Source organism: Pteronotus mesoamericanus, unplaced genomic scaffold (assembly GCF_021234165.1).
Source record: "Pteronotus mesoamericanus isolate MK-2021 breed Mesoamerican mustached bat unplaced genomic scaffold, CSHL_Meso_final contig_68, whole genome shotgun sequence".
Classification (NCBI taxonomy): Eukaryota; Metazoa; Chordata; class Mammalia; order Chiroptera; family Mormoopidae; genus Pteronotus; species Pteronotus mesoamericanus.
The window spans coordinates 25360461-25902500 of NW_026555234.1; the positions used below are offsets into that span (position 1 = coordinate 25360461).

General features: G+C 41.4%; 4 protein-coding genes across 21 annotated transcripts; 3 read left to right on the plus strand and 1 right to left on the minus strand.

Annotated features, from left to right (window-relative positions):
- The first annotated feature begins 25243 nt into the window (after positions 1-25243).
- Positions 25244-37464, plus strand: UCHL1 (ubiquitin C-terminal hydrolase L1). The gene is given in 9 exon segments (XM_054582196.1): positions 25244-25464; positions 25688-25974; positions 25977-26155; positions 29042-29192; positions 31728-31813; positions 31891-31938; positions 32682-32748; positions 33623-33681; positions 37044-37464. Coding segments are annotated over 9 exon segments (1185 nt in total). The 3' UTR covers positions 37131-37464.
- Positions 37465-81007: 43543 nt separating this feature from the next.
- On the plus strand, positions 81008-392070 carry LIMCH1 (LIM and calponin homology domains 1). Of its 18 annotated transcripts, XM_054582121.1 has the most exons (34): positions 81008-81192; positions 203684-203754; positions 228161-228230; positions 295338-295444; positions 300219-300249; positions 302274-302384; positions 310890-311085; positions 316367-316619; positions 317690-317959; positions 325986-326285; positions 328702-328944; positions 329447-329773; positions 331075-331193; positions 331303-331414; positions 331859-332119; positions 336394-336429; positions 341412-341538; positions 343090-343247; positions 343465-343873; positions 347177-347395; positions 359633-359723; positions 360760-360923; positions 364522-364627; positions 368766-368806; positions 372638-372718; positions 375956-376048; positions 376979-377083; positions 377979-378106; positions 379866-379987; positions 380256-380379; positions 382638-382715; positions 384287-384395; positions 386756-386858; positions 391859-392070. In XM_054582121.1, exons 1-34 carry the CDS (start codon positions 81097-81099, stop codon positions 391882-391884), a joined length of 4887 nt encoding a protein of 1628 aa, XP_054438096.1. In that variant the 5' UTR covers positions 81008-81096; the 3' UTR covers positions 391885-392070. The 18 variants fall into 18 exon arrangements, with proteins under 18 accessions (XP_054438096.1, XP_054438079.1, XP_054438081.1 ...); XM_054582104.1 differs by lacking the exon at positions 331859-332119 and having other exon boundaries at positions 372635-372718; positions 382638-382724; XM_054582106.1 differs by lacking the exon at positions 331859-332119 and having other exon boundaries at positions 372635-372718.
- A 42111-nt stretch (positions 392071-434181) lies between these two features.
- On the minus strand, positions 434182-436938 carry PHOX2B (paired like homeobox 2B). Its single transcript, XM_054582254.1, has 3 exons — positions 436698-436938; positions 435664-435851; positions 434182-434706 (listed from the first exon to the last, which is right to left on the minus strand). The coding sequence occupies exons 1-3, from the start codon at positions 436936-436938 to the stop codon at positions 434182-434184; spliced, it is 954 nt and encodes a 317-aa protein (XP_054438229.1).
- Positions 436939-470254: 33316 nt separating this feature from the next.
- Positions 470255-471581, plus strand: LOC129077711 (centromere protein N-like). The gene is given in 2 exon segments (XM_054582255.1): positions 470255-470806; positions 471093-471581. Coding segments are annotated over 2 exon segments (1038 nt in total). The 5' UTR covers positions 470255-470257.
- Positions 471582-542040: the final 70459 nt, after the last annotated feature.

Here is a 542040-nt window from a genome sequence, read left to right on the forward strand (position 1 = left end):
GACAAAATACACCTGCAGGAGGGAAAAAGCGTCATTTACTTTTCACCCCGAGGAAAGTTACCTTTAACTCAACTATAAGCAGGCAAGCAAGGTCCTGATAAGGACGGGGCACTCCGAAAGTGTTAATTGGGGCTCTGCCCGGAGACTGAATGACATCCCCAGAGCATCCTGAGGGTTGCTCTTCCCCAGTGCAGTGGTTATCAAACTTGAGCCTGAGTCAGATTCCCCTGCAGGGGTTAGGGAAACAGCTTGCTGGGTCCCACTCCCAGAGTCTCTGGGGGCAGGTCTTTGGAGGGGTCCAAGCATCTGTATGTCTAACAAGCTCCCAGGTGATGCTGGTGCTGCTGTCTGAGGACCACACTTAGAGAACCACTCTACTCAACACATACACACAGCCCTACCTATGATCTCCTCCAGGAAAATTATACTAAAATTCATGGCAACAACGAACCGATGGCTCATCCTTATCCCCAAATCTCAGAATGCACTCCTTCCTCACATAGCAAACTCACACCAGATGGTCCTTATTCTCTAAGTGAGGACTCCGGGAGGCTGGAGTGGGAATTACTTTATTCCTTCAAACATGGTGAATTTATTGACCATCCACAAGGTCTTACAGTAAGCCTGGGAGAGCAATGAGTGAAAAAACTCAGACCCTCCCCTTATAGAGCTTGCAATCCAGCTAGGTAGACAGATACCCATCGAAGAATCACTCAAAAATGTCATTTCAAACATGGAGAATGCTAGAAGGCAATCTACTAGGTCTGCATAAAAGCGTATCATGGGACCCTGAGGCAGACTCAGAATGGAGTTGGAGGCCATGAATAGCGGGGGAAAGAGGTTTTTCTGACGTTGGCACAATTTCCCTCAGACCCATGTGGAGGTCAACAGTCCTGTCACTCCTTCCCGCAACAGAAAAACAATATTGCCATTGAGAAATCCATGGAAGTGCTCACCCTTGGGGCTGAGTCTCTGCACCCCAAGATCTGCCCATGGAAAGTCGGCAGCCCACTTGGGAAATTTAACACACTTTAGGAAAATGCTGGCTCCAAACTGGAAAGACTTCTAGCTCTAACCCAAGTCCTTCAGGCCCAGAGAGGTGAGGAAATTAACCCAAGACCACCCTATCCACCACTAGCTGGGAGGAGACCAGGCTCCCGCCTTCCAGGCAGGCCCACTACGCAGCACTCTACTCCCTCGAACCCCAGATCTCGCCCCGGTTCCCCAGGAGTCCCGCCCTGCTACCCCCTCTCTGTAGGGTCCTGGGGCGGTAAACGGTACCCGCCCCTCCCGGTTCGGTCTCTTCCAGACCGGGAGGAAAACCCGCGCTGGAGTGCTTGGCCACTGGGCGGGGCGACGCGCGCAGGCGCAGTAGCGCCAGGTTGGGCCGAGGAGGCGCCCAGCTCCACACCTGATGCAATCAGCCTTCCGGAAACGCGCCCGGCCACCGTGCTCACCCTGGAAACGCTTCTGCACCCACCCCGAGACCGTGCACGCCCACCCCACACCCGCCTCCGCCGGGGTAGCGAGCCTCCTAGTCGGTCGTCCGATTCCGCCTAGGGCGGAGGGCGACTTTAGGCGCCCCACGGGGGATCCACAGGAAGAGTTGGGAAGTCACCGCTTAAGCAAAATCCCTGGCTGCCCTAATAGTGACGTGGGAACGGCCACTGAACGTTCGGAACTGCGGGAGGAAATTCCCTTAATTATCTGTTTCCAGAGAAGACGGGCGGGGGCTGGAGGTGGGGTGGGGACGAGGCTTCAAACCGTCCTACGCTTCCTTCCTTCTTGCTTCCGTCCTTCTTTCCTTCTTTCCTTCCATCAACCACCTCCCAACACACATTTCCTTTCTCCCTCACTGAAAAGAACGATTATAGTAAATAGTTTTAAGGCAGTATGGCGAGGACTCCGTCTTGCTAAATAAGTAACAGCTCGTTAGCTCGGCTACATAAAGCCTTCCACCATGCACTCATTTTATAAATAAGTAATTGGTTTCTCTATACCTCATCATTTCAGATTAAAAAGAAAATCATTTCTTGTTTCTCCACCTCATGCAATTTTGATATCTTTTGTGATGGTTTTTTTTTTCTTCGTGCTGACTCACCAATGAATTGTTTTCCAAAGAAATGATGTATTACAAGAATATTCCAAGAACATGTTTATAAAATCATGAAAGTAAAAATTAGCTTTGGAAGATCTCTAAGGCCAAAGGGAAAAGGAAAATGCAGATTGAGGAAATTTTAGTTAGAAGGATATTTAGATCATTCTAGAATTAAGTCTAGATCAACACATTTTACAGAGGACGTTTATCTCTCTGTGTCCCAAAAAGGTAAACCTGGCACTTGAACATAGATTTCTTGACACCTTAGTCTAATTTTTTAAATGTATTTTTTATACAAACATTGCAGAGAGTGCAAGACTACATTACAGTGCTGTTTATTCAATCCAGAGGTTACAAAGTACAAAATCGATGGCAACAAAAGGGATCCTATTACTTGTTCCTACACTGAAGTCATTAGTCTTTAAATAGTCCTTGATCTATCCAATCACTTCTAAGATAACCAGAGACTAGGCATTAAACATTTCAACTAAAGTAGTCTGAATTTTTTCAGAACCTCAAGACATCAAGGAATCTTTTGAGTCAACACTTAGAATCTCTACTATTTTTGCTTGATCATCTGGTGTGTGAACTGTTTGAGGTGAAACCGAAGGAATTTTAATGATGATCACAACAAAACAATAAGGGTTATAAGTTGCCATTGCTAGCAACTGATTTAAAATACTTTAACAAAATGGGAATCAAAGTGAAATACAAAAATAACTGTAAAACACATGCCACAATAAGATAACTTCTTAGAATCCTATCCACCTTTTTATCTTGATGAATGTGTACTTCTTTTTAGAATGTTCTAACATTTACAGATCTGGGAGAATGTCTTTACTTATGTAAAAATAGAGTCGGGTAAATGTCAAAATACAGAGGTGCAAAGTACAAACTCATCACAAGTTACTAGTTACAGAATAGCTAATTTTTACTGAGTGGTTAGCATGTGCCAGATATTAGCTAAGTGTTTTACAGAAGTTATTTAACTTAATCTTTACAACTACCCTATGAGTGAGAGACTACCGTTATCCCTATTTTACAGGTAGTGGTAGTGAAGTTTGAGAATGTGAGCTAAGAAACTCAAGACACAACACATTCAGTGACAAACCCAGATTTGAACCCTGGCGTTTGCCTGGATCTCAAGCTCTTCACACTCTGTACAAAAAATATAAATACAGAGAAAATGATTGTGATTTTTATCTCATATTAGAAAGGAAGTGGGGTATGAGACTGGCTCTTGTTCCAAAGATAAGACCTGGTAATACTATTTTGTTGTCCTTCCTAACTGTGGTCCCCAAACCTGGGACCAATCTTACCCCACAGATGTGAGGCAGATGATCAAATACCTAGTGATGTTTCAGGAGATACCAGCAATGCCTCCCCTCTGATGGACTGTCTCCATGTCTGGCTGGTCGCTCTAGTCCTAAACTATTTAATATGATAGACACTGGCCACATACACTGAATTTTAATTAATTAATTAATTAAAATTTCAGTTCCTCAGTCAAATTAGCCACCTTTTAAGTACCTCATAGCCACACGGGCTAATGGCTACTGATTGGACAGTGCAAGTATAAAGCATTTCTTTCACTGCAGAAAATGTTATGGGACTTTGCTGCTGTATTTCTTCATCCCTGGTATAAGGGAATCTTTCTTCACTTTTTGCCATTCTTCCTCTGAGAGGACCATGTTTCTAGCTCTACCTTTCCCCTAATCCCCAGTCCTACTTTTCCAAACTAAAATGATTATCAAAGTGTAGAATCCTATCATGGAAATACATGGGTTTTGGCATAAGACCCCAGCTCTTTTATTTACCATCTGTGTGACCTTGAGCAAGTAACTTAAGTTCACTGAACCTCAGTTGTTTAATGTGTAAAATAGACATCTTAATCTTTTCATCGTTCCTGTGTTTAGGATGAAATGACACATGTAAAGCTTCTGCTGGGCCTACCATAGATTTCCTCCCTTCCATTCCTCTTTCAGTCACTGACATCACCGATTACTCAGCTTTCCAAAGTAGAAACTCAGTCATCTTCAAGTCTTCCTTCCTTCTCAACCATGCACTTCAAATTAGTCATCAAGCCCTGTTGCTCCCACCTCAGGGATGTCTCTCAAACGTGGGCCCTCCTCCCTGTCCCCATTCCCACCGTCTTCATAGGCTTTTCATGCACAATTTCGGTATCCTGCTAACTGGCCTTGGTCACACCCATCACTTTTAACCCAAGCCTTCCTTCACGTAACTGCCAGTGAGCCTTCTGAAAAACAGATGCTGATGATGTCTGTTCCCTCCTTTCAAGCCACTGATGACTTCCAGTTGTTTAGGAATAAAAATTTAACTACTAAACCTAAAAACTCACATGACCAACCCCCCATTCCATTACAAATCTCCAGTTGGACCCCTTTATTACCAACCTCCCTTTCAGCCACCTCTCCCCCAGCTCATAACTGTCCCTATACTCCTTCCCCCCGACCCGCTACGCCCCTACACCAGCAACCAGTGCTCCGTGAGACATCCCTGGAAGAAGTAATGGCCTTTCATGTTGCTGCCCTGGCACACACGTGTCTCAGGCTGAACTGGCCTTTCTAAATCTTCTTTACCTGGCAAATTCCCACATACTCATTAAGCACCCGTTCAGATAGCCTCTCTTCTACAGGTGACCAGCTCATCTGCGGTGCTATAGATTTAAGAGTACAGGGGACGTATCTGGGCTGCCGGGTGTAAATCCTGGCTGCATCACAACCCCATTGGTGATTTTGTGAAAATGACTTACCATATTTCGCCATGTGTAATGTGCATTTTTTACCCACATTTTTGAGGGAAAAATAAGGGTACATGTTATACATGGCTAGATCTGAAATACCTTGTAACTGTTATCTTGTTTTGTAATGATTTGTTACATAAATTTTTTTACCATAATATGTTAAAAAATAGATGCTAATATTTCTTTATAATACAAAAAACAAGTATGTAAATATAAACAAATACATAATTGAATAAGAAAATTAAAACAAAAGATTTTTTTCCTGAAAGTGTGGGCCAAACTTTCATGGAAAATGGATAGGGTCCTGGGGCGGTAAATGGCAAAATACGGTATCCTCTCCAACCTCAGTTTCCTCATCTGAAAATGTTGATGATCATAGCACGTACAACTTAATGTTGTTGAAAGTATGTCATGAAGTAATGCATGTAAAGCTTATAATAGTGTGCCCAGCTCAATATGTATTACCTTAAAATTATTACCATTATGATTAATTATTTATCTATTTTATCCTTCTGCCTCTATGTAGGTCTTTTTTTAACATTTTAAATAAATTTTTTACTTACAAAAATGTTTTTATATTTTACATTAAACAAAAAGTATTGAAGTATTTTACTATGGAAGTATTTGATATTCATTGAACAAAATTTAGGGAAGACTACTAATGAACCAAAAGGATTAAATTCTCTATTGTTTGAGAACTTCATGGTTGCAAACAAAAGGAAGCTCCTGTAGTTAATTCATTCAGAAAAAAAATTACAGGAGCATTGTCCGGTGGCTCACTGAATCAACCCAACGATGGAGAATTGGTTCAGAAAAGGGTCAGGACCTATGGAAGGCTGGCAGCAACAAACACAGACCAGACTGTGGCACTACATGTCACCTATAACCTGCTCCACTGGCCACTCACTGTAGCCACTGTTCCTAAATTTTTGTAACTTGGCATCACATTCTTCTAATTCAAGATCACAGGTGGAAATATACAAGGTCGCACACCCATACCTTAGCAGTCAAGGCAGAGAGCAGGAATATTCGTCTTTCTTCAGATTCCTTATTGAGAGACAGAGCCCTCCCACCACCCAAACTCACCAATAGAGGATTCACTGAAAATAGAAAGAGAACCTTATCCCCTCTTCCGTTTATTCTTCCCATGATTCTTTATCCATAGTGATCACTTATTGACAAACATCACCTACCTCTACGCTTTCATGCCTTTGCTTCTGCTACTGCCTTTGCCTAGAATACACTTCCTGCTTTACACATTGACCCACTCCTACCTCCTTCACCTAGTCCACTTTTCAAAATCATACTCATCCTTCAAGGGCCAAATTCTCCCTTCAATCTACTGTACAAGTTAATTGCTTACTTCTTGGTTTCAAAGCACATCATATATTTTTATAGCACCTCATACATATAGTTAGATGTTGTATCATTCTTTGTTGCTGTGCTGTGAACTCCTATTTCCAGCTTTATCACATAGAAGATACTTGAAAATATCTGTTTAATAAATTAAGGAAAGAAAAAGGAAAATTAGCTTTTATTAGGTACTTTACTAAGAACTGTATAATATTAACTCAATTTATTCTCAACTTATAATTCCATTTTTCCTCAGGCTGTATCACCATTTTATAAGAGGCAACTGAGGCACAGAGGAGTTAAGTTACTTTCCCAAGGTCACACAGCAATTGAAAGACAGAGGTAAAATTTGAACAAGGCAGTCTTGCTCCAGAGCTTAGGCTCTTACCTAATGAGATGTTGTAACTCTGTGAAATGTACCACATGGTATTTTTCTAGGGAATTCCACCAAAACTGTTTTTTTTTTTTTCTTTTTTAAGCTCTGACAGCATCTGGTAAGAGGAGAAAGCTAACTCAATTTCTCTGTAAATTCTCACTGGTAAAAATATATTTAGTAAATTGTATAAACACTTATTCCATTAAACAATGATAATGTGCTCTATATAGGAATTCATAAAAACTCAATTTATGAGTACAAAAGCACACAATAAAATTCATCACACTCTTCGTGTCTGCCTTTCCCCCAGGTTCCCAAGAGTTGTTACTGCAGACATTGGCATTTTATTGAGCTGACTCTGACTCTGGCTACAAAGAATTTATGTTCTTGTGCTCAGGGCAAGTCTCTTCCCTGGTCTATGTTATATCCTCTCACCCCTCCCCAAACCTTATTTTGCCTATCTTTAGACAATAGAAATTTGAGCCTCGAGTACCAAAGTGCATGGTGTCTCACAATTATCTGCAAAGGTAAGGGCAAGAATTTAAATCTTGCAAATGGAGAAAAACCATCATCTTCATATTCAAAGGGTATAACATAAATAATACCATGCAACCTGGAAAAATACCCATTTTAAAATTCATATAAACATAATTAAATTGAAAGGGGAAAGTCTGAAATGAAGAATGCCGAAAGACAGAAGAGGTTATAAAAGAAACGGAAATCATTTGCAAGAGAAAAATGCTTCGCTCATACCAGAGGTAGGCAAGAAATATATTCCTAATTTGCAAAGGAATCGATAGTCTCCTTGATCAAACAAAGAGTTTATAATCTCCTTTCTCTACTTGTTCCTGTCAAGTGTCTTATACTTTTAAGCTCCTTATTATAAGGTCTACAAAAAGGGAGGGAGGGAGGGAGAAAGGAAGGAAGGAAGGAAAGAAGGAAGGAAGGAAGGAAGGAAGGAAGGAAGGAAGGAAGGAAGGAAGGGTAAATGGAGAAAAAGACCTAGAGATATCTTTGATTTAAGAGATTATTATTATAAATAAACATCTGTCATTAGGGTAAATGATGCCTAGCTCCTTACAAATTTCTGAGAGTGTAAAAACTGAATTCGGGAGGTGGAGGAGAACTAGTATAAGAAAAAGAAGTATAAGTAAAAGTAATAGCACAGAATTAATACCTAATGTGAAGGTTAGCTATTAGGAGAACAAAGATTTGTGATAAGGTCAGTTAATAAAAGGAAAGACTTCAAAGAGATATAACAACTGCTTCATCCCTTGAGACATTTAAAATTAACCTGGACAAAGAACTAAAATATATTTTGTAGAAAGCAGTCCTTTCTGACAAGCTGGTAGATTAGCTCTAATTGATTTTTCCACCTCTCATTTTCTTTGAATCTCCGTAATGCTTTTCTTAGAAGACAAATGATTTTTTTTGAAAATGAATTCTCTGTCTTCATTTTAATGAAATAAGATATAATTTCTCATGAAAATAATTTCTAAGCCAAGTAATAAAGAAAGCCAAAGAAAATAATTTCATTGTAAGTAATAATTTCTACTGTTATTTGCATTCTAAAAGTTAAAAGTCAAAGTTACAGCATTAGTAAACATAATAAATTACAATATATTTTTTCCCATCATGCACTAGCAATAGTCTTGGAATAAAATACCCAAGATACAGCCCCAAAACAAGAAAGGTGGAGAAAGGAATATTCTCCCAGTGTTTACTTTTTTGTTCTAGGTTCATATCCTGTCTGGAAAGTTGTCACTGAGAGAGAAACATTTAGTTTCATTGAAGTTATGTCAAATTTTGTATTATTGTTTTGAGGTAAAAAGGGATAACATCATACAAGTGTTATTTATTATAAGAAAAAGACTAAATTAGAAGTATTCTAGAAGAACTTTGCCTGATGTCTTTGAATTTTCTTAAAGAACAGTTGGCTTAGGAAAAGAGGAATCATTAAGTGAAACAGGAAGTACATCTGTTTCTTTATCTATATATTGTGATTCTCAAAGCAGTTCTACATGCTTTGATAAATGGTACTGTTTTCCCATGAATAAAAATTTGATTAGAAAAAAATTCTTGATTAAGAAAGACTTTTTATTCTTAGGTCACAAACATACTTTTCTTTATTATATTCTGTAGGTTTCAAGTTTTGTTCATGCTATATTTTTACATTAAATCTTTAATTTGTTTTTTAATACGGTGTGAGATACAATTTTACAAGTAGCAAGCCTACTGTTCTAAAGCAATGTATTGAATAATCCTTATCTGTACCCACTTCCATCATATATCAAGTTCTCATTGGTCGGTTTCTAAGCTCTCTATTCTAGTCCACTGATTAATATTCTATTACTGTGCTACTACTGCACTATTTTAATTTCTATGCCTTTGTATTATATCTTGATAAATGATAAGTTAGTAAAGTAGGTCTGTCATCTTTCTCCTGCTTCATCAAGACTGGCCGTACTCTCTTTTTACAATATCTCTTCCTTATAAAATTTACAATAAATACACCATTTTGACGACATGTGTTTAGAATTTTGACTTGTATTACATGTAATGTAGATTACTTTGAGGAAAACTGACATCTTGACATGCACTCAATTAACAATGGGATCCTTTTGCCATGGTACTAAGTTGAAGTTTTTCCAATAACCAGAATTGCTTTTGCTTTCGAAGCCATCTGCCACTCGGGGTATGACAGAGATGAGGCCTGTTCACAAGTGTTCCAGTTCTCCTCTTCCCGGGAACAGCGTAGAACTGCATTTCCCACCCCCTCTTAACTCAAGCATGGCTGAATAGTCTGCTTAGTCCAATGAAATATGAGTGGAAATGATGTGTGCTGCGCCAAGAGGAAACTTTAAGAGGCAGTAAGCCTTTTGCTCATGTCAAAGTAATATTTCCTTCAGCCTAGATCCATGAAGGACGACAATGAGCAGCGTCTCCCCCGGCCTCCTTTGGACGTGTGGTGTAAGAGCTAGTGAACCATTGCTGTTTGAAGCCACTGAGATTTGGGGATTGCTTGTTACCCCAGGATAACCCATCTACTCTTGTATGATCATGCATGGTTTCAAAACCTTTTTTAAAAAGAGGATTATGACATCTAACAAAACATAGTTCAGAAAACATGTTGTGGAATTCTATTATTAGTTCACAATCTACTCTCCAAAGGCACCGAAAGCCAGCATTCAGCAGTTTATAAGCTGGCTGCAGGCTTCCCTGGAACTGAGGACATTCCCATTCCTGAAGGAGAGCTTGTTAGCTTTCGAGACTCTTCCTCATTGCCTCAGTTAACCTGCAACATAAGTCACCAAAAGCTGGCACAGCTTGCAGTAAAGAAATCAACACTAAACATTAAATATGTTAGAATGGTTGCCCTGGCTGGGGGGCTCAGTTGGTTGGAGCATTGTCCCATCCACCAAAAAGGTTTTGAGTTTGATTCCCAGTCAGGGCACACATCTAGGTTGTGGGTTTGAGCCCTGGTGAGGTGTGTATGAGAGGCAATGGATCAATCAAGCTTTCTTTCTCACATAGATCTTTCTTTCCTTCTTTCTTCCTCTCCCCCCCGCCCCCCACGCTTCATCTCTTTGTAAAAAACAATGAAAACATAATCTTAGGTGAGGATTTAAAAAAAAAGGAGATGAGATCAGAGAAGTAAGAGGGGAGAGAGGCAAGGGCATTGTAGGGCCTTGTACATAACTGCAGGAGCTTTGGCTTTTTCTCTGCTTGAGATGGAAACCATGGCAGTGTAATAGGCAAAGTGACATGACCTAACTTATTTTTGATGAGCTTATTCTTGCTGATATCTTGAAAATAGACTTTAGGAGGTGGATAAGGGCAGAAGCCGGAAGACGTTAAAAGGCTCGCTCAATAAGCCAGATGAGAGATGTAATGACTCGAACCCAGCTGTCAGCAGTGAGTAAGGTGGTGAAAATATGTTAGAATCTGGATCTATTTTGAGTACAGAGATATTAGGATTTGCTGCCAAATGGAATGTTGGGTGTGAGAGAAAAAGAGGAATCAAAGATGGTTCCAAGTTTTTCTGCTCAAGCAATGAAGAGTGAGATTTCCACTTAATGAATCAGACAAGGCTAGGGAAGAACACATTTTGAGAGTCATACCAGAAGTTTGGATTTAGTCATTTTAACTTTGTGGTGTCTACTGGATATGTAGGGGATTATATCAAACAGGTAATTGTGTAGAGGAGCCTGGCATTCAGGGAAGAGACCTGAGAGAGACAAGTTTCAGAATCATTCATTTGCAGATGGGTAAGGTCGTTAAGGGAATGGGTGTAGTTAGAAAAACTAAGTGTTCAGGACTGAGCACTGGGGCAGTTGGAAAGGCTGGAGAGATGAGGAGTGGCCAGAAGACGGAGGAAAGCCTACAGTCTGAGCTGACCTACGTGTCCCAACTCTGTGTAACTCCACCTTCCTTGCAGGCAAGGGGCATGTCTTACTGATCTGCAAATCCTGACATCTCGTGTGGTATTAGTCATTTCCTGGGTGCACAGTAAACAGATGTGAGGGCCCTACTAGATGATCTAGCAGAAAGAAAACTCCCAGAAAAAAAAAAATATTTGCAAATTGTATATCTGATAAGAGGTTTGTATTTGGAATATATAAAGAACTGTTACACCTCAATAATAAAAAGACAACTCAATTGAAAAAATGGGCAAAGGCTCCAAACAGACATACTTTCACAGAAGATTTATGAATGGTCACATTACATAGGAAACAATGAGTAAATCATTAGCTGTCAGAGAAACGCAAATCGAAACCACAGTTAGATACCACTGCATACCCAGTGGGATGGCTACGATCAAAAGAAAAATGACAAGTGCTGGCAAGGATGTGGCGAAATCGGAACCCTCATACACTACTAATAGGAATATAAAATGGTGCAGCCACTTTGGGAAACAGTCTGGCAGTACATCGAAAAGTTAAACATAGAGTTACTATTTAACCCAGCAATTCTACTCCTAGGTATATAGCCAGGGGTTGCAATTATAATAACCAGCAAGGTCAGATTGGCAGTAAAGAGGCAGCCTGACTTGGAGAGATTTATGAAGATAGAACATGGTGTTCTTGGACCAAACCCACAGGCAATTGACACAGCAGGAAGAGGAGAGAACCTCGATTCCACAAGACCAACTTAAAATGTTTTTAGTTTCTCCCCTTTTAACAACTACCATGTTTGACAGCTTTCTATTTGCTAAGCGTGCGCTCTCTCTCTTTTTTCTGATCATAAGTTTGTTTACCTACTTTTGGCATCTATGCAGCAAAGAGAGTCTACATATATTTCAGTCTGTTAATAAACAGAAGAAGTTGTATTATGAAAAAGGCTTGCCTCTAGACACTGTAGCATGATGTATTGACACAGCTGCTACAGAATGATGGGATGCGGCAGGGGGCTGCAAAGTACAGCATACAGTATATCGTAAATGCGCTTATAGTAACTATGTATGGCGCCAAGTGGGTACTAGACTTATGGTGGGGGGATCACCTATTTGGTTACATAAGTGTCTAACCACTATGCTGTACACCTGAAGCTAATGTAATGTGGAATGTGAGCTGTATTTGCTAAGCACTTTCAGTGCATGAACCGACTTCATCCCAGCAGCAGTCTGTGAGGGGGGGACTCTGAGCAGCCTCGTTTCACGTAAGGGGAAAGTGAAGTTCAGAGAGATGAAATAACTTTGCCAAGGGGATGGGAAAATACACGGATGCCCTCATCTTTCTGCCCGTTCTGTGTCTTCTCCACTCTTTGTGCTCATAGAATCTAGGACATATAAAAATAGAGATCCAGGAACTTGGTATCACTAGAATACAGTGTCACTGAGGTCAAAAGAGTTTTAATCTGGCCTATTTAGAACATTTCATTTCCCAAATTTTACCCTAATGTTCATTTTATACTTTTGGTCTCTTGACTTCGTGTTTTGCAACTGGATATTTTAGTCAACTTGGACTTCTTCTCTTTTACCATGATACATTTATTTCTCTCTTTTAATCTATACAAATTATGTGCCGTGGATAACCTCTTAGGCCTAGTATCTACATAAAAAATAAATAGAAGATAAGTTTGAAAATCCCAGAGAAAAGAAAAAGCAGGTTTCACAAGTACAGTTCATAAAGAATCTATTTGTCAAGGTTGCATTTTGTTTATTTCTTTATTAAAAATCTGCCAGTTTCCATGTATACAATCATCTGCCTCTAAAACAAAACTTAAATGCGTTCTCAGGATCTGATAAGTAGACGCCCAAATCTATAGCCTGGTATTTTTCAGGAGAAGGGGTAGAGGTTGACTTGTCCTTCTCTCATCAATATCATTTTAAAAATTGTTTAGTACTTTCTTCTTACTCTACTGAGTTGCTGGTCATATGTCAAGAATATGAGGCATATGTAGCCTGATGATTTCTATTCCTTTTTGCCTTGCAGTTTTATAAGTCAGCCTCAGTTTCATGTACCAACTAATGTTTATACTGACAGACTTCCCCCAGTGTACTCTGGCTTGCGTTTGCGATATGGGAGCTGCTGTCATAGGTTCTTGTATTTCCTTATGGCACTTTGCCCCAGTGGATATAGAATATTATTTTTTCATAGGTTAGTTAGGCAAAAGCCTAAGAAATTTTGTCAACACATGTGGTTCCTGATATTTAGCTTTACATGCATAGAACACAATAGTTGCACACAATAAAATCATTATTTATGCAGAAGATTTAAAACACTCTGAAGGTCTTTTCTCTGCCTTCTGACAAGCATTTAATACTTTCAGTACTTTTTCTGGTATCATCTTATTACTTATTATGTACAGTAACCATCCCCCTGTATCTGAGGGGGGTACATTCTAAGACTCCTAGTGGATACCTGAAATCACAGATAGTACTGAACCTTATTTATGATATGTTATGATATGATAAGAAAATAGAACAATTATAACAATATACTGTAATAAAAGTTATATGAATGTGGTCTCTCTCTGACAATGGATCTGATAGCCGAGACTAAGTAGCTAAGGGGCTGGGAACACAGACAGCGCGGAGAAGCTGGGCGCAGGGACGGTCCACGTCCTGGGCTGGAGAGAGCAGGATGTGCAAAGTTTCATCACAGCACCCAGACAGTGCACAATTTAAAATTTATGAATTGTCTATTTCTGGAATTTTCCATTTAATCTAAAACTGTGGGTAAGGGGGGGACTACTGCAAACTGCTTTCTATCTTTTTAAATTTGTTTTTCAATATGTTTTTCAACAACTCAACCCACTAATTAAACTTTGCAGATACTAACAGGGTATTTCAAGGTAAAACATTTATGATCTCTTAGATATCAAGGCATTGAATAAGCCTACTAAATATATTAACCAGAAATCAAGCTGTAATAATGTGACAGTTTTAGAAGTCACTAACCAAGCATTTTTGCTCCAGTTTCATGCATTGCCCTGGCAATCTAGGCAATGGTAACAAAAGTGACAATGAAGATTCAGTGCAAATAAATACGGCAAAAGAGAAAAGTGTTGGGAAAAAGAGACAAGTGTTGGGAAAAAGAGAAAGAAGACAGGGAGGGTGGGAGTGGCTTTGAAGGAGCAGGAAAAAAAGGGAGGGAAGGAGTCCAAAGTAAGCCGTTCTCCTAAACCCCACCTCAGGCGTCTTCGTAGAGAGAACAGTAGCCCGCGGGACGTCAAAGGCAGTTTCTGAAGCAGCTGGTTTCGCTGTTCTGAGGAGCCAAAGGACACTGTGTTGAAGGAAGCTCTGTCAGAACACACCACCGTGGGTCTTCTGCCTGAGGCCATCACCAAGGTCGAGTTAGCGGCCAGGACTCCCACAAATGTGGTCTCAGTGAAGCCTGAAGGGAGCCATCGTGCTCTTTCCAGCAGCCACATCGCTAACCAGGAAGCATGGGGCACCTTGGGTTTCTGTCCTACTTTGGCCACTCACTCACTGCTGTTTTAACTTTTGACAACCAATGGAACGATTTAGAGCTTTACTTTCAACACATTGAGGTGACAGGCAGAACTGGGTTGGAATTCCAGGGCCACCCCTTCACTTATTACTGCATGATTTTAGGAAAGTTACATAACTTCTAAGAATCTATTTCTTTTACCGTAAGATGAGAATAAGACATAAAAGGGCTGTTTGAAAAAAGCTAGACCCAAAAAGTACCTAATGTGTGATTTCATCTACAGAAACCTCTAGAAAAGGCAAACTAACCTCTAGTGACAGAAAGCAGAGCATGGTGAACCAAGAAGCAGGGAGGGGCTGTGGGAGAGAATTTCAAGAGGGAGCAAGAAAACATTTGAGGTGGTGAATAAGGCCACGATCTCAATGTGGTGATGATGTCACAGGCATACACACGTGTCAAAACTTATCAAATTCTAACTTAAATATTTATTGCATGTTAGGTATATCTCAATAGAGCTGTTTTTAAAAAAGGGGGGCCAGAGGATTAAATATACTCTGAAAGAATTAGTGTGGTATATGGTACAAGTTGGCCTCAAGAAATGAGTTCCTTTCCCAAATTATGTCCCAGGGCTATTTAAAATGGTACTGTGCTCTGTAAACATCCATCGATATTATAAACACTGAAATCTTCCCCACAGCTTTGCAGCTTGATGAATAATTTCAAAGAAAAATAGGGAACAACATGGAAATATGGCTGTGGTTTTTATATGATATTATTTCTGTGGCTTCCTTTCAAGTCTTTATTAGAAGCATATTTTACATGGCTGGGATCACACTGTGCACAGGACTCGCATGCCACTTTTTCGTTCCATGTTGTACCTAAAATGTCTGCATGCTATTTTTAATGACTGCCTTGTAATTGTCTCACTGGTAAGAATTCTGGATATATTTTGAGGACAGAGCCGCCAGGATTTCCAGACAGATCGAATCTGGGGCATGGCAGAAAGAGGACTCAGGGATGACGCTGTGGTTTTTGGCCTGAGCAGGTAGGAGTTCAATGAAGTGGCCATTTTCTGAGATGGGGAAGAATGTGAAAAAAGGCAGATTTGGCAGGGAGGATGAGGAATTTGGTTTTGGACAAGTTAGGTATTGTACATCAAATGGAGCTGCGTAATAGGCAGTTGGAGACGAGATCAGAGGGGAGGCCTGGCTGGAGATATAAATTGGGGAGTTTGCAGCATAAAGACGGGATTGAGAGTTGTTAGCTGGGTGAGGTCTTCCAGGGCAAGGGTATACATAGAGAACAAAAGAGGTTCCGCCACTGAGTCATGAACCCCTCTAATGTCTAGACATTTTGGAGTTGTGGAGGAATCAGCAATTGTGACACAAAAGGAGTGTCAGGGAAGATGGAGGCGATCCCAGAGGAGCTGGCTGTCCTGGAAGCCAAAATAGGAAAATGTTTGCAGAAGAGAATGCTGACAGTCATTCAAGTAAGAGGACGATAGAAAACACCCTTGAAGTAAGGAGTGGCTTTATCAAGGAAAATTTTAGTGGAGCGCTGTGAGCAAATTATTATGGGAGTGGATTCAAAAGGTTATAGTAAATAGAAATTTCTCCAAAGACATATAGGTGGCCAATAAGTACATGAAAAGATGCCCAACATTATTAGCCATTAGGGAAAGACAAATCAAAAGGACGGTGAGATACCACTTCACACTCATGAGGATGGCTACAATCAAAAGAAAAATAACAAGTGTTGGTGAGGATATTGAGAAATATTTTTATAAAGAGGCAAATTTTGGAGGTCCTTAAGCTGCCATTTTTCCCTGACGTCAGCCAGCATTCTCTCCTTTATTGTATCTTCTCAGGAATAGTTTATGCGAAAGTGAATGATCTGCTCCTTAAACGTCTGATAAGACTCACCATAAATCTGGATATTCTTCATGGAAAGATTTTTAATTACTGCCTGCTTCCCCCCTCCCCAACACACACAAAGGGGGCTTTCTATTTTTTCCTACATATTTGAAATTTATCTCTAAGTCTTCAGATTCATTGGCATAAAATTGTTCATATTATCTCCTATTATCTTTTAAATATAAAATGTAGATGTAATTATGTTCCCAAATTAATATGGCCTATTTCTATATAATCTCCCCCCGCCAAAAAAAATCCTGACAGATGATTGTCTATTTTATAGTCTTAAAAAAAAACTTTTGTTTGTTGACCATCTCTATTGTATTTTACTATATCATTTATTTCTGGTCATTGGTACCTGCTTTTTTCTACTTCAGGTTATTGTGTTGTTCTTTTTCTAATTCTTAAGTTGGATACGTAGTTCACTAAGTTTCCACATTTTTCTTCTTTTCTTTTTAAAAAAGATAGTATTTATTTATTTTTAGAGAGAGGGGAATGGAGGGAGAAAGAGAGGGAGAGAAATATCAATGTGTGGTTGCCTCTCGCGCACTCCCTGCTAGGGACTTGGTCTGCAACCCAGGCATGTTCCCTGACTGGGAATTGAACCCGTGACCTTCTGGTTTCCAGGCTGGCACTCAATCCACTGAGCCACACCATCCAGGGCTCTTTTTTCTAATATAAGCATTTAAAATTGTAAATTTCCCTCAAATTTCCTTTATTGCATTTCATAAATTATATTTAAACTTTTCTTATTGTTTAGTTCTAAGTATTTTCCAATTTCAATTATGACTTCTACTTTGAACCATGATCTACTAGAGAGTGGGCATTTTAATTTCCGAAGTTTATTTTATGTCTCATTTTATTGTAGTTTGAATAAATTGCATTAAAATTTGAAAACATGGTCTTCTAATTTTACAGAATCTCTGATTCTGTAAAATTCCTTGAGTCATGCTTTAGGACTAGGCACTTAATCTATGTTTGTAAATGCACTGTGAATGCTTGAGAAGAATGCATATTTTAAACTTATTGGGTACAGAGTTTTATATATGTCCATTATGATGTTTAAAATAAAAAAAAAAAAATCTATGTCAGGAGCTCAGCCAGCTCCTCTGGGAAGAAGAAAGACAGAGAGAGAGAAGAGAAGAGGAGAAGGAAGCGAAGGGGAGGGGCTGGACCTAGGCTGCCAGGTGTCAGAGTGCTCGATTCGAGCAACCGAGCCAACAATGAAAGAGCTAAGCCTTTAATCACTTAATGCTATGGTACAAGCAAGAGGCTAAACAGGAGAAAGTGCAGACTGCTCCTGTTTCATTTTTCCCTTTGAATGATGCGCTGGTCAAGGTCAGGTGGATCAATGTAGATGTGTAGGGGTGGGGGTGGGGGGGTCATCTCACCATTAAGAGCGTCCAGGAACAAGAATTCAATACTGGGGTCAGGGTGAGAGTGAGGAGGAGGGAAAAGGTCTAGAAGTGGAAAAGTACTGGGATAACCTGAGTCAAAGTGTCTCCGAGGTTTCCCCCTCTGCTCCCCGTTAGTGTTACCGAACAAATGGATACAGATGGACCCGTGGCGGGGGCGGGTGGGGGGGTGCCCAGGTACTACTACGGAAACAGCGACCCCCTCCTTCCCCGGGGTCCCTCGGTTGTAAGTCCTTTGCCCACCGCCCTTGGAATTGACTCCGAATGGCAGAGTTTGGTGAAAAGGAAAGGAACTATTTATTCAGCAGTCATACAGGTTTGATTAATGGCTAAATGTCGCTCTTAAATCTCAAAATCCCTTTAAAACAACCACCAGCACACACACAGTCCTGCCTTCCCCCCTTTGCCCAGTCAGGCCAGTCAGGGGTACCGTTCTTCAGAAGAGAAAGAACAGAAGTCCGGGGCTCGGCTAGGCAGGCCTCTCGCGGTTCTCAGCACCGTCCGCTGTGTTGGGACGAGCTCCAGTTCTTAATCCATAACCATGTGGCACCATCTCATGGCCCACTAGGAAGAGTCCTTTCTCCCCTCTTTCTTCCCGCGTGGTCTTCACACTGTTCCCCAGAGTCTGTGTCCCTTTGTCTCTCCCGCAGGCCCCAGTCCCTTCTCTTCCCTATCCCAGTTACATTCTGTATTAAGTCTTTCAAACCTTCCTGATTAGCCTTGGTGATATGCAAAATAACCCTCTTTGCATATGAGGAACGAAGCTACCCTGTTATTGACATGCAAAATGACTCTCAATGGTCCTGCTCAAGGCTCCCATCCCCCGTGGTGGCCTGCCCGGTAGTGGGGAGAATATATTTTTTCTTGGACACCCCATTTTCTGGACCTTGTTACAAATACCTTTTTGTGGGGGGCCTGGATGTGCCCCATTACATTAGGAGACCTCAGCAGAGGCAGCTGAGGCAAGGCTCCCATAAAGAAACCTAGAAATAATGGCTCTGGGACTAGGAAGGCAAATATGTGAAGAGTATTGCTGGCCAGAGGGGCCTCAATCTTTTGACTGCAATGGCCCTAGGGGGCTGCCATGCATGGACGTGCCCAAGTGTGCTGTGGGGAGGGCACCCTTCCCCCAGGACGTCTGCCAGGTAAAGCCTTAGTAATTGCCCATGGTCAGGGCTGAAAGATCACACATGGGTTTTAACCAGAAACCATATACTCCTCTCTACATTGATAGTTTGACTTACAAATAATTGAGAAAGGTTGGTTCACAGTGATGATGGATTTATCTATTTTCCCCTGTGGGCCTATTACTTTTTGTTTTACATATTTGAGGCTACTTTATTAGGACACAATTTAGAATTGTTGCATCTTCTTGGTAAAGTAAATAAGCATATTGATGCCCTCTAGCTGTAATAATATTTTTCCTTAATAATCTGTTATGCTGATCTCAATACATTGTTATACTAGGTTTCTTTGTTTTTTGTTTTTGTTTTTTTTCCTGGAATGCTTTTCACCTTCCCTCTCAGTTCTTGCCATATCTGTATGCTTTGGCATGTCTCTTAAAAATAGCACTTATCTAGATTTTAAAAATCAAATTTGAAAAAATATTTGTTTAGTCCATTTATATTTAGTATGATTTTTAAAATTTTGACTTTTTTCTACATTTTTTTCTCTCTTACCTTATTATTCCTATTTGCCCTGTATTTTCTATGCTTTTGTTTTCTTGCCATTTGGGGAGTTCGATTATGTTTTATTTCCTTTTCCATTTATTTCTAATTATGTGAACTTACATACTTTTTCTTATTAATTTTCCTTGAGATGTTGCCATGGAAACTTAATCTAACAAAGTCTAAAGGTAAATAATTTCTTAGCCTCTGCCAGAAAGTAAACGGACCTTTGAATACTTTCACTGCCACGGCGCTTCCTTCCATCCCTTGCATCGTTACGCAGAACAGTGTTTAGCACTTTCCTTTTTTATTAATACCATAAACTAGATATTAATATTACGCACAAATGTTACATATTGGGATTTACATACATGCTTCCACTGAGTATTTTTTTAATCCTTTTTCTCAGACCATCTACTGAATCATTTTTTCTTCTTTCATCCTTTAGAAGTTTCTTTGCCCAGGTAAGTCGGTAGATAGTAAACTCAGCTTCTGTTCCTATGTAATTTTTTCCTCTTTGTTTTCAAAAGATAGCTTTGCTGAATACAAAATTTAAAGATGACAGTTTTTGTCTCTCAACACATGCAGTTGTTATGCGACTGGTGTCTGGCTTCCTTGGTTGCTGCTGAGGAGACGGGTGTCCCTTTCACTTATACTTTCTTCATGGCTGATTCTAAACTCTTTCTGAGGTCTTGGTGTTCTGCAGTTTCACGGCTCATTCCTCAGCGTGGATATTTAAAGCATTTTTTTTCCTTTTAGAGGTACAATGTTTTTTTAATTTGTGCTTTTTGAGACAATGTGGATTTCTTTTTATTTTTCCTTATTGAGACGCAGAGTGCTTCCCGCTCTCATTAAGCGATCCGAGTCCCCTTCCTGAGTCAGGCATGAGGCTCAGTGCCGGTCAGTTCTCACAAGGCAAGTTTTCAAGAAGTAGGGGCTCTTGAGGAGAGTTTGGTGGCTGATAAAAAGAAACAAGTGGAACAGCTGTTTCCGACAACATGGCTGACCTAAGTGCTCTCAGGGCTCTTCTGCTGAAGGTGCACTATTTCACGGTACAGGGCACATTATTTGCAATGGTGCTGGTCTCATGAGAGGCAAAGGGGATCTCCAAGGACAACCCCTCTTCCTCTTCCTCACCCCCTTCACTCCCAAAGGAAAGGAGATTTGAGCTGGGACCTAACAAAGTGGTATTGAGTTGGGGCTCCAACAGTGGGCCACCAGGTGAGCAAGGAAGAAAAGAACACATTTTGGTTGGGAACCCAACTGAATTTGCTGCACAAATGGAAGGCATATGTGAAGAAATGGAAGGGTAAATTTCTTAGGCTAGTGAATTTATGGGAAATTTCCCCAATTTAACTTGTTCAGATTTTATTTTTAAAGCAATTGTTTCATGTTCTTAGGCTACTGAAGCTAAATGTCCGGGTAAGGCCAGGACACTAGACATCTATATATTGATTTATTTACGCTAAAGGTTCTGGAAAAAAAAAATGCTTGGTTAGGTCTTAAAACTCTGCAGTGTTCTCAAGAAGACATTTCTTCCTGGTATATTTATAGACTTAAAATTTTTTTCTGCTGAACATATTCCTCATATACCAATGTCCTGGTAAAAGAATATATGTAACAAATATCTCTAAAGCACCTTCAGAAACAAATTTTAACTGATAAATTTTGTTTATCATATCCTAGTGACATTAAAAAAACCTAATGGCTAGAATTAAGCAATTAGAGATAAAAGTAGAATTAAACTTTTATATGGTTTGGTCTATATATCTTTTATTTTCTACTGCTCAAGATCCTTGCTATGCTGGAACTGGGAGAAATCACAGAGTTCATGAAATCTTTCTTTCTTGTTGCAGAAGCTGAGGTAGAGTAGGGTTTACAAATCTGCCTATGTTCACACCATTGGGGGCTGATCTAGGTTCACCAGAGCCCTCTGATTTCCAATGTTATTATAACTGCACAAGAATAGTAACTGAGGGATGCTATGGCAGGATCTCATGAATCACTACTGGTGTGCATGCAGTATCACTATTGGTATGTATGCAGTACTAATAGAGGAGTGCAAAACTGCTCTAGGTGTTTCAAGTAGAATGGGATTTAATACAGGGAATTAGGTGCTTACAAAACCACTGGAAGGGCCAAAGAATTAACCTTGGGGATGAGCTTTTAGGGTTGAATGCCCTAACACTGTGGGACTGACCTGCCAAGGATATTTGAGTCTCTGTTTTATTAGCCATCAGAATTATAAGAAGGTAGTTTCTAAAATGCCCATCCTAAATCTTCACTTTTACTAGAAAAATAATACTTATGATAAAAATTCTACTGCTGGTGAATCAGAAATGGTATACTTATTTATGAAGGACAATGTATTCATTGGTCTTGTTTCACCACCTCTAACAGGTCTGCTCCATGTTTACCTTAAATGTTTAGTTGATTTTTTAAAATGTTTTTCCTACTGTTCTTTATGTAGTCATTTACAAAATAATTCACTGTATTTTTTTCCATTAGTGTCTACCCCCCTTATACTCTCTTCCCCACCACAATCCCCACACTGTTGTCCATGTCCATGAGTCCTTTTTCCTTTTTGCTCAATCCCTCCATCCCTACCCCTGCCCCAGAACTGTCATCTGCTCTCTATCTATGAGTCTCTCTTTATAGTGCTTGTTAGTTCAGTTTGTTCATTAAATTCCACATATGAGTGAGATCATATGGTATTTGTCTTTCTCTGACTGGCTTATTTCACTTAGAACAATGATCTCCAGGTCCATCCATGTTGTTGCAAGGGGTAAAATTTTTTTTTTTTGATAGTCGAGTAATATTCTGTTGTGTAAATGTCCCATAGTTGTTTTACTGATGCTACCCTATGACTATCCTAACTCTCAAAAAGCTAAAAATGGAAGTGCCTTATTCCACTTTCGGAAATTTATCAGAAGAAACCAGAAAACCTAATTCGAAAGAACACAAGCACCACTATTGTAGCATTATTTACAGTTGCCAAGATATGGAAGCAGCCCACGTGCCCACGCATTCATTTTTAAATGGGTATAATCATAATGTTGTGACTTGTTTTTCATTTGATATTTTTCATATTCATATTATATAATTCATTTTATTACATCATTATAATATATAAATAATATAAATATTACTTTTATAACCACAGAATGAAGTAAAAGTGAATATGAAGAGTAACTGTACTATGATATGATAGTACACTGTTGACATATGGTAGAGCTTCACGCATACCTCTTGACTTTTTATCTACTTTATTGAGATACATTCTCCCATTTAATTTTTTTTTTTTTTTGGTAGATTCATAGGAGAGTACAACCATCACCAAAATCTCTATTTTACTTTATAATTTTATTTTAAACTAATTTTTCTAAGTCATAATTCAGATTGCTTGTTCCCGCGTGCATGCGCATATTCTGTCTCTGCTCTAATAAAACTGCATCAGATGGTGAAAACCATGGCTAAGTGGCTGCCGGTTGAGATTACTCTGTTCAGCAGCACTTTTTTAAAGACTGAATAATTAAATAATTTAAAGCGAAAAAACCAGTTAACCGTACTATCAGCTGACACCAACCCAGGCATCAAGAAGAATATAATGAGAAGCGTTCTGCCTGTCTATCTAGCTACTGACCCTTAAAGAAAAGGAGGTAAAGGCTGGCTGACATAACTTGTTCTAAATGCAACCATTCGATTTTTTTGAGTTCACAAATTATGAGTCCTGGAATTTGGCTAATGACTGATATCAAATCTCCTGGCCTGTATTTTCAGCAATATGTCCCCCCGCCCCCCACCTTTTTAAAGAGCAGTATAAGTTTTGTTCATCTTCTGTTTCTACCATTGCCTTGTAAACAGGAAGCTGTTTGTTTTATTCATTGTTCTGATGCTTCCTGGTACATGGTAGGCACTCAATTTAGGTATTTGTTGCGTGAATGAATGAATGCCTTTTAAAAGATTTCTCATGGTGTTTTCACGACCACTTTTGCTATTTATTTTCGTAACCACCATCTACCTGTCCATCAGCCTTAAATGTCACTCACTTTTGGAAGCCTTCCTGATCCCCTGCACTACCTTAGGTGTTCCTGAGCTCTACTCTCTTTGACACCACTCTTTATACTGATAAAATCTTCAAGAGGGAGGTTTCTATGTTTATTTACTGGGTACACCTTTGTACCCCCAATTCCACGCTCGGTGTCCATCATGTAGGATGTGCTTAATCGGTATTTTGTTGAATAAATGAAGTAAATTGGGATGTAATTTGTCTGTTTGAAGGCAGGAACTGATTCAACATAGCCAGGTGTTCTTGTACTACCTATTCATCTGTCTTAACTTTCAAGTCATAGCCTTTTTTCTTTAAAAAAAAAAAATCAACTTTAAGGGGGGAGGGGGCAGGGGAAAGTGGTAGGGAGAAGGCAGAGACAAATGCATTTGGAAAAATAAATAAAAAAACTTTATTGAGGCATAATTTATATATCATAAAATCCATTCATTAAATTCTTTGCATTCTTGTTTCTTCCTCTTTTCTGCATGAAGGTCATTTTTCTGATGGATAAAAGAGGATGAAGGTAGAAGTGGAGTGTGGTGAAACCTGGGGTAGAGGATGCACTCCGAGGGCCTAGTTTCCTAGGCTTTACTTCTGTTTCACTTTTCTGTTGTGATCGTAAGCAAATAACCTCTTTAAGCCTTGGATTCTGATCTGTAAAACTGCACTATTAAGAGTTTCTTCATTGCATACTCTAAGGATTAAATGAGATGACGTGTAAAAGATCTGACCCACTGTAGAGGTAATAACACCAATAATGTAGACTCTCTCCTTCCCTCCATCGTCTATTAATTAACCTCACACCCCCTAAACAGGAGGTCTGCTCTCACCATCATCACTGTTTTGTTATAAACATTAAAAAAAAAACAAAACACCACAAAAACCCAACCTTCTTCCTTCTTTAGTATTTCTGCAAACCCCACTTCACTCTGAGGATTTGCTTTCCTGGCACGATTCTCACAGATTTTTGTCCCTCTTTTTATTCATCCGTCGGCATATGCTTTTCTCTCCATCTTTTCAGTATGCTGGTAGGAAAAACAAACCCCACCTGGGATCGTTAGAGACAGTGGTTTCTTTAGTTGCCGTTCCCTTTGCTGTCCACTGTATTTTATTTTGAACTCAGAATGGTGTTTTTCAAAATCTCCATTCTTTTACAAATTTTTTTTTTACATCCTTGCATCTCGAAATACCTGCTTTTTCCCTGCATCTGTTTCCTGAAGTCTCCTACCTCCTGCCTCTCTGTGTGCTGTATTACGTTCACATCCCCCAGGCTCCTACAGCTTCCACATGACCAACCAATTCTTCCCAGGGAGTCACATTACATCAGCATTACTAATGCAATATCTGTTATATTTGACTATATTTTATTCTAGTCAGTCATTTAAAAAAATGAACCTCGGTACTGGTCTGCTTTAACATGGAGGATGAATTGCAAACTGCTGCGAGATTTGGGGGACATATTTATATTAAATATGTACCTGTTGAATTTAGGCTTTTTCTCAACGCTTCAGAAACCCTGAGATTTCGGGTAACTGGGATGGCAGAAAGAAAGAGTATCCAGAAACTTCGCAAAAAATTAGACTCCATCAAAAGGACTGCTTAATACACTCGAAAGGACACCCACCAACAAACCCATCTCCCAACAACCAGCAGATTATCTCACCAGCAAGTGAGACTGCAAGGTTTGGGGGCCCGGCTGTACCACTTCGCGATGCGCATAGGGGGAGTTCGTGCCCATTTTGTTCAGACTGACCGTTTCCCCCTTGTTGGTTTTGCCCCGATCCCCCTGCGCAGGCACCCACAGTGCGTCAGGCCGGCGCTTTATAGCGACAGCCTGGGCGGCTCCATTCGCTGTTTTTCCTCTTCTCTGGTTATTGACTTCAGGTGTAGTTCGCGAAGATGCAGCTCAAACCCATGGAGATTAACCCCGAGGTGAGCGTCAGGTGCACGGTGGCCGGGGAGCAGTTGACAAAGGGTCAGCCCACGCCAGGTATTTTATTTTTGTATTTTTCTTTGCATTTGTCTTTCAGATGCTGAACAAAGTGAGTGGCGTTTCGTGTTGTCTCAATCCCCATCCCCCCGGGAGCGCCGAGGCGGAGGCGCCCACCTGCTCCGGCGGTTTCGCAGGGACCTAACGGCGTCCTGCGTGCTTCAGGGGAGCCGGGCTGGGGCTGGGTCGGGACGCTCTCCCTCTGCCCCTGCACCGGGGGCGAGGGTGGGATTCCGGTGGAGGAGGAGGCTACGCCAGAAGTCGAGCGCCTGGCCGAGCTCCCGAGGGCGTGGCGCGGGCCGCGCGACTCCGGTGTCCGGGCTTCGCGGGAGCCACGTGTGGACCGCGCTTTGTGCTGTGTCATCGCGCTGGAGGGGTGGGGCGCGGGGCGGAGACTCCTCCCGGGCTCCGTGGAGTCGCTGAGGGTGTTGAGTCTGCCCAGAGCTCCGGCACGTACCACTTGCCTGTGTCCCCGAGTCTGGCCGTCTTGTCTTCTCTTTGCAGGTGTTGGCCCGGCTGGGGGTCGCCGGTCAGTGGCGCTTCGTGGATGTGCTGGGGCTGGAGGAAGAGGCTCTGAGCTCGGTGCCTGCGCCGGCCTGCGCGCTGCTGCTGCTGTTTCCACTCACCGCCCAGGTAGGGCGTGGGGCCCGGTGTGCGCTCCGCTCCCAAACCAAAATGAGGCATTGTGTACGGTATAGACTCCCGGCTCTTCTTCCCACCTGGCTTAGACGCTCAGACCTCGCAACACTGCCCCCTCCCTGTGGAGGATGGAAGGAGGAGCCCACGTTCTCTTGGTACATTTGGAACCACTGTTGTAATAGAGCTTGTTACCTTCTTGCTCATCCATCCAGCATTGTCGCAAATTTGGAAGAGAAGCAGGATCTCATTTCCGTCATCCCAATTATCCAGGGAAATAATTCATCCTACTCACAAGTTCCTTTGAACCTAGGCTTTCCTGAACCTTCTATGCCAAGGCACGGCTTGTTGTTTCCCTTTCAGGGCAGTTACCTGCCAGTGTTTTCGGTGCTCAGACTCCCACCTTGCTATTAACAAGAGGGGGATGGGCTTGCCTAAACCTCAAGAAAACAATAGGTTCTTTAATTCTGTACCTGCACTGCCTGGGTCTCCAGTGGACTCAGGGAATTCTTCCCATTCCTCCACTCCGTACAACATGAACACTTGGATTTTAGTCTCACTTATGTGCTTTTCTTTAAAAAAAAAAAAAAAAAAAGCTTAATTATTTCTGTATGTTTTCTGTGTGGGAACCTCCTTCCACCCCTCTTATCCTCTTTCCTCTCTGACCTTGTAGGTAAATGAAATAGGTGGGCATTAGAGCAATCTTGGATACAGCTTTTCATTTCCATTTAGATGGTCTTCCTCCGACAAGCGTGCGTTGATACATGTACATTAAAGACTGAGCATCAGATATAAAAAAGGTAGCTGGGATAATAGTCTTGAGATGTGTGCAGTTCCCACGGATAGTGTGGTATTGTCTAGCTCCTGTTGCTGTCACTGGACCCCTGATTAGGGAGTGGTTGAAAGTTTCCTTTAGCAAAACTTGTGGTATTAGCATTTGGGGCATCATTTCAAACAGAGTGAGCTTAACAGAAGCACCATCCTAAGGCTGGGTGTTCTAGAAGCATCCTCAGTGTAAATTAGGCCCTATAGGAAGTTTCAGGGTTTCCTCCTATAAATAAGGTAACAACCCGTATTAAAGTTATTAGGATAATCCCAGTGACTTTTTTTTTAAATTTCATTTTTTATTACCAAAGCTTTTACTTAGGTAAAAACCAAGCTGCCAAAAATTGCAAGTCAAATTAACTTCCCTGTTGACCCAAGTGAAATGCAATCTCCTCTCTCCTACTTGAGACCCTCAAAGAGCTTCCTTATTAGAGGAACCATGATGACTCGGAGGTTTTGAGAAGCGCACAGATGCAAGGCCTCTGGGAGGCAGTGGTGCAGCGAGCTTGCCTTTCAAAAGCCCACTGATCTCCTTTTGCGGGATCAAGTGGTTTTTGTTAGAGAACGTTCTGCTTTGAACATTTTATGTTTGAAAGAGCTCGATACTTAGTGCTTTCGCTCCAGTTCAGTCTGTCTGATTTCTTAGAGCGCCTCTTCTGTGACACACAACACCCACTGGGCTAAATGCTGAAGCAAATTTGGAGAAAAGTTGAGGTTTGTACGTTGACTTCCAAACAAACTAATGTTAATTTAGAAAGCATTTAATTGTGTCTTAAGAGATTATTATGAAATCCTAAATGGAACACTTTTAAAACATTAACTTGAAGTGATAATGAAATATATATATATAAATGTCTCCATGCAAGAGCTCAAACAATCCTAAAGGATGGTGCTATTGCATTTAAAAAATTTCAACCTAGAAAAGTAAAAAGCCTTAATAGTCCATGAGCAACTCACTTTAAGGATCTGGTAGAAAGATACTTGATGCTAGAACTTCCTACTAGGTGGAGTTTTAAGTTGAACTTGTGGGACAGAGGTCATAATTCCTCAGAGGGTGCCACAGACAAGGCCTAAACTTCAATTTCATGTACAGTAATGGAAGGCTACTAGGCTTGGAAATATGCTTCTCATGTTCTGACTCACACTGCTTATGGGTAATAGTGTTTCTGTAGCATTAGCACCCTGCTTTTAACTGAGAAGTCATACCTGCAAGGTCTTTAAAACTTGTTAGTGGAAAGTTTGGACAAGCCCACTAAATGACTCTGCAGAGAGCTAACGGATGCTTTGAAGAAAATGACCTCTAGTCTCATTTATTTACTGGTCTGTACCCTCCTCCCCACCTCCCATTGCTAATCTATCCTTAAACTGTGTAGCTGGCAAGGACAAACAAGTGTCAACACCTTCCCCTTACAGGATGAGGAGGAGTTCTTGTGAAATCACAGCCAAGCCAGTGCCCTAGACTAGTTGTCTTTCCTTCATAAAAAAGGAGGGCATCATTACACTCTTTAAATTGTGCCTTTCAGCAGTAAAGGCTTGCTTTGTTACTGAAGAGAAGTATGCTTGGACAGTATAGAAGTAGAATGTTAAAGATTAGTGAGCTATAAACTGGCTGGTATTCTTGTTGGCTGTTAAATTAACCAAAGCCTGATTGGGATACCCATGTGAAATGCAGCCACTGTTGGTGTTATAGGAAGGAAACTCTTTGGCTCATTACAATTTCTATTTAAGATCCTTAGGTTATGTAATTAACTTGTCCTTTTTTTTTTTTTTTTGACTCCATGACACCATCCATTTCCAGCTAAAAGGCTGCAGCGATGTCTAGACAAAGCCTTGGGCAATATCCAAGGCCGTTACTGCACTGCAGCATCCGGGTGGAGTCTCAGAACCTCACGGGCTGGCGTGGGTGTGGGAGGCAGACAGGCCAATTCCCTGGGCATTGGCCAACACCTAGAACCAGGGCTCCTGGTCACACATCCTACTTGTGTTTCCATTTAGGTGGTAGAAGTTACTGTGCTGCCATCTGTTCTTTGCATTTTCACATGTTTTTTACACTCACAGCATGAGAACTTTAGGAAAAAACAGATTGAAGAGCTGAAGGGACAAGAAGTCAGTCCTAAAGTGTACTTCATGAAGCAGACCATTGGGAACTCCTGTGGTACCATCGGACTTATACACGCAGTGGCCAATAATCAAGACAAACTGGAATTTGGTAAGTGAGTTTTGAGGCCATTCATCCTCTGACTGACCTCTAATTAACCATCACTCTTCATTACAAAACCCGTGCTGGTCTATTCAGCAAAGTCATTGCCTTCAAAAATTTTGAAACCGACTTATCCAGATGTAATCAGGGGTGAATTCTTGTTTCTTTTGAGGGAAGGAAACTGACTTTCTAAGAAGCATGGTTTGGCTTCTTCCAGCTGGAGAGGAGAAGGGAGTGATAGTTTTTTTCTCCAAAGATTTTATTTTTTAGAGAGGGGAAAGGGAGGGAGAAGAAAAGAACAGAAACATCCATGTGCAAGAGAAACATCGATTGGTTGCCCCTTGCACACCCCCAGCAGGGGACGTGGCCTGCAGCTCAGCATGTGCCCTGACTGGGAATCGAACCAGCTACCTTTTGGTTTGCAGGCCGGTGCCACACCAGCGAGGGCGGGAGTGGTACTGTTTTGTACTGCAGCTCTGTATATGCTTTTCATTTGTAGACAGCTTAGATGGGTCTCAGGTGGAGGATAAAGAACACTTGAGTGCTGATTATGGTCATGATTCTCATGTGTTCAATTCTCAGTGATTCTGAAGAATGAGAGATGATACTAAGCTGTAAAACATCAACAGTTAGAACCTGTGTTTAGTGGTTCTGTGTCTCATAATCATCAGGGGACAGCTTAGAGCAGTTGGGCACAGAGTGTGGCAGTTCCTGCAGAAGGCGAGAGGCATAGCAGCAGGTTGGAATCTTGAAAGGATTCAGCTTTGAACAAAGTCAGGTCAGAGCCCATAACCCATCTTCAGTGGATGCTGTGGAGGATGTAGAAGAAATGAGCAAGTCAGCCCTAAAGCTTGTCAGAGGCTTAATTAACAGCACTAAAATATGCTAAAATATATCACCATTATATGATTTAGGCCAAGGGTCATCAGACTCTTAAAGACCAGGGAGTAAATATTTCAGGCTTGTGGGCCATATGGTCTCTACCCTTTAGTTGCAAAAGCATCCATAAACACGATGTAAACCAATGGATGTGGCTGTGTTCCAGGAGAACTTGTTTTACAAAAATAGGCGGCAGTAATCTGATTCAGACAGTAGATGGGGTGGCTAAGAACTGAACCATTTCAGCTAACCGTCCACACTGTTACTTGTAGCAGACCAAGCACTGTGTTTTGCCATGTATAATGCGCACCCATGTTTTTGGCCCAAACTTTTGGGGGAAAAATCTTTTAATTTTTTTATTTCAATTTTTTATTTATATACATTTAGATACTTGCTTTTTTTGTATTATAGTTTTATCATTTGTAACAAATAGTTACAAAACACAAGAACAGACACAAGGTATTTCAGATATTACCCATGTATAATGTGCATCCTTCTTTTTCCCTCAAAAATTTGGGCAAAAAGTGCATGTTATACACAGAAAAATAAGAACTTCTTTTTACAAGGGAAGTGTGGCCAAGACTCTACTACTGGTATACTTTCAAAATTAAACAATAAACCAGCTGCCTGGCCATAAACATCCAGATATTCCAGGATTTTTTTTTTTCTTCCAAAATGGACTTGATTGAGCCGTATTAGAAAGTTGTAGCTTAATCCTTTCTGTTTCCTCTGCAGTCAGTCTCACTTTATCTAGACTACTGTACTCTTGAGGTCGGCAGATACACTGATTTTTTGGTAACCGCGGTCACGGAGGTGCCCGGGGCTTACTCGGCATCACAGCCCTCCTCAACGGGCTAAGAGGATTCCTGTCAGTTTCAAATTTTGAATACTCCCAATTTAACAAATTTACTTTTTTTAAGTTTAGAGCTGAAGGTTCAAGATGAAGTCTTTTGAAATATGGTCTTGCTCTACCTGGGTAGATAGTGTCTCCTAAACTTACCCACACTGAGCAACGACTGAACACTTACACCACCCATCGGCCAGTCATCTGTCTCCAGGCCAGACTGTTTGGCTCTTGACGTTTCTATTTAAGATTCTTAGGTTAATACCTATCCAGATGACTGTTTTACTAAGCATGCATCTTTCAATCCTAAAATAAAAATCTTGGCTGAGAACTGTCATTAGACTAGAACGCTATTGTTAACGTTACGAGTGCAACGCACATTAATGGTGCATGGCCAGGTTCTGTAGAAAAAGCAACAGACAAGATAGTTTCTGTCTTTATGGCACTAAAAATCTCACCAGCACACATCACAAATGGATAAGGGCGGTAACCAAGTGATGCTGAGAGATTGGAGAGATGAATTGAGGTGGGAGGTGCAGGCAGTTGGGGAGTGGCTGGCGGCGGAGGCAGGAAGGCGTGGCACATGGGAGGAGCCACGGGAGGTCCCTGGCCCGCGTGCAGTACCGAGGGACTGAGAGCGGGGAAGAGGCTGGAGCAGAAGGTACAGCCCATCCGCATCCCTGGAGGCCATCATAAAAACTCAGGTTGCTAGATGTGACCGGCTGTGCAGCGGCTTAAATCAGCAATAAATGTGCATTCATTTCCATGATTTTATCGATACTAACGTGCTTTTTTTTTTTTTTTTTTTTTTTTTTTTAAAGAGGATGGGTCAGTCCTGAAACAGTTTCTTTCTGAAACAGAGAAGTTGTCCCCTGAAGACAGAGCAAAATGCTTTGAAAAGAATGAGGTGGGAAGAGAACTTAGAGAGCATTACTTTCTCAATGACTCTGGAAGTGTTTGTGCTAATGACTCTCTCTTTCTCAGGCCATTCAGGCAGCCCACGATGCCGTGGCTCAGGAAGGCCAGTGCCGGGTAAGGGCGAACACAAGTCAGGCCCAGGATGCCAAGTGCCGCCTGCCTTTTCCCTAACACACGGGAAGTGGCCTCTTACTGGAACATGGCAAATGTTGTTTTCTATCCAAGGCCTATTAACTCCAAAAAATTCTACTGGAATAGTGCTTTGCCCAGGCCTATTTATAAAATGGCTCTCAGAAATCTAATTGGCAGTTGACGTAGTCTTGAGTAAGTTCAAACTGATAGTATTTTGTTTAGATCTAAATGAGTCTAATAGAGTAACACCCCACCTAGTAATTGAGCATTTCAGATATTCTCACAGACTGTTGGGTACAGTGAGATGTATAAACAAGGACTGGCAATTTCTAGAAGGCGTATATGTACCATTAATCTGAACAAAGCCTTCTCGTCAACTGTTAAATTAGATTTAAGTCTGTTACACTGCCTTTATAATAATAATTTGCTCTGCCACTTTCTAGTCTTGATCTTGGATGAGATCCCTAGCCTCCCTACACTTTAATTCCCTGCTCAGTAAAAAGCAAGTCATGGAGTTCTGACAGCTATAGTCTATCTGCCTCAATGGGCTTAGATGAGAGCCTAGTATATAGGAAATACGTACATATTATCTATCATAATTTTTAAAATGTACAAGCAAGTTGGTTCAAGCATATTATACTTGTTATATATTACATTTATTTTTAGCAAATTAAGTTCTGCTTTATAAAATACTCATTTCAAAAAAATGTCTTGGCTCTCTCCAGGTAGATGACAAAGTGAACTTCCATTTTATTCTGTTTAACAACGTGGATGGCCACCTCTATGAACTTGGTATGTTGCATTCCATTTTTGGAATCGAATACAGTTTTCATCTTTTTCATACCTAATTCCTTTTTATAGTAATGGCATGTAACTTGATAGTACTTTCGCCTATCATTGTTTATGAATCTAGAACAGCGGGGTGTTCTCACGGCTGAGGGGGGGCTTCACCCTTCATACAGCCCAGAACATCCCCCTTGGGCACCCTGGCCGGCCAAATGAATGGCTTTAGTCACGGACCAGGGAGCAGACCAGCACTGCCCTGTGTGCGTGCTCGGTTTTTCTCCTCACTTGCCATTACAGCACTGTTGGTATAGGATCTCTGGCATCAGCCTCTTCAGACAGGGAATACTTTGGGAAGAAGTTAAATGCCTAAATAGGACCTTGTTTGGTTAGAAAGGATGTGCACACATCGGGATGGTTTCTGTTAACTGGTATAGGGCAACAAGAAAGATTATCTACCTTGTGAGCCGCCATCTTTGCATTAATGGAGAAAGCTGTGTTGCCTCAAGTCAAGGTACTTCCCGCAGGCAGATGAGCTAATGGGCAGCTGTTGAGGGGCAAAAGCAACCTTGGGGGCCCCACCTTCCTGCACCTCAGGGACGGAATCTGCCTTTTGTCCTGTGGCTCTTCCCGGAGATGGGACACAAGTCCTTCCGTTAGGGTCGCTGGTCTGGGCTGTGGGATCTCGTTACTGGTAGATGAGGATTGCCTGGGATGGGGCGGGAGTACTTGACCCTTCTTTCCAGCCTGTTGCTTTGTGACTAGGCTTCCTCTGTGGGAGAGGCAGTGTGTGGAAGAATCCTACATGTCCCTTCAGGCTGGATAAACACAGTAGCCAGAAAACGTGCAGAGAAAATTGACACACCTGGCTTCTTTGTTGCAGATGGACGAATGCCTTTTCCCGTGAACCATGGCACCAGCGCAGAGGACTTGCTGCTGCAGGTAACCTTGAGAACCTCGCCCCAGGAGTGCCCGTGTGTTTTTAGCCTAGCCCTCTGTTGCAAAGTCCTAGCACTTCTTTCAGTACAGCCAGTTCCAATCATCTGGATTAGTAGCAATCATCTGGGTTAGTAGCAATCATCCAGGTTACTAGCATTCTTTGGGGTTTAAAGATCATTTTAGTGATTCTGTCTACCTTAGACCTTGTAGCAAGTGGTTTTAAACAGGATCCTTCAGAGCAGCCCTGACTAACCTGTATTGTGTGCTGTCTTCAGCCCACAGTGAGAAATAGCCTGAAAGCCATTGCTTTGCTTCTTTGTGGGATTAAGGTGACCATTGTCCTCTTGTCAGATTACATTGTAGCTCGTGGAACCGAAACCTGAGCCTTTCCTCATCCCTCCCAGACTGTTGGCTTTGGGTCAGTTTTGTAGGCAGTGTATTACGGGTTCTGGTTAGGCATTTAACCTCAGGAGCGTTTTTCCCCACATGGTCCCCTACTGTAGGACAAGAGAAGCATATTCAAAACATGCCTGACAAGAACTTTAAGATCTGGGATCACAGTGTCACTATCCCAGTACAAGTGACTACAAAAATCTCTTAATCCTGGACCAGAGCTGGCAGATTGTTCTAGGCCTCTTCACCCTGAAAATGAGTCTCTACAGTTAAATCAGTTTTCAATTATTAAGGAAAACTGCTTAATTATGATGAAATAAAAAATGCTGTTAACATAGAGCTACTGCATTTGTAGTACTAACAGCTAATCTTTTTTTAGCGCTTGCTGTGTGGAGACTGGGGGGTTGACTACCTTTTTCAGACAGAAGATGCTTTAGCTTGGGTGGCATAAGGCCCCATTGCAAGTATTCAGTTCTGCTGTTTCAGCTCCAGAGTAGCCTGTAGACAGTGGGTACACGACTGTGTGGCTGTTCACTGAAACTTTAGTTACAGAAACACGCAGCGGGCTGGGTTCGGCCCACAGGCTGCAATTTGTTGACCCCTCTACTAGGTGCTCTTCTAAGTGGCTTAGGCCTTTAAAAAAAAAATCATATATATAATTTTATATCTATAAAAAATTGTATATATATAATTGGTTGTTAATTACACTTGTCCCATTTTTTCCTCCCCTTTATTCCCCTCTGCCCTGCACCCCCCCGCCCCCCGGCATTCCCCCCACCTTAGTTTCTGTCCATGGGTCGTACATATAAGTTCTGCGGCTTCTCCATTTCCTATGCTATTCTTAACCTCCCCCTGCTTCTTTTGTACCTCCTGTTTATGCTGCTTACTGCCTGTACCTTCCCCTCCATTCTCCCCCACCCCCTCCCCTCTGATCTCCATTTCTGTGGTTCTGTTCCTGTTCTAGTTGTGACATACACCTTTTATAGAACCCTTCTAAGGACACTGTGAGGCAGGTATTCTCGTTCACATTTTACAGAGGAGGAGCAGTGATGCCCAAGGTCAGTGACTTAAGTGGCGCAGCCATGGCTCCAATCTAGACAGTCTGTCTCTAGAGTCTGTGCTAGGTCGCAGCACAAGACTGCCTGTTTCAGTGATAGACCTGTCTGTGGAACGTCATAGACCTCGCGACCTTGAGGTGCCAGTGGGCCAAAGCATGCCACTCTGGGAGGGAGGGTCGCTTTGTCCAGTTTGCTGGAGTGCACAGCTGGGGTCAGTTGGAGCTAATTCTTGGATAAACAGGGGCAATGAGAATAGTAATAAAGAATGAGAACTAGACCTAGAGAAGCAGGATGAGGGGTGTTTGATGACAGAGCCAGCGTTTAGTTATGGGAAAATAAGAGCAGAGGCAGGATTTCTGGTCATGACTTACTTGGGGGGAAGACTCCAAATAAAGCACTAACGGCCATTCTAACATCTCTAAGACTATACTAGTACCGTAAAATGCACCCCACATAGGACATCTACAGCTGTTAGGTGAGTAGAATTTACGAGGTGTGGGGAAGGTAAAACTTTTTGTTCCAGAAAATAACACTGACTCTGATTTAGAATCTCATGTAAAATCAAGTGAATGTAAACCAAACCAGTATCTTAACTAGTGAAAGTTCTTGAGTGAGGCTGGTTCTATATGGTTAAAGATGTTTTAGATTTCCGAAACTAAACACAGAATTTACTTAAGCCAGAGAGAAAATACATACATTTAACCCAGGTATCCAAAACTGGAGTGACATAGGTCCACAGCTCATTGTCGGTATAGGAGGTGGCGCTCCTGTCTGGAGAGGCCCACGCTCCGTATTACTCAGCGCTGTCGGAAGGGCCTCAAGGTCTGGGTACCAGTATTTTAAACCTTGTGACAGAATGTAGATGTCAATCTGGACTCCCTGTGGTTTTCATGAGTGGTTTCAAAGCAGGAATAAAACACTGCCATGATCGATTGCTCTTTTGTCATCAAGTCGAAGACTCCTGGACTTTGGGAGCGGATGTCCTGTGTCATAGAATGTTACCTGTCCTCTTAAAGGTCTTATATTAATGTGGTTTGTGGAGCTGTCTTTCAGCTGGACTCCTTACAGACTGAACAGAATGATTGATATTTATGATCCCCAGTCATTTTTAAAACCTGGAATTTGGTAAATAACGAACACAGACATCTGAGATGTTGTGGGTTTGGTTCCAGACCTCTGGGTTTGATTTCGGGGACCTCTGGGTTTGATTTCGGGGACCTCTGGGACAAAACAAGTATCACAATGAAGCAAGTTGTAATCTTTTTGCTGGTGGACGGTCTTGTTTTCAGTCTGTTTTTTGTTTTGTTTTGTTTTGTTTTGTTTTTAAAGAAAAGCCACATTTGTGGAGCCCAGTAAAACAAAATGCAACAAAGCTGGGTGTGCCTATATTGGGATCAATTTTCTGTTACCAATCTTTGTAGTCTAGGTCTTAGAATTGGTAATGCACCTTTTGTCTGTACCTGGAGTACTAGGTATTTAAACTTTTAAGGCTCTTTTGTAAAGTGTATACTTTGAAGAGATTTGCCTCTACCCTGGGAATTTTTGAGTTAGAATAACTTTTTCCCTTTGGGATAAAGATCAATTTTCTGTCTTGTTTTGACCTGAGGAAAAGAGGACAGATAATGTAGTCTTATAGTCAAAACCAGGCACAAGGTGGGAGAAACACAGGGCATTTGATGGCAGTTAAAAAGGAGTCAAAGCTTCTGAAGTCAGATCTGTGATGCAAGTTTGTTTCTCCCATCACTTGACTTTTGTTTCTTCCTGCCTTGAACCCTGGTTTTCAAGTTTAAGGGGAAGTTTAAAATTGACGAGGGTGAACTTTGAGCATTCATAGGCTTCACAGGTACTTTCCCTTTGGAACTTTCCTTTTGAGCTGTTGCTGCTTGGATATTAACTGACATTCCTCCTTTTCAGGACGCGGCGAAGGTCTGCAGGGAGTTCACTGAGCGGGAGCAGGGGGAAGTCCGCTTCTCGGCGGTGGCCCTCTGCAAGGCTGCCTAATGCCCTGCGGGAAGGGACTAAGCTCTTCCCCTTCTTCCCTTCACCACCGAAATACATCCCTACCACTGCAGTCTTAACATGCTTCAGTGCTTGTAGAAAACAGCTGTTCTCCTTTGGTTCTGTAGCTCTACCCCCCCTCAGCCACACCCAAGCGCTAGCAGAGCTCAGCTGTCGACGGGGCAGTTTGGTGCAGGCTTCAGACGGTGAAGCATTTTCCCCACTGTGTGTCTCGTACCTCAATATCTAATGCTTTAAATGGCTACTTTGGTTTGTGTCTGTAAGGTAAGGCCTTGGATGTGGTATAAACTGTTTGTCCTTATGAGGAATAAAACTTTTCTGCTGATAAGAGAGAAGCCTAAACTTGTTTTTATTTTCTCTTTTACCTTCTTTTACTTTAATACATCTGAAGTTATTTTGACAGTAATAGAAGTATTGCTAGACATTTTTTCTATACTTTTATATTACTGTTTACTTGTTAACTCTGAAATACTTTAAAAATATTTTTAGAACAATTTTACAGAAATATTGAGAAGATACAGTTCTTATATACCCTTTATCCATTTCTCCCTTTGTTATGTTAATGTGGTGCATTTGTTCTAATTGATAAACATATTGATAATATTCCTAATTACTAAAGCCCATAGCTTATTCAGATTTCCTTAGTTTTTACAAAATAGCCTTCTCCCCCCCCACCCCCATGATACCACATTTTATTAATATCTCACTGGGCTCCCCTTGGCTGTGATAATTTCTCAGACTTGGCCTCTTTTTGATGACCTTGACAGTTTTGGGGAGAGCGGGTCAGGTATTTTGTAGGCTGCCCCTCTATTAGGATTTGCCTGATGTTTTTCTCATAATGAGGGTAGGGTTAGGAGTTTTGAGGGAGAAAGACCACAGAGCTAAAGTGCCACATATAAAGGGTACATACTTGGGGGGCGGTGGGGGTGGTAAATGGAGACAAATGTATATGAAACATTTTTTTAAAGGGCACATACCATCAACATGATTTATTGCTGTGGATATTGACCTTGATCAGCTGCCTGAGGTGACAGTTGTCACCTTTTCCTACTGTAGTTACTTCTCCCATTCCCACCCCCTTCCCAGTCATGCTGCTGGGAGGAGGGTGTCTGCGCAGCCCGCACTGGAGGGGGTTGGATTACGCTCTAGCTCCTTGTGGGGGGAGTGCCTCCAAATTACTTGCAGTTGTTTCACAAGCCAGATTTGTCTCTTCTCTGCTATTTATTCAGTCATTTATATTCGTATGAATTCATGGATATTTCTTTTATACTGGGTTATAATCCAATACTACATTTTGTTGCTGAAATTGCTCCAGCTTTGACCACTGAGAATTATTTTAGTTGCTTCCTGTGTCCATGTGACATACCCCAATCAACGTAGGTTTTTTGTTTTGTTTTTCAGCAATTCCTTGCTTTCTAGAAATTAGTTTTTTTTTAAAACAAATGTCTTTGCCATTTCTTGTTAAGCCTTAATATTTTAAAGATAAGGACACACTGATATGTAATTTGTCGGCTTGCGTTAAAGATTAAATGACATCTGTCCTCAACAATCACTTGAATATACAGAAACTGCCTTTCTAGGTAACGAATGAAGGACTGTGGGAAGAAACGCCATGCATCTCCCTCTTCCTGTGATCCTCACAGAAGAGCATCATCCCGTTTGTTACCAGGGATCCGGGTAACTGGGGTCTCAGCTGCCTCCAAGTTTCTAGCACCAATTACTCTATGGTGATACCTGCGATTCCAGCTTCTCAGGGAAGAGTATATTGGTTCCTAGGAGTAAAGTTATCACTAGTATTAACATTGTTTTTTAACTCTTGGAAGTTGGGTTTTCTCCCACCTTTTTCCTATTGTTTGTGCTATTTCAGATGTCCCTATTTGTCCCACTTTGCCCCTTGGCCTCCATCCTCCCCTACTATTAACATTCTCGTAACTTGGAAAACTAAAGGTATGGTGATTCAGGTGATTCTAATTACTCACTTAAAACCAGAGGCGTGCATTTTTAAATCTCACTGGGTGTGTAACGTCTATGGTCATTTTGGAGACTGCAGAAAGGAAACAAAAGGCTTGTTTCTGCTAACAGGAGCTGGTAAAGATTGCTTTTGGCCTCAGAAACACGTATGTTTAGTGGTGGTGTTCGTAAGGCTATACTTCATGTGTGAGAAGCATATTTAATTAAAATGCTTTCAAATGTTAGCATGCCACACACCATGGGAGAGTATATGGTGGCTGATGTGTGTGGGTAATAGCGCCCCTGGAGGTAGAGAGGAATTTTGGTTCTACTGAAGAAATAGGCACAGAGGCCACGTGACACACCCAGGTCTCAATGTTGTTCCCTAGGATAGGGCTTGGACCGTGGGCTGACTTCCTAATGGTCGCTAGCCTAGGCTGGCAGCCACTATGATAGGCTTTCTGGCTTATCAAACCTGTCTCTGAACTCCCCTTGGGACAAAGGAAGTACCTTTCCTTCTTCCTTGTTTTGTGTTAAAATAGACACAATACAGAATGAGGATGTCTGGGAAGGGCCCATACTTTAGAAGATTCCATCTAGTACCTCTGTCTTGCCGCTGTTCTCCCTGAGGCCTGGGCCATGAACCACCCCGGGGGTACCAGTGACTCGGAACCCCACATGAAGGTGGTGTCCCTGGAGCTGTGCACCTCAGAGGCCCTTCTGTACCCACAAGCCCTCGTAACTGACATCTTAGATTTAGATCTTATAAAAAATCTACCTCCAGTTAACTTACTCTTCAAAGTGTTGTTAGTCTTTGGTGATGAAGGTGACTTTGTAGTGCTTTCAATGGGCAAAGCCACCTGACACTAAGGATCTTTTTAACTAATACCCCGAATATCCAGTTGAGTCTAGGGCTTACATCTATTCAGTATAATATGTGGTCTGTCTTAAAGACCCCTTTGGAAAAATATTCATACATGAAACTAGTGAGATAGTTTTGTAAAATATGTACATACTTTGTGTATACATACATTTAGAAAAGACAGGACTATAATAGCTAACTAAGTGTTTACCATATCGTAAGTTAAACTTAATCATATAAGCAACTTGCCCAAGGTCACCTGGCTATAAAGGACGTTGCTGACGTTCACACCCAAGCAGACTGGCCCTAAGGGCCCCTGATGATGATTGTTGCTGCGAGGAGGTGGACTTAGGGTGAAGCTGAAGCTTTAGGGCCCCACACTTTAATAGGCCCTTCCAAAATCCTGGCTTATGTGTCCTTGTGACATTTGCAATTTCTCAAAATCATGGGTCCACTCCTGTCTCTGGATATTAAAGATTATGGGTGATTTTAACTGGATATTCTCATTTTCTAAGCTTTCTAAAAATACTATATTTTATTACTTTTATAATTAAAAAAGTATTTTCTCTAGGACTGAGCATTCTGTAGTAAACGTCTGCTGGTGAACTCTAGCTTACTTTCAAGTTTCTTTATAACTGAAGCCAGTGCAAATTATTAGTTTCCTGTCTTTGCCTTCGTTCTGCTTTCGACAGCCTCCATTACGAAGCTACTTTAGAACTCTAAACAATCGTCTTTCTGTTCTAAACCTCAACTTGTTTGGAACATGTTCCTCCTCCTGCACACCCTGCCATGTTAAATAATGTCTTGATGTGCTAATTTGGCAGTTAGTTACTTGGTCCCTTGAATGATACGATCTTATTAATTCACTTTATAACAGCATTAAGTCATTCGCCTGTTTGATTTCTTGGCTTGACGTGCACTGAAGAGCAAGGTGTGATCTGACATAATTAAGAATGGGTCACCATGAATTTCCTTTGTAGTCAGGCTGCCTTGTGCAGTTCTGTAGAATGGGAATAATAAGACCTCTCCTACGGGATTATGAAGATCGGGCTAAGATAAGGCACAGAGAGCTTAGTATATAGTGAGCATGCCTTGAATAATTATATTAATATAAACTGTTAATAAAGAGTTGTGTGTGCGTTTGAATATTTATGAACAAAGGAGAAAGAAGTCTAGAAGTCTCAGCAGAAGAAATAGTGTGGATAATGTTCCCTCCTAGTACAACACAACAGTTGAAGTCAGTTGATGGTTTTCTTTCCCTGGTCACATTAAAACACACTGACTAATAGAAGACAAAAGCTTTATTCGAAACTATACTCATTATATGCAGTAGGTGGCAGCACAGGAAAGCTTATGGCAATTTTGTAGCTAAGTAGCTTCGAACCGAGTTGAGCCAGGAAGGAAGAACAGGCCTTTCAGGGCAAGGCGGGCATTCGTGGGGGTGGGACTCGGCCTGCCTTCTGGCCTGCTGTTTTGGGCTGGACTACCCAGTCCAGTCCTGTTACAGACTGGCCAAAGTCAGCCTTGTAAGTTGCTTTTTGGGCTATTCATAATTTTGCCTAGGTCCTAGTTTATCGTAAAAATAGAAATAAGCAGTAATAATTTTAAATCACAAGTTTGTTAAGTGAATGTTTCCTCTGCTGATGTTGAGTGAGATAATGATATCCTTAAAATAAAATGGCTTTGATGTAATCAACATCTAGTAAAACCTTGTTTTCAGAGCCATCATAACCTTAGAAAAACAGTGGAGTTAATTGCATAACATTAAATTGCTATATCAACTCTTTAGGAAAACATTTTCCTTGACACTCAAGTTATCTTTATTTTCCAGTAGTTTCACATGGACAGATTTGACATTTCCATGAAGAAAACTGGGTCTAGTCCCAACATTGACATTAGTAAGATGAGTGACATTTAGTTTTTTCCTTTTTTGGTCTCAGCTTCCTCATTTTTTTTTTTTTTTAAAGAAATAGGCTCAAAGCTCACTAAAGTCCCTTCTATCTCTATGAGTTTAAAACTGCAAAAATACAGAGAAGCTCAGAAAACAACACAGATTTTTTTCATCGACATGCATTGCCTACAGGACATTCCAAAGCTGTGTGAAATGCAGCACAATTCCTCATTGTGTGAGGCTGTCCTTTCGCAACCCAGCCCTGAACCCCAAATACCACTCAAACTGCCCCCCCTTCCCCATCATTACAACACAGTATTTGCCCTCGAGTTTACAGCACATCCACTAGGGGTTGGTACTACCACCCTGGAGAATCACTTAGCTTGCCTGGAGAATGTTTCTTAGGAAATTTGTCACAGGCCAAATTCCTAAATGGCCTCCAAGCCTCGCAGCCCCTCGTGTAGACACCTTCGCCCAGGCATTCAGTCAAACGCGAATCTAGATGCTGCTTTGAAGGGACTTCGCAGATGTAATTAAGGCCCCAAATAAATTGGCATTGAGTTAGAGAGATTATCCTCAGCCGGCCTGACCTAGTCCTCAATCAGGCCTAGGCTCTCCTGTCACAGGAATGCGGGCGGCTCCAGGAGCCAAGATCCCCAGCTGGCAGGCAGCAAGACGTGAGGGTCTAAATTCTAGAGCCCCGGGGAGCAAATGTAGACAGCAACCTGAATGAACTTGGAAGCGGATTCTTCCCCAAAGCCCCCAGAAAGAAGCACAGCTGACACTGATTTCAGCCCTGTAAGCCCCCTTGTAACATACCCCAGTTAGGCCACACTGGACTTCTGACCAACAGAACTACGTGGGAAGAAATGGGTGCTGATCTAAGCCTCTAGGTTTGTGGTAATTTGTTACGCAGCAAGAGGAAATTAGCACATAATTAAATAAGGCAATGCAGCATGTTCACCGGGTCCCTGGGTTTCCCTTATCACCTTCTATAAACCACCCAGTGGCTATTCCCCCCACTGACCCCTGTGGCTGCACCAAGAAGAAATCACACGGATTTTTCTCACTTCCTTGTGCTCCCCACCTCCCTGAGTAAGATGGTGTGGAGACTGCATTGAAATTCCAAGTATGGACGACCCTCATTTTATTTTTAAATTTTTTTAATCTTCACCCAAGGACATTTTTTCATTGCTTTTAGAGAAGAAGGGAGAGAGAGAGAAACATTGACGTGAGAGAAAAGCATTCATTGGTTGCCTCCCTTATGGGGGGAGAGAGTGTGCATCAGACCAGGACCAAACTCACAACCTAGGTATGTGCCTGGGCCAGGAGTTGAACCTGCAACCTTTTGGTTAGAGGACGACGCTCCAACCAGCTGAGCCACACCAGCCAGGGCTGACAACCCTCCCTTATTCCACGTCCTTCCTGGGGTGTTCAAGGTCACTCTGGGTCCCTGGTCCCACCCTCAGCCCATGTTTGTCTCAGGAACACATTCATTACTTTTCTTAGGCTTTTCATCATGACATAAAAAATAATGTCCTTAAAATGCATGCCACTGAAAATTCACTGTCACTGCAAATTTTGTGTGCAGTGTAGAATTCCAGGCCTTCAGGTAGGCCCTGCTGCCTCTTTTTTTCTTCTTTCTGGGATAATTTTTTTCTGTAGCTCCCTCCTCCCGCCATCCTGCTCAGAAACATCACCAGCGGAGCCACTTTATTCTAGAAGGCTCCCTTTTTAATGTTTATTTTTTAAAATATGGAAGCCACATTTGAGAGCTTTATAATCATTTTAACATTTAAAATCCATAAAATCCTCTTTGAAATAAAGAATAACAGTTGGCTCAGAGACCAGGCCTGGCTTTCCACCTCAAGTGCCTTTGTTTGCTTCTGTGGGATGCTGTGGGTCCACGTTCCTCCTTTAAAGACACATGGTGGCAGCATGGAGGCCATCCCATTTGTGCAAAGTCGCGTCATTTTATAAATTTACCACGTGTTCTCTTTTGGTTGTCTTGAGCCATCATGAAAGGGACCCTCGCCCTGGCCAGGGTGGCTCAGCTGGTTGGAGTGTCATATGGTAAACCAAAAGGTCGCAGGTTTGATTTCCGGTCCTGGCACATGCCTGGGTTGGGGATTGGGTTCCGGTCAGGACACATTCAAGAGGCAATTGATTGATGTTTCTCTCTCACATTGCTGTTTCTCTTCCTCTCTCTCCCTCAATTCCCCTCTCTCTCTAAAATCAGCATGTTGTCTGCTGAGGATTAAAAAAATAAATACATAAAAGGGGCCCTCAAATATTTATATATAAATATAAATATATATTTCCTCCCTTCCTTCCTCCCCTCTTCTTTCCTCCCTCCCCTCTTCTTTCCTCCCTCCCTCTTTCTCTCTCTCTTTTGCCTTATGATATACTCTTTATCCTCAACCCTTAAAAATTATAGCATGTATTTTATATGAATTTTCTTCTGAATCTTTCCCTCTAATTACACATCTTCCCTATTTTCTTTATAGCTTTCCCTGTGTTGGCCCCAGGAATGCTGGCAGCCTTGGACAGGTAGGATTCAACAATCTAATGCCTATTCCAGATGTGAAGGAGACAATGAAGTTATAAGTATTAGTGATCTCCCTCTAAATTCCTTATTTACATGTCAGTCCCCTAGCTAAATAGAGAACTTCTAGAAACCAGGAGCTTGACTTTATTTATTGTCATATCTCTGGCAATTATCTTAGGGTCTGGCACAGAGTGAAGGGTTGTAATGGTTGGTGACATTAATGAATAAGATAAAGACAGTGTTGCTTTGGAAATAACAAAATAATGGTAAGTCTAAATTTAAAAGGGAATATAAACTGTAAACTGCTGCATAGATAATCCACACACATTGATGCACTCTGCAAATAATGTGCCAATGACTAGCAATACCTCTACTTCTGTTATTAGTTATTAACATGTGCTTCGTAGGGCTTCATTACCTTTTTTTTTTTGTTCTACTCTCAATTGCACAGTTTGAAGGAAATATTTATGATTTCATTGTGTGCTTTTCAATTGCCAATTTTTTACGTGTCAAATTTGTTTATCCATAGTTTGAGTTCTTATCAAACACAACACATTTTGAACTCTTCTACCCACTAGACTTTCCACCTTCAACAGTAATAGAAGGTGTAGCATATAGAAAAGAAAACATTAAATGTCAGCCTAAAAACACAGTAGAAAACCCCAGACATTTTTGCCTGAATGGTTACCACACACGTAGGAAAATCACCATGACAGGCACCAGCTGAAAATGTTAGTGTCCATTAGAATCAGCAATGGCGATATAGTCGGGCGGAGGCAAACTGTGGTGTTAACCACATCCCCCAGCGTAGCACCCGAATCAGCATTAAAACAAAAACAAAATCAAAACCCCCCACTTCTTTTCAAAGTTAACTTGTGTTTCCTGAGCGTGTGTAACAGCAGCACAATAGTGCTTGCTACAGTTTAATTTTTTTCTGGGCCTTCAACTGAACTATAACTGACATCATAGCACTTAAAATGCAAAACATTGAGAACCAACAGAGAATAAAAGGGTGGGCTGATTTCCATATTTGTCTAAAAGACAATGGACAGCACTGACTGTCCCCACATTATTTGGGATTTTGTCTCACATTCTGGGATTTTTCAATATGAAATCTCAGGTTTAAATTAGCCGTAGGGGAAAAATTTTGTTCACAACTTTGGGTCAATGAAGGGAAGGAAAACCGTGATGACATCACTGAAAAATCATTTGATAGATTCAGAGAACTTCTGCCTTACATTTCTACCCCCCCCCCCAACCCCCTGCCCCGCTATTTGAAGGTATGATTTAAAGAAGCACGAGGCTATACTACGCCTTTGGTAGTTTAGAATATTTCTCAAGTACATCCTAAATTCCAGGCGGGTCTTTCTTCTTGATTGGAGGCTTCAGCTGCTCTCCAGTGACCTCTTGGTATTTGTGTTTCACTGGTGTTGCATCTGTTTAGAACAGAAGATGTAGAAGAATGTTTACTAAAAGAGATCTCACGTTTGACACTTATATAGGTTTTTCCTAGACAAAAGCGCCAGTGGCTGACTTTTGTAACGCCCACTGCTGTTGGACCTGCGTCCGTCCTTGGCCACAGGCCACTATGGGAGATGCCATTTGTGAGGCAGATGGAGCCATGGCCCCTCCAACTCAGAGAATAGACGGCTGCCTGGACAGCAGCCATAAGAAACGTGGACAACAGGCTGTATCTGGAGTCCCAGCCTTCTCAAGGCCCCTGTGTTTATCACAACCCTGTAGCATTTTCCCAGGCTACCACGGTTCCCTCCTTGCTGCCCCTCTCCCTCCCTAACCTATAAGTAGCACCAAGCTGGAGGCGGATGTGTGGTTGCTCTCACACCCGATCTGCAGCCGTTGTGCACTCCCCTGTAATGTGAGTAATAAACTGCATGTCCACATCTGCTGGTCCTCCGGGTGGCTTTTTGTGGAATATCACAAATGTAGTGCAGCTCCCGGTGTGATGCGTTACACCATTTTCTTATGAGACCCCGCCCTCTAATCTAAGCTGAGTGGGGTCTCTTTTATTTTATTCATTGTAATATGGAGAAAGCCAGTCGGTGGCAGATCACAGAGACAAAATGGAAAGGGAGGCTGACAAGAGTGACTGAAAGGGGAGCCGTGGCTGGCGGTAGGACCCTGGCTCCAGTTATTCTTTGGGCTCAACAACATTCCTGTTCCATTTTGTTGTTCTATCTCTTTGTGGATTCTGCAAACCAGTACATTCTGTTTTCTAAGTTGCTCAGAGAAGGGGTTCTATCACTTGAAACCAAAAAATACAACTGTCAGGTACAATTTATGGTCTCCTTCAGGCAAAGGTTTATTTTTTCTTCCAAATCTTTTTTAAAAAGATTTTATTTAATTACTTTTAGAGGGAGAAGGGGAGGGAGGGAGAAAGAGAGGGAGAGAAACAACCATGTGTGAGAGATACATTGATCAGTTGCCTCTCACATGCCCCTAATCGGGACCTGGCCTGTAACTCAGGCATGTGCCCTACACTGGGGATCGAACCAGCAGCCTCTTGGTTTGCAGAGCCAGCACTCAATCCACTGAGCCACACCAGTCAGGTCTAGATCTTTCTTGAATGATTGATATCGCTAGACTCTATTTAGTTGCTAGAAATAGTGTTATCTGAGTTGCTCTCTTCATCAGAATTTGTGGGAGAAGATGAAATGGGAGCACTAAACTCCATAAAGATTTGTTCTTTTCCTTAACAAAATGACACTATCACTGACACATGACGGAATGCTTTTGAAATAGTTTTTCTAACAATGATGATTGACTTTAATGTAATTCATTTTTTAAAAAAGCATACATTGAACACCTACTGTATGTTAGGCACCGAGTTTACAGAGATAAAAGGCCAGCTCCTTCTCCAGAAGTTGGTGGTGTAGGGCAGAGGCGCACAAAGGGCGGTCATATTGCTGGCCGCTTTAGCGTCACCTGGAAACTTGTTTGAAAAGCAAGTGAAACAGGAGCTTTGGAGGTGAGCCCAACAATCTAGTTTAACATGCCCTCCAGGTGATTCTGATGTAGCTAAAGTTTGAGGACTCCTGGTCTAGGGACTTATATACATATATACCTCCTTACCCAACCTTCCTTCTCTCCAGTGGCACAATTTATGACTCACTTGAATTATAATGAAAACCTGCACCTCACCCTCAATGGAAATGATTGAAAATGGAAATCATTTTGAGTTTTCTGAACAATAAATCCAAGTGTGAAAATCCTAGGAAAGCCTCTCACCTCCTTGCCCTAAGGCCAACAAGAAAGGAAGGTGTGTGTTCTAGGCCTCTCTGAAGTGGCTCCAGTTTATCGCAGCAGATAAAACAACATATGGAAATAACTGGGAAAGGTTCGTCCCTGCAGGCCTGGACTTCGTTTTGGCACTGCCTCACTCAAACCCAATCTCTGAGCGGGGCGTGTGTGCCAGGAGGTGTGCCTCCTCTACTGGGAGGTGCCTGAGAACAGTCAGCGCTATCAGCCCTCAAACCACATCAGAGGGCCCTTCTTCTTTCTCTATTAAAACTTGCCACTTTGTGTGAAAAGAGACAGAGGGATAAATTGAGAACTAGAACCAAAGTGTTTTAAGAGAAAATCAGACTTCTTTCACCCTGAGTAGTTCTAACTGGCATTGTCCTTTTGAAGAGTGCTAGCTGCCTTCTCTCACAGAACTTTTTGTCCTTTTCTATCCTTTTGCTTTCCCATTTCTTAACTTTTCTATTTCTCATCACTCAGTTGAATTGAGAATTCAGAGCACATTCCAGGCTCTGAACCAAGCACAACAACATGAGTAAGATTTAGTGCCTGCCTTTGAGAAGCACATAACTGGGGATAGTCCACAATCAGTCGGTCACAATTTGATGTCTGAACTACATGCTAGGCATTGACCAAGTTCTGGGATTCACAAATGGATACAACCTGGCCTGCTCTGAAGGGGTTTGTTGTCTGTGGGAGGAGACAGACACAAGCCAATCATGACGGGACTGTAATCGAGGTAAGAAGGTGCACAGAGACAAGAGTGAATGACTCTACCTGAAGGAGCTGAGGAAGGCTGGAGGAACCTACCCTTAGAGTTGGGTTGGTCGTGTGAGGGGTGGTGGACAGGAGATGGCATTTGACAATACGGTGTGTCCAGAAGAAGGGGAGAAGCTCATGGTGGCTGAAGTGTTGTTTTCATGGTTGAAGACAAGATTCACAAAGGAAGCTAGAGCCAGGATGTTGCAACAGGCCAGGCCAGGCCAGGCCAGGCCAGAGAACTATAGTCAAAGTTCACCAGGGGTCCTGAAGCAGGGAATAGAAATGGTCAGATCCAGGATTTAGAAAGAATTGAGAAGCAGTGTGCAGGATGCATGCAGGTGCATAAAAGCAAGAAGTGGGTGTTTTAGTTATCAATCACCATGTAACAAATGACCCCCAAACATAGTGACTCACACCAATGATGATTTATTTTTTTCCTCACAATTATGTGAATTACTTGAATGGCTCTTTAGTCGGTCTCATGTGGCTCACTCACATGGCAACATTCAGCTGGTGGGTCATCTGAGGGACGGGCCCAGCTGGGGCACCGGGGTGCCCGGGCTTCTTTATCCATGTGGTCTCAGCCTTCTTCTCTCGGTGGCTGCTCATCACTCAATGTCTACGCCATGTTTTCATGCATAGTAGAGGCAGCACTACAAGAGGGTGAGAGCTGAATCTTCAAGTCTTAAGACCCACCATGGAGGTGACACAGTGTCACTTCCACTGCAGTTTCTTGGTCAAAGTCATGTGGGAGAAGGGGGCTACCCAACAACATAAACAGAGGGAGGCATGGTTTGTTGGAACCTGACAAAATTAGCAGATTATTTTCAAAGAATAAGCAAAAGACAATGAAGGGCTGAACTAAGCTAACACTAGTGTAAGTATAAGAAGCAGCTATTTAGGAAATGTAAGAAATAGCCATACAATAGAACACTGTATTAAAGCTGAGATGAGAGTCATAGGCGAAGTGCTTGTGAAGAACAGGTTGCAGGTGTACTGCATGCTGTTGGCACTCCCTCCTCCATCCCTTTCATCTGTCAATTAATCCCCCATCCCCTAGCTGCTGTGAGTATTCGCTGATAACAACTAGCAGCTGTCCCGTTCTTTTCGAAATTGCCTTTGGCTGAACAGGAGCTGTCTGCCACGGAGGTTCTGTGCCCCACCTCCATGACTGATTAATTGGCATAGGGTACAAAAGCCTGGCCCATTGCCTCCAGGTGGGATTGACTCAATGGTACAAATTTATGCCATGGAGCTTTCCTGTGGGATCAGCCTCCAGGTGAGATAGCAACCTTGCTTAGTGTTCCCCCTGCCCCATGCTGCTTCCCTTGTTCCCTCCTCCTGAGAGCATTCCCCAGCTCTGCTTCCAGGGAACCCAGACTAAGCAGCAAGGAGAAAAAAATACTCAACTAGGCACTGGAATTTCTGGTGGGCTTTGCACCTCTCTGCTTTCTTAGTTATGCTCTTTCTCCGCCTATTTTCACTTGATGTATCTCTCTCTACTTTCTGTCTTGTTCTCTCTACCTTAGTTCCCCTTCTTACAGATGTTTCTGCACAACTGGGCAGAGTTATTTAAAGAGGCTTAAATGAGTTTTTCTGGGAGTGGAATAGATCTAGCTCAAAAAAAAAATGTGTCTTTAATAGAAGTGAAGTCAACAAGATAGGTTTAACCCTTCCAAATAATGATATCAATCTTATCAATCTAATAGTTTGCCTGTGGACAGAGAACATGGACTCTAAGTTAAAAGACCTAGCACAGTACATACTTGTTATTTTTGTCCTTCAGAAGCATTCACTCTGGAAAACAGCCTGATTCCTCTCCTGGCTACCAACCCTCTCCCCGACCCTTAGCCCACGTTCTTCAGGTGGGGCTGGATTTCTGATTCAGAGGAGAGCATGTAACCTAGATGTAAACTAACCCACACATGACATTACCCTGGAGTCAATGTTCGCAGATATCTACCTCAGATCAGGCCAATCAGAGACCATCAGACTCAATGCGTGGCTTTTGCTTGGATTCTCACAGGGGTTTCCTGCCTTTGCCTGTGATTGAGAAGCAGGAAGTAGCTAAATCCAGGAGCCACTGGCAACCATTCTTCGTTGCTGAGGGAGACTCTAAGGTGAAGGGAGCCAACACCAAGGAAACAGAGCTAAGAAATAGAAAAGTTGGTCCTGATTTAATCATATGAGTTCCTATATCTAGCTGTGCCTATTATTCATGGACTCTTTAGTTACACGAACCATCAAGTGCTTTAAAAAAAAACACAAAAAACTTAAGCTAATTTAAGTTGAGCCCTGTTCCTTAAAACAGAATGACACCGACCTAAAACACATGGAATTTTTCCCCCCTTAATTAAGCACTTGGTTTATTATACTCAGACATTCGGTGTCTGTTTGTCAAATATACACAGTTGATATGAAGAGTTTATGTGGACATTTGAGCAGGGCTGTAGCTTCCTTATTAGAAAGACTTTTTTTAAATAAGGAAACTAGCGTTGGCTGCAATGAAGGTATATTGGCTGGTAGAGGAGTAAAGCACATATACTCTTATCCTGATCTTGCCACAAGGTCATCCTATAGGACTGCTCACCAAGGAAGAGAAGAAGATGCTGACCAAGGTAGGAATTTGCTCTCTTAAAACTACTAACCACCTTAAGGCTATGTGGTGACCTGAATTGGAGCCTGGATTAGAGAAAGGACATTAGTGGGATAATGGGTAGAATCTGAATGAAGTCTGTAGTTTAACTTAATAGTATTTACCGATGTTAATTTTCTTAGTTTTGATAAATTCACCATGGTTATAAAAGATATTTACATTAGGCAAAGCTGAGCGGTAGGCACGTGGTAGCTCCATACCATCTTTGTAATTCTTTTGAAAACCTAAAATGATTTCAAAGTGAAGAAAAAAAATTAACAAAATATGCTACCCACTGTATACCGGAAACTACAAAATATTACTGAAATAAATTAAACAAAGCTGAAATAAATGGAGAAATATGCTACATTCATAAGTTCATGTACTTTGTATTTTTAAAATGGCACTTTTCACCAAAATGACCTATATATGTAATGTGCCCCCGTTCCCCAAATCTCAGCAGGCTTTGTGTATGTGCAGAAATGGATGATCCTAATTTATAGGGAGTGCAAAGGACCAAGTCGGCTAGGGCAGTCTTGCAGGTGAGCATATTAGATGCCAAGACGTACCATAACTAAGACACTAAAGATGCAAGGGTAGAGAAGGAGGCTGGAAAAGAATAGACAATCCAGAAAGAGACTAGATATAGTCATTAGATTTATGACAAAGGGACAATAAAGTAAAGCAAAAGAATGGTCTTTAATAAATAGCTCTGAATCAACTGGATATACATCTACTTAGGAAAAAATATGACCTCTAGCCTACATAATATACAAAAATCAATTCCATATGTATTGTAAAAAAAAAACCTTCTAAAAGACAATAAGGAGAATATTTTCATGACCTTAGTATAGGCAATTATTTCTCAAACAAGACACAAAAGGCACAAACCGTAGAGAAGACAAGTGATAAATTGAACTACTTAAAACAAAGAACTTCCTTCATTAAAAATCCAATTAAGAGGATGAAAAAAAAACCCATTAACATGAGAAAAGTTATTTGTATTTTATATAGCTAACAAAAGATTGGTATCCAGAACATATAACTAACTCCTACAAATCAATCACAATTCAACATATACTTTGGATACAGAAAGCAATATGAATCTCATCAACATGATGAGTTCAAGAAGCCAGAAGCACACTGTATGAGTTCCTTTATTAAAATACTGTATGAGTCCATTAATAGAAAATTCAAAAGCAGACAAAACTATTCTATGTGTCACACTGGTTACCTCTAGGGAGAAGGTGGTTATGTAACTGGAAAGGGGCATGAAGATGCCTCTGGAATCCTGGTAATATTTTATTTTCTGATCTGGGTGCTGAATAAGGGGATATATTCTTTTAGGATTTGTTCATTTACGTGTGTGTGTGTGTGTGTGTGTGCTATGCCACAATAATAGTTTATTAAAATGCTTAGTTAAAGAGAAAAGTCTAGGGTCTAGGTTGGGATTACATGAATAATTTTCTGAGGAGCTACTGAACTCACTATTGGATTATCTACAGTGGTAGAACAATTATTCCAAACAGTAGCTTAAAATAGCAAACATTATCTCATGGTGTCAGAGGGTCTAGAATCAGAGAGGCCTAGCTGGGTAGTTTGGGCTCGGAGTCTCTCATGAGGTTCCCGTTCCTCTGCTGGGTTGGGATAGAGCCACCTGAAAGCTTGATGGGAGCGGGAAGATCTGCTTCCCAGCCCATTCCGCCTGCTGGCAGGCCTCAGTTCTTCGCTAGCTATTGGCCAAGCCCTCATTCCTCATTACAGGGCCCTCTCCATAGGCTCCTGAGTGTCCTAACAACAGGGCAGCTAGCTTCCTCCAAATGGAGAGAGCCAACGTTGTTGCTATTTTTTTTAAATAACCAATTGTGGAACGGATATACCATCACTGCTGCTGTATGCTATTGGACATGTGGATCAACCCTAGTCCAGGAGAAGGAGACAACCCAAGGACACAAACACCAAAAGATAGGGACCACTGGGAGCCATCTTGTGGCTTTCTCCCACACCCATATTCCTCACCACCCCATACTAGAATATTTGTAGAAATTCGAAGATGCCCAAACTTGCTATTTTTCCTGTTACAGCTTTTTATCAGTATACACAAAAATCTGCTGCTGCTTTCAAACTTGTGACCCCACTGGAAGAGCAGGCTGGTAGGGGTGAGGAGCCATCTGGGAAGTGGGACAAACTGTCAATCTCTGTCCCACGGGATATTTGTGCCATGAAGATGGCCTTTCAGGCCTGTGATTACAGAAATTCTAGCAGGCTTCCTGTTCTTATTACCTCACTGTAACTTTTGTTGTTGTTGTTGTCATTTTGTTTTTTCAATAGTTCCCTTTTTATTGTAATTTTTCCATCACCATTTATCTCCCTTATGCTCTCTTCTACCTTAGCCCCCACCCTGCGATCACCACACCGTTGTTTGTGTCCAGGAGTTCCTTTTCTTTTTGGCTTGATCCCTCCACCCCTCAACACCACCGCCCCCTCCCCAGAGCTGTCATTCTGCTCTCTATCTATGAGTCTGTCTCTCTTTTGCTTGTTAGCTCTTCCTTTGATTACTGATGCCTGAAATACCCCCAGTAGAAACCCATGCCATTAGCAAAATAAGTGTTCTGGTCAAATACAGACACGTTATCAGAATACAACAGCAATGGTTCCCAAACTAGGCTGTTCATTATAATCTTTTGAGAAGCTGTTATAAGTACTAATTCCTGAGTCCACCTAGAGCCCCTGATTTAGACCCTCCAAAGTGCTCCCAGAATCAGTATTTTGAGAAAATTTCTCAGGAGATTCTGGCAGCGTTAGCCAAGCATTCCACAACTGACCCTGCCGTGGTGCTTAGAAACGACTGATCTATACCATTAATATATGTGGATTTCAGAACCTTTCCAGAGAGTGAGTTTCAATGAGGGGAAGCCATTTATTCACAAAGAGTCCATTTTCCTTTTCACCTCCATCTGCTCAATGTGCTGAGTGAGATGCTGCTTCTTGGCCCCTTTGAATGCTTTCTTGTTCCTCTGTCGCACTTTGGTTCCCATCACGACGGCCTTGGTGGTGGAGTGGCCTGTCAGCACCACCGGGCTTCTGACCCTGGAGCTGCTGAGCCAACTTTATCAGCTTCACACGGCAGCGGTGTGAGTCCAGGCTGGGGGGCTCCTGGGACTTCCGGTGAAGAGGACTCATGACCATCTCTTGACACACTTGGGAGATGTTTCCTCTTTGGCAATAAAATGACACAATACCTTCTAGAGTTGCCACTTAGCATACATGAGATTACGGTGTGTGGACTGGATGACTCTAGAGACTTTTGTCACCGATGGGAGAATATGCAAGGCATGAGAAATCCTTTAAAGAGAATTTTAAAAACAAGTACTTATTTGTTTTTTTCATTCATTCCCTTGACAAATATTTATTGAGTACCCCTGACCTTATCTTCTGCTCTCTTGCTTACTCCACTCCAGCCACACTGACTCCATTGCTGTTCCAAACCAGACACCTGCGTGCCTTAGAGAATCGGCTCCAGTTGATCTCTGGGCCCAGAACACTTGTACCCACGTAGCTGCTTGGCTAACTTCCTTACCTCCTCCAAGTCTTTGCTCAGATCCCGCCCTCTCAATGAGGGTTAACCTGACCATGCTACCACACTCTAGGCAGCTCCCCTCCCTCACCTTGCTCTCTACCTTTTCTTTTCTCCATGGTTCTTTGCAACTTTTAACATACCACATACGTACTTTATTGTGAAGATCATTTATTGTTTGAGTTCTTGCTCTTGGGGTAGGACTTTTTGTTTTGTTCACCATGTATCCAAAGCACTTAAGTGCCTTCTGGCACATAAGAGACCAAAAATATAGGCTGAATCGATAAACTGGGAGCTGGGACAGTGGCAAATAATACACATACAATCACTGCTATCATAGAGTTTATAATTTATTGGAGTAGACCATAAATAAATAAATAATTGCAGAAATGCTTTTTGGTGATAACAGTGATAGACACAATGGAAAAATACTCTGTGAGAGGTGCATAAGCAGCCGCCCGCTAGGGGGCAGGGACGGTTGGCTGAGGGAGCAACGCTTTGCTGGAGACCAGGAGGCTGAGGGGGAATAACCTGGCTAAAGGAAGGAGAAAAGGCAGAAGAAAGAACCCTGGATCTACCTGAATTCCAGATTTTAAGCAGCTTACAGTAGCCTAGCATTTTATACCAACAGAGTGTCCCTCTGGAGGGCCTCTCTTTCCCTCAGAGTAGCTATTGAAATGAAGTTTCTAAAAATCTGTAAACCATTTACTCCACCTCTCGTGTCAGCATCTGAACATCAACCTCAGAAAATTTCTCCTGCTATGGATGGATATCCTTTGGTGAATAAAACCCTTTGTCTTTTAAGTTTCTCTTTAATCAGATGAAAACATATATAAATAGGTGTTTTCAAACCTTGTGGGTCAGTCCATTGAATAGGTAAAGTTTAAATGTGCTTGGCAATGAGTCAACAGTTTCAGAGATGTTGTCTCAGAAGCAAAACCAAATAAAGGCCGAGGTAAAAATGCCTCATACTGAGATGAAAGCCTTAGCTGATGAAATGAGTAATTTTCCAGGTATTCTTCCAAGCACTTGAAATGAAGTACTTTGCACAAGGCAACTGAAGAAGATGACTGTGGGGATTTGAAGGTCAATGTTATAATAGTTAATCACCTGACTGCATTAGGCACTTTCTTCCTTTTTTTTTCAGAAGAACAAACACATTTATAAGGAAACACAGAGGTACGGCATATGTGTAAGTGGTAAATACTGTGGAAACGATTGGAAGAGCTCATGCGCACTAGACCTTTAAAACTCGCTTGGTGAGGATATAGAGAGAAGGGGATCCACGTGCGCTATTGGCAGAAGGTCAGTTGGTGAAGCCACTATGGAAAATGGTAAGGCAGTTCCTCAAAAAAATTAAAAATAGAACTACTATAGGATCCAGCCATACCACTCCTAGGTATTTATTTAAAGGAAATTAAAACACTACTGCAAAAAAAGAAATCTGCACCTCCATTACATTGAGCACAATGAAGAAATTCATCGCAGCATTATTTACAATAGTCAAGACATGAAAACGACGTAAGTGTTCCTCAATGGATGAGTGGATAAAGAAGGTGTGGTACACAGATAAAATGGCATATTATTCAGCTTCAGGACAGAGGGATATCCTGCTGTTTGTGACAGCATAGATGGATCATGAGGGCATTATGCTAAAGGACAAGTCAGACGGAGAAAGACAAATACTGCATGTTCTCACTTATATGTGGAATCTAAAACAAAGCAAAACAAATACAAAACTGAAAAAACAAAAAATGAAGCATACAGATGTAGAGGACAGACTGGTGTTTGCCAGAGATGAGGGGTGGGCAAAATAGGTGAGATGGTCAAAGGTACGCACTTCCAGTTATAAAAGAAATTAAGCCATAGGGATATAATGTACAGCCTGGTGAATTTAGTTAACAATACTGTATATTTGAAAGTTACTAAGAGAGTAAATCCTACAAATCCTCATCATAAAAAGAAAACGTAACTATGTGTGGTGATAGATATTAACTAGACTTAATGTGGTGATCATTTCACAATATACACATATATTGAATCATTATGTTGCACATCTGGAGTTGATATAATGTTAAATGTCATTTATATCTTAATTTAAAAACATTTAAAAAGTCACTTGTTAACTCACCTCCAGGAACTCAACCTTGAACTGAAAACAGTAGGAAAAACAATGTCCTTTCCTGAACTCTGTCTTCCCAGCCTAAGAGATGTCCCTGAGATTAAGCCACAGATGGTACCTGAGAACCAGATTTAATGCTGCAGGAGGAACAGGTGGTCTCCCTCATCAGATGACAAGAGAGCCACTAAAAAACCTTTGGGGACTCAGTGTTCTTTTTGTCTTGTTTTTGTTTTCATTTGCTTTTGCCTGGTTAAGGGTTATGGAGTGAGATGGTATAACTTCACTGAAAGGTTGTGGTGGTTGTGACCAGTTCAAAGGAAGTGGTAAATTTATCTCAGGACTTCCTTCTGTATCAGTCAGAAAAGGCTATGTTATGCTGGTGTAACAAACAAGCCCACAATTTCAGTGGCTTCAAACAACAGAGGTTTACTTTCCTATAACACTACGTGTGCATTTTGGGCTGGGCAGGACGAATTGGCTTGTCATGTCTAGGAATGCCTACAAGGGAGCAGCCACCCTCTCTAACACTGTGAATCATCAGACCGGAGGAGAACAAGATCTTGAGGGTTTTTCACTGGCAATTAATTGGTCATAACTCATTACCCAGAACTAGTTATACCCAACCCCAAGAGGAATAGGAACTATAACCCTACCACAATTCTGGAAAGGAGGAAAACATGAAATATTTGGCAAATACCTTTCATAGATATCATGGCAATCCTTGACTTGGCCATTTATCTATTGGGTGTAAAACCCTCTCTGAGAGAGATGAGAATGCCTATTTGCAAGGGTCAAAAAGGCCTGAAAATTGTCCTGGTCTTAAATGAGAAAGACACAGTAAGTCTGAGTCATTGAGGAAGTAACTGAAGGGTGATCGTGAATCCATATCCTGTTACCCCTGTTACTCTTATTTCTGATAACGATTGTGTTGTTATCCATCGTTTCCTCTAATACATATGCTACATTGATTTTAGCCACTTGTGTCTGTCAGGCTACATGTAGTTTTGCTATGGTTATAAATACTCTCCACATCTAAGGTAATTACTAGAACAAAAGTATATTTTTCCCTTGTGCTACTTGTCCATTATTGTAGGTAGGCTCTGCTTACCTCAGTGACTCAGAGACCAGGGTCTCTGAGGCTACATCACCATGTGTGTTTTCACATCACCCTGCAGTTGGAAAGAGCTGTGGCAATTCCCCAAACTGCTCCTAAGGTTACTTCTTGGAAGTGATACACATCACTTATGCTCAAAATTCATGGGAGAGACCATGTCCCATGGTCATATCTAATTTCAAGATAGCAGGAAAGTGTAAGTCTACCGTGTGCCCAGAAAGGGGGGAAAACCACAAAAAGTTGGGGAGCAACCTCAAAGACTACCCTACCAAAGAGATATGGAACAAAGGAGAAAAGCACTCTTGGATGGAAATGTTACATTAATCTCTAAGTGGAATTGAGTGGTAGAGGAAGAACTTGACTTTCCCAAAGCATTTAAAGTTCAAAACCATTTTCATAGTCTATCTCTCTTTTTATCTTTACAAAGATGCTGTGAGATAAGTAAGGCATGAGTTATTCTTCCTATTTAAAAGAAAAGAGAAGCCCTGAGAAATGACATGATTCCCAGATTTCATTCTGTCCTAAGTGATGAAGTCTGGACCGCCACCAGAGCTCTGATGCAGAATTGTCTCCCATCTCGATGCACCAGCCTCCCTCTGGGCACTTACTTACAGTCATTGCCAGTGACTCTTGAGGCCCAATCTGGGTGGTAAGTGCTGAGCGATGCGGGAAATTAGAGTGAATAGTGAGAAAGCAGTAAGACTGGCCATTAGTGTGGTGTTTTAAGTGAGAAGAGGCCCAGTTCATCAAAAATAAACTTATATAGAATTCAGCATTACTTTTAATATAGATTTCTAGACCATATAAGAAATACATGGTCATTATGAAAAGTTTGGAAAATATGCAAAGAAAATAAAAATCACCCACTCAGATATAAATACTGTTTTTTTAAGAGAAAAACTTGTTCAAATGGAAATTTTTAGCATGTTAAAATATATGAAAGAAACCCAAGCATCCTCATCATGCAGCTTAAGAACAACTCATCATTACAACTGCAGCTGAGTCCCTCCGTAGCTTCCTTATTCTCTCCCTCTTCTTCCAGAGGTAGCCAGTATTCAGAATTTTGCATTTATAAAATTCCCTGCATAACCTAAAGTCCAGTACATATAAATATACTCATAAAAATATGTAGCATTATTGTTCATCTTTTCAAATTTTATTTAAATGGCACCATGCTATATTAATCTTTGGCAACTGACACATTTTTCTCTGAATATTATGTTTTTAAGAGTTATCCAGGGTGACACAAGTAGCTCTGGTTCCTTCACTTAACTGTATAGAACAATGCTTCTCAAAATTTTATTGGCATACAAATCGCCAGGCAATCACATTAAAATACAGATTCTGGGTGAGTAGGTCTGGAGCTCCAAGGTGGAGCCAACCTCAGACAGGCTGAACAGGAGTCACATCTTGGAGACCGAGGCTGTATAGTATTCTTTAGAATGCACATGGAACGATTAATTCATATATTCCCCTGTTGATGGTGTAGAGGTTCAGAATGAGTCACCCCATAATCTGCCTCTGTGGTAGGTAGATTATTTTAAATTACAGGCAGTGGAGACTTTGCAGGCTCAAGAGGAACTTTCACCTGTATCTTAAAGAACTTAAATTAGGGGCCTTCCCTATTATAAAAGTGGTCACCAGAAATAACTTTTATGACCTATCTATAAGACAGGGCAAACTCCTAATTACTAAATATCTGCCCTTCCTATCATCTCCTGTGAACATCCAATGTGATCTTTACCTTAGAATGTCATATATCCATCCCCTTGTTGTCTTTGAACCTCTCATGCATGTGGGGTTCCCGTGCGTACGTATGTATTAAATTTGGTTATTTTCTCTTGTTACTCTGTCTCATGTGGATTTAATTATTAGATCAGCCAAAAGGACCGTGAGAGTAGGGGAAAGTTTCATCCTCAATGAACTTTTAGGCTATTTGTAAATTTTTTTCTTTTTGCCATTACAAACAGCATGAGAGTGAGCATTCTTTTGCATATCTCTTGATACAGCTGTGCAAGAGTTCTCTAAGTTATAGATCTAGGAATGCAATTGTTGGGTCATCTGCAACTGTTCAATTTTACTAAGTTCTTCTAAGTTGCTCTCCAAAATGGTAGTTTTCATTGATCGCTTCACCTGCTGTTCAGAATTCCTGTTTCCACATCCTTGCTGCACCTGGTATTGCCAGCAGTGGGTTGTCTTCTTATATATTTATTGGATATTTGACTTCTTTAGTCTTTTTTGTAATCTTATGTGGTGGGTACTAATCTCAGTACATAACCCCAAAAATATAAGTTTTCTTCACTTTGCCAAAACGCAAATTAATTTTAATTTTGAACTTATATTTTGCTGGACTGAGAGAAATTAATCTTGACCAGTTTGGGTTTCTCTCGCCACTTCTTCCAGGAAGGAACTCCAGGAGGCTTATGTAGGCCCTTGGTGTTCGGAGGCAGGCCTGGGGGGCTTCTTCTCAGTGCTGACACTGAGGGGTCCCTCACCCCTGCCCTCCTGGCCTTTCAGTATCAGCTCGGAGTGCGGCAGAACTGCGTGCTCTTCCTGCCACACTGGCTGAGGAAATGTCTACAAGACTCTCTAAATAAAGTCCTTTTCAGGAAAAGCACTCTGTCCATCCAACAGCCACCTTCTGGACCCAGTAACTGCAGCCTTCTGTCTTCTCTCTGGCCTCCGGTTTTCTTTCCAGCCCTGAAGGAAACTTTTCTTAGTGCAAGGGAGGATGGGGTGGAGTGAGGGAAGTCCTCTCTCAATCCCTTTTGTCTGTCATTGGAGTCTTTATGGGTCCTCTTTGGGTGTAGGCTTTAGGAAATAAGTCAGGAACATTCCTTTGTTTCTTCTTCAGTCTCATCCTTTCCCCGAGGCAACAGGCAAAGAGAGGCGAAACTGCTTGAATGGAGGGGAGGGGGCAGGAAGGGGTGAATGTGGCAATGTGAAGTGGCACAGCCCATTTGGGAAACAGTTTGGCAGTTTCACAAATGGTTAAACATAGAGTTTCCATAGCAATTCTACTCCTGCGTATATACCCAGGAGAAATGAAAATATATGTTCACACAGAAACAAATGTTCATAGCAGCATTATTCATAATAGCCAAAAGTGAAAATAACCTAAATGCCCATCAATTGATATGTGGATAAATTACTTTATATCTATACAATGAAATATTATTTGGCAATAAAAATGCATGACGTCCTGGGACATGCTACAACATGGATGAACCTTGAAAGAATTATATAAAGTGAAGGAAGCTTGACACTAAGACCGCATATTGTATGATTCCATTTATATGAATGTCCAGAATAGGCAAATCTATAGAGACAGAAAGTAGATTAGTGGTTGCCTAGGTCTGGGGAAAAAGGGATTAGGGAGGAATGGGGAGTGACTGCTAAAGGGTATGGGGTTTCCTTTTAGGGGGGAATGTCCTAAAACTGATGGCGAAGTTGGTTGCACAGCTCTGTGAATATACTAAGAAACATTGAACTGTATACTTTCACAGGGTAGTTTTTTTTTGGTATATGATTTATATCCCAATATATCTGCTAAAAAGGAGTCGGCCAATTGAAAAAAAATACTGGTTACTCCCCATCAAACTATTTTCCAACTACATGCACATCATCTATATTACAGATATTTGAAAAATTGGAAGCAGATCCCATATACAAGTTATTCTACTTTCCATCCTAAATATGCATTAGGCACCTACTTTGATCAAAGTACCATGGTGGATAGTGTGGAAATACAAAGATGGATCAGGCATGTCCCTTCCTTTGAGAAGCTTACAGTATGATTGTTTCCATCCGCTTGACTGCCAGCTGCTGTGGTCTGCAGGTGGTATCAATTATTCTTTTCACCTGTCCAAATTAACATCACAAACTTTAGTGAGTTGAGAGCAGCAGTTAAAATAATCAAAAGGATAGAAGGATTCTGTAAGAAGTCATCCTAAAAAGATTTAAACTTTTCAGTCAGTAAGGACAGCTGTGGAGAAGGGCTGAGTTGGCTCGAACTGAAATGTGTGCTGGAAGTCTAGAGATTCTCCACGTTGAGACCTTTGAGGAGTCCCTGTTGCACCTACATTTGTTAAGCCAGACTCTGAGGATGAGACGCGTGCATAGGGAGGTCTTTTAACCGCCCTGCTTGATTCCAATGTGCAGATTGGAAACTACTGGCTTAGACATTTGAACCAAATAATTTGTTTTGAATAAGAAAATATGTTACATTGTAAAAGGGAGAAGCAGTTAACCTAAGGGAATGTGTTACCCATCAAAGAGCATGTCTGGAAGGTTAGGCTAAACTCCGTGTGATTTGCCTGGGTGAGGTGGCGATCCAAGCATAGAAGGAGGCTCCCAACATCCTGTGTAGGAGAAAGAACTCTGAGGGACATAGGAGTTTACAAACCAAAATAAGGAACCTTGAGTTAGAATCCAGAAGAAGCAGTCAGAAAGGTGTTAAAATGAAGAGGCTAAGCCAAAAGTTGTGTTACAGATGTCTAAAGGGAATTGAAAATGAGGAAGTAAGAGAAGCAGAATGTTCAGGAGTTAACTCCTCGACCACTGTGGGCAAAGAAGGGGTTCCATGGAAAGTAACTTCAGGGGTGATCTGATCATACATTCCTGACTGGGCAGGTCATGCTGGGTGGTCTCACCCCAGTCTGTCCATGGGTTTTCTGCATCTAGGTTAGCACACTTTTGAGATGCCTCCTTTCAGATCCCTCATAAGAAACCACCCTCAAGAGAGCACAGGATCTTAAGTATCCTGTAATTCACCCCCAGCCCCCCCTGCGCCCCGCCCCCCTTCCTCCCACCTCCGTGTAGTCTCCCTGTTCTTCCCTCCTTTATTCGAAATACACAAAAGAAGCTGCAAACTGTCATTCTAGGGAGTATCGGAGACCTTGTTTCCCAGCAATGATTGTCAGTTTTGGCTCAAATGAACTCATAAAAATTCTCTACACGTTTAGGTGTTTCTGACATTGACAATACTCAGTGAGGCCTTTTTATGTATGACCCAGTCTATTCGGCTGGGTTCAAGGGGACATTTTATATCATTGAGTTAGACTTATGAGGACTTACAGGCTATAATTAAGGGGAACTAGAGATATTTGGGGTCCATCGATAGATTTTGGGCTTTCTATCATGAAGGGTAGCTACGCTATTCCTTAACACTCATCAGTTTCCACTCTCAAAAGCAAACTATTGGGCTGAATGAATTGCTTTCAGGTCTGACTCAGTGGCTCCAACATTCTAATGTCTTATATTTATTTTTTCTTTTATTTTAGGATTAATTTGTCCAGAATGAGAAGAGAGTTATGACTGGAAGTCTTTGTCCACCATATGACACAGGCAGCGACAAGGGTTTCTGTGTTTGCTCACGGCTCTGTGCCGAGCCGGATGCACTTGAGACATCATGTTTTTTTTTGCAAAGCGTTATTCCTTTGGTAGGAGTGGAATTAAACACAGAATGTCAAACTCCATATGATCGTGGTCTTGGCATTAGAGTTACAGTCTTGGCACTAAGAGCTATTTCCTGGTACAGGAACCTAGAGAACTGCTTTCCTGTTATGTTTCAACTGTCCAGTTCGACTATCTTCTGTTCCAGAGACTCCATAGACACAGGCTAACTCCATTGTGGGGAAACCCCACCCAGGTTTTCTGACTGATAGACAGAATTTCCCATGGCAGAGAGGCTGCCCGCAAAGCCGGAGCAGAGCAGGAGGAGATACACTGGAAGTGTCCAAGAGAGGATCGAAGCACAGTGGTATGGAGACCCTCGCATTCAGGTGGGGAGCATTTGGTTTAGAATCAAGTCAGAATCTTCTCAGCATCTCTGAAACAGCCCTAAACCGCGTATCTAAGGATGACTTACAGGGGAGCCTTTTAATGGTTCATGTCCTTTTCTTTTCCTTTTTAATTTTATTTTTTCTAAGGATTTAATTAATTAATTTATTTCTAGAGAGAGGGGAAGGGAGGGAGAAAGAGAGGAAGAGAAACATCAATGTGGAAGAGAAACATCGATCATTTGCCTCTCATGTATGTCCCCAGCTGGGGATCTGGCCTGCAACCCAGGTGCAGGCCCTGACTGGGAATCAACCGGTGACCCTTTTGGTTCGTGGGACGATGCCCAAACCACTGAGCCACACCAGGAAGGGCCATTTCCTTCTTTAATTACATTTCTTAAAGCACATTTTTATCCACGTTCCGATGGGCGTCAAACCTTTTGGCATCTCTGGGCCACACTGGAAGAAGAAGAGCTGTCTAGGACCACACATTAAACACACAAACACTAACAAAAACTGATGAGCAAAAAAAAAAAAAAAAGGTTTTAAATAAAAAGAGTGGGCCACATTCAGAGCCATCCCGGGCCGCATGCAGCCCGTGGGCTGCGGATTGGATTCCCCTGGTAGGAGTTAGCCTTGGTACTTTGAAAAAGTCAGGGCATTTGAGATTTTTAAAATCTGTGTGCTGAGAAGGATGGCTTGTAGAATTTTACTTCTGCTAAGTGTCACGTGAGAGGTTTGGTTGTCGTTTTTGTAAAAGAAAATTGGTTTTTGTTGGTTTGATTTTGATTTTGATAGAATGGATTGATTATTGATATAAAAATTGGAGAAATGGGTGAGATTTTGACATAAAATACCCTTAACTTATGTTATTTGTTTTAGTATTTCTTTATTTGGCTACTGGTCAAATCTTGGAGTTGGAAAAACAAAGTTGTTAAGGGTTGGATTGTCTCAATTTTGTTTTTACTTTTATATGTTGACACTGTTTGATTAAAGCAGTTGCACATTCAGATTATTTTCTTAAAGTTTGTTATAGAAGACACCAAAGTTCTGTAGGTTTGTAAATAAATTATATCTAACTGTACATAACCTGGGTTACATTCTTGGGTGAATCATATCAACATTGGCAGAACTTTTAAATAAACATTCTAGAGAAGGTTAAACAGAGGTTAAACAGTTTATTCTCCCCTTCATACCAAGTTTCTTAGGCATTTGAATTCACCCTTAAAATTTCTATTTTATTCAACAAAAATTTCAAGAACAAAAAATTTCATGGTCAATTTAATAAAAACTATTAATATAATCATTCATTTATTCTGAACAGATTCTTTAAACAAAGTCACTGCTCCCCAATGACAAAATACAAAAAAAAAGTTTGCTGAAGAGATTTTTCTTGCTATAACACCAACAGGAGTTTTAACTTTTAACACAGTTTATGGATGGAGTGGGCACTGGAGTAAGAATGATATAAATAAATGAGTTAGAGTATTGGAATTCCTTTCTGTGTCTAGCGGAGCCCCGCACCTCTGACTTCTTTCTATGATAGACTTTATTTCTTTGAATACAAGGGTTGACATTTGACCCAAGTTGGACCTTGTCTTCTTGGCCCCAGTGATTGGTCCAGGAGAGACATGTGATCCAAACTTGATCAATTTTAGTCTTTCTTTGGAATTTTTCAGCCTGGAATTGGAAGTATATAATTTTTTCCCCTTTCTGATCAGAGAGCCGTTGGAGTGTGAGTACATCATCATAGGCCACCAGATTCCAATTCGCATGGAGAATGAACTTTGGGAGTGTGAGAGAGTGAGAGCAACAGGCAAATAAAAAGGCCAAGAGAAACAGATATGGATGCGGTCATAGGAGAATTATGAAAAATAGAATACACTAGAGTTACTGAAGTCCAGATCCTTTCTTGGTAGTAGTGTTAGGAATGGTAGGACACTCTTGTGTTTATTTTTTGGATGATATTGAAGAAGCTCATGCGTTAAATTACTCAGTGGACTCTTTGTCAGGGAGTAGATTCCCTACCCTTCCTGTTTCCTTGAGGAGAGAGATCCCTACCTTCACACTCTTGGCCTCTGCTAACGCTTCTCATTCCTCCCCATGGCAACAGAAGTGCCTGGTTTAATTGGTAGTGCGGAAGAAGAGACTGGGCACGCCTGCCTCCTCTTTCTTTCCTCTCTTTAGGGATCTGCCTGCCACCAAAGAGTCTGCGTTCTGGCTGGTTTAATGATATGCATGCTCAAGTACGTAGAGGAAGAAAAAAACGTAAGAGGGCTTCCTGGACATATAGGCTAGAGTGATGTGTAGTTATAGACTATGACAAGAAGAGTAAAATGTTAATATAGAATTTAGGCAGTGAGTATATGGGTGTCAATTGTAAAATTCTTTCAATTCTAATGTATGTTTGAAATATTTTATAATAAAGTATTGGGAAGAAAACACTGTGCATTATGATGGTCTAATCTGACACAGGCGTTTGACCTAAGTTGGGAAGCAGACAGAGGTATATTCCTTAAAAAGGGCCTGGTATCAGATATTGAGTTTAGCAGATCACACTGGAGGTACAACCAAGTGTAAGTCTAGCTGTACGGACTCAAAAAGTAACCAAACAGGTTATACTAGTGATTGTCTAGGGGCAAATTCTTCCTCACTTGAGAAAGCTCTTGCTCTATTCACTGGCAGGAATTTTGAAATGCTACTCTCCTTACCAGAAGGCAAACCAATGGAAACTGGATACTTCAGTAGTTGATGGTAGGTGGAGGGGTAGGTTAGGGGAAAGACATTTTGTAACTTAATTGAGATAATGCTTGTGAAATGCTTAACTTGATGCCTCAATAAATGTTGGCTATGATTATAATTAGCTCCTTATCTAAAAAGTAAATCAGATATAAATTGAATTGTTTCTCCCCAAAAGATAGGTCCAGATCCTAATCCCTACTACCTGTGAATGTGACCTTATTTGGAAATAGATTCTTTGCAGATGTAATTAAATCAAAGATCTCTTGGTGAGAGTGTGCTGGCCTCGGGATGGGTTCCAAACCCAGTGACAGGTGTCCATGAAAGAGAAAGCAGAGGGAGGCCCGAAGCAGGGAGATGCAGGGGCGAGAAGGCCCTGTGAAAGTGGAGGCAGAGATGGGCCTTCTGCTGCCAGACGCCAAGCAATGCCAGGGGCCCCCCGGAAAGGAAGAGGCAAGAAAGGCTTCTCCTCCAGACTATCAGCGGGAACATGGCTCTCCTGACACCTTGATTCTGGACTTTTGGCTTCCAGAATTGTGAAAGAATAAATTTCTGCTGTTTTAAGGCCCCGCTTTTGCAGTGATTCATTACAGCCCCCCTGGGAAACCAATATAGATAAAAACCAAGAAAAAAGATATGACAAGCTACTATGTGGTTTGTTACAACTGAATAGTATAGGTCAGACTGGGAGTGTCTGGGGAGATGTGTTAGAATCACCTGCAGGAGGTGTCAAGTTTAAAGTGCCTCTTTTCCAGGTGGGAGGCTGCATGGTGGAGAGCACGTTCTGCTTTACAAATCACTACCTTGTCGTTGGGAGTGCATGGAGCTGTCAGTGGGCTGGGTCTGGGAAAAGCAGGAGACACAGGAGTACAGATAATAGTGGTGGTATATTAGATGGAGAGCAGGTAATTGTCACTTAAAGACATGCTACTCCCTATTTTGTTGTCTAGGCAACATAGGAAAAGGAAAATAAATTATTGGTATTTAAGCTATGTACATGAGATAAAAAATAAATGTTAAGATATTGGCTCTTATGTTAATTCTCAAGGGTCTCTCAGTGCCTGCTAAGAGAAATAACTCAGTCACTTTTGCAGCTGTGCTGTTTACTGAAATGTTGAAAAAAATGCCTTTGTGACATACGAGGCATAACGAATGTCAGTCTTAGAGCTTATGATCCGAACCCTAAGTGCCTCTCCATTTCTCACTCTCATGATTCATCCACATCATGGTATATTTTGGCTATCCTCAACTAATTTCTTTCATTTTGCAAAAAAAATAAAATTAAGAAAATAGTAACACAAATAATCCAGGTCCATTGCAATACTTAGAAAATACAGAGAATCAGGGAAACAAAATTTAAATTATTTATAATTGCTCAAAGATTGTCACTGCAATCACACCGGTGAATATCCTCACAGAATTTTTCTTTGCAAGTAAAAGTATATGGTTCCAAGAATTCAATCATAATATGCACACAATTTAAAAACTTGGTTTTCTCCCCTTTAGCTATGTATTACAAGTATTAAATATGTTAGTAAGCATCGAGTTACCACAATGATTTCTAATGGCTATATAGTATTCCATTTTAATAATTTATTTAATAAACCCCTTACTGTTAGATATATTGCTGTAATTATTCAGCATTGTAAGTAACTCCAGAATGAATGTGGCTGATATATTGAGCGCATGCCCAATGAGTTCCTTAGAGTTGATGTGTGGAGTATTTATACTGGTCTACTCCCCCCCCACACAGAATTTGTGCATACCTATTTTCCCACAACCTCAGACACTGGTGATTGTCAACCTGCCTAATGCTTATCAACCTGTTAGGCAAAAAAAAAAAAAAAAAAAAAAAAGGAATTTTGTTATAATTAGGGATTTCTAAAAGATTATATGACACTTGTTCTACAATTCAAATGGGCCAAAGGCAGTATTTCCTTATTTTTCTGCACTCAATCTATTTTCTTAGTCTTTGAGACTTCATTCCACTGAGGAGACAGAAACTTCACCTCGGCACCACACGCTTTTCCCTGGGATCACAGACAATTTCCAGGGGGCTAAGGCATTGGGGTATGAGTATTGCTGTGTGTTTTGGAGAGGATCCATCAAACTGGTGATGTCAATTTTTCCACACTTAATATCTACTGAAATGAGATGGCCATCTACCCATGTGGCCCTGGTCATGTGTCCCTGCAGGATAAGGGACAAAAAGATGTCAAGATTTCCCTTATTCCTGTCCAGGAGGAACACTCAGTTCCGGCAGCAGACCTCGCCATTCCTGAGGCCCCCTTTGGGACCCAGGCATCACTCCGCCGTCCTGTGATAGGCCGGCACTCGAGAGGGGTTGGGAGGCTGTCAAGGGCACTCCATCTGCCTCGTCACCCCACCCAGGCCCGAAGGCAGTCAGTATGGACCACTGAGCTGTGGAAACACAGCCAAGGAGGGAAGGGTAAAGGGAGAAAGCAAATGTCCATTTAAAAACATCTGCCAGCATTTCAGAGTGTTATCCTACCACGCTATCAGCCAATTGTACTAATCGTTTTGTGAAATGCCTGTTGTCGTCCTTTGCTCATGCCAACTGCTGTCAGTTTTCCCAAAGTGCCATACTCTCTTGTACTTCCAGCTGTCTGCAAGCATACTTTTTCTCCTGGTTCACTCCTGCTTCAGCTGTATTATTGTAGTTCTATATCCTTCTCAAATAATACATACTGTGTTATATGTCATTGTGTATTTATTTGTTTGTGGGCATCGTAGGTAATAAAGCATGCTAAAACAATTATCCTTCTCATTGACATTCTATATTCCTTAAAGGTCAGGGCTGTGACATAGAATTCACCCCTCTTCATTCCTAAACATGCTGTAATGCCAATTTGGAAACATAGAAATAGTTTAAACCCTTGGTGAATATACTAACTAAAATGAGGATAAATAACCAACAGTGGTTTAATGTACTACTCTAGGGTCTAGAATGAGAAATAAATTGAGTGAAGCTAAATTTTGTTATTTACTAGCTCTCTGATTTTTGGGTGAGTTACTGAACCTCCTAAGCCTCAGTTTTCTCATTTTTCTGTAAAAATGGGAACACGATAGTGACTGGACATGGAGTTGCTGGTGGTTATATTAACAAACATTCTTTGGTGGAGAACAGCAACGCCGACATGTTTAGTCTTCTCCTTTGCTGATACTTGATGGACAGCATTGCAAATTATTTACATCAAGTAATTTATGCTAGAGAATGAATGCTAAAGAAGCAAACAAAAGTGATTATTTATTTTGCTGCTCTATGTGTTAGGCTGATAAAAATTCTGTATTCTGTGAGCTAGTATATGACTGCGTTTTCAAGTTTATGTTTTACTCTTTAGGAAGTTGGCAAACCATGAGCTGAAGGCAGGGACTGTGGATGTGAACGTCCTAGGGCCCAAGCAGCTACGGGTAATGAATGGAGCAGACGAATGGGACCAGGTCAGGAGTGACAGAGATTGTGGCAAATGGGAGAGCCACGCCCCCTCCCAGGGGGCCCTCTGCTACTGAGCTCTGACAATGCAGTATTGGAGAGCAAGCCAGATCTTCCAAGTTTTCAAGAGAAGTTGGAAATCTAGGAGGATTTTATTTTTCATGGAGTTTTCTAATTTGTAGAAGTTGGCAACTAATTCAAGCATTGTTTTAAAACATGCTACAGGCCAAAAAACCATGTCTACAGGTCAGAGCTGATTCACAGGTCACCAGCTTGTGACTTTGATTCAAGATATCATTGACATTTTCAAGAAACATAGAAACGGGTCCATTTCAGAGTTTAAAGGGATGATAAAAACATTATTCAAACTTTGTCCAGTGTAATGTGAACTGCCTTTAATATTCCATCTAGTCAATTTGCATTAAACATTGGTTAATTTTTTTTTTTTTAAAGCTCACACAGTATGTTTTAACTCCTTTCATCCTTCAGCAAATTCAGCAGTGAGGTTCAAGTGGATCTGTTCTTAATCCTGACCGCCTGCGAAACAGCCTGGAGAGTTCCTAAGTAAACTTCATTCTCCTAGCAGGCCTCTCTCTGCACGATGTTAGCTGGAGAAAGCCCCAGAGCTCAACAGGCAGATGGCAGTAAGAAGTTAACTTGAACTTCGGCAAGGCTGAGGTTTCCATGGGAACAGAGGAAGCGCCATACTGCCTGGCATTTGAACTGAATAGGAAAAGGCTCCCCATCAGCACAGTTTTAGAAAATGACTGCACTATTCCACCACTCTCCCCACATACATTCCGTTTTCCCTCCTGAAGTGCTTTCGCTTTAGTTCATAACTGGATAATAAATGACACTCAGGTGCATGCTTAAATAGGTTAATGTGTACATATCAGAAACTACAAAGGGTTAGCGTCTAATTGCTGAAATTTGAAAATCATTAATAAGCTTTAGTTGACTCCATCACAAAAGCTATATTCTTTACTAACTGAGCCCTTGAAATGCAGACTTTGTTGCTTTGATCTTCTTCTGGTATAAAGAATAGTCTTTCAAATAAATTGGATTTTTTTTTTCTGTCAATGTGTTCCTTTTTAAGGAATAAAATATATCATTATTACAGATTTTGCCTGAACTTCTAGGCACTCAGCATGGGAGGGACAAGCAACTCTGCAGAGTGTTACACTTTTCTGAATCAGTGGATGAAGAGAATTCGTCTCTCTTGTGTCTGCCTCTCATCCAGAGGCATATTAACTGGGAAGCTAAGCTTCATGCCCCTTCACTCTCATTGACCTCTTCCAGAGTCCTGGGGCCAGCTTTCAGAATGTTTACATGGTCATATATTTTTGTAAAAATTTTGTGATGTTTGTATATAAAAGATGTCTTAACTGCAGCGGTTAAGACTGCTGTCCCTTTCCACTCAGACTTTACCCCATCCCAATTCCCTCCTGCTGAGTAGTGACGAAATGGCCGCAGCTATCTTTGCGGTCTGGGTAAGGGGAAGTTGAATTGGGGATATGTCAAGTATGGATTTAATGGGGTATATTTATATATTTGTGTAGGTCACAGTTTTGTGAATGGTTATGTTACTGTCAGTTGTCTTGCCATAGGAATAACTCCCAGTAATATTCCTACTGCCCGCCAGGGTCATTCACTCAGCACCATGGCACGAAGGTGCTGGATCAGGACTGAGCTGAGATATCACCATGGCCTGGAATGTGGGTGTGGGGGAAAAACAAGATGAGGGTGGAGCCAGGAACTAGTCCGTGGAAAATTCTTTTCGTCGTCAGAAATGTAAAGTTATAAATGGGGGATTTGGTTCTCAATGAGTTCTAGTCAAATTGGAAGTTCTAGCTGATCAGAAATAGTCTTGATAATGCAGTGTATATACTTATAAACATACTGTGCAATTTATATAGGAATTGTGTGAAACAGAATTTATCAAAATTCCTATGATTAATTTTCCAGCTGAGTTAACATGAAATACTGACAAGAAACATGACATAAAACACAATCTGTAACTACCGCAGGAATGTTGATGACAAAATGGTTAATGAGAACCGTCAATTCAAAGAGTATTTAAAATGGGTTATTATTACAGGAAACTTGAAAAGCCTGAGACCTTATAACTCATAAAAAAAACTTGATAGAGGTTTTTTCAGATTTGATCATAATCTTAAAAATTTATACTACCTTATCAACAATGAACTGTGCAGCCTGAAAGGAATTTTTGAACAATCAATAACAAAAATCAAGATTTTAATATTGTTGTGTGCTAGCAACCCTTATCATTACTAGTGATAATATATTTCCCTCCCACAAAAACTTCTCTTGGTCTAAGCAAATAATTACTAATGTTACTTTGAGTTTTTATTAACACAATATAAGGTTTAAATTAGTCCATTCTTATTACTCATAATTTCAATAAGTATTGAGTTCCACATGGGAGTTAAGTTTGATAAGATCGTTTTTTTGAGAGTAAGTTCATAATGGTTCAGAATCACTTAAGTCTGTTTCGAGCTCAGGTGCATCCCTAGTCCCTGTGCTAATGTACACCCTGCATCTTAACAGTGGCTTCTAAATAAATGATAGTGCAGTGACTGTGAAAATGAAGAAATAGAACTTGAATTACTTCAATTCTGTTACTATTAGTGCAAATCAACCTCTGAACTTTGCAGAGTTGACTTTTTGGAAACAATTTTTCATGTCTCCCCCCCCCCCATTTTAAAGAAAAAAGTAATGTAACTAAAAATATTAATTTATTATTTTTGTCCTTTTGTATTGTTATTGATAGTGTGATTTTTATTATTTTATTTTTCCTGAGTATATATGGTCTAATAAAGGAACATTTAAGTGGAAAATAAACCAAATATCAATTTACCATGCTGGAAACAATACTGAATAATCTGTCACTTCTCTAAGAAGAAAATGATACAAAATGTTCTCATATGAAGAGGTTATCAAAGTAAATGCAACTTCAAAAATCATTGGAAAAATAATTATTGAGATGTGTTAGGCAGTTAATTAACAAAAATATAATTTTGTTATTTTTCTGAATTTTGTAAAGATTATGGTATTTGGCAATTTGTTAAAATTTGTTATTTGTTTTATTTCTTTTATCATTCTAAATAAATATTCATTTTCAAACCCAATTTTGTATTTGTAATTCATAAAAGCTTCAGGCCCAGAAAAACCCAGATCCACCCTTGTTCTCATTTTTCTATATTGGCAAAATCGTTTTTTTTTTTTTAAGTAGAATTTACAGATAGCAAAATGCAGGAATCTTCAGTGTATAGCTCATTAAATATTTATGTAATCGTATAACCACCCACCACAAAGACTCAAAACATTTCCATTACCCATAAGAAAAAAATTTTTAAACTTCTAAGATATTCAGTTTTAAGACGTTAATATATCCACAAAACAAGAATACTTTGCTAAGAAAGAGCAAAATTCAAAGAATACAAACTCCTAGTGATAAAATTATAGTTACTAAAATTAAAAATTCAATAGAGAGACTAGAAAATAAGGTTAAGGAAGTGGCTCAGAACATTGAGCAGAAAGACAAAGAGACGAAAAATATGAGAGAAAAGACGAGACATTGAAAACTGCCAATGGGAACAACTCCAACAAACAGGAGTCCTAGAAGAAAGAAAATGGAAGGGAGGAAACTTTGAAAGAAATACAAATTTTTAAACTTGAAGAATGACATGACTCTTCATATTTTAGGAAGCTACTTATTGCGGCACCCAGAAAATCAATGGTTTAGAAGTTTTATCTCATTATAATTTTTACATGCATTTCTCTTAGGAAATCTCCTTACACATTTGTAAAACAAATACAATTTAAAATTTGAAAATATCGAAAATAAACACATATCGAAGTGAATTTGACCTGCACTATAGATTGGATCGAATGATTTGCTCTAGATTACATTTGGCCACTGCCACTCATTCATTCACCCATTCCACATTTACTTGGTGACAAGCCATGGCAGTGCCAGCCTCTAAGAAAAGGGCTGATTTATACTATACATCTAACCATAGTACATTGTTATAGAGATATGAATACACAGTGATCTAAGAGGTATTCATTGTCACTAAGTAATATCTTTTAAAAATAAATATATTATTTTGTCCTGGACTCATTATGCTTTCTGAATGTAATCATTTATATATTTCATTAATTCTAAACAATTCTAGCCAGTACCTTTTGAAATATTACCTCTCCTCATTTTCTCCATCCTCTCCTCCTATAATTCCTAGGAATTGTTTTGTGGGACATTCATATTCTCTTAACGGCCCTTTAATAATTTTTCCTATTTTCCTATTTCTTCATTTCTTATCATTTCCAAAGATCTATCTTCTAGTTCACAAACTCTCTCTTCACATGTGTCTAACCTGTACATTAAACCATTCTTTAGTTTTAAATTTATGACTACACTTTTCTAGTTGTTCTTTATACTCTTTCACATTTGTCTTTTATTGTATGCTGTTAATATCTTCTGTTTTGATTCATTACCTGATGTCTTTAATCTTTTAAAAATTACTTTGTAACCCTTATAAAACTCTTAAAAGTCTGTTAAATGAATTTCTGGGGAACCTAATATGATTCTCTGTTGTGTCTCTTGAATTTTGTTTAGGTTGTATGTTTTTTGCATGCATTTTGTATCTTTGGATTATAAGTTCCTCTTCAGCAGGGTTTATCGGTGAGAGTCCTGAGAGGCTTTGATGGAGGGATTTTATATTTGTTTCTTCTAAGTGCCCAAGTGGTCCTAGACAAAATTTTAAGTTACTTTCTTAGCTTGAGGGGCCCTGAATTATGGGTATGTTGTTTATAGAGAAGATCAGGCTTTTGTTTACACATTCTCAAGGGAAGTTTACTTACCTCCTCCCCCCAACCTAGAGCTGAGGTCAAGACTATGACGCTTCGTTGTTGTACTTATTTCCTCCTTCCCTCCTTCTGTAACGGTGGTGGACTAGTTTTTGGTTCTCTCTTTCTCTGTGAGAGTAGTGTGTGTGTGTGTGTGTGTGTGTGTGCGCGCCTGCACGTTGCTGCTCAGTTTCAGTTCTCCACATGGCACAGGCCCAGGGCCTCAGCTTCTAGCGCTAAAGCCCTAGCTCTAAGTTTCTGAGCCTAGCAGCCACTGTCCATTATGTCTCTCCATAGGACTGTCAAGGGCCAATTCGTGAGTTTACTGCTCTAGTTCTATGTTTCCTCTCCATTTTGCCTCCTGGGGAATTTCTGTTAATTTGTTTTGAACTCACCTACACATGAGAAAACTATTTTTTTATGTTTTGTGTGGCATTTACATGAGTTTTTATAGCGGGAAAGTTATTTAGTGTGTCATAGTCTGGGAAATTAAAATTGTTATTTGCATTATTTTTAAATAGCTTTAAAAATCAACATAATGCTGAATTCAAAACCCTTCCTAAAGATTCTTGTACCCACTTTGTTATGTTGTCTTGGTTGCTAAGGAAGTCACTAGAAATGTGACATTTCAGTCAGACTTTGGAGGATGAGTAATTTAGTACACTTATCTACCATCAACCGTAAGTCTTCAAAGTACTACATACAATGAAATTTAAAGTTAGCCTTTGTCCAGTTGGTTTATCTCATTTTATACACTAAAGATATAAATATTTTAATATACGATGTCATCAAGGTTATTTATAACCACCGATTTCTAAGTGGCAGACACTTTGGAAAAACAGGTGCTTTATCAATTAAACTGAGATGCAGAGAAGTTAAATAACATTTGCCCTCATGGACCGTAATGAGTGACAGGGCCGGATTCAAACTTAAGTGTGGCAACCATGAAATGGGCCCATCAGGGAGCTTCCCTGACCAAGAGCCCCAAAGTCCATTGCCATGTTTGCACTGAGCTGCACTTTCCTTGAGGCTCCCAGCCAGTTACTAAATACAGCGGGATGCTAAGTCAGGATCCTTCTTTTAAGACCTGGGACACCTCTGGTGGCCTATGGCTTATTAATCTCCCAATGGCCTTCCTGAATCTTCCTTGGACTGAAGGGCAGCCCACATGCACCTACCTGACCTTCCTTCCCTCTCTTCATGACAGGTCAGACTTGCATTGTGTTCTGACTGCTTTCCTAGCACATTCTGTCTCCACCTGTATTTCCTCTCATAGCCACTTCCCTAATGAAATCCTTGCATCTTTAAAATTCCATCTTTCTCAGGAGACCCAGACTATGACACTAAGTTTATCTGACTGCAAAACTCATGCTTTTACAAAAACTAACTAAAAATGGATTCAAGATCTAAATGTAAGAGTGACCAACTTTAGAACTGTTAGAAGAAAACACAGGCATAAATCTTATGACCTTGGATTAGGCAGTGCTTTCTTAGATATGACACCAAAAGCGTAGGCAACAAAAGGAAAATATATATACAAGGGTCTGGCACAAAAAACATCTTTTTTTTTAATTAAAAAATCTTTTACTACAAAATCATAAGCATGTAATTCTGTAACATAACTATATCACACTCAAGCACACCATATGACTTTTTAGGTGAAGTGTTCAAATTAAAACTATAAATTATTATACCCATATTATCACTTTACCAACCACACTCATGCAGACCTTACTTCTGCTGGACCCTGTACATTAGACTTCATCAAAATTAAAAACCTCTGTGCTTCAAAGGACAGCAATATGGAAGTGAAAAATCAACACACAGAGTAGGAGAAAACACTTGCAAATCACATATCTGATAAGGGACTTCTCTCTAGAATATAAAAAAACCTTTTATAATTCAATAAAAAATGACGCAATTAAAAATGGACAAAGGATATGAATAGACATTTCTCCCAAGAAGATGTACAAATTACCAATGTGTTCATAAAAATTCTCAACAAATAACACCATTAGCCATCAGGAAAATGCAAATTAAAACCACAATAATGTCTTGGCTGGTGTGGCTCAGTGGATTGAGCACCAGCCTGTGAACTGAAAGGCTGCCAGTTCAATTCCCAGTCAGGGCACATGTATGGGTTGCGGGCCAGGTCCCTACTTGGGGACATGCGAGAGGCAACCAATAGAAGTTTCTCTCGCACACTGATGTTTCCCTCCCTCTCTTTCTTCCTCCTTTTCCCTGTTTTTAAAAATAAATAAAAATAAAATAAAAAAACACAGTAAGATGACACTAGAATAGCTATGATAAAAAAGTCAGACAATAACAAGTGTTAGCAAGGATGTGGGGAAATTGAAACCGTTATATACTGCTAGTGGGAGTGTAAAATAGTGCAGCCACTTTGAAAAACATTCTGGCAGTTTATCAAAGGTTTAAACATAGAGTTATCATAGGACCCAGGAATTCATCTTCTTGGCATACTCCCAAGAGAAATGAAAACATATGTACACACAAAAACATGTATGTGAGTATTTATGGCAGCATTATTTACAATAACCAAAAAGTTGAAACCACCCAAATATCTCTCAACTGATGAATGAATATATAAAGTATGGTATATCCATACAATGGCATATTGTTTGTCCATAAAAAGGAACGAAGTCCTGATACATGCTGCAACATGGATGAAAACATGCTATGTGAAAGAAGCCACACACAAAGTACTACATATTGTATGATTCCATCTATATGAAATACCCAGAAGAGACAAATTTTTGGAAATAGAAGGTAGGTTAGTGTCTGCCAGGGCTTGGGGGCAAGGGGGATTTGGGGATGACTACTAAAATGTATGGGATTTCTTTTTGGAGAGATGAAAATATACCAAATTAATTGTGGTGATGGTTACACAACTCTGGGAATATACTAAGAAAACACTGAATTGTATACTCTAAATGAGTGGATTGTCTGGTAAGTAAATAACATCTCAATAAATTTATTACCAAAAAAACCCATGCTCTTTGAATACACTGTATCTCCCATTTGGAATTTATCACAGAGTGCCTTGTCTCATAGTATTTTTTTCTAGTCAGAATGTTTCTTCATATTCCCCAAATAGTGATGATTTGTAAGTTGTGGGGTTTCCACTGGATTTGTTTTCTTTATTGTATCTTTCAAATTTTCTCCAATGGATATATATTACATTTATATCTGACAACTACATTATACAGAAATGAAAATATCATTTCATGAACAAAATTATTAGCTCCTAAAGCGTAAAGTCTGTGTACCTTTGTGGATTCTTCTGATGCTAGTACAATCTCTTACACATAGTATGTGCTTAACAATGACATGTAAAATATATTGATGATAGCATTAGGGTTGAATTCTCTTATGGTTGCAAGTCTTCTGGTCTTTGGTAGCCTATGTGAATTCGTTATCGGTAACAGAGCTCAGAAAAAAACAGGCGTGACTTTGTGTTTATAAACCTTAAAAGACATAAGTATTTTCACGGAAAGAAAAAAAGTTTTAGTTTGAATGCCAATTTTGATAGCAGATATTTTAGAGATATTGTAGATTTAATCTTAAAACTCACTTTCAAATGGATTCAGGTACGTCGTTTCAATCCCCCGGCTTCCCTCTCCTAATTGCTGCACGCGGTGGGACCTACGTCAGAGTAGCATCTTGTGCTAGTATGCTAGCATCGTTTTGTGGATTATTTACCCTGCCCTGTTCCTTCTTGAAGAAAAGGCCATCTTCTGATGCTATTTATTAGCCCTTTTCCTTCACTTGCCTTCTGTGTACCCTGAAGGGGTAACTTCGTCCCCCTTTTGTGGAAGGCAGGACAGATGGGGTGGTTATCCGGGCTGCACTGGGCACCAACTATTTGCCCGGCCCAGCTTTCGTCCTTTCACATTCAGAAATACTGTTTCTTCCTCAGAATGATGATGCTGAAATGTTGCCATTTCAACCTCATCTGAGATGAGGAAACTGAGGCATGAATTGTAAGTGACAGAGTCTGGACCAGATCTGGCAAGGTAGCTTGGTGTGAGGTTAAGAGCAGACCTGGTGCCAGACTGTCTGGGCTTGAATCCGGGCTTCGCAGCTCACCAGCTGTGTGACACCCCTCTCTGTTTCCTGGTTTCCTCGCAGGGATGATAATAGTCTATTTTACAGGGTTGGAATAAGGAATGAGTTAGTCAATTATTTGTAATGCACTCAGAACAGTGCCTGGCACTATGCAAGTGCCATATAAGTGTTTTAAAAGTAAATAAACTGAAGGCTGTCTGACTCCAAAGCCGGTAATGGTGGAATTTCAGGTCTGTTTTTTTGTTCCATCTATCCCCCTATTCAAGCCGCAGAATTGGACAAAGGTTAAACTTGGATTCTGAACAGGAACAGAGACTTCGCTGCCGAGGCACCCATGGGGCTTCCTGCCCTGTCTTACCCATCTTGCCAGCAGCCATTCTGAAATGTGAATCCATTTGCTTTCAGTTAGTAGTGTTGAGCTCTTACACATCCAGCGCTGGGCTCACCAGTGGATGCCCAGGCAATAAATTCTCACTGTGGTCTCACATAACACCCTCCCTACCACCACCTTTCTGGGGACCTGCCCTGGCTCTCCCGGGCTCTCATTCCCATCTGATTCTTTCCTCTCCAAGCTCCAGCTTGTGGGGTCTGCCATCCCCACCAAACTCATTCCTACCTGAAGGCTTTTGCACCCATCTGGAAATGTTTCCCCAGATTGTTGCATGGTTAACTTCTCTCCAATTTATGCCACCTCATCGCATCATCTTGTCAGAAAAGCCTTCCTTGATCATCAGTTGGGCTGCCATGCAAAAACAGAAGGCAGGCTCAAATCGGGGCAGCGGAGAAGTTTATTGAGGGGCCATCACGAGGAAGTGGGCAGCGAGGAGACACCAGAAGGGGATGGGGAAGCCTTTACCACCACCGGGCCTGGGGAAGTGGAGGGTGACAAGAGGAGACAGGGCACCAGCAGGGAACCCAAAGAGGCCCCAAACAGAGCTGTGTGCACCTTGAGCTGAATGGTGCAGCCAATGCCCTGACGTCTGCAGTGGGGGGGCGGGGGGGGGCAGCATAAATACCCACTTCCTCTCCGCCACTCCTTAACCGCCTTCCTGCCTCCTTCCCATTAATGGAACCTGGACACACAGGTCAGTCCGTCTCCCACGTGGAGGGGGGAGGGGTAATGGACGTTAGCCAACACTCTCTTCCCAGGTCCTAGTTTATCTTCTCCTCTTCTATCTTCTTAATATAGAGTCCAGCAGAAGTAATGCCATTGAGTGTGGTTGGTAGGGTACGTCAACGTCCCTCATGAGGTGGACAGCAATTTGAACATTTCACCTAAAATGTCATATGGTGTGCTTGAGTGGGATATTGTTATGTTAAAGGATTATATGCTTACGATTTTGTAATAAAAGAGTTGGTAATAGATTACCAGCTCATAAAACTTGGCCGTTATGACCCTTTGTGCCGGACCCTGTATCTCACTCTACACAATTACCGTACCTTCTTTTCTTTTACATGCTGATTGTCTGTCCCCAACCCCCCTACGTCCCACTAGAATGTAGTTATTTTAAAGGCTAGGACTTCGAGTTGTTTTCTTTTTTCATCACTGGGTTCTCAGCAACTACCTCAGTGCACAGTACATATGGGTCGAACGCATTAGTAGATGGACACAGGTACCTTGCCTAGAGAGAAAAAAGGTTATAAGGGTCGTCTTTCCTTCAAAAAGATCAGGTGACGGAACACTCCATGGTGCCGGGTCAGAGGGCTGCCCTCTTGCCCCTATTTCTGCAGTAGGAGGGACAGCAGGTGCGGCGGAGCCACTGCCCGCGCGACCTCCTGCCTCGCCGCGGCAGCGCCGGCTCCCCGCCGACGCGTGAGCCCGGCTCCGCGCTCAGCTCCCAGGTGCTGCCCGTTCGGCCCGCCCCTCCGCAGGCAGTCCTGTGCAGGGACGCGCGGGGCGGCTGGCCGAGTCCCTCTCCTGGTCTCGTTGTGGGCAGGGAGGGAGACACCCAGCGCTCCCTCGGTTATTTTTAGTCGGTAGCTGACACCCCACCCCTCCCGCCCCTGGCGGAGGCGGAGCGGCCAGAGAAGGTGGGGAGCAGAGGGAGCTCCCGGCGCCTCCACGCTCGCTCCCGCGGGGGACTCGCGGCGCGGCCGAGCCGGGGCGGCGCTGGGAACAGCTGCCGCGGCGTCCTCCAGCAGCGAGCGCCGCTCTCCGCGGGGACCTGCGCGGGCGGGGGAGGGGCTCGCAGGGGAGGGGGAAGCGGGCGGGCGGGAAGGGGCGGGGAGCGCGCTCCTGCGGCGGCGACGGCCGTTCTCATCCAGGCGGCCCAGCGCTCGAGTGGACGCGGGGCTTCGCAAATGGCTTGTCCCGCTCTCGGTCTGGAAGCTCTTCAGCCCCTGCAGCCTGAGCCGCCCCCCGAGCCCGCCTTCTCCGAGGCGCAGAAGTGGATCGAGGTAGGTGCCCGCGGCTGGTGGGCGGCCTGGCGAGGGCTCCCGGAGCCACCGACCCTCCACCCCCTACCCCACGGACAAGTCCAGCCTCGGCTCCCCCCGTGCTTGCTTTTGCTAGCTGCTTTGGGTCGCCCTCCAGGGCCTCGGGCGAGCTGCATCCCCTGGCTCTGGAGTCTCGGGCGAGAGCGGGCGTGAATGCGGGACACTGCAGTCTAGCTGTGCGTGTCGGGGGCAGGAAGCGGTCCCCTGCACCTCCATCCCTCCTGTCCTCCAGCCGCGCAAATCTCGGCTCCCGCCGCTTCCCGGGGCTGCCACGGGAAGCGCAATTCGAGCAGAAGCGCCGCAAAGGCGCAGGAAGCGCGATCCCCCAGAGTCCTTGCGGACGCCGCATTTCGGGGGTCCTGCCGCAGGTCCTACCTTCCGCCTTTTGGCCCCCCACCCAGCCTTTCCGGAGCGGAGTTGGCAGTGTCTCCACGGAAGCGCATACCCCGCGGAGCCTCTGGCTGTATTCCTGGTACCGGGTCAGGTGTGGCTGGCACAGCGCACTGGGCCAGAGAACCTGCAGGACCCACCTTCGAGCGTGCCAGCCGCATAGACGTTGCCCAGCCATTGACAGACCCCGCTCCAGCCCAGAGGGGGCGGGCTCCCAGGTGCCGGGTACCCGGCCCCGTTGGCATATTTCACTTCTTAAGTGACTCGGTGGCAGGCCAGGGAAATCACTGAAGCTCTCGGCTCAGTCCAGGAAGCAAGCGCTAGCTGGGTAATCCTGATTCTCGATGTCTATCTGTAGATGCAGCTTGGTGGCCTTGGGCTCCCGAAATGACGAGTGTGTGTGTGTGTGTGTGTGTGTGTGTGTGTGTGTGTGTGTGTTAGGGGTGGGGGGGTGTCGGGACGCTTGGAGGGCGCAAAAGGGTAAAGGTGACCCCCCAGTGATCTGTGCAATGAGCCTGTTTCTCTGGGCAGCCTTTCTTGAGGCTTAGCACAAGGGAAATGTGTCCCTCGTCTCCTCAGTGACAGACAGCCCTCCTTGGCTGGTACTTCAAAGGAAGAAATGTCCCGCTAAGTCCGAGACCCAGCAATGGGGAAGCCTGTTAGTGCTCAGACTGTCACTTAGTGACACCCCGCTGTGGCACTGCAGATCTCAAGATGCTGCTGGGGTAACAGAGCTACCATGGTACAGATTTAAACCTGCTGATCTGCCTGCGGAAACCGCGGCTCACTTCATGCTGCTCTATTGCTCCACCAAAGGCCTGCACCTTACAAGGGGTAACCGGCTTCCTGCAAGCAGGAGTGTTAGGCAGAGTTTAAAAACATCTACTTAAAAAATAGGGTTAAATAAACAGAAGAATACATCCAAGACTCTATTGCTAAAAGCCCCAACCATGTCCCTCTAATGTGATTAAGCTCATGACCATTTGAGAAAAAGACCCCGGCTTCTTATTTTTGATAGGTGGCTGGACTGGCTTGGGGTGTGACAGGTGCTCTCTCTGTGATGCACACTTGGGCTCACAGGACACACAGGAGACATCTGTAGTCACTGGCTTAGTTAAGAGTTGGAGAACTGTCTTCTTCACATTCTTGAACTTGACAGTTCTCAGGAGGGATTTGGGGTGTGGATGGCGGTGAGGGGACGCAATGAGCGCAGAGCAGCCGTGCGGTTCCAGCAGGCAAGTGGTTCGCTCCCAGTGCCCCTGCCTGTCAGGGACGTGGGCACACTCTGCTTTAAAAATGGATCTTAGTATAAGTTACACACAGGAAGGTGCGCAAATCTTAAGGGCGCCCATCCCAGTGAATTCTGACAAGTCTGTACTACGCTAGTCCCCACCTAGATCAAGACCTCAAACAGCTCCTTCAGCCCAGAAGATCACAGTCTGTTTTAAAGTGGTGGTATAGTTCAAGCTAATTAGTCTAAACAAAATAAATTAAAAGTACAGAATATCAGCTTTTGTCCTTGTTTTATGGGTTAAAAAAAAAAAAAAGAGGTCTTCGTTCTGAAAGGAGAGTCCCCCCTCAGGCCCTAGAGACAGCTTGGCGTTATTCTGGATACTTTACAATTGGAGAATGTGAAAACCTGAAAACCGGAATGGGGCGCGAGTGGCTCTCGGAGAGGGGCCATGGTGCTCTGCTCTGCGTGTGCATTATTGAAGTGGCCGATCTCCTTTCAATTGAGGAGTTCGGTTTCACGGAAAGGAGAGCTTCCCCTCCCAGGCGGTATAAAAAGGTATTTGCTCCAGGGAGAGATAGAGACCTTCCCCCTTGCTTCCCCAAGGCTCCTCTTGAAATGCAAATGCTGTGTCTGCAAATGGGGGGGAACCCAGGACCAGTAACAGATGGTTCGGCCAGCAGTTGCCGGGTGAACGGAGGTTCCTGGGCTAATATAGCGATAATGTAGTGCTTAGTGTGAGCTGCTTTCCCGCAGGGGTTGTTATCTGGAGACAATTGCATCTCCTTTAGGAGCCCCATTGTCTTCGGCAACATCCTCATTGGCAGGGCTTTGTTTTTCACTTCTGTTCAGTTGGTGATTAAATTTCCCACAGGCTCTTTCTTTTTTCTTTTGAGTAGTCAAGAATTTCACCATTTCAGAAAAATGTTCCATTGGGTGCAGCAGGTTAATAAACAAACTTTGCTGCTTGTCTCTCCTCCCTGGACCCACGTCTCCCTTGAGTCCTTGGCTGGCAGATTGGTGAGGAAGCTAAAGGAACAAGCTCTGGGAGAAAACTCCTTAGTGAGGAATTTCTCGGCCTGCAGCCTTGGCTATTTGAGGGCTGTGTTACTGGGCAGGAAATGGTGGCCTGGGAACCTGGCTTGCACCTCACTCCTCCCCCATTCCTAGCTTCTGCCTTAGCTGGCAAAGGTGAAAGCCCTAATGGAGGTCACAGACCATGTGGGAAGCGTTCGGTAACACTTGCAGTGACTTTTTTATAGCTGTAGGAGTGGGCTGCTTGTCTTAATGTGGGTTTGGGGAGCCTCCTAAAGGAAACAGCAAACTCCAAGTGTTAACCCTGACTACCGGCAGGCAGGGGCCTAACTTCCGTCCGCATTCCTTTGTAGAAGGCCTTCCTAAGCAAAGGGGCAGTAAGTACAGCGCAGTTGGGGGTCAGGCTTTGGGGCTGGACAGCCTGGGTTTGAACGCTGGATCTATTGCCTTCTCGCTGTGTGACCTTGGACGCAGGCTGCGTTTCCTCTCCTTTTGGTTCTAAATATTTTCTTTGAAAGCTAGGTCTAGTTGGTAACAACAACAGAAATAACAAAGAGATCTTGTTGAAAGCATCTGTTAAAACAGGATTTCTAATAATACCTTACCCATCTCACAGGAGTGACATGAGGATTAAATAAATTAATACTATATTTAAAATATTTGAATAGTACCTAGAACTTAGGAAGTATTGTATAAATAATGGTTAGTATCACTTTTACCGTTAATATTGCCATTGCTATTATTTTGCCTACTGCCATTATTATTACAAGTACTGCTACTGTGCTACTACCATCACCATGACTCTCATTGCTACTGCTACTGTTACTGCTGTTGTTGTTAATAATAACCAGAGCTGGCTTTGAAAGAAAAATTTCAGAACCCTAAGTTTCTAGAACCCTAAGAATATAGTTTAATTGCCTACTGATCCCATTCTGTTATCTTGCCCTTATTAACTCCGGATACCTGGACTAGAAGTTAAGTAGATGCTATGTGTGACTCAAGTTGCACTAAAACAGAAGTAGGGATCAAGGGAAAGTCTGTAATATCTACTCATAAAATGATCCCGATAGTCCATTGAGGCTTAGAAAATGGTGCCTTGATATTGTGTTGAATGTTTAAGTTTAATGCCTAGCCCTTGTCACCAAACTTCAAGCAAAATGCTCGCTGCTTCTCTTGCAGACAATCCAATATTTGGGATGATTATTCATCTCAAATGTAGCAGTGTTTTGTTCACTGAAGTCTCAACTCCTGCAGGTAAAAGGATAACCCCTTCCCATTTATTTTCCTTTCTCCTCCCTCCCTCCCTTTCTTTCTTCCCTTCTTTCTTTTTCCCTGGTGGTATTTATTGAGTTACAGGAGTTTGTGAACAGGTAGATGATTCTAATTTTCTTGGTCCCTTCTCCCACTCACAACAATTTTTATCTCTAATCTGTCATTCTTCTCTGCAATGCCAAACACATAGAAAACAGATGTCCCTTCAACTTGGTTTCACTTGTGATTTGGAACAGGTTGCCAAGTCTTTAGGGAGGGGTTGGAAATTTCAACCCAACTCAGTCTTAGTTTTCAACTTGAGTTTCTGGACTCTTTTAACTTAATCATGACATCCTTGTGGGGCTTGGTGATGAAGATAATCTTATTTGTGACCTAATCCATATTTCACAGGAGTGGGAACTGGTTGCACTTTATCATTTTGGGTCATTTCCCTGCCCACATAGAATTGTTTTCTTATTCAGCTGGGACCCGATTTTGAAGATTAAAAGCACCAAGGGTACCTTAGCTTTCCAAGAAGAAAAAATATTGTATTGTTTGGCAGTAGGGAGAATTTATGAGTAGGCTTTGAGAGAATCTAGCATTTAGTGGCCAGCAGCATATGACATTTGTGATGTGTTGATGAGTGAGCACATGCCATAAGTTACATAGTCATTCTAATTTTTCGTCTCTGTAGGAACTTGATGACTCACATCTTTATACTACAACAGAAATATGACTTTGCATATGGTTCTCCAGCTCTGCGTGGAGAGCCGAGGAAGAGGAAGAAAACTTTATCTGGCAAGATCGAGAAAGGAGTAGCCGGCTGAATAGATATGTAAATTAGAGCAGGCAGCATCTCTCTCACACTGACATTTAAATAGTCTGGCTTGTTTGTATACAGGGGCTGCTATGACACAATGCTGTCACGTGGGAGGAGAACCGTGAGGTCCCACAGATTTGGGGGAAGGGGAAGTGGAATGGAAGGCGGAGCTGGCACTTCTTGCTCCACCATCGCCCTGGAAACCGGGTTCGCATCAAGTGAGCTCCGAAGGCCAGGCTGAGCTCTGGCCACCAGGAAGGGGTAGGGTGGGGCATGTGTTCCCAGCAACTGCATCTCTTGGTCCCCTGTTCTTTGCCGACAGATGACAATGGAGCCATGATGTAGACATCTGGCGGTGTTCCGAGGGTGGCAGTCAGTGCGGGGTGGGACCAGGCAGCTCCTGGAAAGTGGCCTGGCAGCTTCTCTTTTTGCTTTGGACCATTCTGAAACTTAAATATGCTATAGTTAGGGGTAACAAGATAATGGTAATGTTGACAATGAAGTTAATGATCATGGGTAAAAGCTGATATGTATTTTTAAAATTAAATTAATTTGAGATGACAGTTAATAAGGCTATGTAGTTTCAAGTGGAAAGCTGGTATGTTTTGAGTTCTTACTGTGTGACAGTTACTGGGCTAAAAAGTCTATGTATGCCTTAATCCCTTATAAATAAGTATAATTATTTATCCCTGTCTACAGATGAGAAGATTGAGGCTCTAGCAATTGAGTGTCTTGCCCAATGTCACACTTAAGTGGCAGAACTAGGACTTTAAAGCACCCTTTCTTCTACAAATATATGCATCGAGATATCCAAGATATTCCAAATGTATAGTTGAGGAAACTGGGCTTTTCAGGAGTTAGGAGGGTATCCAGGGTCACCTTGTCAGCAAGTACTGGTTAGAGTCAGGATTTGAACCCAGGCAGACTTTGCAGTCTTTGCTATCTGATCCCTTTTATTGTGCCCTGTATTTAGGACCATGTGTAAAAATTCCTGTAAGGACTGAAGCTCAGATCCTGTCGCTGTGCAGATGTGCCTCCCTGCCCCTATTTGTGGATTTCAGAAGCTGCAGCTCCCTAAACTGTTCCCCATAGTCCATCTCTTTCAGCCGCAGGACTGAGGGGCTCTCTCTCCTCACTTGGACAGACCACCTTAGTGTTGTGTTGAGTGGGGAGCAGGACCAGGGTCTCGGGCAAGAAGAATCAGGCTCCCCAGCTTTGCGTGCTGCCTTCAGATTTCGCGTTGCTCAGGGGGAACTGACATTGTCTATAGTTCAGGGTTGCTAGAATCTGGTTTCTGTCTCCTGTTGTTATTGCCACAGCCCTCAATCACTCCATCGAAGTTTTGTTAGGTCAGAGTAATTAGTTTTTAATTTGTTTGCTGATTCATTAGCATATGATTTCTTTAGAGGACAGATATTCTAACATATTTTATGTTTATGGTTTTGGAGACCATGGCTCTCTTGTTATATATAGTTTTATCTCCAGAGTCTGTTTCGTATGAGGATGAATAAATGCATAATCCATGTGTGCTTTTAACATTTTCTAACGGAGCAGGTGTATTATTCTATATCTTACATTCCCCAGAGAGTTTGAGTAAAGACCTAACCCTTGTGTGGTCTGTTTTGTTCTGCAAATGTGGGTGGGAAGGGATATCTCTTCTCAGTGCTGATGTGTTTAAGCATTGTTGGCACATCTGTCTGAGGCCTTTACCACAGCTCTGTCACCTTTACCTGAGAGTTCTCCCATCTGGACAAGATCTCACCTGGGAACAGTTCTGTTGTTGAGTTCAGCCAAGAGGCAGGTTCTTTGCACAGAGGAGATTGGCAGCCTCCTCTGCAGGCCTCCAGGTCCCATCCTTAGTGCTGAAGGGCCCAAACAAAGAGCTCTGTGACTTCTGGGAATCTTGGCTTGTAGTCGGCATCCCTATCGCCTACATTCCAGTCTAACCCTAATCATTTGGGCCTTCATTTTCACGATTGGGGACTGACTCACTTAACACGGGTTGATTTTTGGCTAAACTGCTCTAATTGGAACTAGACTTTCTTTGTAAACCCAGTTCACTATTCTGTGATTTAGAAAAATGTACAGTTTTATAATATTTCCCCTCATTTGTTCCTCAGGGTATGTGTGTTTACATCTAAATGAAAAGAAAGGTATCAGGTACAATCTTTGTTGGGCGGGAGATTAGGGTGGGAAAAAGGTTGACTTCAGTGCGATCACATGAGAGGAAAAGAAAATCGAATGTTGTCTTCAAGTGCTTGAGAAATATAAAAATAGCTTAAACTAGGGGGATACTCCATGATACAGGGGGCGAGGAGGGGGAAGTAGTCCTTTAAAAATAAAAAGAATGAACAATGAGAGGCCTTCTTCCTGGATGTGAGGAGATGTTATGTCTCTCTCCGCAAGGAAGAAGGATGTCATGGAGTTCAGTCCAGCTGTGGAGAGCTTCCATGTTCCCAGTATTGAAAACAACACTCCCACAGGGGTGTTCTCACGCAGCGAACTCTGGTAGGAGACCATCAGATCTCAGGGAACTATCTTTGGCATAAGGGTGATGAGGTGATGCAGTTCAATAACATGTACCTAAGGACTATCTTGGCTGACACTTTTTTTCCATGAAACTTATGCTATTGACAAAAATATATCCTTATATCTTTACTGGGACCTTAAGAGGTAAGTATTGGTTAGGTTGAGAAAGCCCCTTGTTGCTACAGCTCTGCGTTCTGCCCCGATAGTTACTCTGGTGCAGCTATTGTAGGATGCAGCTTGGCCTCCTGGTCAACCTTAGAAGTTAGGGCCGTACCCCACCCTTCCATCTCTAAATAGCCCATTAGGAGGCCATGTAAGAATAGGCCTGCACTTTTTTTTTAAAGGTCAAGGGCAGAAGGGCTTGCGGCTTTTTTATTTCCATGACCCAATACTATTATAAAAAAAAATCATCAGCCTTCTATTTTACCAAGTGGGTGCACCAAGTGAGGAATTAAAGTTACATTTATTGTCATGAGAACACAGCTCTCTGTCTCCAAGAGACATTTAAAAAAATGATATTTAAACAATTATTTATTCTAATGGGTAACGGAATGAAGCCTAGGATAGGCTTAGTCAAGTGGTTTAAATTATGAAAACTACTATGTAGGATGCTTGGCTATCACTCATTTGTTAGCTCACCTCAGTGTAAACACTAACAAGTATTAATGGTACAAATAAGCATTAATAAGTGAAAGTGTTTTAAGCAAATTTAAAAATTCATTTCCTGAAAAGCGTTTATGAAGCCCCAGCGAAGTGCCAGGCATGGCACCAAGAACCAGGGTTAGATGGTGAACAAAATAAATGTAATTCTTGCCCACACGAAATGCACAATGTAGTTGGCGGGGGCGGGGTGGGGGAGGGAAGGCAGAGAGCTTAAGTGATAAATGCGTAATTACAGATTGGGATAAGTACTATGAAGACAAAAATGAGGGGTTTAAGAGAAAAGTACTTTAGGCAGACAGGACTGAGAGTGAAAATAATATCCGATCTGGGACCATTGAAGGGTGCTGAACAGGGGCATAAGATTGACGTTAATTTATTGAGATAAGGGCTTTCATGTGCATGCAACACATGCTTTTATTGTGATTGTGCTTTCAAAAAAAGTCAAAACGCTCTTGAAGTTTCCAGGTGTGTTGACAGGGTATATGAGAGAGAGAGAGAGAGTGTGTATAGGGGGTGGGAAAGGGAGCTGAGGCAGAAGTTCTCAAATTTTCAGGCCACTCTGAAAAGAGTTTGCATGGTGACCCACTGCACCTCTCAGGACCAAGGCCCAGATAAATCAAAAAGGCTTCTAGGAAAAATGGTAGAGAGAACTCTGGGATTAAAATTCTTATACAAAATAGGGCTGTAGAGGCTGTGCTCCATTCTGAGGTAAGAAGGGGCTGTAAGAAACCTGCCTGCTTTTCAGTGACTGAGCAGAGCAATTTCGCATGAGATTTGGTTGGGGGGCCGCAGATGTCCTCTGATTGGGGAACTTGTCCCCAAATTCCTCTAAAAGAAGAATTTATAAATTAATAAAGTCATGCACCATTTGGGAGCCCAATAAGTTGTAACTTCTGGAGGTTTGTGATTTAGGTTTCTTTCAACGTTCAGACCCACTTCCTCATGGTCCAACATGGCTGCTGGAGATTCATCATCACGTCACCCTTCTAGGAAGCAGGATGGAAGAAGGGAAAACGAAGGGTGCATCCTTCCCTTATAAGAGGCCTTCTAGAATACTCTGACACTTCTGCTTCCGTTTTATTGCCCAGAATTTCAGTAACATGGCTACTCGTGAATGCAGGGGAGGCTGCAATGTCCTTAGGTAATAGTCTATGTTCTGTTCCTCAGGAGTCAGGATGTCAAGGTAGGGACACCCCGACATGCCCCTTCTCTACTTGTCCAAAGAGGGATCCTTTCAGAGACAGAGCTTAAATATGACTGCCTCTGAGGTGGACTCCCTGCTCCCTAGCCAGGCCCATTGATCCTTCCTTCTCTGTGCACACTTGCCATTTGGCCTTGACCTTGGTTAGAAAAGTTGTCACATTTCATTGGGATGAATGTTTGTGTAGGATCTACCTTCTTTGATAAACCTCGGAGCTCTGTGGCCACGGGCGGGGCCTTAGTCATGGTCCCACTCCTCCTTGCTTTATCCCTCTGTGCCCTGTTAGGGCCCCAAAGCCACACGCCCCACTGCCAGAGAGATTTCTCCATGAGCCTGTGCCCAGCTATAATTGCCTGATTGGCACTTGGACTCTGCCGTGGTAGAGAAAATAGACTGTTGCTGCCCTGACAGGAAGCAAAGTGTTTTTTAAAAAGACTGATTAAAAAAAGCAGTTTACCCAATAGTTGCCTGGAGACAGTCAGTGATTGGACACTTGGAAAGTGATTCCACTGTTGGCTCTTAGATAGGTGATATCAGTTGAAGGAATTATTTAGGAGGCCAACCCTCCTCTCAGGTTGGATCGGTGTAGGGCTCACTGCACTTGGAGGTCCTGTTTGTAGGGCTGGAGAGCAAGCTCTGTTTTTAAAATAAACATGCCCCTGGCATTCCATGCTGGCTCCTGCACCTTCCCCCTCTCTCCTCACCTCAAAGCAGCCAGCCAGCCCCCTCTTCCTCACCTGTTGTCAGAGTTCAGGTAGTTCCCATATATTAATGTGAGTCAAATAGCAGAGTACTGCCAATTATGTGATATCTAAGAAGAAAAAACAATGAAAGATTTTCATTGTGGTGGTTTCCTCGATGGGTTCTTATTGGGTATTTTTAAAAAGAAAATACGCTACCCAAACTAATGACTGGTAGCTGGTATTCATAAGTGATCATGGCTATGACCATTCATTGTCATGACCCAATGGAAACACTGAGATATAGCATCCTCTCTGCCTTTCTCACAGAAAATTAAAAAAGGAGCTTGTGGAGCTGAATGTTGTCATCAGCCAACAGATGTGGTTGCCGCCTGTTTTCCTCAGGAACTTTCCACGATGTCATAAAGGGGGGGTGGTGACAAGTGGAAGCCTGATTCATCATGTTTCAAGGGTTGACATAATGTGATAATATAAAGCAATAACGTGGCTAGTTCGGTGCCAAATAAAATAATAATAGTTATCATAACACACTTTTTGTGGGTCAGTGCTAGTCTAGATGCTGGAGTGAATGGCATGATATATTATGAGTATAAATTGATATGTAAACATTTAAATATATAAATGTAGATATGTAAACATTTATAATGAGATTTTAACTATTTATCTTCTATCTAGGAATGATATATATCTGTATATCTATCACCTGGCATAGTGCTTGGCATATAGTATGCTTCTCAGATAAGCACCACTTTATGCCCATTTTACAGATAGGAAAACTGGAGTATAGAAATGTTAGCTGATTTGCCTGAAGTTCCATAGCCAATCGGTGGCAGAGCTGGGATCTGAACCCAAGCAGTCTTGTTTCAGAATTTGAACTTGTGCTGGTGACTGCAGTGCTCTAGAAGTAAAAGCAAAAGTCCTAAAAATATCGTGATCCCAGTGTAACTATTAACCAAGCAGAAGACCCGTTTCCCTTTTTCTTCCTCTTCTTTCTCTTAACAGGTGTTTATTGAGCATCCTTTTTTGTGCATGGTACTGTTGCTAGGAAACAGTTCACCTGTATGGCTCCTGAATACATTCTCTGAAACTGGAGCCCTTCCAATGTTTTTAAAAAGATAAATTTTGGCAGGAAAGTGGTGAGGACTATGATGAAACATCATAGGAGAATGACTATAGCGAATGTGTGGAACTCCCTCGTACAGTATTTGTACTCCCTTCCTCTTCACCAGCCTCTTTCTCCTTGATTGAGACCTAGTTCTCCCTCTGTGTTAAAATACTTCTGGACACTGAGATCAAGAAATGAAATTATTATTAAGAGGGGGAAGACAGCAGGTGTTGTTTAGTGTGTCTCCCTGCCAGGCATTGTGATAGGTGCTCTGTATTTGTCATCCATTTAGTCCTTGTGTAATAGACATCTGTTGCCTGCTGTTCCAGTTCAGGGTTTTCTACTTTGCCTGTTCCAGTAAGTTTCACTTATGTTAAGACTGGGAGGCAGGCTGGTCAGGATTCTCATCTGATGTGGCTCCTGGGATCCGAAGCGGTGGCCCTGATGATGGTCCTTTCCATGTGGGACTCCCTCCCCACAGCTCCAGCCTCACGTGGCATGGGGCCCTGGGGCTCTGGGCAAATATAGCGGACTCTGCTGAAACGCACTTTTCCGTGGTGTGGTTATTGCGTGTGCAATTGAAAAACTAGGGAATGATGCTTCGTAAGGCACAAATTACAATGGTTCACTTGAGATTTTTCTTAGCACCTTAATATTTTGCATCACCTCACTTTGTCAGGTATATAATGTCTAATCACTATGTTATTCACCTCAAACTAATATACTATTGTGTGTCAACTGTAATTTGCATCACAAAAAAGCAGTAGCTGAAAGCAAAGTAGGTTGGTACCGATGAACCAGGGAGGTGGTCATCCCTTGTTCTTGCTCTGGGCTCCGTTGGGCTTTGTGCTTATTACAAGGTCTAATCATCCCAGATCTTTCTGCGTTTTTCTCTCTTCTCCATAATGCAGCAGCCTGTCTTTCCATATATGCTTTTCATCCTGCCCCCTTTCCACCATCCCACCTTTTTGGTAAAATCCCATATTTGCTCTGTAATAGGAAAGAGAGAAGACCTTTTTATCTGTGCTAGGAATTTTCAGTATGCTTATTGTTTTTGTTGGTGTTCTGGTTACAAACTTGCGTGGGATTTGAGTTTTCTGCCCCAACTCTTATGTATTTTCCATGAGCCCTGCTATTTTTTAGTGTGTGATTTTGCAAAATATGAGGTGTCTGGTTATTTGTCTTACTTTGAGACATTCATCCCTTTTCAGGGTTGAATGTTGTTGTTTTATAGCAAATATACTGGGATATCTATGTTTTGTGCAGACTTACTACACAAACCATGAATATCTCTTACACGCTCGTACACACAGATGCATAAAACAACAGCATGAAGATTCCTGACACTAGAGTCTGGGATCTTGGGTCATAAGGAAACTTTTTTTAGGGACTTCACATTCTCTAACTGCTATGACAAGCCCTTGGACAGCCTTTCCAGAAGAAGCTCCTACTGCCTTTGGAGAGAGAGTGCGGTGCTGTTCTCTACTTTGCCTGTTCCAATAAGTTAGCAGCAGTCTTCTCCCAAAGGAAACTACAGGAGTTCTTTGTTGTGGGTGAGAACCTTTTGGGAGGTGAGTTGGACAAGAGGAAACTGAGACTTAAGGGTAAGTGGTTTGTCCAAAGGTCATTGATTTCTAGGCCTGTTGATAGTTGTTGTGGCCTCCGTGCACCAGTGTATATGCGCAGGCAGCTTGTCTCAGTTTGGGACATTCTTCATTCATTCATCATCTATTTGTGGAGCACATGCTAGGGACTCAACAGTATATGAGACAAACATGACTTCCACCCTGGTGGGGTTACATTCCACCGAAAACACAGACCCTGGACACCAAATTCTGTGTATGATGCCTGTTCAGAAAGGGAGGAACAGGTTGTGTGGAATATGGAGGGACCAGGACCCGCTTTGGTTTAGGGGGCTTTGGGCGGGTCTCTGAACAAAGTGCTGTGTAAGCTGAGACACAAAGGATGAACAGGAGTTGGCAAGGCCAAAAAAACAAAAAAAAGGCAGGAAATTGTGCTCTAGGTAAAGGCTACTGGCTGTGTAAAGACTCTAAAGAAAGAGCCAGTGGAGCCCAGGAAAGGGGGAGCTTTGGGAGTCAGGGTGAGGGAGGTATGGAATGACGCTGGAGTAGGTAGCGAGAGGGCGGCTCTGTCCTGATGCAGGAAGTCAGGGTCCCAGTGCCTGGGACCTGAGCCTGGCGTCATGGCTGGATGTCCCTTGGAGGACAGCGATCAGATTTTCTCTAAACTCCCTTATATTACCATAGGTCATGACAAAAATTTATGAGGGCTGATAGCTTAGCTGGCCCTGTTCTAAACATTTAACTTCTCAACCATCTTGTGAGCTAGGTACAAGCTCTTATTATTCCCATTTTCCAGAGAGGTAAGTAAATGGCCAAAGTCACATAGTCAGTAGATGGTGGAGCCAGTCTTCAAATGCAGGCAGTCTTACCTGCGCTTACCTGCGCTTGTAACCGCCGTGCTAAGGGAAGAGATATAGGCTCTTCACCAAAGGCATCCTTGAAAGGTACTGGTGAGAGGAGCAAGGGTTGGGGGATAGGGTTAGTGACAGCCTAAGGATGCTGGAGATCAGTGTTGTTTTTCCACATGTTTTCAGTGTTTAGGAAAGAAAACCCCAGACTTGCGGTGGTGAGCGCACAATGCATTGTACAGATGAAGTGTTGTAGAATTATGCAACTGAAACCTGTAGTATTTTGTTAACCAGTGTCACCCCAATAAATTCAATAAAAAAGAAATCCCCCAAATGAATCTCTTCACCCAACATATTGCTTGATAGTTGTTGCCACCTGGAAAGGAGAATCTTTTCCAAAGGAGGCTCCAGGCATCTCTCCAACCCGGCATTCTAAGGCACGCGGGGCCTGGGGCGCCAGGGGCGGGGGACCTTGGGGCGCTCTGGCGGGATGAACCACTGACTTCTAACTTCCATTAAGAGTTGTGAATTGTATGCTGTACTAACACATTTTTTTATTCATTTGGTTTTAGGTGAGTGTGCATGCAATGATTTTTTTCATTCAAAAAAATTTTTTGTGTGTTTTACGATTTGATGATTAACAAATAGAAATCCAATTCAGACTGGTTTTAGGGAAAAAAAAATGGCTCATCGACAGTTGTGAGGTAGATTCCCACTTCAGACAAGGCTGACTCAGCAGCTCAAGGATATCAGTAAGGACCTGGATTTCTCTCAGCCTTTCAACTATGCTGTGCATTGTGTGGCTTTATCCCAGGCTTTGCGTAGCATAGCCACACCTGTCCTACCCCGTTCCAGAAAGTCCAGGCGCTTTCCCTTGATGGCCGCCTAGGCAAGAGCAATTCTGGTCTTCATATTCTTTTTACATTCTCTGGCCAGGGAAAGAGGACCCACCCCTCACTCATGTTGCATGGGAGAATAGACAAGTTGCTAAGCTTCAGCCAGCCAGGGTCCACACTGGTCCACCCCTACCAAAGGCTCTGGCTGCTACCCAAGAGAGAAGCAGTGAGTTCCCTAAAGGGAAATCTGGGAGAAGTGGATACTGAGGAGGCCACCAACATATGTTACCAATTTCTAATTGAAATGTGATAATATATAGAAACACATGCATGGGTGGTAAGACTGTAGAGAAAAAAAGCAAAGAAATAATTAAAAACTCAAAGCAATGGTTACTTCTTAGAGTCGAGCATGTAATTATAATCTGGGATTGGTTAAAAAGGCATTAATAGATTGTTTTATTCCTGTCATTATAAGACTAGAAAAGGGTCAGTTTTAGAGGTAGGATTGAATGTCAAGTGCCCAATCCCATGCTCTGCTTTTGGTAGTTCTATTGATTTCTAGGTCTAAAAAATATGATTGAATGAATCAGATTGACTTTAAAGTGCTAATTTTAAAAATAATGTAACTTACACAACTCAATAGCAAAGCATCAAACAATCTGATTAAAGAATAGGCAGAGGAACTGAACAGACATTTTTCCAAAGAAGACATTGACATGACCAACAGGTTCATGAAAATGTGCTCAATGTCACTAATCATTAGGGAAAAACAAATCAAAACCACAATGAGGTATCACTTCACCCTGTTAGAATGGCCATCACCCAATAGGCAAGTGACAAGAGGCAAGGATGTGGAGAAAAGGGAACCCTTGTGCACGGTTGGTGGGAATGTAAATTAGTGCAGCCACTTTGGAAAACAGTGTGGAGGTGCCTCAGAAATTAAAAATAGATCTACCTTATGCTCCAGCAGTCTCTCTTTTGGGTATTTACCCAAAGGAAGGAAAATAGGATCTCAGAGAGGTATTCGCACTCCCATGTTCGCTGCACTATTCACAATAGCCAAGACATAGAAACAGCCTAAGTGTCTGTCAACGGATGGATAAAGAAGATGTCTCACACACACACACACACACACACACACACACACACACACACACGCGCGCGCGCGCGAATATCATTCAGCCATGAGAAGGAAGGAAATTCTTCCACTTGCAACAACATGGGTGGATCTTGGGGGCATTATGCTAAGTAAAATACTGTGTGGTTTCACTGATAGGAAGAGTCTAAAAAAAAAAGTCAAACTTAGGGAAACAGAGAGTAGAAAAGTGGTTGCCTGGGGCTGGGGTGGTGAAAAATAGGGAGAAGTTGGTAAGAGGGTATAAACTTTCAGTTATAAGGTGCACAAAGCCCGAAGATCTAATGCAAAGCTTGGTGACTATAGCTGATGACACTGTACTGTATAATTGAAATTTGGTGAGAGAGTAGAACTTAAATGTCCTTTGCTCCACTAAAAAAAAAGAAAAGAAAAGAAAAAGAAGTGAGGTGATGGATGGATAGATATGTTAATTAACTAGATGGGAGGAATCCTTTCACAGCATATATGTATATCAAATCACCACAATGTGCACTTTAAATATCTTACAATTTTGTCAATAAAGCTGGAAAAATATAAAGAGTTCCATCTGGATGTTTCAACTCTCCTTTCTTCCTAATATATGAACTTTTATACTGAATTATAAAAAAAATAGCAGCTCTTAAAAAATGTTAGACATGAAAATACCCAGTACCAGAATCTGATTTGTGTTCCCTGGTCAATTTCATATTCCTCAGGTGAGGGTGTAGTTTTTGGAGCCTCATGCCTAGAAATAACAAAACCACGCAGTTGTTGTGCGCCAGCCACTCTGGGGCTGGAGAATGCTTGATGCTGTGCCTGAGCACTCCCCAGGCATGTGGGCCCTTCTAAAAGTGGACACGCGGCTGTCGCCCACTGATCCTCTGGTTGAGTGACCCAGATTGGCACAGCGCAGCTGGGTCCTGCACAGAGCCTGTGCGGGAAAGAGGAAGGTAAAAATAAACGTGGTTGAATAGCTCAGGTGGTGTCAGGATACTTGGAGGCTCCCTGGTTACTTCACTAATTTTTGGTCAGATTTTCACTTTTTTTTTCCCCAAATGGGATAGTGGCAGGTAGAATGACACTTTTCTAGGTTTCTTAGTTTTGGTAAAATAGTTTCATGCAGCACAGCAAAACAAAAGTTCTAGGGGGCTCTTTCTATATGTAGAAATTACATTTTGTGAGTTTTTAGAATATTTTCCCTTGATCTGAGTTCTTATTTATCCCATTATTCATTGTTTAAGTCCTGACTTACTCTCTGAAGACAATTTCTCTTTGTCTGCAACCATTAATAGAATGAAATGAGCTTGTTATTATAGTTCCTTTCTAAAATATACTTTTCTTTGTTACCTAAAAAAATATATATATATAAGTAAGAGTGTTTAAGTATGATGCCAATTATCCAACAAGAATAGTTTTTCAATCCTGCCATTTTTGGGGATTTTAACTTTTGTGTTTTAAAAGTGTGAGTTTTCTAATTTTTGGAGCTCTGGTCCATATTTTAATGGAAACTGAGATTTTATTTTTGACACTTGACCAAGAGTTTTTTTTTTTTTTTTTTTAGCACAGATCCTATATCACATTTTCCTCAGTTACTGATAGCTTTGAACTATGTGAGATTTTTTTTTCTCCCTGAATTCTTTGTGGCTTCTAATGTAGGCATCTCTGTGCAATCTGTAGATGGAAAATTAAATCCCCAAACGGTCTTTGTCTTGCAAGAGCAGTGAAAAATAATAGTAAATATTTGTATTTCAAATATATGGGAATGTGAGTATAACTTATTTTTAAAATAAAATGATCTTAAAATACCTAGTGGAGACACAGTGCTGAAAAAAATTTTTCTGCAATGTTTACATTATCACACTAGTTCTGATAAGAGTTCAAAGGATTTTCTTACATTTTCATTCATTAAGTTACTCATGTAGAAAACATCTACATGATGTAAGAGACTGTTACTGGCGATGGGTTTCTTTTGAGGGTGGTGGAAATATTTTAGAATTAGGTAGTGGTGATGGTACTTAGTGAAACTACTGAAAAATCTGAATTACATACTTTAAAAGGATGTATTATGGTATGTGAATTATATCTTAGCAACGACAACAAAAAGATCTGTTAACAGCTCTTAGTGCTCCAAGCACTGTTCTCAGCCCTGAAGATATCTAAATGAACACACGAAATTAAAACTTCTGGGTATACATTAGTCAGCTCTTGGTACAATAGTGCGGTGTAACAAGCCACTCCAAAAATGCAGTGGCAGATAGCAGTAGTGTTTTTTACCCCTTGCTCATGATTCAAGTTTGGCTGGGGCGGTCCTGCTTCAAGCTCTGGGTTGGCTGTAATTGCCTCAAGGCTGGGGACTGGGTTTAGGTTTGTTTCGTGGGTCTTTGATGTCCTGGACCAGAGGCTACTCGGGCATGTTGTCTTCCCGGTAAAGGAATGACAGGTGCACCAGAACCCAGCCAAATCATGCCACAGATTTCAAGTCTCCACTTGCATCACATCTATCACATTCCACTGCCAAAGCAAGTAATGTGGCCAAGTCTAGAGTCAGTGGGACAGGAAAAGACATTCTGCTTATAGAGAGAGGTGGGGGGGTGACCAGGTTTTTAACAATACCCCAGTCTATCACAAAGTGTTAGGGAACTGGTCTGTGCAGAGTTCCTGGGAGCTACAAAGGAAGAAGTGCACATTTTTCCTTGGGTAGGGGTCAGCGTCTTTGAAGAGGTGGACATTGAGTTGAGTCTTGAAAAGTGAGCAAATACTGTAAGTTGAATGGGGAAGATAAGGGTGAGGAGAGGCGAGAGCGAGGGCTGGGGAAGGGCCTTGTAGGTCGTGGGAACAGCTTGAGCAGAGGCAGGGAGGTCTGCAGGAGCAGGGTGCAGTTAGGAAGCAGCCGGGCTGGAGCAGAGCATTTGGAGGGGGCCGTGGGGGAAGACTGGGGGTCCTGTCGGTGCAGGCCTGGTGCTTTGGGTCGGGGCGGGGGTGCGGTGCTGGAGCTAACAAGGCAGGACTCCAGGGTCAGGCAGCTTGATTCCAATCTTGACTGCCATTTACTCACTCGGTGACTGGGGGAATGTTACTTCACCTCTCTGTGCCTCGGTTAAGTATCCGTGAAATGGTAAGGGTATATTCAGTATCTATCTCAATGAATTGGGTTTAGGATTAAAAAGTTAATACCCATCACTAAGTATAGCCCACACTCGTTTTTCAAAGGGAGGATCATCAACGGATTTGTGGATATAATGTAAAACCACCTTAAGTGGCTACAGAATCAACATGTACTTTTAACTAACTGCTCATGTATTATGTTTTATATATAAAGGATTCAATAGTAGATATTCTGATATATGATAATCATTTGCCCTAATCTAGTCTATTTATGTAAATGGCGAGTTTAAGATGTTCTCCCTAGATATAGTTTCCAAAAAGGATCTGCTCTTTTAAATGACAAGATTGTAGACAACAGCAATAACAGCAAAGAATATAGGATTAAAGAGTCACCAGACCTCACTTGATACAGGTGATCACTGTTAATATGCACCTTTTGTAGGTAAACCCATCTTGCTCAAAATTTTGCTCAATTCTGGGGCCTTTGTTCAAACCAAATTTTACAGAGATTTGGGATTTTCTTAACTGTTATTATTTATTTATTTTAAACATTTATCCTCACCCAAGGTTGTGTTTATTGATTTTTAGAGAGAGAGAAGAAGGGTCGGGGAGGGGGTGGAGGAGAGAGAGGGGGAAAGAGAAACATCAGTGTAAGAGAAAAACATTGATCAGCTGCTTCCTGCACACGCCCCGACTGAAGATCAAACCCGTAGTCTTTTGGTGTATGGGACGATGCTCCAACCCACTGAACCACCTGGCCAGGGCCGAAATTGTATTTTTTAACAAATAAGCATTCAGTAATAATTACTGCCTCCCGCTAGTAGAGAGCTGCAGCTCAGCAGGTCTCAACCCTGGCTGCATGCTAGAATCGCTTGGGCGTTTTTGATTTAAAACAATCTGGATCAGGGCCTGGGGATTATTATTATTTCATAAAAGTTTCCCCCAAGTGATTGCAGCATGCGGCCAGGGTGGAGAACCCGGCAGATGACAAAACAAGTGAGTAAGTTGCACAGGGCAATATTGGCAGATGTAAAATTTAAAACTTATTTTAATGATTACTTCCTGTGGGCGTGTGTGAAGGGATGTGCATCCAGGGAATATAGTTATGCGTTCTGCCAACAACCTCATTCCTAGTTTGTACAATGGAATAAATTATCCGTATTTCATGGTGGGATCTGAGGAACAGTATGAAATTCCAGATATCTGAGCAAATTTGACAAGTTTCTTTAGGAGAATCTTTCTATTTTCTACACCGAAACACAGATGTCCCAGGGTATAAGCTCACATCATAGCCACTGTCCTTTTCATGAATGCCTTCATTTGTTCAATACGCAGTTCTTGAATACCTACGATGGCCAGCTACTGTGCCAGGCACTGAATGTCCGAGGAAGACGCAAGTGATTACTCTCCATCTAGAGCAGGAGAGCGGCAGGCACACAAATAAGAAGAGCCATAGGTAACAAAACGTTGAGAACTGTTATTAAAACAGCACAGGAGCAACCAGTTTGACCAGCTCACTTACAGTGGTGCCCGGTACCGACAGTCCGTCTGGTACATACTGGCTGTCTATCAGCCCTGCATGTAGGGAGCACAGAATATCATATTTTAAATGCCAAAAGAGAAATGTCAAGAAGAGGGAGCAGAGAGGTGGGAACAATTCTGTCGTTTCAAGTTTGTGTTTCCCTCGCGTGGGGAACAGCATTAAGAGGCTTGATTGCACCAGTTCGCCATCCTGTCTTGTATACTCACTCTTTGCCAAGTGCCTGCAGTCCTTACTAATGAGGCGAAGTCTGTTTCCCTGCCACTCGGATATGCGGAGGCCTTGTGACTGGTTTTGGCCAATAGAATGTGGCAGTAGTGATGGCATGTCAGCCTCAAGCCCAGACTGTGAAATGGCTTGTGCAGTTCTGCTTGTTCTTGCTCCTCTGCCATCAGTATAACAAGATGACCCAGACAGCCTGTTGAAGCGTAAGAGACCATGGACCAAGCCAGGTTGTCCCAATTGTCCCAGATGAGGCCACCCTAGATCAGCTAACAGCCAGCCAACAGCTATGACAGCTATAGCCGTTGACATTTGGAGCTGCATAGTTCTTTGTTGTGGAGAGAGATGCATTTTAGGATGTTTAACATCATCCTTGGCCTCTACTGGATGCCAGTAGCACCCACCACTCCCCTGCCAGCTGTGACAACCTAAAGGTCACCAAACATTGCCAAATATCCCCTGGGAACAAAACTACCCATGAATGAGAAACACTGCCCTAGGCTTATGAAGCACCCAGCTGCTGACCCCAGAGGCAAACCGCAATAAGCATTTATTGCGGTTTGCCTCTGAAGTTTGTGGTTGTTAGGAAGCCTTTTGTGGAGTAGGCAGCTAATACAATGAGTACAAAGGTGAACACATGAAACTGGTTAAGGTTAATGTAAAATTTTTAGCCTGGCTGTTTTGGCACATAGTAATGGCTTTTGAGGCAAAGCAGGAAGCAAAGCTGAGTTTGGTGTTGTGTTTTAGATGTAGAAGGGAGAAGATTCAGGTGGGCTTTGGATATGTTGAGTTTGAGGCTTTTTTTCTGATCATTCTGCAAGTTGAGTGTTATCTCCAAAACCATTTGAAATACAACCAGGGATTACTGGATTTGCAGTTAACTAAAACTGGGGTTTCCCCTCAAATTTATAAGCTTGGGAATCTGATAGAACTTAAGTAAAAAAAGAATCAGAATCTAGGAATTTAAGGAAACAAGGAATAACAAATTCTGGGTGTAAATGAACTAGAACCATTGGAAGACTGAACACATCCTCTTTGGATGAATAAGTTGAACTGCCTTTGTTATGGTCTCTTCAAACTACACAGTTGATTTTTCGATGTATTTAACTTCTCCTTCCTTTTGAAATCGGGAAAAGTCAGTTGTGCTCTGAACCAAGGGGTAATTGTGATCTGGCTCTGTTCCACTTGGGCAAGCTTTGCTTCCTTAATGAATGCACTTCCTTCATCTGCTAGTGATAAGCAGGCAAGTGAAGAATTCTTATCAGCATATATGGGTTGAACATCTGTTTCTGTTCCACTGTGTTTCAGTTTAGACTTCTTTGCTAAGAAATTATTGCAAATAAGAAAGCCCCCTTCACATAAAGCCATTTTGTATTGAGAGTAATTGGTGTCTGAATACCTTCTGTGGATGAAATTGATAATTTAGAATTCTTTTTCTGATATTTTGAGTGATGCTGTAATTATTGTCATGTGACAAACTTTTAAAAAATGTAATTTTGTGATGATGACTACCAAGTTTATCCTATGGATGTTAGGATAAATATGTTAGAGTGCTATAACACACTTTTGTTCTGCATATAAGAAATATTCCAGAAAGGAGAGCAGAAAATGACCATGGAAACAAAGTAGAACATCTTTACTTGTTTTTTTGAAAGGAAAGTGATAAAAGTGGGTAATGAGGTATAAAAGCACAATGCAGACTGTGTAGCTGGCTTTTGGGAAGTGAGCTCAGAAAAGCATGGATTGGTACTCTGTGTGGGTCAGTGTTAGTTAGCATCTCATTTCCCTTTTCTCTCAAGGAAGAGCTATAAAGAGGTCTATCAAACAGTCTGATGAATTTGTCTGTGTAACACAACCTTTTTGGAGCCACCTACAAGCATCAGGGTCAAGAATGAATGGAGAGCCGCAAAGGTGGGAGGGAAAAGGTCCTCCGTAAGGCTTAAGAAGCCATTAAACTATTTTTGGCATCTTGTACACTGAAGTAGTGCTACCAGGATGAGTTTGATTAGAGTGATTTTGAGAAGTGGAGATAAACGTCAAAAAAAAAAAAAAAAAAAAGAAATGATGGTAGGTAATGAACTGATATATTGATCAAGGAGAACTAAAATATAAATGATGCCTGGCACCATTTCTGTAGAAAGACTGGTAGGCAAGACAGTCATCAATATGACATCGGGTTGCAACACCAAGTTGGTCTTCTAGAGCTCAGTGTCTGACCTCCAAAAAGGGCGGCTGCACCGGAATTGCCGTGACCCCTCTTGAAGAAGCACCGTCAGCCCTGCCGGGGCATCAGTACACGCACTCGGCAGAGCGGGATGAAGTGGCTCAGGCAGAGAGCCCGACTCATCAGGTTGGAGTTCCAGGTTCACTATTAGTAGCTGAGAGAGCTTGAGAAAGCTACTTAATTTCTCCAAACTTCAGTGTCTTATTTATTAAATAGTTATGATAATAGCACTTACCTCAGAGGGCTGTTGTGAGAAATAAATCACTGTATAAGAAGCATTAAGAGACATGTCTGAAACACAGTAAGCACCCATTATTAGCTCTGATTATTCAAGAATCTACGAGTAATGCTCTTTTTGGCTGTGACTTTGTTTTGAATTGGATATATTTACAAAATAAATGGCCAGCCAAGCAATTACTTTTTGTTGTTGTTGTTGTTCTTTGGCAATTGCTTTTTGATGAGTTAAAATGGGATGAATGAATATAAATTGGGAGGGGAGGTATTGAAATCCTATTTTTATCATGTAGAACATGTGGCATCACATGCAACACTGGGATATAATTGGCACAGAACATCCTGGTCCTAAGCATTTAGGAAAAGTGTGGCCGTTTAGCCAAGATGTGTTGAAGGGACAACCTGGATAACCAGTTCAAGGATGGGGTTCCTGAGGTGCATCATGTTTAGGGGTGGGTTTTCTGGTGTGCACTGCAGGAAAGGGAATGGCATACCTTTAAAAAGAAAAAATGAAAATGGCTATTATAGCTCTGTGCCATTGTCAACATGGCAGCTTTTGGTCCAAAGGAGGCTTTTGGCTGGCTCTCCTTTCCCCAGATTCTTGGTCAGCTCTCAGAAGGTGCAAAAAGAATAAGAGTGTTTTACTCCTGGGACATAAATTGTTATTCATGATAACAATTAAATACTCATACATGTTGTAGTCTTTTTAAAAAGTTAAACAAATTTATTTTTTCTTATTACAAATAGATGGAAGTACGGAAAACCAGAAACTATAGATAAGTACAAAGAAGAAAAAGTGTTCCTAATTCCTTTCACATGGAAATCTATTTACCTAACCATTTTTAGGTACATATACATACTTTTATTTAAAACGGGCTCATATAATTTCTATTTAAAGTATATTGTAAACACAGTTTTACAATGAATATACATCTACAGTATCAAGGAGCAGTTGATAAAGAATAAAAAGATAGACCAATAAAAATTATTTAATTGTTACTTTATTATCAACATGTGGGTTGTTTCCAATTTTTATGAACATATTGTTAAATAACCAGGACTGGCAGCTGGCCAGCCATGCATAACAACGAAGCTCCTTCAACTTAAAGCGTTATTTACTTTAACAAGGCAAAAGAAGCAGCAGTCCTCTTGCATATGGCCCTCAGCTGGGACCATTTCTTGATGAAGTCGTAGTTAGTGTTCAGTATATTAGTGTTCAGTGATGATCTAAATGATGAACAAGTAAGAGAAGATAATCACTGTGGAGATCTGCAGTAGGCAACTCTTTCACAACTTTTGCCAATTATAATTTGATGTTCAGTTTCTATAGACCCAGCAACTGTACTCCTAAGTATCTGTAGAATAGAATTGAAAACAAATATTCACACAAAAACTTGTGCATGAATATTCATAGCGACATTATTCATAATAGCCCCAAAGCGGAAACAGCCCAAGTGTCTATGAGTTAGAAGGTAGATAGGCAAAGGTTGTTTATCCATGAAATGGAATACAATACCATTTGGAAATAACAAGAAGTGAGCTACTGATATATGCTACAACATGGATGAACCTCAAAAACATGCTAAGGGAAAAAAATGATGCAAAAAACTACACTGCGTTATGCCTGTTATATGATATGTCCAGCAAAAGCAGATCTATAGACAGAAAATAGGTCAGTGGTTTTCTGGGGCTAGAGTTGGAATTAACTGTAAGCAGGGGAGTGGAAGCTTTTGGGAGCGATGGAAATGCTCTAAAACTGGTTTGTAGTGATGGTTGCACAGCTCTATAAATCTCCTGAAAATGACTGGATTAGATATTTAAAATGGGTGAATTTTGAAGGATGTAAATCACCCATCCATAAAGCTGTTAAAAAAAAGCTTGATGCTTAATGCTTGATTATCAATACTTTAAAAAGGAAACTGATAAAACATCTACTGCGGAAGTTCCCAATCTGTCTGCTCATCAGGATCTTTGGGGAAATTAAAAGGAAAAAAAAAAAAAAAAAAGAGCCCTGGGCTTACTTCCAGCCCCTGCTTTCAAAGGTCTCCCTAGGTCATTGCCGTGACCAGCTGGATTGGAAACCACTGCTCGGTGGCTTTAGATCCTGAACTGTTATAAAAAATACTAAGACATGCATAGCCAGTCTGTTTTAAATAGATATCCCACTCCATGCTCAGACTCCCAAGGCTTGCCTTGCAGCCTTTCTTGTACCTAAAGTTGATTCGATGCATCTTTGCATTCACCCCAGGGAACCCACTCACCTTGCAGGCATCAACATCATGGGTTTATTTATTTATTTCTGGAAAGAAAGACAGAAAAGAAATACCAGCCACAGAGCAAACAACATTTCCGTTCCTCCTAAATCCTGGGTGTCCTTTTTCTGTGACCCTCCCATCGACTTGTCACCATATGCCTCTCTCTCCATTATTTTTCTGCTCCAGTTTCTCTCGGAGAGGGGAGGCCCCTCAGCGGTGGCAGTCTCTCTGCCTCCCTGGAATTCGGAGGAATAGAGCGTTTGTCATTTCATCGACTTGTTGTTGCTTGTTCCTTTTGTCTGCTTGTGTCCTGCTTAGTTCAACTCAGGCCATCACATAGCCGCAGAGGGCACGTGCTGGGCAGGGGGGTCTGCGTGTCACGGACTCGATGCTGCCGTGCTGTGGGCTATTGGATGCTATCAAGGTCCCCACACTTTGGAGTCTGACTAGGGTTGCCAGATTTAGCAAACAAAAGTACAAGTGCCCAGTTAGTTTGATTTGAGTTTTGAATGAATAACAAAATGTTTTGAAAAAGATTTTATTTATTTATTTTTAGAGAGAGGGGAAGGGAAGGAGAGAAACATCGATTGGTTGCTTCTTGCACATGACCCAACTGGGACCAAACCTGCAACCCGGGCATATGCCCTGACTGGGAATTGAACTGGCAACCTTTCACTTTGCCATACAACACCCAACCAACTGAGCCACACTGGTCAGGACAATAACAATTTTTTTTTTTGTATTTATTGTGTCCCTTTATCTGAAATTCAAATCTAGCTTTGTATCCTATAGTTAACTGGGCAACTCTAAAATTTCCATCAGACCTGGGTTCACTCAACTAGTTAGGGATTCAGCAACTTATCTGACATTTTTAAACTTTGATTTCTGTATCTGAAAACGAGGGTAAATATTACCTATAAGTATGGGCACCCCTCCATCTCAATGAACTCTAATCTTATGGGGCACAGGGTGGTTAGCCTTATACGCGGAGTTTAGAACTTCTGTATATATTTTATTGTCTGAAACTTACTCAAATGACCACAGTCAGCTCCAAGGGTGGCTTGGATATGGTCTTCCTTCTGGGCAACCCATGTGTGTAAGCTACAAATAGAGGTTTCTATTAATGTTATAGGAAGAACTTGGGGGTGATCAACAGTCTTGGCCACACGCTTCGTTTTCTCTCTGCAATACTATTAAATAAATGCTGTCGATTACACACAATTAGTAGAACAAAGAATATTTACCCAGTTGCAACAATCAAATTGTTTGGATCATTGCCATGGATACAGAATGGGGAATTATTCTGGGATTCCATTCACTTGTTGTTTTATCCTGCCTTGTTGGGAAACTATTTTAATCCTTAAATGCTCTACCTTTTCCATTTGTGTGGTCATATTGTGTCAGAAAGAAAAAAAAGTCTATGTTGATTTAGCCCACAGAAATAATCATATGTATAGCTGAAAGTTGATTTGTTATTGGCATGTCCCCCACATTTTACAGAGACTTTGTCTTCCCTGGTGACTGAGCGCATGCAAGTGGAGGTGTTTTTTGCAGGCATTAGATTTTAAACTCAGCACATTAAAGTGAACATCATGTGCAGTTAAAAGTATGTCTGAGTGTGGGCTGACATAGTGACTCACTTCCAACAAATAAGATATTGAAAGGGAAAACAGTAGCTTTACTGTGGAGGAGCCTGGCAGCACCAACTTTACCAAATATCCAAGGTTAATGTCACCGATGACAACAATAATAATAAATAATAACAATCATTAGTAATAATAATAATAGTTGACCTCATATGCTCTCTGACACGATGCAGTGAGAAGGACACTTCATCTCCTTGTTATTTTTCTCCCAAACCCGTACCCCAGATTAGTCATGATCAAGCCTCAGACAAACCCAAACTGAGGAACATTCTCCAAAATATCTGACCACGCACTTTTCAAAAGCATCAAGATCATGAAAAACAAGAGACACTATCACTGATTGGAGGAGAATAAGAGGTCACCATGAGTAAGTACAGTAAGAACATTAGTGGAAAAACTGGCAGCTATTAATAAACTCTGTAGTTTTGTTAACAGTATTGTACCAATGTGAATTTCTGAGTTTTAATAAATGCACCATGGTCAGATATTAAAGATTAACATTAGGGAAAACATGTGGGACTCTTTTTATGGCTCTTTGAAAACCTAACTTTTAAACAATTTTATTTTTTTCCATCACCCCTTATCCCTCCTATATTCTCTTCCACCTCCAGCCCCACAACAATCACCTCACTGTTGTCTGTACCCATGCATTCTTTCTTTTTTTCTTTCCCAATCCTTCCACCCTAAAGTTATTTCTTAATGCTTTAAAAAAGACTTCTGAAATTCTTTTGAGAATGTCCTATGTTGTGAATGAGAACCATGTGCTACCTTGAAAGAAGATTTGCATGTCTGTTTTTCTTCCAGTATTAGAGCAGATTACTGCTTGATGAATAGATAACATGTTTTTTTCTTCCTGAAGACAAAGCAGTGAACAAAACAGTAAAAAAAAACAAGCAAGCAAACAAACAAACAAACAAACCCCACCTCCGCCCTTATAGAACTTACATTCTAGTACGGGTAGACAACAACTAAGAGAAATAAGCAAAATGTATAGTATTCTATATTAAATAGTTTTAAGTGCAGTGGGAGGAAAATAAAGCAGAGAAGGAAGAAATCAAGTGTTGGAGGACTGATAAAAGTTTAGGTTGAAGGCTAACCTCATTGAGAAGATGACTTTAATGTCAAGACATAAAATGAGGAAATCAGCCACGTAGCCCATAGAGGTATTTCGGGGAAAAGCCTCCCACCAGAGCAAACAGCATGTGCAGATGTCCGGAGGTATCATATGCTTGGTATATCTGAAGAACAGCAAGGAATGCTGTTTGCTTGTTTCAGCCTCAGAGTAACTAGTTTTCCTCTGGGGGCATGTTGCAGAAAAAAATGCGTCTCTTTAACTCCTGGAATCACACTCAGCTTGGTGAGATGCTGTATTATGAAAGGCATATGGGAACTCAGCCTGATTGAAAGGGCCGTCTCCTTCGGCTCTTACCCAGTGCCATATGCTTAGCCAGTAAAATGTCCATGCTATTCAAAATGTTATTTTTCTCTCTTTCATTTTTGGTCAAGCACATATGGTTTATATTGAATTTGTTCAAGGCAAGTTGGATGTGACGACACAGTACATTCATAATCGAGACGTTGACTGTTGCCAGAAAAGCATGACTTTCTCTTTGATGGCTACCAGTCTTCTCTGGCTTTCCTCATGGAGTGCCCGCTCCCGTACCTGCTCGTGAGAGAAGTGGCCAGGAAGAGGGTGCTCTGCCTGCACTCCCTTTGGGAGAGGCTGAGAATGCGGCAGCGGCTGCGGGTAGTAAATTATGATGATTCTGCTCTGCTCTCCATGAATGTCATTGCTCATTGGCAGTAGAGTGTATATTAGTAGAGTCTGTGGGATAGTTGCAGCTAGTTTTCGTGTGCACTTTGATAAAGGATTTCTTCATGATAGCGTCTTAAAAGGCAGCCTCTTTAAACCTGAGAAGGACTGGGCCAGTCATATGAATGTGTTCTAGTTACTCACTCATATCTAGCTAGTTAGTCCTAGGAGCGAGGCTGAATGGCTGAAAAATCTGTTGGAAATAAAAGAAAATGAGAGTTTCTCCTATAGAAGAGAGAATCATTGTTTCATTTGGAGCTTTAGTACCTTATAACAAATACCAGGGCTCTAACACAATATAAGAAAAAGAAAAGACACTTTTATATTAACTCTTTCAACCTATAAAAATGGGTCCCTTTTTCAGTCATCTAGACTTGTGTGTGTGAATATGAGCTGTAAACTTGGAAAGACCTGAAGATGCTTGTACAAAAAGAAATAACTTTTCTTTATTCAAAATGTGTTTTTATCATCTGGCTCCGATTTTTTTAGGAGCTATATAAAGTGGAACCCTTTCAGTTTGATTATCTCAGCGACTATTTTTACTACGTCATTAGGAAAAATAACAATGGTTTTGGAATAACATAAAATGGCCTGGACTCTGAAAATTTATGGGCTTAAATAGAAACTTTATATCTGAGGGCAGCTTTTTATTCTTGCTTTTGGGACTGAATTCTTTGTCTATGTGAACTCAGTTCATGTCATTTTAACATAACTACATAAAGAATTTTCCTCCTGTTTCCAAAGTGTACTGTGCCAAAGCGGGTTCTGTTTTATGCATTATTGACAGTTTGCAATTGAGTCCCAGGAGCATGGGCTGGACAGGATTGGTGAGTCCCTTGTTGTGGTCCGCTAAGGAATGAACTCTTTCAATAGGACCCTGATCGGGGCATGCTGATAGAATCAGAAGAGGGATTCTTGGGTTACACGTAAACCTTCCCAGTGAAAAGGACTTTTTTTTTTATACTATGAAATGAGAATGAAATATTCATTGGCTTGGAACCTGTTAAATTCTTAAATTTCATATAGGAGGTACAGAATAAAGACCTATTGTGGATTAACTTAATCTGAGAATCTCTATCACACTCCCTGCAAGCGGGAAAAGCCGTGCAGCTGTGCTCTGAAGTCTTGGCATGGAAAATCTTTGGATTTCCTGTGATTGGTAGTAGAAGTGAAAATGCCAAGGAAATTACTGCGTTTCTCAGCCTGCCATTGAAGAGCCTTCTGTGATCTTTAATTCAAGATTTTCTATTTTGAGTCACGTTCATGTGGCCCTGGAAATTGCATGCGTCGGAGAGCACTTGAAGAGCTCTCTCTGGGTTCTGTGATTGGGAGGTATTCAGGGCAGGGCAGGTGATCCAGAAAGCAGCTTTTGTGGCTGCAGGAGTCTCAGTGCTTAAAGACCAGGCAGCAGGACGTGGCATTCGTAGGTGGTGCTCAGAGCAAGGGCACTGCCTGGGTCTGTGCCAGAAAAGGAACTAAGGACCTAGCGTGAGTTCTTCTCAAAATCTGTGTAGAATGAGCCATTAAGCCTTGGTTAACAGCCTTGCTTTCTTCTCTGGACAAAAGGACAAGCCATACTGCTGGACATCTGAGAAACTGAGTTGCAAATGCATTTACGGATAGTATTAGAGAGCTGTCAGCATAAGGCAAGCAATACCAGGAACAAATTCTTTCATACTTTTGCCATCCTAAACTGGGGGGTGGGGGCGGGGAGAGAGAGATTGCCTATATTATATGATTGTTGGACATCAAAATATTTAGCAAAATAATTTGATTTGACTCCTTGTAGCTTACCTGAGAGAATAACTTGATATACTAATTTTATACTTTTAAAATGGACTTTTTTTTCTTTATCAACTGGATTAGTAGAAATGAATATACACAGTGGTGGTATAATTGTTTTTCCTTTTGACTTCAAGAAAGAGAAAAATTTGCTATTCTATTAAAGTACTTCTTGGTGGCTAGATCTCAGTTTCCCTGCTCTTAAGCCTGGGTTTCGTTTTATAAAAGTCTTGAGTATATATTTTTTCTTGTATGGTTCCATCTTATTCCCATTAATTTATTCAACAAATATTTATTGAACGCCTATTATGTGTCAGGAACTTTTTCAGCTCCTGGGGATCCCTGTCTTTAGGGAACTTATATTCTAAAAGGTGAAGACCAAAAGAGAGAGAGAGAGGGAGAAAAATAGGAATATATATGTCAGTTAGAGATAAGTGCTATGGAGAAAAAGAAAGCAAGGCAGTCAAGATAATGAATATTTAGAATGGGAATATGCTGTGCATGTAAAGTGGCCTCGCTAAACTAAGAAGGTGTCACCCGAGCACAGACCTGAAAGGAACCAGGGAGAAAGCCGTAGCAACGCCTGGGAAAAGAGCCCCCCTGGTAAAGGGAACAAGAAGTAAGCCAGAGTGGAGGGAGTGGAGGAAGCAGGAAATAGGAGACCCGTCCCCCACGAAAGGTCAGGGCCCAGATCTGCAGGATCTCACAGGCCAAGGCCGTGATGTATCTTAACGTGATCGCTGCCCAGCCTCTTAATGCCTTAATGTGATGTCCTCTGCCCAACCTCTTTCATCTTTCTGTATGATCCCCAGTTGTTTCACCATCCAGACTTCTCAAGATTAAAAAAAATAGAACAAACCTAAACAAAATTAACCCGAAGAACAATGTGTTCAATGGAAATAATTCAAATCTAGGTATCTATTTCAGTTAAAACACTCTTCTTTATATGTGTCATTGGCTGCGGAAAGTAATGTTTGCTACTAACCTATTTAAATATGTTGAGCTCGTGCCCTTGCCAGTCCAACCAAATGTATTCTGGAGGGCTAGAAGGTTGATATATTGTTTGTTTCACGATGGAAGTGTGTGTGTGTGTGTGTGTGTGTGTGTGTGTGTGTGTGTGTGTATCGTGTGCCTGGCTTTAATATTTGCCTGCATCAGGACATTTTTGAAAAGTAAGGTTTGGGAAGACAGGTATGTTTTTGGTAAAATGGTTACTGCGGTTGGCTCTCTGACATCCACTTCACTTCATCGTGGTCCTTGGTTGGGTCATGTATGTCCCATGCCTCCTGTGCCCCTCGACAGGTATTGGTTGAGGAATGAGCTGGAGAGTCAGTCATGGTCATGGACAAAGTTGGAGAGGCTTCTATGTAGGGTTTCCTAACCTCTGAGAAAGACATGAAGGTTGCCCTTCTTGCTCTGGTCATTGCTGTGTCTGTATGTGATGCTTGGAACCATGGTAGCCATCTTGCTACCAGCCAGAGAAAGAAGTCTGTACTTTATGAGCTATGGACTCATCCAACTCTGGAGCCCGCCTATGTTGGGCTTTTTATGGTGTGAAATAAAATATATTCTTATTGCTTAAGGCAGGTTTATTTCATTTATAGCTGAAAGCATCCGAAGGGCTAAACGTTTGTAATTTCCTCCCTCAGCCCTTTTCAGAATATGTTATATGGATGTACACTTAGTGTTTTCCAGTAACACTCAGCTTCCTAGCCCTTCGAGTTACTGAAGTAATTTAGAAGATTAAAATGGAAACATGGTTATTCTAAATTGCCTTTGTTTAATATCTGGAGTTTTGTATACTTGAAAGGACTATGATAATTTTCTGTGTTTTAAGGGCTGAAAGCAGTCTATATTAATTAGGCAATATTAATTTATTTTAACGATCACTCTGCTCTTTAACAACATTAGAAATGTCAATAGTTAAAAAAGAGAGATAAATTTTAAGGTACAAATTCATGCCCATAGGCTAGGTCACTTGGGGTTATTTTTGCATAAACCCAGATACCTTAAGAACTTAAAAAAAAATCATCCAAGAGCTTTGGATTCATCCCTTTGTCCCACTCACTTACTAGGAGAAACCATGAGCACAGGAGGCACTGGCATGCTGAGACATTCAAGGATTTTCAGGTAGCAGGAACTGAAGTCTCAGCAATGTCTGTATTTTTCCATCATCCAACTGAGTTTAGTGGGTTAACGACATTACCACTTCCTTTCTTTTGAACCAATATTTTTGGTGTTTTGTCCTAACTCACATATTTCTTTTAGTAGTTATACAGACTTGGAGTGGAACCTGGCTTCTCAAAGGAGGAGAGAGCAGGTAAAATAAAAAGGTTTGGCTGAGACCCTGGGAAAATGCTAACAGGGAGTGTCTCTTCTGCATCAGAACTGAAATCTGAGAGGTTCAGAGGTTCTGCACAAGGTAGCTTTGTGCATATTTCTCGGATTGCTGAGTCTGGAGTGAGCTACCTGGCAGGCCTCTGATAATCAATCCCAAAGGACACACTGTTCTTCTTCAGAATGTTCTAGGGAAGGGTAGACAAAAGAGTGTGAAATGAGTATTCTCTTCCCAAGTGCCCATCCCAAGCATGGCGTTGCTGTGGGATACTGACAGATTTAAGATTACTAACCTCTTTCCCCTCCTTCCCACCTGAGGATAACCACAAGCAAACAACACCAAATGCCTTGCAGAAAGATGATTCCTTTTTTATTTTGGCAAAATCTAGGAACTGCTTGTGTTATGGTGTCCAGAACGTAAAAGGGGAGTTCTTTAGAAAGATTTCAGCTCATGAACATTTACAGGATGCTCATTGCTACACTACTGTGTTATATTACTTAAGCTTTGCAGAGATAAATTAAAATTTGCCTTTTGTTTCCCTGCTTGCTTAAAGGGGAAAGCAGAAAGTAAGGGGGCTGATTTTGATGGGAGGCTTAGTACAAATCAGTCTCATTACTTCGTCTCATTGTTTATTCTGCAAATCATGCTGTTTTACGCATTGCAGACTTCTTTCTTTAGTTGGTTATATTAAGACTGCTCAGTGGGACAAAGAAGAGAAAAAACCCATAAAAATAGAGATGATGAAAGGGGAAGGGGAGAAGGGAGGAAATTTAGAAGGAGAAGAAATAACAAGATTTGCCTGAAGGATGCTGGGAAGTAAGGAAATGGAAAAAGTGGAGATGCGTTCAATGAAAATAAATGAATGGTTGATAGAAACAAGAGTACCTAACACAAGATCTTCATGTAGTTGGTCAAATATGGTAGATTCTAGACATACCTTTCAAGAAAAGAGGTAATTATAATAAGAGTATTAGCTAATGGTTAATGAATGATTATCATGTATGTGCCTATACTGATGGGAAACAAGACTTCACATATGTTTTTCAGCTAATTTTAATTATCCAGTGAGGTAGGTACAGTTTTCATTTCCATTTTTTTGAGGAGAGAACTGAAGATTAGAGAGATTGACTTTCCCAAAGTCTCAGTTGATAGGCAATAAAACCAAGGCTGTGCCATGAACGATTGCCCGGTGCTGCCTTTCCATGCTTGAGCAAGTAAAACGAAATGTACAACAAAATCGTTTTGTATGTTTTTAAAACAAAACCCAGTAGCAATAGAAACTATAATAGCATTTTTATTTTTAAAAAGTCTTCAGAGGTCAGTTTATAGGAGAGAAAACTGAAGTCCAGAGAGAGTGTCTGAAAGTTCTTAAACTGGTGATGTGATACTTTGGAAGAATTTCCACCCTTGTATTTCAGCTTTCCAGAAAGGATAAAATGCATATTCTACCCTGTCAATTTTTTCCCCAGCTTGTTCATGATGAATGTCAGAGCAGATATCTATTTTAAATTGGACCCTGTCATGAGTAATGCTTGAAGAATTACATGTACTTGGCAATTCATACTGAATGCAAAGCTGGGATGTAGGAAATTTTCTATCTTGTACTACCTTTCTTATGTGTAGGGTGAGAAGAACAGAGTGCTAATGTCGTTTATTTAGCAAGTGTAGTATACCAAGAGCAATTAAAATTACTATTATGCCGTAATGCCAAAGGCTCTAGAATATAGTTTAAACATTACTTGGTGTTTTGTAGCTAGACAGTAAAATAGATACCAATATAAAGCAAATTGGGGTACAGAAAATTGATCCTAGAATGTCAATTCTGGGACATATTTTGGTGAGAGTGTGATAAATTAGACACGAATCTCACTTTATACCTTGAAATTTGCAATAGACATTTCAAAGCAAAATATATTTAAGGTGTTCTTTGAGTCCACGTTTTGTTTTATTAAAAAAGACCTATCCAAATGTTGAAATGAAATGAGTAGGAATTAGATAAGAATGAAATATTTTACATCGATGATTTTACATAATTATCATGACCTAAATATTTCTCAATTCCAAAAAATAAATAAGCCTAGTGAATCAGATCTAGGAAAATAGACTGGATGCTATGAAAATGCCTCAACTGCTCATTAGACATTTTATTACCGAATTTTCTCCTGGGGTGAGGGTGGGAGATGGAATTTCCTATGTGATTTATAACATGAAATTTAAGATGTAAAGAACTCGGTTGCTTTTTCTATTTTAAAAGACCCACCAGAGTTTTTTGTTTGGTTCCTCTCCAGTAGTAACCCTGTAATTTCCACCTAGCTCCTGCATTTGATCATATATATTTTTCAATCCAGTACATTTCTGTTGACCTATCTGTATGTTGAATTCCCATGGCATGCTTCTTTAATGTCATAAATTCCAGGCCCTTGTCAACTGCTGAGAAGAAAAGTTAGACTTGGGATGAATTCTGTTGGATGAAAAGATAGGATGGTGGGAAGCTCCTCTTCTTCTTTTTCTTTTCTTTCCCCCTCCCCCCCTGCTTCCCTCCCCCATCCCCATTCTCCTCTCTCTTCCTAAATACTTTCCTATGAAGGAATAGTATAAAAATAAACTGACTTCAAATATTTGAGATTTAATGCATTGGGGGAACGAGGGAGTGTTTTGATGTGGGGTATAGGTACAAGGAAATGGGAATGGTTTTTAGGTGTTTAATAGTGTGTGCCTGAGCCAGGGTAGGCTAGATTATGCTTCAGTAGCAAATAATCCCAAGATGTCCTTGGCTGCACAATGGAAGTGTCTTCTCACTGATGTTATATATCCAACATGGCGTGGTATTCACACTGACAGAGGCTTCCTCTATGATAGCCCCTCCTACCATGATCACCCTTACAATGGGAAGGGAAAGTAACTTTCTGCCAGTAAGTAATTCACTGGCCAAAGCAAGTCCTATAGGATGCCTGGTTACAGAGGGGCCAGATAAGAGCCATCCCACCACAGGTCTGAATGGAAAGCCAGGAACCAATGACAGTACTGCTCCGTGCCTTTCCCCAAGAAAGAGCAATGTCAACAAAGTTTAAGGTGGATGCAGTGCCAACCACTTGATTAAGTCAGGTTCTTCCCCTCTCAGAGAATCTTCTTTTTTTTAATTAAACATTTTTTTTATTATTTTATTATTTTGTTGTTCAAATACATTTGTCTCTACCTTCCTGCCACCACTTTCCCCTGCCACCCCCTGCCCCCAATCCTTCCCCACTTTGGCTTTGTCCATGGGTCCTTTATACATGTTCCTTGACTTGATCCTTCCCTTCCCTTTCCTCACCTCCCTCTCCCTCTGAATCTTCTTTTTAAAAAGCTATGAACAGAATTTGATAAACCAATATTGCATATGGAGGCAATGGTCAAATAAGTGATCCCAGGGTGTGTTTGTCTATTCATTCTTTTCTTCATTCCTTTGTTCCTTTGATCCCTTCAATAAATATTTATTGAACTATCATATATCAAGTGCATAATGTAAGACTTGATTTATTTATTTTCTTGATTTTCATTTTACTTGTATAATCTTTGGTGTTTGTTTCTTTAACACATTTTTTACTGTCTTGTCAATCTCTTGTATGTGTGTTTATTCTGAGTCTATTATTTTTTAACTTTCTTGGGGTATGAATCTGATCTGTTTTCTTTGCCAGACTATCCAGATGTGTTCTTACTAAATATTTGAAAATCAGGGAGTAAGCATAATGTATTGGTTGTATTTTTTCTCAATATTTCTATGGAGCCATTTCAATGAAAAAAAAACTGTCCTAGTTTATTAACATTATAATTAACATCTTAAAATTTTACCTGAATACATTAGGATAATATTTCCCTTGCTGTTTTAGTTGGAAAGTCAAATGACTCTACGATGTCATTCAGGTGACTCCAAAAACCTGTGAATAATGAGTAAAGTTATTCTAAGGGACAGATATCATTTAGACAGTGAAACATGGCATGGTCCTGGAATACAATTTAAAAAAATGTTTTTCTGTCTCTGGGTTCATCATTGCTTTGTTGCCTACATTTCTACTATGTGTCCTGACCTGTAATGTGGTCCTCCAATTTTGTCTTCGTCAGAACCAGGCAAGCACAGGAAGTGCCTTATCTTCAAAGCCTGCCTACCACTCCTCAAGCCTCCCATGATACTTTGCACATAGCAGCTGTTCAATAAAAGCTTGCTAAATGGATTTGACTTTTATTGTCTATAGTGATTGAACTTTGGAAGTGATACAATGCTAAAAATGAAGCCATAATCATTTAATACAGAAAATGTTTGTGGAACTAAGTCTGAGAAGAGATGAAACAAGAGAGGCTACACTGAAGGTTCGCTGTATGGAATGTTCTAGCCTGTTTAGATCATCTTGACATGTATCAAGGGAACAATTTGTTTCACTTTACCTGTATAAAATTAATGTTTCTTACTTTTTTTTTTTTTTTAAAGAAAGAGCTTTCTGATGTAACGAAGCCTCCATCAATCACTTGTATTTTACTTTCTTCTTAGTAACTTTGGTTATCTTCCTTTCGGGAAGGTGGTTGAAGCAAATTCTTCTGGGACCAAATCCAGTGTTTCTGCCTTGAAGAAACATAATTAACTGACATTTTAAAGACTACTTTATAGTCCTCTTCTGAGTCTGGGCAAAGAATATTACTTGATTTATAGTTTATGTAAAGTCTCCGTTCAGAATTTGGCTGTGTATTAGGTAGCTTTTTTAGCTGATTATGTTCATTTTTATTCAGTAAATTATCTAGAACTGCTGTGTGATCTTATCAGAAGCCTGACTTCTACTTCACTGTACTTGGAAGGCTGAACAGAGAAAAATATTTCACAATGAATGGGAAGGTTAAGCTTATGTGCACAAGGAGAAGGTAGCTGGGGATGATAGCTATCAGTAATTGATTTCCCTCTTACTCAAGGGTTTGGATATTACTGAGAAAAATTATTGAAATCTCAAGCATTTTGTTTTGTGACTTAGATTCTCTGAAGCCCTTGCCCTAAAAGACTTCAATAATGGAGTCCTGTGTAACATGCTAAAGATGCTGACAAGATTTTTGTCATAAAAAATGTTGCAACAAAATACTGGATAATCATGGTTTTCTTTAATGTGTATAGTAATAATTATTCAGGCAACCGGAGGCAGCGTATATATTCATTACAAAAGATCCCAACAAGGATATTATGTTTCAATGAAGAGATTGTCCCAAAGTTACCATGCTTCAGCAAATATGATGAAGAGTTGGTAACATTTGTTCACAAGTCACGGGCATCCTTGGCAGTTTGAGAGTATGGGCATGTGTGATCTCCGTGCTTCCAAGCACATGTGGCTATCACTGTTGGCTGTTTACAGTGTTCAGGTGAATGTGCCTGTGGCTCTAGGATCCTTCAGTGGAGCCCAGCCTCACTTTTGTGAACGTGGTTCCCTCCAGCTTTCTGATGAAGAGGCTTTGGGTTGGTCCTTGTGTTGGTTCTTGGGATTTAGGTAAAAGGAAGAAACACCTTTGTAAGTTTGGATTTTATACTGGGTGCTTCCCGAGGTCCTTATCCTCCACCCTTGGAGTCCTGGAGGGACCAGTCAGTGTCCACAGGTGAGTGTGGTATCACTGTTGTCATTTGGCCTGTGGTGCCCTCTAAGGAAGGTGCTCGGCTAAGAAAAACAAAACAATGCAGAGTCAAACAGCCCTGGCCTAGACTAGAATATGGGAGTATTTAAAGCCATTAGCCAATGGCAGCTATTGAATACTTTCCCAGGTTCTTATGATTCACACTCCAGGCCACTAGTGTTTTGAATATTTCTTATTTATTTATTTATTTATTTATATTTTTATTTTTTTCTCTTTTATTTTATTTTTTTATTTTTATTTTTTAAATACATTTGTCACTCAACAGATCTGCTAAGTACCTATTGCTGGGCTTAGTTTCTGTAGGTGTTATTTAAAAAGTTCCTGGAAACAATGCAGACAGGAAGTCTTCATAAAGCTATTAGCTTGGCTTTGTTTCATACTTTCTCTCACTCAGTGTCTTGTCTGTAATTGGTGCTCAAAATACCAGGTTGATTGGATGAGGAATGAGTCCCAAGCAGATTTATTAATAGAAGGCAATGAAGTGAACAAGTGCCTGAAGGAGTTAAGGAAAATAAAAGGCTCTCTGGGCTGGTGAGGTCAGAGAAGGCTGAACAGAGATGGCCAGGCTGGAGAATGAAGCATATCTGATTTTCTTGAAGTTATCAGTCTGTGAAACCTTCAAACACAGAAATGCTGTGGAAAGGATAGGATTTTGCTGTGCGACAGAATTGGACTTTTGTCCACACCCTGTCACTTATTGGCTGTGACCTTGAGTGGGCCACATGGTGTCTTTGGGCTTTACAAATAAGTTTAATAATTAAGATAAGATTATATTTTGCTCAGCATTATTTTGAGAGTTAATAACACATGCGAAAGTGACTAACAATGTGTGTATGTATACGTGTGTGTGTATATATACGTACGTACACACACACGTGTGTATATATATGTACGTATATATACACACACACGTATATATATAATTTCATTTTATAATTTACCAAGTGCTTCTTGGGGCTAGGCAGTGTTCTCAGCACTTTCCAGCTACTGATTTCATCCTCACAGCAACATATTAGGTTGTTATTTTTCTTGCTTTTTCCAATGAGGAAGCTCAGGCATTTGCCAGACACAAAACATGCCCATAGCCATCCAGCTGGCGAGCGGCGGAGCTGGGCTGTGAACCCGGGTGGTGCCAGAGGAGCTGGTCCTCTAGACGCTCACAGCACAACAGGGCTCTTCACTGGAGTTTCTACCGTGGATATCAGGGTTGGTTAGACATTAGGGCGAAACTACCGTAGTCACTGAGTCACTTTAAGTTTACTCAAAGGTGCCATTTATCCCCCTACCCCTTCTTTTAAAAAAAGTACTTAGAGCAATTTTGGAGGTTAAATGGTAAGTATTTACTGGTTATATTGCTATATAAGTCACTTAGCCTGTTAGCTTCAATTTCTTTAAAATAAAATGGAAGCACGCCTCTCAGCAGATGGCTGGAACAGGTAAACGAGAGAATACACAAGAAAACAGTAAGTTGTAAGACACCATGAAACTGAAGGGCACCACCACAGTGTTTGATGTACTGGCTGTGATCAAATACACCTTTATGTCCCTAGTGACAGCATGCAAAGAGTGATTACATTGGCTAATGCTTGTTAAACATCTATGATGTCCTCAGACACATGTGATGTTTTCAACTTACTTTTGAGTCTCATCTTACACAAAGATTAGGGTTTAAAGTCAGAATATAAAATGAAAAGCATATATAGTAAAAATTATCCTTAAAATACCTTAATATCCACCCTTCCTCAGTTGAGCTTTAGAATGTTAACTCCAAAGTCTTTTTCACTTTTGTCTCCTGCTGCATCCCAGGGCTTGAAAGAGTGATCAGTACATATTTATTGAATGATTAATAGTTGATTTGCACTGAAGGATTAATTGTATAAAAAAGATGACTCCTTTTTATGCTGGTATCCCATTCAATGCAGTAAAAGGCTCATCCTAAGAAATTCTCACAGGAACTCCCTTTGTGGAATCTGTATAGTTGGAGTTCTCAAATTTAATGCAAATATAACACGATCCCACTGGGTATGTTTTTGTGCTTACAGCAAGCTTCACAACAGCTATTACTATCCCATTTCAGAAATGAAGGAACCAAGACTCAGAAGAGTCAAGAAATTCATCCAAATTCTCACAGCCAGAGCCTCCTTGCTGGCCCTCGTAATACGCAGATTCTCATTTTCAAAATGTTGGGTTTTCTAGTCTTCCTCCTGCAGCCAACTGGATAGTGTTTATTTGCCCTGAGCAAAAGTAGGGATTGAGTGAGCAATAAGAACTGAGTAGGGTTGTTTCTTGTGTGATTCTGTGGAATCAGAAAGAATAGTCAAATCAATAGGTATTGTTTCTGTCTGAAATACCGTCTTCATTTTGTTTAGCACCGTCTTAAACATCTGTGACGGTTTGAACTTTTGGGAGTTCAGTTGGATTGTTACTGGGGGTAAGCTTCCAAGATGGGACAATTATTGGCCCTGACAACTATTGCCGTGTAACTTCTAGTACTTAAATTGGTCCTGATTTCTGATAAATTCCAAGGATGATCAACAATTCGGTCTTGGAATTAAGGTACGTTGTTGCAGAAACCAATGACCCAGAATAATTTGTTGGCATTTGTATTCTGATTAAAAGTATTTTATGAGATTTGCTAGACCTGGCTTGGTCAGCACATGGGTTGTATGCAGGTCAGTGTGGGAAAGTGCGCTTGCTTCATTTTGAGGACTTTTTATTACATAAGCTTGGAAACTTGCCTTGAAATTCTATGATATGACTTCTTATCCCTGAAGTGAGGCCAGGACTTGGCTTGTGTTTTCGTGCCAAATTAAAAAATTTTTGTTTGTAAGCAATTGTATTTGACTCATTATTACTCATAAGCACCTGATGTCAGTGGTTTGAATATTGAGTCAACTCGTTAGGAAATATTCAGCAAACAACATTCCTTGGGGCTCCTCTGGGCATAGAGAATCAAGAAGATTGATACAGCCAATAGGCTATTTCCATTATGACATTTCGGATTTGAGTGATATGCCATTTAGACGAGTCAGAAAATGTATCCAGTGATACCGAGTGATATCTTGATATTGGGTAAATGACTGATTTGATTAATCTTCTAAAAATCTGGACAACTTTGCTCTCATTAAAAAGCTATCATTTATACCTAAATGGGGAAGAGTGATGATTTGATAGCTGTAAGCTGGTCTGATCTTTATTCAGAAATTGTGTTGAAATTTACTTATGGGCGGTTCTTATAAATGATGTCATGATACAGTAACACTGTATTAATCTTTTAGAAGTCCATTCTTGGCTCTTTTACTCCAATAATGTTGCCAAGTTTTACAGCTGCAGTATGATTTGAAACAATGTAAAAACTTCCCTGTTTACCAAGCAAAAGGGCTAATGATAAATGAGTTTTCAGGTTACAAGTTGATTGAGTTAAGTAATAGCCGACTTTATTCACTCTTTTTCCATCCTTTTAATTGAAGCCTTTCCCCAATGCAATCAATCTGATTTGAATTCTTTAAAAACAAAAGAAAAAAAATCCTAAAAGTTACTTCTTTATCTTTTATTTGCCTCAGAATAGCTAAGGAAGAGTATTGTGTTAGGAATTGCTGAAATGGAGTCAAAAAAGGGCTTTCTATCTTATGCTACCTAAATCCTTTTATGTAAACTGGAAATAACCATCAGATTCGGAATGAAATCCCAGGGTAAAAAAGGTGGGCCTGATTTTAGCAGATTAGCTCTGAAGATGAAAGCATTTTCATTGTATTGCCTTCTAGAAACAAGGGAGGTGGCGATTCAAGGCCTAGTTGACACCTGCATAGCTTCCCAGGAGGCTGGGGTCTGTGATTCCTAGGTCTGTAGATCCCGTCCTACACAGTACTCGACGCTGCTCTCCTGTCTTGGTTAATTCAGTCTTCACGCTCTTCGATATAGCTTCCTCTGGCCCAGTGAAGATTTGCACTCATCTCGGTTTACTTCTGCTCTTTCTTCCGTCGGCGCCTGTGTTACTGGTGCTGTAGGAAAGAACGAGTCCTTCCTGTCCCCGTTCCTGCTGTTTTTCTCAATGGCCCTTCTCTGCCTTTCCCTGAAGAATCTGTTCTCAAACCACTTACATCTCGACCCAGGTGTGATAGTTCGGCTTGGGTGCACTTAAGTAAACGTGGTAGAAATGAGCACTCTTTGTAGTTCCTGCAAAACAGCCCCCCTCCCCTGCATTGTCACTCAGCAGTCCCCGCCCTCGTCCTTGGGAGTCTGTGAGAAGGATCTGGGCCCCGCGCATTTTTGGGGTTAAGTCTTGTGCTTCTATTTCTGTTACATAATGGGTTCATTAGCCTGCCTTCTGGCATTTGTCACCTCAGCCTGGCGTTAGTTATTAGGTCTCCTGACTTTTTCCCTACTTGCTGCAAAAATCAAGAGTTACTGTCACCTTGTTGTTGGATCACAGACACTTAAAAAAAAACCCCACTACTGATTTTTCTCTGCTCTGTAGGAACTGTCCCATAGCCAAGGTGCCTTAACCTGTTTGGTGCCCCAGATCCTTTTGACTGTCTGGTGAAGTCTGTAGACCCTCTCTCAGAATAATGTTTTAAATGTATCAAATAAGATATACAGTGGTACATAAAAAGCCAATTATGTTAGAATGTTATGAAAATATTGAATTGATGATATAGTGATATATGTATTTCTTTTTTAAAAAGCTGAATGACAAGATTCAGCAGTGGGTCTAAGAACCATGATAATTTTAAAGTATTGATGACATTAAAAGATGTTTTTGATATCTACAGTTGTAATGGGACAAAAATAAATCTCTGATTTGGTGACAAAGTCACAGATTCCGCTCATACTACTATGGTTTATTAATTGGAAGAAATGTTGAATTTCAGTTAATTTAGGGAAATAAAATGTATTTTTTTTCTGTTCTTTCAAGTTCATGAACACCCTCAGTGTAATCCACAGACTCTTACCTGCTTTGTATGGTGCACTTGACCTTTTGCTTTAATTGACTTCCCTGTACCGCAACCCCTATCTTCTTGGGACAATGGTAGCACTTTGTCTTTCCATCTGTTTTCCTGGTCCTTGCTCCTCCCTGGCCTGACCATGTCCTGACCCTGGGGTCAGACAAATTAATACCATTCTTTAGTCTTGGCTATTGTATTTGTAGATGTTTATACAGCCCAAGAAATTATTTGACACCTTTAGGTTATTTCTTTTCCCTTCTGTCAGACTCCATCTAAGACTCTCAGTCTTCTCACATGCAACCAATTGCCTACATTGGGAAAGCATTTTTACAATGTGTATTTTCTCCTAGATGTCTCAATCTTAAAAGGGAAGAAAGATATACATTATTATCCTGTCCGTCTGTTCATCCATCCATCCACCCACCCATCCATCCATCCATCCATCTAGTATTTATTGAGAGTCAGCTTTGTGCCTTGTATAGACACAGGCACTTGGACATGGTGGAGAAATGCTGTGTGGCTGTACAGCATGGAAACGCAATCTAACCTTAGGAATCAAGGAGGGCCAGAGGCTGAGAGATTTAAAATAATAGCTGTATGATTTGGGGAAAGAGGATTGGGGGAGGAAATGGAGGGAATATTCTAGGTAGAATCAACAGCAGGTACTTTTCTACAGATGAGAAAGGAAACTGTTCCCCAAAGTTAAATGACTTGTCAAAGCAATGTCACGTGGAACCTGGGGATCCTTATTTCTCTACCCTATGCCATCCAGAATTACAAATGACTTTGTCCTCTCTATTGTTCTGCTTCCATTGACTATTTCAGTTCATAGCTATATGGAATCAGCTAGTCTGATGTGTCTGTTTCTTATCTTTTCCTTTCAAGTTGAATATTCATTGAGGAAACTCTTATGTATGTGTATATTTTTGAAAAAAAACTCAAAGTTAAAATTTTCTGAACTTGATTGGCACCCAAGGAAGATTTAACAATACATAATGATGATAATACAAAGTGGTAATAGTTAACATTTACTGAGCCTTCCCTATGTATTGGGCACTCCAGTATACTTTATACATTTTATTCATTTAATCCTCAGGACACTCCTCTGAGAACTGAAGTACACAGAGGTTGAGTGGCTTGAGTTTACAAATGTATTGAGGACATAGGCTGGGATCTGAACCCAGGCAACCTGGTTCCAGAGCCTATCTTTTTAAGTTACTACGTTTTATACTAAGTTTGAGTGCTTGCATGGCACTCAAACTCATTAGGGTAAAAATTATCATCGAAACTTTCCAGCCAAAAATGACTATGTTGCTGTTTTGCATTTGCTCAGTTGAGTTGCCTCCAAAGCTGAAGAGAGCTTCAAACCTAGCTTTTCCTCTCTCCCTGCTTTGGCCACAGTGTGATTCATTGCCTGGTTGACAGGTTCACCGCCCACTCGGGAGGTCCATCCACCACCTGCCAGTGAGCTCAGCTCCCAGAGAAAGAAAGGGTAGCCCTGATACAGGGTGCGATCCTTGAAAAAGAAGACAAACACACACTTTAATTAATTACAAAGTAGATTGCAGGGAATGTGCCTTTAACACCCCCCCCCGCCAGCTCCATTAGCAGAGGTTATTAGCTATATGCAATTTAAATTCTTTAAATTTTTTTTTCTTCTCCTTTGAGGCTTTGATCCATAGCTCTCCTCACAGTTGCACGCTGGGGTTGGTGCAGCTGAGCAGCGATTTATTAGGTAAAAGCTGAAGATTTCATATGGAGCTTAGTTTTCCTCCTGCGCCATGCAGCCAAATATTTTTAATTGTGTCCAAGAAAGGGTCCCATAGAAAATTAGAGGATATTAATAGATGAAATATAATCATGCACTGAAGATAGCCAACAGCTGTTGCTCTAGGTACTGAATTGCCTATCTGAAATCATATTTTTCCTTCTCTTTTTAAATTTGAAGACTTTTCGATAATCCCAGGATCTATAGAGGTTATTTAAGGATACTAAGGGATTTGAGGTTTTATAGTCATAGGGGGAAAATAGAGGTAAAATGAGAAACTAAAATATTAATATGTAGGGCAGTATTTAAAAAAAGAATATGGTAATTGGGTCAGTTCTATATGTATGCATGTGTATGAGAGAGACACATGCATTGGGAAAGGGGAAACTTCTTTGAAAAAAATTCTAATACTGTCACATATTTGAATAGTGCTCTGCGGATGGAGAAGTGAGCCTTGGGGAGGTTAAATGAGTCGACCAAGAGGCTAGAGAGGAGTGAGGCAGGGCCAGGGCTGAAACACATCCTTCTGGCTTCAAGTACCCTTAGCTTTTGCCTTCTGGCCAAACAGATGGCAAGAAGGTTCTACTGTGTCAGGGGAAAAAAATGGAAAGAGAAGGTCTTCCTCTTGGGGGCCAAGGCAGTATAGTTGACCCTGGGTTTAAAGGTTTAGTGTAACACTGGGATTACCAGCTGCGTAACGTGTGTAAGTTACTGGGCCTGGGCCTCGAGTTTGGAGCTCCTCATAGCTAACCCGAAAGGTTTTTTGAGGATGAGCTTACCTACCACCTCTGAGATGAATTAAAATCATGTACAAGATAATAACTGGTGCTTGATATGTGAAATTCCCTTTTCCTTCCTTTACCTACTGATTGATAAATTGTCTCATTTTTTCCTAATGACGTTTGTTTTCTGATGAGTCCTCTTTGTCTTATACACCTTATAAAGAATCATTTTATTTTAGGTAGCATGCAGAGGTAATAAGTCAAACCCAACCAAACAAAAAACAAAACAGAGCTTTGGCATGTTGTACGGTGACTTCCAAGAGGTTATTATCTGGCAAAATGGTCTGAAGCCTTGTGGAGTCATGAACATGCTCTTTGCAATTTAACTTTTAAGAAAACAGCAACGATGTCATGTAAACACCAAGGAAAACACTGAGATGTTACCATCTTATACCAGTTGTACTTGTGGCTGTGAATATTTATGTAGCATGGTTGAGATTTGTGTGTGGTGTAGTTAATGAAACGCTGACCTCACATAGGATGAGGATAAATGGGTTAAAGAAAAAAAAGACTCGCAGAGGTCGCTGTGGTTTATAAAAAGGAAGTGGTCGAGAGGAGATTGATGGCCGAGGATTAATAGACCAGCGAGAGCTGGTGCAGGGTTTTGATGCAGACCTTGAGGGCGAGGCATGGTGGGGCTGTACCTCCCTCCTTCTGAGTAGAATGGGAAATATCATTAGAGGGTAATAAATACATTTAGTTTAAACTTCAGGTCTTTATGTTTATGTGAGGAAAGATTAGATTACAGATTTATTATAATTCCTTCCCTAAAATATCTGGGAATAAATAAAAAAAAACTGAATAATCCTCAATAACTCATATTAACAGGATGGGGGAGGCAGGACGGGGGTGTGTGTGGATGACATAGAACAATGAATAATGTAAGAACCACTGATGGCTGACAGACTCCCACAGCATCTTCTGCTCCATCTTCTGCCTGACCTTGGCTGACAACCCTGGACACAGCTGAATCCTCAGCGTGAGGAAAGGGGATGGGAGGAAGAGGCAACTCACACACTACTGACAGTGGATGATCTTAAATTTTAAGAAAACATTACTCCAACTTCCCCCTCTTCAAAACTCTTTTCCTCTCAACTTCCCACACTCAGTGAAATATACTTCTAAGCCTCTAATGCCTGACTTGATCCTCACTGTAATGATTAGAGTCAGATGTTTAGACACACTAGGCTAATGTGCTTTGACTTGGCCACAGCCGAGCCTATAAATCCATGTGACAGATACTGGTCGATTGCCATTTTTGTTATGAACATAAATTATGTGGGACCTGGAGCCCAACGTAAAATTATTCATTATGTTGCTGTGTCAACTAATCATCACAGAAGCCTTTGTTTCATGTTGGTCCTGATTTTCTAATTTCAGGAGTATGAAATGCAATAAAGGGTGCCAATTTCAAATTCAGATGTCAGCCAGCCATGATGATAAGGCTTTATAAATGTGCGCTTGAAGGGAACTTTAATATTACAAGTGGTCCTCAATATATAAAGAATAATCTTGTGCAATGCTTTTAAAGAGTGTTGTTTACTTGCTGCACTCACAGTATTAAAAAAAGAAAATGTCATGGATACAATGGAGAGTGAATATAATAGGGTGATCGGGAACATGGGATTTGAACTAAAACCTTAGTTTGAATCATGATCCTGCCACTTGTTTAATCTCTCTCAACCTCATAACCCCCATAGATATGTAATGGGGATAGCATAATACCTGTCTTATAGGGACAATTAATTGAGATGATGCTTACACAGTCTTTAGCCTAGTGTGTAGTGAGTGCCCAAGAAATGCTAGCTGCAATTAATAATGATAAACATAAATAATAAAACTGCCACTGTTAACATCAATATCTTGAATTTATAGTACCTTCCTGAAAATACAGAGGGATTAATGTCTGGTATTGTTACTGATGTTGTAGAACATATTTATTTTTGTCTTTTATTGCTGTTTAAAGCAATGTGGAGAATGTCAGTTGTGTGGCTGGAAGGTTTATTAGTGGGACGTGACCTGATATTGATTTTTTTCTTTTAAACATCCAGGCAATGTGAAATGTTTTTTAAACTTTCCATCCCCTCCTTTGTCCCCTTCCCTCCTTGAAGAGAAATTTGGCGGCAATAACGTGTAGGTGATTTTTCTTTTTTGCTGGTATAAGTGATGTAAATTCTCTGAGGTTATGAAACAGCATTCTGCAAGAGAAGAAGAACAGGACGAGAGTTGGGAGCCTCACACCCACCCTTGCCCATGCGTCTGTCTTCAGCTTTGGCCCCAGTTAGTCCTTTGCCCGCTTTGTCTCCGTGTGTTGTTGAATTTGCATACATGCCAGCTTGCATGCTTGGAACACCGTATGGTTATTTTGCAAAAATTAGTAACTGCCTACTCACTAGACTGTGATTCCTTAGAGGGTATTTCATGAATCTTTACATTCTCAGTACCCAGCATAGAGCCTGGAGCCGAGTACTGATTTAGTAAAGATTTGATGAATAAGCGCATAGCCAGGTCAAGGCATGACTTCAGGCTTACTTCCTGGGTGGTCTTGAGCAATTTACTCACTTTTTTAAACACACAATTTCTTTGTCTGGCAAATGAGCCTTGCACCTGATTTGTCTCCTGCAAATCATTGATGTGAGATGAAATGAACAGATGTTTCCAGTGAATTTCAAAATGTTGGATAAGAGAAGATAATGAAAAAAAAATCTAGTCATAATATTGAAACCTAAACTATAATCTTCATTTTGGTATGGTTTATAATAGTGAGAATTGGACACAACAGAAACTTCTATCACTGGGGCATTTGCTAAATATGATGCTACATATGCACACAACATACCAGTGGGCAGCTGATAATGCTATTCATTGAATTCTTTAGTGTATGTCAGGTCTTGTAAGGATATAACAAATACTGTCTCATTTAAACCTTACAGTGTTCCTATCAAATATGGAAGCCATGATTCTCAATTTACAGGTGGAGTAGAACTATATGCCTAGCATAGAAAGAGGAACAGAACAGTTTGGACATGGACGAAAAGCAAGTCAAAGGGCAGCATGTCGAATGTTGCGAACATTTATTAAGCAGAGAAGACTCAGCCTTGAGAGACCATCCACCAAAGAATTAACGGCGTTGGTCACTGGGAACTTTTACTTTCTCTGGGAACTTCTCCATTTAATTTGAAAAAACAATTTTCTTACACACATGTATGTTATATAGTTAATAAAACAAAACAATAAATGATAGCTCTCAATGAAAAGAGCTTTAAAAAAGTGCAAAACAAAAGATACCCAAGATTCCTTTTCTTGTTTTCCCCCCTCCCCGCCATTTTCCTTGTGGTGGGGTCTCAGCAGTTCACTGCTTTGGGCTTTCATCTGCCATCTTTGGGAAGGAGGGTGACGTTTAAGCTGGTAAGCAATATAGATTGAAATCTCAGTCATTGCGAGAAGGATTACGGCTTTCCAGCCAGCAAATGCCTCTTTCCATTAGGGAACAGACTCTCAAACTTTCAAAAATTTAATATACCAAACGATGCTCTCCTAGCTTACAGGGAAGTTGTAAAACTTAATTAAATCTGACTTCTCCGTTCGCGAGGTCTGAGAAGGTCCCCAGCCTGGGCGAGCCTCCGAGCAGCTGGTCACCCAGGTATGCACGTAGGCTGTAGTAAAGTCCAGGTTTGCTGCAGGGGTGCGTCGCTGCATGAGCCTGCGCCAGTGACGTCCCCGGGCTTCCAGGAGCCACACCAGGGCAGGGCGGCCGCGGCTTCTGCCATCCGGTTGGCTGGCCTCCTAGGCCCGGCACCTTGCTGCCCGTGGGATCGCACCTCTTATTGTTGCCTCTGTTAGCTCAGGACTTTCTCACACTCACTGACCCAGATGTTTGCCGAATTCCAGGGCCAGCGCGTGTGGTCAGGCAGCCAAATTCCAATTTTAGAATGCTGCTTACGACCAAGAAACTCCATGAACTTAGGCTTTCAAAGGGCCGACAGGGTGCGTGCCTGCGTGCGTGCGCGCGTTCAGGGAAGGGACCGTAATGAAGATCCAGCAACACGCACTTTCCAACTGGAAAACCAATGTCTATTTTAATTTCCAGAGGTCTTGAGTGTTAGCAGTGACAAAACAAAGGTGTTTGAAAGGTTGAATGGCCCTAGAGTTGTAAGTTATCGTTTTACAAAGAATTGCGCTAACAGTTTTTTTCATAGTGCTCACTTCACCCCTGAATTTCCAGTTACTTTACAACTTTCTTCAGTGATGGCTCAGAATTTGACATCATTTCTAAGTCACCAAATGTTTTCTAATGCCTAAAATAAAATTTATGGAGGCGCCTGCATTCCTTCCCTCAAGCGCCTCTTCTTCCATAGGTACTGTAATTGGCATTGAGGCTACAACCTTGAATCCGATGGACGAGTTTCTCTTGCTCTTAGAAGCTGACATTGTATGGGGGAAGACAGCAAATAAGTTAAATAAGAATTTCTGATAGTATTAAGTGCTATGAGTAAAACAAAACGAGATCGTGTAATAGGGAGGGAGTCTGGAGAGTGGGGTGGGGAGAGGACTTGCTGTTTTACACTGGGTGGCCTAGGAAGGCTTCTCTAGGGGGCTGCCCTTTCGGGTGACACCTGAAGGAAGAGAAATTATGGGAGAGACTGTGGTCCCATCCGGGGGCTTCCAGGTCCCTGTGTGTAAAGGGTGGCAGGTTGGGCAGGATGACGATACCTACCTCCCAGGGATTAACTGAGGTAACAAGCAAGAATAGCCAGCAGTGTGCTTTGGCACAGGAGAGCCTTGACTTATAATAATAATTGGGGTTTTAAAAATGCCTCCCCACACCACATTGCATGTCTGTTAATTGAAATAGTTAATCGTCATATCTTCTGCATAAAAACCCGTTGGCCCTAGAGCCAGAATAAAAGGTCTACTGAAGCCATGTTTTAAATTTAGGGTGTTGGACCAAACAAGATGGTGCCAGAATCTAGCCTGACCTCTTGAGATTACCAGAGGAGTTAATTGTGTCCCATAATTTGCCAACTTTATTTCAAGAGTTGGCTAGAACTTATTTATTTGATAGATGAGTTGGACATAGGACTTCACAATAGGAACCACGCCTTAGGTTTACTTAACTAGATTTCTCCTCCCCAGGGAGGCGAGTTGCAGGAAGCCCTGAAGGCGGGCCCACGCGCTAGCCTCAGGAGGCTCCTGAGAGATGCTCAAATCTTGGCAGATCCTCCTCTGAACTCTCCCAGTTCTGCAGCGCAGAGCATGGAAGACATGGCTTTGGCCTGGGAAGATTTGACAGCAGGTGTTACCTTGTCGCTGCCAAGTGCTAGATGATAGAGATTCCTCATTGCAAGAATGCTGGAGAAGGCACATTTCACTGTATGTGGGCCAATTTGAATTTATTCCTACTAGTTCATAGTTTTTGTAGACTTTATTTCAAAAGCTGCATTCAAGTTTCCTGAAATAACACAATAACTAGTGCTCACATTTTTATAGCATATACACGTTGACCCTGCGTCTTTGCGCCTTAGAACGACTCTGGTGGTGGTTAGAGTTAGCCCAGCAATGGCATACCCTGGCAGCATGGTGCATATCGATGAGGGCTATTGAGGCCACAAGGCTAGACTCCTGAGGACTGCCTTTGGGTTCTACCACTCGCTGTGAGACTCCGTTGACCTGTTTATTCTGTGACTTAATTCTTTTTTATAAAAATATATTTTATTGATTATGCTATTACAGGTGTCCCAGTTTTTCCCCCTTTGCTCTCCTCTGCCCGGTACCCCTTTTCCCTCCAGCAATCCCTCCCTTAGTTCATGTCCATGGGTTGTGCACATAAGCCCTTTTTGGCTTCTCCATTTCCTATACTGTTTTAACATCCCTCTGTCCATTTTGTACCTACCGATTTGTACTTCTTAATCCCTGCACCTTTTCCCTTCCCCCTTCCCAGCTGATAGCCCTCCATTCTTCCCCTTCCCCCTCCCAGCTGATAACCCTCCAAATACTCTCCATATCTATGATTCTTTCTTGTTCTGCTTGTTTACTTAGTTTGTTTTTAAGATCCAGTTGTTGATAATTGTGCATTTGTTGCCATTTTAATGTTCATAATTTTGATCTTCTTTTTCTCATATAGTTCCCTTTAACGTTTCATATAATGATGGCTTGGTGATGATGAATTCCTCTAGCTTTACCTTGTCTGGGAGGCACTTTATCTGCCTTCAATTCTAAAGGATAGTTTTACTGGATAGAATAATCTAAGTTGTGGGTTCTTGCTTTTCATCACTTTGAGTACTTTGTCCAGACCTTCCTAGCCTGCAAAGTATCTTTTGAGAAATCAGCTGACAGTCTTATGGGAGTTCCTTTGTAGGCAACCCTTGGCTTTTCTCTTGCTGCTTTTAAGATTTTCTCTTTATCTTTAACCTTTGGCATTTTAAAAAAGATTTCAGTTATTTATTTTTTTATTTTTAGACGGAGGGGAAGGGAGGGAGAAAGAGAGGGAGAGAAGCATTAATGTGTGGTTGCCTCTCACATGCCCCCTACTGGGGACCTGGCCTGCAACCCAGGCATGTGCCCTGACTGGGAACTGAACTGGTGACCCTTTGGTTCACAGGCCAGTGCTCAATCCACTGAGCCACACCAGCTAGGAATAATTTTTGGCATTTTAATTATGATGTGTCTTAGTGTGGTCCTCTTTGGGTCCAACTTGTTCTGTACTCTCTGTGCTTCCTGGACTTGTATGACTATTTCCTTCACCAAATTAGGGAAGTTTTCTTTCATTATTTTTTCAAATAAGTTTTAATTTCTTGCTCTTCCCATTCTCCTTCTGGGATACCTATGATTTGGATGTTGTTATTTTTGGAGATGCCCCAGAGGCTCCTTATTTTATACTCTTTTTAATTGGATTACTTTTTCTTCTTGTTGTTTTGACTGAATGCTTTTTTCTTCCTTATGTTCCAAATTGTTGACTTGATTCTCAGCTTCATCCCCTCCACTGTTGGTTCCCTGTAGATTTTTATTTCACTTAATGCAAACTTCATTTCTACCTGGGTCTTTTTTATGCTGTTGCGGTACCCAGTTATTTCTTTCAGCATCCTGACAACCAGTGTTTTGACCTCTGCATCCAAGTTGCTTATATCCATTTCATTTAATTATTTTTCTGAAGTTTTGTTCTGGTCTTTCATTTGGGCCATATTTCTCTGTCTCCTCAATTTTGCAGCCACGCTGTGTTTGTTTCTGTGTATGAGGTGGAGCTGCTTTGACTCCCTGTCTTAGTAGCAGGGCCTATTGCAGAAAAGGCACCTGTGAATTGTGTGGGGTGGAGCCTCAGGCAATCGCCAGGGCAGGGCAACCCATTTCAGTGCTTTGCGGCTGTGTTTGGGGGAGGGCTCGGAGGGGGCGCAGTGCCACTGCCTGGCCTCTGAAGATTGCCTGGGAGGAAGCTGCCTTCTAGCACTTGCCTCCTTGCCAGGCACCACTTTCTTCCCATCTCCTCGCATGCCACTTGTGTCCTTCCAGCTGTTGCCCTGGTGCTAAATCCCAGAGGGGGTGTGTCTGAGTGAGTCCTAAGTCTGTTGTGGGCTCTTTAAGGGAAGTCTCTTGAGAGTCTCGCAGTTTCTTCTGCCACCCTAACCCCCGCTGGTTTTTACAGCCAGAAGTTATGGGGACTTACCTTCCTGGTGCTGGAACCCTGGGCTGGGTGGTCTGGTCCGGGGCTGGGATCACTTGCTCCCAAGGTATCCCTCCTGATTTTTATCACGTGTGAATGTGGGACTGCCCATTCAGGGCCTTCCCATGCCATTCCGCGTCTCCATGCCTATCCGTGTCTCTCTGTGCCTGTCCGTGTCTTTCTGTGCCTCTCCACACGTTTCCGCATCTCCCCCCGCTCCTACCCATTTGGATGAATGTGGCTTCTTTAAATCCTTGGTTGTTGGACTTCCATACAGCTCAATTTTCTGATGAATCTGGGCGATAATTTGTTTTGTAGTCTAGTTGTAATTTTTGCTGTAGCTGTGCGTGGAAGTGAAGCATGTTTACCTATGCCTCCATCTTGACCAGAAGCACATTAATTCTTCACTGTAAAGTGAGGAACATAGTACTCACCTTGGTGGAATGCTGTGATGTTTATGTCAATGTATCTAAACCCCGTGGAGTAGCCCCTGGTTGTGAACCAAGGCTCTGTATGGAGGGAGATGGAGACTCCAGAGGTCACTCTGCTGGCTTGAATGAGCAGGTTTGCAGAGCTGGGATCCACCATGACTCTCTTGACTCTAAATCTAGTATTCTTCCTGCTTTTCCTTGTGTTGAATAGTTATTGGTGATGATTTTAAAACATAAACTCAGAAAGTAGTATATTAGGGTATTTAAGGTTATAGTAATAACATAGCACACTATTAGGAGTAGTAGTGCTGTTAACTCTGCTTTATATACGGAGGTGCGTAGTAGTTATTTTAAAATTACTGTTAATGTTACTTTTGTTGATCTTTCTCCTATGCTACCAGTCTTTACATATCTTGTTCCCAATTTTATAATGAGTGTGAAAAACAAGACTGAAAATGTTATTTCTAATATTACAATCAAACGAACTTTCCCATGCGGCAAAACTATAAAAGAGTATGATTAAAAAGATGAAGTAGAAACATATCCATCATGATAAGCATTTTCCTTCTAAAATGAGGTTATAGACTTTTCTCAGGGATTCTATCGTACCTCAAATATGTCTCAAACCTCTCTTTGGAAAGTACCTGAACAATCAGCATTACCTAATTTTAAATACATTTTTAAGGTTAATACTAATTTTTTAAAATAAAAATTTATTTAAGGACACATTTAGTAAAAAAAAAAAGGAGAAAATAACTCAATAGTTTGTTTTTTTTTCAGAAGCAGAGTGGCTTCAAAAGTAAAACAAGAAAGTAATAGGTGAATAATCAATTTGGGGTTAAAAAGCTGAAGATGTGGCAGGGTTCCTATGTGGTCATAGTGGATAGAAGGAGCATTTCAGTTGGTGTTCTCTGTCACACGGAAGCCTCTGCAAGAAGTGAGTCCCCTCCTGAGAGGACCACTCTGAAGGCTAGCATTCATGGCGTGATAAACACTGGCAGAAACACTCGGTGCGATATGAAGAGGTAATGAAAAATCAGCAAATGTATCATTGGGCCTGAAATCATTACTTTTCTTTCCAAGGGTCATCGCTTAAGGGAAAGCCTTTTGGTTTCAACTACAGCCATCAACAAATGGAAAGATTTGAATTTCATGACGTCTAGGAGAGAGAGTTTTGGGTGGGATGTATACAGATGTGATCGAGAGGCTGTTAAAATGAATTTTGCAAAGGAGCAAAAATTGATTTGAATTACACACAAGTCTTTTGTTGTCTGGGGGCGAGAACGAATCCCGCAGAGCTCTGAGGATGGCACTGGCGTATTGATTTGGGAGTGGGGTGGGAGGCGAGGTCGCCTGCTGGGAGACACAGAGGAATGGGTAAGTGGGGGGCTTTTAGAGAGTTCCTTGAAAGAGGGAGGAGGTAGAGTTAGCCAAGGGGCGGATGTCCTGAGAGTGCCCCCAGACCAACTTAATGTAATTACCCAACTAGCTTCAGTTGGACACACAGAGGCAGGAAGACAGGAGGTGTCTGCTTGGAGTTACAAATTGGGAACATAGATAGGTCAGGCACTTCCCTGCTTCAGTAAAAACCTATATGAAGCCACGCATTTTCATTGGCTATTCAGGACTGAAAGCTGTCACTTAATTCACCTGAGCCAGGACACTGTCTCAGAATGTAATAATTGTACCTTCTCCTAAAACTTTTATAGTATATGAAAGTCAGATGTTTGTTTTATAGCTGACTTAATCTAGGATTTCCAGTCATAGTTGGGACATTGGTTAACTTTGACGACAATTTATTTTGCTTATATTTTAAAAATTGAGTCCAAGGCAGTAATTTTTGCAAACATCAACTATATGAATGCACGGTCGTGTTCAGGAAATTTTAGCATCAGGAGATGATTTTAACTTGGTTTGAGATGAGAATAAGTTGCTGTTTCAAGGTTGACATCATGAAGAATACAAGCCAGGAAAATGTTACACAAACATCTAAATGGAAAAGACCCTTCCAGGTACCTGTTCTACTTGGGGAAGAGAGTTCTCCCATCCAGGAAAAAAATTAGGAGCGTCATTCTTTCTCATTTAGACTGCAGCTGCAGCTGGGAAGCAAAGGAAAAAGATCTCTGTGGCCCAGAGTTAGCACTCCATCGCTCTATGCTTTAATCTCCTTATATCTAAAATGAGGCTAATAACAGTATCTATTTTATTGTTGTTTTTTTTTTTGAGAATTAAACATGTATAGCACCTGGCATATGTGCTCAGTGAGTATATTTTTAAAACAGTAATGCAAAGTGCTCTTCTCACAGTCCAGTGAGGTAAGGGGTGGTCACCCTCATTTCCTCGGGGAAATGACAAATCTGAGTTCAAGTCCTGTTCTCATGGTCACATGCTGATGTAATGGTGGGGCCGGGATTCAAACCAAATGCCTTATGACTGCAGAAGTGCATATTCTTCCCACTGCTTTTATTTCTTACTGATTATTAACCTATGTGCAGTATCACTCAGTGAATAGTAATTTCAATTTCATTAGCTTGTATTGAATATCATGCTGTGGGTCCACTGTTACCTTGTGTGAGCTGAGTAAGCTTACACAATTTATTTCACCTTTGTCTGTGTCAGTTTCCTCACCTGTAAATGGGAGTAAGACTGGTTTCTATATATGGGATTGTGTAGGCCTTAAGTAGTAAGAATAGTTCAAGTATTTACTACCGTGCCCTTGCATATAGTGTATGCTCAAGAAATGTTGATTATTATCAATTTTATTCTTAGCAGTGTTGTCATTATTGGTTCAGTGTTGGCTGATGGATTCTGTTTTTAGTTGCAGCGTCCAATACTAAATGTGATTTCTGCGTTGGTGGAAGAATCAAACCCCCTTTTTCTGCTATCAGCCACCAGAATTGCAAGGCGAGTGTTTATTAAGAGCAGGCCAACATATTCACTTATGTCGTATAGAATATGTACACTATATTAACTTTTAAAGTCTAGAAAATCCTGAAAGATGAAACATATCTGGCTCCAAGGGTTTCAAACAAGGCTTTGTCGTCCAGTACCTGGTAGGATTACTTCAAGCAGACAAGAATCTTGGAAGCAGGACTCAGGATATTTTTTTGGACACAATTGTTAAATTAAGTTCAACATAAAAACAACATTTGGTTTTAAGCGATGAGTAATGAAGTTCACTAAGACGCTGTATCTCCCTTTTACTCAAGTTCTTTAATTCGTGCAGCCAACGTTTTTAAAAGGCTTCCACTATGTGCCTGACACAGGGTTAGACACACAGGTCCAAAGCCCCTGCTCTTCCCAAAGCCTGTGGCCTGGGAGTGAGGGAGTGCGCGTGCGTGCACATACGCCAGTCTTATAAATAGATATATTTCAACGTATCCTGGTGGTGGCTGTAATCATCCTTGACTGGAAGTTATGGTTGGCAGCTAAGAATTGAGAAGCTAAGTTTTAAGCTGAAGTTAAGGTCTGGGGTTTGCTGGAGAGAAGGTGGGGAGGGAGGTTGGGGGAAAACTGTGAGGAGCACGGTGATGTTTCAGGCTGTCAGGACCAGTCAGTGGATTACTCTGACCTATGAGTGATGTTCTGAGCCTCAGAATGATGCGGGTAGACTCTGCCAATAGCGCTGTTCTCTCTCTCCCTTTCTTCCCCTCTTCCTCCCCCTTCCTCCCTTCTCCATTTCCTTCATGCCTTTCTCTTCCTATGAACATGGAACTCTGTTAATAATTTACGCAGCTATAGTGATGTTTGCCTAATCTTGTTTTACATATAAGGCAAAAATAAAACTGAGGTCTTTTGGAAACAAACCCAGTTTCAGGCACACAGCGAGTGCTTTAAAAATGTTGGTTGAATGAGAGAACCTAGGTGAAAGTTAAAAACTTTCCTGCATTCTCACTGGTAGCTTGAAGTAAGCTCGCCACGCACAGACCCACGGATACGCACCTGGAACTCTTGCGGCCAAATATGTTGCATATTTCATTTTAAGAAGTTACTATGGTGCATATAACATATATTATGTAACATCTCCAGTAGCTGTACCCTATATTCAAACACATTAATATTTTGTTTTTAATGAAACATATAAATGTTTACATTGAATAAATAAGGACAGTTAGATGATTTAAAAAAAGTTTAGGTCTCGCATTGTCACTAATTGAGTTTTCACCACACTCACATACTTTTGGTTTTCAGCGCTTTTGGTGATTCTGGAATCGAGGACAAGGAACTGTGGACCACAGTAGCTCTCTGTAGCTACTTCCTGCTTATGCTGCTGCCCAGTCTGCCTTTGAAAACTAGATTTCCCTGGGTCACACGTAGTGGCTATCAATATCATTTGTCTTCTGTTTCCTGCAGGAAGTCTGTATTTCTTTTATGCTCCACTGTCAAAGAGAAAATCGGAGGGAAATTCATCCTTGGTCATCTCCCTGGGTGTCTGTGTTAGATCCTGATTAGCTCTGTGTCTCAATTATGAAAATATTCTTCTTGGCCACCAAGTTTCTCAGTCACTCTCCTGGTCTCTCTCTTATCAGTGCATGAAGACTGTGACGTTGTTCACTGCTTTTAACGACCTGGATTTGGCCTGGTATAAATGGTTTCTTAAATTGAGAGGAGCATATCTGCTTTTCTTCTAAACACTTAAAAAGATGTTGAACCTGAAACAGATTGAAAAGAGTCATTTACTTGTTTTCTTGATTTCTAATGGCTTCATGTCTGTAAAGGGTTGTGATCTCATGAACGGGTCCAGCCTCATCCATTCCTGCCTTTTTCCTCTTTCCTTGGGAGGAGTTCCCACCTTCACTTTTTAGTACTTTCAGGAGATCTCTTTCCTTCCACCCCATCTCTGTTTCTGTTACCCGCTACTTTTTAGCCAATCATATCGACTTTTAGTTATTTTCCCCTCCGGACCTGGTGCCTGTGAGCATTGGCTGGGAGAGACATTTGCCAATCTCTAAAGACAGTTGCCTGACAATCCTGTTGCCTTTAACTCGCTCTTGATGTCAGAGGCTTCCCTGGGATTCTGCTCACGTAGGCAGACGCTTAAACTTCTAGCTTCCTGACTGCTTCAGAGAACTGCCCAGAAAGAGGCACCCAGTTCACATTGGGTGAATTAATGAGCGAATGATCATCGGTACCTCTGGGTTCCATCAGGTAATCAGACGAGATCGGGCGCATTCAGGGTGACATGGCCGTAGACTCCATGGAATAATCAGAGAAAGAGGCCAGACCTAAGTTATTTACATCTGAGCATAACCTGGAAAGTTTGGAGAGGCACATGTTTTGAAACTGATGGCTTGAGATAATTTGAATTTGTGGAGGATGTCCATTGCCGCTCCTGCTCCTTTCCTCTTTCCACCATAAACTGACCAAGGTCTTCCAGGACACCCTCTTCATTTCTTCCAACTCAGAGGATGGCCAGATCGTGTGTTCTAAGTGCTGCATGAAGGTTGGCTTCCAAGTAAAGCTTCCTTTGCCAAGCTCACAAATGATAGATTTTGTTTTCCTTCTGCCTGAGGGTCAAGAGAGTGGGCAGTTCGGTATTTATCATGCTCCTTGGTCATTTCCTCCTTCCTACCCCAGTGCCCCCTCCCTGTCTCATACAAGAACTTAGCTGGTCCGGTGCAGTGACCTCCGCTTGGTCAGATGCAATTCTGGAAGCCTTTGTACGCTCATTTCCTTAAATAAGTGGAAGGTAAAATGTTTGAAAGTAGGGCAGCTGTGGGGCTGTTCCAAAACATTAGTGTTGGTTGTTTGTTTTTCTGGATTTTAACAAAGAAGCTTTTGCCAGAAGACCTTTGCTCTCCCGCTCGTACACTGCCCCCACCCCCGATTACAAAAATACATAACAAAAATAAAACAGAAGCCAGACTTAAGGTTATCTTACCAAAACAGGACTCCTTCCTTTGGATTATACAAACAAATGAGTCCCCCAGTTAAGTTTCAATCAATCATTCCTGATGAACTCGGTGCACGTTTTGCTTTACCTTTAACTCATACCACATTGTCTAGTCCTTGGGGTTTCAGTCTGTTTCCTCACCTTGTTTGCCCACTCAGTGGTGAGTCCATCTGGAAAAAAAGAATAGTTTACTGTTTTTTTTTTCTCTCCATGTATTTTGCAATTAGAAAATTCTTCAAAATTTGCACTGGGGAATAACCTAAGCAGTTTTCCTTGGGTGGTCTTACATGTGTTCTCTCTTTCCCCTCTCAAGCATTTGGACCCCTTTCCTTTTTTGACCCTTTCCCAAGAAGCTAGGTTCACAGCCCCATGCTTCTTGTCTGCTTTCTAAGCTGCATGTGAAAGGGACTTCTTGTCTGAAATCTCTCTGCTTGGGAGAGAAGAAAGTGGTGTCCCTAAGACACTTGCAGTCACATAAGTAGCAGGTGCAGGTATTCCAGATGAGTTCCAGCAAGGGGAGAGTGCTTAGGTGGCTGGGCTGAATTCTTCCTATGATAGTGTACTTTTGATATCATAGACTGTCTGTGCTCTAAGTATTTCCATTCTACAAAGCAGCATTTTTTTCTTTCTTCTAGTGCTCTCACCCCTGGATTACTTGGATATAAATTTACTGTGTTTAGCCATTGGGCACTCATGTCTGAGAAACAAACCTGTTATTCTTGTCTAAATACATGAACAGAATGTTCTCTATGGATTTTAGTATCTTTGAGAGGTGTTGCTAATATCTCTCAAAGGTACTTGGCAGCATGATGCCCTATTCAAAAGTTCAACTTGGTTGTATTTGTGTTTGTATCAGGCTATGGCAAGCTCAGTGTTCTCAGATTTGAATCTGTAAAGAATTATGAAAAAAGGACAATGAATTCAATGGGAGTGGTCATTCCACCTATAATCTTCAAGTTTTCCTTTCTTGATTTCTCCTTATTTAAGTTTCATTTAAAGTTTGTTGTTGTTTTTTGTTTATTTTTTGGTTTTGTTTTTTATCAGTCAGGCTGGGCTAGGCTATGCTGCAGTTACAACTCTCAAATCTCAGTTGCATAAGAGGACAAGTTTTCATTATTGTTTATGTTACATATCCATGTACGCCTCATTCAGGGATGCAGGCTGATGGAGTCTTCCCCATCTGGAATGTTGCCAGTTACCATCGTGAAGGGAAGGATACACGATAAATTATTATCATATTTTGTGGGATTTGGCTTAGAAGTCATATTACTTCCACTCAGACTTCGTTAGCCAGCAAGCAAAGACAAGTCAAATGGCTATGCCTAACTTCAAGTGGGCAGGAAAGTGTAACCTTATCATGTCTTTGGAAGGAAGAGATTCACAAATTTTAGCCAGATACTGTAGTGAATGCTAGGGACACAAAAATGAATGGAGTGTCTCCTAGTCCTAGAGAAATTACATTTTGGGGAAACAGCTTTATATAAGAATTTAAAAAATATGGTGAAGCTAACATACTTTAAAGTTGATCTCCATATTAAAAGAGATTCGAAATGTCTTTATCATCCCATTTCTCCAGCTTTTTATTTTCCAAAAGTTACAAATAGCTATGAAATAATTTTCAAAACCTTAAATCTGGTTAAGAAAAATTGGTTTTACTTAATTTTATATCGTTTAGGGTCCTCCTTTGAATCGTTATGAAACACACAGTTTTTTGTGGTCTCACCATGCTCGAGCAGTCTAAAAATTAAATGTGCCTAAGGAGAATAACTTCTTTATTATATGCTGGCTGAAAACTCAGACAAAATTCCATTGAAAGCCTATTGCTTTTTAATTTTTCTTCTGTGTCCTTCAGTGCTGAAATTGGAAATAAACCAGCATTATGGCTTTATAACTTAAAGTGTAGCAATTCTGCACAATTCACAAGCAAATTTGTCATTTCAAATATCAGACATCTGTCTGAAGTTGGTGCTGACCTTCTAAACTGCAACTGAATGTCCAGATTGTTATTGTTGCTCGTCAGAGGCATTTGCAGAGCTGAGTTCACAGCCCTGTGCTTCTTGTCTGCTTCCTACTGGGTTATGGGTTGTTTCCTAGAGTCTAGACATGAAATGAAAAAAACAATTGTGTAATCCATTTCCCATTTGTCTCTGCGAAATTCAGAGGAAGGTCTCAAAGCTTGGAGACATACCACCTCCTCTTGTTTGGTAGAAAGAACAGACGTTCAGGCTCTATAGACACGGGCTGAAATCTTGGCCAGCCTCTTGCTACCTGTAGAAGCTTGGGCGAGTTCCTTAATCTCTCTAAGTCTCAGTTTCCTTCTTAGTAAAATGAGGAAATAGGAACTTTTTCAAAGGGTTGTGAGAGTTAGGAATATGGTTTATATAAAATGCCAACAATGTCTAACATGTAATAAGCACCCGATAAATAGTCTATATTGGCACAGGGCTGACTGGTTTTCAAAGGGTTTCTTTACATTTTATCTCATGGGAATGAATCACGTAGGTGAAAGGCATATATGTGAATTGGTTTTCCATTAACTTGCCAAAAAACAAACAAACAAACAAACAAAAAGACTGAATTCCCTTGGAGTCACAGCCACAAATGACTTGGCAAAGTTCTTATTTAATTATGATGTGTGTCTGTTTTCTCCTCTGTTCCCATTTCTCTTTATTCATCTTGTTAGATTCCATATAGACTGAGTCCCTTTAACTATCTTTCTTAACTTACAAGTCTTTTCCTCATGCTCTTTTGACTTCTGAGTGATTCCTTTAGTGAGCAATGATTAAAGGCTGAGGGATTGATGCCAATATTATAGGCAAAGAAAACAAAAACTTTGATAGTTGTAATAATAATAGCTACCATTAATTGAATCTATGCCCAGCTCATAATTGAAGTTTTCTTTTTTCATATGAAATCATAATTAATGCTCCCTGTAAGGTAGCTTTGAGTACTCTTTGTATATTAAAGATGAAGAAATTCGGTCTAGAAAGATAAGTAATTTCTTTCACCCTAGGCAACATAGCAAATGCTAAGAAGCACTGTTTCTGGAATTTGAATGCAGAATGGTTTAACCTCTAAATAGCTTGTTTTTCTTCACTGAGCTCTACTGTACAGAGAAGTTTGAGTTCAAAACAGGGAGGCTATATTCCTGGCTGAGGAATGCTGGGTGAACACTGCTTGAGTAGAGGACTTGTGGAAACTAAAAATAACAGGGTGTACTGTTGCCTTTTTGTACAGTTGAAACTTGCTTGTCTGGGGGACTTTAAAATACAAGCATGACTGCAGCTCTCGATTCCTGACAGGGAGTTTTCAGACCTGGACACCTGTCCTGGGTGTAACTGTCCGCGTGTGACCTCAGAGGTTGTGTTAGCAAGGGTCTCTCCTCTGCATCCACAGTGGAATGGTTGGTAATGAGAAGGAGAAAGAGTAAAAATGGAAACTAGAAAGACAAATAGGCTGCACCTTCCTGTCTGAATGACACCTGTCATTTTTCTCATGCCTGACAACTTTCTAAACAAGTTGTCCTGGTAAGTAAACCCAGGGGTCCTCTGTATTGTTTGGAAGAGTATCCTTTGTGCATGGGTGGCTTTGCTGTTAGTTTTCCCTTTAAAAACATTCCCTAAGGTAAATGTCAAGAATTAGGTGACAGCTAGCAGTCAAAATTTTTACTTCGAATGATGAGGCTGACTTGGTCGGACCTCATTCTTAAATGATAGTGGTCTTTCATGACTTAAAACCTGGTTGCTAAAACACAGGACATTTGGCAGATCTTAAAAGGATCAAGGTTTTTATTATACTGTTTATTTATTAAGTAGGCAGTGGAGGCTGGTACATAATTTTCTAATCTAGTTTTACGGTCCTTTTGATCAACCCCAAATAAAACTGAATCAGACAGCATCTCTCAAAGGGTTAATACCCTGGAAGTTCACACTTAACAATTGGCATTATATCCTCTGCATTCTTGAGGCATTTCTCACTGATGTCAAAAGACTTTGGTTTGTTAGGCAAGACAGTGGCCCAGTGACTTCGCACATCGCATTCTCTTAATCAGGAGGGAAATCCCTGCATGCTAATTGGGGAAGAAGAAAAGTAGCAGAAGTGGTTCTTTAGCTACACATGAATTAAATGAGTGCATTTAGTTAAAAAAGAAAGCACAATAAAACTCTTGCAAATGAGTGGGCATTCTGTTGAAATGGCTGCTTACCATATTTTTGTCATTTTGTGTATGTCTGATTACTGTGTTCCTGATGATCACACTTTTAAAGAAACACTATAATATATCTATGTAGTTTATTTTCCTATTTTTTTGATTGCTTTCATTATCTATTACTGGCTGAGAAACCACTCCAGACTTCATGACTTAAAATAACAATTTATTATGTATTGATTCTCTGCACTGATTTGTAGCTGGGTATTTCTACTCCACAGGGGCGTTGGCAGGTCATTGTGTTCAGCAGGTGTCAAGGCTGGGCTGGGTGGTCCAAGAAGTCTTTTCCCACCTGTCTGGTATCTCAGCGCTTCTTGTCATGGCCTCTTTACCTGAGTAGTTTAGGGCTCCCTGTTAGCATAGTGACATCTGGGTACTTGAATTTCCTCTGGCAGCTGGCTTCCAGGACAGAGAAAGCAGCTGCTGCCAGGTTAAAGCATGCAAGTCCCAGAACATTCGTCCTACCATTTCCTGTTGGTCAAAGGAAGTTACAGACTCAAGTCCAGAATCAGAGGGAACGGAAATAGACCCCCATCTCTTGATGGATGGAGAGGTATGTGCTTAAAGGGAAGGAAGGGGTCGATGGCCAAATGTAGACAGATAGGAGTGGTGAGAGTAGAGTGTCTTCTCCTGACAGGAATGCCAAAGACAGAGGCAAGTTTTTTTACCACTTTCTGTTTAGGGTTCTGGGTGGAGAATGTCACGTAGAGTAACTTTATGACAATTTGGAAGGGGTGCACAGCAACATCAGAAGACAGGATGGTAAGGTCAGGTGGAGAGAGGCCTCTGGCACACTCATAGTCCTCTGTCAGCTCCCATGGGGTGGCAGAAGGAGCCGGAATTTCTTGAATTCCTTCAAGGGAGGACTTAGAAGGTAGCTGAAGTAAGAGGTGGTGAATTTAATCCAGGAACTGGGTGCAGCATGAGACCCAGCGCTGGCAGCCACCCTACTGGAGATCAGCTAGTGGCAAACCAAGGCCCTGACCACCAGCTGTGGATGTCAGCAGCACATGCCCACGGAAGTATCTGTGGCTAGAGATCGAGCCGGTCTCATTTGCAGAGTCCCCAGGCCCAGCAGTGGCCCACACTGGCTGCTTTGCTGCAGCAGGCGGCCAGGACCCCGGGACACCATTGATTGTTGTGCTCCATCTTCCCTGTCACATAATAGTGGAGACATAGCCCTTCTCTCCATGTACCTAGTTATTATCTTGGAGAAAAGCGGCAAGAGGATGAGAAGTCTGAGCCACTGATCATGACGCCTACAAAGATGGTAGCTAAAGAAGTATTTAATTTATTGTATTGGACTAAATATTTTCCAGATTTATTTACAATTAGGTCTCCCTCCTTCTGGTAGTCTGAATAATGGGCCCCCAAATATGTCCATGTCCTAATCCACAGAGCCTTTGAATATGTTATATGGCTAAGGGACTTTGCTGATGTGGTTAAGTTAAACATCATAGTTGGGGAGATTATCCTAGGTTATCAGAGTGGGCCCAGTGTAACCCCAGGGTCTGTATAAGAGGGAGCTAGGATACTAGAATTAGAAAAAGGAGATATGATGATGGAACCAGGTGTTGGCGTGATAGGGCTTCGAAGATGGGGGCAGGGGCAGGAGTGGAGGAACGCAGGTGGCTTCTAAAAGCTGGACCAGGCAAAGACAGTGCCTATGAAGCCTAGGGACAGTGCGCAGCCCTGCCAAGCCCTTGACATTAGACTTAGGACCTTCAGAACTATAAGAAAATAAATCTGTGTTGTTTTAAACCACTAAACTTAAGGTGGCCATTTGTTCTAACATTCACCCCTCCCATGCCCAGACAAAGTCACTGAGAAACATTGAAACTGCAATTTCTTTGTTTTTGTGAGTGCAAAATAAAGCTAGAATGAACTTTATTCTTTCCCCCCATTTATTCTCCGAGTAAGATATTATTTCTGTCTATTTGATAAATAAGAACATTGAGGGGTGGGAAGTGAAGTTCAGTAAATTTGTCCAGATTGAGTGGTTAATGATTAACCCAGGATTAGAACTCATTCCTTTGAGAGCCATAGAAAAACTCTGGTCATGCAAGAGCATGGCCTTGTATCAAAATATATCAAGTAACATGTATCAAATAGAAACGTTTATACAGAGTGAGTTTTCAGGGTCTCCAAATTCTATCTTAAAAGTCCTATATTGTAGCAACTTACTGACCTGATGCCTCCTAGAAATAACCTGAAAACAATCGCGTCTTTGTGACCAAATGATCCATCCTGACTTCTTTACTTTTGAGGACTTTCACGGACTCCTTAAGAAATGACCAGTTTACCATGTTTACTCTACTCGTAATGATATAGGCCATCTTCAATTCATTTACAGATTTTTATGGGTTCAGTTGTTCTAATTTCCTTTGGTGGGAAAGGCCAGAGAGCCACAAGAAAACCTTTTCAAGTTTTGCTTTTCTACTACAAAAAAATACGTTCTGATTTCTAAAGTAGGCTGCCAGGAATCGTTGCCTCATCCCTGGAGGCAGCGTTGGTGGCCGAGTTTGAGCCTCTTGATTCCTCACCTAGGTCCGGATACCTGGACGCCAGGCTTGCCGCTGTTTTGCATCTCTCTGCCTGTGTGGTACCACTGAACAGTCGCCTGCGCGTGGGCGGCCTCCAGTTCACTTGGCTTTAAGTTTTTCTGATTTAGGGAAGGTGGGCAGTTGCCCCCAGCGGTGGATTGAGACTGTGGGTTTCCTCAGGGCCTGCTCATGCATCTGGGCCATTCAGAAATACTATCCATATGTTGGGGATAGCTTGTGTTAAGAATAATCTTTGCGAGCCAGTTAATACGGCGAGAGATTTTTTCCTAACATTGTCATTGTGCTATTTGCGGCACAAGTTCCAACAAAACAGCTTTTCCATTTTATCATCGGGATTATGGAGGCAGCATGTAAAGTAATTAAAATAATGGCGCCAGGGCAATCTGTGTGAGAGATGCTGTCAGAACTGGAAACGGAATTCAGACGTTTCTAAATTTCTGGGCATAAGCTGTGGTCATGCTCAGGGAACTTTAATATGTGTTTCAGGGCTTTGTTTGGGGAGGACGGGAAATTCAGATTTGGTCAGCATCCAGGTCGATATTGGAAGTGTGCAGCTGGTAGGAAAAAATCCATCAAGGAGATATAAAGTGGAAAATTAGGGTAAAAATACATGGTTTCTGTCTGGTATTCTACACTTCCTATCTGAAAAGTGAATTCTTTAATCTAAAAATGAAATCCATGTCCAGAGTCCCCTAGGTAACATGTCAAATACTGTCATGGGGCCTGGAGCTCTTTCTTTATGCTCTTTGTTATGACTGAACATGAGCCTGACTCAAAAATCTTCTCTTAAGAAGGATTTCCAGAAGGGCTACGGTAGCTGAGTGCAGGCTTTAGAATCACACTAAATCCATTTCTCACTGAAAAACAACAACAACCCCCCCCCCGCAAAAACCCCCCTACTTTGTGTCTATGAAAAATATCTTTGTATGTCTAGACAGTAGGGCTGATTAGTTGCTTTTCATAAGGAAGCAATACAGAAAAAGTATTCTTCTCCCCAGAAACCTTGTAAGGTCCTGTGTGACCCAAGTGACCTCTCCCTCAAGTAGTGTAACAGGAGCCAGGAGTGTGCAAAGAGCTGAGCCCGATGACTGATGGTAGAAATCAATCCTGGCCTGATGGGACCTTCCTGTTTTTAACCAGCAGCCTCTCGAGGACCCTTGCCGATTGCCCTCCAGATCGGGGGTGAAAAACTGTCAGAACCCGTGTGAGGAGTGTCACGGATGTATTGTTAGGGTTGCATCTACATGGCATTTCTACCAAATACAAAAGAAACTCTGTATGGTCATTACATTAAGTAAAGGAACAAAGAACTAAAGCATAATTTTACAGGCACAAATTGCATAGGAGGGTCAAAAGGGAACATGTATTGGCTATCTGCTTTAGCTAGGTATTGTACTTGGGGAATTGGGCTCCACAGCAATGAGAAAAGGTTTTCGTTTTTCATTTATAGGGTGGCTAGAGTGGCCTTATGCATGCTAATTAGAAGTTATCTATGTGTTTCTCTTTATTTTCCACATAAGTTATATTTTTCTCTCTTGTTCTCCTGGACATTGTCTTCAATGTTTATGACTGTAAGTCATTAAAGCCATCCCGGAAAGCCGTTCGTAGGTCTTCAGATGTTGTTGGACGGAGTTGAGAAATTTTTGCTTTCACAATGGCCCAGGGTGAATTGTCACACGTGGTTAAGTCTGAACCCCGCAGTGACCACAGGATTATCATACCCACACCCAGTTCACTGTGCACGGAGTTTGTTGCCAAAATATTTTCTACCTGGGGTATGAGAAAATGCTGGGCCACTGACCATATTATTGTAGGAGAACCGATGCCCAAAACAGCTCTGGGTTTGTTCACACAGCTGTGGAACAAACCACATCTGAGGCCTATTCAAGTGTGTGATTGACCCTTGGAAGGGACATATTGAAATTCTGGCCCAGTTCACGACATGGGAAGTAAGTGGCTCATTTAAGAGAGACTGAGCTTCCTATATCCAGATCGGTTCCAATAAAAGGACCCAGGTTCAGAATGGTTAAGCAACCTGCTCAGGTCACACAGTCAGGGGAGAGGTAGAGTGGGAGGACTCATTCTGAAGTCTGTCTGACTCCAATGCCTGGGCTCTTTTTTTTTTTTTTCCCTTAAATTTACTTTATTTTTTTAAAATTTTATTTATTTATTTATTTTTTTAAATACATTTGTCTCTGCCTCCCCCCCACCACTTTCCCTTGCCCCCTCCTTCCTTCCCTCCCTCAGCTCTTCCCCTTTGGTTTTGTCCATGAGTCCTTGCTATATGTTCCTTGACTTTCCCCTTCCCTTCCCTTTCCCTGCCCCCCCTTCCCTCTTGTCTCTGTTGATTTCTTTTCCTTTCAGTATTGCTGGTCATATTTTCCTTGCATCTTTGTGTTGTTGGTTAGGTTCCGCTTATAGGTGAGGTCATATGGTATTTGTCTTTCGCCCCCTGGCTTATTTCGCTTAGCATAAAGCTCATTGCAGGGCTTCTCAGACTTCTGTGGAGAAGGATGAATTTTTTGTTTCAGAATTTCCAATCCATTGTAATACTGTGCACATTGTATTACACATGGTAATACTGGCCGCACACAATTAGTGTATAACTCGCATTACCCACCACTGTCCCAGGCCAGTTGGCCAATGTGTTTCTAAATGTCGATTCTCAATCCCTGTAATTTATGATGCCGTGGACTGGGAATGATCGATTCACAGATCCCACGCTGAGCAGTGCTGCTTTGGTGTAAGGGTGAGGGGAACACGGCAGGGAAAGGCCAGGCCGACTAAAGGGAAACACTGAGGTGAAGCTGAAGGTATGGGAGAGCAACCCTTCCGCTGGCAGGTGGTGTCGTTTCCCTTATTCTCCCGCAGGTCACACTCTCAAGTCGGATAGGAAAACACTGCAGCCTCCTCTGCAGGAGAAGCACCAAGTGATTCTAATATGCAGGACAACATTTCAGTGTGGGGGCAAGGGAGGGCGGTCCAGAAGGAGAAAACATGAGAACACTATTTCTTTCAGTAATTGCTCCTAACATTACGTGCAACTTGCTCAACTCATGTATTGAGCATCTCCTGTATACTAGGCACCTTGGTAGGTGCTTCATGATTATGGCAGTATTTCTGTATCTTGTTGTCTGCTGCTGGGGGAAGGGAGGAAGCAAGAACACTCTTTAAAAAATATAATTAATAACCTTTAGTATTAATTTTATTATTTTTTGGTCCAATATAAATAACACTTTTAAACACAACAGGGTGGTGATTGTGGGGTAGGTGGAGGTGGAAGAGGGTACAGGGGGATAAAGGGTAATGGAAAAAATACAATAAAAAACAAAATGTTTAGTGCTTAATTATATCCATTATAGGTGATTAAAATGGTATTGGTAGTAGGAATTGTTTTTTTAAAGGGTATTAAGGAAACTAATGTCAGATTAAAACAGCATTTCTATGGGGAAAATCACATCTTACTGAAATATTTTTGAGTTCAACACTTTCCTCAAAAATAAAACTTGTCAGACAGAAGTGTGAAAACTGCCTGTACTTAGTGCAATAATTTATGTGAGCCGGTACCGATTAAATGATGTGGTATGGTGCCATTTGGGTTGCTTTAGCCCACAACGTTATAAACAATCTCCTAAAATTTTAGTGTCTACAAAATAAAAGATAGTACTGTCTATCTTTGGCAATGTGGGCAAATCTAATTCAATTCTACAGTGACTAAGCCTAAAAAAATTTAATGAAGTTTTTAAAAGCCTTTGTTATGATACTGAATATTGAAGTGGTGAAGTTCAATTTTGAGCCTGACTCTCATTGTTCACAGATTATTTTCCTGCGTGTGAGATTTCACTTCTACCTCACAGTTCGGAGGTGCATTTCACTTGGCGCTGCATGTGTAGGTGTTAATGACTTTAGTCCCTCTTCCCACAGTTCTTTGTCGTGGAAAGTCAAGGACAACTCAGATTGCTAGGTATTCTTGATTCAGCTGAACTCTTGAATTGAAATTAATTTACCAGAAGAAAACATGGAAATGCATATCTGAATTATTATAGAAATCAATGAAAATGAAATTTGCTTCTGTTTTAATGAAAAATGAAAAGCTTCTTTTTTTCCTTTTTTTAAAATTTTATTTTAATTTATTTTTTCAAATACATTTGTCTCTGCCTCCCCCCCCCCCCCACTTTCCCACTTTCCAATTAAGCTTTCCCAATGAAGCTTCTTCATGAATAAAATCTGTTAGTAATATCTTAAGGAAAGATCTAATTAACATATATTTTTAAAAATACTGGTATTTGTTTTGATCCCTTGGCTCAATTCTCTCTCTTGCTCTTTCTGTTTTTGAGTTTCTAAAGAGAAAGACTTAAAAAGTTAGGGTGTGCTGTCTCTCAAATCTGTTACTTTTTTTACTTTGATAAAGACATCATTGTGCCTTGGTTTTAATATGACAGAAAATGAAGGTGGGGGTGGAATTTGTATTAAATATTTGGATATTTTCTTCCTCCCCACCCCCAACATCTAAAATGTGGATGGGATTTGGAAAACAAATTAGAAATAGGATCTTTCACAGATATTTAAAAAATGCATTTCTAAATGTTCAAGAGTTCTTATTTTTGAATAGCGCTATTTTTTTTAGGGGCTTTGGTTGCTAAGTTGTATGTAATAATCTCTACTTTTCTTTTCCTTGGGTTTTATTTGGACTTCCTAAAGAATGAACGACCTTTGATTAAAAAATTAATATTAAATATCCATTTTGCTAATGTAAACTTATTTGCTACTATAAAGTAATAATACTGTAAGCTAAAAATATATTAATTTTAGATTTTTTTGATGGACCTCTGCTAAGGAAATAGAAAGAAATCAGAATCAGAGGTAGTTTTACTTCGTTGTCTCTCTCTGCCCCTAAACTCTAGGATTAGCGGGAACATGGAGACCAAACATGAAACGAGAGGTGCAATTCCTTCTCAAAGACATTAGTTTCAAAATAAAAGAGGATAGATGGGTCAGAATCTGAACACCAGAACAGCATTTTACAAAAAACACGTTTGGCCACCTAAGGTCAGTGTCTATATTTGCTCACTATTGTGGGCACACATAGCCTATTCCCCAGCGCAATACATGACTCAATATATATATTTGTAGAATGTATGAGTGAAGGAAGAAACTGGGTAGATAACCAACTAATTAACTAACCAGCTTGAACGATGGTTGGGAACTTCATTTGTGTGGGTTACCATTGTGTGTCGAAATCACCTGTATTTTCCAAACAGACTTTCTCTGTACTCATTTTGGTTGACTGTGTTGATGAGGGAAGAGACTCTCTGACACCCAGAAATCCAAATATAGCTTCTCACAAAAGCACTCATGTTATAGTGATGCAATATGGAAATAATAACAGACTGAGTTTTAACCATGTAAGCGGCACATGTCTCCTTTCCCTCCTTCCTCTTATTATAGCACGTGTAATTATGTCATTAGACATCAATAGTTTAAACAATAATTGCTGGAAAACTACAGCTTTGAATTTGAAGAAAGGAATTGTTAAATAAATGAAAGAGGAAAACACGAATGTGTTGTGCTTGGTGATTCTTTTTGTGTAACTGTTTGTTTAGCAATTCAGGAAGTGACTTAAATTTTGCCTGCCAATGTTTGATGCTAGATTTTTATCAAAGGAAGGGTCATATCGTTTTTCATGTGTGTTTAGTTAGAGATTTGTTTAAATGGAAACATAAGCTAGCAAGCAACGGGCTCAGTTTTGAGGGACGAATTCTCTAATAAAAGCTTTGTGTCTTGTGCTCCATTATAAAGAGAAAAAAAATCATATTGGATGTCTTTTTCTTTATGCTCTGGAGAGTACATCAAACGTGACCAACATAGTGAGTTCAGACCACCTGTGAGACTCCAATTTGCTTTTCCTGAATCTATGTTGAATTAAATAACAACATTTGATTATAGTATTTAAAGCAAATCAAGGAGTGTGTAGATGAATCAGTGGATAAACACATTTAATAGTAGTATGGACCTTGCTCATATTGCAAGTGGATTATTATCCAATGAAACCATGCTTCTTTCATGTAGTAAAGCTTTCCAGATTTCAGGAAGCCAAGGGCAGCTGTATTTTTCAAAACCTCATACGTGATCCAAAAGGACCATTTCCTAGGAGAAATGAAGATCTGTTAATGTACAGAAAGTAATGTGCTTAAAGTATTTGTAAGCAATGGCTAAACTCTCTTCTGGAAACATCGGAAATACACCTGGTGGAGGAAAGCTCTCCTGCCAGATACAACTGAATGTTTTTTATTAACCAAGGGAGCAGTTTGGATGAGAAAGACTCATGGAGCAGGTGCTGCTCGGCCTCTAATTCCAGCATGCAAAGGATGTGAAGAGATTTGTCTGGCCTCAAGGGTTGAGAACTATTAATATAAGCAATTCAGCAATTTCCTTCTACATTGCTTGCTTTGTCTTGAAGGATGTGCCTACAGAAAACTCATCGACTTAAGGAAATGCTAGCTGACTAGACCTACTAAAGCTGTGATTAATAGAAAAGGCTGCATCTGCCAGAGACAACCCTGTAATCAGAGACAGTGCAGATACTTCTATCTGGATAGCGATTGTCAGTGGGGCTGAAGGGAGTCGAAATGTGTGCAGGAGGCGGCTTGGACACCGAAGAGCTCTCTCCGTTCATGTGAGTCTGAATTGTTTCCAAAACTTAGACATGGCACTCATTTAGTTTGCGTTTAAGTTCTGGCAGATTTTCTTTGTACAAAATTCTCTTTGAGGCTCCTAAAGAGCCACTGGGTGATACTGGATGACTTTTTAGAAATACATATATGTGCATGCATACATATACATAGTTCTATCGTTCAGGGCAGAGCATTAGTTTATTTTTTGAGTTTTGTTGAGAAGTGGCAATGATGACATACAATTATAGTTGGCTGGGGGGGGAGTGGAATCTATATTAATGCATTTGGTTGATGTCAGTCCAGCTCATAGCTTGTGCTTGTGCTGCTTGCTTCATTGCCCGACACAATGGTGTCTTTGCCTGGCAATCTCTGCCTCCTGTTAGAGCAGTCAACATACCACAGCCTCCATTTCCTCCTCAAATAACCCTGGGAACAGTAGGGCTAACAACCATAAACCCTTTCCAAGTACAACATCATGAGGTTCCATCTGCCCGAAGGGGAGGCGTCCCTAGAAACCTCAGTGCCCTCAAGCCGGCCATTAGAACAATGGGATTTTCGGTCTTGCTCAACAATGGGGATTTGAGTGTCTCTTAGGATAATCTTCCCTTCCCTGGTGGTTAGGGATACTATCCCCATGAAAGAAATCTTCTTGTGGACTATATTTTGCCTAAATCTGCCCATCCACAGTCTCCGATGTGATGACCAGACCACCAGACTGAGGTTAAAGTGCTGGGCGGTTTATGGGAGATGTTGCCAACTTCTTTTGGCTCAGAACCCTTGGTCAGTGACCACTGTGTGCTTCCGTAGGTACAGATTACGAGACCCTTCACCATCTTCTCATTTTACTAACTTGTTAGAAGCATATGTGGACCTCAGGCCTCTGACTGACCATCAGCTGGTTGCCTGTGAAGGTGGACTCGTCCCATCGTGTGTTCCCCATGCAGTGTAGACAGAAAATGACAGCAGTCTCCTGACCTCCTGGCCTGAGAGCCCCTGGAAGGCACCCACAAAGCAGGAAGGTTGGAGGCACGTGTGGAATTTTTATCGTTAATGTTTTGGCAATAAAAATTGTGATTGAAGTACTCTCATTATTTTTAAGAAGAACGGAAGTGGATTGTTACAATCAGTTCCTTCAATTAGATATTCAAGGACAGCACAAAAATATGTGAAGGTTTCCTTATCAGTGTGTCTGTTGACCTGTATCTTTCCATGATACTTTTTGAAATGGAATTCATGTAGCTTAAAAATGGAAATTAATTTTGCACCGATGGCCTGGGAGCAGAGTTCCTGTGCTTCTGCAGATGGGCAGTCGCTGCCGTTCATAGCTTGCTTTCTACTCGTTGGTCCTGGCAGTGCCTTTCGCTTCCAGGACACATTCCGGGAATGGTTCGGTGAAATGAATGCGATCGTTGGAGGACTTTGGCTCTTTGTGGCTGAGATAAACATATATCAACTAAGAGTGGGTTTTATTCTCCTCAGTGAATGAATTCTTAGAGAATTGCAATTATGGAAAGAATTAGAAGTTCAAAAATAATAGAAGTTTCCCTGAAGTATTATGGTTTGAAGCCTCAGTCCATTGAGTAATTGTTCTAAAATAGGTATTTCTCTTCCAAGGGTTTGAGGGTTGCTGCCAGGCCATTTTCCAAATGGAAGATGAGGGGAACAATTCTAAACTGCAGGTTCAATTGGAACATAGTAGGCAAAAGAGTCGCCATTCTGTCTGTCATTACTTGTTTTTTTTAAATCTTCACCCAAGGACATTTTTTTTCCTTTGCTTTTAGAGAGAGAGGAAGGGAGGGAGAGAGACACATTGATTGGTCGCCTCCTGTACATGCCCCATCTGGGGATTGCATGCGCCAGTACCGGGGATAGGATCTGCAACCCAGGCATGTGCTCGGACCAGGCATCGAACCCGCAATCCTTTGGTTACAGGACAATGCTCCTACCAATTGAGCCACATCTGCCAGGGCTACCATTACTTATTTGAAGCACAGATGGGACCTGTGAGATCTAGGCAGCACGGGGTGGGTGGTGCAGCTGGGGTCCAGAGCATTTAGCCTTGCATTCCTATTCCTGTTACACTTCTGAAACTTTTAAGTCTGTTAATGCCCCTCATAGTCTATGTTAAAGTAGATGAAAGACCAGATCCTTAGTCAATAGGGAAGGGAGCTTTCTCCTGAGAGATTCCCAAATATACGTAATTAATGGAACTCTAAGTTTTAGAAGTCAGCATTTAGAGAACAGCACGGGAATAGCTGGGATGAAGTGCGTTTTGAATGCTGATTGCTTTATTCTCATACGAGCTGGTGAGTTAATGTGCCACACGTCCTCTAACCTCCCTGGAATGGCGAACAAATGGAGGGATGTGCTGAGTAAGTACTGGACGACAACACGAGCCCTGAAGCAATTAGCTGGAATTTAAAGGACTAAACCATGCGTTTATGATTAAACTAGTAAAAGACTGTATATAAATCTGATTGGTAACACTTTATATAAAGACAAGTGATAAAATCCCTAATGCTTTCCTTGATCTTTCAAAGTTTCTTTAAAAATGGAAAGTGACTTCAGAAATTGAATTAGCTTGAGGGGAAAAGGAAGGATGACCTAAGGGTGCGCGCGTGCGCCTGTTTCTCAGTTAAAGATTCTAATGTGGATCAGTGTAATGAGAACATCAGAGACAAATGTGAAGTTTAAGTTAATTCACTGCGTTTCAAGGGAGGCAAGTATTGTGAGAGAGGGTTACTGGGGCCTTTGTAACTTGGGGTTCGGCCCTGATTTCTGCTTCTTTAACAGGATCGCCGTTTGCGCCTACGTCTGGAAATAAGTAAGATGATTCTTAGGCAGCAAATGCTGTTTTTATTATTATTGCAGTGATGTCAATCCAAATTGGATGAGTATGATTCATGGAATCTTCAAGGAAAACCGAATATTCTTTTTTAATAAAGTAATGGAGTAGGGATTTGCACATCTGTTCTTAAAAATCTGTTTTTTATAATACGGAACATATGTTAATAGATACATCTTTTATTGAACTGAGGGAAAGTTGTTGTCAAGTGGGTTAATTCTAGATCCTGGGAATGTGGAAAAATGGAGAAGAGCCTATTGAGAAACATACCTGTTTGTTTCACCTCTTACCCACAGAGCAGTGATTTTCAAACTGCTGGTTATGACCCTTTTGTGGATAATAAAAGGAAGTAGGTTGTGACTAGCATTTAAATAAGTGAAGTGGAATAGAAAATATCAGAGACCATGGAATATAGTAAAAGGTAAGCGCTGTCCTGTGAACTTTGTGTCAGTGCTGTGTGCGTGTGTAACACAGGTGTGGGCCGTCATGACATAGGATGCATTTTGTCCCTGTATTCTAGAGCTTCGGTGTGGGGGCTGCTTTGGGTTTGGCTAGGCCAGAAAACACCGCCCCTGATTGGGGAGGTCAGGCTGGCTGGCCCAGGCTTGGGTGATGCCTGATTCCAAGGGCTTGAAGACTGGGCCGCAGTTTTCGTGTCTCTGACTCTGAAGCTGCATTATACCTGCAAGCTCAGCTTGTGCTTGTCTGTCCCCGCCCCGCCCCGCCCCCGAGGAAGAAATTCTCCCATTTGTCATAGTGGTCCTTGCTGTCCCTGCTCTCTCCTTGGCCTGCACTGACCCCGGAACTAGATGCAATATTTGAGACGTATAAAGCAGAAAAATTCATTACTTTTTAAAAGACCTTTTTGGTAACAGCTCTATTGATAAATAATTCATATGCCATACCATACAATTCATCCATTTAAAGTATGCAAATTATGTTTTTTAAAGTATATTCACAGAGTTGTGCAAGCATCACCGTCAGTTTTCAAACACTTTCATCACCCCAAAAGGAAATCCCATCCCCTTTAGCTGTGGTCCCCCACCCTTCATTTCTGGGTTGATGATGCTGCCTCTGCAGAAACCTTGAGGGAAAAGATTACTTCCACATCTAGGCTAACGCGGGGGTCTCCAAACTTTTTCAATCACTTACCTGTTCAGTAAAAGAAATTTTTGAGTATGTACTCCCAATTTATGTACATAAAAATACATTTATAAATTATATATGCCACTATTATGTTATATTATCAAGCACACACGAATGAGTTAGGCATGAAGTAGAGAAACTGGTATTTTCCCACCCTCCGCCCCACTCCCCATGGATCACGTGATACACCACCACCCCATTTTAATGCCCTCAGTTAAGCATACCCGGCCCCATCTGGCAGGCTCAGATGACCTCTTAGCCTCCGTTTCTGCCTTCCAGCATCCTCCAACCTACTTCTCACAAACTCCAGGCAGCTTTCCTAGATGCTGAGTTTCTTTTCACGATGCCGGAGTAGTGTCTTAGCTGTTCTTTGTGCCTTGAGCATTCTTCCCCCTTCACCTCTCTGGAGGACTCTCTCTAATCTATGGAGAATCTGCCTGGTTTCTCTCCTCTGCTGGCCTTCCTTAATCTCCTAAGCAGTTACGCATCCCTGCTTCTACCTCCCCTTAACAGCCTGTGCCTATTTATTGTTAAATAAATTTATTTGTCTGTGTTCCATGTTAGGATTAGAATTGTAGATTGCTTAACTTTTTTTTTGTTTACTATTATAAACAGTGTTGTGAAGAACATCTTTTGTCCATGAATATATGCACTTTTCCACTTAGGATAGATTCCTAGACTGTTGATGTCATTTGTTTTTTGGTCACAGTTAAAAAAAAAAAAAGCCCAGAAAAATAGTTTGGGATTATATATCGTGGAGTGACTTGAATATCAGATTGGGACAATTCCAAGCATCAGAGCTTGCTTATTGGGATATTGATGGTATCAGCTGTCTAGGGCCGCCGTAACAAAGTGCTCCAAACTGAGTGGCTTTAACAACAGGAATTTATTGTCTTACAGTCCTGGAGACAAGAAGTCCAAAATCAGGGTGTTGCCTTGTTTGGTTCTATTCGCGGGATCTGAGGCCCTCAAATCTTTGATCTGTTCTAGGTCTTTCTCTTTGGCTGAGTTCATGACCTTCTTTTGTGTGTGTCTGTACAAATTTCCCCCTTTCATGGGAACACCATCCACACTGGATTAGGATCCACCCTATTCCAGTTTGACCTCATCTTAACTAATTATATCTGTAATGAACTTATTTCTGAAAAAGGTCACATTCTGAGGTACTAGGGGTTAGGACTTCAACATATGAATTTGGGGGGTAACAATTTAACTCATAACATTGATTGATATAAAATTGAATTTGTATTTTATTTAAGGAAATTTGATATATTTATAATGTTGAATTTTTCTAATGAGAAGTAAGATATTTTTATTTAAGACCTATTTATACCAATTTCATCAATTTTATAGATTTATTAGATTTGGGGCACTTGGAGAATTACAATATTTGGAAAATAACATCACAGTAGGAATATTGGGTAAACTGTGTTAGGGAAATTAGGAAGTTAGGAGAATGGAATGAGGTATCTGGCATATAGTCAGCATTTTTTAAATGTCTGTAGAGTAAATCTGTTTAATAACTAGAGGCAGAAAATTTAATTTTGCAAAATAAAAGTTATAGCAGATATGGCTGTATAATTTGGGAGTACTTATATATATGAATTTGTCTAAAATTGTTTTTTTCAGCATAGACTGGGTTTTAAACATGGCAGTTCACTTTGTGTGTATAACTTAACACAGGAGAAGTATAGAAACTGAAATACTATTATGAGAAAGGAGTGTGCATAAAATCAACTCATTACTATGAAGGCCTCCTTTTCTGCTTATGATAGTCCTCAGAAATATAGATGATTGAAAATTATTTACATTACATGAAAAACTAGGAAATGCCCTCAAAGGGGTAAGTAATTACTTTAAAACAATTTATTTTTACCGTTAAAGGAAACTCAGAGAGTCCACCTCCTGCTGTTCCCTATTGCATTTTGAACTCTTGGGCGATTTTCCTTCTCCTGGGTCCTCCCCTCCCCAGGTGAACGCTGCTGGCTCAGGAGTATTTGAGGATGTGCCTAGTGTGTCAACACTCGACATGCCATCTCAAATCTTGAGGAAAGCAGAAATATTTTAAGTTTTGAAAGCATGGGAAAGCCTTTGCAATTCACAGACCTGCAGTTCCTGGTTTCAAAGAGTTGCTTGATGTTCCTGTCTTATTACAGGGCCCAGTTAAAACTTCCACCTTCCGGGCTGCGCTCCACGTTGGGTTATTGCATCCACCTTTGGGAAGTCTGCTGGCTTAAGGCCTGTTTCTGAAGGGAGGCTGAACTTGTCCCTTTGCTTCCTCATTAGCCTGAAGACAGGCTTTCTGGATGAAGTCCTTTCTTCTCAGGATCAAACAACCCAGCCCCTGTTTGGTGCTTCCTCGAGGCCCAAGCTCTAGTCCTCAGAAGCTCTTCCTGCCACCTCCCCGCCATCGCCCCCCCAGAACTGAAGAAAAGGCAAAAGCTGCACTTCTGCTACTATGGCAACCACTGCCTGCCCCATCTTAGCTTCCTTTTGAAGTTGTTTTCCTACTTGTGAGGGTAAAGTTGTATAGTTATCCAATAGCTGAGCTAAATGCATGTAACTATTCTAATCCTCATTTGGGAGCTAGGCCTTGCTTCCTTTCAGAACGCTTTAGTATAGCTGTTTGATGCATGGATTTCTCCACTGAAGATACTTAAGACTATTTCCCCTGCCAATGGCTACTGGAGCATTTCACTGTCTCTAGACCTGCAAGACCCTGTGTGCGAGGTGGTACATTGGCCTGTTATGCACTCTCAGTTTGAAAGAGATCTTCCGGCAGACTTGTGGATGATGGATTGGCCGTAAATTTAAAGCAGGGTGGTCTCTTCAGAAGTACGGACTCAATAACAAGTGATAGCTCACTTTGGGCCATTGTGAAAGTGAAGTTCTTTACTTGTCCTGACAATGGTTGACCTACAAACAGCTCTCAGAGACTGCTTTCATATCTACCATCTGAATGTGGGAAGATGTCCAGAAGATCGTGGGAAAACACAGAATTGAGTGCAGGCAATGAAGGGGAGCACACAAATGGCTTCAAATGACATGATTAGGATGGGAGGTCACTTCTTTTGGGTGATTATTGAAGCAAGAATCCTGAAGTCTTTGAGGTCATGTGATTCCTGAATCCCTTTTGTACCTTTTATATCAAGTAGACTTCTCACTCCACTGTAAATACCTTCAGGGCCTGGAAAGTCCCTCTCTTTTAGGGGATCCCATTCCATCTTTGGCAGTCCTCTTGCTCAGACCTCTTTTACTGAGACTGCCTTTCGAAGGTCTGTCATTGGGTCGACTTAAATTCCCTGGGTAGTATGCAAACGTTTGCATTCCTGTGTGCAGCTGGAAGAGCCAATAGGAAGAAATGACGTTCGCATGCAATGCATAGAGGCGAGCAGCTAAGTAATGCTCAGACGAAATGTTGACTTGTCAACTCACTCAACAGACTTGTAAGGTCTGGATAACTTGTGGGGCATGCTGCTGGACACTGAGCACTTAGCAGTTGGTATTGCCCTGGCTTCAAGAGCTTCCTGTCTATTCAGGGAAGGAAGTATATATAATACAGAGTGAGGCAAAAGTAGGTTTACAGTTGTTCATATGAAAAATAATACAATAAATAATAATGCAAGAATAAACTCTATGTTTTGTGTACTCACAACTGTAAACTTACTTTTGCCCCACCCTGTATGTGTTTGAAGGCTACTCTAAACCCCTCACTAAGTGCATCCCCTTTCTGTATTTAGAAGCAATCGCTAGCCTGATTTTGGTTTGTATCATTCCCATGTATGCTTTTATATTTTTTATGACATATGTATGTATCCATAAACTATGTCTAATATTGTTCTGCATGTTTTTGAACTTTATGGAAGTAGTAACACACTAATCAGTAACTTACTTTCTTTGCCTTTGAGTTTTATCCATGTAATTCTAATTCATAATTTTGCCACTGTGTTTTATTTTATGAAAATTCCATTATTTATGCATGCCATATGTTAATAAATCCTTAGCGTGCTTCCATTTTTTGCTGTAGCAAACCTTGATGGATTGAACAGTTTGCACGTGTCCCTGCGCAAGAGCTTCTCCAGGTCCCCTTATGTACTTGTTGAGTCATATGATCTGTGTTATCCTCAGTCTTAATACATTTTGATCAGTTAGTCACTCTTCAAAGTGATATGCCCACTTACTCTCCCGCCAGTGTTGAATTTGAATTTGAATTCCTTACATGCTCACTAACACTGAGATATATTGTCTTTTTCGGTAATTGCATTTGTGATATTCTCACAAATCCCTGAAATGTTTTCTTCTTATCACACTTGTTTAATGTCTCGGCTAAGTTACAAACTCAAAGGGGCTGTGCCTGCTTATTCACCATTTCCCTCTCAGGAGTTACTTAAATCCAATGATTTCATCCTCCTGTACCCCAAGGCCAATCTAAGGTGTCCTGTCTTCCCCAAAGCCTTCCTTGATCCCTCAGAATCAGATGGCTCTTCCTTCTTCAGGGATGAGCCTAAAGCACATTATTTGTACCTATAACACTTTTGTTTGTACCCCTTTCATGTTTACCATTGCCTGCCATGTCTCATACCTAAATGTGAACTTCTCGGTTGTCCCTGATAGACTAGTTGTGTGTTTTTGTTTTTGTTTTTCCTGAAATTTATTTATTGATATTAGAGCAAGAGAGAGGAAGGGAGAGAGAGAAACATTTATTTGTTGTTCCACGTATTTATGCATTCATTGGTTGATTCTTGTATGTGCTCTTACCAGAGATCGAACCTGAAACCTTGGTGTGTCAAGATGATGCTCCAACCAACTGAGCTACCCAGCCAGGACAGCAATAGACTAACTAGTTCTTGAGGATAGAGAAGGTCTTACTCATCTTTGCAGTATGCACAGTACCTGTGCCTTATATGTTTTTGGTTTGGTAAATATTTGTGCAAATACTTTAGTGCATGGTATGTTCTGGGAAATCATCACACCCTGTTCATTTAGTGATATTTAATGGGGTTGCTGATAAAAGATATGCACTTATTGTAAGCTGTTGATCTGTGGCCAGAAGGTGCTCTAGAAGGACTGTAGAAACAAGGGGATTTTTCACCCCCTACCTGACCCAGGGCTGGGATTACCAGTCTCTTCATATCTGTCAGTAGGACAGGGAGAAACGGTATCTCTTTCATTTATTTAGAACAGTAGTTAAGCTGAAAGTGTCACAAATAGTAGCACATGTATGTCTCTTTTTGTAAGATTTCTATTCACATCCTTTGTCCTTTTCTCTTTTAAGGTATTTTATTGCTTATATGACCCCTTCCTACAGTAATGATTTTAATATCCTTTCATGCTGCCAATTTATTTGTCATATAAAGCATGTTTCTTAGAATGAATTTCCTGCCTGAGCACCTCCAGTCATATTGTTTTCCTGGAAGGATCTTTCTTCCGTCTTTCCACCTTCATCTTCTTCTTCCACTCTTCTCTCCTTGCCACATCCGCTCTAACACTCTTAACCAGGCCAACTCCTACTTGTCTTTCATAACTAAGTTCAAATGCCGCTGCCTTGGAGGCGCCTACCCTATCCTGTCCCCTGCCCTCATGCAAGTCAACCGCCGCCTTCATTATCCTCTTCCATAATTGTCTTCATGCTCCCTTTATGGCCTCCATCACCATCTGCAATTACATGCATGTTCCATGTCTTTATACACCACTGCCCTGTAGACCTTGCCTTCAAGGGCTGGGTTAGACTCTGTGTGGTAAATAAGGCAGTGAGCAAATTAAACAGCCAAGTGCTTCTCTTTGATCACTATTTTATTAAATCACACTAAAATGTAATTTGTCGTTCATCAGTTGGTTTAAAGACTTTCATTCTGAAAAAATTTTTATTTGCTAATGGAAATTAATAAAAATGGAGCTATTTCAAATGGGTGGATGATCGAGAGAGAGAGAGAGAGAGAGAGAGAGAGAGAGAGAGAATGTGTATCTGTGAGCAAAACAGCCACATATTTGGGAGTAGGTGTGGCCAGCCGCTCACCCTGTGCCAAGGATACCACGCCCCTCCTGGTTTGTTTGCCCATGTAGGCTCTGGAGGAATCTGTAGCATCCAAACAGCTCTCTGAGTGTGTGTCATGTGTCACAAGGTGGTGTCTCTAGTGGCAGTGCACATTTTACAGCTCTTTCTAAAAGATAAGGTAGAGATGTCGGCTATGCAGGGCACGTCAACATTCCCAGCAGGCTATTATCTGGAGAGCACTTGTGAGTGTGATCTGATTATTCGGCTCTTTTCTCACATGGTAGGTGTGTTCAAAGGGCAGTTTCATGCACATGGTGTGAAAATGAGAGATGGGAATGCTGACCATCCTGATTCTGCATCAGATGTTTTCATAGCACAGAAATGGATTTCCTAGGGTTTTACTGCTGTGTGTATATGCAGGCATGGGCATGCACATATGTGTGCACATACATGCGTACATGTGTGGTCAAATTTAATGCAAACCTGTTACTTTGGTTAGTTGGGGTTATTGACATGAATACGATACATAAAGTCCTGAAATGTACTGTATTTCTCTGGGGGTTTGACTGTTATAAATATTTATGTGTAGTTTCCTTTCTAGAATACAATTTTCCCAGATTAACAGGAAAACAATAGCTGACTATTCTGAAAGATGAAGAAAGGGGAGGCTGCTATCAATTATAGTGTTTAAAAATGTGGCTTTAGATAAAAGGATGACTTGTTATGTAATGTATCAGACAATATTGTGAGAAAATTCTGGTTGACCACATCTGGGTGTGTTCCCCTTGACCCTAGAAAAAGAGGAGTGAGCCAGGAGTGATGAGGTTGGAACCAGTCCTCGGGGCAGAGCGGGTGGGGCTGGATCACAGAGCGGAGAGCGGTGCTGCTTGGATTGGTCCTTAGGACCAGGCCTGGTATTTGTGAGGACACTGCTTTCATCCAGCTGTGTGCGAGGTCGCAGCACGTGATCTTTAGTTGTTTCTGCAAGTCAGCTTCTAAGAATGTGGCTTAAACTCTCAGCTATTCCCAGGCGGTTGGCATCATCTGTTTAGTTTTTGTTGTTTTTTTTTTAAAGATTTATTTCATACAATGCTCAAAATGATTTTTAAAAAACAGCCATGCGGTAAACATACTAATGAGGACTTTCGCATTTGGTTGCTCTAAGCACACAGATAACATTTAATGCCCTGAGTTTGCTAATTGCTGCTGTGGTTAGTTTATAATGTCAAGAGTTTCATTAATCATTTTGGCTACATTTACCTGTTGCTTGGAAGGAACTCTTCAGCCTCAGACAAGATATCCAATGGTAGTACCATCTGACTTGACTCTAAAACATAGAAATTCCTTGTTCCTTTAGATTTACTAGCATCATACTTATCCAGTTAGTGAGTTCATATTTTAATATTCCTTTATTTCTAATTTTATTTAGCTACTAGATCAAAGATACCAGCTTTTTTTCTTTTGCCTTCATGAGTTCTTATAATATCAGTGAGATAGCTAGATCAATATCTTTTATTGTGATAATAGTGGTTTTGTCCATGAGAATATCTGGTCTATGGGAGTTTATAAAACCTAGGACTCAATAGGAGTGTGACTGTTATCCGTGATATTTTGAAACATGGCTTTCTTATCCATGCATCTACTGATGAGTACTTGGGCTGCTTCCAGATCTTGGTTATTGTAAATGCTACAATGGCCATAAGAATGTATATGTTTTTTCAAATTAGTATTTTGGGTTTCTTCACGTGTATACCCGGAAGTGGAGTAATTGAATCATAAGACATTTCCTTTTTTCACTTTTTTGAGGAAATTCCATCCTGCTTTCCACAGTGGCTATGAGAAAATGGAAGGTCCAATTAGATTCTCTACTCTTGTAGTTTTCAGAAATCTGTACTGTTTCTAAATGCACTTTCTTATTTCTCTTGTTATGTTTATTTGATCTTTTTTTGGTGATGTTTTCTTGGCCAAAAGAGCAATCACAAATTCTCAGGTACAGCAAGTGATATGCCTTGTCTTAGGTAATTAGACAAATAGTTTTAGCTAATTTTAATTACTTTTAGCTAAAATTAGCTTTATTATCAGATTGTTACAGCTTTAAAACTGTGCTGTGTGTCTTGGACATCTTCTCGGGCCAGTGCTGCAGTTCTGAGGGAGATACACCCAGGCAGAGGCAGGTAGACAGCACTGCCTTCATCAGCTACCTATTGCTGCATAATGAGCCCCCTGCTCCAGTGACTATGCCTGCTTAACAAATTACCCCAAAGCTTAGTGGCCGAAAACAACAACTGAATTTATTTCACTCACACACCTGCAATTTGGTCAGAATTTGCAGAGAGAGCTTGTGAGATAGCTTGTCCCTGCCCCGTTCCACGTCAGCTCTCTCAGCTCAGAGGCTGGGTCCTAGAACTGTCTGAAGCTCACTTGCTTGCATGTCTCATGATTGATGCCGGAGGTCAGCTGAGACCTTAGCTGGGACTGCCACCATAGTACTACATGTGGCCTCTTCATGTGGCTTGGGCTTCCTCACAATATGGGGCTGAGTTTCAGGGGCAAGGACAATATTCTGTTCTATGTTAAGAAGAGGAGGCCAACCAGCACTCTGTCGCTGATGCTAAGACCATCAGAGCTAGAACACACAAAGGGAAGGTACCACTTGGAAGCTGGGCATAGCAAACCTAAAAATCCAGAACCCATGCATTGGTTAGATATAAAGAAATTGCACATATGTCTTCTATTATAGGCACCATGCAACAAACCTGTTGGGTTTATTGGACACATAGCTCTCAACTTAGACAAGTTTTTAAAATAGTTTTACTTGTCAATTAAGTTTATCTTGCTTTCACAATCTTATTGATATTGTTCTGCTTATAATCCACTTGATTATTTTTTTTTTTTATGAGTATAGACTGTTTGCTGGAGGCCAGAATGAGACCCAGTGGGGGATTACAAATCTGAGATTTTCAGTTCCATGACATAGGGAATTATGTGCATTTTAACCAGGTCCCTCATACCACTGGGTTGAGAGGTGATGTTATATTAATGAGAGCTAACATTATTGTGCACTTAGTATGTTCCAGGCACTGGATATCAATGAATTCAATATATACTTGCAAATCATCTAAGAGTGATTTCTGAAAGTCATTCAGATGCTAGGGGGAGATTTTTAAAAATCTTTAAAACACCACCTTTTCCCTCAAGGACTTTACGATTTAGTAAAAATATTAAAACAAGAACAAAACTAGAATATAAGCCAAACAATGAATAAATTAATGAGAAATTATGCAATAGTGAACTTCAGAGAAAGGCAAGAAGACGATGGTTTGGAAACTGTGGGCAATTAAGTATTTATTATGCTGAAATTAAATCAAATTTTGAGTAGGTCTTGAGAAGCATCTGAGCAATTGAATAGAGGTGGGAAGACACTAACCACATACATGAGGGAAAGAGCATATGGTCATTCTGGATGTGTGTGGGGAAAAAGTGGGGCCAAGACTGGAAAAGTGAGTTAAAGCCAGATCTCTGAGAGTTTTTTTTTGATGATCAGGCTGAGGAAGTTGAACTTACCCCAAGACAATGGGCAGTGATTAACAGTTTCTGAATAGTGTACTAGAGTGGAAGGAGTTTGCATGAACTTGCATGAACTCTGAGGCATGCTGAGTCACTTAGCTGCTGTTTAACCAGCGTAAGTTGCTCTCTAAGCCTCATTATTCTCACTTATAAAGTGGGGATAAAAATCCTGGCCTCATAAGGTTTTATAAGGAACCAAGAGCTATGATATGTAAAACTTCCAATGTAATGCTTAGCACGTGCAAGCGCTGTATAAAGGATGCTTTTGTACTTTTATATCATATACTGTTTTGATGGTGAAGATGATGGTAACGGCTGGCCTCATGCTAGCAATTTTGAGGATGAGTTAGAGTTACAGAGGAAATGCCAGTTAGGATGGGGGATCAGTTTTCAGTAAGTAAAACAAAAGCTGTGTTAGGTATTTCAATGGAGGGAAGTTGGTTACAGGGATGCTTTAAGGGCTAAGAAGCCAAATGGGACACCCCAGAGATTAACAATGGCAGGCAGCTCCCCCTCCTTTTTGAGGGGAAGGGACACGGGGAGATTAGTGCTGCCTGAACCCAGAGACAAGGGCTGCTCAGGGGGACCGTCAGTGTGGAGGGAGGGGCAGATCTGTGCACGCTGGAGCTGTGGAGGGGAGGCGAGCACTCTTGGAGATGCCACCTGAGGCAGAGCTTCCTGGCTGCTCCGCTCCTCCTGCCCTGGTCTTCCCCGCAGCCTCTCACTGACGGAACCTACTGGGAAGGTGGTTGTCAAGTGGGCCTGGGAACCGAAGTCCCTGCGATGTACAGCTGATAGGTGGTGTGGGCAATCGGGGATGGATCTGAGAGCAAACAAATGACTGGTAAAAAATGGCATTATCCATGGCTTTCTCTGCACTGTCCAATAAGCTGGCCACTGGCCATATTAAAGTACAATTGCTCTTGAAGTTAAAATTTAAAATCAGTCTCTCAGTTATGCTGGCTGTATTTCAACTGCTCAGTGGTCACATGAACATTTCCATCATTGCAGAAAGTTCTGTGGGACAAGGCTGGTCTATATGCTGTCCTGAAGGGTGTATTAGGGTTGTGCAAATGGAAAGGCAGATTCAGATTCGAGAGGCAGCGAAGAAGATGAACAGACCTTATAAAATTATAGGAGGGTGGTGTGTAGTAAAGGGAAGACAGGTACTGAAGTTTGTTTCTGTGGCAAATGCATTGGTAGTAGTTTCAGGAACAATAGGGAAACCAGGAGAAGAAACTGCTTTGGGAGGGGAGATAATAAGTTTGTTTTGGCCCATGGTGGGTTTGAGGATCCAGTAAAGCTCTATGTGTGGAGCGATGTAGGCAGTTGCATCTTTGGATGTGGTTACAGATTGGGCTAGCAATATAAATTTGAAAGTCACTCCTATAGAAAGTTTTGGGAAGAAGCCATCACTAAGGATTTGTGACTTTGTTTAAGGGTAGACCACGTGGTTCATGCCTTGGCAGACCAGAAGGTGGTGATTACTCCTAAAATTGTCAATCATGCAGGCCACGTGCGCGGGATGGCTATGAAAGCTGAAACAGTAGGGATGTTAGGAAAATGGAGCAATTGGAGATCTTGATGGAAAGGAAAAGTTGATACAGTAGGTAAGTGTGAGGTAGCATCAAGAGTGAAAGGATAGTGGGGAAGCAGATGCTGCCCTTAGGAAACCTTCTGAGTTCAAGACCATTCAGGAGATGCTGAAGGGCAGGTTGCAGATGAGGCTTGAGGTGAGGGCGTCATGGAATGGAGGAGCCTCTCACTTGCAAAAAAGAGATGTGAAGAACTAGGTCCCTATACAAGTTGAAAGTGCTGTGGATTCACCCATTAAATAAATGGATCATTTTTTGAGCATTTTTTGAGCATTTACTGTGTGTCTAGCACTGTGGTAGGCACTGGGTATAACATGTTAAAGATACAGCCCCACCACTTCCAGGTATACATAGTTTAAACTAGACCAAGAATCTTCTGGGGAAGGAGAGATCTCATTTAAAATGTGGGTGCTGGTCCCATCCCCAGAGAGTCTGAGAGATGTGGTGGTTGGGGGACAGAGAGGGTGGGAGGTGGGCTGAGACGGTAGACCAGAGAGTAGAAGTGACGCTGGTCCTGAGGGGGGACTGTTACCAACCCATGCCTAGGCCGCAAAGGTGGTTAAGAAGGAGGTAGGAAAGAGACAGGAGGCAGGTTCTTGCCCCATGTGAAGGCAGGAGGAATGCCCAAGAGGCAGGTGTTTGTTTCTGGAAGAGCTGACAGAACTAGCCAGCCCTAAGCTCCTGTGCATCCTTTTTCTGTGCACACCTTTGAGATAATATTTAATAAAGTTAAATATTTCAGTCTACAGGGTGGACGTAAGGCGACTCGATCATGGCATTCAGGAAATGAGATGGTTATCGATACTGTAGATTGATCATGACCTTGTAGCCGTGACTAGCGAGCTTGGTTCTCCTCCCAAAGTGGCTGCCAGTTTTGACACCCTGTGTGCCCAGCTTGGTCAGACCCCTCCCACCATATGCTCTGCTCAGCTCAGGTCTGGGAACGAGCGACCTACTTTGGTCACAAGCGCCTCTCTCCACCCACTAGCCCTCTCTTGGTTCATTTGTGTGCTGTTATAAGTGGCCAAAAAGGTGTGTCCTTTTGGCTTTTCCTTTTGCAGATAAGACTTTTATTTCAGTTGGTGACTGATGTTTAGAACCAAAGTGACATGCACGGTGGCAAGGAAATGCCTGCTCCCATGAACTTCCTGCTGTCCTCCGTTCCCCTAGGGCCTGCGTGTGGCGGGCCTTGCATATTGACCATTTGGAAACTGCTTGGTTTTTTGTTGTTGTTGTAGTTTTTCAAACAAAACAAAAAATTTCTGAGTGGCCCTCTTGTTCCTAATTCATTTCTGTTTGTTAATGACCAAGATGTAGTAATTTGTTTTGATTTTAGTTTTGTGGAAATAGTAATAGCAAACATTTATATAGTGGTTACCGTATGCCAGGCTCTCTTCTAAACACTGGTACTTCCAAAGCACTGTAAATTCATTGAATCTTCACAAAAAACATGAAATAGACACTATTGTTATCTCCAATTTACAAATGAGGAAACCAAGGCAGAGAAGGTTTACATGTAACAGCTAGAAAGTGGGTGAACAGGTTTCAAGCCCTGGCAGTCTGGCTCCAGGATCCATGCTCTTGGGCACATCTCTTGCCCTCGAGGCCTCGATGCATGTAGTTTGTTTGGACTTATCCCTTGTCTTAAAATGACCAGAGAGATTTTGCCTCATTTGACGTATAGTTCTGTTGTGAGTTGCCCAATTTTTTATTGTCTCTTACTTAAAAAAGACAAAGATTAAAAGCATAAAAGAAAATTACAGATGGACCCTGGCTGGTATGGCTCAGTGGATGGAGCACCAGCCTGCAAACCAAAAGGTTGCCAGTTCGATTCCCAGTCAGGGCACATGCCTGCACTGTGGGCCAGGTCCCCAGTAGGGGGCGTGCGAGAGACAACTGATAGATGTATGTCTCACACATCAGAGTTTCTCTCTTTCTTCCTCTCACTCTAAAAGTAAATACATAAAATTAAAAAAAATTAAGTAAGATTTAAACAAATAAGAAAGAAAATTATAGATGGTTTTTGAGAAGCTGAGGGTCTGTGGTCCCATTTCATTGTATTGGTAGCTAATCTCTGCTTCAAATCACAAGAGCGGGAAAATACAGTCGAAGCTTACAGACACCCTCCCTTCAGCTGTGACAAACTTAGCATAAAAATAAGGGGGAGCAGGCTCTACTGGGGTTGCTTTTGGGGCCTATGCCTAATTTTTGTTTGGCTCTTGAGAGCCTGGCAATATCTTAATGGCTGGGAGGCTCTGACCATAATCTAGATTTTTTTTTTTTTTTTGAGGACTTAGAATCTTGAAAGCCATTAGCAAAACCTTAGCCCAAGTGGCATTTCCCTTCACATGCTGTCCCTTTGCTTTGCGTGGAAATGATTACTTTAGTTTAAAAACATGAAGGAGAAAAGTCCTCAGACGTAAGGAAGATCCTAATAAAATGAACATGTGCAGACCATGGCTCCTCAGCAGGGCCTGGCCTGTGATTGATTGTTCTGCAGGACTGTCTAAATCAGTAGCATGTTTTTGGACAGCGTGCAGAAGACCAGCCTATTTAGCATTTTGGCCAGCATGCCAAGGGGGCTGCTGCTACGGGCCCGTGCAATTCTCTTTGTATGATAAATAATTATGAAGGGAACTGTCAACTGGAGCATCTGGATGGAAAGACTGACTTAAAAGCATGCTGAACTTTGGGTGTATGCAGCCCCAACATCTGGCGTGGGGACTCGATGGATATGGGACGGGGGCAGTATGTTTGGCATCTGTGTAGTAGGTCCTAGAATGTTCTTTTCAAGTTGTTTGTGCTGGTCCCAGTTGACTTGTATCCTGTAGGAACTAAAAAGGCAACTGCAAGAAGGATTAATTAGGTTCCATCTCTCTGGGGAAAAAAATATTTGTTGGTAACTTAGAGTTTGAGATGGGACTTTTCATTGGCAATGTAACTTCTCATGGGTTGGACCTCCTCTGTGAGTGGCTTATAATTATAATCCAGGAGAGGGTTCAAGCAGAAAAAAAATTTGAACATCACAAAGGTAAAAAGATAGAAGAAGAGAGAAAAAGAATCCCACAGGGATCATGAGAGCATTTGGCATAGTAAAAACAAGTAATTCAAACATAAACTTAAAAAAAAAAAAAGCTTTGAATCACATGGAAAAACATAAGTAAGTCATCAGTTTGTGCTGGATGCATCTTGAAATTTTGAACTTTTGTACATAACATAAACTAAAAAGAATACAAGTTTTATACCAGTGACCCAAAACCACAAAGTAATTTACTTTTATTAACATTAGAGTAAATACCAGTGTTTGCTGGCTTGTGGCTTGGATATGAAAAAAGAGGAAAAGTGTGTTTGGCTTTTTTTCCCCCCAAAACTAATACAGCTGGCAAAAGCAACATTTTACCTCACTTGTAATTGCCCGGAAATTTAAAATAGACCTTTTATACTTTTTCAGAGTTTATATTGAAATTCCATCTTCACATGAAGTCAGTGAACATAGATTTAATAGCACACACTGGTCTCTCCTGTGTAGTTTGTATTATGTGAACGGCCAGAGCAATTCTGAGCACCAACATGGCGTAACTCAGTTCTCTTGGGATGAGTCTGCTTGGAGAGCATCCAGAATGTTGAACCACCCGAATGTTGAACCAAATACTGAACCAACTGAATGCTGTCTTCTGTGCTGCTACAATCATTTACCCCCTGAAAGGTCTCAAAGGAACTTACACATACAGAGTATGAGTTGAGGAAAATTCATACTAATTTTTTTTTTTTCTCCACTCAGGCTCTTGCCCAAAATCCCAAAGGCTCTCTGAAGAGGTTGGGCAGGTTGACCCAAGTGTCAACTGTTTAAGATCGAGACACAACTGATTTCCCAGAGGTCACTTTTTCTTTTTATAATAAACCCATATTTATGTTATCAACCATACCCTAGAGCAAAGGTTATATTACAGGTATCCCTACTTTTCAAAAATTTGTGTTAGCCTGTTTTTATGAAAGACCTACATTAGTGCCTATTTTCACTAACTGAAAAAAAATCCAAAGAGGATGTTTGCCTTTACCAAAAAAAAAAAAAAAAAAAAAAAAAAAAAAAAAAAGGCAAAATAGCATTCAGCATGCTTTGCAGTGAGCTGCTACAGAGGCAGCCGCACCCTGGGCAGCGAGAGTGGCCCGCCAAGCTCCTTCCCTGGGAACTGCACTCAGCATCTCCGCATCAGGCTGCCAGAGCTGCAGACTGTGTCTGTGAGCGTCTGTGCTTTATCTCGGTTCATTTTGCACATCCCTCAGCAAGACATGTCCTAAGGCAACTGCTTCTTCACTTTATGCCATTTCAGTTACGAAAGGTTTCATAGGAACTCCCTACTTTTGGATAGTGAAAAGGGCGAGTGGAACCTGTACCTGTTTTTAGGACTCAGACAGAGCAAGAGAAAACGAGAGAGGCATCATTTTCCCGTTGCCAGTAAATCTTTGATAAATGTCCAGAATCTAGGTCCTGGCCATTTTGAATTGGTTGAAATCTACCTTTATTGGTTCACTGTGGCATGGTTTCTGGTTAGGGGTCCACAACCAAAGCATCCCAGTGCTGTTCTGTGTCCATCGCCCCCTGTGTCTCCCAATCCTTTCTCTTCAGAATGGGATCTTCCTGAAACACTAATCGGACCTGTTAACCTTTTCCCAACTCTGCTTAATATGGGTCCATGCTTTCTGTCATGCCTGGGCTCAGCTGCCATGTCTTCAAGTGCCTGCAAGACTTTGTGCTAGTCCTTCCTCAACCCACATCTCAGCCCAGGGGTTGGCTCTGCTCGCTCGCTCCCTGAGCTCCTGCTGGAGCGTTCCTCCAGAGCCTCACTCTTGCCAGAGTCCCACCCTGCAGGCTGTGCCCGTGACATTTCCTTTTCCTGGACCGCTTATCCCTCTCTCTTTCCTTCCTCACCTCTTCCTCATTCTTCCCGTCTCAGCTCAGAAGTCATTTTCTTGAGTAGATCAAGTGTCCTCATCCAAAGCTATTTTAATGCCATGTGTTGAAAAATACCATGTGTTAAAATAGCTTTCTAGAATTTGCAGCAGTTGTGATTTCCTTTCTAGACCTTGCAGCGGTTGTAATTTTACATGTGTGTAACTGAACAGACTGTCTTCTCCCCTCTTCTTGCCCCATCCCTGTATTTCTCATATCCAGCACAGTGTTTCTCTCTCTCACAGTAGGTACACACAGGTATTGTTGACTCAGAATATTCGGCAGGGTATCTCCACTCCCAGGTCACAGTGATCAGAAGCATATTCATCTACGTGCAGACTTTAGAAATTCAGTATCTATCTATTGATGAGGCTCCTAATCTTTTAGTATTAACTAGTACAGCTGACTTCCAATCAGTTAGCTCTGGCATAAACCCAGAAAAGAATAATTAATATAGCACTTACCCTATTAATCAACACACTTCTGCCGTGTGTTGACACCTCTCAATTCTGTGTTTTCTGGGGTCCCAGTCTCCTATTTGCTACACATTCTGCATGTTCACAACCTCAAACTTCCAAACTTTTGTCTTGGACTGCTACATTCACGGCACCTAGAACTAAGTGAGCAGGCTTCTCCCAATGCAGAGGGGCCTCTCTGGGAGGCGTTTCCCACTGTCTTCGGCTCGTTTCCTTGCTTTCACTCTCAGCAGACTCCCAGGCTTCCCTACCCCGGTGCTGCCATCTGCTTCTTCCTCTGGAACTCTGAAACTGCTGAGCCGGTCTCCTGGGGGTGCTTCCCATCCGAGAAATCAGATCGATGGGTTTCTGAACTGGTGGTGCCTTTGGCAAAGATTCCTAAGTCGCTGCAGCCAGCACACTGGTGAGGTCCAAACTGTCCTTGGCCGAATGGCCCTTCCCCAAAGCTTCCCTTTCCTCCGCCTTTGGACCCAAGGCCTTGAGTTAGAATCAGCTCCCCATTGATGTGCCTTTCCACAACCTCTTCTGCAGCCTGGGCCGTAATTGTGGTTCTTCCCTGCTCCATGCCTGCTTTCCTCTGTCAGCTCTCTCTTCTTTCTAAAGGGCACAAAATTCCCACCCAATTCTTAGGTTGTTTTGTTCCCATCTACATGTCACACGTGAAACTGGATCAGCATGTTTGCCTCCATTTTTATTATCTTCCCCAGTTCTTGTTATTAACTCCAAAACTAGTGTTTTATATTGACCCTACTCTTCTCTGCATTTGAGACTCTCTCTCCCAAGCCCGCGTGATAGTTTTCTCTACTTTGAATATCTGAAGTGGAGAAAAACTAAAGAGCAGAGATCAGCGAATTATGGCTCCCTTCCTGGTTTTTATAAATAAAGTTTTATTGGAACAAAACCATGCCTGTTCTTTTATGTTTGTCTGAGGCAGAGTTGAGTAGTTGTGACAGGAGAACGTATGGCTCACAAAGTCTAAAAGATTTACTTTCCTGCCCCTCACAGAAAACCTTTGCAGACTCGCTTGACATCAGTGGTTATCCACCTTGTCGGCACATCAGAAGTACCGGGGAAGCTTAAAAAAAAAAGGTACTGACCAGGCCCCGCTCTGGAACAGTTAAACTAGAGTCTTTGGCTGGGGCAGTGTTTCCAGTGATTGTAGAGTGCAATCAGATTGAAAAGCGCTGCTAATAGGTTCCCCTTTCTTCTTTCTTGATTACTTGATGAACTCTGCTTCTGGAGCCTCCCAAATTTATGATCCTTATCAAGGCTTCGAAACAGTTCAGTTGCTTAGCCTCAGCTAAGAGAGAGAATGGGTCTGGCGAACCCCATGCTGCACATCAGATTGAAAGCCACCAACCTGCACACTAAAGGTCATGGCAAATTCCCAAGGAGATAATTTATTCAGAGGCAAACAATTCGGTCTTCTTTTCTTTTTAGTCTTTTACATAGCTTTCTGGTTTGTCACTGTACTCTTTTCCTTGTAATTTTGGACTCTTGGCTGCTGCTTGGATAGTTCTTGTGTCATTGTTTTCAGAATATGCCTTCTTTCACTGTTAAATAATATGTTATCATCATCATGATTTTTAAAAAGATTTTAGTTATTTATTTTTAGAGAGGGGAGAAGGGAGGGAGAAGGAGAAGGAGAGAAACATCGATGCATGGTTGCCTCTTGCTCACCCCCTACTGGGGACCTGGCCTGCAACCCAGGCATGTGCTCAGACTGGGAATTGAGCTGGTGACCCTTTGGTTTGCAGGCCGGTGCTCAATCCACTGAACCACACTAGCCAGGGCATCATTATTATTTTTAGTTATAGTAAAATACACACAACACAAAATTCACCACTTTGACCATTTAAGTGTATAGGTCTGTGACAGTAATATTTTCTTATTGTTGTGCAACCGCCTCAGCCATCCATCTCTGGAGCTCTTTTCATCTTTCAAGACTGAAACTCTACCAGTGAAACAGTAACTCCCTATTGTCCTTTCCCTCAGTCCCCAGTAACCATCATTCTACTTTCTGTCTCTATGAATTTGACTCCTAGGGATCTCACATAAGTGAAATCATACAATATTTGCCCTTTTGTGACTGGCCTATTTCACATAGCATTGTGTCCTCAATGTTCATCCACGTTGTAACATATGACAGGATTTCCTTCCTTTTTAAGGCCGAGTAATATTCCACTGTATGTATATACCACATTTTGTTTATTCATTTATCTTTTGATGGACACTTTTGGCTACTGTGAATAATGCTGTTATGAACATGAGTATGTAAGTGTCTCTTTGAGTCTATTAAGTTCTTTTTTAACTTGATATATCTGATCCTGACTATGGGGAGTTTGGATCTGGCACGTGGTCATCATTATTCTCACATAAGAGATGATGTTCTTGAAAGGCCAATGGTCAATAAACATTTTACCTCTTACAGCTCTACGAAAAAGTAGAATATCAACATCATGTTTTTTATTTATTTATTTTATTTATAAATCATGTTTATTCTATTATAGTTGTCTCAATTTTTCCCCCTTTACCCCGCTCCACCCACCCCTCCTCCTGCTCCTACAGTCAATTCCCACTCTGTTGTCCATGTCCATGGGTCATTCATACATGTTCTTTGTCTAGTCCCTTCCCTCTCTTTCCACCATTGTCCTCTTTCCCCCTCCCCTCTGGTCACTTTCAGTTTGCTCCATGTTTCCATGCCTGTGGTTTATTTTGTTCATTAGTTTATTTTGTTGAATAGAGTCCACTTATAGGTGAGATCATAGGGTATTTGTCTTTCATCAACTGGCTTGTTTCACTTAGCTTAATATTCTCCAGTTTCATCCATGTTGTCACAAAAGGTAGCAGTTCCATCTCTCTCTCTCTTTCTGTCTTTCTTAAATGCAGATTGATTTTATTTATTTTTTAAATGTCAAAGTTAATTATATTAAAAAAATTTAAAACCCTTATAAAGTCTTAGCAATTAAACCAACATGACACCAGCACAGAAATAATCAAGTAGATCAGTGAAATACAATGAACATTCTAGAGACAAACATGTATATCTAACAATATATGATTAAGTTGATATTTCAAGTCAATGGGTAAATAAGGCTTATTCAACAAATAAGATGCATGGACCACTATTACTTGAAATAAAACAAATATAGGTGATGTTCTTGAAAGGCCAATGGTCAATAAACATTTTACATCTTACAGCTCTACAAAAAAGTAGAATATCAACATCATGTTTATAGGTGCCATTGAACCCAGAGGCCAGATAATGTTGAGCCGTGTCCATCACAGGACAATCGGAAGCAGTGACACATGCTGGGCACCATTCATACAATGTCATAAATTGTGCTCCGAAGCTGGTGCTTGCCTGGTGGTATCCAACATTTTGATAATGTCTATTTTTTAAAATGTAGTTTTCATGTGGTAAAAGTGACAGCCCTTTAGGAGCCTGGTAGTCAATATAGCAAACTTGCAGTCAAAGCTTGCATGTTTGCTTTTATTCTTACAGGTCTACAATCATTTTGGGCATGATTACAAAATCTAAAGCGCTTTAAGAAGTGGAAGTCCTCCTTTCAATTTTAGGTTTTTTAAATACTGAGAATTTTTCTTCTTTCCTTCTTTCCTCCCTCCCTCCCTCCCCCTCCCTCCCTCCCTCTTTCCCTTCCCTTCCCTTTCCTTCCTTCCTTCCTTCCTTCCTTCCTTCCTTCCTTCCTTCCTTCCTTCCTTCCTTCCTTCTTTCCTTCCTTCCTTCCTTCCTTAATTCATTTAGTAACAAAACTCTGACCTGATCTGAAATGACCTAAGGTTATTCATTATTTTATTTGTTCCTTTTGAGGTGAACTTCCAAACATTTTACTTCAGAAATATTGTGTTTGATTACAGGGTACTTCCCTAGACCCCTTGGAAGTGTTACGTAATAAACAGTACATACATTTTATTACTGTTCTGAGGTCTACGGTATGATAAATTCAAGAGTTTTTGGGTAAAGCTTGTAGCCCTGCACTATAAGGTATCTGTTTTCCTCTCGTTCAGATAAGATCAAAGTTGGCAGCCACACTCCAGCTAACTTCTGGAGTCCGTTTACTTTTATACACTGTCTGTTATCTGGCCAGTGTAGCACATAGGTAGCCAGCTCAGATTTCTAACTCTGGGCTTTTGTCTGTTGGGAATGTGCATGAAGCTCCCTTATGGAGAGACTCTTATTTTTAAGAAGCTACAAAGTTGTCATATTGCCCTAGGAAACCCAGGCCAAGATAGTTATCTTATTGATTTTCAGACCTTTCTTCCCAGAGACTCAGCAGAGGATTTGACATCATGGCTCCACTTAAAAGTAGTCAAATAGGCAGCTTTCACCGTAACATCTGTAAGAACGTCACAGGGTCATCTTATGAATGCATTGGGCTGAAGACCATGAAACTTCTTGGGAGGTGGAAATTGGAAGGTGTACATCTTGGTAGCTGGGCATTGATCATTTTAAATCCCCTCCCCACCCCACAACAATTGACATGAAGCCACGTTTGTCATGCACCTCTGTTAATCTTGCTTCTTCATCAGAAGAAATAGGATCCTTTATATTACTCCAGAATGTACATGAGTGGTCACAACTCAGAAATCATACCATGCTGGTTTATTTTCTGCCTCCTCTAAGTCAATATAGATTTCCCGAGTCTTCAAAGTGTTGTTTCTCTGGAATGTTCCACTCATCAAGGACTCCCACGTACTTGTCAAAATGAGAGATGAGGGTGACTCTGAATGTGGGCTGCAGGCCATGCTTGCCGTCCTAGGCATTTTTCATGAGGTCTAAGGTATAGCTGGCTATACATATTTCAGAAAAACTTTTCTTTTAGTTTTAATATCCTTTTTCAGCATAATATCCTTGCTGGTTTTGAAAAACTTGCAAAAACCCCTTCTGGCTTTGAGTTTCTCTTGGCTTGCAGCTCTTGAGTTTCTCAAAGAAGTTAGGCTCATCTTTAAGCAAAAGTCCCAGGATTTTGTGCTTCTGGATTAGGACTAAAGGCTGTAGGCGTTCTTGAAGGAGAGCCAAAGAGGAGGATGAGGGAGGAATGGACCGTCTAAGGGCAACCCACACGTATTCACCACCCATTTATCAGCTCATTTCCCCCGCTTCACGTTTTTCTTTCCTAAGCCTCCAACGCCATTCTCCTTTTCTCATCCTCTACTTATGATGAGAACCTGCCAATCTCCCCGCCATCAAATCCAGCATCTACCCTACGTTTGTACCCATTTACTCTGCCTTCCTTCTTGCCCAGTAAATGATCTCCCTAGGGCCAGACCTTACCCTTGTGACCTATCATTCTCAAAGATGTATTCTTCTCGCCCTCAGTGGTCATCGTTCTCTTTCCCAAATCACTGACTTCACTTTTTCTAGAGGGTCAATCCTTTAGCATGTGCCCTTTTTAAAGTACACGTCCTTCTCCATCTACGCCTCCCTACCTACTCGTTCCAAGAGTTGACTATTGTTTTCCTTCCTTTATCCACATGGTGTACTTGTATCCTCAGCATTCTGTGGAAGTTTTTCATGTCAAAGTTACCTGTGTTTGTCATTGCCCAAATCCAACAGACAGTTCACAGTTCTTATATAACCTTTCAACATTATTGGGCCATGAACCATTCCTTCCCTCTTCAAATCCTTTTTTTTCTTTGGCTCCCATAACATCATCATTGGCTTCCTAACTCATTAGTCTTGCCTTCTTGTTTTTCTTTGCTGGAGTCTCCTTTTTTTTCTTTCAATTGTTGGCTGGCCCAGTGTTCAGTCCTTAGACCTGTTATTTTGCACACTCTGTGGGTGATTTTATCTCATGGTCTACATCCAAATACATATCCTTAGCCTCTGTCCTTTCCTTTGAGCTCTAGTATATCTAACTCTTTCTCCAGGATATCACATAATCATCTCAACCATAGTAGGAACAAAATACAGCTCTTTATTTGTTTCCCCCAGAATTGCTTCTCTTCATGTCTTCCCTATCTTAATAGCTGTACTATTGTGTACCCTGTTGCTCAAGGTCAAAATGTACCAACATCCCCAACTCTTCTCTTTTACTGATATCCCATATTTGGTTAGTCAATCAGCAAACTATTTACCTTCTACCTTCAAAATAAACTAGTATTGACCACTTCTCATCATCCCTTCAGCTACCACCCTAGTCCAAATTACGACCTTTCTTTTTTTTTTTTTTTTTGCAACTTTCCACGACCTTTCTCACTTAGACTATGCCATTGTGTCCTCAGTGGCCTTCCTGTCCCCAGCCTTTCCAACCTGCTTCCCCTCAGGTCAGTTCTTCATACAATGGCCAGAATAATATTTTAAAGTGTTAGTCAAATCAAATCATTTCCCAGCTCAAAACTCTCTTTTCAGTGGCGTTGAACAGCACCGAGAATAAGTTCCAAGGTCCCGATTACTGCTTATAAAGCTATTAGCTGCCTCTCTGCCCTCATCCTGTTGCCCTGTCACTCTTATTGGCTCCCTCTGAGGTCTCCTTGCCTTTTTCTTTACCAGACATTCCATGTTCACACCCACCTGTGGACCTTAAACTTGCATTTCTCTTCCCAGAATGCTTTCCCCATGGAAACAAGCATCGCTCACTACTTTCTTCATTCAGATCTGATTATGAGTTACCTCCTTGGACAAGCCTTTTCAGTCCAAAATATCTCAAGTGGCAATCTATTCTTTGCCACTTTTTATCCCCTTGTTTTGCTTTATTTTTCGTTATTGCTCTCATCATTACATTATGTTCTATTATGTGTTATATTGTTTATTATCTGTCTTGTCTACTAAATGGTGCCACAATCCTTGGTGTCTAGAACATTATTAGGCACAGAATATGTGCCCTGTATATAATTGTTGAATGAATGAATCTACTCAGGGGCACAGGGACAAAACATACAGATATTAATAATAATTCAAGGTAAATTACATGAACAATTTTCATGTACTCTCAAGATACATAATCTCATTTAATCCCTACCTAAAATCAATGCTGTCATTTCCCCTCCATTACAGGTAAGGAAAGAGCTACATAGCTAGTTAGTGGTGGAGGGAGGATTTAAGTCCAGATCTTCTGTCTATTTCATGTATAAAAGTCAATAAGTGCTTTGGGAGTTAGACAGAAATTTGGTTTATTAATGGATATGGAGGCTAGAGGCTACTTTGGGGGAAATCTTACTATATTTGTATCTTGGGATTTGAATGTGGGATTGGACATCAATAAATAGTGAAGGCATTCCAGACACGGTAAGTGGCATGAGCAAATGCCAAGAGGCCTGGACATATGTGGTCACTTTACTCAAGAGTCGACTCATATAGCAGATTCCTTGATGAGCAGTCTAAGGAGTTCGGCCTTGAGCTCAAGGCAGTAGGAAACATTTAAAAAATATTTGAATCAAGACTGTCATATGCAAAGGAGTATTCTGAAGATCGCCCCGCTTGGTCAGCAGTGCAACAAGGAGAAAGGGGTAAGGATCAGAGGAAGAGGAAGCAGGAGCAAGGGCCTGGGTTGCAAGGATTTGCTCAGAAAGAAAGAGAGGCAGTTCTTGCTTAGAGGTAGCAAAAAAGAGTGCTGAGGTTGGGAAAGATTCTGATAGCTCCCAAGATTTTAGAGAGTAATCTTTTTTTTTGTCTCTGAGCATGCCAAACTTTTCAAAGTGAGGCATTATTTTGAGAGTATAGATAGGAGGCTGATTAAGTCTGAGGGTTTAGATTTTGAGCTGTTAGTACAAATCTTGGACAAGTTGTTATGTGAAAAATAACCAATTACAGGACAGCAACAGTTCGATCTTAACTCAGATGAAGAAACATCTTAACTCAGTTTTTGAGCTCCTACCATAGTTGAATTCAGCCTCTTACTAAGAAAATATTACTTATTCATTTTTTATTTTTTAGAATGTACTAATCACATTGTGGTGAAGTTAAACAGCTATGCAGCGTGACTTCAGGCAAGGTGAAGCTTTATTTTAGAAGCTGACTCACTTTGAACTGGTTTTTAATAAATGTTCCAGGATGGTGGAAATTTATGGGTGGAACAATGCTTAATATTTCAAAGTGAGCACTTGAAAATCTATTTCTGCTTCTTAGTAATAGGATCTCTGAGGTTTCAGAATTATTTCTAACTGGTTTACTGGTTCTTGGAAGCCCTGCTGTTACAGGTCTGTGGAACTGGCGAGGGTTTTGATGTAATTGCTTTTGCACCTGGTGTTTGATGGAAATTGTTTTGGGAATTACTTCGTCATATAGCTAAGAAATATCTAGTGTTTATCCTCTTAGAGATTGTATGCAATGGCCAAATGGCTTGATTTGACCCTATCTATGGGTCAGAGCTACTTAATTGTTAAAATTCCTAAGTGCTATGTTCCTCAATTAAATTGCAAATCTAAATGAAACACATGTTGGTGTCTATGTTTCAAAGCAGCCTGTGATTTATTTTAATGACGTTGATTCCAGCGTGTGCTTGTGTTCTTGGTGCTCCCTTTAGCTCTGCACACATCCCTCCTTTCTCCCTACCAATCAGAGCTCCTCCCGCCTGTCCAGAAGGCCTCTTACTATCCCACTCCCACTTGCCTTGTTTCACGTCTCTGAATATTTATGCACAAGGAAGTGCACTTGTAATTTTTCTTTCCTTAACTTTATCACTAGATGCCTTATATGGTTTGTTTTTAAAATTTCTTTATGGTTTAAAATAATCTGCACAGAGAAGGCAAGTCTGTGGGCACAATGTACCTCATTACTCCACTTTTTTTTTCAAGGGGAACTATAAAAAAGTGTTGTTTTTGTTTAAATATTCTGATCTGTACATTGTGGCATCTTATTAAAGTTATTGAATGTACCAGGTGATCCAGTGTGGTAAAGGCCAAAAGGCATGTGTGGGAGCCTGTTAGTCCCCCCAGGCAAGGAGTTCACCAGCTCCGCAGAAAGCCAGTTCTCTCATGCATGTTTCCCTGAATGCTAGTCCCACCCACCAGAGCCTTTCCCCTAAAACAGGTCTTGGTTAGACACACTGGGAAACACTATTTTACCCCCCCACTGGAGGACTTCAGTGCACATTGGCATATTATTGGCTTGGAGTAGCTCAAAGTTGAAAGGAAAAAAAACACCCTATTTTTTTTTTTTTTTAAACACAGCATTCTCCAAACTTACTTGACCATGGAGCCTGTTTTCCACATCATATCTTTTAGCATCCTGTGGAACTAGGATTCTATGGGACACTTTGGGAAATGCTTCTGAATTTCCTCTCTTGGGTGGGCCAAAGAGTAAATATGAAGGGTAATTCCCATGAAACAATGATTTAATCCCTGAAGGACATAATCGGAAGAACAAGTATTGTCTTTGTATTTTCACTCCTCCCGATGCCATAAAATGGCGACTCAATAAATTCTGGTGTGAGTGAGTCTTTGAAGGACCTGCCACTACCCAGAGAGGAAATATGTTGGTCATTTACTGCCTGTTCCTTGAAACGTTGGGTCTGCTCCTTTGTCTTCTCTCAGGTTTGTCATTGTGTGCAATGGCATATCCTGATCCCATCATGACCAACATGTGGCATAATGGATGAGGCTGAAGAGACGGAGGCAGCAGGTGTCCTAGCAATTAAAAAAAAAAAGAAAAAGAATAAAGGAACAGAGCTGTTGATTGTCACAAATGGCATTAGTCTTCCCGCCCTTCCTTTTACAAACAACAGCTTTTTGTGTCAATTGGTGGTAGAACAGCAACTGGTTTGCTTTGCTAGTTCTGGGTACTTAAAACCTCCTGAGCAGTGTAGTCGTCACTCTCCTTTGGACAGTTTGTGTCGTTATGTTGGACGTGGGCTGTGTTTTCCTCTGGTCCTCTTAAAGGCTAGTATAGCCTGGTTAATTGTCTACAAATTTATTTAGTTAAAAATCATATCACTGCACACTAGAATGGATTAGGGACAATCATAAGCTTTGCTGTACATAATTCTTTGCTCTCCACTATGGGGAGGAAGAAGAAGTAGGTTTCAAATTGAGGACTAGAGAGGGTACAAACCTTTGAGAACCTGAGCATATGCCATAGCTAGCAAATAGTTACTTCAGGAGCACGAAAGTAAAGTTTTTAGATTTGATTTTAAGTGTTTGAGAAAAGCCTGTTCTTTAGATTATTGTTACTGCTCCAATTTTCAGGAGTTTAGTAGAGACCTTTCGCTTCCTTAGCAAGGAAATTGGAAGAAGCTATCTGAAAGTATCACAGGTTTATATCATCATAGTAGCTGTGTCTTTCTGTAAGATGTTGACTGTTTATGAACAAGAATACGAAAGTTTAGAGGCATTTAAATGTTTACATAGTTACATGCTTTGTTTCCAATGATTATTTGTTATATTCTCCATGTCAAGGATATTTACAATTTGTAATACACTTGAAACACTACATTTAAGCTGTCAACCTCATAATGTACAGCAAGTCCTTAATTCATATCATGGATAGATTCTGCCACTCTAAGCAAAACAACATATAGTGAAACTAATTTTGCCATAGGCTAATTGATATAAACGAGAGCTAAGTAACTACAGCATATCATCAATCTTGTAATGAAATGACATCGAATGACACAAGACACAACATTATTCAAGGACCTGATATATGCGTAATACAGATTGCAAGTCAGAGTGGTATTTTGGAGCCAGTTTATGGCTGAGGGGAAAAGTCTGTGCACGTTTCACTTTCATCCTGTGTGTAGTGACATCTGAGTGAGCCTGAAATTGCCGCTGGTGGGAGTTTTTACACCACAGAGATTGGCAAATGATACACGTCAGGGCTCCCCTCTCCACTTCTGTGAGAACCAGTTGTTTAGCATTAGCAGAACCTTTGTTTCTAACCATCTCGCAAGATGACTTGATTATAAAGGCTTTCAAAAAGATAACCAGGGACCTATTAGGACATAGCACTCGTTCTAACAATAACACAGTTACCTTTTCAATGTTTTGCCTTTCTTTTTCCCCTATCTTTTCATTAATAAAGAGTTTCAAGATGGTCCCGTTGTTGGTTTTGTTTTGTTTTTGGTGTAAGGTGGCTCTCACCTATTAGGTTTTATAAAGAGTAGCCTTCCTGCTTTTTCTTTCTCTGTAGTCCAGGGTTACATTGCTCTTTGTAACACTCTGTACACTGGGCCCCTTCCTTGCCGATGTGCATATTGTTTGTGCAGGGAGAGAGACGTAAGGAGGGCTAAGTATTCAACACAAGGATGAGCAATGTTCCCTCCAGGGAAGGCCAATATGGGGCCACTTCCTCAGTGCGGGGAGCTGGGAGGGGAAGGAAGGTGAAGGGGCGGAGCAGCCAGGGGGCGGAGCAGCCTGGGGGCAGGGGGCGGGGCAGCCACCACATTGCAGGGTCAATGAGGCCCATTGTGTGGCTTTTCAGTGTGCCGGGATCACCATCTGCTGTCTTCATCACAGACCAGCCAGAAAAACAGATTTTCTGCCATAACACATGATTTGTGAGTTTAAAGAATCAGAGGAAAATAGGTAGGAAAATACTTTGTTGTACAAATGCCTATTGACCTTAATGAGACATCGTGTTCTTTTTTCTTTTTCTCCCCTTCACTCCCCATTAATGGACATTTAGTTTTTATTCCATAGGGGGCCAAGTGGTATGTAGGATTATTTTAATTTGGATTCTCAGGATATTTGTAATGATTTTTAAAATATAGAGATAAAAATCCAGTGACATCACAAAGACTGTTAATAGTTCACCTCCATGGTATTGAGTGAATTGCTAATAAATGTACAGACATTTTGACATATTTCTGGATTTGGGGGTTTATTTTCTATTCTGCAGTTTAAGGAAAGGAAACATTGAAGAGAGAGGTGGCACAGGCAGTAGGAAGTCAGATCTTTATATATGATAATAGGGGAAACTTAGCAGGGTCACAGATATATTTAGGCAACATAGCATACTGGTTAAGAAGGTAGGTCAGGAGCCAAACTGCCCAGCTGAGAGTCCTGGCTCTGCTACCTACTAGCTATGTGAAATTGGGCAAATTACCCAATGGTCTCTATTTCAGTTTGTCTGGTTACCAGGTATAATAATTGTACTTACATCAGGGCCTCTGATGGCCCACCAAGCACCTTTGCATAAACTCAGAAAGACATCTCAGAATGGGCTTTACGGGCATGGGTACAGAGAGTGGAGAGAGTGGCTCTGCGTGAATTAGGGAAATGGAACTCTTTCTTTAGGAGAGTTTGCACGGTTTGACAAAGGGAGCTCAGGCTGGCTTCTAGCCACAACTTGTCTCCTCAGCTGGGGGCTCTTGCCAGAGCACAATCTATGTGACCAGCTATGGTAGCTTGACTACCACATAGGGAAGCTGAGGAGTAAATGAGTCAATTAAGGTTCTGTAAAGATGCTCTCCTGTTGGTACCAAAATGTCAAGGTGAGAGGCTAGGGGGGAAGGGGTTCAGAAAGAGCCTGTAGATATGTGCATTAGAGACTTAGAGAAGTGAAGTGATTTGCTGGAAGCCCTTGGTTATTAGCAGAACTGTGACTAGAACCCAGTTATCTTGGTGTTTGGTCTCTTAACAGTCCTGACAAAATGTTGCTAGACAGCTGTGTGATTCAAACAGAAGAACCGTTGATAAAAGATGGGGGTGAGGGGACACCTTGGCCATTCCCAATCCCTGCCTGGAGCCATTTAAATGACAAACCCTCCGAAGACGATAGGTCTTTCAACATCCAATATCCTTCCTGCTTTTTATTCACCAGATGTGGGTGAGGGATGAGCCCATCTGCATCTGTGGCTCCTGTGTCCAATATTCACGTATTTATTTTAAAATACACTCGGCAGTGGGTATGTGTGCATCCCAGCTACTATTTTAATAGTGGACCTTAGGAATATTACCAGATAGAAGTATATTTCTGTCACATTTGAATGAAAAACCTCTTCACAGTCATGTTTTCTCACTACAAAGTGTTTTCAGAGTAAAACAAATGAAAGTGGCTTTAGTTACTAATGAGAGAAAAGAAGTGAGCTTGACCCACTATGGAGGTTAACTGATATATTTGCTGCCCTCCCTTTAAAATCTTTTAAACTGTAAAATAGAACTCAGTTACAGAAAGCCACATAAAACTAAGACATAGCTGGGTTTATTATTTAAGATGAACAGTGTTGGAATCGCCGTATCAAGAAGTAGATTGAGAGGTAAAATTTGGCCGCCCTTGTCCCCCTGCCGTGGGCCCAATCATAGTGCCTTCCCTCCTCCTGAAAGTCACTCTTCTCATTTATGTTGATCACTTCCTGGCTTTCCTTCCTAGTTATGCTGCCCAAGTCATACCAACTTTTGAAAGGCTCGGCTGTCTAAAATGGCATTGTCCTATCTGCATCGTGAGCATTTCACCATGGTTTATTTTTGTTTGGTAATCTAATAACTTGTTTGGGTGAATTCTGGTAGTCTTCTAATTTGACTTTGATGCCTTTTTAAATGCCAAGTACTGGTGAAGTACACCGGTGTTGTGGTTACTTTGGATTCAGCTAAAAATTGTTCAGTTTTTAGAATATCAAATGGTGAAATTGATCAGTTCTTAAGACAGCTCTACAGCGGTCACTGGACTGTGTGTCCTTGGCAGAGCCCCTAGTTCCAGTTCTTTGCCCAAAATCAGGAAGCCAAGGGGCTTGACCCTTCCTTCCTTCCCACCCTCAGTGCTAACGTCATGCTGATCTGATGGCTGGCAAGTGTCATTTCTGTGCAGTAAGCAGTTGAGGGAATGGGCTGAATATAGATGAAATGACCGATAGTGAACTGGTAAGTGATTGTCATCAGTGAAAACAAATGAGCAAATGCTCCTAGAAATAAATGAGAAACGGGACAGGTTGACCTAAGTACTTCATCTGGACTGCTGAATGACTTTCAGCCCTGGCCCCAGACAACATTTTATTATGAATATTTGAAAGATTTAAAAGGAGAGAGGGAGGGAAAGTAGGGAGGGAAGGAGGGAGGGACGGAAGGTAGGGAGGAAAGGAGGGAGGGAGAAAGGAACCGAATCAAGGAAATCCACATACCTACCACTTAGTTTCAATCATTGTTAACATTTTCTATATTTGCATCTTACACACACATACACATACACACATACACGTATTCACACATACCCCTAGTATTTTTGCAATGATTTAAAAACAAATTACATACATCAGACCCCTTTCCCTCTAAATACTTTGGTGCATATTTCTGAAGAACATTCTCCTACAGAACCACTATGTCATTGTCACTGTTAGTAAAATGAAGTCATAATATTATCAAATGACCAGTGTGTATTCAGATTCTACAATTGTACCCAAAAGGTATCTGTAAATGTTCTTTTACACTAAGATTTTATTAAGGAGCGTCCAGTGCAGTTGGTTGGTATATTTCTTTTTTAAAAATTATATTTTATTCATTATGCTATTACAGTTGTCCCGACTTTTCCCCCTTTGCCCCTCCATCGAGCACCCCTCAGGCAATCTCCACACCTTTGTTCATGTCCGTGGGTCGTGGATATAAGTTGTTTGGCTTCTCCATTTCCTACACTGTACTTTACATCTCCATGACTATTCTGGAACTACCAATGCATGCTTTTTAATCCCTTCACCTTTTCACCTATTCCCCCAATCCCTCCTCCCATCTGGCTGCCCTCAACTTGTTCTCTATATCTATGATTCTGTTTCTATTCTGCTTGATTTGCTTAGTTTGTTTTTTAGATTCATTCGGTGATATGTATTTATTGCCATTTTATTGTTCATAGTTTTGATCTTCTTTTTCTTAAATAAATCCCTTTAACATTTCATATAATAATAGTTGGGTGATGATGCACTCCTTTAGCTTTTTCTTGTCTGGGAAGCTCTGTATCTGCCCTTAGATTCTAAATGATAGCTTTGCTGGATAGAGTAACCTTGGTTATAGATCCCTGCTATTTATCATTTTGAATCTCTTCTAGCCTGCAAAGTTTCTTTTGAGAAATCAGCTGACAGTTTTATGGGAACTCGCTTGTAGGTAACTACCTGCTTTTCTCTTGATGCTTTTAAGATTCTCTCTTTATCTTTAACCTTTGGAATTTTAATTATGATGTGTCTTGGTGTAGGTCTCTTTGAGCCCAACTTGTTTGGGACTCTCTGTGCTTCCTGGACTTGTATGTCTATTTCCTTCACCAAATTAGAGAAGTTTTCTTTCATTATTTGTTCAAACAGATTGCCAATTTCTTGCTCTTTCTCTTCTCCTTCTGCACCCCTGTGATGCAGATGTTGGTGGATTGAAGTTGTCTCAGGGGCTGCTTACATTGTCCCCAATTTTTTGGATTCTTTTTTCTTCTTGTTGTCCTGGTTGGTTCTTTTTGTTTCCATATGTTCCAAATCATTGATTTGATTCGTGGCTTCATCCACTCTACTGTTATTTCCCTGTAAATTGTTCTCTACTTCAATTAGTGTATCTTTTGTTTCTGAGTGAATATTTTTTTATGCTATTGAGGTCCTCACTCAGTTCCTTGAGCATCCTTATACTGAGTGTTTTGAACTCTACATCTGAAATATTGCTCTACTCCATTTTGTTGAATTTTTTTTCTGGAGTTTTGATCTATTCCTTCATTTGGGCCATTTCTTTGTCTCCTCATTTGGCAGCCTCTCTGTGTTTTTGTTGTTGTTGTTGTTTTTTAGGTAGAGTTGCTATGACTCCCTTTCTTGGTAGCAGGACCTAATGTAGTTGGTGTCCTGTGGGGTCCAGTGGCACAACTTCCCCTATCACCCAAGCTGGGTACTTGAGGTGCACCCTCCTTGTGGGCTGAGTACACCCTCCTCTTGTAGTTGGACCTGCTGTTGGCAGGTCAATGGGAGGGATTTACCCAGGCCAGTCAGCTGCAAGGACAGGCTGTGACTACTGAACACCAACCTCTGCCCTCCGTGGAGGATCCGCTGTGCAGGGGCCCACTCCACAGAGCAGGGCTCACTTTAGCAGGGTTCTCATGCCCACTTGTCTTCTGCCTGGGGCCACTTGGCATAAGCTACAAAGTGATCTGCAGCTGGATACTTCTTGTGCTGTGCTTGGAGGTGCCCTAGTGAGGCCAGGCTGTGAACCAAGGCCAGCTGCTGCTAGTGCCAGGCTTGGGGCCACTTAGCAAGGTATGGGGTCTCACTGAAGCAAGATGCTGCTTGTTGAGAGGATTCAGAAAGACCAGAAACATGGGCCAAGACAAGTCATTCGTATCGATAAGCCACTGCTAATCATTTGCATGGGACCTTAAGTTGGGTGGGTCAGAGTCTCAGGGAATCACCGGGGCGGGGCAAACAGTATGTGCCAGGTTGATAGAGTTTCAGATATGGTGCCCACCATGCTCTGTGGCTCTGCAGGGACAGGGTTCAGAAGAGGAGTAATGGTCTCTGTCAGCAGTTCTGTCTTGGAGAAAGCTGTCCTCCAGCTCACACCCTGATGCCAGACACTTCCATTCCTTCCTGTATACCACTGGTGCCTGTCAAGCTGTTGCCCCGGTGCTGGAGCTCAGCAAAAGTAAGTCTGAGTAAGTCTGTGTGTGGGCCCTTTAAGAGGAACTGCCTGCAAATTGAGAAGTTTCTTCACTGACTCAATCTCCACTGGCTTTTGCAGACAAAAGCAATGGGGACTTGTCTTCCAGGCACTGGAACCCTGGGCTGGGGAGCCTGGGGTGGGGCTGGGACTCCTCACTCCTGAGATCTCCCTCCTGCTTCTCACCCACCAGCTGTGGATGAGGGTCAAGCCTGTCTGCATCTCTGCGTCTCCGCCCCAACTACCAGTCTGGGTGGATGTGGTTTCTTCTTTAGTTCTGTGTTTGCAGGACCTCCATTCAACTCCGTTTCTGCTGGTTCTGCGTGATGGTTGTTCCATAGTTTAGTTGTAATTTTGATATGGTTGTGCGAGGAGGCGAGCTGTGTTTACCTAGGCCGCCATCTTAGAGGTATCTTCTTGGGCAAAGTCACAGCCCCCAGGTCTGGGAAGACAGTGGCACCACCAGCTTCTACACCATTCATCTGAAGGGAGAATATTCCAGGTAGAGGAGCCAGCAAGCAAAGAGGTCCTGAGGGGGCAAGTGTGGTGGAGCAGAGGGTGTTCTCCTCAACCCCCCAGCCTCCCATGCTCCATGGGGGGAGCACGCGGGGTCTCCCTGGTTGTTATACCTCTTAAGTCTCTTATTTTAGAACGGCAACCCTCCCCTTTGTGTTACGACCGTGGCATTTTGAAGGCCAATTTTCTTATACAAGGTGCCATATTCTGAATATGCACAATTGTTTCCTCATGGGCTCATTTAGCGTGGACAATGTGTAGGATTTTGCACCCACAACTCCCAGACCCAGCTCCATGAGTGCGGTGGCAGACCTGCCTCAACTCTGCTCCCTTTCCCTTGAGCAACATTTCTGAAGAAAAATTGCAGCCATGAAGCGTGGGGAAAAAAGTAGTAGATGTTCCGATCAGTAGTAAATGTCCTACTAGATGTTTCCACTCATGATTCCTAACCCCTAACAACCTCATAAAACAGACTCCTACAACCATCTTTTAAAGACGAGGGAGCAGGCTCAGGGAAGTGGAGGCCTTCGGCCAGGGTCACGGAGCCCCTCAGACCTGCAATTCGGGCCCAGATTGGCCTAATTCAAAGGTTTTACATCTCACCGTGCTGAGGACTACAGTTGCCTACACTGACTTGCCAAGATTAGCCCAGAACTGAAGTGTTTATGGCGCTCCCTGATACCCAGGTAAAAATCACACCATGGCTGATGCATGTCTTTGCTCCTTGAACTGGAGAAAACACACATAGCCCAGAACTACTCCACTAGAGCATTTTCTGTCTGGATTCTTTCTCTTTGCTCTCAAATCAGCCGCTAGCACTTCACGTTGTGCTGAAGCTCACTTGGAGCCTTGTCCCACTCTCTCTGCAGCTGCTGTGCTGTCTCCTTGTAAAGCAAGAACAGCTTGAGGATGTGCAACCACAGTTCCTGCTAAACCCACTCACATGCTGCTGCACTGACCCATTTTCTGTGTCTAGAGCATACAATGGCTGGATCGGAGCATTTACTGCTCCCAGGGTGCTTTTGAGCATTGCCTGTATTCTTAATTAGATTTTTTTCCCCTCTTTTAGTGGAGTCTGTCAATGTGTGGCTATAAACAGCGCCTTCTGGTTTTCTGATGACATGATGAAAATATAAATGGATTCTGCAGATTGCATTCTATTATCCTCACTATTAACCACTCAGAGCTGGTGCTGGAGAGGATCATGGTCTGATAACAGGCCTGGACTTCTGTGCTGTTTCTTTGCCAAACCAAACTGAATAGCTACGAGGAGCTATTGTTGTTAAAGAGAGTGGAGCAGTATAAGTGCCACCAGAAGAAGTGTCTTCAGAAGGCAGCGCTGGGGGCGATGAAGCCCTGGTGTCCATGAAGGGAGACCCGATTCTAGTCTTCCTTGCCTGCCTGCCTGCCTTCCTTCCTTCCTGCCTTCCTTCCTTCCTTCCTTCCTTCCTTCCTTCCTTCCTTCCTTGCCTGCCTTCCTTCCTTCCTTCCTTCCTTGCCTTCCTTCCTTCCTGCCTTTCTTCCTTCCTGCCTTCCTTCCTTCCTTCCTTCCTTCCTTCCTTCCTTCCTTCCTGCCTTCCTTCCTTCCTTCCTTCCTTCCTTCCTTCCTTCCTGCCTTCCTTCCTTCCTTCCTTCCTTGCCTGCCTTCCTTCCTTCCTGCCTTCCTTCCTTCCTGCCTTCCTTCCTTCCTTCCTTCCTTGCCTGCCTTCCTTCCTTCCTGCCTTCCTTCCTTCCTTCCTTCCTTCCTTCCTTCCTTCCTTCCTTCCTTCCTGCCTTCCTTCCTTCCTTCCTTCCTTGCCTGCCTTCCTTCCTTCCTGCCTTCCTTCCTTCCTGCCTGCCTTCCTTCCTTCCTTCCTTCCTTCCTTCCTTCCTTCCTTCCTTGCCTGCCTTCCTTCCTTCCTGCCTTCCTTCCTTCCTGCCTTCCTTCCTTCCTTCCTTCCTTCCTTCCTTCCTTCCTTCCTTCCTTCCTGGCTGCATGGCCTTGAACAAGTCTCTTAAGCAAGTCAAATTAAGTCTCTTAATTTGCAGGACAGTATTTATCTCATCTGTAAAATGAAGAGCTTGTGAATAGACTCGGACTTATTCCGGTGTCATGAGAAGGGACACAAGGTGGGTCTGTAGAAAGATTCCTGGAGGCTGTGTGAGAGGTGACTTGTGCAGGGGCCAGCATGGAAGCAGGGCGACCGCGAAGGTGGCTGCTGCAGTTGTCCCGCTGAGAAGTGATGGAGGCTTGGACTAGTGCAGCCGCGTAGAGACGGTGGAAAAAGGACAGAGAGATCTCACATACATTTTGGAGGAAGGAGCACTGCTCTTCTTGATAGTTTGAGTGCATCTCTGTGTTATTGGGGATGGAGATGGCGATGCCTTCCACTGATATGAAGAAGGCCAGGGAAGTGGAACAGCAGGTTGGGTCAGGAGACAGGCACCATGAATTTTATTTTGCTCTTAAATGTGAAATATTTATTAGGTACCCAAGGGGAGATGTTGAGTAAGAGATTGGATATTTGATTCTGGACTTCATAGAATGTGGATCAGAGCCATGTTTAAAAAAAATGTGTGAGTTATTATATGCAAGATATTTAAAGGTGAGAGATTTAAATTCACAAAAATGTATGAGTTGTCATATACGAGATATTTAAGGGTATGGGACTACCCAGGGAAGGGGAAAGTGTGGTTGGAGAGAGAACAAAGGAAAAATGAAGAAAGGAAAAAAAGGGCCCTGTTTGACATTAGGAAATGAATGAGGTATAGCTACCTAAGGCAACAGGGAAAGGGGTATTTACTGAATGAGGTCAGAGGAAAGCCAGGAGGGTCTGGGGGCAGGGGGCGGGGAGGAGCCTGGGAGAGGCTCGCGACTGAAAAGGAGGGAGTGGCTGACTGTCCTGCTGCTGAGACCTTGATTCAGGTCAGAGGAGAAAATGTCCTTTAAGCCAGGCCGGATGGCGATACTGGGGTTTAAGAGGAGACCCAGTAAAGCGTGGCGTCAGGGAGGAAAGACCTGCAGAGAATATTGGAAAGAGAAATCAAGGATGGAATCCATGAGACTTCGAGCATTGCTGCCCATATTGACAGTGCAATTCATTGAGCTCTTACTATGGGTCAGGTCCTGCGGGAAGGGCTTGACCCGCACCAGGGCATTTACTCGTCATGCAAACCTGGAGTGGATCCAGGTACCATTTGGTAAGCAGGGAAGCTGAGGGGTGGTAGAAGTTCCTTAATCTGCTTATGATTTAGCATGTGCTTGTGGGGCTCAGAGTCAAAATCACAGGTCTTGACTCTTAACCTTTTAAGAATTTTCAGTGGCTTAAAAGAGGAGAGCTTGTAGGTGGCTGGGCTGCGAAGATAAGGGTGATGGGTACAGGGTACTCACAGAGGGAGCCTGGACTGGACTGTGCAAGGAAGAATCATGTGCTGGTAAAGGGACTGGATTGAATTAGGATTTTTAGAAACAGAGGGGACTTGTTATGCTCCCAGCAGAGAGCTGAAGGACGCTCTGAACCGAGAGGTAAGGTTGAGATAAAGGCAGCGCCTTGACAGAGGAAAGAGAAAGTATATTTTTTTCCTTTTGAGCTGGCAGGACAGAATGAAAAGATAGGTGTAGGTGTGGTATATTGAGCAATGTGTGCAGGGCCGGGTGTGGTGGGCCTCACAGAAAGTCGGGCCAGGTGGTCTCAGCTGCATGGTGATGTCATCGCTATGATATGGGGGTGGGAGAGTCCAGTGGGAAATAATTGTGAGCACCAAGCAAAAGTTATTCTGGGAGTATCCCTTTAAGAATGGGGAAATCATGGAAAATGGGGAGAATTATTGGAAGAATCCCACCTTCTGGGATACCTGTTATGTTTCAGGATCAAGTACAAGCCATAGTTCTAACACACAGGTTCCTTATCGTCTGGGCCATGGCTATTTCGGGGCACTTCATATCCTACCACCCTCCTGCCCGCTCCCTGTGCTCAGCCCTTAGAACGTTTCCTCTTTGGTCAAAGAAACCTTTGTAGAGGTCTAAGTGTCTACCTGGAGTGCCCTACTTTATCTCCTTCCTTTGGGGAATCCCTTCTTATCCTTCAGAACCAACTCAAATGTCAGCCCCTCTGAGGTTTTCCTTGACTGTCTTGGGCAAAGAAAGTTCCTTCCTTCACTCAGCTGCTGCACAGTCATGTTTAGGGACGTGAACTCTGCAGTCACACTACCTGGGGTGAAGTCCAGGCTCTGCTATTGACTTGCTTTGTGTCCTTGTACAAGTCACTTAACCTCTTTCTGTCTAGGTTTCCTTGACTTTAAAATGGAACTAATAATAATTGGACCCGTCTCAGTTGTTATGAGGATTAAATCAATTAAAATGCGGCAAGCATTTAGAACAGAGAGGGCATATGATAGTTGGTGTATGAATGTGAACTGTTATCATTCAACTAGTTCTTCAGTTGTGGAATTTGTGTTAATGGCTTCCTCCATGTTCCTGTAGATTTCTGTCTGTATTTCTCTATCAACACCTACCATATTGCAATGTTTTATCTTTCCCCTGGATTGTGGGTTCTTACTGGGTAGGCTCCAGATCCTGTTATTTTGGCCTTACACTTATTACACTGCCTGGCATGACATAGGTATTCAGTAGATGACTGATTGGTTGGTTGCTAATTCTGGCTCAGATGAGTATGATTTATAATTGTTTACAAAAAGTTTCAATAGAATCTTAATTTGCTTTTTCTAGCAACCCCTTGAAGGAGACAGAAATAGCAGTGGATTTATTCTCAATAAATGTGAAAATTAAGAGCAATTCCATTCTGCTTTATTTTACAATTTAGGCATGAAATATGCAGAACTGTTCCTGTTTAATAAGTCAAATATGATCAGGAAATAAATGAGCATAATGAGCCACAAGTAATCATCTCCAGTGAATTAAAGAGGTGTTGTGTTCATTTACTGCTTATAGAAGGAAATCACAACCTTCTGAAAAACGTACCTGTTTTTGTGCAATTGAGAGAAAATATCCATGTCTTTCAAAAGTTAAGTAAAGGATCTAACTTTTGTATTTTTTTCCAGTTGCTTGAATCCAGGTACCAGTATTTTGTCAGCCAATAGAATCTCCTCTTAAGATCATTATAGTAAGTTTTCCAAAATTTACATAGTTAAAATCTTCTTCAGCCCTTCAGTTTGAGTAGACTATAGTTTATCCACCAGATTACTTTTTTAAAAACCCTGAAGCTTAATGAAAACATATCTGAAATACAATTTGTTTAAATGGTAATTATCAGGCTGAGACTGATTCTTGGCAGTCTTTGCCTGGTCATGGCAATTATATAATAAACAATGGTAACAAAATAATTAGTGAAGTATAGCATTGTGATATACAATGTGTTACCTTATAAACACATCATAAAGATGTTACCATAAGTTGTGTGATTTCTTTGTTAGACTTTTTTTTTTTTGGTTAGTCCTTCATAGTTCAGTTATTTGAATGGTTTAGAGCAGTGCTATTGACATAGACAAATTCAGAAACATAATAACCTTTCAGTTCTATGGGGAGAAAATTGAAACACAGCTGAGCTTACTCAGTAATTACTTGCATAAAGTAGTGTGATAACACATCATAATGTCCTCTTTTTTTCTGCTTTTGGTTTAATTGCTAAGCTACATGAAATCTTTTCCTTTAAAACCATCAGGGTTTAGAGAAATCATCCATTCGCTGAGTGTTTTAATCTGACACGTGTCCCTTCAACAAACATTGGTTAGTCACGAAAGGGAATTAACCCTATACCATAAAGCAGGCGAAAAACAATCTGATATTGGGCTTTCCTGAAAAGCATACAGGGCGTGGCTGGTGACATAATTGCCCCCACAAGTGTTTCTGAGGATCCTCTTGAATGACAAGATGTATGCAAGTTCATTAGGCCCACCCTTCAAACCACGGCATTATCTCGATTTGTCCATGCATTCCAATTCGTTTTTGGTGTTCTATTGTTATTGTTTGGGCTTTGCTTGTTTGTTTTTATGTCGAATACTTTCAGGGAACTGCAGGAACTGGCTTTTGCTGTGAGTGAAATGGAAAGGCACGGGGTGGGGGGTAGGGTGTTGAGTGGAGCAGTGGCAAGATCTAACTTGACAGGATTACCCGGGCTGCAGTGTTGAGAAGAGGTAGAAGGGAGGCAAGGGCAGAAGCAGCGAGGCCAGTTGAGAGACTCTCTTCTAAGTACCAGATGACGGAGTAAGGTGCTGGAGTGGAGGCAGTGAGAAGTGGCGGGGTTCTGGCTGAATTCCGAAGGGAGAATCAACAGGATTTGTTGGTGTGGATGCTTGGGTATGGCAGATCAGGGTCAAGCATGGCTGAGCTAGACAATTGCAAGGATAGAGTTGCAAGGATTAATTGATCCAGTGCGTGAGGGTCAGCACGGTTGTGGAGAGCAGAATTTGGGGGAATGACATAAAGTGCTCCTGACGTTTCATGCTGCTCTTCCCTGCTAGCCCCTGAATGTTCCTGAACCTGGGCTCTCTGCCCACCCACTCCATGTCCCAAGTGCCATCTCAGGCTCTTTTTAAGAGCTCTGCTAATTTTTCCATCCTGCTCTGTGTCCTTGGAGAGTGATCCCAAAGGGATGGCTTGGCCAGTGTCTTGTCTGAAAGGTTCCCAAGAGTCCTCAGTCAGTCAGAATCCAGGTGGGAAGGTTAGTGAAGAGTTAGGGTGATCACTTTTCACTTCCCCTGCTCATGAACTTGGGTAATGGTGGTTGATTCTTGGCAGCTATTCTGTTTTTTTAGAGTAATGGGTTATACTGTCACAAGGGAACAGTAATTAGCAGTCTTTATAGTTACATATATAATGTATGATACTGTAAACACATCATAAAGATGTTGCTGAGAGGGGTTGTTGAGTCGGGTCATCCAAAATCCCAATTCCAAAGGAAGGTCCTCCCTTTCTGATTCGCAAATGCTGGCTTAGTTTAGTGTGCTAGGTCAGGGCTTTGTAAAATTTACTGTGCCTGTGAGTCACATGGGAATCTTTTTAAAGTGCTGTTTCTGATTAAGTAAGTCTTGGAAGAGGGTGAGAGGAATTAGAGTTTGTTTTTTAACATTAATTTTAGTGAAGATGCTGCTGTTGCTGATCTAAAGACAGTAATTTTAGTGGCATTGTCCTTGTTGAATTTCTCGGGTGTATTTACCTGTTGACTTTCCTAACGAAGGTGCCCCTATTATACTCAGTAACTTGGGCTTGGAAGAATGGATGGCGTTTGATCAGTGGGAGCAATGTGAAGGCTATGCTGGGACCAAGTGGACACAGGAGAGGGAGAAGGAAGGAAAGGATGGGGAACAGAGGCAGAAGTGAGCACCTTCCTGCAGATGCATGGTGCCTATTTCTGTCTCCAGAATTGGGAGTCTAGGAAATGGAATTTAATCAAACTACGTCTTGGAGGATTTTGATGAGCACACTGACATTGGATTATTAATCAACTCGACATGTTTTACTGCCTATGCATCATAGGCAAGAACATTTTAAATAGTGCGTAGAGCTTTTAGGTGGTCTGTGGGCCACCAATATTTTATTATACTCTTAGTAGTCATGTTACTTTCTATTTATCATAAGGGTTTAGGCATCTGCTTTCTTCACCAGTCTATGAGCTTTCTGCCTCCAGTAACTATGTCTCATGTGAGTCTCTATCTCTAGGCCTTTTCGTCATCATTGCTTAGTAAATGGAGATGGGCCTGTGTTAGCTTAGAGATTCTGTAAAAAATGTAACTGAACTGTTTTGGGTTCTCAGTGTTAGCACCATTTACTCTAGAACATAATATTTTTAACAAAAATGTAAAGACCTGGGAGGGGGAAATGTTTTCAAAACTTTCTAATCATTTCTTGGTGAATGAGGTTAGTTTTATAGAAAATAGTGATGTTTTGAGACTATCAACAGGACTAATAGATCCAGGAAAGAAAATGTTAAGGTGTTTAAAGTCTACATTTAAAATCTTAGCTTTTTAAAGGGTATCTTTCTTAATGTGTTTACTTTGGGAAAAAGCTAGATGTTTGTAAACAGTAAAGAACTATTTTTTATTCATTTTTTTCTCACCTTCTCTCAAGTAAGAAAAAGAGGAAATTAATAAAGTGATTCCCTCCGTCCCTCCCTCTCTTCCTTCCTTTTTCAGGTAATACGTTATATTGGCTTGTGATTTGCCTTTCTAGTGGGAGGAAGGAGAGGTAATGAGGATGTTTTATAATAGACCTAGAACTCTGGTTTGCAAGGAAGAGTTGGGACCACTTAGTTTCCTTAGACTGCTCTTTAGAACACAGGCAGACTAACAAACAAAAAACTGTTTCATTAAAGTAACATGTATTAATTGTAGAAAGTTTTAGAAAAATAAGAACATTTTTATTATTTTTTTAAAAAAGATTTTATTTATTTATTTTTCAGAGAGAAGGGAAGGGAAGGAGAAAGAGAGGGAGAGAAACACTGATGTGTACTGGTTGCTTTTTGCATGCCCCTAGGTGGGGGACCTGGCCCACCACCCAGGCCTGTGCCCTGACAGGGAATCCAACAGGCAACCTTTTGGTTTGCAGGCCAGCGCTCAATTCACTGAACCACACCAGCCAGGGTGAAAATAGGGAAAATTTTAAAGAAGAAAATTAAAATCACATCTGATTTCCATCATGAAGAGATACCATATTGACATATTTCGTGTGTGTGTGTGTGTGTGTGTGTGTGTGTGTGTGTGTCTGGTAATGTCTTTGGTTTTGGAAGCAGGGCAATGTTGCCCTAAATTATTAGGCAATAGAATGAGTTGGTGAGTATTCTTTCCTCATCAGTTATCTGGAAGAGTTTGTGTAGAGTTGCATTATTTCTTCATTAAATATTTGCTATAATTTACCAGGCAAACCTTCTGGACCTGGCATTTATGGAGGGGTTGGGGTGGAGATTATCTGTTTCTTGGTTGCGTGAACTTTGATTGTTCGTATCAAAGAATCTATCCCATTCATCTAAGTTGGTGAATTTGTTACAGATGGGGAGGGAGAGACCTCAGTCAAGAGGCTCCTTCCCCTGCCTCGGTTCTTGTCTCACTCGCATAAGAATGATGCAAGCAAGAGACAAACATGTATAGTGGAAATGAAGTAGCAAGTTTATTCATGAAACACATATGAGCACGGAGCTGCAAGCAGGCACCCAGCAAGTCTAAAAGCCTCACATATAGAGGGAAAAAAGTTGTTAGTAAGTTTGTTCTCTACACTTGAACCGAGGCTACAAGTGGGTACATAACTAACCTAAGGACCCTAGCTATTGAGATTCAGGGATTATATACTTTAGCTAGCTTCTAATTTCCCTCCCTCCCCCTTTTACATCTTGGGAATAATGTACAGCTAGAAAGGCTCTCTTTCTCAGTTAGTAAAGGCTCTTCATCCCAGTTAGTGAAATTATTACAGAAGCTCCCTTTCCCAGCATAGAATCTCCAGGACTGACCCCTTCCTCCTGTGCTACTTTGCTTCTAATGTGTGGGACACCCAGCGATCTTATCAAACCGAGCTCAGGGCTGCTGAGTTCATGGGAGAGGCGTGTCCCCCTTTTGTTCCCAGCCTCCTGTATTAAGTTCTTTGTTACATTGTAATGGTGACGGCCCTGCCTTTATTCCCCCTCTGGCCACTCGTTCCTAGCTGCCACCTAACAAATTTATTGCCACAAATTTACTTATACTATTTCTTTGTTAACCTTTTAATGCCTAAGGAATATGAAATGATGTCACCTCTGTCATTCCTGATATTGATAATTTTTCTCTTTCTTTTTTTTGGCTAAAAACCAAAGGTTATCAATTTGATTAGTTAATGGTTTATCAACCTGTCTGAAGAGTTATTATTTTCTTATTCTCAAAGAAACTGCTTTTGATACCATTGATTTTTCTGTGTGATTGTTCAGCTCTGATATAAAGTAATTTTTTGCTTTTTCTGTTTAATTTAGGCTTAATTTGCTTAAGATGGGAGCAAAATTCACTGATTTGAGATCTTGTTTTCTGATATAAATGTTTGGTGTTATACAGTTTCCCCAGATACTATTTTAGTGTCTTTCTATACATTTTTATATTGCCATATTCTTTCACTACAGAATACATTCTAATTTCTTTTGATTCCTTTTCTAATCAATGGGTTGTGTAGAATTGTGCTACTTAGTTTAAAAGTATTTGTGGATTATTCCAGAGATATTTCTGTTGTTAGCTTCTGATTTAATTTCATTGTTGTCGGTCAGGTAACAATTTTTTTTTATAAACTGAGATCTTTTAAGTTTGTGGAGACTTGTCTTCTAACCCAGAAATTAATATATTTCAATAAATGTTCACTGTGAACTGAGGAAGAAAAATGTGTATTCTGCTGTTATAAGTTGGAGTGTTCTAGAAATGTCAATTAAGTCAACTTGGTTGATAGTCTGAGTCAACTCTTCTTTATCCTTATTGATTTTCTGTCTGCTTATTTTATCTGATTTCAAAGAGAGATATTAAATCTTTGACTCTAGTTGTGAGTTTGTCTATTTCTCCTTGCAAGTCCATCTATTTTGGCTTATGTATTTTGAAGATTTTGATTTTCTGTTTGCTTATTCTGTGTTTTCAAAGAGTTGGATTAAATCTTTGACTGTAGTTGTGAATTTGTCTATTTCCCCTTACAAGTCCATCTATTTTGGCTTATGTATTTTGAAGTTTTTTTTTTAAATTAGGTGCAAAAATGTTAAGATTGCTCTGTTTTCCTGGTGAGCTAAACTATTTGTCATTATGAAATGACTTTCTCTGTCTCTGAATTATTCTTTGTTCTAAAATTTCCTTCGTCTGACATTACTGTGACTACTCAACATTTTTTGACTAGTGTTGGCATGGTATGTCTTATTTTATTCTTCTATTTTAACCTTCTATCTTTATATCTAAAGTGCATTTCTCAATAGCATCACATTGTTGGATCTTGCTTTTTTTAAAAATCCAATCTGACAATCTCTGTCTTTTAGTTGGGGATGTTTGGCCCATTTATATTTAATACACTTACTGATATTGTTAGGTTTAAGTCTACAGTATTACTATTTCCTTTCTATTTATTCCATCTGTTCTGTATTCCTTTCTCTATTTTTTCTTTTTGTCTTTTTTAATTGTTAGACTGTTTTCTGATTTAATCTCATTTCTTGGTTTATTAACTGTAACATTTTTTATTTTGCTACTTAAGAGGGGGCTTTAGAGTTAATAGTATGCATATTTACATGGCATGTTGTAGATGATCAAAAAATATTTATTGAATGAACACATGAATGCCCTAGAGCCTAGGCCAAAGGGCTGCTGAGAGGTATCCAGACTGGCCCTTCGTCCTGTGCTGTCCAAGTGCATTCTTTCCCAGGATTTATTTCCCTCTTTCACATCTTGTTACTGGGGATAATAGCTTTAATCTTTCTGTCTTAATCTTAGTCTCTTGAGGTTAGGGGCCTGTCTTCCTTCCTCTGCTGCCCCCTTAACATTTTAACAAATAGAGACTTTGTCCTTAGGTGGTACTTCCTGCAGGCTTTTTTGAAAGTATATGGATGAAAGAGTGGGTGGCCTGGACTGATCTGTATCAGGAACATCTTTATCAGGAAGATAAAGGAACATCTTTATCAGGAAGAACAGATATTTTTAAAGCTAATAGGCAGGGAAAAAACCTTCAAAGAAATGGTCTAAATTTAACATTAGCTGATCTAAGCAAAACTATACATGGAATTCAGAGCTGATTTTTACCATTCTTAAAATGTTACCAGTTATTTCAAGGCTCTTAAATATATATAAATATATAATCACTGTGCTTCCTGATTAAAAAACGAAAAATTTATGCTCTCTTTTTTTTCTTTTCCAGCAAGTAACCGGCAGGAGCTTTGGTGATAAAGATTTTCGGACAGGCTTAGAAAACGGAATCCTTCTCTGCGAGTAAGTACAGCCTGTATCCAGTTGGTTTGTATTCAGAGAATTATTAATGCTATTCAGTTTGCAGCTAAAACTTCCAGTGTTTTGTTTTGAATTTAATCAGTTTGAACCTCAAACTTAAAAACAAAACAAAACAAAACACTGGGCTAAGCAGGAAACATTAGTAGGTGAGGGAGTCAGTGGTCAGTGGGCGGTGATGGGCCCTGCGGCAGCCTCAGACCAGAAAAAGAAGGAGCGTTTGGTAGCCGCTACTCAGCTCCAACCCACTTTCACTAGGTAAGAATTCAGGCCCAGGTAATGGGAAGGATGTGGATGGAATTGTGGCAAAAGCTGCAGCTTTTCTCCCCTCATCTCCCCTACCCCCACCCCAACAAAAGCAGCTTGTACCAAGTGCAAACAGTGCTTCTATTTACTCCCAAGCATGCCAGGTAATGTTCCTCACTGGGTCTGCTTCCCTGAACTAGTTTTAATATACTTGATTTGTGCTGTTGGCAGAATTCAAGTATGAATCATAACTGCAGTGTTAAATTTTTATGTTTTGAACCTGGGCTTTGTCATGGGGTGCTGCTGGGATGCTGGGCTCAAGAGCCTTCTGTGAAGTAGTACTGGACACGAACTGGAACCTTAATACTTACAGGTGGATGGACATAAACTTCAAATCGAGATTTCAAATTTGTAACTTATTTTATAGGTTCTGTAATTGCGGTACTGATTGTTGTTTTGTTGAAGTGAAGTGTAGCTACATGAAATGCACAGCTCCAAAATTTACAATTGGATGAGTTTTGAAAATGGTACACATGCCTGTAACTTGTACCCTGATCAAGACATAGAACAGGAAGTTCCCCCATGTCCCTTCCCAGTCACCTCAATCACCTGTAGAAGGCGCTGTTCTGATGTCTATCATCACAACACCCATTTTATGTTTTCTTGAACTTTATGTAAACAGAATCACATGGAATGCACTCTAATTTTAGCGACTTTCAGAATGTTGTTTGGGACCCACCAATGATGTAGCTGAAAGAGCATGGGTTTTGGAGCCAGAGGACTAGATAGTCAGGTCCCTACTTAACCCCTTAAGTAAGTTAACCTCCTCTAGTCCCTCTTTCCCCTCTCTAAAACGATAATAAAAACTGTATACCTGTTGCCTATTCCACAAATTTTTTCATGTGTGAATTTCAACAGGATCCTGTGGATAAAGTCTCCTAAAAATTACATTTGTATACGGATGTTGGTTATTATGCAGCACCGGTCACCACATTTCCTGCCAGCACCCTTCCCCCGCCCTCCCGTCGCCCCCGCCCCCTCCTCACTGCCTTTCTTTCTTCAAAGAGAAATTGACATCTCTGCTAGCTGATTCCATACCTTCCTTTCTACGAAGACTTCTCATACTTACGTGTCTCACCAGATCTTTTCTCTTTATTAAATCTAAGCCAGAGCTCATCTCACAGGTGAACCATAATCGGTTTAGCACCCCACCAGAGATGACCCCAGACAGGCTCCTACCGCTTCCCTTGTATTCTAGCACCTGCTTCTCCAGTGATTCTGGGCTTATCCCTCTCCTGGTGTTAACAGACTAGCCAGAATATGATCTAATTTATGTCCCTAATGCGTTCTTAATCTGAGGAAGTGCATCTTTGATACCAATTTTTGTTTACCTAACATTAGCCCCAAAGTTTCTTGTGGGCCTCCGCTTCTCCACTACATCTCCATGAATAAAATCTATAGGGGGTAATGCCTGACTTTGGATTGAGTAGACTCATCTGAAGGCAAGGCTCTTGTTCTAAAGACATTTGCATGTAGAGGATTTGATTTTTACCTAAATGAAGATGTTGAGTTGCGGGATGGATTCTCTCAGGTGTGCAATGCCGCTATCCATTGGGCTTTTGTAAACACATTAACGAATGTTAGGGCTGTAACAGAGTGGAGAGACAGGGTTTAAGTCCAGGCCATGATTAGGAAATAGTATCGTTAGACAACGTGGAGGCGCAGATTATAGCAGAGGTCTCTTTAAATACGTAAAGGGCTTGGACAGCAAACAGCATGGTGGTGAAATGGAGAGAACTGGCCGATTCAGGACATGGACATGTGTACCTGTCCGGGTAGGCAGGACACCACCCAGGATGAGTTAGTTTGTCTAAGTCCCACAGAGCAATGAGACACAAAAACATGACCCAGCAGCCGCATGCACTGAAGGGTGGTAACAACGGAGGGAGGTTTCCTCTCTCCCTTTTGGTCAGGGCCTGGCTAGGTTTGGTCTGAGTGTATTGGGCTGCTGCAGACTGAGATCAGCAGGTGCGTTTTCTGGGGCTTGTCTCCAGAGGCCAGTCTGGCCAGGAGGGGGCTTGCACTGTTCCAGGTGTGCAGCTGGCTGATGGCAGGGCCTAAATGGCAGGCAACAGCCTGGAGGGTCTCAGGAAGGGGGGCGGGTTCCCAGCAGTGGATCCGTGCAGGTTTTAAACACCTGTCTTTGGCAAGTGAAGTACACTTGAAATCTATATAATTTTGTTAACCAATGTCACCCCAATAAATTCAATAAAATATTTTTTAAAAAGCTTAAATCTGTGCCACTCTCTAGGACCAGAGAGAATTTCTGGGATGCAGCTGGCGAAGGCATTCTGCCTCCTTAATCACTGCTAATGCAGCCACATTTACAAATACAGAACCCCAGCTGACAACTGTTCTTCCTTTTGTTCCACAAACTCTCATCTCTTTGTCTGAGTTGGATCGGCTCTCGATGTTGGTTGCAACTGCGGAGGGACATCATGCTTTTGTTCACTAAAAATTTCCTGACTTTTTTATGAGCCTGGAGTAAATTCATAGTCCTTGTCAAACTAAAGGTCATCTTCTGGGGCTGGAGCCTGGTTTTCTTCTTACCAGCTTGGTTCCAAACTTACCTGCAGCCTATGAGGACTATTATACCCATTGTACGGTGGAAGTAGCTGAGGCACAGAGGGTTACCTAACTTGGCGACAGTTATACAGATAAGAACGTTTTGAACGCAGAAGTCTCATTTCTTAGCTCTTGTTGTTCCCCACTGCCCTGTGTCTAGAGATGGGATTTTAATGGGAGAGAAAAACAAGAGGTTGGGGGTAGTGTTGGAATGGAATTGGTGCCAGAAAACCTGGAGTGTGGGGGAAGGGCAGTACAGAGGACAACCGCTCGGTCTCACTGGGTGGGTGGTCTTGGAAAGTGTGAGCATCAAGGGCCTCCCTGTCCTTCCTAAAATAAGAAGCCGTGCCCAGTCAGAGTGAGGACACGAGAGGATAGGAAGCCATGGTCAGTGGAGGGTGTAGGTTTCAGTGTTCTTAGGCGGAGCCATCAAAACCAGGTGGAGACACTGAATGGTGGACCTGTACTAAAAATAAAAACTATGACTACAGGAGAAAGAAAAGAATGGCACCTGCAGACAGCATTGTAGATGGAAATTGACTGGCCTCCAAATCACCTTGGGAGCTCTTTTACTTTGCCTGCGAAGTGCAATGCACATGGCTTCTCGCATGCACATGGCTTCGCATATGCACCCCCGTGTAAACAGTAATACTTATGCATAAATGCATAGCTTACAGTAATAGCAAGTATAAAAGAGAGTGCATATGCCAACTAGAATTCTAGTGGATGCGTTTTTGCTGTAATCATCTCTCTTCCTCTGTTGCTTTTGCCAAGTGTGTATAGTTGAAGTTTGAGAGCTTAATGCTCAAATGACATGAACTCTCCACTGAGCATTAGAGACCTGGGGTCAAAGTGTGACAAAACTGCAAATGTGTGACAGTTGTCATACTGTTAGAAATGTTCACTGAATACTGCATTGTGTCCCTGAGGACTTCAGGGGTTCAAAAGGAAGGCTGCAAAGAGACCGTCCCCTAAGGAAGCCCTTCCCTGTACAGAGCCCCTGATGAGGGCCATCCGCTTCCCTGCTCCCGGGTCAGACTTCTGAAATCGCTCCAGAAGGGAAAATTTCTGACTTCTTTCCTGACTATGACTCTATTATTTAGATAGAACTCTATGAAATTCCATCTCTATCAGGGGCTGGCAAATCATGACCCTTGGTCTGTTTTTGTACTGGCCTTCCTTCTAGCAAAAAATGACTTTTACATTTTTAAAGAATTGTAAATAAAACAAGACAAGAGTTTGAATGTGGGTCCTAGAGCCTCTTTACTATCTAGTCTTTTACAGAAAAAGTTGGCCAGCCCGTATGGACTATGGATTTTAGACGTAAATTGGTTATCCTCATGAAGTTAAGTAATTGAGTTTGGGGAGTGCAAAAATGCTATCTGGGTAAAACAAATAATTTTTTACAAAAGCTTTTCTCAGGAGTTTCTTTATAATTCCACCCCCACCCCACCTGCAGTTCTGACCTTTTAGTTTGAAATTTTCAAACTTATAAAAAAAGTTACAAGGATGATGTAAGAATTACCCATATATCCTGCAACTAAATACAGTTACTATCATTTTGCCATACTTGTGTTATATACATTATATATATAATAAAAGCCAGTACAAATCCTTTGATGAGAGAACATAGTGGAAAGTGAGTGCATTTTTGGGAACCTTAGGTTGAATTCTATGAAAATGTTGTATTAGTAGCCCAAATCATGCGGTTCAACCTAGTGGACAGACCAGAACTTAGATTTGCCTGCTGTATGTCCTTAGGCAAGTTACCTAACCTCCCTGAACACCAGTTTCCTCATCTATAAATGCAGATGTAATTGCACCTAATTCCTAGGGGTGTTCTGGGGATTAAAGGAATTAAAAATGTTATAAAACTCTTCGTTTAGTGCTTGGAACCTAGCAGACACTCAAATGTTAACTTTTCCCCTCTGTCTGTGAAATGGGGAAGTGACTGCCTCTTATGGCCCCTGAGAGACCCCAGTGAGAGAGTGCTGTAAAGTGCTCAGCAGTGTCTGGCTCTTGTTGGCACTCTGGGTCACTGGCTATTCTCATTAATATTGTTGGAAACAGGCCTGAAGTCAGTTATGAATATGACATAGTCAATGGAACTCAGTGTCCTGGGCCCATCAGCTCTCTGTCTGGGGCTGCCGACAAGCCACAGGAGGGACGAATTGAGATTTTACTTTCTGGCTTCCCCTGCCCAGCCTGCGATCAAAAACTGGGCAAGAAGGTTTGGGTCCCTTACAGGCTTGATCATCTGTATGTAATGAGTGTTGGCTGGCAGGGCTGGAGGCCGAGAGGGATTGTTTTGAAAACAGTAAACTTGACCTCTATGGTGATGTCATTTCCTCCTGCTCCCTCCAGCCCGTTGCAGTTTCTTTCTTTGAGAAGCTGTTCCAGGGTGGTCCAGGCAGACTTAGTGGGTTCCTCTCTGGCTTCTGATGACCTCTACTGCTGGCACTTAGCTTCAGCTCATTGTCCCACATCTGCTTACTGCCCTAGGTGGGAAGCTTCCTGAAGACCTCTTCTGTTTCCCTTTGAATGTCCCTCACTGGACACTGGTGTAGCATATAATACACCTAGTTACTGACACATATTGACTAAGCTGAGACCAGTGGTAAGATTTCTGCCTAGGCTGCCTCACCATCAGTGACCTTAACTTTCTCCCAATCTTAACATCTTCACTGTCATCCTTAATATTATCTGCTATCTCTGTCCCCTCTCCTTCTCTCTCTTCCCCTTCCTTTCCTCTTAGTCTCTCTCTGCCTCTCTCTCTCTCTCTCTCTCTCTCTCTCGCTCTCTCCCTCCCTCTGTTTTTCCCTCTCTCTCTCACACACACACCATACACACACTTTTACACAAAGAATGGAACCATCCCTGAAAACTCAGAGGTCAAGGTCTGGAAGTACTGGCTTTCTTTATGTGTGTGATGCTCCGAGACAGCGCCATTTTCTTTGGAGTCATAGAGGTGAACTTAGGGTTTGTTCTGCAGACATGTTTTCATTGAGTGCAGAGTCTGAGTAGGTTACTCTGCAAATAAATGACCAATAAAGAATGCCTCAGTGGATTTTTGTCTCAGTTCCTATGTTCCTGGAATGATTTTCTGAAGATAAGAAATCTATTGGCAAACACTTGTTTATATCGTTGTTGATTAATGAGCTGCTTAGTCTAAGAATGAGGGTTTGTCTTGGATTCTTGTCCTGATTTCAGCATAAGATGTGGCGTGCACAGATATGCATGAGTCTCTAGGACAGGTTGGGAGTTGATGGTGTAGCTTTCCAAGGAGACGTTTTGTCATTCAGAGGAGGATTTGTTGGATATCGACCATGTGCTGCACAGCCCCAGATTAGGCACCAAGGGCTGTAAAAAGGAAATACAAGCCTTGATCCCTGATCTTCAAGAGTGTTATAATGTGCTCAGAGATTGAACAAACACACACAAAGCTGTTGTTAAGTGTCAACCAATGTATGAGTAAATGAAAAGGGGACCAAGATTTAATAAGTTAAACAAAGGGAGATTTTTATAGTTTGGGAGATGGTTATTGGGGAAATGTTACATCAAGTGAATTTTATATTAGATGAAAATAGAGTAAGGGAAAGAGTGTGGTATCCTGCCCAGGAAAACGAGCAGGAGGAGAGGTTTGGACTGAGTTTGCTGTGTTTAGCATATTGTACATACATAAGATCTGCTTGTCAATGTGGGAAGAACTTTTCTTCCTTTGATCAACTAACCTTTTAAAAAACCTGCTTATAAGTGTGCTAAGTTACTAGAATGACTAGTACACTGCAATAAAATCATGCACCAGTGATGCCCTGGTCAGATCTGCCATCTAAAGCCTTATTCCACATGGGTCATGAACTTCAGGTTCCCTTGTGGAAGTGATATTTAGGTGGAGAAGTGACTATAGAGTAAATATTAGTCAGAGAAAAGGGGGAGAAATATGGGAGTAGGGAGGAAGCATGTTTCAGACTGAAAGAATAACATGTTTAAGATTCCCAAGACAGAAAAAAGTTTTGTGTATTGGAGGAATTGCAAGATGTGTTTGGTCAAAATGTAGAAAACAGAGGGGACGTGGTATGAGATGAGGGTGGATGGAAAGAAGTAAGCAAGGACAGTATTGCTTGGCGCCTTGTAAGCCATCGAAAGATTTTGGGATTTGATCTCCAGAGCAATGAAAATGAAAAGAATTTTGAAGAATTCAACAGGACTTGGTAGGCTATATGGTATAGATAAATGAAAGAAAAGACTAAAAACTAACATCATAGTTTCAATAGTTAATGACAAGTGGGTGCGGTCCTTGATGCAGGCTGTGAAGGGTCCTCTGTTTGTTGGGAGAGGTCCTGATTTCAGCTTGGGCAGGGTGAGTGTGGGATATAGACAGCCCACCAAGCGGGAGAGCGCTGTAGCTGTTGGGGATGAGGGGCCCAGAACTTATGGGTGAGAGGATGGGTTGTACGTATTCAAGTTAGATTTGCCAGCCATTGCCGGACATCAAGGTCAAGGTGTGAGATGTGAAAAGTTACAGCAAGAAAGAGAAACAAGTATGTTCCCCCATTCCGTGGGCTTTTTATTTTGTTGATGGTTTCCTTTGCTGTGCAAACACTTTTTAGTTTCGTGTAGTTCCATTTGTGTGTTTTTTCTTTTGTTTCCCTTGCCCGAGGAGATATATCAGAAAAAATAATGCTATGAGAAATGTCTATGACTTTATTGCCTATATTTTCTTTTAGAGTTCTTATGATTTCAAATCTAACATTGAAGTCTTTAATCTGTTTTGAGTTTATTCATGTGTGTGGTATAAGAAACTGGTCTAGTTTCATTTTTGGCACTTACCAATTCAATGTTCCCAACCCTTTTTATTGAATAGGCTACCTTATGCTGTTGTATGTTCTTGCCTCCCTTGTGAAATGTTAATTTGCCAATAATATATTGGGTAAAGTGTTAATGTGTAAAATTTATAAAGAACTTATACAACTCAACACCAAAAAAATAAACAATCTAATTAAAAAATGGGCAAAAGACCTGAAGAGACACTTCTCCAAAGAGGATATACAGATGGCCAATAAACATATGAAAAGATGCTCAATGTCACTAATCATCAGAAAAATGTAAATTAAACCCAAAGGGTTTAGAACCAAAGGGTCGCTGGTTTGATTTGCAGTCGGGGCACAGGCCTGGGTTGTGGGCCAGGTCCCCAGCAGGGGATGTGTGAGAGGCAACCACACACTGATGTTTCTTCCCGCTACTCTCCCTCTCTTCCCCTCTGTCTAAAAGTAAATAAATACAATCTTAAAAAAAATGTGGAGAAAAGGAAACCCTTATACACTGTTGGTGGGAGTGAAGATTGGTATGGCCACTGCGGAAAGCAGTATGGAGGTTCCTCAAAAAATTAAAAATGGAGCTGCTTTAGACCCAGCAATTCCACTTCTGGGAATATATTTAAAGAAGCCTAAAACACTAATTTGAAAGAATACATGCACCCTTATATTCACTGCAGCATTATTTACAATAGGCAAGATTTGGAAGCAGCCCAAGTGCCCCTCAGTAGATGAGTGGATAAAAAAATTCTCTGGTACATTTACACAATGGAATACTCCTAAGCCAATTAAAAAAGAAGGAAATCTTACCTTTTGCAATAGCATGGATGGACCTGGAGGGTATGATGCTAAGTGAAATAAACCAGTCAGAGAAAGACATCATATGATTTCACTTATATGTGGAATCTGATGAACAAAATAAATTAGCAAACAAAACAGAAACAAACTCATTGCTACAGAAAGCAGACTGACAGCTGTCAGAGGGGAGAAGGTTGGAGGCTGAGTGGAAAAGGTGAAAGGATTAAGCAAAAAAAAAAACACAACAGAAAACGTATAGACGGACAATAGTATGGTGATTCCCAGAGGGAAAGAGGGATTGGAGGAGTTAGGAAAGAGTAAAGGGGGCATAAGCGGTAACAGAAGACTTGACTTTGGGTGTTGAATATGCAGTATAATATACAGATGATGTGTTATAGAACTGTATACCTGAAACCTATATAATTTTATTAACCAACGTCATCCCAATAAGTTCAATTAAAAAATAAAAAATTAAATGAAAAAAAAAAAGAACAGTTGAACAAGGTCATAGTTCAGAGAAGTCTCAACCCTGGGTGAGAGGTGAAAGAGAAGCTCATGAAGGGTCATCAGAGAGAGGAGAAGAAACCAGGAAGTGTGATGTCATGGAAACCAAGGGACCTAAGCAGGGCTTTGAGATGCTTGAGGTCACCTCTATTTCATAGCCCTGGTAGAGGGAGGCACTAGAGACCTTCATATCCATCTCTGGGAGTTGCCAGTCAACTGATCCTGATTTAACCTAATTGTTTTAGGTCTGGCTCCTGTTTTGCATCATTTCAACAGGCTATTGTTAAGAGGCCTTATCTAATATAAACTATACATGCAATGTTTTCCTTAGCTGCTGAAAAAGAAATGAGATTAGTCTGACCCAATGACTTATAATTTGTCATTCAAATGAAACTTTTGAGTGTGAATGGAGGAATTAACCAGTTGAGATGCTGGGACAACAAATGAAATCTGGGACTGCCCTTGGCTAACTGGGCTGTATGGTCACCATAGTTGTTGGTGACTCGTGCCTTTGAATCTGCATTACTTTGTTCAGTATTCACAAACCTATCCCTTATTTATTCCTCTCAGCCACGCTGGGGGGGTGAACAATCTGGATCAGACCTTCCCACCTACCTTTGCAGATGATTAGATGGAGACCCAAGGTGGTAGACCTCAGTGTGTCTGTTGAGAGCTCCTTCTCTAGCCCAGATGCTCACTCAAATCTCAGCTAACTTGGACCCTTGTGCTTACTGATTTTGGCCTTAGCAGGCTGCTAAGAATTTGATAGGCCTTCTATGTAGGATTCTCCCTTGTCTTTCTGCCAAATCACAATTGGCCTCTTTGACTTGGCCTGTCTCCAGCTCTTTGGCACCAAGGCTCATTGAGCTTTTAAGTTCAAGTGAGGACATTTCAACCCACTCTTTTCTCTAGAGATCTCCACTGAAAAGCTGCTTTTTGTTTGAAGACTGGCCTGGCTTAGGTGGGAACTTAGGCAAGAACTGACTATCCTATCCTCGACAGCCTTCTGTTAGGAAAGATGGAAACAGATGAAGAACATGGAAAGCGAATTGGTGGGACTCAGAATGAGCAGAATGGACTCCCAGTGTTGCCATTTAAAAAAAATCCTCACCAAATAAACAGCCCTTGATTTCTATCAAAAGAAGGACTCTTAGCACAGTATGTGGGGGGTTACTGTTCCCATTCAAATGGCACTTTAGTATCAATTACATTACACAAGACTCTTGTGTACATTTGAGCATTGCACATTTGAAACATTCTCAAGTTCACCCATCTTTTCAAATATTTTATCTATTTAAAAGTGTATGATTTTTGTTACAACTTCTTTTCTCTTAACACATAGTTTTACATGGCCTAGACCAAATAGGACAATTATAGAGCATGTTTTGATGCTTCAAAAAAAGTGTTTGAAATTTATTTTAGCACAATTATCATTCAGAACCACTTCTCTCAAAATGTGCAATCAAACCACTTCCTTCAAAATAGGTGATTTCCTTCCCCCTATCAATCTGTGCCTTAATAAATATTAAACTTCTGCTTATTAAAATCACAGGCCTATTCTCTTTCTTACTGAAGAAATTTATTGCACATTTATTAGAATGACCAATTGACTTTTAAGAATATAACAACAGGTTTAAATATGGGCTGCTTGGGTGGTGGAGGAGAAACTGGCCTATCCCGTTGCCTGCCTGGGGAGTTCCGTGAGGGATTAGGATTTGCTTGTATTTGAGAGGATTTGGTAGCTCCTTAATTGTATTTCCTTAATAATCCATTTTTCGATTGTGTCTCCTGGGCTGTCAGGCTGGGTGGGCTGGCTTCCCACAGAGAAGTGGGCAAAATGCCTGCCTCAAGTGCTCCATTCTAAATGCTTCCTTTGGTTACCCACAGGAGAGGACCTTTTCTTAAATATCCCATCAAGGACCTGTTTATAAATGATTTCTTTTTCCAGTGAACTATGCAGAAATAGACTTCCCTCTTTATATTAAGGGAAGGAAGAATGAGTGAATGAAAAAGACACATAGAAAGCTGAGACTTTATGGCTAAGTGATTAGCTCTGTGCCCGCCTGTCTGTAGGCCGCTGTAGACTCTGCCGCGGGGCTAGCATTCCCGCATAGGCTTCATCGTTCCTGGTGCCCCTGCTCACAAGACAGGACGTGGCTGAGGTTCCTTTGGCCAGAACCTGGCATCCCTCACCACCTGGGAACAGTGTTTCTATGTGGCTTATCCAAACTACCCCTTTGCACTGGCCCCAGAGAATGATTATTGTCCCTCTGATCCTCTTTGCGTTGCCCCACTTCCGTGCCTTTGACTGAATTTCATTCCAGTCATTGCAGTGCTCACTTTCCTGTCCATTCCTATCTTTCTAAATCCTAAACCCACACATTGGGCACCTTTTCTTCCACGAAGGTGCCCCCTACCTGCAGCCTGAATTCAGTGCTCCCCTCCTCCTCTTAGTGCCATTGGCGGGGGTAAGTGCTTATCCTGTAGCAGAGGCGACAACCTTAATTTCCAGGGCTCCCCCTTGTTTCTGATTTGAAAGTATTTTGGCTTTGTTTAGAGCAAGTAATTTGTCTTACACATGGCACTACTCATGAGGTTGTCTGTTTTAACTTTCTATTAGGTTATAAATTCCTTGACATAGTGACAGTGACTCATACATTTTTCCATGCCTAATGGCGCTTGCACATGGCAGAAATGTAGTAAATTGGAGGAAAATGGAAGAAGGAAGATTATTCCAAATTTAAAATTTTTGAAATTATTAACATGTTTGTAATCAATCAATGTGTATTCAGACAATGTTATATTTACTCAAAATGGACAGAGACCTAAAAATAAGAACTAAAACAGTATAATTCTTAGACTAAAATACAGGAGTATATTTTTGTGACCTTGGATTAGACAATGATATCCGGCATATAACATAAAAATACAAACAACAAAAGAGAAAAATAGAGACATAGGACTATATAAAAATTAAATACGTTTGTCCTGCAAATTATACCATCTCTAAGCCCACAGAATGGGAGAAAATATGCTATTGGCAAGTCATATATCTGAGAAGGAACTTATCTAGAATACATTAAGAACCCTTATAACTCAATAATAAAAACAGAAACAATCCAATTAAATGGAAAATGATATCTGAATAAATATTTCTACAAACAAGACATAAAAATGGCCAATAAACACATGAAAAGATGCTCAATCTCATTAGTCTTTAGAAAAATTGAAATCAAAACCACTAAGAGATACTATCATATCCACTGGAATGGCTATAATTAAAAAGGAAGACAGTAAATATAAATAAATGGATGTGGAGAAGTTGGAATTTTCATACACTGCTGGTGGAATGTAAAGTGGCGTAACCACTTTGGTAAACAATTTGGCAGTTCCTCAAAGCTTTAAACGTTAAGTTACTATATGACCCAACAATTATACATCTAGGTACATATCCAAGAGACATGAAAACATATGACTAACAAAAACTTGCACATAAATGTTCATGACAGCATTATTCATAAGAGTCAAATGATGGAAACAACACAAATGCCCTTCAACTGCTGAACGGATAGGTAAAATGTGATGTATTCATACAATGCAATACTATTTGGCCACAAAAAGGAATTAACTACCAGTAAGTGCTATACCATGCATGAACCAAAACCATTATACTAAGAGAAATAAACCAGTCACAAAAAACCACATATTGTATGATCCCATTTATATGAAAAGTCCAGAATGGTCAAATCTGTAGAGACAGAAACTAGATTTTGGTTGTTTATGGCTAGGGGCTGTGGATGGTGAGGGACTGGGGTGTTAAGTCTAATGGGTATGGGGTTTCCTTCAGGGGGAAAGAAAATTAAAATTAGTTTGCAGTGATGGTTGTATCATCTTATGAATGTACAAAGAAAAATCAGATTCTAGTTTTAGTGGGTGAACTCTATGTTATATCTCAAGCTGTTAAAATGCACACATGGACACACACATTATGATATTTAAAAATTTCCCTCAAGATGTTTACTATGCCCTTTAGAAGACTTATTCCGAATGTCATTTAGTGCATTTCTAGATGTGCTAGTATCACATTGTAACGTGCCACCAGATGTAAAGGAAATAACAGAGCTAAACCTAAAAATCAAAGGCACACTCATTAAAATCAGGAAGCGTAACAGACCAAGAAAGGCCACGGAGTGGAAAAATGAGACCTGGAGCTTAAATACTGCAGTTGTCCTTTACTTAAAGCCCCTTTTCTACAACAGATGAAAAGGCTCTGCTTTTAGTCTTATTCCTTCCCTGTCAGAGCTTCTAGCCTCAAGAACACATTCTCCATTCCTCTGAATAAGGCTGCAATTTGTATTTCTGCTGCCACCTGTAAAGCGGAATGATGTGCGCTGCTGCCGTGGAATGGAGCCCCCCGCCCCCGCAACTGCCGGCCCCCTTCTCATTCATGTGTCCTGTGGTACATCAAAGGGAAGAACCCAAAGACTTCATCGCCTTCTTTGGGCCAGCCAGCGCATAACTGTCCTTTCGAAAGGAACACAGTGACTCCCATAATTCCCATCCTCCACCCCCCAAACCAGCAGGAACTTAATGAAATGACAGTAAATGGTGGGAAGGAACTGGAAGCCTGTTGGATGATCCTTATATACTGTGGTTGCCTGAACCCACCTTTAGTTTTGGTGCCGAGAAAGTGGTTCAGATGCGATTCACGTGACAACAGTTGCAATTTCAAAACTGATGTTTTTGGCTTCCCAATACTTTGCAATTGTTGTTTGTTTTATTATCAATTTACTCACCAAACACACTCTTATCATAGAACTGGGCTTACAAAGAGGACTTACCCCTTGCCTGGCAGGGAATTCGGACAGTGTCGGTGTTGGATGATAAACAGGGGAGCCAAAGAATGTTGGGACCTAAAGGCGGGAGATACACCCCCTTCCTAGGAAATGATTCAGAGAGAAGGGTAATATTTAAGCTGAGTTTTGAAAGATGAGTAGGGGTTTGCTAGGGATGGGGAGAGGCTTGTGGGAGAGGCAAGTCAGAGGGAGCAGCAAGCTTGTGAAAGTGCTCAGCAGCATGAAGGGGCCGTGCATGCTCACGGAAGGGAGTGTGGCTAGAACCTAGGAAGAAATGGGACAGACTAGAGATAAAGAGGGGTATCAGTCTGAGAAAAGTCGGTTTGAGAAAGACCTTGAGTAGCACGCTAAAAAGTTTCAGCAGCGTCCAGTGAACAATAGGCAGCTAGCACAGGCTCCACACAGATCAGCAGTGGGATTAGCTTTACTTCTGAGGGAACGACATTTGTTCGTAGTGGAGACTTTTGATTACTTTTTGCTGTGCAGCAAACACAAATATTTGAATAAAATGCCATGCCAAGGAGAAGCAGAAATGCTTCTTACACTTGTCTTGCTATGGCCCTCCTTAATTTACAACCTAACTATGTATAGTCTGTGTTTGCAAAGTTCTTTTCCAAGTCACTCGTTTAGAACTTGGAGATTATTTCCCCATAGAACTAGTGCTCTTCATAAAGTCTTAGGTAATCCATCCCACATCTGAGATCATGTCAGTGCGCATTCCTCTGAGGGGGTCTGGGCTTAGCTGGCACCTGGGGTGGGGTGTTTGATAACAATATGTGAAGTGAATAGGAAATCAATCCAGAATGCTAACTAGCCACATTAGAAGCTGATCTACCCTTCCTAGGACAGCAAGGGCCTCTCAGCTCTTAGCCTTTCCCTATCAACCGCAGGACGGCAAGTTAGGGAGGGAGACAGGAGCCCTGGCAAGAGATAAGGCTAGACTTTGGCAGGGTAGCAGGACCAAAGGCAGTGCCGGCACAGCTGCACTGTAACTGAGGGTGTCCTTGGGGCTTCTTGCTGTCTTCGCCTGGTCGGAGTCCTCCCTTCCTTCCTCCCCAGCCCCTGTTTTAGAGACTACGCCCATGTGGGCTGTCTCTAAACAGGACTAACGTTATCTCACTCTCTCACTTCTGTCCTTTCATCTCTCCCAACTTCCAGCCTAGGGTGAGCCACAGACAGGATGCTTACAGGGAGACATGAGCCAAGAGTTGACGCATAGAATTTCCACCTGCGGGCAGGGCCTGGGGTTGAAACCTTCTTGGAGGGGAAGAGACAATGATAATGGCTGACATTTATGGAGTGTGTACCCAGCACCAGGCCTGTGCCAGGTGTGTTACCTGCCTGTGTCACACTCTCATGCCATGGCTCGTAGGTATTATTGTCCCTACTTTACAAGGAGGGAACTGAGGCTCACAGATGGTGAATACTTAAGTAATCTGCCTCGTGAGTAGCAGAGCTGGAGTCAAACCCTGGTCTTTCTGTGTCAGAAGGCTCTCATTGCTCTCGGAATTTTGTGTGTCCCAATTCTAGAACTCATGGTGAGGAACTCTTCTTGCTCAAGGAGTACAGAGAGCAAGCAGCTGGCTGCCTACCCACTCGTCTGGATACAGAAGCATTCCCAGCCATATCACAGCAATTTCACTTTCCAAGACATGTGTCCGCCCTCCTGACAGTAAACTCAGCAGCACCGTGTTTTAGCTGTGCAAGAGAAATACTAATTTTCATCGTGTATCCATAATTACCACCCAGCACAATGATGATTACATGTATCGCTGCCTGTGTCACAGTCACTTGAGTCTCTATTATTTTATTTTATTTTATTTTTTTGGTTATACTAAATTCTGTTCACGTATCACCAGTTTTCACAGTCCATGGATCCCATGTCTTTGTAAACTTGTAGCTTATCAAGGTGGGTAGGACCTTGAGCGGGAGGCACAGTGGGAAAGGCAGTTTGGGAAGGAAGGGGCTTGTTACCAGGTGAAGGCGTCAGGGGGGCTCCCCTGGATGTCACTGGGCGGAGGCAGCGCGGCCAAAGCCCAGGGTTAGGTGGGCTCCGTGTGCATGCGGCGGGCAGGGGGATGAGGATGGCTGAGACTGGTGGCTGGGGATTAGTTACTGGAATGCAGAAAGTTAAGCATCATGGGAAAGTCATCTTCTCAAATGTAGAAACCTCAGATGTGTGCCTGGTGGCAGTTTCCTTATGTAGATTATTTTATAAATTTCTAAGCTGCTTCTAATCCAAAAATCCGATAATTTCCAAACGGCAAGAATGGGCATGCAAAGATTGGCCTCTGAGACAGATTGAAAATGAATCAAAAAAGGACTCCAAGGTATCAGATAATTGCTATAGGTTCCCTTCCATGTTTATAAATTATTTAGTTTATGTTTGTGTAGTATAAAAAACAGAAGTGATATGTAAGAAGGGTTGTTTTTTAGTGTAACTAACAGAAGTGATATGTAAGAAGAACAATAAAAATGGGTCCATTTGTTTGTAATGTCCCAAATTTTTGCTCTTCTCCCTCCTGCTGCCTTCCTAGCATGACCCAGGGGAGAAGGCTGTGCCCAGGTGTTTACTTTTGCGCTTGGGAACAGGGGTTTTATGGGAAAAGAGCTTCTGGAGAGCTATAATAATTGAGGTAATGCTGGGTGCTTATATCTCAGTGGATTAAAAGAGTAGAAATGCACTTTTTACTCTCCTGTGGCCCAACTTTGGCAACAGCAAAGGGTGGAGATGACTCCACTCCAGGCACTTGTTCAGGGACCCCAGCTAAGAGAGAGGCCACCCTCAACACGTGGCTCTGAGGTCTTCTTGGTGCCAGCAGGGAGGAGAGGGAGAGGAAGGGGTTTTAGGGGCAGGCCTTGGTGATGTATATTACCCTGCCCACACTCCACTGGCCAGAAAATTCACTTATTTTGCTATAGAAAGGTGCAAAGGAGGCTGGCAAATGCAGCCCAGCTGAGCACCCAGGAGGGAAAGGAGGCAGGTTTGTGAGTGGTCTCTGCCACAGGTGCTATATTGAGTGGTAACAGCACTGCTGAGCCCTAGAATTCACAGAGATAGACCCAATTGCTAGGAATTTCAAGTCTACAGAGGCCTTTTAAAGCTCTTATAATCTCTTCTTTAGGTATGTTCAAGGCAAGTGACTTAAACAGACCTGTACTTCACACATTCTGGACAATGCATGCACCCCTCAAACATTTAGCAGATGTTAATGATGGCAATTTGCATTCCATCACTATTTTGTTCATGTGAAACTCCCTTTTTGGTCCGGGTTTCACTTTCCCCTTATTTTAGTCGATTTTTCTTGACCTCAGAAGGTTTATTAAGTTTCCTGCTTTTGCCAAGGCAACTCTAAAAAGAAAGCTTTAAAAATGACATCTGTAACAGGTTTATGGTCAAGGTTAAATTGATCTCATGCGTAGGTTAAAAAAGAGTTGCCATGTTAGATTAAATGAAAGAGTATATACCTTCGTCTAAGATACCTAGTCAAACCCAGAAAGTGATCAAGGAAACCATGTAGAAAAAACACCATTGAGCCAAATTAAAAGGGACACAAAGTAGGTAATTTTGTGATCACAGTTGCCTATTGCAGCTGTATAAACCAAGCTAAATGAGATGATGATGTAATCTTTTGTTGCAAAGAATAAAGTGATTTCCCATGAGATTAAGCAGAATTCTCAACCCTGTGTTCAAGGTCCAGACCAGCATCTTTGCTCCCCTCCCAACTCCAGAGTAATTTTTAGACTTGAATTTCTGAATTGAATGACTTGCAAAATAAGCTACATTTTTCAATCCTTTAAAAATTTTACCTTTAATGAATATATTTCTGTCCAATAACAAATAAACTGCTCGTTGGGATGTATAATGCTTTCTGTGTGAATGGTCTCCTAACATATCCTTTGTAGCGATATTCTCAGTGTTGTGCCCCTTGAAAAGCTATTATATTGGCTGCTGGAAGAGTCCATTTGAAACAGAACCACTCTGTTCCAGAGTAGACATTTGAGATTATTTTTTAAATTGCAAATAGAAACAAATTTCTTCAGTTTGCATTTTATAACCACTAAAGAATGATTGAGAGGCTACCAGGATGTGTTACAAAGACCCACCGAATGCAGCCTGGGGTCTAGTTAGAACATAGCTTCATTCCTGGATGTCTCAACAATAGTTGTTTTTTTTTTTAAGGAATCTAGTCTTTCGTCTTTCAAGAACTGTATTCCATAGCATGTGTTCAGAGCGTGTCTTTAATTCACCTTCTCAAATACTCAAGATGGCTGTGCAGTAGGCGGTAGGAGAATGAGCCACGTGTGAGCACAGTTCTGGTCTTCCTGTGGGTTTTAAATCTCTTAGTGAGCAGGCCCCGTGAGGGAGAGAGCTGGGGTCCGCCCTGTTGTCCTGTGTGTCCCCCGTACCCAACTTTGGGCCAGAACATTATGCCAGCTTGATAAATATTTGTTGAGCACATGAAGGAACATATGGGGTAGTCTTTTTTTTTTTGGAAAAAGGTCACAGTATGTTTTAGATTTAGAAGATTTAGAATATAAGAGTTTAGTAGACACCATTGGATTTGGATCATATAAGAAACACATGTATTTTTACTTACCTTGAATGCCATTAACTTTTTTCATAATCAAAGATTATCCAAGATCATAACGTTTTTTCCTGTGTCTAGATGTTTCTTACCAGACATATTAGGCAAACTCTATGGTTTGTTGACTTGATTCATTAATGTGAGATTTTTATCCAAAGGTGGCCAGAAAAAGAAAATAAGGGAAACTTATTTTAGCCTGGCTGTTGGCCAATGAAAAAGCTGAAACTAAAATAACTTGCACTTACCTAGCAAAAGGGACATGCTCAGTATATAAAGTGAATGTGAATATGCAAGTTTCTGTTTACCAAATACCAGCTACACATTGTCCCATTCTCTTCTCATCACAATTCTGGATGGAAGATGTATTTTTTTTAAATCCTCATTTTATTCAAGTGAAAACTGTGGCTCTGATCAAGCCACATCTCAGTACAGTAGCTTATAGTTACTGCATGTTAGATTTACCTGTTAAAACCTTGACCACTTAATCCAATTTCACTGCACCTTCCTCTTGCATTAAACTGAGTGTTATAAATTATTTTATTTATCTGTGCTTTCTGATACCCATATTTTAATAAGCAAAAACTTTCTATATGAATGCAGTTGTAAATTTATGTTTTCTCTGTTTGCACATAGTGGTGATTTAAAATGATAAATTAGAGTACCTCAATCTCGTCTTTGAAGTATTTAGAGGTGCTCCTGAGTACACCGTACTTGGGAAATAATTAGACACCTCCCCTGGGCCTGGATATCGTTTATACCTTGGCTCTCCTGTCATGTCTCCCCCATTCACTCACCTTGCTTGGCTACATGGGCTCTTGAATGTACCAACCCCACCCCATCCTTCAGGACTTTTTACTAACAATTCAGGCCACCAGAAACTTGTCTGTAATCTCTCCTTGGCGAATACCTTTGCGTCATTCCATTTTTTTTTCCTCAAATGTCACCTCTCAGAGCAGCCCTCTTGACTGCCCAAGTGCAGTACCACCTGCCTGATCTTTACTATGATTGTCTTCCCTGTGCTTATGCTATCTGAAAATTTCTTCTCTTTTATCTGTTTGTTTATTTTCTGTCCATCCCACCGCTCCACCTGTTTACCAAGATGACGAGTTTCAAAGAGCAGGACTTTTGCTTGTCTCGTTCACTGCTGCCTTTCCTTGGCCTAAAATTGTGTGCAGCACACAGAAGGCACTTGATAAATAACTGCTGGATAAATCAAATGTCAGAAAATATTTCATCCTAATAAGGCCTCACATCGATATATTTAATTATCTTTATTTTTGTTTGTAGTCATGGGTATATTTAATGTAAATGACATGTGAATGCTACTTGAATTACTACAAATGTTTAATTTTGTTTTGTTTTGTTGTATAGCATTATGCCAACCTCCCAGAAATGTCTTTGGATGAATACAAAGATAATCTTTTAACAGACAGAGAGAGCAAATTATTCATGCAGGCCTTCTAGCTATAGGTTTTGGGGAGCACAGACCAGGTGGGAAATTGGTATGGGGTTCTACTCCAGAGGGAGTGAATGGCCACATTGTATTCTCTGAAATCCCTTACGATGAGGTTGTAGAGCAACCAGAGATCAAATCTGGATCTCATGTGCCTTATACTTAACCATCCCCCAGCAGACACCTTCTTCCATTTTCTTTTCATTCCCATCTAGTGTTGATATTATCCCACTGTATTTAGACAGTTTTTGTTTGGGGATTTGTTTTTTGTTTGGAGTGTGTGTGTGTGTGTGTGTGTGTGTGTGTGCGTGTGCGTGCGTGTGTGTGTGTGTGTGTGTTGATTTATGTTCTGATTACATACTAAGGCTGGATTTTCTAAAGAACCAAGTTACAGATTAAATGACTGGCCTAAGACCTGCGGACTGGCTCTGCGTGCTGCAGACTAGTTGTGTGTGTCTCTGGGGAAGTCTTCACATCTGATTAGGGCTTAATCTTTTCTTCTGCAAAAATGATGGAGTGAATGCATGACCTGTCTGTACAGGACAGGGTATTAGAGGACAGTGCATCTCAGAAGGTTCTTGTATGTAAAGTATCCTTGCTTTAAAGCATGTCATCATTAAATTTATTGAAAATATATTTTAATTTGCACAGGAAGGCAGGAGTGGTTTTTAATAAAATTGCAAGTGAGTACTTGGCTCTTACTCACAGCTGCTTTGTTAAACTTTTCTCACTTGACTCCTATTATATACCAAAAAAAAAATGCCTTCAGTTTAATGCAGAATACAAGATAAGCAGGTGTTGGATATTTCTGCAATGTGAATTGAATGTTCTCTTTTATTGTTGTGTTTTGTAAACTGTGTAGGGAGCTGGGGCAATGTTTATATGAAAAATACACCTGTCTTGATCTTGAAAGTATTCCTAGCATTATACTTGTGTTTCTTTGTTGTCATTTTTTTACAGCTTCATGTGACAGGAAAGATTTCTGCCATATAACTATAATTCTACAAAGGATGAATATAATGAAGTATTTAAGACTACTTAAAATAAAAACATGTATGAAAGAGGGCTTGGTGGAGCCATCATACTGAAACTTCTAACACAAGTTTTAGATATTAGATAACAGGAAGAGTGCCTCTTTAAAAGGTGACTTTTAACTTACGATTTTTTTTGGGGGGGGTAGGGCATTTGTTATTTTTTCTGCTTTGGTTAATTAGCAAAAAGCTCAGAAATATCTGGTGGCAATGGTACTTTATTTCATTAGAAAAACCTAAAATATTAGAGAAAATGGCTGATCTAAAATGCTGTGAATTGAATCAGTATAAATACACAAAAGTGTAGAGAAACATCATAGTGAATTTACTATGCACTAGGCTCTATGCTAGCTCCTTACGTATTTTGTCACATTTAAGGCTCAGTGACACTCATGCAATTGGCACCATTATATTTCCATATTACAGATGAGGAAACTGGAGCTAAAGGACTTGCCTGACGTAACGACCTTAATGAGGACCAGCAGGGTTTTGGCTTCAGTTGGCTGGACTCCAGAGCCAGTGCCCTCGCCCTCCTGCCAGCTCCAGCAGCCTGTAGTCCACAGCTGTTAGAAAGCACATAGGTCCACATGGATTGACAAGGCACACTCTTCAAGGCAAATTGTTCAACCTCCAAGATATATCGTTAAGGAGAAAGACAAGGTGTCAACTTCCAAGATACATCGTTAAGGAGAAAGACAAGGTGTATGACGATGCATAATACATGCTACATCCGTCTGTTAAAAAGAAATATGTATCTTTAGACATTTTCCTTGGAAAGTCTTTAAGGTTACCTTCTGGGGCCTTGTGGGACCAGAGTGACAGCAAGACTTAATGATTTACCGAATGTCCTTTTGATTCCTTTTAAATTACCAGGCTGTGCACAAATACTATTTTAAAATCCAGTTTAAAATGACATTGTTAAGAACTAGTGAGAAAAGTCATGTATCTTTACAACTCTGTACGTTTAAGAACTGCTTTGGAGACACCATCTCTGTGTGTTTATTTGAAACCACAAGATGTGGAAGGCGAACCCTGGGTGAGAGCGCATGCCGACCCGGGAAGGCTGGGCGCCAGCCTGACTGTGCGGCTCACCCGCTCTGGGCAAGTTACTCATCCATCATCATCAGACCTCAGCTTTCTAAACTGTAAAATGAAAAGCATGAACAAGTTGCCTTGCAACTGAAGTTAGAAATAAGTTATAATAACTCCAAATTGAGTTATAAAGAAGCACTTTTCAAAAAAGATTAAATTCATAATTAAAACTAAGTAAGTTCATGAAAAGAGCTCCATCTTGGTTGGCTCTCAGCGAGCAAGCAGGCACATGTCCTCTCCAGTGTCACCTGTTGGTGGTAGCATGTTGGAAAAGCAGTGAAAGTTACCAAGAACAGGCAAAATCCTTGGTGCAAAAATAGAACACCCTGTCTGTCGCAACAATGTAGGGACATTTCTTAATATATAGATGCATAGTGGTGTCAAAGTCAAAAATAGGCTGCATTCAAGACAAACCATTAACCCTGGCTGGTGTGGCTCAGTGGACTGAGTGCCGGCCTGTAAACCAAAGGGTTGCCAGTTTGGTTCCCAGTCAGGGCACATGCCTGGGTTGCAAGCCAGGTCCCCAGTAGCGGGTGTGCAAGAGGCAACCACACAGTGAAGTTTCTTTCCCTCTCCTTCTCCCTCCTTTCCCCTCTCTAAAAAATAAATAAATAAAATTTTTAAAAAAAGACTAACCATTAAACTATTTCAAAGGATCTTTTGTTATTGACTTGTAGAAATCTATTAAGTATAGGTTCTTCACAGTTGGCTATAATCTTGGATTGCATGAATTATAGGCACACCTCATTTTATTGTGCTTCATTTTATTGTGCCTCACAGATGTTGAGTTTTTTTTACAAATTGAAGGCAAGACCTGCCACCAGCAAAAAGATTTCTATTCACTTAATTACAGTAGTCACTTCATTGCAGTGGTCTGGAACTGAACCCGCAATATCTCCGAAGTTTGCCTGTGTAACAGAGGTTGGCAAACTTTTTCTATAAAGGGCCAACTAGTAAAGATTGTATGCTTTGTGGGCCATCTGCTCTCTGTTGTAACTACTCAGCCCTGCACAAAAGCATCAACAGACAACACGTAAATGAATGGGCATAGCTGTTTTCCATAAAGCTTTTTAATAAAAACAAGCATTGGGCCAAATTTGGCCCATGGATTAGAGCTTGCTGACCCCTGGATTATAATAATTCCTGCCCCAAGTTTCTCTTTACACTGTATCCTGAGATGTTACCCGATTGCCTCTCCTCAGATTCCTGAACTTGGAAATAAATGCTTTTGTTCTGCAGCCCCTTCCTTACCTTCAGCTGTCCCTTTATGAATAACCTAGTTTGCAAATGCTGCATTCCACCACGTCACCCAGATGCCAACCCTGTTTTAGCTTTACAAGTTGCCCTTTCTTCTTTCTTTTCACTTTGAATCAATACTTTCTGAAGACAAGTACCACATTTTGCCCTGTATAATGTGCACTTTTTGCACAAATGTCGGAGGGAAAAAATAAGGATGCACATTATACATGGGTAGTAGCAGAAATACCTTGTATCTGTTCTTGTATTTTGTAATTATTTATTACATAAAATTTCTTGTGCCATAATATGTTCAAAAATAAATGCTAAAATTCCCTTATAATACAAAAAAAGTATCTAATTAAATAAAAAATGAATTAAAAAACTTAAACAGAAGATTTTTTCCCTGAAAACTTGGGTCAAAGACGTGGGTGCAGAATATACACTGCAAAATATGCATAGTTATAATTTTTTCCTCTTGCATTCCCCTTGTTGTATTAGCATTTTTACATGATTTCAACCTTTACCCCCAAAATATTTTTCTCACATTTCTTTTGTATCTAGGGATTTGTGGTGAGCCTTGTTTAAAATCTTCAGGACATGACTGGGTAACCTTTTGCTAAATATATTCTCCCCTTTCTTAAGGGAGGCTCAACCACATTTAACAAGGTACTCTCCTCAAAGAGCAAGAGGGTCCGGAGATAGAATAAGTCTTGGCAAATTATTTGGGAAGATAGATGTTGGTCTCTGAGCTTAGTGCATCCCTGAAAAGATCCTGCCTTGGCTGGGAGAGCTGGGACCGTGCCTTGCCTGTGTAGTAATACCTGGCTCCAATCCTAGACTGTTCCCTCCTGGCCTCCACCCAGCTCCTCTGTTTGTCCTTCCCCCCGAAGCATCTCCCAGCCCCCATCCTTTCTTCTCTCCCAACATTTCCAAATTCCAGAACTTCACCTGCCATGGACAGACTTGATGTTGGCAAAGCTCTTCACCTGTATGCACTAAGGCTCATTGGTTATTGAGATTTACCACATGCTTTAAATTCGCTGCTTTTCCTATTCAGCAATTTAACTGTAGCCCTGGATAAAGGTGATTTGCGTGATCCATCTTGCTTTATGTCTCCTTTGACATTCTGCCTTTTCCATGACAGGTTGCTGAATGCTATAAAGCCAGGACTTGTTAAAAAGATCAATAGATTGCCTACCCCCATTGCAGGATTGGTGAGTATCCAGAATTGAGATTTATTTTCCAATATTCTTTTGCTCTAACCTAAGGGTCATGACAGTGTCATTTATTACAGTTCTCTCCTGCAATATATATTGCACTTGAATAAGAATGCATTGAAGCCATTAAACTAAGAGGTCACTTAAAAATGAAAGGTTGCAGTTATGCCTAAACGTCATCTTAATCTTTGTTTGTATTTTTCCCATGAGTGATAATGGCCTGTATTTTTAAAGAAGTAAATTTGTTTGGGGTTGAGAGGTGGATAATTAGGTTGACCCCAGGGCAGGAATGTGATTGTAATTATGGTTTCTCACTTCAGTGTTTCACTGCATTCCCCTGGAATCGAGGGGAGAAGAGGTAGAGAGGAAATTTCGTGATTAACAAGCAGCAGTTTCATGATAAATTGCTGTTTTTAATCTTAAGAATCGCCTTGTGCTTAGATACCACATTTGTGGACTGAGTCTTCTAAAAACATAGTGGACACCAGGATGACCCTGGTGTCATCTGGGGAGCTGTCGAAGCAAAGCCCTTGCCCCCTGAACCTGCCCACCTAACACAGAGAAGCTCATGTGTTCGCATATGGGCAGAAGCAGGATTTTTTTCATGCATTGACATGTTTCATAATTCTTGGCAACTAATTTTGATTATTTAATTGATGTTGCCTTTTGTGTGAAAGAAAGGGAACAGGTGGAAGATCAAGAAGACAAACACATCTTAGTTCTGGTAGGAACTTGGCCCATGCACACATACATGCACACATGCACACACCCACACGTCGTGTGCACAGAAAGCTGAGGCCGTACGCATCCTGGTAATGATTCACTGACTGTTTCTATTGCGACCGCCTCCTCTGCATGTGGTTTTGCAGAAAACAATTAGAAAAATGTCAAGAATTTAGGCAGGCCCCTACATAGACCTTACTGATTGTTAAACAGTCTTAGAGCCATATCACGATGACTAATTGAAAATAGATGTTTAAAAAAAAACAATTGTGTTCGAGAACTATGAGAGTCATAGTAATAAGCACATGGTTTTAGCAAGTTGAAGGAAATGGATTGTTTTTTATTGTAAGAATTGCTATGTCAGTGAATGCATTTTATTTCCCGTACTTGTTAGTAGTAAGTTAATGATTAGTCATTAAAAATCCTTCCAACTTTGTCAGAATCATGTAACCAAATAAGTTAATAGATAGGTAGATAGATTTGGAAGGAATGAATTTGAAAATTTTATGAATAACCAATCTATATATGTATATCATATGTCACATATATTAATATATAACATATAATTTTTAACCCTTTTATTAAATCCATCTCTTCCAAACGGCAAGGCCGCAGCCTTCATGATGCTGACCGACTTCCGTTTGGCCGCAGCCCCGTGGCAGCCCCAGACCTGGGAATTCTGGGAGTTAGGGTTCGAGGGGCAAAACTTGCAGGGTGAAGTCAGGAGCGGGGCCCAGCGAAACCCTTGTGAACAGAAAGGAGCAAGCCGCTCTGAGACCAGAAGCTACGCAGACAAGGATTTTGATCCCTTAATTTAAAATGTGAATCATAAATAATTTTAGTAGAACTAAAGGTTTGGGACATGTGCATTGACCTTTATATCATTTTTTATTGGAGCAAATGTTGTTTTTTATATATTGCCCCTACTGGGAGCAGGCGGGCAATTTGATTCAAGATTATAAGGGATCCTTGGTTGCTTTCCTCCATTTATATCCTTCACTTTTATTTCTCCTCTTTCCATCTTCATTTGAATTTCCTTTCTGCTTTGTCCTTTCCATCATTTTTCCTTTTGCTTGACCTTTTCCGGCTAACACTTCCCCACTTATCTTCATCTTTATGTTCTCCTTACCAATTTTTTAATGTGATGCTGTGCTTTATAATAAGAAAGGTACATTTGTTCTTTGTCCACTTCTGGCTCAGAGCTCTTAAAACCCTTGGATTTCCTAAGCATTAGGAGCAATGGGAGCATCTCGTAATAATATTTGTTTTTTTGTCATTGGTTCCTGAAATAGCTCCAGTTACATGAAGGTTGAAGGTGTTGTCTTTCTATTCATAGTAAATCCCATTCAACCACACCTGAGTTAATGTTAATGAGGTGACTTTTGGAGAGTTCCCCTTCCCCCAAGGCTGCTGTCTGGTTGCCAGGGGCACCAACCAGGTGATTAGAGGGTTGGAATTTTCATGTCTACCCCATCCCCCACCTCCTGGAAAGGGAGAGAGGATAGAGATTGAATTCAATCATGGCCAGCCAATGATTTCATCAATCATGCTTATGTATTATAATAAAGCCTCCATAAAAACCCAAAAGGATGGGGTTGGAGAGCTTCCAGGTTGTGAGGCTGTGGAAATTTGGGTAGAGTCATGTGCCCAGAGAGCATGGAAGCTCCCTGTTCTTTCCCACAGATGTTGCTCTGTATACTTTTTTAATCAGGCTATTCATCTGTAGCCTTTATAATAAACTGGTAAACATAAGTAAATGTTTCACTGTGAGCCACTCTAGCAAATTAATCAAACCCAAGGAGAGGGTCACGGGAACCTCTGATTAACAGTCAGCTGGTCAGGAGTGCAGGTGACAATGTGGACTTGTAATTGCCATTTGAAGCGGGGGCAGTCTTGTGGGACTGACCCCAGACCCATACAATCTGGTACTATCTCCAGGTAAATAGTGTAAGAACTGGGTTAATTGCTTGGTGGTGTTTGAAAAAACACATAATGGAGTTATCGTTGGTCTAAAAAAATCCTTATCTAGGTATAGGTTAATTACTGCCCATTTACTAATGTCCTGAATCTGCAAATCTAGTCAAATCTTTTCCTGTCTTTCAATTACTTTCCAATCAACATTTCCAAATACCTGTGCACTAGTTGGAGTCTTGGCAAGAAACAGATTTACCACATTTCTCCTCATACCCCATTCTGTTAGTATTCTTCCTCTTCAAACCTATTGACTGTTCCCTTTCTACACTCATGTTCTTGTATATGTTCAAGACTTCAACTCATCGTAGTATTGACCCAAATTGTTATTTCTCACCTGAACTCCAGACCGCTTGTTCTCTGTATTGGACAACTCCATCTGCATACCCTATCAGCATATCAAACTTAACCTACTGAAATTAAACTGAAATGATCATCCCTGTCCCTCCTGTTTCCATTATCAATAAAGGCACCCTAGACATGCAGTTGCTGTAGTTCAGCTATCAGAGATTTTGGCAACTCTCTCCAGTTTGTCTACGTATTCACATTTCTATGGCCACTAGACAAGACCTTGAGCAGGCCTTTCTCATCTCTCGCCTGATTGATTATAGTCAGCTCACACTTCCTCAAACATTTGCTCTCATGTATGATGCCTTTCTCATGATACTTCTTATGAATATAATACTGTCCTCCTGCTCTTCCTGACAAAATCTTATTTATTTATCAAGACCCAAAGCAAAACCACCTTCTTGGTGAAGGTTTTAGTGTATAAGATTCATATGATCTTTTACTATAAAATGGGAGGTAGCATTTCTGGATTTAGGTGCAAATGAGTTAATATGTTAGACAGATAAAAGATAGCTGTGTTGAGTATGCTGTAAAGGAGTAAGAGTTTGAATAACTGTTGTTAATAGTTTAAAATAAAGGTGTGCAAATGACTTAGGATTCATGTTAAGACACTGTAGCTTTAAGCAGTCAATTTGCCATGATCAAACTTGTCAACACTCTTCATGGGTTCAAATGATGCACTAAGAGGTCATAGCACCACCTTGATAGAATGTCTGCCAAAATATTTAGCCTAACTTCACTTCTGAGGAAAGAGACAAATCTAAATCAAAGGACATTTCTAAAACAGCTGGCCTTCATTCTTTAACACCGTTAGTATCATTAAAGATACCTCACCATCCCCCAAAGTCTAGAAAACGGTTTCAGATAAAAGGTGACTGAGGAGATACGGTGATATGACAGTCAAAGGCCATGTGTGATCCCTGATTGAGAAAGAACAACTATAATAGACATTATTGGGACAATGAGGACATTTGAGTGTTGATCAAATATCAGAAAATAGTCTTCTCTTAGTTGAATTTCCTTCATATGGTAAATGGTCTTATCAAACATAGTTGTGTATATAGGGGGATACTTTTGATGTTGGGAGGTGCACAAACTGAAGAATTTAGAGATAAAGTGTCACAATATGTCCAACTAATTTTCAAATTGTTTGGCATAAAAGAAGTCTCTGCATATAGTATATTCTTTTATATACACATACACATGGACAAAGGGAGAGGGAGAAAAATGGAGGGAGGGAGGGAGAGAGGAGGAAAATGTAATACAATGTTGGATCTGAATAAAGAGTATACAGTTGTCATGGTACTAATCTTGGAACTTTTTGGTAGGCTTGAAAATTTGTAATATAAAAAGTTAGGGATTCATTCTCTTTTTTTAAGGGGGTGGGGGAACCTCAAATTTGCAGTACATTGGAGGATATCAGAGACCATCCTGAGTGTTAGTAGAGATGCAGCCTTTTATGTGAATGTGTTCTTCACACCATATTGTCTTCCTCCTCCATTTGTGACTGTCAGGACCTAGGTTGGTTTCTGCCTTGTCAGTGGGTTGGCAGGCCACTGACCATCCACTGGTCAAGAGTCCTCAGCAGCAGGAGATCTAAGAAGCAACACCAGGCAGTTTTCCATGCCTGGAACCCACACCTGTGTGTCCTAATGGCCTGGTGTTGAGAAGAGTCCATTAGGATGGCCCAGCTGTTTGACTTGAAGATAAGTAGAAAAGTGTGTTTTCACATAGACATCCCAAATTATAAACACGTGTAGATTTTACAAAGGCATGAATAGGTGCATTTTAGCCCCTGAGTTGAGCTGTGGTTACAAAGAATTCAGGGGTGAAGGTGTTAAAACAAAGTAGTTGAAAATCATTTCCTGGCAAGAATGCAAAGACCCTGGGTCCGGGCCTGCATTTCTTCTGTAACGATTGCTGACACATGAAGCCGCGTGGTGACCGCCCGCAGATGCTTGCATTCTTTTTTAGGTGTTAGTGATACTGTGAGCTATTGCCAGAGAGAAAGACCTCAAATTTAGGTTTTGGCATACCAAAGGCCTTAAAAAACGCCGCCTGCCCTTTAGTCTGCCAGTTCGTTAGTGTTGCACAATCAATCCACATCCTGAAACTCAATTTAATGGTCATCAGAGATCATGCTAAACTGTTTCATTCCAGAAACATTAGACTTTTGTGCAAGAAACACAAATGTCTGAAATTCTTGCTTACAATATGAATTTTGAAATTAAGCTCTCTTTTGCCCAGATTTTAATTGTAATAGCCATTGTGTATGTGTGTGTGTGTGTGTGTGTTTTGTGCACACACACGCGAAGTATAATCGGAAATAGATGACATTTGGGGATTCTGCCCTCGGGGGCTGAGCCTCCCCAGAGCTCATTAAATGTTTGCTTGATCTTGCACGTGAATCCAGGAACATAAAGCGATCTGAGAAAAAGAGAGTTCTGCAGCTGAAAGGGCATCTTAGATACATTCATAAGCAGGAGTCATTTGCCCAAGACCACAGAAATCGTAAAAGCTAAGGTGGCTCCAAAGCCCTGGGCACGCTTCTCCTTGGTTGCGTTACTCACAAGTGGTCCCAGATGACAATGGAACATGTGTAAACAACAGATTATTTTACCTCTTGTGAGAAAGAGGGGGAAACAGCCTCACTTTTTTCGTTCATCACCTTTTTTTTTCCTTTTGGCCAATACCTTCAAAATATCTTTCCAAGCTCTGTGAAAGGCCTCTCTTCATGGAACGTTTCTTTGCCTGATGAATGCTGGAAATCTGATTCTAGCTGAAGTTCAGCAGGATATAGCCAGAATGTATCTAGTAGAATTATCCTACTACTTAGTTACTCTAACCCACTCAAAAACTTCTACTTTAGAAAAAGGATGTATTTTTCTTTCATCAAAAGATAAGATTTCAAATATTTTTAGAGATGAGCTTCCTGAAATGGATTAAAAAAAAGTACGGTATTATAAACTCTGCAAACTTTAGGAAGCTTTTGAAAGGTATCTGCTTTATTTTATGAATCTTATCCCAGAACAGTTGATGGTTCCTTGTTTGAGGGTGGTCCAAGGAGGGGAAATGACGAAAACGCAGTAGAGATTTCCACATTATGAAAAGATAAAATTTATTGTCTGGATAAAAGGTAAATCTATGAAGCTGTTGAAAACTGAGTAGCAGAAGCAAATAGCCTTTACACAAACTTTATAATTTTGGGAAGGTGACGGTGCAGTGCATTTGAGTCCCACGTGTTTGGGGTGTCTGCCTGCTAAAAAGTGGTTTCATGCAAATACTGACTGAGGAATTGCTCTTGCGTGTCTGAGCTCACACCTATCAGTGTCTCATATTTTAGGTTTATAGTCTACAGATTCCTTTAAAGTTTCTAGGGCTTTTACTTTTCCTTCAACAGTTTATCCTAAAGGTTCTCTTACAAAAAGCTGGTCTAAAGTTCAGTTCCCTGCCTCTGTATCTCTTCTAGTTAAAGTTACTGTTTTAGGCCAGGAGAGAGTTCAGAGGTTTCATCATCATTAAGTTACCATAATGACGGCCATGATATATTAAATACCTACCATGTATCAGACGCAGTAGATTATCCTTCATAATCTTTACAAGCTGCCCTGTGATGTAGTTATTGCTATGTCTTTAGTATATATCTCAGAAACAAAGGTGCAAAGAAGTAAGTTACAAGCTTTCCAAAACTAAGAGGCCAAATTGAGATTTGGACCTGGGTTTGCCCAGTTCCGCAGTCTGTGCCTTTTCTGCTGTGTGACGCTGTCTCCATTAGGCCTCTTCATGTGTCATTCAACCTCAACCTCTTGAACACCTGTGTGGAGGCATCAGCCTCTAAGGAGATCTCACACCCCTCTCATTTAATATCTATTAATTCCACCAAACCAAGGCAGTTGTCTATTTTAGAAGGCCCTAGGATGGTAATATTTTTTACTGTCACCCCTATAAAATTAGTCTCCACGTCGTCCCATCTCAGCTTCCTAGGCAATGATGCACCAGGTCAGCAGAGATAGTAATAGAAGAACATTAGAAATCTTTATTGAGGTCTTTCAATTTTCATTGAGTGGTTCCATTCATAACATGGAGCAAAACTTCCCCAAATGCATTTTCTCTCCCTTTTCTCTCTTTCTCTCTTTAATCTCAATCTCTCTCTCTCTCTCTCTCACACACACACACACACACACACACACACACAGCAGCCTCACACTTGCCAGCTTGCCTCAAATATCTCCCTACCTCCAACTACCTAAAATCTTCCAGACTCACACTATCTTAGCTGTTCTCTTTCTTGGTTTTTTATTCCTCTCTCTGCCACTACTAACCCTCAGCCTTTTCTGGTGCAAATCAGTCCAGCTAGACTCACTCCTTTCTATCCCCTCTTTACCTGTAATGCTGATTCAGGACAGCAAAGACTCAGGAAGAGGCAGGCACGGAATTCTCCTTCATCAGCAGAGTATCCCACCGAGCATATTTTCCTGCCACACTCTGCTCCTTGTAATAGCTGCATGTATGATCAGGGACCTCTGGAGGTGGTCTTGCTCTTCTTTGGGGAACAAATAAAAACCAGGAGCTGTGTGTTGTTCTGTGCGAAGGAAGTACCTTTCACTGAGGGAAATGCATAGACCTTGGGGAGAAGCTCAGCCAAAATTGAATTTAATGACACACTTTCCTTTATCCTCATCCTTGGCTCAGTGAGAAAAGCCTCAGTTGTGTTCCCACACCACACACAGGAGAAATGCTCAATTTGCTGCTCTTGAGTTCGGTGCCAAAGCCAAGCCAGAGTAGGGCTGGTGGTTAGCATTTTAGTAGCTGAGACATAAAAGAGCACAGACTATCGGGAAAAGCAACAACAAAACCCATGAGGTCTTGGGGACACTCAGTCCTGCATTCAGTGGAATGGAGGAAGGCGAACCTGGGGGCTGCTGAGTATGTGCGACGCTCCTCAGGTGAGTGTGGTTTGCATGCTGCTACTTGTAACAGTTTTTACAGGTAGTCCCTAAGAGTACAGATTGTCTCATGCCCATCATCTTCTCAGCCAGCCTTGCGTGGCTGCCAAGCACCTGTGGAAAATGATCCAAATACCTCAGAAATGCATTTCAGCCTTTCCCTGAGCTAAGGTTACATTCTAGGTTTATCTCTCACTACATATTTCACTCTTTGGAACCAGGACTGTAGTGTTTTTATGACCTAAACCAAAAGACTTGGCCATGTCATGAATACAAGGATAACAGCGTGTCAGCTGGTGAGAGCCACTCTCTGCAGCGGGCTGGACCGGGTTTAAAGGGAAGTCTGGTGCCTGCTGGAGCCAGCGGGCTTCAGGTTATTCACTGAGCTGCTTCTGTCAGGCCAGCAAGTTATTCACCTTGCGCATCATTTTGAGTGCGTTGGAAGACTCATTAAGAGGTTTTTGGTCGTTCTCATACATCCTGTGTTTATTATCTGTCTTTGGACTTTCTAATTTAGTGAACATATTAATTATTGAGTACTGTGTAATAAATTAACCCAAAACTTAGGGCTTAAAACATTTATTTTCTCTTAGTTCCGGGAGGTTGAGAATCTGGGCATGACTTAGCTGGGTTCTCTTACAAGGCTGCCATCAAGGCATTGGCCAGTGTTATCTCAAGACTCAATTAGGAAAGAATCTGATTTTAAGTTCAGTCTTATAGATGTTGACAGGATTCAGTTCCTTGCAGGATGATGGCCGAAGCCACCGTAAGGTCCTTGCCACGTGGACCCGTTCACAGAGAACAGCTCACAGTTTGGCAGCTTGCTTCATCAGAGTGAGGAAGCAAGAACTCCAGCGAGAGAACAAATAAGTTGGAAGTCACAGTACTTTGCAAGCTAATCTCAGAAGTGACATTCTATCACTTCTGCTATATTCTATTAATTAAAAGCAAGTCAGTAAGTCCAGTCCCCACTTAAGGGGTAGAGATTTCACAAGGACCTGAACAGGAGGAAGAGATCACAGAGCTATTCAGAAGCTGCCTCCCACAGTGAATGAAATGGTTATGTTAATCTGGAAATGTGTCCCTTATATTTATAGGACTTTAAAGATAACACAGTTTTCTTTGGACTGCCTCTCTTGCATGACACTAAGGTCTGTTTCCCAGCTTTCTTCTGCACATAAGCACTAAAAAGATGTTATGTTCCCTCCTGCTTTCCAAGCAAAAATCTACTTATGGCTCAGGACATGATTCCTGCCTTTCATAGGAATACTTTCTAGGAGCCAAATATAAAAATAAGGTCTAATAATGATAGCCTGTGAAATGTTAATGAAATATGCAAGGAAGAAATTTCCATTTGAGATGAAAACTTTGGAAGATGTGAGATTTGAAGTGGGCATCCACAAATAGTGAAGGCCCCTGGAGTTGGAGGAAGGGCACGCGAGCCTCAAGGGATGGAATGAGAAAGGCTCTGAGCCACAAGAACCTAGGTCTTGTCTGGGAGTGGCCATTACTTGCATGTGGCTGCAGCTGGAGCCCCAGGGCCCCTGCGAGAAATCAGTGCTGTGGAATGTAGACCAGGGATAGTAAGTTGAGACCAGAAATGCCATCTGGGGGTGTTTGGACTCATTTTGTATGCAGTCAGAGCCACTGAAAACAAAGGCATCTTGTGTTCCAGATAACTCTGGTGCCCATATGGAAGGCAGATTGTGGGAAAAGACTAGCAAAAGTCAATTAGCAGACAAGTAGTCCAAATAAGAGATGAACATCTAAACCTTGGTATAAGCAGTGGAAATAGAGATGAGGAAACAAGATTCATGTTTCTATGTTTTTCACTGACTATACTATTCCAGTGATTAGAAGACATCATTTTTAGAAGTATAACTAATGAGAAAAAGCTGCCAATTAAGTTATGACACCAGCAATGGAAAGGTGAATTTTCACTTCAGAGGTTTAAAAAAAAATGTGCATTGTAGAACTAATGAACTACAATAAATAATCTTAGGAAGGTGACACCTGCATGTTGGACTTCAGCAACTTGGAGGGTAGGGATGCTGTTAATAGGCATCATGGGAACAGAGGATGAGAAATGGGTTCCAAGAGAAAAGATGAATTCTCTTTTGGACATATTTAAGAGATATTCACGTACAGATGTCTGGCAGACAATTGGAAATGTTGCTTTGGAACTCAGGGAACATGTTATAAAAATTGGAGTAGGTTAATGAATGAATTATTTTGCAGTTAAATCCTTGTGCTTAAGGATATACAATGACAAATTATTTCTTTTTCTATAACCACAGCTTTGACACTCCCCCCCCCCAAATTGCAGTCTTCTCTTTGGTGTGTTTGCTCCGCACTGGCAGGGGCGCGGTGGTCGATGGGAACAGACAGGTGACGAAAGGTGCTTGAACCCACAGGGGGAGTCATTGGCGACTGCACTTTGATACGAAAACCATGGCAGATGATGGCTTAGAAAGATCTTCATATAATTGACAATTCATTGAGATATACTATCCAAATAATCTCACAGCCTCTCTTATATTCCTTGATACTTCACTGTTAGTACAAGGTAAGTATATTAGTTTGCTAGGGCTGCCATAACAAACTATCGTAGATTGGGTGGTTTAAGCAACAGAAATTTAATTGCTTGCCGTTCTGGAGGCTAGAAGTTGAGATCAAGGTGGGGGCAAGTTTGGTTTCTTCTGATGCCTCTGTCCTCGGCTTGCAGATGTCCGCCTTCTCCCTGCGTCTTCACAAGGCCTCCCTCAGTGTGTGTATCTGTGTTGTCATCTCCCCTTCTTATAAGGACTCCAGTCATATCCGATAAGGGCCCACTCCAGTGACCCACTTAATGTAATTACCTCTTTAAAGACCCTCTCTCCAATTTCTGAGTTCCTGGGGGTTCTGACTTCCACGTATTAGTTGTGGGGAGCAGGGGGCCACCATTCAGTGGGTAAGCCATCCAAGCACTAAATTCTTATTCACATGTGTTACGAATGCCTTGACTTGCTAGCTGAAGCCTAATATCCTCTTCATGCACCACAGATTATTTTTCCAAGCTTGTTTCCATAATTATTTTGTGTCTCTGCAGAGGTGGAAGGTTATATATAGCAGTGCTGTAAAACATTTTTTTCTAGCTTTTTTTTCCCCTTCCTGTCCCAGAAAAAAAAAAAAAAGAAAACATTCTTTGAAGAAAGAAATGACTTGTTCTCCCTTATCTTTCATTGAACAGCATTCAAGAGTTTGTGACATTACATCAGTTCCTCACTTTTTCCCTTAGGAACAGACCTTCAATTAGGAGCTGTGAGGAAAAAATGCATAATAGCAGGAAATACATATTTCAGTCTAAGTTTCACTTCTTTCTTTTTCATAGTCATCGCTTACCTACAGAAGAAATTTCTGTGGAACTAATTTTTAACCTGTACTCTGAACGCAGGGTTGTAAGGATTCTGTTGTGTGGCAATGAGAAAAAATTCCATACCATATCTGAAAGCATTTTATGAAGGAGTAAGACCATGCTAGGATGAGCCAGTACTTCAGTTAAAATGTACCATAATCTGAGATTGTTTTTATAGGAAATCTGTCTTGGCAAGCATTTCAAAAGCACTTGCTAGTCACCTTTCTTGTAACTAGCTGGCTTCCTGCTAGAATCTTAGGTCTCCCCTCATCTCAGTGGGCGTAAAAATTAGTCTCCCCCTCTGTCATTCTCTCCACAATATAAAACACTGTATTTGTGAGTAAATTGTTTGGTATTTACACTCTCTTCTATAAAATTTAACTTAATTCAGTTTTAAGTCCTGATTTGATAAATACTTTCTTTGTTTTTGTTTAAAAGCATGATTGATATGATATTATGAGAGTAGTACTTCACCACAGTGCTTCCTCCCCAAAACCCGTAATGCTAGCCTAACCACGAGGAAAACATCAGACAAAGCCAAACAGGTACAAAATACCTGACCAGCACTCCTCAAAACTGTCAAGGTTCATCAAAAACAAGGAAAGTCTGAGAAACAAGGGAAGTCCATACGATGCCATATCCTGGAACGGATCTTGGAACAGAAAAAGTGCACTAGGGAAAAACTAGTGAAATCCAATTAAAAGCCAGAGTTTAGTTCATAATAGTATACCAGTATTTGTACATAATCGTATACCAGTTGTAATAAATATGCCATAATAATGTAAAATGGCAGGGTATGAGTTATACCAGAACTCCTTGTACTATCTTTGCAATTTTCTGTAAATCTAAAATGTATTCTGAAATAAAAATTTACTTTTAAAATAGAATGATTATAGATAAAGATAAAATAGAGACACAATGCAAGGAAACTAACATAGGTGAGGAAACAGAAGTTATTAATAAATATTAAAGGTCGGCCTACCAGTTGATGTATTGGTATCAATAAATGGCACGATACTAGCGAGTTAGTTGGCATATCAATCTAATAAACTCTTATAAATGATGAATTGGTTGTAAACACTGTTTTATAGCATTTGGAAATTCCAAACAGTAAATCCAGCCACGAGGTTTCTGTGCGCATATTTCAGGATCCCCATTTTTAGAATTTGCACAAAGAAATATTTCATGTCCTTTAGGGAGGTTTAATAAAAAACAACAGGTGGGAAATGGGTTTTGCAGTAGCATGAACGGCCATAACCATAAATACTAGTACCTCAGAATTATACCAGCAGAGGATTGTAAACACATTAATCACCCCACTGTGCAGAAATTCTGTTCTCAGATGTCATCTCAATTTCAGGCACAGAGACCAAATGCCTCCACTTAAAATTCAAAACACTGAGTGGATATGATTATTTTTATTTTTATTTTTATGAGGATTCATAGAGGGAGTCCACCAGTTTCCTCATCTCTAAAATAGGAGAGAGAAACCTCATCTCAGTATTGTGGATTAAATGAGCTAATATATTGAAAATGCCTAATATGGTGGATAGTACATAGTATGTTTCCAGCCATTTGTAGCTGTGCTTATTATTTATTTGTTCATGATTATTATAGTGACTTTAACCTTTTGGAACTAGAAGCTCTTCAGAGACTGATTTCTGAGACACCGTTATTTTACAAACGAGGGGACAGCCTCCGAAGCCTGTAACTCAGCCTGGGGCCGTGCAGCCACTTTGTCCCAGAGTTGGGACTTGAACTTTTGTCCCTTAGGTCCTACTGGGTTCCTATTCCAGATCCAGATTTAGCAATAGTGTTGGGGGCCTGTCTCACGCCAGCAGCTGTCACATAGCTCTCCCGCAGAATTGTGTTTGGGCTTCTCTTCCTCTCGGGGACTCCGTTCCCCTTTCTCAGAGGGAGCAGAATTCTCCGCCTCCCTCCCCAATAGGTGTGGCAATCACGCTCTCTTCCAGTGAGTTTTCTTTCACTGCATCAGCATTTTGGGCTGTGCAGCCGGCCCCTGGGCAGAGCAGGGTTTGCTGCGGGGAGGACCGCTTGGGCCAGGGAATGCAAGGCGCCGCGCTGGGGCGGCCTATGGGAGGCCCGGGAGCGACGCCCCACCACCTGCCGGCGAGGTGAGCTGGCCCGCAGAGCCGGCTGCGAGGCCGCGTGGGGGTAAGTCACACCCGTCCCGAAAACACACGTTTGTAGGTGTCCATGCGGGAAGGAAGGAAGCTCTTTAAAATAGATTTTAACACTTGCCTTTTTTTTAAAGTTACTTTTTATACGCTCATTACATAGCTAAAATCATCTCGAAATTACTTTCCGATGGAGTTCACCTTGTCCCCTGATACTTCTACCACCTGTTGCTTTGATTCCCTTTTTTTATTCTCGAAGGAAAGGATTGATTTTCTTTTCCCTTTTGGGGCGTGCCGTGGAAGAAATGTTAATTTAGTCAAAAGAAAGAGGGTTTTCAGTAATTTTGTGAATTATTCCAACACATCTCTGTCCCTCAGCAGTCACAGGGAAATGGGACAGCACACCTCTGAGGTGCAGTTCACCTGAGCCCCCTCAGCCTCCTTTTGTTTCTACCTCCCCCTTTGCTTTCTTTTAAAAAAAATTATTAAAATAAGGAGGGAAAGAATTGAGCAGAGAATTAGGGCAGGACCGAGGAGGCTGTGAGTCCAGGTTCAAGGGCTGCATCCCCCAGCATAGCCTGCTTAACCTTGTCCTTCACAGTCACTGTTTACTGCAGGCTGGGGAAGGAATGGAGGTTATTGCTGGGCTACCCTCTAATAAAGTCCTGTCAGGCATGTCCAAATCTAAAGGCTTCACGGCACTGATTATCTAGGGGAAGGAAATTTTCCTTAGTCAAATTTATGAGGCTGGGGTGAAAACCAAGCTGAAACAGAGCCGAGCGGATCCCCATGGCAAAATGATTCATCTCCGTAGAGTCAGAAAATCTATTTTTATCGCCTTTATTCAGCCAACTCCTCATTTTTATTCTCTCCCTGAACGACGGCTATTTCCTTCACGATGCAGAGCAAACCAAGTGTCTCGGGATTCTGACACTTCCCTTCGGGTGGCTCCCAGCGTGGCTGACTCCGCAGCCCCGGAGAAGGGGGTTGCTCTGCACTGCATGGGTGGGCGCTGCGCAAAGTGTAGGTCACAGCAAGCAGACGCTGTACCCTTCAGCCGGCAGCCTGCCTTTTATTCAGGAATTCTGCCTGGGGCCACGGGCCCCTCTGCTCTCCTGACTTTTATATAAGGTGGGTAGAGGGTCACTGGGTGACCAAAGGTAACTCTTGGAGCCTAGGAGACCTTTCCAAGGGTGGGAAGCAGAGGCAAGAACACAGCACGCTCTGTATGGCTGGCCTTTTGCGTTGTTAAGCGGGGTACCTCCTCAATCTAATCGTAGAGCAGAGAGGGACTCCCAGACACCATTGTATGCATTTTCCTGGTTCCACTGGAGTCTGTATGTATATGATTCTGGGCTGCTTCCTCGTCCCACTGCCTCCTGGTAGGGTCCTGTGGAATGCTGTGAGGAGTGGTGATTGTTTTCTACCAGGAAATTTAAAAAAATAAAATAAAAAAAGATAAGGAAGAGAACCCATTTTCACTGAATTTCCTTGTCTGACAGATTCAGCATGCTTACCGTTTGGTAGATGTGGCAATGCAACTGGGAAAGCAGCAGGAATGTTAAATAGATAGGAACAGTCAGTGTTCATGGCATCTGATAGAGAACAAGCACTCAATAAATATTTTATTAAATGAAAGGCCAGGACAGCATTCCTCAGAGCTCCAAGGTAATCTTGACAAGTGTGCTGTGGCGGCAGGGGGCTGGCATTGCAGAGTCAGGTGGCCTCAGGTCAAATCCTGGATTTGCAACTTCTTAGCTGTGTGTTTTTTGGAAAGTTACTCCATCATCTGAGGCCTTTTTCCTCATCTGTAAAATGGGAATAATATAGTAAATATCTTATATGGTTTTTGTGGAGAATAAATTAGGAATATAGGTAAAAACCCTAGAATTTTTCCTGTAGTGTGGTTCAAAATATAGAGGAGGAGGAGGAGCAGCATTGGTTATTGGGATGAATTTGGGAACTTTTCAGATTTTGACCCTGTCTTTCAGGTTTAAAGTTTCCTTTAAACCATGATTCTAGTTAGTTATAAATCTTCCTTTTTTCAGTGGAGAGAATAATTTGAGAATAAGATGGAACTTAGGGGGGAAAAGGCTACTTCCAGTCTCTCAACAAATAGTTATTGAGCTCCTACATCATGCCAGGTAGTAAACTAAATCTGAGGTATTTAGTGTAGAAAAAGACAGGCATAGCCATAGCCTTAATGGACACTACAGCCTAGACTCTGTTGAGTGCTATGAATTCCCTGGGTCAGTGAACACACCTGCTATGTTCCTTTTTCTCCATTTAAAAGGTATTTGAGTAGATATAAAAGGATGATGCTTTCAAACTGAGCTTCCGTCAGTGAATGAGGGGTGAGGAAGTAGGGGGACAGTTGTGTGTGTGTGTGTGTGTGTGGAGTGGTATGCAAAGCCCAACTCTACAGCAATATAAAGGCAGTGAAAGGAATGTAGACATGGGCATTGGATTGACCCATGAAACTGGAGGGGAATCCAAAGCAAGAATGTCTATAATCAACCTCTGCAACATACAGGAGAATGGGTAAATAGTAATAGAATAAGAGAACCAAAGCAGTTGTTACAATGCTATGCTATAACAGCCATTTGACCTTGGGAGTCCCCAAGCCCAGCTTTGAGACTACAGATTGAAAAAGGCTAGATATTTTTGAGGTCCTCCTCTCTTTTCAGCTACAGGTACTACATTGGCAGGGGTGCTTCTGTTTGGTCCTTTTCAAAGCCCAGAGCCTCACATCTTTTGGAAATACAACGATGTATATGAGCTACTTAATTCATCAGTGTTGCTGGTTTGTAGAACATTCTGATGTTTTAATTGGGTGAATCCTTTTTGCCTTCGGAGAACTGCAACAGTGGTCTGTGCCTGCCCTTTCCAACATTCACTCGCCTTTGCCAGCTCTGTTTGTGAGTGGCAGTTTTGTCCTTGAATGTCTTCTAGCTCAGATCCTATAAGTCACCAGCATGAATTGCAGAATGGAATAATTAATGATTTTTTATTTTACTTTCACCCCAGTGGTTGGATTAATTCCTGGGGGCTGTGTTTTCCATAAGCAGTCATTTCTTCCACAGCAGCCATCTGTGAAGAAATGGAGCTTACGAAATGACTGGGGCATGTTTTACATGGCTATATTCTGTTCCTTCTGTTTAATTCCCGTGTAAGCTTTGGCAGTGATTTCTATAATTGTTTCTCTGGGTGGTGCTGGGGAATGACTTTAGTAAACAGCCCCCTGGCCGTTGTTGGCCAGATCCCTGCAAATACCATAAAGCACACAACTTGAAAAGTTATTGTGTGTGTGTGACCCCGGGAATGACATCTGAAAACTTGACCTCAGCCATATTGCGGTCTGAGCAGTGGCTGGGAACTGGCCTGTGTTTGCTGGCTTCTGCTTGGCTGCCCTGTGCCGGAGTGGACTTCTGACTTCATTGGGTTTCCTGTCCTCTTATTTCACATCCTGGGATTTGCACCTGAGCACTGAATTTGCTGGAGTCTTTTCTGATGGACTCTCATTTCATCTTCCTTTCTGATGGACTCTCATTTCTGTTTCAGTTTTTGTTTTTTGTTTTTTTTTTTACTCCCAGAATAATTCACCAGCCTTAGAAATTCCCAGTGTATTGATTTTTGTCTAGGCTGCTGCTGCTGCTGCTTCATTTTGCTTTTAGGACTATGGGCAAGCTGAGGAAATTCTTGGATATATGCAAGTATAAAGTTGAACTATTTTCCCCATTTCTCTCTTCTTTGATTTCTGTTAAGCAAATGTTTGCATTGCGTGTTGATTGCCACAGGTGTATCTAGAAACCCTTGCCATCACTGCAGCTCACATGCCAGCGTCCTGTGAGCAAACCTGACCTCGGTGTTGTCTTAAGTCAAAAGACAGTCAGAATCAGTGCAGGTGTTAACTGTAAGAGAGAAAAACTTACTATAGTGTGTGTATGTGAATTAACTACAACTTATTGAAAATAGCACTAAAAGATTATAAAGTATTCCTCACACTATTGCTAAAAAATCAATCTTTTCAAAAATGCCTTTTTCAATTAATGTTTTTTGATACTTTCAAAACTGACTACCAAATATCATGGTTAAGGGATCTGTTGATTTTCTTTGGTACCATCATGTTTTTTTATAAATAATATATTGGCTTGATGAATGATAACATTTGTGACTGGTGAGGGAGACAGTAACACAAGGAACTGTATCTAAGAAACACAGCTGTTAATTTTATTAGTGGATCCGGCATTTTCCCTAAGGCAACTCTTGTCCTTCAAGGCACAGAACATCTAACTTGGCTCAGGTTTTTACTATAAATCATATTACATATTTTTATGTATTGTAGTAGAACTATGTTAACCTATGTTTATAGATTTAAATATAAAAACAAAATATATGGAATAAGTTTGAGTGTGATATTAGGGACATCTTTGAGCTACTGAATAGACAGTGTTTTGTCCCTAACAGAACTTGGATTTAAGAAAGTTGGATTTTTTTTTCATGAAGTTCACTCAAGCCAGACAGCACACCAGGTTTACTGTATGTGAAAATTACCCTTTTGGTCCACTCTGTCCCAAGTTGAAGCTCTCCTTTGCTTTGCGCAGAGGCATCAAGGCTAGCACGCTCTCCAGTAGACTAGAAAGGACCTGTGTGTCGTTCTGTCTGCATCGTGAGCATGATTAGGTGGACAACATGGGAAGGAACATTGTCTTCATCTTACCTTTTCTGTCCAGGAATCAGTCCCTGGCTGGCCTCTGAGCCCCAGAGCACTGCTCTACTCTGAGGTCCAGACACCTTGGCCAGGTTTCCAATGAAAAAACGAGGGCATTCCTGTGTCATATGTTTGCAGAAAGCATGTGGTATGTATTGTTTTGCAATAGGTTTTTATCACTTGGTAGAAAGATGTTGCTGTGACTTAAGTGACTGATCGCTCAGCCCACAGTTTCGCAGATCCTAGCTGTGTCTTTTTTCCACATGGGTGACAGATTTAGGGGACAGGTTGACAGGGCTGCTGTGGAAATACTCCTTCTCCAGATGTTTACTTCTATATTGTTATTCGAAATCCCACTTTTTAACCTATGGGCATGCTTTCCTGCAGCAAATAACATGGTGAACTCTTGGTCTTGTATCTTGGACTCCTGAGCCATGAGCCTCCAGCCCCCTCAGCTCGAACCCATGATTAAACTGGATGCTTCTGTGTTCTGCTTTGGCTTGAAATGGGCCAGCTGAAAGATATAAAGCTGTTAAATAAATCTGTGACCCTTTTGAGAGCAAATAGAGCTGTTGAATGAGTTTAAGAACATAGCGGCTCCTTAAAAGAGTATCAACATTCTTTTTTTTCTTATTGTTGTTCAAGAACAGTTGTTTCCATCCCCCCCCCCCCCCCCTCCCCCCCCCCACTCATGCCCATGTTCTACCCTCGAACCGACCCCCATTGGCTTTGTCCATGTGTCCTTAATACATGTTCCTTGACTGTTGACTGTCAACATTCTTGAACCCTTTGACTAAAAATGAGTTTTCTTCTGTGCATATGTGTGTGCATGTGTGTGTACTGAAACTTATAAAAAGGAAGCTTAGTAGCAAAGATATCTGAAACCTAATGTGTTTTTAACCTTGCAAGGTTTTTCTTGGCAGGACTTGACTAAAACTTTGCTGCTCCTGTCGAGGGGAGCCTTTGGAACTGGGAGGCTGGGTGGCAGCAAGAAGCCCACAGAGGGGAGAGAAGCCCAGGGCGCTACTGTCACGTGCCGGCCGAGTTGTTCCATTGCATTCACCCTGTTCCCCAAAGCCAAGCCTTTCTTTTCTTTTTCTCTTTTCTCATGTGTCTCCACTGCTCTGGGCCTGGAGCATTTGGCCAACCCTGGACCACACACATCACCTGTTGCTACCAGGTTCATGTCTGGGCGCTAGATCAGCCCTGCTGCCATTAGAATGGTTGCGCTTCCCAGAGGACCTCGTTTATATGCACTGGGGCAGCTGATCAGGACTTTGCAGGCTTCGCTGTCATGGGTTTACATATCCTTCTGGGACTCTCCAACTTACCTAAGTTACCTCTTGGGTCCTTGATCTAAACTCTGCTTGCCAGGTAACCCATATGTAGTGATTTGAATTGGTTTCTTTTTCCTCTTCTGTCTTTCTTGTTTGTATCATGAAAACAACTGCTCTGAACTGGCAAATGCTTATGTGGACTTTTATTATCATCATAGGACAGATTATGTTACCCCTTCATATAACCTCTGAGTTTCTGCCAGTATAAGGTAAAACAGATTTTGTTCATTATCCTGACTTGCAGTGTGATGCAAGTTGGAATGCAAAGACCAACTTAGAGATATTTTTAGCAAAATGAAATATTTTGATGCATATCTCTCACCTGAAACTTTTCCCAGATTTGCTATTTCTAGCTTCTTAGCAACTTCACAAAGGGTTATTGTATTTGAGTCGGAAGAGAAAAATATTTTTATTTCCTGCCCTTGACGTTTAGTGGAATTGATAAAAAGCATCAAGGCTCTTTGAGTCCTGAATCTCCCACACACACAAGAGAATAATACAAACACATTATGTAAGAAAGAATCTGAGTGGTTTTTTTCCTGTTTGTCACTATGAGGGGAGATTTACTGTGGAAAGTGAGGGGCAGTCATGAGCAGGAATGGAAAACACAGAGCTTTGCTGAGAAAATCATACCAAGAGGGATTGCGCAGCTACTGTGTCATCTGGCTCTAAACTTAACATTGACCTTGACAAATGGCTCTGATGTTCCATCCCCAGACTAATTCAAATACTCCTTTAGTCATGTATTCTCCTGAAAAGAAACCGTTGCACCTTGAGTTGCAGGGTGTTGGGGCTACACTGTGTTCTATTAAACAGTGATAGTCTCTTACAGTTGATCAATAAGTGAGTGATAGTCCTTTATGGTTGATCAGAAAATATTCCTTTAAAAATTCATGGATTTGACTTCACAGAAAGTTAAGTAAACACAGAGCTTATGTACTTAAGCAGTTGGAAGATAAAAAATGCATTCAATCAAGAATATCCATTTCATATCATACTTATTTGGCATTTTAAAATTTTTGGCCTTAGTTTAGATGTCCCAACTGTTGTGTTGGTTAAATTTGCCAACATCAAGTATTAACCATTAACTGAGTGCTTTTCAAAAAATAAGAAATGATTCTTGCTTGGTGACCTCCTTTTTCATTCATCAAGATTTCCCCGACTTTGTCAGTAGATTTCTAAGCAGACACTTGGTGATATATTGTTGCCTCTACTCAGAAGACTGCCTTCTCCTTAGTGTAGAAGGAAGCCCTCACCCATCTCTATTTTCTTTTAATTGAAAAAAAATCCCAGGAGACATTGTTTATATTGTTTTATTATACTTGTTTGTCCATGAAAGGAAACAATGTGTTGTTTTTATTTCCCAACTTTCTTCATTCTTATTCCTCTTTCTTTAACCCTCCTAATTCAGTGTTGTTGTTTTTCTTTTTTTTTTTAAAATTCCTAACTCTTTTAGGCATACTCTTTTCTTGCCCGATATACTGTTCACTTAACATGGCATTCCAGGCAATGAAGGTATTGCTCTCCCTCTGACACATTATGGCACTAAAATAGTGAGCTTTAGTACAATTGGAGCAAAAATTGCTCTCCTGGGTCAGCCCCATTCTTCCTCTAGCTCAACTCCTTTCTCTGTCAGCCACGGAAAATGCCAAGGGTTTCCCCTCCACCCTTCTTTAGGAATTCCTTAAGATCTTCACTGTATTTATATCTCCCTGTCAGCTTGGGTCTTTACCACTGGAAAAGTCAAACGATTTGCAAATGGAACTTTTCTTTGCAATTTCTTCTTCCTATTATTCTTGAAGATGTTAAGGACAGAGGCCCAGGTTCATCTCCTGGCTTGGCCCCTTTCCAGCCAGGTGACCTTGGGCCAGTTTTTTAACCTTATGCTTTAGCTTAGTCATTTGCAAAATGAGGGTTAACTATAGTACCCACCTCACAAGACTTGTTGTAAGGATTAGATAAGCTAATGAAGGAAAAGCAACTAGAATGTATACCTGGTGCATGGTGCATGCTCAGAGAAAGGCAGGAAGGGTAATGGGGCTGATGCAAGTGGTAATGCCACTCACACCCAGCCTGAAGCCTCTATTTCCTCATCTGTAAAATGGCATAATAATAGTACCTACCTCATTGATTTGTGAGGAACAGAGATAATGTAGGTCAACTTGGTATGTTGTCTGGCATCTGATAAACTCTCAAGAGACAGTGGGGACTTCTGCAGTGTTGTTGAATCATTATACTTCTGTTTATCTCCACTCTTTGTTTAAGGCTTCAGCATTAAGCCATAAACCTATCCATGAGGCTCTAAACTAATCAAGTCACTCTGAGCAAGCCATTTGCTCTTACTGTTTCTCTTCCTGTTGGAAGATGATCCTGTTGAGCTAAATGCTCTGAATAGTCTCTTCCTTTAGAGGATTTATAGCAATGATCACCCCATCACTCAACTGAATTTTGAAAATGCCTGTTAATGAGAAGCTCATCCAAAAGAATTTCTTTGCCCTCTACCACTAATGGCCTTACTAAATTAGTCTCTTAGTACATTTTTCTCTTATTTAAACAATCAGGTTGTTTGTTTATATGATTAATGATTCCATCAACTAGCCCTATCCAAAAGTGTAACTGATTAGTCTATCATTCCCTAAAGCCATTCTGATTTCTCATAGTTATATTTTTTTAATCTATAAATCCTTGGCCAGTTTCACCAAAAATTAAATCCTGATGCCTTCCAGATATGTATATCCCATATCGAGGAAGAGTATTCTATTTTTGTCTGTTTGCCAATGGCTGCTCTCACTTTGTTCCACCCCCCAGGTCCCCAACCAGTTTTTTCCCTTTGGAGGAAAGAGATGAAAAACATTTCCATTACAATCTCATCACCCTCAGGCAGGAAGACTCAGTGTGCAATGTGGTTTTAGGCCAAAAACTGTGAACTAGAACTCTGAAGACTTAGGGATCAGGCTCTGTCCCCAGAGCTGAAGGACTTTGGGCAGGACACTTACTCTTGTTTTAGTCTTTAGTTTTCCTATCTGTCAAATGAAAGATAGAACAGAACGACTCCTAAGATCTTTCTGCCTTTGAAGGCTTGTCGTCCCTATTTCTTCCCATATGCCCAATACTGTTAGCATTAACTACCACTTATTTAGTACCTACAGTAGGTCAGACATCATTCTAATTATTTAACATTAGTGCTCATTGTATGCTAAGCACATCACATTTATTACTTACTCCCCACAGTAACCCAACAAGGTAGAAGCGGCTAGTTACCCTCCTTTTATAAAAGAGAAAACTGAAACTCAGGAATGTTAGGTGTATGTCCAAGGTAGATGACAGATCAAGCTGGAAGTAGAATCCAGGAGTCTAATGCCATATCCTTGCCCTTAGTCATTTTATTATTCACTGTTCCTAAGCACTTTATTTTTATCTCTGTTTCTTCATGTAACAACACTAGGAAGGATAGAATTGTACCTTCACTTTATTAATGAAGGAACTAAGCACAGAGAGATTAAACGTTTGTCCAAAGTAGTGTGTAATGGGGCTGGGGTTCAAACCCAAGCCTGGCTCTTAGTCACCTCATTCCATGGCCGGAGCAGATTTCTCACAACTGTAACAGGCACCTTTGTGGTTAGTGAAAAACTAAGTTATGCTCCATTTTTTTAAAAAAAGGATACTTTTGGTTTTGGTTTTTATTTTTTTAAACATTTAAGATGGAGGCTTTTAAGCATGTAAATTTTTTTAAGCATGTCATCTAGAAGCCAGATTTACTTGAAGAGTCAGGTCTAAAACACTTTGTAATCAACACATTATTTGTTTACAAACAGAGTCTTTAGATTTAGTAAGGTAATATGCTGTAACCTAGCCCCTGTCTGATTTGTCTTAGACTCCAAATAATGCTATCCAAATTAATAAAACTTCACCACGTGCCCAAATTGTAAGAGATGGTGGTGGGCTTCACCCCTAACATCCGCAGTGAAGCTCTAGTTACTTATGTCCTCTATTCTTTACTCTGCTGCTTAAAATCCATTTCCTGTTTACGGGAAGGTGAAAACAAAAATTTGACATAGAGTATAACTGGTTAATGTTTATGTTTTTCCTATTGTTTTATTATTTATTTTTTTTAAAAAAGTTTTTGCTTTGCAAACATGTGTTACATTAATAATTACGGTTTCAAATGCTTTTCTTTCTTTTTTAATTGTTGTTCAGTTACATTTTACCACCTTTTCCCCCATTGCTCTGACATGTAGTAGGTGTTCAGTTAATGCCTGTTGACTGAACCAATAAGGAAAAATTATTTGATACCTTTATTTCATTTTACCCTCCCAGGCAGTAAAAAGAATGAGTCTTCTCCTTTCTAAGAGACCTGGAGTAAACGGCTCAAGGCCACCCCACGTCACCACCTCTGGGTGCATCAAGTTGGAATCAATCATCTACCACTCGGCTTGAAATTCTAAGAGCTGACAGGAAATGGGCAGAAATTGTTACTTTGTTTTTTATTGTTTATATAAATATTAAGTGCCATGGCAACCAAAAACTAATAGCCAGATGAAGAACAGAAACATATGGGGAAGTGGAAGACTGTCTTTAAAAAGAGGATATTTGAAAGAAATGCTTCATTTGGCTAATCTTGATATGAGTGTATTGCCAACATGGTTTATTCTGTTCCTGAGGAAAAATGAACATATCATGGGGGTTAAGGAGCAAAAGTGTGGGCCATGGAAAATATCAATATAAATAAAGAATAAACATCTTATTTATTTTTTATAATTGGAGCACAAACTTGACCCTGAATTTCCTGGCACCCACAGTAAAAAGAAAAACATTAATTATAAAGGTTTTTACTTCTATGGCAAGTAGTTATATTAATTTCTTTTGAGGAACAGGGCTATTTTTAACACCTATATTTAAAAGAAATTTCTTTACAAGTCTACATATAGGAGGCTAATACTCTAGTTCCCAAAACCCAGAGTGTTCTATCATTCTACCTCTGTGATAGGAAGGTGAGAAGTATAATTCTAAAGGCATTGTCAGGTCAGTTGTGTAATTACACAAGAGTATAGATGGCCTGGGGGCGGTGTGTGGAGGAATATAGGAATATGCGTCTTTCATCCCTACTGCACTGTCTACAGAGTTCATGAATTCAGCTGAATTTTTTTAAACATTAATATTTGTAACAACTTTATCTAAATGACCAAGTTCATTAGAAACCATGCAAAATGGCACTTGATCCTTGAAATTCCCTGAAGGAGTTGCTGGGGACAAAGTAAGCCTCCTAAGATCTGCTTTTCTTTATGCAGCTGTATCATGAAATTCAAAGTTGCTCTTATCAAATCAAAATGGTCACCACTGGGGATCTCCGGGAGCAGTCGGCGCTGCTCGCACTGGGCAGTAGGAGCGCTCATTCTCAAACAGCAGGGATCAGCAAACTGTGGCCTCCAGGCCAAAGCCAACACATGGCCTTTTTTCCACGGCCTAAAAGCTAAGAATGGCTTTAACGTCTTTAAATGGTTAAAAAAATTAAAAGAAGAAGAATATTTTATAACACGTGAAATTTTAATTTCTGTATCTATAAAGTTATAGTGGAATACAACCAAGCGCATTCATTTATGTAGTATCTGTGGCTACATATGGCCCACAAAGCCTAAACTAGGAACCTTTAAGAAAAAGTTGGTTGACTCCTGCAGTAGCGAAGAGGGTCCTTCCTATGTGCTCATGAGCTGTGTGAAGAGTCTGTTAAAAGAAGAGCTGTTTTCTCTAAAAGAACTGATCTTTAAAGCCTGGCATCGGCTAAGCGTGCATCAGGATCCACCGGAGAGGAGGAATGTTTCAGAAGGCTGGAATCATGAGCCCACAACCCAGTAAGTTAAAAATACCATCATGTTGGCCCGGGCCAGGTGGTTCAGTTGGTTGGAGCATCATCCTATAACCAAAAGGTTGTGGGTTGGACCCCTGGTCAAGGCACATACCTGGGTTGTGGGTTCAGTCTCAGTCAGGGTGTGTGCAGGAGACAACCGATCAATGTCTCTCTCTCACATTGATGTTTTTTTCCTCTCTCTGCCTTCCTCTCTCTAAAAACAAACAAGCAAACAAAAAAACACCCATATCCTTGGGTGTAGAATTACACAACATATACCATCACCTTGTTCTTGAAGCCTTTCTTTGCCAGCTTCGTGCCTTTTCCTTGTCCCTTGTTTGTTCTTCTCCTAGGCTGCTTCTTACTACTTTAAAAACTATAAACATGAATATTTTAGAGTTTTGTGTCACAAAATATTCAATTTACTCTATTCTGCCTCCCCTAGACACTCAGCCTGTTCTGTATTACTTCCATTCCTTTTCTCAAGGGCTTGAAAAATAGCTTTTGTAAATATTTTCTAAATATTTGGTTAGATTTATGTGGCTGTTAGACCCAGTTTCAGCAATTTACCCTCTTGGATTCAGGGACTGGGGTCCAGCCTCGCCATCTCCCATTCGTTTTCGGTTTAACAGATATTTATTGAATGCCTTTTATGTGTTAGATCCTGTGTTATTACCTGAATGTAAACACGAGGAAACAAAACAGATCAGACCCCTGACCCCGCTGAGTCCCCAGGCTCTCTCACACTCAGCCAGGGCAGGCTAGATTCAGCAGCCTGGGCCTGGAAAAGCTGTGATGGACTGATCAGCTTTCCTGATTGCCAAGCTCAAATTCAGTAAAGCCTATTCATTAAATGGATGGCTCCAATCCTCTTAAAGATCCAGTTTCCTAAGAGCCAAAGTTTTCTTCTTAAGGGCCACTAAGTATTGAAATCAACTCTTCTCGTCCTATCTTCGAAGGAGACAGAACTGTTTTGCTTCCCCTTATATATGATAGACCTTCCACTCTTTCTCTGTGTATTAGTTATCTGTTGTTGCTATGAAGCCATGTAATAAACTATCACAAAACATCAGGGGGGTAAAGTAAGTGTTTATTGCTCATGCATCTATGATGGTCAGCTTTGGTGGGTCTGCTGACGTTGGCGGGGCCCTCTTTCATGTCAGGAGGGTGGCCTGCGGTTGGCCAGGTGACTGGGAGGTGATCCAGGGCAGCCCACTTGCCTTTCTTGCTCTAGTTGAGTACCTAGGCAGTTCTCACACCACCCAGTTCCTTCCGCTATTACCTCTGAGACTGGGTCCCTGGAATACTGACTATTAGAATTTTTCTTAAAATGTGTGCCCAGACCTGGGCAGCTCTTTTCCAGTTGTGGTTTGACCAGTTAAAAATGCAGGAGAACCATTATTTCTTACCCTCTGGACACATTGCTTCTGTTAATTGTTTATTTGGGCTCAGATGACAGCAGCTTATTTAGCAAGGTAGGTGCACAGTGGTCCTCAGCTCATGTCAGGCTTGAGGAAAACAAACCCTTCAGACCTTTTTTCATATATATTGCTGCCAAATCTCATCCATCCTGTTGAACAAAATTTTTGTCTTTAATCTCTAGTCCTTGAACTGTGTCAGTTTGGTTTCATAAAGGTGCTTTAAAATATGTATTAAATTAACTATGTTCATTCATTCATTCAAGACATATTTATTGTTTGCCTATTAGGTGCCAGGTACTGTACAGGGAACAAGATATTGACATAGTCCTTGCTCTTGTGGAATTTATGATGTAATTGCAACAGGATAGGGTAGGTGCTAAAGATGTAGCAGTCAGGATTAAAAGCCATCATCAACCTTGTAGCATCTTTTTTGCTATGGAAGCCTCTCCATTCTACTTGAGAACTGCTGTAGTTGATTAAAATTCCAGTCATTGCTCTTTGATTGATATTTTGGTGAGATGTTGACACATCTGCTTGAACAAGGCATGAATAGTTAGCGGATGTGGAAACTGTTCACAAATTACAAAAAAGCAGGTTTCTGCTGAACATTGTGAACTTGATCGACATCACACTGATGGTGATGTTGATTTAGCAAGAGTTTCCTACTGTTTCCATGGAAAGCTCAGACATCATTCCCCGGTGCAGCTTGATGGGCATAATGTGTGAAGGATTCCAGGCGAGGGAGCATGTTGTGAATACTTAAGCGGATCTCAGGAAAGCTTTCTATTGCTCACACGGCCCAGCATGCTGTGCTAGAGCCAGTTAAATACCACCCTTTGGTTCTGGGAGCCCAGTTAGCAGTGTCCTCAGACTTGCCCTGACTCTAACCTGATGAGTCAGTAGTACTGTGAGCAACCATGACTCCTCTTTGATGGGCCCAACATTCAAAGACAAAATAAACCTAAGCAGAGTTCTCCTTTTGTTCCTTACCAAGAATCCATTAAGTACTACCAAGAATCCATTAAGTACTAGAAATGCATCAGTAGGCCAAACAGACAAAACTCCTGCCTTTGAGGGGTCTATATTCTAATGGAAAAACAGATAATAATAGCAGCAACTAATAAATAAGGAAATTATAGAGTACATTAGGTGACCCTAAAATTTTGGGAGGAACACTACAGGTTGTCCTGTTAAATATATAGTGAGTGAATGGCCAGTTTTTTAGGCCTCTTTGAGAAGGTAATATTTGAGCAAAGATATTAAAAAAATAAGAAGTTAGTCATATAGCCATTGGGAAAATATCATAAGATGCAGAGATAATAACCAGTATCAAAATCCCTGGTTCCATTTTTTTTTTATAGTTAACTATGCTCTCAATAGCCGATAATATTAGCAACCACTTTTTCAGTACCCATGATCTGCCCAGGCATTGGGCAATTCAAATATATTATTTGGAGTCTGCCTAGGATGTAGGTTATATTATCAATCCCCATTTATAGTTAAGGAAACTGAGACTCAGATAAATTAAGTAAAGTCTCATATCTTAAGAATCAGCTGAGATGGAATTAGAGTCCATATGACTTTGAACTTTAACTTCCTAAGCCTGAGCATTTCCCCTTTGCCATGTGGTTTTCCTCATGTATCGAACCATGGTGGGAACAGACTGAGGAATTACCCTTTGAGTCAAGCAATTTTGGGAGTTTCCTTGAAACTAAGAGATCAGGTTTCTAAGAGATAAAATTACATCACTCACGCATTCTGCAAAATTCGTCTTAGCAGCCACTTTTTCCAGGAAATCCCCCTTGAATAAGGCAAAGTGTTTGTTTTGATCATCCAGCTAGGTTAATAGAGCTCTTTGTATAACTATCTACCATAAAGGCAGCCATCCTGTACAAGGGGTGTCTAACCTTTGGTGTTTCTGGGCACCGCTGGAGGAAGAGTTGTTTTAGGCCACAGATTAAATACACGAACACTAAACGAAAACTGATGAGCCAAAAAAAAAAAAAAGATATTAAATAAATGTACGATTTTGTGTTGGGCTGCATTCATAGCCGTCCTGGGCCGCATGTGGCCCGCAGGCTGCGGGTTGGACACCCCCGCTAGGGAATTCTGTTTAACTGTCATTAAAGATTATTGTTGGCATAGATCTCGGATTAGGGATTGTTTGGCAGTCTTGACACATAATAAACACAGAACTTTCTTGTGCTCTAACGTCACAAACTGTCTCATCACATGGGCTGTTGTCAAGTGGTTCTCATTTTTTCTGTCGCAGCCATACGAGGACAGAGGACTCGAGGGTGGAGGAGTCGCCTACATTTACAAGGACTAGGCATTGAGTTGTCATCATGACCACCGACATCCTGAAAGCAAATATAAATGTAGTTATGTTCCAAGCCCTATAAAAAGGGTTGTACATATGTGTCCCATGTACTGTTTAGTTTACTTTTAACACATTATAAAATACAGCTCCACTCTCTCATACGTTTAGAATTTGTAAGAGTCTGGGAGAGTGATTTGGAAAACCCAGTCCTCTTTTTAAAAGATATCCAAGGAAGTTTAAACTGATGCTTTTTCTTTCAATAAGTAGCCCTAAATCAAGCAAAGCCATCAAAATGTTTATATACTATTTTATATTTATACAATATTTATAATAAAAATTTATAGGTGCTCTGTAGTGGGTGTGCATACAAAATGGTGGTCAGATCATTAATAAGGCATGATCTGCCGGGCAGAACCAATACAATCTTAGTCACCAAGGCGCTAAAGAACCGCTGGAAATTTCAAACGATAAAGGAAGCTGGGTTCCGTGGAATTCTCTCCAGGCGCCGTGTGCTCGGAGATGACCCTTCGATAAGCCCTGCTGGGGTGAGATGGGGGAGCAAACTGAAACCCCCACGAGAGGTTCCAAACTACACCCTAGTGAATATGAGTCAGTCTGTGTGGGGCTTTTGTGGGGGCTCCCACTGTGAGCCGGAGAGCCGAACATAAACGCTGGAGAGCTGAGCTTGGTGTCGACCCCTTTCTGACTCTGCCCATGGGAACTGAACCTTTGCTACAAATTGATGTTCACCAGATAGGTTTCAAGGGTTGCGGACACCTGGCCTGATCGTTGTGCCCGCATGTGCCAGCTTGATGGTTTGAGTTCCTCGAGGACTCCTCACAAGTTTATTGAACGCTTTAGAATAGCTGCTACATACACATTGACCAAACCAAAGCCACCCTTGCCTTGGCCAGTGTGGCTCAGTTAGCTGGAGCATTGCCCTGAAACTGAAAGGTTGAGGGTTCGATTCCTCGTGAGGGCATGTATGGAGGTTGCAGGTTTCATCCCCCATCTGGCTGCTGATCTGCCCATGGGAGGCAACCAATCAATGCTTCTTTTTAGCATTGATGTTTTTTTCTCTCCCTTCTTCTCTCCCCTCCTCTCTTTCTAAAAGCAATGAAAAAATGTCCTCAGGTGAGGATTTAAAAAAAAAAAGCCACCCTTAATGCCTATGTGTTTTTAGGGCACTCTTGACACTTTGGTGACAATTCCTAGACCATTCCACTCTTCTCTAAAGAGTCATAAAGAAAGAATAGCAGCGTTTAAAAAAATAAAATAACTTCAGAGTTGTAAAGGCAAGAATGAGACAGAATTGTCTTGCCTTCAATCTTGTGAGAAGCTCCTAAAGAAAGGCGGGGGAGGGTTAGTTTAGGAGGGTGTCAGTTAAAACAAATTGGGCTATTATCTCTCGTGATACTCCTTTTCAGTTCAACTTCTTTTATTGGTTCCATTCCCAGGCAGGATACAATTCATATCCTTTTCCACAGTCTTTTGCCGGCTCCATCTCCCCTGCCCCGCCCCCCCCTCCCGGCCCCGCTGTGCTTCTTCCCATTTCCTGCACCGTCCAGTGCTATTCCCCATCGTGCACCATCCTCCTCCAGAGAAAAGGCAAGTCTAAGTCGGCCCTGGAGACCCCGCTCACGTCACTTCCGGGTGGGCCCCTGTACTTCTTTCGCAGTTCTCTATGATGGCATCAACTACAGTTTATTTAGGAAAGCAGTTTTTGTGTTCCTCCTCCTTGAGACAGTAAATTCTATGGAATTAGGGACCGTGTTCTATCCGTCCTTTCAGTGCGTAGCTCATGAATGATTGAATTAATGTTACACATGCTGTAAAGAGGAGGCTTCCCGTATATAATCTCGCAAGCATCACTTCTTTCTTTTTTAAAATTGCTGGATTTTTTTTTTTGAATTTTAACACTCATTTCAACAAATATGTCTTTACTATCTAAAATTATGATAAATATTTGCTTCACCAAATTAGAAATTCAAATTCATCAAACACACATAGATTTTTGTGGGTTGGTTTTTTTTTTAAATTACCCAGTAAAAGACATCATCTTTCTACGTAAAGAAAAGTAAACCTTTTGTCTAATTTGGCAGGCTGATTTTGCAGGGCATGGGAGTGGTTATGACACTAGAAGACACAGGGTTTTTTTTGTTTTTTGTTTTTGTCTTTTGAGTATAGCCTTCTAAGAATAGTAGATTTTTTAAAATAAAATACTTGCTATTATTGCACTAAAACATAACAAAAATAAATCATAAGTCCAGCTTGAAGTCATCTTACAGAAACACCTGCAATTTCCTTCCTCCCTCAGATGTTCCTTGGAGACTGTATCTGTTCCCCTTCCCCCAACCCTCTCTTGATCCTACTTTCTTCCAGAATCTTCCTGAGCCAAGCCGCACTATTGTGGCCCATCCCTCTCACATTTCCCATCCCTCTCACATTTCCCATTCCTCATGTCACCGCCAGTTCCTTCCTTCCCGTCTACAACTACCCGTTTAGGTCATCCAGTTCCCTGGCATACCCTAATGCCTTAATCCTTTACTGTCTTCCACCTCCACCTCTGCCTTCTCTGGGTCACCAGAGGTCACCAGCTAGCTTCCTTCCACATGACTGATACCACTGATCCACTCCTACTTGAAATTACCTTTCCTCTTGCCCTGGCTGGTGTGGCTCAGTGGATTGAGTACCGGCCTGCAAACCAAAGGGTCACCTGATTGATTCCCGGTCAGGGCACATGCCTGTGTTGCGGGCCAGGTCCCCAGTAGAGGGCCCTCAAGAGGCGACCGCACACATGTTTCTCTCCCTCTCTTTCTCCCTCCCTTCCCCCTCTCTAAAAATAAATACATGAAGTCTTTGTAAAATTAAAAATAAAAACAATAAAAAAAAAGACATTACCTTTCCTCTTGATGCTGCAACACTATAGCTTTGAGTTCTCCCTCATTTCCTTTTCTTTTCTCCTGTCCCCACCCAATGCAAGCATTTCCTCAGGTCTGTTCTTGTTCCTTTTTGCACCTTTCTCTACTCCTTTCCCCCAACAACCCTGGCTTCTCCCTTCACATCAGCCATACATGCTGAGGACCCCAGGTCCGCATGCCAAGGACGCCCATGCATATATCGGCAGTCCCAACCTCTTCCCAAAGCTTTGGCTCCTCATTCCTTGTGTTCCTGACAACGCCTCGATTTCATTCTGTATATGCATGTACAGTATAACTGATCTCACAGCCTGTCCCTGCATCAGCATTCCTCATTTCCCTTGATGACTTATTTCCCTGAGTGACAACACTGTCTCTCAAGCCATTGTGCTTAAAGGCATTCCTAGCACTCACCCCTTCATCCGGTCGTTCCAAAGCCATATACATTCTACCTAACCCCTCTCTCTTACATCCACCTCCTCCTTTCTGTTCCTTCTGGCCTTTGTCAAAGCCTCTGTCCCACAGTCAGGGTCAGGTTACTCTCCTGACCCTTCAGTACAACATCGAAAGACTTCAGATTCCCCTACAAGGCTTTCAAGATCACACAGGTCTGACTAGAATTTATCTTATACACTTTAAAGGGCACACTGGAAGGCAACAGCTTGTTAAAGATAAAAGTCCAGGCTTCCGAGACATAGAGACAAGGATAAAAACCTTGGTTCTCCCCTCCCTCAAACCAAGTTGCTTTTCTCTGAGTTTCATCCTAATGTACTCCACTCTCTACTGTCTCTCCAGGGTTTGAGTAAAAAACTATCCTAACTCTTTTCTACCCCCGGATATTTCAGAGTCCTGAGAAGACCCAAGTGGTGAGTTGGGTCCGTAGCAGTTGTCAGGCCCTTCCTGACCCTGTATTGCTTAATCCGGCCAATGTAAATGGGAAGGGAAGAGAAACAATACTGTCCTGACACACACTTAAATCCTTTTAAATGGTTCTCCCTTCCTGTCTCTTTTGTTGGTTTGGAAATGCCACACTTAAATTTAGTCCTTGCTTCCTTGGCTGTATTTTTCTTTCTCAGAACTGCATGGGTTTTTCTGTAGGTGTTAGAAAATCTAGATTCCAATTAACTTTGCCACTGATTGCTTTGTAAATCTTGGTGAGTCAGGGCTTGTTTGTGAATGATGATGAAAATTTTAAAGTGCCTTGAGCATAGCGAGGCATGAGTAGAATACAGATAAACTAATTAGAATTTTGAGTCACTGCACTTGTATGTGTGGTTTTGAGAAGAGGGCTGTAAATTAATGTGGGCTTTCAAGTCTTCTTTATGGATTTCAAGGGGAAGTTTGTGTGCTTTACCCTGGATGACAAACTAGTCTATAAACTTCTCTAAATCTCTCCTAATCTTAAATTCATACTCTTGGGCACTAAAATATGGAACAAGCAAAAAAAAAAAAGGGAGGGGGGAACAAAATGGATATTCTTTAAAAACTTCACTGACATTGGCTAACTAAACTGCTACCAGGAATTTGATCAAGAGGCCAAAGGCATAGCAAGATGGGGAAAGTACTCAACAATTCAATTCTTCATGCCTCCTAATTATACAGTGAAGAAATAGAAGGATGTCACAAGAGCATGCACATCAATACACATTTGCTTGAAATGGTATTTAAGAATCCTCAGAAATTTCCCCCAAAGGCCTCTAAAAAGCCTTCTGTCTGGAGAGAATTTTGATTATAAAACATTTTCTGCATGTCTCATCCTCTTTTATTGGCACTGTCATTATTGTGGGTTTGGGGCTTGACTTAGCTTTTGCTTCCTTTGGGAGCCTGGGGCAGCGCTGAACAGTAGCCAGAGTGGCCTTTCCCAGGTGCTGCCAGCACCAGGGCTGGGCCTGGGCCCAGGAGAATGAGAGCCCAGCCTCACTTCTTTTGAATAAGGGCCCCTAAGACCTCCCCTTCACTTTGCATGGTGGTTAATAAAACACTTCCTTACTTTTTGGTCAGAACTCTCCAAAAACTCTTTACTTCCCTTTAAAATTTTTATCTTAACCACAGGGTGAATGATTGGGATGTGTGGGAAGTTTTGTCTTTTTCAGTGTGGTGAGAATGAGTCAGGCTTTCTGAGTTGCTATTTCAGCAGCTTTCTTTTGTCCCCAGTCACATACAGAGAAGTCAGCAGAATGTCCATTAGCCAAGATTCTATCTAAAAGTAAAAGTGAGGTAGTAGAATAATAGTTTGGGTGAAGTGCTTAAATAAAAAGTGAAGTCTTTTTTTGATCTATCATTACAATTAGCATGGGTTCAGTCATCCTATCCTGAAAGAAGTTAATTTACACTTTCAATAATTTTTGCAACCTGAAATCAAAATCTCTAGCAAAATTTAAGATGATTATCCCGAGTGTCTAGACTACGCCATATTCCACTATAACCATGATGAATGGTGTGGAAACATTGAAATGGGAAAGTTCAGACTAGAACCTTTTTCATTCAAGGGGAACATTGATCAAGGCAATGAGTGTTGATCCCCTCTGTAGGGTTGGGTTTGACAAGAATTACCTTCTTGTGAGATAGCTATCTGAGTACCTGCACCAGGGAGAAAATCTCACTCTCTCTGGGCCATTGGGGGGTTTTGTTGCTTTCCCTTTTACCAGAACTGATAGACATTTGATAGAAAAGATCTTCAAAGTGACATGGGCAGTGATATTCCTCTACTAGAGTATTATGAAAGAATTTAATTGCTTAATTACTGCATTCTTAACCAGATTAAATTGAACAACACCAATTCTCACAAGAATGGATCATTTTTTTCTCTCCAAATGGAACACCACAAAGGATTGTCTTGTAAAACCTGTGGTTAAGTTGGGAAGGTTCATCTTCCACCTTTAATGTCTAAAGGTTTATAGCATGAACTATGGACCCTAGACGCCTTGGATCAAATCTCAGGGCCGTGACCTGGGACAGTGTGCAAGTCATGTAGCTCACCAACACTCAGTGTTCTTGATCTGTGAAATGTAGTGGTAATACATTCAAGGGATTATTGTATGGATAAAAGATGATATACATGTAGTAGCCAGCACAGTGGGCACACAGGTCAGGATCCCAATGCCCACATTCCATGTATGTGATTCCCTTCCAGATTTTTGTCAGGGGCATAGATAATCATGGCCCACAAGTTGCTTGTAGAGTGAAGGGAGTAAATCTCAAATTCAAGTAACTGGCCCAGGTATTTGTGGATGGATTTTACTACTTTTCCTAGGCAAAGCAGCAGAATAAAATTACTCATAGTGATTTTACCCAAAAAGAGAGTGAATTTCTTTTTTTCCATTGTCCTGAATCAATATAGTTCTGAGAAATTCTGGGAAACCCAGTAAGCCAGTAGCTTGAAAAGCAGCTATGCTTTGGAGAATAGCACCTCCCTTTATCCCCTCCTGCAAAAATGCATGAACATTGCATGGGAATGCCTTGTACAGCAGTGCTCCAATTTACTTCCTTATAAACCACCCACCCCCAAGTCAGGGTTAATACGTAACAGCTCTCCTCATACCAGCCAGGTATCATCAGACTTTACAACTTAAGTCCTAGGATATCTGTAGTGGAGAAGAAAACATTGTTGTACCAACAGTTGGAAAGTTTTCAATCAGGGACCTCCTGCCAATTCCCTCCAGATCAGGAGTGAACCGTCTTCATACTCTTTGCTTTACATGTGGGGACTCCACAAGGCAATGTGGCTAAGTGTTTGCCCCAGGCCCTTTGACTTTCATAGGAAAAAAAACAATAGCTAGCCTACTGAGTGCTCATTACGGGCCCAAAGCTCTCCTTAATTTTCTGTATTATTTCAGTTACTTCTCATGACAGACCTAAGAAGTATAGACCATATTATTATCCCCATTTTACAGACAAGGGAAGGAGCTCAGGTAACTTCCCTGAGATGGTAGAGCTGGAATCGGAACACGGGTGGCTGACTCCAAACACTTTTCTCACCCATGTGCTCTGCTGGAAGGACTGGGAATAGAACTCAGACCGAGGCTATGTCCAGCTTTCTGTAGAGAGGACTCCTGGTTTCTACATGTAAGCCTTAGTGCTCAAGGTTGTTTTAATGGGCAGGGGCAGTGGAGGGGGAAGGCCCGTGTTTCTGCAATTCAGGAACACTTATTCAGGAAATATTGAGTACAGAATATGGTTAAGGGCCTGCACCAGGTTCTATGGGCGAGGATCCAAAGAGAGAGAGATTATCCCTGCTTTGTCCTCAGAGAAATCAAACTATTCTCTTCCTGAAACGTCACAATGACTGCACTAGAGTTAGCACAGCTAACGTCAATCTACACGCTCAGCCTTTGAGTCTTTAGGGATTCCAAATTACATACAGGGTAAACTGTTCCTATTAAAGACAGATGAGAGAGTAATACGTGAATAAAGAATGTCCCCAAAATCGATCCTGAGTCAGTGGGAAAGTGACTTGACCGCAAGTGCTGTGTGGCTGGTGCCTAGAACGCGTTTTCAATGACCTTGTTTTTGAGCTGTTGCTGTTCTGTTTGTGTGAGAACCAGCCACCTGAGCCAAGGTTTCCTTGGTTCCTGCGTCAGGGTTTGCTTGCTCCTCCTCATAGGTCGACATCTTAGGAAAGAAGGTTAGAAGTGACTGAACTCCCAGAGAAATTTAGTTTTTCTGCAGTGTTTTTTTTCCAAGCTAGTATTTGTCTGGTGTCTGTTTGAATTGCTCCAAACAAAATCGCAGTTTTCAGAATTTCACTTGTCTCACAGTAAAAAAAAAATACCACTTAGCTTTTGTGTCTTTCACTAAAAAGAATTCCATGATGTTCTACGGAGTCCATATGTCTGTTACTACTAGCATGCTTGGAACGGTAAGCTGTTCGACCCCCAGACTGGAGAAGTAATGTTGAGAAAGGGAGAAGCGGCCCTCTGGCTCCCGCTCCTGGGGTTGGAGTTATGATATGTGTGGCGGGAGCTTAAGAATCAGAGTGTCTTTCCAGCTCTGCCTGCGCTGTGCTGACTCAGGACTGGAATAGATGTCACATTGCCATTATTTCCCCCACACTCTCACAACATCCGAGATGAGGATGGCCAGAACCACAAGCAGCCAATATTTGGGGACATGTATCGTATAGTAGGCGCACTATGTTCTTGGGAATTTCTTATTTAATTTTCATAGCTTGTCCTATAGATAGACTTCCCCCTGTTTCACAGATAAGGAGACTTGTCTAATGTCACAAAATTAGTAAGACAGAGCCACGGTTCTAACCAACATCTGTCTCACGCCATCCCTGAACTCCTGAGGACGAAAGTAGGAATGGATCTGGGGTGGAGAGGATACTGAGGGCCTGCTATATAGATGGAAGTGATAGTGAGGCTTTTAAAAAAAAGATTTTATTTATTTTTAGAGAGAGGGGAAGGGAGGGAGAAAGAGAGGGAGAGAAACATCAATGTGAGAGAGAAACATTGAATGGTTGCCTCTCACATGCACTCTCATCGGGGACTGAACCTGCAACCCAGACGTGTGCCCTGACGTGTGGGGATGAGGAGACCGAGGGACGCATGAGGAATTAGCAAAATATTGAAGGACAGGTGTGGGGATGACAGCCTAAGCATGACGGAGGCAGTTTTGTGAAGGTGGAATTAGGACCAATAAGGAGAAAGCATTGGGATCACTATGTTGATACAATATAAGAAAAGAGATTTCTGTCACATTCGAAGTTATCCCAAAATGGCCTGAAGTGCATCAGAAATCCTTCTTTTCGTCATAACCGAGATCTTTCAAGCTCTGGCTGGACAGCTCCCTGGTGAGGACTCAGCCATTGTCAATCCTACCATTCTCTGGTTCCAACCAGTAATGCTCTTACAATGCTCTCATAAGTGCCCCCAAAGTGCCCATCAGAATAGTTGCACATCTTTCTACCTACTCAGGCTTCTCTGTTCTTAAATTTGTTCTTGCACCAAGTTCAGGCAGCTGCCAAAGTCTTTGCCAAGTGGTCTGTCATGGCACAGTACAAGACGCTGGTTATGCAGGGAGGCAGATGGGACAAGCCGAGGGTAAGGGTGAGGCCAGCCTGGGTTTGGACCCTGGCTCAGCCACATGCTGTGTGTACACGGTGAAGTTACTAAACTTCTCTGTGCTTTGGCTTTCTCCTATATTGTGCTGTAAATAGGATAATATTAAAATGGAGGCTTTTTCAGAATTGATGAGTTAATACTTTTAAAGCCCTCAGAACAGTGCCTGGCATGTTTGGGGTGCTCAGGGTCAGTGTTAGCTTTATAAACAAGATGTGCCATTGACTTGCTTTCTGCCAAGTAAGCAAAACATTTATTCGATAATAATCATGACATGCTCAACCGTAATGGCAACAGTAGTTATAAGTGACAGTTATAAGCCAGAATTAAATTCCAGAGCCCACACTTTTAACTTCCTCCTCAGTGTTGGGTTCTAAGTTAAGTGCTATGTGCCTGAACTCTCTCATTTATTCCTTGGGAAAACCTGGTAGGTATGTTTTACTGTGTTTTATAGGAACCTGGAACTTAAAGAAATTATGTAGCTTGCCTGGTATTACCAGTAGGTGGGAAAGGCATGGTTAGAATCCAGATCTTTTTAAGTCTATCTTTGGACAAATTTCTACCTTCTGGGTAGTAGAAACACATAGCCCTTTTTAAAAACTTCATAATTGAGTGGCTTCAGAAATGATTACAAGTTTGTTTCACTTCATAGGTAATGTCCTGAAGATTTTTCAGGTCTGACACCTACTTAACAGAGGCAGTGAGATGGCATTTGAGAATAATGGTCGATAGGATCCAGTATTTCCAACTAAAAATGACAGTGAAATTACAGACTCGGCACAAAGCAAGCTTTCTTATCACTGTACAGTAAATCATGAGATCTGAAAATAATTTTTAAAAAAGATTATTAAGACCCAGCCTTGGGCTTGCTAAGGTTACACACAATTTGAAGCACAAGAATGACAAGAGAAGAAGAATTTCACAGTCCCTTGGAATGGGGTGTCATGGAATTTGACCCATACGAATACCGAGTGTGTGGATTCAAATCTGTGGTAACATAATGTTCTACTTTATTTTTGGATCTAAATTTCTTCAAACACCAATCCTAGAAAAATACTCTAAAATGGATTATTTCTTCTGGCTTTCCTTCAGAAAGACTGAGTAAGGAAAATATGCTGCTAAAATGGGCCAAAACGTTGATGAAATGTCTATGGATGTTGTAAGACATAACCAAATGTAAATTATCTTCTTTGTCAGAAAATAGAGCCAGGCAACAAGTCTAGGTGCTGGCATTTCCTATGAATAGTAACGAATTGTTGAAAGAAGATGCTTGACTTTGAAATTGATTGCAAGGATAAACATTTTAAAAGCATTTCCCCACATTTTAGGTCTTTGAGACATGTTATTTACTTCCCTACTCAGGTTACCCTGCCTGTCTTTGCTCATTGGCAATCTCACTAAATTTTTCTTCTCTTTTTGTCTATTTGTATTTTGAAGTTCCAGCTTTCCATCCTGCTGCCCTTCCAGATATGGGTGTAATGAAAATACACACTGAATGTGATAGAGAAGTGATCTGTGCAATTAAAAAAACAATTCTGTGCTTCTTAACATTGGGCAAAAAAAAAAAAAAAAAAAATTACCCAACAGAGAAAATAGAGAAGAATTGACTATATTAACATCTGAGCCCAAAGCAGCATAGGTATTTTTAAATAACTGGTGCCGTTTCTCATGATTCACAATGTTCTGTTGCTTAGTAGCTCACTTGAGGGATGGAGGAGTTAGACACATAAAGATCAAAAGGCTCACTTTCTCACTGATAAGAGCTAGGTCAAAGACCATGACTTTGGTCTGGCAAGTGTGTGTGCTACTGTTTTAGCCCTGATTGGGCAAGACTTACCCAGCCAGCCCTAGGGAGAGTTCTCAATGCCGGCGTCTGCTGTCGGAGCTGCGCCTGGAAAACTTACGGTATGGAGTGGGAGAGAAAGCGCGCCTCTGGCCAGCAGCTGCAGGAAGAGGCTTGGCTGAAAAGACTAAGTCTCCTCTGTACTCAGCCCTCAGATAACTTATGAGCAGGGCAGAAAAAAAAATGCCCAGGAGCGTTGCACTAATGGGACTACTTCTACCTGGAAATGTGAAGCAAAGGAATAAGGTTGTGCTTTCAAAGATAAATTATGAAATAAGGTGCAGCTGAAATCTCAGACATTTTTTAAACCCTGGCTGAACACATTAACTACAGTACATTTGTGCATACTGAGTACTATAATTAATATATCATGTGTACCCAGGTTACTAGAGATGGGTTGTCAGGGTAACAAAGTCCAGAGCTGTATTCAATACCGGCACAGATTCAGACATAATGGCCCATAATAAGAACTCCAGTAATGCCACTGAAAGCAGATTCCCGATTCTGGCTGTGCATCTAATTCACCATTGAAAAAGAACCTGCTGACTAGAGCAGAGTTTGTTCCTCCTCACCATCAGGAAAGGGTTTATGCATAAAAGTCCCTACACTATTGAATCTGTTTGGCATTTCTCTCACTCTGGTGACAGAATTTCTCTTTGATGAGGAAAGAAGACTAAAAGCAGCCATCATGGCATTGTGGTTGAGAGCACAGTTGAGGGTCACACAGCATTAGTGACACATCTGCAGAATGATGGAGGGGTATCAGATCCCAGTGTGGGATGTTAGGCACCGGTGTCACCGTATGTCTCAGGAACACGCGGCAGTACCCTTGACAACAGCATATTCTGTGACCCTGGGGAACACTAGATGCACTGTATCAGCTGGAACACTGGAAAATAGTAAGCCTGCCCGGCACTCACCATTCTGTAGCCATTCCATGCTTTAACCAGTAGTCCTAAGGCGAAACTCTTAACCAAGGCTTTCTCATTATAACTCTAACAGAACTTTGTCTCCCAAGAGGTTTAGTAAATGATCTCAACACATATGACCTCACCTCGCTTAATTGCTGTAGAGATTCTATGGTTTCAATAGGAGCTGTTGAATGTGAAGTTTGAGGCTGCTTTTTGTCCATTCAGACCTCCTTTTCTTAGGTGATATGGTTTGCATTAGTGTTGTGATGGAGTAGATATAAACCCATGTTTATTTCAGCTTGCATGTTTACACTTAGAAGTGTTAATTTTGGAGACAGACTGAATCATGATTTTGGACCCAGGCACCAAGGCAAGGAGGAAATTGTCATTCAGGAACATCTGTCACAGTGGCCACTCTCTGGTCATTTTGTGACATAAAAGTGTCCTGTAGGTAGTTCTAGACAGTCTAGAAGGATTCAAGAATCACAAATGTTTAGGCAGAGGTTCAAACCACAGTATGAATGGCATTGCCCGTTAGAAGAATAGAGTGAGAAGAGTAATCGGCCATGGTGTATGACTTGGGGAAGCTGTCATTTAAGAAATGGGATCAAGAAAGAGGAACTCAGGAAGAAGACTGAGCAAAGAAGACAAAGAAATGTTGGAAAGGGTAACATTATAGCATCGATAGGAAGAAGAACGTCTCAAGGAAGAAAAAGTAATGAACTGTGTCAAATGAAAGTAGAGAGTTAGCCCATTGTATGAACTGGAAATTCCACCTTGGATTGGCAGGTAGGATTATTGATAAGAACATTTGTATCAGATGGTGAGAATTGAAGTCAGGTTGTGAAAAGGATCAAGCAGGACAGAAATAAAGACTGTGATTGGGAACAACTCAGGGAGCAAATGGATGTCAACCTGAAGGAGACACATGGTCCTTGGAGAACTTTTCTATATATTGGGAACATTTTTTAAAAAAATCTTGATTATAGGACAGAAAAGCAACCAGTGAGAAAAAGAAGATGAAGTGATAGGAGAGAAGATGAAATAGGTAGAATGAAGTCTTGGGGGATAGGAGTGGATGACCTTGAGTGTCTTGACCTCAGACCATGGGAAAGGAGGGGAGCATAAGGCGTGTAAGTGAGGAACGGAGTGTGGACAGTGCCATTCCTGAAGGCCTCAGCTTTCTTAGTGTGGCAGCAGGGGAAAGTATCTGAAAACATGTAGGAGGAGTGTTGTGGAGAAAGCATGAGGACAGGAGTGGGGCTGGGTTAGTTGCTGAGGGGAATGGAAAAGGACCTGTGGTCTCAACAGGGACTCAGCTGTTCAGAAACCATGAATTGGTATGGAGTCCACACGTTCCAGTGACCAAGGGGTTAGAAGTTTGTTATGAGGTCCAAGAACTAGTGTATTTTGAGGGCAAGAGAGCTGGAAGGGCAATGTGTTTGACCACGGGATATGGGACTCGGTTTTCCAAGATCCCAGTGCAGGTAATGACAAGGTTCAGGGTGGGTCTCCAAAGTGGAGCAGGCCTTACAGGAAGGAGAATTAAGTGGCTCTGGTGTGACTTGATGTCAAGGATGTTGAAAAGCTATATCACCTAAAAAATTCATCCCTACAACAAGCAGGTATTTATAGGAGCCTGAATTTCTAGGGGGATGCTTTATACCTGTCTTCACAGTGCATTAGAAATAGAGCTGAGACTGAGAATATTTTAACCTGTAATGATTTCTACCTAAGCATGAATGAAAGATGAAAGGGACAGTTCCTTGGAAATGTTGATTGGTTGATGGGCAGCGAGCAAGTGGACAGCTGATTGGGGCTCTGACTGGAAAGAAACTTCAGCTGCTGAACTGAATTCAACTCTGTTGAACTTTTCCAGTCACAGCTCCATCTGCAAATACAACATAATTACCAAAATCTTCACAGGTGCAAGAAAACGATCTTGCAAATGCCCCACTCAAATTATTGTAAATCATATAGAGATACATAACAATTTTGGGGGTTAGAATCATAAAGAAACAAATATTTGACAATTAACAATACATTGGATTTAAGTATCAGGTTGGCCAAAGTTTGTGCAGTTTCTTCCATACAATGGCTGTAGTAGTCTTAGTTGTCTTTAACTTCATTTGAAACAACTTTGTTAGCCTGCATTGTGACAGCTGTCATATCAGCATGCATTTGAAAAAAACTTATCATGTTTGGTGAATTTTTGTGCAACCATTTTGATATTGAAGATGAAAGAAAGTATGCAACATTTTTGGCATATTATGTTTTATTATTTCAAGAAAGATAAAAACTCAACTGAAATGCCAAAAAAAATTGTGCAGTGCATAGAGAAGGTGCTGTGACTGATTGAACATGTTGAAAGTGGTTTGCAAAGTTCTTGGTACTATTGACATTTTGGCTGAATAATTCTTTGCTGTGTGGCTGTCTTATGCATTGGAAGATCTTTAACAGCACCTCTGGTCTCTACCCACTAGAAATTAATAGCGAGAGATAGCCAACATACCCAAAATATCTAATTCAATAAAGTTATTGGTAAAAATGAAAAATGTGTCATTTATTTTATGGAAAAAAACATACAGATGTTTTGGCCAAACTGGTAGATTACCATTGGAGGTGGTTTTACAGTACATCTCAGCGGCCCAGATTGAATGTTCCATAACTTTTTACAATCCTTGTTTTTTACTTAAGGAAAGAAAATATGAGACATCTTAGTTCCCGGATGAAAGTTAAGAATGGAGGTGAATGATACGGAATTCTGGCAAAAGAAAAGAAGGCTTTAATGGCAAATTTTAAATGATCTTGGTTAGGGAAATTAAGTGAAACAGATTCTTTCATAAGGAAGGAAGAGAAAACAGAAAGGAATAATGCAGGATCAAACTAGAATGAGAGTTTGTGAAGGTATATCCAGAATATAGCCCCAAGGATTTTGTGTTTTTTTCTCAGTAGCTTGACTGCTAAACCAGACTTTGGCTTAGAAGCAGAGAAGGATCTATTTAGTGAGTCTCTGGTTGGTAAAGGACTTTCCAGTCAAGAGGCATCAGGGGTGAGAAAGTTGAAAGAAGAGGCAGCATGAGAAGGTTCACACAGCAGGAGGCAGGCATTTCACAGGGTCTGTTGCCTTTCAGTGACATCATGGAAATTCTTAGTTTAAAGGTTCTTATTTCCTCAGACCAAGATATGGTTGTGGCCGTAATGGAACACATTCCACATCAGAGGTTATATAGATAAGGGAAATCTCTTAAGTAACTTTAGCCAGTATGAGACTTTCAAATCTTCTCTAAACAAATGTATGACAATTGGTCTCTCCTATCAAAAGGATGGCTTTGACTTTCACTCTCACATTCCCCCTTTCTACACCAGAGGTCACACCAATAAGCAGTGAATTGGTCAGACTGTAGAACGCAAGAGAGGAATAGTCCATGTCTAATTGGCTTGGCTGGAGCTGGAGAAGGCCCATGGCTGAGAAGTCAACAGCATCAACATTCAATTTAAAGAATTCTTTTTTAAAAAATATACTACTTGTTCTCTTTTTCTGGGTTCAACTACACTATACCATCATTGCATGAACATAGATATCAAAAAGTATAGGAAGGGGAAAATAAAATGAAATCATGCATAACAGCCCACTCAGGGACTCTGAGTATTCTGGGGTACAGTGCTCTGGTTTTATTCTTCGTGTGTGTATATGTACACCAATGACATGGTTGAGACTATACTCCACGTCAGTTTTCTACCGTTCATTTTCCCTTGTCCTTGATCATGAGAATGTCCCTATGTTGTTAAATATTCTTAGAAAACACCATTTTGATGGCTGTATAATGTTTTCTCCACATGGACATACAGTAAATTATTTAAATGCACTCCTTTTGTGCGCATATGGGTATTGCCTTTTATAAACTTTAAAAATAAACATGATGAACAGTAGTGTCCATAAATCTTTTTTTCTGGCCATTTTTAAAGAACCAACTCCACAGTAAAATTGCTAGATCAAAGAAAACCCATATTTTTAAAGTTTTTGGGACATGTTATCAAATAATAAACCCTTTTCATGTATAAAGTATTATGAGCGCCTGAGGCAGGATACTTGATTATAAAAGCTAATAGCTATTAGGTCATTAGCTATTTTTAAAGAACTATTTTAAAATTTTTGAGTCCTGGACCTTTGCCATTAGCTACTATCTATAATATAATGAAGAAGATATATCTCTCATATACCATCTATGAGAGAATTTGTGCCAATTTATCCAAACAGACCTCTTTTTATAAAGCAAACCCAGGAGGCAGGAATGTCCAAGAATTTCACTGAACTATCTTTATTCCTTTAGTCCAGATCTTAAGTACAGTATCAGGTGGGATCTGACAGTGGTCGTTGAGTTACTTTTTTTTTTTTATTCTCACTTGAGAACATGTTTACTGATTTTAGAGAGAAAGGAAGGGAGGAGAGAGAGGGAGAGAAACGTCGACATGAGAGAGAAACATCAATCAGTTGACCTCGTACACGCCCCAACCAAGCATTGCACTCTCAACCCAGGCACATGCCCTGACTAGGAATCAAACCTGTGACTTCTCAGTTTACGGGACAATACTTCAAGCAATAAGCCACACAAGCCAGGGTGAGTTATAATTTTTAACCAGCGAAATATGTTTAGGGTGTTGTGGGAGGATCCTTCTGGATTTCACTAGTGTCTGTGAAGGTCTATCTTTATATTACAGGATCCAGATCCATCCCTGGGAGACTAGTATAGGCCACAAAGTTGTCTGCCTAACTATCCTACTCTGGTTTTAATTTGTTGAATTTAAGCTATCAAGGCTTCAACTTCAACTTCAACTGAGTTTGTTTTGGGCTTTATAGGAAGACATCTATGAAACTGTGTAAAGAGAGTGGAATAGGCCAGGCATTTGGCATTAAATTTGAATCCGAGCTCTACCACTTGCTGGCTGAACGGCTGTGGGGAAATCATTTCATCACTCTGAGCCTTAGATTTGATTTCCTTGTCTGAACCCACCTTGTAGGGGCTGTTGTGAGAATGAGAAGAATGTCTTTGAAATACTTAGCACAATTTTACTTCTAAGTGTTTTTATCCTACAGATATATTCCCACTTGTGTGAAGTCACACACTATTTATTGTTGCATATTTTGAAGTAGCAAGATTGGAAACAGCCTACATGTCCATCATTAGAAGACTAATATAATTATATCAGGGCTAGTAGCTGTTACTATTTTAGGGGTGAAGACACTGATTTTTAAAGGCATCGCCAACTGAGAAAATGCAGTTTTGCCTGTTAGCTCTGTATTACATCATCAGGTGTGGTTTTAATAGGTGTCTGTCTGTCTCACCCCAAATTCAATCATTCAGGAAGTATTTATTATGTGTGAGCATTATGCTATTGTTTCACATACTCATTACAAGCTCACAACGTAAAAGTCATATTCATTTTGGCGTGTAGTCTCTTGGTTATAATTTTCATATACTGTTTCATCATGTGAATATGAAATTCTTACAAAAGACCTCATAGAAATCCTCCCTCATACATTTGAGAATACTCTGTACTTGGTCTTGGAAGTTCTTGGCATCCGAATTTATATGATAAATATAAAGCTCATATTAGGAATGTCTTGTGACCAGTAGGAAGATGTTTAAGGTTAAGGCCTGAATATATGAGATTATTAAAACATATTTTGGCAAATATGGGTTTCATTTTATAGGTGAAAGAATCCGTGGCTTTTCTCCCAGAGCTTATATCCATGAAGCGAGAATAAGTCTGACTTGGAGGTAGAGGATATTAGCGTCTTGCCGTGTGGAGAGGACACTCCCAGCCTGTTGGCCCTCACGAGAGATTTCCCTTCCACTTGGGGCTTCAGGTCTGGCAGCTGTAACGGATACCGTTGGTACTACAATAGCTGCCCTTACACAGTAAAACCGCCTTTTTGGAACTGTGCCTTCTCTGAGAAGAAAAGAGTCAGGCTTCTTCTGTCAACCATTTGTTGTCACTTACTGACTTCAAATGAAAACGAGCTTGCTTCGTTGGCCAAAATGAAGAATGTGTAAGATCCGACATCAAAGGAGGGCGAGGGATGCACAGTGACATTAATAAGCGTTATATTTACACAGAGCTTTTGAGTTCATCCTCTGACTGCATAATCTGTTCGTTTGCAACAATTCTTGTGGGGTTTATGTTTGTTTTTGAAACTTTTCTATAGTCTAAATACCCTCGACTTTAATTATTTCCAGTCTTCTGTTTCTATACGTGTTTATGATTAAGATTGCTTTAAACTTTCTAAATCTACATGTTTCACATTTTTAAAATTTTAAAAGTAACACTGTTTTATCTTCTTATGAAAACAATACTTGCTTATTTCAGAAAAAAATGAAAATGCAACCTTTTTGAGTGACAGTCTGGAAATATCTATCAAATAAAAGCAATGCAGACATCCTTTGACCAAGCAGTTTCACTTCTAAGGATTATATCCTACAAATGCACTCCCACTTTTGTGAAATGACACACATGTAAAGATTTTTATTGCAGCTTTTTTTTTTTCTCTAGAAAGTGATTAAAAATAATCGAAGTTCCACCCAAGGGGGATTGGTTAATAAGGTTTGGTCATTTATGGTTAGGACAACTGTAAGTCCAGGTTTGTCTGAGATGGTTCTGGTTTATGCCTGACGTTCCACTATAATTAGTAATAGCATCCCTTTCCCTTTCAAAGTGTCTTGATTTGGACAATAAGTTGTATGTTTACCCTAATTTTGGCCTACTCATCTCATGGAATAATATGTAACCATAATAAAAGGAATGTTGACACTATCTATTGATTGATAGTAATTTTTGAAAAGCAAGGTGTGCCTACTTTGCGTTAAAAATACAAAGGCAGGAGAGGATGTAGAATATGTGTGCATAGATTTGTATTCACACATAATACTTTTGGGAAAATACACAAGACCCTGAAACTTAGTTGTCTTGGGAATCTGGGTAACTGGAGGACAGAAGTAGGAAGGAACCTTTATGGAATAACCTTCTGTGTATTTACGTGAGTAAACCACCGACCTGAAATACTCAAAAGAATTTTAGAAAGGGAGGAAAAATTATATCTCTATGTAGAAAAATCACTTGAAAACTATACATCCTCATGCTAACGGTGTTTATTCTAAGTAGTTCAATTGCAAGTAATTTTTTATAGTCATCTTTTAAAATACCAGCATCATTCAGACTTCAGGATTAAACCTCATAGATTCTTGAAATCATTTCAATGCCTAACATAAGTATATGCAAATAGGAGTAAATGCAACAGTTTATAATACAAGTATATACCACAGTTCTATTTAAGCAGTCCCCTCTTGTTGAACATTTATGTTGTTTCTAATTTTTCATGTTAAAGAAAATTGCAATGGACTTTTTTTTACAAAAATCTTTGTAATGATCCGTGTTTATGCGTTTAGAACATATTCATGAAAGGTGAATTGCTGAATCTGAGAAATGCAAAATCCTAAGGCCTTTGTCTCTGATTGCTACAACATCCTCTGAAAGGCAACACAGAACCGATTCACATTCCTGTTAGCTCAACAGGAAACTGCCAACTTCGTCATGCCTTCCCAACACTGGATCTTATTATTTGTATTCATTTTGGCCCATCTGATGGCAGGACTGTTTGTATGCTATTGTTTTGTCTGAATTTTTTAAAAAATTTGTAGGTTAAAATTTCCCCCACATATTTATCAGCCACCTATACTTCTTGTGAATAAAAGTTAACAAAAGAAAAAGAAACCATTCTTTTTAGTGGGGAAAAAAGCCTTGAAAGAATGTTCTGGGAGGATGGGCTTGGGCTTATTATTATTATTTTTATTTTCTGCTTGTCAAGATAGATTAAAAGCTGCTTTTAGAAATATCGAATCTAAAATGACTATGGAAGCCTCCAGGCCAGCTGCTGTGTTACATCCCTCGGTGTCAGGGGCGGTCACATCCTGTTGCCGGTCCTAAAAGAGCCTTACCCAGTCCCAGAAATTGACCAGACATAATTCTATCACCACTTCTGATTCTTACACAGTGGTATGGGCACAGGCAGGAAAGGTTTAAAAGCCAATTGTTATTTGCTGAATTATTTTCATTAACAATAGAAAACTGTACCCTTAAACGTGGGGTGGCAGGATCGTTTGTGCTAGATGGTTTTACCTTAATCTGCTTTTCTAGTGGCTCTGAGTCAGATGTCTCTACAGAGTCGCATAGTCCATCTGGTGTACAGACGGTCACCCTTAATCCAGCAGTTACCCGCATCGTGTATATAGGTCCAAACATCAAACAAATCAAACTCTTTTGATGTCCTTCTCAATCCGTCTTTAGTTTCAAAAATATTCTCCCCAGTGCTGGGTATAACAGCAAAATTGCTTTAAGGCCTCCTCCTCCTCCCCCACCACACCCTCACACCAGTGGTTTAAGGCAATTGAAGCACTTGACAGCTTCAGGGGACACTTGGCCCGAGAGGCCGCCTTTCTCTAGGATCCTCTCGGGCGTGTGGGACATACATGCAGCGGAGTGTCCATTTCTCCGCACCATGTGGCCCAAGGTGCCCTACAAGACCGCAGTCTCCATTTGAAAGCATTTCCGTTGCCTGCCAGCCCTGCAGAGAGCTGCTTCTTCAGGGAACTTTCAGGAAGGCACTGTGTAGAAAGGGAAAGCACTTCAGGCTCAAATAATTTTCTCACTAGTAACACGGTGAGGCAGGTAGGCACAATTTGCTTTTTATTGATCAGGTAACTGAGACCCAGGCCCATGAAGGGAGGAGACAAGATTTTTCAATTCCAAATCTCATGCTTATCTTCACCATATCATACTTGGTGTCCCGTAAAATAAATAAGTGAACGCATTTCATGTCTCTTTTCAAAGACATAGTCTGTGGATAAAAACAGACAGGTGAATGTTCACAGAACATTTAATGCCATCCCCTCCCCCCAAATCATGTACATGACCACAAACAAAGCCTTCAAAAGCTCAGAGAGAGGGAGGAGAGTGAACGGGCACACTCTAATTATGACGCAATGAGAACAGAAACAAAAAGCAAGAAGGCAATTTAAAAAAACTTATCCACTTGCAAATTATGTAACACATTCACTGATAGCCCTGGGATAAATGAAACCAAAGACAAAAGTAAAGTTATTGGGAAAGAAATAGAAAAAAAGAACATTTTGTTATCAAAACTTCTAAGCCCAGTAAAAGTTGTACTCGGAAGAAATGTTTTATTTTTTATTAGGGAATAAAGGAGAAATAGTGCAATTTATTACTCAACTTATTTCTCATTAGAAATAAAGAGGAACAAAATTAACCTGAAAAAGTAGCGAGAGGGGATTAATAAAGATAAGAGGTAAAATTAAGGGGATAGAAGAATGGATAAATAAATCCAAAAGCTCATTCTTTGGAATGTCCAATAAAATAAACAATCCCCCCACAAGCCCAATTAATTAAAAAATCAAGACTGCAAAAGAATACAAAACAAAGAAACAGAACTGGCAAAACAAAAACTACAGAGTAAACTAAAATCATTTTAAGACTTGTGTAAATAAACCTATAGTAAGAGGCTTAAAAATCTATAGAAAAAAATGACTTCCTAGCAAAGTATAAATTATCAAAATCAATCCCAGAAGCAGTGGAAACCCTGAAGGAACCATTTACTGTAGAATAGACTAAAAAGGTAATTAAAGAGTCACTGCTGAAAAGGTCTCCGGGACCAGTTCAAGAGTAAACCTTAAAAGAACAGGTAATAACAACATGATCTGAACTATTCCAGTGAGTTAAGAAAAACTTACAGAAGACGTGTGATACATTAGCTAATCCTAAAAAAGGAGGCGCACGCAGGAGTATGAATTCCCGCATGAGCACTCCGGGTATAATGGGGAAGTTAAGTGGCAGACTCTAACCATAGTGCAGAGCGGAGTGTGGATGTAGCTGCCCCTGTGGTTCAGGCAGTGCGAGGACCTGTGGCCCAGTGGTGCAGGGAAGGCCTAATGGAAGGTGCTCTTAAGCTGTCTTTAGAATACCCTCAGAGTCCAGGTGTGAACTAACATTTATTAACTCACCTGAACATTATTTATAACCTGTGGAGGTTTTTGGTCTGTGCATCATGTTGCAACTAATGAGGTTTATGTCTTTATATGCTCTGTGCATGAATTTATTACACGAGGAGGCAAAGCCATGAGGTAGTACAGAACAAGGGCTCTGGGATCCAACTGCCCAGATTTGATTTCAGGTTTGGTCATTTATTAGCCGTGTGCCCGTGAGGAACCTGCATTGCCCCTCTGTATTTGACTTCCCTATCTGGAAAATAGGGATCTTAAAAGTACCTCCCTAAAAGGGTCATTGTGAGGATTAAGTATATAAGTACACATAAACTGAATAGAGTCTGGCATAAAGTAAATACTGATGATGATGGTGATATTTATAATTTTCACCATCATCTTTGTCATTATTTTTGAGAGAGTCAAGAAAGACTGTGGGCTTTGAATCAGATTGACATGCCTCTTAACTTCGTCATGGGCACACTGTGTAACCTTGGAGAGCTACTGAACTTATCTTTTATTGTGCTAAGATACATGTGACAATATTTACCACTTTAACCATATTTAAGTTTACACTTCAGTAGCATTAAGTTAAATTTTCTCCAGATATTGTGCAACCATCACGACCATCCATCTCCAGAATGTGTCATTGTCCCAAACTAAAACTCTGTACCCATTAAACAATAATTTGGTTGAACTTAGTTTAAACATCATTTTCCTTCACATCTCTTGGGGTAAGCATACTTGGAGCTAGGTTGCCAGAATTAATGTGGTAGAAATTGTGAAGCCCTAAACATCTTATAGGGTCTCAGTATTTTTTGTCCATTGCTTCCAGCCCCATGGATACACCTTCAAAACCCTGAGTGCACATGAGAGAGACCTTTGCAGCCACACTTGGTGGTCCCATGCCTTCTTATGCTCACTCCCTTCTCTGGTGATTTTTCCCTCGGATATCTTGTTTTGTGAACGTGAACAGCATATGCAATGTGTTAACTCTTTTCAGATGCCAAGAATGTGCTAGGTGTTATTTGTGAGAGATAACTTACCCATTAGATTTATTGTATAAATGAGGCCAAACACTAACTTGGAAAGAGGAAGCCCATATCCACGGAAAATTTATTGTTTTGAATATACTTAAAAAATGTTACTTGAAGATGAAATGTGGTTTCCACTTATGCATGATTACAAAGTAGAGATTTCTAGAGCTATCTGAAGACAATCTTTTCTCCACACCTTTTTTGAGTTACATAAAAAAATTTGGACTAGTAAAGGCAGCCCCAACTTGGGTTAAGAACCTGATAAACTTGAAAGAATGGGAGGAGTGGCTGCAATATCTTTTTTGTTTCAAATTCCTCTGTTGCATACCACTTCCTCCTTTTCACATACGTTTTAATATCAGCAGAACATTTTCAGTGAACTTCAGCGTAAAATTTTAAATACTATAATTATTTCAGGCCATGGTATATGTCGATGAGGGCAAGGTTGCTTTTGGTTTTCTACTTTGTGGTATTTCCTTTCTGGCTTTCCCCCCTTCTCCGTAGAGAGGCTGTGACCTCTCAATGTGATAGGGGTGATGGTATTTAGACCTATCAATATGGCTCCTGCTTTGCACACTCATTTGCCCCCTAAAAGCCTGTTTCTTTTTCTAATGTCATCCACATGTCTGACCTAGACTATGAAGCGCTTTGTTCCTGGGGTTACCTCTAATGAGGAAATCGTCATCTTAACTGGCAGCCCTGTAAAGCCAAGTGTGAAATGTATCCTTATTATGAAGCTAGAGGGATACAGAGGTGAACCAGACCCTGGCTGTTTGACTCCAATTAGCCTCGCCTGCCTTGGGGTTGGCATTGCCAGCACAGGAACCGATCAGTGGGGCTCACCAGAGGTTGGCAGTGTTAGGTTATGAGCCACAACCTACACGTGACAACTCTTATTGGTGCATGATGTGAAATTATAAACCATGTTTTAGTAGTTCACCTGGCTCAGCCTTTCTTAAAGTATGTTTTGTGAGATATTAGAAGGCATAAGATGAGAAAAGGTTCTGAAGTCCAATAAGTTTAGGAAGTGCTAAATTAAAAGAGTTTCTTACTAAGGAATTTCTCAGAACTGTTAGGCTAAGCATTATAAACTTCAAGTGTCAGGTATTTTATGTAGCATTTTCCAAATTTCACTTGACCCAGAACTCCCTAGGATGTATACTCTAAACTGTTGTAATAAAGGGTAAGGTTTATTGTTGTGGTAAAATATACTTAACATAAATTTTTCTGTTTTAACCATTTTTAGATGTACAATTCAGTGGCATTAAGTACATTAACAATGTTGTCGCAATTGCAACTACCTTCCATTTCAGAACATTTTTATTATCCTAATTTAAATTGCCATTCTACTAGGTATAAAAATAGTATCTCATCGTGGTTTGGGTGTGCATTTTGCTGCTGCTGTTGTTGTTGTTTATTTAATTTCTAATATAGTTGGGACTGGTATGTGATCCTATTGCCATTAACCACAGTTCAAACAATATGCAGGGACAGCATCCACAATGGTGTATACCCTTTTCAATGAGATGGGTCCATTGATCACACATTTGGATGTGGTTAGAATACCAAATCGGAGAACTTCTGGTCAAGATAGCAGCATAGGTAAGCATGGCTTGCCTCCTTGCACAACCACATCAAAATTACAACTAAAATGTAGAATAATTATCACTCCGAACTGTTGGAAATCAAGTTGAATGGAAGTCTGACAACTATGGAATTAAAGAAACCACATCCATACAGGCTGTAGGAGGGGCAGAGATGCAGAACAGGCTGGTCCCACATCCACATGTGGTGGATAAAAATTCAGGAGGGATATCTCAGGTGCAAGGAGTCCCAGCCTCACACCAGGCTGCCCAGCTCAGGGTTCCAGTGCCAGGAAGGTAAGTCCCCATAACTTCTGGCTGCAGAAACCAGCAGGGATTGAGTCAATGGAGGAGGCTTCTGGAGTCCCAAGCAGTTCCTCTTGGAGAACCCATATAAGGACTTGCTCACACTCACTCCCTCTGAGCTCCAGCACCAGGGCAGCAGCTAGAACGGCACTGGTGGCACACAGGGAGACACTAGGGTGTCTGGTGTTGGGCCAGGAGCAGGGGGGTTGGCTTTTTCCTGGACAGAAAGGTGGTCAGAGGCCATTGTCCCTTTTATGAACTCTCTCCCCACAGGGCCACAGAGCCTGTGGGCTGGTGCCATGTGTGAGACTCCATCAGCCTGGCTAACACTGTTTTCCCTGCCCTAGAGATCCCCAGAAACTCTGTCCCACCCAGCTCACAGGCCCACCCAAGGTGCTTTTCCATACGAATGGCTGGTCTTTGCTCATGCCTCACAACTTCCTAAATCCTCTCAAAGAAGCAACAGCTGTCCTCAGTGAGACCCCATCTCCTGTACCTCTTGCTAAGTGGCCCCAGGCCCAGCACTAGCAGCAGCCAGCCTAGATTCACAGCTTGGCTTCGCCTGGGAATCTCCAAGACTAGCATAAGCAGCAGCCATCTCAGATTGCTTTATAGCTCAAGCAGAGTGGCCCCAGGAAAAACACAGGTGGGGGCTGACCTTGGCCTGTACCACCTTGGAAACCCCAAAACCAGTGTACCATTGGACAGCTACAGACCACGTTGGAGCACCACCATCCTGCCCCTACACAGCTCCATGGAGGGCAGAGGTTGGTGGTCAGTGGTCACAGCCAGCTCTTGAAGTTGACTGGCCTGGGTAAATGCCTCCCATTAACCTGCCAACAGCAACAAGGCTTAACTACAAGAGGAGAGTATATTCAGCCCACATGAAGAGTGCACCTCTAGTCCCCAGCTTGGGTGATAAAAGAGGCTGTGCCTCCGAACCCTACATGACACCTGCTACATTAGGCCATGCTATCAAGACAGGAAGTCATTGCAGTTCTACCTAATACATAGAAACAAACACAGGGAGGCTGCTAAAATGAGGAGACAAAGAAACATGGCCCAAATGAAAGAACAGAATAAAACTCTGGAAAAAGAACTCAACAAAATGGAGATAAGTGATCTATCAGATGCAAAAATGCAAAACACTGGTTATAAGGATGCTCAAGGAACTTAGTGAGGACCTCAACAACATAAAAAAGCCCAGTCAGAAACAAAGGATACATTAATTGAAATAAAGGACAATTTAATGGAAACAATAGTAGAGTGGATGAAGCTGAGAATCAAATCAATGTTTTGGAACATAAGGAAGCAAAAAACAACCAATCAGAACAACAAGAAGAAAAGAGAACCCCCCAAAATGAGGATCATGTAAGCAGCCTCTGGGACAACTTCAAGCATTCCAACATTTGCCTCATAAGAGTGCCAGAAGGAAAAGAGAAAGAGCAAGAAATCAGAAATCTATTTTAAAAAATGATGAAAGAAAACTTTCCTAATTTGGTGAAGGAAATAAACAAGCCAGTCCAGGAAGCACAGGGAGTCCCAAACAAGATGGATGCAAAGAGGCCCACTCCAAGACACATCATAATTAAAATGCCAAATGTTAAAGATAAAGAATGAATCTTAAAAGCAGCAAGAGGAAAGCAGTTAGTTTTCCTCTTGTGGGGAAATTCCTATAAGACTGTCGCTGATTTCTCAAAAGAAGACCTGCAGGCTAGAAGGTATTGGCAAGAAATATTCAAAGTCATGAAAAAGAGGGACCTACAGCTAAGATTGCTCTACCCAGCAAAGCTATCATTTAGAATCTAAGGGCAGATAAAAAGCTTCCCAGACAAGAGAAAAACTAAAGGAATTCATCATTACCAAACTATTATTATATGAAATGTTAAAGGGATTTTTTTAAGAAAAGGAAGATCAACACTATGATCAATAAATGGCAATAAATACATATCTATCAGCAATTGAATCTAAAAAACAAACTAAGCAAACAAGAACAGAGACAGAATCATGGATAAAGAGAGTGTTTTGATGGTTGCCAGATGGGAGGGGTGTGGGGGGGAATTGGTGAAGAGGTGAGGGAATTAAGAAGCACAAATAGGTAGTTACTGAATAGCTATGGGGATGTAAAGTACAATGATAGGAAATGGAGCAGCCAAAGGACATACAGCATGACCCATGGACATGAACAGTGGTTGGGGGGATTGCCTGAGGGAGTGAGGAGAACTGAGTGGAGAGGGGTAAAGGGGGACAAATCGGGAAAACTGTAATAGCATAATCAATAACATATAATTTTTAAAAAGAATGCCCAATTGTTATAAAAGTTTGTAAATACTCATTTTCAATTCTGCATATCTTATCATGGACCAATACCAGACCCATAGCAGTCCACAGACCGCAGTTTGACTATAGCGCTATGAGAAATGCTGAAATCATAGTCTATGTGTCAAATACGTGAGTGGTGTGTAATGAGGTATGATAGATGATTTAAGCAGTTTTATTCTAACATAACTAAAAGCTATGTGTCATTCAATTCCCAAAATGCAATTAGCAAATTATGCTGGAAAACAATCTGGCAGTTTAACATAATAATTCTTAGGTTGAGTTTTAGGATTAGTCTGGGTAATTGGGGGAAAAATTCTGTAATTTTTTGGAGGGATAGAGGCTTTGGAATCTATACAGTTTTTCTGATAAGCTCAAATCCCAGTTCTTCTGAGTCAATAACACATTGTGATGTTGATGTTGACTCAAGTGGGCTAGAACATCAAGTCTATGAGAGGAGAAGCAGCTGCTGCGTGGATGTTCATGAGTCTGGAATCCGGAAAGAGATAAAGTCAAGGTGCTGGAACCTTTATGTTGGACACTCTATTTCATTAAGTGTCCCGAGGGAGGAAGAGCTCCAACTGCTGTACTGGCGCAGGATCGTGCTTGAAAAATTTCTCCCGGCACAGTCAGTTAAGTAACTTTTGCTGCTTTTTTCTGTGGTTGGTCCTTTTGGCATCTGGCCTGTTCAAGAAATTGAGGCAGCATTGCAGTGGAGTGCACAGGGTCTTTCAGAAGAACATCTTTAGAGGAAAACTAAATTTGTCCCCCTGTGTTTAGAATGCTAACAATGGTGGTAATAATTCTGGAGAGAAAAACCCACACCTGCTCCACTTTTGTAAAGGAAGCCAGTGTTGCTGGTTCTGTCTGTCCTGGGACCCCCTTCCTAGGGAATCGCATTCGTATTCTTTTGGAAACTCTTCCACGCCCCTCTTCTTCCCCCACCACTGATTAAAATGATTCATGGTCTTTTTTTACCCCGTTCCATTAGTCACTGTGGGAGGGAACCTGACCCTAGGCAGGCTGCTAAGGGCCTTTCCCTCTCCTGGGGTTTTTTTGTTTCTTTTGTTTTTGTTTTTGTTTTTGTTTTTGTTTTGCACTGCAAATGAAGAAGAGAATTAGCCCTCTCGGAGGTGACAACCGTGGGTATGAACTGTGGGAAGTGGGAGATCCATGTGGAGGACACCTGTGTGCAGTGAAAGCAATAAGCCAAATGCAGAGTGAGCAGACAAGAGCTGGAGCAATTGCAGGTTCCAAAGGCAAAGGCCCTGGTTCCCAGTTGTTTCACAGGGTCAGCTGCATCCCCACCCTCCCTGTGGCTGGGCTCTGTAATCCAATATAGGCCTATTTCCATCTGGGCTTCTCTTGCTTGCAAATAAGAGTCCCAACCCTTACTCTGACCCCTTCCTGTCCAAAGCACTTAGCACATTGCCTTTCATACAATAAGTATGCAATAAATATCTTGGGGGGAAAAATTGAAAAAGTTAAACCAAAGTTAATAGAGCGTAGCTGCTGGCTGTTTGATCTCCACTCTAACAGAGCCACATTTTGCTCCCATTGCTGAAAAAATGTTAACAGATTGTTTTCAAAGGCCTTCAAATATCCAACTTCAAATCTTTTTAAAAAAATTATTAGATACAGAACTTGGGATGGATAAAGTGAACGGATTTAACTCTTGGAGGCTAGTGACATCTACCTGTTGGAGAAGAAGGCGGAGGCATGGCAGAGAGACTGAAGCCGGCAGAGGAGGCTTGTGAAACCCCGGGTGAGGACAGGACAGAGCTGACCGGGGTGCCCAGAAAGATACCAAGCGGACCCACGGGGCCCGCTGAGGTGGCAGCTCATGCCTTTGTAGCCCCCATAGCAGCACGGTGATTTCCAGTAGTACCAGGAGCAGAGCATCAGGGATTTAGGGTGTTTAGGATAGAATACTCCTCTCTTTCCCTCCCACCTGAGGCATAAACACAGGAGTCAGATAGAGATAAAAATATCAGCTTTACTTCTCCTGAAACAAATAGGGCAGCTTGGGTTTAGAGCTGCAGCCAAGTGGGTTTGCTAATCCTCACTCCTGAATTAAACAAATTTACCCACCCATTCCTCACACAGCTGGTCAACCACAGGCCTCCCCACAGAGAGAGGCCTCTGACCACATGGCAGAGACAGGACACATGTGTCCTACACGCAGGGTGTCTCCCACGGAGAGGAAACCCATAATGGCTGAGCTGAGCACGCCCCGTTCCTTCTCCCAAACCAGCCTCGGGGAGGAACTGTAGGGGGCTGGGCGTGTTCCCCTCCATGTAGAAATATGAGGAGTGGGCATACTCCGATTGGCCGGTGAGCCACCAGGCTCATTTCCAAGGCGGCTTCCACCTGTGCTATTTCCTTTTCCTAGTCTTTGCTCCCTAATAGACAGAGAAGTGGGGTTGCCAAAGATGCAGGCAGTGAGTAGTTGAATAGTCCCACTGGCTTGGACTGGATCATGGAGGAACTTAAGCAACAGGGGGAGAGGGGAAGCGTCTGAGGGAAACGGGCAAAGTCTGGAATGAACGAGCAGGTGTTCTGGAGGAGAAGTAGCAGTGACCCTGGAAGCAGTGGGGCTGAGCCCAAAGAGTTGGATGTCGGAGTTCAAGGTTCCCCAAGGCAGGCCCGGGCGGTAATGAGGGTCCTGGAAAGGAGTGGCTAAGTAAAAACCATTGGAATGGAGGAAGTCAAAGAACTGCAAAGCCAGGCTATTGAACAGGTGGCCCAGGGAGATTTTAAAGTCATCTAGAATATTGACTCCATTCACCAAGCGGTTGGTGACCCTGACGCCAGAGTCCTCTGTGACTGCGGCAGAAATAATGAGTAAGATTGAAGGCAATCACGGTGAGGAGCCGGTGGCTCAAACCCCCAGTGGAATCGGGATTGTGTATGAGGGTGAGGAAGGGGCAAGCGAGCCCGAGGGCGAGCACCGTGCCATGTGGCTCCTCAGCTGCAGCTCCCTGAGCGGAGCTGGCTGACGGCTGACCTGCCATTCCTCATCCCGAAATCTCTTCTCTGCTAAACATCCCCAACATGTCTCTGTGTGTTTTCTCCATCATTTTTATTCTACCTACACTGACTTCTTAGTTTCCTGCAGTCTGTTCTTGACCCTGTCATTCCACTGAAATTCTCCCAAAAGTCAGTAATATCTTTTAAATCAGAAAGTCTATTCATTGATGACTTAAATATCACAACGGGGTGCATTTATTGTACCACTGTTGTAATCCAAGGACTTTACATATATTTTCATCCTTAACACTGCAGAACAGCCCTATGACTTAGGAGTATCCCCATTTTTAAAATCATTCATTCATTTATTCTATGCATATTTATGAATGTTTACATATTATACCAGAAATGGTTCTAGATAGTATCTCGGTAAGAGAGAGAGAGAGAAAGAGCGAGAGAGAGAGCAAGAGCTGTGCAGAGGCCCTGGCACGTACCCATCCGGCTTTGTTGAGGACCCACAAGGAGCTATGCGTGGCTGCAGGGAGAGAGGGCAGGGTAGAGATGGGGTCAGAGAGGTAGCGGGCAGCACATCCTGTGGGGCCTTTGAGAAGAGAGAACTGAGGCACAGGACGAGTAGGCAACTTGCCCAAGATTATTCAGCCAGTCAGTGCAAAGAGCTGGGGTCCCAGATGTGATGCTGCATTATTTGGCACTGGACACACGGTGCTCCTTACATGGTGCTCCTTACACGGTGCTCCTTACATGGTGCTCCCTGCACAGTGCTCCCACTTGGCTTCCCTGGCAGTCTTGCCTGGTTCTCATCCTGTACACATTCGCTTCTCCTCAGGTGCAAGGGGCTCCCCATGCTCTAACCATCCTTGGCTGTCTGTATTCTGGACGGCCCTGTTTTAGTCTCTGTTGTTTTGTCTGAGCTCTCCTGGCAATACCACGTTCTCCCCTGCACTTGCTGAGTGCACGTCCCGGTGAATTCCAAATGCGCATATTCTGTCGGGACCTCATTTCTGAGCTCCAGACCAGAGCTCCCAATAAGCTATGGCTCGTTGAAATATGCAATGTCCCAAACTTATTATTTCCATTTCTCAAAAATCTCCCTTTCCTGTAGATGGGTCTCAATGGCCAAAAACCTCAGCATCACCCCAAAGCCCCTCTTCCTCATCCTCTGCCCCCAAACCCAGCCAGCTGCCAAGCCGGCAAGGGATGCACACATCCTCTCCCTTCCCTCTGCTCTCCCTGCCTCTGGGCACATGCAGGCTTTCCACATCTCCCCTGAGCTCTTGTAATAATCTCTTGGACAGACCCTCTCCGCCTTTGGGACCTTGCTTGCTAACACCCGACATTATTCTCCTGAAATAACAGTCAGGTCCCAGGGCGCCGTTTACCCTCGTCCGCTGGTCTGGATTCCCCACTGCCTAGAGAAGAGCCTGCGTCCCTGGCAGGGCTCTCCTAGCCTCCCTCTAGTTAACCTCTCATGATTTTCTTCACCTCCCCAAGCTTCCCTTCCCTCTGCAGCTGCTATGCTTCTGCTCATTTCCCCCCTATAAAAGTTCTCCCTCTGCTTCAAACCGCCACCAAGCTGCCCCCCTTGGGGTTCAGCCTCCCCAGAATTCCTCCATGCGGAACCAGCCACTCTTGCCTCTCGCCTCTCGGTGGAAGGCCTGGTATCCTCATTAACGGCTCCCGGCAAATACAAATGCATTGCAAGTCTGGCGAGCGCTAACTGTTGCTGGGTGTCGGCCAAGCGTGGCTGGAACCCGTAAGGGCTGGGAGAGCAACTGTGAACACACAGGCAGGTACAGGAAATCCCCAAATTCTATTAATTGTGGGGGAAGTTCCTGGAGATATTTTGGTAATATATTCCTTCATTTCTGAATTTCATAATTGTGTTTCTGTTAAAGGGAGTTTGTTTGCTTCAAATGTAAGAAACCTAACAAAAACCACATTTAAAAAAAAGCCTTATAGTTCACATAGGAAAGGAACATTGGAGTCAGTTACCTGTTTTCTAAAAAGATTTGGGTCTTCTATGATATACTTGCAAATCTTTCTGAGAGATCCTAATTATTATTAAGATTTTAAAGCAAATATTTATGATAGAAAATGTATTAAACAAATAAATCCACCAGATGTAATTAATCCAAATTTGTATTTTGATATTTCCACCTAGTCTTTTCATTTATAGAAATCATATGGATGTTTTATATATACTGCATTTTAAATACCTGGCAGTGTAGGCATCTGGATTCATCTGAAACTCAAATGAGCATTACCTTCATTTTCTGTGAACTCCACATCCACCTTCAGGTTGACCTTTCCCTACTGACTATAAAGGAAATAAAGGCAAAGAGACTGGGCAGAGAAGGGGGCATCTTACTACCTGTCCAGTTTCCCTAGAGGACCACGGAGTGCTGGTGCCTTCCCCGGAGCTGGAAGGCAGCGTGCTACTCTGCAGTAGATCAAGGAAAGAGAGAAACCCCTTTCTAGTTGGAAATGGCAGCTGGAGGAACCGAACGGTAGCAAGCAGATCCTTGCTTGTCCGAAGATAAGAGGGACAAGGCCCTGGATGAGGCAGTGATGTTTCTTGGGGGGCTGTGCTGGAATGAGTTGCTGGCCCACCCTTCTCCCCTCTCATTCTTGCCCCTTCCTCCCATGGTGCTGCGTTGGGCCAAGAATGCCTTTCCTCCACAGCTACCACCGAGAGGGACGTGTGGTTGGCATTTCTGAATACAATTTCCCAGTGGAATGTTGGTCTGCTCAGCGGTTAGGTTCCATAATGCAATTGTTACCCTGCGTCAGGGACAATTTGGATTAAGTAGGCTTTTCTGGTCTAAACTGGGAACCACTATGTGAAGATTATTTCTCTGGGATAATTACCAACAATGACTTACAAGCAGCTTCTTTACAAATGGACTTTTGGTCCATAACCTGTGCCTAAGTTTGAGGCTGCCTGTATGAAGGGACCAAGTTGGCGGTCAATAACAGTAACTAGACAACAATAACCAACAACAGTGGCAACTGCTTTTTTTTTTTCTCGCCATCTCCTATGTAACTGACAAGGGCTATAAATACACCCTGTGTCTGTTTTTCATGAGTAGATAAACTGTTCTTTATCTCACCTTCCACGGTCCTTTCTTGACCTGAGTTGACAATAATTTCATAATAATAACTTCTATATAATGAGTGTCCCAGAAGGTACCAGACACTGGGCTGTGTTCTTGATATACATTTTCTGTAATTCTGAGGTCCCTGTCAGGATTTGCACCGCGCCTCCCCCCCCTTCAGAATAGACATCTGAGGGACTCTGCCCAAGGTCACATTGCTAATACATGGGTGAGGCTGCAACTCTAACTAGAGTCCTTCAGACCCCTGCTCCCTGATATATTTGTTGTTCTCTCATTTCCATTGTCTAATTTGAAGTTAGACTTCTGTTTGTATATATCTTGAACAATTCCAGCTATTTGATGGATGATAAAAATTCATCTTGAAGATAAGATACTTTTTTATGAGCTCTTATTATTTTATGTACTAGAATGGCAGCTCCATGAGGATAAGGAATTTTGTTGTTGCTGGGGTTTGTTTGTTTTTAAGTCTTATGAGTACCTAGGACTTACATTTACTTTATTTTACGTATTTAGTGAGTTCCTACCATACGCTAGGGACACGGCTGCACTTGGGTCAGGGACCGTCATGGGCCTTCCTTCATCTTGTCTTTGGCATGAGAAAGGAGAGGAGCAAAGTACAAGGACTTATTCAGAGAAGAGGTCCCATGAGGGTGGGGAGCTCAGACCTCAACCCTAGGCCCCTGGGGAATGTTTTCATACGTGCAGCAGGCCCCCACATTAATGAAGTGGGAAACCACAGGGCCAAGAACAAGGAGGAATGAATGCATGGTAGTTACATGAAGAGCAGTATAAATCCATATATTCACATTAGTCCAGCACAAAATGGACTCTGTTAGGAACTTTATGTTACGCATCTGTGTTGGACGGAGCCTCATGTTACAGTACTTTCCACTTTGCCAGAAATGGTAACTTTCCCTCAGTAGTCCTTCAGCATTTACCTCAGTGACTTGGCAATAGCAGTCTCTGAGGTGAGCGAGCTTTTTCCTTGAATTTTATGAAATTGGTTTTGCCAGTGAAGTCATCACCCTATGTACTTGAATACATTTCCACAAATTTGAAAAACCTTTTTCTCAAAAAAATTTTTTTGAAAATTTTCAAATGTACCGAAAAGTCAAAGGAATGGAGGGGTGAATTGCCTGTGTGACTCTTTACCTGCACCAGGGCCTGTGGACTACAGCTCTGGACCCAAGCCAGCTCAGTGCCTGCTTCGTGCATAAAGGGCATGGGGCTACGGACGCTCCCATTTAGTGTGTATTTTGGGCTACAAAATGGAGGTGAGACATCGTGACAGAGACAACCACAGGCCCGCGAAGCCATTTTTACTCTCGGGCACAGAAGAACTTTGCCAATCACTGATCTAGATTACCCAGTTGTTGATAGTTTGCTGTATTTGTTGTATCTCTTTCTCCATGACAGGCCAACATGTTCATTTTCTCTCCCTGTCCCTGTCTCTGTCTCTGTCTCTCTCTCTCATATGCATGCACACAAAAGCATTTTGCCCCCAAACCATTTGAAATTATGTTGTAGACATTATGATAACTCATCCCTAATAATGCACATATTTGCTTAAAAATAAAGGCATTCTTTCATATAACCACAATCTCGTTGTCAACATGTCTAAGAAAATTAACATTCATTCAATATATGTCATCCAACACACAGTCTGTATTTAAATCGGACTTTTATAGCCTTATTTATTTTCCTTTTTGCATCAAGGATACAGTCCAACCAAACATAAATCATATTTGGTCAACATGTTTCTTTAATCTCCAGTTTTGCTTTTTCATGACATTGACTTTTTTGAAGAGTCCTATAGAACTTCTTTTGAAGCCCTACAAAAATCATAATAGGTTTGTAGTACTACATTAGTGAGAGCTAAATATAGTGCTCACTGTTGTAAATCAGTGTCTTCCACTTCTCCCTTGTAATTGAGATGCTTTGTACTGCTTGGCTTCTGAAGCTAAAACACTAATATGTGAGTTTTGCTTGGAATTATAAATGTGGAAAAATCTCAGTGTGAAGAGCAAGGCAGATGGGAATTTGCAAGTTGCATTTTATGTAATTAAAGGCACAGTCCTTCCTGCCCACTCTGGTGGCTGCCCCTGTTAGCTCTTGGCTGAAGGGTTCTTCCTTCTGGCTTTTCTCCTGACTGGGGTCTGGCTCCCCTCCAGCATCATTAGGTTGCAGCAAGGAGCTGGAAGGAGACCTGCAGTTATTTAAATCTCCCAGCCCAAAGTGTTCAGCCTGGCTGGTAACACAGCGCTTTTGTGTTCGCAGCCTGTGTGCTGAATACAGCACAGAGCTCAGACATGCATCTGGGCTTCTAGGCATCTGGGTGTGCATACAGAAGTGTTCCTCCTTGTCCCTCTTGAGAATTGGAGGTGCCCCAGTCATGTGCTGCTATAGGAGTACATGGTAGTTACAGGTCTGGTCCTCTCATTTGGGTCCTGAATGATTCCTAGAGAGTACCAGGACACATCATTTGTTTTCCTCTGGGCAGGAAGCCCTCAGAGCTCACAGCTCAACCAGAAATATAGTTGCATGCCCTGGAAAAAACTTACCTGGACATTACAAATCTTTGGAGATGGGAGGGATTTCAAATGTACAAAGTAGTTGAAGGAGTGACTGGCCAGTGTGTGGATGACGTCACACTATGACCAGCTCATTGTCCATCTACAAGAGGCCTTGTGAACTACACAGGTCTTGTGAATGATGGCACATCTTGCCTGCTGAAAAAATCCCAGGGACACAGGAAAGAACACATTCTGAGAAGGGCTATGCTGGGGAAGGGAGTGAGATTGTAGTATCTCATTGGCTTCCCCGTCTCCTGTCTTCTTCCTCTTAAGTCCTTCCTTCACCCTTTCTACCACCCCATAGGCCTACCCACAGTCATCTTCTGCTGCAGCTCTGGGCATTCATTTTCAGGTCACAGCTACTCTGTGACTTTCCCAGCCTGCCTTCCATGGCCTTCAAGGCCCTGGGTGAGCAGCCCCGGACTCCACAGCATCATCTTCCTTTGGTACTGACCTCAGATTTGATGCTCGAGCTATTCATCTATGGCACCTTGTTTTGCACCCTCATCCTTGCTGGCTGTGTGACCTTGGACAAGGTGCCTAATCGTTCTGTGCCTCAGCCTGCTCATCTGTAAATGAGGATGAAAGTAGTACCTACCTCGCTAGGTTGTGCAGAGGTTAAATAGTTAATAGATGTAGAGCTCTTGGAAGAATGCTTAGCATATAAAGAGGACGAGATAGATGTTAAATGTTAGTTTATTGATATTGTCTATGTTGTTTTGAGCCTGGGTGTTGTTTGTTTGTTTTTTATTTCTGCATAGAAAACTACTATAAGTAGCACCCATTTTAAATCAACACCCATTTATTATCTTGGTTTCTGCAGTCAGAAGGATGGACATGCTTCTTTGCTCAGGACCTCACAGGGCTGAAATCCTGGTGTTGGAGGGGGCTGAGGTCCTATTTGAGCTTCATCCAAGCCTCTTCCAAGCTCATGTGGCTGTTGACAGAATGCATCTCCTTACAGCCTTAGAAATCATGGCCACCAAGAACGCTGACTTTACCTGGTTTAAGAGCTTCCCTGGTTAGGTCAGACCCAATCAGATCATCTTTCTTTTGATTAACTGAAAGCCAGCTGATGAGTAACGTGATCAGAGAATGCTCTCCCCTCACGGTCATGGCTCTACAGGCACTCAAAGGGAGACGTTTATACAGGATGTACACACCAGGGGGTGGGATTCTTGGGGGTCATCTTACAACCTCACCTATGCACTGGATTATTGGGAAGAACTCTGCTTTCTGTTTGCTTTCTTGAATGGCATTCAGGTGGGTACATGATTCAGTAACCGCCACCATCATTTCAGATTTTTATAGCATCTTTCGTACAGTATTCAGGTGGATTCATATTGATGTGGCTTCTGGAGCCAACTTTTATCATTCCTCCCCTGTCACTTTCCCCAACTGGTGGGGCCAGCTAGCTCGTCAGAAGTCTTTTAAGAAAAGAACAGAGACTTGTAACTGCTGAACTGCTGCCAATACCCCAGAGTTCCAGGGGATGGCCCACAATTGCAGTCCCTTCCAGAGCTATTTGTTTATTTTTAATGACTTCCTACAGATGACGACCAGAACCCTCCCTAACTGGCCATTGTGCCTGCTACTCTGCCAGTTCAAAGTATATTTATACCTGCTAGAAGAAATTTGCACTGTGAGGAGGGTCTTTTGCATTATTTTCAAAAGCTTTCCTTGCTCCTCTTTCCCTGCCCAATTAAATCTAGATTTTTTTTCCCATTTAATTCAGTGTTTTGTCCACAAAAAGGTATTATCAGTGAAAACCCATTGATAATGAATGTATTTTAGATGATCAATTTTAAAAACACTTATTGAAGATGAACACTCGAGTAGTAAAACCAATTTTTTATATAAATTTTGAACCCGATTGTAGACAATAAGACATGGACAGAAGTTTACAATGGGGAATATCTGGTTTGGGAGTATTGTTCCCCCAAAAGATGCTAAGTCGGCTTTTCAATATTTTACTTGCAATTTTACAACAGCGTGTTAAGGTAAAGAAAAAGAATGAATTCGGCATGGCTGTGGGTTTGGAAGTTTGAAGCATCTTTATTCCAGAATATCCTAACAAAGTATGCCTTTTCCAGTTCAACAAACCATGATTTAGACCTGACTCTTGCTGCCTTAATAACGGATATCCTTCTAGTAATTTGGACCATGAAAGAGAAGGGGCTGGTTCACAAAGGTAATATAAAATAATACAGACTCCGATTTCTTTTCTTCCTTCCAGGACAACATCATCTTATTCTTGAGAGGTTGTAAAGAGCTCGGCCTTAAAGAATCTCAACTTTTTGACCCTAGCGACCTACAGGATACATCCAACAGAGTAACACTCAAGTAAGTGGCGCACGACTTATTTTTAAGAGAAGCCCATTTATGGTTTGATTTGCAGTTTTGTGATGGTGTTTTAAGGTATAAGAGGCAGACACTTGGGCATGCCTAATAAAATAAAAATGTGACGGTAAAAAATCAAACTTTCAAAACAAGACATATTGACCTCCCCTCTATGTATAGCTTTCATTCTGATCAAATAGAATTTTTTGACATGTAAACACCACTCCTATAGAGTTAGAATGTTAAAGAGAAGGAGAAAAATGTTAGGTGAAACTTAAAGGAGGGAGAGGCAAGTAAGAAATATGCACAGAATCTGTGTGTGTTAGACAAAAAGCTTTTATTGGCTCCATTTGGGCATTTGAATAGGCTCTTGGAAGACTGCAAACTTGGTAAACAGATCTGAACTCTGTTTATTATGCAAAGAGAGCAATAGATTATGGAGAAATCTCTTCTTCATTTACATTTGTAACTGTTTTCTCCTATGTGTCAATGATCAAGTTCTTTGAAGATGGATCATAGGCCATTTGGCTATTGTTGACTGTATCTACTCAATGAGCCATGTTTGGGGCCAAAGAATTCCAGGGAAAGAGTGTCAAAGCAAAAGAAAAGGCAGTGTGCTTCTCTGCAAAGAAGTACATCGTGGCTGGAGTAATGAGAAAAAAGTTCTCACGAGACGGTGGGGATAAGTTTTCTGTAGTTTAGAAGTCCTTTGCACTCTACACATTGCATATAAAACATTTTCACTTTAGTCAAACAGTATTTAGCCTGAATATACCTTAATAATAAGCTTAATTACATGGACAGGGTCTGTGAATTGCCTACATTTCTTTTGATTAATTTTGGGTTATTTTATTGTAGAAAAACAGAAAAGGGAGAGAAGCCAAAAATCAGAGCTGTTAATTTTATATTATTTGACAGTATTGATTTTTTTTTAAGTGATGGGGAAAGTGGGAACTACTGAATGAAATCAAGTTAGGAGTTTATATTGTATTTTATGATTTGTGCCTGGAAATGAGAGAGCCAGGCATGATTGATTATATAAAATTACTTCTCTGTTGTTAATGTGCCATTCTTTAATATTTCTCATGAAAAAATGTTGGTTAAGGGCAAAAATAACAGAATAAAAATTATGATATTTGAATATGGAAACCACCATAAACCTCATTTTTGTCATCACATGCTCCATTTATTATTGTACCCAGCCTCCATAAATTTTGTTTATTTTAGGAAGTTTCAGGTTCTGCCTCATCTCTCATTGTAGTTTCTCACCTGGTGGCAAGTGACCAGAAACAATAGTAACTGGTAACTATGCAACGTAATAATTAGTCATACATACATTGCTTGGGAGGTGGGGGAAAGTTCACTTTGACATATTTACTCACTTTTTAAAGCTGCTTTAAATCAATATGTTTCTAAGCCAGGAGAACGCTGAAGTTGCTTTTAGAAACTCAGAACTCTTAGTGCCTTTCTTGCTTATCTACAAAAAAACTGGGTATCAGGAAGTCGGGGGTCTAGCCTTCCATCTGTATCTTTTTAGGTGTGTCACCCAAATTCTAGCTAAAATTTGCTCAGTGCAGATCTGAGATGATTCACAACCAATTTCTGAAAAAAAGAGACTTTAATTCAAAGGCATAGAAAACAACCGGAAGGGGAAAATGCCACAGACCAGTGGCACACAGACACTGTCACTTCTCAGTTACTGTCCCGTCTTCGCCTCCTCCTAGTCTTTTCTGTCCTTTACCATTCCCTTCTGCTTCTTTTTCTCATCTCCTCCTCTTCCCTGTGCTTCCCTTCCCTTTTTTATCTTGTTTTTTTTTTGTCTTCCCTTTTGCATTTCTTCTCCTCAGTTTCTTCCCTTTTTAATTTTTCCTTCACTTAAGCAATAATATTTTCTTGAGGCAATACTTTTCTGTCATCTTCCCCTGTGACACTATCATTTTTCTTTCGTTCATTCAACAAATATTGACTGAACAGCCAGTCTACGTCAGACACTTTCCAGGACCAGGGAACCAGAACAGTCAAGAAAGCCAGTGCCTCCTGCTCACATGGAATTCATACCCAGTGTCGACAAATGAGAAATAACTAAGTAAATAAAAAAGAAATCGTAGGAAGTGGTTAAGTGCTGAGAAGAAAACATAGACAATGTGAAAGACAGTGATTATCACACTAATGGATATATCAAATCATTATGCTGTAGACCTTAAACTTATACAATGTTATATGTCCATGTAGTTCAATAAAACTGAACAAAAAGAAGGTAGTAACCCGTCCAGAGGTGATCAAGAGTAACCTCTCTGAAGAAGCAGAATTTCAGCTGAGGGCTGAGTCATGAATGGGAAGCAAGAGCCAGCCATGCATAAGGCACGGAGTGCAAAGGAAGAACATACAGAAAATCTGGGGAAGAGAAACCAACTTGATATTTAAAAAGAAAAGTAGTCAGTGTGGTAGGAGGGTACCAAGCAGGGTGAAATGTAGGGGGAGGGCCAGTCCACAAGCATGGGAGGATGTAGAACTTGGGAGAGTTATGGAGAAAAAATTTTATTTCACTGTAGGAATATTTAGAACATAAATAATTTTATGTTAAAATTATGCCATAAATTTATTACAGTACTTAGAAAATTGTCTCTAATTTTAATGAGAGTGGGGCACAGATGAGCTTTCAGCTTATAGTATTTCTGTAAATGGTGCTGGTTAATTTGGCACAATACATAGGACATTTGCACCATACGTAGGCTTTGTAGCTCTTGTAGGTTAAAGTGGAACTGCTGTATGTCTCCGCTTTTTCCTCTGAGAGTTGAGCAGAACATTAGTAGAGTTGGGGGACACCCCACTGACGCCAATTACTACCATAAGCAATAAGTTACAGGGGTAGATCCCACAGAGAAAATCTTGATGCTTTTCTGAAATTGTTTTTTAAAAAACACTTGTTAGTTTAGCTTTCATTCTAGGTAATTTTTCTTACATTTTTTTTGAGAAGTAACTTGAGCAGACTAAAGCGAAAAAAATAAAAGGAAAAGCCTGCAAATGATTACGACACGTGTAATTTAGTGAGCTCTGCCTGTAATGGAGCCCAGACAACCTCGATGGGGAATGAAAGCAGAGTCCAGAGGGCGTGCGGCGAGTATCATTCCAGGGGATCGGAACAATTGGATGAAAACGGACAAAGGCTTTGCATTGCTCCTGAGTGTCTCTCTGAAAAATGTGGAAGCATTTTCACATAATCGATGGCTGCGTGGAAGTCATTCAGCAGATATTTTGTGAGCTCCTACTGTGTGCCAAATGTGATTTTACAGAACTGGGTCACAGGTTTAATCAATGAACTTTTATTGTCAGTGCAGAAAAAAGTTTTGTGTGCTCTGTTCTGAACTTGTTTTTTATAAAAAAAAATTTGAATCTTTTATAGGCTTTTTGTTTTTATCTGTTTTTGTTAAATTTTTTTTAAAAATCCTAGCAAATATCTAATGACAGATCATTTTTTTCTGTTAAAAGGAATGTTTCATGAAAACATTCTCTTAATCAAATCCAAATTGGACCAGTGGATTTATCTTAGTATGTACTACATTGTTTTCTCTTCTTCAGACTTCAGTTGACTTTAAATTGTGCACCTATTCATTAATACGTAATTTAGGGTCAGAATATGCAGTGAGGAAGTAGCTGGAGTCTAGAAACTCAAAGGAATTCTTAACTGGCTTATACAGTAGTTTAAGTTCTCCCTCTTGCCTCCCCACCTGAAGTTATTGTGAACACACACACACACACACACACACACACACACACACACACAATCTATTTTTCCTAATGTCTATTTGTTGACATGTTAAAGGAACTTGGGAATAATTTTGGAGAAATTTTTATATTTCACTGTATGAATATTTAGAAAGTACCACCAATTAGCTTATTCGTTTATAGTTTGAGAATAAATATTTGTGTATATTTAAGAAGGCACATGTGTATATTTAAACATAGCATGCATATTTTCTTGCTGGTAGCTAATCCTGAACACAAATTTGTGTCCCTAGCAGAAAAGGACAAATATTTGGATAGTATTTCCTCTTACACATATCTTTTCAGGTTTATTTAATTAAGGTTTTAGACCTATGTTAAAAGTATGTGTATGAAGTCCTGGCTGGTGTGGATCAGTTGGTCAGAGCATCATCCCATAGCCAAAGGTTCGAGGGTTCATTTCCCTGTCAGTTGGCGCAGGTTATGGGTTCAGTCCCAGGTCTGGGTGTGTATGAGAAGGCAACCAATCATTGTTTCTCTCACATTGATGTGTGTGTCTTTCTCTCTGTCTCTTTCTGTCTCTGTCTCTCTTTTTCTCTCTCTGTCTCCCTTCCTTTCTCTAAAGCAATGAAAAAAATCTCCTCGGGTGAGGAGATATATATATAAAAATAAAGTACTTGTATGAAAAATATTTGAAAGTGCAGTCAGATTTTCATTTGACAGTGGTTTATAATTAAGGGAGAATTTTATTTTAACAGTTAAACTTTGAGAATACAAACATAAACAGCCTGGGGTTTAAATGGAATTCTTCATTTTCCAGATGTTATGAAACGTTCGTCTTTTCATGGGACACCATGGACCGTTAAGCCTACCTTCTGTTGTCTAAATAATTTTACTTAGTACCTGAAATAATAATCATAAGCCTTAAATATATTGTATTTTCCTGGTTTCATTATATTAGTTAACTTCAAGTACATCTTAGAGGTGTTTAAGGGAAGATCAGAGTCAAGAAACTGCTGTTCTGATCATATTTTTTTTCCTTTTCCTTAATTAGGAGCATTGATTATAGTAGGAAGCTGAAAAATGTAAGTGTTTTTAACTTTACTTTCCAAACTTATTCCTTTTGACTTTGATGGTTCAAGTGTAAAATTTTGTCCGGACATTCAATACCTTTCGTATGCCTTGCTAGAAAGAGTCCTGGAAAATTAGTATATGTGTCTCTGAAAGAATAATTAATGACTATAATAGAAATAAAAATGGTAGATTGGGGGAGGTCTCTTTAATTAATATGTTCTCAATCCAGAAATAAACAAATAAAAGCCTGGGCCTTGTTTTTGATTCAGTTTCTTAAACACAAAGTGATTTCTCAGTACTGATATTAGTTTCTTCCTGTTGGTAGGCACATTTGGGATTATTAAATTAAGCAGTTGAACAAATTGTTTTAGGGAAAGATCAGCACAATATGAATAGTGTTGACTGTCATGGGTCTGTACTTTTTTTCCCTATTAATCTTTTGAGTTTTTATTTGTACTTCCCAAAAGCAACTTTCTGGAGTTAGATCTTATTTTCAAAAGGCAAGCAGATTGCCACACTTTTATTTAAAGATTAAATAGAGGGATGTAAGAAATAACCTTCTGCATATAAAATAGAAAAATAGCTGTGACATCCCCCTCTTTTTAATGTCTAGGGTGCTATTATATTTGATTGCCAGCCTCATTCTTACCTTCTTTTTCTTCTTCTACAAAACTAGGGCAATATGCCATTTTTCATCACACAATTTTAAACAAATCAGGAACTACCATCTAAAACTGAACACTGCTGTGTTTTCCTTTCTCTGATGACACCTTGCAGGAGAGCCTCCTACTCCCTTAGCACACATCAGCTATTTTATGGTCCTAGTTAATGTCCTGACATTTGCAGTTGTCTGTTCTTTGGAAATTTATTTGTGAGCAATCAGTTAAAAAATAAAAAACAAAAAGACTTTCTGGAAGTTTAGAAGGCTTCCTGAAGTAAAATTTTCCCACAGAGGTAGAAAACCAAATCATATCAAAGCATCGATGGCACGTAACCGTATTTTGGGCCTGTTGTCATCTGACCCCAGGTCCACATGACATGTTCCGAAGCACTGTCTGGCCTAGCAAGTGAAGAGAGGTGCAGTAAGTACTTCCCATCCTGGCTGAAGCAATAAAACCATATGTGAAAATAAAATAAAATAATAGTTTTGGCTTTTCCATAAGCTTCAAGATCCCAATAATTCAGTGTTAGGGACTCATCTTCAGCCAACCCCTGCTGGGTTTTATGGGAACGTTGGTGTGAAGAGCATTTGCTTTTGTGAAGAGTTTCTTTGGAAAGACAGAACAAAATATCTTAGGGCTGTGGCTTCAGACCCCTGAATATTCATAGACATTCTTAAACATGTTAAATGTCTCTGACTGTTATGATAGTTTAATTGGCAGTAAACTTGTCCAGGCTCAGTAATTCTCTTCTCAGATTAATGAGAGTTCACCTGTACCCCCACACTAGATATCTGCACATCCTATTCTTCATCGCATTGCTTTCTTCTGACTTTACTTAGATATGTTGTGTTGGTCTTGGGCTGGAAGCCACTAATGAACTTGTATCACTTTGCTGGGATTTTTGCCGTTGGTCTTAGCCGGACCTCTGTGCCCACAAGTAGCAAGTGTAGGCCTGTGAAAGCACCTCCCTCCACGGGAATTGCCAACCTAGTCACTACTCGTCTAGGTAAAGACTCCAAAGCAAAATGAAAAATTCTGCTTCCTAATTTTGAATATTTGACTATTTCATTATACAAAAATAATTGTAGAGGATTTATTTATTTTCTTCTTGCTGTCTTATAGATGAACTCTTCTTACCACGGGGGTCTTACTTTAACTACTGAATCATGATTGTGTTGACTGATACAGCATTGGGTTCTTATTAGAATGATTTTACATGTAATAGATACCTCATGGGTGATGGTTTTCGTAAATCAACGTTGCACGTTCTCACCTTACTGCTTCCCTGTTAGTGGGACATTATTGATTCCTTAGTTTAAAAGTGATTCTTGAGAGAAAATCCCCCCGCTCTTGTGCATGGTTTTGTTTCACAGGTATTAGTTACCATTTACTGGCTGGGAAAGGCAGCGAATAGCTGTGCATCCTACAGTGGAACGACGCTGAACTTGAAGGAGTTTGAAGGCTTGCTGGCTCAGATGAGAAAGGTAACTTGGCTTTTCTTTTTTTATCCCATGAAGTTTCGACAAGGTGAGAAAGCAACCCACTGGCTTGTTTTTAAGGTCATTCCAGCTCTGCACGGTGGAATCAATTGGGCCAAAGAGGTCATGCACTGAAGGAAACGACCCCTTGTCTTCCCAGTGACGTCCTTACCAATGACATCTTTGCCTCATGTTTTCTGCACTCACCTGAACTTTTATACCCTTTGGAGAATGAGGGATCTGAGCTCATCCAACTGTAATTCCAAATGAGCACATTCAATCCATCAGTATATGGCTTTGTGTGCCAAAGAGCTCAGTGCTTGTTTTCTTGGGGGGAATAATGCCTGAATTAAACAATACAGCATTATACAAAAATGAAGACTTGTTCTGCACTTTTGTCCTAAAGGTCATTTTGCTTACCCGTCAGGGCTCTGGTGTGGGTGAGGTAACGTCAGCCAGCTTCTTGCCTGGGCATCCGCCCTGGACAGGCTCTGATAAGTAGACACATTCTCTTCCAAGATGTGCCTTTCATGGCTATTGTATTTGAATGGGCTGGAAATTTTGAACAACATTTTTGTACAATGTTTAAAGTTTTGTTTATTTGATTGTGGGAAAGACCTACGGTAGGATTTGTCAAGGAAACAGTGGGGCATTTTATGTGCGCTTGCCTGTGTGTTCCTTTTTAAAGTTCAGAAGTATAGATTAACTCATTCAAAGTCCTAGGATATAGTATTACTCGAGAAAAGCCCCACCCAGCCAGCCTCAGTGAATAGGTAAGGCTCATTTGTAATCAAGAGCATTCCTGGGTTTTGGATAAGGCCCACATTGTGGCACGAATCAGTTAAGGCCTCACTCTTCTTTTTCTCTAACATGCTAACTAAATGCACTAATGAGACCTCATTGAGAGACATTCCTTCCTCTAAAATTTTTCTTTCAGTACTGAAAGCAAGAATTTGCTCCAACTTTCTAATAATTTAGTCTTTTTCCCCCTTGAATTAAAGCTAATAGCTCTCACTGTTCTTCTCATTTGCCTTGAGCCAGTCTGGCTCACATTTTTGTAAAAGGACAAAGTTTTCATGTTGGTCATAATACATGTCAACAAAGTTTTAGACCTAAGTTATTTTAAAAAAACATACCCACATACCCAGTCCTTTAGGCACAATACATTGTTTCTTAGTGTCTCTTGACTCTTATTTATCCTTTAATTTTTCATCTAACTCTTGTTAGAGAAAGTACGAATCGGTACAGGTCCAGCCTGGATTTATGAAATCTAAACTTTTTGTATATATTAAATTTAGACTTGAATAATGATAGATGGGTGATTTCTTTTCAACCGCATATTTAAAAGCTCTGCCTCACAGTTCCCCTGCGGGATTCTCCTGGAATCTGATTTATTCTTGTTATTGGCATTTCTTACCACTAGTCCAGCTCCTCTACTATCAGAACAGTGGTTTCTCCAACTTTCTTAGCTTTGCTTTCTGTTGAGACAATTGGTTATTTCAGCTGCCTTGAAATGGCCTGCTATTGTGAACAGCTGTTCCCTTTTTTAATGACTATAAATAACATCACAGGACATGGGAGTGTAGTTATCCATGGACAAAACATGACAACTAAAATGGCAGGCTGTGGCAGTCCCATATTTCTATATAAAGCAGAGAGTAACTCACCTGAACTTTACAGGTCTATCCAATACCTGGAAATAGGAGTTAATCTGGAATACATATTATTTCATTTTCTCAATTAGGATTGGGTACAGCTGTAAAATGCAGAAAAAAGTCAAACAGTGGCTTCAATAAGATAGAATTTTATTTTGAAGTCACATATTGTACATGAGGTCTGGACATGACCAGGCTCCGTCTGTGCTTTTGCTCCATCACCCTCAACCCACAGAGCTCCCCGCCCGCTGGTTCAAGATGACTGTGTGAGCTTTAGCCCCCGTGTCCACATCTGAGTCAGGAGAGAGGAGGGATGAGGAGGAGAAGGGCCTACGTCCTCCCTTTAAACACACTTTCCGCAAGTCATACACTACGCTTCTGCTCACATTCTGTCAACCTGATAAACCTGCTCACACATCCATAGCTAGCTGTAAGAAAAGACCTGGGAAAAGGAGATTTAATTTCAGCCCAAAACTGGGTATTTTCACTGGAAAAGGAGTGGAGAACAGATATGGAAAGACCATAGTCATCTCTTCAGCACATATACAGGCTGAAATAAATTTGAAGTCAAAATTTTTTCTTTCACAAAAGAGACTAGCCAGAATTTTTTTAGGTTCATTTTTTCTATTGGGAGAAATGTGCATAAAAATTGTTGACTACGGTGCAACTTGTTAAGTTCCGTAACACAAGTGGCACATGTAGAGTCCTTAGTGTAAGTGCCCGGTCCATAGTAGGAACTCATAGTAGTTTGCTGTTCCTATATCCAAAATAGGTCTCTGAAGGCATAGTGACAGCGGCCTTTCACTGAGCCTGGGTATGTCAGAGGAAGTCTTCCATAGGAGGGGACTCCTGAACTGAACAAAGGGGAATGACTATGAGAATAGAGATTGAAGGTAGAACCAGGGGAACAAGATGGCCTTTGGGATCTCAGAGACTGGAATTAGAAAGTCAGCAGTCTAGGTTCTTCTCTCTTTCCCTCATTTCTCTCTCTCTCTCCTTGAAGTCGTTCTCTCCTCCAATAGGCAAACATTCCCTCACATCAGGGAATGTTGCCAGCAGCATCCCCAGGATGACCTGCTTCTAGCTACTTGCCCAGAAAGGCAGGGAATTCTTCCCCCTCGTCCCAGCTGTAAAATTCCTAGTGGTATACTCTGACCCAGTATGGGTCCTCTTTCTGAACTAGCCAGTGTGGCCAGGGGCAAGGGGTGCCATGATTGGCCTAAGCCGCCACTGTTTCAGGGAGTGAGGATTGTTAACCAGGACAAGGGGATAAAGGGAGGGAGCATGATGGAGAAGCCCAGACCTTGGCCCAACATCGCAACCACCATCAACTTCTCTTCCTTTAACCTGCCTTATTTTTCATTGATACTTACCACCCAAATTGTGTTCATTTATCTTTTTGTCTGTTTATATTTTGTCTTCCTAACTAGAACATAAGGTCCATGAGAATGAGGTATTTATCAATTTTATAGAATGTTGTGTTCCCACCACTAGGACAGTGCCTGGCGCATATTTGATGCTCAGTAAGTACCCATGGAATATATAGCTTCCTCATCCAGAGTGTGGTGGGTGGAGATGAGTCATCAGCCTGGAAAAGTAGAACCTGGAAACCTTCCAGAATAGTACTGAGCCACCTTATAAATCACAATGGAAGAAGAAAATGTTGGGTGGTAAAGCAGAGGCCATCTGGAGTTTCTCAGATACCAAAAGTCATCCACCAACACTCGCTGGTTCTCATTATCTCTGACAAAAGGGAATGAGAAGAGGACAGATGAGTGAAATAATTCAAAAATGTCATGGAAGCTGGTTGTTCTCACCCCATTCATTTACACACTTTTACTGGAACAACCAGCAATTACCACCGTGGACAGATTGGAGTCTTTTTTACTGAATTTATTGGGGTGACATTGGTTAATAAGATTGTATGGGTTTCAGGTATACAATTCTATAATACATCATCTGTATATTGCATTGTGTGTTCACCTACCCAAGTCAGTTCTCCTTCTATCACCATTTATCCCCTCTTTACCTTCTTCTAATTCCTCTCTAGCCCCATTTCCCTCTTGTAATCACTATACTGTTGTCTGTGTCTGTTATTTTCCTTTGATTAGTCCTTTAGCCTTTTTACCCATCCCCCAACCCCCTTCCCCTCTGACAACTGTCAGCCTGTTCTCTTATATCTATGAGTCTCTTTCTATTTTTTCATTAGATTTCACATGTAAGTTAAACCATATGGTACTATCTTTCTCTAACTGGCTTATTTTACTTAGCATAATAATCTCCAGGTCCATCCATGCTATTGCAAAAGATAAGATTTCCTTTTTTATGACCAAGTAGTATTCCATTATGTAAATGTGCCACAGCTTTTTTATCCATTCATTTACTGATGGACACTTGGGCTGCTTCCAAGTCTTGCCTATTGTAAATAGCGCTGCAGTGAACTTAGGGGCACATACAGTCTTTCAAATTAGTGTTTCGGGGTGTTTTGTTTTGGTTTGTTTTGATAAATTCCCAGAAGTAGAATTTCTGAGTCATAAGGCAGTTCCATTTTTAATTTTTTGAGGAAATTCCATACTGTTTTCCACAGTGTCTGCACCAATCTGCATTCCCACCAGCAGTGCATAAGGGTTCCTTTTCTCATCCTTGCCAACACTTGTTGATTGATTTATTGATGATAGTCACTCTGACAGGTGAGAGGTGAATATCATTGTGATTTTAATTTGCATTTACCTAATTATTAGTGATGTTGAGCATCTTTTCATATGTGTATTCTGTATGTCCTTTTTGAGAAATATCTATTCAGGTCCTTTGCCTACTTCTTACTTGGATTGTTTGGGGTTTTTTGGCATTGAGTTTCATGTTTTTTATAAATTTTAGATATCAAGCTCTTACCAGATATATTGGCAAATATGTTCTCTCATTCAGTAGGTTGTCTTTTCATTTTGTTGTTAGTTTCCTTTTCTGTGAAAAAACTTTTGAGAAAGAACAAAGTTGGAGAAATCTTGCTACCTTATATCAAACTAGACTACAAGGCTATTGTAATTAAAAGAGCATGGTACAGGCATAAAAACAAACATATAGATCAATGGAACAGAATAGAGCACCCAGAAGTAAACCTACACCTCTGCAGTCAATATTTGACAAAGGAGGCAAAAACATACCGTGGGGTAAAGAGATTCTATTCAATAAATGGCGTTGGGAAAATTGGACAGATACATGCAATAAAATGAAACTAGACCACCTTCTTATACCATAAGCAAGAATAAACTCAAAACGGATTAAAGACTTAAATTTTAGACTCAAAAACCATAAAAATCCTAGAAGAAAACATAGGCAGTAAAACCTAGGACATTTCTTGCAGCAGTATTTTTTATTCTGATATATCACCATGAGCAAGGGAAACAAAAGAAAAAAAATAAACAAATGGGATTTATATCAGACTGGAGTCTTATCTCTCTTCCCTGGAGTGCTCTCTGTAGAAGCTGGGCTTCTAGGTGAAAACAGAAATGACATAAATAGACCCTAAGAAAGAAGAATTTAAAAAGTACCATTGTGTTGCTTTATGTCTTCCACTCTCTCTGCAAAACTTAACTGTAGGTGACTTGATAGAATCCATACAATTGTCCATCTAGCTGTGTCTACATCTTTATTTCTGGCTGAAGAACCAGCCTCTTGCTTCACTCCAAGTTTCCATGGGACCAGCATGGCCAAGGATGGCCATGGGTGGCCTGGTTTTCACTTTTCAAACTGGCCATACCATTCAGCTTTCAGCTCTCACTTGATCCAAGGTTTTATTCTTGGCTTTCTATGCAGTCATGAACAGAATGGCCTTTCTGTTTTTCTTTCCATAGCTAGCTGTGAGAAAGAGCTGAAGTTCCAAGAACCATGTTGACTTTGTCTTCCTCTCTCTTCTCCTATGGCTTGTAGAGTATGAGTGGGGGAAACATTTGGGCCTTTTGGAGAACCTTTTTGATACTATTTTCTTCAAAATTCAGCTTTGTGTTGCTGCCCCCAAGCAATTTGTAAAATTTGTCATTTCTAGATGTAACTAGTGTCACAGCTACCTGAGTGTCTGCTCTCCCTTTTGGGAAATTAGGCCAAAGCATGTATATATGGGATATAAATGAAGACAAAGAAAGAAGAGTTTTCAATGTGTATGTAACTATACACTAAAACACACGTGGTTGTGTTTTTAACTGCATTTACAAATTTTGTGTGATTTATATATTGCTATTTACATACACAGATGAATACCCAGTAGTAATTATAACCATAGCTAGCACATTTTGAATACTCACCATAGGTCAGGCATTTTTCTGAATGTTTTCCATCTAGTAACACTTAACCCTCCCAGCAATTCTGTGAAATAGATGTTATTATTTGCTCCATTTTACAGATGACAAAACTGATTGTGGGCAAGGTAGCATAACTTGGCTAAGGTCATACGGCTGACAAGGGGCAGAGCCAGGATTTACACCCAGTCACCTGGGCTTCCAAGATGTGCTGTTCACCTGCTCTAACCTGCCCCTAACTGCCTCTCTTTAGCAGTATTTGTAGTTTGGTGCTCGGGGCATAAATGGCATTTTTTTTGCCATTAATGGCCAGATCGCATAAACAGGAGCAGTTGCACCGCTAAGCTCGGGGCTCTGTCCCAGAACAGACATGCAGTTATGGATTCCGAAAGACGGGTCAAGGTTAAGGTTTTAGTTTTCTTTTTTTTGTTGTTTTCATTTATCACTGTATTCTTATGAACCCACACTAGACGATCTTTTATTCTTCCTTTTTTCTTTTTTTTGAACACTGTGAAGGGATGTTATCCAGGCTACCCTCATCCACAGAGTAAGGGGGCAGACTCTAGTCATTGGAAGCAGTGATGGTGCTGATGGGGGCGGCTGCAACTACAGCAGAGCTGATCGAATGCTGTTAGGTTTCACCTTGGGATCTAAAGGCAGGCACCCGCGTTGGGATCGGAGCGTTGGTGCTTACTGTGTGGCTTTACTGTGCAGCGTTGGTGCTTACTGTGTCCAGGTTACTACTTCTGTCTGATTCTTACTTTTCTCTTTTGAAAAATGGAGACCATGCTAACCACATCACTGGCATGGGAAGGTGTAAGGATTAAATAATAAAACGTATAAAAAGCATCAAGCATAGCCTCAGACATATAGTAAGTGTTCAATAAAAATGATATTCATTTTTAAGCAGTTGGCTTACAATCTGTGGATAAATAATCCAAGATAATTATTTGCCTTTCTGGAGAAATGAAATATGAAACCGTATCCAATTTAGATCCATACTAAAAAAGTTAGTCTTGAGTTCTTTTTCCAGGCTGAGCTTTTGTTTAAGTCCTGGTTAACTTTTGACCTACAAGTCAACTACCTTAATTTCCATAGCTGGAATTCCTGCCTTCCTCTGGAGAGTTGTATGGGCTCCACTCACCCAGGCCATTTGACAACCTATTCTTCGGGGCCACGACTCAGGTCCTCAGTGTGGAGGCTGCGGGGGCTCCTCTCAACCCTGCCCTTCTCCTCTCTCCCATTCCCTTCTCTTGAGGCAAAACCTGTGTGTGCCTTGTGAATTACAGCCACTCCGTCCCCTCCAAGTGCCTCCCACTGGGGATTGTGTCACAGGACCAGGATACAGTTGATAGAAGCAGCTGGCAAAGGCGCTTTCTACAAAGGCATTGATTGCCTCCCTTGGACTTATTGGCCAGTATAGATAGACAGGTTCCAAAATCTCGACAATGGAGAATTTTTTTTTCTTCCCATTGGGAATGTGGAAGGGACTTTCCTGAGCATCCCAGGAAATCCACAGTGTGACATTCCAGTCTCTGCAGACGAGAACAATATCATCCACAACCCCAATTTTAAGCAGCCGTCTGGGGGAGATTAAATTGAGGTTTATCTTTGAGTGACCAGAGTTATTTTTGTTTTCGTCAGCCTGGACTATTGTAATTAATGCTAAGACACTGGCGGGAACAAGGCTTTTATTATAATACGAGGGTGAGGATGGCTTTGACTGACCTTTCTCCTGCTGGAATTTCAGTGTTTTAGTATGTGCTGCTTGCGCTGAAAAGAATTTATAATCACAGGCTGTCAAAGGCAGCCATTGTTCTCGCTGCTCTGAACATGTGGGTCAGCCACAAGTGCTTTCAGCTCCCCCAGCGCCAGGAGCTGGCTGAGAGCGAGAGCATGCCTGGATTCTTCTGAGGCATCAGGAAAAGCTTTTGCATATTTTTCATTGCTTTTTTTTTTTTTTTTAACTTTTTGCCTCAGAAAGACAGCTCCCTTTCAGAGCAGGAATTTCCCTTCAAGGTAGCAGGAGATGGAAGCCCGCTGCTCCAGGATTTTACGGATCTGATTCTGTTGCAACAACAAATGCTGGGTGCATTTGCCAGATCGCATAAACAGGAGCAGTTGCACCGCTAAGCTCGGGGCTCTGTCCCAGAACAGACATGCAGTTATGGATTCCGAAAGACGGGTCAAGGTTAAGGTTTTAGTTTTCTTTTTTTTTTGTTGTTTTCATTTATCACTGTATTCTTGTGAACCCACACTAGACGATCTTTTATTCTTCCTTTTTTCTTTTTTTTTTGAAGACTGTGGAGCAGGAGTTCATGGGGACTTTTTTTTTCCCCTGAAAGTGTGTGATTTTCTGATTGGGAAAGTTGCAGCAGGGAAGGGTTGGAGAATGAAATGTTGGCTTGTAGATGATAAGCCATTTGCTAACTGATTGCTATAACCTGTCCATACTGGTGCTAGACACAGGATTGTTTGGAGACCACGGAAGGCTGATTTTCCGGGGATTGAAGGCTCAACGTCTGTTGCCGTAATGTCTGTAATTTTATTTTCTTTTTGGACAGGAGACTGATGACATCGAGAGTCCTAAACGTAGTATCCGAGACAGTGGTTACATCGACTGCTGGGATTCTGAGCGCAGTGACTCCCTGTCTCCCCCTCGCCACGGCAGAGATGATTCCTTCGACAGCCTGGATTCCTTTGGCTCCCGTTCCCGGCAGACACCTTCGCCAGATGTAGTCCTCAGGGGAAGCAGCGATGGTAGGTTGGAGCCTTAATAAACTGCACATCTTAGAATGAAACACAGGCTTAGAATGAAACAAGGGCTGCCTTGTGACCAGCAGAAGGGCTGGCGCTGGGAAGGCGGAACCTGGTAACTCTAAACTGGTAGAATAAAAGTCTTTTAATGTTGTTTTTCACCGTCCTTAGAATTTTGGTTGGCTTTGCTGGCAGTTTGTTTGAACATTGCCTCAGTGAGCATATCTTCTGTTGGAAAATGTGTGACATCATTTCTCCCTGGGTCTCAGTGAATCAAGACGCTGTGCAGACCATTAGCTCATAAAGTGTGCTGAAGGTTTATACCCTCCGGGTATGAGGAAGGGAAATGTTTGAGTGAGTACCACACTGTGCAAGTGAAAATGGATTGACTTCCAGCAAACTGGAAATGCACTGTGCACACTGAGGAGAGTTCTGAAGCCCGGAATTGTGAAACTTTAATTGTCACATCTGGGACGGTGTTTGATAGGTATGATGCCCAACTGTTGACAAGAGCGATACAGGTGGCCATTAACGGACAGGACACAACCCGGACTGCCTGTTCTGAGGCTGGGTTTGATTTAAGTCCTGAGGATTTCATATTACCTGTAAGGAAAGATCATTTTTCTTTATAATAATGTATGGTCATGCAACCTGATATCAATTTGATGCATATTATCCAGAAGCTGTTTACCTTAGTATCTTGCACTTTTTTACTCTTTAGAAGGGGCTATGGCTTGGCTCTGCATGCATAAACTTGCAGAAAGACAGTAAGGCTGATGAGGAATTTTTTGTTTGTATTTTTCAAGGTATCTCTTGACGCTAATATTTCTAGAGACTTAAGCCTAGTCTCCAAGATGAAAATTATCTTTTATAGCTAAAAGATGCCTTTCAACTGTAAAATTCTATGCTACTAAAATATGGGGTATTTAATGTGCCTAGGTTCTGAGTTAATTGCCTGACAGCTAGTATCTCAGTTAGTCCTCAGCGTAGATCGTGAGCTACTCACATATCTCATTTAGTCCCCCCACGGGGCTGTAAGATACTCCTTCTTATCCGTATTTTCCAGATGAAACTTAGAGAGATAAAGTAACCATTCTAACATTGGAAAGAGACAAAAATTACTACCAGTAAGTAGTGTAACATTAGCCTCTAGAACTGTGAGTCCAAATCTTATACTCTTAAGCTTAATTTACCCACACTTCTTTGTTTGCCTAATAGATTTTTTAAATTCTAGAATGTCTGAACGAATGCTTTTGTTTAGTACTTAAACTTCCCAACAAATAGATTAGCCTCAGGGCCACATAGTGTTTGACTCCTAAAGAATTCCGTGGTGCATTGTCAGGTGCTTGAAGAACATTTCTAAAATTTCATATGACCTCAAGTACCACCCACAGTTTTAGAAGTTACAGTACCAAGTGCATGATCTAATTGAGCTTTAACATAATTCTAACAGGTAGATTTACTTTCACAAAACCTACCTTAGCTTCACTATTTTACCCATATTATTATGATTGTTTAAAAAAATTATTATTTTTCCTCATCTTGGTTCTTTATAATTGGTAATGTAGCTCCTTTATTTGTTCTGTCACCAGCTTCCCGGGGTTCAGAGTTTAAAATGAGCCACATCTTGAACAGATTTGAGATGGTGGTTACTAGTATTGTAGTTGTGCAGAGGCACAATTTAGTTTGCAACAATTAAGATTGATAAGTTAGAGTCTTTTTATAAATTTTTTTTCCATCTAAAGACACATGAAATTGAGCTTCACAAAACACTGTTCATGAAAGAGCATCTTACACACAAGTTTCACCAATCAGCCTGATACCTTCAGGCTTATGTTCTTGTAAACTAATCAAGACGTAATGAGGTTTTTAAAGAAAAGAAACACATTTTTATGTGCCTAAAAAAAAATTAGTATAATTTTATCCAAGTAGATGCTATATATTTCCTTAGAGTTTATGGTATTTTTTAAGTGAGGCTAATCAAGAAGATTGCTAGATCTAATAAACTTTCAAAGTTAGAAGAAATTTTTTTAAGTCTTGCAAATTTATTTCCTAGGACTCATAATCAATTAGGGAAAGTCTAACTATAAAATTCTCCAACTCCATATTGAGTCAATATGGAGAGCTTTTGTTTTATTATTATTAAGGCCCCCTGACCCATTCGATAGGGACAATCAAGAGCCACACTCAGTAGAGCTGCCATGATTTTATGGACTGGACACCAGAGCTACCTGGTAGGGATGCTGTGAGTCCCCAAGGGCAATTCAGCCAACCTGTCCTGCTAGATAGGTGCCAGCTCCTCCCTTGCCTTCGTAAGCTTGCCTCCGAGGCCGCTCAGTGAGCTTCATGGAGGAGGATATGCAAAAACTTCCACCCAGGTACCTTTAAAATTAACACCGTATTTTATAAATACGATGCATTTTGTTCAATGAATACTCTTACCTTATGGGAGAGAAATAAGAAATGAGAGAAATTAAAGTGCTAGAAGAAGATTAAAAAGCAGAGAGTTGGGGGTGCATATGGCAAAGGTGTGCAAACAAAAGAAAGACCCCCTATTTTCTGTAAAGGAGAGAAGTATAGGCCCGTGGAAAAGAAGGATCAGACTTTGATAAAAAATTTTTTAAAAATTTTAATAAATGAAAAGGGTGATCTGTTTATATGTTAAACAACCTATTTTGAGACTTTCACTCAGTAGATTACAGATAATATATATTTTTTAGATTTGTACATAAGGTTCATAAACTATAGGGTTTTAGAATTGAGACAATTCTAACCTATTACTAAGCCTTCATAGTTGATTGAAGTATCATTTTCTTTCATTCATTTATTCAGCAAAGCGCAGTGCTTCCCCGAGTCAGATGCTTTAAGCAAGGGATGTTTTCCCAAGAGAAGCATGTCCCGATGGAAGAAACTTTGGGCTGGGAGTCTGGAAACGTCAGAGTCCCCGCCTGGTATGAACCAGCATTAGGAAGAGGGCTCTCTTGGCCTCTCTGAACCTCCGTTTCCACCTTTATAAAGTTGGGATAATAATAAATAGGGAAACAAATATAAGAGCTTGGCAAGGTACTCCTTTACAAAGAGATTCACAGGACTCTAGACATTTTATTATGACACTGAGACAGATAAACAGTATTTGATAAAATACAGGATGGGAAGGGAACTAAGTTACAAATTAAAAACTAACAAGTAATGAACCAGTCAGAGCTTCAGAAGACTGAAAGCAAGCGGCATGAATAATTCATAAACTGAATATGTTATCTGCAACAATGAACAACTTGTTTATGGTCAATGCTTTTAACTTTCACAGTCTTTTTTTTTTTTTTTAAGATTTTTGAATTTGTTTTTCAGAGAGAAGGGAAGGGAGGGAAAAAGAAGGAGAGAAACATCAATGTGTAAGAGAAACATCCGTTGGTTGCCTGTTGCATGCCCCCGGCTGGGGACCTGGCCTGCAACCCAGGCATGTGCCCCGACCAGGAATCAAACTGGTGACCTTCTAGTTCACGGGCCAGCGCTCAACCCATTAAGCCATACCAGCCAGGGCTAACTTTTATAGTGTATTAGAGACAAGCCTAGGAGCCCACAGCTCAGCATTGACAGATCCAGAACTATTAGGACATAACGAGCCATCAGCATTTATTAAGCCTGTGCTGTGGGCCACAAACTGTACCAATAGTTCTACATGTATTTGATCCTCCCAACAGCCCTCTGAAGTAGATGGTACGGTTAGCTTCACTTTACCAGTTGGGAAACGGAGGCTCAGGTTAGTATAGTAACAAATGCAGAGTCTCATAGCTCCTTAGGGGCAGAGCACAACGGGAAGTGGATCTGACTGACACGCTGTACACACTACCCACCGTGCTAGGCCGCCCCATCTCTTTGACTCTTGGTTTAAGGTTCTCTTCACAAGTGTAAACAGGTAATTTTCTATTAGGAGTTGAATAGCCTCTTAAAGCTCTCATTGCTTAAGAGTTTTCACCTGGCATGAGAATGGCAGTTATCAACCAACAGTAGTGTTTGTTTTAATGACAGCTCCACTCTATGGATGTTAGAAACCTAGCGATATGAGATTAAGGGAACAAGGATACAATATAATTAATTATGGGGGCAATTCCCCCCCGCCCCCGCCCCCGCCTCCGCAAAAAGACTGATGTTGGCAACATTGAATTCCTTCACCTTGTCTAAAACGTTGTTGAAGCCAAACCAATTCATTTAATTTGAGGACGCCCATTTTGTGCAAAGACATGGTAATAAGTACTGTAAATAATAAAAAGCCGTGTCCTCAAAATACAAGATAGAAGTTAAAATGTGCAAAAGAAAATAGATGATCAGGCCACAGGGTTCACAGGGAAGGGCTCTGATATAGAGGAATATGCATTTATCATAACTCAAACCATTTCCTGGAAGGCAAACCCTTGGTTATAATCCAAATCGGCCACTTTTCTGAATTCCTATTTTTCCTACATTGTAACTAATAGTCTCCAGGTGTTTCATGGGTTGGTTAAAGATGCCTCAAAGACAAATGCTTTATAATTTTTGTTTGTCAGAATATCTAGCACAGTGTGAGACATGGAACAACAGGTGCTCAATAAAAATTCCATTGGTTAATTTACTTTTTTTTCTTTTGAGGGTTGCAGAATCTGGGCAGGCAGAGTGTGCTATTGCACGCATGTTGCTAATTGTAATTCTCAGGTACAGCTAGGCTTAACTTACCTCTATTCTTTTTATTTTCAATAATTATTTAAATTTAAAAATTGATTGGGGTGGCATTGGTTAATAAAATTATATACATTTCAAGTGCATAATTGTGTAATACGTCTTCATATTGTATTGTGTGTTCACCACCCAAAGTCAAGCCTTGGTCCCTCACTGTTTATCCCCCCTGTACCCTCTTCTACCTCACCCCACTCTCCTTTCCCTCTGGTCACCACCATACTGTTGTCTGTGCCTATGAGTTTTGGGGGCTTTTTTTTTTGTTTAATCGCATCGCCTTTTTCACCCAAACCCCCTACCTCATGTCCCCTGTCAGTCTGTTCTCTGTATCTGTGAGTTGTTTCTTTACCTCTCTTTCTTTTTAATTTGAAGGGCTTTTGTCCTGAGTGGAGCTGAGAGCTTTTCCTAGAGTAGGCTAATTTAGACTGATACTTTAGATTTGTTAAGTGAATAACTGAAGGGAGGAACCCCCAGAGCCCACAGATGTAACCGCACCCCTAAGACTGCACACTCGCCTTCGGGCGCTTTTCTGCTAGCCCCACACACTGCTCAGCACCCGGCCTCTCTTCTGCAGGGAGAGGAAGTGACTCTGAATCTGACTTGCCACATCGGAAGCTGCCTGATGTGAAGAAGGATGACATGTCTGCCAGGCGGACTTCTCATGGTGAGCCGAAATCAGCAGTGCCTTTTAACCAGTACCTCCCGAACAAAAGCAATCAGACGGCCTATGTGCCCGCTCCTCTGAGAAAGAAGAAAGCAGAGCGAGAGGAATATCGGAAGAGCTGGAGCACCGCCACCTCCCCCCTGGGTGGGGAGAGGCCCTTCAGGTAAGGCCCGAGCTGCGCGGCTCTGTCCTGGCGGGAACACAGTGGTGGAGGATCTACAGCTCCTGGGCACAGATTAGCTCAAGTAACTGTTTCTGAACTGGGATGTAGCAGATGGAGTGGGCGGGACAGATCTTTGGAGAGAGATTGTGATGATAGACTAGAAGCTTCTTGAAGGCATCTAGAACAGTGCCTAGCACACAGTAGATATTCAACAAATGCTTGTCTAACAAGCAGATTTTTAAAAAAACTGGTCTCGTTGACAGAATATTGAGGACAGATTTGTTGTCCACAGCCTTCTATGGACACTGCCTGACTCCTACTCCTGTTAGATTAGGTGCAGAAAGACTTGTCTTTATGCAAAAAGACATTTTTTATTGAGATGCATGGTTATCTAGGTACAAGCTCAAATATATAAGGGATACATGGAACATGCTTCAGAATCATATGTAGAAACTCCTACTCAAAGGAAGGGACATTGGATTGCTCCTCTCTTTAAAGAAACAGTGTTTTTCCTTTTTCCTAATCTCTGATTCTGTTTTTCTTCTTTCACTTATTCAATGAATATTTACTGAGCATCTACTACCTACTAGGTGCTGTCTTTTAGGAATTGGGGACCCAATAGTAAATAAGATAGAGTCCCTGCCTTCGAGAACCTTATAGTCCAATAAAAGAAACTTACACTCCAGTCTAATACTTTCAGCAAAACCACCCTGATCATTGCATGGTTCTTTCTAATAGTCTTCCTTTATTATTGATGATTTCCCATTGAACAAGCATTTTATTAAAAGTTTTAATTATTGAACAAAACATAAAATTCACCACTCCAGCAGAAAGGTTTTTGCCTTTCAATATCAATTTTGAAAAAGCTCTTAATCCATGTTGAGATTATCATGCCTTGTATTAATTAACAAAGGGCTACATTTAACTTTGGTCACATTGCCGGGATCATACTGCATGCTATGACTTTTTTTTTAAGTGGAAAATAGTACCAGAATGACCAGAAGATGGCATGTGGTCTGCTCCCCGGGCCAGTCTGTTAGCTTGGTAAACCATATTGTCCAACTCACTAGCTATCCCGAAACAATAGAGGAAGAGGGAAGTGAAGCGGGGTCTCCTTGTGAAGAGGAGGAACCAGCTGGCCACATGGATCCTGATGGGAAGCCTTCTGATGGTGGGTTAGAATTACCCACTGGCAGTGGTAAGGAGCAGCCTCCTCCAGAGGGAGCTGCAGTAGTACCAGCTCCCAAGTCTGAAGAAAAGGATGCTGCTGAAATCCAAAAGCGCAGAAGGCTAGAGCAAGCTGGGATCAAGGTCATGCCAGCAGCACAGCGCTTTGCCAGGTTAGCTCTGCAGGCCAGGCCGAGGGCAGGCCTGGCTGGCTGTGTGCATGCCTCGGGGGTTGGACTCTGTCTGGCGCGCTGGACTTTCCATCTCCTTGCCCTGCTCCCTGCTTTTCATTGCATCACTGTTCCCTCCTTGGAGCAACTAGAAATAGCTAATAGTCTCTGCCCTCGGGCATGTCTCTGCTTCAGTAGTTGGTTATTTGAAATGCAGGTGAAAAGTAAGCTTTCTGCTGCTTGATTAGACCTTGTCCTAGTCAAGAATTGTGGTCAGTCATTTGTGGGCTGCAGTATTTACCTTGGCAATAACATTTTATTTTTCAATGGTTTATGGCCTGTTGATTTTCACGCTACTCCTAAATGGCTCTTATCTTACTTTACACATCACTAGAAAATAGCTCCTTTGAAATAGGGAGCAGTCTCTTTAGAAAGAATGGCTGGCTTACAAAATCCATTTACTTCCTTTGTCCTAGGGGAGTAGTAAGAAAGACTGGGTTTACTTGACTCCTTTTCTAAAGCACGTTGATTCAAAAACAAAGAGTAGAGTAATTACTTCTCTTAATTGTAACAAAGGCACTAGTATACAGTCCCGATGGCTTCGTATTACCTGTGAGATGGAGACTTTCAGCAGTCCAAGGCACAGAAAACTATAGTTCTACAGCTTTATGTGATGTTTGGGAAGCTGGTTAATTTTTCTCATATAATAACCACAAAGATCCTAATAAATAATAGTGAGGCCAAAATTTATTTGACAAATTGAAATTCATAACAGTTTGACAATTGAAATTCCTTCACCACTTGCTGTTCCATTTAATCTTAAGAGATAGGTGACATACCCATTTTCAAGAAGAGTAAACTGAGGATCAGTGATAGTAAGTGACTTCCCAGTCTCAGAGCTGGTTACTGCTGGCCTGGTGGCTAGATTCAGAGGTTGTGATCACAGTACCCCATCTGCCTCCCACACATTTAATGGAATGTTTTCTATTTCTCTCTACAATTCCATGTGTGGTTATTGCTGTGGTCCAAGTCTTAATTGAAAGTCCAGCATTGACTTACATGGATTTCATTCTAGAGTAACTGCATTGATTAAAAAAATAAATAAAAAGAAGAAGAAGAAATAAAAAGGTTATATTTCTTCCCTGCCTGTGGTATTCCACAGTTAAGTATGTCTATCCTAAACATGTACGTGCTTCTAGAAAAGTCTAACATAAAATTGTGCTTTTGTTAAAAGCAACACTCTGGGCTTCTGAAATAAAGAAGAATAATGCGGTAAAATCTTAAAAACAAAATCAAATCTTCGCTCAGAGATGTTGTCAGATACATATTTTTTCAACATAATTTGAGCATCTACTTGTATGAAAGAGCAGGCTAGGTGCTGAGAATACAGAAATGAATAATATCTCCTTACCATGCACTATTTTTCAGACTGTTCCTGTTTCTGTCTTCAAATCTAGGGCCCAGTGAAAGTAGGTAATAAATGACACTGGTTAGAGGATGACTTAAAAAAAAAATTAACCTTAATATGCTTGACACATACCTTCATTTCATAACAACTATGAAGTCTTTAAGCTAAAATTTACCGAAGACGCCATCATGTTTTTTTCTGTTTTATCCTTTCAAAAAATTACCCTCTTGTTTAAAAAAAGATTTCATCATTGAAAGTTGATTGTTCCATAAAAATTGATTGTTCCATGATTGTTCCATGATCAACCACAAATGTGGTTGACTATCACATTATGTACATTGGCCACTCAGGTTTATTCTTCCATAAATTGTCTCATATTCTTTGCCACTTTTATTCCTTTTTTTAAAAAAGTTATTTTATTATGATAATAACACTCAGCATGAAAATTCCTCTCTGAACAAAATTTTAACTGTACAACTTAGTATTGTTAACTACAGATACAATGCTATACACCAGATCTCTAGAATGTATTCTTCCCACTTAACTAAAACTATGCTCATTGATTAGCAACTACACACTTCCCCCTCCCCCAGCCTCTGGCAACTACTCTTCCACCCTTTGATTGCAGGTATTTGACTCTTAGACACTTCTTATTAATAGAATTATGCAATATTTTTTCTTCTGTGACTAGCTTATTTAACTTAGCATAATGTCCTGAAGAGTCGTTCATGTTGTCACATATTGCAGAATTTCCTATTTTGTAAAGGCTGAATAATAGTCCACATTTTCTTTATTGTTGGTGGACCTTTAGGTTGTTTCCACATCTTGGCTGTTGTGAATAGTGCTGCAGTGAACATGGGGGTGTTAATATCTCTTTGGGATCCTGGTTTAAATTCTTTTGGATAAATACCCAGAATTGGGATTGCTGGATCATATAGTAGTTCTATTTTTATTTATTTATTTTTTGAGTAAATTCCCTGTCATCTTTAGAATATTTATAAGAGCAAGGAAAGGTGAGTGGGTAGCTACATCAAGCTAACTCAGCACACCCAGGAATCATGGTGATGTAGGGAAAGAAGAGTTTGGGCAAAGGCTGGAAATTCCACTCCAGTTAACTGGGAGTTTTATTTTCTAATAAACCATTGAAATATTTAATGACAACATGCCTCTATGTATAAGCTTAGAATCATGGTTAATTTACAAATGTAATTCTGATTGCCGAATATTATATTTATGTGGTCATTTTTACTCCTGTACACGTTTCCTGTGATCTGGCTGAAATTTTACATATTTTGCCCAACTTAGCTCTATTATAGGCAGAAATTTGCAGGTCAGTTAATGTCATCATACCCTAGATCTTCTGCTTTAACATTTAAAATTGGGTTCAGGAAAATTATGCATGTTCCCGGAGAATGTCCCCAATAGCAGTGTGACACAGCTGTGCCAAATACCGAGAATTCATTTCTTAGACCAATTTTCAGCTGCTAGTGCTCCCGGAAAGGTTTTGTACATACCATGCCACTAGCCTGACATATGTGCCTTTGTCACTTACTTTTTGCAGCCCACAACAGAGCTGAGAGCCATTCTAAGTTTATCCATATTTGGGACCCTGCTTTTAATGTGGCAGAAAGTACCTTGAATGAAACGGGTGTCATGAAGAAGGAAAGGATTCTTGGTGTCTAGAGAATATGAATATAAAATATTTAAATATGATGATGTCCCTTAAAACATTTTAATTTTTGTCTCCTCTCTTGGCCATCCAGATGAATTCTGGCCACTGCATATTTGAACTCAATAAGAGTCCTAAGATACTTCTTTGTCCCATTTCTCAGCTGGGAAAGTCAGTGTTTGTAGAGATGGGTGAGAGTGGAGAGGCATGACTACTTTTTAGACTGTTTTTCCTGTTGATGTTGTTCTTTCCCAAGTATTCTCAAGCCCCTCCTTGCATTATTTTTAACTCCCTATGTAAAAAGGAGGAAAGGTGCATGGTATTCCATTTTCACATGAATGTAGAAGCCTAGGAGTCCCCAGTTTCCTGTCAAACAATATGTTAGGAGGTATCTTGGCACCAAGAGACAGAAAGTAGGACTTCTTAATAAATCCATGGAGTTTAATCTTTACTAGAGTTGCCATTAAAGTAAAAAGCATATAAGCCACTTTTTCTTCTCTTTTAGTTTATGATTAAGTTAGCTTAATTACCCCCCAAATATGAGACTCTGCTAAAGAAGCCAAGATTTCTCTTTTTAAGAGGATAAAATAAGAACCAAGATTCATGTCCCCTGAATTAAAATACTATGGAGCTTGGAGTTCTCTGACTTGGTGTTTCCCATTGGAGAAGTAAACTTTTTCTGAACTGAATTATAGGTTTCACGTGATTGTACTTCTTTTCTAATTGTTTTCATATGTTTCAGCACTCAGTCTTTTCTGCTAGTCTGTGGATCTTCTCAACCACATAGTAATTAATTACAGAGGGAAAAAAATCTCTGAGGAACAATAGACATTTTAGAAGTTTTTAGAGGAAGAGCAGGCGCAGCTAAAGGCCAGACACATGTTCGGTCCGTCCCTCCTTACCAGATGCCCGTGTCACTGACTTGCTGAACAGACCCTCGGGGATCAGGGGACCAGGCAGACACAGAACTTGCATGAACTTTTGCGACTCAGGATGGAGCTGCCCCGTTTGGACTCTGGGGGAAGCAGGGATGTTTTTGGTGTTGCCCATAACTTTCCCAGGAGGCCTAACAGGCTTTTCTGGAGAGCCCAGTTTCTTTGAATAGAACAAACTGACTACCAGCCTGAGCCAGTTGCTTGTGTGTTGCCAAGTCAAAAGGAGTGAAAGAAAATGTCAGCTCTTCCTTAGTTTAAAGCATTATCTCATTCACTTTGAAATATATAAGCCTCAGAAACTTGGAGACAAGAGCTTTTTCTTCCCCCTCACCTGCCTCGAGCCCACGGTCTGCTACCACGATAGCCTTACTTGTTTTAGAGGAAGCCGGACAGCTTGCCAGGCAGGAGGCAGGGCTTGGCATTTCTCAGTTCACGGCAGACTGTATTCTCTCTAAGGGAAACGGTGGGCTGTGCCCCTGGGGCCATCTACCCGTTCTTCCCAAAGCAGCTCCTCTGTGGATGATGCAGAAAAAACGAAAGGGCCCTAACTTCCCATGAAGGTCAAGCGAGACAGCCTGGGTCTGCCTCTCACATGTACTTACTTTACCAAAGTTTGGATACCTGGAGCCAGAAATCTCAACGTTCTCCCCTGCAAAGTGAGCACCAGAATTCCCATCTTGCATTTTATTATCATGAAAGTTAGTGGATCTGGCAGGTACGAGTTGTTCAGAGAGCTGTAATGACTGAAAAATAAAGTAGATTGAATTGAAGCTTTACAATAGATTCCGTTAAGGTCCTTCAAGGGAAAGAGAAAAGCACTTTATAAAAAGCCACTTAAATATTTTGGTAACTAGACACCTGTGAACACAATTGAACAAATCTACCTGAAACGTATGATTTATTGCTTCATGGCCAACAGTGCCAGCCCGGAATTTGCATTAGTATTGTTTTTTTTCTTTCCCTGAGTCTGCCTTGAAGTTCTGCATTTACAGGATTCAAGCAATTAGCGCAAAAATCAGTCTTTGTGACCAGCGGGCAGGGAGTGGTTTTAAGTGGTCAATGATACGGAAAACTTTCTTCACCCCCTTTTCTGAAGTGCACATATCTAAATTGAGATCACTTAAGGGAGCCCTGCCACGCTGGGCATTTAGCCTAAAAAGAAACACCCCGGGGAATTTGTAGTCTGGCTGGGCACACATGATGCAAAAGGCACCAGATTCTCTCTGCTTAAATTAGCATCACTAATTGTCATGGCCATTTGCATAAATGCATATATTTTATTCCAAAGAATTCTGCCTGAGTTGGGGGAGACTGAAACCCAGGACCCCGGGCCATAAAATAGAAAGAATGCTACTCTTGGACGTAAGAGGTTTAAGCTAGAGATCTGATCCCACACTGGAATTGGAGTTGGATCAGCAGAAATGAGATAATGAGTGTGAAAGCACTTCGCACACTGTAAAGTGCTGTGCAAGCATTGTAAGGTGTGATTAGTTAGCTTTCTGCTTTCATTAATCCTGGCTGAACATTGCTCTCTGTAACCAGCAATGCAAATCACAGCTCCATTCCGAGCACAACTCACAGGATCCTTTTATTTAGTAACCAAAATACTTCTCTTTCTTCTATTCCCATAGTAATGATAATGCCTTAATTTTTGTATGATGCTCTGCTTTCATTACTGTTTCTGCCCTGGTCCTTTGTTTAATGAATAGCACAATGGTTAAGAACAGGACCTCTGGAGCCAGCCTGCCTGGGTTGGAATTTTAACTTCAGCACTGACACTTTGACCTTTGGCAAATTTCTTAACCTAATCTGAGTCATCACTCTATAAAATGAGGATGCTAGTAATGCTAACATTGCAGGGTTAGTATTAGGGTTTAATGAACTAATGCTTAGAAAAACTTCTAGCACATAGTACTCACTCAGTGCCTGTCAGTCACCTTCTTTGTCTTCATCAATGTGCTTTTTAAGTAATGCCTTATTTTAAAAAAATTTTATTGCACTTTTTCTATTACCATTTAGTTTCCTTATACCTCCCCATTTCCACCACAATCACTATTGTCCTTGTCCATGAATCCCTTTTTGCTCAATTCTTCCATTCCCGTTCCCTCCTCCCCACCCTTCCCTGTCATCCTGCTCTCCATCTGTGAGGCTCTCTATTTTGTTTGTTAATTCAGTTAGTTCATTAGATTCCACATTACAAGTGAAATCATATGATATTTGTCTGTTTTCTGACCGGCTTATTTCACTTAGCGTAATGTTCTCAAGGTCCATACACGCCGCCGCAAAGGGTAAAATTTTCTTCTTTTTTACGACTGAATAGTACTCTACTGTGTAAATGTCTCATAGCTGTTTTATCCATTCATCTTCTGATGGACACTTGGGCTGCTTCCATATCCTGCCTATTGTAACTGAAGCTGCAGAGAACATAGGGGTGCTTATGTTCCTTCAAATTAGTGTTTGTTTTCCTTCGGATATATCCCCAGAAGTGAGATTGCTGGGTCAAAACGCAGATCCATTTTTAATTTCTTGAGGTATCTCCCTACTGCTTTCCATGACAACCAACACCTGTTCATACTTGACAGACATGTCGGCCAAGGGGACAGGAAGGAGCGTGAACACAGTCCAGGAGTCAGTAGGCAGGGCACTGAGGGTCGGTGTGCAACCCAAAGGGCAGAGTTTCATATTTTATGAAAGAAATTTATTTAGGAAATAAAGCACCACCAAGTACCTCCCAGTAACATGTTTCAAAATGTTATTTAGAACGATAGTCAGCAACGAGATGGAGTTAATGATGATTTGATTTTCCAAAAGTCAAATGGAGTGAGTGCCTGCTGTGGGCCTAAAATGATGCCCTCCCCTGGGCCGTGTGGGGCAGAGCAGCTGACGGTGGGCCATCCGGCCGACCAGAGGGCACTCAGCCGGGCCGGTCCCGCCTGTCTCCATCTCTGAGACAAGTTGGGCTTTGAGGATAAAGGACTTACTTTTAATCTTCTCTCAGAAATCGGATACAAAGTAGGTGAACTTTCTTTAGAAATCAAAATATTTCATTTACTTATCATCTTTATAAACTGAGATGATAATAAATGATTTTTTAAAAGTTTTAACAAGGGTTAATACTTAGAAACAAGGTGATCTTATGAGTAGAAGGAGAGGAGTTTGTACAAATATCAGATAGGCCCAATCAACTGTATTCCCACCCTACCCACCTCCAACAAAACCAAAATAAAGTGAAAAAGTCCTGATATTCTACGAGTAAACTACATTCCTCTAGGAATTTAAAGTGTGGGGCTTTCAAGATCTTTTTGAAAATGGAAATAGCCCAAAGCTATAATGGTTAAGCCAGTCTGTCAAAATGTCTTACTTGGCCTCTAGCATATGACAAAGAGCTGGTGGTGGAGAATCATGGGGGCAAGAAAGGGTTGCCGAGAGGGGTGCAGGGCAGGGGAGCTCCTTATGCCTTTGGTTCATCCTGTGAATGGTCATAAGCACTTCCAGATGTTTCAGGTTAGCTCAGCTCTGCAGAAAGACCTCCCTTACCCTTTGCAATCTGGTACACATCCTGGATGTGCTATCACAGAGCTGCCTTCAGTAGCTTTCCCCCAGATCAATGTCTTGGTGGCTCAAGTTTTTGCCCTGTCAGTCAAAAACAAATTGAGTACCCACTGGGCCCATTACTAAGGTGCTAAAGGAAAGTGAACAACAGCAAAAAGCTTCCTACTCTTCCGAATTTAATGGAAAGAATTGGGATTGTCACTCTCAGAGCCATTTAGGATCCTGCTTTTCTGACGCTGATGGACCCTGTAAATTAAATGAAATTTTTAGTGTTGCTAGTAGCTGGCTCAGTTCAAGGTTTTAAAACCCACACTAACTATGATGCAACGCTGAACTAAAATAGTAAACAGATGTCATCTGAACTAACGATATTGACAACACAGTTGCCTGACTGGAGATGGGGATTTAAAAAAATTTTTTTTGGTCTGATCACATGTAGAGTTCCATTTAATTTTGCTCTATCAGTCAAAAGCAATTAAGCGATGAGAAAGAAGCTGTTCGCGATATTGTCCTTCGGAAAGAAAACCCTTTCCTGACCCACCAACATGGCAAAAACTCAGAATCAGAAGAGGAACTTGCGTGTCGACTGCCTGACCTTGAGAAAGATGACTTTGCCGCGAGGAGAGCCAGGATGAACCAGACCAAACCAATGGTGCCACTGCATCAACTCCTCTACGGGCCTTACCGCAAAAAAGAGGCAGAAAAATCAGAGAGCAGCAAACTTTCAAAGGGAATCTCAGAAAAGAAAAGTCTAGAATATAAAAGGTGTGCACTGTGTGTGTGGTATGTAAGACAGAGAGAACATAACTGAGTAAAAGTGATTTGTATCATAGCCCTCCCTACTTACTGTTCTCTTTCCTGCCCTAATTGTGTATGCTTGGTAATGGTGGTTTATTTTGAAGGAGAACTCCAGATACCCAATCTCCCTGCGTGCAATGGCAGAGCGTGAAAAGACCATGTCCAAAATAGGGTTGGATTCACCAAATAAGCTTTGTTGTCCTGGATCTGTGCCCATCACCACATATGGGTGCTGGTGTCACAGACTGGCATTATTGGCACAAATAGGCATGTGCTGTTGCTACCAGGGAACGGCCACCTCTCGAGGCTGCTCTAGCCTATTCACAGGAGGCAGAAAACATAGATATTCCTTAGCTATAAGCTCTTCTCTCCTATTAACTCCTTTTAGATTTTGGAAGGGAAAATAAACGAGGCTTGCTCTTTCATCCCTCACACTAGCAAGATCATCTATACATTTGATGATAGATATTTCTCATTTAAAAAACAATATTCAAACATATAATGTACCTCTGTTATTCATAGAAATTGTTTTTAAATGAGTTCCCTTCTACCAACTTTTCTCCCATCCTCTTAATTTGGGAAAGGAAACATGTAGTGAAATTGGATTTGGCCAGTGATTTTTATCCTTAGAGAGATATGATTTCATTTAAGGTGTCAAGTCACTAAATTTTGTAGGGTAGAGTTGATCGGTCTGTAATTTTTGCTTAGTCAAAATCAGAGTTTACATCTTTAATGTTTCACTGCCATCTTTTTATATATCACTTAAGAGGTTCGCAAATCTATTGAACTAAAATTATAAATATCTCAACTATGTATTATTACACAATGAAAATGTTTCTTTGGGCAGAGTCATGAGTAGTTAGTGGGTTTTGGTTTGTTTTTGTTTTTGTTTTAGGAAGTACCAGATACAAAACACCTGAAAGATCCCCAGATGTAGAACAGGTATTAAAGTACAGAAGACCTGGCACGATGTTTTTATAGGACACCTTATAGCTTCAGGAGGCTCAGTCTTTGCGGTTCTTGTTGGCATGCCTTGTCGCAAACCATCCTAGGAGGGCCTTGTGGGAGGGATCAGTTGTTGCCAGTGAAACAAAGACCTCTGGATAACCGACTAGCATCAAGGCACATTGATGGGGATCAGCAACTTGAGTTAGGAAAAGGAGTAGCTTTTGTATCTCTCTTTTTTCCTTTCCCCTGCATGAAATTTTAATTCCTGATATTTCCAGCCTCATTTGTCTGTTGTCACCTGACCCTATGAGTAGGGACACAATTCTGGGTCTGGGATAGCCCATGACCTCTCTAGAGAGCATCAGAGAACTGACGGAAAAAAGAAGGCTCCTTGGTGGCTCTTTGCGCTACTCTTCCTTGATCCCCCTCCCCAAACGAAAAGTAAATAGAGAATTCTGTAGCCTTCCTATTTGCATCGACTCTATGAATACATGAAGTCATCCTGGTGGCGAAAGAATGCCTCTTGGTTTTCTGGCCTGGATGATGTATTCTGAGAAACTAAATAGCCCTATTGATGTGTAATTTTTGGATTTTCTGTCTCAATAAGCATATTTAGTTGGGAATCAACCTTTAATGTTTATGCAGATCAATGCCACAGCTTTGGTTTAAATTATAACATAGTCAACATTAGACATCAAATGTTCACTCCTTAGGAGAAAAACTGAAAATATCAGTTTTAGCATCAATAAAAGCAAACAGTTATTAACACAAGTAAGAAATGGGTATTGACTCTAGATCAAGGAAAAGAGGATATAGTCTATTTGTTCAAGTTTACATTAGCCAAACCTCACTAATGCTATCAGGAAGCAGGGACTGAGTTTGAACATCGAAACTTTCTGGTCGGAATCAACTTAAACGTACTTTCTGACAGTTGTGGGTTTATGGTTGAGATGTTTTAGTATGTGAACAACATTCCAGCTATCTCCAAACTAATCCTAGAATTTGGATCATGCGGAGCTCATTACTCACATTTTACTGGTGCAGTAAAAGACATTCCAAGAGGGCTCAGGGATTCAATTAGAAAACTTGAATTCATTATACTAACTTGAATAGTGTGGGAATTGGGCATCATTACTGACAAACCAAAATCTCATTACCATTCTTAATAGTCTTTCAGTGAACCCTGGCTTCTTTTCCTAAACTAAACTAGAGCCTGTCATCTGGTAGAAAAACTTCCTTCTCATTACAGTGTCAAAAGGTAAGATAGGCGAAAGTAATCAAGGCTCCAATTGACTCCCTGTTTTTTGAGAAAGGGAAAGGTACTTCCATCATTTCATTCAGCCTCTGAATTCCCATGCTTGACAACCTGTTTGTCTGCTCCCCTTCCTTGAACTTTATTTTTCCGATGATGTCGGGGCTTGGATCAAACGGACAGAAACCAGGGCCAAACAGAAGAGGGGAAGTCAGTAGTGACCTGTATTATGCGGGCTCGGGAGAGTGAAGCTGCGGAAGAGGGACTCAGGAAGGTGCCGGATATTTACAAGGATGACCTGGCACAGCGGAGAATTCAGGGCAGCCTTGCCCCTCACCGTGAGGCTCCGAGCTTTGTCAGCACCTCCAGTATAACAGAAGCTGACTTGGAGACCTGGAAGAGACTGAAAGTGTCAGAAAAGACGAGGTGTGTCATGTTTTCCCCTGGCAGTGGTCTTATTTAACTTTGAAGGAATTGAATGCTTATGCTTCGATCATTTTTTGTCTTCATGGCTAGAAATAATTGCTGCCTCTCAAAACAGTGTATATTCTGCACGAGTTGAAACTTATTAATGCAAAAGTTACAAGCCACGAGGATAGAAAACTTCCTCTTTAATTCAACCAACTAATTGTGAATGGTCATGTTGATAGGCTTGTTTGCTCTAAGGAATTTAAACTTAATTTTTAAATAACTTGAATACCTCATCATACCTAAGGTTTTCTTATGTCATCATGTATGATGTTGGAAGTGATGTTTTGAAAGCAGTAGATGCTTACAGCCCTATTTACCCATTTGATTGATTAACAGAAAAGCAATTCTGCTCTAGCCATAGAAATATTTTTCATCTATTACTTAAAAAAAAAAAAAACCTCTTATTGACTTGTACTTGCCTCAGAAACCTTTGGAACTCATTTCTGGTTATGACTAGGGATGAAGATGTTGAGCACATCTGTGCCCCTGAACCTTCAGCAGAAATTAAAGCAGAAACTGCCATCCGGGATGACTTTGCCAGCCGCAAAGCAAGGGCCTATAAGAAAGTTTCCGGCTCCAGGCAAAAGTTTGTGCACTTTGGACCAGTGACAGAGATAGATCAGCAGAAATGGAAACGGCTCAGCATTGGCAAGGCTGGGCCTAGGGAGAACGTAGAAGTCACCAGTCATAGCAGCAAGATTCAAACGTACTCTGTGTCCTCTGCCTCAGCAGCCACGTCCAGCTTAGAGGAGAACCGACTGCTTAAGCCACAAAATGACGACAGGTATTTTTTGCCAAACATGTGCAAGGAGAGCTGCATGGGAGTCACTGCTGCTTGTAAAGAGTTTGCTGAAGCTCGTTAAAGAAACCTCCAGAGAGGACATAGTTTTGACAGGCTCTTTTGCTGGTTAGCGGCAAAGTAATGTTAGCGTGTCACCCTGAGGGGAAGCATGTGTGTGCAGTTAAATGGCAGGCGTCCATTTTGATTCTGTTGTCACCAGAATCACGGCCTGGGAATGCCAATAATCTTGGCAAATGACCCTTTTCCTTCAGCTGCATTAAGCGCTATTTTATTAGTTGGAAATACTGAATGAACTCAATGGAATGTTTTAATGCTATCCCTAGTGCTTCTTCTAAAGATATATTGATAAAAATCAGGTTTACCTATCACTTCCCTCTTTGCTGTCCCACAGAGGGAGTTAAAAACAGTTATCAGTGCTGTAAGTTCATAATTCGAACATCTAAGCAGACATACAAAAAAAGTAAAGGTCTCTTCCCTCCCCTACATTAAAAAATTATGTGAGAGATCTTGAGTGAAAAGAGACTCCTCTCTCGGGGCTTCCTATGGATCAAGAGTTTCCTTGGATGAATCACCACCCCAATTTGGGAGGGTCACCTGGGAAGACTCCTTCTAGGTCTGTGAGTGGCTCTCATCTCCACAGGAGGCCTTCCAGCTTTAAATTCCCAAACTCTCTCTTAGAGATTCAGTTCTGTGAGCTGGTCTCTCTTCCATTAAGCAGGTAAAGGGCAGTTATAAGGCTCTGGGTCTCCTGGGGACCCCCATCCCCCCTGCATGGTGGGATCAAATGAAGCCCTCTGTGGCAGGAGGAAATGCTTAAGTCATTCTCCTTGGTCTTTGAAATCCAAAGGAAAGAGTTAGATGATCCATGACATACAGAAGGTTTCTTTGGTTCTAGGCTGTGGGTGACACCCCAGAAGAGAGCAGGCTTTAGGTAGAAGTAACCCTAGTATACCAGGAATCCACAGTTGGGGTTTCCGAAACTGGCGGGGACCTGGGATGGAAGAGTGGGAGTAAGTAATTAATGGGAAATGCATCTTTGAGTCCTTGACTACTGAGGAGGCCATCCCTCAACCCCCTGGTGGCAGTCATCCCAACCATCTTTGACTTTGCAGGCCCTTGCCAGGGTTCCTGTTGCATTAGCTCAGTTGGCATACGTCATTCTTACTAACTGGCTTCCGGAATGAGAGCAACTGACGTCTCGTAATCTTTCAGCCTCCACTGTCTCCCTTCATAACTCTCTTTCGTCTTCTCTCTTGACACCAACGCTACTTGATTCTCAACAGCGTAGTGGATTCTGGCGTAGACGATGGATGCAGAAGGGTCTCGCGGCGGGCTCCGGTGCTGGAGTCCCAGGAGGAGCCCGTCGGCGGTTTGGGCACATGCCTAACAGGGAAAGAGGAAGGTGAGGAACAACGTTTCCTCCCTCCGTGGGAGGTGAAGGATGACAGGTGGGGTCGCGGCCTCTGGTGTGAATTCTTCCCTAGTAGTAAAGCTGTCCTCTCTGGCTTTAGTTACATCCAAACAGCTGCCACAGGATGGCAAAGAAGAGAAAGAAGGAGGTGCTCAAAGAGCCTCTGAGATGCCGCCAAAGGCTGAAAGATCCAAGGAGAGCGGCCAGCCACTGTGAGCATCTTGCCTGCATTCCAGGGTGTGCTGCCTCTGCTGTGTGTGGCTTTTGTGTTCCCAAAAAGCAGCTTAGAGCCACAGGATGCACTTGGTGACTGATGTGATGTGGAGTTAAGTCACATAGAGGAATGCGCCCATCCTAGGGTCAGAGTTGCGCTTTCAGTCGCCCCTCTGGGTAGAGATTTTAGCCTTTGCATGTGGTTGGGCGCTGGCCAGATTTTCTTCTCCGATATTATGAAAACCAGAAAGGGGAACCTCTTCCTACGTGAGTACCAGTTGCATGATGGAGGCCCACGGTATTAATCCTCAATTGCTGTGTGTGCTGCTGCCTCTGTGAGCATTGGCTCCTTCTGTCTTGAGTTAATACCAAGTGAGTGACGCTACTGAAAATATCTTTAGTGATAAGTGGACTTTGATTGGCTGGACTGAATGTTGCCCTAGTTCGTGTCCTCTGGCCTCTGAATGGGAGGCTTCAGGGAAAGAAGAGCTCTCAGAGAAAATGACCGCTCCTGCCTGGAGTGGCAGCAGACTGAAAAATCAAAGAAAGTTGTATGATTCACAAAAAGATGACATCATGGCCAGGAGAACTGGGATGCCCCTTAGACACATTGGATCCAACCCAAACCAGTTCCTTCCAGTTCCATTTGCAAAGCAACAGGATGCGGAGGAATCTGCAAAGGGCCCATCAATGAAAGATAAGAGGTCAGGAGATTATCCGTGGCCTGTTTACTGTGACTCTGTTTCACCATTCTGAGCCTTCGTATATGCTTTGAATATGTTATTGATGCATTGTGGTCCACCAGTGCTGCTTACCTGCTATTGCTTACAGAAACAGAGTGTTAAAAATTGGCCCAGGCTGCCAAGAATTTGTTTTCTTTTCTTGCATGTAAGCTGGTGTGGAAAGAATAGTTCAGTTGTGAATTTTTCTGTTAAGCATTCTTTTTGACTCTCATCTGTGGGCCCCCTAAATGAGAAGCACTTCTGTTTCTTCCTAGCTGATGTAGGAGCCTCTGGGTAAAGGGGTTGAACTTCTTCCTGACCTACTTGATTTCCCTCTGATTCTAGGAAGTTCTTCCAGTCCAAAGAAGATATATACCACTTATAAAATTTGTAATTTAATTTAATTTCAAAATTAGAAAATACTTAGTGTTTTCTAGATGTGGGAGTTGTGTTCTGTGCTGTGACTTGATTTAAATTGAAGAGTAGGGAGCCCTGGCGGGTGTGGCTCACTTGGTTAGATGTCATTCCACAAACCAAAAGGTCACAGGTTCAATTCCCTTTTGGGAGCACGAGCCTGGGTTGCAGGTTCAATCCTTGATAAGGTGCTTATGGATGCATACGAGAGGCAGCCAATTGATGTTTCTGTCTTTCTCTCCCCTCTCTTTCTCCCTCCCTTCCACTCACTCTAAAGAAAGTAAAAATGAATAAATAAAATACGGTTTAAAATGAGGAGTCGGGAAATAATAAGCCTTCTGTTGCTATTTAATAACAGTGATGTATTTGTGGACTGCCTGATCAATGTAGGGCAAAGGAGTATGGAGTGTTTAGCATGATTACAAGTTCCACTATGAAACAGGAAGTGATGGAGTTCTGCTTCACCAAGGACCTTGATGGTAATGAGACAGTGGGTGGAGTGGGGAAGAACCTTAAGTGATCCTAAAATTTTAAAATTAATGTCCTGCCCATCTTTATCTTCTAAATTTAATCTGTTTTACATTCTTCTGAATGATAATAACAATGCTTTAGTACAGCCTTACTATAACACCACTGGCTTCAGGGAACATGGGTAATATTCATGGTCTGTGGCTGGAGAGCACTTCGTAGCAATTTCAAGGGGTGTCTGCTCCATGTAGCTCCCCTTCTGAGAACTCACAGGTAGTTGAATTGATGTCAGCTCCATTTCACAAATGGAATGCTCGATGCAGGAGTAATGAGTGGATCTCACTTGGATATCAAATGGCTAGGGCTGGTGCCCTTGACGTACCTTGGCCTTGGATCTATGGTAAAGCCAGTTAGAATGAAAGGAAGGAAGGGAGGGCCTACGGCCGCCTACATTCTAGGCACTTTCCTGCTTACTTACTACTCACACAACCTTTGAAAGTAAGAATTTTCATCCACATTCTGCATTTAGGAACTGGAGACCCATGTCTGCCCAGCTGCTAATTACAGACCCGAGATTCAAACCCAGCTCTGTCTGGGCGAAAGCCACCGTCCCACTCTGGTGCATTGCTGCACAGGTTACTAGAGGAGACTGTAGGAGTCTGGTGAATTCCTCATCACTCTCCCTGTCCCTCCATTTGTGATTCAAAAGGAGTCCTCTTTATATTCAAGCGGGAAGCACTGGCTAGTTTGAGTTTAAGGAGATATAGTCAGATTAACTATGTGAGGTCATTGTGTGATTGAGCAGGCATACACCTCAGGAATTCATTTTCCTCTCACCAAGTATTTATGGATTTATTACTCTCTGTAAAACACACTGTGCTGGGTGCTGGGGGATAATCTTAAATGAGTAGTAAATCTATTTTAAGATTTATTCACTTCAAATGAAGCTTGTGTTAGTTCACAATATGGAAATATATAGCCTGCTAATTATTAATTCTGAAGTGCAATCAATAGGTGCATAGAATATTTCATTTATCTTTCTGAACACCCCTACCCACACAATGGAACTTTATTAATTGCCCTTTTTTTCAGACGCTTATACCAACTGTGATTTATCTGGCCATTTGGTACCTCGTAGCCTACTGACTCACCTATTTTGCATTTAAAAATCTCTTTATTATTTTTTAACTTCACATTTCTATTTCCCATAGGACAACTGGGAAACCAGTTTGAACCCCAAACTCTAATTACCTTCTGCTTAATTGTAAAGGCAGTTCTGCTTATACTGATGTCCTCCTAAAGCTGATACGTTAGTTGGAAAGGAAATTCCTTAATCCACAAGTAAAGGAATAAATTAAGTTTGTCTTCAGAGATTATGCTTCTCTTTTCTTTTCAATTTCCAGATCATCTAAGAAGTACTAAAACTCTTACCAAGGGTCCTGTGTAGTCATTCTTCAGGGAACCCCAAGAGAAAATGCCCTGCATTTGTTGGCAGAGATGTTTGTGGAATGTTGTATTTTGTGTAGAAGCAATTTAAATTCGAACATATTCTACAGCAACAACATACTGAATCTCAAACAAAATATGCTAAAGAAGCCAAACTCAAAAGAGTACACAGTGCATGGGTCATTCACGTAGTACAAAACACTCAACGCTAACTTACGGTGTGTTCGGTTTGTGAAAAATCATTGAGGTGTAGATGTGGTTCGCGCACTTTCTGTATGTGTGTTATACTTCAGTCAAACATTAACAGAAATATTCAAATAGAGACACAAAAATACATAACCAACCACTAATTGGTTAACAGATTAACCGTTCATTAGGAATAAGTTCTTGGCTCTCCTCCACAGATAATTTACAACACACAATATTTGAATAAGTCTATGCCAATAGGCCTATTAATTAACTGGGAAACATTTATCCAGTCTTCAGAATTAACTCTGTTTATTCATTCTCTCGATGTGCAGGAATCCACCAATCATCTGCTTCAATATGGTAGTATTTTTTGAAAATTGTGTGTATTAGGTTTACTTTTACCACCTTTTGAAACTACCCCTGGAGAAACAGAAAAAGAGTCTCACTGCCAGAAGAGAAACATCCACAAACCCTTTCCTTGCCTCAGTTTGGGCCGTGTCAACATACACTTTGGGTTTTGCTCTGGTGTGGTTGCCTTCAGTATGAATGAAAATAATTTTCAATGAATGCAGACTGTTCTACAATGGTAAAAGCATATGAGAGAGGGGTATATGTGTGTGTATATCCATGTATCCTGAGTATACATCCTATTCCATGTATCCTATTCTCTATGAGAATAGGAAGAGATCTTTACTAATTACTCTTTTCTCTGTAAACTGTTATGAAACTAAACATGAGATCAGGTAATTTTTGCTGAAAACCCCACAATTTAATTTATTGGGAACTGAAAGCAGGACAATTTTTTCTTTATTCAGATAATTCTTTATCCACCATCAGAGTGCATAAATGAACAGCCTTACAGAGAATAAGAGGGGAGCGCCTTCTCTTAAGAGTCCCCTGTGCAGGAAAGACGGAGCTGCATTTTTAAAATGTGCTTAAAATATGCCCTTCTGAGTTCTAATTTTGTTTTCCAACTTGCCCTTTTCCTTTGCTTTATCAGACGCATTAAAACTTAAAGTACCTATATTGCAGAGGGTACAGCTTTGTAGATCAAAATAATCAGAAGACTATAAAAGATTGTTAAAAAAAAAACTTTGGTGTTTCAAGTGATGGAATATCAAACAAGTCTGCTTTGGATTAAGGCTGCCAGTTTTCTAGGAATTGTGGTTTTTGTCAAATACATGCAGAAGGCACTGATTGGGGTTCTGGTTGGAGTTCTGGTTTGCTTTCAGAAAACTGCAGAAACGCTCTTTGATGTCATAAATGCATTAACACGTCAGGGGAAGGGCCAGTATGCACATGCTTCTATGTTGGGTGTCCATTACAGCCCATTACAGCCGAACATAAGGCATGAACAGTTTAACTATTTGTGAACAACCATAGTGCAGGTTTGGGTTTCTTAAAGCTGCCTTCTCTAAACACTGTGGGTTGCACCTAAGCCTTTCTATGATTATATTGAACAAATTCTCCTTTGCGTGTGTAGCGTGGGGAATATTTTCATTTCTCCTTTGTGTTTTAATACACATTTTGCATTTTGCATTCTTTAGAGCTGTCAAGAAGTTTCTTTCATTTTCAGCAGTTAATGAATATTGGTAATTGTATAATGACACGTCTCTTCCAGTATGATCAGCAAAAAATGGTGTGACACACAGGTATTTCACCAGCAGTTTTTCTTTTCAGCTTGGTGACAGCGTTAACCTTGTCTTACAAATCCTCTAATTTTGTATTTGGTCTTATAGATACGGTCCGAGAACTCCTGTGTCTGATGACGCAGAGTAAGTTGCCTTGTATTCATAGGAATACATTAATTACTAGCCTAAACTGCATGCCTTCAGTACTTACCACTAATGGAAATGCAATTGGTGCAACAGTGAACTGAATAGCTAACCGACTCGTGCAGCTTCAAAAAGCACTTGAAGTTGGAATGCAGAACATATGTTCTGTGCAGGAGAGGTGAATGAAAAAGCAACTGAAGCATGATTCTAATATGCAGCTGCTGCTTAAAACTTAACATTTGCTTTTCGTAGACGGGGCATGTTAACGTTCTTGTTACCATTTGGCTGTTGGTACCCCTTCGGAACCATGGAATTATTAAAGCGAGATTCTGCATTTGCATTTAATCCTTGATATGTTAAGTCTTGGAGTTAACAAGGAAGCCGTCATTGTCATGGCCACATTTTTTTAAATGAAGAAAAATAAATCCTAACCCAGTAATTATGGATTCAGAAGCCCAAGTTCCTCCAGGTTGGAGTAATATAAAGCATGGGACCCCTGACACCACAGTGGTGGGCTTCTGGTCAGGTTCTGTGCACAGCGAGGCACCACGGTTTGAAACAGGATTTGGCCATTGTCCCCCTGACCCTTGGCCTCCACTCCTCTCCTGGATTCACTGCCCATGACTGCCTCGCCTCCAAATTTGAGAAGAATTCACACTCTCCCACTTGTGACCCCATTCATTTCATTTTAACAATGGATTTTCTATGCACAGAGCATCCTGAAACAACTAAGGCAAAGTTTTCTTAGTAGAATACTAGCGTCCTCAGATTGGAGTGATTTGCATATTAAGAAACATGATTAAGACCTGATTCCGCCCACTGAGCCTGATGCCTTTCCTCTGCGAGAGGCGCTCTGTGGCCTCCTGGGAGTCTGGCTGCGCAGGAGAGTGAGCACCACCATCTCTCCCGCGGCTTCCTGCTCTGAGCCATCGATTCAAGTCATACCGTGAGGAACCCAAATAACGGTGTAGAACACACAACTGTCATCTCCACTGGTGGCAATGAGAGCCGAAAATTTATTCTTTTCAAATCATGCTTTCTCCGTGTTCATGCACAAGATGTCAGCCTAGTTTGTACTCGAAGCTCTAGGCTGTCTGACTGGAGCACCAAGGGTATCAGTTTTCAATGCACGATCTCCGATGGCTTTGTGGCCTGACATACAGAGCATTCACATCCCAATACCCAAACTAAAGTGAGCCTGAGCTTGATTCGCTGCATGGAGCTGAGTAGTCTATAAAATTGAGCCCTGGTTATTACTTTTAAAATCTGCAGTGGCAATGTTTAACGTTCACTGAAAGGAGGATTACGTAAGATTGATAGGCAAAAACACGACTTTCATTTGGTTAAAAAAATATTTTGATAGAATGGATTTATTCTTCATCAGCTCAATGACACCGTGCAATTTGCCTGAGATAAAAGAGCTCTATTAAAGAGCTTCTGGATTTTGCCTGTACCTGAATGGGAAAGCTCACCCACAAGAGAAGTTACTGATTTTTTTTTAAGGGAGTGGGGTTGGGGACTCCCTTTACTCCTTCTCCAAATTTACAAAAAAGCAGCCTCATGGAATAAGAAGAGTAGAAACAGCTTATTTTCCAGACATCTTATCTAGGAATATCAAAAGTGCCACATGTTCTTCTTGGAGTAGACACAATTTACATGAACCATGTAAGGGACGAAATGAAAAGTTTATATCAGGAGTTTATTTTTTAAGTAGAATGTCATAGAATGTTTAATTTATTACCTCATTATCTCCCTTTCTCAAAATCTTTAAGGGCAATTATTGGCATGGACTCTATTTATTCATAATTGACAGAGTCTTAAAATACAGCCCAATCAAAAAAAGATGTGCCCTTTAAGGCAAATGCAGGTCAGGGGCAGACCTACCGCACAAGCAAACAGAAATTTCCACCTCCTGGCAGGCCAAGAATGTTTCCGTAGGTTTAGTTTCACCTTCTTGCCCTTTTCCTCACTTGTCCACTCCTCCTCTCCCAACACTCTCCCCACCAACGGAGCCCGTACGCTGCAAGGGCCATAGGCCGTCTTATCCTTAACTCCCTTACCTTGGACTTGGCCAAGAAACAATTTCCAGGCTCCCCTTGAGGTAATTTAATCCTGGTCCTCAAAAATGCCGACCCACCACCAAAAGAGGTTCCCAGGCTCTGCAGCCAGGGTCCCTAGCCCAGCAGGCACAGGGCGCAGTTTATTGTGTCGAAGCACATGTTTAGTGTGAGCGACATCAACATTCTGAAACCTGGGCTGCTTCAGGATTCCCCACCCTACCCTTAGACGCACACTTCTTCATTTTGGAAGCCGAGTACAACCTCTGAATTAGGGAATGTTTTCCAAATGGTGACTCAGCCTATTTTCTGTCTAGCATTTTCCTTCTCAACTTGCTTAGTTCCTTTTTCTTTTTTAATGGCCTGAACATATTGCTCATAGTTTTTTGGGGGGTTTTTTTTCGGTTTCATTTTTGGTCACTTTGCTGGTATTTCTTTAAAAAAATAACAACTCTGGGAAAAATAGTACTTCCTGGTATATGAGAGGGCACATAAAAGTTTCTCTTTTGATTTCACCAGTCAGCATTTGGCCATGTTTGGCTGAGGCAGATAGAACTTCATGATAGGATGGAGCTAGGAGCTCAGGCCAGAAGCCAGATCCAAAGGCCTTGCTCTTGTCCTCCTCCTGTCTGTCAAGTGAGATAGCTAATTCCCAATTTTGGGGAAGGCTGCCACTTCCTTTCTGGGGTCCCAGAAGAAAACCTAGCTGTATGGCCAGCCACTGTGCCCTACATCAAAATTCTGCCCTTTAGAGATTATGTAGATGGCGAAGTCAAAGGAAGGGACCTTCTTTCTCTCCCACTAACTGCCAGCTACTGAAGAGATTGCAAGAAAGTCCCAGCTCAGAAAGATTTTTACCTTCTAAGATCTTCACAAACACTGAATTGCCTTAAAAGATGAACTGACTGAATTGAATATATTTAAAGGGAAGTTTTTTTTTTAAACTCAGAGAAGGAATGGGATGAATTTTAGTCCCTTTCTGGAAAGCCTACTTAAGTGAATTTTGATCCAAGAGGTTCAAAAAACATGGATTAGCCTTTTCTATCTAACTCTGCAAATTCCTGACTCTTTCCTAAACATTAATAAATAATATAAACTAAGTGAAAAGTCGCAGCCCCTCCTGCCTTGTGAGGACTACAGTGGGTCTAGAAGGCACGGCACCCACAACCAGCGCTACCCACTGACGTGTCAAGGCGGCCTCACTCCGTGGTCTGTCGTATGTGAGCTAAGAAGCCTCAGATGAAAGTTCTTTCATGCAGTCAGATTATTAGAATACCCTTGGGGAAGAGATTACAAGTACAGTCTTCAGTTTTAGCTCTCTCAGGTCAGACCTAAATTGTCCCAACATCTAAAGAAGGGAGAGGCACCTACATACCCTTGCAGATTCACTTTGAGTGGGTTGAGGTGACGGTGGGCAGTCGCTGCCCTAGGGGTCGTTTTCCCCTCCAGAGAGGTGCCTGCTGAGGGACCCAGTAGCATCCAGTGACGCTGCCGCTGTTCACTGTCCAGCCTTGGCGATAACTATTTTGGACGTCACTGCTGGCGTCTGGCATTGGTGTCCAAGTGCATGGCTCTCTTTTTCTTTGTGTTAAGCTGACTTCAAAAATGGACTATTGTAGTCTTCTGATCTTAGAGCCCTCCATTTCTTGATTTTGGGGCTACATAACCCACTTCATCCCAGAACTCATCATGTCTTTGAGAGAGAGAGAGAGAGAGAGAGAGAGAGAGAGAAAAGAAGGGAGGATTCTCCTTTGGTTTTTAAATTTGTTTTCATCTTGCTACTTAAGCCTTTTATGTAAGCATTATAAAAAAAAAGCCTTATGGTCTTGCCCACCATTTAGTAAGCTCCTATAGAATATATCAATTATAGATAGAGCCTGAAGGCTTAAAATTGTTTCCCCTATATTTTTCTTTTGAAAGAGTAAATTCAGAGGTATCCTGATAAAAAATAAAGTAAAATGATTGTAAGAGTATTAAGATACAAAGTATATAGTGATTTATATATTTTATTCCTTAATCTTAATATAAAATACCTTATTTTTTATTCTAAGATGTCATCAACTGCAGTATTGATTTACAGTTTTATAGGAAATAGAAATAACCATATCAAATATATGCATCACTAATGCATAGTTGTTGGATGCATCCAAAAATCAGAAAATAGTACAATATGAAAAGATGGGTGTCTTAGTCTTAAAGCCATACGATTTTTTTTTTTTTTTTTTTGAAAATGGAGAGATTAGTCCTGTCTGGTGTGGCTCAGTGGATTGAGCTCCGGCCTGCAAACCAAAATGTGGCAGGTTCGATTCCCAGTCAGAGCACATGCCTGGGATGAGGGCCAGGTCCTCAGTAGTGGGCACACTACAGGCAACCACACACTGATGTTCTCTCCCTCCCTTCCCCTTCTCTAAAAATAAATAAATAAAAATCTTTTTAAAAAATGGAAATGGAGAGATTGAGTCAGTTAATGTAGAAAACATTTAAGCCAGGTCTTTACACAAAGAAGCATTTACTGTAATAAAGTTTCACTTCATGGAACACCACCCTCCTTCTCCACAAACCTTCCCCAAATTAAACCTTTTAATTCTCTTTTTTAATTTTCAAATACATTTCCAAATTAGAGGAGCTCAGAGCGCCATAAACCTTTTCTAGCTCTTCTACAAACATACTTTGGCACCTATGTGTGAAATTATATTGACCTGATGCAGCCATCACTGAAGACAAAGATGGTCACATTTTGGTTTTTGCTGCAGGAAAAGAGGTGGGGGTGCGGGCGTGCACGCTGCTAGTTGAGGAGGGGGGCGGGGGGCGCGGGACAGTCTTCGGAACGCGGTAGCGCCCCCACGCGGCAGAACGGCCCCGAGCGCGCACAGACAACGGGCGCTGATCTTGGTCCGTTTTTGTCTCTGCTCTCTCCACGCTCAGGAGCACGAGTATGTTTGACATGCGATGTGAGGAGGAGGCTGCAGTGCAGCCGCACAGCAGGGCCCGCCAGGAGCAGCTGCAACTGATAAATAACCAGCTGCGGGAAGAGGACGACAAATGGCAAGATGTGAGTGCCGGCCAAGGCCGCGGGCAGTGGGGAGGCTGCCCGGCACCGTGGGTTAGAGGCTGTTTGGACCAGAAGATCCGGTGGGGTGGGCAGACCTGGACTTGAAAGACGTGCAGGGGAAGGGAGCCCCTAGAGGATTTCAAACAGTGACACAGTAAATGCGGGAATTAAAGGAAGGTTAATAGCAGCATGAAGGGTGAGGAGTGAATGACACAGACAAATAATCTGCAAGTATCTGCTAGAAGGTTGGCCACACAACCCAGGGAGTTGCGGGGCGGGGGCGGGGGGGGGGCGCGGGGAGCTGAGGGGAGGGGCGACTAGCATGAGATGGAGAATTGAGGAGGCACTGTCCTGAGATTATATATTTGAAATTAGTGAAGGTGATGACTATGGTAAAATTGCGAACACTGAAAGCATACCAGTTAACAGGCGCTATTCTAAGTGCCGTGCATGTAATAATTCTCTTTAATCCTTTTAGTAACGCAATGAGCTGGCAACTATTATTGTCCTCAGTTCCACAGGTGAGCCCCAGAACAGCTAAGTCACTTGCCCAAAGTCACACAGCAACAGGGCTAGGAAAGGAAGGCTCCAGAGTCTGGTAGGGGCCTTGACATTGCGTGAGTGCTAAGAGCCAGGCGCTAGGGTCCGGGAAGAGCTTAAAGACAGGGAGGAGAGGAGGGAGAGCTACTTAGTTCATTTAATCTTCACAGAACACTCTGAGGTAACAACTGGAACGTGATTCTACCAGTAGTGTAAAAAAGTAACTTCTCCAAAGTTGATAAAAGTGTACTAGTAATTATGTCTACAGTATATTGAGCGCTTACTATGTGCCTGGTACCTTATACGCACTATCTCCTTTAACCCTCACAAAAGGCTTGTAAGAGTAGGTATTATTATCATCCCCATTTTAGAGATAAAGACGCTGAGGTACAGACAGGCTGAGAACTGGGCCTGTGATTCCAGAGCAGAGGAGAGACAGAGCCAGGGTCATTTCCCAAGCTGGTAGCCCCCCCATCTGACTCCAGAATCCTAACTCTTCACCCTTATGCTACAACTGCCTGTAGGATTCGGGGTGAGATTGTTGTAAAGATCAGTGGAATTAATCTGTATAGAATCATTGATTCTGTGAGACCCCAAAGCCCATTTTTTCTACGTTTTCTTCCTTCCCTGAGGACACTGTGTAGGTCTGTGGTTGATCCCAACCTCATATTGTCAACAAGTCCAGTCACAATGCAGAAGTCATACAGAGCAAGAAATGAAGTTTCTTGCAATCCCCTGTGAGGCAACATTTTAAAATTTGGCAACTGACATGGAATATGATTGCAAATTTCATATTCATTGCCCCATTTAAATAAATGTGCTGCCCTGCTCTGGAAGGTTTCCTGCCTTGGAGCCATTCCTGTTCCAACCAGACTCAGATGAGAGCGGGCAGGAATGCCCTAGCACAGTGCCTGACCATAGTCAGTGCTCACCAAACTCTGAAAAGTAGAAATGGAATTATGTGCCATCCTGAAAAAGCATGTTCTGTCTCTGCCCAATCCACCCCCACAGGACCTGGCTCGTTGGAAGAGCCGTAGAAGAAGTGCTTCTCAGGACTTAATCAAGAAGGAGGAAGAAAGGAAAAAAATGGAGAAGTTACTGGCTGGAGAGGATGGGACAAGTGAACGAAGGAAAAGCATCAAAACCTACAGAGAAATTGTTCAGGAAAAGTGGGTTCTTTCTGTTGTTATTACTTAATGTGCAATATTATCTAGATGTGCTTTTTTCTAAAAGTTGTTGGTTATCACAAAGGCTCTGACACCATTATTACACACTCCCTGTGCTGTCCCTTCAGCTCCGCCTTGGTTCCTGCCGAGGTCGTCTTTGCCATTTTTGTGACTGTTGCTGACTTTGGTATTGCTTCTCTGTCCCATGCCCATGCTTTAGAGAGCGGAGAGAGAGGGAGTTGCATGAGGCGTATAAGAACGCGCGGTCCCAGGAGGAGGCGGAGGGCATCCTTCAACAGTACATCGAGAGATTCACCATCAGCGAGGCTGTTCTTGAACGCTTGGAGATGCCAAAAATCCTGGAAAGAAGCCATTCAACAGAGCCAAATTTATCCCCCTTCCCGAACGACCCCAACCCCATGAAATACCTGCGGCAACAGTCACTGCCTCCACCCAAATTCACTGCCACTGTGGAAACCACCATCGCTCGTACCAATATTCTGGATACCAGCACATCAGCAGGCAGTGGGTCTCCGAGCAAAACTGTCACTCCCAAAGCAGTGCCTATGCTGACACCCAAGCCTTACTCCCAGCCCAAAAACTCTCAAGAGGTTCTGAAGACCTTTAAGGTAGGCTGAGTTCCTTGAGTAGAGCCAAAATTGAACTCCGGGGAGTTCGTGGAAAGAAGCATTTTGCCTCAAGAAAATGCAGTTATTTTCTTTTGTCTGAAAAAGGAAATGCAAACAAAAGCAAACTGCTAACATTTACAATTGCCAAGTTTATATGTCTCCAAGATTCAGTTTGTAAATGGTGAGGGAGAGGTGGATTCCCTCAGTTCCTGCTGTTAATATTGATGGGCTCCAATGAGATTGATGGTTGAGTCATTTCCATGAGCAGTCTCTTTTCTCATTTGATACAATGGCATGGTCTCTATATTTGTGGTCGTAAACCCTAATTTAGTAATACCCTAGGTATCTCCAACTATCTGGAGGTATTGCAAGCTCTTCAAAAAAAATATTTAATTGCCATTGTTCAAACAGAAGTGTATACATCTTTCTCTTTTAAAAAGTAATTGACATTATGTCTGAAAATATGGCAACAGTTGAAAAAAATATAGGGAACATATGGAAATACAGGATGTTCTTAGTCCTCAAATGAAACAGATTTTTGAAATATTTTTAAGTGGAAAGAAACTAGGTTATCCTTTTACCAACATATGTGTAAAATAATGTTTCAGAACTAACCTATGACAACCAAACATCTTTTCACTTTCTCAAATTCCAGTATTTTCCCTCACATTATGAGGAGGCACTCATCCTTTGTGTTAAGCTCGGTTGACTACAAAGAAAAATCAGTTCTCGTTGTCCCTGCACACCACATGGGTCTGTAATAGAAGACAGAGGTGGAATTCATCACTGGCAGACATGGACATGTAGCTGTAAAAAAGTTTGCTTAAGCAAACTAATTGAGCAATGTGATGCCTGGTATCTTTCTATTGAATTTCAGAGGGAACCAAACCACACTTCCTGACTTCTGCTGAAATAACTCTGAATATATCTTTAAAATCTGTGCCTTAGGCTTTGATAAAACAAGAGAAAAATGTCAAGCCTGTCTCATCTGGGATGAATTGAGATGTTTGTCCCTTGAAGGGCCAGGGCTGTGTCTTTGTTGTTCAGAGCTTTGTCCTGAGAGCCTGGCATAGGTGCTCAGGACACAGTAGGCAGTCAGCAAGTGTTTATTGAATAAATACGTGAATTTTTCCTGACGTGAGTCATCATGCAGACTCACGCACACACAGATATGCACGAGCCCCTATGTGCTCGGCAGCTCGCCCAGGTACGGCCTGGCCCTCCTTCACCTGAGATCCATGGCAGAGAACTGCCTGTAATATTTCATGAAGGAAGGTTTGATGTTGGGGTGACTCCGGAGAGGAGTAGGGAATACATTTGTTTAGCTTGGTATCCAAGGCATCTGATCAGATAATCTTGATGTCCACTTCCCCTCATTTATGTAAACAGTGCAGTATAATCATTGAAAAGAATTAGGGTAGATGACTTCACAGCAAGACTTAGGCCCTGAGAAAATGCGGCTCCTGACTATGGAGGCAAAGACGGTGTAGAGGCCTCAGGAAGAGAATTCGTGGAGAGGTGGGTTGAGCCACTGGAGTAGAGGCCCTTTTCATGCTGGGACTCACTCCTGACCACCAATGAGCCCTTGACTCATCAGGGCCTCGAAGGCTCTCAGCCTTACTCTCAGCCCCACCCCTGAGTGGGTGGCCCCACCTGTGGTCAAGGGTAGTAGGTGAATGAACAGTTGTTACCAGGACAGAAGCTAAGGGGTGGGTGGGTGGGGGGGTGAGTGTGTGGGGGGCCTGGGGGGTGGAGTTGGGAGGCGGGGAATATGGGCTCAGTTTCCCAGTACAGCAGAATGAAGAATAAAGGAAGATCAAGTGAAATAGTTTAAGGCAGCATTTTTCAAACAGTTATCAACTGTTCCTAGGTTATGAAATCACTTTGGTGGTTTAGAATCCACATTTAAAAAAAAATGCAGTAGAACAGAATTCAATTTTTAAAATGCTTAGTATATCACACACAATAAAGGTAAATACTGTTTTTCGGAACTCTGGTTTCAGTTATATTTGTGTGTGCTTAATTGTGATTTAAATTTCTTCCTTATGGATGACAAACAATAGAGGTTGCAAGCCACCAGCCTAGGTACATAAAGTATAACTAATATCTGACCTTCCATTACTAGCAATAATAATAAGTAATATTTACATACTTAAAATGGGTCAGGTACTATTCCAAACTCTGTACACATATTAATCCATAAAATCACCATAAGAGCACTGTCAAGGAGATACCATTATTATACATTTTGCAGGTGAGGAACTGAGGTTGAAGATGACATGGCTAGTAAGCTGGAGAGCCAGGACTCACTCTGAGGCCGTGGAACTACAGAGCTTCCTCTCGTAATTATTTTACGTACTGCCACAGACTTCAAGACAGGATTTCTGGATGCCGTTAAAAAGCCAGACTATTGAAACTCTCTCTGCTCCTCCTTTCTTGCTCTCACTGCCTTCTCTAGACATAGGTATAAAACAAAAATATATTTCTGAAGATTTTATTTGTTTACTTTTAGAGAGAGGGGAAGGGAGTAAGAAAGAGAGGGAGAGAAACATGTGAGAGATACATTGATAGGTTGTCTCTTACATGCTCCCCGACTGGGGACCTGGCCCACAACCCAGGCATGTGCCCGGACTGGGGATTGAACCAGCAACTTTTTGATTCACAGGCCAGTGCTCAATCCACTGAGCCATACCAGCCAGGGCCAAACAAAAATAACTTAATGTGCATAGACTTTTTCCTTGGAAAAAGAAGGGATTATAAAATTAACTAGAAGGAGGGCTTTACGGTAACATAGCAAGCTTTAAGTTCCCTGCCATCCATGATAGTGTCAAAAGCATACCCAGTTTCCAACCCCCACAGAATCACCTGTAAAATATTCCTGATCTGAGGTGGGTTCTACCTCATTTATATGCTAACCAGTAAAAACAAAACAAAACAAAACTCAGAATTGTAGAATAACAGTCAGCACTTAAGTGAAAAATTACCAGAACCCAAATATGTGGCATGTATTTATACACAAGTTTCCTTGCTTTTCTATATTTTAAAATAAAAGCATACCCTAAGTAAGGGGAATATGAAATGTAATTTAATGTGAAGTGGCCTGAGATGGCAAAGAACTTTTTAAAGGGACCCTCAGAGATAACCTTTATGGGAGCCCTCATGTCTAGAACCCACCAAAGCACATGAGAGCTGTTGTTAGACTATGATTATCAAATGATAATGTTTAAAGATGATTTTGAATGTGGTGCTTGTTAGTCTTTCTTTGGGGAATAGCATGTTTTTTGTTCATTTGGGTTTTTATAGGTAGACGGGAAAGTCAGCATGAACGGAGAAACGGTCCATGGCGACGAGGAGGAGAAGGGACGCGAGGGCGCCGCGCATGCACTCACCCCCTCCTTAACCAAATCCCAGATGTTTGAAGGTGTGGCCAGGGTGCATGAGTCCCCAGTGGAGCTGAACCAAGACAACAAGAGCATCGAGATCAACATAAAGAAGCCAAATCCTGTTCCCCAAGAACTGACGGTAAGAACCAAACTATTTTTTCCTTTTTGGGCTAATACCATTGTGAAAGAATCTGCTCTACAAAATAAGTAGGTCTTGATAGATAGCAACCATTTCTTTCTACGTGGGTTTGTTGGCTAGGGCCGCCCTGACAGAGCGCCGCAACCCGAAGGGCTGAAGCAACAGAAACTGCCTCAGAGTCCTGCAGGCTAGAAGTCCAAACTCGGGTGCTGGCAGGGTCGGTTCCTTCTGCTGGCTGTGCGGGAGAGTCTGTCCCATGCCTCCCTGCCGGCTTCTGGTTGCTGCCAGCAATCCTCAGCGTCCCTTGGCTTGTGGACGCATCACCCTGACCTCTGCCCTCATCTTCACCGGGCGCTCTCCCGGTGTGCTTGTCTGTGTCCACATTTCCCCTTTTATCAGGATCCCTGTCATACTGGATTAGGGGCCGCCCTACTCCAATACACCCTCCTCTTAACTAATTATATCTGCAACAACCCTATTTCCAGATAATATCACAGCCTCAGGGACTAGGTAGGGGTTATGACTTCAACATACGAATTTGGAGTCGGAGGGAACACAATTCAGCTGTAACGGTGGCTATAATAGAAGGTATAATATGAATTATGAATAAGAACAACTTTTCTTCACAACATTGGCGCCTAGGGTCACAGAAAAATAAAGAAATCTCTCAAAACCCTTTTTTTCTGTTTGTTCAGGACCCCGTCAGACTTGTTAATGCAATTTAAAATAACTGCCGCTATCAGAACCTGACTTTCCGTCCTTGATAATATATATAAAAGGGCAGCTTTGTTATTAATTATTTAGAAAACTCATTCAAAACCAAACTAATTTTTATTAGCTCAACCCCTTAAATTCCGAGTCATTAGAAACACCATTGAATGGCCAAGCTGAAAAATGTAAGATAATTCAAGAACAGCAGAAAACTCCAAAGAACATTCTGTCTGCCTCTTTGGAGTATAAAAGACCATCGGGAAGGTGGTGCATTCTCAGCTTTCACACCAGAAAGACTCACGCTGCTCTCGCTGATCAAAATCAAACTCACCCCCTCTGGTGCAGCCCAGCTTTCGGGGTGCAAGCCGGACTCGGCTCAACCCCATTTGTTCTCACCAGAGGCTGACGTCTGCAGTTTTAACTTCCAGCATTTGGGCTGGGATTGTAAAGGATGGGGGAGACTGTCGCGTTGTTTCCCCCAGCACCTAGTAAGGTTTGGTCCTGAGGACAACTTGTCTCCCAGCTCCATGGCTAAGTGAAATGACTCAGCTGCTAAACCCGCCCAGCAGTCGGGAGAGTCTTGCCCTAACCTCTGGGGTTTCTCTTTGGCAGAATGAAATACGCTTTCTTAGAGGAGCTGAGAGGATGTAATTCTTCCCCGCAGAGCTCGAGCCCTGTGAGATTCCAACTGGAATAGACCAAAATAATTTCCTCACTATGGTAACATATTCACTGGGCTCCAGGGGCAAGGTTTTGCAATCCACGCAAAAGCCGAATCTTTCAACCTGGAATTTCACTTGGCTTTTCATGAGCAGGATAACCCTCTCTGAAGAGCCTACAAATTATCGTGAGGTGAAATGCTGAATTCTGCTAGCAAGCATGGAAATTTCACTGGTAGAGTCAACATTAACTTATGCTCTTAAATTTAAATTAGAAGTTCCCCAAATTAATTAGATGTTACAGTGTTAGAATTGTGTTTCCAAGACAGTCAGTAATTCTCTTCTTATTTCTCTTTTGCCACCCTTACCACTGGGCGAGTTCTGAGTCCTCTTCATAGACATATTCCTGATCCTCAATTCGGTTACTCTGCTGGGTCGCAGGCCCTTTGCACTCACTGCTGAGCACAGCTCTTTCTCACTCAGCTTTGGAGAAGCAACAGTGTAGGCGCCCCGCTTGTCCCATGACACTTGCCACATCACGGAGGTACACAGGGCTTACTCAGGCCCAGCAGGGTGCCCCTGGGGACAAATCCTGAGGCCTCTGCCAGCAGGCGGGTGCTCCCTGCTTCTCACTAGCTCTGCCCTCTGACCATTTTGTTGTTTGAGCTTAGAGGAAACCCTGCCCCTGGCTGAACAGATTTTATTCCTAACAGAGGTTGAAGGAGTAAGTGAAGAGAGAACATGGTATAAGGCCCAAACTTCCTAAAGCAACTGTTATCCACTTGTTCTAAGCTTTTAACCCTCTGGGGAGAAAAGCTTTACCCATCCTGCTCAGAGACCTGTGGTGCTAAGCACAGGGCTCCTAAAACAGAAGAAAGGGGCCGGGTTGTTTGTTTGGTTTTAGACTGGTAAAAGCTCCTTTAAAAATGATACTCGTTCTCAATATTTACTAATTTCCTTATTTTTACAGTGATCAAAATGAAAAGAAAGTAGCCTACTTTCTTTTAATGCAAGGCATTTTCTGCTTTAATAGTTGTACTGCTCAACTTCCTAAAGGCAAAGAGAAGGTGGATTGAAAGATTTCACATTGACTACATATCCCCAAAAACACACTATTTTCAGAGAAGCAAAATTAGGTGATATGAAAAAAATATCAGGTTATTTCAGGAGTTTATATAGTATAACGAGGAAAACCCAAACAAAAGTGGCCTTGTGAACCTTCCTCCTGGAAGCCAGCCCAACCCTGGGCAGACTCGAGATACAAGTCCACACTAAGGCCTGAGCACTGCTTCCTCTGTATATCTCTTCCTTGGAGAAACTGCCTAGTTTGGAGTAATTTCTAGTTTGATAAACCCTAGTGGTTCTGAATAGGTCATTTATTTCCTCTGCCTCTAGTATTTTAGGCTCTTCAATGAACTAATAAGGCAGGGACTCTTACCTTATTGTCTAGGTACATAACTGCCTGTGTCTGTCTATTAGCCCATAAGCCAAGTTGTTAGCTGTCTACATGAAATTTTGGCTCATTACAAAAACACCCTTCCTACTTGCTTACACTTGACGCCAAAAGTTTTCCTCTCAGAATGTGTTGTCCCAAAAGCCATTCTAAAAGAATTTCTTCTCCAACAAACCTGCTCCTCATTATACTTCCTTCTCCACATTCCAAGGAAAACATTCCTTGACTATGTTATAGTCAATTCCTACCAGTGTATTCCTACCCAAATGGTAGAATCGGCGATGGCAGAATATGGCGACCAGCTTCAAATGTGCGGCTGCACTTCGGAGCCTCCCAGCGCTTGACGGCAGCTTGGACCTGATTTGCTCTTTCTAATTCACTTGCCCCATTCTGTGGGGCTGTCAAAGGAATAGTGTTCTTCTTTTTAAATAGTGTCTTTCTTCCAAAAACTACATTCCCAACAGATACACTTTTTACAGAGGAGTAGCCTCACCCACCACTGAAATGTCACAGTTCCTTCAGGGCGAGCTGGAACTAATCAAAGGGCACAGAGCAGTAGGCAGGGGCGTGCATTCGGACCGTGCTGTGGAGCAGCAGAGAAGACTGGCCCCACGGCTCCAGTGGGACAGGAGGAGGCTGGAGTGTCAGCCTCTTGTGCCCACATGCCCACACGACCACTATTGTGCAACATTATGTCATCTCTTCAGTTTCCTTCTACCTCATCTTTCTCATTGGAAACTCTTGGGATCATGGCTCTCTTACTTTAGAAATAGATCCTAAATTAAGTTAAGCTTGCTCTTATGATTTTATTATTTTAATCCTCTGCTGTATCTACTGATACCAGCAACTCCAGGTCATCCTCCATGGAATCATCTCTAAATAATGAGATTGGAATGGCAATGACCTTGGCCATGGTTACCTGTTAACTGATAAGCATGAATTAAGGACCTAGTCTGTGCCCCATTTTTGAGATAGAAAAAGAATCTTGTAAACTTGCTGGGAAAGCAATTTTCATAAAGCAATTAAGAAAGTATATAAAATGATATTAATTAAGTGCTAGGTAATAGAGTCAAAAGACTTAAGAAGGGATGTAAGATTTCAAAGAACAGGTCAGATCATTGTAGGTTGGGGTTAGTCAGGAAGTTCTTGTGTGGGATGTGGAGTTTGAAACTTGTCCTTAAGTGCAGGATTTGCATTGAAAAGGAGGAGGGAAGCACGCTCTCCTACGTGTTGGAAATATTCCCATCTTCCACGGCAGAAGCGAATGCGTGGACAATGGTGGGGAGCCCCGAGGAGGACCCCAGTGCGCATCACAGAGCTAAGAGGCCATGAGGGTGGCTAGATGCTGTATACCCCAAGCAGAGGGACTGGTTTTCCCTGCCTCCTCCTGGTGATCTCTGAGATATTTCCCATTAGAAACCTGACACTTAAAAAAAATCATGTCATAGCACAAATACAGATTCTTAGAATCCAGGGCTGGAAGAGAATATGGACAGTCTTTTAATCAGAGAACTAATTTATCTTGTTCAGCGACCTACAGAAAGATGTTTTATGTCTCCCTCGAAGTTTTCCCAGTGTGTTCTCAATCCACTGTGCGTTATATTTGTATTTGAACCTCTTCTTTTCTTGATGGTACTAAAAATGACCCTTTCCTAAAATACCTAATACCTAGTGCTCCATGCACTAGGTCAAAGATCAGACCCCTCCTGAGCAAGTTAAACTGTCTGAGGGTCAGTTTATATTTAAAATGAAGATAATAATATATTCATCCAATGGTTATTGTCAGAATTCATATATACAAAGCATGATATTAAGATGACTCATAGACAGCGGTACCCTTAAGTTATTTTTAATGCTGTCATACAACAAATGAGGAAAAGTTACAATATATTTTTTCAAAAGCTTGGAAAGGTGATAGGTGCAAAGTTTTTTTGCATTAAAGTAAGGTCATCAAAATGACCGTCTTGAACAGATGTGAATCTCATACAGACGGAGATGAATTCCCTGTCGTCTCCCAGCGCCACTCGTCAGTCGTTCCAGTTGTAATTCTCTAACACGCATGCAGATGTGAACGGCTTTTTCCAGAAGATGATCACCCTTGCAGATGTTCCCATGATTCTGTCTGCAGCTCTTTTTTGCCTCTCTTATTATTCGCGTTTCCCCAATTCTGGCTTCCCTCTGGCACCAAGACCCGCAGGAGCCCCGCCCGTCGATCTCGCGGTCACTCCGTTCCAGGGCCATCGGTCAGCTCGCTCTTGCTGACTCACCCCAGATGATGCCGCGCCTGCCCTGCTGGCCAGCGCTTCCCACCAGGTTTTCAGCAGTTTTCCCTCATTGACCAAGGACCAAATCCAGTGATTAGATACCTAACCTACCTCATCTGCTCTTCTCAAACTAAGTAACTAGGTCTGTTTTTTCCACCTAGATAAAGATCTAGGCTCTCCTCTTGAAAATTCAGTACTTCCCTAGTGCCTTCTGATCCAGGAAAACAGACAAGCAGATCTTTTTCGAAACATTTCGTTTTGCAGTGAGCACAGCATGAAGGCATTTGAGTAGGTGCTGTTTTCCTTACAACTGAGACCAACTGCAAATTCCTTCTAGATGTCAAATGTCAACAGATTTTCTTTAGAAACTGTTTTTCTCCATCTAGAAGTAGTCGTAAGAGTGTTAAGATTTAATGCTCTTTAAAAGTCATTAAAAATCTTTAGGAGCAGAAGCATTTACAGACTTCAAGAAAGTATACATCAGGGACAATAAAAAATCAAACCCAGCCCATCTTACCTGGATCAGAGCCTCACGTTTTTGTTTTGAAAAGTTTAAGGCGAAAGGACAATGTTGAGGGAACGGAGTGGCTGATTGTTCATGTAGATCGTCTCTCGTCCAGTGAAAATAGACATATATTGGGAGGGATAAAAATGAAGGACAAACACATGCATGGCTTATGCGGCCAAAATGTAAGTAGCCTGATTTTCCAGGCCTGTGTCCAGAGAAGTTATTCAAGAATGGAGCCAGGAAATCGCTGAGTCACAGAGTGGTAGCTCAGCAGAGGGCCTCGGACATCACATCTCCCAGCCTGTTCAGGTTAAACGGTCAGTCCAAGTTCTCCTAGTTCCTCTGCCCTAGACATAGGACCAACCATGCCCTAGGACTCAAGATGGTTCTTGGCCCCCCTCTAATTTCCAATGCATTCTTCAATGTCGCCCTCCGGGCCAGTCCACCAATAAGAGTCTTGTTAAAATAAGCAGCGAGATACCTCGTAGATTTTGTGGCTAGAACTTGTCCCTCTGAAGCCAGGAAACTGCCACCTCCCACCCGTGGCCTCAGGGCTAAGTCTGGCATCAGAGCCAGCTTGGATCATGTTCTCAGTCAAGAGGAAGCCAGCTCCTGGCTTAGGCCCCTGTAACTTTTCTGTGCTCTCATTCATTGGTGTCCAGGGATCTGTTTTATTTACTTATTTTCATTCTCGAGAAGGGAAGGCCTCCCCTCTGTTTAACTGTAACCAAAGGAAAGTGTGGGTCAGAAAGTGAATTTTCCAGCAAGGCGGGTTTGCTTCAGGCAAATCTCTGAGTCTGTCAGGGCTGGTTAAAACTGCCAATTTTGAACTCATGGACTTTGAAATAATGATGCGAGTACAAAAGTAACAAAGCTTCAAGAGAGACTATCCAGACACAAGTCCATTAAACCGGCTTTGGGGATTTCCCTTGATTACATGTAGTCTATAGATATTGCAGAATACAGTAAATTATAAAGAAAATATAAATAGATAGATAAATAGATTCTAGCCACTCAGAAATTAATACTAAGATTTTTTAAAAATGTGTATTCTCCTCTTTTTCTCAGTGCATATAAAATATTATTAAATGGGCTCATGTTATTCAAATTGTATTGTAGCTTGCTTTTTCTGTTCACTTATCCTGTATATTTTGCCAGTAATAGCCTTATTTTGATGAGTAGTATGCATTTAAACTAAGCTTGAAAGTACACACTCTATAAACAATGCATTTAATATTTGCTTTCCTACGATGGATTATGTATCTGATTTGAAAGCCCACAAATGGGGTGACGGCAGGGGGCAGTCTGGTCTCAAGCTGCCCTGGGAAATGGAGACCTAGCTAAATTGCCTCCTGAAAGATTCCGGAGAGTTCTCACTGTTTGCAGAATAAATGGATGGGATGTAGAATGGATGGCAAGGAAAGGGACTGAAAAAGGCCGTTTGAATCATCTCGGCAATAAACTTGGGACCCTCAGGTTCTAGGTCGCTTCTTACCAATTAAAACCATGAAATCCCCAGGGACACGTTGGACGTGGGTGTGACTCTCAGCCCAGATGATGGGGCATGAGGTTACCAGCATAGGGCAGGGTTCCCACCTCCTCTACCTGCTAGCATTGTGGCCCCAGGGACGTCATTTAGCCCTCTGGGCCTCAGTTTCCTCAACAGCATAAAGGGAATCATATTGGTGCATACCTCATAAGCTTGCTTTGACAATTGAGATAATCCATGTCAAGTAGCCCGATAACGCTGACATATGGTAAATGTAGGAAATGTTAATCGTGGCTGAAGTAACCACAGCATGTAACCTTGAAAGCATCACTTTAAGGGAGGATAAATTGGATCATATGGGAGCACAGTATCTGAGCATTAAGTCATGTAGAAATGCATTCAGAAATGTGAGAATTCTTGAAAGCAGTTCTCCATTAGTCTCACATAAGTAAAATATCACCGGAATGTGAGGTGCTAGTAAAATAACTTTCAATGAAGTAGTGCTTGAGGATTTTGTCTCCTTTGCGTTACAAATGATATCTAAAGGACTTGAGTTGTCTTATTTCATTGATTCCAAGGGGCACACTTTCCACATTTGAACATCTCTAAATCAGATGTCTTGTAATCAGTAGTGTGTCATAGCTAACAGACAGTGTGTCTTCTTTCTTAGCAGTACCTGGAATAATACAACCTAAAATTGATGGCATCTGAGATTTATTAAAGTATGTGCTTTCTTTTTGTTGTTGTTCATTTTGGGGCTGGGGAGGCTTTAGCCTGGTTTCTGTAGTTATTTATTTTACTTCTAGTAATTGGAAACACCAGAGTTCTCAATATTTAAGGGCAAATTTGTTTCCCAACCTCAGATAGTTTTCTATAACCTAATATGTTTTGGGGGAATACCTAAAAATCAATATTTGTGACTGTATTTTTTATATTAACATCATAAAACATAAAATACTATCATATATTAAAATTTCTGTGTGTGAGGGGGAGGAATTTAACTTAATAAAACCCAACTTGTTCTTTGGGATGCTCAACTGATTGATCTTCAAATGCTACTAGCATATAGTCATTACTATAAAAATGTAAACACACATACACAACATATATATATATCTTGAACATAATAAAAGAACCTTCAGTTTATTTAACCATTTTCACTCATTAAATCTCTTAAAAGCATTCTGTTCAGGCTTGTTGATGTTAGAAAGTTACAAAATCCATTAAACAATAAATACGATGCTTAATTTCCTGCCTAGGTTTTAAAAGTGCATTTTCATTTAGTATCCTGTTCTTCCAGAATTGATATTTGGTTATGCATCACTAGAAAGTGCCCACCTAATTATGAAGATTTCAAAACTATCCCACCTTCCAAAAGGCACCTTTTTACCCAAAAGATACTGTGTAAAATCTTTTAGAAGCTTAAAGAGCATGTTATTTAATGTTATTTGTATATTCTTTAACTTAAAAATTTGCAAATAAATTTTATTTTTTAAGTGTTTTTTTTCCTATTTTTTTTATTGTGGTAAAATACACATAGCAAAATTTACTATCTTAAGCATTTTTAAGTGTACATTCAGTGGTATTAAGTATGTTCATATTTTTGTACAGCCATTACCACCATCCATTTCCTGAATTCTTTTCATCTTCCAAACTGAAATTCCCTGCCCATTAAAAAATTACTCCCATGACCCTCCTTCCCCAGACCCTGACGATTTCCTTTCTACTTTTCTTTCTCCCTTTCTTTCCATGCCCAGCCACTGGTAACTACCATTCTACTCTCTGTTCTGTTCTATTGATTTATGTGTCTGTTTTTCTACTAGTACTGTTTTGATGGCTACAGCTTGATAATATAGTTTGAAGTCAGAAAGTGGTATCTCCAGCTTTGTTCTTCTTGCTCAAGATTGCTTTATCTATTTGGAGTATCTTGTAGTTTTAGGTTTCTTTCTTCTAATTCTGTGAAAAATAACATTGGAATTTTGATAGGGATTGCACTGAATCTATAGACTGTTTTTGAGTAGTTTGGACATTTTAATAATATTCATCTGTCCAATCTATGAACACAAGCTATCTTTCCATTTGTGTTTTTTTCAATTTCTCTCATCAGTGTTTATAGTTTCAGTATATAGATCCTCTACCTCCCTTGTTAAATTTATCTTAAGTATTTTATTCTTTTTGATGCTATCGTAAATGGCATTATTTTCTTAATTTCTTTTATAGATATTTATATATTGATTTTATATCCTGCAACTTGACTTAATTCATTTACTTGTTTTAACAGTTTTTTTGGTGTGTGTGCAGTCCTTAGAGTTTTCTACATATAAGATTATGTCATCTACAAAAAGAAACACTTTTACTTCTTCCTTTCCAATTTGAATGCATTTTATTTCTTTCTCTTGCCTTACTGCTCTGGGTGGTACTTCCAGTACTATGTTGAATAGAAGTTGTGAGAATGGGCACCCTTGTCTTGTTTCTCATTTTAAATGAAAAGCTTCTACCTTTTCATCATTAAGTATGATGTTAGTTGTGAGCTTGTGATGTTTAGGTATATCTTTTTATACCTAATTTTTGTGGTACATTTTCAATAGTCTATAATGTTTAGGTCCATTCTTCTATACCTAATTTGTTGAGAGTTTTTACATGAAAGGATGCTAAATTTTGTCAAATGCCTTTTCTACATTTATTGAAATGATCATGATTGTTAACCTTCATTTTATTAATATGGTGTATCACATTTATTGATTTGCATACATTGAACCATTCTTTCATCTTCGCATAAAGTTTTACTTTTTTAAAAAAATTAATGACCATTTCCACCAATGCATTAACTTTCTTTTATCTTCACTCGAGGACATGCACACTAATTTTAGAGAGGGGGAAAGGGAGGGACAAAGAGAGGGATTGGTTGCCTTCTCATAAGCACCCCTACCAGGGACCGAACCCACAACCTAGGCATGTGCCCTGACCAAGAATCAAACTCACGACCTTTTGGTTTATGGGATGATGCTCTAACCAACTGAGCTACACAATCCAAGACTCAATGCATTAACTTTAAAGAGTTTTTATTTTGGTGACTTGAAAGGCAAATTTTGATTTATGGGTAAAATGAACATACTTGAGAGATCAATAAATCCATAGCTTTTGGAGATCCCATGGGGATATTTTATAAAGTATTTAATAATGCCTCATCTGAATGACAATTTTAGTCTTTATCTCAAAACCTTTTAAAATGTATAAAGTATTTTATACACACTGTACAATGTCAACTTTAGCCTTTTATAATAAAACACTATTACTAACAAACACGATAGTCATTAACTTGTCCTCTTTGATTGTTGAGGTATATTTTAGCAAGTATTTAATTCAATTATCACTTACTTTTATCATGCAAATGCTATTATATCAGTGGGAGAATTTTGGAATTCACTCTGGAGTCAGTTGGTTCCCAACCAAAGATAATGTAAAATTACATTCATTTTGTTTTATGATTATAGAAGGAATACATGGTCATTGTAGAACATTTTGGAATACAGAAAATATATATATTTGAAAAAGTCATCCAAAATGTAAGCACATTAAAGATAACCACTATTACCATTTTAATATGTTTCCTTACTGTCTTATGTATGTATTAACAGGAATATTTATGTATTTATGCATGATATTTCCTGTTTTGAACATACAGTAATAATTAATTTCACCATTCCTCAGTTGTGGGACATTTAAGTTCCACTTTGTTTTAAACATTTTTATTTATTTATTTATTTATTTATTTTTAGAGAAGGGAAGGGAGAGAGAACAAGGAGGGAAACATCAACGTGTGGTTGCCTCCTGCACGCCCCGCAGCGGGGACCCATCCCGCAACCCAGCCATGTGCCCTGGGCCGGGAATGGAACCGGCGACCCTTTGGTTCGCAGACCGGCACTCAGTCCACTGAGCCACACCAGCCAGGGCTCCACTTTTTTTTAATGCAGTAAATTCCATTGAGCATTAAGCTGATACACTTGAGGTACTATACTGAAAGAGAAGAACACAAGCATAAAACTGATAAACTGAGGTGCTTCTGAGAGAGATGAACATCATGGTAATGTGCCAAGTGAGTTACACAGCAAGATCCAAACTTAGTGAGAGAACATGGCAGTAAAGGCAAAATTCAGCCTAGCTGTAAAAACAGAAAGGGAGAGATGGATATGAAAACTATTGTATTAGAACCTGGGCAGGACTCGGCAAATGATGGACACTCATGAGGTCTGAGTCACAAGACACTTCAAAGTTAAATTTGTGTGATGGGGAAAATTAATGCCATGACAGAACTCATCAGATTTGGGAGAGAGGCTTGTCTGAGGATAACATTTAGCGAGTTGGGTGTGAGCCATTTACCATGACAATGACGGTAGGTCAGCCAAACTGAAGCTTTGATGGACTCTAGGGATTAGAGATGAAAGCCCAATTCATGAATGGATAAAGAACATAATGGTGAACCCATGGGAATAATTGATATTATACATTTGAGTGTAATTCAGCACAGGGTGGGGAAAACAGTTGGAAGTTTTTAGGAGTCACCTGTATTTTTATGAAAAGAAAAGGAATAAGAACTGGTAAAAGCTCAGAGAGAAAGAGAATGAATGAGAAAATCAGAACTTCAGTAACAGAGTCGTTGAGAGCCTAGGAAGGAGAAGAACATCCAGAATATATTTTACAATGCTAACAGCCACGGGCATCCATGCCGAAGACAAGCGTTACTTGTAACCTTAACAACAAGAACAAAACATTTCCCACTGCTGCTATGACCCTAAGCCAACTTTAAAGGGTTTTGGAAGCAGGTGGGTAGTGATTTGGGGTAACTGGGTGAAAGGAAGGACAAAACGGGAATGTGCCCCTGAGGCAGGCAGACGATGAGGGGAGGGGGCTCGTGCGTGTGGACCCGCGCCGCTGCTTCAGCACCTCTGTTCCCCTTCAGAGGGGGTCTCCCGACAAAGCCAGCCCTTCACCGTAAAGCTGCCTAAGAAATAGAAAAGAATGAATTCCTATAGGCAGCTCCCCTCATTGGCCTACATAGTACTGTTTGAAAAAAAAGAGAAAGTAATCCTTTACCTTTTAGAACTTTCAAAGGGATTATTTATTCAAGGGGACATAAAAATCTTTTTTTTCAGGCAACCACTGAAGAAATTGAACCGAACAGTCAAGAAGACAAGATTGATGGTGAAAAACCAGAAGAAGGGAATACAGAACTTGCCTCATCAGGTTTGTTTCCTAACAGACTAGTTGTAAGGAAAATCATAATAACTCTTAAGATACTGATATAATGGAAATAATCAAGAATTGCTCCTGAGCAGCAGAAACTCAGGTTCTAAAACTTGTGGGGTTGTGCTGCCACCTAGAGGATTATTGGGGAAATTCTGACTATAAATTTGGCTTTATTTTGATTTTTTAATCTCCATCATCAAAAATAAGATTATATTGCTCCAAATAAATAATGATAATAACTGAGGGTCATATTTTAACATATAGTAACGACACTATATAAGGAATAGATAAGAAATATATCATAAAATAGATACTGAAATAATAAAGCTGTTGAATAATAGTCTGAAAGAATAAAGTAATATGGACAGTGAGCATGAAGAGACCTAGTGTTTCCTGAATTAATATTTTTCAATAGTTGTAACACATTTATTCTTTTGGTAAACATAAAAGTCTCTCACCCTCTTCGAATTCCAAGTTATTGTTAAATGACTCGTTAGAATAAATTAAATATCATTGCTAAAAATTTCAAACTAGATTGCACCTCCTCATTTTGAAATGCCCCTCAGGTGGTGACTTTTCCACCCACTCTACAGTGGGCCTTATCCTCTCTCTAGACATCAAAGAACACTTGGTTTTCATCACACAGGGTGCGCCATGCAGCCCCTCACACATTCCAATTACGAAAATGTGATGAGGAAAGGAACATAGAAATACGGAAGGCTGAGTCAGGCTGCCACTCAGGCCTTCGGATGGAAATCATCTGGCGATGCTCGTCCACCCAACCCGCCTATCATAATATTTCGTGTCAGCATTTTGTTTCATGTAGCGTTACTCATACGCCAACTCTGACTCTCAGTAGGAACTTAAGTTTTTGATATAGTGGGATTCTTTGATGTGTTTTATGTGCTTGATTTTTTTCTTTTTTGTAATATCATGAAAGAGCCTAGAGAATTCTGGCATCTTAGGCTCTTTTATACATCTCATCACACAATGATTCAACTTCTTTATGTTTCTGGATATAACTCCATTTCAGAGCCACAGCATTTTACAACCACTGTGACTCGATCCAGCGCGACCGTGGCCTTGGTGGAGATTGCCTCCAGCCCCAAGCTGAAGAACAATGTGCCAGAAGAAGACGACCAGAAGAAACCAGAAAATGAAATGAGTGGAAAGGTGGAGTTGGTGCTGTCGCAAAAGGTGAATTACCTAATGGGTTAAAGCAGTTGAATTTAAATTAGTGCGCCTTGATATGGCAGCTGGCTGCTGCTTGTGGCACTTGTTCCTAATGAAGGTTTATTTTCTCTTCCCGTCTTTTTTCTATCTTTAACCTGTGTTTTTTCTAAATACAAATGTACTACATGTTCATTGTAAATAACTTAAATACATATGGAAAAATAAATGTATTTGTCCACTTGGGCTGCTATAACAGAATGCCATAGATTGGGTGGCTTATAAATGACCGACACTGATTTCTCACTGTTCTGGAGGCTGGGAAGTTCAAGATCATGGCAGCTTTCATGTGTGGTGAGAACCCACTGCCTAGTTCATAGCTGGACATCTTCTCACTATGTCCTCACTTGACAGAAGGGGCGAGGAGCTCTCTGGGGTCTCTTTTATAAAGTCACTAATCCCACTCCTGAGGATTCTGCCCCCCTGACCTAATTGCCTCCTACCTTTGTAACACCATCACCTTGGGGGTTAGAGTTTCAACATAGGAACTTACGGGGGGGCACAAACATTCCATCTATAGCTATATATTTTTTAAACTTACAGTGATGTACACTATATAACAAATTTATTAAGTAATATATAGCTACATTCATTTTATGTGATATCTAAATAAGCAAACATAGACATAGAGCAAGAGCGAGAAAAAGTCACCGAAATCTACCTCTCTATTAGTAATAATTGGTATATGGATATATGTATTTCTTCTACATCTTTTACTTGAAACAATTTTTAGTTATTAAGAGTTGTATGTATTTTTTAAATGCGATGTTCATATAAGTTATTAAGCTTTGCAGTTAGGTTTTGGTTGTGTATGAGCATGCTTGTTTTCAGCTTACTAAAGATTCTCTTTCCCATATTTAGCTATTTTATATCAGCATACTTCTGATGCCTCTAGATTGGAATGACAAGGAAACCAGAAGCTTATTGTGCTGAGATAATAGGTTTTAACATCATCTTTTGATTAAATTTCTTCTTTCTTTGGAGCATCACCCTCTTCTTAATAATTTGGTTTGTTTTCAGACATAGAGTCTGAAAGTCTTCATCTTCAATACCAATTGTTCTCAACCTTGGCTACCCTTCAGAACTTAAAAATGTACCAAGCATAACCCAACTCAAATCACTCAGAATTTCAGGGGGCAGGGCCCAGGCATATGCATTTTTTAAAGCTACCCATGTGATACTAATGGGCTACCAAGATAGAGAAACACTGAGCTGCACGTGGGCATACTAATGTGCATATGATGACATTTCTACTTTCAAAATTAACCTTAAGTCTGGATTTGGCTTTAGAGTAGAAAATTTACCACTTCTACATCTGGTTCATACAGCAGTTAGTCAACCAATATTGACTGTGCACCTACTATGTGCTGGGCATTGTGTTAGACACTGGATATTCACCAGTGAACAATATATAGCCCAGGCTTTCAGGAGGTGAGAGTGCTGTGTCCTCGTAGAGCCTCAAAAATGCCTGTTGCCTTAATGCTTTTTGTAAATTTCAGGATCTAGCTATTGCCCATTTACTACATACACGGAGAATTCAGGAGTGCTCTGGTGGTCTGAAAAGAGGAAGTAAACTGTAGGAAAAATATTGGGGGCAGGCAGACTTTCCTATCTGCAGGTTTTGCCTTATCTGTGTTATACTTGTAACCACCACTTATCATTCTTCCAAATTGACTTTTTGTTCCATTTATGTCTAAACTGAAATAAACACTCTATTTCATAGTTAGAACATTTTTAATCAAGCAGAATGAATGCCATAACTAAAAAGTGTTCATCTGCATACCTCGTCTATAAGCCTCATCTGTAATCTATCTTTGGACCACCAGTGTCATATCTGCCCTATAGAAGAAAAACATTGTTTTCAGGGGTTCTTAACTGTGCGTGTGCATGCAGGTTTGCCGACACAAAACGGCTTTGGACCCTTGGCTATCTGGTAAACCTTATTCTCAGAATAATATTGTTAAAGCATAAAGTGCACAGAATTACCCTGTTTTTCTTGGTATCAGGTGGTACTAAGTACATACAGCCCCTGAATTCTGTCCTGTGGATTCCAGATTAAGAATTTCTACTAGCTGATTAGCAAGTGTAATAATGACCTTTGAACTCACTGCATTTCTCACACCATGTGAATTTCTCCCCTCTCTCCTTTCCCCACTGTTCTGTTAGCTCTTTCAAAAAGGGAGAAAGATGATCACAGTGATCTCAACAGCTTTTATTTTCTGACTTCACTTCAGAGTGTTGCAAAGTACCCATGCACACAAATTGACCTTTTTATGTAGTGATCATTTTGAGCATTTCTGCTGACTATGAACTGTTTCATTTACAACTGGGCATTAACTGAAACATGTTTTTATCAGGCTTGAGTATAGAGGAAATGGTATGAGGTCAAGATGAGAGGGTTGTCAACTTGCTGCATGTTTATTTAACACTGAAGTTCACTTGGACATCTGGTTGACCTCTATAATGCAGAATGAAGTGATTAACTATATTTTCTTCAGGAAAAATAAAATCCTACCAAGAAGAAATTCTAGATATTAAATCATCCAGAGGACCAAATCATAGATCCACTAATGATGAAACAAGCGTTCTCTCTATAACCTCAGTTGCCTTATTGGCTATCAAATTAATTTGTTGGGGACACAGCCACCAGCCAGAGTGAATGAGAGGAAGTCCTGTAAGCAGCTGAAAGGACGAGAACTGATATAGCCCTGCTCTTCAGTTAGATCTTTGCTCAGAGTCTACTGATTTTCATTGTAGACATTCGCGTGGTAATCTGGTCTTTTAGCAATCAGTTGATGAGAAACAACAAATCAGATAAAACGTGCTTCTACTAAAGGCCATTCAGATTAAGGAAAAACAAAATAAAATTAAATAGTAATAACAGGAAAATTCTATTTTTACAAAGCAAACATGAGAATTTGTAAAGCCTGTAACTTGAGGACTATTTACCATAGGACAAGTAATCTAACATGCCTCAAAAATCCCCAACGGACATTATTGTATGGTGCTGTTTTATAATGTCTATTTATAGTAATGCTTTTATGTCAACAGACAAAGTATATTATCTTCAATGTGCTTTGCATAAATTTCTTGGAAGGGGGGGGAATGTGTAGTATCTTGAGAATAAGGTCCATTAGAAGGTAATATTACTTTCGTATTTAACATTTACATGGTAAGATTTTTTAAAATCGTATATGGAAAATCTCACAGCCTGAAATTATAAATTCAGTGTGATGTAGTATCAGGAAGAAAATATGTGATTGATCAATGAGAAAATGAGACAGAATGGTGTATAATCCCAAAGATGGAATTCTATTTTCTGGGTGTGGAGAAAAGTGATCATCAAATTTTTATGTTTTCATTTGATTTCTCTGAAAAATTGACCAGTATGTTAAAGTAGAAAACACAAAGAGGGATAGGACCGTGAGGGAAATTCCCCGTTTAAAAGTTAAATGTTTGGACATATTGACTTATGGAATAGTTATGAACTCTTTAATTTCATTTCACCTGTATATTTATTAATAGACAATACTTGCCATGTTTATATCTGTTGCTCATGATCCAGGTGGTAAAGCCAAAATCTCCAGAACCAGAAGCAACGCTGACGTTTCCATTTCTGGACAAAATGCCTGAAACCAACCAGTTACATTTGCCAAATCTCAATTCTCAAGGTAAAGAGAAAGAAATGTTTTATTTTAGTTTTACATGTTCTCCTGGGCCCATCTGTAGTAAAATATTCTTCAGTTTGAAGGAAGATTACCTCCTTTGTGTGGAAGTCCCTTTAGTCATGGTGTTTGCCAGAGTCCATGATGGCTGACTTAATAAGTTCAGAATAGACTTTGGGGGCTGCGTCCTCTATCTGGCCTAGCCAAGGACCGCAGCCACCACGGCCATTTTGTCATCTAGGCACTATAGGCACGATAAGGCCTACGCAAGTGTTTGATACCTTAAAATAATTGTATTGGCTCCAAAATGTTTTTTTTTAAATACAAAATCCGTAACTCTAAGTTTATAATCTTAGTAGTATATCATCTTCATTAATGGTTAATTATCTAGTCTTTATAAAAGATCCACTTGACAGTGATTTTAGAAGAAAGTCAGACTTTCTTACTTCGTAGTGATTATTGGGTGTGCACAGAGAAATCATTCACAATCATAGATTAAACGTATCGCTCATAACCAAATACTTTAACCTTTCCAAAAATTTTTATAACAAGAATATATATGTATATACATATCTACATGTAGATATATATAAATATATGCTACGAATGTATTTTAATATGTTTCTTACGTTCTATGTAATATGTGGTGGGGTGGCCTCTAGAAATATAGGAGTTTAGGGCCTATGGAGGTTTTTAAGTGGCATTCACCACTGCAAACTCCCAAGTACCTTTTAGGCCATCTATAGGTTATGAATTTTCCCCTTTTTTTCTTAAAGAGCCCACCTTGAATCCTTTTGTCCTGGTGAGAGATCAAGGTGCCCACAATGACACCAAAAGGAGCCTTAAAGATGTGAACGGCGGGGGGATGGGCCCTGAGAAATCCATGATCTATAGGGACTGTTCTTCAAAACAGACCACTGGGCTTTACTGGTGTGAGTCCTCTTTCTAGATAGGGAAACAGCTAGAGTTCAGGAGGCAAGAACTGTAAGTTTTCTTGTGTTCTTTTTTTAATGTACTTTCCCTGGTATATTTTATAGATTTATCAGTCTAGGCAAAGAGAGGATGGTACAGGTACATGGTGGCTGGGGATCTATTCTTACTTTTCTTTAAAGGGTGGTCAGCTAATTGGGGCAGAATCTGAGCTGGCTTCCGTAGCCTTTCATTGAAGCCGAGGAAAGAAGTGGGGCTTTCTCTGCACAGCTGGGGGTGCTCGGGAGGGAATTAAATTGGTACACACACCGATGATCATTAGTTTCTTAATGTGGAAGCAAGTTCAATACTGTCTTCAAAACATTTGTTTTAAATTTTTCAGTCTCACTGTTCTGAAGGAAACTGACAAAAACAGTCCCCTAATTGGGCCAGCAATTGGTCACATTTAGACAAATTTAATTTCTGCCCTGTTTCTAGCACTTTGTAATTATATAGATAAGTAACATAGAGAGGAGATAGATATGTTAAGCGATATTAATTAGTTTTATTGTCTTCTATATTTTTATGTTCCACTGTCTGTTGTAAGATATTTTGATTGTAAAATGTGCTGTTGAATAAGGGACTTCATGCTATATTTAAATTGAGTGATTAAAAGATAAAATTTGGTAGCACTAGAGCATTTCAAAAGTTATTCTTCAGGATAAAATTTTATTTGGTATACCTATTCTGTACTTGGTCTGGTTCATGGAAGCTGTAATTACAGTTGAGGCTCTAGAGACAGAACACCTGGATTCAAATTCTTACTCATCTAGCTCTAGCCCATGAAATTCTCCCTCATCTCTAATCGTCACCGGTAAACAGGAAATACTAAGAGTACCAATCTCATAGGGGTTCAATTAAATGAGAGAAATTTAAAAAAAAATGTTTAGCTCAACACCTGCCCCAGAATAAGCACCAATAATAATCTAGAAGTGATAGAATAGGAGCAATAGAAGCATAGAGTATGATGCCAGGCAGTAGGAAACTATTCTAAATGCTTTCCTCATAATAAAAGTGTTTATATTGCAGAGATTGGAATTTGAGTAATTTTCAAACATGAGTATGTGCCAGGGTCCCCCCCACCCCCAGGATGGGATAAAGCGCAGATCTCTACCCCAGGGCCCTGCCCCCCGCCCCCAGTGTCCCACTGAGTTTGCCCGGGATGGGGCCTTAGTATTTGCATTTCTAACAGCTTCCCAGTGGGAGGCCAATGCCCCAGATCCAGGGACCACACTCTAAAAACCACTGACTTGAAATATACCTCCTATGTTTAAATTGTGCTCCAACGGTATCGCCCATAGATATTTTTTAGAAAAGCAATACTTGTTTGAAGTGTGTAAATTTCTATCTTTCAAGAAGCAAAAGGCCTCTAATAAATGTAACCTTAAAAGATATAATTTGTCTTTAATTGGAGGAACAGGGAAAGTACAGGACTTTGCTCAGGTATAAAAAGTCAATGCATCTTTACATGGCTAGTCTGAGGTTGCAGGGCAAGTCCAAAGGAGCTATCAGGTGAGGCTGGGGAATCCTGGAGCCCTGCCCAACACTCCCCCCCCTCCCACAGACAGTGCTAGCCCCCCATTCCCATAAAGCCGTCGGTTCGTAGACTGATCCTACCAGCCAGTGAGGATCTGCAGCCGGGCCTGGTGGTGCTCCACAGACTCCCCTTAAACGTACACACATGCATAAGCAGTCTTTAAATACTCTGAAAACCTGTATAATATACATTTAAAGTTCACAAACTTCCTTTTCTCAACTGTCTCCCAGCAGTAGAAAGCTATCTCAAATTGGTGTTTCAGGAAAATCTGTGCACATCTTAACCACCGATGTCTTATTTGCATTGAGAACAATGACAGACCGGTGCAACGCTAGTTTAAGGATGCAAATGAGCTTCTGTGTCTGCTTGACGCCATCACATGGCACACAGACACACACATCCTTTCGTTCCACATATGTAACTTCTGCTGCAGACTTCATACATAACCTCTATAAAGTGTATAAATAATAATTGAACTCACCCCAGCTGTCTTTTATATTTTTCTAGTGTTCTTCAAAAGCAATGCACACTGCACATTGTGCTCTTTCATAGTGTATCATCTCATTATTTTGAGAGATTCAACATTTTAACAATATCACCATGAGGTAGGAGCCTATCAAATTTCACCTAACAGCAAAGAAGATAGACAACAGCACAAACTTTCTCATTTCTGTTGACTTTTGCCCATGTCTTCAGGTTGTGTATGAGTTTCACTGAGATATTTTACACTCTAGATTCTTTCACTCTCAGTTCTTGTATAGCCAGGCCTGGACCTGGGACGTGGGAGCGTGGTTCTATGTAACTCAGCCTCGTTTTCATGATTTTCTGTTTGTTCTGTTCTGCCATCTGATCTAGAGTCACCTGGCACTGCTGGCGTTCCGCTTAGAGTTCAGAACTCTTGGCGACGCTCCCAGTTTTTCTCCCAGTCAGGTAAAATGCATACTGGCCAGCTGTCTTCCTTTTGTGCAAAAGTCCATGTTGCCGGCAACCAATAATGTTTGGTATTTTTCTTTACTCCTGATTTCAGAAAAAAAAAAAATGCTTGTTTCTGGCACACAGTTAGCAAAGAGCTAGTTCTTTGATACCAGTACCAGTTATACTAAAATTGGGGGGGAGGAGGAGGGGGAATTCCCAGAACTTTACTTTGATTTTGAAAATCCAAAGAAATAATAATATTCACCTATTTATTGCCCCCTTCTTTTTTTTTTTTTAAACAAAGATTAGAAGAGTTTACCAGGAACATGGTTCTCTTGTTAACTGTGTCACTCTTTCTACTTCCTGGGTGACATCTGGCCTCTCTGTGTCCATGTCAGACAGGGAGGGAACTGTCAATCAAGCCGGGATGCAAAGTGCATTAAAAACCAGCACTAGTAGGAATAGATTTTGCTTCCTTCCTCTAGTCTAGTACTTGGTGCTAATTGACATGATCAATCATATTACACTGGTTGTGACTACTTCTGGTGACGGGTACCAGCTGCTTCAGGGGCCTGCTTTATTATAATTTTCTAATGCTCTTGGCTTACAAAAAAAAAATGGTCTGAAGCTGACATAGGAACCACAGGCCACTGCAGGGATCAAAGAGAAACACAGTAAGAAGCTACTCACACTGTGATCCTTTTTTTCTTTTTTTCTGTACAGTCGATTCTCCAAGCAGTGAAAAGTCACCTGCAACTACACCTGTAAGTGACTCATTTTAAGGAATAAAGTCATGCATTTAGTGTGATTGTAATTACAGGGTATTTGATTCACTGGAAGAGGATTCAGTCAAAAATGGGCTTCAAACAATTAATTGTAAAAGAATAATTGAAAGTCATGCCTGGTGAATTATGAAGACGTGACGTGGGTTATCATTATGGGGGCTTGTGATCCGGAAACAAAAGGATGAGTTGGGAAAGTAAAATATGAAAGAAGCAATTAAAATGCATATGACAATAGGGATTAGTATTAAAATATACAACTTCTGTAAGCACTCAAAATCGTTTTTTTAAATGAGGACAATACTTCAGCATAATGTATGTTGGCAACAGGGCCCAGCCTGCTCTCTTTCCGGGACACCCAAGCCATCTTTGTTCCACCTCTTGTCACAATTAGTGTCTTGAGTAATAGTAACCATACATTTAGTTTTCAATGTTTTATTTCAATGAGGTAAAAAAAAATTTGATAATTAAAATGTCAAGACACGTGACGCTGTCCAAGTCCATGCTGCTCAATTTTGGCTGAACACACTGTCGACAGACCTGTTTTCTAAACTGAGTGCGTGCAGCGCTGGACCTGCCACCCGAGGTCGCCCTCTGCAGTGCCCACAGATCTGTCGGATTCCTCCGTGGCAGCATCAGCTGTGGCGGAGAGCCCCACGGGTGTGGCTGCACAACCGCTGTTGTGCCTTTGATTCCAGGTTACTAACAGTATGACCCTGCAGGTGTTACCGACCTTCTCTGGACCTTGTCTTCCTCGACTATACAATGAGATAATAATACCTTTCCTTCAGGGTGTTGTGAGCCTTAACTGAAATAATCATTTAGAAGTCCCTAGCACAGTACCCAATAACATGAACAGATCCTCCCCGGTGGCTCATCCAAGAGGCCCGCCATCACCAGGACCAGTCCTTACCTATAAGTAAATTGCCTCCCTTTGGGAATTCCTAAGTGCCTGGGCAGAATGGAGAAGGGACCCATATGTCACATAACCCTCAATATCTATAGGCACTTTCCAGATATTTGTGGAGGCTCGGTCTCAGGCAACACTGGGAATCTTGAGTTTCCTGGGGAGCCGAGTACAGCCGCAGGGGCTGTGAAGCCCAGAAGGACCCCACAGCTCGCCTCCATGGCACAGATCTGAAGAGTACAACCTAGCCCATTGATTTCCATTTAATGCCGCCTTGTTCTTGTACCCCCTGGGCAGGGGTGTAAAGGAAGGGCACCCTGAAAAGATACATTCTTATTTCTGTTTATGGAAAACAGAACAAGAAAGAAACAAATTACTGACCTATTTTAAGTGAATTCCCTGAAAATACCCACCCAAATTTGAAATTCTTTCCGTGTCAAATAGCTCTTCATAGAATAGAAAAACAAAAGAAATTTCAGAAAGGAGAGAGAGAGAGACGCTTAAAGAGAAGTATGCATTTGAGTATGCTGACCTCAGTAGACCCAGGCCATGTTTGGTCAGCCTTGGAGTGGCCTGAAGCTATAGGGTCAGGGTCTGTGCAGGAGAGAGAAGAGGAGATGCATCGTCCAGCACAGGGCCCATTCATTTATTCAGCAGGCATTTGGGGAAGGCCTGAAAATGCAAGGTCTTGGGATACTTAGGGGGATAAAGGGCCCTCCCTTTGCCTTCAGGAACCCCTAAGGCAAAGGAAGACACCTATCTGCAAAAAGACAAATTACAGCACAAAGCGGGCTTCATGCTCTCTATTTCAACTTTGTCTAGCGCCTCTTCTGTTTTCTTAATGATAGTTTTCCCAGTGCCTCCTGGTGATCATTTATATATTTGGTCACATGGCCCCACCCTGTCACTCACCACACTCACGCTCACACTGCCCGTTGTAAGCGCCACAGCTCTGAGACCCTTAGCCGGCTCGTATGCCCACCTGGCCCATATTAAGTGCTCATCAAATATTGCCAAGGAACATGCTCTCTGTCCTTTCCCTCTTGTTTATTACACTGGTATCTTCCTCTGAAAAGGCTTATTTTTTTTTTCTATCTCTCTTGCTTTTTAACAAATATTTTGTATTTTCTTCTGAGCTTAAGTCCCCTACCTCATGTCCCCTCCTCCTATCTGCTTACTCTTTACTTGGCTTGTTCTTGCAGTTACTACCTCGAGACACCTGAAAATTAAATAAGTCCTCATTGTTTCTTTTATTTTCCTACTAGTAAACTTCCCCCTGTTGGGCTCCTTATGGCTTCATTCACATGACCATACCCCCTTTCCCTCGAAACACAAAGAAGGGCTGTGCTCCTGAGGTTCAGAACATTTCAACTGCTTGAAAGCCTTTGGAAAGTGCCCGGTAGAGCCGGGATCCAACAGTATTGGCCCATTAGAACTTCTTACCTGGGATTCACATCTGGATGATATTTTCTGGTCATCCAAGGAAATCTGGGCAGCCTTAGGTTATATCCAATTCATGGGTTTGCCCTGCATAAATTGTGAGAGCCTTCAGTCTGCCCATGTGCCGTGTGAATCCCACGAGGGGCGTGGAGGAAGTGCACTTCCCCACCTCACCTGCTCTCCTTGCTGCAGCTCTTCTTGGCCACCCCAACATTTTCAAGAACTACAGCAAGAGTGCCAATCATATGTCTAAATATATTAAAGTTATAAATATTTATAGTTATAAATCAAGCGACACCCATGGCCTGGCCTTTAGTCCCATCCTGGAGATGCCAGCCGAGGGGCCATGCACCTGGGTCTTGTGCAGATCTGCGGGGGGCAGGGCGGCGTGGAGGTGGGATCGCGCAGGCATCTCAGGCAGTAACGCGACCCATCTAAACCCTGGGCCAGATAAACTCTGTCCAGCTCCACAGGCAGCCAGGGTAGGTAGGTTCTGCCTGCTCCCCACCCACCCCTGACTCTCCCCTTTCTCCCTAACTCCCCCACCCTCACCTTACTTTTTCTTTCAAGATCCCCAAGCAGTTCTAAGTGTCTCCAAACATTTCCTCATCAGGAGGAAGGGAGGAAGTACAATTACTGGGGAACCTGGTTTGCCTTGGCACCTACCCCGGGTGGCCAGGGAGGCCAGCTTTAAACTCGGCAGCCCCCTTTTGTGGTTTCCCAGGGACCCACTGGGATTTCTCCTGCCCCTGGATCCTCTCAATCTTATACCCTGTGGCCTGCGTGCCCACTTTGACTCATACATTTTTATTCCATTATTTCCATTCACTGACTTTGTTCGCAAACTCACAAACGCATTTCTTAAAATTACCAAAAAAAAAAAAAAAAAGGCCTTTTTGGGTTTGAATGTTTGTTCCATGTGCGGGACCCAGGGCAGGAACGCCCCCTCGCGTGGATGTCAGTGATGCCAGTGGGCCATGGTGAGCTAGCCCACTTCAGAGAAGGTTGGTGTGGGGACCAAGCGCGGTCTAATGGATGACGTAGTTCTGCAGTGCAGCAAACAGCACGTCTGACAAAATGCAGTTCTGCTGAAATAAGCATTCCCATTTGCTCAGACCCAGGATCAATATGCAGAAAGAGTATCTGACGCTCGAGCGCGTGAATAGGTTTAAGAAGTCACTTATAAAAGAAATGAAGCAAAAGCCTGCCCGTGCCAGGGGCTAATTACTTCGTGTTTTCATTAGCTCCAAAAAGGTTCACAGAATTCTATCAGCCTCTTGGAAGTAAACCAAAGAGGGACTAAGATTAAAAAGTGGTGGCTGCCAACAAAGATACATGAAGACACATGCGGCCTCTGCTTCTGTGTGTCCATACCAGTGCCAGCCCGTAGGCTGACTGTGTCTCTTTCCCTGGCCAGGCCTTGAGGACATGGCTCAATTCTGATCATGTTTTTATTTTCTAAGCAGTTTAAGTTCTGGGCATGGGACCCGGAAGAGGAGCGCAGGCGACAGGAAAAATGGCAACAGGAGCAGGAACGTTTGCTCCAGGTAGGACGGCTGGGTTTGTTGCCTTTTCTTTTCTCTTTTCTTTTTCTTTTCTTTTCTTCTTTTCTTTTCTTTTCTTTTTTCTTTTCTTGCCTTTTTTTCTTTCCTTTTCTTTTCCTTTCTTTTCTTTTCTTATCTTTTCTTTCCTAGATGATGCTCTCCTAATTCCTTCTGTAAGGAAATAGATTTTTAGCACAGGAAACACATGGAATTGAATTCTTCTCAGAAGTCAATGAGGCTGTCAGTTCATTTTGCATCCCTGTGACAAAATGCCCTGTCTAACTCCTCCTTCCAGAGGTTGCAATGATGGACACAGGGAAAAAGGATTTCACTCAAAAAAAAAAAAATAGTGAACAACCTCCCAGTATTGATGAAGGGCCGAGCCAGGCATCCACCACCCCCATAGTTCCCGGGGAAATCCAGTCCAGGAGCAATGGGAATGAATTGTCAAAAAGCTTCTTGAAAGCATACATGTGAAATAAAATTTGGCCTAGCTTCTTGCTTCTTGAGTAGAAATGTTTGCTCCCTCTTTGAGTAAAAGCTGCCAATTTTCAGTTCTAGAAAAATTCTGGGAGTAAACGTTATCATGTTCCTAGTTGTTTCAGGCCACTTTTGTGGAGTAACAGGGCTTCAGAAAGGAACCTAATAACCTTAGGCACTAACCTATGCTGAGTATTTGGGATGTGCCAGGAACTGTGATTGGTGTTTGACATATTTTATCTAATTTAATTCTAATAAAATTCTTCAAAGTCTGTCTTATTAGCCTTACTTTGCAATTGAAGACCTAAGGCTCAAAGAAGTTAAATTCATTGCCCAAGGTCACACAGCTAACAAGGGCTGAGCTTGATTTCAAATCTAAGTCTGGATGACTTTAAAACTCTGTTCTTTCCATGCCCTGACTGGCACGGCTCAGTTGTTTGGGCATCGTCCTGCGAAGTGGAAGGTTACCAGTTTGGTTCCTGGTCGGGGCCCATGCCTGGGTTGAGGGCCTGGTCCCTGGCTGGGGGCAGGTGAGAGGCAAGAGATCGGTGTTTCTCTCTCACATCAGTGTTTCTCTCCCTCTCTTTCTCCTCCCTCCCTCTCTCCCTAAACACACACACACACACACACACACACATACACACACAACTCATGTTCTTTCCACTATACCCCCAATAGTACTGATTCTACCAAAAAATCATAAATAAGAAGCATTTTAAATCTCATTAATTTTGATGGCTTTCTGCTGCTGTGTAGAAAACAATGCTTAATGCAAGTTTATGTTACTTTTTTAAAAAAAATCTTTTTGTTCTAATCCTTTTGGCTTAATACCCAGGGGCGGGGAGCAGGGGTCAGTTTAGACAGCTAACCATTTGTATAGTGTGGCGTCAGGTCAGCCCGTTACAGTTGATGCTCTTCAAAATTGCATGGAGGTAAATCTTCAATATCAGAACATTAGTAAGAACCAGGTTCAACAAAATCCAGGAGCTGTTGGGACTTTCATGTCCTTTGGGAAGCCCCAGACCAGCCCTGGACAACTGCTGTTCTCCTGGGAGTCAGATGCCCATTTTCCAGCTGAGTGGTGATCGGCCAGGAGAGAGAAAGTGCCTCAGAGTAAAGACAACAGAGAAATATGCTTTCCACAGTGGCACTCTGTCCGTTACACTCTGAAAGGTGACCACTGTCACGGTCACAGGCATATGCCGTGTTCCTGTCCCACCGAATTGTTGCCCAGTGCGGCGGCGCGGTGGGCGTGGTTTCGGGACAGGCGTCCGTGGAGAAGGAGGGAGGGGTGCAGACGCACGCCTTGCACTCGCGGCCTTACTGTTCTCGGCGCAGCCCCTTGGGGCGGGAGCACGTGACATGAGCTTCTAGAACCAATAAACCTAAAACACTGTGCTTGGCTTTCAGCTTCTGTGAAGTTTTGAGGTTCATATTCGCTATTTGAAAAGCCCCTGAAGTTTCTTTCTAAAACTTTACAACATTAGGTTTTGGTAACAAAATTCTCACCTGGAATGAAAAGCCTGGGGTAGGTTAAACAGCCATGGTTTTGCCGAACGTTCCTAAGAACATCAGGCTCTGGACAATCCCAAGAAAACCCTTTCTTTTGCTCCTACGATACTGACATAACAGAGGAGACCTAGAGGAGACCTAGAGGAGACCTCAGTGCCTCCCCGGAAGATTAAAAAAAGAAGAAGAAAAGAAAAAAAGCACAGACTTGTTTGAGCCTCAGAGAGAGGATTGACAGTAACTAGACCAAAATATTTGACTGTATGTCATACACTTCGGCGACTCCTCTGTCTCTGTCACGTCAGGGATGCCGTCCCCAAGGCATCCAGCGTGTCAGTTCTCATTTTAGGCATTAATTTTAATCTCCGTTTGTTCATTTCTTCTAGTCAGCTGTCAGGAGCTCCAGTCGCAATTTTTAAAGCTGTTCTTATTCAGAGTATTTTATTCTTTTTCCCCTGAAGTGGTGACTAGTGTTGTATTATTTCTGGAAACAGTAATGGCACTTCTGATTTGAAGCCTTCTAATGGGCTGTTTAAAAGCTCCTCTTAATTCAGAAGTTACTTAAAGCTGAGAAGATTCCATTTTGGTAGAATGGCTACAAGCAAAGAGTAATTCAGCTACTCAGCTAATTATCATCTTGTCCACTTTCGACCTTTCTGCAAAGGTTGTTTTTTTGTTTTTTGTTTTTAATCTTTTATTAAGCTGTCCCAGCAACAAACATATTTCTATTAGCAGAATGGCAAAACTCATCTCTGAAAAGCCCAGTAAAAAGCAAACTATTGGTTTAGCCTACCTCCCAGGACAAAGCCCAAGTGAAGGAAGATTTTAGAATCTTTCAATCTTTTCCTCTTTTCTCTTTCTGTGAGCAATGCCTACTCATATGTCTGAACAGCAATTCTATAAAACAACAGCAGAAAAGACAAGGTGGGGCAAAAGGTTTACAGTTGTGAGTATGTGAAACAGGTTACTCTTATATTTTTATGTATTAATTATTGTATTATTTGCCATATGAACAACCATAAACCTGTGCTTTTTTGCCCCACCATGTATTGTTCTCCTTCGTATTTTTAGGTCCCTAACATGTTCGAGTACCACAAAATAGCATTCCCTTGTGCCGCATGAAGGGATTAGATTCAGAGTGTTACGAGGACATAGTCTCACAACACGATACACGGTGGTTTAGAGGGGGCAACAATCCCAACGATGCATGCAATGGTCAGTTCAGAACAGTCTCTGGAAATTCTGTAACAGGAGAGATACCAGAAGGAGCAGGACAAGCTGAAAGAAGAGTGGGAAAAGGCCCAAAAGGAGGTGGAAGAGGAAGAGCGCAGATACTATGAGGAGGTAGGAAATTCCCAAGAAGGGCTTTGACCTTGTGGTCCTGTTTCCTCAAAGTCAATCCACACTTTTCATGTCTGCGGTATGTGTGTGCCCGTGGCTGTGTCTGATTCTCCTTACTCACAGCAGGGCCCGTCAACCTCTTTAAAAGAGTCATATCCTGTAGGCACTAAAAGACCACAATTCCCCCAAATTTAGTTTGTGATAAGGGTGTGTTGAGTCGTGGTCAAGAGAGACAATATAATTATGTCTGATCTCTAGTCAGAGAGTCTGGTTCTTGATTTATCTTAGAGAGATGACATGAAAGTATTGATTTATTTATTAGTGTGTTTGTTTGAGAAAGCATGTTTGGTAGTGAATTAATTTTATGAGGATAATTTTGATATCATGGCCAAATGAATCCTTACCACTGCAATCACTATATGCTACTAAAAAGATTGAGTAAAGAGATTTAGTACCATGTAGTGAATACAGGATGAGGAATGGTGGGGAGGAATATTTGGTTTTGTATGTTTCATTTTTTTTAGATGAACAAACCAGACTGCATTAGAAAATTTGAAAGGAGCTACATTTTATTTATATTATCTAAAATTTGTTTATGATTAATGTTATTGTGAATTTTATCTTCAACAATAATTTTTGTACATAATCCAATCCCCATAGCATTTCTAATAAGGTTTCTTGGATCTCACTAACTAATTAATTTGTGAAGACTTTGTTTTTCTATTAAATCAAATGCTAATTTCTAAATCATTATCCAGAGAGTATTATCTGATTTACATGCTTTTAGAAAATAAGACCTTTTTTTAATGCTCTGCTTGTTTGCATATAACCCTGATGTCTTTTTTTTCTAAAGTTCCTTAATGAAATTTTTCTCTTGACAAATGTGATATCTGATTTTTCTTCCCTTTCATTGATTCCCATTCTTCCTCTTAGGAGCGCAAAATAATTGAAGACACTGTGGTTCCATTTACCCTTTCTTCGAGTTCTGCAGACCAGCTGTCTACATCCTCCTCTATGACTGAAGGCAGCGGGACAGTGGTAAGACTGTAGAATAAAAGCAATTTGTGAAATAAATAAACCTAAAGAGAAGTACAAAACCACCAGGCCAAGTTTTCCACAGGTTTAACTAGAAACCCGGCTGTTTCCCCAGAATCGCGTCAGCTCCCACGTGGCCACTGTACCCCATGGTATTGTCACTGCCATGGCCAAATCCTAGAGTCATTTCCCAGGGAGCAGTAGTCATGATTAGGGCTAGATCAGCTCCCACCGGCTAGCAACCAGAGTCTCTCTGCACTGGCTGGCCAGGTCCTGATTTGTGAGCCACGTGCTGGAATATGCTTCTTACCTGCCCATCATTCATTCATTCAGCAGGCGAGCAGTCCTCTCTGCCATGACACACGTCCCTTGGCACTGGATGGCAGCGGCAGGGTGCCAACAGCAGGCTCTCCACCGGGCTCCATTCAGGTTGCTTCTAACCCACTCTTAAAATTCCGCATGAAATTTATATGTGTCTCCAACGGCTGGAGAGAGCCCTGGAAGGCCGGTCTACCCCCATATCCTCCAAATACAGCCATGAAGGTAGTGAACAGACGTCATGCCAAACCCTGGGTGGTCCATAATCCGCGTTAAACAAGATAACCAGTGGGCACTCGAAAGGCATTTGTCCTGAAATGAGCAGTTCCATGACTTTAATTTCGAAAGGTGGGTTTTCTCACCTACTCCCTTTATGATAACTTTTGGGAGACACCCCGATTACACATTTATTTTAAATCATTAGAACTCGGTTACTATTCAGTCAATCTGAACAACTGTTTTTTAAATTTTAGGCAATGTGATTGGAAAAGAAAAGGTTCAACTATCCCATCGCCAGAGATAAGTGTTGTCCAGTGGGTTTAAAAATTATATTTAAGAGTATCCTTGTTTGTCCCATTAGAATAAGATGGACCAGGAAAACTGTCATGAAAAAGAACAAGAGACAAGACAGAAGAAACCATTCCAGGGGGACAACCATGACCTGTCGCTGAAGACCAGAGAAAGCGAGCCACTGGAGGCAAAGGGCAGGTATGAACCGTGCCAGGCTGTCTGTCTAAATGCGCAAAACTGGGCTCTGCCTGTTCTCTCCCGGGAAGAGTACTCAGCGCTAATGCAAATCATATTCGGCTTTGAAATGATCATTCCAGTAATACATTACATTCTGCCTGAACACATTCTAATAACTCTGAAGTCAATGTCCCTACGCTGTTGACTATAAATAGCCTTATTTTTAAATAGGCAAAACCTTTTTTAAAATAAGGGAAGACAGTAGAGATCACAGAAGGAGCATGTGATCAATTCAAAACCCCAAACCTGAACATCACTCACCTGAAATGACTAACGTGTCTGGAGGGATGGAGGTTGAAATGAGGCACTGGGGTCCCACCCACAGTGGCTTTACTGTGGACCTCAACTTTGCCATTAGTACCCTCTGAACTATGAAAAGCCACATTTACTCGGTAATAATATAAAGAATTACCGACAAATTGACTGGTTGTGGGTGATCACCCCACCCATGGGTTCCAGTCTGTTCCATGGGATGTCAGAACAGGGCACCCAGAAATCCCTGCCACATTCAGAGCGAGCTCAGGCAGAAGCAGAATCTGGTGGTAGCTATGGGCTATAGAGGGTTTATTGCTGCCACCCCACACCTAATCTAGATGGGACCCACAGAAACTCAGGAGGCTCTGCCACCAGCACGTTCTTTATTAGACAGATGTTTGCCTCTGGGACTCTGGGATACCAGATAGACATTGGTAAGTGTGCATCCTTGTACACAGGCTGCACACACACACACAAGCCATCCTCAGGGGACCTGATTTTCAAAGATTGGTTAAGTGAAGGGTTGGCTGAGAGCTGAGCTCTTCTGATGGGATTTGCCCTGTGAACCCCCCTATGCCCATCAGCTAGAAGACTGGTTGAGTTGTAGGGCGCAGGGGTTTGGGGCCCACATCCAGAGTCTTCAGAGCACTTGGAAGGGCACATCTGTTTCCAGGGAACACTGTTTAAAGGGACTTCCCAATTTTATGAAATGAAAGCCACCCGTTAGGAATTTTTAAGTACTGCTGATAAGCATTTCATGTGCATTTTTGCTAGTTCTCTAGACAGTCCCTGTTGTCACCAGACTTTTTAAAATCTCTTCCTCCTCTCGCCCTGGCTGGTGTGGCTCAGTGGATGGAGTGCCGGCCTGCAAACCAAAGGGTGTTGTTCAATTCCCAATGAGGGCACGTGCCTGGGTTGCAGACCAGGTCCCCAGCAGGGGGCGCGTGAGAGGCAACCACACATTGAGGTTTCTCTCCCTCTCTTTCCCCCTCCCTTCCCCTCTGTCTAAAAAGAAATAAATAAAAAATCTTTTAAAAAAAACCCCAAATCTCTTCTACCTCTCCTTTTTTGGCACACAGAAGCTACTGAAAGTCTAGTAGATTATCATGGGCTGCCAAAGTCCCGTGTGGCCCAAATGATTTCTGCAGTAAATCATCCCATGAAAATCTGGGCAGGGCAGCACTGAGTGCTGGCATCCCTTGAAATTATTAGAACGAATTATTTTGTGGACAGGGAGGTGGCAAGGACATCAGAAATGATGGTCTCTCAAACTTGTTAAACTGTTGGATAATAAAAATGAGTAGTAATTCAGAGTGTTTAAACCTAGTTTAAAATAAAAAGAATAAATAAGCATTTAGTTAGCCCCATTTATTTATTCATATTGAAATTGGTTCTTCCACAGGATCAAAACTGTAGTTCAGTTGCTTTTATCTCTGTTCTGAAATACAGTTATTTATTTTAACAGCCTTACTCAGGGGGCCTTGACTGATGCTGAGAACCCAACATCAAAAGGAACCCATCAGGACGATCGACTGGTTGCAGACGCTGGAGTCCCACCCTGTGGAATGAACCCACAGCTAGTTCAGGGTAAGGACGTCCAAGACCAACCCCGACGTTTAAATTATTGTAAGACAGCCCCCTTTGTTGTCCAGGCACACATGATTTCTGTTGGCTGCAGGCTTCCCTTCTAGCTTACACTAAAGAGCACTGGGAATAAACTCCCACCAGCAACTGCCCAGACTCCCCAGGGAATCGCCATGAGACCTGGGCAGGCATTAGCACTTTACAGAAAGGTGTCTTACTAAGCAAAGGTGATGTCACTGGGCACTGAATTATGTTCCTTATTTGGCCTCAGATCCATCCTGGAATCAGCAGGTATCAAGCCTGCCAATGAACACCTTAGAAGATGTGAAGCCAAAAACCCTCCCATTGGATAAAAGCATTAACCATCAGATTGAGTCACCGAGTGAAAGGCGAAAGTGAGTAACCAAAGATGTGGACTTCCTTCCCTCCCTCCCTCCCTCCCTCTCTCCCTTCCTCCCGCCCTTCCTTTCTCTCTATGACTGACTGCTCTGCCTAGTGTGGCTTGGTTGGAGCATCATCCCACAAAGCAAAAGGTGGCTGCCTTGATTCCCAGTCAGGGCACATGCCCAGGTTGCCAGTTCAGTCCCTGGTCGGAGAGTGTACAAGAGGCAACCAGTCGATGTTTCTCTCTCGCATTGATGTTTCTCTCCCTCTCTTTATTCCTCCTTTCACCTCACTCTAAAAATAAATAAATAAAATTTTTTAAAAAATGTATTGGTTAACAAGGGGAAAATGAAAAAGTGTGTTATGGCAAGATGTTAGTAGCATTTTATGCTTTCTCTCCATTGAATTTACACTGACAAGGTGGAAATTTATGGAAATTTAGGACAATCTTCCAGACAAGTAATTATGCACTCTGAATTTATCTATTGAAACAGGCAAAGCGATGTTTTTAACCCACAAATCTAAACATTGGAAAGAATTTGTAGGCACATTGTATTAACTATTTATTTATTTGAGTTAAATTGTCTCAATCTATTGACAAATATTTTTTCAAGAAAAAAAAATGTTTTTCTCTCATTATCATTCTCTTCCTTTAAGTAGCTACTCCAGGCTATATTCTAATTTTGTAAGATTTGTATCTTCTTGCAATGATGATAGTCCCTAACATTTTTGAAACATTTCAATATAATAGGCACTGCATTGAAGGATTTACATATCCCTTCTCTTCATAAATTAACTCACTGAATTCTCCCAAGAACTTCAACTGGGTTACTGTTCTCATTTTTCAGACAAGCAAACTGAGGCTCAGAGAAATTAAATAACTTATTCAAAGTACTTGACTGGTTAAGTGGTAGAGGAATTCAAAATGAACCCACAGTTCCATGATAAGATCATATTTGAACCAAAGGTTCCTTGTCATCAGTTTTAAAAAAAATAGCATTCATTATACTTTAACTAGTCACTCAACCTGGAGCCAGACCGCCTGGATTCAAATCTTGACTCTGCCGCTTGCCTGCACAGGGCTTTGAGCAAGCTGATGCGTCTTTCTCTGCTTCAGTTTCCTTGCGTATAAAATGGAAATAATAACACCTACCTATGAGGTTTTGTTCCTGGCAAAGAATAAAAACTATATAGTTTAGGTGATGGTAGTGATAATGACAATGATGATGATGATGATGATGATGATGATAGCTTGTTTTATAAGTTCATTGTTTTACCCGGCTACATTTTTTAAAATACAGTGTTTGAACCATTTCCCCCTTTCTCTTCTGTCTACCCAATTTGGTTTCTATTGGCCCAGATGACAGCACAGTCAATAAAAGCTGAAATCACAGAGAAGTGATTATCAACCATTTTTTTTAGGCAATGGCATTTATATTTTAGGACATCCCATGCAAATGCGCCATTTTGGAGAAAACAAGCCCTGCGTGAGGAGGGCGGCGCGGGTGGGCAGGGGCCCGGGGCGTGACCCCGCAAGCAGCCGAAGGCAGGGGGACTCATGCCCGCTCCCTTCGGTGCTGGCGGCATGCCTCTTGTCCCTGCTTTTTCCCCTGAGTTCCATCCCTGTTTTCACAAATGGAAATAACTTGTATAAGTAAGATCCTGGAACTGACAGCTGAATCACAGGCGGGGCCTGTGCAACCAACAGCACCTGTGAAGCCATTCCGGGAGCTTCCGGCTGGGACCACTATGCTTGTGGGTGCCCATGACATCATGGTCATTGAATATTGTGAACACTGCCCCCCGATCGCATGTCCTCAAAATGAATTAACTGATAGGGTAGAAGCCACTTCACCGAAAAATACCTCCTCTAAGTTCTGTCCTTTATTTCTGGGCTCTCTGTATGAACTTTTCCCTACATCCCTACTCATATCTCCCCTCCTGCCTGGTCTATAATTTCTACGTCTAACTCAGTGTGCAGTTTTAAATAAGCAAAGAACCTGGCAAAAATAAACATGAGAAAAATATTCTGTCTTTCCTGTTCAGTGGTGCCAGCCTGGTTTTGACCTTGTGCAGCCAACACATGTATAATCTTGCCTAGACAGGATGACTGTTTTTGGCCTTTATTAAAAAATTACATCTAGGATGCTCTGTGGTCTTATATATGTTTAGCAAGGAAGTTTTTATTTTCTTTTCTAAAATGTCTTTTCTTGTGGGATTGGGCTTCTCTTTACTTGTCATAATGTTTGGCTCCTTTACCATGTTACAGGAAAAGCCCTCGAGAGAACTTGCAGGCGGGACACGTGTCCCCCTGTCCTCCCGCCCCTCCTGGCGAGTCACCAAACAGGTACAAGAGGTCAGCAAGCCTCTCTGGGGTGGCTCTGTTTTGAAGAGAGCCTGCCAGGCATAATTTTAACTGGATTAATGCTTGCCAAATGATTTTGAGAGGCCTGTCCATCAAGTCCCTTTCGACACACACACAGGCAGGAGGAAAGAACACATTCCCTGTCTGTCTGCAGCCCACGACCGAAGGAGCCAAGTGTGTGACGTTGGCGCGGCTGCAGCCATGGACCTTTAATTATATTGTGTGGAACCTGCAATCTAATAATAAAATCCACCAGACAATTGCTGGGCTCCTCAGTCGGCGCCTTTCCCTCCAAGATGGCTTGGCCCTTCTAGGCTGATGGCTCTTAACAGAGAACCAGGCGGGGGCTGAGCAACGAAACCGCCTCCTTTCCTTTCCCCTACTCAAGCTCTCTGAGGATTGCTTCTGGACATTAATTGGGCCCCATGATATTCTTAAAAGCTGCCTGCGTTCCTTTTCACTGGAGAGACCAATTACTGAGTACTCCGAAGTTTTCTTTGATTTAGAAATTTCATTTAACTCCTGGATAAGAGGGAAATCCTAATAAATAGGGTTTGCTTAGGGCAACTCTTCCTCTTTCCTTTTGTCTTCCTTTCTGTTTCCACTGTCCCTGCCTACCCTGTTGGCCTCTGAATGATATTGCGTATTTTCAAATTTCTTGTGTAATCCCAAGAGCTTTCCAGACAGTAGGCATCGATGCGGTCTGAGCTGAGTCGGGGAAAAGCCACCTTAGCCGACAGCCATCTAGTGCCCTCACCTGGTGTCGGTCCGCTGGGTTTGGTTCTAGTCCATCGGTGGGCTGGGGGCTGCGGGGGAGCAGAGGTGGGATACAGGCAGCCCACGTCCTCAAGGGGCTTACAACTCAGAGAGGATGTCAAGTGCCCGGATTATAGGGTCACAGTGTTTACACTGGAAGAGGCAGTGGAGATAATCTAGTCCAATCCTCTCATTTTGAAGGTGGAAGGGAAGCCCAGAGTGAGTTCTGTACATCAGATCGCAGAACTTGGTGACAGAGCAGGGAGAACATCTCGTATCTGCCTGGGACCCGTTGGACTGGATCATAATTGCCTCTGTATTTTTAAACAAAAAAGATTTCTTTTTCTTAATAGGCAAAAGAAATGCCCTAGTGGGACAATGACTCAATTAGAGAAAATTTTAAAGCAACTCTGAAACCTCAGTAAAGCTCAACTTCATTATCTTTTAGGATTTATATAAACATGTAATAAATACATTGAATCACTTCAGGGCATTTGATCACTGTGGTTAAATAAAGTACAACACAAACTCTTGTAACAAAATTACTAAAACACGTACACATGCACACCAATTCCTATACCACGATGGAGGCCTATTGTATTTAGTCTAACACTTGTTTGCAGATTACACCTAATGCTTAGTTTCTGCTCATTAGTTCAGTATTTGTCATTTCACTCATGATATAAACATTTTTAAAATCCATGTTTTTTAATTTTTTGCATGAAGCTACATGTTTGCATATTTAACCAACTATTCTAAATGGAATAGTTTAGTATTATATATGGTCTTAAACCTAGGTCCATAAGTGGGAAGAAGCTGTGCTCTTCCTGTGGGCTTCCTTTGGGGAAAGGAGCTGCGATGATCATCGAGACCCTCAATCTCTATTTCCACATCCAGTGCTTCAGGGTATGTATTCATTGTTCTTCTAAGTACAATGTCCTAATGTCTTTTGGCATCGTTCTGTGCTGAGAAATACCTCCTGGAAATCATGACAGCCTTTGCTCGCGCGGCGCACCCCCTGCGGAAGTGTGTGTGGAAGTCATCCTTCAGGATGAAATTCTGCGATCATTCATCCCTCTGGGATGTCAGGTTAGCAGAAGCAAAACAGGTTTGTGCAATGTACTCTCACAAACCAGGTTTCGCTGTGAAAGCAGAGTGTCGACTCTAGCAGGTCGCTGAGAATACCGCCCTGGGAAGACAGCGAGACTTCTGAATCTTTTAGGGCATGTGTGGATTTATTGGGCATGTAATATCCACTGCGTCTCAAACTCTTGTGACTTAATGTTGAAGATTTTCTGTCAGTTAAGTTTGCTTATAGCTAGTTGCAAAGTTGTAGGTCTCCAAATGAATGTCTGCACTCCCAAATTGAATATCCCTTCCTCTGAGAAGCTGCCCTGCTCACCCAGACCAAGTGACTTGACTGTGTGACAGGTCCTCGTAGAACCCTTCGCGGTCCGTATCACTCGCTATGGAATTGTTTCATTATAATTTTCAGCTCCTCTAATAAACTATCCACTCATAAGGGCAGGATCCAGGACTGCCTGGCTCCCCACTATTTCTTCTGCACCTGGCAGAGACGGTATCCATAAACGTTTTTAGATGAACAAATTAATGAATAAACTGAAAATGAGGAGGCCTAGGTTCTAGCCCCAGATTTCTTGCTCATACATAGGTAAGCTAACCAGTTATAGCTGATTTTTTATAAAATTGGTAAGTTAGCCTCTTTCAGCATTTCCCAGCTTTTTTTTTTCCCTCATGGACATGTTTCAAATTAATATATATTTTTTGAAACTCACCCTCTAGCTCTGAGTCAGAGTCATTTCTTTCTGTTTATAACCCTGACATGCTTTCTTCGTCCTTCTTGAATTTTGTTCTTTTTCTCATTGGTACTTTCTTCAGCTATAAAGTACACTTACATGGGCTTAAAATAACTCCCACTTCACCTATAAGCTAAGGGAAAATAAGTGAGGTTGTCCCAAAATTATTCATTCAATAGCATCAGCAATCACTGGGATGCAAAGCTGATCGTGGACAAAACCTAATACAGAGACTTAATGAAATTCAATTTACCAATATTCTCATTGGAAAATTAATGAAATAATGTATGTCTTAAACAGTCTAGGTGTGTGTTGAGGTTCAAGGGATGTACTTTTTAAAATTTCATGGTTATGCCAAGATAATATGTTCTAACACCATAGTTTGTTCTCCAAAACTTTACCAGAATTCAAAATAATCAAGGTCGCAACGAGTCTTTGATGATTCTTGCAGGATAGAAGACTTGCCTTCTAAGCTATGAAAGCCTTTGTTCTTTCTCTTCATGTACTTCCTGGAACTGACCTGATGCTTTAAGATATGTCGCCTCTTAGGTTTATCCCCTACCCTTGCGATGCAGATGCAACTTGGAGCATAATTGGGAGGAAGCCTCCCTCTGTCCCTGGTGACGGTAAAATACGAGTCTGAGGCTGGTATCAGCTCCAACCCCCCCTGCCGCCTTCTCTGGCACCCCCAGCGCGGTGTGCCCCACAGTCACCTGCCCACAAGCTGACTTGACTAAAAGGTGCTCCGTTCTTGGATTCATTACTCTGGGTGTCATGGCCTTTAATGTGAGAAGATAAGGTGTACAGCTATTTGCTAGTAATTCTGACCTGACAGAACTTACCAACAATGCTGGAAAGCATTTAATGATTAGTCACAGGCAAGTTCTAATTGATAAGCTGTTGGCTAAGTGTTTATTTAAAACCACTAGTGTTTAACTGTTTAAAATGGCACTTCGGTCAAATACAAGGTGACGGAAGATTTGACTTTGGGAGGTAAACACACAATACGGTATACAGGTTATGCATTATAGAATTGTATACCTGAAACCTATATAACTTTATCAACCAATATCACCCCAATAAATTTCATTAAAAATAAAAATAAAATGGTTTCCCATGTTGACTTAGAAATGGCACGTAATAGAGGTTAACAGCACAGGCTTTGGGATTAACCCAACACCACTCACCAGTTTTAGAACCTTGCACAAACCAGCTGACCTCTCTGAACCAGTGTCCTTCTCTGTAAAATGCAAGCAGTTACCATAAAATGCTCAGAGTATAATGTTGCCGAAAGTCAATATTTAGTGTGCCATCTAACACACAGTAGTAGATGCTCAGCAAATGTGGAGGTTGTGTACGTGACTATTGTGCTATTCACATAAACAGCAACTATGCATTATAAAGGAACTCCTTATGCACCTTATAACTTCTGCTCTTTCTCCCCTGTAGTGTGGAATTTGTAAAGGACAGCTTGGAGATGCCGTGAGTGGGACGGATGTCAGGATTCGCAACGGTCTTCTAAACTGCAACGACTGCTACATGCGATCCAGAAGTGAGTACTGGGCTGAGATACCTGGGGATGAGTCGTGCGGCCACATGCCTCTCAGAGGGCCCTCTGGAGGAAGGCAGTTATTTCTGCCCATCAGCTGACACTCCTACCCCAGGGAAAGCTTTATTAGCATCTACATAAAGGAAGCGATAATGAAATAACCTTTTATTTACCACTTGTTTGTTACTGGAAGTTACTGCTTGGGTGTGACCAGATTCTTTTCATCTAAAAGTTCGTTCATACACCAGCAGATAAAAACTGTAGGCCAAGTTTGAGGCATCGCCTTAGCTCTCCATAGAGGCTTGGGTGAGACAGAAGGCAGATGTAAGGTCTGTAAAACACTGTTCACTAGGTGAGGGATATCTTTAGAAGATCAGCCCCATCTTGGGGGCCGGGGGTGGGGGGAGTTAAGCGTAAAGAATGGCTCTTCATTGTTCATCAGATCAAGCACCAGCTCCTCGATATCTTCATGCTCTATGTTCAGGAGTTTCATGATATAGTATGTTGTTGCCCCCACCTAAATTGAAATTTCCTTGAGAGACCAAATGACGGATTCTGCTTCTCTGTGAATCCCTGCCCCTTCCAAAACACACCTTAGTACATAATCAGAGCTTTACAACTACCTGCTGTCTTGAAGCTCCCTTGAGCAGCCCACCCTTGGATCTTGTTTCTGAATTTTCTACCCTAGAAAGTTAATGTTGGTTTTGGGGGCACCAGGGGGTGCTGTTGCCCAGCTTCTGTTTAGAAAATCTGCAAAGAGCCGGTGACCAAGCCTCTGAATCCTGCCTCAACTTTCCATCGATAAGAGAGCCCTTCCAGTGGATGGCCTGGACAAACGACTCTTCCATGCAGATTCATCAGTCAGAAACTCTTTCTTTAAAAAAAAAAAAAAAAAAGGGAAGGGGTGAAGAGATGGTGTTTGAAATTCAAGAATATTTTATGACTTCTCCAAGTAAATGCAATGAAGTTTTTATAGCTTTTTAAACATGAATCTCTAAATCTGCAAGACTAAAGACTTTAGGAGTAAAAAAATGAAATTAAATCTATAGATTTAGTATATTCTGAGAAGTATATGCATTTTTAATAAAATTATATGAAATAAAAATTTAATCAAACTCAGGTGATTTTGATCTATGACCAACATTTGACTTGAGGTCAGAACAGTTCCAACTTAGAGCTGCTGCCATCAAACTGGACTACGTATATTGTGTATTATATTTTATATTATATATATTTATATATTTATACCAGGTATGATATATAATATACAGAAATAACATATGTTATATATTACATAGATTTGTACAATGTATATATAATATATAAACACATGCTATAAACAGGTATATTTATACCATGTGTATATTATATATGCGGTATAAACATATAATATGATTTTTATGCTATGTGTTAAAAATATAAAATACGGTCTAGATAGTATACCATGTATATATGTATATATATACCATGGATACATGGTATACATGGTATGTATATATATACCATGGATATACAAATACATATATACATGTATAATATATATTTTTAACTGAATTTTTGTTTGTTTTGTCTGTATACATTAGAAGTGAGAACTAAACCCGTTTGCCCCCAGTTTTTAATGTGCTTTTTTTCTATCATCTTCTATGCATTGCACTTTTGCTCAGTCCAGCTGAGCGTGGGCCGTGGAACCAGAAGAGGGCACTGTTAGGTTGCAGGCCAGCCGGGCAGCCTTGAAAAGCGCTCCGAGTCTGGATTTCTTTCATAATTTAAAGTGCTTGACAGATGCCAGTGGAGAACCAACATGAACCCACCTCTGGGGGACAGAACCTGTTTTCATCCAGATTTTTAGTTTAATTGAGAAGTTGGATGACTCATTGTCATTTCTTTTGGAAATGAGCTTTTCAGATCTAGGCCAGGAATTTTTTTCCCTGTATGTATGAACATAAGGGGCATTAACTGCTCTTAATTCCAAATCTAAAGACAAGAACCATGGAGTTTCAGTAACAATCTCAGAAGATGAAAAATAAGAAAGTGATTTGGAGGTAGGCTAAAAATAGGATTATTTTCTTTCTTTATTTTATATTTCAATGTGCTATTTTACTAGGGTTTCTTTTTTTTTAGAATACTAAGATTCTAAGAAAAAAGCAAAAAGTCTTACCTCTCTGCCAAGATAACCTCTATAGACATTCAAAAAGAATAAATAAATAAAAGTCATAAGTGATATAAGGTTAGAAAAATTAGATGTTCAGGAAGATACCAAATTAAAAGTAAAAAACAAAACAAAACAAACTTTCCAAAGGTAACCGCCATAGTCACTTTCTAATAACTGCTTGGGGAGAGAGGCAGGAAGTATGTTTGTATAGACGTGCACACACACACAGATGCAGGTGTTGGTTTTAATTTCACTATGTTAATCACATAGTCAGTTTTCTGTACTTAGTTTTTGTTGCTGTTATCTTTAACGTAAACATATATCTTGGCAATCTTTCCACCGAACATGTTCTTTCTCCTCATTCTTGTCAAAGGATTTTTAATAGCCGCATACAATCCTACTGTATGGACTTACCAAAGTTTAAAACTACATCTCCATGAATGGGGACCTCAGGTGTTTCCAATTTCTAACACTATTTTTTAGATGCCCCAACGAACATCCTGTCCATGTGTCTGATGAACATTTGAAAGCATTTCCACAGGGTAGCTTGTGAGCAGCAAGACTACTGAGCTAAAAGGCACATGCTTTCTAAATTTTCAGGCAGCTTGCCTGACTATCTTCCAGAAAAGCGCAGTGTCCCTGCAAAGTGTTTAAAAGCCTCTTTCCCTCCATGCCTATGTCAGCTCTGGCCGTGATCAGACTTTCTATTTTTCCACGCTGGTTGGAGGAGGGAATTCATTGCTTTGCTCTATATGTCTTTAATTGTGAGTTTGAACATCTTTTTATGTTTACTCACTATTTATATTTCTTTTTCTATTAAAAACTGTACTTCTTTATCCTTTGCATGTTTTTCTTTGGCACTTGATGTATATGAGTTTTTTTTTTGTAAATTACTTTTCCTCTTATTTTGTATTTGCTGCTTGTTGCAGTTATCATTCATCTTTCTACTTTGTGATCTTTTTTTACACAGCAAACATCTTCATTTAACCAATAAAACATACCTTGTAGGTTTTTTTTGGTTCTATGTTTTGCATCCTACTTAGAAAAACTGAGATTTCTCCTAGAATTGTTCTTTGTTATATTTTTCACATGTAAATTTGTGACATCAGGAATATATTTTGGGGTAAGAAATGAGATGGATATCTAGCGATTTCCACCCCATCCCATTAGCCAATAGTGTGACTATAACTAAATGAATAATCCTTTTTTCCTCACTAATTTGAAATGCCAGCTTTCTCATAAACTAAGTTCAGATATATATTTGGGTCTATTTCTGGATATTTTATGTGTTATTAACCTATTTACTCGCTAATGTCAAACAGTTTTAATTATTATAGCTTCATAATATATTTTAAAATTGTAATAATGGCCACCTTAACTCTAATTATTTGTTCCAAATTTTCCTAATTCTTCTTTCATATTTAGTTTTCCAAATAAATGTTAATATCATTTTAGGCTAAACTTTAAGTCATGACATGACAGGGAAAATGACCGGCACATCTGAGAATACTGTTTATTTTTATTCTTGGTGTCATCAGAGAAAAATATTTGTTAGGAGTGAATAGGTGGAAGGGATAATAATGAGTTAGAGAAGTATAAATACACTGGCACTGGTAGACTGTACCCTAGATGCAATAAAAGAGTCAGAATGGGAAGAAATAGCAAAAAATCATTTTTTTATTTGATTTTGATCTGAGTTGAGAAGAAGGGAGGTAGATGGATATGAGGGGTGGTTTACATCATAGACATTCTAAGTGAAACAAAATAATTTCATTTTGTGGAATAATAAAACCTGAATATATAATCCTATTTTCTTCAAGTAACTAGTCACATTTAAATGAAAATTTTCTCTTGGAGAGGAAAAATAGCATAACAGCATATTAAAATGCAATTCCTAAAAGCAGTGTAAACAGTTTTTAAGTTCGTATGTAAATGGCAATGGAAGTGCAAAACAAATTACCTGTCACGAATCGAGCCGTCACATGTTTAACTTGTGCCATTTGTGCCTGGGTGCTGGGTGGCTGTGTCTTTGTGCCTGTTCCATCATTCACTCACATGAAATGCACTTAATGCAAAATCCCTGGGGCCTTTTCCAATGTTGCTATTGCCTCACTAGAACTCTGATGCCTAAAATAAGAAACTTTGCTAAGATGTCAGCAGAAAACATGGAGCCCAAACCATCCTTCCTCGATAGGGTCACCAGATAAATACAAGATGCCCAGCTGAATGCTTTTTGCTCTGTTAAGTTTGAGTTTCAGATAAACACTGAATTTCTTTTGTATGCCTATATTTCAAATATTGCGTGCTCAGAATTTAGCACTACTATATCCCAAATATCATATGGGATATATACTTATGCTAAAAAATTGTATGTGTTGTTTCTCTGAAATTCAGATTTTACTGGGTGTTCTGTATTTTAAATTGCTAACTCTAGAAATTCTGTTTGTAGATCATATGTCAAATTCCTCATATTGCAATGTATTTATTCTTTGAGAAACAAAACCTAAAGAAACTGAGAGGAGAGAGAATATTTTCTTGCTTATTTACCAAGAAGACAAAGTAGAAAACTTGATGGAGATCATTTGGTGTAGATCATTTTACAGGGCATGTGAGTCACTTGGGCTCCTGGTTAAGGTCTGGGAGAGGGCTCGGAAGTCCGCATTTCTAACAAGCTCCAGGTAATACCGATACCATGTCCCCTGGGACCACGCTTTGAGCAGTGGGGTGGGACAAGTTTTCCTCCCTCAAGGGAAGAGACAGAGGTCATAGCTAATTTGGGAAATTTGTAAACATCTGAAGTGAGAAGCATTAACTACTTCAACCAATTGTTGCTCTGATTTCTTCGTCACAGGTGCTGGCCAACCCACAACATTGTGACATGGTTTTCCAGCTTCCAGATCACTCACCACTTCTTTCTAGAGAGTGTCTCCTGGCAATTGTTTAACAGAATCCCAAGTTCAGGGGCTTCTCAGCACTCATCTAATTTCTGAAAGGCGATTCTAAAACATGGTATCTGTCCTTTTATAGCACAGTGTTTGTGTTTTTCCTGGGGTTTTTTTTTGTGTTGTTGTGTTTTTTTTGCATTTGCACAGTGTACACAAAAGAATATTGAATTGTAATGATTCTGACTAGCTCAAAAGAAGGTGTTAGTATGGTCAAACAGGCTTACAGTTTAAAATGTGTTATTCTCTTCTTTTGGGACTTAATGAGATAAATGATTCAATAAACCTGTTTTGTTTTAGTATTTCTAGGAATTAAATACTTTGTGTTTACAAAATTGAGCTGCAGAAAGTGCAAGACATGCCAATTTGAGACACGTGGTCTTTTAAGACAGGAGCATACAATTAATGCATTTCAGAAACTAAAAACCACATCATATAGCTCTGAGCTACAACTTGTTTTTAATGCAAAGACACTAACCTGATAATATATACTGTAATCCTGAAACATTTGTGTTACTTACTTTTTGAGGTAGAAGTCATACCAGTAAATTATTGCACCATTAGTATTAGGTTTTGTATACTTTGAAGGTTATGCCATTGATAGAATCTGGTCCATCAAATAAAGAGAACCCTGGCAGTATCAGCTAGACTTACACTCTGGACATTGCTCAAGGGTAGGGGGAAAAAAAGCCAGAGGAAAATATTTTAGTCATCATTTCCAAGGTTACTACCAAAATATGAGGAAGTTTGACCTTCAAGAGAGTAGTGGGCCATTGCTAGCCATGAGGACTCTGTTGCTTGCCTCTGTTCGGACTCTACATTCAGTAACTCTCATCAAGATCAGCCCTCCAATGAGCGAGACCACTGCTCACCCTTGCCTGCGAGTTCTGCTTCAGGGCCAGAAGCACAGGTGTCTAAACAAAAACATTAAGTTCATCCAAATAGAATCCAAATGACATATGATGTGATCAGCCACAGGGGTGTGATCAGCAACAACCTGCAGGTCACGTGTGCGCTGCCCGCTCTAATGGATATCTGCTCTTCCTCATTCTCCTACATCACCGACCCTCTTTCCTGTCAAGAATTCTGGACCTTGCTTGTGGAGATTTTGAGAGAGGAACTCTTGCGGAGACCTGGTTATTTCTTGCCCTGTGTGGTGAGTTTCAGCTGGCCAAGGAAGGAATCCTCTTACTAAAAAGCATCATGTTTTAAATCTCCAGGCTGTTTCTTTAAAACTGGGGAAAGGAGAACTATTTATTCTGCCTTAAAATGGTGGCAAATAAGTGAAGATGACATTTTGTGAATGTAGACTATGGCTATCCTCCTAATAGGTTAATGTAGTCATAAAAGGAGATCAAGTAGATGTTTTTTTGTTATGTAAGCAATAATTTTTTTCTGTGTCTTATTGAATATGGCTAGCAATTATTTATTTACATGCTAGATGGTTCTCTGCATGCAGGTTCCATGTAAGTGCAGAAGTTTCCTCAGCCACTGGAGGTGTTTTGACCATATTGTCATTCGGATGAGCTGTTGTTAGACTGAAATTTACACATCACTTCATTAAAAATTGTGCCTTAGAAAATGCAAAGCTGTTGCACACAGTGATGAATTATGGATGCAGTACATAGAAGAGAGATGAAGTCACTTCCAGGTTCCCAAGACTTCTCACGGAGGTGTTTGCTGTTTTACAGGGGGAAAAAATAAAAAAAAGAAAAAGAAAAATAGAAAAAATTAAAAAGAAAAAGTTTTGAAAATGTACAGATTAAGTTCAATATTTTGATTAACCACCTGCATGTTTTATTAAATATTTTGATAATGTGATGTTTACACTTTGCATGATATTAACAGAGTACTTTACCGGAAATAATGCACAAAACATGTACAATATGATCATTCATAACCGAATTTTATAGAATACTTTTTACATGTGGAACTCCATCCGTTATGTAGGAATTATATGAATATTGCACATTCTCTTCTGGTTTCACAAACCCATTTATACATATTTCTTAGTGAGACTCATTGTACATGTATTGAAGCTAGAATTGAGTCAAGAAAAATAAAGCCCATTCTCCAACTGCGAAATGCTTTCCCATAATGAACAATAGTCACCAGCACAGAATAATCTCCAACATTTTCTAAATTCTAATTGCCAACTGTTTCTATTTATATTTGATTTATATTTCATTTGGACTCTGTTACACGGCAGACTAGATCTTGTTTTTTCCAATGCAGCATAATGAGTATGATCTATTTCTTTTCAAATAATCTTTGAGATCCCAGAATAAAAAAAAAATGCTCTGCTCTGTTGAGCTACAATGTAAATGTGTTTGCTTAAAAACAAAACAAAACAAAAAACAGACGAGGCAAGTGAATGATTTATTGTTCCTGAGGAAGTATGTCTGACTTTTTTCTCATACTCCAAAAGCTAGTTCCTTCTCTTTCTTAAGAGAAAATGGTAACTTTTTCACTAGCAAACTTTCATGACATTTTCTCATTCTTTCTAAGTAGTGTTATTAATGCAATACCTATTATAGTTATCTATACACAGTGTAAGACCTAATGAACTGAGATGATCCACCTCATGTGCGAGTCCGTCCAAAAGATGTTACTGTTCTGGGTGGGCCAGCGTTCTATATCAGTTACACTAACCTTCATTTAAAATATTTATTCTAAAATGCCTCTGAGAAATAGTAAGAAAATAAAATAAAAAGTTGCCTAAAATGCAACGGCTTTTATAGCAATGTACATTTATAAATAAAATATTCAAATCAACTTTGTAGTCCATTGATTTTGGCGGGGCGGGGTGGCGTGGAGGAGGGCAGGTTGGTTTTCTGACTTGAGGAAGAGAATCAAGCTCACTCTTTCGTAGCTTTTGGTCCAGGGTTACATAGTCAGGTGATGGCCAGCAGCCAGGAAGGAATAAATTGCCTTCCGCTGAAGGATTCAGACACCTTGAGATGAGACACACAATGACCAGGACCAGGCAAATGCCAGGGGAAATTATCGGAAATAACCAAATGATGGTCAACTTCCGACGCTGGCTAGAGAAAACCGAATCCAGCCCTTTACAGCGGCTGTGTTCTGCCTCTGTCCCCGGCACTGCCCCAAGGTTCTTTCTCACTGTACACTTACAGTTTGTTTCACGCAGGGTCCTTGTCTCCATTGTTGACCCAGGGAATAAATGTTGCAAAAACAATGGCATCCTGTGACGCTGTTAGCTTTCCAAAATACACTTGTATCTTTCCTGGCTCTCTGTCCCAAACTGGTAGGAGGCGGTAATAGCAAGTCAATTCCTTGGAAGTTTTCGTGGCTTTTTGATGCAATATTTAAATTGCCTCTAAGTTGTATTCTCCTTCTTTTTGCAAAGTCTGCTAGGCAGTGAGTAGTGGCTGCTGTTTCCATAGAAAAGTGAATTCTTTGTCTTTCAGGAAAGTTTTAGTAGCTACCAGAGTAGTCTTAATATATCCATTATCATTTAAATGAAAGTTTTTTAACTACAATGCATTTCAAAAAAAAAGTAGAAAATTGTTACTCTAACATGTGATCTACAAAGAATTTCTTGATTAAAAGAAAAACATTTTATTTCAGGTATGTTGATTTAGCTTTCTTTCCATTGACTTTCTGCAAGTCCTAACCATCCTAATCTAGACCACAGAAGTATCTCTTCTCCTGTCTCCTGGCATTACCTAAGTCAGAGGCTACAAATTCAAATGACTGAAGGTACCAGGTAGGCGTTGAAAATGAGAGCCAAAAGAGATATTAAGAGTGATATGCACAATAGCAAGCTAGAAAGAACTCTCTAAAGAAGGAAACAGCAATCTGGCTCCAACCAATGGTCTTCATATGAAATCTCCAGCTTTTTAAATGTTGACAACAATTTAAAACATTGTCCAATACAATGCCAGTCAAAATTGTGAGACTCCGCATAATATGCCTGCAAGCCTAATTTTATTCTCAGGCCACCAGTGGGCAACGGATAGTTAAATCTTCTCACTTTTCTTTCAGCTACTACTCACTTGCTCTGCTGTGAGTCCTTTCACTGGACACATATATCAAGAAATGGCCATACAAAATATTTGCTTTCCAAGTGTCTCGGGTCATGAAGAGAAAGCAGCTAAAATTCATGAGCACTTTCTGGCAGCATCATTTGTGGGTTGTCATCAAAGATGGCTAGTTTACAAGCACTTGTGTTGTTTTGCCCTTCTCCTTACGAATTTCATTCTTTTTTCTAAGTGACTCAAAAAGGACAGAAATTGTCTTGGCCATTTTTGGACTTTTACTTTTCCATATAATTTTTAGGATAACCTGTGAAGTTTCTCTAATATGCCTCTTGGGATTTTGATCAAAACTGATGGCATACACCATAATTTTATAATGGTCATTACCAGTACACAAAATACCATTAATTTTTTTGTTAATCTTGGACCCAGAAATGTTCTGGACTCTATTAGTTCTAATACATTGCTTAATGTTTCTCTTTGATTTTTCTGTATAGGCAGTTGTCATCTATAAAAAAAATTTTTTATCTCTTTCCAGTTAAGTCTTCATATTTTCATGTCTCATTGGGTTGTTAAGTTGTTTAGTAAATGCTGATAATGGGCATCCTTGTCTCACATTGTTGCTTGGTAGCCAAAAAGAAATGGAAAACATCCTGAGGTCTAACTTCAGATGTGTTGTGTTATATATTTAATTCAAGTGTCCCTAGTTTTCAACACTTACAAGATTGAGCTTCTCGCAATATTTTCTACTTCATTATTCTGCCCCATCCTACAGGACTATAGGAAGTCCAGTCCTCTCAGCAGTTCTTTTCATAATCTTCATCACGTTCTGGTTTTTGTTTTCCACCTTCCATGCTTGACTTCTGACCCAGACTTCTTCAGTCAAGTTTACCTCTTTCTAAGCCTCAAACATGGGGATAACCCAACACCCCTTTGTTTTTCAGAGATCAGCTAATAGAGACCTCTTTGGTTTAATAAACTTAAACATGACTTGAGGATAGCATAGCCAAATTAAAAGGCAAGGAAAAAAAACATCAAATTGGAGTTTGCAAATCACTGCTCTTAAAATCTATAGGCCATGCCTATTCCCAGGAGGCATGTCCTTTCTTCCTCCTGAGCTCCTGGCCCCTGGTCTGCTGCCACATGGAGGGACACGCTCCTTTCAGCTGGAGTTTCTCTTTCATTCTCTCTCTCTCCCTGCTCCCCTCATTCCTCACCCCTGCCCGTTAGAGCGCACCCTTGTATCTGAACATGCTGGAGGAATCAGAATCAAGTCCGCTAATATTCCAGTGATTTCTTAGGGTTACACTCAGCCACAGTGAAGGCAGCTTTTACCTTACCAAACACCTTGGTTAACATCTCAGCCTAAAGAAGGAGTGCAGAGTCTGGAGTTGAATTGTCCAGGTTCAAATCCCAGCTTCAACGTTTACTACTTATGGCCTTGGGCAAGTTCTTTATCCTCTCTTTGCCTTGTTTTCCTCAACCACCTAATGAAGATAATAACAGAACATACCACACAGTGGTTATTAATAGCATAGTGTTATTGTGAGGATTAATTAGGATAATGCATTTACAACAGGATATATCCTAGCATATTGAAAATGGTAGCAGTCCTATTAGCATTGCAATCACCATGCGTTAGTGGTAATGTAGTACGAGTTGTAGTAGTAGACTTACTTCACCAGTATTCATGGCTACAGTATGAAAAACTCTTGCTGAAGTTGTGTTTCTATGGTTAGACAGGCTCACCATTGTAGCTCTTCTGGAGACAGAGAGTCTGCCCCCCAAATAAATTCTAACCTAAGCATTAACACCACAAAGAGTTTAGAAATATTCTCAAAGCATCCTGCAAAATAAGTATGAACCATCTTGAAAAGAAAGAAAATATTTAAGTAGATAAACCAAAATATCAATAGCAGTTACTTCTAATTAGTGGGATTATGGGTGATTTTTATTCTTTCTGCATGCTTTCATGTGCTTTGCCCACACCATTTATGCTTTTCTAATATGAAAAAATAACATTATAAAATATGAAAAGCCTTCTTCTACATCCATACCAGATAAGACAGTTTATTAGAATTTATTCAATTACCAAAATTCTGCAGTGAAATGTAATCTAGGCTTGAATAAAGAAAGAATTCATGCAGCAGAGCCTCTCCGCAGAGCCTACCGGCTTGGGGTGCATTGGCGCTCTGGGGTGGCGTGTGAGTGTTTCCGCAGGAGCCGTGAAGATAATTTAGAGTTCTGTTCCCGCGGGCCACACTCAGATCTTAACCTGAACTTCTAGTTGTTGGCTGACATTCACCTCCATTGGCATCTTACGTGTGCAGCGTTCATCCTCGCCTTAAATGTGCGTTACACAAAATGCTTCCACAAAACTTATGTCACTTGTCTATAACCACAGTGTTACCGCCTTCCAAGTTTATTATGACCTCATATTTACATAGCAGAATGTAATTTAAGATGGGAAAAGGGATCCAGTCAGAGGCTATGGCAAATGTCTTCTGCCTTCAGAAATATAACAGTTAAGATGTAGCAGAGGCTTCTAGTTTTGAGTCAGATCTGCTGTCCTTGAGAGCATAGCTTTTGAGGCTTTTTCTATCCTACTGCTCCCTGGAAAAAATGACAAAGCTTTCCTACTAGATCTTGTCATGGACTAGAATCCTAGGAACATCCAATAACAAAGGTCAACGAAGGGCAAGCAGATAATAGACTCCCAGAAAACATGGTAATTTGACATGGATGAGCATTATCCAAAGTGTATTCCTCAGATATGTTATATGAAGTTCTCATCAAGAAAAAGATTCCATGGTCAGATATATGTGGAAAGCACTGTCTATCTTTTTTCTTAGAGATATAGAATGCATATTAAAGGCTGAGCTGTTCTGTAGTAGTCCATTTAAATTTGTTAAACCCACATTTTCCTAAATATTTTTCATCAAGAAACTCTACTGCAGACTCTTCTCAACATCTTCTGTCACTTGAGTTCCACAGAACAGGCTTTGAGAAACATTGATTGAGTAATTAATATACATTTGGGAAATCACACAAGTGTCTTGATAATATGCAGACATATTTTTTATATTCTTAGACCATTTTTTCATCCTTGATGCCGAACCACAAGAAAGTGAAATCAACTAGGATTCTTGCCTCTAGATCTATAAAAGTAGAAAGTGGAGGCGCATGTGAGGTAAGGGCCAGGGCAGCTGATTAAACAGCTGGAATTTATTAGCATTCTTTATTCAAGGGCCTAATGCTAAGAAATTTCCAATGCAAAGTAGTACTTTCATTAGGAACACCCCCCCCCCCCCACCCAAGAATATGGTTGAAATACTCATTTCTCAGTGCAGGAATAATATCCCAAATAAAAGTTGTGTGGCATGTCAAGAGACTGACTACTAAAGCAAAAGGTAATTTACATATCTAACACATCTTTCTCTCTCCCACCTTCCCCCAGCACTCAGGAAGGAAAATTCTAAAACTTGTATCCAAAGATCTCAAGTATTGCACCATGGGCAAAGATTTCCAGGGGGCCAGTGGACCTCTACCATCTTTGACAATGTATAACCACCTTCAGCCCTGACTGGTGTGGGTCAGTGGGTTGGGCATCGTCATAGTGAAGAGAAAGGTTGCTGGTTTGATTCCTGGTCAGGGCACATGCCTGGGTTGCAGGCCAAGTCCCCCTTTGGGGCATGTATAAGAGGCAACTGATTGATGTTTTCTCTCACATATCCATGTCTCCCTCCCTCTTTATCCCTCCCTTCCACTCTAGGAACAAATAAATAAAATCTTTTTTAAAAAATAAAGAAAATGTATAACCACCTTCAGCTGAATTTAGAACAGGCAACTGGCATAAGTTAGTATTGAAAGAAGTGTTACTGACCTATTCTGATAAGCAAAGTAAAGATGTACTGCCTTGATAAAGCTGATGAAATGACCCTTGTAAATTCTTATATTGGTTGTCAATTTGACCAGCTAAACCAGACTCTATTCTGGACCCAAGGATTACCTTGTTTGGTATTTCAAAAGAGTATTTAATATATGCCGTTGTTTCTTCTATTTGGGGCATCTTTTGAATGGGATAACTTGCCCTTGTCTAACTTCTTAGTCTATCTTTGTAAAGAGGTTTTTAAAAAATATAAGGTAAGGTAACACCTTTTCCTTTGATAAGTCTCCTAATGCGCCATTTTGGTAATTTTACTGAAACATTGGTGGTAGTTCCTGTCTCCCATGCCATTGATCTCCCTCTTCTGGCACAGAATTTAAGAATTATTTTTGACTCTTTGAATTGAGCCCATATGTGGATCAGTACCCTTTAATGTGATTCATAGAAGAAAAGTATGAGTAACATAAATGAGATCTGTGAAATTACCTCACGATCTCACTTTCTCTACTATCTCTCAGAAAGGAGCCTCAGTAAAAACCCTGAGATTTCTATCAGCTTTAAAGTTACTCTTGTATCCTTCACTGCCTATCATAAAACACAACCCTAGAATAGGGTTTCTTGAATTCATTGTCTCCCAGAGTATCAATAGTGGAAAGTCTGCTCCCTTCCCAACGCTGATTCTATAACGGTCCTGTGGTATAGGTGGGATTAACCCCTCCGTTAGCTGCAGGGAATGGGGCTGATTGCTATAAGCCATCAGGATAATCTCACCCCCTTACTATGGATAGAGTTTCAAGTGACATAGGCTTAAGCCAATTCAGGTCCCAGCAGCAGGAATCTCAGAACTTTAGTTAGACATTTGAGGACAGCACCTTATTTTTATCTGGATAAGAAAAAGGAAGCATGTGGGCCTAATGGTACTGACAGATATCCTATAACCAGGGGCCTGGCCCTAGGGTGAAGCCCACTTTGCAAATACAGAAGGAGATGAAAAGATGGAAGAAACAGAGCCCACAATGACATCATTGAGCTCTAGGCTAACCAGTTTTGGAACACACACCACTGCAGTTTCATGAAACCTATCAATTAAATTAGTATTTAATCCTATGTGAGTTGGTTTTTCTGTGGCTTGGAACGGAAAGTTCCCTAACTGAGGCAGAAATATGAGGCTAAGGTACAGCCATAGAATCACATTGAAATGAGCATAGGTATTTACACTTCTGTCCCTGGTCGTTCTAAGGTGTTCTTTAAAGTATTACTGTTTTGCTTATTGTAAGGTTGGAACTTAGCAGGCTCCATAGTTTTTCCTTAGTAATACCTTCTCTGCCATTAATATCATCAGTCCACCTTTCTTCTTCTTTATTCTTCCTCAACACCTAACTCCTCCTGACTTTTCCATCAGGGGAAACAAAAAACAAAAAGAAGAAGTTCGATATCTCTTTTTAAGTCAACACCAGTTACTTCTACATCACAGACGTTCTAGAAAGGTGCCTTTTTCCACAGTGCACAGAAGCTCTCCTGTTGCCTAGGAGTCTACATAAACAATGAAGCCTGGTTCCTCCTCAGGTTAATCAAGTAAAGGGAGACGTGTCCCAGCACAGTTTTGTTAAAAAACAAACAAAAAGATGGCTAGGTGTGGTCAAATCCAAAGCCATGGTCCTCCCTTCCCCCCACCCCCCCCAAATTTAGCTTTGTGTTTCTTTCATTTTCTAAAAACCCTATCACTTCCTCCATTGACCTTTCCTGGAGATGGAAGGCTAACAGATATGTAAAAAGATTATAATGTTTAATGTTCAAATATTGAGGAAGGGCCTCTACAGACAGGTTTCTTGCAGCCCATTAAACAGCACACTATGGTCTTCCTTCTTTAAGTCACAAGGCAAAGCACCAGAAAAATGAATTGTGTGTATAAGAAGACACAGAAGTCCTTAACCCAGAGAGATTCATGCTATTTATTTCAGAGCCAAGGTGACTGCCTTTTGCAACCTGTGCGGCAGGCTAAAGGGCAGAGTTAGCAAGAGGTTAAAAGAGTTATTCCTACTTGGTGACTCGCCCCATCTGATTGTCTTAAGTGTGTCTGGCTTCTAGAATGTGCTTTTATTTTGGACGATTATGAATGTTCCAAGTGGACTCATTGCAGCCACCTGGCTTAAGGACTGTAAGGCACTTCGGAAATCAAATTTCAGGAGAGAAGATTGGTTTGAGAAACAATGAACAAGGAGAAATCTTCTCTTTGCAGAGTTGCTGCATGTCAAAGTTTATCCTCATTATATTATGGTAGGAAGAGAAGAACAAATTAAGACATTTAACTGCTTAAAATTTGAGACCCAATTGCATTTAACACAGCAAATCTTGTTACTGGACCCGTGGGCTTACCTTTCGCCTGTGTGAAGTCTGGTTATGTGTTAGCAAATAACAGCTTCTTAAAAGCACAGAATAGATCTGGACTGAGTGGATAATCACTGCTATACAATTTCTGTCATATAAGAGAAGATTCTGCAGGATTCAGAGAGTTTTAGAGTAAGATCAGAAGTCCTTAAAAGGAAGAAAACAGTAAAATAACCTTACCTGCCCACCATTGCTAGCGCCAGCATGCTTTAAATTAATAGCAATTATAGAACTGCTCAAGTTCTAATTTTTAACATAAGGGATCATTCAAACATTCAAACTACCCTTTCAAACTGGCTTCCACAATTAAAGAACCATTAAGAACTTAGTGAGGTTCCAATAACTCTTCCCAAAAGAGAGAGACAGAGGGAGAAAATTGGCTCCTTTTCCCTGGCCAGTAACCCATGGTTTAATTGAATTTTGATGAGATGAGAGATGTACTGTATTCCAAATCTATATGCTAAATTAACAAAGCTGTCTGCTTAGTTTCCTCTTTTGAAGGCACACTGAGATGACTTTCTGATAATTCTCTTACATAAATCATGATGTGATGTCTCAGATTCTCGTTTGGTGCCTGGAATCACCATTTTCTCCACATTGGTTCTATGCTGGAACATAAGTCCACTGGTCCGAGGAAACGCTCCCAGCTGCATAATGTTCAATCAGCCAGGAAGACTGTATCTCAGTATTTCAAAGGCATCCACTCAAGCATTTAAAACTTCCTACCAGTATTTTTAAAGACTTACATGTGCACCTTTTTACAGGAAGAACATGTCTCCAATGCTGAGTGCGGGTAGTTGGTATTTGTCTATAAAATAAAAGCAATGAATGGAGCGATCAAGAAAAATAGATAACTCAGCAAATTCTAGTGCACAGTTATTCACTTTTCAAGCTTTGTGCTTTTAGTTAACTTGGGGGTTAAACTCTGTAACTCATTTTTCTCTTTATTCTGAATAGGTTCAAAGCCACCGTCGTGGATGTTGACCCATTCTCTAGAAATATGAGGGCTTAGGAAGGGGGAAGATTACTGAATTTTGCTATTTGGAGTTTTGAGGTTTTTTTTAAACTTTGGCCATAATAGTCAATTTACTTTTTAAACTTCTTAATACAATAGGCCTGCCCAGTTGCAAACTTCTTAATGCAATAGGCCTGCCCAGTTGTAAAAATAAAGTTTAGTCACCATTGTGATACCAAAAAATGGCATCCCTAATGGTAACTGTCCACCTCCTACAGGCTGGAGGGGTGGGATACACAGTTCTCCACTAGAAAAGCCCTAATGATGTTGTCTGGACTTGAGCGTGGCAGCCACAGGCTTCCCAGGTGGCCGTGAACAGACACAGGGCTTGGGTGTGCTCTAGAGAAACTAACCCTGGGCATCCTGGGAACCTGGTCCAAATTTCAGGGAAACTCCTCATATCTATCTTGGTCCAGCCCTCATCCCCCAAAATAGACCAGCTACTAAGGGTTTTGGCAATCCATTTGCACCGTGATGTTCCCTTTTCTGTGATACTACCTCTTATGCATTGAATTGTGTCCCTCAGAATTCGTATGTTCAATTCCTATAGCCCAATACCTAAGAATCTGACTTTGTTTGGAAATAGGGTGATAGCGGATGTACTGGCAATTAGTTAAGGTGGGGTCATATTGCAGTAGTCTGGACCCCTAATCCAATATAACTGGTGTTCTTATTAAAAAGAGAAAATTTAGACACAGACGTATGCACACAGATAGAACACCTTGTGAAGATGAAGGCAGAGATGGGCGATGCTTCAACAGCCATGAATGCCAAAGTTTGTCCCCAAACCCCAGGAGCTAGGGGAAGAGCATGAAGCCGATTTTTCTCTCATAGCCAAGAGAGGGAACCACGTCTGCCAACATTTTGATCTCAGATTTCTAGCCCCCCAAACTGTGAGACAATAAATTTCTTTTTCTTTTTTTGAGCCCCTCAGTTTGTGGCACTTTGCCGTGGCAGCCTTAGCAACCTAAGGTGATAACAAAAGGCCTTTTATTCAAATGCCCAATAGAGCCATGAATACTCCAAGTTTAAATACAGATGTCAGGAACATTTATATTCGGTGTTGAGCCAATTTTTCATGTTTTGGATGAAGGGAAAGTCTAAGACAGTATGACCAGAAAGCCAAAGTTTTCCCCTATTCTTGAGGATAGGAGCTGTCATTAACATTTAATTGGAAATATTGAACAAAACCTCACTTGTGGCTTATGTTTGCATTTCTCATCAGAAATAAAGTAAATCACATCACCTCTAGTCTTCTCTTCCTCAAGTATTTGATGATAACCTTAGACTAAAATGGTTATTAAGATCCCTTCTACCTCTGTATTCTAACGATCATTATTTTGTTACTTCCTATTATAAAATAATATTCTCAATGCAAAGCATTTTTAAGAAACCATAAAAAAAATGAAGTTCACACATATCCCCAGCACCCATAGAAACCACTCTTTGGAATATCGCCTTCATCTTACTTTAATAAATGACTGTTACATGAAATGTTTATTTGCAACCAACATATTTTCAAAAAGGACTTGAGGTGGCTTCCCATAAATGCCTAATATCCAAAAGGACTACTGAAATTAGAAGGGCTTTGTAATGAATACAAGGACCTTTTTGACCAGAAATGGTGATGCCGATGTCGATGCCAACAAGGGTGGCTGCAGACGGCCACTATTATGTATTCCACGACGGCAGGGGCTCTGCTTGTTTGTCTGCCCCTATAACCCTTGGTGGCTCCTCCAGGTTTCTTGCAGCAATTTCCCTGAAACAGGGCCAATAATCAGAGACAGTTATCCGAAGCCCTCGGAAGATGGTAAGCTCTGTAAGGAAACTGGTCTACCTAGCATTTCCCAGGCTACCTAATGGCAGTCAGCCAGGGCAGAGTCATTGCTGGGGGTGACCACAACTACCCTACCTGAGCACCCTAGAAACTGTTCATCTTTGAGGCATATTTGGTCTTCCAGGATAGATGAAGATATTCTTACCACCATATCTCTTTGTAGCAAATATATTCAGTATGTTTTTAGGGTACTTACACCCTACTAGGTCTCTCTGTGAAAGAAATGATGTAGTGACTTTGGGGGTTAGTTGCCTATCAAGAATGTTGTTTTCAATGGCCCAGAGTCAAAGCTGCTGGCTTAATGCTGAATGGCCTCTATTACAGCCCTCCAATTCATAGATAGCTATAATTTCAGAAAACCAAATTGGGCTTGAGTTTTTATCTTCATTTGTCACTGAAAATTGTACTTTGTCTCTAATAAACCATGAAGTTTTTTTCTCTCTTCAAATAGTTACTAAAATTATTAGGTGGTATCTTTATCCAAACTGAGTATCTATTGAATAACAATTTTCTTCCACTATTATACTGTCTATCAGGACTAAGGTGAGTTCCATGTTTTCATTACTTATGCATTGAGTATCTATGATGTGATAAAAACTGGGGTTTACAAAGTTTTACAAACATTGAGAATGAGATAAACATTGTTTCTTTCTTTGAAGAGCCTACAAGATAGTGACAGAGTTAGACAAAGAAATAATTACAGGGGAAGATGAACATTATTGTAGAAGAAGGAGAATACAGTGTATGACTCATTGTATAAGCTCAATATAAATTTGATGAATGAAGGCATTAATAAATGACTAGGGAGCACTTGGCCAGTATAGCTAATCCAGGTGTGGAGGCTCAGAGAAGGCTTCTAGGATGAGTAGGAATTTGACAAGAGAAAAAGGGAAGGAATGACCATGAAAGAAAGTATTTCAGGTGGAAAGAACAACAAACAAAAGAGCAAGGAGTCAAGCGACAACATGACACCCTGGGGAAATTGAAATAAATTGAGGATGATTGGAATGTAGTCACATAAGGTAAGGCTGGAAGATAGACAAGTACTAGAGGCTGCACAGATTTGAAAACAATATTAAGAAGATTGAATTTTATCCTAAAAACAATAGAAATCCATAATATGGTTTTGGGTGGCCTGCAAAGACCATAACTATATTTACATTTTAGACCAGGCTTCTTGCTACAAGTGGGATTCAGTGCTAGACAAGGAGGGAGTAGGCAATGGCATATAGGAAATAAAGGGACTATTCAAGAAATGTTTAAGATGTGTAACCACAGAGGCTGAGAACTAGATGTGGAGAATTAAGAGGAGAAATGGAAAGATGACATCCAGGTTTCTGGGAAATATAGTGTTCAGTTACGTGTATTTCTATATAACAAACCACTCAAAATTTAATGACTAAAAAAATAATTGTTCTATTATTTCTCATGATTCTGTCAGTAGCTGGCATTCACCTGGATGGTCCTTCTGCTGGTCTTGCATGGGCTGTCTCATGTGTTTGCAGTCAGATGGCAGCTGGACTAGAACAGCCAAGATGGCTTCGGTCACATGTCTGGACGTTGGAGCAGATGCTGGGGAACAGGGTCAGCTGGGATGTTGGGAGAGCTGGGCTCTTCCCTTCTTTCCATGTAGACTCAGGGCCTCACTGTCTCTCTAGGGACCCTCCAGAAGAGTAGCCAGACACCTTAGAATGCAGTTCAAGGCTCCAAGTGCAAAGGTGGAAGCTGCTGGTGCCATGTCTCACTTCGACCACATTCCATTGTTTAAAGTGAGTCACAGAACCAAGTGGATCCAACGTGAGAGGGTCTAAGCAGGAGTATGAATAAGGGGACATATGGTTCATTGGGGCCATCTTTAAAGATGCCATTCAGGTATAACATATGGTGATGCCATTCACTGAGGACAGAAAAACTAGAAGAGGAAAAGGTTTGAGGAAAGGAGAGCTAAGTTAAATTTTGAATAGATTGCGTTTAAGATGGATATGAGACAAAGGATAGGTAGGTTGATATGCCTAGAGAGCTATAATTTAAAAGAGAAGAGTGGGCTAAAGATATAGATTTGAGAGTCCTCATCATATGGTAATTGATGCAGGAAGACTGAATAGAATGAGAAGAGAAGAGAGCCCAGGTCAGAAAATGAAGAAACTCCAATATTTAAAGACTGGGACTTGAAAAAGGAACTTTAGGGGCTGACTGAGAAGATGAAGTTAAAGAAGTGGCAGGAAAATCAGGACAGCTTTGAGTCACATAACCCAAGGAAGGTTGGCAGAATCAGACACCTCCCAGGAGGCTGTTAATCAGAAAAGGTTAGGTGATGCTGCAGTAACAAAATGACCCCCAAGTCACAGTGGCTTCTCCATGTGTACTTCCCCCTCACACTCAGTCTGCTGCCGGACTCTAAGGCACCTGACCCTGAACCGAAGGGTCCAGGCTGATTCCATCCTCTGTCTCTGCCCCCTTAAGCTAAGGCCCCAACAACCATAGCAGGGTGAGCGAAAGCATGGAGGGCTCACAATGCCCTTCCACACTTCAGCACGGAAGTGACACACATCACTTTCCTGTAGAAGTTCTGGCCAGAAGTAGGTTTCAGATTAACTTAGGTATATGCAGTCCTCCTGTACATCCAAAAAGAGGAAAATGAAATAGAACTTAATGAATTAACACTATTATCTTTGTCACAAAGATCAAAGAGGGTGAGACCTGAAAAGTGTCCTTTGGATAGAGCAACAAAATTATCTTTGTATCCTTACCAATATGGGTCCTCAAAAAAAGATGTTTATTGAGATGCTTAAGCACCTACTGCATGTTTAAGTGTATCTAGATTTCATTCTGAAATAATCCCTAATAACTCTTCTAGACCTAAGGGCCTTGGCTTTTAATAACCAGCTCTCTAAGTCTATATAATAACACCCATCAAAAATGAAACATCTGTAAGGTGTCTTCCATCATGATAAAAGCCAATTTGGATGAGCGTATGGTCAATCTGGCTGACTTTGCCTTTTCAGACAGTCAAAAATATGAATCAACGGAGACAGTGGCTTGCGTGGAGGCTCTAGTCTAAGCCAGAGACTTTAATTGCATTGTCTTCTCTTATGACAAGTAATTAGAAATGACTGTTTCCTACCAGTCTGAATTACAAGATGATTATTTCCCTTTAACATTCACTGGCTGCTTGGCACTGCAAGACTGTGGTAGTACTAAAAATATACTGATTATTGGAAAAAGTGGCCAATGAGGTGCAATTTTTTAACTTTCAGAGTCAAGGTCAGTCACAGGAATAGGCTAAATAGGAAGGACTAAAGATTCCATGAAAATCCCACTTGATGGAGTTTTCAGAGGGTAGTCCTGAGAAGACTGGAATGTCCCTGTCAAAAAATAAAAAATAAAAACAACTCCTTTTCAGACCAGCCCTCCGTATTATGTATTAATTTACAAAAAATATGAAACTAACAAAAGATGAGATAGTGATGAACAAGAAAGAATATTCTGCCTCCAATAAGAAGAAATCATCCATCAGTACCCATTAGAGGGTGAGGCCACTCCCTCCACCAGGAGGCAAGAATTTCAATCTTCAGTAAATGAAAAGGATAGAAGCCTGGAGAAAATCAGCTCAAGGAAGCGTTTTAAGGTGGTGGGTAAACGTCATGTTGTCTTGTAGGCACCATTTCCCCTAATGACGGGAAAGAATCAATTATTTTAAAAACATTAATGTGGAGAGTAAAAGATGCATCCAAATTATAGTTCTGCTCTCCCTCTGGCAAAAAATCAATCTAAATTAGAAAAATAATAATGCCCAAGTCATAAGAGCACATAATACAAAGAAACTTTTTACAGGACAAATTCTTCAGAGCGTCAACTAAGAACTACTGCCACTAATAATGCCTTCTGCTTCCTTCGTTGCACATCTCAGAGGGAGAAAGTTGAATTGAAAGGCTATGATTCCAATGTATTTAGGTTTCAGAAGACAGTGTGCCTCCACAGATTTGGCAATTTCTTTGGCATTGTTGTCTGAGCAGGTGAGGACTCAGAGAGGTGAGTTTGCACAGTCCAAGTGCTTGATCTCACTGGGTCCGCAGCAGGACAAAGCAGCTGGGTGGCCCATGCATACTGTTTGCAAAGCAGCACCCGGAGAGAGGCAGACACCTCTGGACATTTTGTTAGCATATAACATGGGCTTCCAGGTGGCCAGGTAGGGGTCACAGACCATTCTTGGAAGCATATGTGATTACCAGGACAATGAAAAGGTGGAATGATAAAGACCAACCAGTGAAGGCAACGGTTTTTCTCCTGGGTAAGAACTGAACCAGCATCCAAGGAATGGCACTGGTGGCATAAAAGAGATCTACAAAGGTGAGATGACAGAGGAAGAAGTACATTGCAGCCTTGAGTCACTTCTGATTAACAGAATCATGCTTACATGGCCGATATCTGCGGTGAGATAGATGGCTGGGAACCCAGCAAAAAGGGCAGGCTGCACCTCAGCTCCATCTGTCAGTCAAGGAGAATAAACTCAGTTGCAGCTATGTAGTTCAGCAGTGTATTTGCTTGATTTCCAATGAGGCCTAAAGGGAAAAATAATGCATTTGTCTTTTGTCATTATGCCTTAAAAATGACATACAGCTACTTTTAGTTGTCTGTAATCTCAGTTGTTTCTAGACCCAATAAATGAGACAGCATTTAATATAAAGAGGTGTTAAAATAAAATTTAGTGAGTTTCACTTGATATGAATATTTTATTGAGTGAGAAACAAACTGTGAACAGGGAGACTTCAAAGCCAAAGGTGGTCAGAAGCTGGCTCTCAGCAATTACAGCTCAGTTATAAAGCATGATGAGGAAGTGCATTGTTTTCATATTTTGGTGGGTTACTAGAAGCTTACATTCATTCCTCTTGGGTTGGTAAGCAGAACTGCGTAAACTGATTTATTTGTAGCTGATTGGATAAAAATCTGCAAGATCACACTGACATGCAGAAAGGTTAAATTTTAAGGTCAGAGCCAGCATTTGGGGGAATCAGGGCAGGTGTGATTTGGCAGCTAGGAGTTGGGGATGAAGCATGTATTCAAACTGTGGCTTCCACTTTGGCTTTTCTTTAATAGAGGTAAAAATATGTGGATTTGCAAAATGCAAAACTGTATCTTGAGGACTTAGAAGGATGAGCCACAGTACACATGAAAATGTGCACTTATTACCTATTTTATTATCATTTCAACTACCTTCTTTAAAAAAAGAAAGTACCTTAGTCCTGGCTGTTGTGACTCATTTGGTTGGGCATTGTCCTGCAAACCAAAAGGTGGCTGGTTCAATTCCCAGTCAAGGCACATGCCGGGGATGAAAGTTTGGTCCCCAGGGTGTGCAGGAGGCAGCTTATGGATGTTTCTCCCCCTCTCTTCCTCCCTCCATTCCACTCTCTCTAGAATCAATAAAAGAAAAAAATTAATAAAAGTAAAAAGTACTTTCAAAACGAAGATATTATTCCTTTAAAGTTTGGTGAAACCTATATAGTTTGAACCGCAGGTCTCTGAATCATCCATGAAAACGTATTGCTTCGGTTTCTTTCTTATGCTCTAGACAAGCGAATTCTTGCTTGCAGAGGTGAGCAAACTTTTCTTCCATCCACCCTACCGCTTTCTGATCTCAGGTGCAGGGACGTCATATGTGTCCCTATTTTTTAGCAAAAATAGTTAAGTATTTAACAGGCAAGAAATTAATTTTTATTCCTTATATCTATACACGAAAAGATGCCTATAATGAGGTTTTTTTAAAGTTACTAGATATAGATAGATACATAGATAGATACATGAATTTCTCCCCTCTCCAGAGAGAGAGAGAGAGAGAGAGAGAGAGAGAGAGAGAAGTGCTTGTGACTGGGTAGAAAAAGAAATTCTAAGGGGAATATTTCAAATGCTTGACTATTTCTAATGACAGATGAAAAAGGGTGTACCCCAATATATTAAATAATAAATAAATAAAGGGTGTAAGGCATGGGGCTTTTACTTTATCCATTTTACTATTGTTCTATTTTTCCCTGTGAATAATTACTACTTTGGTAATTGCTTAAACATTTAATTTTTTTAAATAAAGATATTTAACCATGGTAGTTCGGGGCAGGGGAATTGTGAGATAGTATCTTTAAAAGACAAACTAAACTTCCAACCAGCAGCTATATAACTCCTGCAGGTCAAATGCCCAGCATAATGATTATAGGACAACAGCACCTTATTATAAAATTCAAAGTTGTCTAGAGATTAGATCTCAATTGTCCCCGCTAAAAAAGGAAATGACAACTATGTGATGTGATAAATGTGTTAGGTAACACTCTTTGGTAATTGTATTGTAATATATAAATGTATCAAATCAGCCAATTGAACACCTTAAACTTACACGATGTTGTATGTCAATTGTATCTCTAATAAATAAATAAGACAAACTAATTTTTTTAATACAAGATGTCTAAGTTCCAGAATATTGTGACTAAAAAGTTAATTCTTTATAACTTACAGCACACATAGAAGTAATGTGAACCTATTTAATGAAGCTAAACTACTATAAATTTAGGACTAAATAGGGAAGTTATTCACTTTAAAATTAATGATTCAACAGAAAAAAATGTTGAATGTAAAATAAATATAACCTTAAATGGCTTAATTGGAAATAGATAAGTGTAAGGGTTTTGTAGAAATTCTGAAGGAAACTTCTGAGTGTGAGGATACCAAAGGACTTGATGTCACTTATCCCACATTATGTTTTCCACAGTTCAATGTTTGGCTTTTGTTTTTCCTATTACTATCAGCACTATTCTTACATATATTAGACAGGATAAAGGGTTTTGTGTGTGTGTGTGTGTGTGTGTGTGTGTCACATGGGAAGAAAAAGAGATGGAAGGTGAAGAAAATTACAGAAGAAGGGGCTATCACTCAGGAAAGAAAAAGATTTCTGAGGTAATGGACAATATTTTAAAAGAAAGACAAAAAAGAAGAATGTGCTTAAAGAATATTTGTGTAAAGCTATGAGGTGGGAAATTAGCTCAATAGAAATTAGCTCAATTGAGAAGAAGGGTGAGGGAATAAGGTAGACCAGTACCTTCATCCTTCAAGGGAAGAAATGTAGATGCATGAGTTCAAACAATTTCATTGTTTTGCCAGAAGGTGGGGCAACTGTCTTAGTGTAGCTTGGTTAGTTGCTGTCCCTACTCCATTGAATGGGTAGAGAAATTTAAAAAAACAAACAAACAAATAAAAAAAAACAGACTGCAGCAATCTATTTGCATTATACAATTCTGTAAGTAAGGATTTTGTAATCTGAGGAGTCCTTGTAACCGAGTCTTTAATAGCATCAACCATTTTGGATATGACTAAAAAATCTCTATTAATCACCTCAGATTGAAAAGATAACAGAGAAGTTGATATCCTAGAATCAGAAAGAAAAGGCCCTCAACCCCAAAAGCTGTAGCAGGGAAGAATATGTTTAATCAATATTCAAAATCACTTTGGACAATGCTTGTTGCATCAAGAATCTTCAAATACTGGGGTTGGTTATTTATCAGGTTTTATATATCCAGTAGATATAGCTTCTACAAACCATAGTCTTTAAAATTCATTCTTATTGATTGATACTCAACAATATTGATTCTACTGTATTAGACTGAGTGGTTTATTTTAAACTACAGTGCAGAGTGCAGTAGTTTGCTTGAAAACAATAAAATAATAATGATAATCATTTTTCCTCTCCCCCTCTTTTAGGCTTTGACCAGGAGAGAATAACTACAAGAAACTACTAATTTACAAAATGTGCAGATGACCTAGTTTATTCATAACCATAGGAGTTTTAATTTATTAAACAACAATTTAATATAAGCAGTGCCTAGTAATTCTAGTTCACTGTGTGTTTTGTAGGAGAATAATGTATTACTTAATGGGGAAGATAAATCTATTATTGGAAAATTTTAATAATGAACAAAATTATGTTTGGGTATTTTCATGAGAAGTAATTAGTTGCAAACTGTCCTTCCCTGAAGTGTGGCGATATTGGTGGCAATTGCTATTTAGTGGTGAATTCTCTACTAATCGACCTACTCACGTCTTGCTGCAGTGGAATGGAGAGAGGACCAGTGTGGAAGGCCCAAGGTCTGAAAGAGGGATCGTTAACATCAATCCCTGATACCCGTTAGCTCCAACCCCTGTTCCCCGCTACCACAGAAGGGATCTAGATATGAAGGAGAAATTGCAGACGAAGGGCTTGGCTTCACACCCCCAAATGACCTGAGAGGCTGCAGAAAGTCCAGGTGCCCCACCAAATCTCTCTCCCTTCAGCTTGCTAAACTGCCCAAAATGTGTTCTCTCCACCCAAAGACTCCTTTGCATCAAAGCGTTTGTTCTAGAAGGCCCTTGGTAAAATGCACATATTAAATCAGATAAGGAACAGATTAATTCATGTAAATCTGTGAGCACTAGGGCATTAATTAGTAATTATGTTATAGGTAAGCTTCGGAAACTGACCCGTTATTATTTGAACCTTGCAAGTGACAAAAGCCCGATTCAAACCAGCTTAATTTGAACTAATAAGGAATTCATTGGTTCACAGAGCCATTAAGGGGAGCGCTTCAGAAATAAGGCCACGTGGTCTAAAACCAACAATTCAGACACCACAGGAACTCTCTCCACCCATCTCCCAATTCTATTTCTCTTTGGTGTTGATATAATATTCTGTTACTGAACATGAGCTTTCTCCGTACAGCCAAGAAAGATTAATACAGACAGATCTGTACTTGTCATCCTAGCTTAGCAACACCAACAAAAGAGAGATTCCTTCTTTCATCTGGCATCTATGTCAATCCCAGGGAAGACCATGAGTGGCCCAAGGGGTTACATACCCACCACTTGGGCCAATCACTGTCATCAGGAGGAAGGAGCACTTGTGATAGTTCAGTGCACGTCCTTGCAATCATAGGAGTGAGGAGGTGAGTGACAAACACCTTCTCCAGGACTCAGTATTTCAAACAACTTAGCAGAATCCCACACTCACCTGACTTCCAGTGACACAGACATTCTAAAATGCCACTCCCCTGCCCCTTTTTTCTTGAATAATAGCAACTGTTAAAATGGTATTGTGAATCAAAGGCTCTAATAGATTTTATGCAATCCCAAGGAATCTCTGAAGCAGGTGGGCAATACAGGAGCCCTCATCTGATAGTTGTGGTTTCTGAAGCAGAGAATGATGGTATCTGGTTTACAGTTGACCTTGGAAATGGGTTAAAAGTGATGGACACAAGTAATAGATATATTCTTTTTCTAGGGGAAAAAAACCTCTCAAAATGTGGAGTTCATATGGGATTGACTCCAAGGAGTCCTCAGTGGGAAGTTTGGAAAGCCACTGGTGAAAGGCATGCCTGGAGAAGAACAGAGATAGATAAGATCCACAGAGAGGGCCTTGGGGAAGAAGTCAATAAAGGAGAATGGGGGTGAGGCGAACAGTGAGAGGCTCCCCCAGGAGCAGTGGGAGACCACGGCAGGCCAGCTCCATTAACTTTCTATTTCTTGCCAAGATGCCCTCTTCTGAATGCCACGAACCATCCCACGAACCAGAAACCTGGATATCATACTAAACTCCTTCTCTCCCTCACCAACATCCCTCCGTAGTTTATCTCCAGGTTCAAGGATCCCACCTCCACCTCCTAACGTCTCTCCTTGTGCCTAGTTTTCTCATGTTTAGTTTAGGCCACCATTATTTTTCACCCAGTTTACTACTACTGCAGCTTGGTGTTCTAGTCTCTAATTTTTCCCTGCCCCCATTTTGTTCTTCACATTCCAGGACAATCTAAGATAAATTTTGGGTCCTATTAATCTCTTCCTCAAAACCCTTCAGTTTGAGTCTTCCTGGACTCAGAACGGAGTCACTGAACATAAGCACTAAGACTGATCTCTGCAACCTCTTCTCTTGACAATTCCCCCATAGAAACCATACTTTGCCCCTAAAGGATCTCTCTCAGGTCTCTTAAGGAACTTTGTGTTCTTTTCCTTTGTTTGTGTTTTTACCTTACAGTTTTTGAATATGCTGTGCCTTTTGTACAGACCCAATATCTCCTTCCTCTTTTCAAAAGTAGTAAGTTATGAAACCCAACCATCTAATGACCATCAATGAAAGTATTTGTTATGGTAGAGTCTAAGCTGCTATAACAAAAATCCCCTAATACTGTGCAGCTTAAACAAGAACGGCTTAACATGTCTCTCCTTTGTAGTAGTCCAGTGCAAAGGAGTCCAAGATGATAAAGCAGATCTGCCATGTTGAGCATGCAGCAACCTTCTGGTCCAAAGTGACTACTTTATCTCTTGCATGCACCCCAACCATCACAAAGAATGAAGGGACAAGAGAATTCACTCATTTTTTTTTAAAGGTACTGTTTGGAAGCAGTATAATCCCATTGGCTAGAACACACAAATGACCACCCTGAGGTTCAAGGAAGGGTGGAAAATATAGTGTCTAGCTGGGCAGCCATATGCCCAGCTTAAACTCCAGAGTTGGGTTACCATAGGAAGGGGAGATTGGATATTGGTGAATGGTGCAGCCACTGCCATGGAGCATGATTTCCCAAGGCTTTCAGAAGAGATAGAAAGCCAAAGAAAGACTGAACAACTCCTCAAGTTTACCTATAATCCCCTCCCTCCCCATCTCCTGAATCAACACCAGCCCAGTATAGGGAAATCACCTGCTGGGGGAAGTGGGATCAGGAACTCTAAGGTAGGCAAGAGGGCCAGAAGCAGAGCCAAAATTCAATCAATAAGCACCTATATGGCTGCAGTGGTTGTTTAAATGTTAAAAGATAGCTGTTCCATGTGGTGTAGAATCACTCCTTTAGCCCTGGCTGGTCTGGCTCAGTTGGTTGAGTGTCATCCTGCAAACCAAAAGGTCACCAGTTCAATTCCCAGTCAGGACACTTTCCTGGGTTGTGGATCCAGTCCCCAGTTGGGGTGCATGCAAGAGGCAACCAACCGATGTTTCTCTCCTTCTCTTTCTCCCTCCCTTGCCCTCTCTCTAGAATCAATTTAAAAAAAAAAGAATCACTCTTCTAAGTTCTCCTGAATGTCTTCCTGAGACCCTGGCCATCTCAGCTCCTCTCCTGGGACCCTCAGACTGCATCCACAATCCAGCAGCCAAAGGATTAGTGTCTGGCACAGAGAGGATCCCTAGAGATCAGCACCCCTCTGATGGGTGCTCCATTTGATTGGTCAGTGCTGATTGGTGATGGGTAGAATATCACCCCTGGCTAGAAGCCTAACATCCAGGGACATTCTTCAGCTCCTGAATCCACTCCAAAATAAAGATAGAAGTACAGTAGACAGAGGTTGCTGAACCTCATCCTTATATTCCATTTGAAATCTTGCTTTAGATTCAGAAAACATGAAATTGAGTCAGATTTCCATGACCCATAACATCAGCAAATATGACCCCTGTGGGCGTTGTTTATTTTGCTAGAGGAGAAAAAAGCTCAGCTCATGAGTAAGAGACTCAGGCGCTGTGTCCATAGCAATGCAAAAAAGACTTTAAGAATTCGAAATGTGGGAAAGACAGAATTAATTTGATAGCCCACCCAAGGACATCCTCAGACCACGGAATCCTTCTTTCAGCTGGGTCAGAGAGGTGTGGTGGAATAGAAAGAACGATGGATTTGGAACCATGAGGCCTGGGTACTAGCTTAGAATAGCAGAAAGAACAGATTTGTAGCTGGTTCCCTAATTACAATCTATACACTAGTCTCTGCATCTGTAAAATGGGGGAGAGTAATATTTACATCAAAGTGCTATGAAACATGAATGAACTAGGGTATGCTGGGCACCTGGCATGCAATGGGCACTCAACAAAACGAAGTCAATGATTTTTTTTTTTTTCGCTTTTGCTCTCCTCTCTTGTTTTCTTTTTACCCATCACACACACACACACACACACACACACACACACACATTTGTAGTGGGATCACAATCAGGTCACTTAATATATGTCTCAGTTTTGCAACATGAAAAGCAGGGATCATGCTGGCTGTCTTACATGGTGAGATTATTAATGTGAATCAGGACATAGATGTAGAGGACTGCTAGTTGTCAAAAGGAGGTGACAAATTTACATAATTTCCCATACATATCTCCATAGTTTTTATAGTATAACCTGCAAACCCACCTACACAATTTGCCTCTAGATTAAAGCCAAACTCTGTGTATTGGATATGCCAATCATTTCATTAGATGATCCCATCCTTCAGAACATGTCCGGCCTCGAGTAGATATTCCCTAAGTATTTGTTGAGTAAAAGGGTGAATTTGTGATGTATCTGCTGACTTTGTAAAGCAAAGGCAGCATAAAGTAGGGTGTACTTCAGGCATGCGTGGGCTGACTTCATACCAAACACAGACTAATACATGAAGAAAGGAAGAGGAACCAGCTCATGATTGTGCTGAAGTTTACACGTCTCCTCCAACTGGTAATTGCTTTAAGAAGAACCTTCCGCCTCAGTCATTGTCAGCAAACAGATGAAAATGTATGCTTTTCTAAGCGTATATTTGAATTTCTAAAATCTTAGGTTTCACACCAAGAACCAAATTTCAGTCAACATTTCCACTTACTGAAAGGAAGTAATCAATGAATAAACTTTGTTGTTAAAGAGTTACCTTCGGGAAGTAGCAATCTATGCATAATTCATGAACTGACAAAGGGTTTTTCAATCTCTGAAGCACTGCTCACATGCCACACCTGGCCCAGAGGTGTGCAACCCCCTCCTCTCTGCAGATCCATCGACAAGCAGTGAGCAGCTCCTCTCAACAGACTCCATTAAAGAAGTTCAAGGTGATGGTAAGAAACCATTAGAGAAATGGGACGGATGCTATCAAGACTTAAGTTCTAATGTTATAAATAAAATACATCCCCTTAAATTAGATGCTTTTGGGGGGTAAAATTTCAGAGGCTGGAGAAAAGAGGGATAGGTGACTATTGCCTTGTGAAGGGCCTTTTGAGCCGCATTAGAGAATGTAGACGTTCTCCTACAGCAACAAGGAGTCCTTAAATGTGCTCAGTGGTGCATGGGGGGCGATGGACACATGTGCCTTGGAAAGGCAGTGCTCACGACTTGGGGAGGATGAGATGGGAAGAAGGGGCTGAAGAGGAGGCCGTCACAATAGCCCGGTAATCGATGCAGGGGGCTGAGCTCAGACCGTGTCTGGGAGGATGCTGATTAAAGGCGGGTCCAGGGAGTGTGAGGGCAGGGGATCAATAAATATCTCAGCCGCCAGGGCAGAGCACTTATGAGTCAGGACTGACAATATGACTTAAATTGGTCTTAAACAAATTTAAATGGTAGGTTAGCCTCAGGGATGATGTTAGACACTTTCCTGTTTGAACCTTGCTTCTCATGGCATTTTAACTAAAATGTTAGTTAATTTCTGTTTTGCATGCCTGGAACACTGGTCTGATTTTCATTTGTTTAAATGACAGGGTTATTTGGAATTTTTTAAAATCTCTGTTCTTCGGGTCTCAGGAAGTCTGCCTGCCCTTCCCAGTCACCTTCATTTCCCCGGGGGAGGGACCAGGGGCCTCTGGAGCAAGAAAGGAGAAAAAAATGACTTCTTCTTTTGCTCTAAAACCTTAAATCCTTTATTACAGAGATAAAAATACACCTTGTTTATTCCTTTTGACAAAAAGCACACAGTTTACTTAAGTAGAATTCATGTTTGGGGATCTCAAAGCTTAAAATTACTATATTCTTATTCCCTCATATAGGCCCACAGTGCTCATAGAACTAATACATAGAAAGATGTGGGTTTTTTCGTTTTAGAGATTATACAATTCTTTATTTTTTTCTATTTATAATGAGTCAGACTGTGTTTATTTACAATAGTGATAGAAAATTTCTTTTCATTTATTTTTGGATGAAATCAGAAGGATATGGAGCAGAATCATTATTTTATTTATTTATGTATTTTTTTGCAGGGGGTATCAAAGAAATGTCACATTCCCTCACTTAAATAAAATTAAATCAAGTTGTGTGGTTTGTTTCCCTATTCTCAGTTAGGTTTGGGGGAACTCCTTTCCCTTCCTGAGGGTCAAATGTGGGACAGGGGGGAGGTGGGTGATTCTACAGTTAAGGACATTAAGAAATAGGCATTTTTTTTTTTATCACAGTTAAAATCCTTCTGCCCTGGCTGGTGTGACTTAGTAGGTTGAACACCAACCTATGAACCAAAAGTTCGCCAGTTTGATTCCCAGTCAGGGCACATGCCCAGGTTGTGGGCCAGGTCCCCAGTTGGGAGCGCCCAAGAGACAATCAATTGCACATCGATCTTTCTCTCCCTCTCTTTCTCCCTCCATTCTCCTCTCTAAAAGTAAATAAATAAATAAATTTTAAAAATCAAAACATTTTAAAACCTTTTTTGAATTAAAAAAAATAAAATCCTCCTTGTCCCAGTGTTGCATGTAGGCGGGTGGCTACAGCCCCTCCAGGCTGAGTGGAGACGTAAGAGGCCTTCGGAGCCGGACCCCTTTGGGGCCAGGTGCGTAGCCCTCCTCACATCCTTGTGATGCCCCCATGAGAGTTCAGCGTTTCTATTCAGCAAAAGACTCTGGGCCTTTATGACTCTTGAAAACCAGCCTTTCTCAATCTCTCAGCCTCCTCTTGCCCCCTCTTACAGTTTTGCTCCAGGGCATCTTCCAAGCCAGGCTGTCAAAAACAAAGTTCTGTTATTTCTCCACGCTGAGCCACAGTAGCCTCCAGGATGGAACTGCTTGGATTAAAAGTGTAAGAGAAAGAGAAAAAAGAAATTCTCACTCTATTCTGAACCTTACACGACAGGAGAATATGCTAGAATTTAACATCTCTATGATTTATTCTGCTCTCTATTTTATGAAAACCCCTCGTCTCCTGTAGCTTTTCTCTCAAGCCAAACTCAGAACTGTGGGCAGAAAGGTCTGCCCCGAGGAGGCGGCTGGGCAGCGGGAGAGCACTGGGTGGGCTCATGCCTGGCATGCAGCTGAGAGGAGCTGACCGAGCCCTGCTTTTCTGAGACAATGGAAACCTCCAAGAGACTAGATTATGGTCAACATCTAGATTCTCCATGGGGAAGTTTGTACTTCCTCCATGGGGTAGGTGCTAAAACAACCAAGGAAGCCTAGATTCTGGTCCTTCTTACTGTTGTGAGAAGTACATATGCTAGCCAACATTCAATGTTTGCCAACTCTTTATAAGGAGTAACAAAGCAGTTCCTGAACCAAAAATAAAAACCCCAAAACCAGTTTGTTTTTTTAGTCAAAGATACAGTTTTATTTAATGGACTCATTTTGTTGATAATATATTTAGAGCAAAAATACTAAGTTCTAGAGTCAAACGTTACTGATTTGGCTAGTGCTCAGGAATGACTGTGATTTTTTTAAAAGTAAACTAGAAATTATCTAAAGATATGTAATTGTCTTAGTTTCCGTTTTGAGCATTAACAAATTGAACTCATAAAGTAGTGGCAAATGCAGTTTCTTCAATTTTTTCTTTAAAAAATTAAGCATAGGCCCTGGCTAGTGTGGCTCAGTAGATTGAGTCCCAGCCTGCAAATCAAAAAGTCGCCAGTTTGGTTCCCATTCAGGGCTCATACCTGGGTTGCGGGCCAGGTCTCCATTTGGGGGCATGTGAGAGGCAACCAACCAATGTTTCTCTCCGTCTCTTTCTCCCTCTTTCTAAAAATAAATAAATGAAATCTTTTTAAAAAATTAAGCACATTTGTAATTAGAACCTGAAAATTTGCAAAGGTATGAATTCTGAGAATTAAGACCTAATTTGAATATCACTGGACATTTGAGTCAATTAAGCTTATGAAGAGAAAAATAATAAATTACATAAGAGGGTCTCTGATTTGTCACAGAATTGTGCAGATGGTAAGAGAATGAATGTAGTTTGGGGGACACGAGAGAAATAGAACATGGAACTCCAAGTCAAGAGATTCAAGTCCCAGCTTGGTCATAATAATCATGGTCTTAAGCACATTGGGCATGTTAGTTTTGCTGAAATTCATCTGTGAAATGGGGACAGTCACATTCACCTTGTAGGATCTTGATCAAAAAAGACTGAGTATGTGACGGAACCTCGAAACCTGCCAAGTGCATTGGGAACATTAGCTTTATTGTTGTGACAGTTGCCACAAGCTCCAATGTTCAGCCGCTAATTTACAATTGCCTTTCCAGAGAGAAATGTAGCCCAGGGAGCTCGCCTCCCCTGCACGGTGCACTGTGCCCTAAAATGCATCTGTTGCTTCCTGATGATGTTATCAATCTTTAGGGGAAGGAACGTATTGATTTGTTTCCCTTCGAAGTGCTTCTGCGAATTGATCCGGCCTTTGTGATGTTGCAGGCTTGCTAATGCCTCTGCCTCCCTGGCTGTGGTTGGAAATGACCCTGCTGCAGGGAAAAGGCCGGATCCTTCTGACACTCTCGGGTCTGGCCTGGCTCCTCGGGGTCTGAGGAGCCTCCGAGCTGATGCCTCGCCACTCCAGCAGAGTTCTCGTTATTCAACAACCAGTGCTCTCAGAATGTGGTTCTGCTCCCAGCAGTAGTTGGGGCTGGAGGCTGTGGATATTTTCATGGGTATTTTCCTTGTGTAAAATAGCCGAAGGGGAAAGGGCAAAGAATGGCATATGTTCCCAGAATAATTAAGTCGCTTTCTATAATTCTTCCATTCGAAACAGGTTCAGTGGAGACGACAGAACCACTGAACAAAGCGTATGGGGATTTGAATCCAAGCTTCCACCACTTGCACACCAAGCAATTTCATTCAAGTTATTCGTCCCCCTCCAAGCCTTTTGTACATCCAGAAAATGGGAATACTCACACATAAGTATAAGGCTGCTGTGAGGGCAAAATGAAATAACTCATACTCTGAGCCATTAGGGAGCACAGCAGGTTCTGGACCTATAAATTCATTTCTTAGGGCATTGGTAGGCTCTGGTTAAGTGCAATCCATTAATCACCTGCAACAGATGGCCCCAGGCTCAGACTTGGAAGTGTCGGCCTCCCTGAATCAGCCTACTGCAATACATAACCAATGTGGAGTGGCAGCTTGAGCATTGTGCTGGAGAAGAGATTCTGACTCTCTGCTCCCAGGAAAGTCTTATTTCCCAAAAAGAGGGCCCAGCGAGGTCATCCCTGTCATTTGGGGCCAACCCCTACACTCAACCCCACGTGGCTGCCCTGGCTATCCTCCCGTGAGTAGGGCTCTGAGGAAGGCTGCCTGAAAGAGAAGTGAGGGACAAAGAGAGGAGCATGCGCAGTGACCCCCATAGGGATCTCACCCTCTCCCAGGGTGCTGTGGAATCTTTCTTGCTCCATCTGCTCGGGTCCAGTAGGCACCTGGCACAGGAAAGCATTCAGGAGGCATTTGCTGGTGGAAGGATGAGATTTAGGACCTGTAGACACATGCGTGCAACAGTAAAAGGCTCTTGACTATTTGATCACCCTCTGGACTGTGCACAAATACTGCCCTGTGCACAAGCAAGACACTCACTGTTTACCAGCTGTGGGAGCTTGAGCAAGCCATTCAATATCTTTAAGACCTGGTTTCCTAATCTCTAAAACGTGGATAGTTATAGTACTCATCTCATAAGGCTATCATTGCTAAGTTTAAATGAGATAATGCATGTCAAATGCTTAGCACAGTTTCTACCACATGATAAACCCTGAGTCGAAGTTTGTTATTATTGTTGGCTGTTAGTAGTGGATTCCCTTTCTCACACAGGCAAAGCATGCTTGTAGGCCTGTTGCAAGGAAACTATTTACTGGGCATCGAATCTCCCTAATGCAGTCCTTGGGGACTTTGCTTCATGTTTCACTGTAAAGTATTTTGAGAAGTATGGACGATGCTGGTATATGAGTTTTACAAGAAGACACAAGCTGAGTTTTGTGGAATTGATTTTTTTGGCGGGGGGTGCCTCAAGACAATTCTGTCCTTTTGTTAATTCAGGATTCTTCCACTCCAAAAGTTTCCATGTAGAAAAAGAGATGATTGCCCCATAGTTACTTTTGTCTGATGGGACTGTCCTTTGGCACTGTTAGCACTAGGGTTGGTTCAGACTGGCTTTCAAGTCATTCTAGTGAAAACACCTGTTCAGGGATTGCTCAGTGAATCACAAACAAATTAAGCAATTTGTGCAGGTAATAGCCAAGCCCATAAACATTTTCCAGGGAAATAAAAACCTTAATTGAACATCATATTAATGGTGCTGTGAAATGACTATGGGCTTTGATAACAACAGACCTGAATTATCTAATCTATCAGCACTTACTGGCTTTTTAAACAAACCGCTCCTCCAGCCTTGCCCGCACAGCAGCCCAGACTGGCATTCTCACGCCCAGCCCTGCCGGCGAGTCCTGCTCAACATTCAGCACAAATGTCAACTCTTCAAGAACACATCTTATGCTTGTTAAGAGAATGGATCCATTGTTTAACACAGGCTGAACAATTGCCAGCAGAATAAATTTGTGTATTTCTCTGTAGGTTGGTTCTACTCCAAGGAGTGGTCCATGGGCCCAGGCACCTTCTCCTTCCCCACCATGTCTTCATTCAATGTCACAGTGAGAGGAAAAGAAGCTGAGGGCAAGCAGCTTTCTTTAAAAGGCGTGACGTAGAAGTGGCACAGATCACTTCTGCTCACATCCTGTTTCCAGAACTTAGGTGTATCTCCCTGTCTCAGTTCCAGGGCAGCTGGGAAATGTAGTCTTTATCTGGTGGCCTTGTCCCAGCCAGTCAAAAAGTCAAGGGGTTCTTTTGCGCACTAGAAGAAGAGGAGAGTGCTTATTAGGGACCAGTTAGCATCTCTTTCTCTCCCCCTTCGAGGCATTATTGAGCATGTAGGGACCATGTGGAAGACAAAAACTGTGCAGCAATTAAAAATAAAGGAGATCTACAGGTTCTGACAGGGAATGACTTTTAAGATATATATTAAGTTAAATAGACAGTACATAACTTTCTAAGCACTTTGCTGTACCTTTGAAACGAATAGAGTAATATTAATGTAAATTTCAATTTTAATTTTTTAAAAATACAAGTATAGAAACTGAGTATAATATAATAGTTTTTGTGCTCATATATATTGATTCTCTTAAAGATACAAAAGGAACCACTAACACTGGTTAATTTGGGGGGACAGGGGTAGGACGCAGGTATTTTAAATCATTTGAATTTTTACCCTGTGCGGGCAATTTTTAAAACTTTAAAATATCACTGAATTATTCATATGCGTTTCTATTACTTACTACAAACTGCTTTTCCTTCAAGTAAGCTTGCATGACACAGAGACTAGCCCTAACCAATCCTAGCACTTACAATGCTGAAAGTATCCCACCAAAGAGAAAGTGACTACTGGTCTAACATCTAGACATGCTTCTCTCCTTCTAAGTACAGTAATCCCCCCTTATCCTCCGGGCATATGTGACAAAACCCCCAGTGGATGCCTAAAACCACAGATAGTACTGAAGCCTATCTATGAGGTCTGTCTGGAAAAAGTCCAGCCATTGTTAATATAATGAGATCGGTTTGCACAGCCTTGATGTAAACCGGCAGCCAAGGAGAGTGGACTGGAACATGCATGCGTGAATAAAGATGAATTCACTGTACTAGTCAATGGGGGTAGTAAATGCCATTGAGTGAGAATGTGTACTGTGTGGCCATCACATTTAAAATGACTGAGCGAGTAGAGCAACGAATCTGCATCAAATTTTGTGTTGAGCTTGAACATTCCTCCTTGGAAACTATTCCGTGGAAACTATTTGGATGATTCAGAAGGCTTTTGGGGACTATGCAATGAGTGCAGCGCAAATGAAAGTGTGCCACAAATGTTCAAAGATGGTTGAGAAGACGGAGCAGCAAAGTCCTAGCAAGATCAAGACCATGTTAACTCTGAGTTTTGATTGCGAAGTATTTTCCATCATGAGTAAGCCCCTCCAGGCCAAACAATTAATAAGGAGTACTACCTCAATGTCCTTCATCAGCTGAGAGGCACAATACAACAAAAAGGGCCACAGCTATGGGCAATGGGTAGTTGGCTGCTTCATCAAGACAGTGCACCCACTCATGCATCACGTTTTATGCAGAGTTTTTTGAAGAAACATCAAGTTACCCAGGTGACTCAACATTGTTACAATCCAGGTTTGGTGCCCTGTGACTTCCGGCTTTTCCAAAATCTAAAATCACCTTTGAAAAGGAAGAGAGTTCAGACAGCTGATAAGGCTCCAAAAACTATGACGGGGCAACTGATGGCAATTGAGAGAACTGTGTAAGGTCCCAACGCACCCTACTTTAAAGGGGCCTGAGGCATCATTGTCCTATGTACAATGTTTCTTGTGTCTTATATCTTCTTCAATAAATGTCTCTATTTTTCATAGGCCATGGCTGGATGCTCTCTGGACAGACCTCAGTATCACTATGTTTTTCCTAGACGTTTGTACCTTTTCACTTAAAGAAAGCACTTTATGGTCTCTCTTTGGCATATCTGAATTGCTAGCATCACTTCTCTTGCACTTTGGGGCCATTATTGGGTAAACTAAGGGTTACGTGAATACAAGCACTGTGATACCATGACATTGGATCTGATAAGCATCACAGCTGCTAAGTGACTAAGGCTGGGGAGCCCGCACAGCCTGAATACCCTGAACAAAGGGATGAGTCACTTCCTGGGCTGAGTGCAGGGGCTGGTGCAAGATTTCATCACGCTACTCAGGATGGCACAATTAAAACTTATGAACTGCGTATTTCAAGAACTTCCCGTTCAATATTTTCAGACTGTGGTTGATCATGGGCAACTGAAACCAAGAAAAGTAAAACAATGGATAAGGGGCTGACTACTGTAGAAACTTTCCTAGCAGGAGAATCCTTGGTTAGCAAAAAGACACAATGGCCTTAAAGCCAGAAAACCAGCTCCTCAGAATGCAACTTGTGTCTGCGCAAAGTCATATTCCAGCATCATCTATGCTTCTTAAAAGACCTTGCAACAAAACAAAAAAACTTTTGTGGGCTACCCTAGTTTCTGCTAATAGATGTGTGCGGAAAATTTAGGCGTTCGAGTTTTTAAGAAATGACATTGATCTTTTAATGGACTTCAAGAAAATCTCAGCATTATATTTATATATAGACACAGGCAACAGCCACAGGGTGATAGCCACAAGGGAAGGCGGGCGGGGGGAGTCGGAAGAAGGCAAAGAGGGGTAAATGCGGAGGAGGAGAGACTTGACTTTGGGGACGGGTGTGCAATGCGGGTGATTTTGTGCAATGGTACTCTTGAAAACTGTATGGTTTTGTTAACCAATGTCAGCCTAATAAATTCAATTTAAAAAAATAAAAAGGAGCATTTGTGATCGTGCTCCCTGAAATATGTCTTCAGTTTGACTCAAATAAACTTATAAAAGTTCTAAAATAAAACAAAGGAAAAAAGAAAATAGCATAAGTGGATGAACACCCCCAGACATTTAAAAATATCCTTTAAACTTAACTTCTTTTCCCTCAATAGAAGGCAAGAATGACCCCAGAAGGGAATTTCAGTGTATGACTGTTCTGATATATCATCAGGTATAGAAACAGTTCAAATGTCTGACTATCTTAACAGCTTTCTGGACTTTCAATGATTAGGTTGAAAAAAATTATTAAATGTGAAACAAAAGAAGTTTTTGCCTGCTTTGTTTTAAAGTCAATAGTGGAGAACATACATTCACTAGCCTAAAAAAGTATGGGTAATTGGTTAAGAAAACAGTAATACTTTCCATTCTCTCCCCTCTATGTTAATTTATGTTGCCCTGGCTTAAGACTAAGATGAAGGTGTATGTGAATCATACCTGCAAGAAATCAAGGGCCTTATAGAGGAAGACAAAAGGGTGCTGGGTTTCCCACGTTAGTCTCTGCTTTAAAAAAAATACTGAGATATGACTCACATACCATAAAATTCACCCTTTTGAAGAGTGAGGTTTAGTATATTCATAAAGTTGTGTAGCCATTACCACCGTGTAATTCCAGAACATTTCATCACCCTCTCCACCTTTTCTAATGCTGGCTTAGGGTTAGGGTGTGCACAAGCAGGCTAAGGGCCGTGCTGTGTTACCTCAGCGTGTCTTCCAGATTCTGGGGCCTCCTGGAGAATGGGACTTTGAGATCAAAGAGACATCAGTTTGGGGCTCAGCTCTGGCACTTACCAGCTCTAGGATCTTAAGTAAGTTGCCCAGTCTTTCTGTTACTTAAGATTTTTTTCAGCTGTTAAAGTGAGAACAGTAATATTTCCCTCAGGAGACTTGAACGACTATATATATCATATAACACATGCAAAACTGCTAGCAGAGTATCTACGCATAGTAAGCACTCCAGAAGCACAATAGCCTATGCCGCAGACAAACCAGGTTCCCACTCCACTTTTCCCTGAGGTGGCCATGACACTGGAGCTTAAGGAAATTAAGTTTTACACCCAGGCTCCCTTCCTGTTCTGGAAATTAGCGCTTAAATCATTGGATAGAAAGTAGCAGTCATCCACTTGGATCCCTAATGACTTTATGTCCAGGTAAGAAGCCTTCATTTCCCCCCTTGATGTCTGATTTTCCCCAGAGGAAGGTCTTTGACATCAAACACATGGCTAAAATAACATCATTGCTCAGTCACTGGACCTTGGGGCATTTGAACAAACCAAAAAGCTGCAGGTTCAGACAAAATATAAATGACACCAAAAAAAAAAAAAAAAGAATTCTTTCCTTTTTTTCTTGTTGCTTTTTCCAATTTTTTAAGGATATCATTTAAGAGGCTGGGCTTTGGGTCGAGTTCTAGCTTTGCCATTATAAGTGGTGTGAAGTAGACAGTGACCCAATAGCGTGGGATTTCAGTAGTATAAAAGAAAGACATCACCACCTTCATCATAGGGCACTGCGCTGTGCGCGCTCAGCACAGTGCCCCGCTCATGTGAATACCCAACAAATGGTATGAGGATGTTCAAGTCTTATTAGAATCTTTGAACCACCTCCTACTCTCCTGTGCTGTCTCACTGTCTTTGAAATCCTAGAACTTTCTTAGTTCAGCTTTGGGGACTTGTTTTATTCTATTTTGTCCTTTAAAGGAATGTGTGACAAGCTTAAAACTTCTCTAAGATTTCTCCTACCTGTAGAGTAAAATGATCACGTGCTCTGCTCCTAATGAGAAGTTCTTAAAGTCAGAGCTGCACAGAGAGAAGGGACAGTCTGCTTTCATCAGTCAGCCAGGAGCTCTCTGTCGTGCCGTAGACCCCTGAGCAGCTGGGGATGCCCATGAACTCCTTGAGATAAGCTTAAAAAAGGTTTTAAAACAAATTTGTACTATAGTTGTGTACGTGCTTCTTTATTAAGGTATTCAACAACAAGACTTAGTGGCTGGTCTAATGATTATCATCATTTCAAATTAATGGTGAATGTAAATGATACATTGATAAAGCTCAAGAACTCAAATGTGAAATAAAAATATCTGTGATCAGTACACCTGAAACTAATATAATATTGAATGTCAACTGTAATTGAAAAAAGGAATATATGTAATTTCCATTGGTGACAAAGTTATAGGATCTAATAATACTGTGGCTCTGTTGCCTACATTTATCATTGAAGAAAATGCTAAATTTCAGGTAGAGATTAGTAAAATTATATATGCATTTTCCTGTCTTCCTTGAATTACATCTATGAACTCAAGTTTAAGAGTTAAGCAAAGACTAACACAATGCAAGACCCTAGTGTGATGATGATGACTTGTCTAGACTATTATAGGATAATTCTGACTATTGGCCTAAGGAAGCTACAGGTCTTTGCACTGTACGTTGCTTTCCAACATGGAGATACTATTGGGTGAAGGCCTTCAGTCATCATTTACCCATGCAGATTTGTGAAGCACTTCCTCTGGAGTCAAGGCTGGAAAATTAAAGATTCAGGTGGGTTTTTGCCACCATCTGTCATGGTGGTGACAGATGAACCTAGAAGTTGACATCTTTTCCCTGACATCCACTCCTGTCCACCAACTGATGCACCGCACCTCACAAATATAATTCTCCTTTTTCCTTTCATGTTCCATGCCCCTGGCTACTTGCTGTCTTGTTCATTTATCAGAAAGAGGCTATGAACTGAACTACATTGCCTTGCAGAAAACATTCTCCCTCCTCCTTGGGATCCCAAAGCAACTACCTTTCAGCCCTTGGACTTTGCTCTGAATCTGGCTAGCACTCTCATCCCAGCACCATTCCTCCTATTGCCCTTTCTAACCTTCACCTAGTTTTCTGCATCTTTTTTGCAAAATGAGAACTCCTCCCAGGTTGATAGTGTATGATCTCATGGGCTAAAACAAATTCTTCTCCTTGTGAGTAGTGGTTAAAGAGCATGAGTAGTTATAATGACCAAGTGCTTTAAAGCTTATAAACTTAAAAATACCCTGCACATAATGAGCACTCAATAAATATTAGTAGTTATTACTTGTCTGCCCCGGCTGATTGTAGGCTGTTATTGTCACCCTCAGCAAAATTCTGCAGTTCCAGCCTTTGCACAGCCTTTGCAATTCTCTTGCATTCCGTGTTCCTGGGCCATTGACTTAAGTGACAACTGAGGGCTCTTTTAAATCTTATGAGACCTGAGCTAGAGAGATAAAGAACCTTGAAGTTATATAATAATATTAATAATAGCAGACATTTGCTGAAAACTTCCTGCTATACCAGATACTTATTTTATATCTTATTTAATGCCCCCAGCAACCTCACAAGTCTGCATTATTATTCATATTTATGGTTGATGAATCAAGCTTAATCAGGGAGGGTGAAGTTATTTGCTATCCAAGGTCACACGGCTCCTTTCCCTGAGTTGAGAGACATCTCTATCTAGCTGTCTTCCTAAGAGAAGCATCCGGAGTGAGTTACAGGCAGCTGCTATCTGCTGGGTTATCTGTTCCCCTCTGAAGCCGCTCAGGGTTCCTGTACTTGGCCATCTTGAAGGAGACTTGGCTTAGAGGTGGCCATCTGGCACCAGCTCATGCAGCTTTTGTGAAGTCACATGTGGTCCCGGAGTTGCCAGGAAAAAAGATGCCTTGATGAGCCAAAATGCAAATTCCTTAGGAGAGGAAAAGTGAAAGTGAGCTTGTTCACACTGTGCATGACTCCAAGGAAATGACACAACCTGAGAGACACAGCGTCCTGCCCCCAGGCTCCATCATATTACAGGAGCATTATTTTGCATTTGATCATAAACTTGCCTCCCAACAGACAGTTTTGCTTCTTTGACCAGTAAGGGAGGCAGAGGTGACCCAAGTGAAAAAGAAGTTGATATTCCAAATACTAAAATGTCTCCTGACTTTTTAAATACCATCTTCTGGAAAGGTAGGGGTGGGCAGCATGTTTTCCTCACCAATCCCCCAAGTTTGTCAAGTTTTGCTTGTCCTGGAGATGAATTGTTCAAAGCGGGTCAAGGTCAGAAGCAGGGAACTTGAGGATCCTCATCTAGTTTGTTCATATCTGAAAGGATTTCTAGGGCCTTCACTGGGGTTTTCAAAAACTCTTCTTTGGCTACTTATTTTTCTTCTTTCTCTGCTTTCTTCTTTTTTCCTCTCTTTACTTCTTGTTTTCTTCCTCTCTCCTGGCCTTACCTCCTCCAGAATACCTGTCCCACTGGCTGCCCATCAGTTCTCAGAGGCTCATTTTCCTGTAGCCAAGCCCAGGGCTGGGTTACCTGGGCTTTGAATGGTCTTTTCATCAGTGAATTCCTGTCCCCCCCTTTTTTTTGTTTCTCCCAGAATTTTCTGAGTTATATTTACAATGAAAGATGGGCCTAAGGGATTTGTGATTGCTGGCATTTTAGACCAGCACAACTGATGCCATTGTTCGCAGAATGTTGTCTTGGAGGGTTTACTGAGAGGCATTTAGAGCCCGATTTCTAAAAAGACTCAACAGTGAGGCTATTGCTGGGGGAGGGGGATATGAAGTGGCTAAATGTTAATGGAAAAAATATAATAAAAATTATATTTTTTAAAAAGGAAAAAAGTCCTTTAGGAAAGCTATTAAAAGTTAGATTCAAAGGTTTCAAATTTCAGGATGAAGCCAGCATGATCTGCTGCGAGCCACGCTGGAGGCTTAAGGTGAGGAACCCTGGTGAATTCAAGCCAGAGCAGCTGCAAATCCTCAGACCGGAGAAGGCAGCGTGTGGCTTTCCCTCAGATGTCAGACAAGGGGAACTGACTTATCTATTTATAAGGCCCAACCATAGAGGTTCCAAGTTAAGTACTGGAAGTCCACACAGGCTTTCTGAAGAAGGTGGCCCAGCCAGTCCCAGAGAGAAGGCAGAACTTCATCTTGGAGACATACTGGTGACTCCTTCCTTCCAAAAGGGGGTCACTGAAGCTGCCAGAGACCCCTCACCCCGCACATACATTGGCACACATACACCCACACACCTGTTCCGAAGGCAGTCCCAACTCTGGAACCTTCCCATTTGGATTTTTTATAGTGTAGTTCAGTGGTTTTCATACCCTCTAGAGAGCTTGTTAAAAACACCGATGGCTGAGTCCCACTCCCAGAGTTTCTGATTCTGTAGGTCTAGGAGAGGTCTAAGAATTCCTGCATCTCATGAGTTCCCAGGGGAGCTGGTGGGGCTGGTCCGGGGGCCACACTTTGGGAACCATTAGTGCAGTTAATGTGCGCGCTCAGCAATCCGATTTCCTGGGTTCAAAGTCTTGCCCCATCACTCACGCCCAGGGCTCCTGAACAAGTTAACCTCCCTGTTGCCTCAGCTTCTTGTCTGTAATAAAAGAACATGAGGGTAAGAGTGGTATCTGTTTCATGTGTTATTCTGAGGGGCAGATGGGATAATGCATAAAAAGCATGATTTGGTACATGCAAGTGTTCGCTAATGTTATTTCTCAAAACACACCAATGTTACAGTGCTCCTATCCACCCAGTGCCCCCTGATCCACCTGCTGACACAAAGACCCTCCAGCTTCCCAGGGTTTGGGGGGACTTAGGGCTTAAGAAGGCTGGACCATGGAGACATATGGGTCCTGAAGGCACCTTCGCTCAGAACCCACAGTTGAGTCCTTCTCAAAGTCAGGTGTTCAACTCCTGTCTTTGCTGCCAAAAATCCATGAGGCCTCAGCCTAGCACCGATCTGGACACTTTTATCATATGCCCTGGTGGTGTTTTTGCTCCGTGACTAGGAAACAAACACAACCAGAAGAATCCTGCCTGCTGTCCCAAGCACTAAATTTTGTACTGGCTCAATTTGGTTGCATGAATTTCAACTCCCCAACTAGCTTAGATCTTCACAGCCGCGGTGACTTTTAGAGATTTTGTACAATTTCCTCTGCTCTCCCTTATCATTTTGTAAAATTAAATCAAAAACAAAAACAAATCAAGGAAAATTCAGAGGAGTTCAATCTCTAGACTTGCCTTTTGTTTTTATTATCAACAACCAAGTTAATGGTACACTCTTGGAAAACTATATGCACATGTAGAAATATTTCCCTTTTAAATAGAAGCATTCATTATAACACATATAAATAAATTTGAAAATCTGAAACATAACTTATGACGTTTATGTTCACAAACAAGGTCCAACAGGAAGAAAAAAAAGAAATCAGACAGACATGCACCTGATAACAAAAAAATATACCATTGTCTGAACTGTGGTCTCTCTAAACACAAAGGAATTGAACCCGTGAGAACCTTAGTACTCCATAAAGACACGCCATAGAGACTACAAGAAGAGGAAAAACATTATACGGTCACGTAGAAGAGACGGTCTGTACTGATATTAACACGATACAATTGAGTCACAGAACACAGTTGTAGAAAGACACCCAAAAAGTTAAAGCCTCAACATTCAACTAATATCTATAGTTTGTGCCTTTTAAAATAAGAAACAAACAAATTTAAAAAAAAATCTCAACAGAGATGTCTAAACTGCGGGAAGAATGGAATCATCAATATACAGTCCATCCACCGTACAGGATGTGAGTCCATTTCGGATCAAACAGAAGTGTAAACCCAGACACTTCCGCAAACTTGTGTGCGCGCCTTTCCCTTGCTCCGAAGATTTCGCTGCAGCCAGTTGCATGGACTGCAATTGACTCCAATCCAAAGCAGTGCCAAAAAGTTCAGTAAAAGCTGGTGGAAGAAGAAAATGCCGGTCGGGGGTGGCGGGAGAGAAAAAAAGGGAAGAGTTTCGAAATATGAGACACAGTTTGCAGTCTGCAGATGAAAGGCATCTCATGTATAGGGCATCTTTCAGGGCCGAGTGGCTGCAAAGGTTCGGGGTGTGGGAGTTGCGAAGGTGTAGGGGTTCGGAAGCGCTAATGACGGGGTGGTATTCGACGAGGTGGGTGGGACAGGCAAGCGGGCGCGAGGAAGTCATCTTGGCCGCGGTGACAATCCGCAGGAGTCTTCACCGAAGCGGCCAGAACCCCAGGACAGGAGGGGAAGCGAGAGTGGAAGGCTCCCCAGTCTCCCCTGGGGAGGAGCCCCAAGGGAGTCTGTGCCGTCAGGAGGGCGCCAATTTAGGGGTTCACGAGATGGAGCCCGCAGACGGTGCCCGCTGCAGCCTCCCCTCTTCCCCCCTTTACCATTGTTCCCCTTCGATTTTAAAACATTTTTAAAAAATGATTGCTGCCTTCCCTGTTTGTGTGTTTTTTTTTTTTAATTATGGGGGATCTTTTGTTTATTTTTCTCTGTTTCTAAGCAAGACACTGAGTTGGTTGTGCCCCTATCCATCTCTACCTGTCACCTGCTCGGGCCACAGACACACATTCCCAGAGACAAACATACACGACACGCAGACACAGCCCCCTGAGAGTGCCCCCGAGTCCGGGCCGCGTGGTCACACCTCCCGTCTGCGCGGCCCTGGGGCAGGTGCGAAGCCAGGGAAGTTTTTGTTTCGTGTGGGGGTTCAGGATGGGGGTGGCAGTGGGGTTGACATGGGGGCGACGCCGTTTTCTCTTTATTCTTATCGCGATTACTTTAGGCTCTCCAGGAAAAAGCCACGGCAGCAGCGACGACCATAGCCTCGGGCCTACCCGCTCGCCCGCTCGCCCGCCCGGCCCTGGCCGGCCGCCGCCGCCGCCCAATCCCCGATCAGAACATGCTGCTCTTCACTAAGGCGGCTTTGGCACCGTTGGGTCTTTGGAGCGAAGATAGGACGCTGGCGAAGGGACCCCCGAGTGAATCCGGGATGGAGGTGATGGGGCCGGGGCCGGGAGCCCAGCCTTGTCCGGGGCCCGCGGCCGCACCTAGGCCTCCCGCCGCCGCCAGGCCTCCGGCCGCAGCCGCCGCCGCCGCTGCCGCTGCAGCCGCCGCCGCCGCCGCCGCCGCGCCGCTCTTGCCGGGCTCGCCTCCCGGGCCCCCGGGCCCCGCCGCCCCCGGGGCTCCTGCTGGGCTGGGCCCGCCGCCGCCGCCGCTCGCGCCGCAGCTGGGCGTGGGGTTGGGGTTGGGGCCCGGGCCCCCGGTGCTGTCCGGGTCGGTGCTTTTGGCCTCCTTGCTCTCGTCGTCCCGGGAGGAGTCGGACTTCTTGCCCGAAGAGCCGTTTTTGGCCGCGGCCGCTGCTGCCGCGGCCGCGCGCTCCTGCTTGCGGAATTTGGCGCGGCGGTTCTGGAACCACACCTGGGCCAGACGAGAGGAGAGGCGGCGAAGCAAGGGAGAGAAAAGCGGGGAAAAAGAGAAAGACAAGCGCGAGTGAGAGGGTGCACGTTCCATTTCAGTTTGTTTTAAATTCCGCGCGCCGCGGGTACCCCCATGCGCACCCAGCCCACCAAGTCTACCCCCACCCCACGCACAAATTTCCTTCGGGTGACTTGAGCATGCCAAGGAAACGGCACCTTGCAGGAGAGGTAAAGGGACGGAGTTTCCAGAGAGGCGCTAAAATGTAGCCCTTAATTTGGCCGACCTTTGCTCAGTGTACTTTATGAGCCACTCCAAACTCGTCATCGCCCCTAGGCCTGAATTCTAAAGTTAAATAAACCCTCACTGGTAGGAGGAGGAGAGGATCTCTAGGTCTGGTGCTGGCTGCACACCCTGACTTGTGGGCCTAGAGAAGCGGGCGGTGGTGCGCGCTGCCCCTCCACTGGGGGGCTCACGTGGAGCGGCGCCCTGTCCCTGAAAGGTTAGAATAAGCCTTAGCTCTTGACCTTCATGGTGTCACAGCCCCTTTGCGAACCTGATGCAAGTCACAGTTCCAGGGAAAATGCACCTACACTCTATGGCTCCAAGTTAAAAGCGCTTGAATTAGGAGGCATTTGGCAAAAAATATTTCTAATACGTAGGCAACGTCTGCACTCTTCCCAAAGGGTACTTTCCGACTGCTTCTGCATCGCTGGCTGTGGTGGAAAACACTTTGCAACTGTGGGTGTAAATAGGCTACAGAGCGCGGGCCCTAACCCTTCCTCCTGCGCACAACCGCTCCAAACTTGGCCTCTCTAGTCATCCCTGAGCCAAGGACCCTTCTCAAGAGAGGCCCTGGGGTTCGGAACCTCCATCAGCACCTACCACCCGCTACCTCGTCCACCTCGTCCCTCCAGGACGGGGGGAGACCAAGCCTGGTAGTTTTCCGGGAGCGCGTACCTGGACTCGCGCCTCGGTGAGGTCGATCTTCAGGGCCAGTTCCTCCCGGGTGTAGATGTCAGGGTAGTGCGTCTCCGCGAAGACCCTCTCCAGCTCTTTGAGCTGCGCGCTTGTAAAAGTGGTGCGGATACGCCTCTGCTTGCGCTTCTCGTTGAGGCCGCCGTGGTCGGTGAAGAGTTTGTATGGAACTGGGGATAACAGAGAGGGCAGAGTGTGAGCAAAAACAGTCTGGAGAGCACGGGCCGTGGAGCCGGAATGTGGGGACTTCAAGATCAGGTGTTACTGGAGCCGCTACCGGCAACAGAGCAGGAGAGTGGCCGAGAGGAGCTGCCGAGAAAAACCGGGTAGTTATGGAAGGACACTAGCGCAAACTTCGTTCGGGGTTTGGCGAGGTCCCTCCTGGCACGAGCGCCTTTGGGTGGGTTCAGATAGAGCATTGGAAACCCCTGAGAGCCGGGACGAGGGGTAATGCGTTGATGAGGGAAAACAACGAGAGAGGAAAAAAGTCCGAAAACATCAGTCGGAATATCAAGGAACCAGGGAAGAAGTTACCAAACACTTTCAACTGGTGGAACTTTTCAATTCTCAGAAGTTGACCCACCCCAAAAGTTGGGGGAAAGTGTGGCAAAATAATAATACTAAATTAAAGAAATAATCGTAAAAATGACCAGCCAAAGAGGTGTGAGCTACTGTCGGTTCCTTAAAAAAGAGACACTGCCAGTAATGAGCTTTACTCTTTGTTATTTAATTATTTTCTAAGCTTTACGTCTCATCGCAAAGTAAATAAATTATGCCTATCATTTTGGCAGCTTAAGATAATTTTGTTGGCGGTTCGGGTGTGACTAGGATAGTGTAACCCTGTAAGTGAATTACCCCTCCCTGCAATCGCTTCTAACGTGATAAATTCTTTCATTTGTGTAAGCAAATTTCGTTTGGTAAATACTAAACACATTTCCATTTTCAAATGCAATCAAGGCTTCCTATATACGAGACGAAAGGCAGCTTCCTCCACTGAGAAAGCTAGAGGTCCTTACCTGCGGCGTACGGACTGCTCTGGTGGTCCCTGAGGGTGCCGAGGCTGCAGGATCCCGGCGTGAGGGACGGGCAGCCGGACGTGGCCCCAAAAGTGGTCCTGATCGGGTTATACTGGAAGCCACTGGCCTGGCTGCAGGAACTGAAGTCAGCATAGGCTGAAGCCAGGCTCGAGGTGTCCATCCCGGCCATACAGGACTCGTAGGCAGAGGAATTGAGGTAAGAATATTCCATTTTATACATTGAAAAGGCTCTGGATGGCTCAGCCCAGTGGAAAAACGAGATAAAAGATGGGTATGGAGAAGGTGGCTGGAGTGGGGAGATGTGCACAGCTCAACGCCTGCCTCCAAACTGGCCTCCTTACTACCAGCAGAGCCTAGTTTTATGAAAAAGCCTCCTATGAGATGCCTTGTCTGAGGTCTCTAGAGCATATAGTCCTCATAATAAACTTGGCTCTTTCCACTTGGACAATAGCAAAGCGGTTGGTCTTATTGCTGGCGCTTTTTACATGACAATAACTCATCCGTCTATTGGGCTGGCACTGGGGAACTGAGCTGTCCAACCTCCCTATCATTGATTCCTGCATCTCTAATTAGAATTTAATACCACACCATTACGCACTGAGCCCCTGATCCTCCCTTCTAACCAGCTCCCTGCCCTTTAATTCAATCACACTACTTGGAAATAATGAAAGTTGGGTGACGATTCTCCCTGATCCAATTTCCCCAAGCTTTTAAGCCTTTTTAACTGATCATATACCTTAGGCATAAATTGAGATAGTGTGTATGTTTTCTCCCTTCTTCGTCCTCTTTTTTCCCCCCTTGGTTAGGAAGAAGAAACCTTGATGTCATAGAAAACCTGTTTTGTAAGAGTGTTACACGCTCAATTTAACAACAAGCCTACCCCCCGAAGTGCATGAAATGGTATAAAGGACTGGGACATTGGCGAGACTCTTACAGGCGCCCTGTAACATGGAGTAAGTGGGCCGAGGGGGTTTGTGTGAACGATAAGCGGATTTCTTTAAAATACACCTGGTAGAGGGGGTTAAAAAAAAAAAGAGCATCTTATAAATTGCATTTCTTGTCGTGGCTTAATGTGCTTTTCTAGAGACTCCGCTTACAGGGCCGCTTTTAAAAAAAAAAATAAAAGAACAACGCTCTTGAATGTAAAACATCTGGATTTTCAACCGATGGCTTCTTTGCACTGGGTTCTGTCTTTCTGTCTTAGTGTGAGGTGTGCGTTTCGTTGGTTTGCAGGTTCGGTGCTGTTGTTCGTTTTAATTACGCCATAACTAGCAAGTGGGCTTGAAGTGTTCCCCAGTGCGTGTCGTCCACCCCTCTCGGGCTCCCTCCCTCTCTTTTGTCGCCTCCACTTCTTCAGGTGCCCACAGTCCCCCACAGACCCCAGGCTTCTAACAGAGGGCCGCTGTCCGCTGCCTTCTGGGTTCGCTGACCGCGGTGAGCCAAAGCCTTGCTCTTTAAATGCCCAGGCTCCAGGTCGGGCACTCTGCTGGCCCAGCTAACTCCTCGGGCGCTTGGGTGCTAGCAGCGAGTCACAGACAAAGAAGCAAACGGTGATTTGTGGACCTCGGTGGCCCCATGATTTAAGCGGAGGGTAATTTTCATTTGGTTCGTTAGGCTCTAGCAGAATAAGGGAAAGTATTTCATTAAATCCTTCCTCTCGGTGGACAAGAGGGGGAATGCTTAGTTGAATCGCCGTGTGGTGTAAACAAACCCTGGATATTTTATATGAATTAAATGTGTAGATAATTAGTTTTATTGCATTCATTACCCCCTTTATGTGCTCTGTAACAAGTCAGTAATTAAAGTAACAAACTCATAAAGTCTTTATAGGGGCATTTAGGCGTTCAGTGTTTGCCAAACTAAGTGGTTTAATTCGATGCTAGTGCCGGGGAGTGGATGGGCGCCCGCTCTCCGCTGCCACCGTGCTTTATTGCGCACTAAACTGCAGCGGACGCTGTAATGGATTAAACAGAGACAGCGGCCCCCCAGCCCTGCGCCTCTCCGCCGGGTGAGTTTCAGCCTGGTCTCAGGTGATGGCGCGTCCTCTGGACTTGAGGAAGCGCTGCTGGCGCGAGTGCAGGCAGCGGGACGCGCCGAGGAGCCTGCTGATAGTTTTATGGGGAGGGCTGATAGTTTTATTGCAGTTGTATGTTGTACAATGCGTATTTGATAAAGAAGGGCCCTTGGTGACCAGTGTGTACTTTTTTGTGCACGGGGGTGAAATGAAAATAAATGTATACAAGGTTTTACTGCGGCGGGAAACAAATTGCAACGCTCTAAATGGTTTTTCTTTATGGTCACCAGACAAGAGGAGAAAAGAGATGCAAACATCTGTCTTCAGTCCCCTAAACCTAAAGGCCAGCAAAGACGGATGTGAATCCAAGTGTTATTACAGTGGGGATTTATCTTTATTTATCCCGCTCTCATGAATATGAATCTGCTTTTGGACCGGGAGGCGGCTATGCCCCTTCGGACGCTACGCATGGAATTCCCCCACCCTTATCCTCCCCCCCCCCTTCAGGGAGGTGGGGGATAGGTTGTCAGGCACCAGGCTGAGACTGTCCAAGTTTCTGAAATCCCTCGGACTTTGCGGTGGGGTGCGCTGCCCAGACCCCGCCGCCCCAGGCCTGCCCCCGGGGTATGTGAATGCGGGGAACGGGCCTGAGTAGGACCCCTTAGCCCGCTGACCTCCTCCACCCCCGCTTCTGTGGAGTGTAAGCTCGTTTCTCTATAGAATAGAATGACTTGCGTGGCCGGGAGGGGATGCGTCCTGGCTGCAAGGCCTGTGCTTGGCAATAACCAGGCCCTCACCCCTCTTGGCGCCCACTCCTCGGTGCACCTTGGCTGTGTCTCCGCCGGGTATAGAGCGTGCGCTCGGCCCAGGAAGCCTCACACTGGCCCCGCGCCTCCGGGGCCCTACACCCGAGCCAAGTGCGAAGCGGTTCGGCCTAGGGTCCTGACTGGCAGTCTCCAGGCCCTAAAACCACCGCGGTGGAGGCGGGCCGTGCAGCTGGAGTGTGTGGGGAGCTGGGAGGAGCAAGATTTATTTGGGCAGCTTTTGAGGATGCCCTTGGGTGAGGATGTTGAACTTTGGGATTTAGTCTGTGCGGGAGGAAGTTCCCGTTTGCCGGGGACTTTGGGGTAGGCAGTGCGGTGAGCAGCTCAGGAGAGCTGACGTTGATGAGGCTTTTGAAGATGACACTGGGAAAAGCCGTAGGAGCGGGGCCAGGACTCCGCCACCCGGCGGGGGCGAGGGATATGCGAGGTCCCGGGGGTGGGGCGGGGGGTGCGAGGGGCAGGCTGGGCCGAGGCCTGTGCTGGGTACCACCTCGCCCGCCGCGGGCTCCCTCTCCCGGCGCTGCACTCCGGGGCTCGCGAGGGCCTCGGCTCCCCGCCTCCGCCAGCCACCGGGCCGGCCCTCTCCCAGGTGCCGGGGCCGACCGCGGTCTCCGGTCTCTCTCCAGGCGCCCCCTGGTGCCCGGCCTCGCCCGCTCGGGTGCCTTCTTTTTGTACCAAGAGACCTCTAAGCGCCGGGACGGCACGGTCCGGTGAGCAAACTCGCTCGACTTCATTTTCCCCTTTGTAGGCCTTGTAGGTTTATTTTGTTCAGTGTCACCGTCTCTCTCCGCATCCCACCCCACCCCCCACCATCCATAGCCCCTTGTCCCCTTTGCCCGTCTTTTGTGGCCCGGGGTCCTGCTTCTGCTCCAAAGATGAAAGGCATGTGGGGCCAGGCCGGAGCCCCAGCCCCAGCGCCCTGTTTTGTTCGAGTTGTGCTTTCTACACGCGAGCTCTCCCCTAAAAGTTGTACCAAATGGTTAATTTAATTATTCCAACTATAGACCAACTGCTTCAGCAGCCTCCACCACGCGTCTGGGAGGAAAAAAGAAACCATCTATAAGAAATAATCTAATAAAAGTGAAGTGTAGAAAAACCCCTCCTGATTTTCAACCGGCACAAATAGAATTAGAGCTTCAGCATCCTTTTCCCAAACAGACCTTTTGTCCAGATCACAACTTCAGCCAACCAGCAATGTGTACAGTGCCTGCTATTTATTTTAATAGAGGCGGGTGGGTAGCGAGATGGATTGATAGATAAATGGCCACATGGATAGATGGATGGTTGATCCATCTTCCTCTGACTTTCTTTTCTTAATATGTGTACACGGCTGATTTTTTTCCCCCTGCTGATTTTTTGAATCAATAATGGAAAGGCAATGTTATGTGGTAAAAGAGAAAAAAGGAGGGGAAAAAGGTCATTTAAAGCACAAAAAAAAGGGAAGAGACTACCAGCATATATACCATGAGAAAAAAAAATGTTTACATGCTACCCAGTACCAAATGAAAAAGGTTGAAAGTTTAAAAGAAACTTTTCTTTCCTTTTCTTCGCCATTCATAGGAGGGTTTCTTTTTCTTCTTCTTTTTTTCCTTGAAAGTCAGAAAGAATGTTAGAAGACAAGGAAACAAAACAGCAAACAAAATGCCATTGTATTGTAGTAGCAATTCATGGGAAAACGCTTGTCAGCCTCCTAATGCTTCACTCCTAGGAGGCTGTTTTACCGCAGGCGAAGCACAATAACATGGGAATGAATAAAATATTAAATACCAGTGAGAGTTTCAGAGGAATTTTCTTTTTGATTGCTTTATTTGAGGCTGCATCCAAATTATTCCCCCACAGCGAGGCCACTGCCTGGCAAAGACTCAACTCAGAACCAACAGTTCTCTCAACCACAGAATTAAAAGACAAGATTTGCCCTCAAGTTTCTAAAACACACACACACACACACACACACACACACGTGCGCGTGCGCACGCCAAGAAAAGAAAAAGTTTCTGCAAACAGCAGCCTTTTTCACTCACCTGCACCAAGAAAATTACCTGAATTTATTGGGACACCATTTCCCCAGAACATAAAGCAAACCAACTACAGCATTCCCAGGCATGAAGATCACTGATGTAGTTATTCTCCTAGCGTTTTAGAATTTTTGCCACATTTTTCATTTGCTTAGCAACCATAACGCACACGTTTCATAATAGAGACTTTGTATTCCTGGTACCTAACCTTGTGGCACTGTGAGACTAGCAATTATTAACTGATTGACAATAGTGTATGCAAAGCAATTAACACAGTACTTGGCACTTGGAAAGAAGCCAATGAATGTTAGACACCAGTGTTATGATCACAGTGGGGATGGTGATGATGTTGGTAGAGCCCCTTTCAATTACATATTAAATACTTGAATTTGGAATTCAGACAGTGCATGAAGACCCTCTTTCCTACCGAATGTTTATAATACCTGTGAAGAGGGGGGACAAATCAGAGAACAGCATCTATGTTATCAAGTGGGAGAAAATAAAACAACCAGGCAGAAAACTTCTATCTTTTAGGAACTTACTGTAAGGCATGTGTATATATAAGTTAATTACATGTTTTGTCTTACATTAGACACAGAATTTATGCATAACTAATGTGGTACTTTACTCCTGTATGTTAATATTGCATGCTCAGGGTCATGTCACTTTAAAAAGCATTTGCCCTGGGTTGGTCATTTGGATTTGGATTGAAACATAGATGGTATTTCTGCATTTGTATTAACTTCAGAGGCACCTCAATATCCTCCTTTTAAGGGCATCATCATAAAAGAGCCACGTTCTACTCCCCACATACCTTCCCCCCACCCATGCTGTGATTAGCAGAAGGGGCTGCCTGTTACCTTTTTTCCGCAGGAGTTTAGCTAATAGCAGTAACATCTGCTGGGCTGGGGTGGGGGAGACATGGGGCATTTGATCAGAGGCACAGATGTAAAAGTGACATCTGCTTGTAACAAAGAAAGGAGAAACAAAATTAAATTAGGTAGGGAGGCCTCTCTGTCTGAACCAAAAGGGGGGAAAAACTATTTGAAAAAAGAGGAAAAAAAAATACTCATGAGCTGTGAGCAAGCTTGCAGGGCGCAGAAGAACACTTGCAGAGAGAACTGTGATTCTTCTGGGCCAGAGCTGCTGAAATAATTGCAGCAACAACATCCTAAGCTAGCAATGTCCTGAGACCTTGAAGTCATATGTTTATGCCCCAAAGGAAAGAGTCAGGTGAGATAATCCTCCCCAGCTGAACAATGTCCCGATGAATGTGATGTAGTATGAGTTGAGAAGTCACTTTCAGGTAGAAGACAGGAAGAGTGTAAGCCTCTAGGGTTAATGACCCAGTATATTTTGGGATTAATTTGGGCAGAAACAAATTTTTATTTCATAGCTATATTAAAACTCCTACTGTCGGCTACTAAGAATGAGCCACTTTGTAATGGACTCTGACGTGTCTTTAGAAGACTGTCTTTGGCACTTAAAACCTACATGATACTTGAGAAAGGGGGCTCAGTGGGAGGAGGGGGCATGGAGAGGCACTATGCTCAACACCTCCCAACCACTGTGCCAGGAAGCCACATGTGTTACAGAGGGGCATCCCCTTTTTCTCCCCTCTATAAATTTCTCCAAATGGGACAGATTATGATAGTTTTATATAAATTAATTTCACTATGATAACAGAAACCGAAGGACCAGATTCCCTCTGCTTCCTACTTCCCAATCTATAAACAAGTCAGTATCTACGCCCACTTGCTCTGCTGCTTTCCTGCGGTGTGCAGAAGGGGAACCTGTTCTAACCTCAAGTCAATCCTTCTACCATGCTTTGAAGTCTGATCTTGTTCACTGGCTCAGGGACCTATCCCAATGCCATCTCATTGGATCCTATCCAATAGGCAAGATCCTATCTCATTGGATCTTCAAACTCTCATGCTCATCTGGACATAATCTCTTGCCATCTAAACGTGCTCAAGCTACACTCCTACTAAAAACCAAGCAATGAGCACCATTTCCTTTCCTGGCTAAACTCCCCTCTCCCTTCTCACCTTTCCAGTCACATATCTTGAAGGAGTTGTCTCTTCTCACTGTCTTGATTTCTTTACTTTTCAAACACTCCATAGCTTCCTCCAATACGGCTTCTACCACCCCCACACAAATTTAACATTTCTCATTAAGATCACCAAATCCATTGAGGATCTTTCTGGTCTCAACTTACTTGAATGTATATGTTACTAGGGCTGTATAACAAATATGTCCATGTCTTCCCATTTCTAAGCACATAGTTGGATTTTATTTTCCTACCAGCAAGAAATTACATGTGGCCATGTGACTTGCTTTGGCCAATGAAAATTGAATAGCAGTATAAAGTGTGACTTCCAGGTAGAAGCTTTAAGAGTTAGGATTCAAGTATCTACCCTCTCTCTTTTGCCCTGTTTTATGGCAGCTGACAGAGCTCAGCTGGTGGCTGCTTGGTCAGCCTGAGTTTCAGAGTAAGGAAGCTATGGAGAAGAGGTTCCAGCAAACCCATAATGGACATACAGTTCTCATGTAGTATTGCAGAAGGATTCTGAAAGAGGGAACAGCCTCTATGCTGGGGCTAAAAGAGGATTAGGAGCGAAAAAATAATTGGTAGTGAAGTGGAAAAGGGAGAAGTTACAGGCATAGGAATCAGTGATAGAATCACAAGCCAGAGAAAGCAGAGTGGTTGGGAATTTATATATACAATAGTTCAGTTTCATTTTTTGTAAGAGCAAGAAAGGTGGGGGGGGGGGGCGGAGTAGAGGGGACAAACAAGGAAAGTTTTGGTGAAATAAAAGACAGGAGGGAGAGGATGAAATCAAGTCCCATAGGACTGTAGACACAGTTTAGTATGATTTGGGGGGAAGGAATGAAGGAGTAGGGAAGCCAAGAGATAAATTAGAAAGATGTGACCTTATTCTACACAAGAAATGAGATGACATTGTAGGATAAAGAGATGTAAAGGGGTTCAAGAGATGGGAAAGAAGTCGTCTTCAGTCAAGCAGAGTACACAATTGTTCTGCCCAGTGCTGGCTGGAATTGCCAGGGGGTCCAAAAGAATTTCTCAGAACAAAAACTCTCTCCCATACCTGCTGGCAGATCTTCACTTGTATAACTTGAGTCTAGAGATTCTCATTAACATGCTTATTTCTCTGGGTTTCATAGAACTTGATGGTATCAACCATTCATTCATTCACTCCCTCAACTCATGATTACCCAATACCTACTATGTCCTTGAAATCTATACTTAACAGTGGTTCAGATATTGTCTTGAAAGCTTATTTTGACATGAGCAAACCCCGACAATGCAGGCTTCCGAGTGGAGAGAAAGCCACTGGGCTGAAAGTAGCTCCCCACACAGTGCAGCATGGGGAAGTCTGTACACTGCATTTGCAGGGACTAGCACTCCACACTGGACTGCCCACCAGACCAACACTGCTCAGTGTGGGAAAGACCTCAATTGCCTCAGGTATTAGGATGAGAATTAGGTCCTAACATTCTATTAATTGATTGTGAGGAGAGCGGCGTGAGAACCTCTTCTACATATATTTCTAAGTGAAAGAGAGAACATGAGGGGTAGAACATAAGAGGATGCATTTGGAGGGCAGGGAGCAGTGCATGGAGAGGAGAGAGAGGAGAATGACTGAGGTCTGTTCTCCACCCCATATACTAAGGTCTTAGGGTTTTGTGTGTTATTCCTGCAGGAAATATTTTCAAATGAGGATGCCAAGAGCCCGGCGTCACAGAGGAGAGAAGCACTGATAGTGAAATAACAGGCATTCTAGAAGTGGGGAGGGTGGCTATTTTAACTGATGCTGCCTTAGGTCACTCCTGTCACACCCTCCAGGTACCCATGTCCTCCACCCCCAAGGAAACTGTGCCCAGTGCCTGAGAGTCAGGGACTTTATCTATGTCGCCTCCGTCATACACAGAACTAATTCCAATAACATGGTCTTGCATGTGAGTCAGCCCTGGGAGCCGAAGGAGAGACATATTGGCAACACTGGAGCCATTCAGTGTCTGAAACGGCTCAGCCTTGAAATACGTATAAAAATGCACGAGGATTCCAAAGCTTCTAAAAATATTCTCTTTTCTGGGTTCCCAAAAGATCCTGTTGTTGTTTGTGTTTGTTGGTTTGTATCATTTTGTTTTACTTCAGAAGTTTGCGGGGTTTGCCAGCAATATGCTGCAGCATCATGCATTTTAATGTGAATTTCAGCTGATTCAGAATCTAGAAGCAAATGTAATCCAGTACTCAGGGACAGGCACCACGTGTCCCAGACCTCAGGAGCCAGAAGACAATAACATGGTTACAATGATGCATGTTTGTAGTATTTCCCCAGTTAGATGTAATGGAGAATATTAATTTTCTCTTTAAACACACAACATTTCCTCTCTCTCTCTCCCCCTCTCCCTCCCCCCGCCCCCGCATTTGTTTACTGTCCTAAGTTACACAGAAGCCCAGAGAATTATGACGCTAAGAGTTCTAATCACAAACTCACTCCTAACTCTTGTTTATTCCTAAGCCTTCACCATTTGAGACTGGGCTTGGAAAACAGGAGAAGGAAGAGAGATTTTTTTTTTTTTTTTTTTAAAGAAGAGCCAGGGAAGCTGCTAGGAGGAAAGTGGGACAAAATAATGGACAAATCAGCACAGTGAATCACATAAGAGACTACGCAGCAGAGGCCAACAGCGTTAACCCACACCTCCAGGAAACCTCTCGAATGAGCAGTGCTAAGCGCCGGGAGGTGAGACACAAAGCACTAAATGACCCCGTGTGGGGCCAGACTGCGCCCTTCCAGACACTGAGTTGAGGCCAGACTGGACTTTTTGAGCTTGCCTTGGCCAGACTTGAGTTCCTGGAGTAAATTCCTTATTTAGCAACTATTGCACAGTAGTCTTGCCACCATCTGCTGAGACTCTCTCATATCTGAGGGAGTCACTGATTCTGCCCCGTCATCTTTGTGCACAGAGAGGGGCCAGCAAACCCCCCCCCCCCGGGGTGGGTAATGCCCCTCTTGGGAGGTGGTCGGGCCAGAGCAGCCTGCACCAGCAGGGAGGCAGAACTCTGAGGGGCAGAGCTGGCCTCGGCGCCCTCTCCTACTTGCATTGTTGGTGACTTTTTTCTTCTTTCAAAGTAGTAAATAGCCATTATAGATAAACACTTTAACTGTCTCATATAACCTTTTAGTCTTTTCTCTTCCATGTGTAAAAATAATTTCTTTTAATGAGAAACCTTCCCTGTGGACTCTTTGTCCACCTCCTTTCCCCTTCAATGAACTATCCCACATCGTGAAGCATTCTTCTACCATTTTTGATGGTTATATGGTATTACACTGCATGATAAGCCATAGTTTATTTAGTCATCTCTGTTCCCTTTGACATTTAGTTTGCTCCTGATTACTAAAGTATATTAAAAACTCTGCTCTAGACTTCCTGTTAGCTAACTCTCTGTGTATATCTACATGACTTCCCTAGAATTAATCCCTAAAAGTTGAATTTCTGGATCAAAGAGGACACATCTTTTAAAAAGCTTTGGACACATGTTGAAAAATCGCCTTCCAGGAAGGTAGTTCCTGCTTACATTTGCAGAGCAGAATATGACTCACCAGCACTGTGAAGTACCAGCAAAGAGTTTTGCCCACCCTCTTCTGACTGTGCTATTGTAAATGAGCAAAACTTCTTAAGAAATAAAGAGGAGAGGTTGCCTAAAGAAACTAATAGTCCAATGCAAAAGAAAGAAATCAGATATGGGTAATTTTTAAGGCTAACAGACAGCTGTAAGAGTAGAGTCAATAAATGGGTTAAGAAGGTGTATAAGTACAATTGTACTTATACAATGGAATTATATAGCAATATAAAGGAATGAAATCTTGCCATTTGTGGCTGCATGGATAGATCTAGAGGGTATTAGGCTAAGTGAAATGTCAGACAAAAAAAGCCAAATACCATATGGTTTCACTTATGTGGAATCTAGAAACAAAACAAACAAACAAAAACAGACTCATAGAAACAGAGACCAAAGGGATGATTTCCAGAAGGGAGGGGTTAGGAGATTGGATGGAAATGGGAAGGGGATGCAGTCAACAATATCGTGATCTTTACATAGTGCCAGATAATTACGGGAATTAGTGGGGTGATCATCACATTGTAAGGTATCAGAATGTTGAATCACTATATTCTACACCTGAAACTAACATAACCAATATGAAATTGTATGCCAAGTATACTTAAAAAAATAATAGTCAAAATGCCAAAGCCTATAGCTTTATTCAGAAAATAGAAATCTAATGATGACAAGGAAGCTTTTTTCTTCTGTGTAGAACTAGATGATAAAAGGGATAAATTCAGTACTTGGGATTGATATTTGTTGTTGTTCAGAAATGGTAAGTGTTTACTCTTCTGGTAAACACCTAAATTTTCAGAGGGGAAGGAAAATGGATTCTAAAAAAAAAGATTGGTGAACTCAACAATTTCAGGTGAAATTCTAGATTGCATTAACAAATAATTATGAAAAATTTCCCACATATACAAAGGAAAGAGAGTAATATAAAGGAAGCATCAAGAGCCTCTCGTGGTCAACATTATTTCACCATTTCCACCCCAGCCCCCACCCCGCCACGCTGACCCCATTGCGTCCCATGACTACTTGGTTTGTTTGAATCAGAGTTGAAACAGGGTTCACACACTGCATTTGGTTTCTATGTCTCTTACGTTGCTTCTGATCTATAGGCTGCTGCCCCTTTTTTCTCTTGGCAATTTATTTTAGAAGAAAATAAGCCACATATGCTATAGAATTACCTGCAATCTGGATTTGCCTGAATGCCTCCACATGGTTTTGTTTAATTCTAACCCTCATTATCTTCTGTAAACTGGTAGTTGAATTTTGAGGCTCGATCAGGTTCAGATTCAGTTTTTTTAACACGCCTACTTCATAGAGACGGTGCTGTGTACTTCCTATAATACTATGTCAAGAGGTTGGTTGTGTCCCTTTTTATGACATTAGATTTGATCTGTGGGGTTGGGGTGTTATCAGCTGGAATTATCTATCATAAAGTTTCCCATCAGCTCTTTACCCAAGATTTTAGGAGCCATTCATTATCATTGCCTAGATTACACTATTTTATACACCTAGTGGATGCAAAACAGTAATATTCTAATTATATAATTTTTGTTAATTTATCAGCTAAATACTTCTGTAAAGAAAAAAACCTTCCTTTGTCAATTATGTAGTACCTAAGGTTGGTATGGTCATGTATGGAAAGTGAGGATAAATGCTCAACCCTTTCCCTTTATTTACCAATTTTCAGAATAATGACTTTACTCCCTGGTATATCATCCAAGATCATCAGTGGGGTTTGGGAGATGTGGGTGGGGGGGCAGGGGTCAGCGTTATGAACTCATGGGTCTAAATATATTTTGTGCATTTTCTTTCTTTGCAGTGATTATACTTATTTGCGCTCAAATTACCCAAACCCTGACCAGCGGAAGCCTCTTCAATTGGCTCCCCAGTCCTTTTGACAAGACCCTAATGGCCTTTGATAGCTTCCTTGCTAGCTGGTATGACAAGAGGTCCCAGGCTCATCTTTTACACTTTTCCCTAGACCTGGTACCAGCCACTTCTCAAAAGATCTCTGGTTATTTTTAGTGGGAATTGATATTAGAGACCACATTGTGGGTCATAGATTGGATTTTGGGATGAGTGATTTATGAGTATTTGGAAAGGAATTGATGGTCACTAGGCACCCAGGTCCAGTTGAATTAAAGTCATCATACATTTATTAAATAAGACATGGTTCATTCTAGATGAAGGAGAGGAAAATGGGCACAAACAAACAACTGGACACAATGCTATGTATAAAGAGCTTTGGGAAAATAAATCAGGTACGAAACAGTTATGCCTGGCGTCGAGGAATAAAGCTCAGCAAGGAGGTGACATCTGAGCAATAGAAATATGCAGGCAGGCAAGACAGAATGTAAGAAGATTCTGGGCAGAAAGAAGAACATGAGCAAGGCCTAGAATCATCAAAGTGCGTGGCATGTTTGAAGAGGAGTCAGATTTGCTTCATTTCCTCTGACAGGGATAGTGGATTCAGAGAACAGCCAACTGCATAGACATAATGCATCTGGACTTCAGCAGGGCATTTGTCCAGGCCTATCATGATATCATTGTGGACAAGATGGAGAAATATGCACTAAACGAGAGGACTATTAGATGAATTAACAACAGTTAGGTGAATAAATGAACCCAAAGGATACTGATTAGTAAATTGACGTCAGCATAGAGGAGGGTCTCTAGTGGAGTGACACAGGGCTCTGTCTAGACATTTTTATCTATGATTTAGATAAAAGCATAGAGCAAATACTTAACAAATCTTCAGAGTAGATGGAGCTAAGTGGGATAATGAGTAGTCTTGGTGACAGAGTCTGGATTCAAAAAGATATTGGCAAGTTGAATTTATTGAAATAAAAAAAGTAAGTGTAAATTTCCACAGCTGAATGGAAAACAAGCAAACAAACAAGCCGACTCACACAGGAGAAGCCTGATTACTAGAGCGCCCATGAAAAGGATTAAGAGTTTAGATCACACAACGTATGGTTGGTGTGCATGTGCATGGGTAACAACAGAGCACACAGACTGTGGTAGGCGTGCTTGTTCACCATGGGACGTACAAATACCTCTTGGAGAATCCTTTGAAAGAGCAACTGGGAAAAAGTTTTCCATTCTGCAAAAAGAACATTATAATAGTCAGTTTCCCAGCAGTGATGCAGGCTACCCCACAGATCAAAACTGCCATCATAAATCAGAGACGACTAGTGGAGAGGTTCTTGAGGAGAGCTGAGCATCATAAACAAGAACTGTTCTCTTTTGTATTGGAGGGTCCACGTCCCCTCTCCTCCTTAGCAGCCTCCCTTTAGAATCCCGAATACTCATGGTACTCAGCTGGATGCTTAGGGTTCACCCTGAAATGTTCTTCATTCACACGATGTCCCATATTCGGTCTTTTCATTTTCTTACACGCCACTGTCAAAGTTGTCATACTGCTCTGAGAGTGGGCAGAGATGGATTCTGGTTTCAGTTCTTCTAATGCTAATTCTAGGACCTCAAATGTGGTCCTAGATTAAAGATGGCTGTGAATTCTTTGACATCCCTCCCGTTGAGAGATGGAATCTAACTTCCCTCCTCTTGCATTTGGGCTGGTCTCAGTGACTTGCCTAACTGATCAAATATGGTAGAAGCTGTGGGACTTCTTCCTAGGAGAGGTCATGAGAAGCCTTCTTGTTTTGACCCTCGCTCCTTGGGATGCGCGCTGGGTGAGGAAGCCCCAGCATCCACTAGGGACAACCAGAGAGAGATGCCCAGAAAGGCCCAGCCAGCTTGGTCCCTAGACGTTTGAAGCCGCAGGTCATGTAAGGCAGAGACATCATCCCCTCCAAATCCAGTCTAAATTTTCCTATATTTGAGGGCAAAAGGAAAGGTTGTTGTGTTTTCAGCCCCTAAGTTTTAGTCACTTAGTAGTTTATAACACAGCAATGCGTAACCAGAATATCAGGTAAGTCATCCCAATCTTTGGGGATCAGTTTTCAACCTGTAAATGGGGTGAAAAGATTTAGTACTTTCTAAGGCCTCTTCCCATTCTAACATTCCCTGTAGTAAACATTTGTGGGCCCAGGATTCCTTTATAGTCTTAAAAATTATTCAGAACGCCAAAGAGCTTTTGTTTATGTGGATTATATCTATTGAGATTTGCCATATTAGAAATTAAAAGGGGAAAAATGTAAGACATTTACTTATTACTTTATTTAAAATATAAAAATCCATGAACTGTTAATACAAATAAAATATTTTGATGAAAATAATATTTTCCAAAACAAGCAACTATTAAGAGTGGCATTGTTTTACATTTTTACAAATTTCTTTAATATTTGGCTTAATAGAACACAGCCAGATCCTCATACCTGCTTCTTTATTCTGGCCCTGGCCAGAGAGAGGCTGTGGTCATAACACTAGGCCCATTGGCGACCAGAAGAGAGCAAACAGGCAATCAAGTTCAGTCCATCCATGGCTCCTTTGTTCTGAGAACACATATTTTTCTTGTTTTGTGGACAGAGAAGGGTTTTATGGGTATTAACAAAGTTGAGATCGCAAACTCTCTTTGTGCCCACTCTAAGTAATCAGACTGAGTTGTTCATCATGTTGGAAACTATGAGAACAGACTGTTGTAACATAGAGGTAATATGCTTATTTATTTTAATTAAATTGTTGAAAATCAGAAATGATATCATATCTAGCCTTTCCTAGCAATGTAGACATTTCCCAGAACTTTCAGCTGCAGATTTTTAGTATAATTGCATTGTGCTAATCAACTAAAATGGCCCAGTGTAAATGTTAATAAATAAACATAATCATAATCATAATCCTAGACATATCCAGTTGCCAAGGACTTCAAGAAATCATTGACTCTGTCCCTCTGCCTCCAGGCATGCTTTATCTTCCCATCAATTTTCAGCAGAAATAATGTCAGAAGATATGTTCTATATTGGGTTACTTCTTCCCACCTTCTTTACATTTTTTTCAGATATCCTAAGCCAGAAAGAAATGACAATTAATTTAAATTACCACAGAAAACATACAAAAATATTGAGACACCAAGAAATTTGTTAGGCAGATTTAAATTATTAAATGAATATTTTTTTTCTAAAAATGTGTCAATGAGTATACTTTACCAAATACGTGCACACCTACTGACTCCACATGTGGAATGTGATTTAAGTTTTTAAAGGTTGGGTTAGAAAATGTCATTTTTTTTATCTTGGTAACAACCAAATTTAATTAATGATTCATCTAACATTTCCCATCGAGTTCCACTAGGAGTTAAATGTGTTTTTAATGTGCATTTAAAAGCTTTGGGATTTGAAAAGCTATATAAGCTATATAAGCTAATTTATACTTACCTGGAGAATGACTACAATTAACTAAGATTTGTATAAGTACCTACTATGTAGTATGTATTTTGTTACCTTTAGGACTAAATGATTTATGAGAGAACGTCAAATGATATGTCAGATCATGTCCTTTAATTTTGGCCCAATGGGATTTTCTAGAAAGGTAGCTCCTGGGTTATCAAGAAACGAATAAAATAATCTCTTGGTGAGCTCTCCACATGCTCTGAGACCTAGAGAACAATGTCTTCTTTGCTGATGTATAAATTAAGTCCTGACCCAAAAGCCACAAACATAGGCAAAATGCTGATGTTTCCAGAGCTCTACCCCCCATCAAAGAAGGAAATACATACTTTCCTCTCCTTTAGCATGACAACACCTTTTGTCCATACCTGGACTCAGCGACTACCTCCTTCCTGGCCCCCACACCCCTTCACTGTGGTCAGTTTTTAATGTCGCAGCTAACATCTTCCACCTCAGCAGTCTGAAAGTTAGTCCTCACACCCTGCACAAGCGCAATCCCTTTTAACACCAACAGTGCACTTTAAATAGGTACTCTTGAGGGACGAGAGAATTCTATCATTGTGCCCAAAGGGAACGACATGGTGGTAGAAAGCACCAACCTGGAAGTCTGATGTTAAACCTGTTTTCCACTAACTAGATGTAACCATGGACAAATTACTTACCTTCTGTAATATAAGAATTTTCAGGTGTAGATTGGGATTGTTCTAGTCTTTGGGTCGTAAGACACAAAATCAAAACCAAAATGACTTATTAAACACACACACACACACACACACACACACACACACAGTCACACTCTGGGATTTACCAGCTACCATAACTGCACAACACAGCAGGATGCAGGGGCAGGGGCAGAGGCAGAAAGGTGAAGAGCTCATTCCATATGTGGCCACTTGGAGGGTCTCAAACTGTGGTGTGGAAACGGATTCTCCTCCTCAGAGTCCTGCTTTCCTCCATGCCAGCCACGTTCTCTGCCAGGACGTCCCCAGGATTGCCCAGGATGGGGCACGCTGCTCACCACGGCTTGCTCCCAGTTTCTACCAACACAGCTTTAACAAACCCAATGGAAGACATGCCTCTGTGCCAAGAACCCCAACAAAAGACCTGGTGTCACTCTCATTACCTTCGACTGGTCCAGCCTGGGTCCCGATCCAACTTTAAACCAATTGTTATGGCCAGGAAAATTCATATTTTCCTTGGCAAGGCTAGGGTCATGTGCCTGCTGCTGGAGTCGGGGATGAAATCAGTCTCACCTGACAACAAAGACTGAGATAGTTCTTGGAAGAAAAATTTAAGTTTCTGCTTGCGGATGAAAAGATGGTGGGTGCTGGGCAAGGCTGAAAACACAATGGAACTAATCTGCAGCTGTCTACTACGGTGGATAATAATAGCTACCTTTACCTCTTGAGGTTTTTATGAGAATTAAATAATAACACAGGGAGAGCACTCAGCACTGTGCCTGGCACACAGCAAGCACCCATGACATTAGCTATTATGGTAGTTATTAAATTCCTCAATAAGTCTTTGTGGAATGAATGGTGAATGTTAGCAAAGCTTCAATAGTAACCATTCTAAGTGGGTGGCATTTCACATATTTAGTAAAAAACCTTAGAAGTGGGGTGGCATCTCACAAGACAAGTCTCATAATAACTACTTGGAGTGCTGTGTTGAGAAAGATTCTGAGGCTAAGTCTTAACCCATCAAGAATTAGCGCCATGCTCAGTTAGGAATGCCTATAGGCGCTCAAGTTCTCTCTTCTATAATAATATCTATAACATAAGTAACTATATTCTAATGGTTACTAATACTAATATATAGCTATATATTATAATAGTTAATATATGTACTATATACTAATAATAGATAACTAATAATAATAGAACATAAGGCAATTTAAAGAACCCATTTACTTAACATAGGGTTTGGGAATTAGTAAAATATATAATTACATGTAGATTTTCAATCCATATTACAAAGGTTGCTAAGGACCACATTATGTGTAGTGAGAGAAAAAAGAAGGCAGACATATGTCTTATTCATTCATGCAGACTCAGTGTCTAACACATACATAGTGGAAGCTTAGTCAATATAATATTTTTTGCATTGAACTGAAAATAATTACGTTATGCTGAAGTTCTTACCATGGAACCCAGGGGATATTGGTGAAATTAAACCATGTGGAACTCGAGTACTGTTATAATTTTGTTCATAGGTTTCATGTATTTTTGCATATATTTTATGGCATTTATATTAAATTCATAAATAAAATATTCCTCTGTTTGTGTGAACTCAATAAAGCTTTGAAAAAATAACAATAAGAATGTCCTACTGCCCTGATATATATTTACCAGTAATTTCGCTGATTTCCCAGCTCTTTAAAACTTAATGAAAGAACTCTGCAGGGCGGCAAGGCAGCGACAGCCAATGCGGTCTGGCTGGTCGGACACAGAAAAGGTGGTAGGCGGTGTGTGTGCAAGGCTTGCCCTGGCTTCATGCGAAACGCTCCTTCTGACCTGCATCATCAGCCACTTCACATGTGAAATGATGACCATTCACGTTGTCATGAGTGCATGTTGCATTTTCACTACATGCCTTGGAGAACGTATGTTGGAAAACAACTGCATTGTTAAACATGAAATGACGCGGGTGTGGCTGACAGAGCAGGTCGAGGACTCTGCATACAGGAGCACAGGAGAAGTGCACCCCGAGTAGTGTCAAGGTCATGGATTCTGAAGCCAGACTTGAGTTCAAACCCTAGTTCCACCCGGGCTTTTGGTAAGTTACTTCATCTAGCTAAGTCTTAGTTTATTCACCTATAAAATGGAGCTAAAATATATTAAAAATAAAGAAACAGCAGCCTCCTAGGTTATTATGAAGATAAACAAGATCATCATAAAAGTCTTAGCATATGGTAAGTGCTTAATAAATGATAGTTATTGTTATTGTTTTGACTTTAAGCTTCAACTCATAGGATATCAGTTGGTAAAACAGTACATTAGATTAACTCTTGCAGATTAATTAAAAGTATGCATAAGCATGTGTGCACATGTGTCTAATAGCAAAATATTGTGAATTACTTCTTGCTACATTTCATTGCTATAGTATTCTCCAGAATCTCACACCAAGAATTTCTGAAGTTTTATCCCCATTAATACATGATACAAAGAGTCCACTTCATTCCCTTTGGAATTTTTTGAAGATTTATTCCTTCTTGGACGTCCTTAGGAGTCCCCCTTATATGAACTGGGTCAGGATTGAGCAAAAATTCAGCCACTTAATAGTATTTTGTAAAAGGAGATAAAAAATATCTAATCACACTACAGAGAACGCTCCATACAAACAATGTTACTAAACCCAAGAGATGTCAATATAATTAAGCCATATAAACTCTGCTTTGTTCTCAGTTTTCTTCTTTTATATATTAGGTATATCATGATACAGTGTAAAGAGAACTCACTCTCCCATAACCTGACTGCGGAAGCCATAAGCACAGCTAGCCTTTGGTCAGGAGCTAACAAAGAAAGATGACATATAAGAACAAAAAAGAAAGAGAGGAAGGATACGAAGAAGGAAGAATTAGAAGTACCTATGGAAGAGTAGAAAACTCCCCATTCTGGAGGTTAATAAAAGCAGGGAACTGCTCTCCCCCCTAAAGAGCTGCATGCCCCTGGAGAAGTCATTTCTAATAACTCACTTTCATAACATAAATTGGTTCAGGAAACCTTACAATGGGTAACTTAAATACCTTGAAACTCATCCCCAAGACTTCGTAGGGCAATATTTAGCAATCTGACTTTCAATTGGATGATTATTTCATCATCAGGTATACACCAAAGTCAATTACACAGCCCAGCATTCACCCAATGTCCACTTTGCTATAAGACTTGAGATCATACTCAGGCCCCTAAGGGTTTCAGGCTGAAGCAGTTCAAACAAAGAGGAAGCTGCACTTCACTCCTGAAAACTCAGCAGCCACCAAGCAAATTAAAACAGGATCTAAGATCTAAACTCTGGAAGAAATTTGGTCAAACTGAGATTGTTAAAAAATGAAGTCAATACTTCATTTAAAAGTAATTCATTAAAGTATTCCTCAGGCAACTGACATTTGTGTCTTCTAACACATCTTCATTATAATGCTGGGAAAAAAATAGGAAAGATTGGGCCAGATTTTTGCCGGTACATTTTTTTTTTAATTGATAAGGTCTACCATGTGGAGAGCACTTCCTTTGTGCTAGGCTTTTCGTGCATTATTTAATCTTCATGATAATCCTATGACTAGGGTTGTCCCCAGTTGACAAATAAGAAACTGAGGCCTAAAAGGGTTATATAGTATGTCCAAAGTCATATAGGAAGTGGTGGCGTGTAAGGAATGGTAGCCTATTAATCACTTTTGAGATAAATGGAGAGAAACTTTAAATATATGTCAAACTATATTTTTAATATTGTGCCACTAATATCTATTTTTACCAGATCTCTAACTCTGATTTTTAGAAATTCAAGATTTACTACTAATAATCATAATAATGGGTTATATCACCTAGGTATTGTGCTAGCCTACAATATGGGCCCCCAAAGATATCAGATCTAATCCCTGCAACTGGTAAATGTTCACTTAAGTGTCTTTGCAGATATGATTAACATAAGGATCTTGAAATGGGGAAATAAAACTGTATTATCCAGATGGGCTCTACAAGCAGTCACATAGGAGGCAGAGGAAAACAGAGGAGGAGAAGGCAACGTCTTCATGGAGGCAGAGATTAGAGTGATGTGGCCACAAATTAACAAGAATGTTGGCAGCCACCAGAAGCTGGAAGAAGCGAGGAACTGATGCTCTCTGCTCTGGGGCCTCTATAGGGAGTACGACGCTGGAGACACCTTGATTTTGACCCAGTGGTAATGGTTTCAAGTTTCTGGCCTCCAGAACTCCGAGAGAATAAATTTCTATTGTTTTAAACCACCAAGTGTGTGGTAATTTGGTAGAACAACCCTAAGAAACTAATCCATGGGTGAGCAAAGTGTGTCTGTGTGTGAATATGTGAGAGAGAGAGAGAGAGAGAACAAGAGAGAGAGAGGAGAGTGTGTGTGTTCTCCTCACACTAATTCTATGAAATAAGTATTATACATTTACAAATGGAGGAAGCGAGGTGGAGGGAGTTTTGGTAAGCAGACTAAAATCACACGGCAGTCAGAGAGCAGGGCTGGGACTCGAATCCTCATCTGTACTCCTTCCACTCCACAAGCCACCTCTCTCATTAGTCAGTAGTACGGTTTAAGTGAGTTTGTATAAGCAACTGGGAACAAATAGGGGAACATTGTTGGAGTTTTATTTATCATAGGAATTTCAAAACACTTGGAATTATACTCTTTAAGATCCCAAAGTCTCTGCAAAGTTGACCAGGACCACTTTTCTATAGTGTATGATGCACACCTATCCTCCCAGGTTGAAGGCCATAGGAAGAAATGCTCTCTAATAATTAGCTTTCCTGGGCCAAGAAAGACCCATCCCTGATGGCAGGAACTTTCTGTAACCTCTTAAAGGAAGGGAATATGAAAGCTAGGTCCGGCAGCAGTGTTACTGAACATAGAATTTTTTTGAATTGTTATTTGGCATGGCCTAAATTCTAAAACAGTCCCACTGAGTAAAGAAAGGATAATGCTAATACTGAGTAGTGTTGATTTCAGCTGCATATTAAAAACTGTATGCTAGTGTCCCTTGTTAAGTGCTATTTCAGCCTGTCCCTTCCTTGTAGATAATTTCTTTCAGCTGGTACGAAAGGAAAACACAGAAAAGAAGGTACCAAATAAGGAATCTGTAGCTCTATAATAAGCATCTCATCATTGGTGTTTATAAAAAAAAAAAATCAATCTCCTGTTTCATCTATGACTAGATTCAATACACATGTTGAGGGCCTATAATTTGCAAAGCAGTATGCAAGTTCCTGCATTAATGCAAAGACAAGCCATCCTAGAGGAACTTACAGACTCGTTAGGATCCTCACAATAACTAACAGTTGCACAGCACTCGCCACGTACCAGTGCTGTTCTAAATGCCTCACTGTATTCATCGTTTAATCCTCACAACAGCCCTATGGAGTATGTTTCGTTATTATCAATCCCATTTTACAAATCAAGAAAACAATGTTTAGAGTGATTTAAATTTGTCTGACTTCCAGCTAATAAATGGTTAATCCAAGATTTAAACTGATATTCTGGTTAAGAAACCCATTCTCATAACTTTCTCCAATACTAGAACCAGGCAAGAGTACAGTTGACCAGAATGTAAAGTGGACAGAGACGACAGCCCTAAGAAATATTCACGAAAAGTACCTTAGTGTTTAAAGAAAACTGCATCTGGCCACTCTCCCTTCAGCCTTCTTTCCGTTCTTCAAACACAGTAAACACAAAACTGAGCTCTTGTGCCTCAGGGCCTTTGAATTACCGTTTCCTGTGCTTGGAATTTTCAAAATTATATTAGAATGAATTTAATTATACTTGATTTTATAAAACACAATCGTATTAATTTTGTTATAATTAATTAAAATTATCTTACAGGCCTGTTTGATAGTTAATCTGTTCATTTCCACCATTAGATTCCCCCTCTCTGAGGGCGGGGCTCCCCTCTGCCATGTTCACCATTGAATCACAAATACCGGTAACTGCCACATGGTAGGCCATCAATTTATGCTTCTCATTGTTGGGTGGCTGTAGGGAATTTCGGAGAGACTTCATACTAGCGGTGGTTTGAGGCTCGCTTTGAAATCTAGCTAAGCTCTTAACTTGTGGAGTTGAGAGGGAAGGAGATCGGGGCTGGAGGGAGCCGCGTCTCATCTCTCTGGTGTGGTTATTATTGGGCTTAAATAAGAATATGTATGTGAAACTCTTTCTAAAGAGCTGTGTATTTCTGCAAGAGTGGACTGGTAAGGCTGAAAAAATAAGATGATGTCTCCTGTAAAGGGTATTTCATCCTCCTTTACAGAAGAGGACCCTGAGAGGCCAAAGGTGAAGTCACTTGTCCAAGCTTGCCATAGCTTGAGCCGCAGAACCAGGATCCGTCCTGAAGACTGGCTAGCTCAAAGCCCATGAGGTTAACCATGAAACCATGCTCCCTCCGAAGTCAAAAACCCTGAAACGCCAGGAGGAGGAGCCGGTACCTGACTCGATGAACCACTGGGCCAGGCTGGCGCTAGGGTGAGAGGCAAGGGTAGAGCGCTCGTCTAGGCTGCAAAACTTAAAGGGACGCCAAAAACTCAGTAATCAAGATAAATAGTACAGTGCAATACTAAAAAAATAAATAAAGAAAGTCAGCAACCTACAGTCCCCATCTCTATTTTGCTGTTTTTGTAAATAAAGTGTGATTGAAACCAGGAATAGGATTCAGATACAGTGAGTGAGGCAGGATGTACAAGCTCAGGGTTGAATACTGTTCTTCACTTAAATGTTTAATATTTTGTTCATCATGCCTTTCTTTGACATTCACTTTGATTTTTTTAAAAATATTGCATTGAAATAATATTTATCTCGATTACAGAGTGCCTGGGCACCCCCTTAAAGTTCGCACCCAGGGTGAGCGCTCCCCTTGACTCACCTCAGTCGCAGCCCAGTCTGCGGCCTGGCTTTTACAAAAGGTAGTCAGGCAGTAACGGGACAGTTCAGAGTGCGGAGCTGGGAAGAGTGGGTTAGTGCAAAAACAGGTATGGGAATAAATCAAAAGCTGTCTGATTTAAGTTTTCAAGTTTTTTTGGAAACAGTTCTTTTCTGTGTTAATCAAGCTAATCACACTTAGATCCATTTGGTTACTTCTGCTACCCAAATCTTAGCTTTGTTTTAAAGTGTATTTTGTTTTCTAATTATGTAAAATATTTACACGTTTCCAAAGTCAAATCCAAAAGATAAGATACGTTTGAAGAAATCTAGCTTCTAATTCTGTACCTTCCACCCTGGCCTTTACCTACTGCCTGAAGTAAAAAGGATGAGTAAGTTGTATTTATTCCCTGAAAAGAAAGAAAATCAAGATCCAAATGAGAGTGTTGGGAGTGGAGAGAGAACCCATGGGAGACACTTTTCAGAATTAGAGTCGACATGACTTGGCAACTGGCTGCGCGGTGGGAAGGGAAAGGACAAGGACAAGGACCCAGGGCAGCACTGTGATTTGAGGAGTTAGAGATAACGCGAAGTTTCAGACCCGCGCCTCTTTAGTTAGAGCTGGGAGGTCGGGAGAAAACCCTGGCGGGAGAGGGTGCTGTCAGGCTCAGGGAGGGGTGTGTGACAGCCAGTGTGCCTGAGAGGGTTTTGTCCTCTCATTGGCTGTTGACATTGTTGTACAGCAGCTTCAGCATAGGAAACATTCGAAGTAATTGGGCCAATGATTAGAACTTGGAAATAGTATTATTTTAGATTTTTCATGATGTACTTTTGCTATTTTGGTAATGAGGTTTTGGCTCTTTGAAAATAAAATGATCACCATGTCCATTTCTCCGCCTTTCCATTGAGGAGAATCAAGACTGGATTTATTTATTTGCTTAATATCTACATTTGCCTCTTTTGACCTCACATCGGGCTACTTACATGCTATCTTTTCTTATCTCTGGGGGGTTTTCTGCTTTCATAAGCACTCACCCAGCTACTATATTAGCTAATTTTTCTTTCTTGAAACCCCCTTTTACCTGAATTATTTAAACTGATCTTTTCTGAATTCCCGCTAAATATTTTGCTACTTCATAAAGCAAAGCATTTGAGAATGTATCCATTTACTAGAAATATCTTTGGGAGGCCTTTCAGCCCATTGTGGAATACAATACCCTGTTGTGTGCATGTAACCCAAACTAGTTTCAGGCTATTTTTACCACACACGCTCACACTGGTTTGAGCATGTTAATTAAATCAGACAAACAACCAATCGCTAACTTAGTCAGTAACCAGTCATTCACTGAGAACAGTTGGACAGCTTGTGTCTGTAGATATAGCCTCCGTCTTTTTGTTAACACAGCCATTTTGGTTTTCTCCACTTAATCTCATTAAGGACGCCCCCCTCCCTCCACCTGACTTGACTTTCTGGGTTTCCCTGGCCCAGTGAATGTTTAGGTTTCCAATTACACATCCCCAGATGCATTTGTTCTGCCTTAATTCTTTTTGTTCTTTCCCTCAAATGCATTTAATATATTTCGGCCCATTGTATTTTTCATCTGTCGTAACTAGTTTTTATACCAGTTCCCAGTTTAGGGTCTTACCATTTTAATCTATTAGGTATGCAAACCATCTGTGTGTGTTCGGGCATTATAATATCCTTATCTTGTCTTCCTTTCATCTTTCTCTGGTCCTGGGGATGGACGAAGGCCTTGTGTCTAATAAGTCATTTGCATCAGCATGTCCCAAATGACCCAAGAGATGAGGATAGGAGAGATTAGCATGGTAATCTCATTCTGATGGATAAAATTAGCAAAGATATTCCCCACAAATGGAGATCTGCCATTGGCGAACTGCTGTGCTTAGAATCAATTACTAAATTACTTTGAGCTCTAAGTTGACATTAACAGAAAAGAATTGCCATCGACCGAAGGGAAATAAGATAAAAAATATGCGATCATTAAATCTCTCGCTACTATTCACGAATGTGACTCACAAGAATGGTACACAAAATAGGGCAGAATTTAATTTCTAACAGTGCCCCCTGTCAACATTTCATCCCAAGCCCCTCCATGGCCTTTCCCATTCAGTCTTTGCAAAGGAATGAGAAGCAGGGAGGCAAGGAGAAAACAGGTGAGCGGCTGTCTGGTCCAGCTCCTTCCTTTTCCTCTATGGCTCAGCAGCCAGCAGAGGAGACCCAAGGGTGATTTCTGATTCCGCAGCTACCCAATCATGTCAAGCAGGCATTGGCAGGCTGCCCCTTTGTGTCCAAAGAAGAACCACGTCGGAGAAGGCCTGTTGACATGCTGAATGCCTTCTGATCCATGTCAACAATAACAATGTGAAGCTAGCACTCTCCCCAGCTTTGACTAGCCCAGCCTACCAGGGAAACAGTGACTGTACACATTTCCTCTGATCGTTACCGTACTATCAGCTTTTCTAGAAAATGTTTAACTCACCCAGCATTGCTCATTAGTTCAAAACACCGACATTAAGAAAAGCCTTTCCCCATCAAGAAACTCATCTTTGTCTCAATAGGGAGACAGTGCTGATGACAGGTATAAACAAGGAAATCAGCTCATATAAGGGAAGAAGCTTTAAAATCGCCTCTTTTTTTTTTTTTTTTTTTTCCTAGAGCCTGGGGAATCCCTGTGGCATAGTAATTGTTAATATTATTAGCACAGTATACATATCAGCTGTCGAGATATTATGAGGACTTGAATTCAATCTCTGTTGGGGGAGTCAGGGTCAACATCATTAACTATACATCTTGTCTCCGTTTCCATATAGATGCCTTAGGGCAAGTGTCTGCCAGATACATCTCTATAGATGGGCATAACCATAGGACATACAAGGGGCCCATCACACACGTCAGTAATAGACAACAAGCTTTTGTTTATCTGAAGGTTTACTGGAATTAACTGATTAGTGTCAACTTGACACAATAACTTTTGTCTACAATGCAGTAGATCATTTTGATGGTTTTATTGATGGAGTGTGTTGTCTAATGTAAATTGTAGGGGAAGTTGAATTTAGATAAAGTCAGGCACATTTTTCTTAAGAGGAAACTGAAAAAGCTGTTTGTAAATGCACCCTTGACAGGACACCTTCTGCGGTCTTATGGATATTGCAATAGTAATTGTGATATTAATAACAATAATTACGAGGGAGAGTTGTAATTGAAATGTATGCAATTCAGTGGTTGGCAAATGCATCTTTAAGGGGACACATTTTGTGCTCTTACAGATATTACAACAAAATTGTGATATTAATAACAATAATTAGAAGGGAGATTTGTAAGTGAAATATAAGCAATCCATTCTTAAATTAAACTTGGAACACAAAACCATTAAAGGGAAATTAGAAAATAAGGCTAGGTTGTTAAGGGTGACACAATTTTCATGTAAAAATTGCCTGTGAATATAGCAGAGAGATTAAATGAGAGCAAGTTGGAGAGTGTGTGTGTGTGTGTGTGTGTATAATTTTAAATAGTAACTGTAAACAAATTTTATTCAAAAGCTAAATTCCAATTTGGGGGGAAAATTCAAAATGGATCTTGCACTTTGAACAGTTATTTGTGGTAAACATCACTAACATGTCAATCCAAGCCAATTGTATGCACAGTTAATTTGGAGATTTGGAAAACCCAATTGCTTCTAGAATAATTAACTGTGAATATTACTGGTGACTTGAAATTTCCTAAATCAAATAGTTCCTAGAAACAATCTGGAACTTCAATTTTTTTCAGTTTTGTCCAAAGATTCTATACTAAAATTGTTAATAATTGCAGCTTTCAGAACCCATTCTAGAAAGACAAATGATGACTTGCTATAGTCACAGGAGAAATAAGTGAATTTACCCTTGAAAGTAGTAAGAGGGTACGTGTCTGGGATTTAAGGAACTTAATGGAAAAAAAGATAAAGCAACACTTAGCAAATGGGCACCATTTAACCCTAAAATCACTTCCTACTCTTGAAACATAACTTTTCTTCTTCCATAATAACATGCTTCATTGAAATCAGGTCAATCAATACAAGACACCCTGTGAAGTGCCAAGTGGAATCTTTGTTTTTTGAGTGTCTCATCAATGGTGTTACCCAAAGGCTGCAATTAGCTATTTCAACCTGATTTTAGGAGAATTATTTTGTGGTCTCCATGAGAGAATAATACTATCCTCTTGCCCCTGAGTTATGCTTCTTTTTCTTTCTTTCCTTCCTTCCTTCCTTCTATCTTTCTGCCTTCCTTTCTTTCCTTCCTTCCTTCCTCTCTTTCATCCTTTCATCTCTTTGTTTTAAGCCCTCTGCAAACACGCTACTGTTATTGTATTGCTAACAAAAACCACACAGATCACAGAGTAGTATCAATCCCCATCTTGAATTATTGGACACACTTTCCCCCCAGGATTCTCAAGACTAGAAGAAAATGAGAATGCCAACAGAATTTCTTGTCCTGAAAAAAGAATATTTTACTCTCCTACCTGCAAGTGCTGGGATAGCTTCTGTAGACATCCTACAAAGACTAGCACATGCCTTTAGATACTCATAATGAAAAAAAAAATCACAAGTAATTCCCGTGACCCCTGCACACTTCTCTCAGCTAGAGTCTCGAGCTAGAATAGAAGGTCACCGAGGGTTACCTTGGGCCCTGGTGTCCTTCAAACAAAAACACCTGTAGGTCCTTTCTCCAAGCCAGGGGCCTAGAAGAACAAAACTTTGGGGGAAGGAAAAGAGAGGAGAGAGTTAATAAATCAATCCATCCAGGCATAAATGAACCAATTTAACCAAGTAGAAGATTACACCAAAATAGAAGTGTTTTCAAAATAGAAGAGAGAGTAGTTTCTCTGGACATTCAGAAAATATCAATATTAGTGAACATGTGTGAACTGGCAAGCATGATTGCTGAATTTCCTTGCATCCTTTCAGCAATTCTGTAAGTGAGGGATCATCATCACCATTCTATAGACGGGAAACTGAGGTTCTGCCAGGCGATGTAACACAATCACGGTTACACAGGGAAACGGCACTCAGGCTTCAGGAACACCCTGAGTTTCACTGTGCCCTCCTGCCTCCTTCTTCATGCCCCGCCCCCCTGCGGGGGGTTCACTTGACAGCCCACCCCCACCCCACCAGGGGGGCCAGAGACAGCTGGGGAAGAAGCTGAAGGATCTTCATTGTTTGTGAGGCAGTTCTGAGCTGGGGGGCCAGCGAGCTGCCCCTGGGCAGTGTCTGAAGCGGCAGCCCACCCCACCTCTCTAACAATCACTGACAGGGCCAAGGTTTCTGAGGGTAGAATGACCCAGCCCTGGGAGGGGGCGGGGGGACAGGCAGAAGAGCCTCTTTTACCCCTTGCTGGTCACCCTCCAGATTCCTCAGTTGAGAGACAGATCACAGCAGCAGATCAGAACTGGACAATACTTCCTGCCTATGCCCCAAAGCCTCTGATGGCCAAGTCCTTGTAATGTGCCATGTAATTCATATAAGAGCAGTTCAGCCCAATGGAGTGTCCAGAGCGGCAAAACCCAGATATATGAAAATGTAAAAGCATAGAACCTTCGCTCAGCCCCTTCTGCAGTGCCCCTGTTCAGCATTCCTGTTATTTTCACACTGCAAATCTCCTAGCATCAAGCTTCCCCCTGGTCCCTTTCCACAAACAGGATTTTATTTCACCCTCCATCTTACGAGGACTCTTCCCGACCCCGAATTTCAAGCATTAGGTGTCTCTGCTCTGACATTCTCTACGATCCAGGTGTTCAACAATGGTCCGTCCACTTAGGACAGTATTTATTTAGACATTTCAAGTTATGATGCTGAAGGTAATGTCATAGGTTGGGTGAATGCTTATAATATGAAGCTAAAAATAGAGACTACTATGTAAATACACATAAATTCTCATTACGGCATATCAAGGTGGTTAAAGCACAGAGTTTGGAGTCAGGTAGACCTGCACTAGAACCTGCTACTTACAAGCTGTGTGACTTTGGGTAAGTCACGACACCTTCCCAAGCCTTCCTTTTATTTTCATCTATAGGACAAGAATAGTGAAATGGTGATAGTGCAAAGACTTGTTAGAAGGATTAAATGAGATAATACCTGGTTGAGGCTTAGCATAGGACCCGGCCTATTATTAAGTATTTCATAAGTGGTACCTAGTATAATTAGAAGGAAAATTGAATTGGGATGGGGAGGAAATTCTCTAGTGCTTGTAAACCTCTCCAGTGATTGAAAGCAGAGTAAAAACATCCTCAGGAGGAGAGATTTCTGGAGGGACTAGGCCAGGGACCCACTAGCCCTGGGAGCCTGGCGAGGAGAGCCTGGGAGCCTGGTGACCCACCAGGCCGAGGTCAGCCTGGGCAGCCCCGGGCTCCATTCGCGCGAGCACTTCTGGGGCTGCGGACCGCCAGAGGGGCAAAACAGGAGCCTGGGACATTTGGTACATTTAGGAACCACGTACACTCACTGCCGGCTTTGAATTCGATATTTGATGAAGGGATGGAGCAAAAAAGGAAAAGAAAGAACTCACGGACACGGCCACCAATGTGGTGATTGGGGGCGGGGGAGGGGACAGGTAGAAACAGAAGAAGACAAGGAGGATACATGGTGATGGAAAAAATACAACAAAAAATAAAATTTAAAAAAAAAGTCCAATATTTTAAAAGGCATAATTGAGTGAAACAATCATGAAGAAAAGTCTACCTGGTCATTATAATCCACAGTGGGGACAGAAATACATTAATACATAAGATTATATGTCACTCATCCAACCACTCCTTACGGAGGGCCCTTCTGTACCAAGCATTGTCGCCTGCTGGGATCTTAGAGCCGGGCAGACAGAGCCTGGCCTTGCGCTGCTTAACCCCCTAGTAAGCTGTACCGAAAACCTTGTAAGGGGCCATTTCTGGGCAGTGGAAATAAACAGGATTTGCTTCCTCATGTTATCCTATCCTTTCCTATGTTCTGTAATAAAAAATATATTATTTTTGTTTTCAGGGAGAAAGTGTTATTAAAAAATCTGCCTGCTACTGAACAACTGGTTCAAGCAAATGTTTAAGTTTTCCCTTGATGGGTGGGCATCAGCTGAGCTGACTCAGGGCTTCCCGAATTTCTTGTGCTTGGAAGATCAGCACCCCAGGGGCCCATCAGCGAGCCTCCCAGAGGCGCTGGGAGCCTACACGCGGCGCGAAGGCAGGAGCCATGGCTTTCCTGTCTCCCGCTTACCTGAAATGCGCTAGGCAGCCCGCAGCCCGCAGAATGTGGTTTTGGTTTCTATCGTACATGGTCACCTTTAGGAACTGACTTCATTTTAGAAAGTCATTTCCTTAATTTCAAATTCTTGCTAGCATTTTTTGATCTGCTACATTGTGCTAAGCACTTCGTATACACTGTCTCCTTTAAACTTCACAACGAACCTAAGGAATATGTAACATTATTGTCATTATCATTAAATAAGCTGCCCAGGATGATAGAATAATAAATGCCACAGCCCGATTCAGATGCTGGGAGTCAGACTCCAAAAGCTAAGTTTCCCACCGCACTACTTCACTGCATCCTGAATTACGGCTTACCAGGTGACATAGGGTTTGGGGAATCAATATTGGAGATGGAGCCAACTTCTAAATGCTGGAGAACCAACAACAGGTTTCTTGCTGCTGGAGCCAGAAACCAGTAATGAATAATTCTCCTTTTCTTGCTGTCCCCAAGGTGAATACCAGGCCCTTTGCTCCAATAAGAGTTCATTAACGGTTGCTACCAGGCATCTATCATGTGGCCTCCGAAACTGAGGCACAGAAGGGCGAAGGAGCACGCCCAAGGTTACCGAGAACCTGGATTCTGATCTCGAGTCATTGTACCTGCATGGCTCTCCCAGCCAGCCCAGCTCCGGAGTTAAGAAGGGTAAAAGAGAAAAAGATGTCAGCCCTGTTCAAGAACAACCTTCTAAAAGCTTAGAGCTGTCCAACAACGCGGTGAACCACATTAATGTAATGAGTACTCTGTCCCAGAAAGAGTGGTCAAGCCTCGGTTTCCACACTCTGGGGTGCTGGGCAGAGAATCCGTGCTGTGTGTGAGAGGCTGGAATGCACAGCCTCAAAAGAGAGCTTGGTGAGAGTGGGAGTTTTCTGATTTTGTGCTGCCTCACACCGGGCCCAGTCGCCACCTCCAGGTTACCAGTGCGAGACCTCTGGGAAACCAGCTGGACCAGCATTGATTATGCAGCATCAGTCTCGACCTTATCCACCCTCATCAAAGTTCAAGACGCCGCAGGCTTGAAGACCAAGCCAAATAGCACCTCTGTTCTCACTTCTCCACTAGATGTCCTGCTTCTAAGTGCCCTTCCAACTCTGGGGCTCCACCCTTCCTTCTGTAAGATATTAACTGGTGAACTAGACCTTGCATGCAAGAGAGGGGTTCTCCTGACATGGCATGAGAAGCCAGCAGATCCCAGGAATCATATAAAAGGCTTCTCTCTAAAACATACCTGGGGTTAACAGTCTTGCCTTCCACTATTACCACCTTGGGCCAAGCTGCCTTCTTCTTTCACCTGGAAATCGCAATAGTATCTTCATTGCCTTCTTGCACTCTTGTTCCCTCTATCAAATGTCTACATTTCAGTCAGTGATCCTTAAAATACGAATCAGCTTATATAACTCCTCAGTTCAAAACTCTCCGCCTACTTTCTGTTTCCATTAAAATGAAAGACAAAGCCCTTACAATAGTCTCCAGGACCTTTGTGATCCACCCACCTCCACCCCTGACCTTGCCTCCTACCATCTGCCCCCTTGCTCATTCTGCTTTGGTCGCTGGCCTTGTCCCTTTAACACACCAAGAACGGCTCCTGCTTCCTGGCCTTGAATTTGCTGTTCCACCTGCCTACAGTACTCTTCCCCCGAAAGCTGTGTGACTCACGGCCTCCCTTCCTCCAGGGCACTGCTAAACTGTCACCCTTATCAAGCCTCCCACACACACTCGCGCACTAGTCCTCAAATACTTTGATTTCATCTATCAGGAAGGTTCATAAATGTATGGATGTATAACAACCCTGAGGAAAAGGCAACCCCCGGAGTTATGGGCAGTCCAACCCTAAGGGGTAGCCCCGGAGGAGAGCTTCTCTGACCAGTCCCTATAAGAGAGCAATATCCACACCGCCATGCAAGGCTCTCAGCTTCCTCACTTTCTTCTCCGCTTACTGGGGTTTCACAAGCTGAAAGGATGTCTGAGGACATCACATCAAAAGGAACATTTACGAGCAGCTGGCTGTTCAAAACAAAAATCAGGGAGACAATTGAACACAGGCAGGCTCCTAGGGAAGGGGAAACACTGAAATCTATTTATTCCAGTTACATACCCCTCCTTTGTGGAAATGCAGAGAAACATGGGGCATAATTTGGGCCACTTCTGCTTTGATGCCCTGTAAGGAAAAGCGGTTTTCTATTTTAACCTGAAGCCCCTGAGAGAACAGTGAGTAGAAGTCATCCTGGATAGAACCCTGGTTACACGTGTTCTATGGAACTTACACATACACTGGAGGAACTCGGGGTGCTCAGTGACAATTTAATCATCCACATTTGATGCTCCTCCTCAGAGAAAAGGGTGCAAATTCTCCCAAGGTCACAACAGATGCAATTTGGAGAACACCATCTCATCCATTTCTGAGGCACAGACATTTTGTTCTGAAATAATTAAGACATTGAATCCCAGAATCCCTTTTCTGCCCCTAAATGTGTCATCTCATTAACCAGGCCTGTATGAGCAATAGAAACGCATTGGAATTGCATTAACAATTTTTATTGTAAAACAATATCAGAACTGTATGTGATTTAGTAGAATCCATTTTCTGTCAAGCATTTGACTTAATGATATTTCCTCTTCTACTTATGCATTTCATTATCTGTTTTTGTGTCTTCGGAAACACAATAAAGTATAAGCAACATGAAAAGATTGGTACGTTTCTCAGAGCACGTTTCATTTTTCATCTTTGATGGCTCTTTTTGCAGGGTTCTTGCAACCAATTGAAAGAGAATGAGGGGCGGGAACAGCTGCTGTGGAGCGAGACGGCTGGCGATGTGAACGTGCCGAAGAAATGGATGACGCTGTTGCCGAGTTTATGAAGAGGACCATCTTGAAAATCCCAATGACTGAAATTATGACAATCCTAAACGCCTGGGATTTTTTATCTGAGAATCGACTGCAGAACATAAACTTCCAGAAGAGAAAGGAATCTCTTGTTCATCACTTGGTTCTGCTTTGTGAGGAGAACTGTGCAAGTGTCAACGATGCTGCCCTTTTAGACATCATTTATACTCAATTTCTTCGGCACCAGAAAGTTTGGGATGTTTTTCAGATGACTAAAGAACCAGGTGAAGACATTGACCTTTTTGATATGAAACAATTCAAAAGTTCATTTAAGAAAATTCTTCAAAGAACATTAAAAAATGTATCGGTCACCTTCAGAGACACTGAGGAGAATGCAGTATGGATTCAAATTGCCTGGGGAACACAGTCCAGAAAGCCAAATCAGTACAAACCTACATATGTGGTGTATCATCCCCAGACTGTATATGCCTTCATTTCTTCCTCGCAGCTGAGGAGCAGTATTCCCCTTCTGGGCCAGCCATTTTCTCCACATTCTGTACATAAGAAGACTGCCTTCACATTCAGAACCTGCTTCTTGTTATGGCTCTGGCTTCCTAGCACCTTTCCCCAGAATAAGCCATCCCTACATGGGCTTGGTGACTGCTGCCACTTCAACTCTCTCTATATGGTCGCAACTACAGTGGCACCTCAGTTGGTGCCAGAGCTCTCACTTCAACTAGTTGTAAATGAGCAGCTCCACCATCCTGGCTACGTTACTTCCAGTGCTATGTTGGACCGTGCACTCCAGGGTTGTGGATCTGAGACCTATAGAATCCCAGCAGGCACTGACAATTGCTAGCAAACACCCTCGGATTGTGAAAATGGACTTCAGAAGCCGATATCTGGACTTTCTTAAGGCTATTGTTTTTGAAGAGTATAATCAGACCTTTGAAACTCACAACACTACTACACCTCTGTAAGAAAGAAGCCTTGGGCTAGATATAAATATGGATTCAAGGATCATTCATGAAAACAGAATAGAAAAAGACAGAGTCCAAAGAATGACTCAAGAAATTTTTGGAGACTTCCCTCAACCAAGACTAGAATTTGCCCAATATAAGCTTGAAACGAAATTCAGAAGTGACTTAAACAGGGGCATCTTGGCTGAAAGAAAAGAACCCCTCTGGTACCTAGTGAAGTTCTCTAGCCCAAATCTTCTGGAAGCATTGAAATCCTTGGCACCAGCAGGTATTGCAGATGCACCACTCTCTCCATTGCTCACTTGCATACCCAAAAAGAGAATGAATTATTTTAAAATTAGAGATAAATAAGATATATATGGTTTTGTAAACATTGTATCTCCCTGACATATTGCACAAACATTTAACTTTATAGCTAGCTGGATAGTGTCTGTCTAAAAACTTGTGTTTTAGACATGAACCCTTAATATTAACAATTTAGAAACTTTCAGCATAAGTGTTGGAAATGACTCATTTCTCTTCCCCTGTGTGCTCCCTCTCCCCCATATTCTGCAAAGTATAGCAGTTATGGGCCTTAAAGGAGTGATGAGACGTCCTTTCTCTCACATCTGTCTCTCCTCAACCCTAGAGAGGTCTGGTCCCTGGTGCTGGTTTTCAGGAATTTTCTCTTAAGTATTGGATCACATAAAGGAGCACCAAGAAACTGTACCAAACTCTAAACTTCCTAGGATGATCAGACTTGGATCCATTAAGTTATTATTGCAGGAGGTAGCATATCAGATAATTCAGCAATATAAAATAATAGTTTCATTGTAAATATACTTTTTATAATCTACTTTTTTCATACATGTGACACTCAAACTGACCAATTTTATACTGACTTGTGAATAAAGTTTTAAAAACTGGTAAAAAAAAAAAAGAGAGAGAGAGAGAGAGAAAGAGAATGAAACATTTCCTTGCCTCGTACCAGAAGTACTGCTTACACTTTGGGCAGCGTTTGGAAGGGAGGTGCCTGGCTAGTAATGTTCAGGAAAGAGAGTGGTAGAAGAAAAGCAAGTGCCAGTACTTTGAAGAGTGGTCCCCCCACCCCCTCCAGCCAGACTCCGGAATTGCCACACCCCCTTCCTCCTTCCTCCCATCTGCCTTTTCCTAGGTACACTGCTGCTTCAGTTCAATTCTAATTGCATTTGTGTTGCACACTAAAGCACACAGTATTCTCTGTTTCAACAGGCATTATTTTTGAGGTTATAAAGCACAATTTTCTCCCTTCACTTCTTTAAAAAAATACTTTATCTTCTCTCTTCTTAGAGACATCCTAAGGGTAAGGAAAATTTAGGTGTAGTCCCCGTGGCCCTCGGACTATTAGCCCCACCTGGGAGCTGGACGGAAATGAGATACTCAGTCCTCATCGCACACCTGCTCAATCTGAATCTGCATTTTAACAAGATCACCAAGGAGATTCCTGGGCACGTTCAAGTTTAAAAAGCACCAGTTTAGGTCAAGAGGGGTGGAATCAATAAAGTCAGGTGTAAAAGCTGAAATGTAGATAGGCAGTCACACACAAGATGACTTTGCCCCCCCAAGCATGCAGTACAAGAAAAGAGAGGGTTACGCAATTGAAATATTTGTTCCTCTCCTATCCCTTTCCCTACATTTCTCAAGTGCCTAAAAGTCTGCAAATGGAAATACACACTCCCTCAAGAAAATTTTTATAAAAATCTGTCTTGGGTTGTTTTCGCTTTTGTTTTTGTTTTGCCTTATAAGAAATGGAGGCCACAGAAGAAAGATTAAAACCCTAGCTATTCAATATCCACGTGTGGCGACGCAGGGTGGCGCAACGGACGCTGAGCTCTCCTGTCTGCCAGCCTCACAGAGGTCCTCTGTCCCTCTGCATAGACAGACCCCCCCCACCGCCACTTTCAGAAGATCCCTTTTAAATGTGTGCCCCCACTAGGATTTTAAATGCAGAAACTCATCGTGTATTACATGGCTACACTTTCGATCTCAGTAGGACATTTTGATGTGTTGAAGGCGGAAGACTTGGTATAGTGACCAACCATCCCAGTTTGTCTGGGAAGGAATGGTTTTCCAGGATGCAGCATTTTCAGTTTTACAACTAGGGCAGTCTCTGGGTAACTGAAATGTTTGGTCATCCTATTCTAACATCATGTAGGAAACCCAGTTAGTCTAATGAAATTGGCACACAAAAAAAAACTAACTTGTTTGAGGCAAACAACTCTCATAGAAATAATTTACTGCAACTGCAAGCTAATCCTGAGCCCTCACACTTGAAAGGCAGAGAATCGAACAGATCATTCAAGGAGATTTCTTTAAATTGGCTGGAAGTGCACAGCTCTCATTTCGGCATCAATAGATGTGTTCAGTTTCAACTAAGCAGTTCACTAACTGCATTGATTTTTCATGCTAGGCTGCAGCTATTGAGAAAGTATCCAGTGGACAGAGGAACTGGGGTGTTTGGGGAGCCTACAAGCAAAGGAGACATTTTGTTCCTGGAGCTCCTTCCTGAGATCACCTCTAACTCGGGGCAGGTATCCCAAGGCCATTAGTAGTTTTAACCTTTGGCCACTTGGTGATTGAACATTTCTCGTCTATCCCTGTGCCTTGGAGCTCTCAAAAGACTTCACGGGTACAAGTTCTTGCTCAAGGTTCAACAGCTGTCAGAGCAGATGGCTGGGGATTTGTTTATCATGGTCCTAAGTATCGCCCTTTAGCTCTAAGGCACAGGGAACAATTTGACAAATTTGATTAACTGAGAACAATATGATGCTTGCCTGGGAAGCTCATTCTACACTTTCACAGAGTTCCTTATGTTCTTTTCATGGTCTAAGGATACAGGATAATATTAGCTACCACCTCAGTCCAATGAGACTATCACAGAAAACAAAGACAGTCACCCTTGGCTACCCCTTTTGTTTACAGCTGAAGGTTTAGGCCAGCGAGGTCTGCGATTCACACACGCAACCAGCTGTTCTATCAGAGAGACATTCGGAGAACCCCTACGCCTGCCTCCAATACATGGAAATGTGGCTTCGTGTTCCAAGCCACTCTATGGCTTATTCGTCATTTATTAAGGAAGCATATCTGCTTTGTGAAGTTAAACATAAGCAGTCAGTCTGCTGGGAAATCTTATCTACCCTTCCAATGTGCCTCTGCTTTTCCTCCTCTCAACTTATCGGTAGTTTCCTTGGAGAGCTCCCACTGGAAGGTTTGCAAAGCATTTTGTGCTTTGAGATGGCGTGTGTGTCCTTGGGTCTGTGAAAGACCGCTGCTGCTGGGTGGAGAGACAATAGTCGGCTCTGGCGAGTCAGCCTGTGGGAATTCCTGAGGGAGCTGCAAGTTGCTATGAATAGCCTGGCATTTGGAGGAGAAGATTCGCAGAGGAGTCTCCCGCTGTGCCCTCTAGCTCTCCACTTGATGAAGGAGACAAGCCCAGGGACCCGGAGGTTGGGAAGGGCTCAGGGAGGAGGCCCATTAGGGGACAGGCTTTCTTGTGTCCAGATTCCACTTGGGTGACCCTGGGGAAGAGAGACTGCTGGCTCTTTTCTGGGGCCACAATGCTCCATTTACAAGCTGCAATTAGCTGCAAACAAAATTTGTGCATCCACCACTAACTGTCAGCTCAAGAGGTTGAAAGTTCAGTCTTGGGGAGGTCAGGATGTCTTCTAAGGGGCTGGTGACTTTGCTCGCAACCTCCCCTCCCCCATAGTGGTGCTTGGGGACCCTTGTGGGGGCAGGGGGACCACATTCCAGATTAGGATGCCTGCAAAGCTGAATGACCAGTGTCAGAGGGGCTCTGGTTCTGGAGCTGTTGGGAGAGCGGGCAGATGCACCCCTTAGACAGTGACCTTTGTGCAGCAGAATGTGGACTTGGTTTATAATAAATGTAGCCATTTGAAAAGAGCAAGGCAAGAAACGCTCTAGCGATTATTAGGATTTAGCTGATGTTTGAAAGTTCAGCCCGTTTTGCTTGCATATTCCATGTGGAATAAAAAAGCCAGAAGGGCCCAGAAAAATGAGCTGTTCTTTGCCAAATCAAAATGTGTAAATTGTTCTTCTGAGAGCGTAACAAAGAGCCTATTTTGCCTTTAAACACCAGAGCCAGAAACAGGAAAAGGCTACAATTAACCAACTGAAGCACAATGTGAAGTTAATCAATACTGGAATGATTATTACAAAGATGTCATGCATTAACTGCACCTATTGTATGAGTGCTCCTCCCAAGGGTATGAACATTCTCTCGAATTCCAGATGCATTTTTTTTCTCGGTGAAGATACGTTTGCCTTGTTCATTGTCTCCTTAATTTTCATCCACAGTCCTCTGAATCTCAGTTCAAACTGTGACTAATTCCTCCCCCCACCCACCCACCATCGAGGGGCGCGATGCTGGAACCCCAAACTGGCACTGCGCCGCGGAGCCCACCACGTCGGAGACTGGGCTGACAAAGATTGCCTCCTTTCTCTCCTCGCCGACGGTACTGCAGCCACTCCCTCCATGAGGGCGACTCCCTCGGATGAAAGTGAAATGAATGAGTACATCTTCATTGAGTAAATCACTTCGGGCCTTCCCAAGGTGCCGCTGCGCACGCCCACACACCCACGCCAGGGCTAACCCGGAGAAGGGCAGGGGGCTTTGCCGCCGTTTGAGCCGTCCTGACGCAGGCCTACCCCACAAGCCCGGCCGGCATCAGCAGACGGTAGAACATGGCCCTGGATGAGAGGGGGGCTGACCTGCCACCCCACCCCTGGCGCCCAGGCAGGACCACACTGTACAGACGCGGGCGACACATTTCTAGACTTCTCTTCCAGGCTCCTGTTTTGGAACAAACCCGTATTTCCAACTGTAAGACCATTGGTGACAGTGAACATAGTGGACACAGTGCGGCAACACCATATGCTCAGAGGACCTCCCCTAACCCTCTGGAGGACTTTTGTTTCCTTCCTTCTTCTCTCTCCTTAAAATCACCAAGGCCACGTGCTGATGGACACTGCTTCTGCAGCAGTGGGTCCCTCCTCCAGGGACGCTGCTCCGGGAAACCGTCTCTATGATTTATATCACCTCCCCTCCCTACCGCACCCCCTGCAACGCGTCATCGTCGTCAGCCGTTGAGAGCACAGAAGGACCTGCTGCTCCGTGGGCAGAGGTTTTGAAGCCAGACCGTGAAGCCTGATGATAAATTAATGAGAAACTTCCCGTCACCTGGTAGGTAATTTTTTTCTAATTAAGTTAATCGGATTTTTTTATTATAAAAAAAATCATGCTCATTATTAAACATTTGTAAAATACAGAAAAGTAGAAAGTTGGAGGGAAAAAAATAAAGCCTACAGGTGGGTAATTATAGTCCCAGAATTATTAGTCATTTTGACTGGGCACTGGTTAATCCATAAATTAGGTTCTTAGAATCTAGCACAATCCCACCTTCTAGGTTAACTATTTGTGTCTCTCTAAGTCAACACAGCAGTTATTGATCACCGTTCCCTCAGAGGAGGCGAGTGCCTTTCTGTCTAGACTTCAGGCCCACCAAAAATCTCTGGGCAAAGCTGCCCTCCCCAGAGCCCCCTGAGCGCCCCCTCCTGGAGCCTTGCCTCTGGGCCCCCCGGCTCTCCCTGCACACCTGCCTCCCCCAGCCAGCACCTGGGCGCCGCTCTCATGGAGCACTAGAATTCTTGTTTTTTCCCCCACAAGAGAACTTCTAAAATTTCTCTGAAATCTGCTGGTTTTATAAAGAGTCCCATGTTTAACAGACTTCATAGCAATTAATCTCTATTTCCCTCTCCAACGCGTGGACCATTCTACTAAAGGATGAGAGTGGAGTAATGAAGCAAACAGCAGACAAGATTTGGGTTCAGGTGCAAAAATCAAATATCCATAGACCTCAAGTACTTAGAACTCAGCAAGGAAGCAGAAAATGACCAGGAGTGTCCCTCCCCAGCTAAAGCAGCGTCACAAAAGCGAAGGTCCCACAGCTCTCTCTCTCCATCTCTCTATAAGAATCCCATTCAAGAAAATGAGGGCTCTCAGTTCTCTCCGCTGAGTAGCAAATTGCAAGGTGAAAACGGATTCTGGTGGGAGAGTAATAACAACCCAAAGGGACGAATGAAATAGAAAAACTGTCAAAGGTAGACATAAGACTTCAAAATGCACAGCAACCTGAGACCATTTTGTATTGGGCAAATAGTTCTCTGAATTTCATTGGCCCTCAGTGTATTATTACATTGCCATATCATGCAATTATAATAATAATGAAGTTAAATTGTGTTCTGTACACTGGGTCTAGGGAAGAAAAGAAATTTGGAACCCATTTTAGAAATAATTTTTTAAAACTTTCAGTCGGATATCTTTCTTTTTTATCCTTATCAGAGGACATTTTTTTTCCATTGCTTTTTATAGAGAGAGAGGAAGGAAGAAAGAGAAACATTGGCCGTGAGAAAGTATCATCGATCCATTGTCTCCTTCATCCAGGCACAGGCGCATGTGACCCTTGGCCCAGGAACAAACCTGCAGTCGAGGCATGTGCCCTGGCCAGGAATTGAACCTGAAACCTTTTGGTTACTGGACCATGCTTCAACCAACTGAGCCACACCAGCCAAGGCAGTGGGATATCTTGATTATATGGTAAACTCAATTGTTAAACAAGTTTGTTATCCATGGGGTGGGCAGGGCAGTGGTGGGGTTGTGTCTGGATTGCACCGGAAGCAACTGTGGCTAACCAAGAGGCCTCCTGAGGCCACCACCTCCTTCCAACAGTATGAGGACCGGCTTGGTCTACGTTGTTCATTGCCGTTCAGCAATGCCTATAACACTGGTTGTGTGTAATTGATGCTCAAAGTGATATTTGTCAAATAAATGACCAAATGCTGATGGGAAGTCCAGGATCAACCCAGGTATATTCTGAGGATGGTTTAGGGCTTCACATTTGGCTTCAAGAGGTACATAAGATACTATAGATATCATCTTAATCTTTAAAATGTCCCAACAGAGAGAAAAGTATTTAGTTCTTTTTTTTTTTTTTGTAGCCCATAGAGTAGCATTAAACTGTTTTGAAGCATTTTGAAAAATATAGTAAAACCTATATTATAGATGAATTATTGTGAAGAATATACCCATACAAGACAATGACTCAAACACAATAGTTTGTTATGGTAATGTGTGGGTGAACAGGTCAGTCCTAATCCACCAGCTGCCCAGGGACATGTGCTGATGAGGGCTGTGCTAGCTTCAAAGAGTGGCTTTCAAGGTCACTCTGGGAGACTGTCTCCATTCCAGCCTCATTTCATTGGTTAGAGCATAGTCTCAAGGCCATACCTAATGGCAAGAGGCTGGAAAATGCAGCCTCCTGTGTATCCAGAACGGTGAGAAAATGGGCTTTGGCGAACACCTACCAGTCTCTGCCTAACTTGATTAGCTGAACTTGATAATTACCCTCCCTTAACCACCTACCAAATGTCATATTCTACCATTCTGTGAGAAATAACGTAACCATAAGAAAACATAAGTCCATACAAGAAATTTATGCATAGAGGCCATGTCTTGAATTTACTACAGGTATAGTTTAATTTGCTGTAGTTTATATAAAACTATAAAATCATAATGTCTTAGGGCTGGAAATAAAAACTGAAATCATGAACCCCCATCCCTTCATTTTGCAGATGAGAAAAACGAATGCCACAATCCTCCGTGATTTTTCCTAAGATAATATAATTAGTTAGCTCGTGACCCAAACTTGATAATGATGAAAATGAAGAACAGTGACTCTGAGTTTCTGAAAGACCTTTAACTATTGAGAAGACTACATCCATTAAAGTCTACTTGCAGGACTAATAATTATTTTTAGAAACATTGTCACTAACAAAGGTGGAAACTCAAATGATTGCCTTTCTGAAATGATTAAAGATGATGGGTTAAAATGACCACAAACTCATTCCTAATCTTCCATTGAGAGGTGGAGCCCATATCCCCTCGCCTTGATTGATTCCAGTGTGGCCCTGTGACTGACTTTGTCAACAGAATGCAGCACAAGTGACGATGTATAACTTCCAAGGCTGAGTCCTAAGCCATCTGCAGCTTCTGAGTTCACAGACCTGGAGAACTCCCTCCTAGAACCCAGCCACCATGCTACAGGAACCCTAAACCACATGAAGGGGCCCATGGAGGTGAAGCAAGCACTTTCATGAAGCCCCTGCTCACAGCCACACCCATTGCCAGCCACACTGGTGACCCTTCATAGAGGCTCCTGCTCAGACGGTGGGATCGTGAGGAAACAACTTGTTGTTTTAAGCCATTACATTTTGGGGAGGCTTGTTATGGAGCAGTAAATGACTGAAGCAACTTGCTCAAGCACTAAGTTAAAAGAGTCTTCACAGTAATTAACAATTTCAACAGCTTAGATGGAAAACAAAATTTAGTCAAAAGAACTGCAATATTTTGGGCATAGAAGAAAATGGAGCTGAACTATTTCCTCAAATTCTTGGAAATAAATGATGAGGATATCTATTTGATTAAGAGCAGTTGGGGTAGACTTCTCTAATAAGGTGGCAATTGCGCAGATGCCTTAGGGAAGGAGGGTATCAAGGACATGAAGTCAGAAAAATGCACAGGTCACAATATAGGAAAAAGCTTGATAAGACTGAGGGAGGTTCCCTTTATATGCCCCACTTTGAGTTGAGAGGGAAGTAGAAAAGTACATTGGACTTTTTCCCTCAGACTATTTATTTATTTACTCTTGCATACATTCACCGGTTATTTATCAAATACCTTCAAAGTGCCAGGTATTGTGATAGCAGCCGAGGACATATACGGTAATAAACCAGGGAGATAAGAGTTAGGATGAGGGTTAGGGTCAAGGTGTCCACTTTGAAGAAAAGACTGAAAATGAGTAAGTAAACCAATATATGAACAAGATGGGTAAGTGGAGATAGAATTTACAGATACATAAATGCTATGAAGAAAACAAAACAAAACAAAACAAAAGGATAAAATGACAAGAAGTGACTGGAAGGGGGCTACTTACATTTAGAACTCAGAAAAGGCTCTCTGAAACATGACATTTGTATAAGAACAACATATCAAGAAGGTCAAAGCCATGCCGATATCTGAAAAAGACTATTCCAGGCAGAGGGAACAACAAATGCAAATGTCTTAATCCAGGAATGAATTTAGCATCGTCAAGAAACAGAGAGAAGGTCAGAGTGACTGGAGAGAAAATAAAGGAGGAGACCAATAGCAGATGAAGTCAGAGATAGACAGGGGCCAACCACACGTAGGAACCTGTTAGCTACGACAAGTCTGGGTTTGACTTTGAGTGCAACGGAAAGTCATTTGAAGGACTTCAAAAACAAGAGCTTCTCAGTCTGATTGGCGTTCTTGGAATATCACACTGGCTGCTGCGGGAGAGTGGGAAGGCATTGTGATTCAACAAGTAAAAAGCTGGCGGTAGCTTCAGATAGGGTGGTACCTGCAGCAAAAACAGGAAGTGGAAATCAGTTTTGGACATGGGATCATTCAGACTTGCCAATGGGCTAAAAGTGGGGAGTAATGGAAAGACAGAAATCAAGCACGACCGCTGTACATTGGACTGGGATGATGGTGATTCCGTTTATTGAGATGGAGACCATTGTAAGAAGAGTAGGACTGGTGGCAGGAAATTAAGAGTTTTGTTTTGGTCATTTTAAAATTGAGACTCTGCCCTGACTGGTATGACTCAGTGGGTTGGGTATCCTCTTGCAAACCGAAAGGTCACCAGTTCAGTATTTATGTTTCTCTTGGACATCGACGTTTCTCTCCCTCCCTTCCCCGTCTCTAAAAATAAATAAATAAAATATTTTTTAAAAGTTTCTAAGCCCGATTGCACCCATATTCCAAGTAATATTCAGTGCACTGATTTTCTCAAGTATACAAAATTTATTGAAATCTCTTGGTGTTCTCAAGAATAGAATATTACCTTCGTCAAAGAGTAGCACGGGGAGACAGTGACAGAGACCGAGAGAGTGGACCCCGGTCCGAGACTCTCCAGCCCCAGTCTGGTCCTGTCACTGCATTCACCCTATGAGTGTGTGTGTATGAATGCATGTAGGAAGGAAGGGAGATTTTAGAAAAACCTAGATATTAGGCTTGCTTACGTATTAACAACAACTACAGTAATAGCCACCATTCACTGAACATTGCTGGCTTGCTGACACTGTGCTTTGAGTTTTTGCATACTCAATTATTAAATTCAGTCTCCTTTTTATTTAATTCAATTGCCCCATTTTATAAATGAGGTAAAGGCCCAGTGAGGTAAAGCAACGTGCTCCAAGATGCACAGCTCGCAAGTTGTGGGGCGGGAGTCAGAGCCCAGGCCTGTGACCCTGAAGCTCGTCTTGTTGAATCACGATGCAGGCACCAGCCCCGACATGCACCTGGATTGGGAGAAAATTTGCAAATGACAAAGAACCGTTCCAAAAATGTTTTTCTTCCTTTTGTTCTCTTTTTTTTGTTTTGTTTTGAAGTACATAATGTTCCCTTATAATTAATTCTAACCATCTCAATTTTACAGAACCATACAAAGAAGTTTGGGAAATTTTATCAAAATTGGTTTTTAAATAGTACAATGTACTTTTAAAACCAATCATTTTACAGACTGCTTCCAGTGTGGAAGAAACTCTGCCAAATAAATGGGATATTCTCCCAGTTGGGAACTGCTCCCTGGAAGGAGAGACCTTGTTACTTACTCCCTTTGGGCTCCCGCGGTAGCCCAAGGCTCAGCACAAAGCAGGAGCCCAGCCAGTGCCTGGCTCTTCCCCTCCTGCTGCTCCTTCCCCTCCACCTACAAAATGAAGGGCCTGGTCTTGAAGGCCTCCTTCCAGGGTATGTGGTCCCTGGTGTAGGTGTTTGCTAAGTACACCATCAAGCTTGGTCCTGACCTCCACTTTCTCCACCCTTCTATCCACTCAGAGACTGGGGCTGCTGGTAACCTGCCCCCTTAGCTCCTTAGCCCTCCCAAGGGCTTGGATTGAAACAAACTGCCCTTCAAAACTTTGCTTCTACTCTGTGGCTGCTGCTCTGGCACTTCTAACCAGTTATGTGTGATTTAAGCTTCCCTTAAGACTTGTTTGGCTGTTTCTTCTGCCCTACCTGTTACTGCCATGATCTTCCTACAGCTCCAGTGGAGAAAAAGTTGACTAAAATCCAACATCTCTTTTTACTACCAAGGCAAAGATTAGTCAATAGGAAAAATCCTCTCTGCAGAGCTCCTCTTTTCCTCTACAGTTCAGGAATTCCCAACTTAAACTGATTTTGCCAAAAACCGCGGTTTGTATAGACCTCCCAGTTCTCCTTTTTACCCTCTGGTATAGCCTCAGTGCCATCTTCAGGTCACTTAATTGGCCGTAATTATTGGTCTGCTTGCACAGTTTTCTACCCACACAGGGCTTCCTAACATCTCTAATTCTCATCTGGAAATAAAAGCATGTCTTCTTTCTACCTGGAAATTATGTTACTTTTTGTATTGTTAGGGTGCTTTGTGCTTTTCAAAACTGTTCCTTATTCTGATCTCAAAAATAAGGCAGAAAAAGACTGTAAACTTGCCAAGATCCGGGACTATCTCTATCTTATTCCTCATGCAGTAGGTACTTCAAATATATTTGCTGAATGAATGGTCCACCCTGGATCAGAAGCCAGAAGTCCTGGTTTCTTGTACTGGCTTGTTTATAGTCTAAGCCTCCACTGCCCAATAGAAAGAGAATATAAGCCAGGTGCCACTTAAAATTTTCTAGTGGTCACATTTTTAAAAATACATACATTTTAATAATGTTTTACTTAACATATCCAAATGTGTCTTCCTATCATATAATCAACATGAAAAATTATTAATAAGGTATTTATATCCTTTCTTCATACAAGTCTTTGAAATGCAGGGTCTATTTTTATAGTTACAATACATCTCAATTTGGACTAGCCACAACTTTTAAAAAATAGACTTTGATTTTTTGAGCAGTTTTAAGTTCACGGCAAAATCAAGCAGAGAGTACAGAGATTTCCCACATACCCCATTCCCCCACACATGCACAGCCTCCGCTACTATCAACATCGTCCACCACAGGGGTACACTTGTTACAGTTGATGACCCTCCAGCAACACATCACTATCACGGAAAGTCTATAGTTTACTTTAAGGTTTACTCTTGGTATTGTACCTTCTATGGATTTTGACCAATGTATAAAGACATGTCTTCACCATCATGATATCATAGAGTGGCCTGACTGCCCTCAAAATCCTCTGTGCTCTGCCTGTTCATCCTCCTCTCCCTGCTAATGCCTAGCAATCACTGATGCTTTTACTATCTCCATAGCTTCGCCTTTCCAGAAGGTTATGCAGTTGGAATTACACAGTGTGTAGCTTGTTCAGATCGGCTTCTTTCACTTAGTAATATGCTTTTAAGCTTCCTCTACCTCTATTCATAACTTGATAGCTCATTTCTTTATCATGCTGAATAATATTCCATTGTTCGAATATAGCACAATTTATATATCCGTTCACCTGCTGGTGAAGGACACCTTGGTTGCTTCCAAGTTTTTGGCAATTGTGAATGAAGCTGCTGTAAACTTCTTTATACATATTTTTGTATGATCTTAAGTTTTTAACTTGTGGATAAATACAAGGAGTACAATTGCTTGATCATATGGTTTTGTTTTGTAGAAACTACCAAAATGTTTTCCCAAGTGTCTATACCATTTTTCATTCCCACCAGCAATGACTGTTTCTCTACATCCTCACCAACATTTGGTAGTCTCAGTGTTTTGAATGTTAGTCATTTTAATAGGTATGTAGTGATAATTCATTTTTATCTTAATTTGTAATTCCTTAAGGACATACGATGTTGAGCAATTTTTCATGTGTTTGTCATCTGGATATCTCTTTTGGTGTGGTGTCTATTCATGTCTTTTATTCCTTTCTTTAGTTGGGCTGTTCATTTTCTTATTATTGAGTTTTAAGAGATTTCTATTTGTCTTAGTTAATAGTACTTTATCCGTATATGTCTTTTGCAAATATTTCCTCCTGGTCTTTGACTTGTTTTCTCATTTCTTAATGGACTAGCCAGATTTCAAGTACTCTGCAGTAATCAGTAGTAATAGTAGTACTCAATAGTACTAGCAGCTACTGTACCGGACAACACAGCTTTAGATAGATGATTCCCCTGGTAATAGGATGCAGTTACATAACATATAAGGTAAGATATCCAAGAGGAAATACCTAATTGGTGGTTGAACCCAGGAAGTTGGAGCTCATAAGAGAGATTCTGGTAGAATTTTAAATACTTAAGAGTTATCAGCAATTAGGTGGTAGCTGATGTGTTTGAGCAACAGTACTGTTCAAGGAGAGAGAACTGACCAGAAAGAGAAGAAGATCTAGAATGAATTTCCCAATAACCTGCCTACCAAACATCTCCACTTGGGATGATAAGGAATATTCTCAAATTCAGAATATTCTCAACTGAATGTATTATTTTCCCTCTCCCTCAAATCTTCTTACTCGTTTACAAACTTATACAGTCTGGACATCTAGAAGTCATCCTCAAGTACTCCCTCCGCTTCCAGTGCTTGTCCGTGGCCAACTCCTCCTGCTAATTCTATATCCTAAATTGCTCTTGTATCTGTCCCCTATTGTCATCCCCATTTCATCCTCTCTCACCTGGATCACTGCCACAGTTTCCTAACTGGCCTCTCTGTCTCCAGTCAGGCTTCACTCCAATATATTCTGCACACTGATGCCATAGTGATCATTTAAAAGGTAAATCTGATCATGTCACTGCTGACTTAAAATCCTTCAATGACTCCCCATTACATTCATAGCAAAGTCTAACTTCAACATGGCTTACAAAGCTGTCATGCTTACCTCTCCAGCTGCATGCCCAGGTATCCTGAGTTCCACAGGCACCATGTGCGTACCAATTCCCTGGTTATTATTCCTTTTCGCTCTTGCTCTCCACACTTTCCTCTTCTCACTCTCCATTGTTTGCCTTTGTACACCTGTTGTGCTCTGAATGTTTGTGTCCTCCTCAGATTCATGTGTTGAAGCCCTAATCCCAATGTGTTGGTGCCGGGAGGTGAAGCCTTTGGGAGGCAATTAGAGTTAGATGAGGTTCTGAGGATAGAGCCTACCATGATGGGATTATTGTCCTTATAAGATGAGGAAAAGACCAGAGACCTCTCTCTCCACCATGTGAGGGTACAGCAAGAAATCGGCCTTGTGAGAACCAGGAATAAATGTTGTTTAACCCCTTGCCCCCAGTCTATGTTGTTTTACTATAGCAGCCAGAACTGGCTAAAACATGTTTCCCTGTGCCTTCCCTCTACACCCCCTCATTCTACCCTCCTTTCCAGCCTAGGCAACTCCAGCCTTTTCCTTTAAGACTCAGCAGTGCCTCCTGTTCCAAGTGTCTTTCTTTGAGTTTTTCATACTAAGCTAAGCATGCCTTCTTTCCTACACCACCATGTGCCCAACTCTAGTATATGTTGTTGTTTTTTTTAAAGATTTTATTCATTTTTTATAGAGAGGAGAAGGGAGGGAGAAAGAGAAGGAAAGAAACATCAGTTGGTTGCTCCTCGCACATCCCTAGCTGGGGACCTGGCCAGCAACACAGGCATGTGCCCTTGCTGAGAATCGAACCAGCAACCTTTTAGTTCTCAGGCCAGCATTCATTCCACTGAGCCACACCAGCCAGACCAGTACATGTTATTTTGTAAGTGTTGTACATTCATCTGTCTTTCCACCTAGACTGTGAACACCCTGAGGTCGAGGATTGTATCTGTCTTCTCCATACCCTCAGACCGTTGCCCAGTGTTTAGCAAAAAGTATCTGAAGATTTTTATGGAATAAATGAGCAGAAGTGCCAACCTAGTAGCCTGAGAAGAAGCAAATAGGGTTATCTGATAACATTACTGAGGAATTTCTTCGGGATTAAACTGTTATGTCATAGGAGGAGGTAATCCCGGAAGTGTTGTAAAAGTGAAACATTTAATACTAAATGGTAATGGTAAAGGTTTTTTTATAGCTTTATTATGACTTAATGACCAAATTAGAGAGGTCATATTTAAGGAATTAATATCCACCATCAAATGAATCCAGCAAAACACCGTGCTCATTCCCACGTGCCTTCCAATTCCCTGTTTGTCCCTTTATTTGCACTCCAAAGTGGAGGCCCACATACTTTCAAGTGTGGCCTCTGCCCCATTTGGTGGACTCTGTACTTTGATATCGGGCATACCTTCAGGAACTCTTTAATCTACAATAAACCCTTTCTCTGAGGTTTCAGAGACAGAGGGGTTTAGTTTAGTGTGAACCCAAAGAATTCTCCAGAACCAAGGGAAGTCTTCCTACAGAGAATTTATCTTAGTTCACCCTGGGCAACAGGGTAGGAGAATCAAAACAAATATTTCAGACTGACCTGGTAGGGATCTGGCCTTCAGCCAGCATCAGAGATAAAAGAAGGATATTAGTGGGTTAAAGTGGATTGACGGGAATCTGCTTGATGTGTCCCTCAGTGTAGTGGTCTGTCTCACACAAGAGTTTCCTGGTTGCCACTAAGTAATAACCCCTCCCCAGGGAAGCTCTCCTCTCCCCTTTACTTCTAGACACTCACCTCCTTCCATTATAGCCTTGACCAATATCAGCTATGAGTCCTTGTTGAGTGATCAACCTACTCTCCAGGGCAGGAATCTTGACCTCTCTACTTGGAGAGGAAGCAAAGCATTAAGAAATTCAGAATTGCCCTGGCTGGTGTGGCTCAGTGGATTGGGTGCCAGCCTGCAAACCAAAAGATTTCCTGTTCGACTCCCAGTCAAGGCACATGCCTGGGTTGCAGGTCAGGTTCCAGTTGGGGGCACACAAGAGGCAACTGATCAATGTACCTCTCGCACATTGAGGTCTCTCTCCTTCTCCCTCTCCCTCCCTTCTCTTTTCTCTAAAAAGTAAATAAATAAAATTATTTTTAAAAAATTGGGAATTGGAGTTAGAACTGTGTTTGAATCTTTGCTTGGTGCAGTTACAAATTTTAGGACTTTAGGCAATTATTTGAGCTCTATGCACCTCAGTTTTTATTCAATTCCTTTCACTGTTACAACAAATTAACCACAAGCTTGGTGGCTTAAAACAAAAAAACCTATCTCCTTTCACAGTTCTGGAAGCCAGAAACTGGAAGTCAGTGTCAGGAGGCAGAAATCAGGATTATCAACAGGGCTATCCTCCCACTTAGGCTCCAGGGCAGAATTCTCTTCTTGCCTCCCCCGGCTTCCCGTGGCTGCAGGCAGGCAGTCCTGGGCTTCTGATCACATCACTCCAGCCTCTGCCACTGTGGTCGCATTGCCTCCTCCTCTTCTGTATCTTTCAGATCCCCTTCCGCCTCATCACATGAATCATATCTGAGGATAACAATAATGACCTTTGGGGCCCGTCCGGATAATCCAGGATAACCTCCCACTGAAATATCCTTAACACACTGCAAAGACCTTTTTTCCAAATAAAGTCACATCTACAGGTTCCAGGGATTGGGACCGAACATCTTTGTGGAGGACCCCTCCACTCCTCAATTGTTAAAATGTAAATATTAATCATTTTTGTTTGAGTTCCTTCCTGCAGAGCAGGCCTGAGACTAGGGACTCATGCAAGCCGCATTTGGGGAGATGTGATTCCAGGAAGCAAGAGTGAGATCTAAGAAGAGTGAAACCCAGAAGGAGGGAAAGTCACTATAAACACACACATTGAGCTGGTCACGGTGCGCATGACGCCCCATCCCGCTGGGCCTCTCTGAGGAACTGTGTACAATGCCTTCAGCGTTACCTTTTTCAGGGAGAGAAGAGGGAGCACTTACCCACCGCCATCTCTCTCTCATTGGGCGTGAGGGCAGCACCCTGACACTTTCAGGTCTGAGCTGCATCAGAAAGGCTGAGCAGTTACTTCCACAGGCACAGTTCTTGGCATGAGAGAAGTGATGTAACTGCAACAAGGTACTGGCCAGGCTATGCCTGTCGAAAACTGGTTGTCATGGCAACAGCTAGACTACAAAGTTGAGCCAAGAAGAAGTAAGGTGAGGCACACAATGGACATTCAGTGTTGTTGGAAAAACTGTGCGTCTATCACATGTTACACACTTAAGAAAGTATTAGCCATTATTTTGGTTGCTACTTTTACTAATATCTGTTTTTATGTTACATGCCTAGAATACTGTCTGGCATGTGGGTAACTCTCAATATATATTTGCTTGTTGGCTGAATGGAAGGAAGGAGAAAGGGAGGAAGGAAGGAAGGAGGGAAGGAGGGAAGGAAGGAAGGAAGGAAGGAAGGAAGGAAGGAAGGAAGGAAGGAAGGAAGGAAGGAAGGAAGGAAGGAAGGGAGGGAGGGAGGGAGGGAGGGAGGAAGGGAGGAAGGGAGGAAGGACACATTGACAGACAGAAGAAAACAAACAGACCAATCAATGTTTTGAAAAAATACCCTGGTATTTGCTCAGAAGAGAAACTGTAAGTTTCTCTCTGATTAAAAATCAGGGAGTCAGATGTGGGTGGCTCTGAGGTGCCGAGTGAATACAACAAAACAGAGGGCTAGCACTCAGGATTAATGTTCTTTTAACCTAACTGGTTGCATTTTTTTCCTTCCATTACACCCAAAGTTAAAAGAGACTTCTTCAACTCACTCAGAGTTCTCTTTGCCCTGGGCAATTTTGTGACTCAACTGGAGCCCTCGGGGGGCATGTGCTGGAAGCAACCTGACTTGCAACTCTGGAGTGAAACGTTTTCTTAAGGCCTGTATGCATTCTGTTCTTGCCCTAATCCTGGCATACAGGATGGCGGGTGAGCAAGGTGCCAAACAGCTTTTGGAAGAGAATACATATTTCCTTATGCCATCATCATCGTCACCGTCATCACCACCCTAAACAAACACTCCATGCTTCGTTAGATGCTTACGAGGCAGCGCACCCTGTGTTAGGTGCTAAGAATGAAAGATTCATATTCCTGCCCTCAGTGAATTTATATTCTGTTTAGGGGGAGACTCTAGTTACATAAAAATAAATAATGTTGCTAGGCAATTTATCATGAAGGCCTATTGAATGTTCCTGACAAAACTCTTGATGTTTGGGGGAAGGGAAGGATTACTCACAAGTATAGCTCATCAAATCTCCCTGAATAAGATAAAACAAGCTCAAGCCTAGAAGGGAGTGCAGGACTCAGATGCTGTGGAAGAGGGGCAGGGGAGGTGACTCCAGGCAAAAGGAACCATGTTGGACAAGAGCTTATGACCCTTTAGGAGAGCTCAGACCAGGGGCATGTAAGCAGAAGGGCCTGCAAACAAGAGAGGAAGGTATAAATGTTCTCCCATTCATCAGAGCTCAAGGAAGAAATGCTGCTGCTCAGAGCTGAGCCAGTCCATCTATTTGTGACCTGGTGGCTACAATGTCAAGAGCAACTTAATTTGGGATTGAGGCTAGTGAGATCACACTCGGTTAACCTTCCTCTAGTCAGATCACAACTGGCTGATGCTCACTGGCAAGAGTGTTAAGAAATAAAATCCTCCATGTCTTAGTGTTTTAATCATATGCTTTCCATCTTTTCTGCCTCTCCCTGGTTCTGCAATGGAAAGGAAAGATTATCCTCTTTGGTTTATTTATATATTCATCTGTTTATAACAAATTTATTGAGCATCTACTACATGGTCGACTCTATGCTAGTCACCTGGGAGTCAATGGTGAGTGAAACAACCTCTGGCCCTGCTCTTGCATAGCTAATGACCTAGTGATATAGACAACTGCTAATTAGATAATTATCCCAGTATATGCAAAATCATAACTATGATGAATGCAGAGTTTCAAGACATATAATATGGGGCTTACCTCATTAGAAAGGTCAGGAGAGACCTGAAGAAGTAACAACTGAGCTGAGATCTGGAGGGTGACAGAATGAGTTAGAGTTAACCAGGTGAAAACATGGGCAAGATTATTCCAGAGAAAAGAAACAGCTCATACAATTACACTGTGGTAGAAGAGAGCAGCTCATTTGGTGAACCAAGGCCAATGGAACTGGGGCAGAGAGACCAAGGTGAGCAGAGAGCAGGATGAGCATGGAGAGAGAGATGGTCCTTGTCATGGATTTTAGCTTTAGCCTAAAAGTGATGGGAAACTGTCAGAGACCCAAGTTAGTGTTGTCCTTGTGAATCAATGTGTTGGCTGCCAGGCTCAAGTGGAGTTAGTGCAAGTTTTGCTGGAGTTACCAAGCTCAAGTATCAAGCTTTATGATAGTAACATAGAAATTTTTTTCAAATTAGTAGGCACTAACAGTTGAATACTCTAACGGAGACCACAAATAATGGTGACTTCTGTTTATGTCCATTTCTAGGGCCAGCATGATGGTTCCACATCAGGGATCAAGTCCCTTGTATTCTGTTCCTTTCATCCACATCATCCATGATGACCCACCACCACCAGCTCATCATTCCAGCCAGCAGGGAAGAAGAAAAGAGAGCACAAAAGGCGATGACTGTTCTTTTTAGAGTCATACTTAGAAATTGTACACGCTATTTCTGCTCACCTCCCATTGACCAGAATTACTTCCCTGGACTCTTCTAGCCACCAGGGAAGCTAAGAAATGTGGTCTTTATCCTTGGCAGCCCTGCATCTTCAGCTAAAAATTTCTCCCATAGAGGGAGAAATAAATGTTGGCAGAAAGCTGGCAGCCTCTGCCACAGGGCCTTCATGATCACCTAGGACTAGACCAACCAAGGTAGATATTCATTCATTCAATGAATACCTACTGTTTGTTATGCAATGTGCCAGGGCAGAGGTTATAACAACGAGTGAGACACCATAACCACCCTCTAGGAGCTTACCACCTAGGGCAGTGGAGCTCCATCGTAGCTCCCTGTTAGAGTGCCCTAAGGAGGTATTAAATTTCTCAGTGCTCAGGTCTCACCTTTTCCCAATTAGGCCAGAATCTCTGAGGGTGACACCCAATTATTGGTGTGCCTTAAAACTCCCTGGGTGCTTCCAGTGTGCTGCCAAGGCTGAGTTAGTGGAAGAGAGAGATGGGTTAACAAACAGCTCCAACACAAGATGTATGTGCTCTAACAGAGAAAGATACAAGCTTCTGTGGGAACACAAGGGAGCATGTGACTCCTTTAACAGACAAGGGTTGTCAGAGATAGCACAAAAGAGGTGACATGAGCAGAGACTTCGATCAATGGCAGTTGGCCAGGGGAGCACAGCTGGGATGGGCATTCCAGGTAGAGTGAGGGCATGTATACAAAGGCATGGCTCTGTGAAACATTCTTGAAATTTAAAAATAAGTAGAAATTTGTGCTCCAAATGATATTAGGCTCTGCCCATGTGGTCATAGATGAGTCCAAGTCCTGCTCATAGTATCTGAAAGCAACTTCTGATCTGCAAATAACTAAAAATTTAACACCGTGTACTTATTCCTCTACTGCTGCCTATAAGCACTTGGCCTTGTAGGTGGCTAGGGGTATCTCGAGTGCATCTGAGCTGTGGGTTGATGAAGCAGAGTGTCTCTCTGATGGACATAGAAAGTGAACCAACCAAATAGAAAGGAGGCAAAGTAGATCCCCTGCTGGGCCCAGCTTTAACCTTTTAGTTGCTGAAACATGGGAAACTGAAGTGGGGAAGGGGGAAGGATCCTAAGGGTTGGGCTGAAAAGGCGAGGCCAGCAGAGATGCACCCTAGAGACTCAGACATTTTTAAAAATGATGTGACCATACAAGACAGGGAAAGACAAATACCATATGATCTCATTTATATGTGGTTGTCAGATGGGAGCAGGGTTGGGGATGGATGAAAAAGGGGAAGTGATTAAGAAGTACAAATGGGTAGTTACAGGATAGTCATGGAGATGTAAAGTGCAACATAGGAAATATAGTCAATAATATTTTCATAACTATGTATGGTGTCAGATGCATACTAGCTTCATCAGGGTGATCACTTCATAAGTTATATAAATGTCTAATCACTACGCCATACACCTGAAACTAATACAACATTGTATGTCCCACATAATTGAAAAATAAAAAATTAATTTTTAAAAAATGATATGACCATACAGTTGCCTATTAGCTTTATGTTAGCCCTAGGCAAGGTGCCCCAAGGAGCATCAGAAAGCGAGCTATTACCACAGTCACATGCAGGGCGTGCGACGCTGAGGTGAGTGAGGCCACCAAAAAGTAGAGATGAGGCGAGAGACAGGCAAGATGGAACATGAAGCGCAAGAGGAGCAGGAGAAGGAATCCAGACAAAGGAATGTGGGGCAGGAGTAACGGAAGAAAGGAAGGCATCATGGAAGCCAGGGGACAAAACAGAGACCCATAAAGCGCTGTAGCCTGAAGCCCCTGGGCATCAAATCAGCGGACGACGCTGTTCTGCTGCCTTTTTGGTCCTGTCCAGTCTTTGACCCAGGCTGAGGTTTTGCAAAATGACAAGAACCAGACTTCCGGGATGGCCAGAGTTTTCTAGTTCCATCCCGGATTACTCGGGAGGGGAGAGAAGTGAAGAAGGAATGTGCCAAACACGGCTGTCACCATGAATGCTCACAGCTGGCCCAGGAGAGGAAGGTCCAGGAAAGAGCTACTTATGTCAGGCTTGGCTTTGGCCCCTCATCCAAAATGAGAAGGGGACAATAGCCGGCCATTGTGTATCCAATCAACTCTCAATTATCCAAGGGCAGAGTCTCCACTCTGTGGGTTCCCCCGACTCTCTTTGAGTTCCCTCCAGCTGTCTGCCCTTTGACCGGTTCCTGCCCATCAGAGTCCCAGTCAGAGAGAGGGTGGGCAGGTGGAGGAAGAGAGAGGATGTAAAATTCAGATCAGTCATTTCATAGCTGTTCCTTAGAAGCTTGCAAAAGGGGAAGAATCATTGGTTAAGCCAACATTCTGTTTATTTGGGGTTTTCATTTATCAGGGCTCTGCCTCATCCTTCATTAGTATGGATAATTGGTAATTGGTTAAGTGATATTTATTCAATCGGTGGCGCCTCTGCTATTGTATCTGCCTTGTTTCATTTAAAAAATCGTCTGCATTAGTAAAAGCTATATTGAAATGATGTTCTTAATGCACTTAGAGCTCTGCTATTTTAGCATAATATCTACATCTGCATTCCCTATTTGGGGAAGGGGGAGTAACCACAGATATGAGGGGGGATTCACATCCATTGAAACGTTTAAGTAAATGCTTTGAAGTTACATTTATTTCGCTTTTAAACATAAGCATTCCACATCCGAAACGGATTCAGTGGGTGTTTTTGAACATCTCCCTTGAGGTTTTGCGTGGTCAAGGTGAAGGTGAATCTCCTATCCCTCTCCCATTACTGCCCCCTTCTTCTGGGCAGCTTAGTTTACTCATCTGCACAAAACAAAGGTAATTCATTTCCTTACTGGAACTTTAAAAAGTTGAACTAACTTAGGTCTGTACAGAAAAAATGTATTAAGTTTGGAGGCATGATTAGGTGTATAGTAGCATTTAAAATGAAATCTTGTAACTAGATTACAAGATTGAGGCAAACTAGGGCAAGGTAGGTGTTATTACCAGGCTGCAGTATGAAAGGAGCAGAATTTACATTCTAGAATTAGAAATAAAATTCCCATTAAAGTTTCATGTACTTTTTATTATACATGTTCCATAATGTTTTCAATTGTGTGTGTGTGTGTGTACGTATATAGGCATGCATGTGTACGTGTACGTGTGTGTGTGTATACAGGGTCCAACAGCAGTAACACCTGTTTGAGTGTGGTTGGTTACCTAATACTATGGGTGTAATAATTTACAGTTTTAATTTGAACATTTCACCTAAAATGACATATGGTGTGCTTGAGTGTGATATTATTATGTTTCAGAATTATATGCTTATGATTTCATAATAAAAGTTTTTGTAATAAAAAAGGGGTGTTATATGTGCCAGACGGTTTGTGCATGCGTGTGTGCGTGTGTGTGTGTATGTATGTGTATTTAAGAGTGGAGCCAGCCACAATAAATCGCCAGAGTTAGGCTGAGATGTATGTGTGGACAGGTTAAGTGCTAACCCTTGAAATTCAGAATAGAGCAGCCTGGGTGTGAACACGGCCGAGCAGTTGCCTCTGAGCACGAATCTGCTCTCTGAGGGGCAGACAACATTTTACAGGCACCCTGATCTGCTCCCAGAAGCTCTGGGTTTGATCCTGAACTTTGTCATTTACTTGCCAGCAGTTAGTAACCATCTCTCCACTTCGGTTTCATCATCTTAAAAAAAAATGGAAGTGATTAGGAGGTCTTCCACCTCCTAATGTTTGGGGAAGGATTAAATGCATGTGAAATGCTTGGTATAGTTAGTGCTCAATGAATGTTCTAAACCATATACAAGACTTTCCTTAATAGCAGAGTCTTGGTGCCTTGAAACTTATCAGTAGTTGTGAAAAGAATGTATGTGAGAAGTTGAGGAAAAAGTTATGAGAAGATAGGATTTCAATTGCATAAAACAATATTCTCCAAGACAACGTACTTACGCATCCATCCATTATTTAATAAATATAGTTATAGAATGAGCTTCCAGGTGAAGCAGATAGCTTTATCTTTCCTTCAAGCAGAGACACATCCTGGGTTAAGCTGGCTAGGAAAGGTATTGGCACTTTACAGACAGATTTTGATCAGGGCCCTGAAATAATTTGTTGAAACCATAAGATATTTCCAGTTTTCAGCTAGAGCAGCCTCACAGAGCCAAAAATGCAAACCGTCTGGGCCAGCGGTCTGAGCAGACACGTGCCTGGCCTCTCGCAATGTATGGAACTGCCTCCTCCTGTTTGGGCATTTCAGAAAACACTGGGATTGCTTTAGATGTCTTACCACGCTAATTAAATAAAATATGACTAATTAAATGTCATAAAGCATGATGTAAACTTGTTAATGTCAGGGGAGATCTTTAAAAACAACTATCAAGATGGGCAAATTTGTCACATGTCAACATTTTTAGTTAATTTTCGGTGGTAAATAAGCAAATTTTATTTCAGAAATGGGAAAACTGTCTGGCGATGTGATTAGGGCATCCTATATTTTGTGCCTGATTAGACAATGGCATGTATGGGGGGCTGGAGAGTCTCTCCTGAATCAGTTACCCACCCATTTTTTCAATTAAACATAATGTTATGTTAACATCCTTAAAGAGGTAAATGATGGCACAGTAAATCCAATTAGAATACATACTTACAACTGGATTCTCTTGCAATTTTCAAAAAGCTGATTGCATTTCACATCTTCCCTGCTATTGTCAGAGCGGCTTTAGCACAAGTTGCTGCACCCCCGCCTGGCGTCTGTGTCTTTCCGTGGTGACCTTTGCTGGGAGAGCTGCTGCAGACATCACAGACTCTCACATCAATTTGCCACAATTGGATGTGGCATCTTGCAGCTAATTTGATTTGGGAAGAAATGCACCTGGCTCTGTTTTTTCCCTATAGAATGTGGAGGGAGTTCTGAGTCCTCGCAGATGCCATCTACCCGAGGAGCCCCTGTGTTTTTCAAGGTCTAAGCAGTTTTTCTTCATCTCCCCAAATACAACCCGTTACAAAGGGAGAGGAGCTGAATTATTGAATGCAAAAATAAATTAGATTGGAGTCAGAGAGAGAGAAAGGGCAACAAAGTGAACTGAAAAATACAACTGTTGATATAACTTCCAGCCTCCTAACTTCAAAGAGAAGCAAATCCTTTTTTATTTGGCTGTTCAACTCCGCATTATTTCCCTTTGTTTTTATCACATCCATTAAACCCAATTTCCCTCATCTCAGAATTCTAAAGAAGTGCCAACCTGTCAAATTCATACTATTTGAAAGACATACAAACATACAAATATAGCTATTTATTTTTTAAGTTTCAAACTGATTTGAGGTTGTGGAAAGTAGATAAAATGCTAATGTACTTAATCTATTATTGATGAATTTAAATAGATCAAAGGGCTTCTTGTTGAAGGAAAAATACAAGTCTCAGGCCTTTTATTCAGTGACCCACATTTTATCTTAATTATATTCCAGATATTGAAAAACAAAATAATCATCAACAACAACAAAATCTGCCTTGCAGATACGATTTACATTGAATAGGTGAGGATTCTCTGAGGGTAAGGAGTGGAAAGAGGGTTCTTGTGTACAGCTGACCCGCAAGCAGCACGGGCTTGAACTGAGTAGACTCACTTACATGCAGACTGTATTTCAATAAATACATACGGTACTGCAAATATATTTTTTATTCCTTATGATTTTATTTTTTTAATTTATTGGGGTGGCAAGGTTAATAACACCATATGGCTTCAAGTACAATTCTATAATATGCCATCAGTATATTTCATTGAGTGCCCACCCCCCAATACCTCGTCTCCTTCCTGCCGCCATGTACGTGACCCAATGTACCCTCTCCTACCCTCTCCATCCTCCCCCACACTTCTTTCCTCTGGTAACCACCGCACTGTTATTTGTGTCTATGGGTTTGTGTGTTCATTTGTTGCTTTCTGCTTTATAGCCCACATATGAGTGAAATCATATGGTTCTTGTCCTGTTCCATCCACTCATTTCACTTAGCATGACACTCTCAGGATTCGGCCATGTTGTCACAATTGGCAGTATTTCATCCTTTCTTACGGCTGAGCATTATCCCATTGTATGCTCCATTGTATATAGGTACCTCATCTCCTTTATCCGATCATCTCTCAAAGGACACTTAGGTTGTTTCCATATCTGGCCACCATGGATAGAGATACAATGAACATAGGGGTGCATATAACTTTACAAATAAATGCTTTCAAAATTTTTTAGTGAATACCCAGAAGTGAGATTCCTAGGTCATATGATAGCTCCATCTTTAATTTTTTGAGGGAGCTCCATACTGTTTTCCATAGTGGCTGTACCAGTTTACATTCCTACCGGCAGTAAATGAGGGTTTCTTCTTCTCCACATCCTCTCTAATACTTGTTATTTCTTGTTTTATTGATAATAGCCATTCTAACAGATGTGAGGTGGTATCTCATTGTGGTTTTGATTTGCACTTCCCTTGCAGTTATCCTTATAATTTTCTTAATAAAATTTTCTTTTCTCTAGCTTACTTTATTGTAAGAATACCATTTATAATACATATAACATACAAAATGTATGCTAATCAACTATGTGTTATGGGTAAGGCTTCTGGTCAATAGTAAGCTAATTGTAGTTAAGTTTTGAAGAAGTGAAAAATTATATGGAGATTTTTGACTGTGTAAAGGGTCAGTGTTCCTAAACCCCAGCATGGTCCAAGGGTCTATTGTACTTGCCCCAGTGACATTGTACATTAGGATTAATTTGCATGGGGAAGGTGACATCCAGGAGATAAATAAATGTTAATTGTATAGAACTCTCTATGGGCAGCTCACATCTTCTCTACATCATATCGCCACAAGAATACATAGGACATGGCTTACGTAAAGTGAGGGGGTATTCTTTGGAAAAACAAATCTGTTATTTTTAAGAATGAGTTGCCACTAGGATAAAGGTGGAACTGAGGCCAGTTTACACATAACTCCAACTGCAGTTGGCTAACTCCAAATGATATACACGCATGTTTGAAGTAAAGTTGAGTGGAAATGGGAATGTTTCTGTCAAGGAAAGAAGGGGAGCTGTGGATAATTCTAACCAATGTGAGGACAAGGACCATTCTGATTTTCTTGCCCACCTCCCATCCCTGGTGCCGAGTCCATAATTAATGCTCAATAAGTATTTATCAAACGAGTGCCTGAAGCTCTCTGACTTCAACACTCGGTTTCCTTGTGCATAGATAGACCTAACCTAACTATGTCTATTAATAACAGCCTGACCTCCAGAGATAAGTGAAGGGTTTATGTGCCTATTGGATTGTCTGGCCAATTTTACTTTAAATATTGAGAGTATAATTACTGTCATCACAATTCACCCATTTACTTTTGCATCTGCTTCCCCTGCATCTTAAAGACAGGGCTTTACAGGAATATTCATAGTTGTAGTGATAAAGGGCAACTCATTTGTGGATAGTGAGAGTGGGAGGTGATGTCATTTCCCACAAAAGGTGGAAGACAGGGAAGAACTCAGAGCCAAGGGCAGGAAGGAAAATTAAGTTTCCAGAACTCTCCACATCCCACAATTTCCATCCCCAGTGGTTCTTCCAATGCTGCTTCCTTCTTTTTCCTGAGCTTGTGTGAATTTGCAGATCATTAGAGAGCTCCATTTTCAAAAGCAGGAAGACACTGTAATGCAAACATAATCATTTTGTATAATTTTCCATTTGGGTTTATTAGAACCACAACTCATCTCTTTGAGACCCAGTGACCTGGAAAAGAAAATACTCCAAGAGATTGCTTTAACTCTTCAAGGCCTACCACAGAGTGAGGGCTCATTAAATATTTTGAATGGATAAATAATCAATTAGTTAACTAATGAGTACAGAAACTAGCAATTATGAATCAGGAGAGACTGGCTGTATATGGCAGGTATCAAACAAGTGAACGTGCAGTGGCCTAACCTAGAAAAAGTTGATTTCATTCTCATGTAAAAGAATTCTGGTCCTGACCAGTGTGGATCGGTGGGCATTGTCCAGCCAAGTGGCAAAGCAAAAGGTCCCTGGTTTGATTACCAGTCAGGGCACATGCCTGGGTTGCGAGTTCCATCCCGGGTAGGGGCACAAGCCAGAGGCAACCAATCAATATTTCTCTCTCACATAGACGTTTCTTTCTCTCTCTTTCTCCCTCTCTTTCCCTCTCCTTAAAAATAAAACAAATCTTTAAAACAAAAAAAAAGAATTCTGGAGTCAAACCATATGAGCCCAATATAGAGAGCAGTTCCATGCTGCCTTCAGAGACTCAAGTTCCTGTCTCTCTGCAGCTCTTCTCAGAATGTGGCTCTTCCTTCGTGATTTAGGATGGCTCCTGGAACTGCCATCGTCACCTCCAAGTTGAAAGCTGAAGAAAAGAAGCACTCTTAAACTGAGGCAGCAACTGTTCAGAAGCTTGGAAGCCCTCACAATTCCCCTTGTAGTACCATCTAAAGTGTAATCTTACCTACCTACAAGAGAGATTTAGAAATGTAGTGCTTTGTCCAAGCCTGGAATTCAAGTTCTAGTACTAAGAAAGAGAAGGAAATTGGATATCGGGTCAGACAGTAGCAATATCCACTACATTAACATATACCCTGCAATAAAGGTTTACAAAGGGAAATGAACTGATTCTTTCACATACCTGTCTGGGGTAGAAGAGAAAGAAGCAAATGGTTTTCTTGAGCACATATGTCAAGTTCACTGAATAATAACACAATGCTGCTATGTGCCAGGCACTGTTCTAAATGCTTTACCTATATTAATTCATTTAATCCTCACAACAGCTCTATGAGGAAGAGAAAGATGTTCTTGTTACCTCATGTTACAGAGAAGACTTTAAGACACAGAGAAGGGGTAAGTGACTTGCCCAGAGTCACACAACGAATGTCACAGAGGCAGGATCAAACCCAAGCAGATCAAACCCAGGGAGTCTGACTCTTACAATCAACTGATCAAAAGTTAGCAAATAAAGATATGGAAACAACCTAAGTGCTCATCAATAGATTAGTGGATAAAAAAGTTATGGTACCTATATACCATGGAATATTGATCAGCTGTAAAAAGAAAGAAGAAAAGAAAGAAAGAAATCTTTTCATTTGCAGCAGCATAGATGGAGCTAGAGGATATTACTCTAAGTCAAATAAGTCCGCTAGAGAACGACTCGTAGAAACAGAGAACAGACTGATGATCAACACGGGGAGGCGGGTGAGCAGAGATCTACATGGGTTATTTGGTCAGTGTTCTAAGGGCTATCATAGCGGGGAAGGGTACAAGGAACTTGTGAAACTTGGGGGACTAGGTGAAAAAGGTGAAATGATTAAAAAGTACAAATTGGTAGGCACAAAATATTCATGGAGGAAACATTTTATAAAATATGATTGTCTAACCACTATGCTGTATACCTTAAACCAATGCAAAATAATATTGAATGGAAACTGTAATTGAAAAATTAATGTTAGCAAATAAACAGTTTAATATAAAGTTAGAGTGCAAAGTCTTAGATTTTCACAAAAAGCAACACCATCAAAATATGAGATGAATATAGATTCCCATCCTCACCTCTTACTCTCCATTTTGTGGTTAACATTTTCTTAATTTAAAGCTCCTAAAATGCTATTTTTGTATTAGGTTTTCATTTGTGTTAGATGTTTCAAAGGAATAGACATAAGGAAAATTTAAAGAAAATACACTTTTTGGATGAAATAACTCAAAATATAATTTTATTCCCCTCTTGGTTTTTGCCATACAGTTATGAAACCCAAAGCTAGCTATTCAGAACTTAAAAAAATTGTGCTATGTGAAAAAAGCCAGACCAAAAAGAACATATATTGTATGATTCTATCTATATGAATTGTCCAAAATGGGTAAACCTATAGAGACAGAAAGTAGAGCTGGGAGCGAGAGGAAGGAATGGGGATTGACTGCTAATAAGTATGGAGGTTCTTTTTGGGGTGAGGAATACATTCTGAAATTAAATTGTGGTTGGTTACACAACTCTGTGAATATACTCAACACCATCAAATTATGTTCAATGTCAAAGTAATTGACATTACTTAAATGGGTGAATTTTATATATGTGAACTATATCTCCATAAAACTTTTTTTTGAAAGAAAAAAGGCTAAATAATTAATGATGGATTCAAAGTTCTAAGGGTCCACTGTGCTAAGTGCTCTGCGCTGCATCGGCTACAGTTCCTGACAGGTGCATCCTAGTTTCCCCCTTCGTTTCTGGCCACACCCCCTCTTCCAGGCAGACTGGTGCACCCACTGTTCCCTGAACACAATTGTAGTGTGTTGTGGGGAATTTTTTTCAATGTGTTTTTTTTTTTTTGTTGACTCTTCTGTTTTGTTTTAATTTGTCCTTTTATTTACTTTTTTTTCCATCCTGGAATGCCCTTCCTCACTGCTTTCTGCCTGTCCTTCAAGGACAGGTCAAATCCTACCACATAATTCTTCACCAATGAACTTGCTCTTCCTTCCATGTTATTCACATCAGCAGGTGCCACCACGATCCAGCTGGTTAGTTCCCTGTTCTCCCCCCTCCCCTTATCCTCTGCACAAAGCCCTATTAATTTAAACTTCAAACTGTGCCTTGAGTTGTTCCCCTCTTTTCATCTCTACCACCATCACCTACGCTAGGCTACCACAAGAAACTTTCTAAATTGAGCTCCCCACATACATTCTTGTTCTTTGGGCTCTTTATTAATATGTTGTTTATTCCCTTCTAAATTCTAATTTGGGCTGCTGCAAACTCCATTTCCACAAATTACAACCTACAGTTCATCCTGTTGGGTTCTACCAATAGGGGGCACTAAATGGAGGTTCAAAGGCAGAAGGTAGAGTGAATCAAAGGCTCAGAGAAGAGGACATACAATGCAAGACAGAATAGCCTACAACTGATTATGCTCCATGGGGAGGCTCAGAGGAAAGCTTTTTACTAAAGTTTTACCCAATGAAGCAGTAAACAGAGAACCAACGTTGTTGTTGGGGCTGTTCTGCAGAGGTCAGCAAACTTTTTCTATAAAGGGCCTGAGAATAAATATCATAGGCTTTGCAAACCATATAGTCTCTGCCACAACTGCTAGAGTCTGCTGTAGTAGCACAAAAGTAGCTAAAGACAATATATAAACAACTTAGCATGGCTGTGTGTTCCAATAAAACTTTATTCACAAAACAGGCAATAGGCTGGATTTGGCACATGGGCAAGTTTGTTACAGAACTGAGCTCACTGAAAGCATTGGAGATAAATCCTAAAATAATAGAAACCAGATAGTGGAACTTAAAAATCAGAAGGAAAGTGAGGTCAATTTCTCATAATGACCAGCAAGGTTAGATTAGCAACCAGGAGGACCTGAAGGACCTGACCTGAGAGAGGTCTGGAGATGGTTCATGGAATACACTATACCTAAGGGCAAGGTAGATGAGTAGCCCACAATGGTTCTGTTCAATTTATACAAGCAAAAAAGTATCAACAATAGGTAATCAGGAGACTAAGGGCAGCTGCCCCAATATACATTCACAATCCCCTGCCCAATTTCAAACTTGAGCCAGTCCTCAAATCCATACCCCATTGACTAAAGATGTAGGTCCCATGAGTAAGGGCCTTGCAACAGAATGGAAAATGAATACACCCAAATCCTTACCCAAAAGGACCTATGGTCATTTACTCATATAACCATATACTAGGGAAAAATAAAAATCTAGATTTTTGAGGACTGTTAGACAAAGGGCCCACATTCTGTGGACTATACCTGAGGACCTGAAACACTGCCATGGCTGCCCAGTCAGAGTGGGGTCTTAGAGGAGTCAAGTACAGTGAGACCACAGATTCATCTGATGGTCATTTCCCTGGTCTCCAAATGCATATTTGCAATGGACATACATGGCAGTTGTCAGGGTGCTACATGGGTTATTTGGTCAATGTTCTAAGAGCTGTCATAGCAGGTAAGGACACAGGAACTTGTGAAACTGGAGCACCCAGCCAAGGTAAAAACATGGAAAATCAGTCTCAATTCCCAAGAAAAATGACAGAGGTTATGCTAACCCTATGTCCTGATGGTCTGATCCCTAATAAAACCAGATGAATCCCAGTGAGTAAGAGTACATAGCTGCAAACTCAACCAAGTAGTGACCCCAATTACGGTTGTTGTGCCAGATGTGGTATCATTGCTGGAGAAGCTCTATGAATGCATTTTCTTCATCCATACAAGGAAGATCAAAACTTGTTTGCATTCACATGGAATAGACAATGATATATTTTTATAGACTTGCCTCTGTGCTGTGTTCACTCTTCTGCACTGTCATAATATATTCCAAAAGGATCTGGACCATCTCCACATTCAACAAAACATCAGATTGGTCCACTCTGTCACTGACATCATGTTCTCAGACAGGATAATCAGGAAGTAACAAGTATATTGGAGACTTTCATAAGATCCGTATACCCCAGAGAATGGAAGATAAACCCTATGAAGATTCAGAAGCCTAACGCACCAATAATTTTTGAAGAGTCCAATTATCTAGGACATCTAGAGAAATCCTCTCTGAAGAATTGTTCTTGTATGTCCACCTCTAGGAAGAAAGCACCGTATCTTTTGGGGTTCTAGGAGAAGCACATTTGACACGTTTGAGTATTATCTCAATTAATTTACCAAGTGACAGGGAAGGGTGCAAACTTTGGTGGAACCCCATGCAGGACAGGGCTCTGAAGCAGGCCCAGTCTCTGGTGCAAGAAGTTCTGCCATTTGGGCCATATAACCTAGCAGATCATACGCTGGAGGTGTCTTGTGTTGAGGGGCAATTTTCCATGGGTCTTTTCTGTTGCTGCAGGTCTTGTTTTTGATGATCTTTTTAAGGACGTATAGCAAACAGCCTTGCAGGGTGGAGATAGTGCCTTCTTCCAGAACACAGGGCAGTTTTTCTTATGCCCATGGAAGATAAAGATAGCACTTCCTTCTGGAGCAAAAGGAAGGCACTCTTATTGCCCATTATAAAATATTTGGGTTTTCTAAGTTCAGAGTCCTTCTGCTGTAATGCAACCCACTATGAATACAGGTGTGATGTGAACCACTTTGCATCACCTTATGATAATTGGGGCTCAGGGGACCAGTGCAAATATGCTGATACTCTGACTATGGCTAGAGCTGTGAGTAATAAACTGTTTTTCATCTCTGACCCAGAAGCTTCATGTCTTCTACTAGCATCCATAAAACTGTGGCAGGCTACCTTGTTAGCTTACAAGTAAAATAAAACCTCAGATGCTTCACAATTCTTGACACTGTGAAGGGAACAGACACTGTATGCAGCTTATGGCAAACCCCAATAGAAGGGTCATAGCATAGATCCCTAGGTCCTGAACTGACAGCAAGAGAGGTTTACTTTAAGAAATTGACACATTGCCCTGGCTGAGTAGCTCAGTTGGTTAGAGTGTCGTTTCAATATGCCAAGGTTGCGGTTCGATCTCCGGTCAGGACACATACAAGAAGCAACCATTGAATGCATGGATAACTGGAACAACAAATCAATGTTACTCTCTCTCTCCCCTTCCTCTAAATAAATAAATAAAATAGTTTTAAAAATTGACACATGGTTGTGGGAGCTGTCAAGTCTTAAATCTTGTAGAGCAGGCTGGAAATTCAGGGAAGAGTAGATATTGCAGTTTTAAGGTCAAATTTCCAGCAGGCTAGAAACTCAGGCAGGGTTTTTACGTTGTCGTTTTAAGAATTCTCTTAAGGTCTTCAACTGATTGTACTAGGTCCATTCAGGTTATGGAGGGTTATGTGTTTCACTGAAAATCTACTGATAAATGTTAATCACATCTAAAAAAAATTTCCTCCACAGCAACATCTAACCAAACAACTGGGCACCACAACCTAGCCAAGTTGACACAGAAAACTATTTGTCACACCATCCAAGCTCTAATGCTCCCCACGGGAACAGCCAAGGCCGCTGTTGTCACTGCCTCTCAGTCCAGTTTCTCCCTCTGCCTAATCCTGCTTCCCTCAGCCTCTCACTCATGTTACTCCTGAGAGATTCCCCCAATAGCCTCCCTGTACATGCAGCTCCTTCTGGGAACCTCTTGCCTAGGAATCCTGCCATGAGTCAAAGATACCAAAATGAACAAAACACATTACTCAGGATTATTATCAGGTCTAAGTTAGCAACTAAGTCCCAAAGCTTTTGCTGTTACTTTTTAAAAGAATTGAAATCACACAGTCCATTGTCTTTGAGAGAAATGAGCCTGTTTTATTATTATGTGTTGGAAAACCCTTTTGACTTCTAGAACAATTCAACAGAAAGCAAATAATGGTTAAAAAAGAACTCTCAAAAAAAAAAAAAGCTTGCTAACGTGTTTTTCCTTTGTCTGCTTTTACACCTAAGCAGGAACCGCTCAGAGTGGTAGAGCTCCAAGCTGCCGGCCTGCTACTCTTATCGATGCCCAGGTTTTGGGAATGTGTGCCCACAGACATTCAGCAGATGGTCTCGGGCTGGACATCTGGAAGCCTCATCAGATTATGGGACACAAATTTGTGATAATAGATTTAATTTAGCTTTTGCTTAACATTTTTTTGGCTGGTTTAAAGACCCTGGGGTCAGTATGTAACTTGGCAAGACTTTTACAAAAATTGTTCTGAATTTACCATCAATGGGCCGATCTTACACAATATTTTGTTTGTGCAACTCAGACCAGCTGGATAAAAGCTAATGAAAGGAATGCAATTATGGGGTGGGGGGGAGGTCCATGTAAGCCTTATTAATGCATTAGTCATTCTGTGTACCCCTGACCATCCCACATGCGCTGCTGCATAATGAGTGCAAGATAACCTTGGGGGAGCATGGCTATCTTCCTTTATTTTCTGATTCTAGACTAGAATGTCTGCTTTATTTGAACAATTAAGGCGCAATACAGCAATAATTGTAACCATATTATTCTGTATTTTTATTAGAAATAGTATGATATTTTGTTCATAAAAACCTTAAGAACAAAAATATAAATGAAGTAAAGCTCATCCTAATGCAATAGTTATGTAATGTTCAAAAAGCTTCCTCTTTCTGCCATCAAAAATAGTTGAGTATTTGTATATAAGAGACTATGCTTTCTTCATACTCTTTTCATGGCATCTACTACCCAATTTTCACTCAAATGAATACGTTGAATGGATGGTTGGATTTCTTTTCTTACTTTTTTAAAAGACAGGATGAAAATAAACAAAGAAGTAAAAAACTAACAACTGGTTAAGAAAGTGACCAAAGGATATAAAAAGTCACTAATAACAAAGGAGACATGACTGGCCCATACAAATATGGAAAAATGGTTAGCTTCAGAATTAATTAGGGAATCAAGTTAAAAAATGAGAAATCATTTTACACCTTTCAGACTGGCAAAAATTTACAGAACAACAATTCCAAATATCGTCAATACCTTTAGGGTGGAACTGTGAGCTGGTACAACCTCCTAGGAGAGCCGTTGACTATACCTAGTAAACAGATGATGCACTAGCTTAGGACCCAGCGAGCCCACTTCTAGGCATTCACTCTAAACAAGGATACAAGTTCACAAATGTTTGTTGCACCATTGTTGGAAATAGCAAAAACAAAAACAAAATCGCAAACAGCTTAAGTGCCCATCAACAGAAGAAGAAATGAATACATTGTGCCTTACTTATACAGTGGAATACTATACAACAGTCAAAATGAATAAACTTCAGCAGCATCTATAGACAGATGAATCTCAGAAAACAACAATAACCAAAAAAAGCAAATTACAAGAGTCTAAAAACAATACCAAAAACATTAGCAAAAGGTTACATATTTATTGATGCAAAATATGTAGAGAAATTACTAAAACATGCATGGGAATGATGAACACTGAAAAAATTAGTGTAGTTACCTCTAAGGAGGAAGGTGGGGAAACAGGATCAGGGAGCTGGGTCACAGAAGGCTTACTGCATTTATAATATTTATATTGGGGGAGGGAAAAGTCTGAAGGAAATAAGGCAATTTATAAAACTGGTATTTGTTCTATACTTTCTGATTTTTGGAGTATGTTTAAAATGTATAATGGTTTTTTTAAAGCACAGTATATAAAATAAAAGAATCAACTTTTATTTAAAAATTGAAATTAGAGATCAGCTCCCTTGACCTCCATAAGCGCACCGTAAAGGAGGGAAGATGTGCGCTAACGCCATCACTGGGCCTACCCCAGGCCTGACTCTGAAAGCTATCCCTGCAAGCACTTCCGCCAGCCGCCTGTTTTCCATATTTCCAATGAAAAACCATCAAAGATGGCAAATTTGTCTAAGGGAGCTGAGCTCATTGTCTCCCTCTGAGTGTGCTAAATTTACATTAATTTTTATTGTGTGCACAAATTAAAAATTGAAGCTGCCTCTTCAATAAGCCTAGCTGAAAAATTCTACACCAGTAAGAAATCCCACCTGCTACTCCATCTTATGTCTTTAATTTGGCCACATAATGTAAATTGGTTTTACTTGGAATTATTTTCCCCCTTGGGGTTGGGATGACCTGATCCTGACTGTGTTGTTGTTGTTTCTTAAAAAAAACAAAAAAACAAAAATCACAAACCCTTTCCCACCACCTCTGATTATGGTCGTAATACATGTCCTTTGTCGAAAATTTTAAAAATGCTGAAAAGCACTCTCCAAATTATACACACACACACACACACACACACACAATTGGGGTCACACTGTATCTACTGTTTTGTATTTTTCTCACTCAACAGCATATTCCAGTTCACTATTTATCCAGAGCACCATTCTCATGGTTTACATAGTATTCTCTTGTTTGACTGTTCCATAATTTATTTAAAGAACCTCTCATTGTAAAGCATTTACATATTGCCAGATTGCCATTCCTAAAAGCCTGAACCAATTTAGGTCCCTATCAGCACTATCAGCAGTGCATGAGGACGTCCATTTTCCTGCCCCCTAATAGCACTGCTGACCAAGTGTTTTTCCTTCCTCCACAGAAAGATTATAGGAGATACTCATTACAACTCATGAGTTTGGAGAGAGAGATTGACTTAGTTAACAACGCTTAAAATGTGTATCTAAAATACTGTTTAATTACTAGACAATTTTCATGCAACTTTTTCTACTTAGTACAAGATGTTGTAAAATTTCAGAATGTTTACTTTAGTTAAACTTCCTTCCCACTTTTTAATCTCCTCAAGGCCAGAGGCTATGCTTTACTTATTGTTGTATCTCCAGCATCTCACACGTAAAGGCTTTCTCCCAATAAATGTCTGTTGAAGTAATGAATGAGAGAACGTTAAATCTTTCTCAAGCAAACCAATGGTCATGCTTTGGAAATCACTTTATTTATTAAAGCTGAGTTTCAGAAATAACGTGAAAATTGCATCCAACTTTTCTAGTTCAAAAAATTCCATTCCTGATGTTGATCTTCTCAAGTGCTGTATTTGTTGTAGGACTCTAGACCCTGACTACATCTATGCTGGGTAGCAAGAAAACAGAAGAGTAAAATAATAGGAAAATGTCTCTATGAACAATGAAGACAGGCTTCGTCTAGCAGTGTAACTAGCCTAAGGATTAGCAACATTTTCAAATGACCTAAAGTGTTGCCCTAGGTTTTTGGTCTACATTGAGAGTACTCTTCTCTATGGTAGTAAGAGGAGACTATTTCAGCAGCCAGGAGAGATTCTAATCGAGAGAAACCCAGTGTGTTCGCTTCACACTCTCAGCCTATGCACAGGCAGTGAGAAGCTCCAACTTCAGGCCAGGGCAAGTCAGCCTTGACCAGACGCCAGTCCAAGAACAGTGCTGTCTTCCCAGCGCTCCCAGACAGGCACCATTTCAGGAATTTCTTTTGGGTAAATTTGTAATAAGCTCTGGAATGACTATAGAAACAGCCACAATTGGAGTTCTATAGTAAGACATTATTTTTAGATTCAACTTTCAACTCTGGTCACACAGAGCATGGGCTCTGGACACTGTCCCCCACATCCTCTTTCCCAGGATTTTTCAAATTGCTGGGGAGGGGTGGGGCAGGTCATGACTCCAACAGGGTCACAGAGAGGAAAAACAGCAAGGCATCAAGAGGAGTTTTCTTGATGCTGCGGTGGGGGAGCATTCTCTTCTGCCTGTGGTTCCCACTGATCCTTCATTGCCATCCAAATTGCCTCTCCAAGTCGCTTTCCTCTCAGTCATGGCAGCTGCATCTGGTTTTAAAGCTTACCAAGGGCCAGGCACCGTCTAGGGCTTTCCTTTCCTGAGTTTCCTGTAACTTTTCCTATTACGGCACACAGAAAATGATCTGGTTTGGGCAGCCAGCACGCAGGCAAAGCTGCTTGAGGCAGGAGACTGCTGGCTGAGGATCTGGCAGCCCCGAGCCTCACCCAACTGGTCTAAAAAACACAGCATCATAACACATGCGTAATCCATTTGTGGCATGCCATGGGGAAACTCTGCTTTATAGGGATTATCTCATTTAATGAATATGATCTTACAGACTTTATGTCTTATCCCTGCCTATAAGTAGGCTCAGGAAGGCTAAGTGCCTTGCCCTTGATCACAGAGCTGGTTAAGAACTCAAACTCAGGTGTTGTAGACTATATTATTGGTTCACAATTATTCCCAATTATTCCTTTTCTGCCCCTGCAATGCTTACATGTAAGACAGAAAATACTTCTTCATGCGATTGACTTTGGGCTGGGCCATATGACTCGGTCAATGGAATGTGAGTGGATATGCCATAGAGGTTTCAATCTCACAGAGCTAGCCTCACTCCCAGGTTCATTGCAGCATTACTTACAACAGCTGAGACATGGAAATAACCTCTCAATGCATGAATGAATGAAGAAGATGCCATATATAGAGAGATTATATATGCATATGAATATATATGAATGTATATATTCACACACATATATGAATTTTATATATATATAGATATAATTCAGCTATGAGGAAGAATAAAATCCTGTCAATTTGCGACAAATCAGATAAAACTTGAGGACATTATGTTAAATGAAAAAAGTCATACAGAGAAAGATAAATACCATATGACATCACATATGTGGAATCTAAAAAAGTCCCCAGAGAAACAGAGTAGAATGGTAGTTACCAAGGATGGAGAGAGGTTAGAAATAGAGAGATATTATTCAAAGGATGCAAACTTCCAGTTATAAGATGAACAAGTTTGGGTATCTGAAGTATATCATAGTGATTATAGCTAACAATATTGTATAATATACTTGAATGCTGCTAAAAGAGTGAATCTGCCTAGCTGGTGTGGCTCAGTGGATTGAGCGCCAGCTGCAAACTGAAGGGTCACTAGTTTTATTCCTGGTAAGGGCACATGCCTTGGGTTGTGGGTCAGGTCCCCAGCTGGAGGTGGTGTGAGAGGCAACCAATCGATGTTACTCTCACTCCACGATGTATTTCTCTCCCTCTCTTTCTCCCTCCCTTCCTCTCTCTCTCTGAAAATAAATAAATAAATTAAATTAAAAATTAGTACTCAATGCCTGTTTACAGAATGGAATAATCAATCAATATTAATTTTGCTTAAGAGAAAATGAAAGACACAGAGATTAATAGTAGTAACAATTATTATTATTAATAATAAAATTATATATTATATATTGCAGGATATATTATATGTTGTATGTTACATTATATAATTATATATAATTTTATAATTAATAATAAAAATATTATTAAAAGATAATTATCTTATGTTGGGTTTGCTCTTTCGCCATAGGCCAAGTTCTGTGCTAAACAATGTCTTCTAATCCCTACAATTAATCTGAGAGGCTGGTGTCCCAGAGGCAGCTAGATATAGCCCGTGACCATTTTCCTTGTCTTCCTTTAAGAATAGAAACCTAGAGCCAGCACATGACTACCAGCAAATCCTGCATTCCCATGCTCCTTTGCAGCTCGTTGTGGCCGTGTGGCTAAAGCTGAGCCAATGGAATTTAAACAACTTCTAAGTCATGACCTTCGAAGGAAAATAATGTGCCTTCCTTTTTCTTTCTCCCCCTTCCTTCTGGCTGGAATCAGACAGAATGACAGTAACTGAAACAGCCAGTGAATAGTGAGATGGGAGCCCAGTGCACATGAACTTTTACATGAAAAAGAAATAAAATGATATCTTTTTAAACCACTGTATGTTGAGCTCTCTCTTCTCTTCCCTCCCCCATCAATCTAATATATATCCTAACTAATGCATTAGGTATCATCACTTTCCTCAGATGACAAAATTGAGGTTCTGAGTGAATAACTTACCTCAAGTTCACACAAATAATAAGCGGTAGAGCCAAGATGGGGCCCAAGCCTGAGGCCCAAGGCCAGGCTCTTTGCCACCGCACTCATCAGCCTCCTGGGGACAGGCTTTAAACCTGAGACTAAGTTTTCTCTTAGTCCATTGCTAAGTTCTCAGTCAAGAATATTATTGCAGGATGTTGTCCTGGCTGGTGTGGCTCAGCGGATGGGGCACCGGCCTGCAGACCGAAACGTCACTGGTTCCTTTCTCGGCCAGGGCACAGGCCTGGGTTTCAGGCCAGTTCCCTTGCTGGGGGCGTATGAGAGGCAACCAATTGATGTATCTCTCACGCATCGATGTCTCTTTCTCCATCCCTTCTTGTCTCTCTAAAATAAATACAATCTTTTAAAAAAAATATTATTACAGAATGTAAAATTCTCTTCCCCACTAGGAAAGAAACCTTCTTCAGGTCTGCCAGAGATGGAAAAATACTATTCTCTGGCATAAAAGGAAAATGTGCAACTACCTCCCCAACCAGAAAGTTACAGGAGAGTGAAACAGGTCACCTTACAGTACATGCCGGCCAAAGGGAAGTGAGGGCCCCATGGGATCCTTTGCATGTACACAGAGAAAATATTAGAACTTTGCTTATGTTGAGATTTTTAGTTTTAAAAGTCAGAAACTGCCCTGGCCGATGTGGCTCAGTGGACTGAGCACCAGCCTGCAAACCAAAAGGCTGCAGGTTCAATTTCCAGTCAGGGCACACGCCTGGGTTGCGGCCCAGGTTCCCCAGGTAGGGGCATGTGGGAGGCAACCCACTGATGGACCTTTCACACATTGATGTTTCTCTTCCTTTCTTCTCCCTCCCTTCCCCTTTCTCTAAAAAGTAAATAAATAAAATTTTAAAAATAAAAAAGTCAGAAACTTAAATAACATGTACCACAGGGAGTAACACTGCCGCCGCCTTCAGTCCCTCTGTTAGAGAGTCAGCTGTCCCGGGAAAAGGCAGGAGCAACCGCTGGCTTCTTCATGTAACTGTTCGCCAGTGGCATATTGAAGCATATTGCACTTTAGAGTGTGCCCAGTTTAATAAGAATTATATTTTTTTCTAGCATTAACTAAGCCAGGAAGGTAAAAGTATAGCTTAAAAGGAGAAACCACACACTGAAGATGGTAATAACGAAGCAAGCACAATCTGAAATGGTAGAATTTATACTCTACCCCTACGAAGATTCTTCACAGGCTGCAATGTGAGCTTGGAAAAGAAAAGGTGATCTAATGAGATTTGACATCAGTCAGCTAAACAATTTTGAAATTATCAATAAATTATCCTATTTAAATATGGTTAACACACACATTAACAATGAGCCTCACCCAAGTATTTATTGAGCCTTGAGGTATTGGCTAATGATAAAATTAAGGCCATCAGACTTAGGAATATATTTTAAACTGTAAGTAATTTCCTTTATTTCACTATGCTAATTTTTTTACTTTGTGTATGTATTATTATTTAACACTATGTAAGAACAGTATAATATATAAATATGCATATACTTATATACTATATGAATACTAAATGTAGACCATTTACAAGTAAATATATATGTGCTTATTTTGAGAGAGCATGCTTAAAAATGTTTTGCTAACAAAGGACACAATCAAAGAGGATAATCTATTCTACCTGGAAAATGATTCTATCAGCATTCCCAGTTCATGGGGAAGCTTGGCTGGCCTGAGCCCTAAGACTTTGGTGCACAGGACCAGGCGCACAGCTAAATCTGAGTAAGGAGCATGACACATAAGCCCTCAAATCTCTTTTTAAGCCCTTAAATATTGGTCTTGGATAAGACAGATTGCTTTCTCTATGCTATATTTTTTTCTCAATGTAATGTGTTAAATCATGGAATCAAATTACTTCACATCAGACCAGCACATATTGGATAAACCGAAATGGGTTAAAATGAAATTTCTGGATGATAGGGCACTGTGCGTGTGGGAAGCGTGAGACTAAGATTCTGTCATGTTTATGTACAGACAAATGTTGCCAAATAGATCTTTGAATAATGCACGATTACCATTTAATGAGTGTCTACAATGTGGGGAAACTTTTGTTCCTATTCGAGTTAGTCCTTGCAGCAATAAGAATAAACATGTGAGCATTTACATCATCTCTGCGGCAGGCACCGTTCTAAGCACTTTGTATGTGTTAACTCACTTCATTCCCACATTAACTCTCCAAGCTATGCACTCTCGTCCCCATCTCCCAGACGCAAGCACTGAGCAGGGAATTTAAGCAACTCACCTAAGCCAGTACGCAGCAGTGCCGGGCTTCGACTCCAGGCAGCCTAACCCCAGCTTTGTGCTTTTAGCCACTATGTTTTACTACTAACAATCAAATTAGGTACATATCATTAGCTCCATTGTATAGGTGAGAAAATTGAGGCACAGGGTGGTCAAACCAGGACTTGAACTCAGCCCAACTGAATCCCAAGTCTCTGCCATTTCCGCCATACCCCGCTGCCTTCCTGATGCCAACGTTGTAACAACTGGTCCAGTCCTGGAGACTGTCGGGAGGACAATACTTACCTCGTTAGCCAACCTGATCTTAATAGAAATATTATGAGTAGGAGAAATGTCTGCTGTGCTATTTTCTAATTATTTGCCTTGCTTGCAAAAGTCAGAAATTTAGCTTAAATATTTATCCTTTTTAGGAAAAGTATCGCATGCATTCAGAAAAACACAGATATCTTAAGTGCACAGCTCAGTGCAGTTTCTCAGAGAATTAGTATTCTCTTCAACCTGCAGTTTCTCTTGGTCAGGCACCTCCTGTGAGGGTTTGTTTAGTTAAATGTATACTAATAGTTGCAAACACAAACCATACGATCAATTAGATTCGACTGATATTTACTCCCTTGTCTGTGGAAAGATTAAAACAGGATTCCTGATTGATCAGCAGGATAAGGGATCAATAAGTGATAACTCAGGGCCAGAATCCCTTTACCTTAAGGGCTTGCTATCTTCTGCAGTACAAGAGGCTTCTCAGGTTATGATGCTGCAGCTGAAGGGAAACCTGGATGATGCTGGATGAGAGGCGTTCAGGGCCAGGCCTGGAAGTAGTATCACTTCTGCCAATGCCCCGTCAGCCAAATACATCTGACCTCACCTCGCTGTGAAGGAGAGGGAACAGGGTCCAGCTGTGTGTCCAGGAAGAAGGGAAACAGGCCGTCTCTGCCAGTCCGTCTCTGCCACAGTGGCACTTAACCAAAATGCAGAGGAAAATTTTAAACAAGGAATATTCTAATGGCAAATCTTCTTTAACCCTTAATCAAGCCCCTTTAAAAGACCTCTAATAAGCAACATGAAATTTATCATATATCATACTGTATTTTGTAACTTTAAAATAGACAAAACTGCCTGTCCTTTTTAATGATTTATAATTTCTATATCTAAAGCAACTCAAGCCAATTTTCCCTACAGTTAGGTAAAATTGCACAGTTATAGAATTTTGGTTGTGAATGAAGCCTAGGTCTTGTTTCTTGTTTTGCAAATGAGAAAACTGGAAACAGAGAGGATGGATGGGAGGCTTGGTCCAGGTCACACAGCTGCTGACTGAGGTTTCCCTGCAGAGCAGTAATGTTTCTCTGCTGTAAGTTTAACATCCTCAAGTAAAATGTCCTCATGTCTAAATATAATTTGAACTTTTCTAAATATTTTTTTTCTGTTCCTTTCCATTAGGGAAATTACTTTTACTCTTTGTTCAAGGAATTGACATCTCAAAGGGTAAAATAACCAAAATCAAAAGAACTTCAGAATTCTTCTCACCCATACCCAAATCCTAGTAGCATCTGTTCTCCTTTAAATTTTTTTTTATTGATTTGAGAGAGAAAAAACATCAATTTGTTGTTCTGCTTATTTATGCATTTATTGGTTTATTCTTGTATGTGCCCTGACCGGGGATTGAAACAGCAACTTTGGGATATCAGGACGATGCTCTAACCAACTGAGCTACCCGGCCAAATCCTGTTATCTTTTTAGTTGAGAAAAAATTTGGGACGCCCTCGCTTATCCCATAACCCCCAGAGTAAATAAAGTAGTATAATCTGTTCAGTCCACATTTTTTAAAGCCATTGTATTTCCAAAGTACATACCAGTTTGTTTGTTTTTTTAAATGAGAAAACCTGGTCAACTGGTACTTCTGTGTTTTAAAAAAATTAAATTCCAATGTACGGCTTCTGCAAATACTTATTGAACACTTACTATGAACCAGGTGCTGTGTTAGATGCCAAGCCAAACAAAGACAGTGAGTTCTTTCATTACATGCAACATGGCAAGCACTTACTCTGACTACTCTTTTCACTACAGAGAATTCAAAATGATGTATAAAGTATTTTTCCTTCTTGGAAAAGTATATATCTTCACAAAGTGCTATCCTAAGTGTCCAGCTTGTGAATTTTTTCACGAGCTGCACAGACCTGTGTAACCAGTACCCAGGATAAGAAATAAGTTCTCAGCATCACGAATGCCTCTCTTGTGCTTCCTTCCTGTTATTAATCTTCAAAGAGCAATCACCACTGTCACTTCTAACAGCATAAATCAGTTTGCCGATTTTGAATTTTATATAAATGAAGTGACATGGGATGTTCTCTTTTGTGTCTGGATTCTTTAGTTATGCTTCTGAGATATATTCATATTATTTCATGCAATTGTAGTTTGCTCATTCCCAACCTCTGTATAGTAGTGTAAATATGTCACAATATATTTTACCATTCTCTGGGTGATGGGGATTGGTGTAGTTCCTAGTTTTAAGGCCACTGTGAACGGGTTGCTATGAACATATTATTAATATCTTTGGGAGAATTGGTATATGTATTTCTGTTGGTTATATTACTAAGAATGCAATTATTAGGTCATACATAAGATTGCATAGGTTTAGCCTTAGTACATACTGCCAACAGTTTTCTAGGGTGATTGCACTAATTTACACTCCCCTAACCATCTATGAGAGTCCTTTTATAAAGTATTTTTTAAATTTTTTAATGCATCAGTACATTAGTAAGATAAATGTGGAATGTTCAGAGACCCAAAATTAATTAATAAAGCAGGAATCCAGAAAAGCACTTAGGACACTGGAGTTAGGCTCTACCATGAACATTAGTTGAACATACATGATTTGAAGCTGGGAAATTTCATTGCCTTAAGAGACATAGGGGATGAGAGACAAAGTTCCCAAGTAAGGGTGGACCAAATAAACTTATTTTCTGAAAGAACAACATGAAAACTGTCTTGTTTGGACCTTGGTACTGAGTGGAGGAGGGTAGAAAGAAATCCTTCCTGGTAATTCATAATCAAAAACTGGCCCTCACAAAGGTTTGCGGCCCAAATTCATAATACCCTAGACGTCTGAAAAACCTCAAGTTTGGAATTTAAAGTAATTCTTAATGTGCCAAGTGAGTTCTAGAATTATTGGAAAATCACTATGTAAATTATATAAATGCCTAACCACTCTGCTATGGACCTGGAACTGACATAAAATAATATTGAATGTCAACTATAATTGCAAAAACTTTTTAAACTTTATTTTTCCAAACATCTTCTCAATTCCCCAAACTTTGTTAAAATGGGGGGGGGGGGAGGAGTTGTTCTAAGGAACCTAGAAAAAGAGAAAAAAGAGAAAAAAGTCATTCTTTAAACCAGACCTCAAAGAAATTCCTAAAGAATTGCATGAGGAGTAAGGGCTCATGGTTAAAAAAAGAAAAATTGCAGAACACACAAGAATCCAAGACACCATGAACAAGAACTAGCAGAAGCTCTGGACAGCAATGTTAGAATTATCACACAAAAATAAAGAGAATATCCATAAAATCACTGGAGTTTCCATAGCAAATAGTTTCCATTTCTATCACTTAAGGCCACTGTTATTTCTGTTATGATTTTTTGTTACATGGAGTAGGAATAAAGCTCACTAAATGATTTTCTATTTCTTTAGCAAGAGTGTAATCTATCCAAAATTTCCCAATTTTAGCCCTTGAGGTACCACCTTCAGATTTCTTCCAAATCAGGGTATCACTATACTATTACATACTCAATGTTTTATTTAAATTGACTTATATTGAGAAAATGCATTTTCCTACCTTAGCCCAGCCCTAAGCGATGACATCCCAGAATCGCCATTGTGTTGTACAAATTGTGTTTCCAATTTAAAATAAATAGTTAACAATTACATTTCAAATGTTCATGCAGGTACCATCCAAAATAATCTTGAGCGCTACCATGGTTACATGAACTACACCTTATAAAACTGGGCTGGAGTAACCATATGGAAGAGGTCTATTTCCTTCTGAGGAAAGAAAGAGGCAAAGGCAAGGTCAGGGCTGAGGGTAGAAACAGAAAAAGCACCATACATACATATATGTGGCATACATACATATATGTGGAAAGGGCAACTGAAGTGCCAAAAGGGTAAAGAGCAGGGAAATACTGAAGATGAACTTACCTAATTTACAGGTGTATCTAGGAACTGACCCATACCTGCCGATTGCCACATGGAAGGTGCCTCAGAGGCTTACTGGTTCAGCAGGTGTCTGTCCTGTGCACACAGCCACATTCTTAGTGGGTGATGCTCTGGTGGCTGACACACTTCTCTTCCCAGGGCACTGACTATAACTCACCATTATCTCTCCTCGACTCAAGGAAGCTTAATTGGGAGCGCATAAATGCAAAATCATTCTAATTTATTTTTCAGACGCAATTAAAATTCACAAACTTCTATATTTTGGCTGTTATTAATTTCCAATTACTTTCAACACACTTCATAATGCAAGACATAATCCAATTCAGTCACTCTATTTTACAGATGAGGGGAGGAAACCCCAAGAAGGTTGATCCTTCTGATCTGCCTCCTATATGCCCTTTGTCCTAGGAATGTCCTCTTTTCCAAGCCAGAGGTTTAAACATAATGGACCTGGGTTTTAAGCCAGATGTCACATTTCCTTAGGTAACAATCTTTTCAAATCATGAACTAATTCTACCAGTAACCCAAGCCTCCATGACAGGAATCAGTTTTTTTTCTGGACTGAATATGTCTATCTGAGGATAAGGAAGCCTCTGTTTGACTCGAAAAGAATCATCTTGAGAGGATACATGTGGATCCATTTCGCTTCTGGGTCTCATCTCTAATGCCAGCTCTGCCCCTCAGACACCTGAAGAGACATCCATCTGACTTGGCAACCTTAGATTCTCTGACCGCACAAAAGAGGTCAAAATGAGAGCGAACTTCAAAACACAGCCACGCTGGGCTCTCATTCTCCCATACCCTCATTTAGACAAATCCAGTCCAGTAATAAGTCCTTCTCTAGAGTGACTTGGAAAAGTCCATATGGAAGGGAAAGAAAGTTAGGGTTGTGCCTGAGGGAATAAAAATGAAACCCAATGGACCTTTTCTCTCTTCCCATTTCTGTCTTCTCGGCAGAAAGAAACACAACAGAGGCCATCCATCCAACAATGACTTTCAGGGTGCCCACATCACTAGGGGGCACTGTTCCCACTGTCTTTTATGAAAATGACCCCCAGGAGAACAACCGCATAGTATTACATATGATGTGCAATGCAGTTAGGCAATGCAGGCAGTGTAGGAGCCTCTAAAGTTTGGGAGCGGAAGATTAAAGTTTTTAACCGAAAGCTAGAATGCTCCTGCCTTGGAAAAATGGGCATCACAATAAGGCTTTAATTTCTCTTCTTAACGGCAAAAAAATTCTTGCTCTATTAAAAAGATGTTAGTCCTTCTACAGTGTAGACATATAATTAATTGCAAACTTTGCAATTACAAAGTTTGAAGTGATTAGGCTACTCTCCAGCATCAGAAGCCAAAACTACTGCCAAAGGCACCCAGCCATATGAATATTCCCCTAAGGCTCCATCCTTGTTTAAAACCACCTCAATGATAGACCACAGGAGCCTCTTGCTTCAATCATAAATTATACATTTCTAGGAATGCTGCTTTTCACTTCATTGACTGCCATTTCCAGGAAAGAAGGTTGTTTTTTTTTTTTTCTTTTACTGCACTCAGTGGAAGTCTTTCTGCTGACATTGTCCATAATTAAAAATCAAAGTAATAAAGTGACATTCTCAAATTTGAATACTGGGTACAAAAAGCTTAATTGCCAGTCTTCTTGCCAAATAGCACAGTGGCTCCAACATTAAGTCACAAAGATTTTCAAGGGAGTGATTAGATAGGACTTTAAAAGAACACACATTTAATTTTATTAGAACAAGTTTTAGAACCTTAAGACAAGCTGCAAATACTAAATTACCCTTTTTTTGCACTTTTTTTATTGGAAAGTTATTTAACAACTCTCACTAATAGCCAAGTGGACACGTAACAGTTCAAAGGTCTAAACTAATGGAAAATGCCATTCAAGTGTTGTGGGTTTAAGGTGCTTGTTTCCATGATGACATAGAAAAGTGAAGACACCACGGAAGCTTCTAGCACCTCAGATGACCAATGTCCAGCGTCTGACTTCATAGATGAGAGCAAAGGGTGACTAAGCAAATTAGGACTTCGCAAAATGAAGTTGCCTCGAGTCAGTCTAGTGTACAATGTCATTTCTTTCCCACAGTGTTAATTCAATTAAACAAGTGGGGAAAAAATAGCATTCAACATGTTTAATCTTTTCCTCTTGACCCCTAACATCTCCAAAACTAGAGGGAATAAACCCCATCTATTGCATCAAAAGATTTATCCATAATAAGTTAGAAGTCCTTGTGCCTTTTTTCCTAAGATATTATTGGTAGAATAGAATGGAGTTCTGAATATAGATGATTTAGCCACACATGCTATTGAATTTGATTTTAAGGAAAAATCGAGACTGTTTATATACCCTCTATTAGAATATGGACAGCAAAAAGTTCAGAATTTTTATAACCAGGGAAGTCAAATTATTTCTCTAGTGTGAAGTCTTTTTAGTAAGTATCTTGTTGTAGAAAAAAGATTTAGATTTGTTCCTAATGTATTTTTTTAACTGCAGTGCTGGAAAAACGAATTTATTGAACTATGTGATGTAGTGGTTAGAATTGTTTTTATTTCAAGCACAGAATCTGTATTAAAAATAACACAGTTTCATGTCTTTCTTTCCGCATTCTCTCCCAGCACAAGGGAAAAAACACATTCCCTAATATATTTTCCGAGTGCACTCTCTTTGTAATATTTCCTTTGCAAAGGTCCTGTTCATATTTGTATCTTATTACTTTTCTTATACTGGATTTATTGATAGTTTCTAACAAAAATATGATTTCAGTGTATTTACTGAACGAAATTCAATATAACAGACCCCAATTCAATTTTTTTCATCAAAATGGAGAACAATAAAGAACCTAAAGTCCTCAGTTCAGACACATAGCATCAAAAAAACTTATATTGTTTAAAGAAATAACTCAATAAGGAGGAAGTGATAGATATTACTTAAAGAACAACATTAGCTTTGTTTATTTATCTATGTTCCTAATAATCCTGCCTCTAACTTAGTAAGCGACAAACATTTTTGGTGTTCCTCAGTTATCGACTCTCACACAAATGCAGTCATGTTCTAAAAACAGGGAAAAAATTGTGATTATGCATTTCAAGGTACCCATGATCCATATTTACTGTTAATCGTCATTTCATGTATTCAAATTTAATTTGAGAATTTTTAAAAACCTTACCGAGACTGTTTCCCAGATTATTTTGCTATAGTGCCAGTATTTTCCATAAGTTAATCATGTTTATGCTTTTGCATGTTTACAAGAGTCTGTATTCTGAATCTCTAATGTCCTGCCTTGGAAGACCGATTACAGAGGGTTTTCTTCATTGACCATTAGGTAAAGGGTTGAAAAATAGCTTTGGTTTACAATAGATTTTTAGTTTAATGGATGGGTGTATTCATTATTTACCTGTTTTCAGTCTCTTGTGTATCGCCTAGTGATGATTATAGTTGTTTTAAACATGATCCTCATTTAGGGTCTATTGCATCATCCTGAGATTTAGTAATGATTTTAGATTTTCCACCTAAATTACAGGGCACTTTCCACTGAAAATGGTAAACAATATTACAAACTAAAAAAAAGGAGTAATCCGATTTCTGGGAAGAGGGAGCCCAGTGAAAGATGTGTGCTTTTATAAGGATGGACAATGGAAAGCAAAATAATAACTCCTAACTTTGATTGTTCAAATATATTCTGCAATCCAGAGAGCTGCATGCAGGCTGGAGCAGGCATGGGGCAGGAAGGTTAAGTAGAAGAGAAGGCACAATACTTCAGATTGGCAGTAGACTGCAGCAAGAATAATCTAATCAAAACGAAATTAAATTATCCAGTCCCAGGGCAGGCTCCTGGGACTGCTGCATTGAATGCTAGCAGAGCTCCTCCTAGATATTTTTCCCCAGTCAAACTCACATGATGAATGCAGATGAAATTTGAAATATGAAAATCTGAAATAATTTATGGAAGTTGTCAGAAATTTGGCCTGCTTGTGGTGTAATTTCCTCTGAGACGAGGCAGGCCGGCTCACTGCGGCAAGACTTGGAGCGGCTGCTGGCCTTCCAGTGGATGGCTCAACCCCTTTAAAATGCTCTTCCAGACAAATTACAGCTCATTACACACAGCCTTGCACCATGCCATTATGTCAGAGGAAATCTTTTTTCATTTGCACAAATTTGCTTGGAATTCTCATATTTATTTGAGCATCCATTATCGAATCTGAACATTGAATTATCCACAATTATTTTCTGGGTACGTGGATGTTTGTGTATATGGAATAGATGGTGACTGCGGGGCTATAAAAATATTACAGTGTGGCTGAAAAGCCCACGTACTTTGCAGCTATGTTACAAAGAACATTGTTCGACTGTTGAAAGAGAACTGACTTTTGCGGAGATATTTACAAGATTCATTTTCCTTTTGGACGTGCTCCGAAGGAGACTAACTCTGCTTTTAGTGACTCTTTCTCTGCTCTGTGATGTATAAGAATTACAAATTATTTGTTACACCTGGGTCCAGATCCTCTCCTCCCTCCCCATGCAATTTGTTTTTTGGTGGCCATTTTCCTATTAATCATATACTGGCATATATTCTTGAACAAAGCATTTCTTCTGATTGCTGAAAGGAACACCGTTCTCCGGAAAATTATGCTTTTCTTTGTCAGTTTCCTCATAGTGTCGCCATGGCAAAAGCGGCTCTACTGCTCAGAAACACTGCAATATAATTGCAAAATTAAATAAGTGGCTAAAAAATTAATTAGCTTCACACAAATACTAATCACAACAGTATTTGTATCACAGCTTTTAAATTGTCACTACTGTTTAGTTACTAACCTCCGCTTAATGTAGTATTTCTAAATTGAGTTCAGTACTTCTCAATATTATTTTATTCAGTCATTTAGGCTTGTGTCTAAATGCCTCATCAACCTTTCCAGTGACTTAATAATTAAATGTTTTCTGTTGACTTGACATTTCACTCCTTATGACAGGTGTAGATTCAAGGAAAAAATGCGATCATTCTCCAAAACCAAATTTTTTGTTCCTTAAAGGCATTTATACATGGATAAAAATACACCAAAATATGATGTACTTTTGCATATAGGATACATTTTGTTCAAAGAATCAGTAGTCCTTAAAAATCAAGGTGAGTAAATGGCTGTTTATATAACCTATTGTTTTTCCAGCCATAATACATAAATGTTAGAACATACACTTCTTAAGGTAAAAGAGAAAATAGATTCTACCTAAGTAGTTTTATATTTAGAAAACTATGTAAGAATATAGAAAAACAAAGTTGGTTATGGAAGCAGTGGAAAAGACTGGATTCTTGCATAACAGCAAAGGAATCACATGCTATACTGAGTCCTCCAGGGCTTTGACTCCTGTAAGATTCACTGCGGGGCTGAAGCATGTCACAGCCTCCCCAGCTTCTCCTTACTGCAGGAAACTTTGTAATAGCACTCAAATAAATAAAGAAACTGGGTTGGAGATTATTGCTTTCATTGTGCTATTGTATATGTGTATTATATAGTCACTCCATAGTTTGACACAATCAGTTGAATGTGGGACAAGACAAATGTTGTATATGACAGTGGGGTAGTATTGAGAGATGACCCCATATCTAGAGGGCTAAGAGTTATGGATGCATTGATAGCTGCTACTAACATTTTGAAGCGTGGCTGTTAAATTTTGCCTGCTGGCTTCTGGCTGGAGGCCGGCCTGCCTGGGCAACGGAGCAATTGAAAGGAACTGCAGGCAGCTTTTTTTTTTTTCAGTTCACATCAAGGAACTTTGTTCTTCCTTTATTGTAACTGACCACTGACAGGAGTGGCTTCTGAAGAAAGCAAGGCAAACAAGGCACATTGAACACTTCCCAGCTAATCTTTGTTAGGCATTTTATTCACTTCCAGTGGGCACTTTTTTTTCCTTAACTAACTGTTTAAATTTTTTAAAGGCATGTTCCTAAACCAGACTAGGTAACGAAAATCACAGAAAAGACTGAGAATATATAAAGAAAGCATTTTTCATTGATAGTGTTGGATGTACTGAGAACATGGTTTATGGAGAAAATGAGGTAAGTAATGTTTATTATCAAGGCCTGTGGGGAAAATAATATAATAAAGAAGAGCCTCAGAATATTGTATCTGGAATATTTGAAAGCTAGATTGAGAGTGACATTTATTTTCAAAAGCAATTAATAGATTAATGGTATTTGAAAATATAGGTCACATTTTATATGTGCAAAGGAAAATGAATCATATAAACATTAAGCTTCTAAGCTTGAATGAATGATACATTTAAACAATTGCATAGCTAAGGTCTTTGTACAACATTACTAATGACCAACCTCTTTGAAATAAATGAATTTGAGAGTACATTTTTAAAGCTAGGAAGAAATCTTGTTATTCGCAATATAGATAAACATACTTGACTCTAAGAGCCAAACTTTTGTATCTTGCTGATGTGTTTAACTCAGCGACCTGAAAGCTTTACCAAGAGACCCAAGGAATTTGGATTTGAGTTAAGGGCATGAGATTTCTTTGTTTTGATTGGCTTTTACCATAAAAGATGGAAAAAATAAAAATAAGAAGAATATGAACGCAACTATCTACAGCCTCATTTAAACAGACAAACAAAAGCCACTTGCATCACTATCAAACAAATGCACTAAAACTATAGCCATGTAAATATCAAACATCAATACTTCCTGCTTATGAAACTCTATAGTCATATAAATAGTTATGTAAATCCCAACGTTTATCAATTCCATCCTACGCTTGAACAAATGCAATTTTTCAGTCACTATAGCTAGTTATTTTGTCATTTTGTTCCAGATTTCCCTAGAGATCCCGTGAGGACTAAGCACATAAAAAGTTTCATCATTTTTATTCCACAGCCAGCCAGTTTTCAGAGGAAGAGCACGTTTTTTCACTGTGCACTTTTAAGCAAATAAAATATTCCTGAAAAATTCTAAGTATAAAGAAACAGCTATGCAAATATGTGCATAACCTTAGTAATGATGCTTGGATGACCTAATAAAATAATACTTACCATGAAAAGAAAATTAAGTAAAAACTCAGCCCCTACAAAATTTAAATGCAGTTTTAGCCTCATTCCCTTGACCTTCTTTAAAATAAAGTAAATGAAGAGGTAATAATCAAGTATTTTCTTTTTTAATGAAAAAAACAAAACTTGAATTAAACTGGGAGAAGAAAGGAAATAGAGACATATTTTACACTGTCTAATGGAAGTTATTTTTTTTAACTCACTTGCGGGAAACTCTTCTCATCATTAACATCTTTACTATGATTACAACAAAACATTCTCTAATACAAATAATCCCATGTATTTAAGTTAATGCTGGGTTATTTTCCTATAACTTCTCTCTATTTTAAAATTGTTTAATTTTTTAATGTTTCAGGTACAAAAGTGCTGATTCACTCATCCGCACATACCTGTTTTGTCATTTTTCTTGAAATTCAGCTAAACAGAAGGAACTTGAAACTGTAACAATGACAGTAAGAGCTTTTCTCCTAATGCAGCTAGTTAAAGTCCACCTGGTAGATGCATCTATTCTCAACATGAATTAGAAAATAATGGAATAAAAAGTTAACTGTGCCCTGCCTTGAGTGATTTCTGTAAACACATTGCTCTCAGGAGTCCCATTACAGCCGGGGGAGTTCCTCGGACCCTCAATCAGAAATGTAGGCCAACCCTCAGCAAACTTGATTTGGTCTAGCCTTAGAGCAACAACTCTAGACATGTCACCTTGATGTTAGGGACCCCGAGACACACAATTGACTTTTTATCCTGAAAAGCTCAGAATGTATTTTGTTTATAGACAAAGAGATGGTAAGAGCTAAGCAATTATTTAATCAACAAAATCAATTTAGTTGAATTAATTCAAGAATTGGGACTCTAACTTCCTTTTTTTCCCTCAATAATGTGCTTAGAAATGCATGCTTTATAATATCTAGTCACTGTGAAAATACTTTTAGGAAACATTTTTACATTCCCCACAAATCTATTCAACTGAGTTACATGTATAATTATGTCAATTCCACAACCCAACTCGACCAATGATATCACCAAAAATATTTTACACATGTGACACTGACTGCAGTTAAATGTTTTTAAAAGACTAGTGTCCCCCTCAACACTCAGATAAGCCCTAACTGTATTCAAGATTAAATTTTTTTCAGGCATGGTCTCATCTTCTTCCCCAAAATACTTGTGAGCGCATACAAAATTTAGGAGCTCAAGAAAGGAAGAAAAGGATTCACTTTAATACAATAAATTTAGGGAGGTTTTCAAGAGAACAGTCAAAGGAATATTACAAAAAAAATTTTCTAAAGAATCTTAAAACAACATATTCAAAAGTCTTTTAAAATAGTATCTACTGCTTTACAATCAGAAAAAAAAAGTTTTTTAAATATCATTCTTCACCTAAAGGTGCTAAACCAAAATTTTCCTTCTTTTCTAAACAGTAAATTCGTATGATTTATTTATTAAGTTCTACTTGCTTGGAATACTGCACACAATTATTCAATGGACAGGATACCTATACTTCAGGAGCTTGCCTTCTAAGTTTAAACAAAAGAAGTAGGAATGGTCTGCACTTAATAAGTATAATAGTAAAAATGGACAGAATAAATCATTTTATTATACAAATGCTATTTGATGTGGTAGAAAGCTAATGCCCAGGTGACTTCTTTTAAGAGAGGAAGTGAAGGGTGGAGGCTACCCTTCACTTCCGGGATGAGCTGGGCCCCCTCATCTCTGGGCTCTGAAATCTTCATGGGGACCAGAACCATTACTGTGCATAGCCTTTGAAACACAGAATATAATAAAAATACAGCTATATCCACAAAAGGGAACTTGAAGTTTTAGTAAGTGACTAAAACTTACAGGCAGAAGTTACATATGAACAACTGTGTCAAATGTATGTTCCTAGAAAACCCAAAACTTCCATTCCATGGATGGAAATGATCCTTCTTAACCCTTTCATGCCTACAAGTAAGTGCTTATGAATTGACACTGGGTTGTGGAAAAAAGAGACTGTTTGCTCACCAGCCCCTGAGACCCAGGGGGAAAAAAGGTCACATTTCTTCCTACTCTCATTCTATTTCTTAGTTAGCCTAAGCAGCTCCCTGGAGAGTGTCACCTTCTATCAGAATATTTATCTTTGTTTTACAACTACTGCTTCTCCGAGTCATTGTGCACTCTAATTCCAAAATTATTCCTGGCCAAAGGACTGTTATCATCTTAATTTATTTATTTGTTGTAAGAACTATACTACATCATCCCTTTCAAAAGTCATAAGTATCAAAAATTAATTAGTTTTGATTTTACCCTAAGCCAATGGCTCTTTTATTTTAGTTGTTAATAACAGAGATATATTATAGAAGAGTTGTTTGGTTTTGTTTTTTGTTTTTTTTCATTGAAATCCCTGAATAGATTTGGGACTCCCCACCTCCACCTCTTTTTCTCTCATTTGCCATGACCAGATCCCTGCTATTTTAATAGTTATATTCTAATAGCTAAGAAGAGAACCAGCAGGTGCCCTAATACTAAGGCCTGCCAAGCGGTGGAGCAGTTACTTTTGCTCGTCCTGGTGCCTTTGCTCTGTCACTTTCTATGTCCCCATGGAAGAAAATGCCCTGGTCCTGGTCCCATGCTGAGTACCTAGGCCACTCAGCTGGCTGATCTGGCCTTTCCTACACCAGAAGAGTGAGTGGGAGGCAGCTCTGCGTGTGCGTGTGTGTGTGTGTGTGTGTGTGTGTGTGTGTGTGAGAGAGAGAGAGAGAGAGAGAGAGAGAGAGAGAGAGAGGGAGACTCGCCTTTTACCCTCCCCACTTCCTCTGCAGCCCTCTTCTGCTCTCTGTGGCTGGTGGCTTAGTGCATGAACCGATTAGGTAACAACAGAGCACCTTCCCTCCCTGTTTCCTCTCAATACATTAGGACCACAGCTTTTGAAGGAGCCCAGCCCTGCCACTATCCTGCCTTTATCACGGGCTGTATGGGGCTTTATCTGGAGCCTGGGCTTTGCCCCTGGCATCATCAATCATTTGGACCAGTTCACATCCCCTTCACGGTGTTCCGCCTCATTAAACCCATCAAGGGCAATGCAGAGATGCAGTGGGGCCCGAGAATGCCTCCGCACTCCTTCCCACTGCCCCGCATCTCACATCTCCGGGAGGAAGAGGCCCCACAAACGTTGGGGACAGGATGCACAGGACGACCTCTATGGCCACCAGATGCTCAGGCTTTACCTTTCTGGCTGCTCCAGATTTCTTAGAGTGGCACTTGGGAAATTAAATGATCAGCCCAAGCTGACAAGCATGCACTTTCTGCTTAAGGAACTCATTTTATTGACTGGCGGATGTGGAGCCCACAGCTTCACAGAAAATGAAGCGTTTTAGGACTGATAGAGGCAAATGCTGTTTATAAAATAGAAGTCTGCAGGACCCAAACTCAGGAAGGAAGCCTGACCCTGAACTTAGGGCCTTCAGAGGTAAAAATGAATCATGAAGTGCCAACCAGGTAACCTAGACAAAACGCAGTTCTATATTTGGGGAGAGGAGGGTTCTACAACTTTCCAAAGATCTAAGGACCCAGATTTCTATTTTTAGATTTTCATAACGATAATTTTATTTTTATATATAAACACATCGGGGGTGATGCACACATTACTTCAAAACAACCCTTGGAGGTAGATAGCTACAGCAGAGATTTTATTTTCAGTCATTTTTAAAGTAGAAGAGCCAAGAATAGGAGATTGAATTTAACCAAGATTATGTGACTGGTAATGGATGGGCTTAAGTACTATAATTTCTTACCCAACTTTGCCAGCATGGCAAAGAGAAATTCAGGGAGGTGCTATTTGTGTATGTTTTGGTGACAATATCTATGATATGACATCAGATATCTAAATGCAAATGTACTTCTATGAAGGTATTTCCCAGCTTATTAGGAGAAGGAAGAAGAGGAAATAAACAAAAAAACATAGACATATTATTTCTCTGGGAATTATTTCTCCTCTATCAGGAGCAGAGGAGGATATGCATTTAACTTACAGGAGAGCAGTAGGTGTTGGGGGCAGGGGACATAGGCCGGGGGTCGGAAGGAAGGAAGCCATAACTTTAGAAAGGCCTCTTAACATCCATCTTGTGTTACAAAGAGCCAAGTTGCCAAGTTTCATCTCCTTACAGTACCACCTGAGACCCAGAGTAATAGCTTCCGGACTACCTCATGCAGCCAAACAACGCTTTTATGAACCGGGCACCTACGTGTCCTGGCTATTACTTTTATTCCGTGTGGGGAATCCAATGTGTAGAGTGAAAACATCCGGTCAGCGCTAGCCCCTCCCACCAGCATGCTACTGCAAGGCACCCGCCAGCTTCAGCTCCCGGACCCACTGTCCCTGGGCGGCCTCTGCGGGAATCCTGGGTTAGGGCTGAGATTAGAAACCCTAAACCACTCTGGTTTCGCGTGGGGGACAACCCATGCACACCCGGACCTTAGCGGGTGGACCTGCGCTAATTTGCATCCGCAACAAACAAGCACTTGAGCTGATCTCAGAAACACCGAGGGTATTAATAATCATTAAAAGAAAAACGTGCGATTACAAAAGAAGAGAAAGTGCTAAATGTCAGTAACTGGGGCAAGATTTTTAAAAAGGCAACGCACCGAATCCAAGTCTGTACTTTAACTTTTTTAATAACGATTTTTTTTTTCCTGGGCTGCAAGCTCGCACCGAATCCTGGAGGAATTGCTAAATCAGATTAAGGTTATATTTTGCAACAGACTGGATGGAGCAATAAAGGAGAGCGCGCGGAAATGGGTCTTCACCCATCAATTAGATCTCTATTAGCAGCCAATGCAGGCTTCACCACAGGAAATGGCACGTCCCTGCCCAAGCGGGCCCTTTCGGTCCCTACCCCGAGCTCTCACCTCCCTTTTCCCCTAGAGTTAAACTCTTCGGGGCGCACACATTGGAGCCAAACAAATCTCTTTGTTTGCACGACGGTTTCTGTTTTGTTTTGTTTTAATTTTCTTCCCAGTGTTGTTTTGGAAGCCGGCGCCACCTGCCTACCCCACCACCAGCGCAGCTCGCTAACCCCGGGACGCTCCCGCCCTGGCCGGCTGAACAGGTTGCAGCGCGACACCTGCGCGTCTGCTGGGTCGCTCTGGATCGCGGTGCGGGGGCGGGGGCACTGGGCCTTATTAATATTAAAAGCTCTATGACGGTCCTGAGCTGTCCATAATGAAAAGTGATTAACAAGACAATGGACAGGGATCTGAATGGTGGGACACCTCATCTGCTATCATAGATCATACCCGCCCCGGGGCCCCAGCGTGCGAATTCCGCCCCAGGATCCTACGGAGTCGGAGGGGACGGTGGGGAAGACTGGCGTGATGTCGCCTGACTGGGGGTTAGCCCGCCAAAGTGGCGCGACCTGCAGTCTGGAAGGAGACCCTCATGCGGGGTCCACTCTGACCTCGGCTTTGTCCCTGACAAGATTGCAGGTGTTCGCTCCCTCACTGGAATCCAAGACGTGCGCGGTGCCTGCCTGGACACCAGCGGCCTGCGCCCGGATTCCTGAGCCTAAGGGTGTTCACCACACCCGCTCCGTAACTCTAGATGAGGGAATCCGAGCTCTGATGGGAAAATACCCTAATAATGGCCACTCTGGCTTGGCACATAAGCAAGAAGATAGGGCGCGACACCCCCCCCCCCCCCCCCAAACCATTCCCTTCCAGCCTCGGGCAATTGCACCCAGCCCTTGACCCCCGATCCTCCGGTCTCCAGCAGAACAGAAATTTCCCCAGGCCCCGAAAGCCTCATTTATCATTCTCGTGGGGACCCGGATGACAACGCTCCTTGTCCTAGCCCGACTGTGAATCGGGGGCCCCCCACTTCTGCTTCCTTGTCCTCCCTGCACCCCTCCCTCTCCACACCCTTGCCCATTAAAAGACAAGGTGCAACAGCCCGGGAATGAGCAAGCAGGAGAAGTGGCCGATTGGATAAAGGAGGCACTGTTGCAGTTGCCGCCGCCGCTGCCCCCATTCAGGGGCCGAATTCAAATGGATATTTCCCCCCTCGGCCCAGCTGAACGAGGCTCAATGCCTCAAAGGTGCAGAGCTGCCTCCGTGGACATGCTCTGTGGCTGATATTATAATTTTCATAATGCGCTTTTATGTCGCTCCAGACTCCTCCGGTGAGTAGCCCGCAGAGCTGCTGAAAAGGGCTTTGAGAGGCCTGGGCGCGCGGCTGCTGCGAGCCGCGCGCCCCCCGCGGGCCTGAGTGGCACCGCGTGCCCCGACCGGGGCGCGGCTCCCGCACTGCGAGCGCGCCGGCGGCGGCGGGCGCTGCCCGCGCTCCTCATTAGCATGCACCCCGAGTGCGCCCGCCAGCGCCCGCCCGCTTCCAGCCCTCCCTGGCCCCTCCGGGCCTCTGCCATCCGCCTGGGTGCGACGTCCCAGCCTCGCCCCTGGTTGGACTCCAACTCCAGCTCAGCGTGTCTGCGGCCAGCCAGGCCTAGAGAAGGTCAAGGTGTTAAGATGGGAGCAGATCCCGGAAGCGGTCGGGGGCGGGACAGCCTTCGGGCCTGGTGCCCGCTGCTTTTGCAAGGACCGGGAAACAGGGGATACTGGCCATGAGGGGGTCGTGGTGAAGGCAGGGATTGAGTGGAAGCCTCATCACTGTAACGGGTGAGATGTACTATTTTATTATAAGCATTCAGCAAGTATCAATCATTTAACCCCCGTTAACAACCCTATGGGGAAACTGAAAGGGTGGTTGTCCAAAGTCTCACCGCTGGTAAGTGGGCGGGCCATTCGAACCAGTTGGTCAGGGAGTCCTTACTTTCAGCAGAGTTAATGGCTACTTTTCTGGTGTTTGCTGTGTGTTGGGCTACAGCAACCAGTCCACATGCAAACCCATTCGCCAGTTCTATAACAGATCAATTACAGATTAATCAAAACTCCTGGTCCTCACCTGTACTCAGTCATTAACAATCACTGCTACTGGATGATAGCTCAAGTTACCTCCTTTTTGTCTTCTTTTCAGACTCCCACTAGGAATTTGCATTCAATACTTAGGGCCTCTGACAATCTAAATCAGACAAATACATTACCTTAGTCACCAATAAACACATTTAAAATTAATAAATATGTATCACAGCAAAACTGGAAAAAATGGAAAAAGAAAAAAAAAATGAAGGGGAAAAAACTGCATTCTAAAAGAACTTCCCAAATAAATCACCATTGGTATTGGCCGTGGGTGAAGATTTTAAAAATATAACTTTAACTTAACCTTAATATATATCACAGAAGGCCCCATTATAGCAGACTCAGGACTCTCATTCTTAAATGATTCACTTCACCAACTTTGGGAACTGTTCCCAAGAAAAATCAGGTAAAAGTTATGAGGCTGTAGTTAACTCTACCCCCAAGGCCAGAGTTACAGGAAGGTTCTCAGTTGCTCTCTAAAGTAGGGAGTCTACTATTAAAGTTACCAAATACCAACTTTATTCATTTTAAGAGGCCCACCCCACATAGTTGATAGTGAGAGGCAACAATCAATATATGTCCCCCCAATTCATAGTTGTTCAAAAGGCAAACATGACTAAAGAAATAAATATATTTACAAGCCCCAAGTCCCTAGGAGAATTTGCTTTAAATAGGAGCAAAATAAACAATGCATTCACAGCTAGATATACCTGCTTTAAGCATGTCTATCCCGAAAGCAATTGCCCCATAAACTCTCTGGGTCATATCATAGCCCAATTGCCCATCACTTTTTTTTCTTGGTATGCTTAGAGGAATGTTATGGTATTGTCAATGTCCACCACACACTGGGCAACAAAAATTAGCCCAATGTGTCCACCAGCAATAATACCACAAGGTCAGTCAAGAATCAGTGACAGATTAGATGTTTATTTATCTACACAAAGGCCTTCAGGGATCAATCTGAACTTGAAAATAATTTTATGACCTAGAAACTAAGCAATAGATCTGAAAACACAACCCCCAGACTCCATCCCCAGAGTTTTTATGATATTTGATTTTCTTCCTTAAACTAACCTCATTGTCCTTGTTTATGAATCTACCGGTGTTGCCTTGCCTGTCTAATGGCATGATCCCAAATTACAGCTAAAAATCTGTTCTTCTTCCTGATTCGTTGCAGTGCAATGAAAGATAACTACATCTCAAATTGGGAGACAGCAGCTGCTCATACATTTCTTCATTAAATAAACATCAGGATACCTGCTGATTGAAACCATTTTGGGGTTTTGATGTGAATGGCTCTTTAAAACCCTTCCCATATGTTAGCCTCTATTAAATTCAACAACTTTGCTCTAGCTGCCTCTAAATCAGATTATTAAATCCTTATTAAAACTTGAAAATGTTCTAAAGTAAAATTGTATTGCATGCTTGCAAAGAAATGATAAAGTGCCATTTTAACAAACCATTTTTCTAAATGATATATATGGTAGATGGGATCAGAAGGTCAAATCACTCGGAAAATCCATGACACCCACCTACATGGCTTTTGTTTAAATTACTCAACTAAATGAGAAGAGGAGATAAATTTGGTTTAAACTGTTTATTTTGTATTGCCTTTTTAAATGTCCCCAAATTCTTAATAAGCCACATCAGTTTCAGATATTGTAAGATTTGATAGTAACTACCAGAATAATTGCCCTAATAGAGGAGGTGATGATTGCAAATTAATGGATATCATTATTGAAAATAAGAAGACTGTTATCCCTCCTTATTCTGCGTGTTAACATAAGCTTAAAAGAATTTTGAAAAGCATAATTGATAATTGTCAAATTATAGATTTCTGTCAAATGGTATATTTAAAATATTATCGTATTGGGAAAGAAATAAATTTGATATGGATTGCTGAGTATGTTGTGGTAGCATCTAGAGGAGTGAAGGGCAGGATGAATTATACAATGAATTCAAGACTTATCTGCATGTAAACTGGACAAGCGTGGTTCCAAATACCTTCTTTTCCACTCGCCCGGGAGTATTTTTCTTCTTTGCATGTACAGGCACAGCCCTTTTTCCTTTCTTTATTTTTCTTTTTTTCCCTATTTGAAGAATTTTCATCTTCTTCATTTTATTGCAAGTAGGGAAATAAAAATGGGAATGCTGAGGGAACTATCCAGGTACCTCAAAAACAAAAATCTTCCATGAAAGAAGAGCTCCAGTAGCCCAGCTCTCCAAGTGGACTGTTAGCGTAGATTTAACTGAACTTGTGTTTCCTTTGGCCTGTGAAGACATTAGCTTATTAAAGGTGCAAGAGGAAGGCAGATCTTGTAAAAACTGAATATAAATGCCTTCTGGGTTTCTTCTCTCTCTCTCTCTCTCTCTCTGTCTCTCTCTCTCTTATGGACATGGGAAAGAACATTGGAGAAATGTGTCTTGGATTTAGTAAGGGACAGCAGTGCATGTAGGGAGAAAGCTCAGTTGCATTCCTAGTCCTACCACAAATAAACTCTGTGACCACCATTTTTTCTGCACAGGCCTAGTTTTCTTAAAAATGGGAAGTCATATTGATCCAGACATTTCCTCTCTGGTCTATACATCTGATGCTTAGGAAAACCAGTAGCTGACAAGGCCCAAATTACTTTATACCTGGTCATAAACTCAAGTACATGTTTCCAGATGTAACTTCTGAAGCCTTAAGTCTGTACTTCACCATTTGTCCTTTGCTCTATACCTTTTTTATAGAACACAGTGCACTACATGTTTTATAGAACACAGTGCACTACATGTAACCACTTGACATTTTTCTATTAATCACCAGGGCCTATGCCCTCATCAACAAGGACTATATTCAAATGGCTTTCACTGTATGTACAGAACATATTGAAATTACAAAATAACAATTTTATAACTGACTCTTTGATGCAGTAGATGGATTTCTGAAAGAAGCTGTGTAAAACAGACTTCAGTAGTGAGCAAAACCCTACTATTCTATGTATTTATATAATAATTTTAGGTATGCTTTTATGAAATTCTGACTGGAAGTGACCTACAAAACCTCAACTTTTAGTTTTTCTGCTAAACTTATCCCATTGTCCTTGCTTACTAAATAGATTTCATGGATACCATGGATATTCTAAAATATATATTAAGAGCAAAAGAGAATGACAGGGCAGTAGGATAAATATTAAACAAGATAAATGATTATGGGTTTTTCCTTCACAAATTTTCCATTTTAAATGGTCTTTATGAATTTGAGAAAATACTCTTTAAGATTAAAATACCACCTAATAAACATGTTTTTCACCACATAAAATATAAAATTAGTAATAAGATGGGATGGCAAAAGTGAGATAAAAGGTCATTCAGATAGCTACACATTAAGTAAAAATGTTTACTACTTGGCAGCAAGATTTATTGAAGACAAATGAGAGGTGGTCATTTTTTTTCTGAATCTCCCATTGCTGTTTTAAATTTTATATGGTGAGCATGTGTCCGAAAATTGCAAATTATTTTAGCTAATAAAGAGTGTTTAAATAACTGTAGCCATAGCTGTGCTTCATTCAAAACTAATAAAGCCAGTAAGTTAATAACAGTAATTAACTTCCATTGTAGCATATTCTCTTCCATAGATGCTTTGTAACATACATGTGAAATTTAGTTGGCAAGTATAGAAAAGCAAAGCACAACAGGGAGATGATGCTTCTGTGGTGGATATAGGAAAAATTCTTATATCAAGAAATATAAATGTATTTGCTGCATAACTGTGTATGCCCCCACAGAATCCATGGGCTCCTGAGAATACATCAGATAATTAATTCATAAATAGGACAGAATGGCAAACATGGTTTCTCCATGAAGAACTGCTACTATTCCTCAAGAACCTTTTTAAGAAGCTGGTGAACTTAAAATGTTAAGTGAAGAGATTATCAAAATGAAAACATTTTGAGGTGAAGGGTCAAGAAGATTTAAAAGGAGGAATTAAACTGAGATGATCAGTAAATAGGAAGTGACATGTAATTATGCTGAATAAACAGATTATTTTTTAATAGTGAAGAGGAAAAATATAACATGTTATTCACTTAGAAATTATATAGACTACCATCTTGAAAGGTCTCTGGAGGTAATGAGTTAAATACCCTTTTGGGGGTTTCTTTTTGATGTTCTTTTAGGGTTTCCTTTCATTCACTTTATACAAAGGGCCATTTGTCAAATTCAAGAATAAGAAGGACACAGTGCCAGTGGATGTTGTTGTTGTTGCTGTTGTTAGGAAAATTAGTTTATACCCCAGCAAAGTGTCCAAAATAGGGCCTAAAGTGCTTCAAGAGCAACCATTGAGGAAATGGAATTTTCATACTAACTCATAGACTTCTGCAACCAGTCTATTTGAGAAGAATTCTCTAGATCAGACTCATAGTCTATTGATTTGAGCAATAAAAGGGGAAAAAAAACTTTTCTTATGTGTTTTGGGAAAACACACACACACACAACAAGGAATGGGGGAGACACCCAAGGCAACACACTTGGCAACTCAGCAGGGAAAAGGTCAGGCTACTATTGATGAGTATGTAAAGACACCTCTGAAACCATGGGAAAACATGTATAAATCGTTTCGACGCACTGCATTCAGAACCCATGGAAGGGAATCACAAAACTGCACTTTGGCATTGTTGGCCTGAAAGGATATCTATTTATCATCTTATAAGACAGCTGGAATGATCTTTATCTACTTTGGCCACTTTCTGACCCAAATTCAGGGTTTTTATGGAAAATTGCAGTCAGTTTGATTGATGAAATCCAAAGATGTCTAAAATGGCACCAAAGATCTCCAACTGTGCAGACTCCAACCGAGGGCTTCAATGTTGGCATTGTTCCTGAAGGAATAAAAAAAGAAAAAGAAAAAGTTGAGAAAAACAGGCAAAAGTTCGGGAATTTCTGCTTTAAAACTTCAAATTTCAATGAAGATCCCCAAAGCCATTATCCCTGTTCACACGTGCGGACTGGGCGGACATCAAAGTATTTCCCACACATCGCAACAAAACGGGGTTCCTCATGAACCAATAAACCTTCTTTGTAACCCGCTGAATGGCTGTATCTACGGAGAGAGCAGGTTTCAGAAAGGCGCTCAGAAAGGCGACGTGAAACAGCGAGCTGGGAAGCCGAGGAGCCTGGAGCGCCTGCCTGGGCGCGGGAAGGAGAAACTGGTCTACGCAATCGCCCCGGCCACGGGCCGTTTGGGGGACTTTAAAAGACCCTAACGAGGAGTCCGAGCCGCCGCAGAAAGCATTCGTGTTCCGGGGCAGGGCCGCCAGAGCGCACTCTCCTCTCCCTTCCCGGCCAGGCCCGCCGGCGGCGCCACTATTAACCCAGAGCCAGACCCAGGCGGAGGCACCCGGCGCCGCCGAGGCCCAAGGAAACAGGAGACAGCGTGATAGGCTGGGAAACCTCGGTCCGCTTTCGGGGACGATGCATTATAGTGGAATATTGTCACCTGCCTAATTGTTCTAAGCTTGCCTCCTCCCCTCCCCCATTAGTAATAATAGCTGGAGCATGCCTCCTACCCGGTTACCAGGCCCGGGAGCTGATGAATGAACCCCCTCGTAGGGGAAAATCTTGGGAGCTGTCTTCTGTCGTATTACCCAAGGGGGCCGACTATAAATCTTCCTTCATTTTAACCACATTTACCCTCATCCTCCTCGGGGCTAGGGATGCTGCGTTAAGATTGCACTGATGTGCCAACGCTCTGGACCAGCTGCTCCTAAATACAGACAGGTCCTTGTCAATTAAGGCTTTGAGAAGCAGGTCCTCCGGGCCCTGGGGGCATTGGAGCAGCCAGCAGCGTGCAGCCCCCACAATTAGTATCCATTTGGAAGGGACCTTCAGGGCACAAATGCACAAGCAAAGGAAGAATCAAAACACCAGGCAACTTCAATTCTGGAAATTGGTCGTGTAAGTGTTGTGAAACTGAACAGACGGCCCCCAAGAAGGGAGCGAAGATTTCTGGTGCAGGATGGGCCTCTCCTGCCCCCCTTTCCAATATTTCCCCTTTGTCTAGTTTCAAGTCAGGCAGTGGATTGAGTTTGTGGATAGGGTTGGGGGAAAAGAAAGATAAATGAATAGATTCATTTGCCTGCTCCAAGCTGAAGTTGTCTTTTGGTGTCTTTTGTGGTCACCTCAAGCAGCTGGTCAATCCTGCCCGGACCCTGGCCTTTGGCCCAGGGAACGTTGGACAAGGCAGGCGCTCCAAGGAGAAGAGCTGCGATGTATCAGGTCAGGGAGGCCAAGCGGCCGGTGGGCCAGGCAGAACATTAGCAGCTCAGCCAAACAAAACCCAAAAGGCTCAGGGGGCCCAGGGCACCAGGAGGGAAGGTGTTTGTTTAAGCGATTAGGAGCAGTTGGTAGTTAGGGGCGGAGAAAAGGGCAGAGCTTGTGACACAGGGCAACTTAGCTGGACAGCCAGGGTGGACATTCAGAGGACATCACTGTTTAAGACTATGTGACCCCACCAAGTTCAAGAACAGAGCAAACAGCACAGGCCATTAGGGACAGCCGTCAAATGGATGGCAACAAAGCCAAGAGGGGCACTGAGAAAAATGTTTCAATATTAAATATGGAAAAGTATTGGGGACCAGGGCAGGGGGTCAATGAAAGTCAACAAGAGCTTAGGCTTAATGAGAGAAAGAATTTAATATCAAAAATGCATAAATCTGCAAATGAGCCAGCCCCATAATAGAGATAAAAGAACCAGTTCAGTCAACATTCTGTGATAATGGCACCATAATAGATAGCATCAAGTTGTTAACATTTAACACAAAAGTGAAGAGAATGAAAGGAAAGACAGCTCCCTTAATGGAGAACCTGCTGGAAGATTTCCACAGGCCACAAGGGATGAATATGTTGCTAACTAGCTGCTTTATCACCATTCTGACCATCCAGGAAAGGTGGGCCTGCTCCGGCGGGCTGCCCTGCCCACTTTTCGTGTCCCAAGGTTTTCATATCAGAGCCACAATTCTTCTCTGAAGAGTCAGAGTCCTTTCTCTCAGAACCCCTAGTGATTTCCTGCTTTCCATTCCAGCAGAGAGATGAAGTTTCTTTTAAAATTCAGTTCACCTCTCTGAGTAAGGTACAAAGTCTTTATTTAAAAAAAAAAAAAAGTTTGGTCTTGGTTTTATTTTTTCGTGCTAAGATAAAAACACGTATTCCTTCAGAAAGGAAGGTCAGACAAAAAGCTTCAAAAGAATATCTCACTTTTTTTTTCTAATCAATAATAAGTCTTATTTTCAAGGAAACTTCCAACAGTAGAGTCCTTAAAATGCAGTGAAACTTACTGAAGCAAGCATTTCTGCTCTGTTCACTAGATCTCTGGGACTTTGCCTCTATATGAAAAAGGCCTTCTCTTTAACATATGCAGGTCAATGCTCAAAATCGAGGAGAGACGCTGCTATCCTAACAGCAACACAACAAATGGTGAGTCATTCCCATTGTAGACAGCTGCTGCCCAAGACTCAGCTTCCTCCCATTCCTGCAGAGCCAGAAGACAGAGCCCACCTTTCAGGCAGTCATGGTGGATGGGGATACCTGCTGCAGAGGGGACCCTGGTCTGTATCTTTCAATTCCATGATGCTTGTTAGTTTTCAAAACACATGTACATGCATTATCAGAGTTGATCCTTCCAACTACTTTGTCTAATGAATAGAGCAGATATTTCTTATCCCCACTGTATAGGTGAGAAAAGAGACTTAGAAAGATTAAATAAGCCAATTTATTTCACACAATCAGTGACAGCCAGATCCCTAATCTAGTGTGTGTTCCGCCCTTTCCCTGTACTTTTGTCCTCCACAATTTGGAATGCAAAGTTCAGAGACCTGGTTTGAAACGGTCTTCCACCAGCCTGAGCAGGTGCTTTGGTGCTTATTCAGATCTGGACTGTGAATATTACTTGCATGTTTTACAACACCTGGAGAACTTAGGGGGACTTTCAGAGCATGTGTCCAAACACGTTCATTTCACACATGACAAGACTGACGCTCAGAGAGAGATATTTCAGTACCCGGTGTTGGTCCCACAGACAGAAAGTGGCAAGTCTAGTATCAGTCTAGTCCTTTGGTTTCTCCATCAGAAACCCTTCAGTATCCACTACACCTGATTTTTCTTCCAAGAAAATGGCAAGTTCCTTGAGTACAGCATTTTTTTGTTTCTCTTGTGTCTCATATGAGAAACTATCTGTTCAGAAAGCATTTGTGGAAGTAATTAAAGAAGGACTAATTACTAGCAAATGAATGGATAGGATAGGAACCGTAATCAAAGAGACACCAGTTTGGGCCTACCTCCGATGACACTAACAGTAAAAACGTAAAAACCATACTCCAGATATTTGGACATTTACACGATCCTTTTTAATGGAAAGAAAAAACATTATACAAAAAACTGGCCCCAAAGTTTTGGAATCCAGAGATTACTGTGTGTTTGTTTTGTCTTGTTTTAATAACAGCTGCTAAGTCAATGTCTTGCTCCTGCAATTGCCACTTCCCATCACTCTTGAGTAAGGAGAGGGAAGGCGGTAGGACCTAAGCTCAACAGAGCTTGCTCCAGAAAGGCCCAGTCCAGCACCTCTACAGGTGGGGAAATTATAAAAGGTCAGTAGGCCACACCTGGATGGGCGTGGATGAGACCTGCTACACCTTCACACTTGAAGGCTGCTCTGGCCACTTGACCTCTAAGAGCCCTTCCATCTGTCAAGTTCTGAAATGCTGTTCTGATCCTCTGACTCATAGCCAGCTAGGCCTAACTAGGCCCGAGATGACTGACAGGAAGTCAGTGGCACCCACCCCTCTCCCCCACCCACAGGAAGCCTGGGAGAGCAAGGCTGGCTCTCTAACGGCCATGCCAGCTCCTGCTGGGGATCCACGCTGGAAGCAGGCCTGGCCAGGCGATTCCGATTCCGGGGCATCTTTGGAATCATCCTCCTCCCTTCCCCACCATCGGCTCCCAGTTGTCTTGGCGCCTGCGACTGCAGCCAGTGGCGCCAGCATGGGCGCTTCCGGGGCCTGTCCCCCACCCTTGCTAGATCAGGTCAATGGCGAGCACAGGCCAGGCGCCTGGCTGCTCTGGCCCGCTGGCCTGGCCCCTCAGCTGCGTCCTCAGACAGCTCCAGACCAAGCAGGCAGTCGGCACCCAGGAGGGCTGCTCTTCCCTCTGCCGCCTCCAAGGACAGCCAGGGGAGGAGACGTCAGCGGTGGGACCACTGCGTGGAGCTCCAGGTGCATTTAAGTTACCAAAGAAAGCTAGGGGCACCTGGAAGTATGCTACCAATGCTCCAGACAGAAACAGGGAGGAGCCCGCCTTTACAGAAGACGACTGTTTTGTCTTGCAAGAATGTTAATTCCAAGATACACCAGGACCCGATTAGATGTGGACAAGGCAGGGGACCAGAAGTTCCAGTTTTAACACATTTTTTCTAAAGAAAAATGTAATTTGGCTAAATGCAGCAAAGGTTTCTCGCAGGTTCAGGAGGTCAAGCAGATGTAGACAAGCGCGAGGGAGTTATTTATGTCAAGTCGGGTTATTGTGAAGGCGAGAGAGCCAATCGCCCAGGCGGCGCGGGCAGCCAGTGGGCCCGCACGCAGGGGTCAGGGTGGCAGGCAGTGTGTCCATCCTGGCGGGACAGTAATTGCCCCGGGTCTGACACGACGCCGGCGGGTGGCGGTTGGGGGGCGGGGGAAGGCGGCTCGGGGCGCCTCCATCCATCTCCATCCAGTTAGCAAAGCGCCCCCCGACTGGGCAGGAGACCGGGATTGGTTGAACCTTAGCTCTGAATAATGGGAACAATTGTCTCCGAGCCTGGCACTGCCCATCACTGCCCTGGGTTCGCTGCCCCTCTCCTTTTCTCAAGCCCCAATTGTCCTTAAGGCTTGGCAGTGGGGTTGGGGTGGGAGGTCAGCTCGAGTCAGGTGCACTGTGAGCACAGAGCTGGGTGCCGGGGAAGAGACTCACTGCCTCCAGTCCGGCTCCTCGGGCCACGAACCTGCTTCCGCCACCAACCTGCCCGGCAAACCCGGCCATCTGGCCCTCTCTTCCCACCCAAGACCCTCCTGATCCAGCCTTTAAAATTTTCCATCAGCGCTGGGTGCTGGTAAAGAGTCCTCCCCCTCTGACAATTTAATAGTCCCAAGTCATCATCTGCGTGACACTGGCCATCCATCTTCTCCCAGGGGAGGACAAAGCCGGGCCTCCCGGACTGCAGGCCTCTCCCTCCCCACTGCTTTCTATTTTGGGACGGCCTACCCACAATGGCGTCCTTATGAACCATAATGGCGATGTTTATGAAAGCCGTACTACCAGTGTATGAAGACAATTTTATGCCTAATTAGAAAGTGATGTAACCCGAGAGAAGACAAAGAGGAGCTGTCCCCCCTCCCGTTTCTCTCTTCAATCACACCCCAAATTTCCTCGGGCCAGTCCTTTTG

What these genes read in the sequence shown, in the direction of transcription:
- LIMCH1 (XM_054582121.1), top strand. Translation starts at nt 81,097, where the DNA reads ATGGCTTGTCCCGCTCTCGGTCTGGAAGCTCTTCAGCCCCTGCAGCCT. An exon ending in AACGGAATCCTTCTCTGCGA is followed by an intron (nt 203,755 to 228,160) that starts GTAAGTACAGCC and finishes TTTCCATGACAG; the next exon opens with GTTGCTGAATGCTATAAAGC. An exon ending in CCACTGGAGGCAAAGGGCAG is followed by an intron (nt 378,107 to 379,865) that starts GTATGAACCGTG and finishes TTATTTTAACAG; the next exon opens with CCTTACTCAGGGGGCCTTGA.
- PHOX2B (XM_054582254.1), bottom strand. Translation starts at nt 436,938, where the DNA reads ATGTATAAAATGGAATATTCTTACCTCAATTCCTCTGCCTACGAGTCC. An exon ending in GAGCAGTCCGTACGCCGCAG is followed by an intron (nt 435,852 to 436,697) that starts GTAAGGACCTCT and finishes TGTTATCCCCAG; the next exon opens with TTCCATACAAACTCTTCACC. An exon ending in TCACCGAGGCGCGAGTCCAG is followed by an intron (nt 434,707 to 435,663) that starts GTACGCGCTCCC and finishes CGTCTGGCCCAG; the next exon opens with GTGTGGTTCCAGAACCGCCG.